The 576,716-nt window shown below is 40.0% G+C and overlaps 7 protein-coding genes and 1 long non-coding RNA gene across 18 annotated transcripts; 4 read left to right on the top strand and 4 right to left on the bottom strand.

Annotated features, from left to right (window-relative positions):
- The first annotated feature begins 18,312 nt into the window (after nt 1-18,312).
- On the top strand, nt 18,313-145,504 carry LOC146332082 (plexin-A2-like). The gene is made up of 32 exons (XM_084738945.1): nt 18,313-18,635; nt 39,706-41,040; nt 44,694-44,876; nt 67,672-67,806; nt 79,002-79,102; nt 83,172-83,295; nt 85,377-85,530; nt 87,747-87,843; nt 92,373-92,487; nt 94,780-94,980; nt 97,345-97,441; nt 100,049-100,248; nt 104,294-104,445; nt 105,503-105,620; nt 106,967-107,103; nt 107,592-107,759; nt 110,643-110,736; nt 115,098-115,337; nt 117,232-117,375; nt 117,911-118,145; nt 120,152-120,294; nt 123,653-123,921; nt 126,719-126,785; nt 127,179-127,325; nt 130,236-130,395; nt 132,802-132,905; nt 138,462-138,558; nt 140,446-140,645; nt 141,070-141,239; nt 141,658-141,870; nt 143,128-143,278; nt 144,371-145,504. The coding sequence occupies exons 2-32, from the start codon at nt 39,817-39,819 to the stop codon at nt 144,464-144,466; spliced, it is 5,736 nt and encodes a 1,911-aa protein (XP_084595071.1). The 5' UTR covers nt 18,313-18,635; nt 39,706-39,816; the 3' UTR covers nt 144,467-145,504.
- On the bottom strand, nt 40,918-197,749 carry LOC146332080 (uncharacterized). Of its 2 annotated transcripts, XR_014772039.1 has the most exons (4): nt 197,615-197,749; nt 174,693-174,929; nt 138,449-138,565; nt 40,918-41,049 (listed from the first exon to the last, which is right to left on the bottom strand). It is a non-coding gene; the product is annotated as an uncharacterized LOC146332080 (long non-coding RNA). The 2 variants fall into 2 exon arrangements; XR_014772038.1 differs by lacking the exon at nt 40,918-41,049 and having other exon boundaries at nt 137,206-138,565.
- Nucleotides 164,591-193,333, top strand: LOC146332081 (uncharacterized). 4 transcript variants are annotated; one of them, XM_084738980.1, is made up of 8 exons: nt 164,591-164,792; nt 182,000-182,104; nt 182,854-183,104; nt 183,883-183,975; nt 186,698-186,818; nt 187,080-187,132; nt 188,883-189,032; nt 191,261-193,333. In XM_084738980.1, exons 1-8 carry the CDS (start codon nt 164,708-164,710, stop codon nt 191,447-191,449), a joined length of 1,047 nt encoding a protein of 348 aa, XP_084595106.1. In that variant the 5' UTR covers nt 164,591-164,707; the 3' UTR covers nt 191,450-193,333. The 4 variants fall into 4 exon arrangements, with proteins under 4 accessions (XP_084595106.1, XP_084595090.1, XP_084595099.1 ...); XM_084738964.1 differs by having other exon boundaries at nt 164,592-164,792; nt 182,851-183,104; XM_084738973.1 differs by having other exon boundaries at nt 164,592-164,792; nt 181,997-182,104.
- A 3,550-nt stretch (nt 197,750-201,299) lies between the features above and the next one.
- Nucleotides 201,300-208,428, top strand: LOC146332079 (uncharacterized). Of its 6 annotated transcripts, none has more exons than XR_014772033.1 (4): nt 201,300-201,806; nt 202,550-202,585; nt 206,122-206,278; nt 207,712-208,428. XR_014772033.1 is itself a non-coding variant. In XM_084738992.1 (3 exons), the coding sequence occupies exons 1-3, from the start codon at nt 201,502-201,504 to the stop codon at nt 206,225-206,227; spliced, it is 447 nt and encodes a 148-aa protein (XP_084595118.1). In that variant the 5' UTR covers nt 201,300-201,501; the 3' UTR covers nt 206,228-207,352. The 6 variants fall into 6 exon arrangements, 1 of the variants encoding a protein (XP_084595118.1); XR_014772037.1 differs by lacking the exons at nt 206,122-206,278; nt 207,712-208,428 and adding exons at nt 202,662-202,728; nt 204,165-204,266; XM_084738992.1 differs by lacking the exon at nt 207,712-208,428 and having other exon boundaries at nt 206,122-207,352.
- Nucleotides 208,429-232,696: 24,268 nt separating this feature from the next.
- Nucleotides 232,697-249,413, bottom strand: LOC146332078 (uncharacterized). The gene is made up of 12 exons (XM_084743432.1): nt 248,668-249,413; nt 243,883-244,068; nt 243,649-243,748; nt 242,288-242,358; nt 241,723-242,012; nt 238,117-238,249; nt 237,912-237,986; nt 237,650-237,721; nt 235,214-235,383; nt 235,074-235,126; nt 233,223-233,300; nt 232,697-233,015 (listed from the first exon to the last, which is right to left on the bottom strand). Exons 1-11 carry the CDS (start codon nt 248,747-248,749, stop codon nt 233,243-233,245), a joined length of 1,290 nt encoding a protein of 429 aa, XP_084599558.1. The 5' UTR covers nt 248,750-249,413; the 3' UTR covers nt 232,697-233,015; nt 233,223-233,242.
- Nucleotides 249,414-262,194: 12,781 nt separating this feature from the next.
- magi3b (membrane associated guanylate kinase, WW and PDZ domain containing 3b) lies at nt 262,195-521,095 on the bottom strand. The gene is made up of 21 exons (XM_084738936.1): nt 520,223-521,095; nt 354,649-354,765; nt 329,469-329,588; nt 314,544-314,750; nt 308,069-308,237; nt 303,385-303,464; nt 301,051-301,108; nt 298,006-298,112; nt 287,646-287,837; nt 285,065-285,712; nt 281,194-281,225; nt 278,710-278,878; nt 278,494-278,588; nt 278,140-278,347; nt 276,862-277,044; nt 274,377-274,562; nt 273,172-273,268; nt 271,670-271,775; nt 270,347-270,484; nt 267,659-267,797; nt 262,195-264,024 (listed from the first exon to the last, which is right to left on the bottom strand). The coding sequence occupies exons 1-21, from the start codon at nt 520,527-520,529 to the stop codon at nt 262,943-262,945; spliced, it is 4,440 nt and encodes a 1,479-aa protein (XP_084595062.1). The 5' UTR covers nt 520,530-521,095; the 3' UTR covers nt 262,195-262,942.
- A 7,990-nt stretch (nt 521,096-529,085) lies between these two features.
- lrig2 (leucine-rich repeats and immunoglobulin-like domains 2) lies at nt 529,086-559,146 on the bottom strand. Its single transcript, XM_084738902.1, has 18 exons — nt 558,104-559,146; nt 556,351-556,425; nt 555,978-556,112; nt 555,267-555,410; nt 554,888-555,031; nt 553,729-553,872; nt 553,268-553,411; nt 549,505-549,585; nt 548,382-548,453; nt 548,112-548,180; nt 543,227-543,390; nt 542,631-542,942; nt 539,501-539,782; nt 537,179-537,619; nt 536,865-537,017; nt 534,612-534,752; nt 531,745-532,014; nt 529,086-530,665 (listed from the first exon to the last, which is right to left on the bottom strand). Exons 1-18 carry the CDS (start codon nt 558,289-558,291, stop codon nt 530,427-530,429), a joined length of 3,198 nt encoding a protein of 1,065 aa, XP_084595028.1. The 5' UTR covers nt 558,292-559,146; the 3' UTR covers nt 529,086-530,426.
- A 770-nt stretch (nt 559,147-559,916) lies between these two features.
- Nucleotides 559,917-576,479, top strand: padi2 (peptidyl arginine deiminase, type II). 2 transcript variants are annotated; one of them, XM_084738914.1, is made up of 16 exons: nt 559,917-560,152; nt 564,486-564,657; nt 565,861-565,930; nt 566,189-566,250; nt 567,654-567,771; nt 569,013-569,162; nt 569,293-569,483; nt 570,031-570,134; nt 570,347-570,458; nt 571,252-571,359; nt 571,988-572,139; nt 572,274-572,421; nt 572,598-572,691; nt 572,787-572,866; nt 574,858-575,004; nt 575,802-576,479. In XM_084738914.1, exons 1-16 carry the CDS (start codon nt 559,998-560,000, stop codon nt 576,033-576,035), a joined length of 2,097 nt encoding a protein of 698 aa, XP_084595040.1. In that variant the 5' UTR covers nt 559,917-559,997; the 3' UTR covers nt 576,036-576,479. The 2 variants fall into 2 exon arrangements, with proteins under 2 accessions (XP_084595040.1, XP_084595050.1); XM_084738924.1 differs by lacking the exon at nt 559,917-560,152 and adding an exon at nt 561,187-561,350.
- The last annotated feature ends 237 nt before the right edge of the window (nt 576,480-576,716 follow it).

Raw genomic sequence — 576,716 nt, 5'->3', positions numbered from 1 at the left:
TGGCGACTCTGTATAGATGAGTAGCGGTCTGAGGAAGAGCCATTAGCTCCAAACGTCACGCCAATAAATTGTTCAAAGCGGGGCTCCTCTGGTGAGCGGATTTTTTTCAACTTCTTTTATCTGCTTTAACACCTTAAAGTCTGAGCACAGAAGTCATTTTATGTCAAGCATGTGAAGTAAAATGGATCCGTTTAACATATTGCAGCGATCGTGATGCAGTTTTCAGTTAGCATGTCAATGGGATTTCTTATTATGTGTTAGCATATTAGTCGGAAAGTTTAGTGACATAATAAGACTTGTAACACCTGGCTAGAAGTTCTTTTGAGTGAAGACATTTGTCACAGTTTTGTGTTATTTATTGATTTTGATGCTGTTTTACAACATACCTGATTTGAATCATTGATATTTAATGAATTATCATATTTGACACCTTCAGAATTCTAATAAAATCAAAATGCATTTTGTAACAGAGCTTTTCCAGTGAAACTAAACTCTGCACAAATTTATATATTTGACATAGTTTATTGTTAATGTTTCTGTATATTTAATTTATGATTTATGCTTGGGCATTCACTTGTTTCTTGAAGCTTAATATTTTATTTTCCAGCGTATATCGCCAGTGTGAACACAGCAGTCTTTCAAAAATCAGCTTGCTCTCAGCGAGTTTCCACTTTATAAATAAAGATTTCAATCTTAAAGGCGATGACTCACATCAAATATATCTTCATTGTCAAATAACTCTTGTTATTTTGAAAATGTAAATGTTCAATACATCCATATTTTGAAGTTACTAGGAAACTGAGAGGAAGATAAATCAGACAAAAATAACTTTTGGGCTGAAATGGATCAGAAAACATTAAATCTGACTTCTAATGAATGTGACTTGAGGCATTTAATTCCACATTAACGCTGTAAAAGTTTAGATTAGATTAATATCAACTCAACATTATTACAAAAACTATTCTGGTCCTCCACGTCTGCTTAGTTTTCTCAATATTTGCAGTATTGATTTGTTGCATTATAAGCGCTCGAATAAATAGGAAGGCACAAAATGTCAGCAAATGTCAGCTGATGAAAATGCATGACTGATGGGCGAACTGTGTGTTTTCATATCACATTCACACACAATTGGCTCCCACCGTCTGCCTCCCCCTCCTTCCGGCTACGGGATGCTGCATCCTGCAAAATACCTTCAGAGTGCAATGAGGGTAATAAACTGATGATAAACACTGTGCTCACATAAACAGATCATCAGAGAACTTCATTTACGCACTGTTGTTACGGAGGAAAGCGTCAATTTACTCCAAATTCAATCAGCGGAGGAGGTGGATTGTTTATAGGATTCAGAAAGGCGGAAATCTTTTGCCCTCTTTCTCGTGTGTCAGAAACTTGTGATTGAAGTGTCTGTCATTAGTTTTTACTTTGAGGTTTAATTGAATTCGTGAATCGAGTGAGCTGAATGTGAACGGAGCACAAAGCTGTGAGTGTAAAATACCTGAGATGTTTAGACTTGACACGTCCTCTTAAAATGACTCTTTACATAAAAATGCCTCTTTTTCGTTTTGTTTCACCTTCAGTGACACAGCGACTCAGTTCTTATTCCCAATACGAGCCTTCGCATTTGCCTCAAAAGGTCTTTCAACAGGGAAAATCCACACAAAAAGTGAAAAGGTTCATATAACAGTAATACTTTAAACCTTTTTTTATTAACTGCTTGAGATTTCTGCCTGTTAAAATGAAGTTTGTCCTTGCCACTGTTGCCTGGTACGTGTTTATGGTGAGAACTGTTGGGGCTCTGTAAATAATATTATAAAAAGACAGTCTACTCCTGCTCGTTTCCCTCTGTATGAATAAAACTGACTTCCGACTGCCACAGCATCACACTGTTTGATATGATTTGATAGTTTCCTTTTTATTTTATAGTTTTATTACATGATGGCCTAATGTAACACTTTACAGCCAACTAATTCCAAACTCCATAGACAAAATCAGTAATTTTACCTTGCAGGACACAGGAGCTGCTGATCTACCGTCGCCTCCATCTGTTAGTTTGTTTGTGTTATTATGTGACTTTGGTGAATTTGAGCTACCCGTTTAAAACACCTACATCACACAATAACATTAACTAACTAACAGATCAAAGAAGCAGTAAACAAGCAACTCCTGTATTCTGCAAGGTAAAATTACTTGTTTCTCTTATGGACTTTGGTTGGCTTGGATTATATAACAGCGATGTCCCATCAGAAAAGGCTTTCTGACAGCAACGTGAAGTGAAAATTTTCTACATGAATGTTACAAAGTCAGTTATACAGCAGTAATATGTGTATATATATAATGTAAATGGTAAGGGCTGTCTGATGGCAAAGTAAAAGCTGTGAAAATATGCTGTAAGTTTCTTTTTCATCTTCAGTGATACAGTGACTTAGTTCTTTTTCACTTTTCTGCTGTAAAGTCCTCAGTAGTACTAGCAGTAGTAGTAAGTGATTCACATGAAACAGCAATACTATAAACCTTTTTTTTTTAAACAATATTTACAACTTATTCTCATTCTCTGTTAATATATTTTGATGTCACTCTGATAGTTTTTTCAATTTACATTTTATGTGAATTTTATTCGACAGGGACAATTTAACAAAGCATGAAACTTTAAAGTTTATTGCTAATTTTAAACTTTTGTCCCTGGTTGGGCTTTTACTTGTGCAGTGTAACTGAAATATACAGCTTATCGTATTATAAAACCACATGACACGCTGACTGAATACACACCAGAGAGATCCCTTAGATCATCAAATAAAGGTCTCCTGACTGCACCTAGTCTCAGCTCTAAATCAGCTCATGGTGCTTTCAGTCATTATGGTTTTACTCTCTGGGATTCTCTTCCACATGAAATACAGTCTGCTACAACACAGTTCCCTTTTTAAAAAAGCAAACTAAAACATATCTTTTCTCAAGTGTTCAGTTGGGTTTCACATGTATTTTTTGTTTGTTTTTCTTCCTCATTTGTTTTAGGAATCAGTATTATTATTGTTATTATCATTATGATGATAATAATAATAATTCCTTCTTATCTTCTATACTTTTTATTATGTCGTACTTGTTTCTTATCTTTTATGCTATCTTATGTTTTATCATGTACGATGTGTCTTGAAGCACACTGAGTTATACATATTTCTTATTCTATATTTGAATCTCAATTACATACGACTATGAAAATATTTCTGCAGTTATATTACCCATAACTGTAGAGAAAATTGAGTTGCATATGGAATGACTGGTGAAGTTATTTCATATTTTTCTATTGTGTGATATTTAAGTCAATAAACAAACTTAATAAGTACCTGACTGCACAATAACTGTACTCGTGGTTTATTATCATTTGCATTTATTAAATCTGCTTTACTCAATTTTAATTGATGTTCCTCTTCATTGTTTTGTTTTTTTTTATAAATGTGATTCTACTGAATTTCATCATCTTATGTGAAACTCTTTAAACTCCCTCTGTGTTTGAAAGTCGCTTTACAAATAAAATGGTATAATCAGTAAGGGACACCTATACCAGGACTGAAGGGGAGGAGACAAGAGGTTACAGGGAATAAAGAGGTAATTAGTGTGTGTTGAAAAGGGATTTAATAATAAATTACACCGTGCGTACGTTTTAAACGACAGAGTACCTAATTAATAATTAACGGGTACAATAATCTTGTTACTGGGTAACAAAGCAGGAAAATTGGAAAACTGGGGAAATGATGCCAACAGAGTAATGAAATTAACTGTGGTATCATTATTTTCAGATTATGACAGACTTACAAAACACTTTGGGAAAGTACTGGAAGGTCACAATCACTCGAGGTTCAATCACCCGACCGACAGGATAAATCTGGGCAGGGAAAGTGACAGACAGCGCTTGCCCCGCCCTCATTACCACCACTGAGGTGCCCTTGAGCAAGGCCCTTTTTTACCCCAACCGCTCCAGTGGAGCCGCTCAGCGACCTGCAGATCGGACTGTGGTTGTACTGGGCAGCTTCCAGGTGTGAAAGTGTCAATGTGTGAATGTGATCAGGGCGTTCCTGCAAAAGAGGCGTCGCTCTCAGTGAACGCTCCTCTGAATAAAAAAAGATTTTTTCATATGGAGCGATGTTTAATTGTAACATGTGTATATTGTTGTGGAACAAAACATTAAACTAAATAAAATGTGTAAATATGCGTATGTGTCATATATATACGAAGATATGCATGTTTTTAAAATGATTATATAAGAACTGGAGAATGTAATGTAGTATTGAGGTTAATTTTAGCTTCTGTCTGACTTGAACTGATGTTATGAAGAGCTGAGATCATCAGATCATAAACAATTATATGATGTTTATGTTACAAACTTCATTGAGGTTTATTGTGCAACGTATAATGTAAAGACTAGTGTAATGCCCTTTTTTATCTGTTTTTACCATTTTTTTAATGCTAAACAAACTGCAGCTGAGATAATGGGCAGTACTCTTGACTAAAATACCATCAAGACAAAACATAGAATTACACAGTACAGTCCATCATCACATTAAATACTATTAAACACTAAACTATACAAATTAAAAACTGTCTTATACTAAGTAGGCCTGCTTCTTTCCTTGCACCACGGTACCCATAACAATTTCATTTGAAGCCTGTACTGCATGTGCAAAATATTTACACTGTGATTTAAAAGGTTAGTTCTCCCAGAAATTAAAATTCACTCATTATCCACTCACCCTCATGCCGATTGAAGGTCAGGTTTAGTTTTTTTAGTTCACAAAACACTGTTGGAGTTTCACAGGAAAATAGTGCTGCAGAATCTCACAAACAATTTAAATGATTGGTGACCAAAAAAAAAAAAAAAACAACAACAGAAAAACATAACAAAAAGTAAAATGCCTCCATACTGCTCATCTGATGTAATCCAAGTCTCCTAAAGCCCCGACACGCCAAGGTGACTTGAAAGATGTAATTTATACCATGTTTTTGTCTTCTCTGGAGATCCTTAGCTTGGAGCCATACTAGCATGCACATGCACACCGTGTGAACTGCGTGTTTGGTGTGACGGTGTGCAAACGGCATGTCAGGCCTTTAGGAGACTTGGTGGTTTTTTGGTCACCAATCATTTAAATTGTTTGTGAGCTACCCTTTTACTGGCTGTAATTTATGTTTCAGATGTGTTTTATTGAGCCAAAGAGACTCATACATACTGTATACTGCAGTGTCAGTGCTCATTTTCATATTATAAAAGAATTATAAAATTATGATACTAGTCGCTCATCGACAAAAATCAAATGATATGTGGATAAAGGATTATACTAAAGGATTATATTTGGCGTTGAACAGTATCAAAACACTGAAAAGGGGAGATTTTCAAACAAAGAAAATGAATCACATTAAGTGAAGGATAACGTACAGTGAGCAGGTCGTTATTATGAAATAAACCCCGACTGGGTGATGCCATACCCCTTGAATCATCCCGAAGGGGTTTATTTCATAAAAATCACTGTTCATTATCCTGCTTATTACATAGTTACTTGCCAAAATAAATCAATAAATTGACATAAAATGTTACTTTTTTTGAATTTTGAATTTTGTTGATTTAAAAATGATTTTATTGCTCCTCCAGAGTCTACTATGACTAGAACTGTGTCCATAGCAACAGCCTGTTCTTAATAACAACGGTGTGCTTTACAAAAATAACAGACCTCAGAATAACTTACAAATCAGAATCGAGTATTTAGCAAAGCCATGTAATAAAGAAAGATAATTCCACAAGATTAAAAAACAACAACAGAGCAGACAGAGGTTGCCAGATCTTATTGCACTGTGTGATTCTGCATTGTAAGAAATATCTTATCCTTTTTTAAATGTAATACGTGGCTGTAATTTTAAGTGATGCATAATTATGCTGTGCTTTGTATGAAAAATACCAGGTATAATCCATGAATGAATACACTGTGAGGTCTAAACTGCTCAGCATTTTAAACCATTATGTCTGTCTAAATTAACTATTTCATATACAGTATGCTTTGTTTTCTTCTGGTTCTGTCTGAACAAATTCTTTTCTGTGACAAGTTCTTTCATCTTCAAGAGAACCCTATGGTTCCCTGGACTAACTGCATATAAAACTTGGCCTTTAAATGGGTTTAGCAATATCTGTTTTATTTGTTTGTTTGTTTGTTTGTTTGAATCAATACCAAAAGAACTTGGTAGTTTTTATGAAAACTGACAGCCACTGTTCCTGAATGAAGAATAAAAGGATTGTCATCTTCAGAAATTCATGAAAAGAGCCCAAGGAAAAGGATGATACAGGATCAATTGTTCGATAGCTGAGCAACTTCCTTCATGTTTAATACAAACCACGGAGATAAGCACAAAGTACGACCAAAATAAGAAACCAAACAAACCGAAGAAAAGCCAGTAATCCAGACGCTGATGTAGACGTATGCTCAAAAAGGTTTTTCTGTAAATGAGTTTAAGCTTGTGTGCATATTGCTGGAGTGTGAATTTGGAGGAATTTGAATGAATGAAATAATTAATTGTTCATCTGAATGTATCAAGCCAGTGTTGTTGAACAAGGAAATTAATTGAATGAGACTGAGCGGAAGCATCAGTGCTCGTATTCCCGAGACAAATTTCCCATGGGAAATAATCAAAGGTACGCTGACTCATGAATGAAAGTCAAAGAGTTTCATTTAAAAAATCAGAACTAATTGTGCTACAATGCAGATGATTATATCTTCAAAATAAGTTATTACTTATCAGGTAATTTAAAGTAATCGCTTCATTACTTCTGCATTTCAAGTAGCTTTCACATATTTAAAGTTATAGAAGACAGTTTCTAAATAATGAATGCAATATGCTCTTGGGCAAAATAACCTCTCTTTTACAGGTTTATATAAACAACGGCTTTATCATCTTGTAGCATGAGAACATCATGAGACAGCTGTGGGCATCAAGGTCACGGACAATGCATTTTATCATGTCATCTAATTTAACCGCTACGACAGGTTCGTCTCAGCCGCATGACTGCTAAGGTTCATCTTGCTTGGCATCCAGCATCAATCAGTCTAATTCTTTTAGCAGTACAGAGCTGAGATTCATTAGTTAATGCGCTAGCAACAGCATGGTATTTATTTATTTATTTAAAAGGATCCCCATTAGCTAGTGCCTTTGACACAAGCTAATCTTCCTGGTAGCCACAGTAGTCTCTCCAGGTTTGTTATTACATGTCCACTATACAACAAAAGGGTAACTAACTTAATAGCTAATCTACAGCAATCGTTACCTAGCTAGCTGACTGGCGTTTCACTAATATTAGCTAACTAAGGATGTGACTATTAGAGGGTGACACAGGAGTAGATTTTCACTTCTGTCCCATCCCACTCCCACAAAAATACTCCTGTCCCATTCCAATCTGAAAAAATGACTCCTGTCCCATCCCACTCCAGTCAGTCCACAGTCCACACACGTCATTACAGACGTTATTACGTATAAAAAAGTGACAGATTGTCATTATGATTCCTACTCCTGTCTGCTCCCTTTGACTTTTTTCCTGTTCCGTCCCAGTCCCGTGATAGAAAGTGAAATTGACTCCCATCCCATGGAACACTAACCCGACACGCTGGATGGTTTGTTACACAGAACCATGTTAGAAACTGTTTGGAAAAGGGCAGGCACTTTCCAAAAGCACTCGGCAGATGATTAGATGAAGTATCTGTTTATCACGTCTGATTTCACGGCTTATTTCAACCAATCAGATCAAACTCTTGCCGAAGCCAGTTGGGAGAAGATCGAATGGGCGTGTGCCATGAGTGCTAAAAGACTCAGGCTAAAGCTAACAGGTCCCCGGTGAAAAAGTCTTCACACCATTAGCTAGCCCTGCTGGGACCTAATAAACAGCACTTTAGTGAAGCTCACAGTGAATTGTTTTTGTTGAAACTCTGTCATAGAGGTGTGAAAGTTTGATGTTGGACCTTTGGGGTCTTCAGCAGCTATCAAGAGTCTTTCTGTTGTTGTTGCAGCGTATTGGATTTTGACTGCTGTTCTTGTTTGTAACACAGACTGTTCGGCAGATAGGACAGTCTCTCTTGTTGCATCACAACACTGCAGCTTTTGTGGCAGATACATATCTGTGTTTGAGATAACAACTATATTTCTTATCTTTCGGCCACTGCTGGTTGTCTCATATTTCTTTGAAAAATACACTACATAAGTAGTAATAGTATAAAGTTAATTGCATTCAGTTGCTTAATGAAATTAATGCCGTTATTATTTATGTTTGTAGATTTTTAACTCTGTATTTTATATAGTCTAAACCTTATGGAACACTTGTGTTACTTCTCAGACACATTGTTGTTCTGTCTGTTGCCATATTTTAAAATGATGTATGTGGAGTCAGAAGTAATAATAAAAAAAAGCTTTATCTGTTACGCTGCTTTGCTTCTAAACTGGCCACACAATACTTTTCACAGATGTCTTTCAAACTTCTATCTCTCCAGTTTTATCACTTACAGAATAAGGCTGGCATTATCTATATTTTTGTTATTGTCAAAAAATCCCATGAAAAGACCAAAGTGTTCCCGTCCCCTACACTTTCTGAATTTTCTAGCCTGTCTGTGGCGCTCAGCCCCACGCCCATTTGATACTGAGGACCGTAATCTTTAAAAACAGCTAACAAAATGAGATAGTTACATGAAAAAACACCAAATAATTTCCTAAGAAAGCTGGTTACAGTAGTTTTTAGGTAAATGTTGGGAGGATAAACATACACAAACAAGCATTTGAGCTCTGTAGTGAGTATTTACAGCAGCAGGATGGTGAATATGGGTTGACTCAAAATAAACTACAGCGCCCATGTTTATGGTAATGAAGGAAAATGTCACCCAGTGAAATACTGTGGCACAGCGACATGTTTTTTAACCTCTTTCACTCTCCTTCTCCCATAGACCCATTTTGTCTTGTTTAGGGGGGCAGTAGACTTAGGGGGAGATAGCAGATCGACCGTACATGTCACATAGAAGCGCTGCACATCATCTGAAAGATGGAAACCTGAAGATTAATCTGAGATGCAGCTCAGCACTTTGTGTCAAGTTTTTCTAGACACAGATGTGTTAGAAACTTTGTGTCGGGACGCCTACTCAAATTTCTAGTACATAAGGGCTTATAACCTTATGATTAAAGTAAATGATGGCCATTAATGTGGTATATTGTGTCTCATAATTTGTTGCAGCAGTTACACAAATTTGACACAGAATTTTATCATTTCTGACCCGTCCTAAGCCCCGCCCCTTTTTGCTCTGTGCTCCAGTAACAGTTGAGCAACCTTGGTACCTTTTCCTCTGAAAGTGACATATAGGGTCACAACTTAAGTTAGCTAACATTAACAAAATGCTAGCTATCTAAAGTTAGCAAAGCACTAGCTAACTAGATTGATGAAGGTTAGCTAGTGAGTGTTTTGCCAATATTAGCTCATTTAAGACATAAATATATAATCCCACGTCCCCCAGGAACATTTTAACATTAATATTCAAAATCTGGTTATCTTTTCAACACAGACAAGCCAAGCACATAGCATATTTAAGTACAAAAAAACTCTCATTGGAGTCAAGAATCCCTCCAAAATACCACATTAAAACACCAAAACCTTCAGGAACATCATAGAAAATATCATGCTGTGATTTGATTTGTAAAGGGGAGAGTACTGAATATTCCCAGGGGAAACAGTATTCTTGTCAGATTCCTGCGGGATAGGGATCAGTTTTACTACTGATCACAGGACTGGGATGGGACAGGAAAAAAAAAAAGTCAATGGGAGCGGGCAGGAGCAGGAATCACAATAACAAGAGGTCACTTCTTTTCAGGCACTTGACTGTGGATTGATTGAGAGCCATTCTTCTGGGACAGAGACAGGACAGCAGTATTTTTGTGGGAGTGGGACGGGGCAGGAATGAAAATCCACTCCTGTGTCATGCTCTACTCTGCAGCTGCCATGGGTTTGATTCTGGCATGCAGCCCTTTGCTACATAAAAGATCCCAAAACGTATATAAAACAAAACAAAACAAAACAAAACAAAACTTTGGAGTGTAATTCATCCCCGTTCCCAGCAAATGAGCAAGACAACTGAACCTGCTACAACCTTTGAGAGACAGTAATGTTGGCTGCGGACATGAGCGTCCACATTTTGGACAAGGAGGACACAAGCACCCAAACACGCAGAATCAGTCTGACCTAAAAAGAATGTAGATTTACTTTTTTCTTTTGGGTGGAAAACACGTCTAAAAATGTTTCTGTGGACAACAGGAGAGAAATTTCTATAAAAAGTCTAAACAGGAATAAATGACAAAGGGGACAGATAATTGTTTTCCAGCACAAGACTCCTTTTGATGAATGTCTCATTATAATGTGGAGATGATGGATGTGCGTTGGATAAAACCTGGTGTGTGTATATGTGACTGTTTAGGCAAAATGAGGGATATGAGGGCCTCTCAATCCTATTCTTTGCACAGTGAGGTGTAACGGTTCAGACTGAAAGGTTTTAATGGCTTTCAGTTGTTATTATTCTCTGTGTTATGACAGCTTGATTGGGCCTGCGGTCTTCTTTCATTGCTGTTCCATTTGCATGCACCTCCCTTTGCCTCCTTCCACAGCTTTGTGTTGTTATGGTAATTTTCATGAAGTAGATTGCATCTAGCTGGCTGCTCCACTTGGGTCCTGTCTGTGGGAGAAGCCCGGAGCAACAGCATAATAATCATAATGAACACATCTCTACTGTGTACAAGGTTACAATCAGGGCTTCGTTTAGGTTTAGAGTTCGTTGCAGAGCCGCTCTCGAGTTGACAATCAAGGGATTTCAGCCGATCAGGTGGCCCCGTGGCCAGCTGAAGATCCTCCCTGCTGTGGCGCTAGGGCACAAATGAAGTGTGTAATTTTAAAGTATAGTGTTATTTTAAGTTTGTGATTATTACCTCTGTCCGCTCTGTTCATGAAGCAGCATATCCATCTGTTCCTCCCATCTTTTCTTTTAGCTTTTCCAGTTAATGTTTGCGTTTCAACCTATCTAAACGTAAAGGGCGTGTGGACAGACCCTGATTTGATAAGGGCGCACGCAGTAAATCCTAAAATCAACCAGCTAGGCAACTACTTGCTATAAAATATTAGTGCACTTTTCCCTCTTTGTGATACACTAAAACTGGTGTGGCATATTTTACTTAAAAAAATAAAAAGACTTTGACCAACTTTGCTCTTCATTAAATGGATAGTTCACACAAAAATGAAAATTCAGTCATTATCCCCTCACCCTCACGCTGACTGAAGGTTGGGTTTAGTTTTTTGTTCCACAAAACACAGCTGGAGTTTTAACAGGAAAACAGAAACAGTGTTGCAGAATCTCCCAAACAATTCAAGTGAACGGTGACCAGTTTTCAAATGAAAAAAACAAAACAAAACAACAAAAACATAAAATGTCTTTATACTGCTTGTCTCAGAAAGCCCCAACATGCCAAGTTGACTTGAAAGCCGTCATTTACATCATGTTTCCTCCACTCTAGATCCTCAGCTTGGAGCCGCGTTCACATGTGCATTGACACCGTCTGAACTGTGTATGTGTGTGGTGTGACGGTGTGCACACAAGTTAGCGGCATGTTGAGGCTTTGGGAAATTTTGATTACACCAGACGAGCAGACGAGCAATTGTTTGGGCTGCCACCTGCTTGCAAACACGTCAAGTTGGCCAGCAGGCTACACCTACACTTTTACTTTTTAAAAATTTTTTTTTAGAAAGGTTAAAAATATGGGAGTTAAGGGGCAAATATTTAAATCGGGGAAAAAATGTGTACAAATACGGGAGAATTGCTGTAAAAGAGAAACCTTTATGGCAATTTTGGGATTTTGTGCAATATAATAAAACTGATTTAATCTGAAACGAAGCATGGCAGTGAACTAAACATACAAAGTTTTCAAAGTAAAAGATTGAGTGAAAGTTACTGATCTTACTCAGTGTACTTTTTGATATGTAACTGTATACTTTTTAAAAAAAAATAACTGGTCATTAGCACAGTTATTAGCAAACACTGAAGCAGGGGACATCCTGTACGGTCTTCTACACTACATCTTTTATTGTGTGTCACTACATGGGATTTTATGTGTTGCACCACAAAATTGGTAGCAATTGATTTAGTGCGCTTAAAAGTACTCACATAACTAAAGAGTGACTCATACTTGACTTTTGAGGTTGATATCAACAATTAAGAGTTTTTGGGGGGTTTTTTTAAAGGTAAGGATATATCAGGCAATACTATTTATGTTTCTTTACATAAATAGACAACATATACATTTTTTAATAATTGTGACAAACAGTTTTATTGTTGAAAATTAAACTATGCCACAGCTCAGTATCCTAGGAATTACACTACATTACATATTGTATGCCTCTCCACCTCCTGATTTTGGTTCAGTGTCAGGACTGAGTGCCAAAACAGGAAGTGCTGTGTGTGTGAAAGTAAGAGTGTCAGGGGTGTATTAGACTTCACAGACCTGCAATTACTGTGCTAAACCATACACCCAATATTTCCCTAAACTTCACCAAGTGCTTTTGTTGCTTCACTCTAACCAAACCTTAAAGGAAACTTTTCCAGGATTTCCCCATAACAATTCATAAACTTGTACAAGAATAATTCCTCTCGCCCTCTGACTGTACCTTCTTATTCTCTCATTTATTTGGATGATTTACCGACTCAAAACATCAGTATTTAACATCCTGGGAATAAGACTCAACAATCGACCATAAATCTGGTGCTTTTAAAAAACAGCAACTGACAAATCTAACTGACTATACCTTTAACTATAATTTACTCACCAATCATGCTTACTGTAAAAAGTAACAATTTTCAAAGATCTGCAAAGGATGTAAAGATACCACTGTCACTGAACTTAATCTAGGGTTTTGGAGAGTCATCTAATATTGACAGTCTTGTCTGGTGATAGGTTGATGAGTCAACATAGGCCCGTACAGATACACTGGTCTGACTAATGTATCAGTCTAGGTCCAGTACTGACCCTTTAAGTCAGCAGTTACCTTAAACATTAATATAATTACTCTAATAAAACATATTAAGTTAATTTGAATTCCAATTGCATAGTTGCAGGCAAACCTTGCAAGAACCTACTCAAAAAAACACTTTTTTAAAAACTTAGTTTTTAGTAGTTTTTGTAACCACCATATTGTATGATTTGAACAAACAGCGGTTGATGTAAAAGCAGCGCAAACTGAACTGTCTCCATATATTTGATCTGGTGACCATGTGGGACCCGGTAATTGTAGCTCTTTTTCCTATTTTGTTTTAATGAAGCATGAGTCAGTCTCATCCACTGTTAAAAATACAAAAGACATGGTTTTGCCCATCGAATTATTAATGCGTAAATTAATCAACAGCCTTTCAACCGCCTCAAAAGCTTGAATCTTATCAAAGTAATCCTTTTGTATAGAAAATGTCTCAGTTGTAAATATCTATAGAAAGCCGTCGGCGGGAGATTAACAAACAGCACTTTTTAATAACGATGATATAATGAGGTATTTCAAAGAGAGTTCTGTGTTCTGCAGTGGTCTCATTCCGACGTTCCTCTGAGCAGCTGACCTGTGGCTTTTCCTTTCTAATAATTTCCTCCACAGACTGTACCACACCAGTGCTTTTCCTAAAAAAAAAAAAAATGATAACATGAGTTTGAACGGCAGCTTGAAAACTCTATCACAGCTGCACTTGTCCTTGAATTAGACAGTAGTGGGGAGCAATTCAACCTGTGGAGTGAATATAACAGTCTTCTACACCTCAGTTCCACTCACAGTCTGCATCACTGCCTTGATCAACACTAAGAAACAGCCACGGTGTGTCATTGACACAAGCATGAATCATCAGCCTTGGCTCAGTAACTTTTATACAATGTGCTTTAGCTCATTTAATGATGAATCTGATAAAAAAAAAATCTAGGGCACACTTTATTTTACACGAATAAGACACATCAAACTGTGCCTTTATCAAACTGGACCCTTTTTAGACCCTTTATTAGACTTTAGTAGAGGTAATTAGGGACGCATTACAACAGAACTGTACTGTAAACTAAAGTGAAACCACATATCTGCTACTTCCCCATTTAAAAACAACATGTGAACCTGATCTATCAAGTAACAGGAGATAATAAAGGAGGGGAGAGGAATATTTTGTCTGTGGGTGACTGCATAGTCTAACATTGGGAAAAGAAATCCACAAAGAAAGACTAGTAGGAGTTTAACTGTGGAAACAGATACACTTACACATAATACTCTGTAGTTTACAGTACAGTACTATTGTAATGTGTCCCTAATTACCATCTAATAAAGTCTAATAAAGGTCGAGCTGTGGGAAATAATGCACTTTAGTTTACGGTACAGTTTTATTGTAATGTGTCCTTAATTACCCTCTAATAATGATCTAATAAAGGGTCTAATACTGTCCAATAAAGAACATGTTATTTCTATTTTTTGTGTAATTTGATACAAAGTATGGCTTGTTATGTCTTATTAGTGTACTGTTAGCTGTTTAATGTCTGATTAGGGTACAGTTATGTTTCTTTACTAAATAATAGTTTTTGACTGACTAACTTAAAACAAAGTACAGCCTGTTACATCTTAACGTGCTGTAAAATGACGCGCAACCAAATTTGTTGCAGTTTGCTGGCAAATCACAAGTCTTCTGTTTATGTGCATTTTTCATTCTTATTTTTTCCCCACATTTGCTTTGGCTATGTAAACATCTGTTTCCCATTCCAACAGAGCTCCTTTGAATTTGATTCAAATTTGGACACAGGTAGCATTTCAATCCACAAGGAGAATAATGGTAATGGTAAATGGACCTGCATTTGTATAGCGCCTTTTCTAGTCTAGTCTATTCAAAGCCAGACGTATTCTAATAACAATTAGAAGCGACACATCTCTAAAAGCCAATTCAACACGTATCTGAAAAGCTGTTTTCATCCTGAGCTTTTTCTGTTTTTCACTTTTCCCCCTCACCTGAGACTGCAATTTCCCTCCAGCTCTGTGTGCATCTGCATACCTATTTCCAGCTCTGTGCATGTGCCTGCCTCGAGTGTATGTTTTCATATGTGTTTGTATGTCTGCAGGCGTGTGTGTTTTTCCATTACAGCGTGTGTTTGTGTGTGACAAGGCCTCATGAACCCCAGCTCCTGACGCGGGGCCAGTGAGGAGTATAGCTGCCATCTGGTCGGCCCTGAGGGAGTCCGTCGGCCACCCAGAGTTGCTCGGCCCTAACAGGTAGCCCGTCTGACATCTCCAACTCATCTCCAACCCACCAAACGGCAGATAATGAGGAGCAGACAGCTGGCCGTTGGACCCTGTGTGCCCCCCCACCAGCACCAGGGAAACTGTCAGAAGTGCCGACTGAGCTTTTCAGCAGCGTAAGCAGTTCTGTGGTGGTGGTGAGTTTCATCTGGACACACTGCTGACTGTGTGTGTGTGTGTGTGTGTGTGTGTGTGTGTGTGTGTGTGTGTGTGTGTGTGTGTGTGTGTGTGTGTCTACAGTAGTTGTCCTTCAAAGGCCATGAATCATAAAATACACCCTCCTACTCAATAGTTACATGGTTTTTGAAGGTTTACCTGAAGGAGAAACCCAACTTAAATAGATAGTGTGGATTATTTGATTTGCTAGTCACTTTGGGTTCAGGGACATTTTAAAGACTAAATCTTTAATCAGTTAATCATGAAAATAACAGCAGATTAATCAATAATGAAAATAATCATTAGTTGTAGTAGTGTGTAGTGTATTACTGGCACGCCCCCAGTATAGAAGCTAGGCAATGTCCTGCTGTGGACAGGGTCGGCAAAAAAGGTATTTTAGCCACTTAAAAAAGGTCCACTTAAAAAATCTATACCAGTTTTATATGTTTTCACAGATATACTTTGCTGTCAGGCAGCCTTTTTTGATGGGAAACTGCCATTAATAAAGTAAATATCACTCTTTCCAACCCAACCAAACTGTATGCCAGAAATAAGTAATTTTACCTCATAGATCACAGGAGTTGTTAGTCTTCCACTGCCTGAGCTGGTTGACGGCAAAGTCAAGCAGTGAAAATATTCTAAATATAGTGTACACTTAAACTGATATTGATCTTTCTAAATGGATCTTTTTTAAGTGTCTAAAATACCTTTTGTTGCTGACCTTGTTCACAGAAGGACATTGTTTAGCTTCTCTGTTGGTGCTCCTCTTCACTTCTCCAGACTGGATGTGTGCTGACTGTCATCTACTGTAGATAATACACTGACCACGGATAAGAACCGCATTAAATAATCTGAATTATCCTTTTCATACTGAGGTTTCCTCTGTACAACAAAGGCTCTGTATCACAGCTTTGTGTGAGACAGATGTGTGGTTGCGCCGTGCAGACTACAGATGGCAGTATTTCAAAGGAAAATTGGAGTGCCTGCTGCTGAGTGCATTTATCTGGTTTTCTTAATGAAAATAAAATGAATTCACTGTGAAATGTGTGAATGGTTGTATTTCTTACTTTATAAATACTCAAATGGGTCTGACTGTCTGTATCTGCCTGACTGGACGTGTGAACTGCTCATTTTCTTTCACACTCTTTCAAGAGACATCTTTACATTTACTTCAGGGGATATATGTGGATACACAGGGCTGCAATGAATGATCATTGATTAATGCGTCAATCATCTTCTTGAATAAATGTTGTTCGGTCCATACAATGTCAGAGAATAGTGAAAAATGTTGCTTCACAAAGCCCAAGGTGACGTCCTTAAATGTCTGTTTTTTCCAATAGTCCTACAGATATTCAGTTTACTGTCATAGCAGAACACAGAAGCCAGAAAATACTCACATTTGAGAAGCTGAAATCAGAAAATTTAGACTTTTTTCTGATGCAAAAATGATTAATCAATAATCAAAATAGTTGGTGATTCATTTAATTGTTGACAATTAATCTATCAATCAACTCTGCTGCAGCTGCAGCTCGACTAAAATGTACAACAACAAACCAAAAATACAATCCATCTGAACACGAATGCTGGCAGTCATTTTACAAATACATGAAGACAGCAATCATTTGACAAATAGACACTGACATTATCTTCATCCTGTGTGCTGCTGATAACAGGAAGGCTGGGTCCAGTTTTTATACGTATAAATTAGAGCTCGACTGATATATTGACCCAATATTGGGATATCACAGTTATATTGTTCTGTGCTGCTGTTGGCATATATGTTGTCCGATATACAAAACAGTTTTTTTTAACAGAACGCAATTTTTTTGTATTTGTTAAACAGGCAGTATTCTACGTATATTCAATCCTTTTTCTTAATTCACTGTACTACAAATGTATACATACTGCTCTATTTGTTTTTTTATTTCTATTTATTTATTTATTTGCTTAAAGTGCCTGGAGTGCCCTGATATAATTTTGGACAATAAAGTTTGTTGCTGAATTGTAAAATGTCCTACCTCCATTTAGGGCTGCAACTAGTGATTATTTCCATTGTCTATTAATCTGTCGATTGTTTTCTTGATTAATCGATTAGTTTGGTCTATAAAATGGTGAAAAATGCCAGTCAGTCAGTTTCCCAAAGCCAAAGACGACGTCTTCATGTGTCTTGTTTTGTCCAAAAGGCAAAGATATTCAGTGTACTGTCATAAAGGAGAAATAAACCGGAAAATATTCAGATTTCAGAAGTATAATAAGTATAATAATCAATTAATAATCCATTAATTGTTGCTGTTTTTTCTCTATTACATATATTTGTCACAACTGTTAACCACTTTTGAGGGATCATTGCAAAAAATGTGTTATATATATTCTATACTGTATATTATATTCTGTAAAAATAATATCGGGCAATATATCTACTGGAACTCCAGTATCGACCCCAGAAATCCAATATCAGTCAGTCCTTAGTATATATATTTGAATTCCATATACATTTCTATACATGTCGTAAATCTATTGATAATTTCTCCACTGTAGAAAACATTAATTCTTATCCTCCTTGATGTATAAATCTACAAACACTGTGAAGAATCCACCCGCCTCAAAGACATGAAATGTGTTGCAAGGCGCTCAAGTTGTGCCAAAGGATGACGCGACGGAGGTTGGGTCTAAAAGCGCACACTGTACGTGAGGTGCAAGTGAACTGATGGGTGACTTCATGTAGCACCGGAACATCCACACACACACACACACACACACACACACACACACACACCGAGAGAGAGAGAGAGAGGAGGGGGGGAGGGAGAGAGGGAGAGAGGGAGAGAGAGCCGCTGCCTGTTACAGAAAATGATCAATCCCTGAACGAGGTGGGAGGGTCACTTCATACCGGCTCCTTCTCTCAGCGGCTGACAGGCGGGGAGATGCTCACTGCTGTCCAGATGACTTTACGGGCTGTGCGTCGCGGCAGCAGCGCGTAAAATAAATTAACCGGCAGTTTATCTCGTTGCATTTGGCGTCCAAGCGCGCGCACACAGAGATCCACTGACTGACTGAAGAAGCGGGACGTTCCTCCAAAAAATCCCAGCGAAATAAGCGGATCTGCGCTATTCATGAATGAGTCTCCTCTTATTTCAAGGTGAGTAGTCTATCCTTTACTAGCAGCAGCCTGTAGTGCAGCCCAGCAGTGAGCAGGAAGGTAAAGTTGGGGAGACTTTACGCACCTCGGACGCAGCGAAAGACGTCCAGTGACATTGTGCACTCTGGGTCAATGTCTTATTTAAAATGTTATGTGAGAAAATGATAAAATTATTCCTCTGCTGGCCACCTGTGACAACCACCAGATGTGGACTGATGCTGACTGTAAATGCCTCAGCTTCAGTGCCCATCAGAGAGTAGCTCTGTGCAGGTTTGGTGCACATTATTTCATTATCAGGAGGATAAATTTCACTCTACTTCAGACAAAGCGTTCCAGATTTTGTCCACAACTCTTTTACACATGTGGATTATTCAGAGCAGCGCATTAGATCAGTGGTCATCAGGAGAATAGAGTGAAGTACTGAGCGTGGTGATAGTCACTCCTCCTCTGCTGCCCTGCCTCCTGCCTCCTGCAGCCGGAGCCCGTGCAGCCTTGGCAGAGCAGCAGCCGCTGGGACGCTGATAAGGCTGGCCAGGCGGCTGAGATGGAGCCTGAAAGAACTAAAGCACACACAGCTGTAGCAGTGCCAACCTCAACAATGCTGTTGACCAAGTGCATCCTAGCCCCCCTTCCTTCTGTGTGTGTGTGTGTGTGTGTGTGTGTGTGTGTGTGTGTGTGTTTGGGTGGCGGTGGAGGGTTGGTTGTTGGATTCACGGCTCTCACCCCTCATGCAAACCAGATGAACCCCTCTTCTCTCTGTATACTCTTTCTGGTCCGGCTTATCTGGCCGGCCAGTTGGACTAGCTTTTATTCTCCTGGCCCCTCCAGAGTGGGTAAAGCCTCTCATGGAGGGAGAGGAAGAGAGATTGGCTTCTCTCCTGGCGTGTTCATGCCAGTCATACGCGCCGGCACTTTATCAGTTGCCTGCTAATTTTAGAATTTAAATGAATCTCCACATTAGTTCTGTCTCTCTCCTCTGCTGCGTTTGACAGCAATGAATGAAACAGAGGTTTGGTTTGTGATATCTGCGGTTCATTTGAGGAGTTTCAGTCATGTGGCTGAGGGCTAACCAATCTAACAATCTGGACCCATTTTAAAGGGTCATTTTGTCAAATATTAGGGCTAAGTATTGAACTTTGATACTTTTATGGCACCAACCAAATCGTTTCAATACTATCAAGTATCAAAAAAAAAAAAAAAAAAAAAAAAAAAAAAGCCAAAGATACCTACACTCTTAGAAATAACGGCGCTAACCAGAAACAATAAAGGGTTCTTTAGCTTGCACCCGTTTGAGCACCATTTTTGGCTCCTGGTAGGTCCTTTTGTAAAGGTTCCACCTGGAATTGTTTCAGAGAGTTCTACCAAGAACCAAACATAAAGAGTTGTGACAAGAACTGTCTGTGAGGTTTCACACAAAACCGTCTATGAGAGGTTCTGCAGAGAACCCTTCCTTTTCCACCAACTTAGCGCCGGATTTTGAACCGTTTTTTTCAAGACTCCTGGAACCTTGGTGCCATCTAGTGAACAAACCTGTGTTTCCACCAGATTTGAGCTGAACTGTTGTAATCAAGGATGTAATCAACAGAGGGCTACACAGTGCACAACTACCTGCAGAAAATGACACGCCCACTATGGTTCCAAAGGAAAGCCTACTATTTTCTGGTTCCAGCCTGGAGCATAATTTTCAGGTTCTGAACCAATTTATTTTTGGTGAAAATGCTCATAACGGGTTAAATTTAGGTGCATAAACTGGAACGGAGCCAGTTTCATGTTGGTGGAAAAGGCCTTCTAAGGGTGCTAACAAGAATCCATCCTGGGGTTTCTCATGCGAACCCACTTATATACCGAAGGTTTTATCTAGAACCCACCCAGAGGGTTTTACCGAGAACCCATCTATACTGGGGTGCAAAGAAACCTTGATGAAAGAGTCCTTCACCGATTTCAACAAGAGTTCTTGGGATGAAAAAGGTTCTTAACCCTTGACAAGTCCTTTCTTCATAGTCTTCAGAAGCAAATGGTTCTGGATGGAACCTCAGCCCCTCAGGAAGAACTGTTTATTGGAACCCTTATTTCTAAGAGAGTAAGGAATAAATCTCATCAGCATCAGTGAGCACACTTGAACAAAGATCTAATAATGCTGGCTGACTGGCTTTCTAATGTTAAAGTAACTGAGTAAAATGAGTAGTTGTACCATAATGTGTAATGTCATTTTCTTTTTTATTAAAGGTACAAAGTCATGGTACCAGTACTGAAAATTTCTAACAATACCCAGCCCTATGCAAAATACAAAAAGACTTTATCATTTAGTACTTTACTCTTTATTCAGCACGTTATCCTTGTATGAATCCTGTGATTCTAAGGTCAGCCTGGGACAACTGTTGTTTTCCTGCAACATTCAGTGCCTACCTTCCCCCTCCCATCTTTGATGTACCCTATGTAGGCTTCTTGTATTTGTGTGTAGGCTTTTTGTATTTTTTATTATTGTATTTTCTCCCTAATTTTCTTTGTGGTTTCTAGTCATGCGGATTCTTTTGGTCTTACCTGCTGAGTCTGTACTGTCACACCAATGACAATTTTTGTTTAAATGATATTTGTCTTTTCAGTAACAACGTCCTGCTAACTCTGGATAATTCATAGACCTCACTAGCTGCAGTTACATGGACGATATTTCTCCAGCCTGATTGCAATCATTCTTTCCAACTTGTTTACAAAGACACTGAATACAGTGATCCAATTAAACTTGTGTGTTTCCATACATACCAAAGCTTTTAATCGGCATCTAACTTTTTCTTTGTGCAACATGGTTTTGCTGTCTGCTGTGAAGCATCTACTTCGCTTGAAATATAACAGAAGATGAAGACGAGGTTAACTTTTCCAGCAGTTTTTGATTTGGTTGATGTTTCGGTGGATTCCGGTTTTGTTCATCTTTGCTTGAACATTTCATCGCTTGCTTGAACAATTCACTTTTTTTTTGAGCATTTTAACCATCAAAGCTTTCAACGATTCTCAAATCTTTTAAAGATTAAGGCTGGCATTTTTTAAATTTTTGTTACCGTCAAAAAAAAAACCCAGGAAAAGACCAAAACAAATTATGTGTTCCAGTCTCTCAATAATTTCTAACTTTCCCTGCACTTTGTGGTTCTGATAACAGAAATCTTTCAAAACAGTTCACAAGTGAGTTTCTTAAAAATTCTGTTAGTAGAAAATAATTTCTTAGGTTTCTGAAAACCTTCGTCAAACAGGAGTAAATACAGCATTTGTTGGAGACTATTTTCAGCCATGAACTTTTATGAAGTTGGTGATCTTGTGAGTATTTGCCTCAATGATGTGTTTTTATGATAGCAGAACAGACCTGTTTTGTTTTGCTGCTGCCATGTTTCTGTTCCTCTCAGAAACCCATTTACGTTAACCCGATGTCACCCCCACATGGGGCAAACATGCGCAGAAAGAATTTATTTATCCAAACCAAAGAGAAACAATCTGATTAAGCATTTACATGCATAGTAGATGCTAATATTTTCCTGTTAAAGAGATTATCAAAGGTTTATACCACTCTGGAAGAAAAGTCCTTCCTATCGGGTTGAATCGGGTGAATCTCTTCACATTGAGGTGTTTACATGAGGGATTGTTATTCTGATTTGATTATTAGTGGAATATTACGATCCATGTAAAGGCAGCTACTGTGATCAGTTTGCACTGGAACTGCAGAACGTTTGCACTCGTAAAGAAACTGGTGTGTGCGGTTCATCCAGTGTAACTTGGACACAATTTCTGGAAAGATGAGTTGCTGTTGATGTTTTCAAATGTAATTTTTCAGTGCTTTGAGGGGCACAAACAGATTTCAACTCGCTGATTTTAGGCAGAGAGGGTACTGTGGAAGATATTGGTTTAATGGCTTGACACTGCTGGGTTTAAGAGAGAAAATGTCTTTCCTTATCTGGGTGAGGATCATATATTCATACTGTTTTCCACAATGTAGAGTCAGACTGGACAAAAAAAGGACATGTCCAACTGAATGAAGCATAAAAAATGTGTCTCTGTTAGATTCTTTGTATTGATTTCAGTTTGCTGAGTGTTGTATTTTTACCAGTTTTTGTAAAGGCAACTGGGGCTGCAGGTGAAACTGCATTATTTTGGAGTCTTTTGACCCTGAAGGCGACGCCTGACCAGTGTAGGTGAAGTAATTTAGAACATCTGTCTCTGTCAGATTCCCCCAGAAGGAGTTAAGTGTTATCTTCTCTTCTACAGAGATTAATGAGCTACACTGTACGTCTGAGAAGACAGAAAAATAAAGTAGGAAATCAGGAACACAACTCTACCACAGCTGCGAAAAACAGCTTTTGATTTAAACGACCACCAGTTCAAGGCGTGACATTGATTTTGGAGTCATTTGAATATCAGGGAGCACGGCGATGTGGGTCAGGGGCAAAGGCGACGCGCAGTCGCTGCAATACTACATCAGGCGAATTAGTGTATGTAACACAATTACACGGTGTGTGAGTGCACAGCAGCTCTCTGCTACTACGCTAGAGCTGGAGACCCCCCACCTCCAGCCCTCACCCATCTGCCCCTCCCCTCTCCCCACCGCTACCCCTGTTGCCCACGGAGACACTGATTAAACACGACTGTTCAGATGCTACAGCCCGAGGAGGAAGGAGAGCCCCCAGTGTGTGTGTGTATTGTGTGTGTGTGTATTGTGTGTGTGTGTGTGTGTGTGTCTGTACACATGTGCATGTTATATGTGTGTGCATTGCTACTACTGTTACTAGTGAGTCTTTACATAAGAGTGTATACACTAGACAGCAAAATGAGAAGAGACACAAACAGTGAAATGAAACCAACAGTGACAGGAGAAAGAAAGAACGAAAGAAAGAATGAAAGAAAGAAAGAAAGAGGAAGAGAGAACAAACACTGCAGATCATCAAGCACGACCGTTACGCTGCTGTCCTCACTCTTCCTCTCCTTCATCCCTCTTTCAATCTTCACGCTTCCTCTTGTTTCAGTGTGTGATCCAGGCCTGCAGGGAGGTGGCGTTCAGGTACACTCTTAGAAACGCAAGTGCTAACTAGAACCATACAGGGGTTGGTTTGGCTTGTTTCCACAGGAGAACCCCTTTTGGCTCCTGGTAAAATCTTTTATAAAGGTTTCACACTTGGGACCCTTCCTGACAGTTCTACCCAGAACCCAGCATACAGGGTTACACCTTGAACCATCTGTGAAATATTTCACCCAGAACTCCCAATAAGAGGCTCTACAGAGAACCATCTGGGGGTTCTAGCCAGAACCATTGCATCTTTTACCTTTGCAGACAAGAACCCATCCAGGGGCTTCTACTGATTCTCTTTATATTTGTTTGATGTAGAACACGCTCAGGGAGTTCTACCAAGAACCTTTTTATATTCCAAGGGTTTAATCTAGAACACACCCAGGGGTTCTACAAGGAATATTTCGATATTCTGAGGGTTTGATCTAGAACCTACCCAGAGGGTTCTGCCCGGAAAACTTTCACATTCCAAGGTTTTATCTAGAACACACCAAGAGGTTCTACCAAGTACCTTTTTATATTCCAAGCATTTTATCCAGAACCCGACCAGGAGGTTCTACCAAGAACCCTTCTAATTCCAGGGGTTTTATCTAGAACACACTCTTTTTTTTAGAACCATTTTATATTATGGTGTTAAGAATCTTTGACAAAAGAGTTCAAAGGAACTCAGTGAAGAATTTCAGCAATCCTTGAAGAGATCTTTCTTCCCAAAATGTTTCTCTGGATGAAAAGGGTTCTTGATGTAACTAAGTCTTACAAAGAACCCTTGACAAACCCTTTCTTTTAAAAAGGGTTCCTCAAAAGCAAATGGTTCTGGGTAGAACCTCAGCCCTTCAGGAAGAACCCTTTTGGAGCCCATATTTCTAAGAGTGTATATAAAGGTGGAGAAACAGGGGTAGAGAGGGGTGGAAAAGGTAGCGGGAGTGAGACAGACTAATAAAGACCGGAGCAGACAGAGACGGAGGGAGAGGTGGTGACAAACAGTGGAGGAGACGAGTGAAAGGGAGGAGAGGTACAAGTGGAAAGCGTGCAGCTCACCTGCCAGATGGCAGCTTTGGCAGCGCTCAGCATGCAGCGATTGCGGTCTTGCAATATGGCGCATCGCCTCCAGATTGTCACACCGTTGTTGATACAAACAGTGCAATAACTTTGCTGATGTGTGTGTTTTGCGTGATTTTCTCTGGCACCAGCGTGAGCAGACAGCATATGGTCATAAAGAACAACAGACAAAGTTGAGGGGTGTCACATGTGTTGTTTTTTTTTTCTTGGCAATGTATTGACACATGACTTTTAAGTTTGAGGAGTTTGTAATCTCTTTTTTCCTAAAGGGGCATTCCAGTGATTGTACACTCTTGAGATCAGTTTAATCACGAGAAGAGCTACTCAGCTTGTGAAAACAGTTGTGTAATGTTTGTTTTCTGGAGCTCTGGAGGCACTTTGGAAAGTTGGAATTTGCAGTTTTAAAGACACAGATGTTTACCTGACAGGGAAAGTTTAAATAAAGATGAATCGATTAGTTTATTTAATGAAAATTAGTTGCCAACTATTTTAATAATCTATGAATCATTTTAATCAGTCATTTTTCAAGCATATCATTTATCATTTGCTGGTTCCAGCTACTTAAATGTGAAGACTGACTGCTTTTCTTTGCCATTGATGATAGTAAATTCGGAGTCTTTGGGTTTTGGACTGTTGGTTCAACATAAGACCTGTTTGAAGACGTCACTTTGAGCTCTGGGAAATTGTGATGAGAATTTTTCACATTTTATGGACTAATCGATTAATCGTGAAAATATTCAGCAGATTAATCAATCGTAAAAATAATTACCAATGGCTGCCCTGCAGCTGCATCATGACAGATGCAGAACCCATATTAGGGACCAAAAGTCAAGATATTTCAGCCTCTGCCGCATCAATTTTGACTATTTTTGACTTTTTTTTTAGAACCTGTTCTCCAACTTTATGGAGGGGCAATGATACCCTGCTGGAGTACCCTTCAAAACTTTAACTTCAGTATTTTTCTGCCCATTTCCCCATGATTTTGTGTGTGATTAATGGGGACAACAATTTGTAAAGCAGGTCCAGTATTGAGCGAGACTGCTGCAGCTGTCAGCTGCAAAACAGGCTGCAATGTCAATCTACACTAGGGATGATTGATATAGTGAATATCAGCCATTTGTGATAAATCCATCACAAGTTGTTTTTTGGGGCAACTTTTGTCATTTCAGTTTGCTAATGTCACGGTCTGAGTGACAGACACTGCTCTGGGTTGCACTTAAATTCAGCTGCACAGTACACACCCACTGAGCTGGAGGACGAGTGGGAGGAACACAGTCTGAAGAGCAAGAATACTTTCACATCTAATGCGGTGAATTAAAGATTTATTTTGACCAGAACAGAGTTGGTGATTTCTGGAAAAGTGGAAAGATGAGCCAAGACTGTTTTGGTGAGTTGTATTTTATTTCTGTCTGAGTTTGAATGAAATGTGCTTTATAATTGTAGCACTATGTGTGAGTTAACAAGGCAAGTAACGCTCATCTAGTTTGGAGAGAAACTTTTGGAGAGAATTCAGAAGATGTACAGTTGCATTTTTCTGTTTAATAAGGACAATTTAGGACAGTTTTTTTTGTTCATTTATTGGATGGTGTGACCTAATGAACCCAGAGTTTGAAAGGAGGGACTATATCATGACTATATCAGTAATCACCACAGAGATAGACCTTTTCGTTAAAGACTAAGATGCTTTTTGTTTAACCAGAAAGAGCTGATTTACTGCTCTTGTCATTTAACCATTGTAAAACACACTTCATTGAAACTCAACAGAAACAAAATAAAACTTACCGAAACTGTCTTGGTTCGTTTTCCCACCACTCCAACGATCACCAGCTCTGGTTTGGTTGAAATAAACCCTTAATTCGCCGTGTTGGATGTGAAAATATACTGGCTGTAGACTGTTATTTCCAGCTGTTCCTCTGATGTCCAACCTCCCTCTCGGTCCTTCATGTCAGGTTTGTGTGGTGCCAGCCGTTAAAAACATAATTTTTGATTTCATACATTGGAACATTCAAATTAGCTCTTAATTAAATTTGACCATTTCGTATAGGAATAGAAATGCAAATACTGGTCATGGAGAAATTGTTATATGACACGGAAAATGTATGGAAATTGGTGTTAATGTAGTAGAACCATGGCAAATCTGTGTCACTTCATTTAAAACCTTCTTTTCCCCTCCATTTCAACAAACGACTTCAACTTAAATAATTTCCCATTTCTGGAAAATAAAATCTTTGTAGTACTTCCTTCATGGCATGTCAGTAGAAGTAGGTGAAATTCTTAATAAATAATAATATCTGCAACTTCTGAACAATCTCCACATTCATCAGTCCCTTCACAGAAAGTCTGCAACTTCAAAGAGTTTCAAAGAGGATGACGTGCAGTTTTGGGTGATTCACCCATTAAATCTTTTAAGTTGCTGGAATTTAATAATTTTAAAGAATGAAGAATTCATGAAAGTAAAAAGGTCATGGATTAAAAAAAAATCTTGTGCTTGATTCAAACCAAGTGAACTGAATTACAGAAGGAGGTTACAACATTCCCCAAAGATCATCAGAGAAAGTCACAAGGGAGAAGCAATTCAGTTAAGGCCACAGTTTGGCAAGAAGACACCTGGTGTATTGGTCTTTGGGAAAAAAAAGTCAGTCATGAGTTTCCTAAAACCAGCGGTCAACTCCACTAAAAGTTTCAATCAAATTTTCATCTGAAAAACAATCGTCACAGGCCACATCACGCCACATCACAGTCCGTGGGAAAAGTGAACACAAGTGTCCAAGAAGGCTGTGTTAAGTTGCACAAAATTGCCTTTTCTGTATTGTTTACATTTGGGCCATCTAAAACGTACTCTGGCCACCAAATTTATGGGCTTGGTTAAAAATACTGGCGTCTATTTCTGTCGGGTTTCCGCCTGTGCCAAACAAAATTAGGGATGACTGCATTTTGGAAGCGAACAGAAAAAGTATCCGCTGAACTCAAAGCTGCGCCTAAAGTAAAAGTCATAAGTTTCCCAAAAATTATTACTCAAGTACAGCACAGATACGTGCAAGATGTACTTAGGTACATTTACGTCATTAGTGTCCATGAGGGGTGAGATTAAAAAAAAAGATTTGCTTAAGAATTGGTTGCTTAACTGTATTTATTTTAATATATTCAAATAAGTAGCACTTAGTCTGTTAGCCCAATGACAACACAAAATGAGAACCCCCATTACTGCGCTAATTCAGTGTTATAAAAAAGCAGTCAATAAATTGTAATATTGAATCTCAACAGAAAAATATAAAAATGAAAAATATATCGAATTGGCAATCAAGTATCGAATCAGGAACTAAGTGTACTGTTTCAGCCCTACTGTCCACTCCTGTCTGTAACATGTCCCAGAAGCCCAGAGCACCTGGACTACATCTGATACCTCTGCAGTGTTCAGCCTTTGGCAGCTGCAAACCAGGTGGGACAGCACTTATTTAATAGACTTGGAGATTTCAATATTAATTTGAGGATCAGGTTATAGTGATGGGAAATGTTCTCTGCTGTGTATTCGCTGTAAATTCTTTACTGTTTTCCCTGGTATGTGTCATCCCTGCGTCCCATTTGCCTTCCAGTGAATTTTCTATTAAAGTGAAATTCACCTGTGTTTGCGGTCCTGGTAGACCTCTGCATCACTTGGGTGCTGTACTTTTAACCAGGCGATTTCTATTTCTGAACGTTCAGAAATGTTCTATGCATTCAGACTTAGGAGACGGGATAGAGTTTCAGAGTTGGTTAGAATTAGGGACAAGCCAGGCTGGGCCGACCACGGAGACAGACCGAGATAATCTGGGCAGATGCTTGTATTTGTACAGCTTTTGGGTGAATGGCTACCAAAGGCCTTATTTGCACTGTGGATTAAATGTTAAATGGGTTTTGGAGCAGCAGATACTTAGAGAGAAAGTTGTTGAATGGTAGAACATGCAGCATCTCTCCTCCTCTTTCCTGTTTCTCTTTGCCTCGCTCGCCATCTCTTGCTGTCTCCTCTTGCTCACAGTGATTTGTCAGCAGTGGAGGTAGCAGCTGTTCCTTTTGCATTGTAATTTCTTTGATCGTAATTATTCGTGCCAGATACCTCCAACCTTGGCATCCTCCACCCCATGAAGCCATATGGGCGAAGAGGGAGGGATGCCGAGGAAACATACAGGCTTCTTTGGAATAAGTTCTTTGATTTCTGTGTGCAGTGGTGTGGGAATTATGGACATATGTGCTTCACAGCTTCACATGGATGCTCTGCATCACTGTGTTTGATTATTTTTCTCATTCATACAAACACTCGCTGGGGTCTGGTGGTCTCTGCCAAATGCGATGCATTTTCCCTGTCAGGTCTCCATGTTTTATGCATGCAAAAGCAGTATAGCCCTGCACATCTTTAACTGAACCAGTCTGAGCAGAAATATAGCGGACACACTTTATTTTACAGTACAATAATATGCCATAGGAAACCATGCTTTGTATCAAATGTGTTCTTTATTAGACAGTACTAGACCTTTTATTAGACTTTCTTGGAGTGTAATTTGAGACACAATACAAAAGAACTGTACTGTAAACTAAAATGTAACGTTTCCCACTGTCACCCATAGGCAAAATATTCCTCTACCTCAGTAAATCTGTTTCACATATTGTTTTTAAATGGGGAAGTAGTCTGCTACTTCCCCATTATGTGATTTCACTTTAGTTTGCAGTGCAGTTCTGTAGTAATGTGTTCTGAATTTCTCTCTAATGAAGTCTAAGTGTGTGTGAGTGAGGTGAAGTGAGGGTCCAATACACTTTAGTTTACAGTACAGTTCTGTTGTAATGTGTCCCTAGTCTGACCCTCTAATAAAGGCTCGTAATGGTCTTAGAGTGGGAAATAATACTTTATTCCCTAATAGATCCCTAATTACCCCCTAAGAAAGTTTAATAAGGGTCTAACATTGGGAAATAAAATATTTTAGTTAACAGCACAGTTCTGTTGGAATGTGACCCAAAGTGCACCCCAATAAAGTCTAACAAGGGTCCAAAACACTGTGGTTTACAGTACAGCTGTGTTGTAATTGATCTCTATTAACGCTCTAATAAAGTCTATCAAGCTTCTGACAGTGGGAAATAATACACTTAAGTTTACAGTACAGTTCTGTTGTAATGTGTCCCTAGTTACCCTCCATGAAAGTCTAATATATGTCTAATACTGTCTAATAAAGAAGACATTATTTTTCGCTTACTTGTCTTATTAGTGTACTGTAATGTAAAGTGCAACCAGTACAGATCTGTTTTACAGAAAGAGCAATGTCAACTCAGACAAAAAAAGACAGGAAGATGGTGGCAGACAATAAAATTACAGCCATGCTGGAGGCGGAATATCAGGCTGGTAGTTACTGAGCCAAATAAAAATGGCTAAGAGAGAGAGAGGGCTCTTACAGTACAGAGAAACACAACTGGAGAGCTGTTATCTGCTTGTCTCTGGGCTAGAGAGAGTAGAGCTCACATTTCACCACCCTCATTCTCCATTCCCCTCAGCTGCACCGTCCACACATCACTCCGAGCCTCCGTCGGGGCGGACTCCTCTGTTTACCCCTTCTTCTCCTTCTTCTTGCACTTAAGCGACATTAAGGACGAGGGGTGCCGGTCAGCCGCTGCAGCAGCATGGCTCACACGCACATGCTGCTGTGTGGCTCCCTCCAAAGAAAATGCAGCTCGGTCTGTCTTCTTCTGCGGTCGCTGAATTATAGAAGACCCTCTATTGCACTTGAGCTGCATGGGTTTTCATCACAGTGCTGGAGGTCACTTTGACTTTCCCCTTTATGCTCATCACATATGCAACGCGAGGGCTTCAGCAGTGGAGAGGAGTCTGCTTGAGGTCACCATTAACCAGGGAAGACCGACAATGAGATTTATGGAAGAGGAGACAGAGCTGAGAAGAGGGAAGGGAGGAGAAAGGCATGCATGGTTAAATCTGACTGTGGCAGCAGTGCCCTTCATCTGGTCCCTGCTCTTAACAGCAATTTCAGATATAGTACTGTATCTGCATGTATAATGCATGCAGGACGCCCTAAGATAATGGCATGCATTGCAGAGGAGGCTGCTGACTGTGTTGTGGCAATGTGTTGGAATTGGTCCCCTATGTCACATTTGCCTCTGCCCGGGTCCCTCGCAGCATCCTGCAGTTATTAAGAGCAGAGCGTGTTGCGATGACATAGTGTTGTTTTACTGTTCCCCGTAGACACCTTCCACTCTCTACCATCAAGATTAGTGTGTGGCTGGAGAGTCCTAAAGCGTGCAACACCGGCGCTGACCAATAAACTAAACAACAATCATGGAAAAAAAAGGCAATTATGGTTTCTTTTTGTAACACATACTAAACAAAAATATAAATGCAACAATTTTGTTTTTGCTCACATTTTTCATGAGCTGAAATAAAAGATGTAAGACTTCTTCTGTGCACACAAAAGCTTTATTTCCCTCAAATTTGGTTCACAAATTTGTTAAAGGAGACCTATTATGCTTTTCCTTATTTTCTGTCATATATATAATGTTACAATGTCGGATGCACATGTTAACCATAAACATCCAACATGAATGAAAGGTGTCATATTTTCTGGTGTTCCTGCTGATGCCCTCAACTCTCAGTGTTTTACAGAGATTCTGCTGGACAGGTATCTTTACTTGTTGCTAATGTAGCTAACTACTACTGCCAGTCAGACATGCACTCCCCTGGTGTTTGAGCGCCCAGGCTGAGCAGAATCAGCAGCATGGATAACTGAGCTAACTAGCAGTTTGCAGATAGAATAGCACACCGCTCACACCAAGTAAAGCTTTGTCCGTCAGGGAACTCACCAATAAATCACCAATAGCTGAGGCTGGAGAACATCAGAAAGAAAAGTAGAAAATATTTCATCAATAGAATATGATCCACTATCACCAAAATCAGTAAATACAATTATAAGGTGTGTGCTTGTGTACAGCAGTCAGTTCCGAGAAACACTGCTCCTGATGCCTCTATCATTTTCAGTTAGGGTCTGATAAACAGTAAGTTCATTAAATCCAGTGCACCACAGTGCTATTTCCAGTGCTAAGATGTTGCTTAGAAGCGCTGGGTGCTGTAGTCTTGCTGGCCAGACAGGTCTCAAAGCTAATTAGCAAGCTAGTAGCTGCTAACAACAAATAGAAATCTGTTCATCAGAAAACTCTGTAGTGTAAAAATAGCTGAAAGTTGAAGCAGAGCAACCAGGCGACATCAGAGGGAAGACCAGCAAAAATGTTTCTCTATTAAATGAAATATATAATAAAATTAAATATAAATCAGAGACAGATTAGGGCAGGCATGACTTTGCCCTCCTGGGGAAAAAGAGTATATATTGCCTTATGTGAAATAGCCAGAGTTCAGTGCCTAGTAAATGTCTTTTACTGCACATTTTAGAGTAGCCTTTTATTGTGACCAGTCCAAAGCACACCTGTTATAACCACGCTGTTTAATCTGCATCTCTATAAGTCACTCCTGTCAGGCAGATGGATTATCTTGGCAAAGGAGAAGTACTCACTGACACAAATTTTAACAAATGTGTGAACAAAATGAGAGAAATAGAAAAGATTCTGTATCTTCTATACAGAATCTTTTACTTAATCTCATGAATAATTCAGGCAAAAACAAAAGCGTAACATTTATGTTTTTATGTAAACTCGTGCCTCAGACATGCCAGGAGAGATGCCAATGAATTTAAGTGAATTTAAATCAATGCACACTGGTTTCCAGAGAATACAAGCATCACAAAGTGTTACTATGATTAATCTAAATACTCGTTATGAGATTTTACCCCCATGACTGAGAGGGATGTCTCGGGGAAGCACTGCTGTTTGAATTTACATTGTAGGACATAATGATGAGAATTAACCACAGGCCAACTGTCACAAAATTTCACTGCGTAGCATCAAAGTGGAGATATCCTGTGGGTATCTGCAGTGTGAGCATCCACGCTACACATTATGCCCTCCGAGGCTCCAGTCTGCGTTTCTGTGAAGGCCGGGGCCTCGCGAGGCGGAGTCAAACGCCCTGGGCTGCCCCCTTCACGACGCAGCCACAGATAAAACACGGTGGACTGATCACAAAACATTGCTTTTCCTAATAAACCCCACCGGTCCCTCGTGATTCACTATGACATTCATTTATAAGTCATCGTTAATAAAGACGGCATTTTCATGTCCTAATTCCCCGACTCATCACTGTAGGTACCAGCGACAGCCCCTGGCTCTGGCTTGCTGGCTCCCTCCTCCCTCCTGTCTCCGCCACGTTTGACCTACTTCTGTCTCCACAACATTGTAAACAGATCTACTAATTGCCTTCATTTATTCATTTGGAAGTCAAGTTATGTTGCGGCTGGCGCCCTCCCAGCTCATTCATGTGTAATGTGTACAATGCTGGCCCTCCCCCCAATGTCTCGTCCCTGTGTGTTTGCAGGAAACCCCAGACAAAAGTATCCCATCAGGCCATCTGACTTTATATACTGTAAACGCAAACATTGTGCAGAACGTCACCACAATGTGCTGCAGCCAAAAATCTGAAATGATCTCCAAGAAGGAACTTCATAAACTGACTTTCAACTTCCATCAGCAGCGACACAAAGTACCATTTGGAACTCTTTCAGAAGATTCTACCAAGAACCTAACATAAAGGGTTAAACCTAGAACCATCTGTGCAAAGAATCACTCAGAACCCAGAGTGAGAGGTTGTACAAAGAACCCTTCTATGGCATAATGGTTCCACCCAAAACCCCATCTAGAGGTTCTATTCAAACCCTTTCAACTTGCCAACAAGAACCCACCCAGGGGGTTCTACTGATAAACTTTTACATTCCGAGGCTTTTATCTAGTACTCACCCAGGGATGTCTGCCAAGAACCTTTTTATATTCCCAGGGCTTTATCTAGAACACAGGGGGTCTTGAATCCACCCAAGGGGTTCTGCGAGGAACCCATTTATATTTTGTACAAAAAAAAAAAACCCTTGTTGAACCCCTCTTTAAGGATTTAAACAATCCTTAAGAACTCATACTTCTAAAAAGGGTTTGTTGGCTGTAAAGTGTTCATAACGGGGCTCTTAGTCTTACAAAGAACTCTTGACAAACTCTTCAAAAAAGAGTTCTTCAGAAGCAAATTGGTTCTAGGTAGATTTTCAACCCTTCAGGAAGAACCCTTGTGAAACCCTTATTTCTAAGAGTGCACTGACACATAAACCCTGTGTGTCTCTGCCCGACCGGCTTGTAATCATGAGGACGGAATCTGTTATGACTATTGTAGTTCAGACACTTTTCCGCCCCTGTAGTCTTACACCGTTATTGCTTTTGTGCAGTCTTATAAATCTAGGCCACAAAAAACAACAGCAGCAGCAACAACAACAACAAAAAATGTTTTTATCACCTCTGATGCGAGTGACAATGACTCCCATTGTTGACTAAGTGTGAGAGCAGAGAAGCTTCTCCTGACCTTTAGACAGATCGTGGCATTGTTTGTTGACAGTGTTCCTGATCTCACACGAATCTATAATCCAAAACTTAAACAGGATGAACTGGAGCACCGTGCTGTTTGTGCAAAATCTGTCTTTCTTTTAAAGTGAAAAGATCACGTTGTGCAATCTTATTGCCAGTGTTTAAAAATGTAATATTTCCAAAATGTGAACGCTTCAAGAACGCAGATAGTTGTGATTTTTGATATTATTGATTGCAAGTTCACAATAAAAACAAGGTGGTGCTATTTATCTGCTGTTTTGGTGTGAGTTGCTTTCTCTCTGATATAATGGAACTTGATGAAACTCAGCTTATCAAATACAAAAATCGGTCAGGCTCTACCGTATTGCACCTGCTAACCGGATCACCACGCCAGCTAGCTCAGTGGTGCTAACGTTACAGCTCAGCCACGGAGGATGCCGTTAATGTCTACATCCTACACTGCTTTCAGCACAGTAATATGGTTGGTAGTTGTAGTTTGGTACTGACTGATATATCAATTGAGCAGTATTATTGACCTGAGATTGGCCTACTGTATCACAGCTAATTGGTCTATATCGATATCTGCATATATGCTGTGTGAAATGCACCTATATGAAGTTAACAGAACATAATGCAGATTGTTTTTACTCTTTACCTTTATAGGCAGCATTTAATGTATATTTGATCCTTTCTCGTAATACATATATATACTCCTATTTGCATTTTTGTTTTCATGGTTATTTATAATTATTAAAAATACTTGTAAAAGTTTACTGTTTCAGAGCCTTGAGTAATCGGGTCATGATGCACATCATACATCATACAAGCTGAGTGCCGTCTAGTTCCATTATGTTTTAGAGAAGACAGACATCTCTGCATAACTCTCCATAACCCAGCACCTCACACCTAAACAATCTAGATGGATGAACAGCACTAGAGGCAAGAGGAAAAACATGTTTCCCCCCCTTTTTTATTTTTATGAACCATTAAAGTGTCTGCCTACAAAGGTGCAATCTCCACTATGCAAGAAAATTCACCAAAAATCTCATAATGAACTCAAAAGCAGCACTGTATATTGATATTATATCACATATTATTATATATATTTCCCATCCCTACTTTAAATACTGTTGGGTAGTTTTTTTTAGCAGTGCTTCATATTCTATACGATCATCATATGTTTACACTATTTGAGAATTTATGCTGTTACTTTGTAGAAAATGTGCATCTACATTTATATTGTACATCAGTGAAAGCCTTAAAACATCAAGTCATATCAGCCACTGCACCATCAGTGGTATTATTCAGACAGCTACTTCAAATTTTCACAAAACTTACAACAACTTGAGAATTTACCACAAGAAAAATGTTTCTTAGTCACTGACAAACACAACTTCATGCTATCCAACTTGTGAGAGCAGTGAAAACGATGCACATGGGCAACCTAACAAAGAAATATCCCCTATGAACATTTAAGTTCATCTCTCATGGCAGATGGGTCAAACAAACAAGTGCAAGAAAAAAGCTAACCATCCCTTCTGTCCCATGAATCATGCCTAACGGGGCGCTACAGACGCTATGACAGCATTTCACCCCAATAAAAGCTGAACCCAAAGGATGGATTTGGTTCCACTGATCTCGATCCAGGTCAAAGGGTCGTGTTTGTGGAGCACGAGAGGCCGGCTTCTCCCTCTTCTGCACTGTGATTGGTGCCTGCTGAGAGCTCGCGTCCCCAGAGGCCTCTGCAAACCTTGTTCCTGTGTGCGAGTGTGAATGAGTCACGTCTGGGCTGGAGCGTGTCTGAGTGGCGAGGCGGAGAATTCAGCGGGGAGGACTGCGCAGGGCAAAGAGTTGTCTCTATAATCCAGGGTAAACACTGAGCAGCATGACTGCACGCCTTAGACGTGACTAAAGCCGGGAGAGCAGAAATGGATGAAACGATGAGGCTGCTGCTTGCCTGCATGCCTGCCCGGCTTCGTTTGCCACCAGCACTTCCTATTTTCTCTTCTTGTTTTTCCCCCTGTTTTGTGATTCCTCGGAGGGTTTGACTGGAGACTCTCAACACTGATTAACCTCTGGGTGGCACTGCTGGTGTCTGTTGTTTAAGGTCACGCCGGACTCAAACCTGGCTTTGCAAATATCATTTCGCCTGCTATTTGCTGTTGGACCTCAAGAGTGCCGTCTTATTAATCACTCCTAGTTGAGAAAAGAACAACGCTTCTGATAAAATTACAGCGCAAATGACACTGAAGGTCTCTACCTGGAAGTCTGAAGTGTGATTTGAACATGAGAAATTCAAAGTAATGGGTTCTGGTAGTAGAGAGAGCCCTCAGTGAAACTAGTAAACACAAAATCACTCGTCTGCTCCTTTTTGTGGCAGCTCAAGAATCTGCACAAAGAACTGAGTCAGATTTTTGTGATCTATCCCGCCCACTTTCAAACAGCTCTGTAATGCATTACATCCCATTCCAGCATTCCCATTCACAGTAAAAAGCCTACTTCAAAAAAGCAGTAGAAAGATTGAGAAAAAGGTTTGCACTCCGGGGAGTAAAGGTTTCTACTGACCGCTGGTTTAGGCAATTTGGTCCACTGAAAACAAACACATGAATGCTGCTGCAAAGAGTTTGTATTTCAGTTTACCCACAGGCCGTCACCGCTTCCTCTGACATTTCAAAACGCCTAAATACTCTTTTCATAGCGTTTTTCACATAAAAAGGACAAATGATTGAAAATGGTGGTTACATCAACACAGAAACTGGTTCAAGGACTCATCAGCTTGCAAAGCAGATGATTTGAGGGATTTTCAGTAGGAATTTGCTGGACACCATTTTGCACAAAATAAAGAAGCTGTAAATATTAGAGCCAACATGTCCTGCCAAATCTCAATTTTCTGAGAACTAATAAAAGCAAACACAGTTTTTGTGTCCAGTCGGGGGAAAAAACGGTCAAGGACAGGAAAGAAGCTTCTGTCATCTAACATTTAAAGAGGAGATAGATGAAGATAAAGATGAGCAGAGCGTGATGAATGATTCTTTAAACAGCTATGAGTAAATATCAGGTATTGTAAATAAAGAAAAACAAACACTGAACTTCAGATTTAAATTCAGCAATACAGCGTGTGGCAGATGTTACTCTTTGGTGGCCAATTACTGGTCGACTTGCTCACACGGCCCTTGCCAAATTGAGCAGAGTAGGTCGAGACACTCGAGTGACTTCTCCCCTGGTGTGAGCGTGGTGGGGACAGATGGACAGGAGATGCTGGAGTGGAGCTGGAGTCGGCCCAGCCAGCTCAGTGTCAGTCCATCCGCTCCATCCCTGGCTGCCGCTCAACTCAGCCGGACGTCCTGTTAGTCAGCCAATGGAGAGCACCCACCCCGTCATGACCCCCCCCCCATTAGGATCTGACATGGCTGTCTTCATTTAACCTTTACTTATACCAGGAAGTCTCACTGAGAAAACACCCTGTTTACCTCAGCTCATGCCAAAAAAGACAGTTGCCTTTGAGCTTAAAGCCTTCTTGCAGTTGGCAGGATATCTTTGGAGGAAATTTAGAGGGATTTCACTGAGGGGGGTTGAATGATTTTTAAAAGAAGGAAAAATTATTTGAAGAGTGTGGAGGGGCTGCTGATGTGGTACTGGAGAACACATGGGGAATGTTAGCATTTAGACTTTATGTCAGAATGCCCTTTCTGGCAGAAATCTTCCTGTCAGAATGCCCAGAAAGCTTTCTGGCAGAAAGGGCTTTCTGGCAAGGGCTTTAGGAAGTCAGGTGACACAGTAAAAATAGCAACAAAGTCAATACTGTCTTCCTCTGATTATCCTGTACTTTTCCCTGTTTTCTAAGATCTTTTCTAAGATTTTCTAAGAGCAACCAGTCTTCTTTCTTTCGTTCTTTCTTCACCAAAATAACTTGTTTAAGTTTAGGAAAAGACCACAGTTTGAGTTAAAATAGATTGTTCCATGTTACAAAGGCTTGTGGTACTATAATCTTTGCCAGAAGGGCTTTCTGGCAGAAAGGAAGTCAGTAAAAAGAGTGAAAAAGTCCATACCTGGATTGTGCTATGGTGGAAGAATGAGTTGATAAGCAGATGACTTCCACCTAAGACACTGAGATTTGACTCCAGTGTGACGCTTTTTGTTGAGTAATATGACTTTGACATCTTGATTGTTAAAAAATCAGTATTCTGATTTTTTGCTGAAGTTTGGTAAGGTTTGAACAACAAAACTACTTGGTAAGGTCTATAAAAAGATCGTTGGGTTAAATAGACTGCTAACCATGTGTTAGAAAGGCTTTCTGGCAGAAAGACAGGGCTAGCTACTGGTATAAACACTCTCTGTGATTGTTTAAGTCCACAACCATCCTCATCACTGGAAAACCAGTGGGGGCCACAAACAAAATCTTGTTTAGGGCCACCAAAATTCCAGGCCTGGCCCTGCTGGCAGAAAGCCCTGAAGGCTAACTTCTCCCTGTGATACTGGAGAAGAGGATGAAGGGAAACAGCCTTTGGAAGCCAGATTGAAGAGGCTTCTGGTGGCATACAGACAGGATTTAGGGTGATGTAGGTGTCTTAATTTATGGTTTGTTCTCCTTTGCAGGCAGTTTTATGACTCCATTAATGGACTTCGATGAAGTAACGGCGTATGTGAAGCCACTTTATCTGTAATCCTTGTGTTGCCTTCACTAACAGCATCCGTTTTTATTTTGATATAAAACAAAAAAAAACATTTTTTTCTGTCCCAAATTAGGTTATTTTGTCTCATCTGTTTGAGAACCACCTGACATCAAACTGAAACAACAAACACATCAAACATCCTTTGTCATGTGTCTAACTCATCCATCCTACAGTCCGTCATGTGTCTGAGGGACGTTGTTTGTCCCCTTGAAATATCTACATAAAATATGCTAATGAAATTAAACAGGGAAGTGTGAGGGTTGATGCTGGCTTGCTCTGAATCTCTAATGACTCCCTGCCATCCCTGGAAAAAGCCTGATTAATTTAGGAATGTCGGCCGCAGTGGAGAGTGATTAATTCCTCCTGGATTCAACCATTTAAACGAACAAGGCGGAGGGGAGAAAGGAAAACAGGGAGCCCAAAATATGGACGCATAATTAATACATTTGGATCATTTAATTAGCCACCCAAACAGAGGGAAGGCACTGCTACTGTGTGTCACTGCTTTGTTCAAGTAATAGGCCACAGTTAGTTCTTTCTTACAGAGAGGCGAATATAATGAGCCCCCCTGTTGATAGGGGGAATATTGGACCATCTCTTGGGCTAGTAAATATGGGGAGACAGTTTGAACAAATGATTACTTGTTTCTTTGATGTCTCATGTGTCTGACTAAGCAGAGATAGAGGGGAAAACAAGCACATATATTTCTAGGTTTTTAGATGAAGTGTCTAATGATAGTCTGAAAGCAGTTTTTCACTCTCGAAGGAATCAAGGATCTTTTGAGCTTAAAACAAATATCTCTTTTTTCTCTTTTCAGAAATATGTGAAGATCACAAGAACACACTTCAGCTCATCTTTTTCTGCTCCTTGCTGACACACGATCCCTGGTGTTTTGTCTGAGCTCGGTATTTTTCGGAGCCCCGCGGGGATGGGAACGTGCTTGGATAAAGGATGGACTTACTGCGGCCTCACTAAAGGTCACGGTCCTCTTAAGGTCATGTCATGGCCCCTGGCACTGTGGCTATTGACTCTAATCTCTGTGAATCAAAAGACAACTGTTGGACAGACTCTGAACACCTTCCAATCAGAGCGGAGGGAGTGGTCACTCAACCACCTGACTGTGCATCAGTCCACTGGGGCTCTGTACGTCGGAGCTGTCAACCGAATCTATAAGTTGTCAGCCAATCTCACCCTCCTGGTATCCCACGATACAGGGCCAGAGTATGACAACAAAGCATGTTATCCTCCACTAATCGTCCAGCCCTGCTCTGAGCCTCTCGCCTCCACTGACAATGTTAACAAACTGTTGCTCATCGACTACTCTCACAACCGGCTGCTGGCCTGCGGCAGTCTGTACCAGGGTGTCTGCAAGCTGATGAGGCTGGACGACTTGTTCATCCTTGTGGAGCCCACACACAAGAAAGAACACTACCTGTCCAGTGACAACCAGACAGGGACGATGTACGGGGTCGTCGTGCCCTCGCAGGGTCAGGATGCGACTCTATACATCGGCACAGCTGTTGGTGGTAAACAGGACTACTTCCCAACGATCTCCAGCCGCAAGCTGCCTCGCGACCCAGAATCCTCTGCCATGCTGGACTATGAGCTTCACACTGACTTTGTTTCCTCTCTCATTAAAATCCCCTCTGACACGCTTGCTCTCGTTCCGCATTTTGACATCTACTACATCTACGGCTTCGCCAGCGGCAACTTCGTGTACTTCATGACCGTCCAGCCGGAGACGCCTGAAAACGGGATGCCAGCTGGCAGCTCCCCCGGCGATCTGTTTTACACCTCTCGCATCATCCGCCTCTGCAAAGGTGACAAGAAGTTCCACTCGTATGTGTCACTTCCTGTGGGGTGCGTACACAGAGGCGAGGAGTACCGTCTGCTGCAGGCGGCTTACCTGTCCAAAGCTGGCAGGGTTCTGGCACAGTCGCTCAACATCAGTGCCCAGGAGGACGTCCTCTTTGCCGTGTTCTCCAAAGGACAGAAGCAGTGCCACGACCCTCCAGATCACTCTGCCCTCTGCGTCTTCACCATCCAAGACATCAACATGCGCATCAAGGAGCGGCTGCAGTCCTGCTACCAGGGAGAGGGGAACCTGGAGCTGCACTGGCTGCTGGGAAAGGACGTGCAGTGCACCAAGGCGGTAGGTGGACTGTAGAAAGAGAAAGCAACTGATGAACCATCTGACTTTGCCTCCCATAACAGACACATTTAGGCTGGAGATATACTTGCTGCTTAACCATGTGTTTGTATTCATGTAGTGTTAATTTATGAGGACGTACACGACCATCACTCTAAACAAATGCAGGATAAGTGAGACAACAAGTGTATCTCCAGCCTTAGACTAGGGTTGGGAGATACATGCTAAAACTTTACAACTGGCTGCCATCAACACAGCAACTGACGATATATTCACACAGGTGTGTGTTGCGCTTCAGCTGGGAGGTGTGAGAGCTGCAAGTTTGCTACTTGAGGTCCCATAAATAAATGCACAAAATGTCAAGAAAGGAAATATTTTTGCACGTACTTTCCTTATTAAACGGACAGTTCAGCCCTAAATTAAAAATACATATTTTACCCCTGGCCTGTAGTGCTATTTATCCATCTAAGTAGGAGATAATGGCCGTAGAGATGTTTACCGTCTCTCCAATATAATGGGACAAAATGGCACTCTGCTTGTGGTTCTCAAAGACCCAAAAATTTACATTTGAGAAATTCAAAACCAGTGTCTCTCTCCAAAAATCATGACCCGGTTACTCAAGAAAATCCGCAAACCTTGTTGTGAGCAGTTTCATGTAGAAACTATTTTCTTTCTAGTAGGAAAAAAGTAGTTTTGGTAGATTCTACTGCAAAAAGAAAATAGATCCTACATGAAATTAGCGAGATATTTGTCTAATTGGCCTTTGACTAACTATGAAACCCACAAGGTGGTGAGCAGCACCGATATAGATTTACTGAAAGTTGGCTCCTTGATTATCTACAACCATGTTTGCAGTGTAAATAGGTGATAGGCAGGCAGCCAGAGCTGTGCTGTAGTCACCATTCAGGTTTTCAGAATCCCACGAGAGCAGAGGAGCTGGAGGAGATTAATTCCACAACGCTAATCAGAGGAGTTTTGTATGGAGCTTTGATTTCATTCAGGGGTCTGGGCACTGACTCCCGCCTCCTTCTCCTCCCCTTTCTCTCCCCTTCTCCCTCTCTTCCCATCTCCTTCCTTCGTCTTGTCGCTGTCAGCAGTATTTGAACCCTCTGAGACCTGTTCTTGATCTCGAGAAAAGGGCTTTCTTGTAAATGTCCAAGGCTGTGCCTTTGTGAAAGCTATAATTCTGCATAATGAGCTGCTTTCATGGAAACAAGTTGAAAGCGAACCATGAAAACAATGATATTCATCACATCCATTGCTCTGGTGGTTCCCAACATGTACTTTGATTCCACCACGCCATCAAACAAATAAGATGTAATGTTATTCATAAAAACAGCTGAGGGAGGACACGGACACATAATAATGCAATAATTAACCTCACTGCGCAGTTAACCAAAGAGCTTTATATCTAAAATGGACTATAAATGAAATGTGATGGTTCAGCTTTGTTAAGATGTCATCATTAGACCTCGTGTTTCTCTGGTTACATGATTAATTACTCAGTGATGCACCGATACGGCTTTTTGAGTATGATACTAATATCAGATATTTTCCTTCCTGTGTCAAGATTATTTGACATGCTTATCTTAAAATAATTACTTAAAGAGACTGATATGGTTTCATTCTGCTGCTTGACTGGCACTTGTTATTGTAAATGTTACATTGGTAAGGACAGTTATAAAATGCCATTGACAGTTACAAGACCAGGGTAACAAGACAAAAGAATTGACAACCACACTATGAGAGGCTGTTGTCACAAGAGTGCTTTTCAGCTAAATGCTAATTTCAGCATGCTAGCACTGACTGTATATAAAGATGGACAACAGGACAGGGCTGCAAAAAAGAATCTGAAACAACTCAATTGCCTCCTGGTGGCTGGCTGCAGTATTGTGTAAACCCCTCCATGTTAGCAGATGGGACACGGGCCAAACTAAAAAATCAAAGCCCATGTCAAATAAAATTTTGAAAATCAAAGATGGTTTCTGTCATTTCAGGTAGTTCTCATCACACTGTTGTATGTTTAAGTGTTCATTTTTCTGATAAGTTTGGTTTTAATTAGTTATTTGATTCTATAAAAAGGGAGGGGTTCATGTCATGACTGACAGCTGAGCTCTGCTCACAAGTGAGTCACTATTGATCACTGCAGCACAGACTCTGGCTCCAAATGAGCTCACCAGCACAAGATGGCAGCTCTCCTATCCGGAACATTTTGGCTTCATTTTGTAGAGAGAGAGGAAGTGTGTAAATGCTAACATGTGGATATAGAAGGTATAATGTTTACCATGTTCACCATCTTACTTTGTAGTATTAACATGCTAATATCTGATAATTTGGAGAATACATAAAGGAGAGCCGATCAATAGCAACATCTTTTAACCATCTTTACAATCTGATTTCCTTTTTAACATAGACAAGTCTAGAACTGAGCATATCTAAGAATGAAAAACAGCAAAGGAGAAAGTGGACCAATGTACTAAGGTTGCTCAGCTGTTATTGAAGAACAGAGCAAAAAGGAATGAGACTGAGATTCAGCCTAAGAGGACATTAATGTCCTCTTACGTTGAATACCAAATGTCATGGTTATCCATCCAGTAATGGTCAAGACATTTCACTAAAAATAAAAAATGTCAATCTCATGGTGGCACGAGAGTACAAGTCACCAAAGCTGGATGGATTCATCCCCAGAATGTTTTATTCTGATGCTCCCTTTTAATGGGTAATATTAGGTATGACATTAAAAATTAAATCAGAATTTCAAACTAAGAAATGCAAGTGTTAAAACAAATATTCAATTGACAAATATTGTCGTATGTGTATAATATTAAGGTTCAAAAGAGAGGACCTGAATGATCACATACAAGCCTGAAAGAACAGATTTTGCAGAAAGATTGGGGTGAGATATGAAGTTCACTCCACTGATCACATTCAGTAAAGCTCAGGCTTGATGAAAGAAAAAGCACAGTAAAGACTAATATGTGCATAAGGAGCAGGCAATGTGAAGTCAGAAATTAGCTGCCCTAAAAAGGTAGATTTATACACAGGGTGACAGGCAATTAGCAAAGGTTTGAGGTGCATGTTAGTAGATGTAACAGGACTGCTTAGCATGCTGCTCTCTTTGATGCTTAATCAAAACCTGACATCTCTTGTGCTGTGTGTTTGTGTGATGTCAGATCAAGCAATCTAAAAATCACAGAAACGGGCGCAAAATACACAACGTTTCTCGTGTTTGCCATCAGCAATTAGTCTGCTCCGCAAATTTGTCCGCTCCGAGGCTTGTTGATAAACGCAGCAGCCCAAACCCTTTTGAAGTAACCATTTTTAACCCTGGAAATTGTGCACTTAATGCATGTTACGCTTACCAGAAGTCAGTTTGAGTTCTCCTCTCATATTCACATGTGTCTACAGTGATCTCAGTCATTTTTCTGGCTCCCACTTAACGCTCTTCCTTCTCTCTCGTTACCTTCACCTCCCCTCCTCATCTGTCATCCTCACTCTTCCTTCCCTTCACTCTCTCCCTCCTTCCTATAACCTCCTCCCCTGTTTTCTCCCCCTCATCTTCTCACAACAACCCATCCCTCTGCCTTCACACTCTAAATGCTTTCTTCATCTTCACTTCTACCCTCATCCCTCCATCTCTCCCTCTCTCCATGCAGCCTGTTCCCATCGATGATCACTTCTGCGGTCTGGATATAAACCAGCCCCTGGGGGGCTCCCAGCTGGTGTCGGGTCGGACGGTGTTCACTGAGAGCAGGGACAGGTTGACCTCTGTCACCTCCTATGTCTACAATGGACACAGTGTGGTCTTCCTGGGGACCAGGAGTGGACGGCTGAAGAAGGTGAGAACAGTAAAACACTAACAGACACTGCTGAGCAACACTTTTCACACTGAACTCAGATACTCAGGGATTGTCTGTTTGCTGACAGTGAAAAACCAGATCCTCTTTATGACAAATGACATCATGTATCTACTCAAAACAACAATGACTTTTTTAGGTTGTTATGGAGATCCATTGGTATCGCTTTCATTCCCTCTCCTGTTTTAGTGTTTGAATATGGAAAATATAGTTGTGTCCCAGATCTGAGAACTGCTGCCCACTGCTCAGGTTTCTGTAGAGTTTCAAATAAATCTGTTGTTCCCACTGACAGTTGTTTCTGCATAAACAGTGGATTTAGCTTCTGGGTTTGAAAAGTGAAGCCAGTGCTGAAGCATCTTAAACCTGTATTCTTTCTACGGGACGACTCCATTGGTTGCAAAAAGAAGTCTGTTTGTATGTAAGCTTATGAGAAAATGACCCTAATTCTCACTTTATTAATTAAGTTTCCAAAAGAGTTTATGGTCTCAATCACCATAAGGCTCATTAAATACAGCAGTATCTTCATTTTGTAAATTATCATCCCATTTAGAGTAAAACCGACTCTCGTCAGACCAAATCAGACTGAGGAGTGGTAATGTTGACTGTATCTTTCACAGCTCTCATGTTAGTATGATCACTGGTGGCTCCAAAAGATCAAGACAGCGACGGCCATAATACTCAAAGCTTCAAAACGGTAGTCCACAAACCAATGGCTGACATCACGATGGGTCTACACTTGTATGGTTGACAAAAGAATCAATAATCATAGCTAAGTAGGTGTGATTCCTACAAAGTTAGCTACTAGTTAGCTACATTAGTGAAAAATAGTGTCAGAAAATGGCTAAAATACATGGATGTACAAGCAACAAGTCCATGGACAGATATGATGCCTCCTAAATTTCTGTAAAGAAAAATGTAAAGCTAATTGCTCATTGCAGCTGAAGCTTCCATGTCAACTAAAAATTATGTCAGCAGCACAGATGTGTGACTCACTACAGGTAAAATCAAATCTTTATAAACAGATATTTAAATATGAATGTACATTCTGTTGGCAAGAGACAAGATTTTGGTATCAGAACTACTCTGGTTGTTGTTTGTAGTTCAAGTGGTATTTACCAGTCATGTTTTATCATGAATTGGCTGAAATGGAATCTTTGAATGCATCGACTACTGCCTGAAATTAGTTTAAAAAACATAATCTGCAGCATTCATATGCAGATATCTGTTTATTTGCTGGCTATACCACAGGCTCTGACACAGTGGCCATTGTCACTAGAGGCTAAATCATCATCAGACAAAAGCTGATGGGTTCCAAGTTTGGGTAAAATCAAACAAAATAACCAACCCTCCTGAGAACACAATATCACTCTGATTAAAAAATTTACATTTTTGTGTAGCTGACAAGAAGTTTACATGCATTCAAACATTGTTACAAGTGTTTTTTGTGTCTGAAAAATGATGACTCTGAGGGACTGACAAGAAAACCTAAAAAGAAAAATTAAAAGTCCAGGGACTTGCAAGACACAGACTACAAAAAGAAAATTCAAAATTGATGCACCACAGAGGCAGAGATATTCTCGGATCCTAGTGTGGGCTGTCAAGCTTCAAAGATGTTGAAACCTACATTTCCCATAATGCAACTTTGAACATCTTTCTGTTATAGCCTCCTTATAAATGCCCATTTCTATCAAACTCTACATCCACAGTTTGTAACAACAGGCTTTCTACTGAGGATTTGAGTCACCATAGCTAAAGTCAAGATAACCCTCAGCATTACTGGGCATGAAATCTTAACCGAAGCCCCTATAAAAATTGATTTGATGATGACATCGGTGTGACATCACTGGTAACATCTTTCTTTTCACTCTTTCAAACTTAACAAAGCTCCTCCAGAGCCACAGACGTCAGCTGTTTCCACAGGGTGTGTTTCACTCCTCATGACGCGTTCACCGACCTTCACGCATAAAATTGGTGGAATGTCCCTTTAATATCGCACGTCACTTACGTCATTTGTCATTTGAGAAGCACGCTCTGGAGATACATCACCCATGGCTGTTTTTGTGTCTCACCGCCGTGGCACATTCATGTAGTAATGATCTTTAATCCATTAACACTAATTAATGCAATAATCTGACCAATTAATGGCCCAATTAGCATAACAGGTTATGTTTAATATATCATGGTGATTATGGCGGGACATTATGCAGCCGAACAAAGGTGCAGTATTCATGCGGCACTACATCTTGTACTTCAGCCGTCAGACCGGCGCTGTTAGACGAGGACAAATCGATGTAAATTTGCAGCCGTGACTACTTGATGCTGCTTCCTTCAGCTCCTTTGTATCAGTCGTATCAGTAACAGGACATTATGCAGCTCTAGAGCCTCTTGTTTAACTCCGTCCTGGTGGATTCTGGTTTGAACAGCTTTTCAGCACCGCAAAGTACTTCAAGGACCACTTCACTGATTTCAAACATTATCTCTGTGTACTTGACCTTAATTTTTACATGTTTATAAACACCATTAGACTTGGAAGTGTTCTCTGTATCTCGATGAGAAAATATAATGATTTGTTTTAAAGCTTATTCTTTTAAACTCTACACTGTAAAAGGGAAAGTTGAGAAAAGTCATGAATTCAAGTCCCTTCACGAGATGTTTGAGTTTTGAATCAAACTGTTGTTGAGATAATTTACTTTCCATCTTTGAGTGTTGAAAATGTATTTCAAAATTTGGTCACAGTGAGCTGTGAACCGGAGCTGCAATTTATCTTATTTATTTTTATTTGTTTTTGTTTGATTCAAAACTCAAAAATCTAGTGAAGAGAGTTGCCTTGAAAGTATGATGTTTCTCAACTCGCTCTTTTTTTTTTTTTTTTACAGTGATATTACATTATCAAACTTTTCAAAACTTAAGTTTTAACTGGACTCAAAACTAAAAAAGAAAAAGTTGCCTTGAAACTTTGAGTTTTCTCAACATTTTTCTTTTTAATATAGCTATTTTAGAATTCAAGAAAAAGAAACTCACAAACATAAAATAGTTTGTGAGTTTCTTTTTCCTGGATCAAGGTTTCAAAAGTTAATATTTTTCAACCTTTTTTTTCCCCATATGTTTGTGTCTGTGAGGACAACAATCTTTGAAATGGGTCCAGTATTGAGAGAGAGTTGCTGCTGGCAGAAACAAATCTAAGCAATATAACAAAAAAATAATAATAAGTACGTCAGTAAAAGTGCTTGTTTTTGCCACCGAGAGGCTCAGACTGTTATTGTAGTTATTGATAAATTTTGTTTAGCCAGAAACAACTATTTTAATGCTTTTCAAACTCCCTTTACAAAATTATAATTTTAATATTGTCGTCATCATCTTTGTTCAAATGTGACAGAAACAAAATAAAACCCACCAAAAACATATTAGCTTGTATTTCCACTGTTAACACAGTCATAAATTCTGGTTTGGTTGAAATAAACTCTTTATTCACGCTGTTTGATGTGAAAATAGCAAGAAGCAATGGGGAGAAATGAGGTATAAAGCATTTTTGGTGAATTTTCAGTTTTTTTCCTGTCGAGTTTAAGCGAGGATGCGATGTTAAAATTACAAAGGGAATCTGGTTAGTTTGGCAAGTGCGATGAAACAGCTGTTTTTGGTTTAAAAAACCATATCTTACTCTTTAAAAAAAGAGAAGGTCTTTTTCAGACACTTAGAATAACAATCTGAGTCTGTCCTTGGCAAAAATAAGCACTTTTTGTGGAGGTACTTTGACAGTGTACAGTTGCCTGGAGGGATTATGTTCAAGCGTTTTCACTTCTGCCGGCTACAGTGCTCTCCCTCAATACTGGACCAGTTTAAAAAAAATGTTCTCCCCATAGACACAAAAACATGGGAAAATATGGCCCAAGTTGAAAAATACTAAAGTTTAAAGGATAACCTTAATATTTTTTAGCTTGGGCCATATTTTCCTTTATTTAAGGGGTAAGTCTATTAGAATTTTTTTCTTCTTCTTTTACAAGAAATACTGTGAAAAGACTAAAATCAACAATGCATTTATACTATTAATATTTCCTGTGTAGCCAGAGCCTGATATAGCTTCTTCCTCTGTGCCACAGACCTCCATTGTTGCCCAAAAACTATTAAAAACACATCAGAGAGAGACACAGTTGCTCTGGATGACATGCTCCTTTATCACGATGAACACACACGGTAGTTTAGTTTGAGTCACCCGACACACAGCGCTCTGCTGCCTTATATATACTCACTATACCACACTAAATCTGCAGCTGAAAATAGTCTGCAAAGCACTTTTTACTCCCACTTGAGTAAGGTTTGCTAAAAACTATAAGGCCCAGCTGTTTTAGGAAAGCTGTAGCCTTTTTAGAAAATGAAAGAATTCCATGTTTTTAAAGAGTTAAGTCAATAAGAACAAAAAGGGCTGAGTGCCACAGGCAAGCCGGGGAATTCCAAAAGTATTAAGAGATTGTTGGTTTTGATCTTTTCATTGAATTTGTTAACAATAAGAAAAATACAGAATATCACCAGCATCATCCTTTTAAGTCTAACTTCAGTATTCCTTATGTCAAACCTAAATTATGTTCCTGTATGTTCCACGTATGAGTTTGGATCTCCTGGTATTAAGTCGACTTATTAGACTTGGACTTAATCTGGTTAAGAGACGGAGTCTTTTTCTGCCACTCAGCCGTGCTTGCATCATCAAGTGTGGGGATATAGGATGAATACAGAGTACTGACAAGTGTAAAGGCAAGGGTATGATTGAAAGCAACTAGTTCAAACTGCGTCTGAAGGAAAAAGTGTTAGTGGCTGTTCTGAACGGTCACATTCGAAGGAGGAGCGAAAAAAACAGCCTGCTGTCACAGAGAGGGATGAGAAACGATAAAATGGGGATAATGGTAGACTTTCAGACAGATTCACCTTAAAGGCATTCAGTGCTGAACTGTTTGTACACTCAGAAACTGACTAAGAAGTTGAATGAAGGATGAAAAGGGGAGGTTAGAAAAAAGTTCAAATCTTCACTTCCAAGTTTTTATTTACTGATTAATCTAGTGTTTATTTTCTCAATCAACTTGTTTCATGTGATCACCTGTCCAAAACCTAAATATAATCAGATTACTATCAAATATGACAAAGAGAAGCCTCAAATATGGGAAGCTAAAATCAGAGAACATTTGGTATTTTTTCTCAGTAAACAAAAAATGAAGTATTTGCAATTTTCTGCCAATCGGCTAATCAATAATCCACTGATTATTTTAGCTTTCCTGACATCAGAAAGGTGTGAGGCGAGGAGGTTTCAGGTGCTACTAGACAATCTGAGAAGCACTTTGTTTAAAGCCTACTGACTCCTTAATGGTTGGTCGTCAGCCCATTCAACTGGCAGCCTGCAGGCCGTATTTTGGCCCAGAAGCAACCTTTGCCCTGCATACATAAATCTAATATATATTGCATGGAAAGAGCAAATGAATCAGCCACGTTGCTTGCTTCTGATTGGGCAGGATGTTTACGGATGTCATGTATCTTTCACAAATCAGCGTTTTCTCATGTGAGTTCTGACACTTGGTCACAGGAGCTTTTTCAAAACATCTGGCTATTAACACTGAAAACATCTCTGTCAATCCTGACTGTCAATGAAAACTGAGTTTAATCCTGTCTGGACTGGCAGGTACCTGTTTATTTTACCGCCATCTCCAAACGCTAAATGGAAGTGTTTGCAATGACAGTGTTGAGCCACGGACCGAGAGCAAGTTCCCCTGAAACTGTTCATTCACAGACAAAAAAAATAAAAAACTAGTATGAAACCCTCTTTTAATTCACTCATTTGCATTTGTTTAAAAGTTGTCATTACCAAAAGTTTAAAAAAAGATTTTAAATAGGCTGCTGAAAATATCTGGCCAATCTACATTTCCTGGTTTTAAAATCTGGCCCAGTTGAATTTGTAATTGAATAGCCCTGGGGCCTCATTTATAAAAATGTTCTTAGATTTGTACTTGAACTCAGTCTTTAATATAATAATTTCTGACAGTGTGTTTATGTTTCATTCATAAAAGATACTGAGCATAAAAAATCTTGCTTCCACAGACTCTAAGAAGCCGATTTTGTAACTTACGACCTGCGATCTGTAAATCTCAAATTAATGGCACCTGCCTTATAATTAGCAATTTCCCGTTATATCATGCAGCACAAATGAAGATTTAGTCAGGAATAGCCATGGACCACAAGAGAAAATCAAACGTTTTGGAAAACGAAATCATGGCGATGGTAGAGGAGGTTGATGCCAGGCAACATGTAGGATTCGCTGGACTAAATAGTGGCTTTACAATCAAAGCCAAAGCCAAACATGTTGCTTTGGAGTGTGTCGCAATTAATTCCTCATATGTTTAACTGATAATTCTCATCACATTGTTCATAAAGCTAAAGCAAAGTTCACCACAGGCTTGAGCAAATATGTGTGCCAAACTGCAGTAACCACTAGAAAACCACTAAAGTCAAGTCTAGACTTTGTTTAGAGATAAGATCATTTCCACATTAGAGAGGTTTTATAAATAACTACTGAAACGTTTTATCAATGAGGTCTCTGGTCTATGGCATGCACAACTCTGATATATCAAGTGCCATTAGAAACTCACTGAATTATCACTTTAACATGATGAGGTGGGCAAGCAAAGCAGATGCAGATGTGTTACATCTATAAGAACACATCATCCATTCAAATCTTTCCTGGTGGTTTGTTTCACTGCTGTAGGATCCTTTACATCATGCCAGGACAGACATACCATGACCTCTTTCTGCGAGGTTCATGAAGTTGATTTAGCTTATTGTCCATCATTTTTCCTTTGAAATGCAAACTGTAATGATACATTATGATCAAGATCCTATAAGGCTCATTGTTTGATCTAAGTGGATTGACTTGGTAGCACCGCAGGCTGTGCTTACTGCACAGTCGTACAGCCTGCGACTGACTGAGGAAATGTGTGAGAGGACTGTTGTGACATTAGCCTGGGGGCCTCAGTCTTATGAGGAGCAATCTGTCTGACACACACACACACACAGACACACACACAGAGACACAGACACAGACACACACACACACGTCCAGATTGGGAGCGCAGATAGCAACACTGCAGCTCTTTCATTGGATGAGCCAGTGGGGAAAAAGACAAGATAGCCTCACAGAAAGAGAGAAATAGAGAAACTGAGACAGACAGCGAGGGACAAAGGGAAGAAAAAATAAAGACAAAGTTTAAAAGAGAGAGATGTTGGATGAAAAAAAGAAAGAGGGACAGATTTAGGAAGACCAAGAATAACACAGAGCGAAAAATACATTTAGCACATGTTCAGGAAGTGAGCAGCATGTTTGGGTGAAGAAAGCGAGAAATCCATCATTACTGCTTTAAGTGCAGAGTGTCTAAAGGCCAGAGTTTGTCATTACACTGACAGAGTGTGCAGCCATGATTCAGACTCCCAGGAGCCTCGGAGGAGCACAGGTCACCTCTTGAATCCTATTCCATCACCCCCAAATGGACAGGCTGAGTGGAAATGGGGCATGACAATAAATGCCATCAGCGGATCACTCCGGCAGCAGGGCCAATGCAAAGGTCACGCCTGCCACAGGAAGGGTGTAACCGGGGTGAAAGGTCACAGGGATAACCAACAGTCTCACCATGCAGGCTCCATGCAGGATATGGATGTGTCTGTCAGTGTCTCTTGATTAGGCCACTCCTATTCCAGATATAACAGGACATTTCTTTCATCATCTGCCACATTTTTGTTGCCTTAGGTGGTTGATTTTTAGCTGAGTAATATGACCCTGTGGGTAACTCTGGCCTGAATACAAAAGGGGCTTTTACACTTTAAATGACGTACGCTAATGAGGTGAATCCAGGTAAAAGCCATTATCTCTTACTGATCCTTATTTAAACCCATTCTAGTCTCAAGGCAGGAGGTGCGGAAAGATGCAACTTTCAGTGGCACTGATGACACAGTTTGCACTTGTTAGCAAAATGCTAGTGGGACACAGTGAGTGCAAGATTAGCATTTCAGTCAGTACAGCCACATCAAGATTTCCCCCATTTATTGCAGCAATACTGCGCATTTAAGTTCGGTGGTGTGGCTCTGCTCGTGTGATGATCCGAGACAAATCTTAACAAGCTTGACAAAGACTCAGCCTGAGATTACAAACCAGCCAGCACAGCCTGAGATATTAAATCAACATGAACACATATTGAGAAGTAGAATTACCGCCTCGTGGTTGTACGTCTCTGCCAGCCAGTCAAATTGCAGTTTTCATCCATGTCTGTCCAGAATCATGTAATATATGTGGTGAGGAAGGAATTTAATAAAAGGTTTTAAATATATTCTTTGGCAAAATGGTCATGACTGTATTGGCATGTCTGGTTCCAGTGAATAAATTCAATGCTGTCCTTACAGGTTTTACAGAGCACTGACAGAGAGCTTCAAGTGTTTTCTTTAGAACATTATGATGTCACAGTAAAGTTGACCTTTTGGATATAAAATGTCATAATTTCATCATTTTATCCTAGTAGACATCTATGTGAAACTTTTGTAATAATTAGCGCATGAGTTCTTGAGTTATGTCCAAAAACATGTTTTGTGAGGTCACAGTGACCTTTGACCTCCAATTTCTAATTAGTTCATCTTCAGTCCAAGTGGACATTTGTGCCAACTTTGAAGAAATTTCCCCCCCAGGTGTTCCTAAGATATCAGATCACAGGAACAGGACAAATGAAAGATCACAGTGGTCTACAAGTGTTCCTGAGATATTGTGTTCATGAGACTGGGCATGAGGCATGAGGTCACAGTGACCTTTGACCAGTAAAATCTAATCAGTTCACCCTGAACCAAGTGTGAAGAAATTCCTTCAAGGTGTTCTTGAGATATCGTTCTCTTAAAAAGGTACAGACGGACAACCCAGAAACTGCTGTCACTGGTGCAGAGGTATGAAAACATTAAAAATGCTACACAGTTAAGTTAAGGCTCATACATGAGGTGGTTTGGTTAAGCAGAGAGAGTAAAACTTAATTTGGTTCATGTACAAACCTATAACAGCAAATCTACAGGGCTGACTGACTTTACTGAATTCTCATTGTCACAGACCAAACTGTAGCTCTTAGCATTAGAGCGACCGACAATGTCACTGTAGCTGTTTTAATGTATGTAACAGCTCAGCTGACATATGGTGCCTTCTGGTTAAAAGCTTACTGAAAGACTGAAAGAGAAACAGTCATGGTATAATAACTCTGTAGCAGACAGTGAGACAATAAACAGTGTTTGTGCAGGCCTAGTTTTATGCTGAACTGAAAGAAACGTGAACCAGAAAGCTACTACACAAGCTTCTAATGGAGAGATCACTAACTGATGTGATGCATGTTTGAACGATGAGGTAATCAGTTATCTTAGAAAAAATGAGTGAATGACAGTCATTGATACTGACTGAGCTGAGCTGAACTGAACAAAGCTGAAATATATATTATATCATATTGTTTTTGTAGCAGTACTTAGTGTTAATCTGGGTTTATACTTGATACAAGGGGTTAACTACAGGCCTGCTGTAGAAACCTGTGGTGTAGGTTTTGATTTTTCACCCGTTGATAACGCCACCGCCACACAGATGTACATGATCAGGCCTTAAATGCTTTAATTATATTCCCAGCAGTAACCGTGTTTACCGCCTTTCATCCACTTTGTGCATTAGAGGAACCATGGGAAGGTTCACCTACTCTAATTACTGAACAGGGGACTAATGCCATGCAATCACTGTGTTTAAATTCTTTTATTCGCTGTGATATAGAGCAACGATCACAGTAAACAGGAGGTTTGCAGTGGAAATGGTTTTGCTAGATGTGATTGACTGAAAAGAAGCAGATTAGAGTCATTTCGTCAAATTGTCAATGTTGTTTTCACTCTCAACAATATCCACCGGCATTAGAAACTTGCAGGAGAAAACAGAAGCTGACGGAGCAGAGGTAGGACCGAGTCATTGGTCACCTTCCTGTTCTCATCTGAAGTTAAGACCCAAGTCATAAACTCTGACTTTTGAATCTTAAACAAGTCATAATGTAACAGTGCGTTTCCAGCCTCATTGATTTACAAAGTTACTTAGCTGTTAAGCTAACGGTAGCTAAGCATTAGCTCACTGTTGCTGCGTCCAAAATCACAAACTATGTACTACATACCCAAAATGTGTACCGTCGTTCAACATACTTTTGTGTAAATAAATAGATTCTGTTTGGAGGAACAGAGAACAGAGAACCTGAGAACATTCTTGATAGTTAAAACCTGTGCCAATGATGAACTAATTTAAAAAAACAAAACAAAAGTGAAACATAAATTACATTTAAACTGAAGCATTAATGACTTTGGGCCAGATCTGCTTTGGTCACTGTCTGCATCTGTCTGTTATGTGTTGTTGTCATCACTATTGCATTGCACTGTGGGATACTTATGGTGAAATAGTGTGAAGTGCTAGTACACTGTAAGATTGCCCTGGAAATAGTATGCACCTAGCATACTTTTGGTTTAATAGTAAGGATTTGGCATGGAAAAAAATGTCACATACTCTTTTAGTGTACCAAATAGAACGTTAGTATGGATCTTCATGTGCAGACTTTGTTAATATTAGCCTTGACTTAGTGATCTTTGTGCAACTTCAAATTGTGCATGTTGAATTGCCGTTGGTAATTTTCAACCCACACATTTTGCATATTGTAATTTGTTTTTTGTTGACCACCTCGTAGTTTTTGTAAGTGACCAAAATTATCTTTGGTCTCATAAGTATCATAACATTAGTTCTTCACGGTCCTCTCCTGTAACTTGATTGGATGATGTTGGATTGATTCAAACAAAGTAGATCTGGGGAATAGCTGAGAATGATTGGCATTAACGTTTGTTGATTCAGGAAATGAACGGAAATTAAATAACATACTTCTTAATCTTTGGGCTTAGATGAATGCATCAAGTGCTTTCAAGTCAAAAGGCAAATCTGAGTAAACTCATGAGTCATTGGTGTTAAAGTTCAAGTCAAGTTACAAGTTGTTGTTTTTTTTATTTGACTTGAGTTCACACCTCTGCTACAGAACATGTGAGTACAAAACACTTTCCACTCCTACCTCAACTACTGTGAGGCCTGATTAATGTAGTCGGGGTTTTATAGTTATATAGTTACTTTTGTATATGGTTTAGACTTCTAAAAAGACTACAAACCCATATTCTGTTCCACTTTTTGCAGGAAGAACTGCAGATTTTTATCGCTATTCTACTGTAGCCTGGTGAGTAAGTAAGCAGCAAACAGACTGTAGAATGACATTATACCTTTGCTTACCCTGCGACAGCCTCAAACACATAACAGGTGTTGAGTGGAATTGATTTTCTGAGGAAATGTTTCTGCAGAGCACAGTAATGCTCAGAAGGACTACAATGGCATACAGAGTGGAACTGGATGCTTCCCATTAAGTTGTGGATTGTGCAGTAATATTTTAATATTTGATTAAACCCTTTAATGTGCACGACAAGATTTCACCTTAGGTTGCTCTCTGTCTGGTGGAGAAACTGTCCCTTAACTCAGTGGTTCCCAACCTTCTTTTCCTTTGAGGACAAAGAAATGTATCATTTTAAATAGTTTTGTATCGAGACTTTTGTGTACTTTTTGTGTACTATGACTTTAGTTAACATGCAAATCTGATTTTGAGGCCCTCAGAGCAGATCAAGTCTTGAGGACCCCCTGTGATTTCTGATGCCCCTCTAAGGGGCCAGTGCTTTAACAGAGGCTTCACAAATCTGATGCCTGCAGCTGCCTCAACACTGTTCTCGAGCTGTTCAATCACTGTAAGAGAATTAGCTCAGTGACGCTAAGTACACTCAACAGAAATATAAACGCAGCACTTTTGTTTTTGCACCTATTTTTTTACAACTTGACACCTGACAGATGTGGCATATAAACGAATCTGGCGACCACTTTGCTACTGCAGTGGGATGTCATAGTTTCTGTTACCTGGTGTCTTCTGGTTCCGTCTAGAAGGAAACCCAAGGTTTGCAAAACTTTAATCAACTTTAATTCATTGTGACAACAGCCAGAAATAGATAATGAAGAAATAGATAAGTGTAGTAGATAAGTGATGAGGTACTGTGTAATATATATAGGTAAAAAATATTAATTTATACTTTATAGGCATTCAAGATTTTTTGGGAACAAAGGCCTGTTTGATAATCTTGTGATCCACTTCTGGCAAACGCACAGTGAATCTACATGTAGATTGTGTGGCCTTAGACAGCGGCACTCTTCATGGCTTGTGTATTTTGAATTATTATTTTTTTTCCCCAAAGTTGAAGTTTGACACTACTATTGGAGCAGCCGAGAACTGCACAGATTCTTCTCGACTTCTTTGACATCGATGTCAAAAGTAACATTACATAAAAAGTAGAAAACAGTAAAAATAGAAAATTGCACGCCTCTCATGACAGCTCGCATTCAAACACGCGCATACTGTAGGGAGATGCTACTGCAGCAATGGCGGCTTGTTTACTTCTGGTACTTCCTCATCTACATCTATAGAGAAAGTATTTTTTCACAGGATACTGAATTTGCAACTATCAGATTAGCTGGTTTCACTGTGACCAGAGTGGTGTTGTGAGATGTGAAGTGTTGCACTGCACATGGTGTTATATTGTTCTTTATTTTAAAATGTATTTTAAAATTGCACGCCTTCTAATAATCCCACTTTTCACTAAATATAACTGTAATCTGATTACATCTGATTACTGCACAGGTGTGTCCTGGACTGGACACAGAAAAGGCTGCTCTAAAATGTCCACTGAATTATGACTATGACTACAGACACCTATTTTTTCCCAGGGAGGCAAACCCATGATCGGTTGTACTCTGCCTCTGATTGGCTAGTCCTGGTTGCCTTCATTGTTCAGGTTTAGACATGAGGAGTGATTGCGCTGTTTCATAAGCATCTCTATATGCCACACTTGTCAGGTGGATAAATTATCTTGGCAAATAAGTGTTCACTATCACAGATTTTAATAAAATTTGATTCAATTTGCACAGGGGAAGTCTGAGATCTTTTACTTCAGGTTATGATAAATGGAAGCAGTGTTGGACAAAATAAAAACGGACCGGCACATTTCCTCAGTGACCACAGCTACTCAGCAGCAGAATTTCCCTAGAAATGGTTGAAAATGTTAAGCTCGCGGCAAATAAAGCCTTAGTCAAATACTCTCATGTGCAAATAGTGGATTCATTATGGCTTATTGAGAGTTGACCGGGTGGGGAAATTCTCCAGTGCACAGCTAAATGACTTGGACTTTTCAAAGTCACGGTTTCTAAGGGGGGCCAGGAAGGGGAGATTTAGTGATTGAAATCATTAGAATGGAGTTTCAGAGTAAGGGGAGGGGAGGGGCACAGGAAGAAAAGGTGTGTTTGACGCTAAATTGAAAGGATTTTCATAACTGCAAGAAGCGAGCTGGACCTGAGGGTCTTCAGAGCGGAACGCCATTAGATGTCTGAGAGTAACTGGAATAGTAAGTGGTATTAAGAGAGGCGATTTTGTGATAAAGCAGAAAGGTGTCCAACCATCTCTCCGCTTTTCCTGGCTGCAGTTTTATTTAGCCGCTCCTTCTCTCTGTCCAACTCTCTTTGTCCTCTCTTCCCTCCGTTTCTTTTCCTCCTCCTGCTCCGTCACACAAAAAACACACAAGAGAACTGTGACTGCATTGCGGTCAGGAAAATGAAGACCATACGGGTGCCATGAATTGTTCCACTGTCCCCCTCCCACTGCTTTTGTTGGTGGGCCATGGGAACCTGACAAACAATGGGAATGATTGGAGGGACAGTGGGGGCGTACGGAGGAGGACAGGAAACGGAGAACAGGAAACCATGTCCTCAAGGAGAGAGAAAAGGAGTGAACATGCGGAGACGGAACGGAGACTATGGTCAAGTTGTAGAAACTGTGGTATGGATACTTGGAAGATTGCCATGCAGCTGAAGGTTACAGCGAGCTGAAAATCTGGCTGCTGCAATTGCAAGGCTTTTAACAATAACCCTCAAAAAACACACACGCTCTCTCAACATGCTGTGACCCCTCCTCCGACCCAGTTAGTAATTGCGTTTAGGTGTGGGCACTTGCCAACATACAGCGTATCTAGTGGCTGTGATCAATATGCCTCTCTTTGTGACTGTAGTTAATGTGATGGCTGAATGATTAGTCCCGTCCTGTAATACACATCCCCACCTCGCTGACCCCTCCTCCTCCTCGTTTTCATGAGCCGCTGCAGCTCGGCTCTATCCTGAGCTGCGTCTCATTAGCATTCACAGAGCCGTGATGGATATATGGGCTAATCAATGCCCACTCTCCTCGGCTGTCATCCTCAATCGGACCATATGCACGGCCACTCAACCTTAAAGGTGGCCAGTTGTCTGGACCTTATGTCGCTGCATGCCCCGTGTCACAATATTGAGTCAAGGTTGTGCCAAAATCTGTGGACATCTACTTTAGGTCTAGTCTTGCGTGTATTTTCATTCTGTGCTGCTTTTCCAATGTAATGGAAGATTAATGTGTAGTTTCCTGCCAAATTGTGACTTCTTTATTTTTGGTAGTTTTATGTGAACCACAAGACTTTACTCTAAATCAGATTTTTGTATGCAGGATGACTCACTGGTTTCCAGCAAAATATCATGTGTTTGCATGTGACTAGTCTTACTTGGGGAGCTCTAGCAATTTGTAATAATTGCAGAGCTTGTCTCTCTTAATGTCCATACACTGAGGCTGTGAGTCCTCTGGGTTTGACTCCCACCTGTGGCCCTTTGCTGCATGTCACCCCCCCCGTCATATTTTCAGCTGTCCTATAAATTAAAGGCATAAAAACCTCCACTATATTTCGCCTACTAATCATCGCTGCAACATTTCTATTCACCCATTGAAACGCTCCATGTCCAAACCCATTCGCCCTACTAACAATACTGTGTAATGACAATGTCACATTATGCACTGTGGCCCAAAAAGACTTTTTCCCATCGACTTACACTGTGAAAGAAGCCTCTGAAAAACAGTGGATACGTCACAAAACCTGTGAAATGACTCGTTTCAGTATCAGAATTCGATAAATTCAATCCAACAACATTTGAAAAGTCTAGACGAGCCGCACAATTAAATAATTTTATCCCACTCAAGTTAACTGATGGTTAACCAGAAGTCAGCCACTCAGCCAAAGGAAGTCTCTGCTGTGCTGGATCTGTGGGCAGCACAATGCAAAAGCATAAGTGGAAGCTTCAATATGGAAGTTGGTTTCATGCACCTCTGAGCAGCTCCTGTGGGAATGAATAGAGGCCTGCCTTCATGCTGCATCCAGTTTTTCTTAGTACATCCCTGTAGCAAACTAGCACTAACTACATTATGCAAATATATTAGATAGTGATGTCACCAAGTAATGAAAAAATTATTGGATTACAAATGTGATGTTTCAGGCAGTTCAGGAGTGAGTAACTCTTCATGACATCGTTTTTTGTCTTTGTATCTGTGCAGACCTTTTACACACACGAAAACCTACATAACACATTAAAGAAAAGGGAAAGCCCTAAAAAGCATATTATAGCATCTGTTTTCAGTTTTCTAAAAACTGAACAAGTATGCAATTTGATCACGGCTCATAATATGTTGAACAGCAGGCAACAGCTGTGCTCAGATATGAGCTATAGACCCATTGACATTTAAAATAAATGAAGATGACAGAGAAGGTTAGTTGCAAATGTGTATTTATGCTTGCAACACATGAAAAAGTGAGAAAAAACCTCCAAATTATATTATTAATGTGGCTACTAGAAAACAGAAGCACAACTTCTGAAACACTGATGTTACAGAGAGTCTTCACATCCAACTCATTCAGATCCCAACTCATCACACACAAAAGATTTCTCACCGCCCCTCTGTGTCTGATAATGAAGCACAAGGTACCCTTCAGTAAGTGTACCTGATGCAGCCAGAAAGCCTTTTTAACACGTGCATAACGTTTTGAAATGCTTGCAGTTTAGTTAGTTTTAGGCACAAAAACTACTTGGGTAGGTTTAGGATAAGTACTAGTAGGATAAGTAATAACTAAGTTGACAGTCCAGTGTGTCTGTACAGCTGTGGATGGGTTTACATTAAGTTACACTGAGCTGAAAATGAGACATCACACTGAGGGAATTATGTCAGTAAATTAGAGTAAAATACAAGCTTTGTTTATCCTGTACAAATGCGCTACACAAAACAGATACAGGCTCCTCTGGTAAGACTAGTCACATGTGAACAGGATAAATGATCGACCTCCTCGTGTTTCGTGGTTCAAGTCGGTCAGGCCGGTCTTCGGGGACAGATGAAACCTTGTCAGAGTGGCAGATTGGAAATGATTGGTTGAACAGAGTGTTCCATGCCTCCCGGGTCATCATCCATATGTTTAGGTTAACTGGGTGAATTCAGAGGGCACAGACCGGCTGCCCACATATGGACATAGTTTTTTAAGATTGGACCGCCATCACCACATAAACATAGTAATCATCTGCTTTGCTATGTTTCCTAATCTGCGGCGGGAAAAGCGGGGGTCCAGGGACATTTACATGTGTACCTCCTCTCAGCATGAATAAAATCATCGCCTGAACTGAAACTCAAAATCAAGCCCATATGTAAATACTTACAGGAGAGACATTTGGGTGAGTTTATTGCTCATGCAAGGTCTGGCAGCTTTTTACAGCAGAGCCAAACCAACTCAAGCCAAGTGACATCTTAGAAGTCGGGAGGTTTTTGTTTTCTTTGGCTCTCACAGGATGAGAGCGCAGCCGAGCTTTTAAGATGCAAACCCCGCCACGAGAAAGGGAGGCTGTTTTCGTTAAGAGCACACGGGCTCAGGTTGCATATCTGTTTGTGGAAGCCATACTAAGCTGCGTTGTTTATTTCCATCCCAGGTTCTGCAGCAGAGAGGATATTGCCGTTATTGGGCTTAAATATTATTCATGGGTTAAATATATATCCTCATCAGCTGCGAGACACTGGGAAGAGAGAATGAAATGAGGAGCTCACTGAGGTCATATGAACATGTGGTATTAATGGCAAACCAGTCGAGTTCTTCTGTTACATGACATGGACCACACAAAGGGAATCTGCCTGAATTTTAAAAGAGCATTTATTGTGGTCTGTGGAAAATATGTTGTCCTTGATACTGACCTTAAAGCAATGTCCTAAGTAGTTATATAAGACCCTATTTACTCTGAGTCCCTTCAGACATCTCTGGTGTATTGGATTGCTTTTTTGTTAAACTCGTTTTTGCAAAGAAAAAAATGCAACCGAAGAACCATTTGAGGTGGACTGAAATCGAATTGCTTCGTTCAATATAGGTACAAATATGTAAGCGTTCTGTGGAAATGTCTACTCACAGGGTCAACAGCAGCTGAATGACACTGAAACGAAAATGAAATTAGTTGTCGTTCCACCTGTTGGGTAGGAACACAGAAAAAAAGACTTCAAAGCCTACTCTATGTTTGTCTCATCCTTGATCCGTCTTATCACTGAATGATCTGCGTGGGCGAGGGAGCAGACTGAGAGTCATCTATGTGTTTTAATTCATAGGTAGTTGTTAGCTAACACTATTGTTTTTTTTTTGGAACTAAATTCATTCTTTCGGTGTTTCTGGCAGTTACCAAAGAGCTTCAGCTGCACCACCACCATCTGGACTGGAGTAATGTTGACTGTGATATACCAAGATATATGTGACTATTTGTTTATTTATCTTGATTGAAAAATTGATTAATTAGTTTACTCGGATCCCCATCAGCTTCCACCAGCTGGCTGCTAGTCTTCCTGGGATCCACACACAAAATATCAATAAAAATACATCAATTAAAATCACACAGTATCAATGAGACAATAATGTTCAATATCAGCCCAAAATTAAGACAAAAAGATGAGCGAAAAAACAAAATTGTCACAAACACACGCCACCAAATACTAGTAATAATAACAAGGGTTTTTTTATAAGTGGCTTAATTTTGAATGAAAGTACATTAAAGGTTCAGTGTGTAATATTTAAGGGAGAGTTACTGGCATAATATGGCAGAAATTGAATATAATAATCATAATTATAATTCCATTAGTGATAACAACCCGGAAAATAAGAATTGTGCTTTCATTGGCAGAGAATGAGCCACTTATATCTACAGAGGTTCTCTTCCATGAGGCCGACTTGTTGCACTGCCATGTTTTTACAGCAGCCCAGAACCAACAAACCAAAAACCGACTCTCGATGCTGCTCTCGATGTGCGAGATTTGTTGCTGCTCTAGTTTCTTCTACGTGCTACATGCCACAAAATTGTTTAAAGCAACATTAGGTTTGTGATTTGCCACCATCAGTTTCAGTCTACATTTCATGTATACGCCACTGTTGTAAATATGGATGCTGTACACATGCTTTTGTCATGATTACGTATGAGCATCTATGAGTGTTTTCTTTAATGATTAGAGAGGCTGCTTTCAGTTTAATTTCCATACATGCAGTAATGTCACTGCAGATATTTGAGATATTTAAGGAGCAAAACTAAACACTGTAGTTTTAAACTCTCTAGATGAAACAAATTTAAATAAATGAAGTTGCTGCTGTGCCTTGTGCATAAATGTGCACACAGCATCTCTCTGTCTCTGGTGAGATGCATCTTATTTTCCATGTGTGACCCCCCCCCCCCCCCCCCCCATATAAAGGCTGCTGAGGACAGTTACTTTGTACCTCAGCCGGGCAATATGGCAAGCTGACTAGCTAACAGCAGCTACATTTAGCAGAAGTGTACTTGACTGTCATCAGACAGCTGTGAATCACAGACAGATGACGCAGAGTAGCCAGAGGACAAACCAGAAAACATTTTGACAATATGATCCAATTTCATCAAAATCAGTGACACAGTTCTGCGTGACTCGAAGCATTTCGCACTCATTGTGACCCAGCCATCAAAGTTACATAGTGTGAGAACAAGTGCAGGGGAGCTGGGTGGGAATGACACAGGCATCATTCACCTTATTACATGTCAGTGTGGCATCAAAATGATTCTGAAGCCGTTATTTTCATGGTAGAATAGTAACATACTGCTGCTTTAAATTTAGTCCGGATTTTCTCTTGACATTTAAAAGTACGTGTGAAAACGGGGCCTAATTTTGCACAATATGGATCGCTGCAAACTGGATGTGTGTTCCTGATATGCCATAACAATCTATGATAGTGTACTGATCAAACAAGTCATCATGCACACGATTTACCAACTACAAATCTAATGAGAACAAAAAAGTGAGTGCGCTGTGTGTAAGTGTTTGTATGCCAGTTTATTTCTTTGTCTTTGTTTGCATGCCTGTGTGAGGTGAGTATGTGCGTGTGTGCAACTTTGTGTGTCATTTGCTACAAGCAGGCTCATTATAAAACCAATTAAACCCGCCTTACTCTCATTATGGAGCTGTGGGGCTTAAGGAGAGATTGAGGACCTGTTGTTCTCCCAGAGGGCTCCTGCTTGGTCAGCCCTGTTTTAAATGATAAAGCCACTTTTAAAGCCGCTGAAATCAAACACCGGAGATCAGTCATGATGGGTCAGTGTTTCTCTGAGCTCATCCCTGAACCCCCGGCTCCTCACTCAACCTCATCATACCCAGCTAAAACACACAGGGCTCAGTATCTGTCCTCTGGATGATTGTTTGGATGTTTTTTAAATGCTTACATGCTCTGGTTTCTATCTGTGCTATTTATGAAATGACGAGTGTGGGAAAATATAATGTAAACTGGCTCCATTACTGTGTGGGATTGTGGTACGGGAGAGGGGAATTGGATAAGGAAGAGGGGGAGGAAGAGTAGGAGCAGGAGAAGACAGGGAAAGAGAAAGAAACCAGACAATGAGCGCAGGAGAGAAAGAAGCTTAGCTCTGAGATAAATCTGTCCATGAAATAACTATTTAAAGGATCGGATTGTGTGCAGCATTGAGGTAATGACCTGTGACAGACAAACTGTGTCCTCTTATGATCTGGAATCAACAGACAATCCCGTGTCACCATTGTGCTCGTTACTTTTGTGTTTTTGCATGTGGAAGACGACATCCCACACTCCGAGTACCCCCCAGTATGTGCACTCCCACCCACATAAACACACACACACACACGTTTGCACTTATTTCCTCCCTGCCTTCTACAATTCTTGGCTGGTGGAGCTGACGGCTGGAGAGGCACAGCTGCCTGGAAGGTGGAGGCGTGATTGATTGATGAAGTTTTGGTGCCCAGGGGATCCAATCATGTAATCAGTTTGTATTGATTGACTGTCCCCATTGAGAGACTGCCGAGGCTCCGCCACCATGTGCGCGAGCGAGACCTGGCACAGATTCAAAATCTTCTGCAGTCAAATTTGATTTGGGTGGTGAGGTCGCCTAAGTCCACGCGTCAGGATGCATGCAGGGAAGACTGGCATAATCACACTGCAGACGTTTCGCAACACTTACACAATTCTCTGCTCCAATTCCTCATTATCTTGCATTTATTTCAATTATTATGATTGAGAAATTAATTCAGCTTTACTGTAATTGCATCACATGGTTAATGATCCAATCTCTCTGGAATTTAAATAGGGCTTCAACCTGGGTTTCCACGGCTAATTAGCATTTTTTCCCCTCTAGATATCATGATATTCAGCCTTTTTCTATCATTTCACATTTCTGACTTATATTTCAGGTGTCAGATTATCATTACTATATGATGCAATTCATGTCATTCCCACACCAACACTGAAAGGTAGTTTTCATGAGTGCAAATAAAAGTATTTTTGTGAGGAGAAAAATTGAAGCAGCGCTGTCTAGATTGTGGGAAATGGTTATGCAATATGCTACAAATAGGGAGGTTTGTCTTAAGGGTGAGTAAATGAAAACTTAAAAGACTTTAATTATTTAGTGAGTACCCCTAACAGGTAGTTTATCAGCGATAATAAAGGGTTTTTCTACTTACTCACCACTTTACATCTTTATAAACAGTTTCACACCCTCACAAGGCTGCCAATAAACAGCTAAGACATCAGTAAGCCACTTATTACGAAGACAGACCTGCTTATTTGTTTGCTTCACTGAAACACAGCACATCTTGTTTGTAGGCAGAGGTGGGAGAAGAGAATCGAAAACACTTCACCACTGGGCATCTGTTCTCCATGCCTGCATTTAATGAGCCCCAAAAGATCACCGCCGGAAAGTCATTCCAAAGTCAAATTAAGGCTGCGCTCACTGAACACGTTTCAAAACTCGGCTGCGTCATGGGTTTAACCTCAGGGGTGGATTTAGGTCAGAGTCGCACCAGCCAATCGGACTACTGATCGAGCAGCAGCAGATCCATCTTTCTTTCCTCAGTCCTCCTCTAAAGATTCACCTTTTCTCAGTGGCATGAATGAATAATGAAGAGATATTCAGAGCTGCTGCTCACTACCACAAGCAAGGAGGGTGGTGGTGGTGCAAAAAAGGGGGGAAATAATGCTTAACTACTTTTTGGGTAAAGTGTAGTCACACATCAGAGCTCATACTAATACAGAGACATAATTAAAGCTAACACATTAGTAAATCCTTGCAGTTGTCAAGTGAAAGCCACCATGTAACTTTATTTGCTGTCCCAAGAGTTAGACAAGAAGATCAACATTAATTTAATCTCCCTAATCTCTGTTTCTTCCCGCAGGCTGTGAGTCTGCTCAATTCATCCCCACCACTCCACCTTGTAAATGAGTTTGTTCTATATTTCAATTTATCTCTACATTCAATTAAGATCAATCAAACAAAGTGTGAAGTATAACAAAATGTCTTTTTTACAACCTTGCTGCAAATGATAAAATAAATGAAATCACCTTGTATCCTTCAAAGATAGCTTTATGTCTTTAGTCAAATGTTAGCTCAGCACAAATAATGGAAGCAGGAACAGTTTATTTTAGCTTAGCCTTCAAAGATGTTTCCATTGACTCCAAAACTCCCTTATTTACAAACATGCATGCATGTGTGTATAGAGATATGTAGAAATAAAAGATAAAACATTGTAGTTTATGCTATTAATCTTTAAACTGGAGCTAATGGAGCCTATGAATACACAGAGAAGAAACAGCTGTTCACGGTGGCAAAATCTAGTTGATAACCATTTCTGGCAAGCCTGCAAGATACAACATGTACACATGGCAAATTTGGAAATTTTGAAACCTGGATACAGATTTGCTGCTCAGACTTGGTTCCAGTTTGGCCCAGTGGCCACTCATGGTCCAAAAAGCAGTTTCCTAACAGACCACCATTATAAAACCAACACCTCAAACTGAGATGATGAAGAGCTGATGATGTACAGCTGATGAGTCTGGTTGATTAGCTGATGACTGGTTGATGGTTTAACTAATGTAAATACACTTTTGATGGATTTTGCCTCACAGTGTGCAGAAATTACCAGAAATATTAGATATTGCTCCAGTCCCTCCCAAGCCAAAAAGCAGTGACTTAAGCTGTATAACCATTTCATGCAAAAAAAAAAAAAAAACTATAAAGCTGACATTTAAAGAATATTTTCTCATAACACCGGTGTTATTGAGTGACAGTGAGAGCTTGCATACAGATGCAAACTAAAACACATTAAACATAAAAATGGGTACAGAGTAAACAACACATGTTACTCTACAAATGTACAGCAACAATTTAATCAGTGTGTCCTGCAGCGAGGCGTTCACTGTCTCTTTGTCTCTGTATTTGTCTGTGTCTCTGCAGATCAGAGTGGACGGTCCTCTGGAGGGAGGCGTGTTGTACGAGACAGTGACCGTGATGAAGGATAGCAGCCCCATCCTCCGGGACATGGTCTTCTCCCTGGACAGGAACTCTCTCTATGTCATGTCTGACAATCAGGTGAGGAAACGCCCTCATTCTGCTGCTGCTGTCAGGAGAAACGCCAAGTGGCGGGGCGATGTAGCGAGCAGCGAGACCGTCCTTCAGCTGGAGGCCCGCGAGTTCAAGCCCCCATGACAGCGAACGTTCGTCGTGCTGACACGTCCTTGAGTGAGACAGTGTAGGGGTTTTCAAACTGGGGGTCTGGGGACCAACAGTGATCCTTGAGTGGGATGTAGGGGGTCACCGGCAAAAGGAGGAATAGAATATTTGGTCAAAATTATTCCGTTTAGTCCCCAGCAGAAGTCTAGGAAGCTGCAGTAGATTACTGAGAATCCTCACTTTAATGTGAATTTTCCAACCTGAACAAATCCCTCTATCTCAAAAAGAGAAAGTAATTGACAGGCACAAGTTGTTTTCATGTAAAAAACACAATTTCCTCTTTAATTGGTACCAAATATGTGGCATTTGTAGCTTTTTAGACCAAGTTATAAAATATTTCAAAAACATCAGAAAAAAACAACCACTAGCTCTCAGTCTGCCTAAAAGAAGAGAAAATAACTTCAGGTCAATTTTATAACAAATATAATCCAGAACACTTCTCTCTGTTTGCTTTCTGGGCCACCATTCAGAGTCTGACAACAACCGATCCTTCACTGGATAATGCTGGGATGTCAAAATAAAAGAGAAATGTCCCATATTTCACCCCATAGCTCTGCTATAAGAACAAACAACAGTAATGTGGCAGTGGGTAGTGTTTTAGCAACTTGTATGAAAAAAAAAAAAAAAATCAGTGAATTTATATGTGGAAAAGTCCTGACCCGTTGAGTCGTCCCTCCTGACTCTTTGTCACACCTCACCCAGTAAAATAACCTCCATCTTGGGCAGCGACAGCCACGTTGGCCTCGCTGTTTACTGAGACAGATTATGTGATGTGATTTCAAACAAAGAAACTCACAATGTCTGTCATTTTCCTGGAGTGTGTTGTAGATAATGTTTTGGCACTTTATAGGAGAAAACTGCTGTACTGATGTGTGGAAAAGTCACGGCATGGTCAGTTGTCCCAGACTCCACTTCCCCCAAGACAACAGTGCCGTGAGAGCCAGAGGTCCCACTATTTAACCACAGAAAAATCGGGCGCTACAGTAAAATACAGAACAGGCGCTTTGGAGCGCAATAGGGTCCAGAGAGTTATTTGACGGTACACTAATAAGATGTAACACGCTGTACTTTGTATTAAATTAGACAAAAACTAGAAATGACATGTTCTTTATGAGACAATAATCAAACACAGCTACATCCTAATTAGACATGAAACATCTAATGAGTCACTAATAAGACATCACAAGCTGTACTTTGTATCAAATTAGACAAAAACTAAATATAACATGTTATTAGACCCTTATTAGATTTTATTAGAGGTAATTAGGCACACATGGCAGAGATGTACTATAATGTAAAGTGAAATCACATATCTGCTACTTGACACACACCTTCTTAGTCTGGTCCCATATAATTGGCAGATTTGACAAGAATGATGCCGTCTTCAAATCACTTTATCTGCCTGCAGTATAACAGTAAATCTGCGCAGTCACCCACAGTTAAAATATTCCTCTACCTCTATATGTTTGGCCTTTACTGGGTAGATCTGGTTCACATGTTATTTGTAAATGGAGAAGAAGCAGATATGTGATATCACTTTGGTTTACAGTACAATAAGGGTCCAACAGTGGGAAACAACACAGTTTAGTTTGAAGTACAGTTCTGCTGTAATGTGCCCCAGGTTACCCTCTAATAAAGTATAATAAGGGTCAAATGCTGTCTAATAAATAACATATTATTTCTAGTTTTCATCTATTTTGATATTAAGTGTGACTTGTTGTCTCATTAGAGAACTGTAAAATGAAGTTCGACTGAATGTTTAAATGTTTTAAAGTTGGCCATTTTGGTTGATTGAAATTTATAGTTATCCTAGTTTGATCATTAATTGACTATGAAGACTTAATTATGTTCAAACCTGAAAATACTTTAAATAAACAATCAGAGGAGATTCATTAAGACAAAATCATTCAAATTGGGAGTCAGTGGTCTAATGTGCATCTATTGTCTTGAGATGGTGTCCGTGTTTCATGAAACTTGTGGTCAAAAGTCTGAAACTTGTGGTCAAAAGTCTGAAACTTGACATGAAAAGGAACAGTTTAGGAATATTTTTCCCTTTGAGCCAATGAAAACCATCAAAACAAACATAAACTACAGTATTTACATGTGTATTTAGGTAAAGTCCATAAGTAATTCCTATTTTCTGATGATTTTAATTGGAACCAGTTTATCAGCATAATGCAAAAAGACATTGCAGTTGGACTTATTATTGTGCACACTTTGGGAATTAGCAGTAAAACAGTTTCAAACTAACAACATTAATTCATGTTAAATGATAAATTAATGTCATTTGTTTGGAATCCTACCAGATGATTATGACTTATCCCCAAAATTCAATGTGGCAACTCCCAAACACTCACAAGCTGCATGCCTACAGTAGAGAGGATTGTTAAATATGCAGGCTGTGTTTAAGGGGATGGACCACTGTTCTAATTACTTACCCATGCGAATCGACTTACAGTGCATGCATCTTTTGTACATGACACACACATATCCCATTGAACACCATTAGCTGCTGCTTTTTTTTTTTCTATGTGCCTCTATCCCCCCTCGTCTGCTCCTCACTTGGCCCGGCATCACAGAAGCGAGCAGTTGTTGTTGTTGTTGGACGATATTCTCTGCACTCATTGGAGATAAGAGTGAACAGTGGTAATCACTTTCAACTCCCATCAAGTGATTATTTTGGCGCAGCTGCATGGCACTGTGAAATGGGATTAGGTGTCAGTGCGGCCAAAAAAAAAAAAGCCCCCTATCACTGCTCTCAGTTGTCTTCTGTCTGCTGGAATGTATTGAGCCAGAGTCAGAGGACGGAGAGGCAAAAAGGGCACTGGGACAATTGCAGTTGTGTCAGTTATTTCTGCAAAACTCTTTTGTGGAAGCTCGAGAAACAGTCAGAAAACCTATAAACGCTTCAAGTTTAAGAAAACAAGGGGTGTCATGTGAAGAGCGAGGGAGAATAGAGACAGTATTGTGTTGGGCACTGTCTTCTGAAACAAATCAAGGCAGCTCTTCTTTCTGTGTGATAGACTGGAAGAGACAGGACATCACTTATTGATGAGCTCTGGTCGTTCAAGGAGAGACACATGCTTCCTTCAAGGAGATCGCCAGCCACTGTTTTCAGTGCGCCTCCAGTGACACATAATAACCGAGCAGAAAACCAAACCCAGCTTGGCCGGGCGTTTTCTCTCAATATTAGAACAGCTTTGGCTTTGTAGCCCTCAGGAGCTCGGAGCAGAGTAAAGCCTTCCTCTTTCTGTCTCCATCTCCATCTTTGCTCAGCTTTCCCCTTCAGACTTTTCCCGCAGCTCGGGTGAGGAATCCCCCGGGGAGAGGGCTTCGCTCACAGATTTCCCACATTTCCAGTAGATCCCAGAGATGAGAGATTTTCTGATTCCTGGGAGCCAAACAATACAGGAATGATGTGGAATGAGGAGCGAGGCACAGACAGATTTGGCTGAGATCAGCCGACCCTTGTGGAATAACAATGAGCCTCTCTGTCTCCTGCCGAGTGAAACACGCAGGGTTAGCATGATGATGAAGAGTGAGGAGAGAAAAGAGGGAATCGGTGTGTGCGTGTGTGTGGATGTATGTGTTTGTGTGTGTCGGAGTCCACACCACAACATCATTTGGGAACCATTACTGACATGAAAAAATAAAAAAAAAAATCTTCACAGCAGTTAATCTTTTCCCTCACTGTGTGCCTTTAGTTTGATCATTTCTAAGAATAGAAACGCTCAGTATCCAAACACACAATAACCTCACTGAATGTCACTCGTCTGTCTACGCGATGAAGGCTAAGACTTTAAACCTTACAGAAGGGGGGGGAAACTGCTGCAGGGTTTTTCCAGGGCAATCTCTCAAAGTGCCACTCTGTGAAATGTAAAATCATTGCTTGAAATCCCACCCATCCACCTCCGTCTATCTGTCTTCCCTCTCTAACCTGCGTGTGAGTTTACTGTACAGCAGTTTTCTTTTTTATCTGATGTTCCTTCACAGTCCTATCAGATGAGCTCAAGTACACCAGCTGTCATGTTTCAAATGTGCTCACTTGATTGGATTTTTTATATTATATAAAAGTAGATATTGTTGTCATACAGCCAAGGCAGGAATTTCATGGAGGTGTTAGCTGACATGCCCCCTCAGTTTAGCCTTTTGCCCCTAAAAAAATTATATGTCCTGCGGCCACAGTGGCCTTGATGCTCCACCCTCACAGCCCCAGATGATTTTGCCATTTTCTCCTCTGCCTTGTTCCTGTCAATGCAGTGAATTCTTATTGGGCATCATCAAGTGAAACACTGCACAAATAATCAGCAGTGTGTTTAACTGACTACAGCTTGATAAATTTACAAACAAATAAGACAAGTAGATAAACGTATAATGTTAAATATTGCTTGTATATTGCTGTTTTGACTTAGTGTTGACCCAGTGGCCTAAGAAGTGTTATGAGCCTAAAGAGTATTACAGCCTGCTGTTTGTAACATTAATATCAACAAATGTAATGTTAGTCCCCCTGACACCCAGTCCAGTGACTCCGATCAGTCCGGGGATAGGCGTGTATGAACTTCTGACTCAGGAGTTGGTCATTAGTAAGTAATAATAAATTATTTTGTTACTTTTTTTTAAATATATATTTAGGCCTATTTCAAATAAAATCAACCTTAGTTCTCCACAGACTTAAGATCATTGTTTAAATTGATGGCCTTGCTGCCCTGCATTTGGCCTTCGTGCCCTCAAAAAAATGACTGCATGGAAGGCCAAGCGCTCTTGCCCCTGCTGATAATGGAATTGTCGATGTTTAGACCAGGGCTGTGACGGTATGGATTTTTTCTAACTGCGTTGAAAAAGTTTCTGCAGGATAGTGGTTTACCACAACTGCCCAGATAATGACGTTTTACTGGACCTTATTTAAGCATAGTGTTGTAAGTGTAGCTCTTTTAAGGAATAGGGCAGTGTGTAATGTGTGTGTGGTGTGCAGAGCAGAGGAAAGGGTTAGCAGTAACTTGTCTGTCTGACAGAAAATGTACAATAGAGGCTAGTAAATGCTGCAGGTCTGTTGTTTCCAAACTGATGCCGCTTGTTTCCAAACCCCTCAGCAACAGCCCCTGGTTGGGAATCTCTGCTGTACAGCATGTGGCTTTGAGAAGACTGATACAGGTAACTGCTGGATAAGACAGTCAGTATTATGCTTGCAGGTCTAAAACTGAAGAAGTAATTTCCAAAATGTTGCATATTTGCAGTTTTAATAGCCATTTCCACATATGAACTCTGGCAAGTGTCCGGAGAATCCGGTCCATTAATACTCCATTTAGTTTAGGCGAGAGGTGGTGCCTGGGTAGAGCGTGCAGGAGGAGGACTCATCTGTAACGATGACTATTTTTGGTCTAATATCAATACTACATCATGGCTGCCCCCTAAAAGTTGATGACTAGAGTCTTCAGCCAAAAAGACCCCGGATCAACTTGAAATTTTGTCAGTTGGAACAATACACTGTGGTGTTTTAGCTGCAGCATTGAATACAGAGCAATGCAGGAGCAACTGAATATTAATAGTTCAATTTTATAACTGAACTATGAGCAGGACGCACACTTTTACTTTATAATGTAAGCAGTAAACAAATAAAAGCAATGTACAGGCAAGCAGGTAAGAGTATGAAGCAGCTACACACCGTGCCACGTCATCAACACACCCGGACAGTGACCCGTTTTATTCACACGTGGACTCACTTCCAACTCGTCTCATCACAATGTCACCTCTCACACAGACCCAGGCTGAAACTGACGCACCAGGCTTTCCAAGTGTCTTCAGTGTAAATCCATCCACAGCTGAAAGCGACGCACACATGGAGGATGTTTTATTAACCAAGACATTTGAAATTATTCATATCGCATTTGAACTTCAGTCTGATTTTCTTTCTTTTAGGAGTTTCAGTGGTTTCAATGTCAAAAATTGAGATATTATTTAAATTTTAGACAAGTACGTGTTAGTTTTTCTAATGTTGTGCAGTAAAAAATAAAAACAGAAATAATGAACTGGATATTATTATTGACTTAAATTCTAAATTTTACCATGATTGTTGATATTAGAAGGAATGATAACCTTTAGATCATTATTCTCATTTTTACTGAAAAACATTAAAATGAAGAGTGTCTGTAGAATATGATGTGAGGATCATCTCTGCAACGGAAAAACATTTAATTTAAAACGTATTTTGACACAAATTTTGCCTTTAACAAATATTACGCCTGTGGCAATTTGAAAATTGCAAGAGGCCGTAGAATTTCAATTAATTGTTCAGCCTTACTGGAGATATAACTATTTGAAATAAATCCCTCTAATTCTTTCTTTCTTTCTATAAATTTCATATAATTCCTGCTGTGTAATAAAGTAATAAAATCCTAGATGTGACCTGATAACCTCAGCATCATATGAGACTAACGGTCACGTGACAGCTGGATTTTCCAGACAGAGGATATAGGATGACAGTCGTGCAGCGGTCTAAAAGCCTGCCTGTATGCTCATCTGCCAACATCCACAAACTTCCAGTAAATCCGGATGAAAGTGTTAAAGTGATAGCGAACTGCTGGGATGATAAGTTCGAGCATTAGTGTTAGGGCATACCAGATGTTGTGAAAAGATAAAGATTTTGTAATTCCCAAAGCTGGAAAAGTGGACGTGATCACCCGTCTCTGCCATGATATAATGCTGAAAAGCATCTCAAAAAGCAGCCAGACTGAGATTTCAGCTCTCAGGGACGTGGAGGGTTTTCATGTGTTTTCTGTGTTTGCTCTGAATGATCAGTTTTTTTGTGAAGAAATTATCTCTGAGACGACAAGACAAACAAAAAGCTTGATGAGAAAAATACTACATACTGTGTCTGGTCATGAATGATTTATGAGGCATCTACAGAACATTGAACATAAACTGAAGATGAAGGCTTAATTCAGCCATCCACAATTGTAGAACGATGAAAGAGGTGCACACATACGCTTTAGACTGTGAAATCTCTCAATGACAAACGGTGTCTTCCAAACAAAGTTTACCATGAAATATCTAGATCAGTTCTCATGTCTCATTACAGATATATATGGTGACTGACTGTCACCGGGCTGGACATAATAAAAAGAAGACCTGCTGCACTGTATTAAAATTCAGTAGAGCGTCCTGACGTCACCCGACTCTGTTCCACTACAGTTCTTCTGTAGCTACATTCAGCATTTCTGTCATTAAAAATGTTCTTGAGGTTTATTATCAGTAAGATAAACAAGTTTCTGCCATGACAGTTAAACAGCATACAAAAAAAACCTCACTTGAAAAAAGTCAGGCAGATTGGCGGATACTCACTGTAATTATTGGTTTCTCAATCCACCAACGCTCGATTCTAATAATCTTTTTCTGTTTATTCTGATAATAAACAGTTTGAAGTTATGCTCGCCTGTTGTCAAAGCAAAGTCTGGACTAGTGAACGTCTTCTGACTTGCTGCATTGTTGCAGCTGAAAATATGACAGGACAGAGGTGGAGAGAAGGGGTGGAGGCCAGGATCAAACCCATGGTCACCAACAGCTTCAGCACTATGGTGCACCAACTTGCTGCATTCTGTTGTGCTGGTGATGATAAGCCGGCAGTGTTACGAAGCTTGTAGTAAATGGTCCTTATAAAAACAAAAATATTGAATAAACAATAAAACAAGCACAAATAGCTGCAACCATGCGTGTGCATACATCGTCATGTTTGCAATTAATCAGATTCTCGTTTGGCTCATGACCAACCTCTCCACAAAATCTTCTACATCTGTGACTTTGTTAGTTAGTTAGTTGATGTTAATTGTCATGATTACTGTTAAATTACGGTATATCCAACAAAGTATCTAAGGCAGGTTTTTTTTAGGTTCCCAGTGGGGCTCCTTTCGTATCAGAGGGCAAAATGGCAAAACATACTGTTGCTGATGCTAATTCACATGCGGCGCCTCTGTGCTTTTTAGACCTTGTTAACACTCATCTTAAGGACATGTCTTTTGATCTTATTTGGATTCAACACAGTGCAGCCTCGCTCAGGCCAGTTCCACTAAACAAATCAACAGATGTGCAGAGAGAGCTTCACATTTGATTCTTAGGTGGGCAGCAGAAAGCAGAAGATCCATAGCTCTCCCCTTGTAAAGGTCACGCTGCCTAACAGCCGCAGACCAACTTTGTTAGTCCAGACGAGCTCGCGTCCACAACAATTCATGGATTACTCCCACTGCGTCAGATACGGACTTAGAGCCCCCACCACCCCCTCCTGCACTACAAAATCATTTTGCTAATGGAATGCACCGAATGGGCTCTGAACTGCTGGAAAAAGGAGAGAAAGTTATTTCATAGGGAGCAGCAGATAATCCATTTTGCCAACACAGACCTGAGAGAGCACCCACTTATGCTATCAAGAGCACCGGAGACACTCTAATCCATAATCCACTCTTCATTTGTGATTGCTTACATCAGGAAATTGCTTGCATCATACGTCCAGACCTCGAATAATAACAAAGTATAAAATAACTGGCCTCACGCTGCAGCTCCAACCTGGTTTTGTATGCAGGGTTGGTGCTGGCGGTGCGACAGCAGTGACTCTCACAGCAGCTAATGGAGAGCTTATGCTTTGCCAGACATTCACAGACGTGGAAGTGGCAGCGGTAGTAGAGTGCGTGTGGCTGTCTGGCTTTTGTGTGTGAGCTCCTGTGTGAGACACAGCGGCACAAACCTTTACTGTGCGCTCACAGTGTGATTACTATTGCAGGAGTCCACAAATCGTCATGCTTTAGTAATGCAGTAGTACATCCTTTATCAAATGTTATAAAGAAAACTTCTAAAAGAAATCTGAACTGTGGGCAGAACCGTAATGCTGCCTGTTGCAAATTTGTGCCAGCAGCAAGAAGTTGTTAAAAAAAAAAGGGTTGTTTTCCTCTGGGATATTCTACAGTGTGTGCTGTGATGAGGCTTCATATATTGCAAAATAGACGACATGATGAAATGGGCTTCAGTTTCTCCTCATCAAAACTGCTTACTATTTCATCAGAATGTTTTGGTTGCATGTCTTTGTTGACCTTATTTCCACTTGACGGCAGCCATTTTTAACTTTTGTCACACTGAGAATCTTTAATCAGAGGAATGACATTTATATAAAAACAAGAAAACTGAAAAGTCAGAGGTCCTTTGCACAGTAGTAGCATTTAAATGTGCACAGGTCAAACAGAGTTCACATTTTTAATCTAGTTCTCCTTGGATTATTGTTGTATTTTTTTGGATTAAATATATTATACAGACATATATATATATATATAGTAGCAGGATATAATGGATATTTATTACAGTTTTTATGGTGGCAGACTGAGTGCAGAATGTGAATATAATTCAGTTTATCAACACAATAACGTTGGGCTCAGAGGAACCTATATTATTGACTAGAGAGACTGATGAAGCATACACTCTTCCACCAGCAGAAAAATAAATACCACATAGTGCGGCAACTATTATTTCCATTATCGATTAATCTGCAGATTATTCTTGTTTATTTGCTTCAAAGTGTATAAAATACTAGAATATTAAAATTGTTATTAAAATGCCCTAGGTGGCACGTTGAAATGCCTGTTTTGAATGCAAAAACAGAGCCAAAGATTTTCAGCTGAGATTGATATAAAACAGAGAACATCGGCAAAACACTCTCATTTGAATAGCTGGAATCAGAAAATCTTTGACAGTTTTGCGTAAAAATTGACAGAAATTGCTTATCGACTCACAAAACAGATGCCAATTAAGAAGTTTTGAGCCTCTTTTTATTGATAAAACTAGTGCTGCTTTAGAAACAAAGTGTGGAATTCAATCTCACCTGATTTATACTTGAAGATTTATACATAAAATGAGCTACAGACCTGGGGGTGAGTAAATACAGTGATTGCTTGAGTGTGGCATGAGAGTTAATTAAATTACCACTTTACAACTGACTGCCTTGTTAAAGTCAGGGAGCTGCAAAAAGCCTCATGCTGTAAATGCAAATCTGGATTCAGATACATTAAACAGGTCTATTCATTATATATTCTTGTATGGATACTGTGTAGAGTGACCTGCTGACCTGAGACACTGACCAGATCTTTGTTGATTGTCACTCTCTCTCTTTACCTGTGTTCCCTGTCTGTACCTCACACTTAAGACAAAAACGCCCCCAGAATCATCTTAACCAGAGACCATCTTGCAGTTGAATCACACCAGCTGTACCCATGAGCACTCAGTAGTCATAGATTATGACATAAGTACTCATCAGCCAGATCAAACCCATCTTCGAACTCCACCTTCATTTTGATCTCAACTATACACCTGTAAAATTTCAAGACTGCAGCTTGCATGGTTGTGACACCACCGTGTTGACAACATCTGTCCACAGACAATATAAACACCTCTCACACTATACTCCAAAACTGCCACAGTATTCTCCAGGACCACATTTTGCCATGATGACAGATTCACAAGATGAAATTTTGCCCATTGTCTTAGAGTAGACAGGAATTCTTTAACGGGACCATACCCATCTTCGAAGCCAGGCTTAGTTTTGCTCTTAACTACACACCTGTACAGTTTTTTTTATTGCATATTTTACAATTGTAACGTTATTACGTTGTCAGCATCTGTCCACAGACACATGAACACCTGTAGTTTCCCTTACAGTAGGTGTCTCCAGGACCACATGTCAGACACACGCATGCTGTCGTAGCTGATGAAGATCGTATGATATGGAACAATATACACAACAAAAGAACCTAAGTTGTCCTTGTGTTCTCTTACATTTTGCCACCTTGAGTGTGATGGAAGCTCAAGATGGCTGCCACTGAACTCTAATCCATTATTTACAGATGCCAAAAGGCCAAAATGTGTTGTTGATATGATATTCAAAGAGAGAGTAGTGCAGTTTTTATTCTCCTCTTGAAAACCTTTTTGCACTGTCTGTTTTTAAATAATTCACCTGTGTATCTTTTCTCAAAGCGTGTATGCTGCTCCACATTTTAACCTCCCTGTCATTCCTCTGGTTTTAGGTGGCTCAGGTCCCTGTGGAGGCCTGTGAGCAGTACGGTACATGTGCCGAGTGTCTGAGCTCTGGTGACCCACACTGTGGCTGGTGTGTCCTGTATAACATGTGAGTCTGCTTCCTTTATTTTCCCTCTCACACACACTCACACATCACAGCCGAGGGATTAAAACCACGACATTACTGTTTACCAAACAGCTCGTAGAAAAGCTATAAATAAAGCTGAGCATGTGGTCATATGATTTGTGCAGTTTAATATAGCGGCCTGATTGTGCTCCCTGGAGTTCACCATCATCAACAGCTGGTGGAACAAACAGAAAACCAGGAAGTGGTTTGTGTTGGACAGTGTGATCCCTCTTAAATAGCACTATTTAGGGACAGCAGAGACTGCATGTCCACAAGATTTTATTGTCCGTCAGGCGTTGGGGGGCGATTTGGTGGAGCGCAGGGGGGGGGGGATTAGCCTGCGAGTCGCAGTGGGTGCACAAACTGCACCTCTGCATACCCCTGGAACATTTTGGACCTGACAGAGCGAGCTTATCTCCTCCATCTTAATTATCTGACCCCCAGGTTAGCTTGCATAATACCTCGATATGGAGCAAAGGGGATTCAGGAGATTAAAACCCTGTGTTTCTGTCCCAGCTGCTGTGTTTGAAGCTGACCTCAGCCGGGGATTTACCCCTGCCTCATCATATGACGTCTGCATTTCGGCTAACAATATCTCGATGATGATCAGAAGTATTTAAATTGCAGCTCTCAGTGTTATCAAATGAAGTGAGAGGAAAAAATAATGTTTGGTTTTAATCTAAATTACCTCATTAAACGGTTGTTTCTCCTTTTTTCCCGAGTGCTGACTTTGTCTGGAAGTCCCATTACGCTGTTTATTTAAATTAATGCCTCACACTTATCAGTGAATGGATAGGCTGCTGTTCCCTCAAGTAACCCAAAGTGAATCATGATCCCTCACACTGCAGAACGAGCTACTTTATTTTTCTCTCTATTAAACCCAGACTGGGCACTCTTAGAAATAAGGGTGCTAACTAGAACCATAAAGGGTACTTTAGCTTGTCCTCATAGGAGAATGCTTTTTGGCTCCTGATAGGAAACCTTTCAGATAGTTCTGCCTAGAACCCAATATAAAGGACCATCTGGGAAAGGTTTCACCCAGAGCTGAGAAGTTCTATAGAGAATTTAATCCTCTCTGGATGTTCTATCCAGAATCTTTCCACTTTCTGGGTACTAACAAGAACCCCCAGACTGTTTGACTGAGAACCCTTTTATATTCCAAGGGTTTCATCTAGAACACACTCAGGGAGTTCTGCTGAGAACCCTTTTATATTCCAAGGGTTTTATAACTAGAATTCACTCAGGAGGTCTACTGAGAACATTTTTATATTCCAAGGGTTTCATCAAGAACCCAGCAAGGGCATTCTGCCAAGAACTTTGTTTATATCCTAAGGATTCTAACTAGAATCCACCTGAGAACCTTTTTATATTCCAAGGGTTTATCTTGAACCAACGCAGGATTTCAGCAATCCTTGAAGAGCTCTTTCTTCCAAAAAGGGATCTTCGGATGAAAACGGTTCTTAAAGGAACTCTTCGTTTTAAAAAGAGCCCTTGACAAAACCTTTAATCAAAAAAGGTTCTTCAGAAGCAAATGGTTCTGGGTAAAACCTCAGCCGTCTCAGGAAGAACCCTTTGGGAACCCTTATTTCTAAGAGTACAGCCTCTGAATGACTCTCACAGAGTGCCATGCAGACCTCTTTCAGGCTCTCACTTTCCCACCCCTGGCACGGTGCACCAAAGCACCTATCTGACAGAGAGAGAGAGAGTGTGTGTGTGTGTGTGTGTGTGTGTGAGTGTGTGTGTGTGTGTGTATGTGTGTGTTTGGGAGGGGGGGTAGCTGAACATGCACAAAGCCTGAAGGAAAAGGGAACAAATGGCTCCATCAGACAAAACACAGCGAATAAAAGAGATGAGAGATGAAAGGCATCCTCTTTTTTTCGGAGCCACTTCAGCTTATGAGCGGTCAGAAGGTGACTGTCTATACTCCGGTGGCTGCGGTCCGCCTCAAGGAGCCGAGCCAGCAACAGCTGTCACCGCGTTTCCATTCCGCCTTTATATTGTGTTGTAATTACAGCAGAGGCCTCTGTGCTCTTTGAGCTCTCTCAGGAGGTGCCACCCCCTCAACTGCATCTGAGAGTGTATTAAGTACTATCTCCCCCCTCGCTGTGCACATTACACATTTAAAAGAAAGAGATGATGGTGTACAGCCAAAATACTCTCTCTGAGTTTGCCTTTACAGTTTCATTCTACAGCTGAGAAGCCCCTTGTTCTTTTTAAAGGCATTGTTTATGTTTAAACACAGACTGCCTGGTATTATCAGACCCTGCAGAAACTCAAAGAAATCAGTATCAATACAACCACATTACAACAACAAATCCTCATTTCTAAAACTGGACAAATTGCTAAAAGTTTTTAAAATCCTTTCCATCCCCTGTCATAACTTTAAATGTACTTTTCCTTTGCATTTCTCTCTTACAAGATTATTCTAAGGTCAAACAATGCTGCCGACCCTTTCACTTCTTACTTTTAATTGCCTGTTGGGATCTCGGATTTGAAGCTTATTCTACTGTTTCACTCAGTCTAATTTCCTCTGCAGAAAAGCACAGTAGAAATGTAGAGGGAATGATCTGACCGACCGTGTCTGTCTGACAGCAGGTGCAGGGGATGAAAAGTTGACCAAAAAAGCAAATCAAACATGCACAATCCTATATTATGTCATGTTTAAAACATGCATTAAACCGCTTAAATTCATATCTTAGATATGTCTACATGACATGCTTCAATGAGCAGTTATAAATGACTACCAATGGCAACTCAACTTTGATTCATTCCGCTTGATTTCACCACCCCTCTTGGCCTACTATGCCTCTGATTGGCCAGTATGAAGTGCCTTTGTTGGTTTGGTTGGTTAGGATTGATCAATATGAGTGAGATGGTTAACATTAGAAAAAAAAGTCAGAGTCAGAGTCAGTCATGGTCCGGATAGGTGTGGGTCTTCGCAGAATATGGGTGAGGGGGAAAAGAAAGACTCACTATGAGGAGGCGGTACTCAAAGTAACGGTCCTCAAGTGGACATAAATCAGAAGTGCTGGTTCTCAGCACTGGTGTATGCTGGTTATTTAACCAGACTGTCTGCAGACATGCTTCTGGCTGTATTTAAGCACAGATGTGCTTTTTGTAAAATGCTAATGTCAGCATACCTGCACTTTTAATGTGCATGTTCACTGTCTTGGTTTAGCATTAGCATGCAAACACTTTTTTAATTCAAACTATATACAATGTACAACTGAGTATTTAGTCACAGATCAAAGTTTTGAACAAACTGAAAATTTTGACTTGCTGACGGCAGTAGTTGAAAAGTCAAATTTAATGGCAATTCATGTAACAGTTGTTGAGATAATCCACTCAAAACTGCAAACATGAACCCAAGCGGCAACCTCCGGAGCTGAAAAGTGAAGCCAAAAATTGATTGCCACTTGAGGCTGGCTCCAAAAGCGAGTCAATCCCCACAGACCCACATGTTAAAATGCCAAACCTGACAGCAGAAATAAACATGTTTACAGCCTGCTACAAAAAAAGTGTTTTGCTCTCTTTAGCAAATTTCCCAGTTCATGACAACTGTAGGGGGCTGAATTTATATATAACTCACCCGTTTATATTACATTAACACTTAAAATTATACACAATTGATGGCACGGCCATTTTGAGTGACATGCAGCTCCTGTCATATGTGGCTAGTTGCTAGGTAGCCGTTTCATTCGGCCACCTCAGCTCCACCCATGGTCCCACCTGTGGGTGACAAGATGGAGGCTACATCCATGATTTATACAGTCTGTGTGTGCACTTCATGGTGGCATCAAAGGGAAAGGCACAGGATCACCAGTCAGTCAGTAGGATCCATCCTCTTGGCACCATGAACGTCTCTACCAAATTTCACAGTAACATATTCAAGAGTTGTTGAGATATTTCAGTCTAGATTAAGGTGGTGGACCAAATGACCTACATATAGAACCACAAGCTAAAAATCTGAGTTTTCCGGCCATAATTGATCATTAAACTTGCCGCGCTTCTTTATATATTTTTAATTATGAGGCCCTCTTTTTCTCCACAGGTGCTCGAGGAAGGATCGGTGTCAGAGGGCAGAGGAGACCTTTCGTTTCGCCACTGACATTGACCGCTGTGTGAAGGTTATCGCTCACCCCGACAGCATTGCTGTATCAGCACACAGTGTCCCTGTGAGTGTGCTTATCATTCCACCAATCACTGCCCTGTCACTCCGCTCAATGGCGTTGTTTATGAGCAATCGCAGAGAGTAGCCTTGTACAGCCACATGTACAGTAAGTGTGAGCCTGGAAGAGAAGATTAGTTTTGCGAGAGGTGAAGGGAGAGAAAGAGAAGGGCAATTCTTCCTGAATGGCATCCGCTCTATTTATTTTGGTTCAAACACGTGTACTGTGGGATGGCAGACAAGTGTGAAAAAAAATTAGGTGGGAGTTATTTTTGTGGCAGTGAGCTTCTCTGTCTGAATCTCTGATGCATCTGCCAAAAGGTTGGTTATATTTCCTAAAAGCTAAATTCAGGTTTTTTGTACAGTAGCCAAGAGCACAGAGGAGTGAAGTACAGTAGGAGGATTATTTTAAGGGAATAGTTTGTCATTTTGGGAAACACGCTTACTTATTTTTTTGCTGAGAGTTAGATGAGAGGATTAATTCCACTTTTGTGTCTGTTAAATATAGAGCTGAAGCCAGCAGCCAGTTAGCTTTTGCACAAAGACTGGAAACAGGGGAAGCAGCTAGCCAGTCCAAATGTAACAAACCTGCCTACCAGCACCCCTTAAGCTCAATAATTAAAATGGTATATTGCGTTTCATTACACCGTTCAAAACCAGGAGTGTAAAACCAACAAAATACAGTTAACAGGGAGGTTATGTGATGGACTGTTTCTTGGCAGTAAATGCCTGAGGTCAGTTTTGTTGTTTTTAGAGGTCAGCTTTTATACAGATTATACCAACAAAATTTAATGTGTTAATTAGCGAGCTTAAGAGGTGCTGATGGGCAGATTTTGTTCTTTTGGACAGAGCCAGGCTGGATGCTTCTCAGTGTTTCCACTATGTCCTGAGAATCAGGTCAGGATATTGTCCAAATGTGTCCTTTCACACAAGCAGCATGGTTGAATCCATGTCAGACATGTTTACACGTTAGAAATTATCAATACAGTTTGGGTGCTTTTGCACTGACATTAATACGAACCTAGTTTTGAAATTAACAAATTGTGATGGAAGCAGAGAAAGATGATAGATGCAAGACATAAGCAGACTCAGCAGCCGTACTTTCTCAGGATGGCAGAGTAGGGAGGGACATGCCTTCACCATCCTGGAAAAATATAACCGCCTAGCAGGAGAGACACTCCATGGTGCACTGCTTGCTGGACACACTTTTACTGTCCTGACTGTATTCTGACATTTTCACATCACAGAAGATGAAGAAAGGCATTAAAATGTGATATTAGACTCGAGTAGGCTGATATTGATCGGCAGATAGTCTGTTTGAAAACCAAATTACCAGTGGCTTCACAGGTGAGCAGCTGCACACCGCGCAGTGTCATCAACAGGCCCACTCACTCGCTCCAGACACCGTGCTGTTGTATTCACACATGAGGCTCACCTGCACTTACAACTAGGGAGCTAGCAGGATTAGGTCTGGGCCCAAAGAGCCGGACATTTGTGCTCACACATACAGCTGCTCTGGCTAGTTTCTAAATAATTGCAAAGTTGCAGCACATGTGTGAAAGGGGTTTTGGAGAGTGGCTAAGTTAAGCTGACTATCTACTGGCTCCAGCCCATTGATGCAAGCACACAGAGCAGAGGAGAGAAAGGAGTCAAGAGAAAGTGTGACGGTAAATGACAGCAAAGTGCAATAAAGACTTTCACGCTGAGCTGAAATGAAACAGGTGCACATAAATTAGGTAAATGACAAAAATAAAATATTTTGTTTCTTTTGGGGGTGGGTGGTCCTGTTGGGCAGCATTTTGTGTTGGAAGCTGGCTCTGACTGGTTGTTTTCGGTTCAGGCGAGGTGTCTTGCAAATACCATTAGGAGAAGCCAGAGGAAACTGTTTTTTACGTGTCTCATGTACTACTGTCTGGATATAGTGACAGGTTCAGCAAAAAGTTTTTATACAAATTACCAACTGTAGCTCATTTCTTAAAAAATACAATAAAATGTGTTATATTTTACTGTCAAAACACTGTCACAGTTTGTCACAACACCCATGCACCAGGCCAGTCTCATTAAATCTTCTCCCTCCTTTTCTTCCAGCTTCTGCTAGAGGTGAATAATGTTCCAGACCTTTCTGCTGGAATCACCTGTTCATTTGGCCAGCAGGCCCAAATAGAGGGTCACGTCAACGGGAACAGGGTTATGTGTCTGTCCCCGGCTGGGAAGGAGGTCCCGCAGATACCAGAAGGACAAGGTGAGCTCAGACATCATGTGTCAAAACGAACAAATCAGAAATGACGTTATACATCACGGCAGGGGTCATCAGTGTTTTTCAGATCATGGATCCCTGAGCTGATAGAGAGACAGAACAGGGACAGCTTACTTCATATACTGGATTAAATGTTTTCAGTTGTTCTCTCGTTAGTACTGCTAAGCCAGTTGTCGCATGGCTAATGTTAGCTGCATTAGCATAAAACCCCCTGCACTTTTGCTGGTGGTTTTTGATGTGGAGGGAATGTCAGTCTCTTGCTTGTGAAGTTACAAAACGTTCATTGTGGCTTATAATTGTGTCTGTACACTTGTGATGATAATGCCGCTAATTCTACAATATGTAATAATAACACTTAATCAATTATTTTGCCGTTATGGATAGGTGCCGCACAGTGATTTAGCAGGTTAGCTAGCTCACATACGTGCACAAGGATTCATGGACAGCCTTAATATGTCGGACACATGATGTGTATTTTCAGATACATTTTTGTGGGAAAAAAATGACTTTCAAAACTAACCAGAACAAAACAATAATTTGTGGGGAACACCTGCAGTAGCTCTGAGGACACCATGTACTGTGGAAAATCAATTCAGACAGCAAATGTGGCAAAAGTACACAGACTCTGTAGTCAAGAAGAAGTACTGATTCAACTTCTTTACTCAAGTAGAAGTGAAAAAGCACAGGCTCTGAAATGTATCCAAAATATAAAAGTAAAAAGTCACTGTCTGAAATCTATTCTGCTGGTCGTTTCCAGGCAAAGCTAAATGAACCTCACTTTTACTCTCGTCAACATGTCAAGACGTGTTTCATTTCAACTTGTTGCATAATGTCTTTTCATCTCATTAGTTTTGCATCTTGTTCCATCTTTTTCATCTTGTTATGTCTTTAATGTCATTTTTTGTCTTGTGATGTCTTTTCATTTTGTTAGTTGATTCACAATGTTTTTCATCGTTACACCTTTTTCATCTTTTTACATCTTTTACTTTGTTATTTTTTGTCTTGTTACATCTTTTTTTGTCTTGTTACATTTTTTACATAATTTTTCATCTTGTGACATGTGTTTGTCACGTTACATTGTTTTCAGGCGTTGTTTTTCATCTTGTTATATCTTTTACACTGTTTTTTGTCTTGTTATATCTTTCACATCTTTTTTCGCAATACCTCTGTTGTGTGTGATATGTACTGTTAGATACACCAAGAAACTGCCTCTTCTTTTTGTCATTGTTGTATCCATCCAGGTTGAAATCTGCCCTAATGTTGACAAGGCAGCGGGCAATGATGCAAAAATTGTTACATCTTTTTTCATCTTGTTACATCATTACAATGTCTTTTTGTCATGTTATGTCATTTTTAATCATTACATCTTTTTTTCGTCTTGGTATATCTTCTTCAACTTGTTACATCTTTTACGCCATTTTTCATTTTGTTACGTCTTTTTTTGTCTTGTTATGTCTTTTACGTCATTTCTCGTCTTGTGACGTCTTTTTGTCACATTATGTCATTTGTGTCTTTTTCATCTCTTTTCATCTGTTGTATGTGGTAGATACACCAAGAAACCGCCTCTTCTCTGTGTTATTGTTCCATCCAGTTATGTTGAAATGGGCTTAATGCGAAGATGCAAAAATAAAGATAGTCAGCTGTCAGGGAAATAAATACTCTAGGTAAAGTACAGATACCTAAAAAATATACTTGAGTACAGAAACCAAATATTTGTACTTAGTTACTTCCCACCTCTGAAGAATACGCAGGTTGAGGGTGATGCAAAATGTAAAATATCAATATTCCAGACAAAAACCAGCTTTCGTTTCAGATTGACCACCTTGCATTTTTTATTTATCCAAAGAGTTTGATAAGTGCCAAGGAGCAGTAGAATTTTCTCACTGCATACACAGTAATCCTTCAATTGAAGTTCCTGACTGAAGGTTTGCTCATGACAACAGCAATATGCCCTTGCAGAGACGCAGACACCAGGTGGCTCTTTACAGAAGTGTGATAAAAGTATTAACATTTTTTTTCTCATTTTGACCTCCTCTTTTCGCTCATTGTTTTGCGTCTCTCACCCATTCTTTTTGTCTGTCTCTCTGTCTCTCACCTCTTTTCACACTGTTCTCTCTCTCTCTCTCTCTCAACACATAATGTTCATTCCCTCTCTCCGTCCTTTCACTCAATATGCTCTCTCTGTCCTCTCTTTCTCTCAGACTGGGCTGGCGTAGAGCTTCGTCTGAACTCGAAAGAGACCGGTCAAATGGTCGCCAGTACAGAGGTGAAGTTCTACAACTGCAGCACGCATAAAACGTGAGTCCTGCTGCTATTGAGCCCCTCCCTCTTCCCCCCCCCACATTTGATTTGTTCAATAGATGGGAGAGCACAACTTAATTTGGGGCAATGATGTACTGACGCTCACAACTCCACTTAAGATCGGGCTGTTAGATAACCTCTGAGTTCAATTTATCTGTCAGGTTTCATTTAAATCAACATGATGCATTTGCCATGGCCTGTTTGTTTCGACTTTGCTTAAACTGGCAGTTTGTGGGCTTAATGCTTACAGCTTTAAATACAAATAACTACTGATTTTCTGTCAGACAGTCTTAAAAAAATCCAGCTTTTATAATACCCTAAAATTTTGCAAAGCATATATGCTCTTTTTTATGAACTACTGTATATATACTCACACCTTGAAACCTCCTGTTAAATCCACATTGTTCATGAGCAGCTTTACTGGTGCAGCTGAGTGTGCTTCGCTGTAGGCCAGCAGTCCCCAAGGACCCCTAAATAGATAAGCATTCGACTCACACACACCCACTTTTTGACTTGACTTTGTCCTGAGGGGCCCCGCCAGAGACTTGTGTTTGTTGTAAGATATGAGACTTGGATTTTTAGCCTTGCTCTGGTGCCTTGAGGGGAGATAAAATAATGTAAATTAAAGAGGACTTTATTTAAATGCTCATCTGTTTTTTTTACCCGGCCAATATAAGCTTCCTGGCTGGGCAGGGAGGCAGCTTTGATTTTGAGCCATTATGCTAATGTCAACTGTATTTACCGTTAACAGTAAACTATGACAAGAGCGTTTCTATCTGAATAACAATTACAAGCGCTGCTACAAAGGTGGATCTTGCAAAGATGAAGGCCAATTAGCAGCATTTGTCAGCTTTAAGTGAAGTCTTGCAGAGGCACACACATGCTTTGCTTAAGTAAAAGTACAAATTACTTGTGTCAAAAAAGGATTCTGTATTCAGTATTATGTATTGATTAAACTTCTTTACTCAAGTTAAAATGAAAAGGGACAGGCTTTGAAATAAACTCAAAGCATAAAAGTAAAAGGAGCCCTCTGAAGAACATTTCAGAGTTTTCCTCTCCAGTCTGTTTTGTCTTGTTACATGTGTTATGTCTGTCGGCCATGATATGCACTGATGGATACACCAAGAAATGGTCCTCTCTGTGTGTTATTGTACCATACATTTAGGTTAGAACTGCATCGGGGGGGGGGGTTATCAATGGAAACAGTGGGCCTGATGCAAGAACATTTTGTATTCTTGTCTTAAATTTCTCTTTTTTGTACAAAGGGCTCGTACGAACACACCACGTCAGATTCAACTTAGTTCGTAACTTCAGAAAACCATATAAATTATCCACCTGTGCAAATTTGAGCCGCCCCAATAATACCATATATGGCGACACTTCCTGCCCCATATGTCAGGAAGTGTTCATTCATGAAAATAGCATCAAAGAGTAGAAAGAAGAACTTTATGAGTTTGGAGTTTGACATTCTACTTCCAGAGATCCATAAAGGAAAAACTGTCATTTTAACAGCATCAGCAGTGGAATTGAAAGACCTGCTAAAGAAAAGAACCTGGAAAAGCGAGTGCTGTTAATGCCGTGTTACCAGGGCAGGCCGTGTTACCTGACATCAGGTAAACATAGATCATTGAATGAATGAGAGGCTTTATATGTAAATTTACAATTATATTATAATTTGAAATGTAGTCAAACAGGATAATGTCGACATAATTATGAAGTGCAATTTATTTTTCAAACTCAAAACGTCTTAAAACTAATGAAATATACAGTCAATAGTGAAAAATTTGTATCTGAAAGAAAATTAAAAATACAATAAAATTGGTGAATGACACAAATTCTCTTAAATCACTCGTACACATCACTTAAGAACAAATCTGTTCATACGAATGGTTCTTGTATGAGGCACACTGACATTGTAAAGGATATAAAGGCCAGTAGTTGGGAGGTTTTTGATATAAAACTTGCAATGATTTCAGTGCGTGTATCCGTATCCATAATTTAACAAAACTGTGATAATACTGATAACTGTGAATTTTGGTAACTATAACTGTGATGGATACATTTTTGTACTATTTTATCTCTATGCCACACTTTGCTAGTGGGTCAAAAGAGAGGACTGAGAAAGATTTTTTCTTTTGTCTTGTTTTTTTTCAGAAAATCCTGCCTAGTTTGCCTTTTTTTTTTCACTTTCTGTGAGTGGCACAGTAACAGCTGAGTGAGGCAAAATGAATATTTCCTTTCTTTTTTGAGGTGTTATGAATTGAACTGACATGCACTCTTAACTAACCCTTAACTGTGCCGTGAATTATACTGGACCACGACCACACAAAAACTGGATCCAGGGATATATATACAGTTCACTCTGGGAGGGAACATTTGATTGATGGTGTATTCACTGCCAAACCCAGGAAATTAGCTCACAGTGGATACACATGCCACATATTCAAAATGCTCTTTGACTGCGACATGAATGCCCCAATATAACCATATTAAGCCATTAGAGAGAAACAGTCGGAAGCTCATCACATCCGCCCCACACCAATACGGCCTCCATTAGCTGCGGAGTGACCCTGCGAACTCCTGTGATTAATATTTCAGACCAAACACACTCCTAACCTCTTCCTCCACCTCCCCCACTACCACCATCACCTCAGCATCACATCACCCTCCATAATTAATTATCCAGTGTTTGCAGCTCCCTGCCAGTCTGTTCTATTAATACCCAACCCCCAAAATTTCTTTCACACACACATACACACAAGCACGTACGTTTTTATGTCCATACTGGCCCTGGGCAGCTAATTAATATCAAAATTTAATGGTGCTGCACTACATTTATTGGCATTTGTAGCTGCAGTATTGGAGGGCTGCTGGAGGTTTTATAGTTTCCTCATGGTTTGATCTTATTGCATGGTCAAATTCACAAGAGCAGACTCAGATACTGCACAGATCTGTTTTCTGCACAGTGGTACAGCTCTATTATACACAGCAAAGTCTACATACCCCCTGCAGGAAATATGACACGTTCAATTTTCAGCTCTCCAATTGCTCTGTTTGGTATATCGACAGCTGTGCATCACCCACCTATGTGCTCTCATCTCTTTACCTCTCAGTTATCCACCCGCAGTTCAATCACAGCCCTGTTTGTTGAACGAAATGTGATTAAATCCAGTCTAATGGGGTTATTTCAGCACAAGTTTAATCCACAACTGACCGCTGGCAGCAGTTGACTGAATCAGAGCCAGAGATGTTGTGTAATTCTGCCCGTCAAATATTCAGATGTCACTTTCATTCTTGAGTTTGTCTACGATCCACGAACAGGACAGGTGACTTTAAAAATGTCGTTTTCATTACAGTCAAAAACCTGAAATATGAAGCAACATTATGAAAAAAAAGAACTCAATAAATTATGGAATGAAAAGCTCAGGCTGCTGTACAGAAATAAGGGTTCCAAAGGGGTTCTTCCTGAAGGGCTGAAGTTCTACCCAGAACCATTTACTTCTGGAGAACCCTTTTTTGAAAAAAGGATTTGTCAAGCATTCTTTCTGTCAAGATGAAGGGTTCCATTAACATCACTTTTCACCCAAGAACCCTTTTTAGAAGAAAGACTTCTTCAGAGATGATTGAAATCCTTGAAGAGGGGTTTGGAAAGGATTTTTTTTAATCCCGAAATATAAAGTGGTTCTCAGGAGAAATGCCTGGGTGGGTTCTAGATAAAACCCACTGAACATGAAAAAGGTTCTCAGTAGAATCGCCTGGTTGGGTTCTTGGTGGCACCCTTAGAAGGTTGACATATTCCAGACAGAACATCTAGAGAGAGTTCAGGGTGCAGCCATTACAGCACAGAAAGGTTCTCTGTAGAACCTCTCATATGGGGTTCTGGGTGAAACCTGTCACAAATGGTTCTAGGTATAACCCTTTATGTTGGGTTCTGGGTAGAACTCTCTTAAAGATTTCCAAATGACACCTTTATAAAAGGTTCTACCAGGAACCAAAAAGGGTTCTGCTATGGGGGACGAGCCGCAGAACCCTGAATGATTCTTGTTTGTATCTTTATTTCTAAGCGTGTGTATCAACATGCACATAGAGTGTTCTTGTCTTTGTTACATATTCTACATCTTTTCATACATCACTGTACCAGCTGCTTTAGAGAGCTTGAAGTGACAGGGACACTTGAATAGTTACTCTCCTGCCAAGACCTCGTGCTTAAAGTCATTTATTGTCACCCACAACAAAAAGACCATCATTCATGCCGTTTCTGCATAGAAAACCGGGGACATCTGATCTTTCCATGAAACACAATGACAAGATATATTCAGCAGAAAGCCATAATCCTTTATCAATCTCCCCTTTTTTCAAATCCTCTTCTTCTCCCAGGAAAGGAAGATGTAGATGATGGGTAGGAAATATAGAGGGATTCATCTTTTTGTTTTTTAACATACTGAGTGAATGCAGAGCAGCTCGGCACACAGCAGGTATGATGAAAATGTTGCAGTAAGTTGTCATGTGTTCATTTCGTCCTGCAGGTGTCTGTCCTGTGTAAACAGCACGTTTCGCTGCCACTGGTGTAAATACCGCAACCTGTGCACTCACGACCCCAGCAGCTGTTCTTTCCAGGAAGGCAGAGTTAACGCCTCAGAGGTATTGTAAAGTTACAATTTCATTAGCTGATTAAAGTGTAGCTTTCAAAAGCACAATTAATCTGTTCCTATGTGACAGTTTTACCTTGAAGGCACAATCCATGATTTAAATGTGAAAATATAGCCCCAAGAATAAACCAGGCTAAGAGCGCAGACGCACCGGATCCGTTGATGGATGTCAAGTTGTTGGATCCTATTCATCGTCTGTGGAGAGCGGCAGATCCATGATGGATAAGGCACATCAGTTGATGGACAAGTCGACGTATCTGAATTTGCATAATCACGACTCAACCTCAACTTTATGTAAATGAGTCCCTCCAGCACAATGCACCGTGCTCACGAAACTCAGATCAAACTGTCAAACTAGGCAGTGCTGATCAAATATGAGTCAAGATCCTGTCACTGAATTGCCTTTTGTTAAATGTTTTCAGCAACATTTTTAATAGTCTAATTGCCCGGCCCAACTAGCAGTGCATCTCACACCAATGTCCTCACCTAATTCTGTGTGTCTGCACACTCTGCAAGAGTCGACAGCCATGCTAACATCTCTGTAGATTGTATTTAGGCACAACGGTGCTTGAGAAATAAATGCTAACGCCAGCACGCTCACAATAACATCACTAACCTGCTGAGGTTTTCTGTTTAACATATTCAACATCTTAGTTTACTGCACAGGTTCTCAATGTTTTTTAGGCCAGGGATCCCTTGGCTGATAGAAAAACAGAGCAGGGACCCCCTACTACATATCATGCGCTGAATATTTCAGAACTTCTCTCATTTGCATTTATCCAAAGCTGTTAAGTCAGCAGCAGTAATAGCATGGCTAATGTTAGCTGCGTTAGCCTCACCTGTGGTTTCAAAGGTGGACAGTCTGTCAGAGTCTCTCGCTTCTGAAGTTACCAAATGATCCATGTGGCTCAAAAGAGTGTCTGACACTTGGGATAACGATACAGCTAACTGGCCAATATTCTTCAAGTATACAAAAGTTAGCTAACTAGTTTGTCATTATGTAGGTAGCCTTTTGTGAATGTTGTTTAAATTAAATGTTTAGGTTTTTATTATGAACAGGCTGAGTTATCGTTGCTAATAATAAGCTGGATTCATGTTAATGTGTATTTTCAAAACCAAAACCAAACAAAAGAACGTACACATTACTCATACAAACTTATGTAGCTAGATGAAAAGTAAGAGGATCACCAAAAGAGAGAGATGAATGTCAATAGCAGATTTCATGACAATCTGTCCAGTAGTTGTTGAGACATTTCATTAAAGCTCATGATCGAATGAAAAGGAAAAGTTGGGACATTAACAAAGTCATTAGAAAGAACTGTTGAAGACACAGGGTTTTGCATGTTAGCAGGCTAACAGTTGCTGATAAGCACTAATAACAAAGCACAGCTGAGACTGATGAATGTCATTAGTTGCGTAAGAAGTGACCATAAACCAAAGTTCTGGACAAACTGGCATTTTGACCTCATGATGGCACTAGATGAAAAGTGAAGAGGATCACTAGAAGTTGTCCTGAGAGACATAAATGTCTGTACCAAATTTCATGACGATCTTTCCAATGGCTGTTGAAATGTCTTGTTAAACCTCAACGTGGCATTAAAAGAAAAAGTGAGGACATTACCAAAGTCATTAGTATTCATTATCTAGGGACAATGAAAATCTACCAGATTTCACGGCAAACCGTCCAAAAGTTGTTGAGATACTTCAGTCTGGACCCAAGTGATGAACTGACCAACTGTCATTGCCATCAGTGGAGCCACACTGCAAAGCTGGCTGAAAATTACTGAATGGTCCGTTAAGAAGCTTACAATGCTGCACAAGAGTTATTGTTACTATACAACCGAAGATTTGATAAACACATTGACAAAAAGTCTGATATAATCTAAAATAGTAGTATATGTTCACTGTTCAATGTTCACAACAGAGCAGTCTCACTGTCTTACATAAAGTTTACTGTAGTGGAAAGTCTGACATGTAGCACATGAATGCAAATTACATTTGGATTAACGATTTACTTGCCCCATTAATCCCAGTGCTACATAATTCCTCCATGTTTATATAACATTCACATGTATTAACACAGATTACAGAGACATAGACATAAACAGAAGGATACACAAATAGATACTAGACAGATAGATTCCTACATACTGTAATGAAAATACTACTTATGTATTTTGCATGAGTAAAATTAAGGGATTGCACCATGAACAGCATGATAAAAACTATATGTTTTATGACTGCAAGAGGTACAGCTATGTGTGTTTGTGTGTTGTTTTCACAGGACTGCCCCCAGCTCCTTCACTCTGGGGAAATTCTCATCCCGGCCGGCGAGGTCCGACCCATCACCCTGAGGGCCCGAAACCTTCCCCAGCCGCAGTCAGGCCAGCGGGGCTACGAGTGCGTGGTGCACGTGCAGGGTGTCAGCCACCGTGTCACAGCGCTGCGCTTCAACAGCACCAGCGTGCAGTGCCAGAACAGCTCGGTATGACCTCAAACCCTCCCAGTGGGAGTCTCGCAGCTGTCAAATGAGGCACACAGCTTGGATGCTGTGTAGGCAAGGTACATAGGGTACATGAGTGAATACCGCCTGAGGTGCTGAGCATACTGAGCAGAAAGTAGAGGAAAGGGAAAGTGAGAGTGATGGGGAAAAGTGCAACGCAAGTGAGAGAAAGGAGGAGAGTAACAGGGAAGGAAGGACGGAAGCAGAGGAGAGGAATAGTTTTGTAATACCAGAGAGCCTGAGATCCCTGGTGCTGTGTCGACTAAAGAGCCCAGTATTCGCTAGTTCAAGCCACTAGTTGACAAGTTGCATGTTTATGATATTAATTTAATTATTTAACTCTATATTTTTGGGTCACAAAGTTATTCTCCCGTTAGATTAACAAAAGCAGTAATGACTCTGAATATTGTGGAACGACCAGCAAGGAGCCTGAACATTTTGTTAATTTATTTCAAAACACAGGAACAAATAACCTCCAACTTCACAAAAACAAATACTTGAGGACTTACTGACATGTTGGATGATGTACACTCAGAAATTACCTCACTAAGTTAACAAACTCCTAAATCGCTTCACACCTCCTGTCCCTGCATCGACCTGCCGTGTCTTCACCGACTCCGGAGTCAGAGTCGTGGTAGGAACCACTGTAACGTTAAATTGCTGCTGTACTTGTATTCCCAGTTGTCACACGGGCCTACATTGGTCGCGGACACTGTGTCCCAGTCTAATAGAACTGCTCCCTGAGCTAACTAGCTAATGGCAGCTACAGTACAATTAGTAGCAGTGCGACCTTGACTATAGTGTTACAAGAAAAAAGGTCCATGTTGCAACAATCCCCTAGGCCAAACGGCGCGGCACGGCTCCCAAATGGAGTTTGAGCTGTTTTGTGTCTCACTGCAACTCTGAGAGATTTGACTGCCTATTGATCGTTCATGCAAGGTAGTTGCTTGAACAGCGGTGAGTACAGCCACTAACAAACCTTACAGTTTTTAAGGACATGCCTTATTGGAAAGGATCCTCTCCTCCCATTCTCCTCACAACTTCTGCATGTCACTACCCTTAAATGAAGGGTCGCCTTAAAGACTTTGGAATTGGACTTTGGTTCTGCGAGCAAATTTGTTTAAAACTCGTATTTTTTCCGTCCACTTTTAACAACGAAAGCTGAGAGATTGTACTCGGACTCTAGTGACCAAAACGATTACAGACTGACTTGTGAGTCTAGGAATGGAAAGGAGAGGAATAGTCTAGTGATACCAGACAATCAGGGAAGTAGCTGCTTGATCTACGCCCCTTACATGTTTTTAAGGACACACCTTACCAGAAACACTGCTCTCCTGCTTTCTCTACAGTGGTAAGCACATGGCCTATACATGTCACCACCCCCGTATGAAGAGCCAAAGACTTTGGATTGGCTCTGCAGTGGAGATTGTTTCCACAGTTTTAACAATGAATGCTGAAATTTTTTTTTGCTAATTTTGTTGTGGCTTACACACATCTACCATCTTTCATCTTACCACACTTGATAATAGTTCATGTAACAATAACTGACTGGCAGTCACAGCTGATATGCACTAAATCTTTTGAGTTTTGTTTTTAGTTTTTTAGATTTGAGCCACTATTACTTCAGTTCTGGCACGCAACAACACAGCAAGATTACAGTTTCGCTTGGTTATGTGGCCTACAACTTTGAGGTGATACGTGTTTTTCCTTTGTTTTGCCTTCAGCGAACAATGTGACGCAATCATTACATCAGCTCTAAAAGGGGCTATTGAGCAAAGCGTTTAAAGACTGACTTGTGAGTCTAGGAGAGCAAATCAAAGCAAGGCAAGAGAAAGCAAATGAAATGAAAGGATGGAACCCATGACTTTAATATGACCTTCTTTCGTAAACTGGATATTGTTCGACTAACATCTAGGTGTTCACAAAGCGTAAATGTGATGTTCGCAATAGACAGTGACAAGCCTGGGATGAATACAGGGGAGATTTTGGGCAGTTTCTGTTGCAGAATGCAAATCACAGGCTAAATTTCAATGCGAAGCATACCTTGCTACTCTGTGACAATGAATGAAAAGGCCATTTTCCTCAGATGTGGATGATCGGCCACCCCAGCCAGGGTTTGCGTCCCCACATGTCAAAGAGGAGAGGAGCAGACAACCATGGCAGAAATGACAGATGGTTAAAAGCCTCGTCTCCCTGCTGCCCTTTCATCCTCTCATTTTCCCCCACTCTGTCTTTCTTTGTGTCTTTTTTTTTCTCTTTACTCTATCCTCTGACTCTCTTTGACTTTCCCTCTCTCTCAGGATCCACTTACTGCGCGCTCCCTCACTCTCTGTTTCTGCTTTTCAGTACATGTACGAGGGTGTGAAGATCAGTGACCTGGCAGTGGACCTCTCCATCGTATGGAACGGCAATTTCATCATCGACAATCCTGAGAAGATTAAAGGTGCCTCTGCCATCCATCACTGCCAGGCCAGAGAAGTGTAAAGCACTCAATCCACAGGGGATAGATGGGTCATAGAGATCACTTCAAGGCTTCCAAAGGGCCCTGAGAGAAAGTTCACAATAGCAGGGAATGTTATCAAAAAGCACCCAATCACTTGTGTGCCCGCAGGGATGAAGGGTGAATCTTCATATTTGCTCAGTTTGGCTCACACGGCTGCTCTCGTTTTCCTCTCCATCATCATGCAAGAAAAAGGTGTCACTGTGGGGTTGTACATTAAAAACATCCCCATAGCAAAAGATGTACATGGCCATGAATTTTAACAGGCCTTGTCACTACTTATGTAAGTTACTTTATATGGGCATAAATATAGGCGACTTATAGGAGAGAGGATGTGAGAGACAGACTTCAAAGAAAGGTTTATTGGATTTACCTCAGCATTTTTTTTCTCAATAAGAAGGAATATAAACAAACAGGCTTCTTGTGAATTTTATTGAAGTGCATGGTTGTGGCCGGTTATTTTGGAGTCGACTGTCAATGCCTCCTGTTTAAAAATTGGTTCTGATTGGTTGATCAATTTGATTATATTTGAGCGGTTCATTGAATTGTAACAGCACTCCCTGCTGGTCCAATTTTTGTTGTGTGTTTACAGAACATTTTTATGTCTGACATTCGCTTTCCTTTATTTAAAGAGCCCATTAAGTCAAAATCAATAATTAAGTGTTTTTTATCACACATGTACTGCTCTGTATACCAGTATCTGTCCCAGCAATGACAAAAAGTTGTTTTGTAGATATTTTCTGACATTTTAATATTCTCAGAGTTTATCTTTTCCTGGAAAATGATGAACATCTGTTCATGACTTATCCTGCACTCGAGGGCATTACTAAACTTTCGCTCCATGACACTGCCAAAGCATGAGAGGAGAATACATCCATTCACTGGGGCAGACTGCAGTGTTTCCGCGGTCGGGCCTCGCTGTACAAAAGCACAGCTTTCTAACTTTATTCACTGATTTGATTGAAACTGGATTATATTTTATGGACAAAATATTTTCTAGTTTCCCCTCTGATGTCTTCCGGCTGCTCAGCTTCAACTGTCCGCAATTTAATTACAGAGTTTCCTGATGGACGGATATAGATAGATAGATAATACAAACAGAACAACAAATACAAGGCACAAAGTATAACACAATAAAGCACCAGAATATAAACAGAACCAGATTATTTGCGGCTACTTAACTGATTCATCTTCAAAAACTGTTTCCGTTTGAAAATGATTTAAAATGATCCAAGTCAGGATGCAGTTTGAGTTACACAGGGAAGGAATTGCACATGTTGTTCTCAGAACAGAAAAGGCTGTTCTGTCCAAATGATGATTTATATCAAGGGCACCAGAGTGGAACCACAGGGTCACCGAGCAACAAAGGAGCCTGATGTAATGTAGGCATTTATAGGTCAGTTTAAGATAAACAAATTGAATAAAATGATCAAAAGTTAACATATTTAATTTCTTAAGAACATGGTGATGATATGATTTTAAAGCAAAATTTTATCTAGAGGCATAGTTGTTTTAGATGCTGTTTGTGGCCAAGTTAAGTTACACAATAACATAAAGGGACCGTTCACCCCAAAATCAAAAATACGTATTTTCTCCTCAGCCTGTAGTGTTATTTATCCATCTAGATTTATTAGGTGTCAGAGTTTTGGGGAAATTGGCCATAGAGATACCTGCCCTCTCTTCAATATAATGGTACTAAATGGCACTCAAAGTGTCAAAAAATACATTTGAAAACTCAACAGCAACGTCTCTCTACAGAAATCATGACCTGGTAACTCAAGTTAATGCAAAGATCTCATTGTGAGCAGCTTCATGTAGAAACTACTTTATTTCTGCAGTAGAATCTACTCTCTTTCTACTAGAAAGAAAGTAGGTCCGACATGAAACTGCTTAAGACAAGGTCTGTGGATTACAATGAGCAATTGGGTCATAATTTTTAAACACTGACACTGGTTTTTAGTTTTTCAAATATTTACATCTTGCGTGACAGCGCAGGAAGTAAACACTGCGCACTGTTTAGCTGTAATATAAGAAAGACTGTAACCAGGCAGCGGCCATTTCAGCTCTGGTTTCCAACGGAGGCTCCTGAAACTCAAATCAAACTGTGATACAAGGCAGTGCTGATCAAACATGGCCCAAGATTCTGTTACTGCATCACCTACTTCTCTCTTAAAATGTTTTCATAAACATATTTTAGAGCATTGCTTAGTTGTATGTTGTTGTTAATCACCAGCCACCACGGGGAAAATGGACACAGGAAAGACAGAAAGATTCGCATGCATGAACACGCACACGCACCAATATGCACGTGTGGCCGTCTCAAATAAACAGAGAAGCTTGAATAACAACAGAGGGAGTGTGACTTCATTCTCTGTCCAGGATGCCATTACTACACTATACTCGTATCTTTACATACCAAACAGTTGCATGAAATGAAAGGCAGTGTTTAACCCATTAAAAGCAGTGATATTCTGTCTTTTTGGCTTCAAACACTTTAGTACTGGCATGTGAACTTTTAACTGACCAGATATCCTCTCTGTCATCCCACAGTGCACCTCTACAAATGCAGCGCCCAGCGGGACAGCTGTGGCATGTGTCTACGGGCGGAGAGGAAGTTCCAGTGTGGCTGGTGTAGCGGCGAGGGCCGATGCACCATGAAGCAGCACTGTCCTCCCATCTCTCCCTACGCTAGCCGCTGGCTGAACCTTTCTGCCAGGAATGTCAAGTGTACCAACCCACGCATTACTGAGGTCTGTTTGTTTGTTTGTTTGAGCTGTTGCCCAGTCAGGCTGTTAGTCAGTTAGGCTGTTAGTCAGTCAGTCTATTAGTACAGACCACTTGCTTTCAATCTGGGATCTGGGGACAAACAGGGTCACCTAAAAATATTTTTTAAAAATTACTCAAGGGGGTTTCCCTCAGACAAAATCCTCTCAAGCTGGGGTCCATGGTCTAATGTGCATTATTGGGGTTTTTGACCTGAAAAGGCTTGTGAATGCCAGTATTAGTCAGTCAAGCCACCGAGTATAAAAACATAGTTTATTTAAACTATACAAACACAAAATGTGGGTTTCTTTTCCCGAGCAATTTCCTGGAAATGTAGTTTCATTAAGAATAAGCATTTACACATTTCTCAGGCTTAGTCATCATGCCAATTAAATTATTTCAGAAGCTTGGGTTTCTTAAACTAAATGTTCCATTTGTTTTGTCCTACAACATTTCAGGAAAATGAAGTAATTAAAGTTTTAAGTCTTGAACTGAGAAAACCAGCTGTAAGCAATCATGACATGGTAGTCATTTATTCAGAAACTTTGAATTTGAAGATGGAAGGCAGGCAAAGTCTTGTTTCAGGTCTCTCGTTAGCAATAAAAAGCCAAAATCACTGAGTGACTGAGGTGCGAGGCGTGTCTGACAGAGAAACAAAGATGAAGCAGTTTGTTACAGCAGCTGAAATGACTTTATGTCACTCTGCTCTGGCTGCCAACTCAGTAAATAAGTGTAACCATAGTACCATCAGACTAACAGTGAAATCTAATTGGTAGAACACAATTCGAGGAAACAGTTCACCCCAGATTCAAAAATACATGTTTTTCTCCCTACATGTAGAGCTATTTATCAACCTAGATCGTTTTGGTGTGTTTGGCACTTGACTTTTGGTGCTCAAAGCATAAAAAAATGTTGGTTTCTTTCTACCAGACAACATCCACCAACCATTTTACTGCGCAAGCTAGCTGAGTTGTGCTAACATTACAGTTCAGCCAAGGAGGATGGCATTAATGTTTACATCTTCCGCTCAGGTCAGGATAAATGGCACTACAGACCAGAGGAAAAGGAATGTTTTCTTGATTTTGGAGCGAACTGTCCCTTTAAGATTGTTTGCTACTTTATTGTTGCATGTGAAATATGGTAATAAACAAGATTTCTTGAAAATTATATTGGATTTACAATGGCGTATGGCTTCTACAAGATTACATACCATAGTTTTGTTCCTATGCATGTATGGTTTAAGTACAACTAAATTTCCTGTGGAGCTTATTAATAGTCTTTACTTTCAGAAGCCACCGTTTGAGTTCTATTGTTGTCTTTACTGGAAAATCTTTTGGGCAGAAGACTGTCATCAAAAGCCCACTGCCCAGAAACATTCAGTCACAAGCCTGTTTCTTCAGCCATCTGTCTATCTGTACCTCTTACTATCAGAAAACCAGCACATCTTGTCTGATATTCCTGGTAGTCAAACGCAGACACTAATTTTATCTGTAGCCGCCTTTCCACTTTCCCATCCAAGTGTCTGTTTACCTGAGTCTATCTCACATTTTATCCCACGCCAGCTGAATACCTTGAGTGCTCAGCAGCTAAACGAATTCAGTTTGTTTAGAGAGTGGTGATGGATCTTTTATGTCACAAACTCCTGTTCATTCTCTTGAATGAGGCGCAGTGGGTCAGGCACAGAGATGCGAGGCTCTTCCACTTCAAAGAGCCGCGAGCCTTTGATGTCCCTGTCACATTATTAGTGTTTCTGAAGGAGCTGCAGCAGAATGAATCAACTACCGAGTGCTGCTCGGGAGTGGAGGGAGCATTGCGCCGACATCGCTCCTGTTCTGCTCTGCAGGTCCAAAGGTTTTCTGCTGGGATGGTTAACTTTATGCTGGAAAAGACTGTGAATAGGTTTTTCAAGGTTTTTTCTTAGTCACTGCATTATTCATTAAGGTTTGTTTTGAGTTACAGTGGATTTCAAGGCTTTTTCAATAAGCCCCATCCGTATGCGAGTTATGTAATTCACACAGACTTAAGGCGAATATAGTTAATGTTTACATAGAGCTTACACAGAAACTGCGGTAAGTCGCGTCAAGGTAATTTTCTTTTAAGTAAGTCTAAGTTTGTCTTTGAGGAAACTCAGTCATTCAGGTCGTGTCAGTCAAAGGCAGCGGGACTTACTTTAGATTCCTGAAAGAATCTAAAGAATCAAGACTCTAAAATCAGCCCAGTTTCCTTTTACTCAATTACCACTGTGTTTCTCAAATTGGGGCACTAGTATAATTCCTAAAATAATTAACCTTACCACAATAAGTTCAATAAAAATGTAAACTTAAGTTTGATTGAAACAAATTCAATATTCCTTTTCTGTATAATTTTTTGGGCTTTTTAGCCTTTATTTGATAGGACAACCCAAGACAGACAGGAAATGGGGGAGAGAGTGGGGTGGAGACATGCAGTAAAGGGCCACAGGCTGCAAGAAACTCATTGCTGCTGCTGAGGACTAGAGCTGAGTAATATATCAATTATATCTGTAATATTCAAGTACGAATTAATGTGCGATATAGCAGATGACCATATCGTTGTATGTAGCTTTCAGTCTTTTTTCACAACTCGCTGAGGGCCAGTTATTTTAATTGAAATATATATTGTATATCGCAGAATAGCATAAAAATATCAAGATACAATTTTTAAGCCATGTCTCCCAGCCAAGGACCAAGCCTCCGTACCTGGGGCGCACGTTCCACAAACTGAGCTACCTGAGTGCTGAGTATTCGTATTTTTAATGCAATCATTAACTGATGATAACCGTCACCTGTCTTAAAACCTCTCAAAGGAAGAAAACAGTAACAGCTTCACCGTGAGCAGGAAGCCAGTTTCGATATCGTCAAAAATGAAGAAAATGCATTTTTGTGTGAAATGTAGCAAGCGAAAACAGAGAATATGTTTTCACAGGATTCATGTCAACAAGCTGACACTGATAGCGCAGAGCTGTATTGTACCTCTTTATATACACCTGTCAGTTTGGTTTCTCTTAGTACATCTGACATTATGACATCCACGTCTTTTCCAATTTTTTACCCAGCAGTTGAGGTGTGATTTTATCTTGGTGACTTGGAAAGAAGGTTACGTCCAGTGCAAGACAAAATCATATTTTGTGATCAAATAATGTATTATATTAGACATAAAATGGTCCACCTAGAAAAAACCCAACAACTTTTACTTAAACCATACTATTATGTTGTTAAGGAGAAGTATTTTACTTTTGTGTAAAGCATATAATTGAATTGGAAAGGTTGACCTGGCTTACATTAAGGTTACACAATTAATTTGAAAGCAATCAGAGTATTACATTAGAACATTAGTACGTCTCATTTAAAGCAAATGTGCTCATATGACTTGTTGACATGAATTGAAAGTACTTCATTCATTTGTATGTTACAGAGTGAAGCAACTTTTCTAAAGTTAGTCCAACAATTTTCTTTTTTCAGTCTAGGTTTTCTCGTTATCAAAAAATGTTTTGCACTTGTGAAGAGGTACTTGGCTGAAAAAAATTATTTCACAGGGGTAACATTATTGATAAAAGTTTTAGCACCATTGGTTTACCCAGTTTACATTCTGAGGGCCAGTATTTTTGTGATGAAGTAGCCAGCAATTGATTCAGTTGATGAGACTCGCATTTCTGCCCAGAGCTTTTACCAAATTAGAATTTCACCATAATTGTATTCCTCTTGGATTGGAAAACCATTCAAACCATGCAACTCTTAACTGAAACTGTAACAAATTCTGTTAATTTGGAGTTGGACTCTCTTTATGGCATATTATTTTCCGAGATGGGGAACTCTGGGATTGTGTACTATTGCATTTAACTGAAAAATCAATTTAGAAAATCAGTCTTTTACAAAAATTGTTGTTGCATTGCAGATTTTACTATATTCAGTATCAATACAAAGCTGTGCTCAGTTATGAAGGGGTGTAAAACAAATGACGACCTGGCACTGCCTGTCTTCATCTCACTATCATATTCTCTTCCTTGCGGTGTAGGTGAGCCCAGTGGCCGGACCTGTGGAGGGAGGCACACTGGTCACCATCCAAGGCCTGAACCTGGGTCTGTCCTTCTCTGAACTGGAGGGTAATGTGGAGGTGGCGGGTGTGCAGTGCACCCCACAGGAGGAGGGATACATCACTGCAGAACAGTAAGAGAGGCTCCTCCCCTCCCCTGTCCAGACACACATGGATTTATACTGTACTGAACATAGACAGTCTGTACAGACGCACACATGAGAAAATAAACATGCAATATCTTTTCCCCTCTCACACCATTTTTCTCGCAGTCACTAGCACATTCTATGAATAAGCCTGCACCCAGTGATGCCTCATCAGGTTGTAGGATTGTGTGGGGGGCTTTGCATTGCTCTGGTGCAGTCAGAGCCAAAGGAAGAGACAGTCTTTGTGTCGTTGTCGTTATGAGGCTGTCGGCACAGCTGTAATTGAAATGCGCTGCATGTCGCTGACTGGAGGGACAATCTGTTAGCCATGTGTTTCTCTCACAGCCATGTAATGCGATTGGGCTCAGGCTGCAGGGACTTTATTTATATCCTTGTAAAAAAGAAAAAAAAGAAAAAGAAAAGAACATGCCAGCAGAAAATTGGAAAACTCTCGTGATGTATGAATAGAAGGGCTGGGCAGGGACGATTCATTGGGTACTCTTATTGTATCGGGGAACGCAGAGTTCCTCGTGCATTCGGCAGGGCCATTCATTTGGCACACACAGTGCTTTAAAACATGGCATTACAGCTGTTACAACCATTAATTTCAGCATGGGGTCAGTTGCTATAATGACTTATTCATGGTGCACTTTATCTTATTGACCTGACAGGCAATACTGATTTATTGAAGAAACCCCTATGTTGTCATGGCAACCGAAGGTAATGGTGGGTGGCAATCGTGCTGGAGATGAGGAGGGGTGTAGTTTATCATTTGAGTTATATTGCTGTTATAGGTTTCCCATTAGGAAGAAAGATGACCCTCTGTATTGACCCACAACTTCTATGAAAGTCTGCCTCAATCACACTGGCCAGTAGAGGCCATCTTCCCCCGGTGCATCCCATAACAAATGTGAAACAGTGCAGTGATTCTGCTGCGTGTGTGAGTGTGCGTGGTTTGTGTTATTAATTGTATGCATGATGAGCTGTTTCCTGTCTGTGTTTTTGTGCACCCACACTCATGCATTTGTATCATTTGTCGTGACAGGATTGTGTGTGAGATGGCAGCGGCTCCTAAAGGAAGTGCACCAGGGCCAGTGAAGCTGTGTGTTGGCGAATGCAGACCAGAACTACGCGCACAGTCCTCGCAGCTCTACTCCTTTGTGGTAATTCTGATACTGAAACACATTTATTTTGTCTGTTTGTTCTGTTGCATTTTATCTCTGGTCCGGTCCGTGTTCACGCTGACTTTTTACAAAAGAACCAAGAGGAGTAAACATGAAGTTATATAAACGGACGAGTGACATGTAACTACTGATTGGACACTTTTGGTGATTGCCATCCCGTGTCATCACGACCCATGTGGGGAAATCAAATTCCAGTGGCTGGCAGACATTTATGCAGCACTTTACTGAAGCGTGGATTTGTGTTTTCTGCTGTCATAAAGAGCTCACAAAGAAATAATCCATTATAGGCATTATTTAGCAAATCGACTGCATGTTATGAATAATGACTAACAGGTAAAGGCAGGACAAAATCTTGTACAGTAATGAGTCAGGGCTCATTACCGTGAGATCACTGTCACACATGTTTTAATGGACTAAATGAACTGACAAAGAACATGGAGTAGGATACAAGCACAGCAGTTTTAACCAGCTTGTGATCTATTAATCATGGAAAATACCTGCACTGACATGCATAAAGTTCAATAATAAGACTGCTTTCTGAACAGATTTTGTGAACAGCAGATGGATTTATTAGTAGTTTAGTGAGGGAAATCATGCTAAAATCACATATCTGCTGTCATAACATCCTGTGTTTGGTTCATTTACTTTCACACCACAAATAAACTGCACCAGAGCCTGTCTGGAGCCGGACCAAGTCCGATCTTTTGGCCGGTCTTGGTCCAGTTGTTTGGTCTGCACTAGGTTCGTGCTGCATCTATATTTTTAATCCATCAAATCTTAGGTTATACAGTATTATTATGAAAATCATACCATTGAGGTTTCTTTCGTGATATACTGTAGTACCTTTATACCACCCAAGCCCGGTCCGCACCAGGTTCCAACAAGCTAGAGTTAATTAGGTGAATGCCAGGCTGCTGCAATCACTTACAACATCCAGTAGATTGTGCATAAAAGAGTTTATCATCATTATGAAGTTGTTTGTAATGATTTATTCATTGTGTGTTGCTAACTGAAAGCATGGTGTGCTTCGTTACACTCAAGCTAAGAAAGCTTTGTGCTTGCTTCTGAAGATACACTGTATTCTTTTTTAAAAAATCTTTTTTGACAGGGGTCATGTTTTATGGCTTTTTCTCTAAATAAGCTCTTTAGTCTACCTTTTTTTTTTTTTTTAACAGTTTTGTTGTTAACTTTTTAGTTCCACAGTGGCTCATTCAGCCAAGGCCACAAGAACAGGTCTTTTAAGAATCAGACAATTAATGAGACATATTGTATTCTTTGTTTGACCTATGTTCAATGAAACATTGATGAATTTTGGTTCTCCACAGACCCCCTCGATGTTGGCTCTCACCCCAGGCAGAGGACCTGAATCTGGGGGCACCAAGGTCACCATTGTTGGGGAGAACCTGGGCGCTGGAAGCACCGTTAATGTGTACTTTGGTAATCAGACGTGTGAGCTTTACAGGTGAGTCTGATGAAGACGTAACCTCCTGATGTCTGCCTCTGCACAATATTAAAGATTTAATCTTGTCTAATCCTTATGTAACACAGGAAGAGATCGCTCTGTTGAAAGAAGCACACTTAAGATAGATTTAAGTGTCTGTGCATTAAATGAAAAGTCTTAATAATGATGTGTGGGGTGACGATGAGACCCACAGCAGTAGGTATTGTTCTCTGTGTATTTATAGATATCTATTTAAAGTTCAAAATGCCTCCTCACATGGTAGGAGTCAGGAGGGTGAGGCAAGGGAGCCATTAGCTCGAGCACCCTCTAATTACAGTGTTCCATCCCTAATGTGTCTGTAACGAGGAAGAGATGGGACAGTCTATAATGAATCCTCTCCCCTTATAGTAATGTGCAGGGCTCATAACGGTGCGAAGTCACTGCAGCAGTGAGTGGGCAGAGTCACAATCAAAGGCATGAATAAATCACTCTCTTGGTTCTCCCACCAGGAGGACCATGTCGGAGATTGTGTGCTTCTCTGCGCCGTCTTTGACGAGAGCCGGACCAGTGCAGGTCACTCTGAGTGTCGACCGGGCCAAAGTTCCAGGGAGTCTGGCCTTCGAGTACATAGAAGACCCCACAGTCCAGCGCATTGAACCCCAATGGAGCATCACCAGGTAACAATATAGTGCTGCTTTTACATGACGGGTGTAAATCACCAGTTTCATCATGATACAATATTATATTATATTATACTGATTCTTAGGACAATGATACAATATTTGCTGCAACGCTACAATTTTGATTTGACTCAGTACACAAGCCTCTGATCCATATGAGATGAGCATATGCAATCATTAACAGGAGAAGCTGACACACGTTTCTGTTCTGCTTTTGGACATAAGAAAAAAATCACATAAATGATTGTAAAAAATTGTATCCAGTTAGGTGCAGTAAAGTTCATTTTAATTAGACTCCACTAAAACACAGCTTAATAACAACAAGAAAATTTCAAGCTATAACATGTAACAGTTATGCATTAAATGTCTAAAAATTGACCTGTGTTCTTATATTACCCCAAATGTTTCCAACAATGTTCAAACACAGACAAATCTGTAATTTATTCAAGGTAACGGTGCGTTTCCTGCTAGCTGTTGCTTAGCTAGTTGCCAGTTGCTACATCAGTTACATCAGAGAGTGATAAAGGAATTCTGTGAACGTGACTAAACGTAACACAAATAAAACTTTAATATTACCTCGTCCATGAACATGATTTTAGCCAAGATGTTCATCAGCTATGGTGGTTGTTTAACAGTGAAGGTACCTACTCCCATGATCCCACACTCCTCTAGACATCATCAAACTGATTTGTTATTGTTTTAATGTGAGAGATGGCAGAACTGACTGTGTGTTTAACAAAAGTAAAACAAAATAAAACTTGTCTCAATAGTAACTATCACGGTTAATTTGTTAATTACCTTTATTAGCTTAAGCCTGTGGCACTGTGCATTGCATAAATTAGCCTAGCAGCTAGCAGCTGACTTTTCCTCCACTACAAACTCCATGTATTAGTTTTACTTCTTCTTACTCACTGCTGGTTTTGAGTCACTACAACTCCTGACAGAAAACCACAGCTGAATTTCGGCCTGCATGCATGTTTGCGTGAAATAAAGCTGCTTAATGTCACTGTAGTGAGAGCAACAAGTTGGCCGACATGGCCGGCATGTGCTTTGTCTGTCTTCTCCAAAATCCAAAATATTTACACCCTGATGATTTATTCCTGAAGGGAGTAAATATCCTCATCATCTTATTCTGGTGAGACAGACGTGCTATGGGAATTTCAAAATAAAGGCATATCTCAAAGACGGTGACATGGATTCACGTTTTCACTTTGAATACTGGATCTGGATCATCTTGATCGATACTGGATCACTGATCATTAAATTGACACATCGATCCAGATTGATGGATCATTACACCCTTAAAATACACACAGATACTAGTCACATGTATTGATACTTCAGGAGGATGGAGGCTGACTCCCTGGAAACCTCTGTGTGAAGTTTTCAACTCTTTCAAGTATTCATGTTTTTTTTGTCGTTGTTTGTGTGATCTGTCTCACAGAAGCAATTTACGAGTACTTTTTGCACACAGATTGCAAACGGCAGCAGCATCAAGATTAACTAATGATTGCTTGTAAATTGTGGCTAAATTTGGCAGTGCCACTGGGCTGTAACATGCTAATGTATCACACGTATGGTGTTAGTTTTGATTACAGAGACATGTAATATTTAATGTGAGAGCAAGCGATCTCATTCTGCAAATTGCAGTATTGCAGCACATACGCTCTATTTTACACCTACAGCGCTGTATGTACTCATTAGCATTTGCCCAAGTGAATGTGTGTGAAGCAAAACATAGTCAAGGACACCGTCTACATTTGATTTATTTTAAAGTAGTTTTCCAATAAAAATCAAACAATATGAGAAATGCCTCCTGTCCAAATGTGGTGACCTTGCTCATACAGATTATCACGGTGCCGGGCAACCTGTGAGTCAGACAGGCAGTCAGGGTTACAGGGAGCATAATGCAAAGAACTGAGGTGGTGTGGTAGTCGGTTATAACAAGGTTGTTAAACGATATCTTATCAGTAATCACAACGAGGTGACCACTCAAAATGGTATTGTATTGATGCAAAGTTTTATTGAAATGCTCTTCACGGATTTTGCACAAATGAATGTGATGCTGCTAATAATGGTACACTGAAATTGAATTTGCTGCATAAACATTTCTATCGCTCAGGTGAAAGGTGCGTCAACTGTATTCCACTAAATAAAAGATGGCTCTTAATTTGGTTTCGGGTGGGATTACCCAGCACTACGTCCCTGCAGATTAGACTTCAGAGAGACACCCTGGCCCTCAGCCTAGTGACAGGAGGAGCTTTGTGGAGCTGCAATCAAGAGCCCTCATCATGAATGTGCAGTCCCACTATGTGGCCCTACAAGCTTAGGTACCCTTTGAAGTATGAGAAGAGAAGGATTGGCACTCTGTCAGGCTGACTAGACTGGCCAGTTTTTTTCCCCCTCATTTCTCCCTTGTATTCTTCCCCTCTTTGTCTCTCCTTCTCCAGTTCCATGCTACAGTCTTCTAAGCTCACACTGCAGCACAGGTTATGCAAAGATTAGAGAGTGTTGTTTATTTTAATCACATCTAGCGCAGATATGTAAACAAGCAGCACCTGTATTCATGCTATGCCAGCCTCACAGTCATGGATGAATATAAAATAGCAGCCAGCTGGTTCGCCGTTTGATCTGGCTCTTCTGCCCAATAACAAAGAGCGAGCTACCATGCCAGCTATACCTCCTCAAACCTGCATTAATGCAGTTTCTCTGGAAAATGGTGGGTTTGCAAGTTAAACAGATTGATCTCTCTGCAGTCGTCACTCTAATTAAATCATGGAGAAAAAGCGGTTTGGAGCTGAAGTGGTGTGCTTGCGTGTGTGTGTTTAAAACAATAATTCTTGTTCCTTATGAATAAACTTGTTCTTTCCTCACAAACAGCGGCCACACCACCCTGACAGTGACTGGAACCAACCTGGACGTAGTTCAGGAGCCGCGGGTCAGAGTCAAATATGCCGGCCATGAATCTGTCAATGTAAGTGTGACAACTGCTAATATACTGCACTCAAGCTTTATTGATGTTGGTTACTCAAGCTGATAGAAAATGTCACACTAAAGTTGTTCTTTATTGATAGTTTGTACTAGGGTGCTGTGGTCAATTTACTCCTTTTGTTTATACATACTGATCTGTACTGACATTTTTTAAAGTATGCTATGCAGGATTTGTTGGTTGCTGTTTGTAAACCACAGACAGCATCACAAATAGTGGACAATCTTCCTTGATGTCACCCATAAATTTATGACGAGCCATGGTCAAGCTCACGGTGTGGTGTCTCTGGCTGTCTCCATCATGGCCCTGCCTGACTCACCTAACTCCCAGCTAATATATAAATGTGCAAAGAGGTCAAACAGGGCGGAGCTGAGGCGGGCCGAATCACAGGTGGCCACCTAATGGCTAGCCATCTGCGACTTACCTACCTGTCACTCAAAGCAAGCAAGCCCTTAATTATGCATAACTTTAAGTTTTAATATCATTTCAACAGGTGAGTTATATAAAAAAATCACCCCCTGTACAGTTATCAAAACCAAAACCTTTTTTGTCCCAGACAGTAAACACATTAATTTCTGCTATAAAGTTGGGCATTTTAATATGGGGCTCTGTAAGGGCTGACTCGCTTTGTGGCCATTCGAGGAACTACAGTTTTTGGCACTTCCACATTGCATTCATTTATCAGCGCCGGAGGTTGCTGCTTGTTGTTGTAAACAGAACTTTCAAAGTCATTGCCTCCTCTGCTGCTCAATGAGGGACAGAGAGACGGAAGCCCTTTTTACACAGAGATCACACAATACTGCTGTAAAGAAGGCTTGTCATTATTCCATTGTTCCACCCTGCAAGCCCTTCTTTTTCACTAAACCTAACATGCTGCTAAAAGGCTGTCAGTGTCTAGTTAACTGGGATACCAGCATTCTGCAAGCTAAAGAGGCATGACTTGCAATGCAGCTGTCTCGGCATCTAACGTAATGGTCCAGTCGGACCTGCACACGTTACCTGCTGAGAAAAGTAACTCAACTTGAGATACTCCATGATGTCAGTTTCCACCCTGTTCATTATATTTGTTCTTTGTCTCAAAAGCAAAAAAACGCACCCTCAGTGCCGCAGTGACAGATGTAGGCAGCAGTGGTTCTTACAGCAGTGGAAATACAGTACAACTGTAACAGTAATGTATTGCTTATTTGAAAACATAACTAAATAAGAAGTACTAAATGAGTTCTTGAGTTGTAAACCACATTACATCACTTGAGACAACAAAATTGTAATCTGAGTACTCTAATGAGGGATTGGTTTAGAGGGATTATTTTATGAGTCTATACATTGCTTCTTAGAAAAGTCCTCCATAGCATACTTTTAAATATAGCCTGAAGCATTTATAAAGTTTTGCTCACAAAGATATAGTTTTGTACTCATAATAGGTTGTCAGGTTGGTTTCAAGCTAGTTTCATTGTGGGTACAACATATTGTATACTCAAAGAACAACCAAAGTATGAACAAAGGAAGGAAAAACAACTGGGCTCTGCACCAAACAGCCTGCAGGATGGAGAGCAAATTAACTAACAAGAGCTTGAAATATTACGGCACAATCTAATGGGTTGTATTTTGTAAAATGTCAGTGTTTCTGTGGGTGCGAAAATAAAGCCATATATAAACAGAGGGGCAAGAGAGAGGCTCCATATAGAGAGGTCCGTTCCAAAATGAGATTTTAAAAAACTGACACAAAGGTACAACTTGGTTTTTGGGGGTGATTTATGGTGCTGATTCTGCCTGCCTGAGCTCCTTAGGCAGGTTGCTTCAAAGTGATTGATTGTTCCAAAGCGTTGGGGCCCCCGTGGCAAAAGTCCAGTCACCTTTAGACTCATGTTTTCCACTTTGGACCAGTCAGAGAATCGCCTAAAGGATCTGAGACTGCACACAGGGTCGAAACTTCTGGAGGGAACTTTTGGCTCGACCTTGACAGAGATCGATATGATCTTAAAAATCAATTCAAAACAGGTAACTAGTGAAGAGATGCCAGAAATGGAATAAGATAGTGATAAGATAGAGACTTTAAAGACATTTTTATTGATGGTAAAATAAAGGCGGAAGACGAGGTAAATATTACCTTAAATGTTATATTTTCTAGACAAATAAATTATGTATGTGTCAGTTTGTGAACCTGTTTGGAAGAAAATGCTCTCAGTGGAGGGGAGCAAAGTTGAAGTCAGTCTCAAAAACGACTCTTTTCATTTAATGGCACAAAACACGAGCTGTTTATCAATGAGGCATTCCTTGAAAGAGGAATGTGCCTCTGGGCTTCAGTGGGTGAAACTGTACGACAATGGAAAGAGACATCTAAAGATAATATAGCTCAGGTGGAAAAGCGAGATGAGGCCACTGAAAATTTGGGAACTTCAAATGTGTCTTTTTCTGGAGACAATGTTGTGAGAGGCACGAGAGGCATGCCCCGAGCCAATTAAATGGTGCAGTAATGATGCCAGCCTAGAATTTGAGCCAGTCAATTAAAACTGCATGTTTTACAGTGTCACTGGCAGCACTGAGATCTAAAGGGATTAAAGCTGAACTTTAACCCGTATCAGCAGCTAAAAGAGGGTCATTGGTGAATTTAATGAGGGCAGTCCCTTTATCGCGCATATCTCGAAAACATAACTGGAATTGCTTAAAAATGTTTTGAATCACAAAAGCTGTTAATTGACTTCAAACAACTTTCTGTGAAAACCTAAGATAAAAACTCAAGCTTAGAAATTGCCCTCAAGCGAGGGGAATTTAAGGGATCGGCTTGATTCTGAGAGGGATTTTCAAGAAACTACAGAAGAAACAAGGAAGCACATTCCTGTTCCAGATTATTGGTTATTGATAAAACACCAATTACAGTAGTGATGCACAACTGTTGTAGCAATTTGGTATCATCTCCATCAAGTCAGTGATTGGCTTCATTTGAAACAGTTACTTGTAGGTACAAAGGAATAAATAGCTACAAAACGGATGCTTCCTAGTAAAGAGATAGTTTGAATTATTTGACGTGGGGTTGTATGAGGTAATTACTGATAGTCCACGTAAGACTTACAATGGATGCTGGTCCACATGCCTACAGTCTGTAGATACAGAGAAAAGCACTAGCGTGGAAGCAAAGCATTGGACTGAAGTGTAGGCTGTATTTACAATACCTTCACAGCTTTACCTTCCTGACAGACAGCCTTTTCCGACAGATGATTTTGTTAATTTAAAAAATTAGTTTGGATTGAACAGAAGATCAACAACTGTGTTTTGCAAAGTACTATTAATGATTTTGATTCTGAGTTTGGTTATTTAATTAGTTAATGTTGACATGCATCTACTATAGATAAAATGCTGACTTTAAATACCTTATAAAACACCACATCAAATAAAGAGACCAAACTATCCCTTTAACCCAAGTCTCTGCCTTTAGTGTCAGTACGTAGCAACTGTAACAGCAACGCAGCTGTCGTACTTTTACAGACAGGAGGTCAAAAACAGGCGAGCGGAGAGGTGAACATATGGGTGGGAGGAGGTAAATGCTCTGGGAGTACAGTAGCAGCTAATGAATAACAGTCTGACATATAGAAAACCTTAATCTCAGGTTTATGTAGGTCAGCACCACAGAGACTGTCAGTATATTTATGTGTAGGTTGAATAACATTAAAGGCCTCCATCAGATTCATAACAGCTGGATCGTAAAAAAAATATTAAGAATAGCAGTTCTAATGAGACATCTACACAGATCTGTTCAGCAAAAGTTGTTACTAGTTTTATAAAAGTGCTCAATTTATTAGCTTCACGTCTTCATATGAGGTGGTATTAACGATTACTACAAGATTTCAAAGATGTTCCAAAAGTACTTACAAAAGACATTTCTAAGGGTAAAATATTGACTCGTGAATTTCTGCTGAGGACTTCAAGGTCAAATATTTTTTATAATTAAAGCAACAATATGTAACATTTCTGGATTAAAATGTCCAAAAACACTAGAAATATGTTAGATATTTTGTTGAGTTGAGTCCTTAACTTACCACAAATGTTTTCAACAATGTAATTATTGAATTTATTCAAGGTAACAGTAAATTTCCTGCTAGCTGCTGCTAGCTAGTTTGCGAGCTGGTAGTTGCTATAATTTGAATAAAACTGTCCATGAACATGATTTCTGCTTGAGTCACATCAGATAGATTTTCATCTGCAATGGAGGTTAGTAAAGACAACAACTCCTTTAACTCCTTGTTAATATTTTAATGTGAGAGACCCATAGTAAGATGATTAATAAACAAAGTAACAATCATCTGACACTGGTTGTGGGTCCTGTGTTATGTGATGGGATTCTTCTCCAGGTGTGCAAAGTGCTGAACACGACCACCATCAGCTGCTTCGCCCCCTCTCTGAAAGCAGAATACACGGCAGACCAGGAGACGATCAAACACGTGGACGAGTTTGGTTTTGTCTTCAACAACGTCCAAGCTCTCCTCACGTACAACAACACGAGCTTTGTCTACTACCCAAACCCGTACCTGGAGCCCCTCAGTCTGTCAGGTGTCCTGGAGCAGAAACCCGGTGCTCCCATCATACTCAAAGTACGTCAAGCTATTATGATTTATTTTATTTATTTTCCAGCAATAGAAAGAGAGGAAATTCTCTTGTGCGACTAGAGTATATAGGCCACAATATAGCATACATTTAAGTAATTATAGTATATAATGTAGAGTATTATAGATACAAGACAAAACTGAAAGAAATCTATCTGCAATTTCAGCACCATGGACAGCTCCATGGATTTATCAGTACACAGCACTGTTAGACTATTGATATTTCAGAGCCATGATCGCGGCCATAGATTCTAACTTACAAAAAAAACCTCCGTCAGATAAAGGATCAATAAGTCAGACAGACTAGACACTCAACCAAACAACCCCTCTGTCCCCTGAACGCTCTCTGTTAATACAGGATGGAGAGGAGGGGGTGGCACGTTAACAAGGGGGATGCATTTTGGTCATTTTGCTAACAAGGAGGCTGGCATCCCCCCTTTACGTCGCCTATTGCTCAGCCCTCACTGTGGTCCCCTCAATGATCAATAAAACTGACCACATAATCTGCCACACATAATATTGCTAAACATGGCTCTACATTAACGGTTGCCCACTTGCCTGGGGCAAGTAAACTGTGTTTGGGCAAGTGGAATGCCTCATGCAATTGTCTGATCAGAATAATGGGGAAAAAATGTTATGTTTTATCTATTTTTCTGTGTTTCTTACTGTGAAGCAGCTCTGATCTCAAACACACTGTGCAGTGGAAAATGTTTCTCCAGCCACCTAAAATAGGCCAGTGTTTGCAGCTCTGCAAACTATCTGGACAAACTCCAGTTTGAGGCTATTTTAGTTGTCTTTAGCCTGACTCTTAGCTGCTAACTAGCTGGAACAACTCTGCTGACGCTGTAGTAACGTCACATAAACAGGGACTTTTTATTTCTTGTCTGTGACACCAAACACACTACAGTCTTTCAGAAAGAATTATACTGCAACTGGACCTTACCTACACATTTTATGGCTGACTAAAATAACATAACTCCCCATCAAACACCGGTAGCAACTCAGTTTAAGTGCAAACCCACTAGACTTCTTCATATACACAGAGGCTACCCACAATTCCACCTTCTTTAAATGTGAAGGCTTGGACAATAACACACAGGTACAGTGAGGCTACAAGTGTGCTTGCCAGAGATTAAAGAAAGGTTGAGCAAAAGTACCAATACCAATGCCATTTTAAAAATACTCTGTAAATAAAAGTTATGCATTCTAAACCATTACAAGGTGAAATTATGTAAATATACATGTAAGATAATATGAGAGTTTGGCTATTGGGCAAGTAAAACATTTGGGCAAGTAGCTGAAAAAGCTCAATGTCCAGCCCTCGTTTCTAATGAAATTAATTCTAATGCTTTTCTACACGTTGTAAACAAATGACAGAAGTGGCGGCTTTTACACTACACTTCCCATGACAGTGCCTGTGGGTTCCCGTGCTTCCTGTCACAGAGGACATGGCTACATCTTGTAGTTTCTGGAATACATTCTTCCGTCTGCCTTTCACTTCTACACCATGTGCAGTTGCATCTTTAGCTCTGTTTGTTGTGGAGGAACAGGATGGCAGATTGGTTTGCATCTTGAAGCAATCTGCTTTCGTGAGGTAAAATGATTTAGCAGATTTCCTGCAAAATATGACTCATTGTAGAATGAATCATCTACTCCAAGATGGTTGATTACAGTAATTGGGCTAATGCTCCAAAATTGCAGGCTAACAATTTATTGAGTTAAAAAGTTATATATTAGGATCAGCAAGAAATTCCAAATTCCATCAAGTGATGCCTTCGACCAGACCTTTGTTTATTGGGATCCCAATCAATTACTGTTTTATTTGTAAGAACTCCTTGTTCTATGTGATATGTTGTAATGTTCTTTCTTCTCTGCATTGCAGGGCCGTAACCTGGTGCCATCTGCGTCTGGTGGAGCTCGGCTGAATTACACAGTGCTGATTGGAGACACGCCCTGTTCTCTCACTGTGTCCGACACTCAGCTACTCTGCGAGCCGCCGAACCTCACCGGGCAGCACAAAGTCCTGGTCAGTCTAAACGTGTTTCTGCCTACCCGGCGATTTTCTGTCTCTCTGTGCATCTGATTGCCCGTCTGCATGGATGTGGGTCACTGTGTGTAGGTCAGTGATTGTCCGCGCGTCGCTGTGTTTGTGGGTCACTAACAGGCTTTCAGTTAGTCGCTGGCTTTCTGTCATTGTCTGTCACTCATGGTCTGGTAGGTTCCCAATTACAGCACATTGCCCTGCAGAATTATTGACAGGCACCCTTGCAAATAATGAGAAAAGAGCGGTAAAGAGAAAAGCTGATGTGCCTGGAACTTTAAAAAATTGTTTTCTTCAAAGGCGATTGTTCAAGAAAAATGGTCCATATCTTCATTGTAGTGTACTTGCCAATTTAATTCTCCAACGTTTTGAATTCATGGTGTGGCTTTTTCATTACTGATTATTTTCTTTGTTGTTTGAGCATTTTCAAATACTGTTCTTATGCCTGTATTATTATCATTTTTATTATTATTATTATTATTATTATTATTATCATTATTATTATTATTATTTTATCCAGGTCCAAGTAGGAGGACTCCACATTTCTCCGGGAGAAGTTCACATCCGCTCCGACAGCCTGCTCACCCTTCCTGCCATTTTCAGCATCACAGCTGGAGGAGGGCTGCTCCTCATCATCGTCATTATCGTCCTGCTGGCCTACAGACGCAAGTCACATGAGAACGACCTCACTCTGAAGCGCCTGCAGATGCAGATGGACAATCTGGAATCCAGAGTGGCTTTGGAGTGCAAGGAGGGTGAGTGAGACTGGTCTGACAGATTAAACAATCATTAATCCTAAATCCTGCTCATTAAAACTCCTACAAGAACTGATGTCAAATTCCTAAAATCTTGCTTGTAGTTTCCCTATATCACCATCTGTTTGTGGTGGCTGTGTTAGCAAAATTATTTATTTTATTTTTTTTATCAAAATTTTAAGCTTTTAAGCCACGGGAGTATATTCATGTACAGGTACATTCATTCGTCCTCACAAAACTCACAGAAGTAGTCTAGTTTAGAAATAAACATGATGCATTTAGGAGTTAGAATCTCTTTGCCCGATTTGATTCTGGACTGAATGAAAAGGGGGGCACAATTTTCAGTCTCTTGCTCCAGTTTCTCTAAAATACAATATGAAACATAACTGCCATTAAATGGTCTGCAGCCTTTTTATTTTATTTATTTAATTAAAAAGTTAACTGCCAGTCTTACTGGGACTGTAAGATGCTTTCAAATTAATGAAATCATCAGTCTGAAAGCATCTTACGGTCTCCTGCCTGTATGAGAATAACAAAATGAGGGGGAGGTGGACTGTTTCACTATTAAGGTCATGTCTCCAGCACTGAGGAGCAGCTTCTCTTGAGCACCGTTAGCTCCAGGGAAACGCGTCGCTCTGTCCAGTGTGCAGAGCTGGCGGATAGTTTCTGTGGTGAACAGACTGTGCAGACAGTTACTTTCTTCACCACAGCGTTGGTTTAAGGCAGTGGTTCCCAAAGTTTTACTGGCAAGACTTTCAGAAGCTGAAAAAAGTTTGAGCCCCCCCTCCTCCCCCCAGATTGAGAAGGAAGTAAAGGTCAGCAGGATAGAATCAGCAAACTCTTGTGTGTTTATTTCCCTTCCATAGATCTTATTCATCCAACTTTGTTTCACTCTTTATTTCTCCCCTCTCACCCCCCAGTTAGGGAACCACTAGTTTAAGGTGTTTAATGTTGCAGTTTGTCGCTCAGCCGCTCTCATTTGTTACGGCTAATTGCTGCTCTGTTCCATTAACGTCTTAACATCTCTGGGTGATACTATAAAAAGCATTCACAACTCACTTCACGTTAGTCTTGCAAACGCAATAATTTAGACATTAAATCAAAACATCCTTGCAACTACTGCTTTGACAAGATGAAGAACATCTCCGTTAACTGCTGATAACTGCAGCGTGAGCGCGCTGTAGACTGTCCGGGTGCTTCGCTGCTGCATTCAGCCCATTTCACTCCATCAACATTTATGAATAGAAAACGTCTGCATCGTGATGTTGTATGATATTATCGATAATCAGTGTCTATCTCTCTGCTCTAGATTACTTACAGTAATCTAAGATGAATCTATTTTTTAAGATTAGCTACTTAAATATATAAACTTCTGCTTTGTATGTGCCAAATATCCCTTACTCCAAACCAGCCAAACTACATTAGAAAAATCAGTAATTTTATCTCGCAGAACACTGGAGTTGATCTTTTAGCATGTTTGTGTTATTGTGTGACCTGTGTTTTAAAAGGACAGTTCAGAGTCACAGAAGTCACAAAATAACAATCACAAACTAACATATCGAAGCAGCGGTTGACCAGAAACTCACGTGCTCTGTGAGGTAAAAATACAGATTTTGCAAATGGAGTTTGGTTGGTATGCAGAGAGCAATAGCTGGCTTATATGATGTTGGTTTCCCATCATAAAAATCTGTCTCATGGAAACGTAAAGATGGTGCTCCTGGTGCTCTTCTACTCTGCCTCTCACTGGGGGGTAAACCAGGGGTACCTAAATGTTCATTACTAGCTAGGAATGTTATTTTTGAGCTATCAGTGTTTTGGGGAGAGCTAAATGTATTCTGAGTTGTAATTATAAACTGTATAATTATTTTTTGAGTTCAAAACATGTCAGGACACTCAATATATAGTTTATAGTTGAGAAAAGAAAACACTTTCTTAGGTTTACTGTGATAAACAGCTAAAAAGCTTGATGCTGCAAAATGTTTAAAGCACACCTCTGTCATTTTCAGCCTTTGCAGAGCTGCAGACTGACATCAATGAGTTAACGAGTGATCTGGACAGAGCTGGCATCCCCTACCTGGACTATCGCACTTATGCCATGAGGGTTCTCTTCCCCGGCATCGATGATCACCCTGTGCTCAGAGAGCTGGAGGTAAGTAACCGCTGAAGCAGAGCCGCGGCACTTGAATCCAGTTTCAACCATTTTTCTGACATGTTGACCTTAAGGCTCCAGTATACTCCAAACGAAATTGATTTTGGCTTGTTGGCAAGTGCTGTCAAACTGCTGTCGAACAGAGCGGTGAGAGCAAATGTCAGCGGTTTGAGGTCTGTTTGTTTAATGGTGTCCACATCAGCTGGAAGAGCTTGTGAGCACTTTGTATCTGGAGTTTGCTCTCTTCCTTATTCTCAGTCAGGCATTCAGCTTGAATCAAACTTTTCTTGGTGTCTGAGTCTCAACTTTTTACATTCATGACTTTCTAAGCAAATCATTCTTCTACACCTGATCTCTCACACATATTTTCCTCATCAGAAACTTTACATCAGGATTTTTTTAAAGTGGTGGTCAAATGTTTGTATATTCCTTTATCAAAATCCTGCAAACAGATCATTTGATAAATATTCCATAAGCATTTATTTTGACATTTGTGCTGTAGTATACGTTGCCTATTTCATACTGCTCTTGGGTACGATTTGTTTTGTTATGAGTTTGGTTTTATACATCAGACCAGAACATTGTAAAACATCATGGTTGCGCCCGCATTTGGCAGATAGAAAACCAAAGATACTAAAGATGTCAATGCAGCTTGCCATGTGTTGTGGATTAGGATTGCACATTTTCCTTATTCTGTTTTTCCTTTAACCAATGGTTGAAAAGGTTATACATTAAATATTGATTAATAATTAATATTTAATAAGATACAAAACACATCTTCTCAGTTTAGGTTTTAAACAATTCTAGTGGCACATTACTTCTGTGAAATGTTAATTCATGAAGCATAAACAGTTTAATCAAAAAGAATAATAAAAAAAATAAGGTTCTTGCTCAAAACAGCTGCTCTTGTCTGCCTGTTCTTACTCATTAAATGGCTCTGGCAAACAAAACGATTTCAAACAGTTATTACTGCTATTTCTAGACTAACAGGGAGACCAAACTGTCAGAAAACCTTTGAGCTCTGGAATAATTATTCAAAAAAACATACATTAATCGGCCACTGAATTTTTAAATGGATTAAATATTTTACAGTGATTAATCGATTGATTAATTATAAACGTCCCAAGTTTGGATTACAATTTTGACAAGTTTGTATGTATTTCAGTTCATGTTAAACAAACATTTGTTTTATAGACATTTCTAATTATTATTTTGTGACCTTTTCCTGAACCTGTGTGTTCATAATACTTTAATAAATTCAGGTTGATCTGTCAGCCATCCTTCTCCCTCAGTCTTTCCCCGTCCAAGTGGATCAATGACCAGAAACAAGATACAGCCAAGATATTGCTTAAACTTAATTAATATTACCATACTGTCAGGTTTAGTGTTGTCTATAAATGAGTTGGGATATGTCTACTGAATTGGCATATGACAATGTCCACCATGAAACACTGCAGTGTACGATGATACAAATGTACAAATGATACACATTATGCTACAAAAGTCATATTGCGATTATTTGATTAAATAATTGTGATTGCGATATGTGATCCAATTAGAGGGAAGGACCATTTTAGCATCACAATTTTCATGGGAAAAAAACTATTGAAATCATGGTGATGTGACATTTGTTGGACTCTGTACCCAACAAACATGATTTCTTTCATCTGAGATTTTTAGGTCAGGGCATCTCTGCAGCACCACAGTACTTAATTATAATGCTGTTTTCTCACATATTTTTTTCCCTAAAATTGCAATTTGGTTCTGGTTCTGTGATTTGGATATTCCACTTGGCCATATTGCAATTTTTATTCAATTGCAATTAATTGTGCAGCCCTGCTGGGGGAGTTCAAGACAAAGTTAGCTGGCTAACTATACTGAGGAAGCAAAGCCAAGAATTCAATAGTGCGAATACCAGCAGCCCACAGAAGGAAACATTGCAGTGTTCAAATAAAGAAAATAATCAACAGGAAATAGTGACCCGGCAGCAACAGCTTCTTTTTATTTTCTCTCCCACATGTCAACAACTGAACTTCACCAACAACAACAACTCCTGTCTCTGAAGGTAACTCTGAAGGGACACACCACCTCAAATACAGACGACTTTTAAATCACAATGTTTTGACAGCAGAGGGCTCAGTAGTCAGTGACTGTCATAATGTGTGATGGATAATGGCTTTGTCCATCAGCCCAACCCTAATCTGTTAATAACTGGTCTGTTAATAAACAACTGTTTGATCTAAGGCTGGGATTCTGTTAGAGATGACAGTCTGATGCTGCTATACGTTACTGTATGATTGAACTCACACAGCCTCCCACTCAAGCTAACATTAGCTATCAGTCAGTAGTAGCTGTCACCAGCATCATTTAGCTACTTAACACAGTGACAGTGAATATTCATATATGCCTCAAACGTCAGTATGAAGGCCTTGTTTGTAGCTTTTTATTAGGCATAATTTAAACAACAGAAGCTAGTTCATATTTATTCTAATCAAAAAGGAATTTACACTGCTGCCAAAATAAATTATCACTGTTTAGAGTCTCATACATTCTCACTGCTCTCCTTTTGGGATCCCTTTCTTTTCCAGGATGAATGGAGAACCAGAGATCGTGACAGATTTGTATGTTTATTTGCTTTCTTATTAAAGTGTGATCTTGCAGCCTTTGTGGTACTGGCTGATGTGATGCCGGTCTGAAATACTCATCTTTTTTTAGACTCAAGAGGCCCTGGTTTTAACATTTCCTTTGACGTGGCAAAGTTTATCATTGTCTTGATCACGAGAGTCTAATTCTGAAGCACTCTATACCTAATTTGGAAGAAACTTTGATGACGAACTATTTGCCTTTTCATTATTTCAAGAACAACTTGTCAGGTACCCAAGGTCAAAACTGGCAGAGTGTTGCCAATTATAGCTGGTTTAATCAAGCTGTTATTCATGGTCATGATGATTTCAACAGACCTCTGAAGAGCCTCTCTGATTGTTGTTTAAACATCCTGACTTTTTCATCAAAGTAACAGGCCCTTTATTTGTTGCAGAAAATCAACTTTCATTTATGTATTCACTTGATAACTTTAGAAACTATGACTCAAAAGTTTCCCTGAGGGAACCGATGTGTCAGGACCTCGGATGAGGATTACGTCACTCCTACTGGGCGAAGCCTGTAGCCAGGCCAGTGGTTCTGTTTTGCACTGATGCATCAAGACGGTTTATGAGAATTTTTGTGTATATTTCATCCTGTTCTTCATGTTCATTCTGTCTATGTTGTGATTTTTTTCATCCTTGACTGAGTAATACCTAATGAGCATGTCCGTCTTTGTGTGTGTGCGTGTGTGTGCAAAAATGCATGATGCGTGTAGGTGCCAGGGAGCGGACAGGCGAATGTGGAGAAATCCTTGAAGCAGTTTGCTCAGCTGGTGAATAACAAGGTTTTCCTGCTGACATTCATCCGTACACTGGAGCTGCAGCGCTCCTTCTCCATGCGTGACCGTGGCTACGTCGCCTCACTCATCATGACCGCTCTGCAGGGTCGGCTGGAATACGCCACAGACATCCTCAAACACCTGCTGTCAGATCTTATAGAGCGCAACCTGGAGAGCAAGAACCACCCCAAACTACTCCTGCGCAGGTAAACCAGGAGTTTTACACTACTGCATTACAAAAAGCTGTTCAAACATTTTTGGAAAATTGCCTATGGTGTTATATTCATCAACAAAAAGATTTCACTTATGTCCCATTACAAAGTGTGATAATATTTTTCATTTTGTGTTATCAGTTATTTTGGAATAGTGATTCATTTTGTTCAGCTCAGCTGAATATTGGATTATCCACTTAGGACTTTAACTTCACAGAGAACTGTGTGAATATGAGTTAAGGGCAAACTATACAGGATTTCCCTAAGAAGCAATGCAGGGAAAATAATCTCTCTCAATCATCACCCACAACCCTCCAGACGTCTGTAGCGGTGCCTGTATCCACAGAGACCCTGCACTTTTTTGTTTTCTCATTATATTGCTGTGCTTTGGACACTTAACTGACACTTAACAATAAACTATCTTTCTTGTGCTTATTCTACCTTCAAAAGGTGGGGTAAGCGATTCAGTAGAAAGATTGTTGATTGGTATGAATTCTCAGGTCTCATTCTCAGGTCATTAAATACAAACACTTCAGATGGGTGGCTTGGATCACTAAACAATCAACCAATCCAAAGCATCTGTAATTTGACTACCTGGGAATGAACGACAATCAACTACTAACCCTTCTCCAAACACATGTGCTGGCCTGACTTGACTTGGTTTGACTTGGTAACCAGGCAGGGGAACAGCATGAACCACCTCACATATTGTGTCCAAGTAGCTCAGCATGACAGGGATCTGCATCTCCATTACAACGGGGCTACCTGCTGGAATCAAGCAGCTGTCAACAGCAAATAAACACCTACTTTCTTTTAAATTCACCACAATAATGTTATTTTCTTTTTAAAAGCTTTCATTATGAAACAGTAGGAGCGGGATATGTTGGGTTTTCATCAGTGGTAACCAATATGGCTGAAAGCGAACATGAAACAGTAAAATAACCTAGAAATCTGAAAGTAAACTGAACACAGACGTTTTTAAAAAACACCTTTCTCTCTGGTCATGTGCATGTACGAGTTTGCATCACGCGCTTGTTTGAACAGGAGAAGGGAGGTTGTCACAGGTTGGCCATGGCGGACAAGACATCACCGCAACCCACTTGGAGGTCAGGCACACTTTGGCTTCACTCCGGAGATGGTCCATCTCAGACAAGCTTGGCACAGCTCAGCGTGTTAAAAGTGGTAATGGAAATGCAAATCAGCACAGCGTGATTTGACTCGGCGCGGCCACAAGTGACAATGGAAAACACATCTTTCTGCAGAATCATTTACCCCACCTTTAAGGCATTGCCAATACAGTACAACCAGCATCTATTTGCTTTACTGTTGAAGTTTGTGATACATTTTAATCGCATAAAGAGAAACATGAAGCACAATACAATGAAAAGTAAAGATATTCTGAGTTTTTTTTCTTCTCAATACTGATTTCAATATTGCTGATAGCAATATTGGAGCAACCCTAGCAAGAGGTTTGACATGCATAGTGTCCTTGTGAGTTTCAGGAATGAAAATTGGACTTGTTCCTCACTTTCTCTGTACACGTTCTTGACTTTAAAACTTGGGGCGTTTTCTGTCACAAACCTGACCAGTTCTGATCAGCGCTGCTTATCTTTTGGCATAGATAATTCCTCTGTGAATTGTTCTTTCCAGCCCAGTTACCACACTTCTGATGGATGAGTAACTAGGCCAGCGAAGGAAAGCCCACCTCTGTTTCAGCTTTGTTTTGTGCAGCGGCGTGAAACAGCCGTTACGAGTCTGAGAAACCAAGTGCCTGAGCAGACAGGTGAAAGACAGGAGCCGTAAGAGTGATAGAGAGTGGGAGGGACTGGCAGAGGAAGGAGAACCTAATGGGGAAGAGTGAGTGCAGCGGCGGCAGAGTCATTGTCAGTCTGACTTATCTTCTGTGTGCCACTCATGAAACATTCAGCTGTAGCTCACGTTTCTTTCCCCCCCGCCCGTCACCTCGCCTCGCCTCTCCCCCCTTCTCTCGCCTCTCTCCCTCTTTCCTCCACCTCTGGTTATCTGTCGATTGTTTTCCCAGTGCTGAGGCTGGCCTGCTGAATGTTTCATGAGGCTTTTTTTCCCCTCTTTTTTGAAAATGAGGGCTCTCTCAATCTGAAGTACACTCATTAAATATAAGGATGAGTTCACATGGGAGCCGGTACAACAAGAACTTGTTAGCCCAAACATGCTGCTCTTGCGGAAAAACTCCACAATTTAATGGGATGCCGTCAACAGGAGAGTCAATACAGGTTAGGGTTGAAATGCAGGTAAGGACCAAAAAGAAGTGACAGAGGCAGCAGGTTGGAGAGTGAAAGTGACTAGTGGCCAAAAAAGCTGCAGGCTTTGGATCAGATTCAGATTAGAAAAAGGCTTATACACCATTTTAAGGGTACTGTTACATGATTTAAAGGATTTACTACAGTAAATCATAAAATCTTCCCCATCTGTACTCATGTTAAGTAGCTAAGTGCAGACACAGCAAAGAAAAAGAGAGTGAAAGGACTTGAGGTGGACGTCTAAGTTGTGTCTGCACAATTATGTCATGACCCAAATATGTTCTGCACCAGCAGCACTTAAGTTACAGTATATCGGAGGAGTGTGTGTCCTCTGAGACCGAGCGGCTGAGTAAGGATGCCATCTCTCTGCAAACTCTCCATGTCATGTTTTTTGGTTCCAACAATGTCGAGCTCTTCCACGTCTTAAATTATAAAAGAATAATCAGAGCACTCCAGCTCTCTGTGGGACATCTCTTGCTAACAAATGAGTGCGCTCTCTTCTTGTCTTGCAGAACAGAGTCTGTGGCAGAGAAGATGCTGACAAATTGGTTTGCCTTCTTGCTCCACAAATTTCTCAAGGTACAACAAAATCCTTCTCGCACCTTATCGCTACAGGTGTCAAAGTGATATACTGTGACAATACTTCTTAAAATTATCACCACTGATTTTGTAATAGACTGCTGCATATGTTTTGTTGTAGCTGTCATTTTGACTGTGTGATATTGATGAGTTTTATGGATGTTGTGGAGGGATAATGGTTACCTGTGGGGTCAAACACATCTCCAGCTTTGCAATTCAAAAGAGAGAAAGCTCTGTTTTATTATGTTTGATGTGTCATGCTCTAGTTACCAAGTCTCATCGTCTGTGCTGATGAATACAGATCTCTTTCCTTCCCTTCATTTCTTCCCTATGTCTCATTTTCTTTTTCTCCCACCTTTCGCTCTAATCCCTGGGTTCCCTTCCAAAACAAAGGAGTGTGCTGGCGAGCCTCTCTTCATGCTGTTCTGTGCCATCAAACAGCAAATGGAGAAGGGACCCATAGACTCCATCACTGGAGAGGCACGTTATTCCCTCAGTGAGGACAAACTCATCCGACAGCAGATTGAATACAAGACGCTGGTGAGTCATAAAGACATTAATGAAAAAGAGAAAAAAGTCCAAAAATTTTGTCTGTATTCATTTTTGTACATCTATTGGCAAATAGCCTTGACAGATCCCCAGAAATGTGGCATGTGCCAGGGCTGTGGCTGTAATTTTATGAATGCTTTGAATATTTGTGTAGTTCCAATAAGATAACGGCAGTGGACAAATAATTTTGCACAGCCAGATTTCCATCTCGCCAAGCTTAAGGAGATTTGGACAAAAGTTCTTCAAAACAAACTGAGGAAATTAAAGATGTTCCTGGTGACTAATTTTCCTGTCAGTTAAATGGAAATTTTAATTTAGACTTTGATTAGTCTAAAAGCAGGAAAACAACCAGAATTGAGCACACATTATTATGGCAGATGCTATTTGCACCTGGGTTGCAATAATCCATGTGGCTCTTTACACCCGGGGGGAATAGCAACTTATAACCAACTGTATATAGCCTAGTATGGCAGACACAAACACCCAGGAGCCCATAGCCAACAATGTTATTCGCACCTGGGGTGTGAATAGTCAGTGTGTCTATTTATATCTTCATGGCTCTGATGAAGTCATATTTCCGTAAAACTAACCAGGCCGTTTTGTTGCCTGAACTTAACCAAACTGTGACATAAAACCTAAAATAAAATAAAAAAAAATCTTAAAAACTAACACTAACCACTGGCATGTAAATTCACACTATTCTCAAGTTATGGTTGTCCAAGGCAGGACATTCTTAAATTACCAAATCGTATTTCAAATGCTACTGAAAAAATCTGTGGCACTTTGTGAGGTGCCTTATGAATACTGCACATCATCCTACGAAACATGACAACTCACAAAATACTTTTCATACCAAACTGGATCACAGCAACTGCAGGTAAACAAAAAAACATTTACCGGCAGCTAATGTTAGCCACAACACAGTGTGGCTAATGTCAGCAGTGCTAGCAGCAGCAGCCTGCTCTCCTTGCAGGTTAACAGCCACATGCCTGTGCTGACTGTGTTTTTGCATTGCTCCAGCCGAGTGGTTATGTACAGAATCTTATTTTCATTTTCTAGATCAAAATGCTGCCAAACCGCGCCGGTTTTATGAGATGTCATCTGTCCCACTTTGATGATTACAACATCCAGGCCATCTGGGCATTAGGGCATTAGCATGTCTGGCTTTCTGTCTTATAAAATTTTAATAATTAGTTTAACCAACTAGTATTTCTGGTGCCAACTATCAAGGGTAGTGACATTTAACCGTTTAGTTGACTAATCACACCCATCCCTAGAAGAAATAAGGCCCTAAAATGTTGGCACAGCTGCTGAATTAGCTGTGAGTTTAACTCCAGTCTCAGCTTTATTTACTTATTTGCATAAACATCAGTATGTTCAAGTATGTCCTTCTCACTCCCATTGTTGGTTTGTAGAGAGAGTAAACTGCACAATATGTGAGGTGGTTCATGCTAGTGCTGTTCTCCTACATACAAACATTCCCACTAATCTGAAGCAGTTTAAAATGCAGAGACAAAGATCTGATCTCTCACTGGCCTCCCATCACAAATCATTACATTCATTTGGCAGATGCTTTCATTCAAGTTTATGGGCAAGTAGGTTCACACATGCAAGGAATTTCTGTTTTTGATGCATAACAAAAAACACTGTAAGTAGAAAAATATAAAGATTTAAAAAAGCAACTACTCCAAGTCAAAAGGCATACATAGAAAATGGACAATAAAATATGGAAAAATGTTCTAAAAATATATGCAATGTTATATTAAGGAAAAGCTGTACAGATTTCTGCAGGAATGTGCAAACTATTCATCAGGGAACGCGTCAAAGTTGATAGTATGCAGTACAAGAATATGTACAATATGCAAGATAACAATCCAAAGAATGATGTATTCCAAAAAGATGTGCATTAATGTTACACATCGAGTCAGAAATATTTTCCAATACAGACACATCGACAGATATTTTAGTTTTAGAAAGTTTAGTGTCTTGCTCGAGGCCACTTCAGCGTGTCAACGATTGTCTGTACCACACATACTGTAGTTTTATTGATTTTAAGTCCATAGCTCTGTTTTGGCCCTTTTCTAATAAACTTGTGTGCTTAAAGGTATAGTTTGGATTATTTAAAGTATAAGTAAGTATAAGTAAGTAGTTATCCATAGGCAATGTACTAGCATCAGATCAAACACAGGAGTTGCTGCACTACTGCTGCCTAGATTTGTTAGTTTGTTTCTGTGAGACGTTGATGAATCCACACTATCCTTTTAAAACTCCAAAGTCACACAATAACACAAACAAACTAACCAACTGTGGAAGCGGTAGACAAGCAACTATTGAACTATCCCTTTAAGGTTCTCTATGCCTGATTAACTTTGACAAGACAAGCCTGGCTACCCACATTAGTGGAGAAATAATTAAATGGATTGAGGGTAGAAGCGTTTTAACTGATGAAAAAATATTTAAGACCACTGACTCAATAAAAATCTGTTTGAGAGTGATGGAGTAGGGCCACACCAACACCAACATGCTTCTTTCTTTTACCTTTCCATTAAACTTAAGCCAATTGGGCTCCTCCACCGACCCGTCAGAATAAGTTCCCCCTCAGGCTTTAGCTCGAACGCAGAGCCAGCCAGGGACAGGATGACACCTCTCTGATATCCATGTCGGACAGTCTGAGAGGCTGTGTCTCATTACTTGTTTAATGCCCCTGCTAGAGCTGCACAGCCACATCCTGGAGGTGTGAAATTACATTTCTGGCCAAGATCCTCTCCACCAGGACAGTTTGGTGAGGAGTGGGTAATGAAAGGACTTTCCTAGCAAGCAACACCTTTCTCTCTCTCTCTCTCTTACCCCTCCCCATCTCCTCCACCGTCCTCTCCCTCTCTATCCATCCTGGATCCCCAGACGCTGAGCTGTGTGAACCCAGACAATGAGAACAGTCCAGAAATCCCTGTCAAGGTGCTCAACTGTGACACCATTACCCAAGTAAAGGAGAAGATCCTGGATGCCGTGTACAAGAACATGCCCTACTCACAGCGACCGCGGGCTGCAGACATGGATCTCGGTGAGGCTGCATTTGGTGCAATCAAACTGTGAAAGATTAATGTCATAATACTATTTCTCTGAGTCCCTGTTCAGACCTAGTATGAACATGAGTCTGATCACAAGTGGACAGTTCTAAGTACAGGTGTAAAATGCATCCAGGTCTGAGGTGGTCTGGGTCATATTCTTTTAGCTGTGTGAATGCAAACATGTCCTGGGCAACGAGGCCATCTACTCAACTGACGTCCTCTAAGTACAACATTTTGTTCATTGTGATGCAAATTACAAGTTTGGCCTCTCTTACCTCCACTGCAATACCCCCCGACTCCCTTAAAAAATGTGCTATTTTGAGACTTGTTGAGTGAAGAGACACTTTAGAAAAGACGCTGTCTATGACAAATTCTTACTTATTTGAGCCTTTTTGTAAATTTGGCAAATTTGAAGTTTTTTCTTTCTTTGTGTAAAAAATATTGTGTCTGTGTGTCTTAATGTGCTAATAGTTACTTCTGTTGAGCCGCCACTTAAAACAACAGCACATTTTGCAAACATGTTTATTTGCATATAGAGCGGGACAGTCAAATGGCTATGGCAAATTTTAAATCATTCCTGCTTTCTAGAAAATTCTGACTCAGGTCATTAATGCCTGTCTTCATCATATGTGATGTGAAAACAGATTTCCACACACTTAGAAGCTATTAAAAGAGAAATCTGTAATATATTTACTGTCATAAATCATACATTGTCATCAGAGATCAAACAACTATGTTATGTTGAAATCCTCGCTTGACAACAACATTACAGCCGCAGTGTCCCACATTGAAAGTTGGTTCTGGGTTAGTTCTGGGTTGGAATAACTGTTTTTGTGTGCCCTCTTCACACTAATGTCAAATTTTGAATTAATGACGAATGTTTGCTGAATTGAGTCAGTGTTTGTTTATGAGTTGTAACAAATCAGTGATAATCTTTTAGAAGAAGTGGATGTTTATAACGGTTAAACTTAGCAATATGTTAATGGGGTCTGGCAGGCAGTGAGGCAAAGCAATGAGTTTTTATTTTCAGGATAACGGGTTTAGTTTTCCATTGACAAGACAATTGACAGTTAGAAACAGCTGATCAACTTACAATGTAGGACTCGTCCTCACTTGTTATTGTCAATTTACGTGTTGCTGCGTGCGTCTTGCGCTCATGCAGTGGTCCTGCAGCTTGCCTGAGCCTTCTCAACTCTGGGGAGGAGGGGGCGGGGGGAAACATCCTGCTTCAACCACAGATTGTATATTAAAAAGGATTTACACCTATTTCATATACAATCTAATCTAAAACTCTTTATTTGGACTGCAGAACTCATTTTTGTTAATGCAATTGTTTCATATTACACCTTGTAGCATCTCTGCCAGGCTGCTGATAGTGCAGGTAAAACATGAGACTCATTGTGGGTTGATAGAGGACTGTGACGTAGTCACCTCTTTGCACTGAATGGCCAAATGGAGAGTAATGGATATTCAACTGACAAAACAGCTCTTGTGTTTATTTGCATACAGAGCGGGGAAGTGAGATCAGATCACAAGTGGTTACCTGAGACGCACTGTAATGCCTGATCTGACGTACTCCGAGCTGTTCACTTGTGATCGGATCACCCTGTACGCGTGGTAATACCAGCTCTGAACAGGCTCCTGTATTTTCTGGGATGAAACAGACTGAAAATTTGTCAGGGCACATGAGATGTTGGAATAATGACAGGAGGGAAGAATACAGTTGAGAGTGGGCATGTCAGGGGAGTTGTCACTGATATTTCACTGAAGACATCAACAAAGGGCTCAACATCAGTTTTGTGGGAGACAACCCCTCCCCACACCTGTTTACAGCCCTAACCAGAGCAGCACTCGCCGACACTGACGCTAAACCTTACTGACAGCTCACCTACACGTAGGCTTACGCCCACAACATGTCATCCAGTACGGAATGACTCGGCACAAATCCAACTGACACGCACCTTCAGAGGGAGTAAATAAGATACCTTGTAGGTAGTGGCTGATATTGCTTTGGGTTTGTAGTTTTACACCTTAAGGGGCTTTTGCAGGTTAGGGATTTGGAGAGGATCAGTTTCTCCTTGTTGCTTTGGGCAGCTTAAATCCCCGTGAAGACTCTGTGTCATTTGTGTTTTGTTTGCAGAATCACTTTAATTGTCAAGAAGAAATGTACGGGAAGCTGTCTCTGTGACATTTCAGCTGCTACGCTTGGCAACGCACAGAGTTTCAAAGAGCAAAAAAACACAGTACAGGAGGATAACATGACCTCACCTGCAGCTCAAAGGGACAGTGCAAGACAAACGATGGACATTAGACAATATGTAACTGTCAGACACTTGGGAAACAAAGATTTCCCAAAATGCACCATGTCACACACTCACTATTGATTGTATTTTCTACAGAGTGGCGGCAGGGCAGAACAGCTCGTGTGGTCCTGCAGGACGAAGACATCACCACCAAGATAGAGAGTGACTGGAAGAGACTCAACACACTCATGCACTATCAGGTCTGTTAGTAACTTTAATACTAGGGCTCCAACTCATGATTAAAGGAATAGTTAGAATTATTTGATGTGGGGTTCTCTGAGGTACTACTGATTGTCAGTATATAGTTCCCCAGTTTTGGGAAGCAGAGAGGAGTACTAACATGGAAGCAAAGCAATGTTTTGCACTTTAGCCACTAAAACTGAAAGATTTTTTTAAGTGGACCTTGTTTTAAGTGCCTTTTTCTTTGGGAACCTGCCATATAGAAGCCACATATTGCTGTCTCCAAACAAACCAAATTCCACAGGCAACATCAGTCATTTTACCTCGCAGAACACTGGTGTTACTGGTCTACCACTGCCTCGGTCAGGTAGTTAGTTTTTGTAATTGGTGAATCCAAATTAATCTTTTAAAAGACTGGAGTCACACAATAATACAAACAAACTAACACACTGATTCAGTGGCAAAGCAGCAACTCCAATCTTCTGCGAGGTAAAATTACTGATTTTGCACATGGAGTCTGGTGCAGGGCTCCATAAACTCCATGAGATGAACTTTTCCCCTCAGTGTCCTGTAACTGTCCCAAATTCTACTTTCAGCTGTCCCAGATTTCACAACCATTGTCCCAAATTGAAGCTCTTTTTTTCCCCATTCTGAAATTGGGGCTCATTAAACCTTTCCTTAAGACATGTACAATAAGCTGTACACAGTTCTATAAATTCACAGTAGGGTTATTACTGAGACGCTCTCATACAGCACACATTAGATGACATGTAAGAGAACACGTACTGACAATGATCAATATGGTGCAGTTCAATTAGCATGTACAACTTTTCTGGTACAAATTTTATGACAAAGTAACCTTGAGTAACATTGCACATTAACATTCTGCAGTGTTCAATTTTAGTTACATACTTTGCCCAGCTTACTCTATAAACAGATTCTGCATCAGCATATGAATGCAGAATCTGTAGGCATATGGTAATGTATATGAATGCTAAATTATTGTCAGACAATAGCTGATGGGTTCTGGGATTAGGGAAAATAAAGACTCGGCTGCCCTCAGGTCTACTGCTGGTAGTTAGACACATGTTCTCTAAAATAGCACAGAAATGCAACAAAACGTAACGCTGCATATTTTTTAAATGTTACTACTAATACAAACAAAACATGCAGTGTTAGAGTATAGAGTATATGAGCTGCATATGATGTTAAGTTGCATGGTACACAGATGTTTTGTGGGAGTTGGGTCATATGTTTAGCTATAAACGTTCCCTGTGTATGTCGGAACAATAGGCTGCACCAAGTTGGGTGACTGACAATGAATGATTCAATGAGTACACTACAGTGCAGTGGTCATTTAAATTTGCTGTAGGACTGTTTATATGTTACGGCTACCACCTGCAAAGGCACCCACCTGTCACTCAGAGCAACCACGCTCCTAATTATGCATAACTTAAAGCGTTACTCTACAAACACACTACATCCCTGCAACGTTGCCATTATGACATCATCATTTTGTAAGGTAACAATGTTACTGCTACATTACAGTTTCAACGTTAAGTTGCAACTACGGTCCTACGACTCAAGTCTGTGTTAGTAGGGTTTAAACAGGTGAGTTAATAAAAATTCACACACTGTACAGTTGTTTTGAAGGGTAAATTAGCTATAAAGAGGGGTTAAAATGCGCTTAGATCAACTCATGCAGGTGACACACACTGCAGGCCTGTCCGGCGCTCTGATGAGGATCCAGTGCACATGGACATGGAATTGTTAGTCATTCAATTAAACTTTGACGCCTTAGTCCGTTGGGCGACATTATGTTTGGACCAGTTTTCTAAACCCTTCCTATAGACATGTTTATTTCGGCCTTAAATTTGGGCATTTTGCTATGGGAGTCTGTGGGGATTGAGTTGCTTTTTGAGCCAGCCTCAAGTGGCCATCCGAGGAACTGCAGTTTTTGGCACCTCCATGTTGGCTTCGTTTTTCAGCCCTGGAGGTTGGCGCTTGGCTGCAACTAAAAATGAACAAATACTGAAAAATGCCACTCACAATTTCCCAAAGCCTCAAATTCCTCATTTTGTCCAAAATCCAAAGGTATTCAAAGAGTACTCACATTTAATAAAAGTTGCAGAAGAAAATGTTTGGTATGTATGTTTGAAAAGTGAGGGAAATGGTTAATAAATGATAAAAAAAAAAAAGTGTAATCTTTTGCCACAGTCTAATCATTTCAGCTCTAATTAATACTAAGCTATTTCACTGCTGCTTCACAATTATTCCTGAAAACCTTGAATCTTTTTCCACCTTTTTTTAAAAACTACAATTACCCAGTTGCTCAAGGGTGTTACAGCAGATATTGTTGATGAAGGACAGAGGATTACTCATTCACATTCATATCACTCATCTCACCCCTGCCAACGTTTTTTCACCCTCCCGGGCACATGCACGCTCAGTCAACCCGAACATGCACCCGTGTGCCTCTGTCTTTTACAACATCTTTTTTTTTTTTCAGCTCATAAATACGACTACACAGGTCAACAACCTCAGATGAGTCATCCTGTTACTTTGTCAGTCAAATGTTTGTCTTGACTATCAGCTTTGGGCCAACTGTACCACTCTCACTCTCACATGCAGCCGGTTATTCACTGCAGCATATTTTAGTTTAAACAAAGAGAGAAATAAAGACAAAAGAAAGCTGCATTTTCTGCACTAAAAGCATCTTTTGACAAAAGAGGTATGTACTCCCTCTTATCTGTCAAGCAGATAAATAATTTCGCCGTTTCATTCATAATCTCTCTGCCAGGTGTGGAAATGTTTGTTCTGTCGCTAAGCTGGATTTATATTAGCCACATTTGTAGCTCAAGCAGAACAGTAGCGTGAATTTTGTTCACGCTGCAGATGACCTCGTCACGTCTGCCAAGCACAGCTACAGTAGACAGTATTTACCTGGAAGTACTGTACAGACATAACGTTGAACCAACATCTGCAATGAACCACAACACTCAGCACCCAGTGAATTTGACTCAAACAAACACCAGTGGGGGAGAAAGTACTCAGATCCTTTACTTAAGTAAAAGTACTAATATACATTGTAAAAATACTCTGTTACAAAATAAGGTCCTGCATTGAAAATGTTAATTTAAATATATGCAAGTATTACCATCAAAATGTACTGACAGTGTAAGAGTTAAAGTGCTTAATGCAGAAAAATGTCTCCTGTGACTGTTATACTACTTTATATATGATATCATTTGATTATTATTACTCATGCATCAATTTAAAAGCAGGATTTTACTTTATTAGTTGTTGAGGTGGAGCTCATTTTCGACTAGGTTGTACAGGACTGCAAATAATGATTATTTTATTCTGGATTCATCTGCTGATTATTTTCTCCAATAATCGATTGACTGGTTTGTAAACATTTTGAAAATGATGAGAAACTACCAGCTGTAGTTTTTTAAACTGTTGGGTAGTATAATTTATAACAAAACATCATATTTTAAAAACTCCTCATATGCTTGCAGAAATCTTAATTTGTACAGTAACTAGTAACCAGGCTGTAAGATAAATGCAGTGAAGTAAAAAGCACAATATTTAACTCTGAGATGTAGTGTAGTCAAAGTATAAAGTGGTATGAAGAGAAAAGACCTCAAATTTGTACTTAAATGATTGAGCAAATGTATTTAGTTGCAAAATTAAACAACTGAGGCCCCCCAAAGCTGCCTATATTTATCCACTTTTGATTCGCATACAGTTTGGCTACACTCATTGTTTTGGCTCCAGCATCCCATTCATTATTATTCAACTGTCTCAACGGCCCAAACACACACAGGAAGCCATTAACTGCTCCTGGCCAGAACTGAATCACAAATCTTTGCAGGCAACACAAGCTAGCAACTACATCAACTTTCACTACTGAGGCAAATATGCTAATTTAATATTATTCAATAGTTTCAGCCACTTAAAGTTGGAATGTAATCGAACCTGCCTGTGCTGTCACATGCATGTTCACAGTGTTTCCACAATCATGGAATCAATCAATCAGTAATCAAGAGTAGCTGTTCTTTCATCCATTAACTACCATTTCAACATCAATATGAGCCTAAACATAACTTTTCAGATGGCAATGTTATCAGTTTTGGGGAGCTCTGCTAAAGGAAAATAGGAAAATTATGATTTTTACCATTTCTTTCATTTTCCATCTGTTTTGCATGACTGGAAAAATTTTTTAAATGTTCCAGATTTTCCAGGACACGTGCGAACCCTGATTTTGGCAAATAGGCACAATAAATATGCCAAATTAGCTATTAACAGTTCCTGTTTGCAGTGTACTCATGAATGTTCAGACAACTGTCTCTGAATTCAGTTGATACTAGAGAAAACTCAAAATCGTGATGACTATCAGTCAGGTTCTGGAGCATCTTTTTTTCTATTTCTCAGTGGGTTTATGGACGCTTATTTGCAATGTACACTGGAATATATGTTATCCTTTGAAAAGTTTGTTGAAAACCTCTGCATTAGACTAACATCTCAGCAGCCTGTTCTTCCCCCACAGCAAGGCAATGCTGACTTTTATTATCACCAAGTCCTGCTTTAAAAGGTTTAATCATAGCTGGGATGCAGCTTGGTTAATTTATTTGGTTATACTGAAAGTGTATGTGTTAATAACAGCAAATCTTAAATGAAAAATAGGAGTTGCCGCACACAAAGTCTAAGTGGATATAAATAATTTTGAGCTGAGTTTTAGTGTGTGGTAAATCCAATTTTGATGCCTCCGCCTTATTTGACCTTTACCCAAGTGAATTATATTGCCGTGAAGAGGATTTCTCCTTTTCTCACTGATGAAATCTTCTTAGTTGATTCCAAGTTTTAATTAAAGTTTCAAGGTTGATGTTTAGTTCAGTTAAAGCTATAAAATGTAACATTTTCATATTCAAATCTCTAAAATGCTTTATATGCTATATATTTTGTGGAGTTGTGTACTTACAATATCCCAAATGTGTCCAACCTTGTTCAAACCCAGAGAGAGACATAAATTATTCAAGGTAACGGTGTGTTTCCTCACCAACTGCTAGCTGCTATAACTTCCGGTAAAACAAGGGATACATCAGAGAGTGACATTTGACAGATAGATTTTCATCTGCAATGGTGGTTGTTTAACAGTGAAGATAACAACTCCCATGATCCCACACTACCTCATGACATCATCAAACTACATCTTTTGTTGTTGATTGAATGTGAGACCTCAAGCAGCAGAACTTACACAGTGCGTGTTCAAGTGTACAACATATTTGGAGTACATTTGAGGAATTCAATTGACGTACAGCAGATATTTTCAGAATGGACAGTTGGACAGTTTGGCCAAGTTTGTTTTTCTTTCTTCTGATGGCCTGTAGAAGACATTCAAAAACTCCGGATCACATTTTTTGCGAATTCACACTCCTTGCACAGGGTAGAGTTTTTAATCTCAGGCTTTTTTTTTTTTTTTTTTTTTTTTTTTTAAATTCCACCCATGATTACTTTTGAGTCACAGCTGCAAGCCACAAATTAATGAGTCAGCCTTTACCTTTGCCTTCCAGGTGTCTGAGCGCTGTGTGGTGGCCTTGGTGCCCAAACAGATGTCCTCTTTCAACATTCCTTCATCAGCCAGCTTCCCACGCAGCATCAGCAGATACGGTCAGTACTATTTAAGAAACAAAAAATACTGTTGTTCATATTCATCCAGCGTCAAGCAGTGTTGCACCATCTGTTGCTGTCACTCATCATCAGGCTTTAGAAAAGTATATTAGCAGATACTAATACAGCACAATGAACAAAGAGATGCAGTACAAGGTCTAAAAATATTCCACAGTACACAGTCTTTACATTGGGGGTTCTCAAAGTGCAGTCTGCGGACCAATGGTGGCCCCTGGAAACAGTTTGCGAGGCCCCCAAACTTGATACAAAATGCATGCATTACATTTTAATCATGGGCATCCCATAACAAAACATTTCACATTCAATAGGCTGCATCAGTCCTACTTGATTACTTTTTTAGAGGGGCCAGATTTGAAAAAAAAAAAAAAAAAGTACAATGCCAAAGTACCAGTGGTTTACTTTTCTTTTTTCTTTTATTAGTTTTCACAATTGGAACTGAAGCATTATGTACAAAAGTACAGGAAAAAAACAATGCACCTTTAACATCTATTTTCATTCACTTTGACTCCCATAAACTGTTTTTTAAAATTTCTAAACGATCAAAGGGCCGGATTGAGTTTGTCAAAGGGCTGACTTTGGCCCATGGTTCGCCAACACGCCTGACTTACATTTGATAGACTCAAACAATATAATACATACAAACTGTGTCCCGCTGACAAGGTCAGGGTCACGTTAAGAATGACACTTTGTAAAAAGCTACTGGTTGCATAGCAACTACTGGCGCCTAGCAAGTGTCATAGGAGTTGAGTTCGTCATCAGTGCTAGTGCTGTTTCAGTGGACAAATACACAGTTTAATGTGGATGTATGATGGAAAAAATGCTGTATGGCTTGGGAGAAAAGAAGTTGGCTGCTCAACATAGTAAAAATAAATGATAATGTGATTATCTTGACAGTAGGAATGATCATTTTTGCATCACATTTTCATTTTCACTGAAAAAAAACTTTTAACATCATGCTGATGTGACATTTGTTGGGGTCTGTACCAAACAAACATGTTTTCTTACATCTTGTAAGTCTCTTGTCTTCAACAAGACTTGTAGGGCAGGACATCTCTGCAGCACTACAGTACTTCATTAAAACGCCGGTCTGTTAAACATTTTTCCATTATCAAAAAATTGCAGCTTCTGCCATTTGGACACAGCATTTGGCCATATTGCAATTTCGATAATATGTCAAATAACTGTGCAGCTCTATTCAACTCTTACTTCGTCGGACCTCTGGGATGGAAATCACTTGCAAACAGGTGAATTCAGTAGTCGAGAAATTTAAATGCCATTATCAGACCAGTCACAAATAGTTTGTGGGCTTACTTGTATTGTGGCCATCGGTCATTATGCTGGCTCATTAAATTGGCACTCAGACATCAAAACCTTTAGAGCCCTGCTGCTCCACACTATGTGGTTTATGTGCAAGTTCTATAAGGAGACATTATATGGAGTCTTATCACTTCAAATTCAAATAAACTTACATCCTTGGCGGATCTAAAGTGTAATTCAAATCACATCAATGAAACTGCAGCTCATTCTGATATTTTGTATCAGGCTTTGAATGATTTTTCTTTAAAAACACGACACATGTTGTAAACAGGATGACAAGAAAAGCAGAAAACAGAAGAGTGACAGAAAGCGAGGGCCAGAGCCCAGATAGAAAACATGCTTTTAGTGAATGAGTGCACATCTGTATCATTACTATGACAACCAATGAAATAATGATAGCAAACGACTGTGAGTCTAGAAGCACACATCCAACCTGCTCACTTACAGACTACAAAGAGGACAGACTGCCTTATTTTCAGATGTGTTTCTTCCATTTGAGCGAGATGAGAATGGCTGTTTTTTCTTTATATCTGACTTCTGACCATGTAGGTGTGGACGTACCCTTCCGCTCCACGCCCACCAGCCCGGACAGCCCCCACTCCCGTGTGCCCATGCTGACCCCTGACCTGGAGAGCGGGGTCAAAGTTTGGCACTTAGTCAAGAACCATGACCATGGGGACCAGAAAGAGGGCGAGCGTGGCAGCAAGATGGTGTCTGAGATCTACCTGACGAGGCTGCTGGCAACAAAGGTGCAATATATTACATATAATGTCATATGTTGTTGTTTTTTTTAACAGCACATGCCGCCATAATTGTAGGGCTGCCCCATAATAGTTGACTTAACTGTTGGTTGGTGAGAAAAGTCTTGGTCAACCAAGTTTTCATTCATTTGTTTGTCACACAGGAAAAGAAACTACATTCTGCATCTTGTAGTTTTTTTTGCTTGTTTTTTGTTCTTTCTTTTGCTGTTCTCCAACTCACTTGGAAGGGGAACAAGAGATGAGGTGTTTGCAATCTGCAAGCCCTTTAATGATAATTTTTAACAATATGACTAATCCCTAACAACAAAACACAATGGGAGACAATACCTGCAATCAAAAACACTTTAGATTTAGACTAGATACTAGATGTAGGACCACTAAAAGTTTTAACTCTGTGCTTTGTTTTCTGTAGGGTACGCTGCAGAAGTTTGTGGACGACCTGTTTGAGACCCTGTTCAGCACTGTGTGTCGAGGCACCGCCCTGCCTCTAGCAATCAAATACATGTTTGACTTCCTGGACGAGCAGGCCGACCGGCACGGCATCCACGACATGGACGTTCGCCACACCTGGAAGAGCAACTGGTGAGGAAGAGAGGACACCTGACAAGTCACCTTCAGTTTAAAGCCAGTTTACTTTTTTGACAAATGCTCTTAACAATGTGGAAATTCTTTTTCAGATTTCACTCATCGTTTACAGTGTTAGTCAATATTAGGATGCACCCTAATCTCATTTTATCGTATTCGCTTGTATTTCGTAGAGTTGTAGCTGTTTTATGCTGCTATTTGACAAACTTCTTAACTTTTATTCTCTTGCAAAAGTCTCAGCAACTTTTAATGACTCTTCCAAACTCCATCAACATTTTGTTTTCAATACTGAGGTCTATTTGAAAAGCCAACTGATCAGAGGAAAACCACAAACATTTAATACACATCATGTAAAATGAGTTTTATTTTGCACACAAATCTTAATCTCTCTTTGTCTCTACTCTTCTATCTGTAGCCTGCCTCTGCGCTTCTGGGTAAATGTGATCAAGAATCCCCAGTTTGTGTTCGACATCCATAAAAGCAGCATCACAGACGCCTGTCTGTCTGTGGTGGCCCAAACCTTTATGGACTCTTGCTCAACCTCTGAACACCGTCTGGGCAAAGACTCACCCTCCACCAAACTACTGTATGCCAAGGACATCCCGCATTACAAAAGCTGGGTAGAAAGGTGTGTATTTTTGCTTGTGTGTGTGTGTGTGTGTGTGTGTGTACACGAAAGACTAATGCGCTTCAGAAGGACAGAAAGGACAAAAAGATGTTCAACCCAACTCAAAATGGTTGAGATGTGCTGGTTTAAAGTACATAATGTCAGAAAAATGTCAGAAAAAGCTGTCTGATAGCAAGGTAAAGTGGTCAAAATATTCTAAATACAGTGTACACATGTTTTTTTTTGGGTCGGAAAGTTAGAATTTCCATTTGTTTTCATTATAAATAAGATTTGGTTTATGTAGGATTAGAATTGTCAAGTGTAAGGTTACTGTCAGTGCTGCCTTGAAATTGGTTTAAGGAGAAAGTTAAGGCTTGATGTTGGACACTGGATAAAATGAGAATCATGCTTTTCTCACTCAACTGTCTCTATGAGGGGTTGTCAGGTATTGTGATACAGTGATTATCGAGTCATACTGTGTTTTGTAGCCTTGACAGGTTCATCATATTGTATTTTCTGTAATTTAAATACTCAGCTATGTCAGAACATTGGCTGCTATTTATGTACCAGGTTTTATCTGAACTGGTGGATTTTTTTCATTTTCTGTCTCTCAAAGTTCTCAATTTTGTCTCAGTTTCTTCTTGTTGGTCTGAAGTTTTATCTGTTTCCATGTTACTTTTCTGTATCAATAGAGCAATGGATTCTCCCCCATTGTTGATGCCTCTTTAGGGACAAATTTGTTTTGGTGCATCAGATCTCCCTGCTAATGCAATTAAATCAAGTCAGTTTTATTTACTTTATAAGTCCCCAAATCAAAAGAGAAGTTATCTCAGGGCACTTTTCATATTAAAGCAGGTCTAGACCGTACTCTTCATAGGCAGAATCCTTGTGTATACATCGAGATTCATGGAGTTATGACTGCAAATGTTGATGCAATTAATCATGCAGCCCTAATTTACATAGAGAGTGACAGAATGAGTATGTAGTCAAGCGAAAGTTTTTATAAGTACAGTCATATGAGGCTGTGCGTTTACTTATTAAAAAAAAAAACAGTATGCTGGTGTGGTTTGAAGTCACTCTGACTAAATAAGTGAACCTGTGAGTGACATGTTTCCTTATTTTCCTGCCAAAACACCTCAGATTTACTGACACCTTTAACATTTGATATTCTTTGAGTTTTCACAGCAAAAGACTGAATCCAAGTGAGGAGAAAAACTCTGGTATGCATGGCTGTGCCCTCGACTCTGACAGAATGTGTGTGTGTGTGTCTGCTCTCAGGTACTACGCTGACATCAACCGCCTGCCTGCCATCAGTGATCAGGATATGAATGCCTATCTGGCTGAACAGGCCCGCCTTCACTCCAGTGAGTTCAACATGCTCAGTGCCCTCCATGAGATCTACGCTTACGTCAGCAAGTACAGCCAAGAGGTGAGGCCCCGTCAACACACTGGAACGGTGTAGAAATGTGCTGCAGAGGTCCTGCCGGTGTGGTTAGCCCACTGCAGATGCCATTTTTTTATATTAAAGCAGCTATAATCCATATTCTTATGTTAACAAAGGAGACACCAGACTCTGCAGCAAAGTGTTTTATTAGAAACAGCTGCATGCTGGTAGCTCTGTTCAGCTCTGATAAATGCTCTGACCACGGTGGAACTTTTCAGCCACTGTAGCACCAGATAATTCTTTTAGGAGTTAGTGGAGGCCGAGCTAAAAGTTGAGTATTAGGAGTATGGACTTAAATTAATCGTGTGGACTTTTAATGAATGCAGATGATGCTCCGTGTCTGCTGGGTGTTTAGATAGCAACATGTTCTCATACCTAAATGATAGAATAGGTTGTCTCCTGAAAATACATATGGCTGCTAGTCATGTAACTGCATACATGACTGTTGGAACAACAGACGTGCTGGACCTTCGTTGTCACGTGGTTACTGTTGTTAACGGTTGTCGTTTAGTTAGGTTTAGGCACCAAAACTACTTGATAAAGTTTAGCAAAAGATTGTGGTTTGGGTTGAAATTTTGTGATGATTCTGATAATACAGCAGAAAGAGGGAATGTCATCATTTGAAAATGATTATGGTATGATATTTGCGGTCTGCACCAAACAAAGATGTTTTCTTAAGTGTAAAATATGATGTGTAGGTCAGCACGTCTGCCACGGGACAATATTTGATTTAAAATGGTATTTTGACGGTTCTCCTACTCGCTTGAAAGTCTAGAGTGAAACGAGGGGTTCGCAAAACCGCAAACTCATGGTTAAATACTACTAAATCCTGCACACTGCTCCTTTAATTCTACATAACCCGCAAAAAGAATCCAGAAACGTAAATTCAATCTAATACAGTTAAATGTGCAATATATTTACAGTAACCATCACTGTACAAATAGTAATGCAAGCTGGTGTTGTCTGTTGTGTATTTGTTAGTTTCACAATGTATGTAATACATATTTATGATTCCCACAGCTGACTCGCTGGTTTCACAGTTTGTACTCATGCACGTGTTTGTGTGTGTGTGTTTAGGTTATCGAGGCACTGGAGCAGGACGAACAGGCCCAGAAGCAGAAGCTGGCGTATAAAGTGGAGCAGATCATCTCAGCCATGTCTGCAGAGAGCTGAGACACAAACACACCTACATACATACACACACAAACACATGTAGTACACACACACACACTATAAACACAGAAACATACTAAAATAGAGGAGATATAAACCCAACTGCAACACACGTGGCACTCAGATGTGCATGTGAAATACAGTCATGCATAAGCCCTGATATAAATACACACACACACACACAATGAAGACTTAATGGACCTACTGTATAAACAAACCAACAATACATACACAAAGAGATACATACACATGCATACATTTGTACATACACAAACCACTGCACACGTCAAACAGCAGATCGTCCCAAAGCACGACTTTTGAATCCAATGTCATTGTTTTTTTGTTTTTTTTTTCGAAGAAACTCCAACAGGAAAACATCCAACTTCTAAAAAGGCCCCTGAAGGGAGAAAGACAGAGGGGGAGAAAGAAAGAGGATTTGGGCCATCACAGTTGTTGAATTTGCAGCCAATTCTTTTCCGCTGGGTAATGGTTTGTCTTTGTAGTGGGTGCTTACACTAACTGTGTGTGTGTGGCGCGGCTGGAGCTCGGAGGAGAACAGCACTTAATAAAGAATGACTCAACTTGAAAAGTCACTCGAGGAGCTCAACAAAGACAGGAGCCAATTTAATGGGACGGCACATGTGGTGAGACAAGACTCGGAGTACTTTTTCTATGTCAAAGATGAAGGACACTTACTCGCACTACATATCGCCGGCTTGGAGTGACATCGCCATTTGAGGCCACGCGGAGCAGAGACGCGTAACCGTGCATCGCTAAGCCTTTTTCCTGTTGCCTTTTAAAGGCTTAAAAAAAAGAGAATACTAAAGACTCTGCTGTCATGACTTTTCATTTCCCCATTTGAAGCTCCCTGCCATAAGTTATTTTGTGTTTAATGAAGATTATCTGACTCTGCTAGGGATACACAAAATTTGCCACTAACAAGGTAAGGGTTTTTAAAGGGATAGCCCAGATTATTTGAAGCGGGGTTATATGAGGTACTTATCAATAGTCAGTGTATTAACTACAGCGTTGGCGATAAGGGCTAATGGTTATATTAATTTTTGTTTAATCTAGACCATTTTCTCGATGAATTGATTAGTTATTTAGCCTGTAAGATGTCAGAAAATTCTGAAAAATGTTGATCAAAGCCCATGATGATGTCTTCAAATGTCATGCTTTGCCCACAACCCAAATATTCTCAATTTACTGTCATAGAGGGAAGTGAAGAAACCAGAAAATATTCACAATCACTCACTTCACCTTGCAGAACACAGTTGTTGCTGCACTTGTGCTGTCTCAATCTCTAGATTTGTTTCTGTTATTGTGTGACTTTGCTGTTTTAATTGGTTAGTTCGGATTCACACAGTAACACAAACAAACTAACAGATCAAGGCAAGGTGAAATTACTGATTTCACCTATGGAGTCTGGTTGGTCTGGCAAATATAACCGCAGTTTCCTGTCGGGAATGGTTGTTCAGCAAAGCAAAGTGGTTAAAATATCCTAAGTATAGTTTACAGGTACACTGCTATTATTATTATTTTTTCTTTAATGCCTAAAATACCTTTTGTTGCTGACCAAGTCCACCACAGTGCACTGCTTAGCTTCCTGCACTACTGCTCCTGCTGCTTCTCCAAACTGGGGGTGTGCCGACTACCATCTACTGCAGTTAATACACTGACTAAAAGTACCTCATACGACCCCATTTCAAAACATCTGAACTATCCCTTTAATAATACAACAGTGAGAAGGCATTACCTTCAAATGTGAAATAAATGTAGAGATATTTCCAGACCCAATCCCTGGCTTTTGTGCCAAATATAATGTCTCATGTTTCATTCATGTTAAATGCTCCTGTAGAAGTGATTAATAATACATGTCATTGTACGGAAAAGATCCCATTTGAGATAGGAAATTTTGTACAGTGATGATCTATAGACCACCAATTCAACCATTCAAAGATAAGTGGAGACCAAATTGAACTGTAGCAGAAAGCATGATTAATGATGCTATAAGTCTGATCGTGGATGAGATTAGCCTAACCCTGGCCAACAGTCCCGCCCCCCACCCCCCCTCTTCCACCCTCCCTGTCTCATCAGTCATTGTTTACATTTAAGCGTGATACTTGAAATGCACCGAGTGTACGAGATATTAGGAACACCTGCTGCTCCTGTGAACTAATCTGCTCAGATTAAGTTAGATGAAGGCTCTGATGCCTTATTGATTTTCCCAATAAATCCACTTTGAACGTAACCTGGAAATTAAACGCAGGAAACAGCTGGGGGGAATTTCAAACCCTGGAGACATTTGAGCTGTGAGTCTGCAGCTCACTTTAAAGTAGGTGTTCCTAATATTTCGTACGCAGAGTGGATATATGATTAACGATATGTGCTTGGACCAGCTGTTGGTCCTTGTAAAGTTCATTCTTTAAACATCTGTTTGTTGCTTCACAGCGCTTTCTATCTTCGCTTTACATACTGACTGTCCATGCTTCAGCATACGATTCACAAGTTTTAATTTTGCGTTCAAATGTACATTTTACCTGACTGCTTGTTGTCTCCTTGCTGCTGTATTTATAGAGTGCCATATCTAAACTTTAAACTGATTATCATGATGAAATATTCAGCCTGAGGCATCGCATTAATTCAGGGTTTTAGTTTTGATAGTTTGTGTTTCACCCACTGCAGTGGTGAAAGACAAACTTCTTTCTGTGCTTGAGGCTGTTTCATCGCTCCAAATACTGTAACGGTCACCACGACTGTCCATCAGTGTTATTCTGGAGCGCTGCTCTCTATTTTTTTTTACCATTTCAGTATCAGTGGGGTTCATGTACTCCCCACAGGACCTTGACTCATGCTAATCTAGAAGATAAAATAAGATAAATAATAATAATTAAATTTCCTGTTAAGTGTTGAAATATGACAGAGATCTCATCTGTTTCATGTGTGGTTTGATGATGATAATTTATAAATGTGTTGTGCAATAAACTGTCAGACGTTTAAACTGTAATGTTTTTTAAACTATATATTATTGTATAAATATTGTACATAAAAAACACTCCTATTTTGCAAGCAAAAGATTCACTTTGTACTGTTGTTATACATTAAATGCGCAGCTGATGAAAATGATTTTTGCCTGGTTTCTTTTACTGTGATGCTAGACTGAAAAAAAGACATCCAAAATACTGAACTAAAGGGACAGTTCACTCCAAAATCAAAAATGCATATTTTTGCGGTTATCTGTTGCAATTTGTCCATCTAGATTGTTTCAGTAGATTGCAGAGTTTTAGAGATATCAACCACAGAGATGTGGCAAAAAAAAATGCTCAGGTTACAGCTCAGCTGAGGAGGAAGTCAGAAATGTTAATATTCCACACTGTCATGAGCCTCTTATCCAGGAATAGATGACCCTCTGTGTGGTGATATGGTTGGCAGTTTATTCTGGTTGAAAGAAAAGAAAAAAAGAGTTCCTACTAGGGATGAGCAAATAAAGCATTATCTGTATCTGTTCAGTGAAATAAATTATCTGTATCTGTATCCATACTCAGATTTGGCAGGGTTTAAACCAATTATGGGTGGTGCTAAAAAAGGAATGGGGCACAACTAATTGGAAGCTGTTCATTTAAGCCCGAAATTGATATGGGTTGATTAAAAGTTCCTATATTTATTATTTTTAGAAAACTATTTACAGAACAGACTCAGAAATGAGCTTCAGATCGATGTTTTTGACACTGATAGAAGCTGAAACAAGTATCTGGTACGGATAACATATTTCTTCCAAATTACAGTATCATGTCATGATATCTGTACTCGTGATGAAAGAAAATTCTCATTGGGCAGCTAACTGCATGTGCTCTGCTCATTGATTCACTGAAGCTCAGATCTGAAAGCTCAATTCTCAGGCTGTTTATTAAATAAATAAGAAATAATAACTTCTGATCTATAAATTTCAGGCTTAAGTTAAAAACTTCCAGTTAGTCCAGCCTACTTCCCATTTAAGCATCACCCATGTCCAATTTACCCCCCATCCATTCCAAAAATGGATACTGACAGAAATTACTCTGATGACACCCGTACTCATAAAAAGTGCATTATCCATAACAGAAATACTGGGAACCCTTACACTTGTTTTTGGTGCTTTGAGCAGCACAAGGTGAGTGTCATCTAGCTCTGTTATATTTGAGAGATGGCAGACATTTCTACGGCTGATATCTCCATAACTCAGCAACTCACACAAAAATCTAAAGTTGACAGATAAATAGTGTCACAGGTAAGATGAAAAACACACTGAAGCCCTGGACAATAAAAAATTGTGTGTACTCGACATCCATATGGAAAATAGATTTCCATTTCAGATTGTACAGCTTTGACCTATAATGCTGCATTATACAGAGCTGATTGTCCAAAGCAACATTTCATTTGTCATAATTCATGACCACTGAGATTCTATGTTTTGTATTTTTCAGACAAAATATCTGCTGCTGTAGGAGGTGAGGTCATTTTAAAGCCAATCCGAACTCACACATATAGCTGGATAATCTAGTTTTATTACGTTAGAGGCCCACTTGCACGCTAATTCGATTGTTAAACTATTATTGGGTTTTCGTGGGAGGGTTATAAATGCAAGACGATGATGTCAGGAGATCAATTGAAATCCCTGGGGTACATCTATCACTCAGGCTTTGTACTCAGAAATTAGCATAATTGTTTGCTACATACATAAATGATGTTAGCCCACCACTGACATCTCCACATATTAAAGGTAAAGTGGGTGGAAAACAAGCAGTGTTCCAGCTTTCTATCGATGAGACATTCATTATCTAACAAAACAATGACCTCGTATATTTATAGCATAACTAATACTACAACATTAATATATATCATTAAACAGTGAAAGCCCTTAACATATCTGTAGTATTATTATTAGGGGTCCAAGCAGCTCGCTGTGGACCCTTATTGTTTTTGTTCTGATACTTTCTTTTTTTTTCTTATTTTTCAAATTTCTCTGCTGAAAGTGTAACTGTAAGATGAGAACACACCAAAATTGGCAGGTAGGCTGCAAATCCCACTCACCATTCAGACAACAAAAATGACACTCATTGACCTCAAGGTGGCACTCTGACGATCCATTTAACGTTTCTGCAATTATCCTGAAAATAGCTTAGCCGAGACTCAAAATTCTTTTTACTATTTTAATTGTTTAATTCATCCACATATTTTCTCAATTAGTCTTCTGCTTTAGAAATGTCAACTTTAATTACTTTTTCTGAGTTTATCAAAATTCTATTTTTGCAAACTCGTCTTAGACCATTGGATCAGTCGTCCTGAAAATGATTGAGCATCATCTGCAGACATTGTTGATCTAAAGTTCTCAAAGGAATTTTGTTTCGTCAGTCTGTTTGGATTTTAACAGCCAATCAGTTTTAATCAAAACAGTTCATTTTCAAGAATTTGTAATAACTCGTGAACGGATTGAGATATCAATGTGAAAACTGAGACATGTTCAGGAGTGTCCACTAAGATTGGTCAAGGGTTCAAATCCCCATGTGTCCAAGTCTCACTTGCCAACAATGTGACAACCTCTGCATGGCTGTGTCTCATGTGTCTCATCAATGCTTGTTTCTTACAAGCAGCCAAATACTCGCAGTCTGTTTTGACTCCCATCATTGCAGCTTGTGGCTATATTTAATAATTATTTAAGTTAAAGTTATAAATGAGAAACTTTAAGCTTTATTTTTTACTTTCAAAACTGAGAGAAAACTTTTTAGAGTGAAATGAGCATGAAAATGTCATGTCAAAAAGGTGCTAAATGTAAACTTTTAAATGGATAGTTCAGTAACCTGATGTGGGGTTGTACGAGGTACTTATTGATAGTGTGTTACTTAGATTAGATGCCCATTGTAATCAACGCTCTGCTGTGGACAGGGTCAGCAACAAAAGGTATTTTAACCACCCAAAAAAGGTCAACCTAAAAACAAAACAAACCAAACAAAAATATCAATACCAGTTTAAGTCTACACTATATTTAGAATATCTTCAACGCTTTACTTTGCTGTCAGACAGCCTTTTCTGATGGGAAATCACTGTTAAACAGTATAAGCCAAATATCGCTCTCTCCAAACCACTCCTTAAGCGAAATTGGTAATTTTACTTTGCCGAACACAAAAGTTGCTGGTCTATTGCCTCATTCTGTTAGTTTGTTTGCGTTATTGTGTGACTCGGCAAATCCTAACTATCCTTTTAAAACAAGTCACACAATAACATAAAGTTACAGACTGAGGCAGTGGTAGACCACTGACTCCCATTTTCTGCGAGGTAAAATGATCAGTTTCGCCCATGAAGTTGGTTGTTTGGAGGAAGAAATATTTGGCTAATATAACGGCAGTTTTCCCATTGGACAAGGCAGCGGTGAAAATATTCTAAATATAGTGTAAACTTACACCGGTGTTGATTTTTTTTTTTTTTGCGAATCTTTTTGAAGTTCTGATGTTTTGTTGCTGACCCGTCCACAACAGTCCATTCCTTAGCTTCTGTGCTGGTATTCCCCTCTGTGCTTCTCCAAACGGGGTGCATGCCAAACATCATCTACTGTACTGACTATTGTAACAGTACCTCATTCAACCCACATCAAATAATCTAAACTGTGCTTTTAACATTAATTACCCACAAATTTTGGGACATTATAGTGAAGTATGTTTACTTTAAAGAATAAGATCATTTTTATGAAAGTTCCATGCGATCTAAATTTAGCAGTGTGCTACCAGGTTGGGTTTATGTGTCCATCTGTTGTATTGCTTTGCAGAACTGCACAGGAAGAGGGCGTTGTATTTCCAGAACAAACAGACAAAGCTTTTCTTAATCTGGACTCGGCAAGAGAAACGCAGATGGAACAATCACTTCCAGCTTGTTTTATCTTCCTCAAAAACGAAATGTACAGATAGTTGTACAATAAATAAAAGGTGTTCAATGTCCCCTTAATCATGTCAGTCATTTTTACTATGATGCCAACTGTGTATTGCAAGCATACTGATGCTGACAAATGCAGCATGTAGTAACATTCAAACACTCTGTCAGGCGAGAGCAGCACAAAGAGGAGCTGAGCTTGTAAAACAATTAAATATCCTGGAGAAAATAACTAAACCATGTGACGAAGAATGGTTTGCCCCACTGTCATCCTGTGACAGCATTTGGTGTGGCATGTGAGCAGCATATAGGGGCTCCGAAGCACTTGCCATAAGGAGCCAGAATTCATTATTCATGTTTAACCCTCGGGGCTCTGGGCAAGCCGAGCAGAGGGGAGGAGAAGGCGGGAGGGGGGGGCGGAGAAGGAGGGTTGTATGAACATCCAGGCCTCCCAGCCCGTACCTGTCAGATCCAGGTGGGGGTGTCATCGGCATATCGAAGGGTCCTCTGTACACCTGCCAGGCTCCAACCCCTCATCTTTCCTCACTTCTCTCTTTGCTTGTCAGAATGTCTGCACTCAGCAGCCGGCAATTCCTCCTCACTTACTATAAACACACACACACACACACACACACACACACACACACAAACACAGATGCGCAGAGGTGGATCATTAGGACTCAAACCTCCTCTACTGACAGCTGAGCAAGCCGCAGGATAGCTTTGTGATAGACTGTGTGGTTGGATGGTAGCAGACAGGTTTATGGAGTTACTACAGCCATTAGAAAACCATTATTCTTCAGTCAAACCCTGACAGTTGTCATAATATCTCATTCTGCTTTCACTCATGATTGATGCAACTACATTAAATATGAGGCGTGAAGTAAAAGAACAGCGCAAAGCTTAATTTTTGCCAAATCAATGGCCGCACAATGCAAGATATAAATATATAGATTTGCAGCTTCTCCTGCTGCCCAGAACATTTCATTCATGGGAAAAATGGACCTTCCGCACAGACTTTAGATCTTGAAGAATAATTCACACTCTGGCTGTAACTGTGGGAGCAAAGCTGAATGGAAAAGGCCTTGGACTTGCACTCACACCTTGAGAAACCCAGCAGAGCGTGTGTTAATAATCAATGGACTAGGCTCTGCTTCAATGTCCTCAACCTCAGAATGGGATGGAGAGCTAGCTGGTTATTATACCGTTTTATGCATTAAATAAAGATACCATTTCTTCATAGATTTGTTCATAGAAACAGGTTGACAGGGGTGGAAAGAGGAAGAAAATCTGTAGTCAAGTACTGTTACATTACTGAAATATCACTCAATTAGTATAACTACTATAAGTATTCTTCTAAGTAACTACTCAGAGCATTAGTTAGTTTAATGTTTGCATTATCAATAGCGGGGATTCAATCAAAAAAGGGTTTATGTTTCTTCAAATCTTCAGTCTAAATTACTCCCAACTCCTATTCTGTTCTGGTCAGTGGTCATGGCCTTACTGACTACAAAAATGCAGATTAAAGTGTGGATATGAATTCAAATTATAAGCCTACTCACTACTCAATATTGATTTTAAAGTAACTAAAGTAGATTACACAGCGTAATGAATACCTAAATAAGAGTAACATTACAGACTAAAAACATGCTCATAAAAGTACCCAAACACATGACTTAATTACAGAAACTGGAGTAGTTGTAATTAATTACTTCCCTTCTTGATGACAGGAACATTTATACAATACATTTGTGCTGGAACATTTATTAAAAGGTGCACTAAGTGATTCTGGAGAAAAACAGGTGATTCTTGAGCCTCATTCTCAGGCTGTCAAATTAGTGTCACTTTGGACAATCACAGGTCAGGTAGTTTGAAGATGACTCAACAATCAACCATCTTCAAATCACCAATCCAAAGTCCCCCATCACAGGCTAGATTCCTTAAAGCCTGAAAACCGAGCCAAGAGGAAGAGCAGAAGTCTATTTTTCTCTCTACTTGAATTGCATTATACTTAAAAGACTATTATGGAACTTTTGACCGATGATGCAAAAGAATAAACTGCCTACACCAACTTTAGAGGTCCAGTGTGTAAAATTTATAGGAGTTTATTGGCAGAATATGACAGAAATGGAATATAATATTCATAAGTATGTTTTCATTAGTGTGTAATAACCTGAAAATAAGACCTGTATTTTGTTACCTTAAATTAAGCCCTTAACACTAGAACAGCCAAGGTGGTCATTTTTACTGATTTCAAATTTATGAACAATAAATTTGTTAAACAATATAATGCTGCTGGTATATTTTACACAAGTTACACAAAAGGCAAAGAAAATTTGACAATTTTTACATATTTCAGCCATAGCCGGTCAAACAAATTACCACTGTTTGTCACTTTTTGCACAGTTGGAGATGCATCTTGCCTACTTGCTTAGAAACTATCCTCGTCTCACCAAAATTTCTCAAGTGGTCTCAATTTCCAATTTTCTAACATTAAAATACAAATAATTAATTAATGAGACTCATTTAAAAATAAAGTAGCAGAGACCAGGGATGGCTGTGGCACTTTCTGTCGCAGTGCCTATAAATCACTGAAGTTTTGTGTTAAAGCTCTCAAGTTTTTAAACAAAGTATTCTTACATATTACAAACAGAAATATTTCCTATATTTTTGGTTTTATTTTTGTACTCGTTTCCAGCCTTTTCCCATAGACTATGATTGTTTTTTGAGATGGCTCCAGGTGGAAAATTGTTATTATTTAAGTTAAAGTATCATGTTTATAATCTTATAAAATACATTTTCTCGTTTCTCATTCCAAGTAATTCTTGATTAATCTAAAATGTGAATCAGATCACTGATGGTTGTAATCTTACAGAAAAATACTTCTGTAAATATATGCAATCATGGACGCTTATGGCCATTTTTATTATCTCCGCCATGTTGCACCTCCATATTTCTACAGTATCCCAGAACAGAAAAATATATATATATAGGCTGATGACTTATGTTTTGCACAAATTTCGTGGCACCTGTAGGTTTTCCAACACAATTGGAGGGAAAGAGGGAGACAACATGTTAACAACCTGCAAGTTCACCGCTAGATGCCACTTAAGTCTAAGCAGTGGTCTTTTAAGCAAAAATTCCACGCATTAATTAAAGACATTACTGATTAATCATCAGTCATCAGTCAAGATAAAAATCCATATTCACCAATTTGATTCTTCCAAATGTTAGGATCACTGAAAACAACTTGGGAACCTTTTGCTGTCAACAAATTAATTAACTTGAAAACAAAATATCATCAGAGTCATTGATAATGAAAACAATAGTTGCAAACATTAAATACAGCAGTACTACATTAACTACTTCCTCATTTAAATGCACAATATGAAAACTCTGCCACTAGGGGGTCTCTCTCACATTAAAACAATAACAAAAGACATAGTTTGATGACATCTGAAGTAGCGTGGGATCATGGGAGTTGTTTTCTTCACTGTTAAACAACCATCATGGCAGATGAGAAGTACTTAACATGACTCGAAAAGAAATCATGTTCATGGACGAGGTATGTATAAGTACTATTCACATCACATTTAGTCGCATTCAGAGTTCCCTCTGGAAGAAACACACCAATACCATGAATAAACATTTGGGATAATATAAGTACACACCTCAAAGTATATAGGATAGGTCTAACATCTTCATGCAGAAATATATCATATACTGTTAGCGCTTTAGGTTTATATACGATCTATTTTTGCTGAAATTTTGTCAGAGAGGTATTGCCAAAGGCAGTGGCAATTTCAGATAAGATACAAAATATCCCCACAGGAAAGTTGTTTGTGTGCTCTGTCCTGCAGCTCCACAGAAGAAAGACTTCTCGAGGCTGTAAACTCTGTTGTTGTGCAGAATTGCAACATAACTGCACAGACAAAGACGTACATCTTCTTTTTATATATAATATACAAGTGTTTTTCCTTAATGGGTTGTGGTTCCTTTCAGCTGTGAAGAAACCCAGCAGCCGCTGTCAGTAGATATAAATACAAATTTTACCTTTTTTCCCTCCCATAATGTACACTCACTCTACTGTACAATCAAGCATCAAATTCCCAGAAGCACCGCTGGAACGCAGCCTTGAGGCAGTTGAGGTCTGCGAGCATCAGTCTCCCGCTGCTTTAATTAAATGCACACTGCATTATCAGAGTGAACACAATCACACAGGCACTGATATGTTTGTTCTTGCCAAGGACAAAAGACAGCTGTCCAAACCAGGCAAAAAAATCCCCGGTGACTGTATAGAAAAATAAAATCCCAAATGACCAGAGCCCAGCCTCTATCAGTAACAACTTGTTTCAGGATTTATTGGATGAGCTAATCCATGACGGCATTTTATTTCCTCAATTTGCTGTAGCAATTTCTCTTTTGTCCACTAGCAACAACATGTGCAGACTCTGGTTGTAACTGCATCCATTACTCACTACAGAAAACCAACAGCTGGATTCTTGAAATACGTGCGGGTAAAAATAATTTCAGATCCACACAAATATACAGTAAGCAGCTGGAAATGAAGAGTTTAATGATGCACTGATGAAGCTTAATGTCCAGGAGGTAGATCTGAACAGCAGTACCAGTCTGTTGGTGCCATCTTCTGGACAAAGTTGTTATCACAAGCTTGACTTGAAAACAGAGTGAATACTCTTCATTCATTCACTGCTTACACCAATTTGAGCACAAAGCTGGAGGAGAGAGAGAGGATGATCATGTGAGAGGCTGTGAAAATGTGATTCAGGAGGAGGGCAAAGGGTAAGCATGTGTCAGGGACAGAAAGTGTTTCAGCTCTGCTGCCTGAGGGTGTGTGTGTCTGTGTTTGTGTGACTGGCGGGTTTTCAACAGAGATAAAAAATACTTCATTACTGTGCTTCAGTTAAGTTTTCAGGTATCTGTACTTTACTTGAGTATTTATTTTTCATTATTTATCACATTAAACCAATGTTGTATTCTTTTAACCCTATATTCATTGGTGGTGCAACACTTGTGCCTTCAAAGCATCAAGTCGATTGAATATAGGCATATAATAAATTATGAAATATGTTTCTACATCCTCATACTGTACTTTTTGTCTCTCTCTATTTTTTTCTAAACAAAATAAGTTTTATGAAGTGGACACCAACACTATGAGGTGAGGTTCATGAGGTTTCTGTGTCATTCTGTTGCTTCCCAGTAGTGTTCCTCATGTATAAAAATTCAAACATTTTTTAATACACAGGTTTTTAGCTCAAAATGCTGTTTTTCCAAGCTATTCTAAAAACACTGTCCCTCATGATGTGACATAGGTTTATGCATGATAACGTTGCTACATAAGCCCTCCTCCTTGGCTCTAGCTAGCCTCCTAGCTGCCGTTAGCTCAGTTAGCTGTGTAGCTAAAGGCCCTAATATGAGTGGAGTCTGGCCAGACCTGCAGCTTGGAGCACCAGGGAAGTGTTTATGTTTACACCACAGGAAACTGAACCGGGCTCAGCAGCCAAACTGGGACCAAGCACAGTGAGAGTGACTGACAAGGACGAAGCTAATATACAACAGCTCCGATCAGGAGTCTGGTTCTGCAGATGATGAACACGGCAGGCTGAGAGCAGAGGAAAGTGACAGGGAGGTTGGACATCAAAGAGGCAGCGGGAGCCACAATATTTTCACATCTACCGCAGTGGATTAAAGATTTATTTTTAATCCAAAGATGGTGGTTGCTGAATAGTGGAGAGACTAACTTTTTGTTGAGTTTTATTTCTTTGCCACTGAGTTTGAAGTGTGTTTTACAGACAAGCACACACTTAATTACAGACAATCAGTGTAAGAATATTTTCTTTCTTGATGTTTTTGTAAGTTTATCTTGTTTTTCAGACAGAAAGCTGCAACATCACCACTTGTACACATCTTCTGGCTGAAACTACAAGAAGGTCTGACTCCTTTCGTGTGTGTGAGGTGAGGCGGGCAGCGGAGAGGAGGGAGGGCATCAGAGCTGTAACATGCATCACTGCTTTTTGTTATGGGTGAGAGCGCGCTTTCATTTGAAAAACCCGGAAAAGAATGGTGATGGAGGGGCTCTTTAAACTGGGGAACACTGGGGAATGATTTGTGATTTGAAAAATTATTTTTAAGAACAATTTACAGTAAAGATATAAAAAATATTCCATCCTTAGAATGTTATAAATATATTAATAGTATAATATATAAGAATAATATAATATTATAATTAAGTACTTGTGTAAAAATGTACTTTGAAAAAAGTATAAAGTACTACTCTGAATCTTACTGCTTTACCTTTGAGAAATATTTTTTCCCTGATTATGAGCAAGTAGAAGAAATACCTCTTTCCGTCACATTGTTGATGACATCATCTGAGCTTTCCTGAATAATGTATTCAGGTGCTTCCCTACTTTCTGCTTCTTACATTTTCAAAACAGGCTTGTCCCTTTAGTTTTAAATTGGGAATTATTGATTATGCATCACTGCACGTTGCCCTTGTCAACATCAGGGCTGATTCTAACTGAAATGAATGGAACAATAACACAGGAAGGATGATTCCTTGGTGTAACCAGCAGTGCCTACTATGCACGACAGATGTAACAAGACAAAAATACTGTACAAGACATAGCAAAATGAAAGAGAAACGAGAAGGAGACTCAACTGCAGAGAAAAGGTGAGGTTCACCTAGTGTTGCACAGAAACCTTTGGTACAAATGTCCATCAGAGGGATAATTTTTAAGTTTATACTAACATGTATACTTATAGTACGTTTCAGAGGCTGTATTTTTTCACTTTTACTTGAGTAAAGAGGATGAATCTGTACTTCTGTGTGTACTTTTCCCACGTCTGGTTCTGAACATCTGCAGAGCCGTGCAATGATCCTGTAGGTCATGACACAGACATACTGAGAACCCAGGACTGTACCCTGAGACTGTGATGGAACCTACACAGGGGCATCACTGACGCACACTTTGTTTTGGGAAGAAGTGACTTCATCACTACAGAACTTCCTTTGTTTCTACTTTCTTTTTCCCTCTTCCCGCTCGCTCAAGGGCAGAGACCTCACCGCTCAGCCCAGAGTGGTAACGGTCAACATTTGCTGCAATTTGAAATGAAATCCCCTCCCACTGCTCCACCTCCTCCTCCTCCTCCCAAACCTTCCCTCACTTTCCCTCCTTCTCAGCTTCCCTCTCCTGCACTCATGAAATCACTTCAAGACAGGCTCCCTCCTACACAGCCAATTGGTGAGCTTTGTGAGATTTACGGCTCCCATTTTCAAAGCTCCATAAAATGCGTATAACACCGTGCATGTGTTTCTGTGATTGTGTGTGTTGTACAAATAAATTAACCAAAATTAAATTAAGAACACCATTTCAATGAGGACTTTTAAAAAAGCATGTCCTCACCATTAATTTAGCCGAGCATGTCAATTGCTTTTTGTCTTTTCCTGAAACCTACGTCAAAACAGAGCCCTCAATCTCTGAAGCAGTACTGTTAATTATGAACGGGTGGCTAAGAAATTCTCTCTCCACAAAAGATCGTCACATTAGGAGAGTCGCTGTTTTACAACTTCCTGTTCAGAACTCAGCCTGGGGCTCTTACAAACAATCCATTGCTACTGAACACTTGCTCTCAGACAGGACAAATAGTGAACACTGCTGCTACCACAAAACATTTTGAAGATTTACATTTTAAACAAAGCCGCAAGCAAAACTCACTGTCTTACATAAGATGCTGAACTTAAGTTTATTAGTAAAACTTTAAGTTCTGTGCATGGAAACTAAAAAAAAACATAAGTCTACTGAGAACATAATCCATGACATATTCTGCTAACAAGCTCTCTAGTTAGTGAAGAGGATCTGCCATTTAAGGTAGCCTAGTGATTCGTTAGCCAAGCCTCAGTGATCTTAGGGGTGTCCAATTAGCAGCTTAAATCTTACATTACCAAAAAATAAGATTTCTTGGATCAAACACCAGTGACCTTTTTCCTAAAAACCCTTCCAAGAAGTGAAATATTATAGTCAGATTCAAGCCAGGCTGTTTGATGTACCTTGACCAGGACAGTTTGGATAGATTTACCCCAGAAAGAAATTAGCAATTAGTGCTCAATGACTTATTTTTAGATTTGCGGTCCTCAAAACATATTCTAGTGATTAGACTATCATATCTTCCGTTAGTTTAGGGAATAGATTAGAATAGATTAGGGAACAGATTAGACTCCAATCTATGAAGAAACTGGTTGCAATTCATACCCATCATAAATCAGTTTCAAAGGCCCAGTGTGAAAGATTTAAGGGATTTATTGGCACGGTGGCAAAATATGACAGAAATATAACATTCATGAGTTTATTTCCATTAGTGTATAATCACCTGAAAATAAGAATCATGTTTTTGCTACCTTAGACTGAGCCCTTTATATCTATAGGGGGTGCAGGTCTTTGGAAGGGAAGGGTGTGGCAAGCAGGACTCAGAGGGTTACAATCTGCAACCTCACCTCTAGATGCCACTAAAAACCTACAAACTCCCATTCCAAAAAAGCTGGGACGGTATATAAGACATAAACAAAACATAATGCAATGATTTGCAAATACTTTGCAAAAAATGCTTAAGTTTATCAGTTCAAACATTCATTCATCACCTTTTCTTTTAACAACACTCAGCGTTTGGGAACTGAGGACACTAATTGTTGAAGTTTTGAAAGCAAAATTATTTTATATTCTTCCTTGATATTAGGGGTGCAACAGATCGCAGTTGAACCGTGTTCCGTACGGATCGCCCTCTACAGTTTGGCATGCGTGTGACCCGCGGACGGATGACAGCATATGTTGCTCAGAAACCTGCATTTACCTTTTCAGCATTTATGGGGCCTTTAAAGATGTGATATTTAGCTATGATGCCATAGGCACTAACTCACCCCCATATCATCACAGATGCTGGCTTTTGAAGTTAAACCTGGTGACAATCTGGATGGTTTAGCCCAAAGGACACCATGTCCACAATTGCTGAAAACAGTCTGAAATGTGGACTCATGGCAGAGTCTTAGTTTGCATTTGAAGATGCAGAGACAAACTGTGTTTACTGACAACGGTTTTCCGAAGTGATCCCAAGCCCACGTAGAAATATCTCTTATACAAACGTGGGTTTTTAATGTGGTGCTGGTCACAGGCATTCACTGATGGTTTTCAGCCTCGCCCCCTACGTGTAGAGACTTATTCAGATTCTCTAAATCTTTTAATGATATTATGGATTGTAGATGGTAAAATCCCTAAATTCCTTGCAATTGTGTGTTGAGACACACTGTTTATTAGACTGTTAATTTGCCGTCACAGTTTTTCACAAAGTGGTGAATCACCCATCCTTGTCTGTGAACAACTGAGCCTTTCAAGGAGGTCCCTCTCCTACTCAATCATTATACTATCACCTGTTATCAGTTAATCTGTTTACCTGTTGAATGTTCCAAACAGGTGTTTTTTGAGTATTCCACAAGTTTTCCAGTCTTTGGTTGCCTCTGTCCCAACTTTTTTGAAACGCATTCCAGGCATCAAATTCAGAATGAGTGTATTGAACATTAACTGTCTTGTATTTAATTGAATGCAGTACAGTGACAAGTCAAAAAGGACTGGCAAATTACTGCATTCTTTTCTTATTTACATTTTACACAACAACCAAACAACAGCGGTCCAACTTTTTTGGAACTGGGTTTTGTACACAGTGGTCCTTTAAATGGTCCATGCTCTCAGATAACAGGTTGTAGCATCATTGTGGTTTGCCCTCAAAACTAATGGCGGACAATAAGCTTTGTCTTGTTGTGTTCAGTTTGAGATCAGAAACAGGTGTGTATGTGTGAATGTCTATGCTTTGACTGAAGAAAGGAAAAGAAAAGAAAAGGAAAAAAAACAGAGCATGCATGCAAGTGAAAAAAAAACTATGTTCACAAAATGTTTGGCACCAGCTCAGGATTTTTGTGGTTGTTTAAGTATAGGGTAAATCTAAAGGGGACTCCTCGTGAGAAAGTAAAAGCACAAAAGAACAACGCTTTTCTTTTGATATCGAAACCGGTCGCCTATATTCTCCTGAGACACTCCGCCGTGCTTTTCAGGCAGCATTTAACACATGCTGCTCTGAGGTGTATACACACAATGCATGGAACTAGTATGTAACACTTGCAAAGTACACACTGCTGTCAGAAATAATCTACAGCACCAGAAGATATATGATGATTGCAATGTACTGTTACTGAAGAAACAGTGCAGCAGCTAAAAGGGAAAAGGAGGCTGTGTTTTCAAACTGCATAACCTGCAACAGATGTGCAGAACAGTCAATATACTATAAACAAATAGGGCCATATGAAGCTGTGCCTATAGGCTTTAAATCACAGGATGCCAGTGGTAGAAATGTTTTCCAGATTGGCTTTCTGTAAGAACTGTGAGGAAGAATGCACTTACTAATGCACGCACTGTCTGTGTTGGTTTCCTGCTCGGTGACACTTAAAACCACAGAACACTGTCACAAAAGAAGTCAGAGATGAGGACGCTGGGTGTCTACTGACAGAGTTCTGACTGTTCTTGCACCCAAAGATTTTTCATTTCCTTCAAGTTACAATAACATAAACTGGAAGAATAAATTTAGAATTGATAAATACACATTTCAAGTGGTGGACAGTAACTAAGTACATTTACTCAAGTATTCTACTAGGGTACAAATATGAGGTACTCTTACTTTATTTGAGTATTTGCATAGTTTTATTATCAGTAGATATTATCAGTCTTGATTTTGCCAATAGACAAAACTGTGAACAAAAAGCAATTTTATGCAACTTTATACTTCTGCTCCATCTGCTCCATCCTCTCACTCACAGTGCTGTCTTTTTCCTCATTGTTTGCCTTGTCATATTCATCCTTTAATGAAAATTTAAAATTGTATGCCCTTTATGTGAATAATTCTTTTCCTTTCGTATTGAAAATGGTATTGAATATTGATATTCTTCAAGGTATTGTATTGAAATATGAAATTCCAGTATCATGACAACACTAACACATCTACAGCAGTAAAATACAACATACACACTGATGCAGAAGTAATAATAATTCAAAAACTTCATATAATTGTAAAACACTGATATGGACCATCTTAGGGCACAATACATACTTTAAGTACATTTTGATGATAATACTCACATACTTTTACTTAAGTAAGCTTTGAATGCAGGACCTTTATTGGAGCATACAGGCGGAAGGCGGGGTCTCTGCTGATATAGACCACACACTTCTGGGAGGTTGTTGGTCATGATTATTTCTGTATTTGAATGCATTGCTTTTTAGGAAAATCTTGCATAGTATATAGTGTAGTATAAGTATTTTTACTTAAGTACAGGAAATGTGCCAAACAAAGTTTGGGAAGGTACAGGTTACCAAACTGTAAGCTGAACAGGTATAAATTTTCATTAGTCCCACTACCAATCAAACTACTTAACAGCAGGAGATGAAATCTGTGTGTGTGTGTGTGTGTGTGTGTGTGTGTGTGTGTGTGTGTGTGTGTGTGTGTGTGTGAAGGAAAGGAAATGTACAATATTTTGGTGTAGGGCATTTGTGCAATATCTTATACATAAGACTTTTTTGCAACTAGACAGATTTAAGGTATTGTGTAATACTCCTTGGTGTATGTTTTCTTTTTTTTTTGCTTTTTTTTTGTGGTGTACGGATCTGGCAATGGTACTGTATGTTAAATGTAGTATGTTGTACATGTGTGTGGTCGTGTCGTCTGTGTTCTCTCAAGTGTCCATGACAAATTTTTCCTAAGGGAGATATTCAGATCCTCAACTTATGTCAAAAAAAAAAATAAGGTACTAAGCCCCAGGCTAGAGTGAAAGAACAAAAGGGTACAAGGAGAAATATACAAAGGAAAAGAAATTGCCAGTGTTTGTCCTGCAGCCCTTTGTTGAGAGACTGTGCTGTGCCATCTGACAAGAAGCTGTGATTCATGAGGACTCAAGTAGCAGAAATACTTAACTAGCTAACAGTCTAATGAATGTTTTACTGGGGTGATATGACTACTGCTGTCCAGCTGTGGGCACACTGCTGACTTTTCTCTTGGGGCTTTCAGCAGAGCTCATCTTGAGTCACAGTGAGGGTCCAATTGCCCACCTCAGCGCCCTGCTGTTTCGGCTGAATGTCTGATAGGGGTTTGGCAAGGAGGAAGGAGGGGTAACAGGGAGGAAATGGGATGATGGGGGGGAGGATGGGGCCAAAACTGGGACAGGGGGACTATATGGGCACTGCTGGGACTGGTATCAAATTACAAGACCGTTTTTTTTTCCAAAGCATGTAAGCTGTGGTCCAGTTTACTTTTCTTAACTCACTGTTCCTGCTACTTTTTGTTGTCGAGGAGGGGTGAGCCTTTTTTTTTTTAACAAGTCATTTAGCATACCTTCACCAGTGGTTCCAGATGTGTGATTTACAGAGAGCATGAGAACTGCTAGCAAAAGAGCTAACAAAAGTAAAGCGAAACATCCTCAAGTTGCAGAGGGGGCTGGGTGCTTTGTGGACTCTTTGGAAGTGTGAAAGGTTTAAGGGGGATCCTGTGGTGTCTTCACTAGTGGGACCGCTGCTGTTGATTGATGGCCCCGCTGAGTGGTGGGGGGCTGCGGGGCCACTGAAATGGATTAATACCATTTGCATAACAGTGGATCGCACTTTTGTTTCGAGCATGATATTCTGCCCCACGGTCTATCTCCATAAGCCTATTAAGGAGCCGAGTGTCACTGCCCATTGTCAGCTCTCACCTTTCATTGTGTTGTGGATTATTGCTCCCGTCCAGACAGAGTTCACAGCTGAAGGAGACACTGCAACCCAGTGTGAGCAAATGAGCACTGATCAGCAACACACATCACACATGCTGCAGGCTAATTATGGTACATTCAAGCAATTCAACTGCATATTTTACGTTGATTTATAAGTACAAACATTCGGTATTTGAAGAATGCTGCACTTTTTTTCTTTTGGGGAAAAACACACAACATCCCAACAAGACCCCATTCTCCTCCTTCCCTCCGTCTGCCTTGCGTCTTCTTGATGGGTGGGGGCACAGAGGAAGGGTTAAAGTAACCAGTGGAAGACTGGTTGTAGGGCTGGGCCTCAGTAGTAAGGGAGGAGGGAGGGAGTGAGTGAGTGAAGGAGGGGGGGCTGTATAAAAACTGACAGAACACAAGTGGTGCTTTATCCACCCCTGTCCCGCTCTGGGTAAGAGGAAACCCTAAAGTGCTCAGGCTCAACCAGCTTTTCTTTCTCAGACCCGACAGACGTGTGCGCGCTCAGGACGAGAATGGCAGCATCATCTGCACAGAGAACCAACGGGCCCTGCAAGATGTTGGCTTTCGCTTTGATTCTCATCGCTTCACTCCTAAATGGTGAGCAGTTAAAAAAAATACTTAGTGCAAATGGAGGGTCAACTTCTCAGAAAGAGCGTATGGCCATCTGCAGGGAGAGAGGGAGGGCCAGGAGGGGTGGGGTTGGGGTGGAGGAGTGTTTGTTTGAATGGTCTTTGAGTTGAGTCCAGGTTTTAACCCTACAACTCTTTTACTCTCTGGAATGCTAACAGACTATTCCCAAATCCATAATGTGATATTTTAAATGCTTTGTTTTGTTTTTTTTTTACTTCAATATGCTTACAGAAAAACCTGACTTTGGACTACACCTTGGCAAACAAAGGGATCATTTTAGAAAGAAAGGTCCTGTAATTATATAGAATCACAGTGAAGTCTTAGATCACAATAATCTATCCTGAACTTAATTTACAGCTTGCTTTCTGCATTTTCTCTTAAATTTCCCCTTTCCTTCTTTCACTATGCAGTGTTAAACCATTTTGCAAACCTTCATCTGCAGCTGTTTGCTATTTTATTGACTTGATTCCCACCATCTTCGTGTGTATTTATATTTAGCTGGCTGTAATGTGAGGCCAGCTGAAGCGTGCGTGAGAGGAGGGTGTGGAGTTTGGTTGTTAATGTGCATTTCAAATGTGGTTGTGCTGATATAATGTGGGCTTTAGTGGGGCATTAGAGATGACTAATGATGTCAAACTGTGTGTAAAGACATGTGGATCACATGTCTGAGCTCTTAGTACAATAAGAATTGCGATAAGAGTTGTTTATCTGATCTCATCTATTGTCCATATGAAACCAATCAACCTCTGCAAATCTCACATTATCTTATCATTGTTCATCAATAGGGCGTGGCCAATTCAAGTGTAAGCAGTTTGTTTTTGATAAAATCATCAAACTTTGCACAATGCAGTCTGGTTTAACTAAACAAACTGACTAACTTTTCATCAGTAAGGGATGCAGTGAACACCTGACCTCAATCCAAACTCTCACTAGAAATAAAACGCCACATGAATACATGGTTAACACATTTTTGCTAGAAGCAAGTGAAGAAAACCTGCCAGTGGAACAAATGAACATTAATTTGTTAATAGATAAAGATATAAAGATAATTCGAGATGCAATGTCTAAAAAAAAGTTATGAAAAGGTTACTTGTTGTTGATTGTGTCATTAACTAAAATGACATATTCTGACTAAAAATCAGACAAATTTACATGGTAAGATTTTGAGTATTTGCAATGCATTTAAACTGTGTCCACTTGTTCAAGTACAAGTCAAAACTGATATGAAGACAAATCAAGACTTATTTAAAACCAAGACTAAGTAAGGCAATGAACAATGTTTATGTTTTCCCACATGCTGCTCAGTGGCTTGCTTAAGTGTAAAGATGTAAATCATTCTGCATATGTGATTACATACAAGACCACTTTAACCCAAAACTCAAACTCTCAAAGTTACTACAAGGAACTTTTCTACTTTGTTGATTTTGGAGGCCCCTGTGGACAAAAGTGGCTGTGTTTCCACCGCCATAACCACAAAATATAACATCAAAACTAAACTTATCTAAATAAAAAATCTCCTCCTGCTTCTTTTTAACTGGCTAACCTACTAATCAATGTCAACTTCTACCTGGGAAAATGTAAACACATGCTGATTTCATCTGATTTAAGGAGAATATGAGCTGGTGGCAGCCATTAAAAACAACACATAGCCAATCTTCTCATGGATGGTCTCATTAGTTTATGCAGGTCACAAAGAAATATCAGTATTTAATGAGACTGTCTCATAACCAGTTACAAACTCCTTATAGTAGGTTTAAGTTTTAAAATAAACCAACAAAGTATCCCAACCTATAATCTTTTGTTGAGGTGATTTATGGTTCTTTAAACAAAAACTTGAAACTTTAAGTTTTAGGCAAAAAAGTACATTGAAAATTGTTGAGTGAGCTGTTGAATGAGCTGTTGAATTCATAAGCTAAAAGTGAATTACGGTGAATACTTTAATATTTTCAATTTCAACCATAAAAATTTTCAAGCACCCAAATCTTAACAAATGAAGTGACGGTGAAGCCAAGTACCTTGACATTAGGAGGTTTTTCAACTTTTTAAACAGTGTATTTGTGAAACCTTGTGGAACTGAACCAAAATCAAAATAAACACAAGGCAAGCCCAAGATGTCAAAAGAATTGAGCTTAGAATTAAGTCCAGCTATCATCTATAATGCTCTGTGTTGTGGCTGGAAATGAATCACGCACTGGTTTGCTTAATTCAAACCTGCTGTCTTGTTCGTGGGATGTAGCTTATGGGAATGAGATCATCAGCAGAGAGAGGCAGCTGCATCTGCTTTGGAAAACGAAACTGCCTTGAAATCGTTTCAACCTATAGATTCTGAACCAGAGGCAGCAATACTTTTATTTTGCTTTTGAGAAAGAGCAAAAAAAAACAAAAAACAAAATCAATCTCTACACTACGATGTTTATCTTCTCTGAAAATCACAAGTTGGTCACACAAAGCATCTTTTCAAAACATGTGACACTGCAGTTGGGCTAAATGTGCTTGTCAAAAGAGATGGATTGGAACTGAGCAGATATCAGATATTACACAGATGGGGCAATGAAAAAGAACACCATTTAAAGGGACTGTCCAGCCAAAAGTCAAAAATACATGTTCTCCCTCCTACCTGTAGTGCTATTTACCCATATAGATTGATTTGATGCCAGTTTCTGAGTTTTGGAAATGTCTGTCTTTTCTCTTTGTTTTTACCATAAAATGAAAATATTTCCTACATGAAACTGGTCACAACAAAGTCTGTGGATAATAAGCGGGACACGACTTCCGAAAAGAGACACTGCTGTTGAGTTTTTCAAATGCATTTGTGGGAACATTGAGCACCACAAACCAAATTCCTTCTAGTTCAATTATATTCAAGAAAAGGCAGACAATTTTACAGCCGGTATCTCCAAAACTCTGCAACTCACAGAGCACTGCAGGTAAGAGTTTGCATTTATGGTTTTGGGGTGAACTGTCCTTTTGAGTTGAACTACATATCAACTACAGGATGGAGCATCTGTCTCCTGAGGCGGACAAAAACCCCTCTTGCTGAATTATCTTGTCAACCCTGAGGCTGGGAGCGGGGCAGAGTTATGTAAGTGGAGGAGAGACGGGCTAACTGTAAAACTGATGAGGTCAGAGCGGATTCACAGATGTTAGCGAGCGTAACGGTTACCCAGACAACCTGGAGGGGGGTCGTAGTAGTGCAGGCTGAACAGGAGATGATCAGAAACACCAGGGGAAAACCCCTGTTGAGACTGAGGCAGACAAAGTGTTAAAAGAGCAGTTCACATCAAAATCAAAACTATATATTCTTCCTCTGGCCTGTAGTGCTGTTTATCCATCTAGATTGTTTTGGTGTGAGCTGAGAAGGTTTGAGGATATCACCGTAGAGATGTCTGCTTTCTCTCCAGCATTATGGGACTAAATGACAACCTAAATGACTTGTGTGGCTCAAAGCACCAAAAATAGATTTGAAAAACTTCACACCAGGTTCTTTTTCACAGGGATCATGACCCAGTTACTCACAGACATCCACAGACCTTGTTGTGAGAAGTTTCATGTAGGAACTACTTTCTTTCTATGGTAGAATCTACCAGAACTACTTGCAAGGCCAGGCAAGTGGTTACATAGAATTAATATATTTTGATAATCAAACTGATTGATCAATAAAGTCATTTGTCCACACAAAAATGGAAGGGTTTTTTGCTCTCTAATATGGTGATTCCTCATTTTTCCTCACTTCTTATCCTATTAAACTGAATGTCTTCGGGTTTTAGACTGAAGAAACAATACATTTAAAGACAGCACTATGGACACTTTGGACAGACTGGGACAGACAATTTTCAATATTTTCTGACATTTTATAGACATTGCAGCCCTAGATTAAACATGGCAATTAACCTTAGGCTTTGTTGTTTTTTTTTTGATAGCGGCTAGTAAATAGAAGGATTCGTAGATGAACAGGTAAAAATCGACTTCAGGCATGTAGATTTCTGACCCACTTGTCCAGCTGGGTTAAGTGAAAATGAACATAAACACCCTGCACAAGCCGTGTGCCATTCAGAAGGCATAGGTCTCTATGGCAGATACCTCCAAAACAATCTAGACTGATAAAAATCACTACAGGGAAGAAGAACAATATGTAGTTTTGATCTTGGGGTGAACTGTCCCTTTAAGATGAAGCAACGCACAGGGAGTAAAAGATGCTTAGATTTACTCTGTTGTAACTGACATGACTGGAATGTCTAATTCTTGGAAGATTTCAGTTCAAATACCTCAAAACTGTACTTTAAACCATTTTCGTAATACAGTTTAAGCTCTGCCTGCACTGTGAAGTGGTTTTAGGAGGCTCTCTAGTTAAGCAACAAACCCTGCCCAACCTCGCTGGCAACCCTGGAGCATGTAATTATGTAAATCATTGTTTGTGTAGTACCCATTGAAGTAACAGATGCACCAGAGAATCACAGAAACAATGTCAACAACACAGCACTCATTCCTCTCGTGAAGAAAGTAGCACAGAGTGAGCCAAGTCAAATCCCAGAGTCAAGTGTGCCAGTGGTGGCAGCAAGTAGACATCTGGGCACAAACACTTACATACATAAGATCCTCATTCACTGGGGATAGTGTTTTTCATCCTCCCTTAATAGGGGAAAGGCTGCTTTTCCACGCAACTCTTAAAGGCTTCATCTTTGAACTTTTTCCAGCCTCTGTACTTTTAGATTTATGTACTCTGTGTGTTCACATACAATAAGCTCTGACATGGTACAGCCAAACAGCCAGTATGTTCTCTGCTCTGTAAATTAGATACATATAGAGCTGCAACCACTAGTCAATTAATCGATTAGCTGATCAAAATCATTTTTCAAGCAAAAGTGTCCAACATTTTCTGGTTCCAGCTTCTTAAATGTGACAATTTGCTACTTTTCTTTGTCATTTGTGACAGTAAATGAAGAGTCTTCGTGTTTTTGGACTGTTGGTTGGACCAAGGAAGCAATTTAAAGACTACACTTTGGGCTCTGGGAAATGTGGAGAGAATTTGTTACAATAATAATCAATATATATTGTAATTGATAATTAAAATAATCATCAGTTGCAGACCTAGATAAATGGAAAGGAAAAGGAAGTCATGAAAACTAAAGTACCAGATGGCAACAGGTACTGTAAAAAGTCAAAATGAAAACTGATCAAAAGCAGAGAATCAATCTTTATATTATAGTCTAGCATCTTAAGGAAGAGTTTACCCCTAAATTAAAAACACATATGTTGTTCTGTTTATCTATCTAGACAGTTTTGGTTTGAGTTGCTGAGTTTTGGAGATATCAGCAGTAGAAATGTCTACCTTCCCTTCAGTATAATGGAACTTGATGACACTTGGCATGTGGTGCTCAAAGTTGAGGACTTCACAAGTCCAATAATTCATGTCTGGACCCAAAAAGACCCAAAAATGTACTACCTGGAACTGAACCAGACTCATCTCTTATTTTTAAAGATGGCACCCGGACCTATCAAGAACCAAGAAATGTCTGAGTCATTAACCTGACTGGCACCATTTTCACAGCTGATTGGTATTAACAAGTTAAGATTAATTTACAAATTGTCAAAGCAAAACTTTGTGTCTTATCTAATGTAACGTGTCATTATCAGTGCTGTTAGTGGAACCCACTGACCATAAAAAAAACCTGGATCTGAACCTGTGTGGGTCCCAGGTCGGGTCTTGTATCCTATGGTTTGAGTGGACCAGTTAAGACCTCAAGGTACCAAAAACAGACAAACATAAAATATTTAATTATTCAAGATGATCTACAGACCTTGTTGTGAGCAGTTTGATGTATGAAGTATTTTCTTTCAATCCAACCACACCTGCCAACAGATTCATGCTTCCGCCTGCACAGTGATACGCTTGGTGGGTGTAGTTCTGTAGAAACAAAATAGTTTGTACATGAAACAGCTCACAACAAGGTCTGCTGATTATCGTGACTATCCAGGTCATGACTTCTCTGCTGCAGAGTTTTTTAATGTATCTTTTTGTGTTTTGAGCACAAAGAGCCAAGTGACATCCAGTCCCATTATACTGGAGAGAAGTCAGACACCTCTACGGCCGATATCTCCAAAACTCACACTAAAACATTCTAGATGGATAAACTGCACTACATTTAAGAGGAAAACATGTAATTTAGACTTTTGGATTAACTCTTCCTTTAATGGCCTATTATGTTTGTTTTTCACTACCACCCATGGATGTGTGTGCAAGTAATTACTCTAGTAGATTTTTGAAAGATATAGTGAGTCTCAAATTCTTTCTGGAGAAAATCAATGTTGAGCCTCTGAGCTGTTGACGCCCAGATCTGCTTTACTCTGCAACAGGATCCTCTAACAATCTACCTGCACACACTCAAACCAGACAGGCTCACTCAAGGTAATGCGGGAGGCAATGAAACTGCAGTGGGCAATTGTGAGTGTGAGTGAGTGTGTGTGTGTGTGTGTGTGTGTGTGTGTGTGTGTGTGTGTGTGTGTGTGTGTGTGTGTGTGTGTGTGTGTGTGTGTGTGTGTGTCAGGAGGGGGGTTGGTGATATAATGTTCTGAATTGAAAGCAGATGTCATGTTTCCTGATTGTGGTCCCCAGAAACAGGCGTAATGCGTTTGATAAGGAGCTGCAGCGGCCTCAGGGTTGGGCTGGGTGAACGCTGCAGCTGGGCAACGTTTGGGCAAACGCAAGTGTTGCATCCACGGGGCTGATTGAAACCATGAGATCCAGTTGCTTTTCTGCCAAGAGGGAAGAATGGGCCGGGTTCTGCTATTAATCGCTGTGACAGCAACGACAGGGGAGGGGGCGCAGTGGGGTGGGTCAAGATAGTGGGGTCAGCGGTCTGTTGTTTCAAAGAGGGTAGAGTTGCAGAGCATGTTTTACCCTAAGGGACCAGGCTCCAGTGTCACATTCCTCAGCACGCACTTAACTCTCAAAATCAGATTTTTTTTTAGGAGCAGCAGGATATTAAATCATGAAAACACTGAGTGAATGATGATTTCATTAATGTGGAACACTGTCTAGAAAAACCAAAAGAGGTTATCACTGATGGAACAGAACAAGATGAGGAAAAAAGTAAAAACTTATGTTTATTTTTGCAATATAATTACATAATCTGACTGTATAAACTTCTCATTAAACTGATTAAACTGCTGGAGATATACTTGAAAGAAAGTGAAGCCGACTATAATATTTTTTCTGCCCTTTCTTATATAGCGTATTTTGGTTACATCAGGAAAATTACATAATTATGGGAGAAAAATATTAAGAGTGATTACACATTGTTTTCTCTTCACTGTCTATTCTACTTTGAAAATCCATGTTGGGGTGAGTGTGGGAGGGGTGAGGTGGAGGAGGTGTGCTCTTGGATCGAATTTCTATCCAATTGACGCCAGAATGATGTCAGAGAACCTCTGTAGCGGCACTTTGACATTACAAATTTGAGGCAGGGCCAGAAGCCGCAGGGGAAGGAAAATTCCACTTAATGCCAGTTTAATTTGGTATTTTTGCAATATTTGTTCAGTGTATCATTGCTCAAATCAATGCTGGAATAATTGTTTGTTTTGTGTTGCACTATATAGACACCAAACAATAACATTTACAGTTAAAGAATGCCTAAAATCCTACTCGAATATTATTCTGTAACAGTAGATCCCTGATGTGCCGTAGGGATTTGTGACAAACGTGCATTATTGAAATATAAAACTAAACAAAAAGTTATGAATGTGTTTTTAATATTAAATTTTTCTATACCCTAAAAACACTTTAAAAACCTTACCTCAAAGTGAAGCCCAATTTTTGCCATTTGTGTAGTGGTGGGACGTATTAGACTATGACATATGAAAAGCTCTGATGGGTCCCTTATTTTTTTCCCAATGGCACTCCAAGAACTCTTTCTCTGATTGGCTAGTACACTTTGCCTACGTTTGTTAAGTTCGTCAGAATCAGCTAATCAGAGGCAAAATAAATAATTAATTTTTTTGACCTGTCTGGTTTAAATGGGTGTGCTGTTGCTTTAATGTAATTTTATTTAACTAATTTTCCAATTAATTCTTTAATTATTTTGTTAATATTTCACTGGTTATATAGTTACCAAATTTAATTAGGCATTAGTAAATAAAAATAAACTTTTACAGAGTGATGAGAGATAATAAAGTGTTATAGAGGCTATTTTGCACAGACATGAATAAAGGTTTGAGTTTTTGGCTTGCCCTTTTGTTTGTCTTGGGCACAAAAACTCTGAAAACCACTGCTGTATAGCATAGGGCTGTATCTAACAATTATTTTAATTTATCAATTAATCTGATGATTATTGTCTCAATCCATTACATGTTTGCTCCATAAAATGTCAGGCTTTGGGGAACAGTGATCAACATTTTTCTAAGGTGACATCCTCAAATGTCTTGTTTTGTCCACAACCAAAAGATTTTCAGTTTACTGTCATAAAGGAGTAAAGAAACATCTCTACTATAAGATAATAGTTTTTTAATTGATTTCTATTGATTTTTCTTGACCTGATGGTCATAAAGCACTATGCAAGTCCCAGAGTTAGGGGACTTGTATGCCAGGCAGTCTATGCTGCCCCTTCCCACAGTCCCCAGTCAATCAACACTGTGCATATATACATATCCTGTAGACAGATACATAAGGAATATTTCCAGGACATGTAAGCCTGATAGAAAAGAGGAGGCGATGTGTCTTCAGAGTGTTTACAGAACTTGTCTCGGTTGGAAAGACTCTCACACACTCAGTCAAAACACCTTGGACATCTACATTCAGCTTCAAAACCAGCAGAAAAATGTGTTTTGGCACTGGTGATCGCTGGAAGATCTGAGATAAATTAAATGGCTTTAGAGCCGGACTGCCTTGATTTCCACTGTCATGTGGTAACTGCTGCATGCTGCATGTGACAGGAAGAGTGCTGCTAGAACCTCAATCATTGGGACTTCGACACGGTGGTCCAATAACGTGTGCAGACCATTATCACCTCACCATGCCCCATTACACAGCAAAGGCTTTTCCCCAGCAGAAGTCAGGGGACGCTGGGGGGCAGAGGGGGTATAAGGCCATATTTTTGGGATCTGTCCCTACTTCTTTGAAAGCCAGGCTGGGACTGGAGGTCAAAGCCAGCTGGTTTGTGTTTCACTTATAAAGACACACAATAGAGGGTGCAGAAGGTGAAATATGTGCAGTAGTTGCGGATGAATGAGTGTATTGGCTAACATTAATTATAGCACTCTATCCCCGTTTTTATGCTCACTTGACATCTATTTTTAGGGTGAAAATGTATGCCTTTTTTATGCTTATTCTGTGTCTATTTTCGGGGGAAAATGTATCCTAGTCTCATCTTTATCATATTTTTTTACTATAATTATCAAATGGGCTTATTTTCCATGTTATTTTACATGAATTAAGGCATTACATCGCTCTGTATTCATCCTCTATCTTTATGTTATGTACTTGGCGCATGAGATTTGTTTGTTGTAAAACACTTAGAGCTGCATTTCTTATATGAAAGGTGCTATAAAGTGAAAGCTTATTATTACTTATTACTATTATTATACTTAATGTGAAACAATGAAACTTAACATGAAAATCTTTCTGTTCACTAGAAAACATGTGGTCAGTGAAGTACTCTACTGGTAGAGTTTTCAGGGTTAAAGTCATTCTGAGAGGCACAAGAAGCATAAATGCCAAGTTTACTATGAAGCAAGTTTACGAGACTGAAAGCAGGCAAAGCTTTCTGGAACCATAGAAGAGAAAGTAGCTGTTACAGTACGACTCTTGGCATGTTACTTTACATCACACTATATGTTGTGGGAGGTGTGAGGCCTGAAGGGCTAACATCTCACCTCGATAGATGCCTGGGATTAGCTGTGCGTGACTGGGAGAGGGCGAGCAGACAGGGAGGGCTGGGAGGGAGCAGGGCGTGGAGCTGCAGGCTCGTCTTCTTCCAAAGCCTGCCACATTCCTCCATCCGGAGTCCCAAGAGATGGGGGGTGTGGGGCAGAGCATTTCCAGACCACAGCCGTCACTCAGAGCAATATGGTGGGAAAATCTTCAAGGGTGCAATGAAGTCAGGGCCCGGGCTGTAGAACACATGGAGTCAGGGCTGATTAAGTCTGTCATGTTTGTGCAATGATAGCGAGACGCAGGACTGATGACTGAGATCTTGGCCACTTTTGAACATGACACAGAAAGATGGAATCAAGGAATGAAAGACGCCTGCGTGGGTATTGGGGGATGATGCAAAAATAAGGGGTCGTGAACGTCTGTGATGTACCAACAGTCTTATGGCAGTTTGTGAATAGTCACAAAATTTTATTTATTAAGATTCATGTACATGGAAACATATTGTCTTTTGTTGTTTTAGTGACACTTAACAAGACTCTCTATGTTCAGTGGGTGAGTGGCGGGTAGAGGACAGTGAGGTGGTGATGGGTTCACGCTGTCAGGAAGTGTGCTGACCTCACACAGGGAGCGGCACTGCAGCAAACAACAGGGACACACACCACTGTATCACTTCCAGCACAACAAGTACAGGTCAAGGCTACATTCTTACTGAGACAGCTCACCACAAAATTGAAACTACATATTTTTCCTCTGTTTAGCCACTATGATTCATCCATGTTTTGTTGTGATTTGCTAGACAGATTAGCTAGACAGTACAGATGTCTGCCTTCTCTTGAATATAATGTAACTAGCTGGTATTCAGCTTGTGGTGCTCAAAGTGCCAAAAAAACTCAACAGCAATGTCTTTTTTCCAAAAATCATGACCCGTATCCTCAAGATCGCAGGGTCTGCGGTCGATCCCCACCTCCCTCTGGCCACATGTCTGAGTGTCCTTGGGCAAGGCACTGTACCCCAGTTCTCCAGCCACTACGGATGCACAGTACCAGTGCCTTCCCAGATTTCCACTCCCAACCCCAGGTAACTGGGGAGGGTAGCATCAGGGAGGGCGTAAAAATTCCTATGCCAAATCTAATAAGTGGAATCATACTGGGTTGGGTGGGGACCCATCTGCCAAGTGTGCAGATGATCCACTGTGGCGACCCCTAGTGGGAGCAGCCAACTGTCAAGAAAGATGAAGCACAGCCCTACATAACTGTTTTGTAATTGATTTATATTGGCGGCTGGTGACTTGATGGTGATCAACCACCATGCAAGTTCCAGAGTTGAGGCATGAAGAAACTTATACTGTAGGCCATCCATGCTGCCCCCTCCCACAGTCCCCACTCAATCAACACTGTACAAGTCACCCGCACTGTAGACCGATACATAAGAAATATTTCCAGGACATATAAAAGAGGAGTTGATGTGTTTTGAGAGTGTTTCTAGAAGCTGTCTTGGTTGGATAGACTCTCGCACACTTAGTCAAAACAGTTCAGACATCTACATTCAGCTTCAAAACTAGCAGAAAAATCTGTTTTGGCACTGGTCAAAGCTGAAAGATCTGATATAAATTACACAGCTTAAGAGCTGGACTGTCTTGATTTCCAGTGAAAGGATGTCATGTGGTAACTATGATACGCTGCATGTGACAGGAAAGGTACTGGCAGAACCTCAATCTAAAAAAAAAAATTAATTTGAAAAAAATCAACAGCAATGTCTCTTTCCAGAAATGCTGACCTGGTTACTCAGGTTAATCCACAGACCTTGTTGTGAGTAGTTTCATGTAGGAACTATTTTCTTTCTACCAAAACACCCACCAACCGCGGAAGAGATTACCACTCAGCCAAGAGGGACGCCATTAATGTTTATGTACCAAGCACAAGCCTCTCATCCATGAGTAGATGCACCCTTCCCTCTGGAAGGACAGTAGAAGGAAAATAGTTCCCATATGACACTGCTCACAATAAGGTCTGTGGATCATCTTGGGTAACCAGCTCATGATTTCATTGAAGAATAGAGAGTTTTTCTAAAGTATTTTTGCTGATTTGAGTAAAGCAAGCTAAGCGGCATCCAGTTCCATGATCAATCTCTCCAGGGAGGTGCGACGTCGCAATCCCAACAATTAACACAAATTCAACCAATCTTCGCAACTTTCCCAATGAGTGTGACAAATTAGTAGTTTCCAAGAGTTCCACCAATCAAAGCGGTCCCCGACAAACACCACGCATGTACATTTCAATCAGCTGACTCCATGTTTTATTATTTTTCATTGTATAGTTGTTGTTTTTTTTATTTTAGCATGGGTACTGAAAAGAACATACAGTTTGTCATTGACATTTATCAATGCTTAGAAGTTTGAAGGAACAAAAAAAGCTACTTTCACGTCCTCTTTATACATAGTAAATAAATATTAGCGAAGCAGGCAAGAATTTGTGGTTGTTGTGTAACAAGCCCAGAAGAAATCCAGTGTTTGCTTGAAATTAATAATGGCCAGACGTTTAGTTGTATAATAAAAACAAAACAATAAAAAGCGGTCACCCAGATCCTGCTGTTTCTGTAAACGTCAGTCATAAGAGGCAATTATATGCAGAGGTTTCATTCCATCTGTCAGGAAAGTTTGTTTGTGTGTGTAATGAGTGATGGATGGTCAGAGAGCTGGACAGAGTTTACTGGCAGTGTTTCAAAAGACAGGCCATGTTTTATTGTGTCTGAAGCAAAGCATGTTTTTGCTTTATGAAAATGAAGCAGGAAAGTTTTATGAGTGTGCTCGAGGTGCCATGACATCATTAGCACAAGGCTAATAAAACTGCTGCTTTTTACAGTATGGATTTAAAATCTTGTTAATCCTTCGAACTCAAACATGCATAAACAGGGACACTGTTCAAATAATGTCATTTTCATTGCGGTTCTCTCCATTTTAAAAAGGAAATGCAAATTCATTTCCCATCACTCCCCACAATATCCCACCAGTATCCCATCAGAGACCGCCCAAAACCCCAAACTAAATGTACTCATCAGCCACAGTGTCAATCTTTTTTAAATTTACAACACCACTGACAGAGTTTCACCCTCCAGTCCACTACAAATCACTCGATGACACAGAGTGATCACAGAGCTGAAACAACACATTTCAGCCTCTGCTCTTTCGCACTCCTGTGAGTCACATTTGTATGAGAAAACCTTATTTATGCCCAGCCATCTCACCCATTTAGAACCTCATCCTTTCCGGTAAAATAAACAGACAGACCACCCAGAGGTGGGTGAGGGGTGGCAGCTGTGGGCTGCAGGCAGCAGTCTAATAGACAGACTTGACAAGGTTAGAGAGTCCTTGACCTGTCGCTCGTCTACACCCACGCTAATGCGCCTAATGGTAAACTGGAGACGCCAGGGATACTGAGATGAGGCAATAAATTTGGCAACATTTTGGCTCCAGTGTGAAACCTGAGCACGTCTACAAGAGAGCCTTCTCACTCTTTGTAGTAGGTTTGAGTTGAGTACAGCGGAAAGTGTAAAGCTGACTGGAGGTCTGTGACTCTGATATATTTTCTTATTTATTGAACCAGTTACTGAGTGAAGGTTTATTTCTCCTGTTTAGATACCACATGACAGACAGCTGCAGTGGACAGTTGCTAACTGAGCATACCAGAAGAGCTCCTTTGAGATTACTGCCCCACCTGCCAGCTTGGCACACACACACACACACTGTTTACTCTGTAATAGTGGCACATGTCTGTCACAATGACTGATGAGAGGAAGTCAGTGGACATGTGTCGCAGTGACACCACTGTGTGAATATATGTGCCGCATGTGTGAAAACCACAAGTAGTGACTAGAGACAGTGAGGCGACCATGAGGAGACAATAGTGTGCCCCATGGGACCTAAATCTGGAAAAAAAATATGAACAGTAGTCTATGGCAAGAGACAAATTATTTTTTGACTCTGTTTAAACTGTTCCACAAATTACACATACGGTGAAAGTTTCAGTTTGTCATATGTTTAGTTTTATGTGAAACTGCTCAGTGAAATACATCTCTCGTCTCACCTGATACACATCACCACCACCAATCTCACTGTCACGTGTAACATTATCCTACCTGAAGTGTTTTATCAGTGACCTTTATCAGCCAGAGACAAAACGACTAAGACCCACTGTTGTGTGACGACAACCCCATACAAAAACACACAGGCGTCGTAGGTTCAGCTGCTAACATTGGAGGGAGAAAATCATGACATCACAGCCATGACTTCTGTGTTCTGTCCACATTTCAACTGTTTTTGAAATCGTGGACGTTGTGTTTTTCTGGCTAAAGAGGAGAAAGACTGTCCATACTGTGAACAGCGCAAACTTCAAAAGCCAGCATCTGTGACGGTATGGGGTTGTGTTAGTGGCTAACTGTCACATCTGTGAAGGCCTCATTAATGCTGAAAGGTGCAGAGAGGTTTTGGAGCAGCACACATGACAAGTTCTGCATGCGTTACAACAGTCTGGCTTTGTAGTAAAGGATTTCGGGTCCTAAACTGGCCTGCCAGACCTGTCTCCCATTAAAAATGTGTAGTGCATTATGAAGCACAACGTTGTTTTGTGTTACATAAAATTAATGCTGTTGTTCAACCTTTATACCTGTCAGCTGGTTTTACAAAAAAATACTGTTTAAAAGTAATCAAGAGCTACTAAATTAGCCTAAGCAGCACTCAGTTAGTTTGAAAACACAGAGTTTTTTTCATTTCCTGAAAATTAACAGTTTTGGACATACAAGGTTTTAACCCGACAGCGACTGTAACAAGCAAGAATGGGGAAAAAACTCTGAATTTCAAAACTTCAGCAATTACTGTCGTCAGTTCCCAAAATAAAGAAATGGTGATGTATCACAGAGGTAAACATGACCCTGTCCAAGCTTTCAGAGTCTTTGAAAAACTCTGTTTTAAGGTCATGTTTTATAGGCACATACGTGCAAACTGAAAACAAAACCAGCAATTAAATTCAAGAATAAGGTAAACAAAAGGAATGAGTGGCAATAAAGCTCGGTTCAACAGGGGGCAGCACACTGCAATGGAACCCCCCCTGAAATCAATCATAAACTCAATCTGGCAGCCGGTGAGGAATTACATACTGAGAGAGTGAGAAGTAATGAGATCTGCAGAAGATCGGCATTACGGGAATGTTTTGAGAGTGAGGTAATGCTGTTGTTGTTAGACAGAGAGAGGGAAATCTGGGTAAGAGGAATGCATTCTGGGTACTCTCGTTTAACTTCTGGATACTACCCTTGCAATTAGTCCTGAGCAAATCAGAGCAGCAGTGACTGCAGGGTGTGGTGGCATAGTTTAGTAATTAGCATGAAGAATAAAGTGTGCCCTGGAAGTTATCCAGGTTATTACAACTTTGCAGGTAAAATAATTTAAAGCTGAAAGAACCTGAGTTGAAATAGCCTATCAAGACTTTGATTTAGTGTTGCAATTTATCAAAGACTCTCTTACCCTAAAGTCATACAACTCCCTACAAATGGAAAATTGTATAATGGTCTATTACATTATTCAAAAATGTGGAAAAAGTGATGTTTTCAATGGCATCATTACCTGGCACCTTTCAGCAGCACATTTAATCAGGGCATTCAACTGTTTAACAGGGCTGATGGAAAATCATTCCGCTCAGATTAATATACTTCAGAAACTTATTTTTGTATATCCCATTCGTGCCTAACCTACAGTGACTAACTGAGACCGCAGGATCTTTTGAAGAACCTCAGAGAGAGGAAGATTACATTTCAAAGTAAATGATTTCATGACGTGATCCAGGGATCTGAGAACACCAGTTATCTGCTGCAATAAGATCTATTACCTAATCTTCCATCACTGCAGGGGCCTCTTGGGACACAAAGAAATCTGACTGTGAGCACACCAAAGAGCTTTCACACCCTGCATGAGTTTATGCATTAGGATGATGACTGACTTTAAGACAGCACTCTGGTGAAAACCATCCATGCTACGAGCTTCTAGCTCACATTACAACTTTATCAAATCAAGCTTACAAACAGAAAATGAGTTGAGGTGAGATAACACATCATGAGTCTTCTGGGTACCTGTACCACAACACCAGAAAAGATTTTTCTCTACAAAACATTTCTTATCAACCTATATCACAAAAAGGTTACAGACAACAATATGTCTGTTGAAGAAGCAGAGAGCAGCACCAGCACGGAAGCTGAACAATGAACTGCTGTGGACAGGGTCAGCGGCAAAACAATTTTAGTTTCAGTGTATGCTATATTCAGAACATTTTTACCACTTTACTTTGCTGTCAGACAGCTTTTTTTCTGACAGGAAATTGGAATTATATAAGCCATATCGCGGTATCTCACTCAACAAGACTCCACTGGCAAAATCAGGGGGCATGTCGACCGCCATCCACTGTAGGTAATACACTGACCATAGAGAAGGGTATCAAATAACTCCCCACTTCAAATAATCTGAATTGACCCTCTGAGAGGTCAAACATCCCACCCAGGAAGTTATGAAATAAACCATTAAAGCAAAACACAAAACTATTTAAAACAGCAGCAAGTGAGCACAAATGGAGTTTGGCACAGAAATAATAAATTCGAGATGCCAACAGACTATTACAAAGAGGCGTTTAACAGCTAAACAGAACTCTTTGCTGTGACTGACAGTTTATATCAGTCTAAGCTGTGTGAACAGCACCGTGGTAAACAAAAAATCTTTATAATATTAAAAATTTGAACTATTTGGCACAAATCCGTTATAGAGCTAAAAGCATGTTGTCTATGAGCTGACAGATTTCCCTGAGAGGCTCATAGCATTTGTCACAGTTGGAGTGCACAGGAGGTCAGAGCTTTTGCCCGGAAGGACGAGTCCATGTCTTGTACTGAGGAACGCTTTATTTGCTCAGTCTGAGCAGAGGAATTAGTCCACCATTGGGTTATTAATTATAGACAGAGCCCCGTCATCATGGTGTGAGAATTGTTGTAACATTTTATGGCACAGATCATCCGCAAATTCAGACTGCGACAAAGCTGATAAGAGTAACTTGAATGAAAAAGAAAATTTCAAGTGAATCATGTTTAGTTGACAACAGTGGCTTATCACCAAGCTCTGTAACAAGTTTATTTGTTTGATTTATGTCAGTATGTGATGGAGTTGTCTCACTGATTTAATTATATGCCACTGTATCTATGTAAATGAGGCAATTTACATAGAAATGAGTATTTTTCAAAGAAGGTGACACAAAGCCCTATTCTGATTTTTCAGCAGGAGTCACGGCCCAGGATGTTGAAGTTGTCACAGGGACGGTACCACCTGTAGAAGCAGTGGAACATGTACGAGGAGACATGATTCCACAGACAACTGAAGCCCCTGGTAAGAAACATGGACTAGTGCACAACAGTACTGCCAGTCATTTATAAAAAATATATTGTAGGTTTACTCTACAGATTCATTAATTAGCGTGAATGAAGGGCTCAATGATAGGAAAAACAAGCACCATATCTCACCCCTATCCTAGCAAAAAAAAAAAAGCTTTTCCAGCACCTTACAGCTGTGGAAAATTATATATTTCACACACACTTTATGCTCAAAATCATTAGGCCCTATTGCATTTAATCATCACATTAAAAATAATGCTATTGTGTTACAAACAAACAAATTTATGTTTCGTGGTAGCATTTCACAGAAGGGAGACAAAAAACCCCAATCCTTCATGTAATAATAATAATAATAATAATAATAATAATAATAATAAATATCAAAATTTCAAGTGGAACTAAGGGGCTGAGTTGAATGAATGGTGCTTAACAGCTTATTGTAGCTCAGTTGTTTTACGGTTTAATTTTATTGATAGATATGAAGAAACTGTGGATAAGTCAATACTGTAACCATTGCTTTTAATACATTGTCTGTAAATTACACTTTGCAAGCCTTTGACAAATGACAATACATTTCAGAATCAACCGTATAATAACCTTAGATCAATGTGTCCACATGAACTTTGATACCAAACCTCTAAAAACGTAGATAAAATAAAGTATTACTGTTGCCAACATCTGAAAGCCCATATGTGCTGTTTTACATTGAAAACATTAATAATTAAAGTTCAATCATTTTAGCAGAGCCAGCGGACCCACAAGTCTTGGTTTTTCCGACTGTGGGATCTCTAGAGCCAACTGAACAGACTACAGCAGCACCAGCTACACAAGAGGCAGGAGACGATAAGACAACTGCCGCTGAAGAGGCAGCTCAGGCAACTGACTTCACAGTTGACGTGCAAACTGTTAAAAACACAATCGTGGAGACACCTGAGGTCGTGGAGACTCCAGCACCTATTCCTGCCAGAGGCGACGGCCCCAATAACAAACCACAGGTAAGATAAGAGAGTCCCTTCAGATCACTCAGTCTGTCATAAAGTAATTTAGATATACAGTAAGGTTAGTGGATTGTAATATGCAGTCAACTATTTTAAATACTGAGCTCAGAATAACAATCAAAACAACAACAAAACACACAGTAATATTATAGCACTTATAGGCTACCTAATATTAACTGCTCCTTGTCTTGGTATGGTGGTACACATTGTTTTGCATCAAATTTTCAAATAAGTCAAATGACACTAAGACATGACACTATTTGCAAATGATACAAACACAGAGAAGGAAGAGCAGTGGATTTTTTTGCATAATAAAATAAGTGTAGTAAGATCCAGTGTGGAGAAGCGTGTCTCCACGGGCCACATTTGTTGGGTCTTGTTTACAAATGTTGTGCTTCCAGACAAATTGGATAGAAATTTGTAGTGTATGAATAATTGATCTCAATCCTGTAACCAGTGGGACAAAACAAAAACAAAAGAAAATCAGAAACGGTGTAACAATTTTGTCGCTCAACTATAATATATGCTGTGCTGTCGTAGGCACACATTTTGATTTCCTCTTAGATTATTTTAAATGGACTCAAAACATGAAATAAGAGAATATGCTCATAATAAAGCAAGCACTCCGTTGTAAGTGTCCTTCATACTGTCCACTGTGACATGTTAAAGGCCACAAAACAAATAATTCTACACAATTTGGCCAGCAACATGCAGGAGTGAGAAGGGCACAAAGGGATTCATGGGATGATTGAGGACTTTTGGTTTCTCTCTGCAGCTGGTGCCACAGGAAGATGTTGTCTGTGTCAGCAAAGAGGCGGTCCAGGACAAAAACGCTGTCAATCTAAAACTCAAGTCATCATCCAACTGTGTAAGTTCAGAAAACACCCCCTTCTGCCTGTTTACACATCTACTTATGTGCTGTATAGAGTAAAAATCTATTTGTTTTGCAGACCTAGGACTGTTCCAATGCCGAACTGGTTATCAGCAGCATCATGTAACATCCATACAGCGTATACAGCAGATACCAGTACTCTGTATTGGCCAATATGCAAAGTTTAGGTGTCGGAATCCCGACGGAAAAATATCTCAATAAAGAGCAGAAAGGAAGAGTCTTCTGCTTAAAAGGACAGTTCAAAGATCTTTGTTAAGTTGTGGGAGAGATCAGCTGTAGTGATGTCTGCCTTCTCTCTAATAATGAAACCAGAGGGCACTCAGCTTGTGGAGCTCAAAGTGCCAAAAAATATATTTTAAAATCTCAACAGCAATGACTCTTTGCAGAAATCATAGCCTGGTTATCCAAGATACTCCACAGAACTTGTGAGCAATTTCGTGTCTGAAGTTTGGGTTTTCTCGAGTAACATGGAAAGAGACATTGCTGCTGAGTTTTTCAAATGTACTTTTTGGTGCTTTGAGCACCACAAGCTGAGCACCATTTAGTCCCATTATAGTGGAGAGAAGGCAGACATCTGTACAGCTGTTACTTCTAAAACTCTGCAACTCACACCAAAACTATCTAGATGGTAAAATAGCTCTAAAGGCTGGAGGAAAATGACGTATTTTTGATTTTGGGGTTAACTGTGCCTTCAGAGATAAAACTTTAGTGGTATTAACGATAAAGCAGCAAGGACAGCAAAGATTCTTTACGGGGCCATACGATCCTGCTGGAGTGCAAAATATTCATGCACATAAACCTATAAACTGCACAAGCAAGAAAAATAGTCTCTAGCTTGGCTTTGATGCCATTCCCAGCTGGCTATCAGCTTGCTAAACATAAGCTCAGCAGGAAATTCTTCATTATTTAAGAGGCATTGACTGTTACATCTCCCTGCCCATAAATCAGAGAAGCTAGAGAAAAACTGGGTGCATCCTTTTTAATGTCTATTTCTTTAGTGGAGAGAGAGAAAAGCCAGAGATTGCTGTTGTATGTGAGCCATGCAGGGCATGGATGGAGCTGCGAGGGCAGAGGGAGGGGAGCACAACGGGTGGGCTCACCGCTGCTGTAGGATGTGTAATGTATAGAGGGCCTGAAGTGGCAGTGTGTGGGCGTATGTGGGGGAGTGTGTTTGTGTTTAGAAACATAAATTCTTCAGCGTCTCAGGATAACGGCTTTGAGGTCTACAGGAATCACAACAATGCCCTGGTGGAGGTCTAAACCCACTACGATGTAATTTCAGCTATCTATGGCTCTCATATAGCCTGAGCAGTAAATGCATTATTCAACATTTACACAATGCATAAACAACTGTAAGCAGTGTATAACAGAGGGGTCTTTGTTTACTCAAACAAAGACATAAATACACTCAACAAACTCAGAGGTATTATAAAATACGGCCAGATTGTCTTTCCACTATTTTTACTGGAGGACTTGATTATTTTGGCTTTATCCACAGGACGAAGGATTGAAGGTTTTAAAGTGGGCATGTCTCAACCCGATGCACCATGCTGTTGCTGGCTAGCTAACTAATACATCTCATCTTTGTGCTGCTAAAGGCTGAAGAATTATTGATGGCTGGATGTCATATTAATGGTTGAAATATGTTGGTTCAAGCCTCATATGCAAGCATCATATTTTGTTTTACAGGATGAAAACAAAATTGTAATTTAATATAAGAATACAAAGAAACAGATTTTTTTGGTATATATTGTTAAATAGTTGCACAGTATGTCCATAGATGTTATCTAAAAAGTTGAAAAGAGCATTTTTCATTTCATCTTGACTTTAGAATTTTCTCTAAAACATTATTATGTAATGTAATATTGCTCAATGAGAAGGAGTGAAACACTCTCTGTAATTGAATTTTATTTGTTCTGATCTGAGAACGTGCTTTAAAGGATGATGGAATTGTAAATAAAACAGGTTTTAGTGATATCTCCATCCAGCCGTGTGATTTAAATAACCATCTAGTGTGTCAATATACACATTTTTTGTGCCATAATATGTTAAGACAAAATGTCATAATGTCTTAAAAAACAGCTCACATGAAGAGCTTCTTAAGACAGATATTCCCAGATAAAGGTGTTCTGCCTGTAGTTACACAGTCTTGTAAGACAGTGTTCCCCTACCCTGTTCCTCAGGGACCCCTGCCCTGCATGTTTTAGATGTTTCCCTGCTCCAACACACCTGATTCAAATGATCAGCTCGTCATCAAGCCTCTGCAGACACCTGACAACAACCTGATCATTTGAATCAGGTGTGTTGGAGCAGGGAAACATAAAACATGCAGGGCTGAGGACCAGTGTAGGGGAAGACAGTTGTAAGACAGCCATCTGTCCACTTCTGAAATGGGATCAAGGGCTCCTACAGTGTGGCAGATTTCTGATGTTCAGATCAGATTACATCAGGGGAAAGGTTGCACACAGGGTTGTGATAACCCTTACTGAATTAAAGATAAAGACACAGAGTGTGAGGGGATTAGAAGTTGAGCGGGAGATTCAAGATGATCTCGAAAGTAAGTGTTGTGATTCTGTAGAGGGCTAATCATTAAGGATTTGCATCCAATGTCACACTGCACGACCTAGAATTGGATAAATTAAACCATTGAAATGAAATGTTTCAATACAAGTGATCTTTTATTTTGGTCTCCTTGCAGGAAGACACCAAAGTGAAGATTGAAAGCGTTCTGCAGGAGCTGTGTGGGGAAGACTGTAAACTAGAGATCTTCCAGGAGGACAACACAGACGAAATTATTGTATCTGGAAAATATGTTGAAGGTCAGTAATTCTTGTGATAATTGGAAAAAAAAAAAAAAAATCTAAGTAGCAATATTCAGTTCCCTCTAACCCTGCATTAATATTGGCTCCAAAGCTCCAAACTTTAAAAACTCAAATTTACTTTACTAGCAGTTATGATGGATGATCTTTTTCATTTTATATTGGATGCTTTGTTAGGAAGAATCTCAACTTCCATTCCTGTGAATAAAAATGTACTTTTAAGAGGAAAATCACAAACAAACTTTTTTTTGTTATTCGCAGATGATGTTACCGGCATGGCTAACAAGTTCAACAATGACAACATCAAAGATAAGGTAAAGTACTACTTACATTGTAGTGCAAAAATACTCAACACATGCATTATCTAGCCCTTATATATCATTATACCATGGTCTGCGTGCATACTCCATTCTGACTGGCTGCAGAGTGTCCACTAATTCTTGATGATGGACAGCTACTGATAATAAGTATAACAGGAATGCAGTCAAAGCCTCTGTTTACAATTCTTTGTAACACATTAACAAGCCACGGTATGGCAACTGTAACACACAAGCTACAAGAAATAAACTGCCCCTCTGAACTCACTTCACTCCATCACATTAGAGATCATCTGTCATCTCATTCGCTATTCAACTTGTTACTTCAGGCTGCAGCCAACATTACATTATTTCTTGGTGAAAATCGTGATACTGATTTGGGGACATGGAAATAGCTGCATAACTTGCAACTCTTGTTATTAAACATATTGCCAGATTTTAATTATTGTTTGTCATCTGTACGCAGTGCTGCTGACACTGAATCTTGGTTGCATAACATTAGCTTTTTGGCTTACAGCTGAGTCAAACAGTTCTATGAGCTGAGCGGACTAGAAATATTTCTTGTTACATGGTCACATCCATGGTTTGTCCGATTTTCTGGAGTAGCGAATGATGTTTCCGTTGCATAAGATCTTTACGGGATGGAAATGAATGTTCAGGATGTTATTCAAACCCTCCAGTGTTACCAGAGAAACAGAGCCATGACTTGTGAAAAATGCATGTAAATATAAATTAAAGGACTGTTTTTTTTTCTTTGGCCAGTGATCCTTCAAGGTGTCTGTAATCAGGAATTAATGGACTCATCAAGCGTTATCCCTCACATATAATAGCAGCAGTATAGTATTAGACATATTGTAAAATATTCACTTCAGTTGGGAACTATAAAGTCACGATTACGTGTGTGACTGTGATTCTCCTCTAAATGCATGTGAGTACACCAAGGCATGGACAAAGCTTGTACTCCAGCATCACACCATGCACCATGAGGGGCCTCTAAAATGCACATCCAGTAGTAAATAGTTATATTCAAATGACTCAGCCACCACAAATTTGCTGGTTGACTCATAATGAAACTAGACGGGGAAAATACACCAGGGAGAAGAAAAACACTGAGTTTGGAGACTTCTCCAAAAGGCGTCTCGCTGCCAGGCTGACAGTTTGTGTAACAAACAAAAAGCCCACAAACAATCCGCTTGTCAGCTGCAAAACATTTTTTCTACCACCTAGGGAACAATCTGGGGTTATGGGTGTGCCTGTCACACCCCTCTGTCTCTTTGCATTCGACATACACTTCATTTCCTTCTTTACTCCTAACATATACTGAGTGACATTATGAATTTACCAGTGTTTCAGCCAAACAGTCACTCTTCATTATACTGTCTACGGTCTGCTAACTGGCATCTTTTTGTTTTGACCCTGCCTTGAAGCCAGGGAAAATACTGCCAACTCAGTAGGCACATCTCTGTAAACAAAGGCTTTGGGTGGGGTTGTTTTTTTCTAACTTTCAGTCACGACAGACAAGACAACAGTAAGCAGATAATGAAAATCTCCCTGCCAGTGAAACAATTACAAAGTACACCTTACCGTCTGAATAGTATCTCATGTTTTCATGCATGTCAGATTCAGTCTGGGCAGAGTGTTTGAAGATTTGTTTGGTTTGCCAGAGGCACCATGATTTTGACTTAAACTATACTTGACATATAATGCGATCACTTGACTCATGCTAATTTGTTCTAATTTCCATCAGACTGATGTGGAGGAGGCTGTTCCTCGTTGGGGGAAGAGCTCTAAGTTGGTGTTGGTCTCCCTGCTGCTGACTGGCCTGTTGCTGGCTGCACTGCTGGTTGCTGGTTACTACCTCAAGACCCACCGCAAGAACTCCAAAGGAGTCAGATTGGTGAGTAGATTAGAGGAGGTTTAGCACACTGTTAATGCCTACTGAGCCAAAAATCTCCTGTTGTTTGTGGTTCGGGAAACATTAAAGGGATAGTTTGAATTATTCAAAGTGAGGTTGTATGAGGTATTTATCCACGACACACCACCAGTTAGGAGAAGCATGAAGGAGTACAAGCACAGAGGCTAAATAATGAACTGTCATGGACAGGGTCAGCAACAAAAGGTATTTTAGCCACTTTTACGAAGGTCCACATAAAAAAAAAAAAAAACAACTTACAGTACAATTTACGTGTATACTATATTTAGAATATTTTCAGTGCCTTTTCTGATGAGAAACCGCCGTTACACAAGCCAAATATCACTTTCTCCAAACCAACCAGTCAAAATCAGTGATTCTACCTCACAGAACATGGGAGCTGCTAATCTACCACTGCCCCGATCTATTAGTTTGTTTGTGTTGTTGTGTGACTGTGTATTAAAAGGTTTGTTCGCCTTGACCTAAGTCACACAATAACACAAACCAACCAATGGATCGAGGCACATGTAGATGAGCAACTCCTGTGTTTTGCAAGGTAAAATTACCGATCTTGCTTAGGGGGTTTGGTTGGTTTGGAGAAGGCAACGTTTGTTTCTTGTCAGAAAAGGCTGATGAAATTCTAAATACAGCGTAGACTTTAACTTACATTTTTTTTAAAAGGCCTTTTTTCAAGTGGCTAAAATACCTTTTAGAGCAGCATGTTGCTCAGCTTCTGTTCTGTCTCCCTGCTTCTCCTAACTGGGGGCTTGCCAACCGGACTGGCGTCTACTGTCAGTAGTACACTAACTATCGGTAAGTACCTCATACAACCCTACATCAAAGAATTTGAATTATCCCTTTAATGTGTTTTGAACATCACACATATCATTATCATCCTGGTTAAGCTACATTTAAATGCACTCATGAGGTCAGCTATTAGAGAGAGTGTCCTGATTGAGAGCCTGGCAACCTTAAACCAACATTTTCTCTCTACCCTGTATTGCCCTCTTCAGTGCAAGTGAAGAAAAGCATCTTAGGCTGGCAATGAGGCACCTTTACAAACCTAAGATAATTCGGCTGCACAAGATCCAGTTCACTGAGGAAATTGTACACTGTGACTGTTTATTTGAAAGGAGCACATATGGATTTGAGGTCAAACGTGTGGTTATCCTGCGGTCAATTCCTCACTCAAGAGAGGACACGCTTGACTCACATGTCCCTTAACTCAAAGCAGCATCAAGTGTTTTCTGCTTTTTCAAGACTTTGCCACAGGGATACAGATGGTTTTAGTTTTTTTCTTTCTGTCAAGCTCATGACATCATGTTTTAAAGCGTTAACATATGGAGGCACACCCATGTGACAGTTTGGATGGAGTAGATTGCCAAATAGCCTTTGTTTAGAGTCTTATTTATTGAACTAGTCTCACATGCACCTTATATTATCCTCAAATTTCCAGCTGACAGACAAAATGTCACACCAAACTTAAAGGACAGTACAATCCAAAATTAAAAATTCATATTTTTCCTCCGGCCTGTAGTGCCATTTATCAATCTAGATTGTTTTGGTGTGAGGTGTCAAGTTTTGGAGACATCGGCTGTAGAGACGTCCGCCTTCTTTCAAGTATAATGGAAATAGATGGCACTCTGTTGTGGTGCTCAAAGTGGCAAAAATACATTTGAAAACTGAACAGCAATGTCCCTTTCCAGAAATCATGACATGGTTACTCAAGATAATCCACAGACCTTGTTGTGAGTTTGTTTTATGTACAAACTACTTTCTTTCGACAGTAAAATCTGAAAGCAGACATCTCTAAGGCTGATATCTCCAAAACTTAGCAACTCACACCAAAACAATCAAGATGGATAAATAACACTACAAGTACAAGGAAAAATTAGTAATTTTTATTTTGGGGTGATCTGTGCTTTTTAACTCTCTTACAAAGGGGGGCTAACATCTTCAGCTAGAAGCAAAGTAAAACAAGCATCCATGCATATCGTTAACCTCCCAGCAGTAAAACAATGACTAACACCCTGTGAGTGCACACACAGCTGAAACCCATAAAACTCATTAAGAAAGAATGTAGTTGTTTATTTTTGAACAACGCCCACTTGTTTGCAGGTCATATTTGAACAGTAAAATTAATCCTGTTGGCATTAATTCTTCTTAAATCTGTTCAAGCTCTGATATCGGTGTTTTCTGTGTGCTTTTCTTAGGCTGAATCTTTCCAGGTGGATGAAGAGAACCAGGCCAACACCCTGGTGTCTGTGGCTCCGCTGCCCCAGGAGCCCGTTGACAAGCCCACTGTCAATGGCGAGTCCCCACCAGAAAATGGGACCAACCCCGCCCCCACCACTAACGGACACTCTGCCACGCAGACCCCGGTGGCTGACACAGAGATGTGAATCGTGACACCCTGACCTCCTGTTCTACCCATCACCCGCTGGGACACACTACCCACAAGCCCCTCCGCTGCCTCAGAGACTGTCCACACACTGAGATGACTTCAACATCAATCCACCAACTACTTTCACCTCCCCCTCTTCCTCTCCTCAACCTGCACCTATCGGTACGATGATGACAACAACGATGAAGCTCATGACTATGATGACGATAATGACAATGCCTGTAATGTGAAAAGTTTGGGACCGCTGGTCTTTGCTGGTGTCAAGAGGAGCCTACAGTACATACATGTGTGTTTGGGACTGAGACTGCTCAGCAGGGCACTGACTGGGATCTGTTAGCTGCTCTGACTTCAGTCCAGTTGTAGCAATCATTGTAAATTCACGAAATAATGCCAAATATGTGCTTTTGATCCCAGCCGCAGAAGCAGAGAATCCATAACTGTGGTGCAATGAAACCAGTGAAGCCAGGCAGTTGAAAGGAGACCAGTTTTTGTATTGTTGTAAAAAGGACTAATGCTCACTGTTTGTTTTTTCTATGTAATTCAGGACATGTTTGTTTGTGTAGTCTCTTTATTTGCCTTAATGTTGTTCAAACCTATTGTAGGGAGAGCTCAAAAATCAAAAATACAGACTTTTCCTATTACTTGTAGTGTTAATTATCCATCTAGATAGTTTTGGTGTGAGTTGCAGAGTTTTGGAGATATGGGCCATAGGGATGTCTGCTCTTTCTTAAATGTAATTGGACTAAATAGCACTCAGCTTGTGGTGCTCAAAGCGCTAAAAAATTACATTTGAAATATTCAACACCTGTCTCTTTCCAGAAATCATGACTCAGATATCTGAGTTAATCCAGAGGCCTTGTTTTGAGCTGTTTCTTGTAGGGACTACTTACTTTCTCGTAGAAAGGTAGATTTACTGCTGAAAGAAAGTAGTTTGCACATGAAACTGCTCACAACAAGGTATTCAAATGTATTTTTGGTGCTTCAACAGCCACAAGCTGAGTGCCATCTAGTTCTATTAGTTAGAAATCTCTACCTGATATCTCCAAAACTTGGCAACTCACACCAAAACATCTAGACGGATAAACAGTACAAAAGACCATTGGAAAAATGTGTAAATTTGATTGTGGGATGAACTGTCCCTTTAAATATGAGATGGGCAAAAAAGAAGTGAATGAAAGAGATCCATCAACGTTTCATTTAACTCAAAGTTAGCCATATTTTCTCCCAGATTGTCAAAGTTCACCAAAACTTGGCTTGTTATCATTGTTATCACATTCTCCATAGAACCCAAAGACCAGCTGAATTAGCAACATACAAAATAGCAACCAAGACGCAGTTCTTTGGTTGTACTGAGGAATGAAATAATGCTAACAGGCTATTCGTAACATGAAAATGTTATCTGAAAACGTATTAGGATTTTCCTCAATGCCTTAGCCATAATGAACAACTAAACCTTGACCTTTGGCCAAAGTTCAACTGGGATAGGTTGCAAAGTACATTTCTATTTTTGTGGTCGTGTGTTAATTTTCATGATGACATTAGTGTACAGTTTTTTTGTTTGTCTGTTTTTTTCAAAACAAGTGCTAATTTTTCCTACTCCTTTAACTATGTTCTTTAGCATTTTTTTTTTTAAAGAAAATTTTAAAAAAATCACAAAATAGATGCTGATTTGGTAAACACAATCACTGCCATGAAATTCCTGTAGCAGGTACAGCATTCCCAAGACTGTCTTTATCTCCTTGGTGATATAAAACATTTTTTATACATTTCTTAGCTTCTCTTTTAAACAACATATCACATAATGTGCTGCATGTGTAAATAAGCCTGCTTTCTCTGTTAGTAGTACTTGTGCCTGACTCATAAACTGTGACTGTTGACAATATCTCTTTGGGTTGTTTTAAGCTTAATTGTGTTGTGTTGTGCGTACTTGATTTATGAAAATAAATGTTTAGATAAATACAAATACACACACACACACACACAGATTCACAAAGGAAGAAGATGAACTGACAAGCAGCTTAAGCACCTGAATGTAAATACAACTTTGTCATAACTTCGGCATAAACAAGCAGATTCAACTCTGGATGGTCCAGTGAAGTGCAGGATTTTAAACATACAGTCATTTTGCATATCCAACATCTACAATCTCTTAAAGTTAACCCAGAGATTATTCTTGATTTATTCTCCACCAAAGGCCCTGACAAATTAAATGTGAGGATGTGTAAAAATAGACACGTGTACTTGACTGTCGCTCTCAAAACTGAATATAAATAACTCATGTTATATAAAGGAAACATTAAAGAAGATTTAAAGGAATAATAAAATTTAACACTGTCACACAACAATTTCCTGTCATTACATGTTGGATTTTGCATGGCTTTCAGTCACTGGTCTATTGATATGCAAATCAATATTTTGATGAAGGCAGAACAGAAAATATCCTGCAGGACTAAAGCCTGAACTTTGAATGTGCAAATCTGGAATACAAAACATATCATTATAGCGACATGCCTCAGTGATGTCATTGGAGCGATGGTGATTCCTGAGCAGCACAGATGGAAACACAAACAAAACACACATTTAAATATCTGTCAATCGAAAGAGCTCAATGTTCATACAATATCATTTTAAAGTTAAGTGCAAATTTTACTTATCTTGTCAGAGGTGTTTAAAGAACCAGTGTGTAGCATTTAGTGGCATCTAGCGGTGAGACTGCAAACACTTCATCTCACTCATGTGGAGACGCTTCAGTGACTGCGAAACTTAAGTGAAACATAAAAGGCTGTTTCTAGGGACAGTGTTCGGTTTGTTCGTTTTGAGTTACTGTAGAAACACAACAATTCTTATTTTCAGGTGATTACACGTTAATGAACACACCTTTACTCTATTTCTGGCATACTATGTCAGTAAATCTCCCTAAATCTTACACACTTGGCCTTTACAGAAGTGCACTAAGAAAAAGAAAGTGTTAAATGCTGATCAGTCACGTCTGATCCATACTGGATACAATTAATAAAGCCAGTTTTATTAAATCAATCTCCAGCTATTTTGATAACCTATTAATCGTTTTGAGTCATTTTAAGAAAAACTCTGTCTGTGCCTGTTTTCTGGTTTCTTTAGTCCACTCTGACAGCAAACTGAATATGTTTGGGTACAGGACCAGAGTTGTTATGGTTTTGTATTTAATTTTGCATTTAGTTTTTTTATTTTTATTTAATTTTCACTTTTTCTGATTACATTCAGTTTAGTTTCAGTTAGTTCCCAGAGTGGTTTTGCTCATTTAAATTTTTTAGTGTATAAAAATATTTAGTTTTTGTTAGGTTTTTCTTAGTTTCAGTGTCAGGGGAAATCTTTCAGAAGTTCAGAATAGTTATTAGGCTTACCATACAAGATCAATACTTTGTGGAGGCAGTTGTCTCACAGTCATGTACATATAGACATTTCAGTCTCAATAAACATATGCACCAGTACCTCCTCACACTTGTTGTGATGACAAATTTGACCAAATTGAGAAAGACTAAAACTGGAAACTGGATCTGTAAATTACTGTATGTACAGTATACACAGAATAAATTCCTGACAGACGTTTCGGACTGACATGAATATTTGCCGAGGAATTTAAGACAATCTGTACTTGACACTTCCCCCAAGGATTTATTTGAAAACATCTGAATATTCTCAATTTGTATAAGCACATCTACTTTCCTGTGTATTTCCTTAATAGCCTGGGATGCACTGTGATTGGGTGTTTGCTGCTCCTTCAGGCGCAGTAAAGACCCACGACAGGATGGGATGATTCCACAGGAGGGAACCTCAACATCAACTCAGTATGAAGAAAAGTGCTCTCAGGTTTCTCATTCTCACAGCTCTCTTCAAGGTGGCTCTCTGTACCATCATTGGGAACTATATATATATTTATGACAAAAAAACATGGTCAGAGGCCAGAGAGTACTGTAGAAGACATTTCACTGATCTGCTTGCAGTGAACAACCAGTGGGAAGATAACCACCTCTTTACAGACACGTATTATAAGGCCTGGATCGGTCTCTACAAAGATGACAATGATACGTGGAAGTGGTCAGGAGGGAAAAATGCAACGTTCTTCAACTGGGCAGCACCGAGCAACAACAGAGGCAGATGTGTGGCAAAAAATGCATATGGCTGGCACAACATGAGCTGTGAGGAAAATAAATTAAACTTCTACTGTTTTAGAAGCAAGCTGGTTTTGGTGAAGGAAAACATGACATGGGAGGAGGCGGTGGAGCACTGTCGCCAGCAGCACACTGATCTGATCCGCCTGCGCAGTAAATTATCTCTGGTTAAAACCCAGCATGCTACCTGGGAAGCCCAGACGGACCACTTGTGGATTGGTCTGCGCTACTTGGCTGACAGCTGGCTGTGGGTGAACGGGGACAAGATGAAGTACCAGGCCTGGAGACAAGGGGAGACGCCACTGTGTCCTGCCTTTAGACACCGCTGTGGGGCCCTCTCACTGCAGGAGGAGCACTGGGACAACTGGGACTGTGCTGACAAACTCAACTTTGTCTGCTATTAAAATACTCGACTACGACTTGATTTTCATGATACGTGTCCATGTAGGTGATAGATCATAATAGAGCATTTTGGCTATGAAGGCATGCGAGTATTTGCCACTTGGTTAGACATGTAATAAGGATAGTATAAGCCTACTGTAAATGTGAGGAAAAGATAATATGATACTAACTGTTCCAGTGAGCCATTAGAAAATGTTTTCTACAATAATCCATGCTTGAGCTGTTATTAATTTATATATATGCATATCTTTAAGAGCTGAAGTGATTTTGATACAATTGTAACCCCATTCTATACATGTTACTAGTGAATTATTTTATATAAATGATTGAATAGCTTTATGCTGGGTCATTACCTGCTTATCATTAGTGATGTATATCTTTCCAAGGACATATTCAATTGCATACATTTGGTAGTTGTTAGTGGAAATAGATATGAAATATTCATGAAAGCCAACTTGTGCTTTTAATTTACGACATGATGAATAAAGGAAAGGTTATAAATACTTAACATCCACTGGCTGGTTCACTGATTGAAGGATATGACACCGAATGCTCCCATACGTTAGATGAACATCAGTATTGGCAAATATTAGGACTGCAGAATATGGTAAGGAGAAAATCATATTGTGATTATTTTGACAAGTATTCTGATTGCGATATGATTCACGATTAGTGGGAATGATAATTTTTGCATCACAATTTTCATTTTTGCTGAAAAAAGCTTTTGTTGAGATTTGCTGGGGTCTTTACCAGACAAACATGTTTTCTTACATCTTATACAAGGTTTCTAGGCCAATGCATCACTGCAGCACTACAGTACTTCATGAAAATGTTTTGTCACACATTTTCCATTATCAAAAATTTAAGCTTCTGCAATTTGAATATTGCACTGCCATATTGGGATTTCGATATTTAGCCCTAGCCGATATTCGTCTTATTGACTAAAATCAGCATATCTGCAGATAAGATGTCTGACCTGGACAACAGTAGCTAGCACACCCAGCTGTTGATCTGGAGAAGAAGCCACTGGGTGGACACAACTATGACATGACATATGATGTGCTCATTCAAAGACAATGTAATGAAAAGCTTAATGATTTCATCTACTAAACATAATACAACAATTATCGACAAGTACTTCATGCAACCACACATCAAATAATCTGAGCTATCCCTTTAAACACTGGCATCAACCCAGAATTTCACAATGGGTGCCTCCCTATCATCTGTCTAGTTTATCTTTCCAACATTTTCAATTATACTCAGATCTCCTTTATATTAAAATAAAAAAATGTTGTTGTTAAATCTATCTTAACAACAAGAATTTGGTATTGTTGTTATTGTCTGTAGTGGTCCAGCGCTAATGCCAGTGAGTGTTCTGAGACAAAAGGCAATGACCTAATGGCCGAGAAAATTCAGTCACACCACACACAAGGTCACCTGTCATTCTGGGTGTGGATATTCTAGAGCGGGAGTACGCGTGTGTGTTTGTGCAGTTGATGTAACCGCAGCACATTTAACTGCTGCTGTCATTCTAGCTGATGTGACCTTTTTCAACCCTTGTTGTTACACTGACAGCCTATACATGCCTGCTGTAACAGTTTACTTACTCAGCTCACCAGGCTGGAGGGTCCCACTGTCCATACGACTGCTGTAAAGCTGAATGGGTGCAAAGGTCACTGTGGTGCTTGCTGATAGCAGCTTCGCAATCCCTCTGAACAAGGCCGTATCGCGCCATCGCTGAAGATTACAACAACAAATATTCCAACCTGCATATTTACTTCAGCATCGAATCTGACATTTCTCATACAATCAGGGCTACAGTTCATTGTCTCTATGGTTCATTATACTTCTCTCACATATATTTTTCAACACATACAAACATTATGAGAGCATTTTGGAGCTTAGTGACTTTCTTAAAGCAGTAAGAGACTTAACATCAACATGGGAACAGGAGGAGCCAGCAGTCATACCACCAACACTGAGCTACTACCCCGGACTTGTTAAAGGGAAAATTCTGCACTTTTCACATGGATGCCCAATCAGTGTTGGTGTAGTATGTAATCAATTGAAGCAATAAATTCATCAGTGTGTGGAACATTGACCAAGAAAGCTGGCTTTTATTGGCAGGATGCCTTGTATGTGAGCTTCTGATGGCCCCACCCATGCTGCCATGTATCACCAACCTAGCCTATAGCTATTACTTTGCAGGCCAAAGCATGGCATTAGCAGACAAAAACACTCACCTAGCATATGCCCTGGCTACCCAGAAGCGGGGACTAGGAATCCAAACTGAAATGGACTGTTGTTCTTCCTTCATCCAGTGACATCACTGGCTGCAGGAAGAAGAACGGGAAAACTCAGCTTTCTCGGCCATTAAAACGCACACTTTCTCTTTAAGACATAGAGATGATCAGGTGCATCTTCCATACAGTCTAGAGCTGCATGATTAGTAAAATAATTTATTAGTCAATTGAAAGAACATAGCTTGTAAATTATTTTGATAACTGATTAATCCTTTCAGGCATTTAGAAAAAAAGTCTAATATTTGCAAGTTCCAGCTTCTTAATTATGAGGTTTGTTGTCTTTCTTTGTCATTTATGATAAAAGAGTCTGACTGTTTAGACTGTTGGTTGGACAAAAGAAGCATTGATTAATAATGAAAATAAGTGGCATATTAATCAAAAGTGAAAATAATCATTTGTTGCAGCCATACGTCAATCTCAGACTTTCAGAAATAAGATAAGCAGCTTAATCTATAGTCAGTGATCTTAGAAATATTCAATTCTTTACTTAAGTTAAAGTGGCAATACCACCATGTAAAAAATAAGTCAAAGTCCTGCAGTGAAAAGTGTACCTAAGTTTTACCTGAATAAGTTACAGAAATATAACAATAACCTGGATCTAACCACTTTACTGTATATTCTAGTGGATAGTTTACCCTGTAACAATAAAGCCAACACATTTTATAAGCCGATCATATGCTTTGTGGAGCCAGATCAATTTTATCATCCCAATATTGGCCTAGCACAGCTTTATCGGTATTGGCATATACGTTGTCCAATATACACCAAAGATAACACAGATCATAATACCAATTTTTCCCATACAAGTTTATTATTTCATTGCCCTAATTAATTGTTTAAAAAATCCAGTATCCGTCAAGCTCTTACATTATATGTTTAACCTGAACCTGTAAACTGTTATAGCTGTCAAATATTGTGGTGGGGGAAATGTGAGCCTACAATATTTCATGAGTACAAAGTCCAACATTTTCTTCTGGTGAGGTATAACGTAGCATAAGATGGAAATATTCACAGATATAACAAGCATTTCAAGTGCATTTATTGAATTAAGTTCATTTTCACCACTGCACACTTGTGTACTGCTGCAGGATAGAAAGAAAACGGCCATAAACAGTTCGCCTGCATGGAAAACAATGTGCGGAGAATCTGATTTGGGCGGAGCACAGTTTGATCCATGTATTAATTGAGATTCCTCCAAAGCACAACCAATAGTAGATACTGTATCTCCACCTACTGGGAGACCTTCGTCATATCAGCTATGAGGTTGCTGTTCAACATCAACAGTTACTGTTGTCCTGATGAGTCCCAGTGGTGTCCAGTGGAAGATGTAAGATATTCAAGCTAAGGTTGTCGACACGGAAAGTCGCGTTGATGGCAAGAACATTGTTGCTAGGCGACTATTAAACCAGACGTTAGCTTGTTCTCTTTACAAAGACTCTTAACGTTTTTATTTGCTTGCATTAAAACTAAAACTCATTTTGCGTTTTAACTTATCAGGCCCACACTTCACACATTAAACATACGCGTACTTACTTGAAAGGCTGTGAGAGTTTGTGTATCGAAAAACGAGCGCAGATGCCAGTTATGTATTCAACGTCTTTTTGTTAGACTTTAATAGGGGTCTCTGAGGGGTTCAGTCAGGGATCAGGTGACATCCCGCCAAAACGTGACTGACGCAACTTTACGTGTCAATTACCGCAACGTACAGTAAAGGGGAGCAGTGAGTCACGCCAGTTACGGTAAATCCCACTTAAATCAAGCAAATTTGGCCAGCCCATTAAGACGCAATTTACAGAGGTAAAACTACTTAATCTGTGGCTTTATTTGTCTTTAATTGTCCGTAGAATTGAAACAGGATATTAAGCCAAAATAAAATACCGTCCGTGCTCATTTTATTTGATTTTTTTCCTCAGAAAATGGTTATTGGACAAACGACACAGTGGCCTATTAGAATGCTGTAAATCAACAATAAGTACGCCACAAACCCATATAAAAGGTATACCAGAGGTCCATAAAGTCAATTACATTATTGTGGGGAATTTGGGGATGACAAAGGATATTCAAAAAGCATAAAGCTTCTTCACTACGTTCACATTTTGGGGTGTTACACTGCCATCTTCTGTAAGAAAAACGCCATTACAAATTAGACGATATATATATATTTTTGTCTTGTCACCTCACAAATTGTTGCCAAGATCTGCGAATGGGCCACAAAACATTTTTGACAGAAATCCTTAGAAAAAAGCAATAATTTAGACTTAATCAAGATGGACAGAGAGGACCAAAACGTTCCTATTCTGCGATATCATATGAACATGAGAAATAAAAAATTAACTAGATCTGAGGCTCTAACAGGATATCACACGTCGACAATAATGTAACGGACTGATTTAAAATTAACAGTATAATATACATATAATCGGGTAAAGGATAAAAGCTGATGTAAACAAATTTAAATAACCAATATTCTAAATAAAACTGCAGGGAACACAGAAACAAGTATATTCAGTCAGAGGTATCGGGGGAAAGATTTCATAATGTTCGACATAGAAGCTTTTTTGGCCTGTGACGCATTTAAAATGGGACAATTACTTGTTTGTTACTATTTTCTGTTCTATTCTGCACCTGTAACTTGAGCATTTTCCCCCCAGGTACCAATAAAGTATTTCTGATTCTGATTCTATATACACCTTTCATTTATAAGAGAAATATAAGAAATTGTACAGGATAGTTGCACAAATGTAACACACGCATTACACTATAAGAAAACATAAAATATATACATATGAAAAATAATATAGTATAGGATATGAATATAATGAAATAAACTAAATAATATAATAAAATAAAAAAGATATACATCTGTATGTTTTTATATAGCGTTAAATAATCATTGTAATTATCAAAACCATCATTGATATTTTTTTTCCTCCCATTATTTTATTCTTATTAATTCCCCAGTTGCCCAGCGAGTAAATCTGCGGTTCCTACTCTCAGTGATATATTGTGTATCCTAGATGGCTATAGACAGGCTGTGGTTTGCATTGTCTGAGTCCCTCGTTCTCACACTTTTTTTTCCACTCTGTCATTGAGAAAAAATAGAATAATTGGCTCTCGGCACGACATCTGGTAGCTGCGTCAAAATGAGGTAGTTTACGGTAAAAGGGCGCCCATTACCATGTGATTCAGCGATGTTTGTAAACATGCGTCAGCCACATGTGATTCTGGCGATGAGGAAAGACTCTGAAGCCGCCCGGCCAACCAGCAGCCGGGGGAGTGTCAGGGGCGGGGTTCCCGTGTTGCGCTATGGAAAATCGTTAGGGGGATACACTGTGATAAACGTGCGCTCCCAGATTGATAATAGCGACAATGAGGCTGAAACGGGAACCTGCTGGTGGAATGTCCATTCACCGAGGACCGGGACTGAGCCGGAGCCGGCCGGGAAATGGATGAGACTCGCTCGGCACGGGGAGGAACACAGGCTTGGGATAAACACGTAAGTTATTTATGTTATTATAGGGCGAGAGCGACATAAATGCTGCGTATGTTGCGTAGAGAATACCACTATGTAATTCATAAGCACTCGAGTGCTGCTGGCTGAGAAGGTAACAATAAAAGCCCAGAGGCGCTGTTGTGAAAGTGTAAAGAATAATGACAGAAAGAAAATAAAAGTCCCGTATTTGGAGGCAAACATGTTGACGAAAAGGGCTGTTAAAACTTTTTTAAACCCTGATTGTTTCATCGTCGACATGACAACAGGTAAATTAAACTGCGTCAGCAAGAAGGACCGTCAAGCCACATAAAATCCAGTGGGAATTTCCGCTGCGATGGTGAAACATGGTGCGACGGCATGGCAGCAGCTGTGCTCGACCTGAAACTGAACTTGTGGCTGAATTTAATGTAAAAACGAAGATGTAAACAAAGCGTGGAATCGGCGGGGATGGCGTGTGAAGGAAGAGCTCGGAATAGGATGCTGCGCAAGAGATGGACAGTGCGTAATCCTGTTGTGGGAGAGGACGATATTACGCAGTTCATATTGGCACGATCATTTAACACCTCGTGGCCTCATGGTCTTGTTTTCTAGTGTTATTAGAAAGAAAACGACACTTTTTTTACATAAAGCAGGATAGAGATAGTTTCCAAACGTGGTCACAGATTGACGCACAGAGGGTTCTTCTGTTGTTTGAGGAAATAAAACTTAGTACTCAAGTAAGTGACGCAGCTTGTTTTGTCTTTCAGGTGTCAAACAACATTTGCTGCGTCACAGAGATCCCGGTAGGTCCTTAATAGTAATCTGGCTTTTTAGTGCGCACTTGATATGATGAAAACAAGCTCTATTTCTCAAAGATAGGGGGTGCTGTTGAGTAACACCAGTACTCGGGCTGAATCATCTGCTGTGAGGGGATGTTGACATACAGGTATTCCTCATCTGCCCCCTGAACAGTCTCTGGGTTTTGTCCATTCTGTGCCTATTCTGTCCCCAGGTCAATACATGCAGAAAATACGTTAAACCTGTCTGTATAATACATTATAATATCAAGCAAAGTGTGGGACACTTTGTCCTAATTGGAATTTGAAGATAAAACTTTAATAAAAACTACGTAGAAGGGGCTCCCCTCTAGCTCAGTTGGCAGAGTGTGCGCACCCTGTTTTGAGATTGTTAGTCCTCTGCAGTGGCTGCTGGTTTGATTTCTGCCTATAGCCTATTTGCTGCATGTCATCCCCTCTCTCTCTACCCCCCTTCCTGTCATATCTTCAGCTGTCCTCACAATAAAGGCAAAAAAAAAAAAAACAACTACGCAGAACACTGAAAATGGATCTCAGCCCACCCCCACTCCTTAAATATAGTGATTAGAATCCTCCGGAAATACGTATTTTTTGTATTATTGTTTGGCCGTATTTCCAATTTAGATATTTAAATACTTTTCCTCCATAAATTCATAATATGTTGGTTAAAATACCAATTTTAGTCATGTACTCAGTTTTACCCTGACTCATCCTCCTTTTAAAACTTTGAGGAATTGCACAGGTCGCAGGATCAACAACAATCAGCACCCTTAGAGTCTCCCAGCAGGCATGGGAAGAACAAAAGTGAATTTTCTTTATCTGTTTTCAATGGGGGAAAAAGTGTGACTGAGAATATCGATCTCAACATTCAGTTCTGTTACCTAAATTATTTCTTTGATATTATTATTCCTTTTTCATTTTTAATAAAAAGTAGCCGCGTGTTTATATTTCATTTATTGTCTACTTCTGTGCTAAAAACTCAGTCAGTACTTTCAGTTCTTTAACAAAAATACACAATATTCCATTTAGAAACCTTGTAATAAACAAACAAACAAATAAATAAATAAATAAATAAAATGTCCGGAGATTTACTATTACAAATTTTAATAGTTTAACGTGTGTTATAAGATACAGTGCTGAATAAAAATAAAGAATTAAGTTTAATTTAGAAAAGTTACAACATGCAACTAAAGATAAAAATAGTAATAATTTTATTACATAGTACCTTTAAAAACTGACTTTAGAGTTTTACCCAGGAGGCAAGATAACAACACAAAGCCAGACAGTGAGACCATACAAAAGCAAAAACTGAGGTAACATTTTAACGTAAAGAGACAGAACAATATCAGAAAAAACAAAGGAAAAAATCAATATAAACACATAGAAATAAAAGAACAAAATAAACAAATAAATAAATAAAAATGGCACAGATTTGGTGGAATGGCCCTTTTACTTTTGATCTCTGGGGACTATTTTATGCCACTTTTTATACTGATGACATGATTAAATACAAAGTGATTACGTAACTTAAGTAAATTACACAAATCCTTGAGCTTTTCTCTAACAGAGTTGTAGCTGTTGTTGCTGTGAGAGAGCCATCTTACTAGAGCGTGTAATGCACACCTGCCAGAGCACAATAGGACGCTGACACGCCTGATGGGATGACACTGTTGTTGTTGACACCACGTTCGCTGGCCCCTCGTACCTTCCTAATGACCCTCGTGAAGGAGGGTGTGGTTCCTCCTGCTGCTTAACCTGCCAGAGAGACGGGAGATGAGGCGCTTCGCCGAGGTGAAAATGAGACGCACGCAGGAGGAGCAAACTCCTTCCTGCCAAGTGGATTTGTTCGGTCAATGGGTGAATCAGCAGTCGACCTCACGAGCTGCTAAACCATTGGCAAGGAAAAGGAAAGAGAGGAAGAGGCAGAGAGAAGAGAGAAGAGGAGGGGAGGGCAGGGGAGCTTCGGAACTTTAATTATGTGTACTGAATAGGAACTTGACTCCTGAGGGAATGTCACTATGGTAGTTTTGAAACAAACAGGTAAAGGTCATGGGAGGAAGTACAAGCTGATCACAGAGAGCCTGTCAGCAATGGTTTTGTTTGCATCATTCTGAACACATGAAAATAACTCTGCTCCTCAGTAGGCCTGCAACTAATGATTATTTCCATTATCAATCAATCAATTAATCATTTAGTCTATAAAGATGTCAAAAAAAGGGGGAAAAAAATGCTCTTCGCAATTTTCCAAAGCCCAAAGTGACGTCTTCAGATTGCTTCTTTTGTCCAACCAACAACTAATCAGCCAGAGTCTTCGTTTACTATCATAAATGACAAAGAAAAGCAGCAAATCTTCACATTTAAGAAGTTGAAACCAAATGTTTGACAGTTTTGCTTGAGTTAATCAGAATCAAAATAGTTGCCAGCTAATCAGGGGTGGATCTAGAGGGCTGGCACGCGATGTCAGCGACCACTAAAAGATGCCTTGCTACCCCAGGGCTCAACAATAAAGTCTGCCCATTTGCCCGGGGCCTGACTGGCAAATGGTAAAGAGAACTGATCTAATCTGATAAATTTTGATTAATCGGCTTATATTTCATGCAAAATGGCAGAAAATGTTGTTTTCAGACTCTCAAATATGGTGATTTCCCACTTTTCTTTGTTTATTATCATGTTGAACTGAACATCAGACTCGTTATTAAATAACCGCTAATACAGAGGGAAGTAAAAATGGACTTTGGGTAAGTAGATTTATGACCCACCTGGACAAGTGAAAAAAAACCCCAAAACATTAATGTTGAAACCAGCACCCGAGCTGTTTTTTTTTTTTTTTTTTTAATTTCATTTAAGATGAGGCTAGGTTTTGATTTCATCCAGCTCTGATAGCCGTCCTGTTATAAAGCGTAAATTAACACGTAATTTTAAAATCTTTTTTACACATTTTAGGCTAAGTCATTGCGCTCAGTTCGTTGAAAAATCATGCATTGTAAAAATAAATGTCTTCAGATTTGGAGAAAAACACTTCATTGATTTCTTATGCCACCTTTAGATATTTTTATTCAATGTTTTACTAATAATAATGTAATGTTCTTGAGTTAAAATATCTTCATTCTGGGGTCTTTTCCTATATATATAAAGTCTGGTCCACCCTTTTTGGCACCCCATATTTCTCTAGGTCCACCCCTGCAACTTATTTTCTTTTGATTGCATAATTGTTTCAGCTCATGAGAATATTTTTTTACTGACTGTGACTATCATGTCCTGTTCTGTCGTAATGTTTACCACGTCTTCTGAGGCTGACCAGTAGAACAAGTGACCCACTTTCAAAGACCAAGGAAACGTGACCTCAATAGTTATTTTGCTATTCTTTCAGGGAGGGGCGCTGCCTCTCAAGTCAAACAAACACAAGAACCCCAGTACAAGTGGGCTAAATGTGCTCAACCTAGTTTTATTCAGAGTTCTTGGAGACATTTCACAATAATGTTGTTATTGAGTACTAAAAAAAAAAACAATCTCTGCTATTTCAGCTGGAGCAAATGCAATTCAGCAGGCGCCATCGAGCCAAAACTAGATGCAGCAAACAAGACTCCTGAGGAGGAGAGGCAGTGTGAATCTACTGACGGATGTGTTTGAAGCAGGGGGGCCAGCATCACCTGTAGCCCACATAAAACTTCAGAGAAAATGGTGAGCGACCACTGCCTTTTAAAACACATCCCTCCTACACACAGATTATAGAATCGGTGGTGGCACAGGGCCAAGAGATGACAGTGCTAAAATTAAACCCGGAGCACTGCTGGCCTCGCCAGATGATGATGTATTAATAGACAAGTGTGAGGCAGCGTTCATTTACAGGTATCATTAGCAGCCAGACAGCTAATGAGCTGTAAGAGGTGAAAAAACCTTCCTTAAGCTACTGCGCTGAAAGCTATGATACCTCTCTTTACTGACATTATTCATGGCCTTGACATTTCTCTGTGCAGAGGTATGTATTAACTTCTGACTAACATTCATAGGGATCTATTGGCAGAATAAAGCAATATAATATTCAAAAGGAATGTAAGGAATATAATAAACAATTTTATTAGTGTATAATCACCTGAAAATAACAATTGTTGTGTTTTCGTTACCTTAATATTAATGTTTTACAACTGCAGACACTTAGCTAAGCTAGGCTAGTTGCCTTTTAGCAGATCTAGCTTAACAAGTGTTAGTTACCGCCTTGTGTATGTGGGACGCCAAATGAGATACTAACATGTAGAATGTAAGATCATCAAAATTAATTTTTCAATAAAAGAAGAAACTGGTTGAAAAAGTAGCTAAATATAGCTTTGGCTAACGCTAGAAGTGGCTATCTTACTACCTAGCTTTAACTTAATGCTCCATTGTCTAAGATTTGTGGAAATTTATTGTCAGAATACAGCAGAAATTAAATAATTTTGTTACCTTAAAATTAGCCCTTTAAATCTACAGAGGGCAGGGCAGTTAGCTAAGCTAGGCTAGTTGCCTTTAATAAGGTCTAGCTTAGCCAAGTTTTTTCTCCATCATGATGGTGTTCAACTAATTACTGCCTTGTGTAGGTCTATGTGAGTTATTAACATGTTAAATCAACTAAATTAATTTTTCAACCAAACAGGTAACATATTTAAAAACATAGCTAAATTTAGCTTTGGCTAATGTTAGCTGTGGCTAGCTAACCTGTGTGTGTGTACAATTTCTGGGGATTCATTGGCAGAATATAATATTCCTAAGTATATTTTCATAATATCTTCAAACGTAATATAACATTAATATTGTCTTATCATGAACATGATTTCTGCCCCAGTCATGTCATATCTTCATCAGTTATGGGGGTTGTTTAAAAGTGAAAGTAACATCATACAGTACAGGAGGGTGAAATAGTGAGATACCTTATTGTTGCTTCAGTGCTTTTGTCCAAAATGACTGCTAATCAATGGGGGAACACCAGCCAGGTTTTCTGAAACCCAGTTTCATGGAAACCCAGTCTGCTTCACAACCCTGCAGGTGCACTGTAAATCTTTTTGTACACTTAAACCTCTAGTTATTTAACTCATAAAGCTGCTCCTGTTATCAGCAAGACACCTGATATTTCCCTACAGGCAGAGTGGGAGCCAGAAGAGGGTGACAAAGTGTAAATCAGCTCTTCCGTCTGTGGCCTCCTTCCCATCTATTTCCACCCACCAGCCGGCAGATAGAACAAACAAAGTGTCATGCTCTTCTAAACGTGTTAAGGCCCTCACATCTACAAACATTTCGCAATTTCTTGCCCTGAAGAGAAGATGATGCAACGTAGAAGGAGCTATCCAAGCTACTACATGATCCAAGAACAGTCGGTACTATTAGGATGAACAGGAAATGAAGTCTGTGACGCTTTTGGCTTTGATTGATCCAGTTGAGTATCATGTGATTCCTTTAATTCCACTGGTTTGATGCTAACACACATAAAAATATATCCCAGCATATATACCATATAGTAAGGGATAATGTACAGAGAGCAGGTCATTATTGCAAGATAAACCATGACAGGGTCAGGTGAGACAGGAAGCGAAGAGATCTTAAATCACCCTGAAGGGGTTTATTTTACAATTATGACCAGCTCACTGTAAATTATACTGCTTAATGATCCATCCCACCCTTTTTTGGTTGTTGCTCCAGTAAACAGTTAAGTAAGTTTGGTATCTGGCAGAATATCAGTCAGTCAGCTCTCTCCTTTCCTGTATTTAGATATGCTATGTGCTAGGCTTATGTTGAAAAGAAAGCCACATTTTGAAAATGGTTTAAAGATATCGTCGGACTTCCTGTCAGTTAGCTAATTTTAGCAAAATGCTAGGTAGCTAAGAATTTAAGTAAATTAGCCGGCTACTTAGCTAGTGTTTTGCCAACATTAGCTGTCAAACATAACTGGCTAGCTAATAATTTCTGTAGATTAGCTAGCTAGTTAGGTAGCATTTTGCTAACATCAGCTATCACATGTAACTAGCTAGCTAACAATTGATGATCAAACTAATTAGTGCTTTTTAACATCAGCTAACATAAGGTCTGCATCAAGGACAAACTGAGTTTATTATACATGTTAGAACATCTCTGAAAACCTGTGAAACAACTGAGAATTATGTTGTGTTTAATTGAAGAGTCACAATGGTAAACAGATTTATGCGTCGTGTGACGGAGCCATCGTCCACCCAAATACTATAAGCCCCAAAACAGTTACACTTCCTCACAAACATACGTCAGTGACTCTATCAGTCCAAATCAGCCCAGCAGTTCACTTCAGCTCACTTCAGTTTCAACAACCTGACAGAGAAGAAAAATGCCACCCTGTCGCCGTCCTCTGGCTCTGGTTGTTTTTACATGTCTAATAAAGCTACCAAACAGAGCGTCCATGTTTGAAGTCATTTTCAGATCGTAGATAGCGGGTCAGACACATTTCAGAGCAGAAAAAACTGCTCATTTTTCCATGATTTTGTGACCTAAGCATCATTTCATACCCAACTTCAAGATTCTGTTTAATTTTCAACAGAGATGAACCTAGCATAAACATATGTCGGTACAGGAAATAGGGATGGAGAAAGCTCACTGAGGTTCCAAAAGGGGCGGGACTTTGGAAGGGTCAAATACAAGGCTACTTACTTAAAAATTATAATCAATAAGTAGACACAAAATGTTAATTTAGAAATTATTTTATTGACTTAAATGATCTTATTGCTCCTAAAGAGTCAGAACTACGTCCATATCATTGTCTGTTATTCATAACAATGGTCATAAATAACAGACCCTAGAATGCCATAATTGACCAATCAGAATCAATTATTCAACAAAGCCGTGTAATAAATAGTAATGTACAGTATATATATAGCAATATTAACTGGACACTGAGAATTCTGAGCGAAGATGGTCTGTAGTTTTCCCTGATTGCGTAAATGTTGAGCGGTGGTTTAAAAACACATTACCTAGATGAGTTTGCCCCTCTCACTCCTGATAAATTAGGACCTCTAATCTGTAAGAGGATTAACCACCTACCCTATTTGCACGTGCACACACGCACACAACCCCACCCCCTACTGTTACGCACATACACTGTGGCACACATTGCAGGCCTTTGGTGTTCATTTTACGTCACCTACTCGAATATGACCCAGCCCAGTGGCTCTTCCTGTGACACAGTTTGGCCTGGAACAGTCTGCTCTGCCTGCTGCACAGTGGGATGTGTTGATCTCATCTTCGCAGAACAAATGGTTATTGTTTTTTTTATTGGTAGTTTATGTGTTTATGGTGCTCTTAAATCAGAAACATTGGATCAATTTGTTTCTGATTGAAGAATTGTGCTTTATCGACTTTTATTTAACTTCTTTGTAGAATCTGTTCCTTCTCGATAAAGATGGACAGTGCATAAAGTTTGATTTCGTGCCTGTAAATGAAATCAGTTCCTGTTCATTTTGGTTTTAAAATAGTAAAAAATAGGCCGATGCGTCTTTAACAAGCAGCGGATTGTCCGGTGACTCTGCAGAAAAAAATGCTTTGATGCAGAAAGCAGCCTCTGCACACACAATAGTCGGCAAAAAGAGTTTGTAGTAAAAAGAACAAGAGAGCAGCAGAGAGGGAGATGCAGAGTTCACAAATAGCAGCGTTACATGGGAGGAGCCAGAACAGCAAAAACAAGCAGAAGACGGATGACAACAGTGTTGTGGCCTTCATACTACACTGTCTGTCTGCCTGCTGGAGTTATTCTCCCAGCTGACTGTGTTCATGTAAACACTGGGAGCGCCCGTCGAAATCAAGGATATTTTAATCTTTTAGGTCAAGGTACATGTCCGTAAAACAATCATGGACATCATACGTGTTGATCAGTCGCAAAAACAGAACACCCGTTCTTATGAACTGGGACAAATCATGCCCTACAAAAACAACTTTACACACAGATTGCTGCTTTAATATTTTTTAATTTCTAAACTTGCCAGAACACACGCGTCATTAAGAATTCACAACTAAGTGTTAAAGTGTTAAAAACCTTCAAAATCAAAACCTAACAATACTTACTGATAACATAGGTAGAAAAATGTACTATTAGAGTCATCTTTGTTTTAAAATCAAATTTATTTATGAAAATGCTATATCCCAGATTTTGATCAACTCTGTCAGATTTTTACAAAAACATGATTTAATCAGGCATAAAAAGTCCTAGCTATACTCAAAACTCCCCTGTCTCACTTCCAGGCAGGAATACTGTTCAAACTCTAGTAAACTTTATATTCTTCAACAAATCAATTAAATAATAAAATTAAATAATATTGCTATCAGATGTGCTCAGCCATAACAAGTCAACTCCGTAGCCCTTATAAATCAAAGCTAAATGAGAATTCTGGTTTTAAAATGTGCATTTTAATTAGCATTAAGAGCACTCTTGGGAACTTTAAAAAACTAAAATGGCTGCTCACTACGGCTATGCTGTAAAATGGGAAAAAATCACTGGGAGGTTGGCCAGTTACAAGGTTTAATAGCCAAGAGTTTGACATTTTAAAATATATTTTCCAGCGTAATTGAAGAGCAAACTTCAAAACTCACTCAAAATACAGCTTTGTCCCAATTCTCAAGAATGAGTGACAACCAATCAGTGCGACTGCTGTTATTTTAGAAGCCAAGACACTAAACTCGCAGTGAAGAGGATTAGGGAGTGACAGACAGGGAAATTGTCCCCGAAAGACACATGAAGGTTTTGGATTAGTTGCTACGTCACCTTTTCCCAACACCGGGACAACAGTGTCTAAGACGAGGCCGATAATGCCTGACCTACAAATAGAATCCAGTGAGTTTTTTCCACATTAATTGTCTCAGTATTATGCTGTCATTTCAAATGAGAATATGAATAGTAACAGTGGCAGGGAAAGTCTCAAATGAGCTCTCTGTAGACGTACTGTACCGCGTGCCTCATAGGGATGGACAACAGGGGTTCACGCTAATGAATCCTTACCTGTTTCAGGGTCTGTGTTTTTCGGTCTCACACCGCAGTGTGCCCCACTTGGACCGGGAGCGGGACTGGATGCCTGAGGCCGGCCCAGGAGAGGACACATGATCCTATTGTGCGTTACAAAGACGTCTACAGGGAGCTGCGGAGATCTATTTTTCCCCACCAGTATGATTCATAGACGGTTTTTGTTGGGGTTCATCTGTGGTGCCAGTCTGCTGCCGTCACTGTAAGGAAGGATTCTTATACCGACATCTTGGTCATCTGATGCGCTTTAATACGAGGAAGTGAGATGCTGTGTCATTCTTAGAGGAACTGGCCGTGACTCAGTGCCTCTTCTCTTTGGTCCCGGTGCCAGCATAGAGTCTGCATCTTTCTGGGGCCTTATTACAGAAACTTCCTAACTTGCTGATCCTATCTTAACTGTTTGGTAACCATGGTAATTAGGGTTAGGACCTGATTTAGGGAAAAAAAAATCTATTTTAGATAAAGAGTTCCTAAGTCAATTTTCCTACTTCTACTAACTTTAAGAATCCATCTCAGCTTTCTTCATTCTATCTTATCACAGGTTAGGAAATCCTAAATACTCAATTTAACATCGTTTCTCAACTTTTATATCTGTTATCTAGCATCCGACGCTACTTTTCTCATCCTGCCGACTTTTTTTTATCATTGAAACAAAATGAAAAATGGAGCAAAAACAACAATGGGAACTTATCTTAAAGAAAGACCAGTTAAAGGAGTTGGTAACATCTGTGGATAAATCCAAATATGTTGTTTTGGGGAAATATACAACGTGAGCTTTGGGGATAAAAGAAAGAGAACTGACTACGATAGCTAACAGTCTCCATTGCTTCCATGATCCATTGTCTAAAAGTAATAAAAGAGCAGCCAGACGGATTAAACGGTTAGCAAACACTACAGGTTAGCTACTGTAAGCCTGGCTAAAGTTAGGGAACACTACTGTTAGCTGATGTTAGCGAACATTATCACCATTTGCTGCTGTTTGTGAACACTTTTGTTAGCTGATGTTCGCAAACACTACTGTTAGCTACTGTTAGCGAACACTGCTGTTAGTGAACACTACCATTAGCTACTGTTAGCGAACACAACAAGCCCCCAGGAAGAGAACTGGGCTTTAAAGTCACTTTGTTTCTCATCTTGCCGAGCTTAACAACTTTGTAATAACTGTTGTTTTTTAATCATTGAATTATACACTCATGTCAGCTACTGTTAGCTAACACTACTTTTAGCTACTGTTAGCTAACACTACTTTTAGCCACTGTTAGCTAACAATACTGTCAGCTAATGTTAGTGAACAGTACCATTAGCTATATTTAACTAACAGAGCAATTTTTGTAGGCAAACACTAGTATTAGCTAATGCTGGCAAACAAAACCATTAGCCACTGTTAACTAAAACTATGTTACCGAACACTACTGATAGCTAGTTAGTATGTTAGCTACTGCTGAAAATGGAAAAGTGAATATTAGGACAGCTTTACAATAATCACAAAGTTAAGAGAGTTTATTTAACATTTTGGGAAATTAGGGAATACTTTCCAACTCATTACCTCAAAAATATTTGTGTTTTAGAGACTTTGTGTTCTGTTTTCTGGTAACTTCTAAAAAATGAAAATAAAATAATGAGTACAATGCAACAGCATTTTATGTTTAATACTTTTAATATTACTTTTAATTCTGAGGAAAGAATACAGATGACATATTTCTGGCATAAACTGATACTTATCAGTTTGCTGTCACTTATTTTTTGCCCCTAAAGAAAATTGAGGTTTCAGATTTTGCAAGAAGGACTCCCGCACACTGTCATTATTATTATTATTAGACCTTCATCAGGCAAATTTGCAATTTTTGGTCTACTGGCCTCCAGCGTACCTGTCTTATCTAACAGATGTGTGAAATGCTTCCTTTGTTCTAAATCCAGGTGTCAGATTTTACCCATTATTTTAAAACTTTTCTTAAGAAACTGGAATTCTTCCTGAGAAGTCTTTTGGTGTAGCTGTATTGTTATTCAGGTGGATTCAAAAGACTTTCAGACTCATATATGGTTTAAACACACTGCACAGTGTCAGAAAGAAGTTGTGATAATGACAAGGAAAAAGTAATGAAAACTTCTCTGAAATTGGGAGAAATACAGGAGACTTTAGATCCCAGGAGGAAATAGGGAGACAGCAATTAAAAACAAAATATTAGAAGGGCTGCAGGTATGAGTTAGGATGCTTGTGTAATACACTTTTACTGTCATCAGTTCTTCTGTAATACCAAATAGGTGAAAATGCTTATCTGATAGGATGTTTCTGTAATAGGTCTCCTGGTTGCTTGTCTGGCTGTCTCTGTGTTTAGAAAGAGTTATAACTCTGGCTTTAAATAATAATACTATCAGCTCAAATAGTGGAAATATCTCAAACTTATCGATAGACTATTCTGTTTTTGTACCACAAAGTAGTTTTTGTAGTCAGTAAAATATAGTTTATTCTAGTTAAATATTTTCCTTCACGGTGTGTGTGGGATAAAACAGGAGGGTTTTTGTTTCACATTAAATAACCAAAAGTTGAGATGATGGTTATCAAACGTTCTTTTACGCAATTTTAACACCACGCCTAAACTTGAAGGCTAAAGAGGTTTTCAGAGGCAAAAAAAAGGGTTTTTAGTTTATCTAACTAAGAAATCAGAGTTGTCCCTATCAAATAGCCATGAAAAGAACAGATCTGTGCGTGCAAGGGATGGAATTTGTTTTTCTCTGTAAAAGTACCCAGAAGAAAACAAACAAACTGCCTACGTAGCACTGCTTTCTGTCTTAAACCATTTGTCCAAGGTAACATGCCATTAACATACCTTGTCTCATATCCACGTTTCTTTATCTTGAAAAATGCTTCGTGTAGATGATGGATCGATAAGTAGAGTGTCCTGTAAAACACGTCATTACAAAGCAAAGCAGTGAGTATATCGAGCAGCAGCAAGACACAGGAAAATAACATCTGTCTAATGGTAAATTAAATTAGCATAAATTTCATTATCTTCTCTCACACAAATCAAATTTACCCAGTAACAGTTGATAACAGTTGATTTAGTTGATAAAATACATGCAACATGTTGGTTAATTTAGACAGCAATGTGTTTTGTTTTGTTTTGTTTTTTTTTATTTCTAATTACAGAAGAGGATCTGGCTCTTTCTAAAGGCATCCTCCCCAGGGAACTGGTTTCAGATGGTGTCTTAGAGTATAAAATCCCATCTAGCACCATTTGAAATCGGTGTTCTTGAGCGGGAACAGACTTCAGGAATCACGACAGTGACGATCTCGTTCACGAAGTTGGCAGACAGGTTCAGGATTACAGTTTGGCAGCTTTGTTTGCATTGTTGTTTTTTAACATACTATTCCAGATGTATGATACATGAGCAGGCCTACATGGACTCTACGCAGAATTTCTGACCATACCTCAACAGATTTTAAATGAATAGGGATGAGGTTGTAAAAAGCCCCTTAACAATTATTTATTTATATATTTATTTGAGTAAATGTTGAAGTTTCTACAGAAATTGTAGAAAAATGACATCCTCAAAAGTCATGTTTTGCCCACTATATAAAGATATTTGGTTTACTGTCAAAAAGGAATAAAGACATCAGAGAACATTCATATTTAAGAAACTGAAATCAGAGATTATAGACATTTTTATTCTTAAAAAAAAGACTAAATGCAATGAATCGATTATCAAAAACCGATGCCAATTAATTTAATAATCGATTAATCCGAATAGCTGTAGTTAATTGATTTGCAAATTAATTTTTGCTTTCTGCTCCACAGTGAACCTTATATTTTAGTAGCCATGTGTCCTACACGTACGCTGGTTGTCTTTTCCAACAAATGTTCACACTTTTGAACTGTTGGTGATGACATGAAATCTCAGATTCAAAGATTCAACTAAAATCTGCTAAATATTTCTTTTAGGTTTGGTTGAGGTTGTTTTAATGTATTTTGTGCTTATACTTTTACTCATAAACAATCTTTATTATCTTTAATGAATAAAAACAACAACAAAACATAATAATCTAGAGATTCTGTTTGTGAGTATATGATGATATCTTCAAAAGTGTGTCCGTTGATTCTCTGGATCAGTTCTATATCCAGTTTACGCTCCTGTGATCAGAAGAAAAGAAGCTCTTGGATGTGTCCCGTGTCCGGAGGAGGATCTGACCCCCCTCTCACCAAGGCTGACCGTTTTCCTCTGGTGTTCAGAGTTTCCATCATGTCTAGCACCATTTGAAATCGGTTACAATGTGGAGGGACTATCAACGAGGCTTGCGCTTCAGCAGCTGCGTGATGATGAAGTTCCTCTAAAACACCACAAGATGGCAGCATTGAGCCGCGAACCTTCCTGTCCTACCAAGGCCACCGAATCACTGAAGGTTTCACTGGATGACTGTGATCAGGTGCAAGACCAACAAAACCCTGGAATAAAGACCGACTTTTTGACATTGAGGTCCCTTCTGTTTGATTTTTCAAGAATTCAGTTTTGTGTGATCCTTCAGTCATGTAGCGTTTAAGTTCGAGCTACAGTTATTACAGTCCTGTGCTTTTCTTCCAGGAACAGACGATAGAGAGATTATCTAGTTCAGTGCTTCCCAAACTTTTTCATGCGTGCCCCCCTTCATAAGCAGAAACTTTAGTTAAATTAACAAAGTTGTCTCTAGTTCCATACTGTAGTATTTTATTTAATAAAATCTTTTTTTTTAAATGAAGCAGTTTTGGCTTGATGCTGATTATTGTGTTTTCTTTTGTTTTTTAACTTTATTGTCAGAGTGCAAGAATTTATGCACATCATTTACCATTTACTTATGTAATGTTCATACTTAAAGCATTATCACAATATTTATATATATTATCCTGTACAAATAGTAGTAAAGAAGAAAGAATAATGATAGTACTGATAATAAAGAGGAAATAAAGTAGATTATTTTTATTATACATACATACACATCACCACACTGAACTGTAACAAGTGAAATATAACATAAAGGTTCTTCTGTTTGATATAATTAAAGTTTAACTGCAGTATGTTTTTGCGTTATTTAATTGTCACCACCGTGTCACCTCTGTTCAGTTTTGTTGAAGTTTGCTGAAGTTTGACTTTAGCCGCTGTAGGTTGTCACTGAACCGTTTCTAATTACAACCTGTCACTTTCCCCACCCCCAGTTCTTTTTGTGCTTTAAGTTCAATTTAATTATAGCATGTAATCTTTTAATACAGGCCTGCCCGATGCCTTCAAGCAAAAGTATTTCATAGAGACTAGATGGGGAATAAGGGCCAATATTAGCTTAAAAAAAAGAAGAAGAAGAAAAAAAAATCAGGCCCATAACTGTCAGTGCTGTTACCCTCCACATGCCACCTGGCTGACATTAACATTAATGCAGCTGCCTTTTTTAATAAATGAGTGAAAATTCTTAATTAAAATTGTATTAATTATTAACCCCGAAATGTCAAGGTTAACAGCAGTTTAACAGAAAAAGCAATTATGAATCTGCACTCAGTTTATTAATTACACCAACCTGTCTAATACAATGGTCCTGTTAACAAGTCTATCACTGTAAAAATAAATTATTTGTTTTAACTTTAAAAAGATAATGTGCAGCCTGCATTAAAATGTTAAGCTGTAGAGACAAGTGGGGGTTTCTGGCAAATCCTCACCTACTTAAAAGGTGCACAAAGAAGAGGAAAAGAACTTTAAAAAATGGCAAAACTCCAGCAACACTTGTCATATTTGTCGCCCTATTGGCTGATATGTGCATGGATGTACATGACTGGTTGTTTTTATACATGTATACATATATATATATATATATATTAAGCTTTTTAAGCGTCTAAGTCTGATGAACGTCAGAGCCGAAACATGTTAATCTACAAATAAAGTTGTTCCAAGTGCTACAAGTGTTTCCAGAGTTTTGAAATGTTAAGTCAACTGAATTTGAAAAGAGAAGTTGACGTAACTTTGTAATGATTAAAAACAAAACTTCTCTTGTCAAATAAACTTGATATTTATTCTGTTGTACTTGCAAAAACATAATAAGCTTAAGATATTAAGTTGAACTAACATCTGTTCAGTCCCACTGATGATAAATAAGAATTTTGATTCCTTACAATTATATTTTCTTAGTTTGAAAAGTCACTTAATTGTTCAGTGTTTTCATTATTGCAAAAACAAACTTCTATGACTTAAAGTGTAGCAGAGACATACAGAAAGTTTTCATCACACTCAAATTAATGAATTTTAATATGTAAAGAAAATTCAAAAAAAGTTCTTCTGACTTAATATGTTGAGCGCCGGTAGATTTTTCTGTCTTCTGAGTTAATTAAACTCATAGTTTCTGATTAATATGAACTTGAAACAATCAGTTTTTAGAATTAAAATTATTCAGTTTTGTTAATTATTGGATTGAGACAGGTGAATGAAAATTCCAAGCAGCAGTTACTGAAAGTATTTGAATTTGCTTAGTCAATAATGTTAACTATAATCAAGTATGTGTAGCACAAACTCAAAATATTTCAGCTCTGGTTTTTTTTTCCACAGCGTACCTACATGAAGGTGAGAATGTTCAGTTTTTTGAGTAATGTTCACACTGCATTGTGCTGGAGTTTGTGTTATTTTGCAGAGTTCAAGGTGATGGCGTTAAATGTCTTGTTTTGTCATTTTAAAACCCAGAGATATTCAGTTTAATCTGATAATAAACAAAAAACCTGAGAGGCTGAAAACAGCATTTTCTGATATTTTCCTTGAAAGGTTACTTTCATAATAAATTGATTATCAAAATACTTTCATGGTTTAATTAATTTTTTTTACCTCTTGCCCGGTGAGGTTAGTGAATAGCCAGATTTGGTAACCTGACATGGCATTTTGCTTTCCCCAGTCAATACTTATTGTTGAGCTGTGTCTCGTCCGCCCCGTTTCTATCAATGACAGTAGACTTAATAACAGAAACACCTCTCCCACTCTGTCCCCACACATTTAAAAATAAACATATGGGCATATGATCAACAAAATTAGCATGCAGTATTCGCCGTACCTGCCAAGTCTTATTTCAGTTGGTATTTTAAACATATTGCTGCTTCACTGTTGTAGCCATGAATCACAGATCTGCCATCACTTTTAGCAGCGTTCAGCACTGTTGAACCACCAGACACTGAAAAAAAAAAAAAAAAAGCTTCTGAAATCCTCACTTGACATTTTCTTTTACAACTGCTAAGTAGCATTTTAATGACTCCCATCTACCTGACCTTCTCAAACAGAGGGATAAGTGTTGTGGAGCTAAATTGAAAAGGCTTAAAATACTGAAATGCTAGCCTTGAAAGGTGGAGACATCTCTCGCAACCACCCCCCACCCCCCACCCCTGACAGTACAACATTATTTTTATCTCTGAAGCCAACCTGACGAATGGGTGAGGATATATTCATAGCAGAGTGTGTTGTTGCTATATCAACAGCAAACATTGACATATCCATTTGTCAACCTACTCGTATCCTTTTGCTTTGGACCAAGTGTGACTCATGAGGAGTGTCTCAGTTAAAACATGACATCATCAACAGCATCATCAATCTCTGATTCCACCCATCAGGCCCTGCTTTGACTGCTGCCTCACTGTGATGTGGCAAGACTGGTATCTCTGGTTGCATGAGGTTGCGTTAAGGTTTCCCCTGACCTCAGCAGATGTGGGAGGAGGACCGACAATTAAAATTAGGAACTGGTCAAAAGCAGACAGGAAGATTAAAGTGCTGTTAGGAAAAAGATAGGAAAATATTTTTCCAAGTAAAAGAGTGTTTTACTTTAAAATGAAACTGACTTTTAAAGGAAAAAAATAGCATGTACATTCTCTGACAAATGAAAAGTTAACATTTATGAGAATTAAAACACAAACTGTCTCTGATCCCAAACTTTTTTCGGGATGCCCTCCTTCAGAAGCCTCCCACCTCACCATTATGATCAATACTGAGGACGCAACTAATTAAAAAAGGATTCAAGCTGAACTTTAGCAAAACAAAGGTCAGAATGATAGTATCAGCAAACTTTTTCCTACATAAATTCTAATCATTAAGTTTATTTCACTCTATATTTCTCCCCTGCTCATCCATGTTTATATCGATTCATGCTGTTATTAAAGGGATAGTTCCCAAAATTATTATTATTATTATCTACTCACCCTCATGTCGATTGAAGGTTTGGGTTTATTATTTTAGTCTGCTGGAGATTCACAGGAAAACAGTGTTGCAGAATCTCTCAAACAAGGAACGTGACTGGTGACCAGTTTTCAAACACTGAAAAACAACAGTGTAAAAACAGAAAACACCTCCATACTGCTCCACTGGTCTCCTGAAGCCTCGACATGCCAAGCTAACTAAAACAAAATGTCATTTACACCGTGTTTTTAGCCTGAATCTTCACATTAGATCCTCAGCTTGGAGCAACGTTCACATGCACACACACACTGACCTGGGTGTGCATGTTGGGACTTTAGAAGACTCAGATTATGTCAGAAAAAAACTATGGAGTCATTTTACGATTATTTTCCAGCTCCTTTTTTACATTGGAAAACTGGTCACAGTTCACTTACATTTCTTGGGAGATTCTGCAACGCTGTTTTTCTGTGAAAGTCCAGCAGTGTTTTGTGGACTTAAAAACTAAACCCGACCCTCAATCGGCGTGAGGACGAGTAGATAATGACCGAATTTTAATTTTTGGGTGGACTATCACTTTAAAGTTAAGGTAAAAGAACTAGTTTGTGCGGCATATTGTTCAGTTTAAAAGCGAAAGTATTTAGCTGTCATTTGTCGCACAATACTGCTGTTAAGAAGGCTTGTCACTATAGCTTTGCTCTTTTCCACTAAACCAGACAATACAGTCATAATGTTGCCCCTGTGTGTGATTGATGCCGGTGTTACAGAGGCAAAAGATACGTGACATGTAACACGACAGCGTTGGTGTCTATGGTGGTGACTGCATGTCCCGTCCTGTCATTTATTCAGCTCCGTCACTATCTCCACTTCTGGCACAAAGGAGAAGTATTCCAAGTATTCCATACTCCATGTTTGTACATTTCATACAGATCGGCGAGGCAGAATAATGGTGCAAGAGTCCCGCCTTGAACAGGCTGTGTACAAGGAGCGATAGAGAAGGATGAGATGTGATAACCATTTAAATACTGGCCTAACAATGCAGTCTTTCTTGGAGGGCATTCATAGTGTTGCACACGAAGAGAGACAGACGTAATAGTAGTAATAGAAATGGTAATTTATTTTGGACCCAGTTAAGACTTTCACAGAAAGATAAATCGGTAACAAAAGATAAGAAGGAATTAAATTGACCAAAAAGGTGCAGGCTGAAGCTTTAGCTTATTATACGTAGTTAGGTAAAGAATGAAAAAAAGAGGGCTTGAGAGATCATTTCAGATCCTACTTAGTTTCTGACCTCCACACACAACTTGTCAATCACTGTGTGAAGCCAGTGTGAATATCAGATTGTTTTATGCTGCATTTCAAATTTTGTATATGGCTACAATAGCTTTGTGGGGGGCATGTAAAAGTGACATAAATATCACATCTTAAATTGGTTAATCTACAGATTAGCTAGAAAGTTAGCTAGCAATTTGCTAACATTGACATGTCTTGTGTTTTGCTACACAGCGAAACACTAGCATATTAGCTATTGATGTAGGTTAGAGTTGACAGTTAGCTAGTGTTTTGCCAAGATTAGTTTACTTAAGATGTGAATATATATTGCCAATACAGGTCCAACAGCAGCATCTTTATGCAACAAAATGGAAAAAAAAAAAAGAATTTGCTGGAGTAAGTGGCAGTTATCTTGTGACGTGTGTTTGTAGTGTGTAGCTGCCATAAAAAAAAAAAAACAGTAGAGGGCAGCAAAACACCAGACAATTGTAGGAGAATAAGTCACGTTTTTTTCTAGAGTTTTCTGTACTTAAACTTGTATTAAGCAGTGGATAATTACCACTGTTTGGAGAAGTTATGCTTAAATTTGTGAGTTTCTTTTTAATCTTTCTTATTTCAGCACCACACACACAGTTACATGTAGCATAGATCCATCCATCCATCTTCAGCCCCTTATCTGAAGTCGGGTTGCGGAGGAAACAGTTCACGCAGGGGACCCCGGACATCCCTTTCCCCGGCCACATTAACCAGCTCTGACTGGGGGATCCCAAGGCGTTCCCAGGCCGGGGTGGAGATATAATCCATACACCTAGTCCTCGGTCTGCCCCGTGGCCTCCTCCCAGCTGAAAGTGTCTGGAACACCTCCCCAGGGAGGCAGCCAGGTGGCATCCTTACAAGATGCCCCGACCACCTCAACTGGCTCCTTTCAGCTTCTCACCGTATCCCTCAGGGAGATGCCAGCCACCCTCCTGAGAAAACCCATTTTGGCTGCTTGTATCTACAGAACGTAGCACAGATCTCCAGTTATATTATTTCTGTCTGCCATAACAGCTCTGTCTGCTGCGCTGCACTGTTGGAAGTAGCTTTAAGAAAAAGAAGATTTAAGTGTCTGAAAATTGTTTTCAAACAGACACAGGGACGAAAGCAATTCCAGTCTCCTAAATAACAAAGTCCTTCGCAGACGCTACGCTGAGAAAGCCCATCTTAGCCACCTAACAACATCTCAACACTGAAAGTTAATACTGTCATTGTAAGTGATATATTTACATCATCAGTGTCAGTTTAAGCTATGGGACATTAAGGAACACATAATGTTAAACCACATATATACTACTAATATTATACTACAGCTGACGTTCATGGCCTTACGTTCACATTGTTTTACTCAAATAGGCTCCTCAAGTAGAAATAATTAGTCCATATTGCTGAAGGTGCTGACACTAAGAGCAGCTCTTTTAAAAGCATGTAAACATTTACTTTGAGAACCCTGCCACTCTGATGGTAGGGTACTAGTCACGCTTCACATCTGTTTCTGGTCTAACGCCGAGGCTTCAGTGGGAACCATTTATGTCTTGTTTGTCTTCAACTAAAAGATCTCCGTCCGCCCTACTCATGAGAACAACTTTAAAGAGTAGCCTCGAGTCTTTTTGAACAAGTCTTAAAGTTCTTCTTTCTTATGTTTTCTTTTTTTTTTTTGCCCCACAGCAAAGTCTGTTGGGCTGTAACCACTCACTTACTCACTGACCACACTGACCACATTATGTGTAACCATGTCAGGGAGTCAGTAAAGTTACACGATTCATAAACAGAGCTGCACAGCATGCGCTCCAGTCAGGTTAGTAGGTTTATTCTGCAGTGCCACATGAACATGTGTGTGCATGTGTGGTGTAACCCATTGTCTTGTTTACCTCATGTGTAAAACTGCATCACTTCCTCTGAAATTTCCCCCCTCTCATCAATGCTTACACTGCACGGCTGGAGCGTGTAAGTAGCCAGATCCGGCCCTTTAATGACCACAGTCCGGCCCTTTGATCAATAATACAGTGTGTTTATTAAAAGAATAAGCTACTGTTAAGTTTATTAGTGTTTATATAGTTTTATCATTAAGATAATAATTTTATCAAACTGTAAAAAGCGTATGAGCAGTAGCTGAAGTGGTGTTTCAATGAGTCTAATTCATTTTCCTGCTTTAGTGATAACAGTCGATTTTTGTGGAGTTTTTTTGCTCTGTATTTAGTGGCCATTTAGAAGGTAAATCCAATGCAATACAAATTAAGATTATGATTATTATGATTAAGATAATGTTAATGATAATTGCCTTATTTAAGTTGCATTAATGTAGACTTGATTTTAAAATAATCAGACATTGTTAACAACAATAAAAAACAAGCAAGTTCTAATCTAACACTCCATAAGTGCATCTCCCCCCTGTGCTTTATAGATAATGTTTCTTTTAGAAATGGGAAAACTATGAAAATGGAGAAAAACATCAAAAAGGTGCATATTTTATACTCATTTTAATTCCATGACTTTACAGATCAGACAGTAATGTAAGCTTTGGGCACTGCTTTGTTTGTAAAATCTGGGTCTCATGCAGAGCTGATGGAGGAATTCCCTCCACTTCCAGGGATCATGATCTTGAAAAGTTAATGTCATGGGAGACAGCTGAAAGTCCAGCTGTGATGCATTGTATTTGATTTGAAACTTCCTGAAGGAGAAAGACTGATCCGACATCTTAATTACTTCAGATTTAACTAAGTGACACTTCAAATAAACCCCACCATAAGTATGTATGACTGTTTATCTGTCAATAAATTTAAGCATGAATTTTATCTTATTTGTTAATTATTCCCCCCTCCCAAAAAATATCACATTTAGTGGACGTTTTATGACAAACACAAAGACCATAGCTGTATTATTCCTAGTACTTTATTATTATCTACTTTTAGATAAATCTAATGAAGCATCAAGCATAAGATAAGCTGATGCATTGTCTTATTGAAGGTTTATTTTGTTGTGTTGCAGCTTAAAATGTTGTGATTAGTTAGGCCCGAGTGCTGCATGACTGTTCATTTCAGTAATCTAAGCTTTCAGCTGTCTTCCAGGCTCAGCTGGTCTTCTTGCATCAATTCCTATCATGGCTGATTAGGGTACGACACAAACGCAGGCTGTCTGGTAGACCGCAATGATTCGTTGCAGCAGAGACAATTTCAAGTATACACTTACAGGATAGTGATGCATGCATCTTGGATGAACACCAGGAGGGCAGTCCAAACAGGCAAACAAATCCAGAGGGGCAAGGCTGGCAGATGATAAACAGGCACCAGGTCAAAATCCAACCAAATGCAAAACAAGTAACTGGAAAAAAATAACAGAAACGTATCAGATACAGATACAGATGGAATGTAAAATGCATGAGGCATACTGACACTTTGAGAAACAGGCAGAGGAACTATGGATCAGGGTCAATATATTGTATGTATGAGTGGCTGATGAGCGAATGAGGTGCAGGTGGGGAGAATGAGGTGGAGAATGAGGTGGTTGCACGGCAGATGGGTGTGGCAGGCTTAGAGTGAAAGAAGAGAAATCAGAGGGCAGAGAGGCCGGGGAAAGTGGAAATATAGCTGAAGGAGAGAGAGAGAGAGAGAGAGAGAGAGAGGCAGAATGAGCAGAAATTAACAAACTGAAGCTGTCACAGTGACAATATCCTTACCGAGTTATTCATACCAACACCTTATGTCACAATGAATTATGAAGCATTTGTTCATTGCAAACATTTATTACAAATTTATTGCTAGTGCTTCTTTGTACAAATAGTAAACTGCTTCAATAATAGTTTACCAAGTTTGTTATCTGGCAGAATAGCGGTCAACTTTCTCTTTTTCCGTTTTCCTTGCACTTACATGCTCGGCTCATCCATGTTAACAAGAGAGCTGAATTTTGTTGATGGTTAAAAGAGGCCTATAAAAGTGACACTAAACACTATCTAAACAACTAGTTAACAATTGATATAGATTAGCTAACTAGTTAGTGTTTTGCTAACATTAGCTATCAGATGTAACTAGCCAGCTAGACTGATGTAGATTAGCTGGCTAGCAAGCTAACTATCCCATGACTGATGTAGATTAGAGTATTTAGCTTGTGTTTTACTTACATTAGCTAACGTGATATGTTGCTTTTCTGAGACAAGAATGCTAGAATTTGTGGTAGGTTTGTCATAGTTTAGTTTAGTTTTATAGGAAGTTGCTCAGTGAACTACAGCTCTCATCTTGCACTAACATTGCTGTTCCTTGTAACATTATTTTACTTTAAATGTTTTATCCAGCAACTCCTCGTCCTTTTAACAGGCAGGAAATGAACAAACTAACAAGAAACATTGTTTATGTACAAAAACACACAGGCATTGTAGTTTCAGCAGCTAATGCTGGCTAGTATGACATCACTTGTGCGTCTGTTGGGTCAACAATTTTACGACAAACAACAGCTTTATAGGCACATCGTCATTTAGCTAATGTAAGCAGAATGCTAGCTAACTAACTACTCAATGAGTACTAGCCAGTCGGAGTCAGAGTCGGGCAGGCCTTGACTTTGCTCTTTGGGGAACAAAACTGCGTACAGGAAAACAGAAGGAAAAACTGACCTAGGTTCTGAAAGGGTCCAGGACTTAAGGAGGGTGAATTGTTTACTTACCTTATTTTATTTATTTTGGAAATCGCTTCAATCCTATGTGTTTACAACCACATTATGGTGTTTGACTATTTTTCTGTACACCATGTAGAGGATTAAATCTTTATGTCATGTTTTGTTGTAAGTACAAAGTGAATTCCTGAAAGAGGATCCCCACAGAGAGGCCAGACAGTCATCAAAAGGTTCCTGCCCTTCACAAACAGGATAGGGACTCATGGAACACCTGTGGAAAACCTGCCGGTGTTGAGTTGCTGCTCTCGTGTGAATGCCTCATAACTCTAATTTTAGTGATTTTAAAATTAATATTTCAACTTAAGAATTAGATTAAAGAAAACATGAAGAATTCTTATGGGTAATGAAAGCCTTACAGACTTTTGAGAATGCCTGGACGCCGTTCAGCATGAGAACAAATTCCTTAAAACCTCATGTTTGTGAAATGAGTGTTTTCAGGGGTTTCAGATGGTGATGATATGAACCAGGATGGGTGTGGTACACTGCAGTGGAAAAACATTTTGAAAGAGGAGCAGTAATCAATGTTTCTGATTCTAGCGGGTGGAAAACTGGCTGAGACAGGGAGGACACCCTGCATATTTCCTGATGTCACTCACCATTTCGTCTCTTCATTTCCTGTGGGGCCTCATCTGACAAAGGACTGCTGAAGCTTCAGAGGAGAACCAGTAAAGCTGGTTATTCATCAAACTATGATACAAAAATAGTACACTAATTGGATTATATAGTTTGTTATTTGCTTGAACGACCTGGCTGTGGTCACGACGCTGTATCACTGACCCGAGGACTGGTTTGTACCGAAGGGGAAGTCACTGTGTTGACTGCTGAGTGGCTAAGCACTTGGAAAGATTGTCATTATTGTGAATTTCACGTTTGATTCCTCAAACGTCACTGCTTGTATCCTTGAGTACTGTTCATTTAACATTATTGTGATGTTTTGTTTTAAGCTATGGTGATGTGAGTCAGACGGTCAGCCACTTTGGTCTAGAGTGGAATGTCCTTAAGAGCTATTTGATAGATTCTGAATTGATTATGTCAGTGTGGATGGATGAGAGAAACCAATTCGGGTACTTTTCCCCCACGTCATACCCCCACCTGCCCCTTTTTTGGGGGAGAAACAACCAATCTGATTTGAATTCCAGTCAGTTTAAACGCATAAAATGAGAAAATTGTATCGCTGTTTAGTAATAAGAAGCCCAAATCGTCTGGCAAGTTGGGTGACCAATTTTGCTATGTCTTTGCTTTGATTGGCATCACTACATAGAAAAATTTTAAGGGTGAGTCAGTTTTCATTCTTAAAGGGATAGTTCACCCAAAAATGGAAATTTAATCATTTTCTACTTACCCTCATGTCGACTGAAGGTTGGCCTTAGTTTTTTTTTGTCCGCAAAACACAGCTGGAGTTTTCACAGGAAAATAGCGTGTAAAAACAACAAAAAGAACCCTCCATAAAATAGCTCCAAACTTCTTGTCTGGTGTTCATAAAACACACTTCAAATTCAACAGCAGCAAAATAAAACTTAGCAAAAAGTCTTTGTTAGTGTCTCCACTGTTCGACAATCACCAGCTCTGGTTTGGTTGAAAATAATCTTTAATCCATCTCCCGTAGATGTGAAAAATCGTGGCTCCTCGCAGCCCCTCTGATGCCCGACATTTCTGTCGCTTCTCTCCGCTTCTCCGTCTCTCCTGTCCCCTCCTGCCGTGTCCACAGTCCGCAGAGTCAGAGTCCTGATATCAACTGGTCCATGTTGGTCTCACAGACTGTGTTTGGTCCCGGTTTCGTTGTGTTCACTGGTTCAGTTTCGCATGGTGTAAACACAATCACTCCCTGGATGCTAATAGATAAGGGAGTTAACTTTTACAAGTTTCCAAGTTCAACTTGGAGGGTTTATATAGCAATGTTATCATGCAGAAACCTACATCACATCAGACGGGAAAAAGTTTTCGGTAGCATCGGGAAAATAACATTTTAAAGCCATAACATACATACTTAGACCAAAATCTTATTGTTTGGATTTTAATACATTATGAATACTACTTGGAAGCTACAGAATGATATAAGTATCAGTCTGCCCTCATCAAAGTGGACTAACCTCACGTACAACTACCGTACTGAGTCTCCAGGTAATGTATTTCAGACATCTGTCACTTTTTATATTGTTAAGACACTTCATTTTGCTGTTTTGGTACTGTTGAACCAAACCCCATTCTAAAAGCAGGGGTTTTATGGTGGGACCACATTTGTTTCACAGTAAAAACTTGAGTTCAACCATCTCTGAGACTCTTCTCTGATTCACTATGATCTAATTGGCACAAGTCATTTACTCAGTAACATCCCTGTGACGAAGTGTTTGCCTCTGGCACACATCCTGACTGGCCGCTTTTACAGCACTTGTTTTCACCTAAAGGGACGAGGGCGTGGGACATGACATATTGGCTGCTCTCATCCATGGTGTGGCACACATTACATCAGAAGCACTGATTCCTCTTCTTCTTTCAAACTCTGTTTTCCACTGCAGCACCACACCCATCCTGGCTCATAGTTCTACTATCATCACTATCATATGGTGCATCTCCAAACACCAGATTTTCTTGTTTCTACTTGTTTTGACACTAGACGCCATTCAGGCATTTTCAAAAGTATCAAGCTTTCTCTGAAAAGGATTTCATAAGCCCAAAGAATTGGAAGATGAGTCCTACAGACTTTGTTTGATCCCCTGGAATTTCCTCTAACACCACCATGAAGTTGACTTGTGTGGTTTTCAGTGAAATGTGTAAACAACTATTGAATGGATTGCTATGAAATTTGGTACAAACATTTAGGGTGATATCAGCTAAACTGAGCCACTTTTTGGTAAATCATTTGTGACACTACCATTCCTTAACATTCCCTAACAGTCCTTATGAGTAATAAGGGCTGTTTTTATTATGTTTGTGCTGAATTGATGCAATAAAATATAATTGTTGAGGACCTACAGCTCTTGAAACATCAGCTGTCCCACGTTTTTGAGATGAGCGGTGTTGAGGTACAACGGGCCAGTCAAACTTCCCAGGACTTCGGTTTATATATACCCCAAACTAATGACATTCCCATCATCCTAAGAAACTCTTAGCATGCTAACAAGCTAAATTAATCGTGTGTTCCATGTATACTAGAGATTAAAAACTTGTGGAAAAAATGGAACTCATGGTTAAGTCTTGGGAACACTGCTGCAAGACAACAGCAACATGGCCGCCAAAACTGTCAGCCCATAGCATCCAACAAGGCTAACAGTTTAGCAAGCTAGCAAGTAGGTAACATGATGCAGAAAATGTAAAAACATAAGAGAAGATGAGGCTGATGGAAATACCACCGTTTGCCTCAGACGTATTATGCAATTACAAACAAAAACTCTACACCACTAAAATTACAGTGTAAGGTATCATTCACCAAAAAAATGAACGGCCATTCCTCAAAACTTCAGCAAACATGTCACGACTCCTCACTTCAGAGGTTGTGAATACCACAAAACAAGGGCGTTCAGATGGACTCTTCTCAAAGAACACAGTGAACACGAGTCTTGTTTCAACGTATTTGTCTCTCAGTAGACTTTCCAAAATTCACAGCCTCTCTCTATTGACTTTAACTTTTTTTTTCTTTTTTTTTTTAAAAAGGCTGAATAATTTCCCAAAACAACTTGGCTTTGTAGTTTTTAGAAAAATATTCAAACGGGAGTAATTTGTGTTTTTGTGGGGAACTACGTCCAGCTGTGGATTTATCATGATATTGAGTATTTATGCACAAAAACAGTGTATGTGCGCTTTACATGTCATCCAGTGCAACACGGTGGCTCAGTTGTGTGTTTTTAATAGTTTTAAGGCAACAATTACTTCATTAGAAATATTTGTTTATTGTTGATTTTGGTCTTTTCTTGAGATTTGTTGACAAAAAGAAAAAAAAAAAACTGTAGAACATCACCCGTTTTATCTTTTAAATCAAAAACATTGTTTAAAGTTCACAGACAAATGGACTTGGCTCAACATAAAAACAGCGAGCAGCACCAATAAAGGGATTTTTTTTTTTGCCCCCAGAGGACAGGGTTTGGAAGATGGTTGATGATAAATACCAGCACTGTTGTCGAGGTTTCTCTGAGAAAAATGTCACACCCCTCCCCTCTGGTAATACCCTGTCTATCCACATAACTAAGATGAATAACTTGAGTGCACATCCTGTTTATGAAGATGTTTTTCTAAGCCAGAGGATTTCACATATTAATTAAAGCATCTTTCAACGCAACTAAGTTTAAAAAAATATCATATATACACTGAAGTAAACTGTAAAATCTGACTAAAAATGATTTACTGAAACTTGTAAATTCTTTTGAAGCAGGCACAAGAAACCCCACTCTTTTGATCCCAGAGAGGCCCGGTTGAAGCCTCTGGCACGACAGCTGACCAGAGCACAGTGAAACAGTGGAGCCACGTTTTATTATGGGGCTTTTCTCTGTACTGGTCCACACCCCTGCCAGGATAATGACTTAGTCCTTCACTGCTGCCATGGCTGTGAATGCAACCATTGAGTTTCTCCTTTAAGGCACAAAAACAGCCACTTTGTAAAATGTGAACAAAGGTCATTCTTTTGAATCGAGGTTCTTGTAATATGTCGTGTTGGGCAACGCAGCACAAAAGGACTTTGATCTGACAATATCTTTGTATAACTCTTTGAAATCTAGTGGTAACAATTTGATGGAAAATATTATTTTTTCTCAGCAAACTACACTGAGTGGATGGTTCAAAACTAAATACACACTCTGGCCTGTAGTGCCATTTAGTTTGTTTTGGTGTGACTTGCAGAGTTGCCACTCTTGTGGTGCTAAAAGTGGCCAAAAATACAGTTTAAGTCCAACTCCAGTCATGTTTTAAACAATATAAAATGTTCTGAAAGAAGGAATAAATTGTGTCAGCGCTGAGCTTTGTTTATAAGAAAGCCAGTATGTTGTTGGTGTGTGCATAATGCATATTTTTGTGTGTGTGTGTATAGCGTGCCTAAGCCACGCCCCTTCCAGTGGACCATCATGGGACCTAATGTTGGAAAAAAATATGAACTGTATTTAATGGGGAGAGACAAATTATTTTTTGATTCTGTTTGAATTCTGTCACAAATTACACATATATTGTTTGTAAATGGAAAACATACATTTACGATTCAAGAAAGCTGCAGTTTGTTATAAAACTGTTATCAGACAGTTAATTAGAAAAAACTTCACACCCAGAAGTTGCATAAGTGACGTCATGACTTTCTCCCTCAGAAAGCTAATGTTAGCCGCTGAAGCTACGATGCCTGTGTGTTTTTGTGCTGATGTTTAGTCACACAAGCATCCGGTCTCACTCTTCTTTACCTTCACAGCTAAAAGAACCAGAGGAAAAACACTTCAGGTAAGATAAAGTTACCAGGGACAGAGATTGGTGTTGGTATTCACTAAGCTGCTTTGCACAAAACTACCTGTTACAAACTTTCAGAAACTTTAGTGGCTTGTAAAATTATTTCTTTAAATTGACAAACATCATATCTGTGATTTGTGGCACAGTTCAAATAGAAACCAAACATAATTTGTCTTCCTCCAAAGACGACCATACATATTTTTCCAGGTTTAGGTCCCATGGGGCACAAAGGAAGAGGTGTGACTTAACCACTCTATTGCTACAAGTAAATTTACTTGATAGTCATGCACTTAAAGGTAACAATAACGTTTTGAGTGAGAAACAAATGGTCAAACTGCAGAAATTAATTTGCTTGGCAGTGGGTATCACTGAATATTTTTGAGGGGGCGTTTTAACCTTCATTTGACAGGACAGCTTTAGATAGATGGTAAAAGGGCCGTAAGCTGGATTCAAACCCACGGTCGCTCCTGAGAACTCTTTGCCTCTGTACATGGAACGTCACCGGGGGCACCGGGAGCTGCATCTCTCTGCGTAACTGTTCACAGTTGGAACCACGGTTACAGTGTTTTTGAACCAGTCGGTTTATTTTACCTCTGCTTCTTGCCACCGCAGTTTTGCTTGTAACTGATCACAGGTGACGTAGGCATGTTACGTGCATGATCGTGGCTACGTAGAAGGTAAATTTTGAAATAACACAGAGAAACCAAAACTTATTTAAAATAATTTTTCAGGCAATATATTTTATGTATTTTTGTTTAATTTAGCAGAATTTTGATAGTATTATATGTTCTTAAATTCACTCATTTTTAATTTCTTCCACACACCACTAAAGGCAGCTTGTGTACCACCAAGATTTTCTTTGATTGACTACAGTCCTACTCTACAGCAGCGTCTCTTTTCAAAAACCATGACCTGCTTACTCAAGATAATCCACAGATCTTGTTGTGAGCAGTTCCATGTCAAATCTATTTTCTTTATTCCATAAAAAGGAAGTAGTTTTTCAAATTATGTATTTTTTGCCGCTTTGAGCACCAATAGTCAAGTGCCATCTAATTTCAGTGCGCACGCAAAAAGGCAGACACCTGCAACAAGACATATTTAGAAGTGAACTATCTTTTGTTCGTGATTCTGCTCCGGGACTCAATGCGCCCATTCAGTAACACATTCAAGGTCAAAAACATTTTGATCATTTTCCTGAAAAATTTCCCCTCACAGTTGATCTGGTGGTTCCTGTTACATGGTTCATTCATCGCAGGTACTATATTGGATTCTTTTCTCTTGGAAAAACAGTTTCCCATTATTTCGCACCGCTTACGAAAGGAGCCCCAGAACAATAGACAATGATGAAAAGAAAGTCAGGAGGTGAAGAATGCAGCTGATTGTATCTTTACCAGTCGCCAATTCAGTCTGCAAACTGAATTAACCACATTGTCTGCCGCTTGAATCACCTTTTTCATGAGTCCGTCATAACAAAACAGCACATTAAAAACACGTAATCTTAAAGACTTCAAGTTAAATAATGTACTACGGTACTTCATAACACACAGAGGCAATATTAAAGTGTTTATTCCAGTTTATTACATAAATAACGTACAAAATAGTAATACTAAAGTGGCAAGAAATATTTACAATTGTTAAAATAATGTGGCAGTAAAAAAATACATAATTAAAAAAGTGCTTTTCATCATTAGACGTTGGTTTAAATTAAGAAACTTTTGGATTTGATTTGAAGTGCAACAACATTGAATTGAGTTCTCTCTTCTTTTTTTTTTTTCCATCGACTCAGACAGGCACAGCTACAGTTTGTTGGCAGGCTCGTCCCTCCTGGGTCACAGCTGTTCACAGATAGGCTCGCTGCCGCTCACAGAGCTGGAGTTGACGAGACACGAAGACAAAACCGTGTAAATAACACACCGTTCATGCTTTCTGGCTTTCATCTATTTCATGCTGTCACTGTTAGCTTTCGCTCTGAGAAGTGAACAATGAATTAACAAACAATATGGTTTTTAGAAGTATTTTGGTTGTCTTATGGCAATATCTCTTGATAAAAGTAAATACACAGGAATTGACAGGTACCTTACAGTGAGGCAGGCAATCTAAAGATTTTGGAACTGTAATAACTCCGGCTTCAGGTCCTCTCTGGTGTCATATGAGCTATAGTGTCATCAAATAAGGAATGTGTGTCAGAATTGTTCAGTTATGTTATTTGTTATATGATAACATTTGATTAGTTCACCAAATATATTTATATTTAATTGGCATTTCGCAATATTAGTGTTAGTCATTGCAGCTTTGAGAGATTAATGAGTTTTTAAAGGGTAACGTCTGTATTTTTCAGCATGGACCCTGTTTTCTCATGTTTTAAGTGACTAATGGGGATAAAAAAAAATAAATAAAAATCCCTCCAGACAACTGTGCACCCGTCAAAGTACATCAACTAAAAGTGTTTGTTTTTGCCACTGACAGGGTCAAATTGTAATTATAAGAGTCTGACGACATGATGGAAAGGATCCCCACAGAGATAGACCTTTTTTTTTAAAGAATAAGGCATGTTTATTTTAACCCGAAGCAACCAATTTATTGCTCTCACCAAGTTAACCTGACTGCCTTTACAAAATCTCCATTCAAACTCAACAGAAACAAAACAAAAGTCACCAAAAACGTCTTGGTTTATCTTTCTACTGTTCAATCAATTACCAGCTCTGGTTTTGTTGGAATAAAACCTTTATTCACTGAGTTAAATGTGAAAATATTCTGGCCGTACACACCGTTTCTTCCCGCTGCCTCTCTGGCGTTCTGACCTCCCTCTTGCTCCTCTCTCCCAATACTTTCACATCTGCCTCGGCGTATAAAGGGTTTATTTCGACCAAACCAGAGCTGATTGTTGGAAGAGCTGGAAGGGTGGAAAGACGAGCCAAAACGTTTTTGACTGAGTTTTATTTTGTTTGTGTTGAGCTTGACTGAAGTGTGTTTTACAATAACAAAATTATTGTCTTTGTAAGTGGAATTTGGCGGATTTGATGATGAAACGTCTGTCTCTCGTTAAAGAAAAAGCTCCGTCTCTGTTGGGATCCTTTCCATTATTTTGTCAGACACTCAGAGTAACAGTCTGAGTCTGTCAGTGACAAAAACAAGACCTTTTCGTGGACGTACATTGAAGGAGCCCATAAGGATTAACATTGCAGCCCTGACTGTAAGCTGATGCTCTCACTCAATACTCAAACAACTGTAAAATTGTTGTCACTGGTTAGTCATATAGACACAAAACACGAGAAAATAGGAAAAAAGCAAAGTTACCCTTGAGGCAATATGTGAAGCTTTCATATTATTATATAGTTAAAGAGAGATTCGTCTTTAAGGAATGTTGCTCTGGGTTATAAATAAATCACACTGATAAAGATCAATATTAAGTTGTTGTTACACGGCTAAACGCTTTAAATGCCTTCGTATATGGACATTTTTTGTCAAATAAAGCTGACAGGAATGTCACAAAATATGTCCCTGTGTCTCTGCCTGGTTTTGACTTTAAGTTCAGTCCTGTACATTTATTGGACTTCATTCTTATAGACATTCTGATTCATTCCAGCCTGAAGGGGATTTTTTTTTTTTTCCTGATGCTGATTTCGATGTCACAGCTGGTTTTATTAAAGGATTTCCTGTTGACTTCCCTCATTCCTCAGCACAAGTGCGGAAACAGATAAGTAGATATCCTTTAATGGTCCAAAAACTAAAAAGCAGTGAAGAATCAGAACCTGCTGCAGAGTTAGCTCACTGCATGCTGTATCTGTATGAGCAATTATGTGCTGAAACTGACCCGTAAGTCTCTGTGCATTTAAAAGCGGAAAGTGCGAAGATGAAGAAGGATTAAAAGCATAATCAAGTATGAGTCGTGCATCAAAGAGTTCAGATTAAAATATTGGAGCTTACCCTTTTCTCGTCAGAAGAAACTTGTGTAAAACTACAACAGCCACTAAAGCAACTGTAGAGAAAAAAAGGAATAGTTATGTTGCATTTCAACTGCAAAATTTCATTAAAATGTGAAGTCCAAAGGGAAAAATTGCACATTACCTAGTAAAACGCATATCACACTGACTATAACAGCTGTGTGTCCTGAAAGAAAAGACATGCAAAGTTAAATACGGAGCATAAATAATCACCCATGTTAACATCTTGATTGGATTGTGGCTCAATAACTCACCAGCATCCTTGTTCGATTCTACAATCTCATCATGTTTGTCTGCAAATATAAAACAGTTATTAATCTGCAAACTGTTTAAAGACAGCAAGGTCCGTTACAAATCGAACAACTCATTCACGGATTTAACGCCACTATGTGTACATTTGTTAGGCAATTATGGCGTCTGTTTAACATTATTTTGCTGTTATTTGTTCTCTGTATGTAGAAAAAGTCGTTGACTGCTCATTCATTTCAGTGTCTCCATGTGGGACGAGTGAAGGGAAGAAGACCAAAAGAACTGATATATTAACTGGGACAGGGTGGGGACTGAGGGAGGGAGACATGTCTGACAATATTAAATGACAATTCTCTGTGGTCAGTCAATTAAAACCATTATTATTGTCTTTGCAAACAATAATAATTATAAAGCAAACATAGGGACATAAATTACAGTGTTGTAGGAGTAGTTTGACATTTTGGGAAATGTGCTTTCTGTTGGACAATTAAATTTAATTACATATGTATAAATGAACACTGTCTGTTAAAGTTCCCATGAAACAGCTAGTGGATTGTTTCCTGTAAAAGCAGGCAGCGAGGTAGGGAACTGAAGTGGACATTGATTGATGTTTACAGTAGCCAGTACTGCCTGAATTTGCGTTACGCCTCCCCGCCATGCAGCCGAAGCGGCCCAGGGATGTAGAAGGGAGAGAAGATCTATTAGCCGACTCTTCCCAGACTGAGAGCTCCCAGTGAACACAGCCAGACAAGGACAGCAAACATCCTGTTTTCCAGTGTTAGGTATCACACTCAGGCCCTGGAGTCAAAGAGAGGCCCACACTAACTTTTACCAGACATGCTGTCTCTCTTCTAAACGGTAGATGCAGCTGTCTTCTCCTTTTAGATATACAAGGAAACAACCTGATAGTGTTGCTATGGTGGCTGAGGTCGGAGAGGTGTTTGTCTTGTCTATCTGAACGGAAAAGATGTAACTGTAATCTGGTTTGGATAACGCTGACCCTGAGCTTTTGGGAGCACAGGCTGCTAACCTGCGGTCAGACCTTGTGTGTTCCCATGTTTGGATTTGCAGAACAATAGGCTATTGTGTTTTTGTCCAGTGAAGCACTCAGAAACACTGTAGTCCGACGGTGTAATAACCGAGAAAGTGTTTCATCGGACACAAATCAAGTGTACGTCAACATTTTTTTATGTTTTCTAGGCACTGCCAAACTCTAAAATAATATTAAGAATACCAGAGAAAACTATTTTTTTGTTTTGTTTTTTGTTAGGCCAGATACTGATATACAGTGCAATAGATAAGTGATATAAACACTTTGATTTTGACTTCATGGGAACTTTAAATTAAGCTAGAGTTGGCAGGTGGTTAGCTTATCTTGGCATGAAGACTGGAATCAGGTGGAAACAGAAAATCCTCCTTCCAGCACCCTCTGAAACTCACTTGTTAGCACCTTATATCTCATTTCTTCAATCTGTACAAAAGTGAAAAAACACAATTTTCTATTTTATGGAGGGGTTTTGAGTCGGATTATATCTTGGCTGTGAGCAGCAGCTTCCTGGAGTCTCTGCTGGTTGCTTGGCAACTACTCAGAGCCAAGAAAACAGGCCGACAGATTAGTCCCCATAAAATACCAAATTGTTGGTTTTACACTTCGGTTTATCTCTCTGTCTGCCAGAAAGCTAATAAGCATATTTCCCAAAATGAGTTAAGTTTGTTAGCTCCAGTATTCCAGGAATGTCTGAAAACAACAAAATATCGGCTGTAAAGATCAGAGAGCTGTGAGCACAAATAAGCTCAGCTGACCTGTCTGATGGGTTAAGGTCACCTGTCCACACACACACTTGTGCAGCACAGGAGTCACTATATATTTATATATATATATATATATTTTTTTTTTTTTTTTTTTTTTTTTTTTTTTTACCACAGTGCTGTTTTCCACCACTAACCATTTCTTTATCATTATGACCTGATTTAAATCTAGTGTTTGATCCATTTCAGTTTCCTTAAAAGAAATTCCAGGTCTGACATTACTGTATTTTTTCATCTGCTTCCCTTCACTGAAACAAGCAGGTCATTTAACTGAAGAAACAGACCAAGCAGTCACAAAAACACAAAGTTTATAACTCTTAAAAGTACATTATATTCAAACTGGAGTCATCTGAGGACAGCTTGGGAAGCGTCAGCTCATGGGAGGTTCAGTAAAAATCCGCCGAACAGAAGTCTGTTATTAAATTTAAGCTTGTAATCATGCAACGTCCAAATGGAAAGAAGATTCGAGCTCCACTGCTTTTTCATTAGACTGTTCAATACCTTGAAATGGTGTTGCCGACGTTACACTGGCTGGAGTAGCTCTTTCCTCAGCTGTCAAAATGCCTCTGCCACCTTTAAACAGAACGACCATTAATTCTCCTCAGGTTTGGACAGAATAAAAACAACTCGTCAAGCTGAGAAGCCAGTCCTGAGATATATACGCAGCGTGCACGTAATCCGTCCACGCTGCCGAGCGCAGTGCCTAAAAGATTTCCAACTTAATTACATGCTGATCGCCTTGTTTTAAGACAGTTTTCTGTACCTGGTGGTGACGGGGAGACAGTTGGTGTTGCACTGGTTGTGAAAGTTTTATCTCTGTGAGCTGTGGATGTGGCAGCTGTAGAAGTGGACACAAAATAATCATTGTTGTCAGAATAAAAACAAAGGTCTTCTTAATATGTTGAATTTATTGCAGGATATGTATCAATTATTATCTTTAAATTATTTAATGTTAATTAATTCTATACCTGGAGGTGATGCAGCTGCAGGCGTTGGTGTTGCCATATTTGGAATTGTGTTTGCTGTTGTGACACATATGAATGAGAAAACTACTGAATTCATCTGGGATTCAAATAAATAGTTCATCAGCCATTTATGAGACTAGTAGTGGAGCATGCAGACAGATTTCACTGTACGTTCCTACAAATGAAAGTTATGCACCAGTAACATGCTTCTTGTTTTACTTCACATCGAGTGGGATTTATTTCTCACACCAGCCTTGAGTCTTATCCTGTTATAAAAAACTATACTCAGTGTTGTGGTTGGTGGATTTTGACCAAAGCAGATTGCACAAGACACCTTGAGTCTTTTCCTTCAGTTTGACACTTGAGGCTTAATTTCTCCTTAGCTGAGGGACTTACTCAAGGGTGTTGTGCAGAGTATCTTAGCGTGTTTACTTTGTTAAAGGAAAAGTTCACCCAAGTCGTTATTTACTCCCCCTCGTGCCAACTGAAGGTTGGGTTTATTTTTTCAGTCCTCAAAACACTGCTGGAGTTTCACAGGAAAACAGTGCTGCAAAATCTCCCAAACAACTGAAGTGAATGGTGACCAGTTTCCAAACAAAAAAAAATAAAAGCAGGAAAAAAAAAAGAAAAGTCCTCCACACTGCTCGTCCTAAAGCCCTAAAATGTGGTTCACACACAGTCACACTACACACACACACACACACACACACACACACTTCACATGGTGTGAACGTGCACATGAACAGTGAAGATTCAGGCAAAAAACATGGACCTCTTTCAAGTCTACTTGGCATGTCAGGGCTTTAGGAGACTTGGATTATGCCAGATGAGCAGTATGGAGGCATTTCATGTTTTTTTTTCTGCTGTTTTTTTTTTTGGGGGGGGGGGGTGAACTGTCCCTTTAGGGAAAAACCTTAAGGCAAAAATCTCAGTGCAGTAGGCCTACATCTACTGCACTGAAAGAGGTCTGACAGGAGTTAAAATTACATTTTCCATGGAGACCGTGTGTTTGCTTGCACTGGCACTTCACCTCCATCCAAGAGGTCCAAAAAAAAATTACAACAGCTCGTCTATTCTGACTGAAACAGATCACTAATTACACAAAGAAATCAAACAAAACTCTTAAGAATAACTTAAAGTTCTCTTACAGCTTACTTACAGTAACTGTTAAGGTTAGACTGCTGCCTGTATGACCAACAGTGAATTTATAAGTTTGACTGTGACTGTAACTTTATAGCCTAGCTAGCTAACATGAAGCAGGCTTGTGACGTTTCTGAATCTGACTGTAACATAATATGCTATGAAATAAATAGAGTCAGAGGTACCTTAGCTACCTTTTTCCTGACTAAGGTAAATGACAGTGTAACTGACTGTGAGGGAGTCCTTAAGTATAAGACAAAGATGAAGAGAAACCCTTAAATACTTAAGTAAACCTCTAAGGAAACATTAAGGAGAAGACTTGACTTGTTTTGTGCAGTCGCTCTGAGGTCAGTGTACTGTTAAAGTGTTAGTGTGGCAGTTAGTAAACAAACAGCTTGGCGTGAGCACAGACATGAAGGATGAACAGAAAAATGTTGTAAAGCTCCAGTGTTGCTTCATGAAAGAGCCGGGAGAGAGAGTGTGTGTGCAGAGGGCTTGAAGTGATGGTGTTTAAGCCTGTCAGCGGTGTGTCCGGTGCTCAGTGTCCTTGGTGAAACCATAGCAACACCTATAGTATGTGCACTTTAACTGAAGACACTATATCACACATACACACACTTCACTTTATGTGCTTGACAGTACACTGAAAAGTACTCATCTTGCAGGACCACGTCTGCGGTTTCGCATGTTTTAGCTCATCAACTACAAACCATGAACACGTTACATGACAGCATTTCAAAGCATAACGGAGGTTTTCTGACTGATTTATTACATTCCTTGCAGCCACTGTTTGAAATTTATGTCAGTCGTGAAACTCAACTTGCAGGGCTGTCAGACTTGCTTAAAACTTCGGTTCAGGGCGTTCACAACACATCTGAGCCTCGAGAGTGAGCAGCAGAGCAGCGGTAGATGAGAGCCTTGCCCCATTTGGGTGAAAGCAGGAACCTCTAATTTGACTGGCAGCAAATGCAAATTCGGAAGTCTTTGCCAATTTAATAGCACAAAATAAGAACACTATATTGCATTTTGGCTATCACAAGCCCAAATCCTCAGGCCAGTCAGGCAAAAAATTATGTCATGTTACTGCAAATAAAAAATCAGCATTGTTATATAGAAAATAAAATAAAGAAATAGTGTTTAATGAGTGTCCACTTTCACTTTTTATGCCATTAAGACACTTATTTTTGGTGTTTTAGTAGTATATCCAATGTCAGGTCACTGTAAACTTTGATCGCCTTGTTTTAAGACAGTTTTCTGTACCTGGTGGTGACGGGGAGACAGTTGGTGTTGCACTGGTTGTGAAAGTTTTATCTCTGTGAGCTGTGGATGTGGCAGCTGTAGAAGTGGACACAAAATTATCATTGTTGTCAGAATAAAAACAAAGGTCTTCTTAATATGTTGAATTTATTGCAGGATATGTATCAATTATTATCTTTAAATTATTTAATGTTAATTAATTCTATACCTGGAGGTGATGCAGCTGCAGGCGTTGGTGTTGCCATATTTGGAATTGTGTTTGCTGTTGTGACACATATGAATGAGAAAAATACTGAACTCATCTGGGATTCAAATAAATAGTTCATCAGCTGTTTAGGAGACTAGTATTTACTCAAGAGTGTTGCACAGAATATCTTAGCATGTTTCCTTAGTTAAAGGGAAAGTTCATGTCAACTCAAGGTCGGGTTTATTTTTTCAGTCTTCAAAACACTGCTGGAGTTTCTCAGGAAAACAGTGACAGAATCTCCCAAACAATTGAAGTGAATGGTGACCACCACTACGACAGCCACTGTTTGAAATTAATGTCAGTCATGAAACTCAACTTGCAGAGCTTTTAAACTTGCTTAAAACTTAATAATAAATAAAAAATAAAAATAATCATTTGTCGCAGCCTTACAAAGATGTTTTCTTAAGTCTGTAGAGTATGATGTGCGGACCATTTTTGCAGCATGATGATATTTAATTTAAAATGGTACTCTGATGCACATTTTGCCTTTTTGCAAATACTGCACCTCCTGCAATTTGAAAACTGCTGCAGCCCGTATTGTGATTTTGACAAAAATCCAATTAACTGTTCAGCCATAGTAAGCAGGGTGATGCCTTCCTTTTTTAAAATCTGATTTTATGAAAACTGTCACATTATGAACAATACACCATCATATCTATAAAATCTGAGTTTAAAAAGTTGACTTTCTATGCAATCAGAACAGTGACAGACAATGTACGTGTTAGCTGCAGAGCGAAATGCTTTTAACCACCTGACTTACATATCTGATGTCTGAATGTCCTTGAACGCACCACCTTGAACAGCTGGGAACAGTTTTGCTCATAACTGCTTTATCAGTGTCAGCACCTGCAAGCTGATTTTCCCAACGCAGTGCCATGAATGGAAACCAGTGGCTGCATACAAGACTGGAGCATTGTAAGGGGTTAAACACACAAAACTAGCTGTGTGGTCCTGAAATAACTTCAACAATACTTGATGTACTTTAAGCTTTGCCCACTCAGCCTGCCTCTCAGTGGTGTAAACAGGAAGCTGGTGAGTAACAAGTCAAACACACGGATGGAGTGTGTGTGCTTACCTTTGCATTCAGGCTGAGAGTCAAAGACACCATCTTCGGTGCACGTAATGTTTTCTGTCCCAACCAGGATGTATCCTTCATCACACACATACTGTATGATTTGTCCATATTCTGGGATTTCTTGAGGATCCCATAAGGCTTTGCCATTGGGCACCTCAGCAGGTGCATCACATGTCACTCCTGAGGAATCAGACAAACAGACATTCAGAATAAAAACAAATAATCCATACTGTTGTCATATAAACTCTGCACGCAGCTGACTGGCACAGAGATGGGAGAGAAGTCTAGAAACAGAATAAGAACAATAAGTTCACAAAGAGTGAAAAAACAAAACTACAGCTGGCTAAACAAAGAGAGAGGGGAACAGAGGAAGGCTTTTGAAAATATCTTTTGTTGCAGGAATGTTCTGAACATTTGTTTTATCGCTTCAAGAAACACAAAAAAGAGACATTTACTTTCACACTTGGCTTTTCCGCTCCACCCTGGAGAAAGGCACTGCTGGTGCCTCGATCCAGAGAGGTCGTATCTGTTGAGGGGAAAAAGGGAAAATAAGGCAGGACTGTTTATTTAAGGAGGAACCGATACTGTCGAGCCATGATTTTGGAATGAAACTGGAGGTAATTTTCAGCTATGAAACTGAATTCTTACGCAGTTTCGTCAAGAACTTCAGTATGCATCAACACCTCTCTCAGTGTAGACAACAGCCAAGTTTCTAATCACTGAAACTATGATGTCACACCTTCTATCCACGGCTTTATTTGTCTTTTAAGACCATTTTGTTTTCTTTAGAGACCTTTTCCATTAGCGAATCCACCTTGACTTTAGTCATTGCGGTCTCTTTGCCAGCAGCACTGTCTGTGATGCAACTGTTGGCACTACAGCAGAATGAAAACAATGACTACAACATGACTACTGAAAACTGCCTGTGTGTTGTCACTGGAGCTGCTACATACCAGTACTTTTTATTTTTTGAGGTTGGGTTGTCTGAGCTACCTATCAGTACTCAGTGTATTACCTACAGTAGATGGTGGTCAGCACACCCCCAGTTTGGAGAAGCAAAGAGGAATACCAGCATGGAAGCTAAGCAATCTACTACTGTGGACAGGGTCAGCAACAAAATGTTTTAGCCCCTCAAGAAATAATATTTAGAATATTTTCACCACTTTACTTTGCCATCTGGCAGCCTTTTTTGACAGTAAACTACTGCTATATGAGCTAAATATCGCTCTTTCCGAAACCAACCAAACTCCATAGACAAAATTAATAATTTTACTTGCAGGACTCAGTAGTTTCTGGTTTACCACTACCTCAGTCTGTTAGTTAGTTTGTACTATTATGTGACTTTGGTGTTTTAAAAGCATAGTTCAGATACACTAAAGTCACACAATAACAGAAACAAACTAACATTTTGATGCAGCGGTAGACCAGCAACTCCTTTGTTCTGCCAGTTAAAACGAGTGATTTCACCAATGGAGTTTGGTTGGTTTGAAGAGAGCAACATTTGACTGCTTTCCTGTCAGAGGAGGCTGTCTGATGGCAAAGTAAAGTGATGAAAACATTCTGAATATAGTGTATGCTTAACCCGTTATTGAGTTTTAAGGTGGACCTTTTCTTCAGTGGCTAAAATACCTTTTGTTGCTGACACTGCCCACAACAGTTCTTGGCTTAGTTTCTGTGCTGGTGCCCCTCTCCGCTTCTGTAAACCGACCAACATCTACTGACTACCCCGTTAAGACAGAACTATCTATTTTCATTTGTAACTCATCTAGTAAGAAAGTAAATGGGATGATTTCATACATTTTATATTTATACTCACCCTTCATCGCATTCTGCTATTATTGTGGCACCAAACAAAGTACCAGCGGTGAGATTAAAGGTCATATGGGGCTGAGGTTGAGGGGGACCACAGTCCTTCTCTGTAATATAAAAACAAACTTCTGATTATTTCTGCAGGACTTCTATGGCAGAACATTAACCCCAAAATGACAGAATGATGATGTTTTATAAAAGTGTCTGTAGAGTTATAATGAAAGTAGCCAGGAGGTCTCACTCTTGCAGATGAGATCTGGTTCAGTCCAGTTCCCGTTGATGCAGGTTATAACCCTTGAGCCACTTTCTTGAACGTATCCATTAGCACACTCTAACGTGACCTCAACATCCTCTGGAAAAGCGTTCATTAGAAGGGCTTCGTTGGTTAAGACAATATTGTTGCTTTCCTGAGGTTTAGAGCAGTCGGCTGGGGAAAGAAGAGACAAAGAGGTGACATTAACATCTTTTTGTTTCAAATCAAAGATTCTGCATCGATGCGCAAATGTGAGAAACCGTTTCTTAAAAACTTAGCTAAAAACATGATGTCGATGGAAAAAAAAGGGCGGAACTCAACTACAAGAACAGTCCAGCCTCTGGACAGTAGGGCTGAATGATTTTGAAAATATATCTAACTGCGATTATTTTGACTGATATTGCAAGCGTGATACGATTTGTGATCTTAGATGCGATGCAAATTTTTACATCTTTGTTCTTCTTTTGGCTGAAAAACGTGTTAAAATGACTGGTGTGATTTTTTTTGCGGGAATCCATACCAAAACAAAGATGTTTTCTGAGTTCTGTAGAATCTCATGTGTACGACAGGACATTTGTGCCTCACAACATTCATTAATTTAAGTTTTTGACACACATTTTGCCTTTAACAAATATTGCACCTTCCGCGATTTGAAAATTGCAGAAAGCCATATTGCGATTTCAATAAAATTGGGATGAATTGTGCAGCTCTACAGAGTACACACGATAGAGTTATCTTGCAAACCCAGCTTGTAATTCGTCTTTCCAAAATGTCGCAGACCTTTTAATTGCAGTTATTTTCCATATCGTATTTCAGTGGAACTCGAGCAACAGACTGAAAATTGTGCCCCCTTTTCGATAAATTTAAACAATAATCGATTCTGAATCCGATCGGACACCAAATAATTGCAATAGCATTGAATCAAACGTGAGATGCTCTGAGATTCCCACCCCTCCTGTCCCCCCCTCCAGCCACATGTCCCTGATCTCTTTTACTTTCATTCTCCTTCCATCGATCAGGCGCTCTCGGACTTTCCCTCCCCCCCCCCCCCCCCCACCCATCTACTGTCCACACTTTTACTCATTGGTCCTCCTGATACTCAACCAGCCCGTTTTCATTCACTGTTAAATAAATTCATTCACTGACCTTGATTAATTCACTGATACGTTGAGCCTTGGATAAATTCCTAACAGCTCTGGTAATTTTGACTGACCGATGACATTGACTGAGAGTTGTTAACATTGTCTGGTGCCATGACGATACATGAGACATACTATATAAAACTGGATGAATGTAATATTACTTTAATCTTTTAGCATGAACTGTGTCCACGCTGGACCATGATCCTCTCTGTCAACAGATCTCTGTTGAATTAAACTCATACATTCATCTAAGACCAACTGAGGCTCCTCGAGATTATTCTTTTGTTCATCAAAGCAAAGTTTCTGTGATCATTAACCCACGCTCAGTTCATTCTAGTTGCTCTTTTGTTTTGTGCTTCTGTGTTCAAGCGTCTGGTATCTGTATGTGAACTCGCCCGCCTGCCTGTATCAATAAATCAGTGATGTCATGCTTTACGGTTCTAAGCGATCAATAATAACAACAGTGCGTGGTTGCTAGGTGTTTCTAACTGGTGTTAATTATTTACAGCTTTGTTGAATACTCAGCTCTGATTGGTCAATTATTGCAGGTAGGCCGTTGCTATGAATAACAAACTGTTGCTATGGACGCAGTTCTGATCAGATAGTCTGGAAGACTGTTTTTAAAATCAGTTAAACCATTTAAAACCAATATTTTGTGCCAAATTATGGATTGTTTTGAGTAAGTAGCTGTGTAATAAGTTCACATTATCCCTAACTTCGGTGTTTCTCAAACTTTTCACACTTCGTACCACAGAGCTGGACAACATACCGATATAGTTTTGGTATCGTGATAGAGTTTGTATATCGTTATATCATGATGTGGTCTAAGTGTTTTTCGTCCGGCTTTTAAATGTTGCATTACAGTAAAGTAATTTGTAATTTTCTGAACTTTGTGTCTTTGCCTTCACCCACCTGGTCATTATATCCACATCACTGATGATTATTTAACCAAAAATCTCATTGGGTTAATTTTTTATGAAAGCACCAATAGTCATCCCTACAATATTGTTGCAATATCAAGGTATTTGGTCAAAAATATTGCACATATATTCAGAAGTCACAACCTACATGATCAATAATTATCTATATCGACTGATATGAAGCCAGGCCTAATGTGCCATCATCAGTTATGTTAAAATATTCCTAATAGGAGGGTTTTTTATTGGCTTTATTTATTATTTGATTGATTATTTATTTATTTTTAGTTTATTTTGTAACTATGCTACGTGCTACTGCGCTACGTTCATGACCGTGACAACACAGCAGGCTGATATCGAAACAAAAATATTACAGGAAGGACAAAACTTATTTTTTAATTACATTTCAGTGATCGCACAATTTAATATTCTGTAGTATTTTGATTGTTTTTAAATGACTTTCTTTCACTTTTAATATTTAGGAGGTTCCTCAGGCCACCACTAGAGGGAGCTCTAGTGCCACAGCTTGAGAACCTGCCGGTTAAATGGTTCAGTTCTAAATGCTGGTAATCTGCTAATATTCTTGGTTTTTCCCACCCATCCAGTCAGCAGTAATGCATGTTAGTAAGTCATTAATAAAGAACTTTTAATCTGTTGAGTCTGCAGTTTGTCTGTAAATGTGTAACTGAGGTTTTGGTCCAAGTAAGTGGTTCAACCAGTCAAAGAGGTTTTCCATAACCTGAGAGTTTATTAGAAAGTGGAGCCAAAAAAACAAAAACCAAAAAAAAAAACAAAAAAACAGAGCGTCTCTTCCAAAAAGCAGTAAGTGGTCTGTGTGTGTAAGTGGTAACTTTTATACAGTCTACAGTTTATATTGGCATCTTGAGTCGTCTTATCTCCAAATGAATCACAGCGGTGTTTTAAAAAAGAGGCGCGCATGATGAAGATTCATCTCACAAAAACCATCCTGGAATTTTCCCGCAGAGACGAGAATGTAGAGGTGTGTGATGTTGACTTTATTAGACACACCTGCACCGTGTTTATCACTGAGGTCATAGCTGAGGTGGTGTTGTACTGGTCTGAATTACACTGGAAGGTGTTTCTAAGTGTTCGTCCTTCCCTCATGAGGCAGAGCAGAATATTAGAAACACCTGTTAATATAATGAAGTCCAGAACAACACCGCCTTTAACTATGACATCAGCGCTAAAACAGAAATTTGACTTAAACACCACAATGACATCAAAAAATGAACATGATAGGCATCATAAAATAGACCTTATGACAGTAGTACAGTTGTATTGAATTGCATTAGACTGTAAAATGGGCCGAGTGGATACTTATTAATATCTACTCTTCCTTGTTTTACTTATGAACTGCATGGAAATTAGACATTTTACACAGAAATGCAGATTATATCATGAAATCCTGCTACATACCACTAACAAATATGTGATTAGTTCACTTGATCAGTTAAGGAATGTTAATTCCCAGTTACTTCATGCATTAATTGATTTGTGATCAAATTATCTGGATTCCAGTTATATAAAACTTTGTTCCATATATCCACTCAGCTTCTCTGAAAGCCGAACAGCACCTATTCTCACAGAAATATGAAGCTTTGTTTTAATCAGACTGGCCGTCAGATGCAAACATTTACAGAAAAAACATAAATACAGATACAGAAATAAAGTTTTATGTAACTGGAATCCAGCTAATATGATCACACATCAGGCAGTAACTCTGTATTAACATTCCTTAACTCTAACAAGAATGAACTGATTATATAAAATCTCACTAACTTCTCTGGTGAAAAATAAATATCCTGTAAGAGTATTACATTTCAGCATTCTTGAGTGAACTTTAAGTATGTTAAGTTTGCTATTTTGAGACAGCTTATTTTTAAATAAATATAATTTAATTTTAATTAAATTGCAGAAAAACACAATTTTAAGTGTGTTCAGTGTCCTTTTATGTTCTTAAGTGAAAGAACTTCAAGTATACTTCGTACACTTAGTGTAAAGTTGAGTATTTACTGATGCTTCATTTATGAAAGTAAAGTTCACCTTCTTTGTGCTACTTTTCCCACCATACACCGAAGAACAGCCACAAATGAACTTATATTGAGGTGCACTTTTTGTAAGCACACTTAAAAACTCTCTCACTGTATTATAAAGGACTTGAAAGTAATTATACTTTACAAAAGTAACTAACTCGCCACTATATGTATTTGCAATTTAATGTAATAAATTATTAAACTACAAATATATATACTAATTATGCAAGAACTACTAACTACTAAGAAGAAATGTACATTATTTATTTATTTAAGTTGAACTTAATGACATCTATTTTGAAATATACTTTTTAAAAGTGCTTTAAAATATACTTTAAATTGTGCAAAAATCGCAAGTATAACTGTAATAACTTTTGTATTCTTACTTATAATACATTAATGTGTACTTTCTAAAAAAAAAAACCTGGATTAATCATTTGCTAACAGTGAGTGCCAGGATTTCATGATACAATCTGAATTAATTTATTCGTGCATTAGTGAAGCATAATTTTAGTAAATGATTTGTACACAAGTTAAAAAGTGTGACCGTTGACAGTTAATGCAGCCCTCTGGCTCTTGTTGCTGAAACCCTCATGTGACTCTGTGTGTTGATAAATATTATCTCATTAAGCAGACTGTGAGGCTGCTGTTATCACTGACCTGCTGCCTTCAGGACAAAGAGGTACATCAACAGAAGATGTTTGACTCGTCTCCGTCCACACGCGTCCGGTAAAACCTCCATGTCGCCTGCAGGAGGACACTGAAGACCCGGAAAGACTCGGTGTGTCTCTGTCAGTCCAAACTTTTTCTCCACAGAGGTAACAGAGAGACGCGACCCTGTCCGCTGACGGTCCTGTCAACACTGATCCGCCCCTGAACGCACCACCACTCTTATCCATGATGCCGATCAGCAGCCGGAATGACAGGAAGTGAGAAATGGCCTTCAAAATAAAAGCAGAGTATTCTACTCCTGTTCATATTTAATCCTATGTATTTCTCATGTAGAAATAGTTTTCTCTCCCTCAGATTTTTAGAAAATACTTATGTCTGTTTGTAAATTTGTCACAGTATAGCTGTCTTTACTTTAAAGTGATTTCTTTTACAAACTCTCAGGGATTTTTTTTTGTCCCATCTGTGCAATGTTTTATGTTATTGTACAGATTTTTTCTTCTGTGTATCATATGAACAAATAAAGAACATAAAAGTAGTATAGTATAGTAGTATACTTCTCCTTAAAAGCGGTACTTATTTACAGATAACAGATGTATAGATTTCATTCAACACACATTATTGATCAGTCTAACTGTTGATAGGTTATCTGTAGAACACTTACATTCCTGTACAGTATATTAGCCTACTGTACCTGTGCATTTATAGATTTGTTGACTTAGATTGTAGTATTTTTTTATTTTCATTGTTTTAGCCCATTTCTTGCCTCCCTCTTTGTGTCATTATGTTGTATATTTTATGATTTATTATTTTATGTGCGTATTGTCTGCTTATTATCTGCTTCATTATACTTGATATTTCTTGTAATTATTTTCAGGACACATCAGAACACATAAACAGTTATATATAACATAGTTATTTTAACTTGAAGTCTTTTGACTTGAAATGATGAGCTGAACAAATGTGCTGTTCTGAGTTCAGTCAATTCATTAAATTAAGTTTCTAAATAATGTGATCAACATATTAGCAGACTTCCTAGCAATGCACTATTTGCATGTAAGAGAAAATCAAATTTGTTTATATGTATATCAGTGTGACTAAAGAGTTTTCGGTTCAACTTAATATGATGAGCTTATCGAACATGTTTTCTCAAATGCAACTGAATAAATATCAAGTTTTTTTTATTTTACAAATTACATCAACTTGTCTTTTCAAAGTCAGTTGACTCAAAATTTTAAAGCAGTCCAAAGATGATTTTTTTTTAAGTTAAAATAAAAACAAACAAACAAACAAGTGTCTTATTTTTGCAAGCCATGAGAGGAAGTTCCACCTATTAAAACTGTCTGACTTGACATTAAATGTGCCTCAGTATAGACAACGGGCGCAGTCAGACGAAGGTTTTCGGGGTGAACAAAGACAGCAGACTAAATACAACTGATGGCATTTAACCACTGTCATTAAAATAACACATCTGCTAATGAGCGATAAATTAACTCAATCTCCTGTCCTAGTCTGTCCTCCAGTTAGAGCGGTTCAGAGGTCCCACCTCCTGTAAGAAGTGGAGATGTCTCCGCCTGTGTTGCCACAGCAAAAGTGGAAATATTATGGGCGTGTCTTGGAAAAAGGGGGTATTCCCCCTGTGACTCCTCAACAGGGGGAATCCTTTATTTTTTTTTTTTTCCTGTTTTGCTCTGTTATGATAATCAACAGCAGAATAATTATATTTCAATACATGCCTTAGTAAATAATGACAGTTTATACTGCACTTCAGAGTCTGAGTCACCTTCTGGGGTTTGGTTCATTGTCATGGATACATTCCACAGTTGTCTTCAACAAGAGGACTGAGTCTCATTGCCTCACTCACAGTCTGGGGTAAATTCCAAGGAGTTCATAACCACAGACGTTTGCTGACAGGGGCCGCCTCCCTCCTCCACCAACAGTTGCTGAGAAACCCACAGATGGATTAGGCCTACATAGAAACCTGGCAGCAAAGAGCTAGTAAAGTTTACCAACTCGTATCTGTCGTGTTCAGTGTGAAAAAGTGAGGAAACACTGGGATACACGTTGGTGACGCACATTGCATCATTTAAGAGTAAAAGGCTGACTGGTCTGGGTGTGGAAAATGCCCTCAAGGCACACTCAGCCTGATGTAAAGCCAATAAAATGTGTCCTGTGGTGCACCTCAGCTCCTTTTAAAGCGTTTAATAAACTTGCCGGTAAGTAATGCCCGTTTGCCAAGCAACTTCTCCCTGCTGAAGTGGCACAGAGGCTGCGTCTCTTATCTCTCCTCACACCCTGTCCAAGAGAACGAGTAAAGCGCCTCCCTTCTCTACAACCAGCCTACAAGAATGCATCTGCTTCTCCTCACGTGCTGATAAAGGAGGAAAGAGTTTGCCAACCTAAAGTCAATATATCTGTCCAAGGCTGCATATTTCACCTGCCCTTCCCAGGCTCAGTTATATCAAGGATGTGATGTAAAGAGTAGCAGGGTCATAACCTTTTACTCCCTACACACATATATCTCGATGACATTTGACATGTTGCCCTACAAAGGAATTTATTTTAAGGAACTTTTCCCCGCTGATATCCACATTTCACAACACTGCTGGGCCAAAAGCCTGGATATGAATCATAAGTCAAGTGCTCATTTCTTGTTCCCAGAAATAACTATTTTTCACAAGAAAAAGCTCAAATGTATTCTTATGATAATAATCAGAGAACAAGTTTAAACACAACCAGACAACAATTACTCTTAATCCTAGAAAAAATGTTTGCTCTCCTCTCAGTACATGCACCAAACACTTCATCACTGTTTGTTAGTGACATCTAGTGGTGATAAGGATGAACTGCGCTGAAAACATTTAAAGTCTTTGATTAATAAAAGATGGTCATGATGTAAAAATAATGCGTTGTTTTCTTCCAGAGTGAAACATGATTCAGTGCACATAACAGACATCACTTAACACAGCAAACTTAAATATATTTAAAATATATGTGTTGGGTGGTGAACACATGGAAGTACATTTATGCCACTGTGATGGAAAAAAAATCCTGTAAGATTGTAATGAGAAAAAAACAAAAACAAAATCGCATTTCAAAATAATGATTTAGTACAGCAAAACAATGATTAAAAAAAATCTTAAAATGACAAGAAACTCCCTCAAACAGGAGTTGTATCTCCAAAGGACTTAGTATCAGAAAATAATGACTTGGTATCTCAAAATAATGTCCTAGTTTCTCAAAATAATGAGAAACTAATTACTTACACTGAGTCTAAAATCACATACGATACACTACATACGGGAGAGTGGGGTAAGATGAGCCAGTCTTTACTTATGTTGTTCTCTAGGCCCATGATTTTCAAAGTGGGGTCGCTAGATAAAGGAATATGCTAAAAAGAGGGTTAGGGTGAGGGTTAGGAGAAAGAGGGGGGCGGCCATGAGGTCATTTTGGGGGCCTTGGCATTGAAAAGCGTGGGAACTCCTGCTCTAAGCAAAGAAAAATGGAACAGACGTACAATAAAAAAATCTAGCCTTATTTCAGGATGTATTTCAGGACATCTATGACAAAGAGCCCAGAAAATATGACTATAAAAAAAACTGCTCCTGTGGCCCAACTTGCCCCAGGTTTGAATGTGCGTGCATCTAGTGAGTCAGACAGGGGGTAAGTAGATCTGAGTCAGTGGGTAAGTTGAGGCATCTGTCTGAGTTTATGGTCACATGACAACAAATACACACAGTTGCCTGGAAGAAGGGGTGGATCAACTTACCCACTGTCTCATCTTACCCGATTCTCCCCTACCCAAAATGCATATTACTCTTCAACATACTTTTTCGACTGCACTGCTCAAAGCGTGTCACGTCACTTCCTGAGAGCCTCCTTGCCATCTAGAGACTTGTAACCATGGTAACCCACGTCAATGTCAAACTCATTTTAAAAATCATGCCGAGCAAAGTGAAACCTCACCTACATTTAACCTGAAGGGTTACTGATGTTACACCAGAGCCTCCTGGGTCGTTGTCCAACTTCACCTTTTAAGTTGTGGTCGTCACTACTGCATTGCATTGTGGGATATGTAGTTGGCATAGCATCCAGTGTTTGCATACTGTAATATTTCCTCAGAAATAGAACACATCTGGCATACTATTGATTTTTATGCTTTCATTCTGACATAAACAACTAAAATATGTGACAGACAGTTTTAGCGCACTAAATTTGAGAAGCAGCTTTTCTCATTATAATGACTCACAGGCTCTTTCTTTGTTTTATTACATTGGTGAAAATGAGCCTCCGCAGTACGAACACCAGGTGAAGAGGTGCTGATTATGGTGAACATTTTTATTACAGCCTTTTTCACATCTCAACTTTCCACAAGTCTAAGCAATAGATGTCAGCAACTGCTTCTTACCTTCTTAGTTTATGGTTGCACAGACTGAAAAAACGAAGAAAGATTTTCTTCTAATAACATCTGAGCCACATCTGATCTTTTGTTACGCCTTAATGCAGCAGACTGTGACCATTTTAAGCAGGAAACGGCAATAAAAACATAACATTTGGATTAGACAAGCTGAAAATACAGATTTTCTTTGTAATGTGTGTTTCTAAAAACACTGAGAGTGAAATTTCCTGAAAAAAGCACAAGTGAAAAAGAAAGGTCAGAGACAACAGCTTTTTGCAGAACATTTACCTCCGCTATTAAATTGTAGCATCCAGTTCCACACATCATTTCATGCCTGCACCTGGAACAGGACATAAAAAAATGTCATATTAAAGCCACTTTTAAGCAATTTACTCAATTATCACACCACACGCAATTACCAGTTGTTCTGTAGCCATTAAGGCAGCTCGTACACGACTGTATTAAGTTCTGAATGAGTGGGCAGGCCTCATCCAAACCAGGGTCAAAGTCACTAACAGAATGGAAGAACGGAGAGTCTTAGCAGCAATTCACAGATAAATTGCACTTCTGCATCAATAAAGCATTCATAACTAGAAGGGCACTCAGAGACCACAGACCTGGATCAAGGCCAATGGTCCAGTCCTCTATGATATGCAAATTAGGCTAGTCCGCAATAATCTTTAAAGAAGCCTATTATTCAGGGAGATTGACTTTGGAAAAAAAAAAAATCCAGTCAGGATACTGACTGATGTTGCTTATTTCTTATAAACCTGCTGCATTTGTTTCCACAGTGATGTTTGAGGTGGATATATATATATATATTTGTATGTTCAGTTATGACACACCACTCACTTTAAAGTAACGTTATGTAACTGTTCGACCTTAAAAAACAGCTTCAAAATTATTTTGACGCCACACTGACTTGTAATGACTCACTGTCATTCCCACTTTGTGCTCCGTACGCCTGTAGTTGCATTTTGTAACTTTACTGGCCGGGTCGAAACAAGTACATAACGCTAAACATAACTTTGAAGGTTCATTTGTGCCCCCTTTTACCCCTTTTTTAGATGACATGACCATCAATGCCCACATACTTTCTTGTGTCCTTCACGCTGGCATGGATGTTAAGCAATACATCCACTAGGGGGCGCCACTCAGACTCAAATGTTACCCCAAAGAACAGGAATAAGAGTTGAAAGTTTCTGACAACAACAAACATGGCGACGCTGAGGAAGTATTGATAATGTACCTCCTGAGAAAGAGGCAAAAGCACGGCTGGCATTATAGACGGCGGTGATTCATGTGTCCATTAAATACATCGCAGCACGTGGAAACTTCTTTGTCGTGTCCTGTGGTTGCGTCTCGCATGAACTTTTGGCTACATTGCTACACTGCTCCATTTCATCTGTATTCCTGAACGTTCAGAAAATGCACAGAAATACAGATGAAATTAACGCAGACTACAGATAGAGTCACACATAACACACAAGTCACACAGCACCAACTATGTCACTGATTTTGGTGAAAGTGGATCAAATTTAATGGTGGAAATACTTTCTGATTTCACTCTGTTGTCCTCCGGCTGTTCTGCCTCAACTCTCTGATTTACAGGGTTTCCAGAGGGGCAGTAAACTAAATTAGAGTGATGCTAAATGTCACTGATGTTAGCTAGTTAGCTCAGTCATCCTGACTGAAAGGACATGGAGCTCAAAGCATTGGGGGAGTGTTAGTTTTCACACTGCTTCCACAGGAGCTTTGGAGCATAGACGGTATAATAAAGAACCTAACTGACAGAGGCAGAGTATCCGTGACATCACCCATAGGTTTCTGCAGAGCTGTTTTGAAGCTCAAGGTGTGGTTGAATGAAGTGGCTACCTAGCAGCTAACAGTCTATGATTGTGCCCAAGTGTCACTCAAAACCAACTTTAAAAATTAAAATTGGTGGGTTTTTAATTATCTAAACTAAAAAATCACCCCTGAACGGCTGTCATGAATGGAAGAATTAGCTAAAAAAAAAAATGCTTTTGATTGTTGACATGTTTACTTCTGCTATAAAGTTGGGGACTGACTTGCTTCTGGAGCCGCCCTCAAGTGGTCACTTGTGGAACTGCAGTTTTTGTTATTTCTCCTTTAGCTTCATTTTTCACTTCCAGAAGTTACTGCTTTGAACATAAGTAAATTTCAGACTGGCGTTTCTTCACTGGCGAGAGCTTTGTGAAATAAAAGGCTGCGAGACAGACGTGGAGCTCAGCTTCTTGCTGTTGGACTAGGAAGTGATATTATCTGGCTGGCTTTGCCCTGTGTCGTTGCTGCTGCGTAATCTTTGGTTGCGTTTGCAAAGTTTTCAACTCGCTAGTAATTACGAGTAACGTAATCATAACAAATACACCTGTACAGCTGTCCATATTTACAACAGTGGCGTATTTGTTAATTATGCTCTGAAACTGGTGGTGGCAAAACACACAAAAAAACAAATCTTAACATAACGTGACTTCATTTATGCTGCGTTCACACATGCTTGACAGTTCATTTTGCCATAAACACCAGTGTTACAACAGACCTTTTTCACAGCGGCCATGATACTAATTAAGGTTTTGTTTCATTCAGGTCAAACAGTGTCATGGTGCTGTTGTTTGTGCAGGACGGTTCACTGGAAAGGCTCTGCTATGAGATCTTAATTAGTATCATTGGTAACACCTGCGTTTACCCTAGTATTTTATGTCAAAATGGCTGCTGTGAAAAAAGGACTGTTGACCTATTTCGCAATGTCAACGCAAGTGAAAAATTTGTGCATCCACCCTGTGATTCATACCTTTTTCACAGCAGTCATTATGCCATGAAATAGTAGGGAGAACACGTGTTACCAATTATACTAATTAAGGTTCCTCTCCATTCAGTTCAGAGTCGGGGTGCTGCATGTTGGCTCACTGGAACGTACCTGTGTTCACTCTACTATTTCATTAAACTATGTGCCGTGAAAAAAGGTCAATTTGATTGAAACTACTGCAGAGGATTGTCGTTCATGCACAACAAAACCTCCCTTTAATGAAAAGTTTAGAAATGAATCTTTGAAATTATGAACATTTGCAGAATCAATGTCCAGGAATCAAAGTAAACTTGTATCAGCGTTGATTTGATTTGATTTGCACCCTGCAGATAATCTAATTTTGATTTACAAATGCTTAAATCCGGCACAAGAGTAACTGCCAAGAAGAAATACGAACTGTAAAGTCTCTGACAAACAGTTTTTAATTAATGTTCTACAGTTTGGGTTATTTCCTGCTCAGTCGGTCTGATGCATGATTCATTCACATGTTTCAGCTTTATGTAAAATATACACTAAGGTACTTAACCAGATTCATAGCTTACATAATCCTTATATCTCTCACACAGCTGGAGTTTCATTGAGGATTTGAAGCCAGTCTGATACTTTCACTGAGGCTCTGAACAAATTTCATTTGTGTTCTCGTTTCAAACGCGTTCCCACGATTCACGGCTGCTTTTGAAATATGGATATTTAACGGACACGACGCACACAGGGCATGAGATGCTTCTGAGCTTTCTCTAGTAATTGAAAAAGCATCTACTTTGTGCAGCGAAGCTCTCGCCTGAGCCCTGTCGAGAAAAGCAGTCGGCTACCATGACAACTGGAAATCTGCCATAGTAACAGTGGCTTATGCTGCTTTGTCATACGAGAAGACAGTATTGTTGGACTGTAGTGTGAAACAACTAAAAATGACAAATAAATGACTGACTGTGTTGGAGCTACAGTGACATATAATTCAGGAATGGAACAGCATGATTTTAATTTAAAGGAGCAGTACAAATAGCGAGTTGGAGCTAAAGACTATAAATCTCATTTACCAATAAACAGACACACATTTGACAATCATTTGGCATTAATTTGAACTCTAATGTGAAACTGACAAACAAAAGCAGTTAATCTGGCCCAGAATAAAAATTTCAAAGGACACCACAGCTGGAGGTTTGCTGTCAAAGGAAAGAGTATTTCAACTTGATGTTTCCTTGATCTCTGATCACAGATTGTAGTCATTTTATGATTTACCACAGTAAATATATTCCAGATTTCTCCTTTAAATACGACAATTTATGTGCATTTTATTTTCAGTACAAAAAGTCCAGAAGGTGTTTTCAGTAAAACTTTATTTTTCAGTGCATGAACGGAACACCATGTCAAGGTCATAGTCTATCCTTTTCAATCCATTTTTAAATATTTTCTCTTTTTTTTACATAAAAAAATAATGGAGCGATTTAATATACCTCTATTTTTTTCCCCCAGAAAGAGCACTCAGCAAGTATTTATAAAGGTGCTGTACAATGTACAAACATTTACATCTACTGTTCCTACAGAATGTAGAAGATACCACAAGGATTGTTTATCTAATGAAGCAATGCAAGGCCACAGTATGATACAGAGATGAGTTACAAAAAGGACAAAATAAAAGCAGAAAGGAGTACAACAGTGCAGGGAACATAAAATAAAAAAAGGGCATTATCTGTTTCACCAGATTGAACTGCCTGTACCTGACACTCAGGGTTGGATTTACTCATTCAACCAACCAAGCTATTGCACAAAAAACCTACCAATGATTGGCTCATAGTGTTTCCTCTAATATATTTTACCCTGAAAACTTCCTTATACAATCACAACCTCTTATCACAGTCATTCACAGACCTTACTCACCATTTGACCGCCACTGATATTGACTTAATCACACGTTTGCTACTATACTGCGTTCCCTGAGCTCATCTGAATATGTCTTAATCTCGTGATTTGTATTAGCAGCTATGTTGAGTAGATTTCCTTTTCTCTCATTTTACAGCAGAAGCTTCAGAAATGTAGTGAAGTAACAGTGAAATCAGACTTTTTTCTCATTTTCACCGACCTCACATTTGAAACCAATTGTTTATCTTATAGTGTATCCATCAGCTCAACTACCCTTAAAGGAAAACGTCACCACTTTTAACATGGATCACCAATCAGTGTTGAATTGAAGCAATACATTTCTCAGCACCGGCTATATTGACTGTATATAAAGATGGACAACAAGACAGCTCCCCAAAAGTGAAGCCAAAACATGGCTCCAAATTACATCACCAGCACAAGATGGCACTGCTGTATACACATTTTTTGTACAGTGGAAGGAAGTGGAGATGGACTGTCCACCCTCATTTACAGTCGATGCTACTGACCAACAAAACCGAGTTCTGCAGCTTGTGGAGCTGTGCCAGCGCTGTCTACATTTACCAGGATGCATTCACACATGAGTGTCTGACGTTCACGCCCACGTTGCTGTGTATTACCACCTAGTTAGGAGAGAAAAATACTCATCTAGCATGCCAGCCGGCTTCCTAGAGGTACAAGCTGATACAGAAGCTTTTTGGCATCTGCTGATATCACTATGACACTATGGAGGAACAACAGATTTTGCAGCAGAAGATCCCAGCTTTCTCGGACAACCTTAGATCTGAAGGTAGATGGGGGGGGAAGGGTGCCATCCCCCGCTGGCAAAATGACCAAAATGCACCCCTCTAGTTAACCTGCCAGGCCTCCTTTCCCTCCCCTGAGAGCAGAGAGAGTCAAGAGCAGAGGTGTTGTTCAGCTGAATATCGTCCTGCATAGCCAGATCTACAACGCTGTGTCGGAGTCTGGCTCCACACATGATCATTCTGCTATAATTGAAAAACACTCTGGCTTGTTTGTGTTTTTTTTTTTAAAACAGTCACTATCATTTTGAGCAGGGCAAAACCCAGGACAGAGCCCCTTACAAAAAAAAATCTGCATGTGAGCCACAGCATTAAAATGGCTAAATCTCACAAAAGAAAAGGTAACAGCTGAGAGATTGTTTAATTTGACACTGGTAGGGACCGAGGCGGTAACTTGCTATGTTCTGCATGTAGGTTGCTTGCTAGGAGGTTGTTGTTGTTTTCTATAGCAATGAGAATTTTGAAATGGATGCCACCTTAAATTTGCAGCGAATGGCAGGTTTACATCCACAGTGTACATCAGGTGAGTCAGATTAAGGTTTTGTTAGTCTCGTCTGTCTGACTCACTGATCCTTTATCTGACTGAGGTTTGTGCAAATTAGACTCTTTGGTCCCGACCATGGCTCTGAAATATTAGTACCCTAACCGTGCTGTGAATTCATAAATCCAGGGACGTAACAGATGGATTTGTAATTGCGACTTTTCTCTGAACACTGTCAGTCAGTTTTGTCTCGATTCTGGTCTTGCGCTACCAGACAATCAGAGATCTCACCGCCAAATGATTGTCTGGGGAATTTTAAATGCAAAATAGTTGCTTGAACAGTGGCCAGGAACAAACCTAAGCCCCTGATTTTTTTCAAGGACATGCTTTGCCAGAAACAATGATCAGCCACCATTCTCCTCAGTAGTAAGCACACAATGTCATTGGCACAAATTGAAGACTTTGGATTTGTTTGGCAATGGATTTTTTAAACTCTCTAATTGTTTCCATCTAGCTTTAGCAGTGAAAGGTGGGAGATTGTCCTCGGTCTCTATTGAGAAAAAGCATTTAGATACTGATTTGTGAGTTTATAAATTGCACATAGAAACGTATTACTTCAATAGCCTCAACAAAGCAATAAATTTACCATCAACACTGATTGGACATCCACATTAGATTTTCCCTTTAAAATATGTAAGAAAGTGGAATCTCTCTATACCTGTCACACACCAGCAGGATGCTCAATATCTCACTAAACCCCCACATCACTCTCCAAGCTCCATTATCCTTCAAGCTAGCCTGGCACATAATCACACAGCAGGACTGACAGATACATTTAAAACCCTTATTTTTCTTTTTTTTCAGTAGGCAAAGGTAAAACCATCAGGGGTATGACTCAGACCTTGCACAGTATTATATAAATTGCCATTTTGGCCTTAAACAGTGAACCTTTTAGAAAAAAAAAAATGAAATTGCTTTATAAAATAATAACAATAATAGTAAAATAATAATGCATTGGTAGCAAGTCAACATCACGAATTAAATACAACTCATGGTCATTCTGTTATGCTACAAGGGCAGATGCAGTGCAATGGAATTCAATAGATATTTAAAAGTTAGAATCTGCAAAACATGACACATTCAAATATATATATAATATTATATTTCACAATGAGACACGTTTTGAGCAATTTGCAAACATTTGGTACAGCGGTTTGCACGCTACCTATACATTTCATGAACTACAAGATCCATGGTAATCCCTACCACTGAAGTACGTCGGAAGGATGGTGAAAGCTCAAATAACATGGGACAAATCTTTGAAGTCTATATCAAAATGTGGAATGGCTTGGTACAGCTACATATACACATATTAATCTATCATCTCAATAAATTACACACAGGTTGGTTATCATACACATGGTAAACAAGTTCTCAAACCACAAGTTTCTGGTCTTTTTAATGATACTGTTTGTATGAAGGAGAGTCATGTCTATATAACCATAGAACAGTCTACAGTCCCCGGTAAAGTGAACGCTTGCTGGGTTGTATTAGAAATCTGCCTGGTGTTGAGAATGAGAATATAAACAAGGAACATCCTCAGTGATGTGCAGAACACGTGCAGTAAAACAAACAGAAGGACCGACTGCATGCAGTTGAGCAAACTTCTAAGAAAAAGACAAGTCAAAATATTCCACAATGAGACCGAGAGCGAAAATAAACCCTAGATGGCAGTCACATGTGGTGTATACTACAGGCGAGAGGCCTTTCTTTGCATATGGGTCATTGCATTGTAATGGGTGAAGCGCTGTTGGTTGTCGTTGTTCCACAGGAGGCTCCCAGGATTGGCACATATTCACATTTCAGAAAGTCTTGTCTGGCAAAGGCCCCAAGCATGCCGCGCATGCTTAAAGAGACAGTTCACCCCAAAATCAAATATACATATTTTTCCTCTTACCTTTAGTGTCATTTGTCCATCGAGATAGCTTTGATGTGAGTTGCTGAGTTTTAGAAAGACACACTGTAGAATTATCTGCTTTCTCTCAAATATAATGGGACTAAATGGCACTTAGCTTGTGGGACTCAAAGTGGCAAAAAAAATACATTTGCGAAACTCAGCAGCAATGTCACTTTCCAGAAATCATGACCCAATTACACAAGATAATCCACAGATCTTGTTGTGAACAGTTTCATGTCTAAACTACTTCAGTTCTGGTAGAAAGAAAGTAATACTGGTAGATTCTGCTGGGGGAAGAAAGTAGTTCTGTGGGAATTATTTTCTTTCTACCAAAATAACCCGCCAACCATATTACCGTGCAGAAGGAAGTGTGCATCTACTCATGGACGAGAAAATCTTTTCGAACATTTTTTACAGAAGGAAGATGCGCGCTTCCTTCTGCAAACTTTTTACTTGTTCTCCCTACATTTTAACACAAATATCTGTACTTTCTACTCATTACAATTTCAAAACCGGCCTGTTACTTTAGTTTTAATGAAAAACAAGGTAAAAAAGATATAACAAGACAAGAACAACCTAAAAGACGTGACAAGATGAAGATGACAAAGATGTAATGAGACATAACAAAATGTAATGAAAATGATACATACAATATACATTTATAATAAATGTATAAATGTATAACAAGATGAAAACAACGTATTAAAACATAAGACAAAAACAAGATAAAAGATGTAATAGGACATATGATAAACAGGACGTAAAGACGTAACAAGATTAAACAGACAGAGAGGGGAACTCAACCATAGAGAATTTTTTTGGTTCAGTTAGCTTTGCACAAAAACAGCTGGTAGAAATGTTCTTCAGAAGGCAACTTTTTACACTTTGAGCACTTTGAGCCTGTACTTGTTAATTTTTACTTGTGTAAAGAAGCTGAATCAGCACCTCTGCTTTTACCAGAATCTTTTTTACTCAAGTATCTGTACTAAAAAAAAGACTTTCTTTCTGCAGTAAAATCTACCAGTAATATTTTCTTTCTACTAGAAAGAAAATAGTTCCTACATGAAACTGCTCCCAACAAGGTCTGTGGATTATCTTATTCATGGACAAACTGCACATTTACTGCCACAAGACAACTTCACTGCTGGGAAAGACGCTATTTTCTTTCTGCAGCAGAATTTACCAGGACTACTTTCTTTCTCCAGTAGAATCTACTGGTCATGATTTTTGGAAAGAGACATTACTGTCTAGTTTTTCAAATGTAAATTTTTTTGAGCACCACATGCTGAGTGATTGTTTTTCTGCAATGTTTGAAAAATACAAATTTATTTCTGCAGTAGAATCTATTGCTACTACTTTCTTTCTAATAAAGCGAAAATAGTTCCTACATGAAAACTGCTCACAACAAGGTCTGTGGACTATGTTGAGCACCCAGATAATAATGTCTTGAAAGAGACATTTGTGTTGAATTATTCAATGTTTTTTTTTGCGCTTTGAGCATCACAAGCCAAGCACCATCTAGTTCCATTATATTCAAGAGAAGGCAGAAATCTCCACAGCCGATATCCTCACAATTTGGCAAACTCACACCAAAACGATCTACTTGGACAAAAAGTTCTACACACCAGAGGAAAAAAATACTTATTTTTGATTTTGGGGTGAACTGCCCCTTTAAGTCCTACATCATCGAAGATGCTGAAGCAGCGGACAAGGCGGAGGGGAGCTGCTACATGCCACATGTGATGTCACAGGACTCCCAAAAAAAGACCTTGTCAAAAGACAAATCTGGGCATGGTCCGAAGGGTAATAAAAGTGGCACCATGTTCTCTGTTTTTATGGAAGAACTCAGAAAAACAATCCGCTGAGGGTGCTGTTAAATATTCCATGGCACAGCTCAAAGTCTGGGTGATTCAATATTCTATCACAAAGGGTCACGGAGGACCTCTGCCTTGGAGAGGATTTTGGCTGAGCTGGGCACTTTCCAAGGGCCGGGGCTAAGAGGTCCCATCGGGCTCTGCAGGGTCCCTGGAATACTGCTTAGAGAGGCTGCAATGCCGTCTCTACTAGCACTGACGTCTTTGGAGTAAGAAAACGTGTCTTCCTTTCCCTTTGCCTCTCTTGGCGACACTACAGAACCTTTTTTACTCCATAATTCCTTAAAAGACAACAGTGAATCTCTTTTGTTCAGAGTCTCTCTACTCGATTTCATGTCTTCCGTAGATTTCCCGTTAGCATCTCTCTGCTTTGAGTCTTTACCTGCGCCTTTCTCGGTCTTGCTGACTGCACGAGGAGACGTCCTGTGGTGGTGAGACTCTCCTGCCACCCTTCTTTTAAAGCTCTCTTGCTCACGGCTTGCTCCTCTCCCTTCCGTTTCCCTTCCTTGCGTGTATCGTCTGATCTCAAGATTCCCCCCTTTGCCATTTTTCTTTTCATGATCCAAGCTCTCCCTGCTGGAAGAGTCTTTTAATCTCCTTTGAGGGCCTCGCTCATGCTCCGCGCGCTGCAGAGTCGGAGCCACTTGCCGTCCATCTTGAGGAGACTTCCTAGGGCTCGCGGATCGTGTTTTTGTCTGAGAGGTCCTGTTCCAGCTCGGCGTTTCTGCCTCAGTCTTTTTGGGAGTGTGGTGTTGCTCTTTGGCTTTAGGAAATGTCTCCCCCGTTTTCTTTGGGCTGCTTAGCTCTCTCTTCAAGTCTTTTGTGGGCCTGGTCCTCTTGTAGAAGTTCATACGCTCAGGGGAGGCGGGAGAGAGCCTTTCTTCTATCACCTCCTCGTCTGCCCACTCACCACTCTCCTCCACTGAGCTTAAACCCCTGCCGCTGTGGGGCTTGTAGCCTTGTGGGGATATGGTGCTCCAGCTGCGGGAGTGTTTCAGTTTGCTGGAGGAGGGAGAGGAAACAAAGATGGAAGCCCCAGTGGGATATGGAGAGGACAGGGGTGATGTGTCAGAGAGAAACACCTCTCCGGAATAGCTTGTGGGTGAAATGAGTTTTTGATCATGTTGACCTGGAAAAGAAGCACATACTTTATATGCAGACACACTAATATTAGAAGTTCCACACACAATACTGAAATCAATAAGAGAAGGAAGAGAAAATATATTATACTGAGAGGTTAAACGGATAGTTTGGATTATTTAATGTGAGTTTGTATGAGGTACTTATTGATTGTCAGTGTGTTGCCTACAGTAGATGCTGGTCGATGCCCCCAGTTTGGAGAAGCACCGGTGTTGAAGCTAATCAGTGTACTGCTGTGGACAGGGTCGGCAACAAAACATATTTTATAAGAGGTTCACCTAAAAAAAATCAACATCACCTTAAGCGTATGCTAAATTTAGAACATTTTCACAGCTTTACCTTGCCGTCAGAGATCCTTTTCTGATGGCAAACTGCCTTCATATGAGCCAAATATTGCTCTCTTTACCTTGCAAGAACACAGGAGTTGCTGGTCTACCACTGCCTCGATCTGTTAGTCTGTTTGTGTTATTGTGAGTGAATCCAAACTAATCTTTTAAAACACAGAAGTCACACAATATCACAAACAAACTAAAAGATCGAGGCAGCAGTAGACCAGCAGCTCCAGTTTTGTGCTTGGTAAAATTACTGGTTTCACCCATGGAGTTTGGTTGGTTTGGAGAGAGTGCTGTTTGGCACATATAAAGGCAGTTCTCTATCAGAAAAGGCTGTCTGACAGCAAGTTAGAGCAATGAAAATATTCTAAATATAGTGTAGACTTAAACTCTTATTGATCTTTGGTGGTGGACATTTTTTAAGCAGCTAAAATACCTTGTCTTGCTGACCCTGTCTACAGCAGTACAATACAAAAACTTTGAGGCAAGTGAGTTTTGAGCCCAACTCAAACTCAATTTTAAACTAAACCGATGTATTTTTCTTCTTTCGATATACTTGAATCTCTGAGTTTTATAAACCCCCTATAATTGTATTTAAAAAATTATTGAGTAAAATCATTGACATGAAAGTGAATAAGGGTTAATATTTTAACATTTTCAATTGAAAACATTTCAGCACCAAAATAATAACAGATAAGGTTCTTAGCTCATTCTGACCAATTTTGAAATACAATTTTTTAAAATTTAAAAAAATCAAAGAAGTAAAGAAGTAAAGTAAATTATCTCAGCTAAGGATTAAAGTGCAGCAAAACCTTTTGTTTTAGTTTATTTCAAAACTTAAAGAGTCTCAGTTGGGCTCAAAACCCAAAAATCTATTGCAGTATGTTGCCTTGAAATTTTGAGTTGTCTCAACATTTTTTTGGTTACTGTTGGTAATACACTGACGATATCGATAAGTGCCTCGTAAAACCCAGCATTAAATAATCCGAACTGTCCCTTTAACAGAAGGAAGATATGAGAGAAAGAGAAGAATTACCAAGGTAAAAGAGAAGAGGCCACTAAAAGCAGTGAAGATGTTAGTGTTGGTGCTCAGTGTAGTAGCACACAGTAGAAGAAGCTGTACTACCTGCATCAGGGGCAAGAGAAAAAAAAATACAAAGAGCCAAAAGGAAGAAGATGGTTAGAGATTAAATGAATAAATAAAGACAGTATATTCAAATCAATACGGGGCGGCGTTCCAAAATAGACTCCATCAATTAACAAACGGATGGAGTCATTATCATCGGCTAAACATTAGGTGGTTTTATGGATTCAGTGTGTATTTAACTACTGACAGTGAGCCTCTTTATAATAAAACAGTGAACACATTTGGAAAATAAATCCAATTGGGTTGCTATTTGTAAACATGTAAATGTTTTATTTCAAACATTAATCAAACGGGTCACGGTTAAAACTTAATTATGTTGTAAAATTTAAAGGAATAGTTTTGACATTTTGTTAAATCGGCTTAGCCAAGTGTAAGTCCTGCCTTTTTGCTCTGTATTCTGTACTGTACCGAGAAAACGTGGTACCTTTTCTTTTTATAGATAACTTAAGATGTGGATATATGTCGCTTTTAGAGGTCCCCTAGAAACATCTTTTATCCATCTCCAAAATTTGGTTTTCTTTTCAACACACAGATGTGGTCAGAGGTACCAAGCTTGCTCAACTGTCACCGGAGCACAGAGCGAAAAGGGGTGGGACTTAGGACGAGTCAATTCTCATATCACTGCTCTAAATATAAAGTTATGGCCAGGAGTTGGTTAGATAAGATTAGCATCAAGGCTGGTCAGTCTGTCTCTGCCCTCCAGCACCTATAAAGCTAAAAAAAAAAAAAAAACATGTTGGTCTTGTTTGTTAAATTCATACAAAAAACAAAGTGTGAAGTGAGAAAGTCACTGCTCCTGGCCAAGAAACTGTCAGTGAAACAGCAACTTGTTGTTTTTACACTTTGGTTCTAGTACAGATTTAACAAAGCTGATATAACGGGTGAAACTTTAGAGGTGGTTGTTGGCAGATCTTTGAACAGAGACAGGCTAGCTGCTTCCTACTGCTTTCAGTCTTCATGCTAAGCTAAGCTAATAGGTCATCGGCTCTGGTTTCAAATTTAACAGACAGATATGAGAGAGTATTTTCCAAACTATTCCTTTAAGGCCCTAATGATGAAAACAGTTAAATTATTTCTCAGTGGAAAGACGTGATTATATATCATCTGGAACTGATTAAATCTGAAAGACAGATGATTTGATAATTTGCTCTGTGCTCAAATAACAGTTGAGCAACCCGGCAGAACCTTGGTCAACTTTCTCCTGTCTTCTGCACTTAGGCTTAGCTAGTTATTTATAGATGCCATATGTGCTAGAAAAGAAAAAACAGATTTTAAGGATGGTAAAAAGATGTTGCAGATATGGAAAAGCAACATATAGTCACATCTTAAAGGGATAGTTCACCCAAAAATGAAAATTCAGTCATTATCTACTCAGTCTCATGCCAATTGAAGGTCGGGTTTAGTTTTTAAGTCCAAAAAACAACCAAAAAACAACATAAAATGCTTCCATACTACTCAGCTGGTGTAATGAAGTTTGAAAACTGGGCATCGTTCGCTTATATTGTTTGAGGGATTCTGCGGTACTGTTTTCCTGTTAAAACTCCAGCAGTGTTTTGTGGACTAAAGAACTAAACCTCCGATCAGCATGAGGGTGAGTAGATAATGACTGAATTTTCATTTTTGGGTGAGCTATCCCTTTAAGTCAGCTAATCTTAGTAAAACTCTTGCTAATTACCTAGCTAATGATTGATGTACACTAGCTAGCTAGTCAGCTAGTCTTTTGCTAACATTAGCCTTTAGCTGTAGCTAGCTAAATATTGATGTAGATTAGTGGTGTTTTGCTAACTTAAGATGTAACTATACATTGTTTTTATAGGTTTTGCAGCTACATCTTTTAATCATCTTCAAAATTAGTTTTTTTTTTTCAATAAGACAAGCCTAGCAGATAGCATGTTCAAGTACAGGAGAGGAGAAAGTTTACAGAAGTTGCACCAGGCACCAAGTTTGCTCAACTGTTATTAAAGCACAAAAAGTACCAAAGTTGACGACTATACAATCCTCTGTTGCACCGCAATAGGTTTTAAACTGAGCATTAAGTTTGTGGGCCGGATCAAATGCTAAACTAAAACGTGAGTGGAAAACTTTGGCCTCCATATTGCACACTGAATCTATCACTGAATAAAGTGTGTGTACACAGTACTTACTGCCGTCTTGAGCCAGGCCCGCTCCAGGTCTCAGCAGCAGTACCACTTTGTTTCCTCCCGCCTGGATCAGCTCAATAGCCCGCGTGTGGGAGATGCCGCGTGCCGGCTCCCCGTTAATCTCCACTATCTCATCTCCAACCTGTCAGCGATACCGAAAATGCAATTATTAAACACACCTTCTAAAGCTGAGCATACTCTGCTGTGCGTGCATACACACTTCCACTCAAACATACGGAAGCGATATGCTCATACACTCGCACAGATAATCAAAGCATCTGAATTTCATACCACACACACACACACACACACACACACACACACACACACACACACACACACACACAGTCCTTGTAATACCCTAGAGGTACCATCTATTATTGGAGATGACAAAATAACTCAGGATAAAGCGTGTAAACATGTCAGTCCGTTAAGATCTAATCAGTGTTGACATTCCTCTCCACCCTTGGATAGGCAAAGTCATGCCCAGAGACCACAGTCTGGCAAGTCTAAGATTGATTCCAGCTCGGAGCTTCTTCTCTGCTCCCTTCCTTCTCATCCTAATAATAATAATAATGTGATAAGTTCATCCCCGGGGGCAAATTCTAATTTTGCTGAACCTCTTCCATAGACAGAAAAAGCACAGGGTCAATTACAGAGTGACCTTCCTGCAAATGGTCAGTGTCGCACTTAAGGACACTTTAAGACGGATGGATGCTCGCTGACGTGGACGGACGGACGGTTAGACACTCAAGAATGTACAGAAACTATAAATAACGAACAAGAGCGAAATCTAATCAAATACGAAATGGAACTCTTTCTGTTTGCTGTGCAGAGAGCTTGAATTACTTTGCTAAATCACAACCAAAAAAAAACTGCAAGCACATCGCAGCTGAAAGCGTCTGCAGCATTATACCCTCAACATTGTAACTGGCAGTTGTTGAAACACAATTCATTAGTTTAATCTCTCTGGAGCATTCAGCACAAGGCAACAGAAATTATATTATTCCTGATTCACCTCTCTCCTTCATAAACAAGTAAATGTGCAAAATTAGATTGCAGCATTGTAATGGTCTGTATAATAGCACACCAAACTGTATCTAACAACACTGAGTGGACCCAAATGACCAAGAATGCCTTGACTTTTATTTACTCTAGCAAAAATTTTTTTTCTAGATATTTCTGGTTAGCTGGAGGCCCAGTGGACGGCCGTGTTTGTCGGTCCAAAACTTGGTTCAGAGCAAGACTCCTCAGCATCACTGGCTAAACGCCGGTGACATTTGGTTGGCTATTCACCGTCCAGACAGAATGAATCTTAATGATTTTGGTGACTCCGTGACCTTTCCTGTAGCCCGACCACACTTTCTATTTGCAGAAATTCCGTGAACTTTGCTTAGGTCAGCTCTGCACACAAGATATCTCGTAATCTGATATGTTAATTTCAATGAAATACATCAAGCATGCTCATTAACCCTTTGGGAGAAAGACCTTTGATACTGATGACCCCGTGACCTTTCTGTTAGAACTGTCCTGAGGGCAAACTTTCTTTTTCAGTCGTACCACCGTTAAGATTCTCAGAAAAGCAAAATTAGTAGTATGTTGTTTTCTCCATGCAACACTGAATATTAAAGGTTAAGGTCAACTTTATGGTCACATATAATTATACAGAGGACAATGTACAGTGATTGCCACTTCTGGTGCCTTTATGTGGCCTGCCCTCTGAAGTTCCCTTCCAACAGACGACATGTGACAAACGTGATGAAGAGTTTCTCAACCTTTCCTAACTGAGGGCCCACTTATAACTGCTAGAAACAGTCCCAAATAAATGAGAATTTGCCTTCATGAATCCAAATTTAATGTTTTAATTTCCTCACCACACACTTTGGAGCTTTTACTGGCACAGAGTTGTCTCCCACATAACTTTATTTTCGAAAATCAAACCACTTTATGGCACCGCATGTCTGGATCTGAGGGCACGTTAGCTTGATAACAGTGGCAAAACATGATCGTGATTGCCGTGGTGATATAATCGATTTTTAATTAATACTTTCTAAGCGAAGACTTGTGACAGTGACATCTATCCTCAGCCATTTTACTTTATTTCCTTTAATGCTGGATGTTACAGGGGATTGTGATAAATAAAAGTGCAAATTCCACTGTTCTGATTGTTTTTAAAAGTTGACCTTTTTACTCAGGTTTTTTGCAGATGGTGCTGTGTTCTTTATGACATTTTCTGTAAAATTAGATTAAAAAAATTGCAACATATTGCAATATACTGAACTGCAACCCCTGCACTGTGATTTGTACCGAATCACCAGATTCTTGCAAATATACAACCGCATTGCTAGATGCCACTAGAGTGCTTTAGAAATTTTGAGGTAGCATCATCTGGCCAAAGGGTCGGTTCAAATTTTTTATAGGTCAGTATTTTTTTTAAATAATTTCCATCATTGGTAGTGAAGGCCAAGCAGAGCCAGGGAGGAGAGAGAGGAGATTACATACAGAAAACGGGACCTGGTTTGGAAACGAATCCGGGAGGCTGCGGTAAGGACTCACCAGGTGAACTTCTGCGTGGCCCCTTTACAGATCAGTATCAACAGGTAAAACTTTAAAATCCCTCAGAGTGCTTCCGACTATGGTTTTCTTATTTTATTCCATCAGTATAAATGTAATAATAAAAGGAGCGCTCACGTGGATCCTCCCGTCCAGCTGAGCAGGTCCGTCCTCAGCCAGCCTCAGGATGTACAGCCCCATGTTGTACTCTGTCCCCCCTCGCAGACTAAAGCCAAAGCCCCTGGGTCCCCTCTCTAACTCCACCGTCAGACAGCCCTACACAGCAGAGAGAAAACACTCAGTCACTAATACATGCACACGCAGACAGATTCACACAAACATATACAGTATAATCATAGTCTGAATTATGGATGAGCTCAGGGCTCCGCTGAAAGCTTCGAGAAACAGGAGGAGCTATAAAACATGAAATAAATAATAAGAGCAAAAAAAAAGCCAATGTTGTGTGTTTATTCTATCTTTACGTTACAACTTCTGAACATTTATCTTCCCTAATTAATGCAGTGCTGTTTGGTCTGTTTGTTGTGTGAACCACAGGGAGTTTGTTTCTTGTCTTTTTGCTCTTGATTAATAAATGTATTGTTTGATTTTGAGACAGTGGCCTTATGTTGTTGTTATTTAGCCTCTGGGAATCGTTGATGACACTGTTAACTGTCTATTGCAGTAACAGTAGGATGATTTTTGCAGTAACCCTGAAACTGACCTGCTGCACACTTCCATATATGCACACGCATGTGTCATGTTTTGTAGCAGCGTGCACTGGGAAATAGAGCTCGCTGAAAGCCACTGTGTAATTCAAACCCTGAGTTTAACGCATTCTTAGATTAGATGTATAATAATAACCTTATTTACATAGCATCATCAGAAACATAGATTACAGAGTGCTTTGACAGACAAAGCAAACAAAGGATTCCCTGGAGGCACCATCACAGCACAAAGCCAAAACAGAACCAAGACAATATTAAACTAAAACTGAAGTAAAACTAAGACAAGCAAAAGACACTAAAACACGGTTAAAAATAAACCAAAACAGTAGCAGAGATATGAACATGAAAACAAGACAACAGGTCAATAAGAATAAATAGAAATAAAGGGAAAATAATGCATCACATGTTGTCTCGTCAGTACAAATAAATAAAGGGAATAAAATAACAATGTAACGCCAACATAATGTCAATATAAATAAATACAAATGACAAGAATAAAACAGATTAAAAAGACAACAACACATAAAAGCATGTATATTATATTAAACTCCAGCCCCACCTCCTGCAAAGGATAAGCGGTTAAAGATAACAAATGGATGGACGGATATATTATTTCTTCCCACAGTCATAAAGACCGGAGCTTATGTGCCTATTATGTGAAAACTTGAGCACCCTGGACCTTCAGATAGTTGCTAAGACAACATATAGCTGAAGGAATAAGAGGATTATTTCTTACCTGGTTGGGTCCCGTCACACACAGCGTTCCCTGCTCACCAAGCGGAAGAGTTTTGTGGTCGGACCAGTTGACTCCCTCCCTCTTCTCCTCCACGTCCAGGTTATAACTAAAAACAAACCGCAGATGTGTTTCTTCAGTGAAACACGCTGTAAACAGCACGCTGCAGGCCACAAACACAAGAGGCCATTATGCAAAACTTAGAATCTAATTTAATGCTGGATATTAAATGGGAGAGTGCTGCTTTTCTCACACTTGGATATTTTAATTTGCATGCCGTGTTGTACTATATGTTCTATAGTGTACACAGCGTTATCTTGCACATTTTTATGTTTATTACGCCGGTGTCTAGCCAAGGGCAATTCCCCAAATCCCCAATTGGTTTCAAGAGAATTTGTCAAGGCAGGTAGAAACATCATTGTATTAATATCACAATAACCATGCCATAATGTGATTTATTTTCAATTTTAGAGGAGTTTTTTGTTGCATTTACTATCTACTTGTGTGCATATTCTCCTCAGGCCAAAAGTGGGGATAAGAGCAGTAAGTCAGGAATTGTAAATACAAATTTGGAGAGAGAAAAAAACTTAAAAAGGGCAGCACAATTATTTTTCTCACCATTATCTAACAGGACATGTTTGCAAAGGCACATTTTGATGACATGAGGAATATTTTGTGCTTTTAAGGTGCAAATAGTTCAAAAACTGACTTGCTCCAGTTTGGAGAAGCAGACAGGAGCACCAGCATGGAAGCAAGTGTTTACAGGGTCAGCAGCAACAGACACTTAAAAAAATGTCCACCTAAAAATAAATTTTGTACACTATATTTGGAATATTTTCACTTCTTTATTTTGCTGTCAGACAGCCTCCTCTGACAGGAAGCCGATGTTATATAAGCCAAATATCACTCTGTCTTACTCCAGTCATCTTACCTCACAGAACTCAGGAGTTGTTGGTCTACCACTGCCTCAGTCTGCGAGCTTGTTTATGATGTTGTTTGACTTCGGCGGGGCTGAACTAACCTTTTCAAACGTCGAAGTCACACAATGATGCAAACAGGCTAACAGATCGAGGCAGCAGGAGACCAGCAACTCCTGTGTTCTGTGAAGTAAAACTGCTGATTTTGCCGATGGAGTCTTGTTGAGTGAGGAGGAGTGATATCTGGCTGCGTCCCGTCAGAAGAGGCCGTCTGAACAGCAAGGTCGAGCGGTGAAAATAGTCCGAACAGAGCGTACGCTTTAACTGATATCGATTTTTTTAGGAGGGTCTTTTTTAGGTGCTGACTCTGTCCACAGCGGTACTTTGTTTCGCTTCCTACTGAAAAATCCAAACTATCCTTTTAATTAACTTCTACAGGGTACTGACACAGGCACAGTTATGCACCAGGTAAGAAATTAGTGTAGTTAGAGTTAAAATCTACTAGTATGCACAGATGTTTGGACAGTTTTAAATGTTTCTTTCTGCTGGTTATGCTTTTCTTTTTTGTTGTGTTGAGTGGATCCTTACCGTTCATCCTGCAGTGCTGACCTCTGCCCCACGGCTCTGTGCTGCAGAGCTGGACTCTGTTTAGCTGAACTGGCTCCAGACGGAGGGCCCTTGTATTCTAAAACACATTTTGATGTTATAGCACTTAGTGCAAAAATGATCATTCAGTAGAAGGAATCCTGCGTGTTTTATATTCATTTTAAACTTAAATGGTTCATCTGTCTATTCTCTTTAATAAAATTAAAAAAAAAACATTGCAACTTGCAAGCCTGCAAAATTATAAGCATTATCAGTAACACTTAATGATAACTATCATTAATAAGTGGCAAATTGATATTTAATAATTGTTATTTCACTGTTAACAAACAATTAAATGATAATTATTATTGACTAATTATTAGTAATGCTATAACTGACATTTTTCAAGATGTTTTGTTATGTGCGCAACAATATAATTTACTAAAGTAATCAGGATGTAATTTTATTTCATATTAAACAAACTAACGATAAAGTAATATAAATTATAGCATTACAAATACTTAACAAACATTATATATAATAGTTCCCTTGTTTGTTAACAGTAAAGTAACAATTAAACTACAAGGAGATTTTAAGCGGTTATGAAACAGTCTCAGTTTAATACTGATGTCTCTAAATGACCTACATAAGCAAATGAGATCAGCTGTTTCTCTATAGTTATTCATGACGGCTGCCAGCGGGTCAGATTGTCTGTGAAATCAGATGAAATCAGTCTGTGTTTTCGTTTTCCCAGACAAGGTTACAGTGAGTTGCACGTTAGCAAGTTAGAAGGAATCGAGAGGAGATTTTTATTTACGTAATTTTATTTTTGATGTTATATTTTGTGGATATGAACCTCCAAAATCAACACAATATGAAAGTTCCTTATAAATCTTAATTCAATTAACTACTAATATACTATTTATTAAGGATGGCTATTATAAAGTCTTATCACATGACATTATCATTTTCAATCATTAAATCCTTTCAGAGAAACAGGGATCACCCTTTTCAATTTTGGAATACCTTAAGTTAGGACTAAATTTTTAATACTGACACTAAAATATCCATATCTTCTTATTATATGTGCGGTTGATTGCTTTGAAAAACTTACCCCTCTGCAGATAATGAAGAGTGAGAATCATATGGGACAAAAGGGATCATAAGACCAACACACGACTATAATAAATGCAGATGCATTCGCTCACCGTCCTCAGGAACCACAGTGAGGGTGACAACATTGCCGGCGTCTTTGATAAGCTGAACAATGTCATTGTGAGAGAGCTCGATGATGGAGCGTCCGTTGACCGCCGAGATACGATCTCCGACGTGCAGCAGGCCGCAGCGGTCGGTGGGGCTGCCTTCAATGATTCGGCCAATTTTGTGCGGGATGACTGGAATCACAGATAAGAAGAGAGAAGAGACATTAAGACCCAGATGGAGTGACCGTTATGAAAACCTTGAAATATATCTAGAAAGCCAACATAATGGTCGACTCTGTAGTTCAGAAAAACTGCTGTGTTCGCTAAAATCTGCTCAGCGTGTTGAATTTTTGATGAAGACTGAGAGTATCAGCTTCAAAGGAGACAAACACAACACTCATTGCATATAACTGTTTCTTCTTTGCCTCTTTGAAGTGAGTTATATCATTAAATATACTTTTTATGTGGCTGTCCAATCAATGTTGATGGTACATGTAGTCAATTGAAGCAATAAAGTGTGTCCAGTTTGCGCTCTGTTGAACAAGAAAGCCGAGCTCTTCTGCTGCAAAATCTGGTGTTCTTCCTGCATCCAGTGACATCACTGTGATGTCACTGGATGCAGGAAGAACTACAGGCTATTTCAGCTCAGATTTGAAGTCCTCAGCTCAGGGGAAGTCAGGGTGCTTGCGCTGTAAAAAAGAAAAAGTTGGCAACGGACTGGATTTTTTAGTTTTGAGCCCAACTGCTCATCTCATCTCAACTACTGATCTTTTGTTGAGATGATTTGGAAACTCAGAACATTGTATTTTAAAAAATATTGAGTAAATTAATTAAGATGAAAGTAAACATTAAAATTTTAATATCTTCAGTTTAAAATATTTGATATTTCAGGCACTAAAAGAAAGACATATCAGGTTTGCTCACTGTGACCAATTTTTATTTTTTTTTTAAGCTTCTAAAACTCAAGGATTCAAATTTATCTAAAGAAGAAAAGTATTTTATCTCAACAGAAGATTATAGGTCAGCAAACACTTTTTAAAGTTAATTTCAAAACCTAAGAGCTTGTGTTGCACTAAAACCTCAAAAATCTATTGCAAAACATTCCCTTGAACTTTTAAGTTGTGTCAACTATTTTTTTTTTTTTTACAGCGTGTCAGATCAGAATTATTGTCACATAATGCCATGTTTTGGGCAACAAAGTAACAACGTCAGAAACTCGAGCACTGCCGGCATGGCTTTATGAGCAGGAGAACTTAATTTTCTTGGTCAACATTAAGAAGAAATTATTGCTCCAACTGACTGGAAACTCACATGAAAAGTGCTGAATTTAAATACACAGCAGTTCACAGAAATCCCTGAGTCACAGGTCTTTAGTGACAGTTTTCACATCTACATCCAGCTGTTTATACACAACTGCTACAAACTATAATGTCTTAAATTTTGCAATGACATCTGAAAACCAGTGATCAATACTGTAAGTGTTTCTCTTATTGCCTTTGTCATTATTGTCATTTTCTTAATCCTTTTATGAAAATCACGTCATTATGGACTCCATTTTGTACTTTTATTTTACCAAACGGGTGTTCTGGTGAAGGTTGGGATGGGACACTTGTCAGAAAAAAATAGCAAAAATATTAAAATATTTTAAAAACTGCACTGGAGAATGATTTGGGATTGGACGTATAAAAGAATCAGTGGGAAAAACACTTGTACATAAAGCATCAATAGACGGTACATTAGGCAGGTCCTAGAGGAATTCAAAGTACTAGACTGTCTTCATTATTCCAAAGTAAAACTTTTCAGCAAATATGTTCTGGCTCTGTCCTAAATCATCTAACTACCGGAAATTTATTTTTCCATTTCTTCTAAATCTATCAGATGTTTTTAGGCAGGTGATAAAATCTAATCCCTTAATTGCCATATTCAGTGTCTCAGGAGAGGATCGTCCTCTTGAGGGAGCTAATCACACAGTTTGAGGCTTTATAATGTCATTAGCACGCACGCTAGTTCTCCTAAACTGGAAAAACCCACAGCACAGAGATTATTTTATGGTTGAGAGATGTCATACAGCACTTCAAACTGGAGAAGCTCAGGTTTATAGTCTGTGGCACTGCTGATATATTTGAGAAAATGCAGGGTTCCTTCTTGGTCTATACTTCAATAGTCGTGATCGTCGTTTGTTTTTGGACACACTGCATCAATTTATGTTCTCATACTGAATTCTTCAGCATCTTTAGCCCCTCATTTCTTGTGGATTTTTGTTTGCTTTTGTTTCTGATCCTGTCAATCACGTTCAGTTTTTGTCCTCTTGCTCTGTTTATTCACCACCAAGATGTTTTTGCATTGTACTTATCTGTAAAACTAAAGACACGAAACATTTTATATAAAAAATTGAACATTAAATCAAAAAATAAAAAATAAAATACAGTGCTAAGCTTGAAATGCCAATGAAAATCTAAGTGACGGAGAATTCGAGGGACTGGAGTCTCACCTCCATACGGCGGTTTACTCTTGGAGGTGAGGATGACGAAGCCGAAGCCTTCGGTTTCTTTGCGGTGGAGTGTGATGTCAAAGGACTCGTGGTCCAGGGCGCTGGGCATCGGTATGCGAGGTAGCTTGGGAGAACCGTTCACCAGCACCGGAGTCATTTCCTGAGCCTCCTCATCTGTCGCCTCTGAAACAGAAACATACAGATGTTAATGTGTTTGTCTTCGGGGTGAAGAGAGTCACAGTGGGTTTTATTTATGTGGATGTTGAAGGTGGTTGCTAATGGCTACCAGTGACTGTGCTGGTGACTCTTTTCTTTGGTCAGTTATACTGGTTGTCTATTTTTAACCATCAAAACTGCTGCTGTTTCTTGCAAAATTTAAGTTGCATCACTTCCTGAGTGTCAGAGGGTTTTTCTCAGGAAAGTCCTGTGAGACGCTGAAACATGTTTTCATGCTCGAGATGAGTGTTTTTTTGATGAGTGTTAGACACACCAGAGAGAAAACCAAAATCTAAACACATCTGTATGGATATCTGGGCATAAGTCTTCTTCTGTAACACATGTTAAATGTTTATTTTTATTGACTTATGCCTAAATAAACGTGACAAATAACTACATTACTCATTAAATATTTGTTAACAAAAAAATTGTTGTTTTTTTAAAGGAATTTTTTGGAGGAGGTGTAGAATCTGCGTCTGTATAGAGCACTGAGAAATGAGTGTGTACAAAGTTCTGATATGGTAAATTAAAATTTAATTCATATCATTTTGTTTAGTTGATTGTTGCAATAATACTGTATGTTTGTGACAAAATCTCCCTGGAATCTGAAGGAACTACAGCTGTCATTTCCATGTACAACCCTGTTGTATGATGATAATAAAATACTTTGATAATTCAAAAATTCATTGCTAAAAGACAATTCATGGTCTTTTTAGCACGATTTGATTACGGAAGGAAAGCAGAAGCACTTTAAGTTGAATGGAAAAGCAAATTTTATACAAACAAAGGATTCTGTACACATCAGATTTATTATTTAATAAAAGACTTTTTTCAAGTTGTCACTTTCTTTTTTAATATTGTAAAAAATATCATATCATGGACATTATGGTACATTGAGTTTTTCTGTCATTACATTCCTATGCAAAATACAGACAGATTTACCTGCCGATGATAGGCTTAATGTAATGCAACGGCCATTTATCTCTGTGAAAAATTGCAGGTTTAAGTAGATGCAAATAAAACATTTAAATATTGTCAGTTGTTGTTCTGATCACTCCTCACCTCTGTAGATGACCTTCCTGCGTACGGTCAACATAACCTGACCATTACGTGCAGCGTTGGTCATCAGGTCCAGCACCTGCTTGTGCGAGCGACCTTTCACCATCACGCCGTCGATGCCGATCAGCTCGTCTCCCGCCCTCAGACGACCGTCCTTCTCCGCAGCTCCGCTGGGCACAATGGCCCCGATGTAGACCTGGGGAAAGACATTCTGAGGGGGGGTTAGTATGATGGAGAACTGAAGAGCAAGGAAATCTGATCATTTTCCACATCAAGCACTTTTCTCATGGTATATCTTTTCATTAATAGAGATTAAAATACTTCACATATGCAGATAAGAGTGTTATATATACTTACTGGCTGTTGCGGTCCTTCTCCTCCCAGAACACGAAAGCCGAAGCCTGTTTCAATGTCTCTCTTTAGAAAAACATCAATGTCTTTGGTGTGAGGCTCTGCGGATGAGTAATACTTGATCACTATTGGGTGAGGGGGGTTCAAGGCTTCAAGTTAAACTCGCCTTTAAAAAGCAACTTCTGAGAAAAAGCAGATGACGGTGTGCTGGTTTCTACTTACGTCTGCTCTCCAGCAGGGCTTTGGACTTCAGGTACATCTCTGTGGCGTCCCGTTTGGGGGAGTCGGCGACCGAGCGCAGTGTGCTCGTGTTGGAGTGGTAAGGCAGGGCCTGGGGTGCAGAGTCTGTGGCGCCGTCCAGAGTCTCGGTGCTGGCCGTCATTTCCTGTCTCTGAAGTGAAATTCATGTACCATCAATAACACGTACTGCATAAAAACGTAAGCTGTTCATGCAGCTTACTTTAGTATCACTTAATATGTTAAGTGTTTTTTGTTTTCTTCTTCGTTAGTATTCATTACTACTTCATTGTTAATTCCATTAATTTGCACACTCTGTCTGTTTTGTATTATTGTCTCTATTATTTAATCTATGGTGTTGTATTTTGATCCCCCAGGACTCCAAGGAAAACTAGAGTCTCATCCTGGCGATGTACTGCTTCGGAGAAGGTCAGCAACAAAACACTGCTTAGCTGCTTAATATCAGTTCAAGTGTCCGCTATATTTAGACTACTGTCACTGCTTTACTTTGTTGCCAGACAACCTTTTCTGACAGGAAACCACCGTTATATGAGCTAAACAACAGTCTCTCCAAACCAACCAAACTCCATGGGTGAGATCAGTAATTTTACCTCGCAGAACACAGGAGTCCAGTCCGGTAGTTAGTTTGTGTTTCTGGGTGACTTTGGTGTTTTAAAAGGATAGTTCTGATTCACAGAAGTCACACAAAAACACAAACAAACTAACAGATCGAGGCAGAGGTAGATCAGCAATGAGGTGAAATGACTGATTTTGCCTGTGGTGCTTACATAACGACAGTTTCCCATTAGGAAAGGCTGTTTGACGGCAGCAAGAGGTGAAGGTATTCAGAATATAGCGTAAACCTGAACTGATGTTATTTCTTTTAGGGGAACCTTCCGTCCATGTGCCTCTAATGGGGATCCTTAGATAAACATAAACATAAACATAAACATACTGATTTAAAGGAGCAATATGTAAGACCCGAGCATTCAAAAGTGAGTACAGCAGTCCAAACAGTGAGCTGGATGGTTAAATAGGTCAAATCTCTTTTTCATATAAGATTTATGGTTAAGGTGAGTTGTTTCCTCCTGCCAACCTCCTAACCAGACTCAAAGTACCGGCAGGTTGCCTGCAGGCTGCAGGGACATTGAACCTACACAAGCGCATTTAAATAGTTCTTTATGAACTATCAGGAATGTGCAAGAATTAACAGTATCTCATGCATCATGTATGCATATATGCAGTGGTTAATACATGTGATTTTACAATAATCTCACCATTAATCATGTTATTCATCAGTGTTAAAGACAGACAGATCGCTGCTGTTAGAAGGGCCACAAACATGATGAAGCCACAAAGTAATGCTAAAGCTTAAAGTAAAAGTTAATCATGATGATAACTGAGCACTGCAGCCTTACTTATGAAGAAGGAACATCTTAAAATACCTTAGTCGTTGCCTTAATGTATTATTCTTTTCATTCAGTCGTGCATCAGATGCTGTTATTTCTTGCACTTTCCTGACAGTTCATGAGGTCCTTCATGAATGAGTTCATGCTGTTTTAAACATTAAGTCACGTTTGAATCCATGATAAGTCAAGTGTTATTACTCTAACTCTAAACCAGTGTTCTGCACCACAGTGTGAATTTCAAAGGTGAACACGCCGGCTGTAGCGTTGTTGTTTATATCAAGCCGGTTTTTCAATTTAGCATCTTTCCTTAACCTCTGACGACATATCATGGTCATTTTATAATTTCCTACAGTAAATACAAGACATATTTCTATATCAGTAGTATCAGTGTTTGCAATATTATTACAGTTTCACTTTTAGATTTGCATTAGCTCACATATCTTTTGGTATTCACCTATGAAGGACATGTTTTATTGACAGGCTCTACAGCTCATTATCAAGGACAAGCGGCTGAGCATCTAATAGTGATAGATTACCTGAAGCAGTAAAGGTCACGTCAGTGGTTCTCTTTTATTTTTTTCTCAATAAAAACCATTCTCAGTTTACATCGCTCTGATTGTTTTCGGGGCCAAGCAGTGGGATTTGAATGTAATATCACATCCACAGGAAAAAAAAAAAAAAAACTAACTAAAGATTTTCCCGTGGCTGTGACAGACCCATTCAGGCAGAAAGGGCAACTTCTTTATCTAAAACTGTTGTATTAATAATACCAGCATATCTAAAGAGGCTCATCCATGCTTCATTACCATTGCAATCCCCTGACAATAGCCCTAAGAATACGAATACTGAAAGGAAGTAATTAAGACCGTTTTTCAGAGCAAACAAAAGGAGGCGCCCAGAAACATAATCAATATTCAAATTTATTGCTATCATTTAATTCGATGCAACACAGGCTTTTCTGGTTAAGCTGAAGGACAAAAAGCTTTGAAATTAAATTGCGGGATAAGTCCCCACGGGGAAACAATAGTGAGGAAATAGGAAAAGATATGTTGTTACTCACAGGCTTTAGACTCTTCACAGGGGATGTTTGACCTATGCAGAGACACAGACAGACAACAGGAATAACGGTTAGAAATGCAGATTTGGAACAACAACGGTCATTAAACCGGCGTCCACCAGATGGCACTGCCTCTCTGACTGTGAAACAGCAGCACCGAGCATAAAAATAAACCAGTGAGCTGCTCTAAACTCAAGAGGTGCTCTCACTACAGAATGCTCCATTAGGAAATATACATCCATGTGCGATTAAAGATACATAGGGAATATAAAGGTAGTACATGTGCTGGAGTGCTGACTACATGGAAGCAGGACTAAAGGAAGCGGGTGAGGGCATTAGAGATTCATGCATATAATTCAATGACCGATAATTCTCTCTGTTCGCCGTACAGTACACCCACACGTTCCATCTCAAGCACTCAGATTGTTCCCTACAGATCATCTCTTACAGCCGCCCACCCCCCAACTCCTCTCCTCCCCTAAACACCCTGCGTAAACTGGATTAACAAACACTCCTCTGGAGCCCGCAGCCCCGTGGGGCCGGACCAACACTTGGCTTGATGAGGGGTTAATGGAGCCTGATGTAAAAGGGGGAGACGCAGCGGCATTTTTCCGCCTCACTGCGAAAATTCCCAACCCAACATCAGTCTCGTCAAAGGCATTAAAGGGGCAGTTCGGATTATTTGAAGTGGGGGTTCTTATTGATAGTTAGTGTATTACCTGCAGTAGATGCTGATCGGCCTCCAGTGTGGAGACATAGAGGGACATCAGCACAGATTGTACTGCTGTGGACGGAGTCAGCAACAAAAAGTATTTTAGCCAATTAAAAAAAATAGACCCTATTTGCACAGCAAAGTTTACTATTTGCTATATCACACTTGATGCCACACTAGGGTTGGGCAATTGGACGAATCTAGCGCCTATTGACAATGGCCTGAATCGATTTTTTGGCTGATTTTTGGGGCAATATTTGTCATTTTATTTTTGCTAATGCAATGGTCTGCAGATTGACAGCTGCTGCTCCGTGCTGCATACTAATCCAGCAGCACAGTACACACCCACTCAGCCGGACCAAGAGTGTGCTCAGCTGGGCGAGGAGTGAGAGGTAAACGGCCTGCAGAGCTCGGCCCTTTGCACTCTTTTCACGCAGTGAATTAAGGGGGTGGGGTGGGGGGGACGAAGATATCGTCAAATGGCAGATGGATGGGCTGACAATGGCTGGCTGGACACGAAACAATGTTGATCTTTACAAATCGAAACAAAACTCGATAGTCTAACAATGGCATAGCTGTCACTGCAAAATAAAAAAAAATGTTTAAACTAAAACATCTCATTGAATTGAGACCGTATCAAATCATAGATTCGGAGAATCGTGCAACCCTTAATGGACAAAAACCTCATACAACCCCACCTCAAATAATCCGAACTATCCCTTTAAACAAGACAAGAGTGCTGTGCACAGACACCTGAAACACACCACTCTTCTATCCTTTTAGCTCTTCTGCTGTTCAGTGATGCCCACCACACACACACACACACACACACACACACACACACACACACACACACACACACACACATACTCATGGGGATCCTCTTCCAAGCCAAAGGCCATTGTCTAATGAGGGTTAAAGCTGGCATTAGCTCTCCAATTGGGCAGGCAGGGTGAGGCTGAACCCGGCTCCGCTCTGCGCCGTCTGTGGGGTCATGCGGTGCGTCAGTGGAGTAGGACACAGTGATGGTGGCACGGCAGCGAGAGGGAGTCGTGTGGGTGTTTGGGAGAGAAAAGAGGACAGTTGGGGCACGGCTGCGGGGAGGAGGCCCCTGAGGACCTTCCCTCTATAGACATTTAGCCATGGCTCTTTAAGGGGCCATGGATGTAGAGGCATGCAGAAGCCGCCTGCGCTCTGCCAATGATCAAAGCCAATCCGGGGTTCATCGACTTACGCAGTGAATCCCCCGGGCAGCTGGAGATGATGTAGGAGACATTTGAAGGGTGCCTACCCTCCTCCCTCTCTCCCTTGGAATCAAGCACAGCCCCACTCTTATGTAATTCCTGCTCTCAGACTTGTAACAGACTGCATTACGCCTCAACGGGAGTCATCATAAACAGAGGCGGGTAGAGCGGAGAGACACAGAAACGTTCGAGATGCGCGGTTTGTAAAGACGCGAGAAGAAACGGGGCTCGGTCGGGCCGAGTCTGATCATTGTGTGCGACAGCGACGGAGGTGCAGGTGGATCTATTGAGCTGAAAGAAAAAGGCAGCAGTCTCTCTTGTGGTGACCTTATACAGACCACAGGCGCAGTGGCATCAACCAGGCTTCTACACAACAACAGTGTGCGGTCAGTCGATGCCCCCCCCCAACCAGCCACAACACCACCTCACCTCCTGTCAGTATCAGCACGCTGACCTCACCTCCCATGGGCACTGTTGGAATGGTATTGACAGCAACAGCAAATTACGTCACATAGGAGAGGGAATATAAAGCAGGAGAATAAAGGATGGCTAGAATAACATGGACATACAGGCACACAGTCTGCCATATAAATATAAACATTCATAGACAGTAGGGCTGCCTCCTAATAGTCGACTTAACTGTCAGTTGGTAAGCAGAATATTTGCTGACCAAGTTTAGTCACAGAAAAAAAAACACATATTTCAAACTCCATCCAGGAGCTGGGCCTTGCTGTTAGACCCAGGATGACAGTATCAGTGGATTGTTGCAGCACAAATCTTCTCTCATGCAGTTTTGGGCAAGTTACTCACTCTCAAAAGTAACTGAATTACTTCACCGATCACTGCACATGAAAGCATTACTTTTACTTGTCTGCTTTACTACACTGTGTTAGTGACAACTGTCAAATATTTATCTATAATTGCACCTATTATCACCGATATGAGCTATTAATACTCCCGAACACCAGAGGGCAGCAACAACTAGTGAGCCTATACATTTACTGACTATGGTTTAGAGCAGCGAATCGCAAAGTGCGGACCGGGGCCCACTGGAAGGCCCTGCAGGTGAGCCTTGAGAGATCATGAAAAATAAAGAAATAAAATGTTGTTAAGTTTAAATCTTATAAATCTGAAATTACCATAAAATATCTATAATTTCAAAACTAATCAGAACTAATAAAACAAAGCCATGGGATAAACAAATTAATAAATAAATTAATATCATTGTTTTATGCTGTAATGCTGTGTGTGTTTTTTGTTGCTGTGTTGAGAGCTTGTGCTCCTTTGTGCTCCCTCCTGTGTCTTTCCAGGTTACCGCCCTCGCTCTCTTTGCAGCTGCCGTAAGTGATAGGCGGCAGCTGTTCGCCACCACCTCGCCAGGGCCCGGAGGTTAAAGGACCAGGGGAAACCAGCAGACAGGGCCGGAGGGCCATTTTGGCATCTTTCCGGCTGCGTGTGGTTGTCGATACTCGAGCTGTGGTGTACCGGGGTTGACAACTTTAACTTCCTTTCCAAAGGGACTGTGTTTGCTTGCGTTGTAGTATTTTGACAACTTTGACAGCCTTCCTGGGGAAAGAGTGTTTGCGAGCCTTGTAACGTTGGCGTTCTGCATTTATCCTGTAGTTTATAGCTAAGGAGCATCACTTTCTACTGTTTTAGACAGTAATGGTCTGTTCACGTTTTGAGATTCTTTTCTCACCACTTTATTTACATTGTTAATAAAAGTCTATGTTTGTGCATTCACTTCTGTTTTCTTTGATTCCTGGGTTTTCATTTTTTTGTTATTTCCCTCACGCCCCATTCAAAGCCTGAGAACATAACATAATTGGGGGAAGCCCTAATAAACAGACAGACAGATGGTGAGATAGACAGATGACAGACAGATATACGGAGATGTATTGTTTCTTCAGTTTCTCACCTCCTCGCAGCACTAGCACGTTGACCTCGCTGCCCACAGGTAAGTCTTTCAGAATGTCCACCACCTGGGCGTGGCTCAGTGTTTGGACGTTTTGCCTGTTGATCTCCTTGATGACGTCACCTTTCTGCAGGCCGCGGCACCACTGAGCATCCAGGATCATCTTCACCTTCTGGCCCAGCGGGCAGTCAGCGATGGCGAACCCGAACCCTCCGGGCCCCTTGACCAGCGGCACGCTCACCAGCTCCGGCTGCAGCATCGAGGCGCCCACCTCCCCGCGTTCCCCCTGCCTCCCGTTGGGCATTGCCGCCACGACGGGCCGGCCGCTGCTATCCATGGTGACGTAGTGGAGCTCCTGAGAGGAGCCGTGGAGGACGTCGCCTTTCACGAGCAGCGGCTGTCCGTTGATGAGGGGCACGGCCGTCACCACCTCTCCTCCATGCAGGGCCTGCTGGGGCTGGGTGGCCGGCGGAGGTGGAGGAGGTGGAAGAGGGTCGTCGCTGTCTAAATCCACATCTGGAGGAAGCGGGTAGCCACGGCAGAGGACCATATCCACATACTGGTTGATGGGAATGGACTGGAACATCTGCACCACCTCTGGATGGGTTTTCCCCAGCACGGACATCCCGTTGATCTCAACAATCACATCACCTGAAACGGAGAAAAGAAACCAAGTGGCAGGGGAGTTTCTCCTCTTAATCTAGATATCACTTCTCTACATTTCTTTGGAAAGCATTTACTCTGCCCTTTGTCAGAAGGACGTTTCCCCTAAAAATGTCCCTTTCCTCTTCACTGCTCTCTCGTATTTTCATCTTGGCAGCTCCCTGTACCTCTTCGCCTCTCTTTTTTATCTTCAGTCTACCATTCATTCCTTCTTTATTCCTGCCTCTCCTTCACTCACTCCATTGTTGAACAGACCTGAACACCGCTCTCAGCTACAGCTACACGGAGGGGAGACGGGTGTAGATTTCTGTCACACTGTAACCATCACACACGCTCAGAGCTCGCAGCTGTTGGTTTATGTCGACCGCCGCGAGGCAATGGCAAGATCAGAAAACTAAAAAAAAAAAAAACAACCACAAAGATGCTTGATGGCTTCACACCCACCATAATCAGACTGTCTGCTCTGAAACGATGCCCCTGATAGAGCTCGAGCTGCTGTTATTGCCTCGTTGAACTCAGGGGACGGTGTTAGGTTAAGTGAACACTACAGAGGTAAAAATAATACCTGCAGGTGCATTGTTGTTGTTGTTGTTGTTGTTTTAGCACACTTGGTGCAAGTCGGCAGCAAAATAATTCTCTGTAATACTGTCGAAATTAGCAGCTGTAAACTCATAGATCTTCCAGCCAGCTAAATGAGATTTTACCGTTTATCCAAATCAGAAGACCAGCTCTCTCTGTGGCGGCTCTTGAAATAGCGTGTGTACTGTAGGTTGTTCTTTATGGTCATTTCGACCGCAAACAGCAAGTACACAGTGAAACAAGGTCGATAGGTGATGGCCCTGTGCACTTGAAAACATAACAAACAAGATTTCACTATTTAATATGTATAAAGACATACATTATATATTAGGTTGCCTGGCAACGCTTCTATCTTCCCCCATGCTGGTGTCTTTGTTTTTCTTTTTCTTTTTCTTTTTCCTTTTCCTTCTTTTTTCTTTTTCTTCTCTTTTATAATTACTAATAGCGTTATTCTTATCTTATTTTTCCCCCTAATCACAGCATCTGTTCTAATCATTACTTCTGATCATTTTTTTTCTAATACTACCATTTAATTTGTATCTATACATTCGTTCTTGTGAGCATTAGAAGAAGGCACCGTAGAACATAACTAACATGGTTTATTTACTAGACCTTTTCCATTTTCTAATCTGCTTCATTTTCTCAAATGAAACTAATGTTATTTTGTGTAGAACTGGTGCTTTGTGAAAAATGTATTATTGTTTTCTATGAGTTGAAATAAAAAGACAAGACCTTGCAAAATACTTACTAAAATAGAGTGTAAAAAATGCGGTATATGTGAACATAAATGTGTCCAGCCCAAACAGGTTTACAAGACACCATTAATTAGAAAACAGACCAGAAACCAGCAGCAGCACAACATAACAACATAAACTACAGTTAATGTTAAACAAATAAACCACCCTGATGCTTTTTCCAAGCTTTAGAAACAAAGTTAGCCAACGTTAAAGTTAAACAACGACTTCATCCTGTCATCATCAGGCCACCAGAACATTTCTGGATTTTGAACAGACATTTCATTGAATACAGTTTTTTTTTAAGGTTTTATTTTGGTTTTAACAAAATATCATTTAACCATTATGCCTCAACTCTAACAAGTAAAATGTAAACTTTACTGCTATAAATGTAAACTGCCATAAGGTAAATATAACTGTAGTAAATGTAAACATAAGCCACTGTAAATTTAAACATAATTGCTGTACAGTAAATGTAAATATAACTGAACATTGTTGCAATGTAAAGAAAAAATCTGTAAGTGTAAACAGAACTTCTGTAAATGTAAACAGAAGAAAATACAGTGTTAGCAGGAAAAATGTAGGTGTTTTGCAGAGGTTTTGCTCACCAGACGCCATCTTGTTGTCTTGGGCGGCGGGGCCGTCACTCAGCACGTTTTTCACCTGCAGAAACTCATCCGTGCGGTCGCCTCCGATGATGGTAAATCCGAATCCCTGGGAGCTCTTCTTCAGCGCCGTGTGGTACATCTCACCCTTCAGCTGGCTGGGGTCTGAAGTGAAGCCAGACGCGCCTCCTTTACCTGCAAAACAAAGCACACGTGTGAGCGTAAGTGTGTAAAATGTGTGTGAAGAGTGGGAGGAGAGGGAGGTGCACCATAGAGAGAATGACTGAGTGAATGACAAGCATCATCAAACACAAGTCAAATCTCCAAACAAAGCTTGACATCAAACGCATCAAGCAACACTGATTATTAATAAATTCATATCCCTCTTGAAAGACAGCAAAATCCATCCATGTCTACATTGAATGTCAATTATACGCATTATGTGCTGAGGATCAACAAAGTAATTAGTCATTTCTAATTAACGGGTATGATGAACATGCCTAAACTACATAAGCCCATCTGAGACCTTTCTGAACAACCCTTCTGAGAAAGGAGTGCAAACAGACAGACAAAATGCTATAAAATGTTTGATTTAGATGCTAATTTACTTGTTAACTGTTACGTGCTTCCTTCTATTACAAAACTATAGAGCAGAGCAGTGATTTAACACCGCTGACAGTGTCCAATTTAGCACGATGTCCTCTCTCATCCCCTCCATACTGAAGTCAGTGACTCCGAAAAAAGAGGTTTGTCAGTGTGGACTTTTTATAACTTGAGTAAGGAACAACTTAAGGTCAGTGGCAACATCAATATGTACCAGCAGCTCGACTGTGGCATACGCAATCCGCTAGATAACCAACTGTCAGGGTCACACTGCATTAAACTGAGCGGCTTCCCTATCTGGCGCTGTGGTATCAGCACTTTAGATCATGGACACACCATTTTTCCCTCGCTGCCTGATGGTCTCCGGCCCGAGCTGCGTTATAGCTCCGACTCAAAAACAGTAAAACTGATGCCAGTCGGTGACAAATGATGCACATTCCAGCGACTGTGTCGTACATCGAGAGAATGTGATGTGGCTGTCTGTCTCTGGGCTGCCAGAAATATCTTTCAACGTTAAGAAAATGTTCTTTTTTTTTTCAAAGACACTAACATGTTTTTTTATTTTCAGAGCTGAATGAAGGAAACACAGCCTGCGCAGTAAATAAACTTACTTAAAACTCACTTTTGTCTGTGCTTTTGCATGGTTTTATATAACTGCAAATAAAAATTAGCTTGTGTGGCTCAATCTGGCATGGTGGAATTCATGTGCATTGTCCTAAATAAAATAAACAAAAACATCAACTTTATTTTTACTAAATATCACTGCACTAACAAACAAATAAAGTTTTTTTTTTATTATATATATACCCAAGAATGTTCATTGTGTTTAAAATATGATAAAATCAACATTAAAACAACATTCATTTAATTTTATTTCATATTCATTTATTTATTTATTCATTTACATATTAAAGAAAGAAAAGCAGCAAATAGTGCAGATGAGAGTTAAATAAACAAATATGGTCAAAAAATATCTAGTAGTTGACTTCTCCTTTAATAATAACACTGAAAACAGAATTTTACTATCACCACGCCCATAAAAAAGTTAAAGTTTATGAAAGTAATCAACACTAGTTACTAGTTAACCCTCTATTGTACACATTTTGATGACAGTTGGTTAAAAAAGCAGTGCTTTGTGTCAAACGATGGAGCAAATAAACATAATGTGAAGAAATGTTTGTTTTCAGGGTAAATGTTGCGCTACCTTAAAGCAACACTGTATCAAATGGTAAGAAAATGAAAAAAGAGAAGTACTGTTTAAAATCTGAATAAAATGTATTATCATAGTAATGGAAAACATTAAATTACCTCACCAGTTTAAAATGTATGTCACTTGAAAAAGGTTGAAAAATGAACTCTTTCCATGAGTTGTTCATCGTACCACTGTAGAACAACTTGTAGGAATGAAAGTGTCAAAGAGTGTCGGCATTTCAGCAAACTTTACATCAACAATCTATCAAGTCAAACTATTATAACCCTCCTCAAAGTGCGTCACATTTCAGTGTTTGATCGTCTGTGTTAAATTTAAACGCTTGTTTTCAGTTTCCTGGTGTTTGTCTTTCCTGACATATAGCATGTTGCCACCATTTGTTGTGTTTCTGCCATTATTTTGTCTCACTGCTTATGAGTTGAAATAAAATTAAATGGTTATCAGTGCATTTTACACCCTGTATTATATCGGTTGAATGTGAATAACCCTAAATACACAATACCATAACAGTGCAGTTTTGCTTTAAAGCATCATTTAAATTTTAACACTTTTCCATGAATTAATTATCCAATAAAGTACATTACACAATTAAAAATTAAACTTTACTCATCTATTAATGTGAATCCATTTTTTCCAGATTGTAAAATGACAGAAAAAGACATTTTCAGACCATGTTTGTTATGAGAGATGATGCAGCTGAACCACGTGAGGAAGGGAAAAAGGGATCAACATGACCTCCAGAGAGTCATGAGACAAATAAAAACACTGTTTTTAGTTTCCTGAGAGTACTGCCTCTTATTTTTAAAGAACTGTTGATGAGGACGTACTGTGTGAGTGTCAAGGGCCACAAATCTGTTACCAAGAGGCAACACTGTACCATAGAGTGTTTTCTTACTTCCACAAATTGAAATTAAATGAAAAAAAAAAAGGATTAAAAACAAACAAACTAACAAATTCCATAAAAAGACCAAAACCAGCAGTACTTAAGTCGGTCCTCCAAAGCCCATTCATCCCTACTGAAGATGTAAATCTGTAAAAAATTTGCTGAAACAGGTGAACAGTGCATTTGTCAGGGACTATTTTTCAACCGCCATTGTTGCACTAATGAGTATTTATGCCAACTGTATGGGCAACGTGGGATTGACTAAAAATAAACTGCATCTGTGTTCATGGTAACGAAGGAACTTGTCACCCGGTGCAACAGCGTGGCTTCGTCATGTAAGAGTTTCTGGACAACAATCGAGGTCTGCGCCTCAGAGGAATAAATGATATCAGACCTGTTGGACCTCACACGCAGAGCTTGTTAGCAGGATCGATTGATTGTTGGTTTTGCTCTTTTAACGGCATCTGAACATCTCCAGCGTCACCCACCACAAAAATTTGATATTTTTTTATCCTCTAAGAATCTGTAAACTGTCATCCATGCTTTCATTGCCTCCCCATTGAGACTATTGTCACTCGCTGTATTCCTGTCTCATTCAACACTGCATCTCCAAATTTCAACTAAAATGCTGCAGTCAGACTTCTTACAAAATCCATTACAAAACTTACAAAAGAGAAGAGTCCACAAAATGTTCTTTTTAGTATTTCTACACTGGTTGCCCATACGTTTTAGAAATAATTGTAAAATTGCAATGATTAAAGGATGTTTGGGATTTGCGCCTGATTATGTCATTGATTTACTAATCTCTAATGAGCCTGAACGCAGCTTGAGATCCTCCTGCTGCAGTAATTCCTCAGTCAAAGCTAAAAACCAGAGGAGACGGAGCTTTTGGAGTCGAGGCCTCCACGACTCTGGAACGACCTGCTGGAGCAGAACAGGCAGACCGGCTCCGTTTCTTCTTTAAAACCTCTTTCAAAAACACACTTCTGCAGAATTTCTTTCTCCTGAATTGCTTTTTCTTCTGTTTTTACTTTGCTTATGTTTTATTGCGGTTCAGTACTTCTGCCTCTGCCATTTATATTTTGACACTTCCTTTTTCTTGCATTTTCAACAACAACATTAAAATAAAATATGAGTTTATATATCATACGTCACAATCTTTTTGTTTTGCATCTATCCACTTGTAATTTGTGAATGGAGAAATTGCCTTTTTTCCCCCATTGTTATTCATAAAATATGTGTTAGCTTCTCCACCACATGTATTTCTTCTACTATATCTAGCCACTGTCATTGTGTGGGATAGTCCTCTCGATACCATTTCCTGGTAATTGCTTTTTTTCCTAGCAGCCAGTAAAACCAAGTACTTATCTTCCTTCTGCACTGGTTTCTCTACTTGAATACCAAGGTACAGTACTGTACAACTCTGTATTTCATACCCGAGAGCCTCTTTCATCATCACAAACCATATCCTAGTATAGCTCAGTTTTTTTTGACAGCTCCAAAATACACGCGTGTTGCCATCAGCATCCACCAGCCAGGCTGCTGCATGGATAACTGTCGACTCTTCGCTCTTGGAGTGACAAAAAAAAATTAGTTACGTTTTTTTTTTTTTCCATCTTCCTGAGCTGGTGGATGTATGTTGGGTCTTGCACATATTAAACCAGTCGTCATCTGAGATTTTACAGTTCAGCTCAGTTCCCATTTCACTTTTTCTCAATGTGTTTTGCTCGTAAGCACAAGTTCAATCACTCTGTTCACTTCAGTGGACGGGTGTAACTTCATTTCCTTGTCACAGTAAGTCGTTCGTTGTAAATATCAGAAGACATCCTCGTTCTCCGGGTCATGTTTCTCCTTCAGATCTTGAACGCTCCACTTTTCAGCTCCACTGTATATACTGTAGCTGTGGTGCCTTTATGTGTCCAGTATTTGAATCTCATGTTGTATGTGGCTTGTTTAGAAGGTCACACAACTCAGGGATCTAATATGTCTCTCCCATTTTGATTTCTTCACTATAGTAAACCAAATTTCCAGGGTATGTGTTACTGAATTGATGATATGCTTCATTTCCCCAGATGATTCACCTGTTGAACTCTATATTTGATATTCCTGAATGTGTGTTTCTGTATCTTTCCATTTGGCAATATTCTACTTAATTTATTATGTTATTTCTTTTATGTTTTGCTTCGATGTGTTTGTGAAATGCTTTGTAACCTGTTTTTGAAAAGTGTTACATAAATAAAGTTTTTATCATGACTATTACTATTATCCTTTAAGGCAGTGGGGATCCAAGGAGGTCACAGATCATTTCTGGGGGGTCTTCAATCAGTTGTGGAGAAAAAAGTAAAACATCGTATTTGGTGCAAGCAGCATGAAATGAGATCCGGGAAGCCGCTCTCAGGGATGAGGGACAAACAAGTACAAATATACAAAATACAGCTCAACCTCAAGAAATGATGACTCTCACTGGCAGTTTTCATAAGTGTATCTGGCTAATGTAAGATAATGCTAATGCTCGAACTAGAGTCAGCTGAGATGTGCGTATCCAGTGGACATTTTAATGTTTGCATCTGACACATTTTAAAAGAGGAACCATGTGAAAGTGTATTAAACATGTAAATTTACTTAACAGCTGCATACATGATATAATGTTAATACTGAAAGACTGAGGCTAAAGGTAGTTACAAACATTGTTCGGAAGGTGAAGTATGACATGTATGTGTATGTGACAGTAGACAGAGATACACTCATTAAGGCGGGAAAAGGAACTGCAGGGACTTTAAGACGTAACACAGCCAGACCAGGCGGACCGCCATCGTCCTGGAAAGAGAGTCGGGATAAGAGCTAAGCTTACCCGGCTTCAGAGAGTTAGCGAGAGGGAGATGCATCGTTGTTGGCCAACTTTATAATAAACCACGAGTTTGGAAAATGCAGTGGTAACAGTGGTAAAAGTTTGGCTGGAGGTAACATTACTGCAGCTAGTAAGGTAGCATTAGTTAGCTGGACACGCTGGTGTTTGTGGCTTATGTTAACACAAGAAAAGATAAAGTTTAATCAATTTTCAAGTGTTGCTGGTGTAAGAGCCTCCTGCACACTGCTTCAACACGGAGAGGATGCAAAGCTTGACGGTGCCCTAGTTACGGTTGCTAAGCTATGATTGGACAGCTGCTGCTCACAGGAGGGGCTTAGCAAAGGGTCACTTGGATGTTAGAAAGACTGCATCAGTGCATGCGTGTCTCACCTGAAAACAACCGCTCCGTGAATGCTAATCTAAAGCTGCGCTCTACCTTCTTTACACATTGTGACTTCCAATCACAATGAGCCCATTTCCATATCTAGCTTTCAGATCACAACAGCAGCTTTCTAGTTTGGCTGCAACGTAACAACCGCACATTTTCCTTCTCATTTCCCTCAGTTTTAAAAACACTCTCTAACTTTCAGAGGCGTGTGCGAGGAATTTAAATGCAGACACTCGCACACTATCGAATGGTTGAGCAGTCATAAACATCCACTGTGTGTGTAACTTATCACAGCCAGTGTGGACTCCAGATGTCCGCACTGTCGCATGGATCAAGCAAAGCTCATTTACATAATCACATTCAAATTGCTTGATAAACTCGACATGGAATGTTTTTTCTTCCTCCCCCCGCCGAGTGCCGAAATAACCATTTCACTGCACGTTTGTGTGTGAAGAAACAGACAGACGTAATGGAGGGAGAATGAAACGGAAGGAGGAAATGAGCGCGGCGTGTGCGAGCCTGTACTTGTGTGGGAGAGTCCAAGGAAGGTCTGTGTGCCAATGTTTGTGGGCAGAGTTTGAAAGCCAGAGGCAGACAAAGCCAACAGATCCACCGCATCAAAAAGCCATGGGTTTTCATTTCTCATGTGTGACTCAATTTTGTTGTAAATCTCCGGTGACGTTATTCAGCATAATTGGGAGGACGTCTTCCCTACTACATCAGCGGAGCGACGGCAGCTGCTGTTTCCAACAATGCACCTTGAACAGCAGAATTTAAAAACAACTGTTGTGACGAGGCCAAGAGTTGACTAACACGGAAAATATCAGGTATACGATGTACTCAACCAATCAGAGCAAAGTACACAATGAACACGTGTGGGCACAAAGCCTTGGCTCGCTGACAAAAAAAACACAGTATTGGTTTTGCAGGTTTATCTGCAGAAACACCTCACATAATATGGACCTCAAAATGACCAATATTCAATTGATAAATAATAGTCTGTGAAATAAAAATGACACAAGACAAAGTGTTGAATTTTGGAATGAAACTACTGGAATAAAATTATGTCAGATAAACCTGTTGCTGAAAAAAGAAGGATGAAATAATATCTAATAAAACTGGGTTTAGATTGAATAATTTTTTATACTATTTCACAATATGGTGCGAAACAGACTCCTTGATTAACACTGTGGACCTCCTGAAAGCCTCTATGGCAAAATTCTGGCGTGTCTCTGGAAGAATCTTTAAAAAATGATTTGTCCCTTGCAATTTTCTGCTTTGACATCACAGTCATGGTTAAAAATACAGACTGATGGTGGTCTGGTAGCTCAGCTGGTGGAGCGTTTGCCCCGTGTGTCGTGGCTGTTGGTCCACTGTGGCAGCCGTGGGTTCGACTCCCACCTACATCCATTTGCTGTGTGTCTATCCCCTACTCTCTCTCTCTCCCCTTTTCCTGTTATATCTTCAGCTGTCCTATAAATTAAATGCATAAAAGCAAAAGAATAAATAAAAATACAGACTCATATGCATCAAGTTGGGAAAGTAAAAAAAAGTAAAAGAAAAAGAAAAACTGCGTACTGAAGTCTGCGTACTGGAGCACGAGGTAACGTGACTCAAGTCACATAACTTGGACTAGAGTAAGACTTGAGTCACAAGTTTGATGACTTAACTAGACTCAACTTGACAAAATTGAAGAAGACTTGCAGCTCGACCACCAGTGACTCACTTGAACTTGAGTCTTTTGACTTGATCATTCTTGATGCCTTCCTAACAACCAAAGACCCAAACAGTCTGTTGAAAAGTGTGCAACAAATCAATTCATTTCACCTCACGAATCCACAGTGTTATAACCATTCATCCTAAGCAAGTCAATACTTAAAGACAAACTACAACAATTCATAGATGCACACAAAAATAATCCCTCTCAATCATCAGCCACAAAACACCACTAGTGTTTGGCGATGCTTGCATCTGCAGAGATTAATTGCTGATTATTTTGCTGTACGCGGGATGCTTTACCAACTCAAAACACTGGTGCTCGGCATCCTGGGAGTGAGACAAATCCTACCTATTCTACCTTTAATTCTCTTGACCCACTTTGTTTGAGCCAATTAGAAGACAGAAGGCAGCATCCAATCAAGCTGCAGGAGAGAAGCATGAAGAAATAATGTTAAATTACTGAGCTCCAAGTACATGGTTACATATTGTTATGTGCATATATAATTTTTCTATTTTCTCTCCATATATGTTGCTGTATATTTTAATGTAATGCACATCACTTTGAATTTCTATTTTCTTATCATTTGTCTGTGCTTAAATATATTTCTATTCTTGCATGGGAGAAACTGTTATGAAACCCACTTTTTCCCGGGGATCAAAGTGTTTCTTTTTCTGATTTCTGATTCTTGTCAGTCTTGACTCGGGACTTGAGACTTAATCAGCTTACTGACTTGCAAAACAATGACTCTGGGATCCCACCTCTGTTAACTGTATATGTCCATATGTCTTATAGATGTTTTAATAATAGTGATTTCCGTGTCATAAACCTCCCTGGGAATCTCTGACGTTGTAAAAACTGTAAAAAAAAAAAAAAAAGAAAAAAAAGAAAACTGAATTCTAGCCTGAGGTGTAACTGCTGTCTGATGATTCTTTGGTTTCATCATAGCAACCGTCTGACAGCTCACTCGGTTGTGTAATCGGTAATCAGAGAGGCGAGATGGCGGCTTCCTCGGTCCCCACACACCTGAGCAGAGAAATGTCTGATTATGCTTGGCCTCTCTGTCGTGCTGTTCCACCAGCTGTTGCCACATGCACCGCTAAAAGCCGGCCTCCTCCCCTGCATTCCCTCCCTCGCTGCCTGAAACCCTGCCAGCGCTACAAGCCTGTCTATCTCCACCGCTGCAGCACAGTAATCTATTATACATCCATTGTAATGAAAACATACTTAATTCATAACGTTTACCGCAGGAGAAAAATGGCTTGTCAACCTACAGAACAGACCGTTACTGCAGCGCTGACAAAAACTTACATTACATGAGCGAAGCAGGCCAGAAAAGGCTCATTTTGACAATCTATTATTGTTTGAGGCTACTCGAAGGTTGACACTTTCAGCTGACCTTGCATGAAAAGATGAGCGCTTTCTATTCCCAGAAAACATATTTATCACATCACACTGACTGAGGGTGAAGGGAAAGGGTTGCCCTCTGTACAGAACATAAGCCAAAGTAATTAAACTACAATTACACTTTAGACAATTAGCTGATGGTCGTGTCTACAGTGAATTTACAGAGAGGACGGAAATAGAACAGGCTCAGAGAAAACTTTACACGGCTTCAATAAAGCCAAAACTACTCCTGCTGTTCCTGAATACAGAGACATAATAGAAGTACTAGGTCATTTTAAAGACCAGTGTGTGCGATTTGCACATGGAAGAAAGCTCTTTCTGGCAGAAAGGCTTTAGAAAGTCAAGTGAGAGAATAAAAAGAGAGAAAAAGTCCATATCAGGAGTAGACTGTGGCGGAATGAATTAAGCATAAGACCAAAGCAGTAGGGGTTTGACTCCCATGTAAAACTTATTTTTCAATTTCTGTTTTCTGTCACAGATTGGTTAGGTTTAGGCAACAAAACTACTTGATTAGTTTTAGGAAAAGATCCTGGGGTGGGATAAGAAAAACACTGTTAACCACCCTTTCTCGCAGAAACATTTGAAGGCGAACTTCGCCCATGTGTGTAGGATTTAGTGGCATCCAGAGGTGAGCTTTTTGTCAGATTGCAAACAACTTGCCTCACCCTCCCTTTCCAAGCATGTAGGAGAAACTATGGCGGCTGCGAGGCTTCTTGCACTTCTTGCTCTTGCACATTTTGAGTTTTGAGTATTCAATCATTTTCAGTCTGCCGCCTGTCTTCTTTTTTCTGTCACCCTGCTTGACAGATATGTGACAATTTCTGCTACATTCTGCCAATAAATCCCCCAAAATCTTGGACACCGCAGCTTTAATAAGAGCACAAAAAGGGGAAGAGCACACAAAGAGCCGCAACAGCGAGACTCGTCATTTTTCATTTTAGATGACATCAGTCTTACTGGAATTGTTGTTTCTAACCAGACAGACAATGACAGTGTAAAACAGAGAGCTGGTGGAAGTAATTATAGCTACACATGTATTAGCATGTCTTATAAACCACAGGGAGACGTGAAAGCCCACAAGACAGGATGCACTATCTCATCATGATGTATTTAAAGGTCACTGCCCCGTGTGTTCGAGCAGCAATGTGGCAGTCACAAGTTTCTGTGTGTGCAAAATCTAATTCTGAGTGTCCTTTACTCCACTCTTTTGCAGTTATATAGGCATGCTGGAAGTTTTTTTTCCCTCCCAACAATCCAAATAGAGAGGGAGCTGAAGAGGGGGACATGTTTTGCAGAGCTGTTTTTACCTTGGGAAGGTGCCGCTGCGGCTTGTTGGATCGCAGCCGTCTCCTGGCTCAGCTTCTTCTTTGCCTCCAGGACTGGGTTCTCAAACTGGGTTTTCTGGTTGATGTGGCTGCAACACAGAGAGGCTCAGACTTAAGAGAAAATACTTCCAAACACACGCAAAATATAGTGCACACACACACGCATTCTTGAACTTCTATCCTTGTGAGGATCCTCACTGACATGTTGCAGTCCCCAGCCCTTTACCCTAAACATCTCAACAAAATGTCAAACCCTAACCCTAAACTAAACCTAATTCTTACCTAAACAAGTTTGAACCCTCAGGCAGATCTTTAAGGGTCTGTCCAAAAGTGAAGACCAGCCAAAATGTCCTCACTTTCCAAAAATGTCCTCACTGTTGACTAATGCTACTTCTGGGGACATTACATAGACTTGCATTAATTTCCTGGACACTTTTCCTGGAGACAACTCTACCCATAACCACTACTTGCCTATGGGCCTGTGTCCACATAGTGTTTTTTTTCCCTTTACTTTCAGTTGTTCTCAATGAGGAGAGAGCGTATGCGGCAGCAGGCGGCCATCTAGAGAAGAGGCGCTGCACCCAGCAGCGTCTTTTTTTCAGAGTTCTCTGCCTCTTTTGTGCGTTCGCTCTGAGAACATTGAGTTGAAAATCTGTGAATTCTTCAGAGGGATGCTCATGGCGTCACTGCCACTTTTGTCAGGCAACCAATCATGTATTAGATGTGGAGTCGACATCCTGGTAACAAGAAAATGGATGAGAAACCTGTTCTGGAGGGGTCTGAATCAAAAACACAAACTTTCCTCCTTTCCTCTAGAGATTTTTGGTGTGAGTTGCAGAGATTTGGAGATATCGGCCATAGAGATGTCTGCCGTTTCTTTTGCATACTAGCTCTAAATGGCACTCAGCTTGTGGTGCTCAAAGCACCAAAAAAAAAGACATTTGGAAAATTTGAAACCAGCGTCACTTCCCAGAAATCATCACCCGGTTAGATAATCCACAGACGTTATTGTGAGCAGTTTCATGTAGGAGCTACTTTCTTTCTCAAGTGCTGAAAGTGTTGTTGAAAGTATTTTTTGGCACTTTAAGCACCACAGGCTGAGTGCCATTTAGTCCCATTATACCAGAGAGAAGGCCGACATCTCTACGGCCGACATCTGCAAAACTCACACCAAAAAAATCTAGATGGATAAACAGTACTGCAGGCCAGGGGAAAAATATGTATTTTTGATTTGGGGGTGAACCATCCCTTTAATCTTGGGCCATGATGTATTCTTAAGTTCTCTTAATTGACTGCCTTTCTGCACAAGTGACACTCTGAATGCCGTGCTTTTCTTTTTTTCTAGAAACATCTGCTGGGCCAAATCAAACTTTACAGCAGGCCAACTTTGGCCAACGTTAGTAACCTTGATCGTGTCAATCATAATGTCAAAGCCGTGTACACTGTCTCATCCCAGCATTCACCAGCAGCGTGAAAGCAGTTTTCTGACCAGAAAATACCACGTGGACACCTTAACCTTCACTGTACTCAAAAATCAACCAATTAATCAATTAGTTGTTTATTCCATAAAATGTCATAACCTAATCTTTTAAAAAAAAAAACCTAAACATGTTGATCACTGTTTGCCAGAGCTCAAGGCAACGTCCTCAAATGTCTTGTTTCGTCCACAACCTGAAATATATTCAATAAAGTGTCACAGAGAACTAAAGAAACCAGAAAATACTCACATATGACAACCTAGAATCAGAGAATTTGGAGACTTGTTAAATTAAAAAATGACTCAAATGATTAATCCTCGCAGCTCAACTGAACTGTGTCCCTGAAAGTAGAGTAAGTCAGAAATAGACACACACACACACACACACACACACACACACACACACACACACACACACACACACACACACACACACACACACACACCTCTAACATATTGAGCTTACTGCACCATTTTTCTGCAATTAATTATGTATGCACCTTCCCTATAAAGGAACATGATTTTCTAATAGAGGGATGCTATAGTGGCGCCATTATAAATACATTCATAAACACAGCACATGTACAGTAAAGGCTGGCTCGCCTCCTCTTTATGTGGGGAAACTACTATGGCTTTTAGCAATTTAATATTGTAGGAAATGAACCTCCCCGACTGCCAGCAACATCCTGTTCCTCTACAACAAGGTAAACAGCCTGTTGTCCCCCTGGCATAAAAACCACAGCCATTGTTTCATAGTGAGCTCATTTCAAGCTAAAACACTGGCAGCTACAAGCTCCATCTATACGCCATTGACTCTCCTCGTCCAAACAGTGCGAGTTTCTCTCTCATGTCACTTCTACCTAGGAGGGATCCTTCTGCAGCCTGAGCAATAAAACAACGCGAGCGTTCCCATTTTCTTTTCATCACAACAGATTGCTACCTCTCCTTCCTGCCCCCACTCTCCTCCCTCCATGTATTCTAGCTGAAAATCCCCCCCCCCCCCCCACTTCTCTCCCCACTGCTGCTACAATGGCCATTTTTGACTGATTTCCTGCTGGGGTGGTGAGCACGAAAAAAACACTTTTTGCACATGGACAAATATACAAACAATATGCAGAGACACACACCACATACATAGAGAGGCTCACAGTCTATGCACCCGCTTGTTACACAAACACTGGCAGAGAGCACAATCGGCATTGTGTTCACATACAGGTCACTGCGATGTTACCCGCAGAGTTTCATTTTGCCACCCACTGATAAACAATAGGAAAATCCTGATCAGAATCTTCAACTGTTCTCCTCAGCCGAGATGAACAAAATGAGCCGTGTGCTGCATCCGTTTGTTTATTTTTAGACAGTATTGATTCATGCCGGTTCACTGCTAATGTACACTAAGCAGTGTAATATGCACTCGTGCTCTGATCCCTCTGGTGAAATGTGTGTTGTGTGCATCTGCGAGAAAACAAGTGTGATAAAACAATTTGCACCGATGCCGGCTGCTGGAGTGCTGGGAAATTGCATATATGAATAAATCAATGAAAACTTACTCAACATAGTATGTTCCGTACTGTGGATCGTCAATTTCCTCCCAGCCGTAAGGTAACTCTGCAAAAAAGAAGAAAACAGTGTGCCATTGTGTTGCAGAAGGATGCAAATAGGGAGAACAAATAAAGATAACAGAATGGAAGAAAGAAATGGAAGTATCATGTGGGAGGTACAGCAGTATAATGTCTTTTTCCCCTGACTGGGATGTTTAGCATAAGAAGGTAGCCATGACAATAGTCTACAAGAATTTACATAAGCAGGGACGTCCCTGAAAAAGACGTGGATGGCAGCATATGTCATTCCCAAACCTGTATGTACCTTTCAGCATTAATGAAGCCTTCACAGATGTGAAATGTGGCCACGGGCGTCAACACACCCCAATATCATCACAGATGCTGGCTTTTGAACTTTGGGACTGGTAACAGTCTGGATGGTCCCTTTTCCTCTTCAGCCCGAAGGACACGACGTCCGTGAATTCCAAAACTACTTTTCCACTTTCTGTCAGTCCGTCTCAGATGAGCTCGGGCACAGAGAAGTCGGCGGTGTTTCTGGATGTTGTTGGTATAAAGCTTTCTTTGCATGAGAGATTCTTACTTGTATTTGTAGATGCAAATAGGGATCGCAGATAAAGAGAACAGAATTGAAGGGAGAAGTGGAAGTAGTTCTGATACTGTGAGGGGTGATCTTTATGTTGTAAGGGTATGGGGTGGGTAGGAAGGGAATTTGGGTGGTGGTAGGGGACTGTAGTGCATGATGCATTGTGTTTTATATGTGGAACCCAGGAAGAATAGTTGCTACCCTGGAAGGTTTTATTCCTCAAACTGGGAAGTTTAGCATAAGAGCCATGAAAATAGGCGACAGTAATTTCTAAGCGGGGACGTCCCTGAAGAAGACATCTGGATGGCAGAATATGTCACTCCAAAACCTGTATGTACCTTCCAGCTTTAATGGGGCCTTCACAGATGTGACAGTTTCCCCTGAGGGACCATCAACAATCTGAATGGTCCTTTTTCCCTTCAGCCCAGAGGACACGGCGTCCATGATTTCCAAAAATTCAAAATGTCTACCCGTCAGACCACAGCGCACTTTTCCTCTCTCTGTCAGTCCATCTCAGATGGCCCAGAGAAGAAGAATGTTGCTTTCTCTTCACAGGGTAGAGTTTTAACTTGGATTTGTAGGTTTTAATAGGGAGCACACATAAAGATAACAGGATGGAAGGAAGAAGCAGAAATAGAGCATCATTTTGAAGTTGTAACCCATTCAGACATGGCGTTACAGTACAGTCTTTTCTCCCCTGACTGGGATGTTTATTATAAGAAAGAGCCACAAAAATAGGCCACAATACTTTATATGCAGGAATGTCCCTAGAAAACACGTCTGGATAGCAGCATATGTTGCTCCCAAACCTGTATGAACCTTTCAGCATTAATGGGGCCATCACAGATGTGAAAGTTGCCCATGCCACGGGCATCAACACACCCCAGTTCCATCACAGATGCTGGCTTTTGAACTTTGGTACTGGTAACAGTCTGGATGGTCCCTTTTCTCCTCATCCCTGAGGACAGGGAGCACACATAAAGATGCCGAAATGGAAGAAAGAAGCGGAAGTAGAGCATCGTCTGGGAGTTGTAACCCATTGAAGATGGTGGTGAGGTACAGCAGCAGTTACCAGTGTCTATTTTTCCCCATGACTGGGATGTTTAGCATAAGAAAGTAGCCGTGAAAATAGGCTACAATAATTTAGTGAACATTTCTGTGGTTTCAACAAGCCGGCCGGCTGGAATGGCTGATGTACGTCACGCCCTGATGAACATATCAGGGTGAGGGAGAGAATGAAAGAGCAGGAGAGAGAGAGAAAAGAGCTCTTCACGCAAGAGAGAGCTTTGGAGTTGCTTTTCAGAAGCAACAAACCAACTAGCTTTCTGTCCGCCTGTAAAAATCCATTAAAACCCCGGCTGGAAGGGTCCCACTCTTTCAGCCGTGGCCGCTCTCTGTCTCTGCCTGCACTTAAGCCCACATTAGCATCCTGGGGATACAAAGGCACGTCTGGAATTCCTTAAAGTATACCCCGGCTCTAGATTTCCGAAAAAATTAGGCCACGTGACTGCGATGCCTGGGGTGACTCTTAGGTGACGTGTAGTTTCAAAGAACAGCCACACAGTCATATTTTACCCTGGATGGTTATTTAATTAAATGCGTGAAAGCATGTGAAGTGATGGATCATGTAATGTGGAGCATGTACAATAGAGGTATGCCCCTTATGTAAATGCATGTGCAGTGGTTAATGGAATGACTGTATGCCTGAGTAGACCGACTGAGTCATGCAGTCCACGTACCTCCATCTTCACACTTCTCAGGGGGCTTCGCCTTCTTCGCCAAGCGGGGGTCCAGCCACGTGGTCGTCTTGGTATTGTGACTGCGGAGCACAAAGAGCAGCCAGTAAATATTAACAGTAAAGACCTGTGCCAGCGGAGGAACCGCTGCCGAGGAACAAGCAGCCAACAAAAGGACAGAAAAACCACAGCCATGTTGTATTCTCCTGTGTAATATGCTGTCATGCACAAGGTTAGTGGATCCATCAGCTAACATCCAATCCATCCGTTTACATTCAGCTGTCACTTTGTTCATGGTTAGGTGGCCTTTTCAGAGGGGAGAAAAAAAACCCTCTGAATGTGAAACACGACAAACTCGTTTATCCTCAAATGTGTTAAACAACTGGGGTGTGTAATCAGGAGGAAAATCACAATGGTCCTCTGATATCTTCAGAGACAAGTGGCTTAGAGCCAAATATGAATAAAACACACGGGCTTATGTATACACACACACGCGCGCACGCACAAACACACACACACACACACACACACACACATGTTGGCCCATTCAAAGGCCTCTGAGAGAGGTTTGTTTACTCGACTGTTCAAAAATCTAAGTATCGATTGGTTTACTGAAAGAGCTCAACATGTCTTTATGTAAGGCGAAGAAAACAAATGAAACAACTGTGGCAGACGCTGGGAATAAATTAAGAAGAATATTTATATCTTCTTGAAGCTCTGAGGTTTAAAGTGGTGGAAAAGGTGCTCAGACACCTTTACTTAAGGGAGAAATATTTAAGATCCTAGGGTTCAAAAATTAGCACTGCAGACCAGATGGCAACTTGAAGCCTTAAAAAGAGGTTGAAGCCCTATTTAATATACAATCTGTGGTTGAAATGAGCTCCTAAAGTCCCAACATGCCGTTTGCACACCGTCACAAAACACACCCAGTTCAGACAGTGTGCATGTGCACATAAACGTGGCTCAAAGCTAAGGATCTACAGTGAAGGTTCAGGCTAAAAACATGGTGTAAATAACATTTTTTAAGTGAACTTGGCATGTCTGGGCTTTAGGAGATTTGGATGACACCAGACGTGTAGTATGGAAGCATTTACTGTTTTTATTCTCTTGTTTTTTCACGTTTGAAAGCTGGTCACTATTCACTTACACTGTTTGGGAGATTCTGCAACACTGTTTTCCTGTGAAACTCCAGCAGTGTTTTGTGGACTAAAAAACTAAACCCGACCTTCAGTCAGCATGACGGTGAGTAGATAATGACTGAATTTTCATTTTTGGGCGAACTAGTCCTCAAAGGACAACGATTCTCAACTCAAAACTGCAAGAATTTAGGGATTTCACAGTCTACAATCCACAATATCATTAAAAGATTCAGTGAATCCAGAGAAATCTCTGCACATAAGGAGCAAGACCAAAAACCAGCATTGAGTGACCCCATGACCTCTGACCCCTCCAGAGGCACTGAATTAAAAACTGCACTAAAAACTGACATGATTATATAAAGAGCTCAAGGGCCTTAGAACTGTTAAACAGTAAGCAGTAATCATTTTGTCGTTGCATCTACAAATGCAAGTTAAGACTCTTCCGTGCAAAGAGAAAGTCCAGAGAAGCATCAGACATCAGGCCCGAGCTCATCTGAGGTGGACTGACGCAAACTGGAAAAATTTGTCTGACGAGTCCACATTTCAGTGTTTTTAGAAATTATGGATGCTGTGACCTCCGGACTACAGGGAAGTAGCCTGGAGGCCAAACTGTTTCCAACTTCAAAAGCATTACATTATGAAGCACAAAACAACAGAGACCCTGGACTGGACCTGAAGTCATATATCAAGCAAGAATGAGAAAGAATTTCTTTTGCAAATCTTCAACAATTAGTGTCCTCAGTTCCTAAATGCTTACTAGGTGCTGACCCCAACCAAACGTATTGGGAACGTGTTGCCGGCATCAAATTCAGTATGAGTGCATATTTACAGAAAGTTATCAGTTTGAACATTAAATATCTTGTAGTCAACTGAATATAGGTTGAAAATTTCTTGGAAATCATTGCATTCTGTTTTTAATGTACGTTTTACAAGGTGACCCAACTTTTTTGGAATTGGATTTTATTATGGAATATTGTAATATTCTGTTTTCATCACTAACAAATACATGCAAGAGTGTAAAGCCAATACTTTGTATACTATTGGATAAATTATGACACTGCCTCATATCATATTGTATTGTATTTAAATACAGTAGTTGAGTAAATGTACTTAGTTACTTTCCATCAGTGGAGGTTTGTTTAGTTTGGAGCCTGGAATCATTTGATCTCGTATCAGTCAAGTTTGTTATTATGGTGGGATCAGTATGTGTATATTTTGTCCAACTCACTCCTTCTTTTCCTTTGTGTTTGAGCGTCTTGTTTTTGAGCTGCCATTTTTTTAATAATCACTGACGAGAGATGATGCGACTTGTAGATCACAAACCTGTCATTACACACCCAGGATCAAACTGAACCCTACTGCTGGGCTGATTAGACGCTGGCAGAAACATTCATTTGTGTTTCATTATGCATAAAGAAGACAGCAGTAAATACAATGCTGTGTGACATCAGATTTACAAACAACACTTTCATTTTTAACATCACATCTTGCAACATACCCCACTGCAGTTGTAAGATGACAGAATGAACAAGAAGTAACAACAACACAGTCGTCAGCTGCCCTAAATTTCAGCTGTCATCATCCAGCATACAAACAGACTCTACTACACCTGATCAAGCCAATACCACATTTACCTGAAGCTTCATCTTACTGCTAATGCTTCTGTTATTTTTATAATTCTCTTATTTCATCAAGACCTCGTTTGATTCTAACAACAAATAAATCTTAAACAACAGCTCACAAAATATAGTTTCATTTGTACAAGAACTGATTTCCTAAAACTGTTTTACTCAAACAGGAAAAATTATTATTATTTATTGTTTTCAGCTGCAAATTAATACAACTTTTTTGCAGCATTTTGTTTATGGCAGCAGGCCAGTGTTTATAGGACTGACATGTTTGTGTTAATGAGGGAACTTTGCACCCACAGAAACTGTTGCAGTTGATGTTTTTTTCATAGTTTTTGGCAACAGGCCACCAGGCTTTCACCACACAGGCAGCTCTTGTTAGCAGAATCAGTTGATTGTTGAAGCATGTTAGCGGCATTTGTCTGCAAAAACAAAGTATATAAAATATTTCCTGACTCGCGCTTTACTCTCAGCTGGCAGCTTTATAGGCACAGCAAGATAAAACGAATGCAATCTAATATAGCAGTCCTGCAATAACTCCTGCGTTCACGAGGGTTTTGATTTCAGAGGCGTTCATTCAACTTTATGATCATTCTGGAGGATGCGGTCTGTGCTGCTGTCTGTGCTGGCTAAATAACAGAATTACTTCTCTGTATAATGCAATATAGTTCAACACAAACACACAAATGACGATTTAATTAACAACAATTAAAACAGCTAAATTAACATTATAACTTCCATGAAGGCAGAAGCATAACTTTATGAGGCTACCTGCTTAAACTGCACAGACTTTGTTTACACGGCAATTCGTGGAATATTATATAGAACTTCCACTGAGAGACGCTCCTGTTGAAATCACGTATTATGCACTAAAATACTCACTATGATTCAACTACTGTACTTGTATGTATCTTTTCAGATGCATTGTTCAGCATGTTTCACGTCACTTCCTGAGAGCCTCATTTCTGGTTGGAGATGCGTAACCGTGGTAACCCATGTAAATGATGAACTAATTTAAAAAATATATCACACCGAGCAAAGAGAAACCTTACTTACATTAAAACAGAAGCGTTGCTGATGTCACTCCAGAGCTGCCGGGGTCGCTGTCAGCCTTTGTCTCTTTGTTGTTGTTGTTGCTAGTGAATTGCATTGTGGGATATTTATGCTGGTGTAGCATCCAGTGTTTGCACACTGTAAGATTTCTCCAGAATCAGCACACACTTCTGTTTCACCATACTAAAAAACACGTTAATACGGAATTTCTGACACAGCTATAATGTTTGCACTCATAGTGCTGAAAGTAATTATTATTTTCATTAGTGATTAATCTACTGATTTTCTTTTACTTAAAGGGTAGGCCCAATATTTTTTGTCTTTTGAGATTTTTATATCATTCTGTTGACACGTATATGTTTTAGCATCAAAATGCCATTTTTCTTCACCCATGTTTTTTCTACGTGACCTGATGTAGGTTTCTGCATGATGACACCCCAGGCTGAGGCAGGTAGGGCATCAGCACTGTGACCTAAATCATTGCTTGTTTGCAAACGGCTGAGTGGGAGTTTCTATTTGAGAAACCTGAAAACGACCGCAGATGATTTGCCCTTTAATCATTTAATTTATGAAAATGTCAGCTGAGACTGCAAATGCCCCTTACAGGTTTTGAGAGGCCAAAGGTGTCATCCTCCAACTGCTTTTTTAAAACTGTTAAAATAGTTAGTTTATAATAAGATAGAGAAAAGCTGTAAATCTTTGTATTGACAGATGTATATAAACACATTTTTATTCAATATATCACTTTAAAGGATGAATTTCTCACTGTAAATATGATATATTTCTGTTGATGCTTATCATTTATTTAATTGTTTCAGCACTAAATGGCGTTGGTCACATGACCCGTGTGTTGTGTCTTCCACTTACTCTATGAAGTAGACCATGCCGGTCTCAGTGTAAGCCATCTCCCAGTTAAGGGGCAGGGGCTCCAGGCTGTCATCACGGGGAAGAGAGCTCCACGTGCGGAAGTCCATGGTGCTGCTGGACTGGGTGTAGCTGGGCACCGATTTCCTCCAGTCTGCCCCGTCTTTGTGGTCTGGAGACGAGAGACGGAGAGAGAGAGAGAGAGAGACAGGGTGGTTAAAGGGTAAAAACGTGGAGAAAACGGAGCAGACAGGGTGGACGGTTAGCTCGCAGGAACACCTCTGCCTTCCTGTTCTCCTGCCTGCTGCAGGGGAGTGGAGGGAGAGCTGATGTCACTCATAGGATTTGCATGTGAGTGACTGTGTGTGTGTGTGTTCGCCAAAGGGCTATTTTGCATTTGCATGTGCACACAGTGGTAATGCTTATGCTAACGTGTATATGTGCGTTCCCTGTGGGTTGCAATGATAGAGGCAGGGATTGACATTAGAAAGGGCCATTTGAGCCCAGAGGCGTTTGTGTATGATAATACTTTACTGCTGCTCTTTACATACTGTATATTCTACTGCATGTGTAGACACTCCCCTTTAATGAGAAACCGCTCTACAATGAACATGAAACGTACAACAAAGGCCTCCTAATTCACTTAGCACTTCATGCCTTCCCTCAGAAGATGCTTATAAAGGGATGAAACACGAGTGCTTTTTATCCCTTTTCTTTTTATACGGAGCTAACCTCCTCACAACAGACAATGATGCCAAAAGATGTTACACACGCCACAAAAAAAGAGCATTTCTGGGGGATGTATTTTCTACAGATTGTTCCAACTGAATTTTAGATTGGGTTTATAATTGCTAAAAATCAAACCTCAGAGCCCCTTCAGCAGAATCAACATCTTCGTTGTTTGCAGCGTTGAAAACACCCTTTCTTCTTCTTTTTTTGTCTCTCTGATCAAAAACATGTACTTTTGTTTCATATGTAAAGGCACAAACACACAGCACAAAACGCAGCAACAATTCATTAGACAGGGTGCTCATAAGTCTCAGTCAATAACATTCTGAAATAAACACACTGTTTTTTTTCTGCGGCTGATCATGGAAGTCTGTCAGGAGTGAACAAACTTGCTTCCTTCTCTGTTAAGTGAGTGCATATGCACATTCCCACGGCGTGCTAACCTTATTAGCGTGTGAACGTTTAGAGATACTGGGCTGTCAGGGACCGTACACGGACCATAAACAACATCTGAGACCGATGGCGGCCAGTTTGACAAAGGGAATACAGTACCAAGGTGGTTTTTGCAGGTTTGACTCCTGCTAATCCTCCTCCTAATTAGGCAGCTGGCTCCACGGCTAACTGAGCTAACTAGCAAGCTACAGCAATGAGGCAGACTGTCATAAACATATCCTGACACTTGTCATTAACATGAAGGAGTCTTTATGAATGTTGTCATTGGGTGTCATTTCGTCAAATATGTCTTCTTAAATGTAAACCTGACATAGTTTGAGATGTCTTTGTTATGACAACTTGACATTATCAAACTTAAAGAATGTTTTAACATGACATTATACTGTCATATGTGGTTTGTTTTGAAAATGGCCGCCATCAGACCATTATAAGCCTCTAACAATGTTAACTTTGCATTAAAAATTAAACCGTTGACAAAATGACACTTTATGACAACGGTCATAAAGACTCTTCTTTACATGACAGGTGTCATGATATGGTTATGACAGTCTTATGCACACCCCTTCAAATGAAGTGTTACTGAAAATGCACATGTGTTTGAGGATGTTGTATGTGAGAGAAGCAGCCTGAGGGCAGAGCGTGGAGGAGAGCTGAGGTCCTCAGGTTCACGGCGGGGTGAGGGCCCACTCAACGATACGAGTCAGACGGGTTATAGTGGTACTGTGGGGCATCGGGGAGAGGAGGGGAGAGGAGGGGAGGCGAGCAGTGGGTTGTGTGTGTGATAAGGACAGTCTGAGCAAAGATGGGGGGAAAGCTGCAGTCAAGAGTTCAGAGACTTGGAGCTCACATTTTCCATTAACCTCTTTTTTCATTCGACCATAACTCTGCCCATCTATGGCCGGTCTGAGACTCCTCTGCCACAGCTGTGGGCTGCAGCCGAGCAGTCATTTGTGACTGGTTTCTTTCCATAAAAAGAACTCCTGGATGTCTGGGAATCGTTTTGTGTTTGATTTCAATATGACAGAGCAGTTGGGTAAACAGACTTTGGATTTCTGTGAATCCTTTGTACAGCTGAGCAAGCAGTGTTTGAGCCGTGACTGTCAAAACAATGTTTCATTCTGTAAAAAAAAAAAAACGTACCATTTTCAGCTTGGACTTGCCTCAGTGTTAACCCCAATTCTCCCAATATAAAAACCCAGGTATGGCGCACAGTATGTGACCTATTTCTGTTGCAGGGCTGTCCTCCTTGTGAGCATTAAGGACAGATTTGTTCCTCTGAGAACTGAAGAGTCGTCCTGATTGATCACACACACAGTGTCCTGCTCTCTGGATGACACTTCCTCAAGGTGACCGGAGGTACAGTGTATTAGAAGGTAACAGTGACTGTCAGCAGGAGATTTATACTTAAACAGCGGAGCCAATTTGAATATGTGTGTCACTTTGAAGACAGCATGTCAGCCATGTTTAATCACTAAGTGTGGCTTATTAGCAGATCAGTACCAAATGGTTTCTTCCTGCAAATGACAAAAAACTGAATTCTGTGGTATCTACACATGCAGACTTTCTGCATCTATTTTGATAACCAGTTAATCATTCTGAGCCATTTTCTACCTAAAAAAAGTCTAAATTCTCTGATTTCAGCTTCTTACATGTGATTTTTTTTTTCTGGTTTCTTTACTCCTCTCTGATAGTAAACTGAATATTTTTGGTTTGCTGACAAAAGAAGACATTTGAGGACATTTTCACTATTTTCTGACATTTTATGGACCAAATAATGAATTGATTAATGGAGAAAATCGCTGCCAGATTAATCAATGATAAAAATAATCGTCACCTGACGCATGTCCTTGTGTTGATTGTGGCAGGATTAATTACTCAATTAATTTATTTGAGGTAATCCACAAGTAATGAACAGTAATAAAGTTATATTACTTTAAAAGTGTGATACTTGGATTACGTAATGGATTACATTTTTTCTATTTGTATCAGAACACATTTTTACAGTAACCCTGCCAACCCTGTTTGTTCATTAGGTTCTTGCCATCTAATGCAAAACAAGAAAAAGCAACAAATCCTCACATGCTGGAGTCTTCAAATGACTGCTTGAAAAAAGCAATTATCTGATTTATTAAAATTGTTCCTGAATAATTTTAATCAAGTAATCATTTCAGATCTAATCCAGAATCAGGAGGGAAGCATTTCTGTTGATGGTGAATTTTTGTAATTTCTCAAGCTGTGACCTGGAGGTTCTTATAAGGTTCTTATTTGACCACATTCTTTTACATGTATTTTATAATTTAATGTGTCAGAAACTTTGCGAACAACATTTGTAGTTAATGTGATTTTGTGGCCGGTCCTCCTCCAGGTCTCCAACGGTGGCGAGGACGTCGTATGCAGTGGTGGACAAAGTACTCAACCCCAGTACTTGAGTCAAAGAAATTTAAATTTAAAAATACTTAAGTATTCAAAAGTACATGTTTTTAAAAATACTTAAGTATTCAAAAGTAAAAATGACAAAGTACATTTTCTAATATCAATACATGCTGTACTGTTTTTCATGATGCATTTACAGAAGCTTGTAACTCTCTGAAACCATCTAATGATGAACTGACCTGCTTGTAGAACCACTCTGCTACACAAAGCCTATAGAAACACTTATAAACACTTCAGCATAGAAATACAATCAAAAACAAAAAGGACAGCTGTTGTCACTTTCTGATGTAACTGTATTAAAATCACATCATAAAATTAGATTGAAGCCGACTGTAAGGAGTTCTCCAAGTCTGTTAAATAACTGAGATTTCTTTCTGTCTCCAGGGGCAGTATATATACATGAATTATGTGGTATTTTTCACCCCGATAAAAGCTACCTGGAATAATGAATAATTCTAATAACATCTTGAGATTTAATTTCGTCTTCCTCCCGCCGTCACCATTACCGCTTTTTGTTTGAATGAAAGAGGGAGAGCTTGCTTGTGCTTGTTAGTGCGCCTGGACGTATTTCTGCTTTTACATCAGTCCCATTTGAGAGGAGCTACTGTCATTGGTTTCCTTCTGTGAGGAACACAGCATGTGACCAACTGCATTTTAGAAAAGAAAAAACAGCAACAGCTGACTTCAACGATGTGCTCAGTCAAAAAATAACAACAACCTTCCTAGAAATGTAGTGGAGTCAAAAGTACAATATTTGTCTTTGAAATGTAGTGGAGTGAAAGTCAGAAGTTTCCAAAAAAAAAAATACTCAAGTAAAGTACAGATACTCAAGTAAATGTACTTCGTTACTGTCCACCACTGGTCGTATGGCTCAGGTCCCACAGGCCATACATGATATTTACTTCCTCCTGGACCCACATTCTTTATATATATTTCATGAGTTTATGTGTTATATATTTTCATGTCATACTGTCTCCCTACTGGCTGTCCTGCACGGCTGTCAGGCTCGGAGGTGGGCTCACCCCAGCGGATGTTAGTTTGAAAGGGGCGTGTCAAAGTGATTAAGTGAGAAAACAGAGCAGGTGGGGACGCTGAGGTGAGGGGAGACATGTTTGTTGAGCGCTGCGCTGAGGGGACCATCGAGTTTCCTCCCCTTTCCACACAAAGTTTTGTTTTAAGAGTAAGGAGTGTAAGGTTTGGAGGCGTAGCAGAGAGGAAACAGGTGAAATTACGATACCAGTACCAATACCATTAAAGTGATACAAATACCAGTAGAGTATTTAACTGAATAGGTTTTTCGTCATGAAGAATGCTTTGAACAGTTATTGTCTGCAAGCAAAACCATATACAGTCTCTTTTTTTGTAGATCTGGATCCCAGAAGGACTTAAATGAAGGTATTATTTGACTGGAAATGTTTCAAAACTACTTGGTACTGATGCTATGTATGTCAATAAATACCTTAACGGTTTTGAGTACGAACACACAGCCCTACTGGCAGCTGAAAGCCCATTCATTCTCAGTTAATGTTGCACAGGTGACCAAGCCCTGGAAGCACCAAGACGGGCTTATGCCAGGTTTCCCAGGGTTGTGTCGCCATGACAATATGCATGTGTGTTTGTCCTGGTTTCTCCCATTTTTCCCTTGTTAGGCTGCGATTACATATGCGTGAATTTTGGTCTTCACGTTTAAGAGTTTAGCTCTGGTGAACTCAGCCTCAGCCAATAGCAAGTATGTTTTGTCTTGTTTTTCCTAACACGACTGAGGGTCGAAATGACAGAGGGTGTTGCATGCTGTGTTGATTGTAAAGCCCACTGAGGAAAATTGTAATTTGGGTTGTATAAATGAAATTTGACTTGTCCTGACTTGATCGTAACTGAGACCTGACATGGGACCCACATCAGGCCGGGTCCTAACCTTAGTAAATCTATTTGGGTCAGAGAGGGTCCTGTTTTATTTCAACAGGTATGTGTCGTCCAGTATCCAAATGACAAAAATGAGAAAAGAGACAGAGCTGTTGCTGTCTCCCTGTCTGGGTAAACACCTTTTGGAAAGGATCTAATTATCCCTGGGATTGTATCTGACAGTCCCACCAACCCCCTCCTCGGTCTGTTTCTTTGTTTGGAAACTCATTTATGCAGTTTCCAGGTGGATTTTCCATGTTTCGATTCAAATTATGTCCAAAATTTTGGATCCCTCTACTGACTGCAGCACAAACACAATTCTACATATCTCCCCCCTACTGAGGTAGTGGCAGAAATCTCAGAGCGAGATATTTAAAAACCTGGACAAACAAAGGCAAAACCAAAACTGCATTACTACATATCAGCGGAAAGTTTCAGTAATAGGTTTTGTAATTTGGGTGAACAGTTCTTGCAGGCAATTTCACTCTCACGTTAGTTCTCAAACAAACTATATATTAAAGAGTTTTTAAGAGTTTGCAGCGGTAATTACATTTTCCTGTGTAATAAATCTCCTTCACCTGGCATCTAATTAAAAAAAGAACAATGCTTAAACGCCATTTGATGTGTGCAAACTGCTACAACCTTGACGGACAAATAAATGAGAAGTGGAGGGGAAGAGAGCTTAAAAATGACGATCCATCTGCTCAGGAGGATGTAGTCAAACAATGTTTTGCTGTTTTATGTGACAGACTGAGATGTGCGTGGTTCTGTAGTATCTTCAAACACCCACTGGGCCCATCAAAGTGTACACAATCTGCAACAAGCCAAAGTCTGTACGTCTTACAGCAGAATCCGACAGTGACATTGACCTAATGTGGCAATTCCACAACCAAAGGACAAATGGAGTTCAGCTGGATCTCCGTTATTTAACATGACATTCTGCGCTTTGACATTTACTGACCAGGCAATCCATTGACCAGCGGTGGCCTCTCATCATCATCCTCCTCCTCAGGGACGGCGCTGTCCTTCCTGTCCATCTTGCTGACTGAGGTGGTGCGTTTCCTGGGGACCTCGCCGCCGTAGTCCTCATCAAACAGCACCTGATCCACCAGGTCAGGCTGCACCAGGTTGGGCTCCGCCGGAGGCTTCGGGGTCCCATAGTAGTTACCTGACAGAGCAGAAGGATGGGAGGAGCAGAGAGAGGAAGAGTAAAATTGTTTCAGTGCTGTACATTGTTCTGTTTGAGCCGTTAACCCAGCTAACTTAGCTAAACTAACCTTCAGGGGCTGATCTTGAGATACATTCATGGGGTCACAAGAGGGTGGCACGGAAACTTTAGTAAGGGACAACAGAAATATCAAAAGGTTACAGTATGAAACATTCAGAGCTCTGTCTTACACCTGGTGCAAAGCTGTCGCACTGGTGAAATAGGTGGCTTTGCAATCTCACACCAGCCTCAGTTGCCATTTTTGCCACGTATGCAAGACTGCAAATGAACTTGCGCCTCATCTGCACAGCCGTGGGCGGGAAAAATTAAGACAAAATGAAGGTGTGGCCAGGCATGTTTGCTATTGCAAACCTATGCCTGGCCTATGCATTTATGGTTCATGTATTGTATTACTTTTTGCAGCTGATCATGTAAAATAAACTATTTACACATGAAACTTCCTCCTGGTAAGTCCACCATCATGCTGCCACCGTTTGAGCTCCTGGTGCACCTGCCTCTTAAAGGTGATGACTGGTTTATTGCATGCTTGACAAAACTCACCTGTGAATTAATCAAGGTACTTAGGCGCAGCTGATAGGTGGGTTTAGACACACCTTGGATAAATTAAACCCATTGAGTCATGTGCTTTCCACTTGCCCTATCATATAGATGGCATAGACAGGGCTCTGAATGTTTCATATCGTAACCTTTTGATATTTCTATTCACTGCTGTCCTCATGTACCACAATAATGTAATGTATTTGTATTAAAATATCTTCATTTGAAGGCTTTTCCAAAGGGCGCATTGAGCCTTGTGCTTTCCACTCATTCATTCATTCATTCATTCATTCATTCATTCATTGTAACCACTTATCCTTGAAAGATTGTGGGGGGCTGGAGCCTCTCAGCAGAGGCGAGAGGTGAAGTACACTCTGAACAAATTGCCAGTACAACACGAAACAGAAATCTCCAAACATTTTTCTTAATACGTATCTTTTTTCATTGAACAAAAGCCCATCACTTAGCCTGAAATGCCAGATCATTAAATTATATCTGCGGTTCAACTGCTCTGCACTGGCTGTGCCGCTGTCCTATGAGGAAAGTGGCTTCGCCTGATTAGGTGGAGGTGCTGCCCTTCAGCACCAAGTGCTGTTCACAAAGTTCAAATTATCTGAATTTTGACCTCGGCAGCCACCGACCTTTCAAAGCGAACCAAAAAGATAACATCTGTATGTGAGAGAGAGGGAGAGAGTGATGAAAGAAAAGTGTTTCAGAGTTCCCTAAACTCTATAAAACAACATTAAAAGCATATCACGATCTTGCCAGTAAACGTAATGCATGCCCCCCCCCACGTCTGTAATGAATCAGGCACCCTTGAACTACAGTAACGTGCCACAAACAGTGTGAGTTAAATGAGGTAAGGAGAAACAGTCAGAGATCAGCCACCATGTCTAACATCACTCCATCGAATTTAAATCAAAAATTAAATCTCTAAATGTCACACACCGGCGCTCGAGGTTGACTATTTACAAGTTTCAGAGGTCGGCTTCCCTCTGCATGATTTTCACGTCTCTTAACCCCCTGCTTTGTTTTCCCTCGATAACTGCACCACAGGGCTGTCATGACTCATGTAACATTAAAATCACTTCACTTGGAATTTGCCAGCAACTAATTACACTGATCATTGAATACCGCAATTATCTATCTCTCAGCTTGCTTTTCTTCCTAATGAAGAAAAAAAAAAACCTTGTGTTACGGATTATAAATATTCAGTGGGATAGCAGCGCTCCGTAAAGAGAGGGGATAGAGTGCAAAACTTTGTTAAATTATTTGCTCATTTAGCTCATGGGGTGATCCATCTACGTATGGCTGGTGGAACTCAATTTGGGAGTAGAATATGTAATTATGCAACCTCTATTAGGATTATAAATAATGTGTACACTAATTTCAATCCCTACCATTTATTATGATTATTTGTTTGCTAAATGCTGCTCAGTCGGATGTGTTTACGCAATAATATCAAATCAATTTTTTGGCAATCCATTTGTAAGGTCAAATATTTACTCGGTTCTTACAATAAGCGATCATCAGATTGAGCATGCTCAGCTAAATCATGATTTATAATTAGATTAATTAAAGAAAGGGGAGAGATACCGCTGGGAAATAGGGATTTTCAGCAATTTAATTAGCCTCCGTAAACTTGATCTTATTTTCATTTGGACCCAGCTGCGTATGGGACCATGGTATTATGAACCTTTGATGTACTTAAGCGTGAACATGCAGACATCACAAATGCAGTACTGTAAGAGCTGCATTTATCAGCTCCAGATCTTTTTATAGCTCGGCACAAAGAGGGAGAGCCGACAACGGCGTGCATGCCAGGAAGAACAGAGGGCTCTGAGGAACACATCACAGTCATTCCAGCAGCTTTACAGCACGATACAGTAACACCACAACAGCTTTTTTTTTTTTTTCATAAGTTAGCCCCGCTCCAGCACGGCCTCATCTCCTCAGGCGTGCCAACGACAATACACAGCAAACTGGGTTAATGCAGCTCTGCTCATCCACCTCAAAGCAGCTGAGGAGGAGAAGGAGGCTGGATGAAAGCCTCCCTACCCCCCCCGCCACCCCGCCCCTTGTCGCTCCACTCTGTGTTTACTAAGCGACACTCATCCGCATTTGTCAAAGATGGCTTCATTAACAGGGGTGGCACAACGATAGCAAGGAGAGATTGGGTCTGCTGGCTAATCCCCGCCTGTCTCCTGCCACACGCTGACATTCATCAGCCAGACGCTACCTCTGTGATTAATTACTTACAAACATGTCTCTTGGCCCCTGATAAATGTGTGTCGCAGATATAGAGGTGTGTGAAAGCGGCGCGTCAGTGAAGATTTGTGGCACCATTTGCCATTATAAATGGAGGGAAGCCTTATAAGCTGATGAGCAGGGGAGCTTGTCCGACGTTACTTGTGATCCTCGTGTCACCGGGTTGATGAGCCGGGAAGAGTGAGCCTCCTCTTTCCAAGTGTGTGCGAGCAATTTCATGCTGGTGGAATCAGCTACCGATAATGAAATGACTCCTGTTGTCAAGGGCATTATGCATAAGCTACACAAGGTCACGGGCACACGTTCATCTCGCCAAGATCATGAACACAGAGAGTTACACACAGTCACACAACCATCCACCCAACACACTGATACTAATGTATGAATTCTGCACTCCATTCACATCACATTTAATCTCCAGTGGCTGGTTGCATAAACCACCTTAAGTCTCAAACTTATGTTTGTCCCTTAAGCAAAATATTTCACTAAGCTAAGGGGTTGCACAAAGCCTCTAAGGCTGTCTCCTTCCCTAAGTGTTTAGACTTAAGGTCTGATCAGATAGAGCTCAGTTTTGGCAATGAGAGGCGTCTTTTTCCACTTGTTTTCTCTAAGCGGTAAGAGTTTTGCACGCTGCTACTATATCAGAGGTGGGAGCAAGTTGCACATTTTCAAGTCACAACAAAGTGTCAAGTCTGAACCTTCAAGTCTCAAGCAAGTCCTGTGTCGCTGTGGCGAGAATCAAGCAAGTCATGAGTCAAGTTCTGATGAAATTCTGATGATCCCCCACAGTTAGAAGAGAGTGGTCATGAAAAGTTGAGTTTTATTTTTAACTGTTGCCGCCTGATTACACCTTGTATGTTTTTTGGCATCAACAACAAGCCTCCTAAATGAACAACAATGAAGAATGAGGCTGTAAAATTATAATATGGCCTCATAACTCTAAAGGGCTTCAGCGAAATAACGAAAACAGAACTACAAAAAAAAAAAAAATTGCACTGCAATGTTAAGCTTCCTGCTGTGGCTTTCCCTCAGAACTCCTTGGCTTATTAATGCATCTGTCTTCGTGCTTCCCATGACACTGCATACCGCCTTTCACTTTTCAACAACATAAACCTTTAATCCAAATTTAATTTTGGACTAACATTATGTAGGCTCCTCTATGATAGCTGCCTCGGGCATTGACCTCTGCTGGCCTGCCTAGAAACATACAAACATTATGAGTCAACAATTAAAAAGTCAAGTCGAGTCTTTTATCAGTTAGTCAAGCAAGTCTCGTGTCAAATTTACGACTTAAGTCTGACTTAATTCAAGTCATGTGACTCAAGTCTGCGACCTCTGGCTACGGGCCTTCTGTGGTGGTGACAACAAAGTTTACAGATGCTTGGAAATAAAAATCACGAGGGACAAATTAGTGGTGGCTGTTGTTTGATACCTGGAGCTACATGGATTTATCAGCCATAGTTTCCATGATTTGAACAGTAAACAGCAGCCTGGAGGCAAATCAGTGCTGTTCAGGTGAGTTTGTTTAATCTCTTTAACCTGTCCTAATAGCTGGTAACATAGAGTTCATGGTTTTAAGCTAACGTTAGCTTACTTTGAACATCTCCCTGGGCTGCCCTGTGATTTCTCAGGGTCTCACGTACCCACATAGACCTCTGTGTCTCTGTAACCAGCGTAGCATTTGGAAAAAGCCTCTCATCCTCAGTCAGGATCCTCAATCTGCCTGTCCATCTTCACGCACATGTTCAGATACGTAGCTAACTATCTACTAACCAGGATGTTAACTACTTCTATCTAACCAAAGTAAAAGGTAGAGCTCATTTTGCAGCAAAAAAGGACAGGTGATTTGGTGGTTTCCTAGCAACAATAAAAAAAAATGCACACACTGTTTTAAAAAAAGCAGCTTTAACAAAAAAGGCAGTGCAATGTGCCGTGTGTTTTGCAGCCTGGCTCTGTCTAATTGGTGCCTTGAGGCTTTCATGGCAGTTACTATCATAATACAACACAAGTGCACTTCAGTTACCATGGTTACGCTCCACTCACATCTTTCTTTAATGCTACTACACAGTTGTTAGCTAGCTAAGCCTGTGTTAGCTAGCTTCTCTAAAACAGACAACAAAAAAGAAAAAAGGAAGAAAAAAAAAGCAAAACTGCTCTGAAGATGAAAACGTTGTTCTCCTCAACAAATATACCCTGCCGTTACAAACACACACAAGCAGAAGATGTGGCAAGAAATAACTGACAAAATCAATACAAGAAATCTGCTTTAAAATGAAACAGATAAAAACAGTATGGCAACAGCAAGAAAGGAGACAGACATCAACGGGAGTTGACAAAAAACTAAAGCTAATGTTTCCATATGAGACAGAGTTATGTTAATGATGGCTTGCTAGCTACAAACTGCCAGAGCTGATGTCAGATCTATACTCTCTAACAAGATGCATGTTGCTTTAAGTGTGCAGTGAGTTTTCTCCGCTCAGAAAAAAAAAAAATCATGGTATCTTTTCCTCCTTCACAATCAACATCAATTCAGTGTCTTCTGTTCCACAAATTATTTTAATTTGAAGAGACTGTTATGGGTCTGCGTTTTCTGCAGAAATTGTTACTAAGGACCTTCTAGCAACACATAAGGGAGTACTTAAGTAGCTAAGGGCAAACACTTAGAGATAAAAGGGTTTTCCCTTCCAACATAATTTATGCAACTCATTTTTTTCTAAGGCATCCTTAAAGGGAATTTTAAGGGAAACCTTAGCCTGAGTGGTTTTATGCTGGACACAGGTGTGTTTTCCTTCCTTGTTAAAATCTGACTCATTATCACAATGGGGATCCCAAAACAACAGAAATAAAGTGGATCGCAATTTGACTGAGTTTTGCAATTCCAGATAACAGATTAGAGGCCTCATTTGTCAGAAAAAAAACAACAAAACACTCCTCTATAAGTGCAGAATCTTATTTTCCTGTCAGCTGTCCCCCCAGTATTGCACTTGAGTGCACTGGACTCTTCAGTTCTTGTCCGGCTGCTCTGTTCTGCTCTCAGAGAGCGACCCAACCTGAACCTCAGAGGCACCGAGACTGAGGAGGGACCAAAAGCCCAGAAATGACTCACTCTGAGCGCCTGGCGAAGATGGCTGATGTGTCTGCTTGGCAGGCAACCTGGGACCCTCCAGACAAACATGGAGCAGGCAGCATGTACCATACCCACCATGGAGGGCCCACAGAAACAGTCACACTCTGGCCAGTGTGCATGTGTGTTGTGTCCTGACCTCTGAGCAGCCTTTCAGAGGAGGTGTGGGATTAAATGGGCATGGATGGAAGGATGTTTGATAAAAGAGTCGAGGAGATTCATGGTAAACTTAGTCACATGCACAGATTTCCTTCCTCATTCTCTGACATATCTAGTCGTATCCTGTGCTTTCACGGAAGTTATACCAACAAGCAACTATGGCTAACAGGAAACACACCATTACCTGGAATAAATTACGGATTTCTCTTCATTTGAACATTGCTGGAAACATCTGGAATAATACACGAACACAAGTCAACAAAAGATATAACATGTCTACAGTTTTTACACATGTTAATGTAGAAATGTTACACATTATAGCTTTCAGAATTTGTATTTGTGTATTTGAAATAACTAAAGCACTGTTTAACTGTTTAAAACAGTGATGTGACAGACCCTACAGAGTCCTTTACATAGAAATCAGTCTACAGGCTATTAGGAGCCAATCAGAAAAGTTGTGGAAGGTTTAATTTTTCTACAATCCATTCACACACTGGCAAAACAAAGTGATAAATTGCTTTACATGGTTCATTTAAGGTCAGACCCATATTGAAGCTATAAAATAAGATGAGATTAGATGTACCTTTATTGATCCCCCGTAGAAGAAATTTGATTTGAAGTAGCAGCGCAAGGAGAAATGTAGTAATAAATAAAAACAGGAATATAATACAAAATAAATACAATAAAGATAGAAATACTATATATAATACCTGTGCAATAACATATTCATGAGTAACGTGCAAACGTTAAAGTCAAACAGACTTTATATTCATGTGCGATAACCGTCATTTTCTCTGTGGGTGTTTGTGTTTTGAGTCTTAGTCTGCGGGTGCTGCGGCGTTGTGCAGCCTGATGGCTGATGGCACAAAAGAGGCCCGTGGCTGGATGAGTCTGCGGCTGAACGCGCTCCCGAGAGTCCCCTCAGCTCGGCACAGGGGCGCGATAGCTTTTATGTTCCCTCTCACTGCCTCCACACTGTCCTGCTGCAGCCCCACCGCAGAGCTGGTCCTCCTCAGCAGCTTGTTGAGTTTGTTTGCGTCGCAGCTCCCAAACCCACCACATCAGCACGCCACAGCAAAGGAGATCACACTGGCCACCGGTGGAACATGTATAGCAGCCTAGTGCACACTTTAATGGAAAAGCCTACATTTTAACTGCCAAAAATGAGATGTATTTTGTATTTTTTTTGTATTTATTTCTCATGCCAGTGCTTTTTTTGGATATATTATTAAGTATTTGCGATTTGTAACAAGATACTTTTTGATGTAGCCTATTTGTATCTGTGTACAATGCATTAAATAACTCCCACAAAATATTTTCTAGGGAGAGAAAAACATTATACATGACCCATTAACATAATGAGCAGTCAGGCAAGTCAATTGGGACTATTAGCAAGACCATTATGATTAGGTAAGAAGCCCATTAGCTCAGTACCTTGAACACAACTCACTTACTCTACACTTATAAACTGAAGGTGATTCATGAGCTCTTCACTGAAGAAATACGACTCATGTGGCCCATACAAGAGGATGCCTGTCCTTGTTTATTTTTCTCTTTTCAAAGAAAAAAAAAAAAAAAACGGCTGCACCTCAAGCACAACCAAATGGAGTAAATCCTGCTCCTCAATCCAATTACTTACAGCTCCTCTTTGACTTCAGTGTGCTGCTGAGAGATCAACACTCTCTCTGCCACAGTAGCCATGCAGCGCTTGTGCTGACTGGGTTTTAGAGGCAGGGAGGAGGAGGAGGAGGAGGAGGAATAGGGGAGGGCAGCAGCCACTATCACAGCGTTCAGCTCTCTCTCTCTCTCTCTCTCAGGGATAGCGCGCTGAAACTTCCAACTTTTGAGAAGCTAATCCACACATCTGCGCGCAGCCAAGGCAGTCCTGCTTCCACTGCAAAGGGGTTTCCACTGGGAGCTGAAGAGCTCAGCACGCCTCTATATCAACTCTCTCTCTCTCTCTCTCCCTCTATTATGTGCTCTTCCTCCGTTTGCTCTCTATTTCTCCCTCTCTACCCACGGTCAACCTCTCTATAAAAGGTGTAAATCCCGCCTGGATTCAGCTCAGAGATGAAGGACAGCTCGTGGGCGACTTGGCAGCTCCCGAAACCTGATCTTCCAGTTCTTAGATGATCTATCCCGACACAAGGAGGGACGGGGATTTGTTGTGTGTGTGTACAGATGTACAAGTGTGTGTTCATGCAGTGTGTGTGTGAGCGCTTGCATGCCTGTGTGTGTGTGTTTAATGTCATTGTTGCCACCACGCTCTGAGGATGAGGGGTGGGGAAGGAGACTGACAACTTATCACAGGGATCAGAGACTGTTGGAAGAACTTGCCTCAACAGGATCATCCCAGGTTAGAATATGAACTTCACCATCTGTAAATGCACAAACGCAACCAAATACACAGATCCTAGTGTTGTCATGATACAAAAATCTTGGCTGTGATACCAATGCCAAGTTTAGTCTCACAATACTTGATACAGAAACACTGACATGATACTAGTTTGATACTTGATAGCTGGTGCTGCAGGAATGAGCCCTAAATCCCAGAAATGAGTTAGCATATTAGCACATCCAGCTCCCTCATCTTGAAGTCAGTGGGGTTTTTTTGAATATTGTTTTGTTATTTGTCTGATATAGGGTCTGTGGTTACCACAAGGTGAACTCAGTAGTTTTATGACACAAAATAAATCAGTAAAAAAGCTTTAATGTGTCTTCAAAAAGGTGCTTGCTAACGACAAGAGGCTAACATTAGACAATGAGAGGTGGTGACATTTAGTCATGTGATTGTGGTGCAGTTCGGTAATAGCCTAATGTTAGCATTTTACTTACGATTGCATTTACGCTTCAAAAATAATAAAAAAAAGGTGTTCATTTATGAAGATTATCTTGCTGAACAAAACATAAAAGTATCACAAGCTTTTGTTTGCAACAGCGCTTATTTTCTGCACTAATCCAAATGTAAAAATCTCACTGGCTTTTTGTGAAAAGAACCAGAGAAATGCTAACTTTTGAGTTGACCCACAAGAACAGGTCATGCCCGCCGCACTAAATGGTGCTGGTTGCTACATGACTGATAACTACAGACAGGATCACAACACAGATTACGACGTCTCGTTTCGGTATCTTAAAACATGAAAGGAGTGAGAACTATGTGGCTCAAACGTGTCTGGACATGTCCAATAATGCCGTGTTTAGTCCACGTTTCAGGTTAGGCTGTAGTGGGACAGCAGAGCAGACACACTCCCAATGTTTCAGAGCAGAGAAAACTGTTCATTTTTTCATGATTTTGAGACCTAATTTTATGTATTTATCACTTTTAACCATTAAAATTTGCCTGGGTGGTTTATAACACATGTTTCTGCAGTGTGACAAACTCAAAACACACATTTATTGTCGCTTTATGGCAATTCTAACATTTACAGCAGCTCTCTCTCTACATGGCTCTGGCAGCAGGTAGCCTTCCGTTAGCTATTAGCTACCATAAACGTGGTTAAAATGCTCTGCTAAACGCTCTAAAGTGTGGCTGTATTTCAAAAGACTTCCAGCGCTGGGTGGGAGGTCCAACAAATGTTTCAGAACGATTGCATGTAAAGGGGGGAAGCATCTGGCGACGCACGGGGTGCACTCGAAAGCAGAGGGATGCACTGTGCTTAACTGCTGTGTGTCGCCACGCCAAGCACATCAGCTGACAGCGTGGGCGTCAGTGGCCCCGGAGATGAGAAGCAGAGATATAAAATGCTATAAATGACATGTCTAATGAAAGCACAGACGATGATAACAGCAGCCTTTTGTCAGGTTAGACAATAAGATCATATTTCTGTATAAGAAGTGCTGAAGTTTGAAGCTGGAGTTTATAGAATACCAGCGTACCACAATATCAGAATTTATTTTGCTGTTATTAGTGCTTTAACTGTTTTTTAGTGTTTAAGAAGTGTAATTCAGTGATGTTTTATTTATTACATGGATTTGTTATGTAAAGTTTAGTCTCTTAACAGTTATATTGTTCAATTTCAAGTCTAAATTTGCCTCAGCAATGAAAAAAGCTGTTCTTTAATGTTGTGGACCATCATTTTGTGCTTGTTTTTTTTTTCTTTAAGTGTCTGTCCAGGCACTGATCAGGCACCGGTATGATTTTACAGCAATTTAAATTGATCCAAATCATTACACTACCAGAAATACCAATACCCAGCAGGGTACTGGTATTGGCAATTTGGCGGTGGTTCAACTAGTGAACGGTCTAAGAACCGGCTTTCTTTTCTACAGGCTAGAGAGCCAAGTCATTACGTAACTGTACACACTTCTGGTTTCCTACCAACACTAACTTCAAGCACTTCACACTCCGACACATTAAGTGGCGGTAATGGGCCGTAACGCTGGTTGCCACTCACGATAAAAACAAAAAAAGAGAAGCACAACAATTTCTAACTATCTTAACTGCTGCTGCTGCTGCCCACTACTTGAACAATTACGTCCGTCACTACCAGCAGATTGATCTCACTTAAGTATCACAACTGACCGCCGCAGTCTCTCCTGGTGTTACACAATGTTTGGCAACTCATTAGATTATGTGACCTGCAGTGTTAGAAGATATACTTTGATTGTGCAGCGAATGACTGATAAATTAAAATGTGGCTTATGCATTAACTCACCAGTATCAATGATGTACTTTGTTAAATAAGAACTGGTGGGTAACCAAATATGTTGCAACACCGGCCTGCAGTCCTTCGCATCGCCAAAACACAACGCAGCAAACTTTACAAACAGAAGTTATTTGGACAAACTGACCATGAATTGCATGGTTTCTCTTTTGCCTGGAAAAGCATTAAAACTTCACACATTAACGTATTAACAACGTATTAACAGCCTGGCTCAAAATCTCTACCACAGTGGCTGACATTTCTTTTTGGTTGCTCATATTAATTCCGCCGCCAGCCCCATGACGTAGCGGTTATTACTCTTGGCCCAGTAAGAGTTGGTGCCACTTGGAAACCAGTTTTCAGGGCCAGGAGCCAGTTCGTTGGCTGTCAAAACATAAAGAACCGGTTCAAAATTAAGCTCTGGCTCCGAACCAGCCCTGACTTGGCTGCAAAGAGGAAAATGAAACATTGTGATAAATGGGTCTTACAGCGTCTTCATCTTGGTACCGCATGTCTATCCACCCAACCATAATACCCAAACCTAATCACAGGTAAGAATATTCACCTCACAAACACAAACAAATACACAGAAACAGAGACACACTTGTGCACACTCTGAGAAAGCTGCTCTCAGCCATAAGGCACTTTCTCCCCGCATGAGGATTTGACTCCTTATCTTTTAATTCTCCATCATATAGGAGGCACAAGACGCAGCTGAATGTGAATGAGAGACTGGCGCAGGGAAGGTCCATTCACGCGACCAGAGGTTGTCCCCAAAGCATTTAGAAAAATCCTCTCCCATTTCACAGCAGCCTGGATTTGCAATAAGAAAGAATGAGCTTAAAGGGAGCGGGCAGATTATCATGTTATTGCCATAATCATTGCGCAATGTGAGAGAAATCCTCTGCTCCAATCCTCTCATGACACAAATACACTGCGACCGTCTGACTTTCCAAGACCTCTCAATGCAGGGCAAGTGCTTATGCCCCATTGTAGTCTAAGGTGTTAGAAATGGTAAATACTGCAGCTGTTTGCCGAGCTGAAATATCCCTCGCTGTGTAAACTTCTTACTGGAAAGAACATGACCGGGCTTGTCTGCTTCTTCTAAAATATCAGTTGCTGCCGATGTTTACTGCAGTCAGACGCTTTCAAATGAACATTTATGAAAGAAGTCTTAATATTGAAAGGAGTTGCGAGGAGGCTGGGTACTTTAAATAGCTCAAACAGTTCGAGTTCAAGTTTCGGATGCCTGTGATGGGCCACAGTTTACTGGTTGTGTCTGTGAGAGGGAGGGAAAAGGGAGGAGGTTTATCCCATGAATAAAGCATGACTTGAGAGTAAGAACACAAGTGGGACCTCCTGATGTGTGACTGTGCAGCCAGCCGGCGGGATCAGCAGGTTGACTGGTTTACATAAGGTCACCATCAGGTGCTACAGCTGCTTGCCTTGTCTCATGCTTTATTCTAGGACTATCTACTGTATATTGGCAGGAACGGGCAAAGACGTTGTGGACAAATTTAGAAGGCAGAGCCTGTGTGTAAGTGGGCTGTTGCTAATGATTTAGGAAAAAGAAAAATGAAAGAAGAAAATTTGTCAATACTCTAATTACTAATTAAAAAATTAAAGACAAAAAGTGACCCTGTGTCTTTCTTTTGCACGTATGACAATGTAGTTGGTAGCTGTTTAAAAACTGTTTAACAACATTTACAACAACAAACATACAAGCACAAGGATGAGAACAGCCTTGTAATTCCAGCTTCAACACATCCTCATACCTAAATGACAGATTAGGTCAATTGCCAAAGACTCCCAAAACAACACATGGTGGAGAGTATCAACGACACACGTACCAGAACTTAAGTACGTTACATAAGTTACATGATATTAAACACAAGGTTAACATCGTGAAAAAGCGGCAGTTTGGTTAAGTTTAGGTACCAAAACTACTTGGTTAGGTGCAGAGAAACGATTGCGGTGAATGTGGCGTATAGACATGACCTATGTAAACAAAGGTAAGGCACCATAATGTAATGACGTGACGTAAAGTAACATGACATAAGGTAACGTAACACAGGCATGCCACCAGGATTTCAATTTTGGGTGGGCCACAGTAAATTTGGGTGGGTCTTTTAATTACAAAAGTTAACACTGTTTCCAACTGGTAATCTCACTTTGACAAAAATGACTGGTATCATCCTGTGGATGGCGACTAGCACTTCCAGTTGATTATGACGCTTTTAAAATCTTTTTAAAAACAGTTTCGGTGTCGTGATAGCTTATTCTTTCATGGCGGCAGTTTGTATTTCTTTCAAATGGCACAGGACATCTCCTTATCTATATTTTCGCTATGGATCGAGTAGATCAGTACATCAATTTGTTAAGAAAACTGACATTTTTTTTTCCAATTAATGTCACATGACAGAAGTGACGTAACGTAATGTGACGTAACGTAATGTCATAAAGTCAGCTTTAACTTTTGCTAACATGGTACCAGAATGCTGGTCTCCTGTGTTTGTTTGTCGAGCGCTGAAGTACTTGAGATTGGTCTTGGTTTTGAAACTGGTCTCAAGACCACTTTTTGAAGAAGAATTTTTACTCGGCCTTGTCTCAGTCTCAGACAAAGAGAAATATGTGTTTTATTTAAAGAACGGTCAAGACCACAACTGCAGGGATATCACTAAATTTCCTGTGCATTGTCTGATTCTTTTTAATGAGTTAGCTTACTGTGATTGGATATAAGATGTCCTGCTTCAAATGCAACCAATAACTTGAATCATTTCTTGTTTTAAACTGTCGCCCCTCCACCTCCCCCTTCACATGTGCACCAAGAAACTGGCTGTCTGGTCAGCAAAAACTTGGGCACCTAAACCACAGCAAAACCCCAAAAAATCTGCAATGCAACGGTTACTGAAATGGCTGGGACCACACCAAACCTTTATCAGCACTTAGAAAAGAAGCATAATGAAAGGTGAAAGCTGGGTGTAAGTGATGCTAGCAAAACTAGCCAGCTAAGTAAGACAAGATGCATACAGCTATGAAACTAATGCCTATATAATTATTTCACATCAACATTACCTGATGTCAGCTCGACAGACGCTACTGCCTCATATAGTGAGAGAACTAGAGATGTGACAGCACTTGGTCTCGACTTGTTCTCGCCCTCAGGTCTCAGTTTAGGTGGTCTTGACTACAACACTGTGTTTGACTCATCCATGCTTCCTTGCTCTTTATAATCTGACTTTCTCCTTTGCTTCTAACTTTATTATTATCACGGCCACTAGAGGTCGCCGCCTGACGATAAACATAAAAACCTGCCTTAATATTTATTTCAGGAGGGGACGGTCTGTGTAATTCACCGTTTATCCCTCTACCTGTCTGAATGCCTGCTGCAAAATGAGAAACCTGCACCTGCACACCACAGCTGTCATCATCTGCTGCTTATTTCTGGCCCTAAAACGCTGGCTGGCAAAACATTTACTCTTTGATAAATGTAAGGTTTATTTTAATCTTCGCTGACAAAAGAAGTTACACCCTCGTCCTGATTTCTACGGTATTTCCACTTGTTTGAGTATAAAGTCTGCGTATTTCATCCTTCAGTGGTCGATTCTACCCACAGTGTGGAGAAGCCGAACAGTTCATCTGAAGGGCCGCGAGTATCGCTGCTAATCTGACTGTCACTTCCAACAAGTCTTTAATCATGTTTCACTGATCAATACATTTCGTCCCGCCTGTCACATTTCACTAAGGCAGGCTGTAAGTCATAATGACTGTGAATATCGAGCTTACACTCACTCCATTATAGAGGCCTGTCACTGTGAATCGTGTACATAAATGCATGCAGCCACACACGCACACACACACACACACACACACACACACACACACACACACACACACACACACACAGGTTTGTCATATTCTTCCTACCATCATAGGTCCCACTCTCCAGTAGAAGTCCACTCTCCTCCAGGATCCTGAAGTCTCCAACACTGATGAAGTTGTAGTCCACTCCTGGCACCTCCCCGTCTCGGGGAAGCCGTGTGGTGCCTGGAAAAAAAAATACACAACGTTTGAAAATCTAAGAAACAGACTGTTCTCAGGTTAAAGGGATTGTTCAGATTATTTGAAGTGGGCTGCGTCCTCAGGGACCACTGCCCCGCATGTTTTAGGTGTTTACCTGCTCCAACACACCTGATTCAAAAGATCAGGTGTGTCATTATCAGGCTTGATGATGAGCCAGTCAGGTGTGTTGGAGCAGGGAAACACCTAAAACATGCAGAGCGGTTTTCCCTGAGGACCAGGACTGAGAAACGCTGACCTACAGGGCGTGGAAGCTAAATAATGTACTGCTGTGGACGTGATCAGCAGCAAAATGTATTTTAGACACTTAAAGCTACTACAAGTTTTTAACTGGTTCCGAAAAAAAATTAATTTAATACTTATGCCTCTGTATGACCTACATAAGCAAACAAAAACAACCATAAGAAGATTGTTTCTGCTAGAGATGTTCACGATTGACCATTAATCATTATGAAGATTGATTATGATTATGATTATGATGATTAATTATGAACAATTATTCAATTAAACAGTAATGTTTTCAACTATCTGTTACAGAGAATGCACAAAATTTGCAGTCATAGTTTTCTATTTTTAATTTCTGCCACCCGGTGAGATTCTCCATGAAATCTGTTGAAACAGTCCTCAGTTTACATTTTTTCCAGGCAAAGTTACACTGAATACTGTGTTAACTCGTCAAAAGGAAGAAGGACATTTTTTATTTAGATACTATTTTGTTTGTGGTGGTGGAAACACAGCTTTAATCCACAGGTGCCTTCAAAATCAACAAAATGTTAAAGTTCCTTGTAGTAGCTTTAAAACAGGTCCACCTAAAAAATAAATACATGTATATCTATATTTATATTTTCACCACTTTGCTTTGCTGTCAAGCAGCTTTTTCCAGTGAGAAACTGATGTTGTTCAACCAAACCCCATTGGCAAAATCCCAAATTTTAATCTGCAGAACACGGGAGTTGCTGCCTCGATCTGATAACCTGTTTGTATTATTGTGTGACTTTGGTGAAACTGAACTATCCTTTTAAAACACAGAAGTCACGATATAACTCAAACGAACCATCAAATTAAGGCAGCGGTAGATCAATAACTCCTGTCTTCTGTGAGGCAAAATGACTGATTTTGCTTATGGAGTTTGGTTGGTTTTGAGAGAGTGACATTTGATTTGTATAACAACTGCCTCCCGATGGAAAATGCTGTCTGACGGTATAATGTTAGTATAATGGTGAAAATATTCTAAATATAGCACACATTTTTAGGTGAACATTTTTTAAAGTAGCTGGTGCTCCTCTCTGCTTCTCCAAACTGCCATGTACTGTAGAGAACACACTGATTACTAATAAGTACCTCATAAAATAAGATAATCCTTTATTACTCCCACGACGGGTAGCAACCCTACTTCAGTTCATCCGAAATATCCCTTTAATGACGTTATATTATGCAATGCATCTGAAAGCACTTTGGGAGTTTTCTCGGCTCACGACTGAATTCATGATGTGAAATTTAAACAGTTTCTAGGTTTCCACAGAACAAAAGTAAAATACAACCACTCAGCCGTGGCTGGTTAACGAACACATCCTTCTTCCTCCTTTGCAGTGTAGTAGCATAATGAGTGTAGCTGATCAATGGGAATAAAAAGATGTTTTTCACTGCACATATACATATACATATACACACTTTTTTTTAAAACAACCTTTCACTGACATCCCTTATTCATGATTCATAAGAAACAGAGTATCTGGTCTGTAACACTGTTTTTGTGATCTCACTCTGAACAAGACCATTTTTCAAAAGGGCAGATATCTCATTTTGGAACAAAAAAAACAAAAAGACCTTGGTGCCATCCAGTGAAAGATGGATAATTGATGAAGGACTGTGGAGCTCTGAGGGGCGTAATTCATTTAATCCTCCATGAGTAACTGTGGCTCCTGCTAACAAGTTATTATTGGGAGGTCCTTGATGTATGTACCGGCTCCAGCCGAAATGAGGAAAACAGCTGCGTAAATCAGCGATATGAAATATGATGGGAGCAGCGGGTTGTGTAACCTCCTGGTGTGGTTTAGGTTCGCTCAGTCCCGCAGAGGGCAGCGTCAATGCAGATGACAGGAGGCCATTCTGAGTGCAGATTCTGCCCCCGCGGTGCAGCCACAGTCTAATTCAACACTGACGGGAATGTTTTTGTTTTTTTTTTCCTTCCAGGATGAATATCCACAAGGCACAAATGGACACCAAATGATTACATTAGCATGAGGATTATGTAAACCATATTCCATGAATAAATAAACAGGACTGTGCCACTATTGCACTCAAGGCTAATTAGGTGGCGTGTCACCAAACTTGTAAACTCCATAGAAATGACCCCCGCAGCTGAACGGGAGGCAGGAGAGCAGTTATTTACTGCACGGGAGGCCGAACAAAGCGTGCAGCGTGAGCCAATCATCGGGGCTACAGTCCGTGGCGATTTCTGTCACCTAAATTTACTGTCACCCTCCCATTACGGAGCAGATTCACTCGTCAGATCAGAAATCCTTTTCAGGGTCGGGGACAGAGAGGAGGGAGGACGGAGACAGCAGTCAATCAATCACAGGGGTGAACATAAATAGTCATTTACATTTACAAGTAAGCTTATTTGTATATCTTCTTACCACAGATATAAAAACACAAAGTGCTTTACATCAAAACGATATGAAAAATAGCAAAGAAAGCAAAAAGTGTAGTCAGTAATGTAATCCAAGTATCACAATATTTAAGTACTGTAACTTGATTACTTTCCATGTCTTTTGGATTACTTCAGTATAAAATATGCTGAATTTGTTTATCACCATGTAGTGTTTTTATCACTGCAACAAAGTATTTTCATCATCAATTAATCTGTCAGTTATTTTCTGATTTTAAATGTTAAATCAAAATGTTGATCAAAGCTCAAGATGACGTCCTCAAATGTGTTGTTATATTATTCAGTTTACTGTCAGAGAGGCGTAAAGAAACCAGAAAATATTCACATTAAAGAAGCTGAAATCAGAGAGTTTTGACATTTTTTTAATACTAAAAAGTGGCTCAAAAGGATTCAAACTGTCACAGATGTACGTCTGTTTTTCAAGTCTTTCCTGTAATGATTATTTTCATTATTGATTAATCTGTCAACCAATTTCTCCATTAATCAGTTAGTTATTTGGTCCATAAAATGTCCATGAAAATGGTGAAGAGCGTTGATCAGTGTTTCTCAAAGGCCAAGATGACGTCCTCAAAAGTCTTGTTTTGTCCACTACTCAAAAATATTCAGTTTACTGTCAAAGAGGCGTAAAGAAACCAGAAAATATTCACATTAAAGAAGCTGAAATCAGAGAGTTTTGACATTTTTTTAATACTAAAAAGTGGCTCAAAAGGATTCAAACTGTCACAGATGTACGTCTGTTTTTCAAGTCTTTCCTGTAATGATTATTTTCATTATTGATTAATCTGTCAACCAATTTCTCCATTAATCAGTTAGTTATTTGGTCCATAAAATGTCCATGAAAATGGTGAAGAGCGTTGATCAGTGTTTCTCAAAGGCCAAGATGACGTCCTCAAAAGTCTTGTTTTGTCCACTACTCAAAAATATTCAGTTTACTGTCAAAGAGGAGTAAAGAAACCAGGAAATATTCATGTTTAAAAATGACTTTTCAAAACTATCAAAATAGATGCAGGTTAATTAAATAGTTGATTAATAATAGATACATTTTTGCAGCTCTAAGTGTTTTATGTTAGTTGTTAGGTTTATTAGTTTGTCCAGTTGTTAATTCCTTTGTTGTGCACAATTTAATGATTTAATGATCGATTTAAAGACAAAAATGTTTCCACCCAGTGAAACATAGAGGCCATGATATTGAATTGGCAGCTGTGTGTGCACTGTGCATGCTAGTACATTGTTCTCCATCTTAAAATCAATCCTACTAATATCCCACATTTTTTTTATAAAATGTATCCTGTAATGAAATACAGTTACCTTTGTTTTGTGTCTAGATTACATAATCCTTTTATATGTTACTGCAGAAGCCTGGTTGACAGTTAAAAACAACAACAACAAACAAATGGGAACAAAGTCACAAGAAAAAAATAAAATACAAAATACCAAACACGCCAAAAAAGTCTAGTTAAGCTATATGACACGAGAGGACGTGCTGTTGTACTGAATAACGGCGCGGCTGTGATTCGGTTAAAGGCCCGAAGCTGCAGGAACGAATCTTTTTTACTGGCTGCATCATTGTGTGAGTCACAGGCAAAACAAGACGGAGAGCTTTCGTTCAGGGACCGTGTGGGAGTTTTTGGACCCAGACCAGCGCTCTCAAACTTCCACTATTTCATCATCATCATTTCATCAAGTTTGTGAAATATAGGTCAGTTTACATTTACAATAATAAAGTTAAAGTTGAGCAACTGCCAGCTGGTACTGGCAAAATGAACAGTGCGATCACCAGGGAGTTAATGTTTGGTCACTAAGCTCTGATTGTTAATTTTTCTTTTTTTTCTTTTTTATTTCCTTTCATTATTTCCCAGTCTGCTGTTTCAATCTCTCTTGTCAGCTGTTATCAAAGGACACAGGTGACAGGAAACAATAGACTAAATAATAATAGAAACTCTCAAAAGCAAACTGCCAATAAGCCAGTCATTTTCTGTATACCGGTTGATTAAAAGACTCTTCATGAGCAATTTCTGTACAAAAAGGCTGAGCGAACATTGTGTAAAAAACTATAAATAGACCTCTCACGTGTTTCGTAGCCAGTTTATTGATTATAATGGCAGCGTAGTGTCGTAGCTACAGCTCTGTGAACAATCCACATCCATTAGGTGTTTAATGGAGCAAACCTGTTATTAGCAAATGGCTATTAGCACGCCTGTAAAGTGGAGTGACGGCTTTGGTAAATGCTCGACTCTGATTGGTCAGTTGCAGAATTCTAAGGACTGTTATTTCTGTGTTGCTATGGACGCAGTTCTTATCAGAATCTTTGGAGGAGCAATAAAGTCATCTTTAGATCCATAAAACAATTTTTTTTCTTTATAATTAACTGTGCAATAAGCAGTCTAACATACAGTGTGCAGGTTATTATTGCAAAATAATCCTGCATCACCCTCTCAGGGATTATTTCACAATAATGACCTGCTCACTGTTGTTGTATAATTGTGATTATTTAGACCAATACTGTGATATGAGTTGTGATATTAGAGAGAATGATTCTTATTTTAATTGTAAAACACTAAATTGATTGTGTTTGTGATGTTTGCAGGAATCTGTACCAAGCAAAGATGTTTTATATGTCTGTAGAATATGATTTTTAGGCCAGGAAATTAGATATAAAATGGCATATTGACAAACATTTCCCCTTCAGCAAATATTGCGCCTACTGCAATTTGAAAATTGCAGCAGGCCAAATTATAGAGGTAGACATGCTGACCAACAGAACCCTCCCATTGCTTGATCAAAACAAAAAAGTTGTCCAAAATTCGTCATCAGTTGAGGTGGCGTGCTGTGCTTGTGTTAAACATAGCGATGGTGGATGATGCTGCGGACAGAGCAGATCAAAATATTTCTTTAGCTTTCTGTCATCTTCAAACCAGTTCACTTTTTGGATCGTAGCCTCTCAGCTGACTTCACTCTGTATGTGTGTGTGTGTGTGTGTGATAATTACACCAAAACACTAAAAGAACTGAGAACGGCGGAGCATTGCCAGATTTTTATGCGGCAAACTAACTAAAACAGGTTGACAGCCGTACATTCAGACAAGTTTAATTTGCTACAGTGCACACAACAAAGAGGAGCAGGACCTGGTTAAAAGACCAGTGCATCGTCCATTATATGACCATGATACAGGTTTGAAAAATCTGCAGATTATTTCAGACGACAGGGGTCACAAATGGCGGTAATATTTGAGCAAGCATTATTATTCCAGTTCTTAAAATACCTCAGTAATGTATGTGAAATATGTCTAAGTAAGAGTACAGTGATAGCAGCGATGCAGTTGCCTTCAGAAGGATTTGAAATTTTAATAAAAACAAATATAAGATGAATATTGTAACCATTCATGCAACAAAGTATACTGTGATATAAATGTTAGGCCGTGACACTAAGCCCTAACTTAGTGCAGTTTCAATAAAATTTTGGTTAAGCCCTAACTGACATTCATAAAAAAAAGCTAGTTCAAATTTCAAACCAACCTGACTTCAATGTCAGAGGAAATGAGAGCACGCTGAGGAGCCCTGCAGCGGCACGGCGACGAGATGCAAACGGGGAGACAACACAAACTCACAGAAAAGATTATCAGCCGAAGCCAGAACGCCTTGCTGTGAGATGAGTCACAAGCAGACTATATCAAGATCAGAGCTTAATGACTGAACAGTCTTTCACACATTAAAGCAATCTGACCCGCGATGTAACTGTGCACAACACCAACAAACAGCAGCAGTGTTTGGTAATAATTAAACATTAAGGTCATTTGCTGATCTGCTCGATATCAGCTTACATATGTTGCATTTAAACGACCTTAAATAGCATATTGTGGTACAACTATTATAAGACCTCGATGAAATATGTTGTTGCATCTTCTTACTAGATTTCTTGACACTTGTAGCGGCTCTGCGCCAATTAGTAGTGAAGCCACCGTACAGATTGTGGTGGCCCAATGGCCTATTAAGTAGCTTTATGTTGCCATTCCCTTTTGTTTTTCCGCTCTTATATTTTCCCGCTTAATTGGACTGTGACAGCTTCGCCGCACCCGAGCAGAGGAGTAAAAACACAGTTTGAAAGAGAAAATAACCATCAGAGAAGCTTCCTTCCTTCCACAGAGCGCCTTGATACCACAGTTTATGTTACCAAAAGCATTTGACATAGCTTCGTGTGTGAGAATGCCAGACTCTGCTGCTGCTTCTCATTACCAACTTGTCTGCCCGCCGCAGCTGCCTTTGGTCACACAGAAATGTCCCCTGTAGCCCAATTACTTGAGCCACAGTTATGTACCTGCCAAGTCTCTCCCCGAGCCGTCATCCCGGATGTCACACCCATATATACCATAAGCCCCCCCCCCCATCGTGGATCAGTCGCCGGCGATATAATGAGGGTTCGCCGAGCTTTGAGAGCATCCGAGTGAAAGCGGCAAATGTCTTTGAGCAGAACTTTGTAACATCATGTTGTACTTTCTTTTTCAATAAAGGCGTTGACACGTTGAATATGCCTCTAAATAAACTGTTGGCGGCTGGTCGTTCAGACAAAATGCTGCGCGCGTGTTGAAAAAAAGGAGCAGTCAATACGCCGCGGTTAATTAAAGCGGACAAGGGAGGAGTGTGGATGTGGAGAGGCTTTATCAAAGGAAACAAAGATTTTGTGTCAGAATACAAAGTTAAACACGCTGTTGGTTAATTCAGCGGGGGATGCATGTGGATTGTGCGGAGCAGGGAGAGGAGAGCATGTTACAGCGGCAGGAATATTCGGACATTTTGGGAAATACGCTTAATTGCTTTCTTGCTGAGAGAAGTATCAGGGGATATCACACATCTGAGCAGTGAATATGTAGCTACTGATAGCAGCTGCTTAGTTTAGCTTAGCATAAAGACTAGAAACAGGGCAAAACCTTTGAAGCTCAATAATTAACAAGTTACATTGTGTCTTGCATGTTTAACCAAGTGAAAAAAGTGAAAAAGGACAATTTTTTGCCCGTTACCTGGCAACCTGGCAACGATGACAGACTCAAGTCACGATGTGCACTGCCAAGAAACAGTCTGTCACATAATATAATATTAATAGAAACCAATATAAACACATATACAATTAATAAACCAAAGCCTTTTATTCTTACACTTTGGTTTTAGCATAGATTAAAGATACAGTAAGCAATTCTGGACAAAGGTAATAGATTATTGAGGTTTTTTTTACCCCCCAGGACCGTTTGGATTAGTAGCTCGAGGATGGTTGATCGTTAAGTCTCATTCCCAAGTCATCAAATATTTATGTTTTGGGAACGAGAGTCAACAATCGACTGTCTCACCGACCTGTGATTGGCCAAAGTCTCCCGTCACAGGCTAGATTTTCTAAAACCTGCAAACAGAGCCAAAAGGAGGAGCAGAAAACTGGTTTTCTCTCAGAACACTTGAAGTGTGTTAAGCTTAATGATCCCAAAAATAAAATGCATACACTCCAGCTTTAAAGGTCCAATGAATGTGTTTAATTTTGTGCCTGAAAATAAGAATCCATGTGTTTTTGTTACCTCAGAATAAAGCCTTCATATCTACAGAGGACTCGACTTTTCTTCCATGCAGGTTTATTTCACCGCCATGTTTGTACAGTAGCCTGGAGCAGACAAACCTCACACTGGCTCTAGATGTGGCCTTTCAAGTCTTTTGGCGAGTTTTGCGGCCATTGCAGTTTCTCCTGCATGCTTGGACTGGGAGCGAGAGGCGAGGTGTTTGCAATAGACAAGCTAACGGCGAGAAGCCACTAAATCCTGATCCTTTATTAAGTAAACGAAATGTGATATAATATGCTAATTAGCATATTAGCTTTAGAGGTGCTGGTAGGCAGATTAAAACAAACTTTGAAGTCTAAAGATCCTTATTTGGAACACTGGCAAAATTTACCGAAAACAAAAACCAGACAAATTTGTTGTTTAACTAAAAACAGAAAATATAAATCGGCTGGATATCTAGACTCTGTCAGAGACAGGAAACAGAGTTTAATATTGACATGCAGGCTCAGTGACCACCACCTGACCATAGAAACAGGATGACATAAACAAACACGGCTGCTGAGAGAGGAGCGTGTGTGTGTGTGTGTGTGTGTGTGTGTGTGTGTGTGTGTGTGTGTGTGTGTGTGGTCGCTGCTCCACAAGAGAAGAGAATTCTCTGTGGTAAGAAACTTCCACCGTGGAGAAATTATTATACCAAACTTTCAAATGTTAACCCCTGAAGACAAACTGGCAGCTCTCCTGGGTGATGGACAACAGCTCCTCTGGCAGCTAAATATGTATCTGCCTGCCACAGCCTGAGGGACTCATAATGGTTGTGGGAAAAAAATAAAGATATTGAGTCACTGTATTAAACTGTAGGAGTTCAAAACCAGCATTCTGGTCAGGAGTACTGACTGGATATGGCATACGTGTTGTCTTTTCCTGATTTTAAAGGCTGCATTTCAGAAAAATTATGTAATTTTCTGAACTTACCAGACTTTTTTTTGCTGTTCTACAATTTGACTTTACCCACTTAGTCATTATATCCAGATTACTAAAGATTATTTATCAGTGGTAGAAAATATGGTGACATGCACCCAAATCCGAATGCAACAGAAGCAGATATTTCGTCTCTCTGATTTTTTTCATTATTATTTGGAAAAAGTCAGCTCCATGATTACATCAGAAGGCTTAAAAAAAGGTCACATCTACCTACATCAATCACTGACTATTTATAAAACTTTAGCTGAAAGTTAGCTGAAAATAAAAGTAGGAAAAAGTAGGAAAGGCATGAAAAGCACAGTATGATGATGTGGAAATATTTAATGACATGCCAATATTAAATTATTTTGATGATTTGTCAGCATGATTGCCATTGAGGCAATGTGGCTGAAGTTAGAAAATAAAATATTTGCACAATTTAACGTGATAAACCACACCCACTTCTGGTCTTCTATCCAAACACAGACAGAGACAGATAATTTTGTTGGTTGAACAGATACAGATACAAACAATAATGCCTCTGGTTACCTCTAATATTTCGTTTTGTCCGTATCACCCAGCTCTACTTTAGACACAGCTTGTTTCCCCCTTTTCTAGTCTTTATGCTAAGCTAAGCTAACCAGCTGCAGGCTGTAGCTCTGCATTTAGCACACAGACATAAGAGCGGCATTGATCCTCTTATCGAACTCTTTGCAGGAAAGAACCTCCCCCAAAATGTCAAACTATTCCTTTAATTTCATGGCCATGCACAGTAGGTAAATCCGTGTGTTTATATGTGTCTGTGTGTGTCTGTCTAACCTGGACTGAAACAAATCGGCCCGTTAGTCTTGCAAGGTCTCACAGCTCTGCACTGCAGAGAGCCATTTCTCAGAGCGTCTGGACTGAGAGGATGTCACGATGGGGACATCAGAGGTAGTCAGTCAGAAATGGCAGGCCATAAATTTAACATGGTGATTTCGTGCATAGTTTTATGTGGGCACTTCAAAAAAAAAAAAAGAAAAAGGATGGCTCAGGGCTTTGCTGTTGAAATGTCGAGAAAGAAAGAGGGAACGAGAGAGGACAGAGGATCATTACAAAGCCGGAGTTGAAATGATCCGTTGAAAACACCGAGGCGAGCTCTGTCGCATAGCTGCACGCAGTCCTGCTGTCATGCTGTAAAACAGAGCGCAGCCATTACAGCACATCTGTCAATACTGACGCCCCCTTTTCCCAAACTCCTCATACAGTCTGCACTCCCAGCATGCATCCGGGCCAAACAGTTACAGTAATCTTACCTCCAAAACCACCAAAACACCTAATACACGTCTCAAAATAAGTTTGTTTGACCAAAGCACTCACTCAGAAAGCAGCACACTGTCGCTCACAACACACCGACCTCAAGAACTTTAACAACAGGGAGCATCAGAGAAAAAATAAACATTTATCTTTAAAGTTTGAATAATTTATCACATAAATCAGTTTTAGTGTAGAATAGGAATAACACCTCTTTACTTTATTGATACTGAATACTGAATACTGTCACTAACACCGTACTACATATAACAAGAATGACTCAAGTTAATTGTCGTGTTTAATCTGGGGGTGCAGCATCTATAAAATGTCAGAAAAATCTGAAAAATGTCCATCCCTGTTTTCAAATTCCAAGGTGATGTCTTTAAACATCTCGTTTTGTCAGACTAAAATGCAAAGATATTCAGTTTAGTATGATAATAAACAAAGAAAATCAGGGAATCGTCATGTTTCTTTTTTTACCACTTGTCCGGGCAGGCGGAGTTGTTACGCCAACACGGCATTTTACTCGCCCCGAGCAACTTGGCATTCCTTATTGATGTCCCTCTTGTGAAAAAAAGTTGAAACAAAACAACAATGCCACGGCTCCAAATATGATAATTACTAAGAAAAACCCACCAACAGCATGTATAGTATCCTGCAGTCACTCATACTGTACTGTGCTGTGTGCCAACCTGATTAGGCTTTCAGCGGAAACTGTAATAAACTGTCTTCAAAGGAAAAGATTTTTATTGTGAGTGTTCTGCTAAGATTTTTTTGTATATTTTAATGTGGTTGCTGCAGAAATGATGACATTTTCCATCTGATTTGAATGTGATTTTACAGTTTTTCTCGAGCGCTCAGACACGCTCAGTGAAACAAGGATCCACTTGACGGTTTTGGATATTGTTATATTGTGATATAAAGTCAAGGTAAAGGCCAACTTTATTGTCATCATACAGTCATACAGAGTTCAATTATACAGTCAAAGTTATTCTCTGTATTTAAACGATTCTATCAGGAGCAGTGAGCAGCTCTGCGCAGCACCTGGAGACCAACTCTACAACTTTACTTTATCAGATATCTCATGGCATTTAATATTTTTTAAGCACCAATAACAATCCCTACAATATATTGTTGCAATATTGATAAATATCAGTGTCAAGGTATTTGCTCAAAAATATTGTGATATTTCAGAGGGATGCACCCCAATCCGAATACGTTATTTGGGAAAGGACAAATATTAGGATAGTTCCTCTCTCTGAATTTGCTCATTATTATTCGGAAAAAGTCGGCTCCATGATTACCTCAGACTTAAAAAAGGTCACACCCACCTTAATGAATCACTGATTTAATGCACCAAGATTATTACCTTCAGCTGGAGGATATTTCTATTTACTTGTATATCTTTACTGTAGAGTTTCTATTCCCAGTGCAAAACTAAATATTTCAGTTTTCAGTTTCTGATTTTTCAGTCTTTCAGTTAAAGGAGAAGTGATAGTGGGATTTAAATAGTTCATAAAACCTTGGATAAAAGTTAGCTTAAAATTAAAAAGAGAAAGACGTAGATGAAAAGTACAGTATGAAGATGTGACAGTATTTAATTCTATGCCAATATTAAATAATTTTGGTGCTTTTAAAGCTGTTTTTACAGTTTTTCCCGATTGCTGAGACACACTTAATGAAACTGGGATCCACTTGATCTTCATCAACAGTTAACTCAGACACTTCTATCTGATGCACCTGAGTGAAACTCATTTGTACAACTCTTCAATCAATAATCAGTCGTTATCCATCTGTAACAGACACCACCTCTGTGCTGCTGTTTACATGCATCGATCAAATAGTTAAGACAGAACGCAGCACAAACAATGTCCCATAATCAATGTCTGAATCGTGTAGTTTATATGCTTATTGTAGGTAAAATTAGTGCAAGTATTGTTACATTACTAAGATATTACTCAGTTACAAGTAAAAGTACTGGTGTTTGAAATATATGCAAGTAAAAGTACTCAGAGTATTAGTTACTTTTGATTGTTTATGTCACCGTCACTTCTCCAAACTAGAGTTGCAAATTTTGTGTGTTTTCCTGAACCTAGAGTTGAAAAGGCAATTAATTCATCATGAATAATTTATAAGATACAAAACACATTTATTTCCTAATTTTTTTGTCACGATTTTAAAAAAGTTACATTTTCCTTATTCAGCAAATGGCTCCACCAGACAAAACAATGTCTAGACTATTGATTGGTTAAATTCTTAAGGGAAATTAATTGAATAATGATTAATTATTAACCTTCTCACTCCAAATGTGTGCTGCCGCAGCATTTTGTTTTGTTTTTCTTTTGTATGTCCGGGTTTTCACTGGTCTCTTTGCGGTCAGATCACCTTCTCGACTCCTAAAATTTAAATGAAAGGTTTGGATATTAATTCAAATTCTACTTAGTATTCAACTATGGTTTTAAAAATAACTAAGTAGATTACATCTTGTGGAGTAAAAGTACAGACTTAAAGGTCTACTCGTAAAAGTTCAAGTACTCTTAAAACTATTTAATTACAGTAATTCTGTATTTGTAATCAGTTATTTCCACTCCTGGGTGAAATGAATGAAGAAAACTCTCTTTTTTTTACTTTAATATAATATTTCACGGGTTTCACCAAAAAGTGCAAAGGGTGCAGCTGCAGAGGAGTTTATTATCTCATACAATAATCCAGAAAAGAATCCAATTCTTTCAACTGGAAAATCCTATAACTATGTGAAATATTAGCAAATGACATATAGCAGACATTATAATAAGGTTGAGCTGCTTCACACTGATAGTTGTATTTTGTTTTCTGCTGTCTACTGTGCAATGACTGACTGAAATAATACATTAACTTAACCACAAGTTGTGTTGTTTGATGTAAAAAATTGCTTTTGTTGCATTTTGTCAATGCTTTGTAAGTTTCAGAGCTTTTCGCAGACAAAAATGAGTCAGCGTCTCTCAGTTGAGGCCTGTGTGTGAGCTGTTTTGGAAATGTAACTTATGAATGGACAAATGTGTTGAGAAAAACGGTAACAGTTTTGAAAACAGGGTATCAGCGGTTGAAAAAGGTGTTGCACATATATATAGTGTTTTGAATGATGAAAGAGTTCATGGATTTTTGGGAAAAGTGGGCATTTTGTGTGAAAGCAATGAAAAATGATTCACAGTCTGGTCCACGCAGACTTCTGTTTCGCTGACTGTGTGAAGAGTTTTGGCAGCGGATCTTCAGATTTGACCAGTGCATGTTAGCAATCGAAAAAAAAAATCACTTAACAAGAAAAACAGAACAACTCTTATATGAAGCTCTACCATTATTCCTTTATCCTAAAACTCAGCTGAGCGTGAGAGGGAGGAGAGGGAGGAGAGGGAGGAGAGGGAGGAGGAGGAGGAATCTGCTGCAACTAAGCAGGGAGAAAGGTCACAAAGTAAAGCTGTGGGCTGTGTGTCCATGACATGTACTGATTCATCCCTGCATTTCTGTGCACGTGGACCTACACAAGTGCAGTGTGTGTGTGTGTGTGTGTGTGTGAGAGAGAGAGAGAGTATGTGTGTGCGCATGAGTGAGAATGGGAGTTTTGTGCGAGATCAAACTCTTTCTGCCCATCTCTGATGTCAGCAGGGAGTCGAAGGACTGCGTGTGACCCTGAGCTCTGCTCTTAGAAAAATCCTCCTCCCTTTGTCCTCTGCAGAGCTCTGGAGAACCTCCTCCAGCGTTTCTGTAAGAGTCCAAATGAGACGAGGCCCGAGACCCGGCGGAACAGACGCAGGGATTTACCACACATACACTGTCTCTCCTGCACTCTTTGAAATAAAGGTTCCCTTCAAGGCCTGAGGTTCTGCCCAGAACCATTTGCCTCTGCAGAACCTTTTTCTGAAGAAAGGCTTTGTGAATGGTTCTTTGTAAAACTAAAGGGTTCCTTAAGAACCCCTTTGATCCAAAAAAAAAAAATGTAAAAAAGAAAGGATTACTGATTTTAGGGCTGCAGCTATCGAATATTTTAGTAATCGAGTATTCTACTGAAAATTCCATCGATTAATCGAGTAATCGGATAAAACATACTTTTGTTTAGTTAAAGAGCAATTATAAATATACATGAGAAAATAAGACATTTCACCTAATAATGAACCATTGGTTTCCTTTTTTAGACAATCAATGTCTTTATTTTTAGATGCACATTGTTTAAAAACCCTGAACTTACACCAGCTGACCAAATTCACTGCCTTCACTCAAAAAACTAAGGATCTTACCAAGAAATTTTCTTATTTCTAACCTAAAAATGTCATTACACCTGATAACACACATCACTTAAAAGGTTAGGTGTTTTTCCCACGTGTTTCAATTGAACTTTCATTTGTGTCAAGCACATTTTAAGTTCTAGTTAAGTTTTAAGTTAAAGTCTTGATAAGATTTTGAGTTTTTGCAGTGTTCAAAATAAAATTATTATACCTGCTGTATTGGAGCACATTAGGCACCAGTGCTACTTGATGTTTTATCCATCAATGACTACTGAGCTAAAATTGACAACTACCCAGTTAGCTTTATTATGTTTTTATTTTTCACCCTCATCACTCTACAGCGCTGTGTTTTTACAGATTAAATAAAACCTGTATGAAAGGCACGTTAGCCACGCATCGACAGTAGTCATAATTAATAGAAACCTAGTCCTCCGCAGGGCTAACGTTATGTTAGCAAGGTACAGTAACGTTAATCTCATTAATTAGCGCAACGTGTCCAGCTTGAAATGCTCCCACACTTTTGACATTTTCTGCCTTTTCTTTGTGCCTTTGTCTGCGCTTTCGTCGCGTTCTTCGTCGTTACCTCTACATCCATGGTTAAAACCGAATATATCCACCGCCTCTTTCTTCTTCCTTTACGTGCGTGACGTCAGCGCGTTGTGCCGCATTAAAAGTAGTCCGGGCGAAATACCATGCTTTGAGCTGGCAAAATTAAACGATTCCTCGAGGCAGAGAAAATTCCTCGATCATTTTTTGTAATCGAGTTACTCGAATTATTCGAGGAATCGTTTCAGCCCTAATTGATTTCCTTTCATTATGTTCTTTGTACCATAAGGGGTTCTCAATAGAACCACCTGGGTGGGTTCTAGATCAAACCTTGAAACATAAAAAGGTTCTCTGTAGAACCCTCTCAGTGTGTCTTAGATATGTTTCTACTCGGGAGAAATCCCAGAGTGTTTATAAAAAGGTTCTTGGTAGAACCCTGTTGGAGGGTTTTTGGTAAAAACCCTTAAATATAAAAAAGATTCTCAGTAAAATCCTGTGAGTTGGGTCTAGATAAAACAGTTAGAATATAAAAAAGGTTCTCAGTAGAACCCCATGAGCTGGTTGTAGATTGAACACTTGATATATGAAAAGGTTCTCAGTAGAACCACTGTCCCTCGGTGAGTTCTGGATAAAATACTTGGAATAATAAAAAGGTTCCCGGTAGAATCCCTTGGGTGGGTTCTTGTTTGCACTCTTAGAGGGTTCTGGATAGAACCCCAGAGACGGTTCTGGGTGGAACCATTGTACTTCAGAAAGGTTCTCTCTAGAACCTCTCATAGGGGATTTTGTGTGAAGCCTTTCACAGATTGTTCTAGGTATAACCCCTAATGTTCTAGAGGATCCAAAAAGGAAAGCTCTTATGGGAACAAGCTGAAGAACCCTTGATGGTTCTTGTTAGAACCTGTATTTCTGAGTGTGTCTCCCTCTCTCACAGACTGTCTTTCTTCTTTCTTCCCTCTTTCTTTCATTTTAATTTGAACGTTCCTCCCTTATGTTTCATAACTGACCTGAAAGTAGAATTTAATACTTTTCATTTTGTGCCGCGGCTCAGCAGAAGTGACCCTGTGGTGTCGGTGGCGCCGCTCAGATCCTCTGCAGTCGTACGGAGAGTCCAGCAGCGCGGTTCCTAGTTAAGTAAAGTGGACGGTTGGCACGGTGACACAAACCGCTCCTCTGCTAATCCTCTTGCTGTCCGCGTGATTGTCACACATATTCTGGGAGTAATTCCACCCTCAGACGTGCACATTTATCAGCAGCTTGTGATCTTCAGCGCGCTCGAAAAACGTTTTTTGTATTTTAATTTGTAATTTTGTGGCGCACCACTACTCGCTCACACCGGCTCGTACGCTGCTGCCCAAAGTATTGATTCCCCGCAATGAGAAAATAACTTCTCAAGTTTCAGTGCCAAAAAAAGATGAGGAGTCAAGTATGTAGAGCACGTTTGGAGGGTGAAGCTGCACCAGAGCAGGAGACGGAGCTGAGAAAAACAACAGACGAGCCCAGAACTTAACAAGCACCTTGTTTTAAACTGCGGGTGATGTCAGTTTGGTCAGTTGTGAGCAGAAATAAATGGAGCTCGAAAAGTACGTAGATATTAGTTTCTTATTTGTAGTTCTTGAGCAACACGCATCAGGCCTGTCTCCTACAAACTGTTTTCATAATTTTTGATGGCAGCCATATTGATATGCAGAAGTAGGAAACACAGGTGGTTACCAGTGATGCTAATCAAGGTCACGTCCCATTAATGTAGCAGAGACTTTCCAGTGAACCATCGTGCACAATATCAGCACCTTGACCGTTTGACCTGAATGGAACAGAGCCTTAATTAGTTTTGTTGGTAACACCTGAGTTTCCCCGACTGTTTCAGGTCAAAATGGACTCGCAAGGAGTTGCTTGAGGTCAGTGGAGGTCATGCAAAGTGTGCAGAGTCCAGACTCCTGCAACAAAAGAGGTAAAGAAACTTTTTTTTGTATATTTTTGGCAACAAAAGCACTTTGGTTGAGCCAAACTTTTTCTAGCGTGACACACTTCAGAAGCTGAAAACCTCTACATTTTTTTTTATCAGTCATTATCAATGACAGGGGAAGCAACTAATAAAACAAGATCCAAGAAATTTAGTGAAATAAAGATCAGTTAATTTTATTTTCCCATAAATCACAGTCATTCAACTCAGTCTCACTCCATACTTTACCTCTGTTAAAGTGTCAGTTTAAATTATATGTTTCGTATCAACACTTTTGTGATTTTCCAGGTATGTTAATTAATAACATTTCCTCATTATGTTAATAGAAAACTCCGCTGTCGGCATTACATTAACGTATTTCTTGTTGCAAATAAGTTGTATATAAACTAGAAGACAGGGCTGAGCAAATGCACACACATTATTGATGCCTCAAAACACAGCTGATGTTTGTATTTCAAACTGTCCATGTTGTAAATATTCTAAATATTTTGTAGGAAATGTGTGTGTGTGTGTGTGTGTTGACTGTAACTGACGGCTTAATCTGGAACCCACAACTTCTGTAGATCAGGTGAAATCTTGGCCTGTAATGCACCAGATATTGAGCTGTAAATACTTCACAGCGTAGTTTAGATTTCTGATTTAAACATTTAAATATTTCAAACATAAAAAAAACAGCAGATTTATGTGTCTTGTAATGTGCAATGTAATATCTTTACAATCTGTTGCTGTACTACCAGCTTTATGATTGCTATATATATATATTCTCCCTATATTTAAATTCTACAGTCAGTTTACCATCTTTTTACCTCACTGTTATTATTGTTATTATTTTGATAAAAATCTACTGCACACTGTACTTGTTTCTATCTCACTGATAAATTAGTAAATTAATAAATAAAATATGAATGAAAATATATTTTTTTCCTGTTGTTATACCTGACATGTTATCAAAACCAACTAGTAAATATGAAGAAAGCTGCTTGCTTGTTTTAGCTGGAAAACCAAGTAAACCAAGTAAAAAGAGAAGGCAGGCAGGCCGGGGTAATTGAAACAGAGCGAAAGTGAAACAGAGAGGGTGAAGGATGGGAGACTGAAAGCGAGCGAGTGAATGATGGAGGTGCCGTCACCGCGCGAGTCCTGCTCTCTTGCTCATTAAGACAGTAATTCAAGCCGGGGATTAGAGACTCAGACTCATGCTGCGAGCCCACTGGCTGCTGATGATGAATGGTGGTTACGGGCCGTAAAACCTCAACGACCGCCGCTATTGTACATGGGAAAAAAATAGAGACCCGTGTTCTCTGCGGTAGTTAAGATCGGGGTGGTGTGTACAGGTGAATGTGTGTGACAGAGAGCTGCGCGGGAGACAGCGGGTGAGAATGACGGGTCGCCGTGTCCTTGGAAGAGAAATCACTGATGGTAGGAGTTTTGTAAAACTCTATAATCATCTTCTGTCCATCGGCTGCAGTCGAGTTGAACTGGACTGGCCAGGAAGCAGCAGAGCTCAGGACGTGACCGCGGACACATGAAAGAAAGAAAAGAAAGACGCTGAATGACAGGATGACAGAGTGACAGCCAGGGACAACCTAGTAATTAGTGGACAGCACGTCTGCGACGTCACCCATACAGCCGTTTTGAAGCTCACAATCTGGTGGCTCCTGCCGAGCTGAGGTGGCCAAATGAAGCGGCTACCTAGTGGCTAGCCATCTGTGACGTTCACTCAAAGTGGACATCCTCTTAATTAGGCATAACTTTGAGGCTTAATATAATTTAAATAGGTGAGTTATATAAAAATTCACCCCCTGTACAGTCATGAATGGAGAAACTAGCTGGTGGCCAGATGTCCTGAGAAATTCAGGACAATCCTGAATCCTGAATCCTGCAGTGTCTGTCCTTAAATAAATAAAAAAAAGTTATAGTAATAAATAATACAAACAAAAACGAGAGCTGTATGTATGTTGAGAGACTGACAAGGCAAAAATGCAGAGGAGACCTGATTTGAGCCTTTTTCACGTATGCACCTGACCTCTGACCTATACTCTAAGAGTCACGTTGTTTGAATGTGCTCTTTCACACATGCAACACGCCATCACACGTCCACACACACACACACGCACACATACACACATACACACATAAACTCCACATGGTTCAGGTGAGGAGTGTCGCCTGCAGACAGGAGGACGCAGCAGGATGAGGACGACTCATGCGTAATGATGATTTTTTTCTTTTATATCAGCACAAACTGAGTCTACGAAGTAACAAACTGTGATGGAAGAGGAGAAGAGTGATTGATGAGGAGCTCAGCTGATTGCAGTCTGCCTGCCTGCAGGAGAGATAGTCATAGTGCACTAGGATTTGCAGGGATGCACACTTTTACTTTTCTGACTGTAATCTGGTGTTTCCCATTCACAGATGACAAAGAAAGCTGTGATGGGGAAAACATAAAAATAAGGCTCAAAAGACATTTGACTCTGTAGGCTGATAGTGATCAGCAGATAATCTATATGAAACTGAAATGAACAATGAAGAGTGGATATACAGGCGAGCAGCTACACACCAACATACAGCTCCTCTGGGTAGTGTGTGGATTCTTGCAGAGTTGGAGTGCACATGTGAGAGCGGTTTGGTGACACAGTAACATGGAAAAATGCTGCACTGAATGTATATTAGCTATTCTTTTTAAGGAATAAAACTATTGCAGTCATGCGGACAGGTGAGGTGTAGCTGCAGGCAGAGAGATCTGACATGACAGACATGACAGGCATCAAACTATTGAAATAAATAAAATTTGTTAAATTTTTGTAACAGATAATGATTAAGTTGAGTTATGATGGTGGTTAAGTTTTGTATGCAGAATTTGCATGTTCTCCCTGAGTCCACAGTCCCACAGTCTAAAGACATGCAGGTTAATAGATTAATTGGTCACTTTAAACTGCCTGTAGGTGTGAATGTGAGAGTGAATGGTTGTCCGTCTCTGTGTGTCAGCACTGTGACAAACTGGTGACTTGTCCAGGATGTAACCTGCTTCAGCTGGGAGAGGCTTTAGCCGCCCCGCAACCCTCCAAGGATAAGTGGTTACGGACAATAAATGAATGAATGAATTGAGGATAATGATTTACACACAACATATATAACAGTAATTGTTATTGTAATTGTTATATATAACAGCTGACTTTCATGTGTTCTACTGTTTGTTGATATTGAATGTAATGTGCAGCCATGTGACCATGTCCAACTCCACTGTCCTGAACTTTTCTCATTCTCATCTGGTCACATTTATAGAAAAACTACAAACATGTTGCTTTGCACCAGACTGTAAACGTGCTTATTTCTGCCATAAAGTTGTGCATTTTAATACAGACATCTACAGAGCGCTGCAGGAATGATCGATTTTGTAGGCCAACCTGGAAGTTAGCATCACTCTGGTTCCTTCAACAAAAAAGTTAATGGGATTTTTTTCATTGGATTTCAGATTAGTGCATCAGCTCTGTGGCAAAGTTTATAATCTTCACAAACTAGGCTCTAAACTAACTACACTGCAGTCACTAACTGACTAGTGTTTGATGTGATGATGTTTAATGTCTGTGGTCTCAATCAGAAACTTGTTGTTTGTTTTTAAAATATGTAAAAGTCTCAAATTTCACTAGTGGGTACAATTTTGTTGTCGAACAATAAGCTTGTGTTACAACAGACCATATCACAGGCAAATAACCAAAAAACCCACAGGGTTCAGGATGAGGTGCTAGTAATAAAAATATGGCAAGAACTCCAGCTTCTTTGTATTTTTAACCATGCTGATTGTAATATTTAACTATAATCTTATATATTTTATATGTTCAATTCTAAGGACTAACATTTAAAATGTTTTGGAGATTTTCTATTACTTGCATTTTAACTTTTGTATGTCTTTTGGCTGTGGTTCTGTCCACACTCTCACATGTACACGTTTTTCTTTTTGTATTAATATGTGTGTGACACAAATAAAAATAAACTTCATTTGCGAACTCATTTAATTTGTTCAGTTGTTTTAAGACTCCTTCCTGCAGTGCTCTATGGGAACTGACTCCCCTTTGGAGCCAGTCTCAAGTGGCCATTTGAGGAACAGCAGTTTCTGGCACTTCTGCGTTGGCGTCACTTTTCAGCCCTGGAGGTTGCTGCTGCTTGGTGACAACGAATCAGACAAAGACGGGGAAGAAGAAGGAAAACAAGAAGAAGTGGCGCGGGGGTACTTTAAGAAAGATATTGCTCTCCCTTCCGCAAGACAAAAAAAAAAAAAAAAAAAACCCAAAACAAACAAACAAACAAATTAAATATACATGAAAGGTAAGCAGCTTACTTCCTGCAAAATGTCACACTTGTGCGTGCGAGTCCCCTCTGAACGAGCAACTTGCAGCCCTTGGGGGGTTTGAAAGTAGAGATGCTGCTTGTTTGTGACAGTGCTGTGCCTAAGAGTCTGTCATCGCCTCAGGAGCAGTCGCTCTGCATGTGACTAAAACCTTGACTACACTCAATTATGGCGCTCCTCCAAGCAGAGTCACTCTTCAACAGGACGTGGTAAATATTTAGGCCACAATATCTGTGTGAACATCACAACACTCTCAGAGTTACAGATACTGCACCATAGTCACGTCTCCTGTTGATGCAATTTCATTTCCGCACGTCATCTGGTGCTTTATAAGTGCAGTGCAAAATCTCTTTAAACAGCAATCACTTTAGCAGGGAAGGTATCAGAGAGGAGGCGGCTTAAATTCAGTTTGTTGTTCAGCCCCTTATGATAAATGAAATCAAAATTACTTAGCCTTTGTAAGACGATAATCATTGTTATATATAAATGGAAATTCAGAGTGTAAATTACAGTAGCAGCAGACAGATGCTGTTGACTTGGAAAAAAAAAATCCGTATTTCTAAATTTGGAGGCATTTGCACTGCCATTATGGCAAATAACCCGCATTTCTGCCACCCACACAAACATTAACCGGGATATTAATTTGCACCTTTACTACACTAACAGCCCTGTCGCTCTAATTCAGGTAATTTTCATGCTTTCACTTAAAAGATTACAATATTCAATCATATAAAACCCTTTAAATAATATAAATAGAAAAAAAAAGAAAGGAAATTATATCTGTCAGGCTAAAAATCTGCTCTTGTACACAGTTGTTGGAAAATTATATTTTTCAGACACAGAATTAATGTCTGCACAGCACAACACAACTTATCCTCCTCCAAATACAGGTGAAATTATAAATCATGTCCTCTATTTGTAATGATAAAGGGTGTTGTTTTATGCAATATATCTATAGACTATTAAACCAACAGCTGTTTTTTCATGTTAAAGGGATAGTTCAGATTACTTGAAGTGGGTTTGTATGAGGTACTTACTGATAGTCAGCGTATTACCTACAATAGATGGTGATCAACACGCTCACAGTTTGGAGAAGCAGAGAGGAGCACCAGCATGGAAGCTAAACAATGAACTGCTGCGGGCCGAGTCAGCAGCAAGTTGAAGTGTATGCTATATTTAGAATATTTGCGCCAGTTTATCTTGCCGTAAAACAGTCTTTTCAAATGGGAAACCACCGTTATATAAGCCAAATATCGCTCTCTCCAAACCAACCAAACTCCACAGGCCAAATCACTAATTTTACCTCACAGGATCACAGGAGTGGCTGCCTCTATCTGTTAGTGTATATGTGTTATTGTGTGACTTTGGTGAATCCAAACTATAATTTTAAAACCCCTAAGCCACAATATAACTCAGATGAACTATCAGATCGAGGCTGTAGTACAGCAGCAATTCCCGTGTCCTGTGAGGCAAAATTACCGATTTCACCTATGGGGTTTGGTTGGTTTGTAGTGAGCAATATCTGTCTGTCAGCAAAGTGGTGAACATATTCTTTTTTTTAGTCTTTTTTTTTGGGGGGGGGGGGGGGGGTCTTCTTAAAGGGATAGTTCACCCAAAAATGAAAAGTCAGTCATTATCTACTCACCCTCATGCCGATTGAGGGTCCAGTTTAGTTTTGTAGGCCACAAAACAGTGCTGGAGTTTGACAGGAAAACAGCGTTCCCAACATGCAAATCTGACTACAAAAATGTTATTAACACCATGTTTGTCGCCCGAGTCTTCACTGTAGATCCTTAGCTTGGAGCCACGTTCACGTGCATACACACTGTCTGAACAGGGTGAGTGTAGTGTGGCGGTGTCCAAACCACATGTCGGGGCTTTAGGAGTATTGGATTACACCAGACAAGCAGTATGGAGGCTTTTTATTGTATCTTTCCAGTTGTGTTTTTTTATGTTTGAAAACTGGTCACCATTGCTTGCTTTATTGTTTTTATTGAGTGAAGCACTTTGTGTTGCATTCTGTTTATATGAAAAGTGCTATATAAATGAAGATGTAGAAGATTAAATCTGCAGCTCTGTTTTTCTGTCAAACCCCAGCCGTGTTTTGTAGATAAACCCGACCTTCAATCAGCAAGAGGGTGTGTAGACAATCACCAAATTTTCATTTTTGGGTGATCTATCCCTATAAGTCGCAGGACGAAATATCAAAGTTTGTGTACGCTATATTTAGTATATTTTCACCAGTCTTTTCTGATGGGAAACTGCTCTTGTATAAGCCAAATACTGTTCTCTAAACCCACCAGACTTGTCAAAAAATAACAGTAATTTTAATTCGCTGAACACAGACTTTGCTGGTCTACTACGGCCTTGATCGGTTAATTTGTCTGTCTCATTGTGTAACTTTGGTGTTTTGACAGGATAGTTCTGATTCACCAAAGTCAGAAAGTAAGACAAACAAACCAACAGATTGACCAGCAACTCCTGTGTTCTGTGAGGCAAAATTGCTGATTTTGTTTATAGAGTTTGGTTGGAATAGAGACAGTAATATCTGGCTTACATAACAGCGGTTTCCTGTCAGAAAAGGCTGCTTGAAAGCAGGATAAAGTGGTCAAAATATTCTAAATACAGCGCACACTTAAACTAATACTGAGTTTTTTAGTTGGCTAAAATACATTTTGTTGCTGAGTCTGTCCACAGCAATACACTGCTTAGTTTTTCTACTATCAGTCTACTGTAGGTATGAATAAGTGCCTCATACAACCCCACTTCAAACAATCCAAACTACCCTTTTACTATTTCATTTAAAAAATCTTGCAATCAAAGGACACTTCCAGTGCTGCTCCATAAATGTTCACGGCTGCCCTTGTTTGCAGTGGCTGTTGGCAGTCCACAGTACCAACCTCTTTATTTACCACTCCATTACTGATTTCAGTGAAGAATAATAGTTGGTGACGGCCCCGCTGAGCAGAGTGTCAGCGAGGGAGAGCAGAGCAGCAGAGGGAAAACAACACAAGGTTATTTATGGAAAGAATATGACTTTGATCACTGTGATGATAACGTACAGAAGTAAATAAGTTACATCGGGGTTAGAGAGATGTCCTTGGTCGGATTGCTATGGTGACGCTGAAGTGTGTGTGCGTGTGTGCGTTTTTTAAAATATGTGACTGAGAGCTGTGAGAGGATGACAGTGCACAAGCGCAGCATGTGTGCATGTGTGCGTGTGCAGCCATGTGTAGCTTAATAGAAAGAAAACACATTAACGCTGCTTCCAGTGGGTTAGATTTCCAGCTGTGTGACGCATGCAGAACATCCTCATTGTTCCCATAAGGTGCTTCAGATAAAAGCATATATGCACTCAAACTAGGTCATACAGCACTGCACATTCCTGGTTTTCTTTGTGCGCTCAGGTGCTTTGGAGTGTAGTTACATATGCTGCACGGCGCACTTTACTTACAGGGGATGGTGCGTAGGTAGAGGTTGTCCCGGATGATCTGTTGGAGCTTGTGGTCCAGCGAGCCCTTCTGAAACTGCAGACTGAGGTAGTGGCGCAGGTCCGTGTTCAATACTTTACCTGCGACAACAGAAGCAGAGGCATGGAGGGTCAATAAAAACATAGTGGAGCTCTTTCTGAAGGGTTTATGTCTAAAAGGAAATCTATCCGACTGACATGTAGCTTCAAACAGTGGTCAATACCCCAGAACTAGATAGAGCTGTTTTTCTACTTCACATAGCGCCGACCCGTTTACAGCATAGATGTTTAATGTTCTGGTATTTTCGCAGATATTGAGTGCTTGAAGGGATCCTTTAGATCATTTGATGTGTAGCTGTGTGAGATATTGATAGTCAGTGTGCTGGAAAACTAAATCATCAGTCTGAGAACAATAATACCAACATGTGAAATCTTGTTTTTCATCATCTTAGAGAATATTATGGTGATTATCATGTGCAATATTATTTTTCTATTATGTTTAATGTCATGTTTTAATGTGTTAAATATTACTTTTCACTATCATGTGCAATATCACTCACACGGCTTTATTAAACGCTCAATTCTGATTGGTCAATTGCAGTTATTTCTTTATAACACCGTTGCTAAGAAGATGCTGTGGACCCAGGTCCAGTCACAGACTCATTCATTCATTCATTTTCTGTAACCGCTTAGTCCGTAAGGGTCGCGGGGCTGCTGGAGCCTACCCCAGCTGACATTGGGCGAGAGGCAGGGTACACTCTGGACAAGTCGCCAGTTCATCGCAGGGCTGACAGTCACAGACTCTGGAGGAGCAATTAAATCATCTTAAAAATCAGCAAAATAATGTCTAAAATCAATATTTGTCTCAATTTATTAATTTCTTTTGGTAAGCAGGTGTGTAATAAGCTGGATAATTGGTGACAACGAAACAGACAGAGAAGGGAAGAAGAAAGAAAGCAAAAAGAAGTGGTGAAGGGGCACTGCAAGAGAGAGATTCATCTCCCTGCTCCAAGACAAAAAAAATCCCCAATACAAACAAACAAATTAGATATACCTCCTGCTTCACACTGGGGTCCTGCATCACCTCATGTGGGTGTATTTCACAATAATGACCTGCTCACTGATCATTATCTCTGACATAAAATATTACTTTTAATATCGTGCTATTTGTACATTCATTAGCTGGGTCATTGGAACTTTTTTATTAATTCTCAATATTACTTTCAATGGAATTGCCAATACTACTTTTTTCAATTTTAGCTGACTTTCCATGCCTTACTTCTACTGGTACCGTCTTTGCATTTACTCCCTTTATATTTTACATAACACTTCAAATTTGATATTCTTTATATGACTGTATTTTTTGGAGCAATCTGGCACAAGAATCTTCTTCTGAATTAATAAACTTCTGTCATATCTTATCCTATTTCATTAGCTACAGTGGATGCCAGTTGGCACACCCCGGAGCGAGAGAAGCAGAGCGGCACCAGCATGGAGGCCAAGCGATTAACTGTTGTGGACGGGGTCAGCAACAAAAGGTATTTTAGCCATTTAAAATGAGACCGCCTAAAAAAAAAATCAATATTTGTTCAAATGTACATGATATTTAGAGTGTTTTCACTGTTTTACTTTGCAATCAGACAGCCTCTTCTGATGAGAAACCACCATTATATAAGCCAAATATAGCTCTCTCCAAACCAACCAAACTCCATAGGCAAAATTAGTCATTTTACTTTGCAGAAATCAGGAGTTTCTGATGCCTTGATTTGTCAGCTTGTGTCTGTTACTGTGTGACTTTGGTGAATCTGAAGTATCCTTTTACAACACAAGTCACACAATAACACGAGCAAGCTAACTGATCAAGACATCGATAGTGCAGAAAGTCTTGTGCTCTGTGAGGTAAAATTACTGATTTTGCCTTTTGAGTTTGGTTGGTTTGGAGAGAGAAATATGCTGCAGTTTCCCATCAGAAAAGACTGTCTGGCAACAAGGTAAAGGAGTAAAAATATTCTAAATACAGCATCCACTTAAACTGACATTGATTTCTTTAGGTGGCCATTTTTAAGTGGCTAAAGTACGCTGCTGTCAACCCTGTCCACAGTAGTACACTAGCTTGCATGTTGGTACACCCGCTACTTCTCCAAATTTGGGGCTTAGCAACATGAATACATTTACTTTTTTTTGGTATACAGTGTTTACAGTAATATCCACAGTATTATACATACATTATATGCCTGCTGTATGTACAGTACGACCACCTGTTCGTTCTAGCTGAGAGCTTAAATCCATGTTGTTTCACCTTTTAATTCTGGTTTTATCACTCAGGGTCAGACTGTAGCTGAGGGGGATGATGAAGGTTAAACAGATTTTTGAACTCTGATCTCTTCAGTTAAATCCACTTCAATCATTAAAGGGAAATGGAGATTTAGAGTACAAGAGAGGTTACAGAGGGATGTTTGGCCCAGAAACACTTGAAACTGTGGTGTGGAAAAGGCAGCACAAAGCTGTACTAGAGTACTTCTCTGGTTATTTTGCATTCTGACCGAAGACAGCTTGTTAAAAATACCAAGAACAAACTGGACCGAGCCGAATTAATTGTCGTCACTGCAACTGCTCATCTGAAGCAACAAATCTGAAATCCAGACGGCTAAGTGACAGATGATAGACGCCATGTTCCCACTCAAGACTGTCATTACAGTCTCAACAAGCATCAAAAACTTTTCAAGACCTTTCAAATAATTATAGATGTAGATGCTTTAGGATCAGATATAAAGTACACAACTTAGACAAGAGCAAATCCTGAGCTATGACAAGGCGAAGTGAGAAAGGATGTGTTGAAAAATCAGCGCCCACAGAAACTTCTTAACTTTTAGATGTTGTCTTAACTGTTAGGTAATCATGGTAATTAGGGTTAGATTTAGGAAAAAACATGATGAACATGTTCCTAAATAAATGTTCCTATCCTAATGTGAGATAGGAAAATGTACACGAGGATCCTAACTTTCAAAAATCTTAAATAAATTCTCCTAACTTTAGGACAGCCATTAAGCTGTCCAATTTTATCTTTAGCTAATGGTAGAGTTTGCTAACAGTAGCTAATGGTAGTGTTTATTAACAGTAGCTAATGGCTGTGTTAACTAGCAGCAGTTAGTGGTTGTGTTTGGTGAGAGTAGCTAACAGTAGTGTTTGCTAACAATATCTAAATTAGTGTTAGCCAACAGTAGGGTTTGCCAAGAGTAGCTAAAAGTTGTGTTTGGTAACAGTCACTAATGGTTGTATTAGCTAACAGTAGCTAATGGTAGTGTTTGGTAACAGGAGCTAACCATAGTGTTTGCTAATGGTAGTTTTAACTACCTTGTTTAATCTGTATGGCTGCTCTTTTATTACTTTTATACAATGGATGCTGGAGACAGTGAAGACTGCATCTGCTATCTTAGCCCACTGTCTTTCTTTTATCTCCCACGTTAGCAGTGTTGTAATATTCCCAAAAAGAACATCTTTGGATTTCTCCACAGATGGTACCAACAGTAGGTAGTGTTTGCTAACAGTAGCTAACGGTAGTGTTTAGTGTCAGCAGTTAAACTCTGATCTCTTCAGTTAAATCCACTTGAAGGGAAATGGAAATTTAGAGTACACGCGAGGTTACAAAGGAATATTTGGCCCAGAAACACTTGAAACTGTGGTGTGGGAAAGGCAGCACAAAGCTGTACTAGAGTGCTTCTCTGATGATTTTGCATTCTGAGCAAAGACAGCTTGTTAAAAATCCCATAAAACAAACTGGACCGAGCTGAATTCATTGTCATCACTGCCTCCGTTCATCTGAAGCAACAAATCTGAAATCCAAACTGCTAAGTGACAGATGATGGATGCCGTGTTCCTGCGCTCGACTGTCTTTACAGTCTCAACAAGCCTCAAAAACTTTTCACCAAAGATGCGCAATGCCACAACCTCAAAAGTGAGGCGCCAGAGATTTTCATAAGAAAATCTGAGAAGATTTCGCCTTTGCTCTCAACTCCCAGAAGCCTTTGTAAAAACAAAGGAAGTTCATGCAAAGTTTGAGGCAGAGAGGAAGACTTCAGAGTCGTCACACACAAGCTGGGAAAAAAGTTTTTCTGTGAGAGAACATGATGAGGAGTTTGGAAAACAGGAAGAGATCTTCGGTGTCTGCCTGCCCTCAGCTTCAGCGTGAGCCTCTTCTCTTGACAGAAAGGGGAGAGTAGGCTTTGAAACAGTTTGACTACAGAGGAGTAATCACTTTCTTTCCCTATTTCTCTCCCCTATTTTCTCTCCGCCTCTGTTCCCTTTCTGTTGCACACACATACAGACCAAACTGTGCTCAGCATGACTATTCCCTGCATTGCTATGAATACCAATCAGGAGGACTAAAGATGAGATCTTGCTACTGTAGGAGTACTGTATGTGCTAATAGAGAGGGGAGATGTACTTGACTACAGAGGGGTGATAGAATAATGATGAGCTCTGGGAATATTTCAGCGAGCTTTCTCAACCCTCAAATCCTCTTTTCCTGCTCAACTCGTGACAGAAACCAACACAGACCATTATTGTGATACCACAGCAATCCTATTATTTTGTGCTTTAAACTTAGTCTCACTTCAAGTTTTTGGAGGCCGCTGTTGACTCACATCAAAATGCCCCTCATGTCCGCAGCCCTCGCTGCCATCTGACGCTGTTTCAGGAGCCGTCATCCCGGCGGGCCTGGCTTTTCAGAATAAAGGTTGCATGTTCTCCGTCTGTCTCTCCAAAGAGGGCTGCATCACAGCTGGTCTAGCAGACAAACAGACTGAGGCTGGGGAACCAAGGCCCAATCTGGCAACTTCATCTCAAAACTGTCCCAGAATATCCTTTTTGTTCAAAATTCAGCTCGCACACCAGGGAATTAACAGGGAAACAAGGCCGTTTCAACAAACTACATGTGCTCCATATGCTTTCTGAAGGCGAATGACGTTGCATCCAAAGGAGGATTCAACAAAGTTTAAATCAGTAAAACAGCCTCGTCATAAAATCACAACATGCCAACTTGGCAATTTGACCCACAATGAATAAGATACATTCACGTCATCGATCCTGGGTTTACACAAAGCTACACAGGCGTATCTGTGGCATGTGAACTGGCTTTCTCTGTAATGAGTCATCATATTTGCCGTCAATATGTCAAGAATGATTGTCAATAATAGCAACTACAAGAGCATTAAATCAAGAGAAGTTGTGCAGTCAATAAGACCTTTAAAATACATGAATGAAAGCTGCATTTTTCTTTTTTGGCTTCTTGAGTGAATGTAGATGCTTCAAGGTCAGATATGAGGTAACGAGTCAGACAAAAGCAAATCCTGAGCCATGACAAGGTGAAAAGAGAAAAGATGTGACTAAAAATCAGGGCCAGTATTATATAAAAATCCTAACTTGAAGATGCTGTCTTAACTGCTTGGTAACCATGGTAATTAGGGTGAGAACCTGACGGTGCAAAAAATACATTATTAAACATTCCTAAGTCAATATTCCCGTCCTAACTTAAGACAGGAAAAATGGATTACTTCCAAAAAATCAATGTTAAGCTGTCCTAATTTTCACATTTCGACCTGTAGTAGTAACTAACTTGCAAACAGCAGCTAACAGTAATATTTGCTAACACTAGCTAACGGTAGTGTTTGGTAACATTAGTATACAGTAGTGTTTGATAACAGTAGCTAATAGCAGTGTTTAGTAACAGTTATCAGTAGTGTTTTAGTAACCGTAGCTAAGGGCAGTGTATGCTAAAAGCAGGAAATGGTCGTGTTTGGTAACAATAGCTAACAGTAGTGTACACTAACAGTAGCTAATGGCTGTGTTTGGCAACAGCAGGTAACGTTAGTGTTTAGTAACATTAGTTAACACCAGTGTTTGGCAACAATAGGTAACAGTAGTGTTTGGCAACAATGGCTAACGGTAGTGTTCACTAACAGTAGTTAATGATAGTGTTTGGCAACAATGGGTAACAGTAGGTTTTGGCAACAGAGGCTAACGTTAGTGTTCACTGCTAATGGTTGTGTCTGGTAACAGTAGCTAAGGGTAGTGTTAACTTAAAGTAGCTAACCTTAGCGTTTGGTAACAATAGGTAACGGCAGGGTTCGCTGGCAGTGGCTAACAATTGTGTTTACTAACAGTAGCTAATGGTCATGTTTGTCAACAGTATAGTAGTAAGAGATAAGACAGGGTTCCTATGTTACTTAGAAGTTGCTTTTGTAATACCAAATTGGAAAAAATCCTCTTTTCAACTCTTCTTATCTTAAATTAAGACTTGAAATAGGACGTTTCAGAAATGTGGCCCCTCAGACATTAACATCTGCCATGCTAGCTATGTATATCGTTTCATTGAAATGTTTGTTCTTTTGTGGATTTTCCTTTTAATGTCTGGTTTCCTCTTTGAATTTTCTTCCTCAGGTGTCTTCATTTTGTTGTTCGAAGTTCTAGGATTTTCTTTGTAGCTGTTTTCCTTGATTTCTTTGAGAGCTTGAGCTGGGTCAGAAATCATTGATGTTTCAGGCCTTTAAAAGCCCATTGAGACTTTGCATGTGAGAGCTTTGGGCTTCACAAATAAACTTGACTCAACTAGTTTTTGATCTTTCCCTGTTCTCAGAATCTCCCTCAGCTCGAGCACATTCACATCAAATATTACTCTACGCGCTCAACCCTTAATTGTAGGTTAAAACTTTGCATTTGTGATGATGAAACTCTCTCTTTGATGATGAAAGAGTGATAACATCTTCTTGCAGTAGCCAAGTGCTCCCTACAACTCTCTCACATGCATGCCCACATCACGCCTCAACGGTCCTCAGCGGTGAATGCTTGTGGCTGTACAGTCGAGCCACCAGGTGTGAACTGTGTCCGACTGTAGGACAGTATAGCAAGCATGCTCAGTCACAGTTCACTGGATAAATAAAAGACACACACACACGGCTGTGATCTGTTCATTGCGGTACAAGTACAGTGCTACAGTGCGGTCTTTGTGGCTTCCTGGGTCCTGTCAGAGACTGTTAGTGAGGCTGTCACATCAGAGTTCCTCATTCCTCCTCCCCACAGATAACACTGCTATTGTAACAGGCCTCATTTTTCTGCGATGAGGACTCAATGGACTCTATTGTGCCCAATCAGCCAGCCAGCCACTCACTCGGAGGTCATTTCTCTACAGCGAGCCAGGAGGATGAACATACTGTAACTGTCTATTAACAATAGAAAAACAAAATCATAATGGGAGAAATTTCTGTCACATATTTTCCTAAACTTTCAAAATTAATTTCACTCTACTATACTGAAGTCAATGTGATGGCAGAGAATTGTCCGTGATTTATTTCCTGCTTGGGCACAGATCCCAAGTCCCCTCGAACGTCTGAAAAACATCAATTTCTCCTCCTCAGTAAATTATTTCAAAATAAATTATGTAATATAGCCATTCCCAAACTTAAGAATGCCATGGCTCAATTTGAAATCTGAAAATCTTCTACAGCCGACCTGAACTTTTAATCACAACTCCGATCAACACACAAGACCAACACCTACTGAACTATTTCTGATAAATAATGAACACATAATTTAAATCCCATGACTTTGTTTAGTCTTGATTACTTTTTTGAAATTATTATAAACATTTGTTAGCTAACAGTAGTTAACAGTAGTGTTATCTCACAGTAGATGACAGTAGTGTGTGTTAACAGTAGTTAACAGTAGAGTTGGCTAACAGTAGTTAACGGTAGTGTTGGCTAACACTAGTAAATGGTAGAGTTAGCTAACAGTTCTTAATGGTAGCTAATGGTTGCATTAGCTAACTGTAGTTAATGGTAATGCTAGATAATAGTAGATGACAGTAGTGTTCGCTAACAGTTGTTAATGACACTGTTAGCTACCAGAAGTTAATGCTAGTGTTAGCTAACAGTAGTTAACGGTAGCTAATGGTTGTGTTAGCTAACAGTTGTTAACAGTAGAATTGGCTATCAGTAGATGACAATAGTATTCACTGCTTCTTTTATCTCCAAGTTAGCACCGTTGTTATGGTTACAAAGTTATAAGCTTGGTGTGATGAGAAAAGCTGTGTCATTTGCTAGGTGACAAACATAAAAGTTGATTAGCAACTTTGGATTGAGTATTTAGGATTCCTCAGATAATATACGATGAAGTAAGATAAGAGGATTCATTAAGTTAGTTAGGATTGTCTAAATCATTTCCTATCTCCAGATTTAAGGTAGGAAGTTGCTATTAAACTGCCCTTGTTTTCTACTTTTCTTGGCTCATCGTAAAAGGTTGCTTAGAGCAATCAAAACAGTGACAGCGGCTAAGTCGAGAGACAAGAGATTTAAATTTCTGCACTGTCCCTCTCCAAGTTATAATGAGATCTGCTCCCTTTGATTTTCTGTCAGTTGCATAATGAGCTGCATTTTTAGGCTTCCTCAAAAATTTAGTGCGAACGGCCTAATCAAACAGATGGAAGCCTTTAAATTAAGCTGTTGCTTCAGACTCGACTCCCTCAAAGACCCTCTATATATACTCTGCTCTGCTACCTTGTCTTTTTTTTTTTTTTGCATGAAGTGATGGCAGAGGATGTGTCAGAGAAGAGAACAAGGTCACCCACGGGAATCCTTCGGCACTGTGTTGCCATTTTACCTAGCATCAGCAGTACTCCTCCTCCTCCTCCTCCTCCTCCTCTCAAAAAAAAAAAAAAGGAGGCTCAGAGAAAATAGCTGCAGCCACGGAAACAGTGCCTGGCACCCCTCGTGAAGCGACAGACTGTTAACATCCTCACTTAGACCAACACCTCACTCAGAAGCCACAGAATTAGATTAACACTCCGAGCTCAAGACATAACTCTCTATCGCACACAAGCACATGTCAGACATCTGAGATTTGGTCTGCTGCTTCTGTGTTACTGAAAGACGCACTCGTTCGCTGTGTGAAGCCGATTATGTAAGATCGCGAGACTGAGAACACATCATGTCACTTTTAAACTGAAGTGCTGAGATCACTGTGAGCAGGACAAGGAAGGAAACCAGATATAATAGCAATGTTTGTTTAATTCCATAAGTTAATTTGTGATGAAGTGTTTCCCTCAATGTGCCTCATCTACATCTGAATCAGTCAGTTATTTTCTAAAAGACCCAGAGTTCACAGACAAGATGTTTAAATTTGCTGCTTTGAATTTGTAGTGTTCTTTTATCTTATAGATGCAAATCAATTTGAATTTATTCATCAAAAAAAATACACTTTCTAACTAATTATCTAATTCTAATGCAATCAGACTGGATTGCAAGTTGAGAGGTTTTCTGATTAGAAAAAACTAAATGAATATGAATTTATACCCGCAGTCTGTTTCCTCGTGTGAGCCTTAAAGAAAGACAAGTCTTAAAGAATTAATACTTTAACATTTTGGCTTTTTTTTTTTAAAGTTAAATGAGAAGACATCTCCATCTATGAGGTTCAAAGGAAAATCCAGCACTTTTCATGTGGATGTCCAATCAGAAACGGAGGAAAACAGCTCATCTGGGTCTGTCTAAAGTTTTCCACCAGCACCTCTTCAGCCAGCTCAGAGTCACCGCCAACCCATCAGATACCGGCGATTCATCGCCGCCCCTCTGCTACTCGCACAGACACAGATGATAACTGTTCGTGGTAGGGCTGAACGATTTTTAAGAAATATCTAATTGCAATTATTCTGACCAGAGGGGAACCCTGAGGGCCTTCAGAGAAGACTTAACATATCAGTATTTCAAATGTTATATTTAAATATATTATATTTTATTTATTTCATTTTATTATTAGGTTATTCTCTTCTAATTCTAGTTTTAACCTCATTCTCTACCAACCTTGCTTCAGAAATGAAAGGATTACTGGCCTGAAAACAGTAAAATAGAATTATCCAATCAGATTTTTTATTGTTGTTGTCTCTAGGGGAAGAAAGGTTAGAGATGGCTCACTCGTTGGTCAAGACTTCATCACTGGGACAGAAGGCCAGAGCCTGTGTGTTTGTTTAGAAAATGACAGGTGAATTAACCAATCACGTTTTGATTTATAGTGGGTGGGACTAAAGGCCAGTTCGAGACAAAGCAGTCAAGACCGATGCTGTTGCTAGGTGGCTAACTTGATGGATATGTTTGGCTTTTTCTTGGCTTAGAGCAGTGACTTTCCTTTCGTGTCTCCAGTCTTTATGCTAAGCTAAGGGCATGGTTCACCAAAAAATGAAAATTCAGTCATTATCTACTTATCCTCATGCTGATGGAGGGTCGGGTTTATTTGGTTAGTCTGCAAACCACTGCTGGATTTTCAGAGGAAAACAACAACTGGATGGAAACCATAAAATCTCTCCATGCTGCTCATCTGGTATAATCCAAGTCTCCTAAAGTCCCAGCATGCAGTCTGCACACCATCGCACCACACACACCCAGTTCAGACGGAGAGCATTTGCACGAGAGCGTTGCTCCAAGCTACGGATCTACAGCGAAGATTCAGGCTAAAAACGTGGTGCAAATAACATTTTTTCTTGTCAACGTGGCATGCTGGGGCTTTAGGAGACTTAATTACACCAGACGAGCTGTAAGGCGGGTTTTAAGTTTTCATTCTGTTGTTTTTTTTTTCACATTTGAAAACTGGTCACCGTTCACTCACACTGTTTAGGAGATTCTGCAATGCTGTTTTCCTGTGGAACTCCAGCAGTGTTTTGTGGGCTAATAAACTAAACCCGACCTTCAATCAACATGAGGTTGAGTAGATAATGACTGAATTTTCATTTTTGGGTGAACCATCCCTTAAGCTAAGCATGTGCCGGCTTCAGATTTACCGTACAGACACAACAGTGGTGTCAATCTTCTCATCTAACTCTCAGCAAAAACGCAAATTAGCATATTTCCCAAAATGTTTCTTGAAGCAGCAAGGCTGTGCATAGAAAATTTCCTTCCTCTTGAGGAGTCTTTTTTTCCTAAATGTGAGCAAACAAACTGCTGGTGTCTATTGCGACATTTCATTCTGAGGCACTTTCCCCAAAGGCACGAGGAACATCCACTGGGAGGTCATTATCTGTGTTGTCTGACTGTCACTTAATTAACAGTCCTCTGAATGGGGAATATGTCATCAGGTCTGGAGCTGTTCACTGACACCTCTCTCAGTGCACTGGGTCATCTCATCGAGAAACCAAAGGCAGGAATTCTACATATTTTGCCCCGAGACATTTGGAAAGCCACAGGGTGCAAATGTACTGTACGCTGGGAATGTGTGTGTGCAAAAGAGTGCAATCTCTGATTCCTACATGTAGCACATTTATTCCACTGAACACCCTGCTTGCTTTTTTCGCTTTAATAGATACACATGGGACCTCCAGCTGTAATGCAACACAGTCTGCTTTAATCCAAAGATCTTTACTGTGTAACGAATGGATCATTTTTAAGACTCAAAAATGTACTTTATTAAAGTGATGAGTTAAAAGTAGCTGGATATTTAAAGCCTCTGCAAACTTGGCTTGAAATAGTAAACATGCATATCAAAGTTTAGTTTCTAATTGAGCATCCACAAATATATTTTATTTTGTTTTACCTTTATTTAACCAGGAAAGTCATTAAGAACAAATTCTTATTTGGTGGTCTGGCGAAAGGCAACAGCTTCTTGAGGAAAGGGGACAGGGACTAAAATGGTGTCAATCAATGTTATCAAAATTTGAATTATTCTCAAGACGATGTGGGCGTGTCAGCTCCTGTTTGATTGACAGCTGCCTCAGGAGTCCCAGCACGGAAGCATAATGAAGTACCACAGCAGCAAAATGTATTTTAGCACCTAAACAAAGCAACACCCAAAGAAAAAAAAAAAACAGTATAAAATCGGTACGGTATATTTGGAATGTGTTCACCGCTTTACTTTGTCATTGGGTACCAACCACCGTCTCTGAAGTTTTGAATTAAACAAAAAAAGACGCCCTTTATAATTGCCCTTGAGAATTACACATGTAAACATTTTCCAATCTGTCACCGCTGTGTTTCAGATTTGGTTAGTTTTAGACACAAAACCTACTTGTTTATGGTCAGAGGCAGATCAGGGTCTGGGATACTTAACTATAATTGTGGTTGTGGTTGAAAAGAACCAATGTTGACTGTGAGCAGGAAATGAGAGGTAGACAGCGGTCTCCGTTTGATGTTTTGTTTACCCATTCAACCATCCCTACCTCCTGTCTCTGCAGACTTTGTGGCTCCATAATAACATCACAATACTTCATCCTTAGCTTCTGATGGGCCAGAGTCATAACTCTTATAGCTACTGGAGGGCTTTGTCACTTAAATGTAAGCATATGCCAGTTTTGGACTGATGTTACCATTTTTCTTGAGAGGACGGTGTCTGTGAATTTTAACAATATTCATAGCTTTATTTTCAAATCCAGTAGAGGTCAAAAAGTTTCCAAAGATCACAAATATATGAGACTAAAAAGTGGGAAAATGTGTACAAGAAGATGGAAACATGGAGTCTTGAAAAACTCACTCAGCTACAATAGGAAGCTATATTACTTGATATATGTCATTGCAGTAGCTATTGACTGTTCCCAAATTCAAAAGAAAGGTTTGACAATTTCAGTGTACTCCTTCAGTGAACATGCTTCATTCTCTCATATTTCCAACGTGGTCATTTGATAATTTCTTGGTGGAGCTAGGTTCTAACTCTGAGGAAACGGAAAGCGACCCAATACAATCTCGAAGTCCGGCACTATAAGTCAAAGTTTTGGGTATGTGCAGGCATTGAAAGTCTGAATTTATGGTAAGTTTAAATAATAAAAGTCAGATATTGAGTAGTTTTAGGCAATTAAAGAAGGAGGGTTAGGGATGGGATGATTGCCATTTGGGATAGTTTAGGCAATAAAAGTCACCATTTTGGTTAGGTTTAAGCAACAAAAGTAGTTTACGTAGGGTTAGAGAAAGACTGTTGCCATTTGGGTTAATTTGGGCAATAAAAGCTGTTATTTTGGGTAGGTTTAAGCAATAAAAGCACTTTGGGTGGGGTTAGGAAGAGATTGACACCAACTGGTTTGATTAAGGCAATAAAAGTTGCCATTTTGGGTAGATTTAAGCAATATAAATCACCCTTTGGCTAGCTTTTAGCCAAACCAGTCAGACTTTACTTTATTACAGTTAGGGGTAAAAGAAAGATTGTCATTTTGGTTAATTATTATCATTATTATTATTATTATTATTATTATTATTATTATTAAAAAAATAATTAACTTCACACACACTGCTGATTTTTGAATAATGCTGTAGTCATTATTTAGTGGATAAAGTGTTGGCAGTGAAATTTATGACACTTGTCACGTAGGTTAATTAACATTTTTAGTTTCAGTCTGCATTAGAAGAGACAGGAGACGGGGCTGCAACATGCAAACTGCACATTCGAAGGTCCTGCCACAGCTCTCCAGTCAGCTGGGGGATTCAACCTCAGAACCTTCTTGCTTTGGGGCGACAGTGCTAACCACCGCACCAGCGTGAAGCCCCTGAAGAAGAATCTGATATATAATGTACAACACTCTCAGGCAGTGTGAAAAAATTAACAGCAAGGGGCTGATTCATAAAACCCACAACAACTCAAAACCAATGCATTATGTAAATAATCATCATAAAAATGTAATCAGAGCTCTGTAAAGCACTACTCAAAACAACGAGGCAGATATACTTTAGTTTTAGTTTTTTTTTGTCTGTTCTGCTTCTCTGTATGTTTTTGTTTTTTTCTGCATTCTGAGATTTTACCCCGAGGTCTTTCTTATACTCTGTGCTTTTAAATCCCTCTCTGTAATGCTCTGCTTCACCCATATACTCTCAGGCAGACAGATGCTACAGTAGACCTCCATTCTCAGCCTCCTTCTCCATCCATCATGTGGCGTATGACAGGTCGCCAACATCCTCTTCATCAGGCTCTGCTCTTCCCCGGTGGCACTCAGTCAAACGGAGGCCCGCCAAGGCACCAACACCTGCAAGACCTCGGGTTCAGCTCCTCTCATCACTCTCCTGGCCCGACAGCACCCCTCCCGGCCTCCTCGATCTCCATCCTGCTCTAACCTTGCCTCTTCCTGTGGCCATTTTAGGGGACAAAATTGCCTCGGGGCACCTTTGAGCGGTTAGTTTACAGGAGGGCCTCGGCTCAATTTTTCAGATGGCTGTATGTGAGACCAGGATCACGGAGCAACTCACCGACTGTGCAGAGAAAAGCAAAGAGCGAGAGTGGAGTGCCATAAACCCAGTTTATAATCTCACACCTCACGCAGTACCGACAGATGAATTCTCTTCACTTATATAACTGGCATGTGGAGTGTTACTACAGCTGCAGGAGTCTACACACTCTTAGAAATAAAGGTGCTAACTACAACCACAAAGGGTCATTTGGCTTGTCCCTAGAAGAACACTTTTTGGTTCCTGGTAGGACTTTTTAAAAAGATTCCAATTGGAACCCCCTCATAGAGTTCTACCTCAAGCCCAGCATAAAGGGTTATACAAAGAACCATCTGCAAATGGTTTCACCCATTCAAGAATCTTGGAACCTTGGTGCTACTTGGTGAACCAGTCAGCATTTCCAACATTTTTGAGTGGAACCAAACAACAACAGTCAGTAGATAATGACACGCCCACTTTGGTTCCCACGGAAAGCCTGCTATTTTTTGGTTCTGGCTGGGAACCACCTTTTCAGGTTCCTAACCAATTTATTTTTGATGAAAACCCTCCTCACGGTTCAAAGTTAAGTGCTTGAACCAGAACGGGCCAATTCCATGTTGGTGGAAAAGACCCATAGGTTCTACAGAGAACCCTTAATGGGTTAATCTCTAGGGGTTCTATCCAGGACCGATCCACCTTCTAAGGGTACTTACAAGAACCCGCCCACATGGTTCTACCTAGAATCTTTATCTAGAACACACTCAGGGAGCTTCTACTGGGAACCCTTTTATATTCCAAGGGATTTATCTAGAGCCCACCCAGAAAGTTCTGCAGAGAACCTCTTTACATTACAAGGGTTTTATCTAGAACACACCCAGGAGATTCTACCAAGAACCCTTTCACATTCCAGTAGTTTTATTTAGAACCCACCTGGAGGGTTATATGCAATAGGTTTTACACAGTCAGGGGGGTTCTACCCATTTGTATTCCAGGAGTTTTATCTAGAACCCACCTAGGGGGTTCTACCAATGACCTTTTTATATTCAAAGGGTTTAGAACACAATCAGGTGGTTTTACTGAGAACCTGGTTTTATCTAGAACACTCATGGCATTCTAATAAGACCTCTATATTCCAAGGGTTTTATCTAGAACACACTCAGGGGGTTCTCCTGAGAACCCTATTAAATTAAAAGAAGCCTTGACAGAAGAGTTCTTCGATGATTTAAACAATCCTTGAAGAACTCTGTCAAGGAACCCTTAGTCCTACAAAGAACTCTTGATAAATCCTTTCTTCAGAAGCAAATGGTTCTGGGTAGAACCTCAGCCTTTTAGAAACAGCACCTGTGGAACCCTTTTTTCTAAGAGTGCACTGGAGGAGCAGAGCGACTTGCTGTGTAGTTTCTGTTTCCACTCTGTCTGCTCGGCTGGCTGCAGAGCTCGATGCAAACTTAAACACACAGTGGTCTCACACGCCCAAACCTCCCTGCACACACACACACACACACACACACACACACACACACACACACACACACACACACACACACACACACACACACTGTCATTTCACCTCATTTTAGCAGCGGGCTAGAGGTCTGCCATAAGCGGCTTAAAAGGATGAACTCAAAAGGGGAGAAAAAAAAAAAAACAGCAAGACAAAATAAAACTCCAGCAAGGTGATTAAATTTGTGTTTTTGATGTTGGCATGAGTTCAGCAAATTAAAGTATTCTAAGGCAATTATTTCAATTATTTCTGACTGTGGGTCTTTGTGAGATAGACACACACACAAAGGCAGTGTGTAGATAGAAAGTGTGTGTCACTGTTGCACCTGTAATTACAATATTACTCCAGACAGCAAATTGTCCACAGAACTCCAACATTTTGGGGTGAAAATAATCAGAAATTCATTGAATTGTGTGACGATTTCAGTATAGTGTTTATTGTATTGTCTGACAGGAAACCAGTGTTTTATAAGCCAAATATCATTCTCTCCAAACTAACCAAACTCCATTGGCAAAATCAGTAATTCTACATCGTAGAACCAGAGAATTGTTGGCCTATGGCTGCTTCGGTCAGTTAGTTAGTTTGTGTTATTGTGTGACTTCTGCGATTTAAAAGGCAGTTTGAATTCCACATAGTTACACAACAACACAACCTTAGAGAGGTTGGAGAGGAGAGAGTGTTACTTGGCTTATGAAACGTTTCACGCAAACAAAAAAAGGTGTCTGGCTGCAAAGTAAGGCGGTGAAGATAGTCTAAATATAGTGTACACTTGAGATTAAATTGATTTCTTTTAGGTGGGCCTTTTTTAAGTGGCGACAATACCTTTTGTTGCTGATCATTTCTGCCCCTGTCCATCAAAGCCCTAAATAACAAGCTAGCCAAAGCAGATCCTCTGAAATTGCTGCCTATTTTTCTTCTTTTTTTATCTTAAACATAATAACTGTAGCAGTTTGTACAAAGGCAGTGTGTAATTTGTGATGGTAGTGTGTGCATGCATGTGTGTGTGTGTGTGTTTGACAGTTTTATCTGCACTGTATGTATCTTATTCTGTATTTTTAACAGCAGTTACTGTGTGTGTCCAAGACAGATTTCCTTCAGGACAATTAAGTCTATCTGATCTAATCTGACCCCGTCCACAGCAGATCAGTATCTTCCATGCTGGTGGTCCTCTGTGCTTCTCCAGACTGCATGTTGACCGCCATGTACTGCACCCACAGGCGCCAACTTGATTTGAACATTGGGGGGGGGGGCAAAAAATATCGTATGTAATGTTGATGAAGTGAGGGGTAGGGATCAAAATTTTCTCGGAAATTATACATTTTTACCAGATGACGACTTTAGTCTATTATCTGGTGGTATGAATAATTACAACTGAGGCAGAAGAACGTCATTTCAACATTAATCAACATTATAATGAACATAATACTCTGCATGCTGCGTGCAGCTTGACCTTTGCTGCGGCTGGATTCGAGGATGAAATGCCAATTTCAGCCTATGATCTGTCACTGTCTGAATGAACAGCCTCATGGAAGTAATATTTTACAATTCTTCATATTTTAAATGAACGAATTTCATTAAAACAAGTCACTGGGTGTTTTTAAAGTCATGATATTGAGCCAAAACAGATTCCACAGTCCGTTCGCGTTCAGAGGCTGCTGCTCAGCGCAGTAGACGGCTCCATCAGTGCGCACTTCAATGGTTAACGAAGTATGCTGAATAAAGTTAATAATCACTGAAAGTTAGAAAGTACTTTGTGTGAGGCTTTGGATGGATTCTTTGGGAGATTTTGGCGTCTTGCTTCAGTGAGGAGCACCTTTTGTCACAGCCAGCTGCTGAAGGTAAATCCAGCAGATGCTGCGGTACTTCATCCAGATGTGTTTTGGATAAAGTATGAATTTGTTGTTCTTAAAACTTTGGGCTTCACCTAGAATGTTGTCTGACATTTCAAATGTCGCATAAAACCTCCATCCATCTGATTTCATCCCTCCAGCGCAGTGCACAATTTGCATCTGTACTGTTTAATATTTTGAAGTATTTCCACACAAAGCTGGTGGCAGACATCGTGTTGTGTGTCTCAGCCAGATGGTAGAGACACATCTTACTACATTAAGTACATTAATGATCGGAGGTGCTTGAATTCATGGCACTTTGAATTCATGCTTTAATCAAAGCGCTTGGTGTGCTCGGCCGGTAACACATAAGAGCAACAAAACACACACCAGCCTGCATGAAAATTAAATAACAACATGCTGTGACTTTATTTTCCTTTCCAGTCAAATGCCAATTAATTTATTATTTATTTTTTCCTACTTTGCCCCAAGATTGGGAGGTCGATGCCCCCCCCAACTTCAACTTTGGGAGGGCGTAAAACCCAATGCACCACAAACGAGTGGTCTGCATCAAATAATCTGAACTATCCCTTTAAATCCCTTTCCACCAACATTTCAGTCCACATGTGTGTCAGAGCCACAGCTGCCGGACAATAAAGACTACACACATTCTCTCATATGATCATAGCATGAAACATTTTCCAGCCCACTGATCTCACAAGTACACAGAGAGACATCTGCCTTCACATTAAAGTTAACTAACCATATGCTCCCTGCTCCTGTCCGCTGCCCTCCACCCCCTCCCCCCCTCTGTCCATCACCACTCAGGAGACGGAGGAATGACCTTCCTCCTGTAAGGTAAAAGGCGAGATTAGCCCAACTCAGCAGAACTGCCGGGGCGGGGGCGTGTGTGAATTAACAGCAGCATCAACAGCAGGAGTGCCAGAGCCGCTGTGATAATGTGAGGGGAGAGAAGAAGTCCAGGTCCCAGAGAGACGGAGAGATGAGGGCGGAGGGAGAGGAAAGAGAAAGGAAGGAGGAAGAGAGTGCGAGAAGAGGTGGTGAGAGGAAGGAGGAGAGCTGCCCTGCAGGTGCTGAGTCATGGTGTTGCTCTGTTTTGTGCTGTTTTTGCGTACCTTCACTGTTTTTTTGCATCTCAAATCTTCAGTTCTAGTCTTTTTTTTTTACCCCCTTCTGCTGTCTCACACTCCTCTTCAGTCTGGCTCTTCTTCATTTCCCATCGCTTCCACCACTCTGTCTTTAATGAGCAGTCTATGGCCCATGCCTCTGTTCTATCATTAATGTGGTCTGTGCAGAATGAGACAGCTGGAGAATGAACTCACAGGCACACAAACACACACACACTTCACATCCCATGTGGGTCCCCACTTAGCATCTGGCTCAGACAACATGTCTGCAAAACCTCATAATAAGAGCGTTTATCCATCCAACCAAAGTTTGCACCACACAGATAGTAAAATATGAACTTTGGTCCCTCGCTGTGCGTGGGACAGTAACAGCTAGGAGGCACGTGAATCAAAATAAGTTATTCAGGAAGCACCAATAAAGCCGAATACTGCTCATCATTATTCCAAAAACGTCATCTCCACGATTTCCTCGGCAGAGTTAAAAATGTAATCACTGATATAATGTACCAAGAATATTCCATGCAACTGAAGAATACTTTTATATTATACTTTCATATCAGCTTATTCACCCATTCCACAACCAAAAAGGGAATCCTAATCTACAGCGACTCCACCCATCTGCTCCACCCAGCATTTCAGTTTCTGCCATCAGGCTGTGGACTTAAAGTCCCTGTGGCCAGGAAGAATGGTGACCGTTCTCAATAATTAAAAGGCGGTATGTATGTATGCTGCCCGTACGTGGTGTTGCGATGTGCAGACGGCTCACATGTCAGACATGAATGACAGTTTTAAGATTCAGTGTGAGTAGTGTGTAATTATGTGCTGATTTCATTGTTGTTTATGGAGTGTGTTCTTCCAATATGCAAGTGCCAGAAATGAATTTCTATTTTATGTGAATTTAATGGACAATAAAGTAATCTGAACCTGAATTAGATTTTTTTCTCCCATTTGAGGGCTTCAGATGGTTCATGAATCTTTGTATAAGGCTGTGAAAATACATTTCATAATCATTCTGATGCTTTGCCAATGAATAATAAAACATTTTCCTTATTTAATGTGACTTCTGGTATAAACCACGGCCACTCGTGGTCCTCTTTTTACAAATACAGATACAGATAATTTTGTTGGTTGAACAGAGTGTAACAGTCTCCAGTCTGCAGTGCAGCCCATGAAACACACTTCATCATGCTGCATGATCAAAGAAAGTTTTATATTTGCACGCTCTCTCTCTCTGCTGCAAATCTGCATCACACTCCTCAATCGACGTGAGCATCGTCGACTCTCAAGAATTAACAAGTTAACTGTCACTAGTTGCAAGCTGATTTGTTCAGTTCACCTTTCCCCCAAAACATGAGCATGTTAATGAATGTCTTCATTTATCGCAATGCGATAAATGTGGCTAGTTTTATAACTTTGTCAAGTTTGCCAGATATTACCCAGGGAACATATCTTACTCCAAGCCACAGTTCAAAGTTGGCAGCCCTGTATTTGTCATAAACAAAAGTACTTAAAAAAAATTTAAACAGTGATCAGCTGGTGGCGCTGAATGAAAAGTCAAAATCAGCTTAGAATCAACCCTTCGGGGGACATAAGTGTCTGTCCCAAATTTCTTGGCAATCCATCCAATTAATGTTAAGACATTTCATTCATAACCACAAATGTCAACCTCATGGTGGTGCTAGAGGAAAGGTCAGCAAAGTCAGCAGGATTCATCCACTGTCATTTTCTGCACAAAATTTCATGGTGATCTGTCGATAGTTGTTAAAATATTTCTGTTGCCGGCTGAAAATCCAATTGACAGTGATCTGGAGAGGAAGATAAGAATTTTCATATTTTGGATTTGACTGACATGTTTGATCAATACACATCACCATGTTTTTTTCCCCCAACCAAAAATCTGTCAATCTCGTACAGTACATGCTGTTTTGATTTCTGAATAATCTTGCTAAACTGAATCTTGACAGCCTCGCTGGCATCAGAGCGCTCTTGTTTGTTTATTGTTCGCAAATGAATCAGATTCATTCAGCTTTTATTCCAATCCACGTTTTCTCCCTCTAGTCATGCGCATCCTCCTGGCATCCGAGCCGCCGGTGTAACCGATGTGAATTTCTTATTCGCCTGCTCTCTCCGCTCTTACCTGTTTCACATGCAAAACTACATCTGGCACAAATGCATGCAAACACTGTTTCTGCTGGAGAGAAACAGATTTTCAAGTTATATCTAAAAAAAAAACAAGTGTGACTCAAGTGAGCTGTGTTGTACTGCGCTTGTGGGAGGGTCTGTCTAATCCCGAGCTTGTTGTCAAATCATGTCTGCATAAAAGTGAAGTCATGTTTTTTGTGGAGCGAGAACTCGGCCAGACATATTCAATTATTGAGAGCGGGAGAAAACAGTAAGGAAGGGAGCGTATTAGCCACTGAAATGAGGTGGAAGCCAACCAACATGCTCAGGCAGCCGGGAACACGAGACAAAAGCCTGGTTTCCAGTCTCCCACCACCACTTACATCTGCCTCAGACCTAATGGCACAGTCTGTTTCTCTCTTTAAAATGTCACACCGAGGCACTGTAAACACAAGTAGCTCACAACCTGCGCTGGGAAACACACAGGCAGACACTCTAAGTGGGAAATGCAGGAGCAAAGACCTGAAACAGGCTCCACAGCGGAGCACCTTAAATGCTGTTTACTGCCTAACAAATTCTGTGCGTTATTTCAACTACACAGCTCATCAGGTATTCCTTTTGATGTTTAATGAGTCTGAAACAGGGAAAAGAGCTGAGTAATCTTTAACCTGAGATAGAGGATGAGTGACGTAGTCCGCAGCTTTCAGAACTGGTAATGCATTGGTACTGGAGAGGCGCAGAAAATGAAGGATGGGACTCTCTAAAAACTTGGGGCGGTGCCTTATGTCCTGCATCACACAGACTGTTGTGTGCCTGATGTGCGTTCTTGTCAGCTCACTATGGGTCGTCTCGTCACACCTCGAATAAGATAGCAAATCCAGAACCTAGGACGTGGTTCAGTAAACCTAATCTCTGCCATGAACCCAAGATTAAACATACAAGATACCTCACGCCTGATTGTAACTTCACCATTTTACAAAGATGTACTGCTGACACGGCTGCAACGGCGACTAACATTAGACTTCCCTGCTGATTTTCAAATGACTTTTACCTGACCGTAGATGAATTCTTGAACTGACCATCATATATACAGGAAAATATTACTAAATAGTGAAAAACATATATTGACAAGATGAAATGAACACATGAGAAATATTAGAAAAGTATATTAAATATTAGAAATGTCAAGAAAATGTTGGCAAACAACCTAAAACAATTTCATAAAGGAAAACTATCACATATAGGAAAAAACAGAAGTAAATGAGGTTAAGAACAGAAATATAGGGAAGACGACAAGGTATCTACGTAACATAGACCATAAACTCTACTAAAAAAAGTGTTTTAAAGGAGCAATACGTAGTAATATCATGTGCAAAAGTAAGTACTATGGTCTAAATAGTGTGGGAGTCATAGACTGTACATTAAATAAGTTGGAGTCCTGTTTAATATACAATCTATAGGTGAAGTGAGTTGTTTCCCCCCATCCCTCAGGCAGGCTGCAGGGACACTGCAGGAGTACAAGACAAGTGAAACACTGTAAAATGACAAAAACAAGTAAGGACGAGACCTCAACTGTAAGTTAATCAGGTGTCTGTCAACATAAAGATCAGCCCGTTATCCTGAAAACAAAAACCCACTGCTCTGAAAATACACTGAACTCTGGAGTTTGAGTTCAGTGACTGAACTAAACAGAAAGATTTGGCATTAATTTGAACTGTAATTAATGTGAAATTCTGTCCCAGAATAGAAATTTCAAAGCAGGACACCACAGCTGTAGTCTGAGAAGCGGGTATTTCAACTTCGGAAGTTTCCTTAATTTCTGAAGGCATATCATGGATATTTTATGATTTTGTACAGTAAATATATTACAGATCTGTCCTTTAAATACAAAATCAACATCTCGCTCGGTGTTTAAAGGGCCAGTTCAGTTCAGTTCAGTTTTCCTCTGGTTGTAGTGTTATTTATCAATCTAGATAGTTTTGGTGTGTATCCAGTTTGCCACCTTTTATAGCAGGTTGTTGGCAAATACATTACATCCAATAACATCTCTATATAAACATCAATAAATAGCTAAAACGTTAAAGTGGGATGATACATTTCATAAATATTAGGTACTGTAATGAGCCAAAAACATCTCCAGAAAAACAAGAAAGGAGAGTCAAAAAAAAGTGAACGCACTAGCAGACAAATGCAGTCGTAAACACCTGAAACAGGCACCAAAAAGAACCACTATAACTTCTGTTTACTGCCTAATAAATTCTGTGCATTACTTCAGCTCACAAATTCTGTGCATTAATTTAACTACGGAGCTCATCAGGTATTCCTTTTGATGTTTAATGAGTCGACAACGGGCAAAAAGGGCTGAGTAATCCTTAACCTGAGATGGCTGTCGAGTGACGTAGTCTGCAGCTTTGCCATTAATCCCACCAGCCGTCAGGGACTGATGAGAGAAATACGGGCTATCGCAGTCATCTTCCTCAGATAGGAGTCAAACTACAAAGTGCTCGTTAATGCAGGCCATCACCAGGAGAGGAGAGGAGAGGAGAGGAGAGGAGAGGAGAGGAGAGGAATCGGGGAAATCTCTGGCTCACGGTTTCTCTGTTTCTGTCTCTCTGTGAGGCGTTAAAGTGACTGACAGATTGACAGTGGAGGATCATATTATTAATTCAATGACACACACACACTCAGGCAAAGATAAGCTTGAAATAGAACCATAATTGTTGCTGTGGTGATGAGATGTGCTAGCCTCGTTGTTTTCAGACAGCAGCCGCCTCGCCAGATTTTGCAGAGGAAGAAAGGGAGCAAGACGGTGTGTGTGTGTGTGTGTGTGTGCGTGTGTGTGTGTGTGTGCCAGAGCAGAGAGTGAGAATGTGTGTGTCACTCAGCACTCTCTAGTCCTCTATTATGAGATCATTACAGTATGCTATCATTAAAAGTAACTTCCCAAGGTCTGGACTGAAGGACGAGTCAATCTGGACGTGTTTGTCATCACACAAAGACTCAACAAAAGGGTCAGCTCACCGCCTAATTCGCCTCTCCGGGCTAATACTCCTCTTCCACTTTCTCTTTTATCATCGCGGCTTCTTGTGGAAGGCGAAGGTCGTCGTTTCCGTGCCGCCTGAAATGCCAGTCCATCGCCTCCGATACCATGCATTTTATTGTTGAGTGAGCAAAGAGCATCCTGGGGGCAACGGGGCATCTTCTGAAAGTGCACCGTGCTAAGAGACCATGATGCACACATACGTTTCACCTCTTATGCACACACACACACATACACACACACACACACACTCCCATCCAGCTACATTATCCAGTTACCCAACAGTCCTCAACAGTGAGTGATTCTTCCTGTTACAGCAGACACTCGGGTAAATGTGACACTGCTCTGGAAATATGGCAGTTTAGTTTTGACAAATGTAAAAGTTACAGGATAAGTCACTTTTTAGAATATTCTGAATTACAGGAAGTAGATTGTAGGTATCAGGCTGCCAGTGGTCGACTATTTCAGTCGGCTTTCTCCTCCCCTTCTGGGAGAGAATACACATTTCTACTCTGCCCCTTGTCTTGCAACATGTCTATGCTTTGTCCTCTGACGCCAGTCATTCCCAAAGACTGGGTCATGACCCACAGGTGGGTCACAAGAGATTTTATTTGGGTCCCCCAATAGATAAAGGACTATGATGGAAATTATGCAAATTTAAGACAACTTTAATAAAGCAGTTAAAATGTGTATATTGTTTTATTGATGAGAGGAAAAAACAAGAACCTGTTAATTTCATAAAAATGCACTTAGTTTGTCTTATTTATAAAGTAGGCTAAAAAGTCCTATTTTGTTTTCCTGACAATAAAAACAATATAATAGCCTGTCAACTCAGCCTAAATTAATGCATTTCATATTTTCTAAAGTTTTAACATGTCTATATGTTTTCAGTTAAGCATCAGTGTTATATAGTGTGATGTATAAATGGCAATGTTTATTTATGCACAAATGAAGTTTTCCCAGAAATTACTGTGACTGCGATGGTTTGTCTGCCCCGCCTACCCCGACAAAAAGTTCTGGAAACACTGTAATAGACTACACAGGTTATAGGTTAAACAAGTTGAAAGGTAACAAACTAAAGTTTGTAAAGTTGTAAAAAAAAACTGTCTGAGAATCACCCTAAATCAATAGTTTGTGACTTTGCGGCTACTAGCAGTTTTTCCTGCTGGGCGTAGCACAGGCAGCAAAGACAGTGACACCTTAATCTATACTTGACCAACGTGTGCGCAGTTTGTTTGACATCAAACACCCTGACAGCCTTCTCTGCTTTCTTCACAGCCACTGGATAAGAGCCAGATTTTAGAAAAGTATTTGTCCTGGTTTGACTTGAAAACTAAAGCCAAGAAACATCGTCTCGATATCTGGGATGCAGGACGAGGCATAAAAATGCCGCATAAAGTGGGACACCTGGCCACCCTACTATCTGTGTGTTGGCATTTTCCCTGTCAGTGAAACAACAACAGACTCCGAGCTAGCCAAACCCTGGTCACTAACGGTGAACAAGCTGGGTGTTTCCTTTTCTTTGGCAGAAATTTTAACACCAGGTCTTTAAACATGCAAATGTTCCACCAAAACAAATTATCACCCAGCAGTATTTTGCAGGAGCACCACTGCTGCATCCTGAGTTTAGCACATCTAAAGACAACTGCGATTGGTTTAAAGAAATAAAAACAGGCCAGAGAACTTCTTCACTATTCCATGATGATAATGGATTCAGTTAGGGTCAATTAATTGGCCGATTATTTTCTCCATCAATCGATAAGTAGTTGTTTGGTCAGTAAAATGTCAGAAAATGGTTAAAAATGCTGATCAGTGCTTCCCAAAGCAAAGATGACGTCCTCAAATGTCCACAACCCAAAAATATTCAGTTTACAGTGACAGATGACTAAAGAAACCAAAAAAATATTCCCACTTAAGAAGCTGGAATCAGAGAATTTTGAGTTTTCTCTTAAAAAAATACTCGACCCAATTAGTCGATTATCAAAATAGTTTAATTTAATGTAGTTTTCCTGTAAATAAACACTGTTCTCTTTGTTTTTCTTTCTTTTTTTTAAATCATGTATATTCTTGACACCTAATGTTGAGTGTGTTTCCTTCCACATGACGCATTTTGCAAAGCTGATCATTTTCTATATTTGGAAACCTGCATTGTTCTGCATGTTTTATAGCTCAGCTTGTGGTTTTCCTCTCTGCATTTCCTGCTGCCTTGCTATGTTTCTTGGTACATTACTGGAAAAAAAAAAGCCAATCAGTGGTATAGCATGAAATTGTCAGCAGGAATGTGTACTGTGTTGTCTCTGAAAAACAATCAAACCGTAGCACTACGAGCACCAGAAGTGATCAAAAACTCAATTTCAGGGTACCTTTAAGTATTCCACTGACCAAAATCAAAAAATAACAAAAAAGAACAGAGGTTTATGGTCATTTTTTTGCTCAGTGATTTTCCATTTCTAGACTCTTTCATTGTCTTTTTTTCTGAGATACTTCAATATACAGAATTAAAATAAACAGTGCAAAGAAGAAGATGATAGAAAAGTCAGCAAAACTATTTTATTTTTCTTGTTTTATACCCCAAGTGAGTATACCAAACCTTAGGTGGAGAACTTTAAAGGACAAAACACCTCTGGTACACGGCGAAGCATCATATGGACGATGCACAGTACATACAGCAGTGCGTACTCGACTCACTTCATGCAATTAATCATCATCCTCTGTAAAACTATGCAAGCTGAGGCAAGACTAAGATTTTGCAAAAGAGAAATCTTTAGATGATATTCAGAAGAGAAGGAGTAAGAAAAAAGTGTCGCAATGCTTTATGGAACTTCTTGAACATCTGTATGTTTAATGCTGTGCAGATGTGTGCATTCAGCAACTGCAGCGCACGGTGGCAGCTGAAGGAGCACTGAGGTGAGAAGTTCATGATGAGATATCTAGAGGATAATGATGGCAATTCCAATAACTCTCCTCGCTCGGTGCACACCCACTCGCTCACGGTGCAGAATCTTAATCCTGGACTCTAATCCTGCTGACTGAGAGCAACCACAGAGCCATTTATAACAATGCAAGTAATAAAAAGGACAGCACAGAATACATCCTGCGGTGTTTATGACAGGACACCCAGATTACATCAGCTCTGACACCCGCTAAATAACTAAAGGCCACCACACTCTGAGGAATAACGGTCCCAAGAGGATTCTTCCTGATGGGCTGAGGTTCTACCCAAAACCATTTGTTTCAGAGGAACCCTTTTTGGAAGAAAGGGTTCCCTGAGGTTTCTTTGTAAGACTTCCATTAAAAACCCTGTTCATCCATAGAACCTTTCTGAAAGAAAGCGGATTGTTGAAACTCTTCCCTCTGGGTTTTTTTGTACCATCATATAAAACAGTTCTCAGCAGAACCTCCTGGGTATGTTCTAGATGAAACCCTTGGAAAATAAATGTGTCTGTGGTAGAACCCCTGTGGTGGGTTCAAGATAGACCCTTGAAATATAGAAAGGTTCTCCATAGAACCGCCTGAGTGTGTTCTAGATTAAACCCTTATAAAAAGATTCTCAGGAGAACCCCCTTGGTTTATTCTAGATAAAATCTGTGGAAAAAGGTTCTAAGTAGAACCCCGTCAGTGGCTTCTACATAAAACCTGTGGAATATAAAATGTTCTCCATAGAAACCCCTGACTGTTCTCTAGATAAAACCCCCTTGAATCCCCTGGGTCGGTTCTAGTTGCTACCCTTAGAAGGCAAAGTGTGAATGGAACCATTACACCACAGAAGGGGTCTCTGTAGAACCTCCTGTAGGGGGTTGTGGGTGAAACTTTTCACACATGGCTCTAGGTATAACCCTTTATGCTGGGTTCTGGGTAGAACTCTCTGAAAGGGCTGAGAGTGGAACCTTTATGAAAGGTTCTAATCATGTAGTCTCTGTGTCATCAGCGTCTCTTTCTGTCCACAGCAGCCATTCAGACATTCTGCCGTCTGATTCTTCCACACAGATTAAGATGATGACGGTTCTGTGCAGACGCCGCTCCGAGAACACGTGACGACGAGTCGGCATCACGCCAGAATAACAGGCGTACGCACACACAGAGCGGAACGACTGACAGAGAAACTTTGTCACAGGTGAAAACAGCCTGCGCTGATTAGACCGTGGAGGTGTGTTTGTGAATCTGCAGCCGGGGATTAACTGCTCACCCCCATCATGAGGCCATATTGGCTATAACTACCGTTTACAGCCGAGGAGTCTGCAGGGAAACGCTCGGAAACAGAATGTGCAGCGCTCCTAATTGGCAAAAGGCAGAGGGAGTTTGAGGGATTGCGGGATTTGGGTGCTGAGGGATTGACGCTCTGTTGGTGGCTCACTGAAAAATAGTTTCTTCGAACCAAAAAGCTGCCACACAGCTGGAACTGTGCCAGACGAGCTCCAGTCCTGCAGCCAGAAATGTGGCTTGTGCATAACGTATGTATTTATTCACTCAGGTAGAGACACAGTGTGACTGTATTCCTCAGTGATGGTGCAGACGCAGAGTAAGAGTTAAACTTTGGTCTAAGACACATTTGAGACAAGTGAGGATAATGTTGGGGACCAAAACTCAATTCCTTTTTTGTATTCATCAAAATGTTTCAACCGCTGTCAAGTAACAAAAGCTGCCTCACATGCTTCTTGCTTATATTTGTTTTATTAATTAATTTTTTCGGGCAAAGTTCTTGTGTTGCTGCTTGTTTTTAGACCAGCGGTTTCTAACGGTGCGTCACATGGTTAAAAAAAATGTCATACTGCAATTAATCTGACTGAAATGATCATGATGATATATTTATCTGTACCAAACGAAGGTGTTCTTTCATCTGAGGAACAAGATTTTTTAGCCAGCTCACCTCTGCAGCGCTACAGTACAGTACAGCTCAATATAATGCTGTTTTCTCACACAATTTTCCTTTTTCAAAAAAAATTGCAAGTTTGTTCCGGTCCTGCGATTTGGATGTTGCACTCGCCATTTTGCGATTTTGATAATATTGCGATTAATTGTGCAGCCCCACAACACGCACACCGACAACACGCATTACTACTGTAATATACAACTACTTTGTATGCACTCATCATCATCAGACACTCATCAGTCCAGAGGCAAATTCTTTATCCTGACAAAGAAAAAATCCTTTTAAAGCCTCCTGTCAAAGTAAACCCCAGTCTTCACCGTTCTAGCAGCTGCTGGATGGTGGGAATTATTAGAGACTTTGATGTGACACAACAACTCCCTGAGGGACTGACACCTTATTGTTTTTTTCCCCAGCGCTGCCTCTGAACGGCTAGTAACCGCTGTGTCCGTTGGTAATGGATGCTTCCTGGCCTGTGTATGAACACAGGTCTGCCTTGAGATTTAGGCTCTTAGTGCCCTTTGGTGTACAAAAAGTTTAATTTCATTTCTTCTGGAAAAAGGTTTTGTAGAAAAAGGTAAAGTATAATTTTGGTGTTTGGACTGAAACTCAGGGATCACACCAGGAAAGAAAAAATCCAATCCTGTCTCAAAGAAATTATTGTTTTCATAATTTTATGAAAACAGTTTTCATCATGGTGACAATGTAATCCCTGCCTAGATTATGTTCACAGGCAAAGTTTCTTTAAACAACACATTCATGTGGATGTTGGATGCACAAAATGCAGGATTCATCTCCTCCAACAAAAGCGCTTTGGTTAAGATCAGGGAATGATCATCATTTCAGTTAAATATAAATATAAATAATCTCACGTCACGGGTCACTGCTGACTTTTAAATAATGCTGGAGTTACTGTATGACTGGATGTGTTATCCAGAAGCTCATTTCAGTCAGTGAAAGAAAAAAAATGTCCCCATGGTAAGTCATAATTATACGATAAAAAGTCTTATTTTTCATATCATGTTTGACTTTTTAAATCTCATAATTAGTACTTTTCTTGATCTCATAATTAGGATTTACCATGGGGATTTTTTTTTATCTTTTACTGGTAGAAATGGGTTTCCACAGAATTGTGTAGATGACAGCTGGAAAACAAATGAAACCTGTTGCCAGTGAACATTTTACTGATGCGTTCAGTATCAGCACTTTTGCCAGCTACATTAATTATCAACATCTCCTCATCATGTTAAAAGAAAAGGCATTTCAGCTGACGTTGTGTATCCTCTCAAAGCATTTTTGCTTTTGCAAAACAGTTGGGTATAAAAGTAATTTGGAGCACACAGAGCTGAAAATTCAAATTATACTCAGACACTGCGTTAGAGCACACGTGTGTCTCATGTATCTCCAAAATTTCATCTTTTTATGTGATAAAAAACACAACAAACACTCGTTAAGTCAATCTCCAAACATGGATTTGACTGGATGGAGGATTTGCAGGGTCCTAAAGGAGCCCTTATCCAGTAAACAGTAAGAAATGATATTTTCTCATTAACCTCTCGTGGTGTTGAGTATATATAGATTTTGGTTTTGTTTGGACAGGCTGTAAGACATCATTCTCTCAGGTCTCTGCCTGCATCTCAAAACAGCTGAGGTGAGTGGAGTTCTGTTTGTGCTGCTTACAGCACCGAAAAATTACACGTCACACTGGGGCTGCAATCGAAATGTTATTGAAATCACAATATGATGCAATATCCAAACTGCAAAAGCTGAATTTCTTTTTAGATGAAGGTAAAATGTGTGATAAAACAGCATTATAATGAAGTACTGCAGCTGCAGAGATGCTCTGGCATATAATTCTTGTTCTCCAGGTGTAATAAAAGATGGGTTTTTTTCGGTTCAGAACCCAACAAATGTCACATCATCATCATGACTTTAATACTTTTTTCAGTGAAAATGAAAATTGTGATGCAAAAATTATTCCCACTGGTCGTAAATCCACACTGTGCAGCTCATTTCAAACAAACATTGTCACAGTCCAGAACTACCTTCCACAGAATAATTTAAAAAATCCTCATTAAATTGTTGAAGTGAGGTTTGTGAGCAATTTCTTCAGTAAAAAAAAAAAAAAAGACTGATTAAAAAAAAGATGTTTCATAACAATTCCACTCCATTTTATTTTAGTACCAGCTGAAATCCCTCAGACGGAAATCAAATCTTGGGCTGCAACTAACAAATATTTTCATCACAGATTCATAAGCCAAATATTTTCTTGATTAATCCTTCTGCTTCTAAAATATGAAAAACAAAAATTGTGAAAACCGTCCAGCATAATTTCCCAAAGCTGAAGGTGACATTTGCAGATTGCTTATATAACAGTCCAAAACCCAAATGTAACACTTTACTATTATATAAGGACAACAAATGCAGCAAATTTGTCTTTTTTTTGCTTTAAAAAGAATTAATCAACTCTAATGAAAAAAAAGTATGATCAAAATGATCTGGATATTTATGAGCTACACAGAAGAGAGTGAGCAACTCAAGAGAAGAGAAGAAGGACAAAGTTCTCAGAAATCAACCTGCAGCGAGCAAACATGGTGCTGTTATGATGCCTTCACTGTACTGTAGGTTCCCGGGCTGACATGTGACGGGGCAGGGACACGTCTGTGACGAGGAGGAGCACAGGGGACTCAGTCATGCGCTCCGAGGGGGGACAAGGACGGAGGGGCCGGAGTGGCCCGAGAAGGAGACAGTCTGGCTGCAGAGGCCGAGGGATTTCTGCCAGTTGTGTTGACACTTGCTGGGCGAGAAGTCAATGGAGACAAGCATGGAGGGTAAGCTTTGACATGTCTGTGGCTTAGGGGAAAGTTAGCTCTCAGACACACTCCACTGCTGTCAGGACAGACGGGAGAGTGAGTCAGCGCAGCCTGGAGATGAATGGAAGAGGAGAGGAGGAGGAGGAGGAGGAGGAGGAGGAGGAGGAGGAGGTAACACGTGAGGAGAGGCTGTTAGTGCAGGCCGGCCGGGGAGGACGACAGTCCCCATGACGACCCCATGACAACCTGGCTCAGGTGTGCGCCGTGACCTGTTAATAATCTCACATAGGTTGTTCACAAAGTAAGAGGGAGAGACTCGACATGAGCGTGGAGCGACGGTTCACACGCAAACAACCATGTAATGAAGCTTTTCATGTTCCAACAAACTCCGAAACAAAGAAACTCAGATATATCAGAAAATAACATTTCAGGCAAAATTCAACAGACTTTACTCGACTGATTTAACATAAACTAAGTTTGATGCACAAATAATTTTAAAACCAAGCCTGCAGAGCACCGTACTCGACTGGCGGGATGAGGATAAGATCATAGGAGGGGAGAAAATAATTTCCTTCCAGTTGTTCAAGTATTCACTTCAGTATTTTTATGTGTCTACATGTGGGCATGTATGTTTCCAGGGTATGTGACCATACATACATGTATGTATGTATATGTCCTCATTGTTAAGGGAGGTTTAGTTATATTTCTAATTTTTAAGTTCATGCAGCTTCTACCATATTTATTTTATTTGTACCTGATGGTGTTGTGATTTTAGTTTGAGTTGTTTTGAGTTTGCAAAAAATAAATAAATAAGTAAATTAAATCCCTCTAATCAAATATGAAAACAACAGTACATATTAGAGGACAATAAACATTGAATACTCCCCAGAAATTAAACAACAGACAGAAAATAGGAGCCAAATATCCAAACAGTAAACAGTGTATCCCATAAAATATTTATTACTGCACTTTACTGCAATGCAAATTATTTTGGCACATCTACAGCTGATGTTAATACAGTCAAAATGAATATTTTCTATTAGTACTTCACGGGTGGGTCCATTTTTTTGTGTTTTTCTTAAGGTTCTTAATTCTGTAGCTTGTATTTGACTCAGAAAAATCTAATTTTGGTCTAAGTGCGTATGTTTTAGGCAATTGTATTTTTGCTGTGTAAGTCCCTCCACAGGACCTGACAGGTTTCAGCATGATAATGTTGTTCCATGGAAGGGGAGGGCGTCAGTGCTCTAATCTACATTACATTTCCGTGTTTTGCTACATTATTAGTAACAGCTGAGTGGGAGTTTCCATTTGAAAACCCCAAAAAAGATTGCAGATGGAGTTGCCCTCCACTCTGTCGGTAATTTCTCAGATCGATTTATTTAAATGTCTATAAATTGTCGGAGAGTAACGGAAAAAAAAACAAAAAAACACCCATGTCTGTCTTCAAATTGCTTATTTTATCAAAACAAATGTCAAAAAAATAAAAAATCTTTGGTCATTTTCTGGTGATCAACTATTCAACTAACCAACTAACCATTTCCCTCCATGATATCACTCCTGCTAATATTTTTGTTGAGATAAACTATAAACAAAATATACAGTAAAGGGCTGGCAACTGGACAATTATATCAGCTATCAGCTGTTTTTTTGAGTTGCTTCTCAGCATGAATACATCGTCAATAGCTGGTTGATCTGCTGACAGTCCAATATTTTGCCTTTGCCTGCATAACCCTGAACAGCTCCTTTATTTACTGAAATAACAGTCGTATTGTCTCTAAAGTTTTTATTGATCTGCAGTACTTGCTTTCATCTTTAATCATATTTTCTTGAAATATGTTTGTTATTATACACCAACATACCACAGCAAATTCATTGTATGTGAAAACCTGTGTCAATAAAACTGATTCTGTTATATATGTTTAAACATGCATTTATGTATTCAGGCATCTGCTCGATAAACATACACATGTACACTAAATCTCTAAACAAACACACAGATGAGGCGTTTTGCAGCAGCGATCCGTGAAGTAGAAACAATGTGTTTTCATAACCTCTCTAAACCAGTGGCTGTGCACAAGACACCGGAATCTATTTTTTCTCCCCCATTTGCACATGGCCCAGTTCAAAAAAGCATGCAAATCCATCGCAGTCTGAATCTCTTCTCCGTAGTCCACAGTGAAATCTGCGACGGAAACACTGATTCTAGAAGACAGACAACCTCAGGTATGAGCGCTGAGATGAAGGCAGCAAGGGGGGGAGAAAAAAAAAAAAAAAGAGACCACATCTTTCCTGCAGACAAATTATGTAACCAACAGTCTACGGTATCCAGACCTGAGGAGTCAAACCTGAAAGGCATTTCAGGCAGGATGTCTGCTGAGCAAGTGGATCATGATGTAGCGTGATGAATCTCCGGGGAGACGCGGAGTAAGGATGTTAGGAGCTGCCTTTTTCTTTTTCTTTTTTTTTCAGACAGCAACCTGTACCACAGCAGGGATGCATGACAAACATGGCGCTCACACACTCGCATGCATGCAAACACATTCATGTCTACATACGAAACTACAAGCAAATGTTATGAATGCACAAACAGCTCTTCCAGAGGTTGATGCAATGAGCATTTTCAGCCCAGGCATTACATTTTCAAAAGAATCTTTGCATGAAGTGAACTCACAAAATATATGAAAATCTTCAGACATACATCCTGCTTATTTTTTAAACTTTAAAAATTGATTGTTGTTTATTTAGATCCTCATTAGTTGTTGCCATGGCATTAATCACTCCACCTGTGGTCCATATTAAAAAATTTAATATGATTTATTAATCTTTACTACAGCAGTGTTCTGCTGCCAGGGAAAGATAAACAGGTTACACTGTATAATAACATTAACATTAAATAACTAATGACTTATTTTAATTATATTATTACCACATTATAATGTGAAATGTTTTATGTTATAACAAGATAAATTGTATTGTAAAAATGTGTATGTTGTTATAACATGTACATATCTAATTATAACAGAAAAATAATCGTTTTAACTTGAAAACCATCCTGTTATAACACTAAACGTCTCATGTTATAATGTAATACTGATTCATTTTTCTGGTGTGGCAGCAATATGCCTCCATACTTTACACTTATGCTACACATACAGTCTCTATAATCTCAACCTGTTAAGACAGTTTTACTTCAAAACTCATAAAATCATATTAAAATAATAATAAAAAAAACATATAAAACTGAATAAGTGACTGATTCTTTAAAGATTTACTGTCATAACTGGACAAATATTGATAATAAAAATAAGAGTGAAATTCAAATGTATATTTTAATATAGGACCAGTGTGTTTAGGGCATCTAACAGTGAGCTTGCAGATTGTAAAAACCTCTTCCAAATGTTAGGGTTTGATTTGTCCAGCCTGAGCTACTGTAGAAACATCCAGGTGCATCATGGGAGCCTACATGGAAGAGGATCTGCTCCCACTGTATATAACTGGCTCATTCTGAGGTAACAAAAACACAACAATTCTTATTTTCAGGTGGTTTTATACACTAATGAAAACTTCTGAATATAATTTTCCATTTCTGCCAATAAATCCCCATGAAACTTACACACTGGACCTTATAGCCTATATCTGCAGATATCCTCAGTGACAGTCTATTTGCTGCTGCATCCCTCGCTGCAGAATGCAAACACACACACACACACACTTTCCATGTACCATAGCTATGGTGCAGAGGGCAGACAGAAAATCCTCGCCCCTGATTCACTCCAAACCTTGGACCTTTCCAATAAATCATACCCAGACGAGCGCTCGACACCCAGGATGATCACAGCTCTAATCCCCATACTCATGTGGGGTAAAGCTACCAATTGTTGCTGTAGAGTAATTGCTCTGCATAGTAATTATCCTCCATAAACACTGTTGCTACATGCCCCCCTGAAGAACCAGCTGTAATTATTTCCTTTGAAAGGGAATTTTTCATTGCCTTAAATTAAACCACTTAGCGGATGGTAACTTTTAAGGTTTTGCAGTTGTGTAATGAGGGGATATTCTTGTTAAATGGAGCCTCGGCAGGCTTCTCCTTTCAAAGGGTGGCGTTGGTTTGAAGGAGGGTGGGAGAGAAAGAGAAAGAGGGAGAGATTACGGCGGGGTGGGAGGGATGGCTGTAGGCAGAGAAGTGGAAAGTTTATCGTCATTTCAAGGTTATGTTGCATCCTATCCACCTGTGAAGCTTCATTGACCACACTGCTCTTCATGGGCTATAAACAACAAACTAACAATTGCCTGCTGGCCACGCACACACACCTGTATTTACACACTAATTCGTCCCTCTAATGTGTTCTGCAGCAAATCTCGGCGGTGGCAGCATGACGCATGCTGCCACCTCTATATAAATTATGAAAGCATAGACCAAATCAGGCATTACTCTCTGTCTAGCTCCAACAAAAGCACACTGGGGCCACCTTCAAGCAATCCAATGGTGAATTAAAAAGCAAGGATAAATCAAGCTGTCAAAGATTTTGCATCGACCTGCAAACTGCCAGATTAAAATGGTCCCCGCGCCCACAAAAGCTTTGCCAATAGTCTCTGGACGGCTCTGCCACCCACTCTCTGTGGTTCCACATGACCTAGCCCTCCACCTATAGACAGATCACACCTCCTGAAATCAATTAGAGCTGAATTATGCTGTTTGAGGACGGTTATTTATCTCTACCAATATCCACAAGGAAAGACCATAAGGGGTTTTGGAGGACAATGATTAATTTAATCAAGTGTGAGTGAACTTTCTCCAAAAATCATGCCGCTCCGACAGATAATCCGCTTTCCCTGAAACGTTTCCAACAGGATTAGCCCCCGAGGGAAGCCTGGATGCATTTTACAGGGGAGAGAGAGAGAGAGAGAGAGAGAGAGAGAGAGAGAGAGAGAGAGAGAGAGAGAGAGAGAGAGAGAGAGAAGCAAGAGAGCATGAGGGAGAGAGAAAAGAAAGAAACAGAAAAAAAAGAGGCATGGAGGGGGAGATACAGAGGAGGAAGAAATACAGAATACAGAAATACAGCAAGACAGATAGATGGGGGTGGAGAGGGATACAGAAAGAGGCAGAATGGATGGAAAGGTTGGAGGATAATATACGAGGGGGAGGAGAAGTAAGACGTGATTGAAAAAATGGAAAAATATCAAAATACAAGTATCAAGATGGATTAGTTTCAGTTTATAAAAGGTTGGAGCAGAGATAAAGTAAGTAGAAAAGGCTGAAGGGATTGGACACTGACAGAAAATAAAGTTGAAACTAAAAGCTGTGGTGTGGGATGAAGGCATGAGGTCAGAATCTGGACTGGCATGTGAATAAAAGGCACAATTTGAGTCCAAGTGGACATTTGTACTAAATATGAAGAAACTCCCTCTAACTGTTCTTGAAATTTTGCATTCACAAGAGTGGAATGGATGAAAGGGCATAGTTACCTTTAACCACCAAAATCTAATCAGTTCAGCCTCGAGTCCAGGCGGACATTTGTGCCAAAATGGAGAAATTTCCCTGAATTATCCCTGAGATATCATGTTCACAAGAATAGGATTTTTGAACTTTGACCACCAAAATCTATTTTGGTGGTCAAAGTGGATGAAAATGGTTAATATACAAAATGTCCACTTGAACTCAAAGATGAACCAAACTTGAGGAAATTCCCTTTCAGTGTTACTGAGATTTTGTGTTGACAGGAATGGGACAGGCGTGAGGTCACAGTGACCTTTGAGCACCAAAATCTAATCAGTTCCTCCTTAATTTCACGTCAATCCTAACTGAAACAGTTTAGCTGCTCACTTTCCCCCCAGCAGATGTACCGGTCAGCTGTGTGTCCCTGTGTAAAATGGCAGAGTGTTGTTGCCTCTGTGAGCTCCCTGGACATATAAAGCAGTGGTGTGGGTCAGACTGGGACAGACGCATGACAGACAAGAGGAGCTTACACGGCTAATATTCTAGAAAATCCGTCTCGAATGCGATTTTGTGTTTTGGTGTATTTTGACTTGGCCTGAAAGTTTTCCATCTAGGATCGGGAAATTTCACATCTCAAGAGCCTGTAAAAAGACATTTTTATGCAGCGGTGGTGTCACTTACAGACATATTCCACCTCAAGTGGGTCAGACCATTCAAACCACTGCATAATGACCTAATAACTATAATAACTCTCTTGTTCATCATTCAGTGACGCTGCTCAACCGACAGAGGAGGTGATCAACTGCTCCTCATACACCCCCACACTTAGACTGTGAACATTATACATCATATCTTTATGTCAGCTGTCTGACATACTGTATTATAATTTTCATTATGTCATAATGGGATGATAATGTTATGATAATGATAATTTTGCATTTAGTGTGAATGAAAGTGTAATGAAATGAAGAAAGTGTTATCGATTAAAAAGTTTGGTAAAGTATCAGCCAATGAAACTTAATATCTATATTCAAACTTAATTGTCACAACTTTGAAATAAACAGTAAAGGGTCAACATATGTTTTAGAGATGCAGCTGATATTTCTCTCTCCACACCGTGAATCTCTCCTCATACAGGGACGTACCCTGTCGCAGAGGTTCTTTTTTATATTGTGTTATTTATGCTTAAATGACGTCTAATGTCATACTGTGTTATTTCACATCATACTGTGTCATTGATGATTGTTGGAGCTCGTGATGTGAGGCTAATTTCCTCCAAAATTTTCCCTTTTTCAGTGATAAGAATAAGATTCTGATAACATTTAAAGTTAATGGACCATTCATTTACAAAACAGATGATAATCGGCCTGAGATAACTTAAGAAAACTAAGTGCAATTTTAACAATGTCTCAGTTTTTCACATTCAGTCAGTCTACTGTCATTACATGTAGGTGCAGGGCTGCAGCTGCAGCTCTCAACAGATACTCACTGTCGATTAATTTATTAGTTGTTTGGTCTATAAAACGTCAGAAAAAGTCCATCAGTGTTCCCCAAAGTCCTTACATGTCTTGTTTTGTCCACAACCCAAAGATATTCAGTTTTCAGAAACCAGAAAATATTCACATAACTTTTTTCCTTAAAAAATCATTCAAACTGTTCAACCGATGATCAAAATAGTTGGTGATTCATTTAATAATCATATACACACCACAGTGGATCTACAAATGCAAAAAAAAAGCCAAAACATTTATGCATTTTGGAACTGAGCAACCACACAGTATTTTACTTCTTTATGATTTGAACAACTTGTCAGGATCCATCTTTTCATGCCTTACAAACATTTTACAAATCTAAAGTTTTGGCAGTGTCTTAGCAACAGGGCTCCATCGACGTTGTTTTAAGATAGAAGTCAGATACAGATTATTTTGTACTGGAGATGCTGATGACATTATTTTGCACAATGTTGAACATCTTTCAGTATTCATTTTTATTTTTTCAGAGAAGCTGTGTTCCTGCTCTGCAACTTTTTATGCTTCAGTCATCCAGGTTGCTGGATTTTGTTATAAATGCTTGCCGAATTAAAAAAAAGAATGCTTTATAGTCTGAAAACTAGGCAGATATTCAAAATTCCTGAAAAGCTGACTTTTTAAAAATTTCACTTTTTCCTCTCACAGCAACATTATGTTCCACAACCAGGAGCTGTATGAAAAGAGATGAAAATGAAGCCGTATTATTAAATAATATTCCAAAAAAACACAATAGTAGGCAAATATTCCCTCAGAGTGCTTATAGGCAAATGATCTTCAGGAAAAAAAAAAAATGCAGCGTAAATCAGAATCGCGGATTCAGGTTAAAACAGAAAGAGGGTGGTGCTGAGCTGAACTGCCTTCGCGGCAGCTTCAGCAGCGGCTCCAGTACAAGGTGTCCTGATTGCTGACAATAAAGGCTAAGGAGGTTTGCTGAATGCAAGATTTCTGAATTGAATTACAATCTCGAGAGTCTCTCAAAGCTTACACAGTCTCCAAAGTCCGCCTCTGGCCTGATAATTCAACTTCCTATTTAAAATCTATGTTGTGCCAAGCTCGAGGTTACGACTGCCAATGGGGCGGCGCTGAGCCGCACTGAAAGCTGTAGCCTTTGATTAAGCTCCTCTATTCCAAGCCTAATGCCCTGGCCTTGAATTATTCACCGAGTTGGTGGAGAGGGGTTGTGCATGCTACAAGCTTGCTAAGTGTGTTAGCCTAAAAAAACATAATGCAATAAAGCTCATCCATGCATAATGGATGGAAGACTGAGGCTGGGTGCTCTCTGTCGTGGGAAGACAGAATTAGAGAGAGGGGATCAGAGGGAGGCAGCTCAACGCCGACGTTGCCAAATCGCCGTCCTGCCATGCCAGGGCACTCTCCGGCCACAACCCCTCCCCTCCCATCCGCCGCTCTCTCTCTTTCTATCCATCCAGCAGAGCTTTAGCACAGCTTCTTTCAATTTCAAGGGAAATGACAAGTGGAGGACATCGCCACACAAAGAATTAGAAAGTCAACAAGGGTCACAGAGGAGTGAGTACGGCTCGGGAGGAGATTACATTGAGGGTTCTTTTTTTAAGATTTATTTGAGTTCTTTACAAACCTTAAAGCAGGGCCATGATGAATTTTTTGCGGGTTATAATTAATTCTAATACACTAAGATAACGATCTCTGTGTCACATGATTGCATGCAGTGTATTGTGCAATCAACACCACTCTGGTTTTAGCATGCTAGCACAGCTCTCCCTCTCTGCAATTAAGGAACTGATTGTCCCTGGGGTGTTGCATGTCATACAGGCTCATTTATCACTTCCCGGTGTAGCATCACTTTAAAAGTCCAATTCACACCTTCAGAATCTATCATACTCACGGTGAAGGCTTCGCAGGCTTAAAATATTCAAGGTTACACAGACACAAGAGGAAGAGATTTGATGTGTGCCTCCAATTCAGCCTCCATATCGGTATTTCTGGTGTGTGGGATGCGAGAACACTACTCGTTTCCACTACTCATATGACTAATCAAACTTTAAATCCCAACTCTTAATTTCAGCTGCTTAATTTTACTGAACATATTCCGGCGTGCAAACAAGGAGGAGGAATGGCAATAAAAAAATAACAAAACCAACCAGGCAAAGTGCCAAGCAGACAAGGTTCAATACAAAAGTCGTCTAAAAGTTTGCTTTCAACCAGTTGTGAAAACTGAAAAATACGATGAAGATGAAGAGTAAAGCAGAGTTTCCTCGTTTTCTGTTTGTGCGCTGTGATCTGGCAACCAAGGCTGGAGGAGTGTGTGATTTGCATCTTGTTGAGCTCGTGAGGAGGCAGCATGTTGTGTTAATAAGCCAAAAGAGACAGAATGTTACTCAGTATGCTCCTCACATACTTTATTTGACTAAAACTAGAATTACGGCCTCGCAGTTGTATGCCTCTGCCAGCCAGACGAGTTGCAGTTTACATCCACGTCTGACTCATATGATACATGTGGTGAAAACTTTAAGGGGATTTAATAAAAGGTACTGAGTGTATTTTGGACATACGTGTAAGATTTCAGTGGAAAATTTCCAGTGAGAAACAAGTTGCCTTCACTATTTTTACACAGTATAGAGAACTGATAGAAAGCTGAACAATTTGATGTTACAGTGAAGTTGACCTTTGACCTCTCAGATATAAAATGTCACCACTTCACCATTTCAGCCTATTGTGTGGAATTTTGTCACAGTGAGTGTATGAATCCTTAAGTCATTCCTGAGATATCCCATTTAACAGACTTGGTTGTGACTAAAAAATTAATTGTTGACTCTAAATTGCTTTTAGGTGTAAATGTGAGTGTGGTTTTCTGTCTCTATGATGTCTCTGTGATAAACTGGCGACTTGTCCAGGGTGAGCCCCGCCTCTCGCCCAGTGTCAGTTGGGATGGGCTCCAGCAACCCGCGACCCTTTGGGAATAAGCGGTTACAGAAAATGGAAGAATGAATGAATGAAAATAGAACAGAAGTGAGGCCACAGTGACACCAAATTCATCTGTCCAAGTGGACATTTGTAAGAAATTTGACGAAATTACCTCCAAGTGTTCCTGAGAAGTTGCGCTCAGGAAAACAGGACAGGCACAAGGTCTCAGTGAGCTTTAATCTTTAATATTCTAATCAGTTTATCCTTGAATCAAAGTGAAAATTTGTGCCGAAATGAAGAAATTCTCCCGAGGCGTTCCTGAGACATCACTTTCAAAAAAATAGAATGAATGTCTGGTCATAATGACTTTGACCTTTGACCACCAAAATCTACTTATTTCATCCTCGAGTCCAAGTGGACATTTGTACCAAATTAGAAGAAATTCCCTCCATAAATTCCCAAAATATCACATTCATGAGAATGAGATGGACCTGAGGTCAATGTGACTTTCGACGACCGGATTCTGATCAGTTCAGCCTCGAGTCCGAGTGGACATGTCGGCCAAAACGAAGAAATTTCCTCAAGGCATTCTTGAGACACGGCGTTCACAAAAATGGGATGGACGGACAACCGGTAAACATACTGCCTCTGGCCACTGCTGTCGTGGGCGCTCAGGCATAAGAATGTAATGTTTGACTCCGCTCACAGCTTTAGTGCTGTTCAACAGCATCCTGCAGGGACCAGCTCATAAAAATAGGCACAATTTTCATCTCCACTACGGACAATGTGTTTGATACAAGCATCCTTCCGCAGGACACTTAACTTTGCCGCTCACTCATCGCTCTAGATAAAGATGCAAAATGTATACATTGAAACTGATTGACGTTCTGAAAGCGATGTACAATGGTTAAAAGAACCATTTTGTCTGAGTCAAAAACAGTCCCCGCTCCCAGGCTGAAGGTCGGCAGGAAAAAGGAAAAAAAAAAGGTTTTTATGCACACAGATACAGTGTGTAAATAAACTGCTAAAACCAAGCAGAGTGCTGTTAAGCATGCATAAGCCCTTTGAATTAGTCTTCCTGATCTGCCTTGGATGACAGCCGTTCGCGCAGGCAGAATGCGATATGAGCGCATATCACCACAACACAGACTGTTCCCTTATGTCAACTCTTCCCTCTCACACACAAAAACCCCAAACTTTGGCATTATTCACTCATTATTCTACACCGCCACTAACATGCAAACTCCAACATGGAAACAATTCTGTCGCCGGGCCCAGGCTGAACGATTCTCAAACACTGTTCAGGGCGAGTGACGATCAGCTGTTATCAAGACATCCTGCCCCTTCGCTGTTTGTCTTCTGTGTTATAACAGTAAATTTCCTCTGAGACACTACAGAGCTCCTCTACTCTCCTGTTCACCACCCGACAGCATGTAAATGGCTTCAGGATTCATTAGACATCGCGTCTCATAAACCAGACCTCTGTCTTTTTACAGTTGACTTACCATTGAAGGTGCGGCATTAAAAACATCCCGTAAACCCCCCTTATAAATATAAAACAAAAGGGGCGAGCGGAGGTAAACACCGAACACGGTGGAAGAGCTGTTAAAATCAAATATCCCGACCGTCTCTGCGTGTTTTTGTCAGGCTTATAAATAAAACAGATTATTGGCACTTGAACTTATGTTACCCTGCAGTGCTTCCAACAACAAACACAGACTAGATAACAATAAAACCAAATGAGTCAGTGCTCCTCATGTACTTTGCTGGATTGAAGCGTCTCCCAGCACTCTTGCAGCAGCAGCAGCAGCAGCAGCAGGGACGAGAGACTGGCTGAGTTTAGAGCAAAAGACCACCCGTGTTTCAGCCACTGTGGTGCTGATGCTGGCAGACAGATGGGGTTGCCACGGTGCCCGATGTGTGTCACCGACACTTGCGGGTGTGTGGTATTGGAAGCTGGTATGTGATGCTGGTCTACAGCTCGGGGGCTGAAGAGTCACACACACACAGATTTGGGTCAGTCATTGTGTGTATTTATCTCTCTGTGTGTGGCTATTTTTTAACGTGTGGCCTTTGCATGTCCGTGTCCTCATGAGTGTGTGTGTGTGTGTGTGTGTGTGTGTGTGTGTGTGTAAGTCATGGCCTGCTACAGGGCCATGACACAGCTTGTCATATTGTCACAGCAAGAGCCCGGCCCGCTCTCTGAGAAAACAGCTGCGGGAGGAGAAACAAGATGTCATGCTTTCGCAAATATTTACTCCCCGCGCTATCGGTCGGATGCAGATTTAAAGAGGAAATAGGAATAAAGAGCCTTTCTTTTCAACTTCCGGCTTATCTTTGACTTTAACCATTTAGGACGACTGACATTCTGTGCAATGTGTCAGGAGTGAGACATAATTAAAGTGTATCTAGAGTGGCGATCCATTAAAATGATAGCAGGCAATCTTGCAGCCAGCAGGTGCTGTGGTCAAAGCAATTGACCTGAGATTATTGAGGTGTGATACAGCGAGGGCCTGACAGCCTGCTGGAGAAAGAAAAGGTCCCCAGCAGAGACAGATTGTCGTCCTGTTAGTGTTTACTGTGTTCATTAAAAAAAAAAAGGTCTCCCTTCACGGTCTATTGGTGATAAAGCAACATGGGTGACAAGATATGTGTGTGTGTGTGTGTGTGTTGGGAGGGGGGGTAATGACTGGGCAGGGAGAAAGAGTGAAAACAACTGAGAGAAGAAGACTTGTTTATTCTAACACTGTGTCATCATCTGTGAACGTGCGGTTGTGAGAACGAGGCAGACAGACTGACAGAAGGAGAAAAAGAGGCTTTGAACATGAGTGCATGAAGCAGATAGACAGAGTTGATCATAATGTATCGGAGTATAATATGTTTTTCTCTCTAGAGATTACATTTGGAAAAACTAATCATCATGATATTGCATTTGACATCGCAACAGCAGATGTTCTCTCTGTGAATGGCGAACGTGCCGGCGCTTGTGTTACAGTGTGAGCCTGAGAGTCGCTGTTGCCTGGTGGAGATCATGCACCGGGTCATGTGTGCGCATTTGTGTGAACGACCAACGACCAGCAGGGTTGGAGCTTGTCTGCAGCTAATCTCTCATAACACCGGACCCATCCACCTACATTTTCTTGTGCACATTTATGACTCCATGTTCAAGGACCTCTGTTGCAGTGAGTCACATTCTTTTTTTTTATTTTGTACATCTAAAAAAATATATATATGCAGAAAAAACAAAACAAATTAATATTCAACAGACTTTCAGTGAGCAACATAAATTAACATTTCATGTCCGAGGAGTAGGAAGAGGCAGCATGCTTGTCTAATCCTACCCCTATCTTACTAATCCATCAATAAACAATCAATCACATTAGCCCACTCTCCTTCCCGGGGTCGGTCTCCACAAAAAATCCACCACTCATCCTCTTCATACCTTATCAGCAGCACTTTAAAATCAAGAATGTTGAAAGGGAAAGAATAGAACCCACTGACAACAATATCATCATTAATATTCCCCTTGCAAAAATAATTTCTTTGTACGTCTTTTTAAACTGTCTGATGTTTTATTTTGTTTGATTTCTTCTCCCAGTCCACTCCACAAATGGTTTAAAATCCTTGAAAAACATACATAATTTTTATTATGTATTTTATATAATTTTTATTAACTGGCTGTTAGGCACTGCTAGTCATCAACAACTGCGAGGCTAAAAACAAGTCTGTTGCAGGCCACATTCAGGCCTTTGTTGCACCTCAAAAGCTGAAGTTTTGTATCATCTTAAACCAGAGAATCTGCAGATTTATTCCATACCTGATATGTTGTGATCCACTAAAGTTCGGCAGGATACAAGATGACTTTATCCCCTGCCGGCTGCTGCTGTATGTTGATGCAATGTGTCTGAACATTCAAGATTCATAAAGGTCAACTTTTCTTAAAGTTCAGCTTTTATTGTTACGCATACAATCATACAAAGTACAATGTACAGTGAGATTCAGCCTCGACATTTAATGCATCCTTGTGTTAGGAGCTGTGCAGCAGCTGGGGACCAACTCCAGATCTAAGTCCAGATGTAAGTGCCATCACGCTAGTAAACAAATGAAAGATGCAGATTTCACCTCAAAGTTGACTCCATCTTGCTCAACTCTGAGCAGATTTTCATGAAATGTATTTTTTATAAACATTAAAAATTGAATGTGATAGTGGAAATGTTACTGTTGGCATTAAATTCAGTTACTGGGGGTGATCTGATCAGCTCTACGCAAAAACATTAACCTTCTGAAGAGCCAAAACTTCAGCTGGGACATGCAGGCTCCAGCCTTTGAATAGACGCTATGAAATTTAAATAATTTAGAATTTCATCTTTTGTGAGTTTCTCCACAAATGTAGATTTCTATATCTATTACATTGTTGTAAAGCCGCCTGATTACTTGTAATTTTCTAAATAAATAACAATGTTTAAATTGAGAAGTTTGGACTTATCGTCTCATTTGAAGCCAGGACATTCAAATACAAAACCATTACACTATTCTATGCATCTTAAAGAAAATTAAGACTAAACTAGGGGTGTAAATCACAAGTTTCATCACGATATGATATTATGTTACATCTATGTCAACTTACTTTTTGTAACATAAGTAACTACATTATGATTCAACAATTTTATGACAGAACACTTCCAGGATTTGGTGACACAGACTTGGACTGTACCATACAAAAAACTGTTCAAAACTCTGCTGGTTGCATCTGGCAGTTGTGGTGGCATTGCAGTAGGTGCTTCATCATCTGTTGCCTGGCAGAGATCTGCACTCTACTGAGCAAACTCTTCTACTTATAGGTTTGTATGACTGGGTTTGTAGAACTGATGTTCATCTACAGCGTGTTTAAAGGAGTCGTGGAGCTCTAATTGCTCAGACACAAGTAATCTGCCGGTTCCTGAAATGTGTTTTTCTAATGAGTTGAAAGTGCCTCCCAACTTCTACACCACAGAACTGAACCATTACAGAGTTTGTCTGTGAAGCAGCCGAAGATGTGAAAAATACCAAAAAGTCAGTTAAAGGTCAGACAGAATCTTTCCACGGTCCCATGACACACCAGTTCCAAGACCTTCACAGAGGAATGTGTGATTATGTGACTGAAAAGACGAATGAAGCTGCCTGTGAACAGAGCTGCTCTTAACTTTTCTTAAAAGCTTTGAGAAATGACCAAACACCTCAATCCACCGTTTCATGCTGATTCTCTCTGCTGTTGTAAAATCGATTTACAAATACAAATAGGCTGTAGTTTAGTGTGTTTCTTGTATTTCGGTTACAGTAGATACTTCAGAAAAGCAAATTAATTACTTTAAATTTGCTGTTCATTTTATTTGTATAGATATAATGAATTCTGCTGCAATTGTGGATGTGCATTCAGGGGGTGTTAAAGGTACTGAGTAGAGTTTTTTCTTGTAAACATACCTTCATCGTTCAGGTTCATTCAGCGTTATTTAAAAATAATACATGCCCTTGAGGCCTAACAAATATGTTGAATGCATTTCTTTCCTTATAAAATAAGATTTTTTTAAAGATATGTTGAAACATGAATGGGATGATTGTGTATTGAATCAAGCTCATATGTTAGTACAGCATGAGGTCCAAACACAATGTTCATTAATACATTTCTTCATAGCTTCACTACAGCGGCCAAAACTCCACAGGGTACCTTTGAATGTGTCTAAATCTTCTATGAATCAACATGTTTCTTGAGCTCAAAAGATTTTATCCAAAAGCAGGTGTTGCAAAAAAAAGGGAGGCTCTATTAAGCACCTGGCTTTTGTCTTCAATGGGGCATTGTGCAATCAGCATTCAGTCCAGGGTCTAATGACTCTGCACTCGTCATGGGTATTTACTGTCTCCAGCTCTGATCACTGGTGATGTAAGCATGACACCTGGGTGGACACACTATTCTCGCCCCTTTTCAGTGGAGGCAGTGAGGGTTTGTCACCTCTTTTGCTCCTTTTTCATGTTCATAGACATACCCTGCTCGGTGACTCTGTGCTGCGGCCCAGCACAGTGGTGTTTGCACACACTTGATGGTGTGTATTTACTGATGAAATGCACATCTCTTGTTGAGCGCCTAAAGAGTGGATAAATATTTTACTTCCCATTAAAGTACCTTGGAGTTTTCATCTTTAAAAGCTTTTATTATGAAGCAGCAAAATCGAGAAATGTTGCATTTTCAAAATACTGAAAGCTGAACATCTGTAAAAACACCTTTATCTCTGCTCTTCTGCACTCACATGAGTTGTGTCTTGTTCTCCAGCGCACATCAGAAAAAAACTCCAAAATGGTAAACGGGTCAACTGGCAATGGAAAAAGAGTATCACCGATTTTTAGCAGGTTTGCCTGAGTTTACAAACCGCACTAACTAATCTTATTTTCATTTTTTAAACAAATTAAGGAATCCATCTTTTAGAAGACAGCATTATAATTTGGCAAGAAAAACGGCTATTTTCAACATAGAAAACTGATAAATTATCACAGAAGACATCCAGTGTAGATTTATTGTTATGGTATTTAAGTCGAAAAAACACTGCAGCTTAAGGCTGGATTACAAAGCTTCTAGAAGAGATATGATTGCACCGGAGCACCAGACATTGTTAAGATAGCTAGTGTTAGCATTAGCATTTGTTAGTCTTTCCTGTTCAACTTACATTGGGCTGAACCTGTCACTTTTCCAGCAGTTGAGAAACAACAAATGAGACTTTTCTTGGTCTTGTGAAGCTGCAGCATTTATTGACTGGCATACTGTAACCTGTACTGTACATTTACTGCCACACTGACAACCTACTGTTTAACTTTCTGCTCCACTAGGAGCAGCACCATCACTTGTCTGCTGCTTGCTCTACATCACAATGCTTATAACAGTGTCCTTCAATAGAATCCAATAAAATGTAATTATACGGTCACACTAAACTGCCATCCCATGGGAATATGCTGCTTTTTCACTGCGTCCAGAAAAAATCCTTACTGTCACAGCACTACGGATATAAATCATTGGTGACAACCAGCAGCAACAGCTCCTTTTTATTTTTTTCTCCCACATGTCAGTACTGAACTTTACCAACAACTCCTGCCTTATGACAACACTGCAGGGACAAACCACCTTAAATACAGAAAGTTTTCAAATGTTACGATGGTAGAGGCCCATCAGTGCTGGACGAAGGCATCACCAACCACAAAACATCATGATAAAACAATATGAGAATGTGTCACCCAAACACAATAATAACTGATCCCAGGTTTTGACGTTAGCAGTGTTGAAGGCTTTTTTCTCACTAGTGCAATGATTCAAATGCTTGGATGGAGGTGCCAGGTTTGTGCCGAGCTGCACGGTGAGGTTATTCAGGCCTGAGGCTGACTTTGGTGAGGAAGCTGAAGGTGTGAGCGACAGGATACTTTACTCTTACAGACATGAGCTCGCTGTCCCTCCATCACCCGATGCACCCCTCCTGTTGGCACAGCCACGTCCGCTCATAGGACACGGCGCACACACAAGCAGTCGAGCCTCGAGCAGCTGCCAAAAAAACATGGCGGCGGAACGGAAGAAGAGGGAGGAGATGACAGCAGAAGGAAGGAGTAAAGGACGATATGACTCTTCAGTGGTTGTCTGTTAAACTTCAGGATCCTCCCACCCCCATCCAGACTGTTTACTCTCACCACAGCCACAAACAACCTCCCCCTTCCCTTAAAGTCCGCTCCTCCCCTCCGCCATGACCTTCTCTCTCCAGCCACTGTCTCCACATCGAGACAGATGTGTAGCTTCACAGCGGCTGATGGAGCGTCTCTGTGTGATAGAGGAGGGATATCGAACCGCTCAGCTTTCTCACTGTAACCAAAGCGCTCTAATGGAATTCACTAAGACCAGCTACTCTAGCTGGATTGCCAGTGTAATGCATGGCTGTAAATCACATTCATTGTGTGCGCACTCGTACAGTGAATGATGGGAAAGTCATAGGGAAGGAGTGGTCAGCCTTGTAAGGACCCAGAGGAAATAATATGGTTCAGACTGGGCTCTTGCTAGAGAGGAAAAAGCACACGTTGGACCTCATAAATCATTTATGCACACAGATTTGATCATATAATTTAAGAACGTTTGTGGCGTTCATAAATATTCTCTTACAATTTGCAATTTTAAACTATTTATTTATTTAATAATTTCAAATGTTTACACTTATAGACAATTTGGTTGCTCAGACAAATTATTAAAAACTTGTGCTGTTCTGGGGACTCAATTTAAATCAGAGGCAAAACGATCTAATCCACCTCATCTGCACCACTATCGGTCTCCTGTCCTTCCAAAGAGAATTTTGTTGATGGGTCTGATGTATCTCAGTCCACTATTTAACTGGTATTAAGGCTGGATTACTACTATTCAGATGCATACACAACAGACATGTTGTGTGGCCCCCAAAGTTCACCAGTTAACGCCACAGTACATTCAATTATACCCAGATAAATCGAGTGTATTCATGTGTGCATTAAGGCACCATCTCCACATCCATTGCCCTCAGCAAACATCCAAATATTATGTGACGCACAGAATCTTGAACGCAGTGGCTCCAATGTGCTATTCTATGTTGGTTATTTTTTTATTTTTTTTTTGCTGGCCTTACGGGGCATTTGCTTTTCCTTTTTTTCCGTGTTTTTCCTGAGTTTAACATTACCTGTCAGTGTCTTGTTGGCTTGTGGTTTGCAAGTCTGCTTCCCTTATATGGATTTATTGGTGGGTTTCCAACCTGTTCCCATCTCAACTCATCAGCTATAAACATTTTGTCACCGTCCCTCAATACTGAAGCACAAACTGCCCTTTAGCAGCTGGATCAGACGCTGCAAGAAAGCCTTTGTAACTCACGGTTAACATTTTGAAACAGGTGCAGTTTGGGTGAGTTTAGGCACAAAAACTACTTGGGAAGGTTTAGGATAAGACCATGTTTGGGGTGCATTATGTACGTCACGTGATGTCACTGAAGGGAGTCACGTCCTGCACACAACATTAAGTACTTTTAATAAAATGGCGATAAAACGGTGGTATTTGACAAGTTGGGAACATGATCGGGCTCGGGTTTCAGTATGCTAATTAAAAAACTTTTGTGGCGTGCATCTGATTTAAGACCAAACACGATTTATCAATACTCAGGTGGTTAACTTGGCTGTCGGTGCACATTTCATGAATCCCACGTAGGATTTACTTATTTTCCTTTTATTGCTTTGTGTAAGACAAATATAAAAGAAAAACAAGAAAGCATTCATGCACGCGGCCCACTCAGAGTGTGCCATCTGATATAATCTTCCTAAATTGGCAGTTAACATGTTATCTCTGTGATACTTCCTCTCCACATGCCTTAACAGAAGTCTTCACTGCCAACCCAACGCTGACGTCACCGCGGGTCCACTAGCAAACCCCTGCGGTGTTCTGCTGTCATTCACTTGGTTTCCTGCCGCTGACCTATCTGCTCGTATTAAATGATGTCTGCTGTAGCGAGCCGCTGCTCTCTGAAGCACCAGCTGGCAGCTAAGCCAAAACCCAGAGTGCTCCAGTGTTTATCATAGTTTTCAGCATAAAACATAGCCAAATCCCCTCGACCCCTCCTTGAAAGTCAAAACCAATTCTGCATTCTACAGTAGCGCTCATCCTCTGAGACAGACGATAAATCACGGCAGTGAAGCATGCAGTACAACAAAGGACTGCAGTGCTGCACTTTAACCCAACCCAGTCACAAAGCGGCTCGCGTTGCTGCAGCCGGCCTCCTCCCTCTTACCCCTCTTCCTCCTCGCTTTGATTACAGGGAGAAAAACTTATGGGCTCGAGCTTGATCATCATCTCCTGCAATGGCCAAGCATCCCGCCTCCTCCTTCACTCTCCCCTCCATCCTTTCCACCTCTAAAGCCCTTTACTCCCCTCCATTACACTAATAAGGCTAATCACCCCTCCGGCTGGTGCAGCCATGGGCCTGGGAGAACATGTCAGCAAGGGGAGATCAATGGACTACATCAAAGGGCTGGAGCAGCACACAAACCACCCCAGCACAGGACCCGAGAGATAAGGCTGCTGCTCCCCTACATTTTTCATGAGATTATCCACTACTGTTCTGTTCTTGCCTGTGGTTTGAGTGCAGGGTGCTTTTAATGAGCCGGGCAGCACCAGATACGAACGCTGACGGCGATATCCAACAGCTTGGAACCACACTCGTGCAAACACGATAACGCACACGTGCCTCGGATGATGTAGCCGTGCGACCACCAGTGCATGCATGGTTGATACGGCATGATTGAGTATCTGCACCCACAAACACCCACGCATGCACGCAGGCAGGCACGGTCGTGTAGTTATTCCTACAGATGCATTAGCGCTTCATCCATAATAGATTAGTTGCTAATTAGGGGATAGTTTGCTGGTGCTAAAGTAATGTTGAGGGCACAGAGAGGACTTTGAGTAGATCGTTTCTCTGCCAGCCAGCTCAGCAGCCCACTTAAAGCTCCGTCTTCCTCACGCCGCTCCTTCCTGGAGGCCAAATAGGCGTTTTACTATCCAAGGGTGCTAACTCAGCCTCCTCCTCCTCAGAGAAGGAGCCCGGCTGACGGAGGAGATGAGAACAGAGGGCCCCGGAGAAGGAGGATATGAACTAGAGGCTGGTTTCCTCCAGTTAAGGGGAAGGAATGAGGGGATAAAAGAAGCGCTTAAGCTCTCGCTCAGCAAAGTCTCGAGGAGGAGCAGGGATGAATATGTATGAGGAGATTTGTTAGGGAGGTGACCTTTAAGTCCGACTAAGGTGTTAACTGGCTGATACTGGCTGGAATGGGGCTGGAACCTTCGGCCCCCACGTTCCACATGACATTTTCTTTCTCCAGTGCACAAAATAACAAGACAAAAACAGTTATGTGTGGCTTATACACTCTTGGGAATAAAGGTGCTAACTAGAACCATAAGGGTTCTTCAGCATGTCCCTGTAGAAGAATCCTTTTTGGTTCCTTTTTATTAAGATTCCACTTTCAGAGAGTTCTACCTAGTACCCAACATAAAGAGTTAAACCTAGAACCAGAACCACCTGTGAGAGGTTCTACAGAACTCTTCTAGAGCCAATGGTTCCACCCAAACACCCCTCCTTGGAATATAAAGAGGTTCTGGATAGAACCTCTTTATATTCCAATAGCTTTTTTCTAAAACCCACTCATGGGGTTCTACAGAGAACATTTTTATATTCTAATCCCACTCAGGGGGTTCTACCAAGAACCTTTGTTTTTATTCCAAAACTTTTATCTAGAACCCACCCATGGGGTTCTAATGAGAACCCTCTTTATACTCTAAGGATTTTATCTAAAACACTCTCAGGAAGTTCTATATTTCAGGAACTTCAAGGGTTGTACAGAGAACAAACTCAGGAGGTTCTACCAAGAACCTTTTTATATTCTAGGGATTTTACAGAAAACGCTCAGGGGGGTCTATAGAGAACCTTTTTAATATTCCAAGGATTTAATCTAGAACATACTCGGGGACTTCTGCCAAGAACCCTTTTATATTCCAAGGGCTCTATCTAGAACCCACCCAGGATATTCTATCAAGAACCATTTTTTTTATTACGGTACAAAGAACCAAAGAGTTCCATTAAAAACTCTTCTCACTAAAAAAAGCCTTGGCAAACCCTCTCGTCAAAGAAGGGTTCTTCAGAAGCAAATGGTTCTGGGTAGAACCGCAGCCTCAGCCCCTGAACCCTTTGGGAACCCTTATTTCAAAGAGTGTGAAGCAGCTCACAAAAACAACAAGTATTTTCTTTACAGGTTTAATGTGCCTTGTTGTAGTTAAATGTGGGGGAGCAAGATTAGTAGGCATGAAATTTCTCATTTAATTAACACCTGTAAGTGCCAGTTACTTTTATATAGAACCTTCAGTCATTACCAGTAAAGCAGCTCTTTCAGTATAAAGCTCTGTTTATGTTACACTTTCATCATACAAATATTAGTTTTTCATTTTTTTATATTATTTCAGCGGTGAGGTGGCAGATAAACGCACACAAAGGGCGACCATTTACTGCATACTGCCATCAGATACTGAGTACAATTAGCTGATAATTAGCCTGATCAGCCTGCGTCAGTAATCAAGACACACATTATTAAGCCATTAATCAAACCAATAACTAACAGCAATCAATGTCATACAACCTCATCATACCTCAGCAGTTATCTCGTGTTTTATGTGGCGGTGACGAACAAAACTAAAGCTCCCTGCGCTCTCCAGAGAAAATACTACACCAAACTTCCTGTAAGAAATCTGAGAATTCCTTACATGTCTGTAAAAACACAGAACTCCAGAAACACAAGATAAAAGTCATCATGTGTCTACAGCTTTCTTGTCAGTTCGGCATCAATATAATCCATAAAGATGAAGTGTATTTGTGTGCAAACTCAATACTTTTAACCTGAACTCATTACCAGAGGCGAACAGTTTCCAAACATAAGATTTCTCACTAAAATAAGTTCTGGTTGTTTGTGGATCAGATTAACACTAATTAAACACACACTGTTAGATCACTGTCTATCATGTGTGTGATGGAATTTGGGAAGATTTTTTCAGCAGTTACTGTTTATTAAACGTTTGATTTCATCAGAATGTCAAGACAATAAAAGAGACTACAGATGATGGCTTACAGAGTATTTTGTTTTCTTTTCTTTTTTTTTCTTTTTGCCATGGCAGCAAAGATTTTGCATAGTTGTGTGATCACAAAGTGTGGGATGCAAAAGCAGACGATTAGGGCTGCAGCTGCTCCGTTCGCTAAGTTGCTCAGGCGTCTACGGTGCTCTGAGCTGTGCTCTAAAACTAGAACAATGCTCCTTTGTTCCATCTAGACAGTCTATCACCTCAGCGTGCAGCACCAAAATTTCCAAAGTAGTCTTCGGAGTTCTGTACATGCAGTTTCAGTCAAGCACACTGAGCTCTCAATCAATTACACCTGTCTGCCTAAGAACACAGAGGACAGCGGAGATAAAAGCTGAGAGAAAATCTTTTTCTCCCCCCCAAAAAACATCTCTACTGGAACAAGCTGATCCGACTCACAGCAGAGGTATCGACTCGCGCAAAACAACATTTATCATCACTCGAGAATCAAAGTTGAACAAAGGGAAGCAATAAAACTGTGTGATTTTCTTTCCAATTAAGTGGACTCGGGCAGACATAAAGAGCATGTAATGTATTCTCAATAACCCACCAGATTTGACTAAACATCTTTTTTTCAGTGAATAGAGCCAATAAAAACCTGCAGAATGGAGACAAATCTGTTTATACAAACAATAGTTTTTTCTGTAATTTCATAGAATCTTGCTTTAAGGCATAATATGCATTTTTCTTAAAAAAAAAACCAACAACAACAGTAACAATGTATAGGCTCATATAAACATAACCTCACTTATGACCCATTAGAGGTGTGTGTTGGTGCCTGTTTCTGCAGATATTCTGCACTCTGCCTGCATTTTCTTATCTTGCTTTACTCCGGACGCTTCGGGGCTTCAGCCTGCAGTGGTCTGTAGCCCCCCAGCCAATAACAGCACATAGGTTTTGAGGTCGGGACGCTATAAAAACATAGCAACCGATGTGTACATCATATTCTCATATCCTCTTCTCTCTGCCCTCTGTCTGTGAGAGCTGCAGAAAGAGACACACACACAGAGCACACTGAGGATCGCTTCACACAAAAGGCAGTGTTGTGCAGAGGTGTGGTGGTGCTTATTTGTGCTTTAGTCCGTAAAACAATGTAAAACAATGACGTTTTTCACTGCTTTATTCTCACTGATGGTGCTCCCTCTCTTAATTCAAATTATTATTGGCGTGACCTTTTCGATCAAACATGTTGCAAAAGCAAAAAGTCACACATGCACAATTTATGCAACAGAACATACAGTAAAAATAATAAATTATAAAATTAATTAAAAGGAACACAGTGTCTTATTGTAAGTGAAATTTGTGGCATGCACTAACATATTCTTCTGCCAGTTCAACTGCAGTGCTGTCCTTTCCCAGAGGGATTTGAATGCATCCCTATTTTTGGGAGAGTTACAAAGTGTGGGACTTTCTGATTAAGTTTGAGGAAGAAATCTTCTCTAATTTCTTTATATTCGGGGCAGTTTGTGAGATAATTAGTTTCTGTTTCAACTTCTCCTGCTCCACAGAGCATACAGACTCTCTTGCTTATTTCTCGCCGTGATGGTTAGTGAGGGTTTGTCTTTTTACTGGATGTTTTATTTGGGCCAAATATGGGGCTAACTGAAATTCTCTGTCCAGTGAATTATAGCATTCTAGGCTATTTATTGATCGATGAATTGATTGCCAATGTCTCTCCCTCTCTCTCATTGGTTAATTGTGCCGGGGGGGGAGTGGCCAACTTTGAACGGTGCATTTACAAACAATCCTGCTTATTTTACCGTTATCTATCCATCAAACCGGTGCAGGGATACGAATTGATAAAATTTTATTGATACCAGTGCCATCATTGATTTTGTGATTCTTCACTGATCCCCTTATTGATTTATGATAATTTTCCTGAAAAAAGGTACGCCTACAGAGCATAAGGTTACCAAAAGTTTTTTAATACCACCCGTTTAAAACCATGCAACATAAGTTATATATTCTTTATTTAATCAGGAACTCGCACTGAGATAGAGATCTCATTTATTCTCATTTTATAGACAACAGCATGATAAATAACAAATATTCATTTGAAAGTATCACTTAAAAATAATTAAAAAGACAGCATATTATCTAAAACAATCACAAGTTTCAGTCTGCTGTGTAAATTGTTCCAGACAAATGGAGCAAAATATCTAAAAGCCGTCTTTCCTATAATAATAATTGTAGTATTGAATGTCGTGAAGCTATGAAAATAGGATCTAAGTGCTCGTTCAAGACCTCAGTTCATTTCAGTCTTAATTTTCCTGTCTGAAATCTGGCTCGCAGCAAATGAAAGCCAGACGGCATTCAGTGCTCTTTAAATGCACTGTGTGCAGGTTGTTAAAAAAGAAAAGAAAAAGAGATCTTATTTGGGTGCCTTGAGCTCTTTGCTCTTTTGCTGTGGTATAGAGAACTGTTTTTAATAGTAGTATTGTATCAAAGTTTAAAATTAAGGTATTGTGATAACTGTAACAGCTTAAATGTAATGGTTTTATTACCTCTGAGTCTGAACACAGTGTTGAAACAGAGAAGAAAAAAGGCATGCATGTCACTCAGGTGTGCAAACTCTCCACTGTTTGCTGCGTGGAGCTAATTTTATTATGCTACAGGATATTTTCCCTCGGAAACAGACGTGCTGCTCGGTTGGAAAGCGGTGGCACTCGTGTAGAGTGTCAAATACAAGGCGTTCCTGGAATTTAAGCTCATTTTGTGTAGAAATAGGTTTCAGCATATTGCTGGTTTCCACCCTCACTTGAAATGATCAGTTCACAGACACCACAACCAGCACAGTTGTCATCTTTCTTCACATAATGAGGCCGTGTTTTTGACTGTTTCTTCCTCTCCACCATGACTCTGTCTTTTTGTTTCCAGCTGTTTAACATAATTTTTGCAATGCACCACTGTCAGATACACGTGCTGGCTTTGATAATTTCATTTTATAAGCTTGGAGGCTGTTTTGGAGCTGGTTCTCTCTTATACTTATTCTCAATTCCAATTTGTATTTATGTGGTCCTCCTGGGATAGGAATGGCCACAAGAGAGCAGCATTATATTCAAGTACCCATGTTACACTTTTTGTCTTTCCTGTAATTTGTTATAAAGCTTGTAAAAGGTCTGCAAAGTCACAAAGACCAGAGCTCACGCCAAAGAGAGTTTCTATATAATATTTTTTGACTGTTTTGTGTGGTTTTGCACCTTGACCACTCAGGATTAGGATAATAAAGTTTACTTGAACTTGATAATGTGCGCTTAGTTTGGTGCTGCTGCTATGACCGGTACGAGAAAACATCCCGCATTAATTTCAACTCTAATAAACATGAAGCAGACAAAAAAAAAAAAAAAAAAAACGGCCCAGAATAGACATCTCAAATGGGGACACTGTGGCTGAAGCGCTGTTAGCATTTCATCTTAGCATGTTTCCTTAATCTCTGATGACATATCAAGGTCATTTTATATTACAGATTTATCCTTTAATGCTACTCCTGCTGTAGTGTCAGTGAGCTGCTTTGTATATATACCTTAACGGATTATACATGTAAAATAATAAATAAAATATGCTGCATTAAAACTTCTCTGACAAGCACAATTTCTCAAAAAAGTTATTTCCTACCCGCCTCTACTTATGTGGTGCTACTGAGACAAGCACAGACACATATGAGCAGCACTAAGTGCCCTTATGAATATACCATATTCAAAAATGTTTATATTTATTTTTATACATTGGCATATGGGATGGGTTAACAGAAAGTGCTGGCAGTCGAAGAGCATGTGTCACTAGCGCCTGAAAATATCTCCTGTGCAAAGAAACATATAAATAAAGTTTATGAAACACAGAGCAGCAGTCGCAGCAGAGGGGGAATGCAACTTTCCTTTTCTGTAGCATTTTATTTTTATTTTTTAACAATCTCGGAGCATCGCTGAGGGAGCCAACCTTTATACACCACTATAGGAAATTTTTTTAACAGGCACCCACACACTATCTTTTTCAGTCCTTTTGATTTTCCACTACTGCTATGCGCACACGCAATTATTAGACGCATTTTAATTGAAATCCTCGCCCACGCTCGAAAATAAAACAAACCCTCCTGCGTTTCAATAAAAGGTGAGAACGTATTGCTACAACAGAATCAGTGTCAACACTCATGTTTAGCTGGAATGGCTGCCGGCTGAACTCGACAAAAGAACTGCATAAAATCACACAGAATATATTCAGCAGTGCCTCAAGGCATTTTCTAACAATACTACAAACTGTTTTGACAGAGAAAACTCATTTAACAGTGGATTGTCACTCGGCGAGACATGACAGTTTGCGAGCTGTCTTTTACTCTCTCCTTCACTTCCCATAATGAGGGACACTTCTCCAGTTAACAGTGTACTCTTATATGGACCAGGACAGCCTCCTCAGTATTTCTGAACACGAGAACCTTTACCGTGGCTTTAAAACTACACCGAGGGCTTCAGCTGAGCCGTGCTCATCAGTCACTTATAGAATATTTCAGGCTTCGTAGCAGCTGGATGGCTCGTCCTGCTGCCCATCGCAGAATATCGGGTCTGTCAGGCTCCTGTGCAGTTTCAAACTTTAAGAGCTGACGGCGTAATGAGGGGGGTGTGCATCTCACTGACTGCAACGATTTGATGCGTAGCTCGACATCTTAGAGATTTTTAAATATCCAACGATTCGGTTTGATACGATTCAGCCCTGTCGTGATGTAATATGATGCAACGTGTGAATCTTGTTTATGCTAGATTTGTAAAGTCCTGCTACTTGCAGAAGAAATCCCGACTAAATCCAGTAACAGGAGAGACAGAAGAGGAGACACTACAGTGGTGTTATAAGCAATTTCATTTGTAAATGAGGTACTGAAGCCTAAATGAGAATCTGTGAACAATCTTTAAAACTGTTTAAAATGCTTTTGCAGTAAGATGATACGCCCCTCCGTTTCATATGAAGAGTGCTGTGGTTTTGATTGAATTGGACCGTAGAGGAAGTGGAGTGTGGAGGAACAGCGATGCTACGTGTTAGCGGCTCATCTGTGGGAGACTCGTGGCTCTGCCCTCAGCTGTCTGTTTCGCATGAATGATGAGCAGCAGTGTGTCTCATCTTTCTAATGAAAGTTTGGTGCTACGACGCGGTGAGAAGACAGTTCTTTCGATGTCTGGTTAGAAGCAATAAAGAGGAGAGACGGGAGGGGCGCTTGGTTTGTGTGAGTGAGGCAGCAGGCGTCCAGCGAGAGCGGTGCAGGCAGAGGCAGGGGGAGAGAGAAAACTGAGGAAAGTTGCAGCAGCAGTTCCTCGACGCCAAAAACGAAACATATGCACATCCTGATGAGCTGTATGGATACACTAATGCTGCGTCGATTTCTTACTGATTCTTATTGAGCTTTTTACCGATTCAGGCCGTCTGAATCGATGATGATCGACTTGTGTGCTCAAAAAGCACTGATGCAAGGATGAAAGGGTGTCTCACGACCACACCCAAGTATGATGTGAGAGTGTTTCGACTGCCATTCGTGGCCCATTTGCTGCGTGTGACACCCTCTGTCTCAACAATGATTCCTGTCATGTCTTCATCTGTCTCTATCAGATAAAGGCAAAAAAAATGCCTTAATCCTTGAATCCAAATTCTTATTATATCCCCCTCCATGATAGCTGCCTCATGCATTGGTCTCTGCTGGTCTGCTGTGCCCCAGTAGGTAGCCAGGTTTGCTGATATCACACCACAAATCCTCGTTTCAAAAATGTAGCTCCTCTCAATATCTAGAAAATGCAAATATTTCATCATAAAAGTCAAGTCCTTTGAAGTCATCTGTCTTAAATAAGTCCTGTGTGTCTAAATCTGGCGCATTTACATGACTTAAGTGATCACGTTAATTAATGCGCTTTGTCCCTTCTTAAACAAAATGAACATAAACCAAAGTCGAAATCAGGTCAGGTCATGTGACTTGAGTCTCCCCGCCGCTGTTTTCACAGAGATTCCCACTAAATCTCCCTTTTAACAGGCAGAAACCTCGAGCAGAACCAGGCTCAGGGTGGGCACCTGCACCTGCATCTGACAGGTTTAACCAAGCACACTTCTGGGAACGCAGGTGCAACAGAAACAAAGCTTTTCATCATGGTATTAATTTACTTATAAGATTATTTCTCTTAGTCAAAGTCATTTTAATGTCATGGTCAATGTTTGTGCTTCAGATTTATCCAGATGCAGGTCGAACATGTATATACGTGGATGTGCAGCAGAACTGGGTATTACTTTGTACTCATTTGTGCAGTGTGTGACATTTTGCCTAATTTGACAGTTTATCTGAGTTTTAAATAACCGGCTGTGATTGACCTGAAGTGATCCCGGACAGTCAGAAATCTGTCTGAGCGGGACGGTGGACGGACATATCTGCAAATGAAACATGATCCCCGGCCACTGAGCTCCATTATAACACAGAAACGATCTCGTTTAAACATCACAGTAGCTTCAGCTTGTGCATTAAACATGTGGCAATAAAAATGGAGACACTGACATTTACTTCATTATGGAGAGCTTTGCAGTTTTAGAGGATGACAGACAACTGAGATGAAACAAAGTGCTAAAGTGCCTCTTGTCTCAGACAGTGTCATTCAAATGTCAAATACAGCAATACCACGGCAATAAGCTGAACTGCCAGAACGGTTCAGAGTTCAAATATCTTAATATCATTTGTGCTCTCGTGATATTAAGGCAGAAAATATTTTTCCTTTGAGGGCTATAACACATTAAAGAGACCATGTCATAGTATGTTGCAACATCAGTTATTTGACCCACATATCCATCACTAGAAGCAGATTAAACTGGCATATTAACACACTATGTGGCCCGACTGATTGTCGTCCTGTCTTTGTCTCTCCGTCTTAGACACACGCACGCACGCATGCACACACACACACACACACACACACACACACACACACACTGGCTGCAGTATGCTTTGGTCCTCATCACCACCACCACAGAGCCTTAAAAGGTAATGCCTTCTCTGTGATGTCTCCTCTACTCAGCTCAGTATATCTGTGATTTCCAGCAACTCGTTTTATGTGAAAATGGAGCCTGTCAAATCAGAGCTTCATACCCCGTCCTGCCTCCACCCCCGGAGGAGCTGCGCCCGCCTGGAAAACCAAAAACAAGCTCCGACCATTGACCAGAAATAATTTATTACACACACAAGACAACTATATCATCGTATGTAAAGCACATGGAACAAAACATCTGCACGCATCTACACGCAAACACGAGCACGGCCTCAAAGGGGTCCCACTGAGCGATGGTGAAACTCGCTCGCTCTTTGTGGTAATTGAAAAACATTTCTTGCAGAGGGGATAGAATCCCAACTCATTTTCTGTGACTTAAGTTGAATGTGAATCTATTATTTTCTCACTCTGGATGCATGACCTACTTATTCACACACACACACACACACTGACAAACTACACTTCTAACTGCCACTACAGTAAGGCGCGGCGGCGTTGTTGTGCGTGTGTGTGTCTGCGTCACCTGTAGAGCGATGTTTTCCCATCTGTGAAACAGAGAGAACAAGTACATGCATGCCGCCCCCGTTTCTCTGTGCTCCCTGGGAGGTATGCAGCTGCTGCAAGGCCTCTCCTGGGACTAATACACACACACACATCCACACACCCACACAACACACACACACTTATAAGGGTGCAAAATGAGCCCCGAATATTGTCATCAAAGCTTTCCTGCTTGCCTGTCACCCACATTTTTCTTCACTAACAATCGTTATGATGAATTCAGGGCTTCCTCATGACTGACAGAGAGCTGAATAAAAAAAAGAAGAAGAAGAGAAGGAAATTTCAAAGTGACTTTTTTTCCTTTGACCTCAGAATACAAAATGAGCCCTCATACACTATAGAGCCATATGTGTAGTGTGTTATATAAAACATCATTAACCGAGACAGAGCTCTTTAATTTAGGAAAGATAGAAGTTTAATTGGGGAAAAAAAAACAATCTGAAGGATTCCTCTCATCACTGATTGGACAGGAGGACGAGAGAGAAATTCATGCAAATTAAGGTTAATAAGCACGTTTTGTGCATGTGATCCTGACAGTCCTGCTTAAAACCCTCTGAAGTTACTGAAGATACCAAACATTGGCACGGTTAACATGTATTAATATAGTACATGAAGGGAAAATCAAAAGTATTCAAAAACAGGCAAAGACTTTGAAGGATTAAAGGGTATTTCTGTATTTTTTTAAACCTGGAGCCTCATGACTAAAACTTGTTAGGTCTGACTTCCTATCTTATCACAGTTTAGGGTGTCATTGAGGTATAACAGAAACATATTTACTGATTGAATTTGGGGAAGAAAAAAAATCATATTTTATCTTAGGAAAGGGATTTATCTATGACAGAACCATCCTGACTGAAGAATTTCTTAAATTAAGAATTCTAAATAAATATCTAAGGAAATAAGCAATCTGTCTGGAATAAGGCCTTATTTTTTCACGTTTTGACAAATAAGTTTATTAATAGTTTTGGAACTGGTCAAGGAGTCTGCAAATGCACTCGTCAAAGTATGTCCAATAAAAATACTTTTTTGCCACACTGTGGCACTTTGGTGTAACAAGTTACAATGATAAAGTAAACACAAACAAATTAACCGATCAAGGTAGTGGAAGACCAGCTACCTCCTTTGCTCTGCAGAGTAGAAACCACTGATTTTGTCAAAGGAGTCTGGTGGGTTTGAAGAGAGCAATGCAAAGGCCTCAGCTGCCTTTCAGAAAAAGCTGTCTGAAAAGGTCAGTCTCCACAGGGATCCTTTCCATAATGTTGTAAGACATTCAGAACAACAATCTGAGCCAGTCGGAGGCAAAAACAGGCACTTTAAGTGGGTGTGTTAGGTTTGTAACCATGTCAGTCTGTTTCACGACTGCTGGCTGAGGCTGGGACAGACAGATGCACTGGGGGCTCATTAACTTTTCTTTTTTTTCTTACCTTATTAGATGCAACAACAACTTATTCAATTAAAGGAATATTTTCTTACTTTCTTTGGTATTTTTGTCATGTACAGATATGCAATTATGATATTTTGGGTGACATTTCTGTCTCTCCATGGCTGCCTGGGTTTCCTCCAGGTTTCCTCCACAGTCAAACACATACACGCTGAGTTAATTCTCCTGTCAGTGCGCCTGATCAAGATGCTGGCGATATGGTAAAATTTTCAAACCGACCATCATCAGCACATCCATCTGTAGTTGGTGATGTCTTCATCCCCCCTCCCACCTCCTCCTGTCTTCTTCAGCCCCAGCTGGGAGATGTGTGCAAGTGCCGAATTCACTACGTTACATACGCTGCAAGTTCACCATGTCCAATAAACAAAATAAACTCATTAAGTATCTCCTCACACCTGTTTTCCTGTGGTTGCAAGTTTCCCTCTTTTACCAAACTAAGACAAGCTCAATTGGCTTGTTAATCCCTCATAATACTTCTTCTTCTTTTCACTCTTCCGACAATCACCAATTCTGGTTTGGTCGAATTAAATCCTTAATTCACCTCTTGAAAAGAGTGCGGAGTCTTGCTCTGCAGTCTTTTTACCTCTCACAGTTCACCCTGCTCAGGTGGTTGGGCTGAGTGGGTGTGTCCTGTGCCGCTGGATGAGAGCGCGTTGCATACCAGCAGCTGTCACTCTGCAGACCATTACATTAGCAAAATAAAATCCAACAATCAGGCAGAAAAAACAAAACAAATTGCCCAACCCTAAACTGAGCATTTGACAGTTTTGCTGTCAGGGTGCTATCCATGGTTCTGACAGCGTTCTTTCTGACCTCTCTACTTTCTCAACACAATAGCCTAAAGTCATTCATCCAGCTGGAAAATCCAACAGAGTGTTGGTGAAATATAGGCCACAAAACGGGGCCCAGGTTTCAAAATGCTAAAATTACCCTTTAATTTAATACTCCGCCTGAGTACTGTGAGGTATACGACAAGTAAAGCAGAGTAGGAGTGCGTTTGTAAATGCACAGTATGTATGTCTATGACACTGATGCTCCTCACTCTTCTTTTTAGTGATTGCTAGCTGCAGCCTGACACTCCTGCACCCTCTCATTTCCTCCTATCTCCTTTTCACTCCCCCTCCCCCCTTCTCTAAGCAGTGGACCATGACATTATACATCCAGTACAACTCTCCCCACAGGAGAGCCATATCGGCTGCCCGTCTCCACAGGGACTCCATTACTTTTTTGCCGAATGTCTCCTACAAATGGAGAAATGACGAGAACAAAATGTGTGGTGTCTATTTGCACTAAGCAAGGAAAAAAAAGGGGAAAAAAAAGGAGAGCACTGTCATGGCTGACTAAACTGAAACAGCAGCCCTCGCTCTCACCTCATAACTAACAAGCAATGAACCCTGCAAATTCACAAATTTGCAGCCAAACACTTGCAGCTCTCTGCGCACTTTTATTGTTTTGGCAGCATCACCAGAGGGAATGACGACGGCTGCACAAAGAGGTTACGGTCAGCTGACATCTGGCCAGAGGTCATTCCTGTTGACCAGGTCCGGAACAACCTCAGAGCTCAAACCTTCACAGCGGTGGAATAATGCTGTCTGCTGGCTGTGGGGCTCACACAAGCAGACGGAGGGTTCGGTAAGAGCAGAGCAGAGAGAAGCGATGGTTCAAATGTGAGCTCCCTGTGGAGACTGCAGTGGAAGATGTGAGGGTGGACCACTGACCACCTGAAGAGATGTCTACAAAATCCAAATGTTTGCAAAAACCAGGTGTGCAGAGGTGGAAAGAACAGAGTAGACCTGGACCACAGGTTGAGAACCAATGGGTTAACACACCTGTCAGTTAGGCAGGGCAGTATATCAATATTATATCGACATTTTGATATGAGACCAGATATCGTCCTAGATGTCGGATATCGTTATATCGTGATAAGTGATGTATTTGTTGAATGTTCTATAATATTATTTTGATGTGTGAACAAATCAATTCATAAATGATAAATCATAAAAAGCCAATCCTACTGTGCAGTAATGCATTATATTGTATAAGATCATCAGTTTTGCATCACAATTTTCATTTTCACCAGAACAGAAAAAGAGTTTATTTTTATTTAAGTCATGATGATGTGACATTTGTTGGGGTCTGTACCAAATAAACATGCTTTCTTTTACCTGGGGAACAGGATTTGTAGGCCAGGACATCTCTGCAGCGCTACAACACTTCATTATAATGCTGTTTGACACATAATATTTAAAAAAAGAAAAATGCAGGGATCTGTGATTTGGATATTGCACTTGACCATATTTCAATTTCTATAATATTGCGATTAACTGTGCAGCCCTGCATCTTATGTTTGAATATTTTACTAAACATAAACAACAAATGGTCTCAATGAAGTGCAGAAGAAGCAGAATCTACACAGAACGCAGATTTTCAAAGTGGTATTGGATAAAGGCTCATCGGCCAAAATGGTTACTAAAATTAAAATTTAAAAGCCACCAACGATTCTGTTGACACAAAACAGATTTGGAGTCACTACATACACACTGGCAGTTATTTGTACAAAGATAAAACACTGTTTCAAGATCAGTTTCTATCATGAAATGTCTCATAATTCAACACAAGCTGTGCTGGCAGTACAGATCAGTACAGTTAAGTATATATAGAGAAGATTTTGACCAGTAATTCAGTGTTTGGCTGCATATTTGTTGTGCTGCTACTCTGCACCTCTCAGAAAGCATCATTTTCATACCAGGATGAGCTGGACTCTCCTCTCTGTTTCAACATGTGCTTCTGTAATTGGTACAACTCTTAAAAAAGATTATGTGAGTAATGTGATGGAGTGAGGAGAAAACTATTAATCATTACATCCTCCAATTTTTTTGTCCCAATTAACCTGACCTTTTTGCACACTCCTACATGTCCTTGTGCACGTTTACTGGTGCTTGTGCTGTTCATTGAGATTAGGCCATTAAAATAGAGCCCTTACAACTTGATTTTGCACCTGCTGGCAATGAAACTTGACAATGGCACTCACTTAATTTAATTGTTACCTATATTTGGCAGCAAGGTGGTTGTTAATATTAATGATCAGGAAGGCTTTTCATTTAATTTTTAAGGTCCAGTGTGAGAGATTAACATGGATCTATTGGCAGAATATCAGGCCAATTCAGACAGAATCAGGCATTATGTTGAAAACTCGTGTGGTTTTGAACTGGGATAAAGTTGAAGCAATGTCAGGTTTTGGAGATACACAACCTGATGTCATACTGCGGTGGCCAATCATGAGCCATCGATCTGAAGCCTCTCTACAGTCAGCCTGAAATATCTCAGAAAAGGTGGCGTTCATGGACCAAACGACGATGCGCTCACAGTTTTTCCCTCAATTAGTTTATTAACTGAAGTTTATACTACAAAATTTTGGCACCGAGAAGCTTCCTTTGGTTTGTGTCCGACTGTTTGTGCATGAAAGAGAGATTGCGCAGCTGTGGTTGTGCAAGGTAGAGTCTGAATGAGGTGAGGAAGCGCTGGCAGCGAGAAAGCTGGTGAATCAGATAAATATAAAACAGTATTTCCTGATTGCTTCACAGCGGTTATGTTCTAAGCACAGATAAACGCCCCTGCACGCCTCCCACACCGCCTGTCAAATGTGCAACTCATCACAGAGGTCACCATGTTGAACTGCAATGTTTCTACAGTAGCCCAGAAGGAACAAACCAAACACTGGCTGTTGTGAATGATTATTTTTATTCTGAAGCCAATTTCAAAATGATTAAATGACGCAATTTATGCTGTTTAGTTCTAAATATGCGTGAGAATATGTTACCTGTTGATGGTAATTTGAACTGTGTTCACAAAAGATGCTTTTATTTTTAAGTGTAGGAAGTAGCTTAGTGATGCTATGAAGAGAAGGCGCCACACACAGGGACCTGTTTTGTTTAATTTTCTGCATTATTCTTCTCTATAAAACTGCAGCATATTTTAGATTAAAAAGCTCAGTTTTAAACAACACTGGCTCTTGATGCGGCCATCCATGTTTTTTAAAGTTTCGTCGTTTTTCCTGCACCCTTGGAAGGGGAGGGTGAGGCAAGCGGTCTTCACTTGATTGCAATCTGTTGTACAACCTCAACACTAAATGCCACTAAATCCTACACACTAATCCTTTTACGCCACCCAAAGAGGACCTTTGTGTGGAAAACCCTATAAACTGAAAGTGTGTGTAAGTGCAGTGAGACCAATTTAAAACCAGTGTCAAATTCCATGTCTGTGTGCACACACTGGAACTTAACCAGCAAAATCACTGCTTGACAATTTAACCCTTACATCTCCTGAAAATCTCCACCTAGATACCCATAAGAGCAAGTGACATTATAACTAACTTACAACAATAGCCATTCTTCTGGGAGCCAATCATTAGAGGACCTGCAGCTTGAGGCACTTCTTCAGCAGCTTCAGCACAAACACACACACACACACACACACACACACACACACACACACACACACACACACACACACACACACGCGGTGGTTGTGATATAATGTAGATGGATGGCTCACTGTCCCCGTGGTGGTTATGATGCAGGGCAGGGTTAAAACCTGTTGTCTCTGAACTGACCAACACATTCTTCACCGTCTGATTCATCACAGCCAGAGGATGTGTTGGATTTCACACAGTGCACACAGTTCCTGCCTATAGCAGATGTCTATAGAGGGAGTGAGACTCACTCCATCTGCCATAATAACTGAGACACAAATGCAGTGATTTACGTCTCTGCATACATGGACGTTCATTTTTTGTGCATTTGATTTGACACAACCTGACAGATACGTCTACATGAGCGTTCTTACAGCCAGGCTTAAGAAGTAATGGATTACATGTAGTGTGATTATGTAATCAAGATACGAAAAGGTAACTATAGAGTGACAGTTCTGCCTTCAGCAGTGAAAATACTGTAATCATCCAAGAACTCAACATCTAATTTAAAGAAACATTTAAAGGTCAGACCAACCGCTAACATTACCTACACAGACCAACCGCTAAAATTAGCTACACAGACCAGCAGCTAACATTACCTACACAGAACAAAAAACAAATAATGTTTGGACTTAGAAAGGATCAATTTCTACATTTTGTTGATATTGAGGTTATCCAAAAGTAACAGACAGTTATAAAATTACATTACTATATATTTTGATACTTGGATTAGGTGAGAGGCTACATTTTTAACAGATAATAAGTAACTGTGTCAGAATGCATGTTAAAAACCCTCCCAGCTCTGCTTAAATGCTCACATCATGATCAGTTTCCATCCAAGTTTCATATCATAATGGATGACGTTTCAACTCTGCATCTAAAGGCTGCATGTCAGTCTGTGTGACAGTTCATTTTTATTGAAAGCTCCTCTATTATGACATGATCTTTCTCCCCAGTGACAGCGCTGTCCCTCATGCCGTGGCGTGTCTCAGCAGTCGAGGACGACTGGAGCCTAATGGGTGCTCCTGTCACCTGCCTGCTGCCGTTTCAACTCTGCGGTCGCCCATCTGGCGAATGTGATGAAACAATAACGGCACGGATCAAAAATCTGCTGGCTCCCGCTAACCACAAAGAGAATCACATCTCCCATTCTGAGAGAGGAAAAAAAAGTTCTCTTGGCACATTTTCAAAGCGAGAGCAGGCAGAGATGAACATTGTGTGCAAGTAAATAAGCTGATTTTTGCTAAAACTAAGCAGCTGCAGTACACGCTTAGAAATACAGGGTTCTAAAAGGGTTCCTCCTGAAGGGCTGAGGTTCCACCCGGGACCATTTGCTTCATATTGAAGAACCCATTTTTGGAGAAAAGGTTTGTCAAGGGTTCTTAGTAAGACTGAGGGTTCACTTAAGAACCCTTTGAAATATTCATAGGTTCACCATAGAACCCCTGGGTAGGTTCTAAATAACACCAGTAGAATATAAAGAGGTTCTCAGTAGAACCTATTGAGTGTGTTCTACATCAAACCCTTGGTATATAGAAACGATCTTGGTAGAAACCCTGCTGGGTGGGTTAAAGACATAACTCTTGGATTTTAAAAGGTTCTCAGTAGAACCTCCTGGTGGGTTTTAGACAAAACCCATGGGATATCAAAAGATTCAGCGCAGCACTGTTGATAGAACCCCCTGGCTGGGTTCTAGATAAAACCCTTGGAATATTAAAATGTTCTTCATAGAACTCGCTGAGTGTGTTCTGGATGAAAACATTTCAATATAAAAATGTTTCTCAGTAGAACCCTCCTGGGTGGGTTCTAGAGAAAAACCTTGGAATATAATAAGGTTCACAGTAGAACCCCTTGAGGGTGTTCTAGATTGGACCCTTGGCATATAAAACATTATTGGTAGAACCCTGCTGGGTGGGGACTAAATAAAACCCTTGGGAAATAAAAAGGGTTCTCAAAAGAACCTCTTGTATGTGTTCTAGATAAAACCCTTGGTGGCTAAAGGCTATTGAAAGAACCCCCTGGGTAGGTTCTAGGTGAAAACCTTTGAATATAAAAAAGGTTCTCAGCAGAACCCCTTGGGTGGGTTTTTGTTATAGCACTCTTAGGAGGTGGAAAGATTCTGGAGAACCTCTCATTGGGGGTTCTGGGTGAAACCTTTCATGGACGGTTCTGGGTATAACCCTTTATGTTGGGTTCTAGGTAGAACTCTGAAAGGGTTTTGAGTAAAACCCTCATAAAAGGTTCTACCAAGAACCAAAAAGTGTTCTCCTACAGGGACATGGTGAAGAACCCTTTATGGTTCTAGTTAGCTTCTGTATTTCTGAGTGTATGAAGGTAAAACAAAAAAGTACCAGCTGGTTCAGTTGTGATTCATTTCATTTGGAGGAACACACACATCACAGAACATTGACACACATCACAGAACATACACACACATCACAGAACATACACACACACATCACAGAACATACACACACACATCACAGAACATTGACACATATCACAGAACATACACACACACATCACAGAACATACACACACATCACAGAACATTGACACACATCACAGAACATTGACACACATCACAGAACATTGACACACATCACAGAACGTGCACACACATCACAGAACATTGACACACATCACAGAACGTGCACATAAGAAAAAAAATGTGCCACTTCAGAGTTTGAGACATGAAACACAAACGCATGAGAGATGAGCTCTGCAGTTTCCCACCCCCAGATTCCCCCCTTCGTCCTCTTCGTCTTCCTCACAGAACGAGCGAGAGAATACAGAGTCAACTTTAAGTAGGTCAGGTTTTTTTTTTTTCGGGAGAATGTGGAGTGATGAACTTACAGGAGCCATGTTTGTGAGCTGTGAGTTGGGAGGAGGAGGGGGAGGAGGACAACAGGGGCATATTGATCATCCCTCTGTGTCTCTCTGAATGTAATCCTCGGTGATTTACATGGAAAGCCTGGCTTATGTGTTTTCATGTGACTCCAGAGGCAGACGGGAGATGATAGTGGGTTTTTTTTTTTTTTCAATAACACAGGTTTCAGAGTCCTCAACACAGAAAAGCCCCGCGGCTGAGAAAGAGCATTCCTCGGAGCACCCGGGGGACCGAGTCCTTATTGGCTGGTGTATGAAAGAAGCCCACATTCTGCTTTATGACTGTTCCCTCTAACCAGGTTAATACCGCCATGACTGATGCCAGCAATTAGAGCCATATCTAACGTTTATTATTACACAGTGGCGACCTCTGCCTGGCCCTCTCAACGTCGCTCCTCTGATTCAGTGTCGCTGCAACAGATGTAACTGATGTAGAATGACTGTTATTTGTCTGGACAACTAGCACATTAAGGGCAGAAAGGTCAGCGGCGTCGGCAGAAGCATCATCTGCACACTACAGCCTGAGGGAAGGGCTGCAACAGAGCTCCGACTGAAGCCCGATCATCTCACACTGCTGAGGTTCCACTCAATTCGTTTGATCCAGCAGAGCGGAGATTGTGAAACTCATGAAATGGGTCAGATTTCTTTTGAAACACAGAACAGGTGTGACAAAGGAGTCCAACTGTTAATCGAACCGTGGGTGGTGATCCATACCCGCCATCCGCTCCAACCCTACTAGCTGCGGATTATGTCAGTTTTTGCTGGGCTTGCTGTGCAGTTTTTAGAGGCTGCAAATGAGTCCAAACCTGTCAGATAATGCTGAAAAAAGATACTGTGAGCCCATGGTGATGTCTTCAAACCGAACTGTCAAATCCAGAGATTCAATTTACAGTCCTAAAAAACACAGATAAGCACTAAACCCTCACACTTTAGGACGTTTGAACGAGCAAATTGCTTCACATAGTGGCTTAACCTTCAGTTAAATTATCCAGGAGTGTCCAACTTTTTGGCTTGTGGAAAGAAATGCTAAAAGATGATTATGGACTGGTGACCATGTTAGTAATCTGGTAACCCACTGGCTACCATCTGGTGCTGATTTAGCCAGGGGTGGAATTAACTAAAAACAAATACTCAAGGGACTGTAATTGCATAGTTTTTTTTAGGTACTTGTACTTTCAAGTCTGTACTTTTACTCGTACGTAACTATGCATTACAGTATCTAATCTACTTAGTTAGTTTCAAAATCATAATTGAGTACTGAGTACTGTTTGACTTAATATCCAGATGTGCATTTTTGTAGCTAATAAAGCTAGACGATCAGAAATGGACCACTGAAAACATACAAATGAAAAACAAAACAAAATGCAGCAACACACGTTTGATGATTAATCAATAATTGATTATTGCTGTGATGAATCTGACCAATTAATAATGTAATCATGGATATTTAATCAATAGTCAAGAAATGGCAGTGACTGTACCTCATTTGACATGGTTTTATCTGGCAGAGCCATCTGCTGAATAAAGAAACTCAGGCTTAAAATTGGGGAAAAAAATGACAAAATACCCCAGAGAAAAATTGAAAATGAGAGAAAAACAAGTGTTGTATCTTATAAATAATTAATAACTAATCGATTGAGGTGACTGGCCAGCGAGCAGAACAGAGAGGGGATTAAACATAAATAATTAATAAGTAACTAATACTTTGAGAAGTTTTTGAAACTTTGTAACACTTTGTAACACCAGCACTTTTACTTGTAATTGAGTAATGCTTTAGCAATGTAACAGTTCTTGTACTTGAGTAAAGATATTCAGTACTCTTTCCACCACTGGATTTAGCCTCTGAGGGCAGCAGCCTCCGTTTCAGGGCTTCTGGTGTAACCAGCAGATATCCAGACCAAGACTTCCTCATCTGCACACCAGCCGCAGTTTACATTTCAATTAGCAACTTGATACACAAGAATGGAGTTGAATCTCTACTAACAGATATCTGCATATAAATTCAAATAACTTTGTTTAAACAAAATAAAGAAATGGTTAACAGACAATAGCCAGTGGTTTGCAAGACTGCATTTTGTCCAGTGCGTCCCACCTGTTTTGCTCTCCACATGGACTGTTTACCTGCGCTCAACTAAAGAACGCTCAAACATGATTGGTCAACACGACTCTGACAACAAACTGAAACCAAAACAAAAATCTTGTCTCTGATTACCATGGAACAGATGGCCTGCTTCAGCTGAATGTCTCCACACTGTTGTTGGGATCATGAGGAAAATGAAACACAGAATAAGACAATGTCAAGATAATTGCTGCAAAAATAGCCTGTACAATCATATAAGGAGTAAATGTACAAGGTAAAGGACAACTGCATGTTCACATATAGAATTTTAAAGACTAAAACGTGCAGTGAGATTCAGTCTCTGCATTAAATCTGCCCTAACTGTTGGGAGCAGTGGGCAGCAGCTGTGTAACTCCAGTTCATAGCCAGTGCCCTGGTCAGGGCTACTGACCGGAGAACTGACTTTGCATACTTGTGCTTTAACTCTTGACTCATTTATGGCAAATCAAATTGTTTTGTTTGCAAAATAAAGTGGCTCGAGGCTCAATTGTTGGTCACCTCTGAATTAATTGTTCAGTTTGATATCTGGATTTATTTCGTCCTGTTCGAGCCATCCGCCGTTTCCCACCAATTTCAATGCAGCATATAAATCAGTTCACAGACTCTTGAAACTTGCTTGAGCTGTGTAATTCATCACAGCGCAGGAGTCGATGTACAGTACAGCAGTATTTCAGGTAAGGCAGTAAATACTTTTCAAAACAATCTACACCTTAACTACATCACCACACCAGAATGACGTAAGAGCAAAAGCACACTTAATGATCACTGTGATCAGTAATACAACTCAAATAAGTTCCAGTAGTCACCTATAATACTCAGACGACCAGTCCGTAGGATCGAGTGGCATCAAGCAGCGAGCTTGCAGATTGCAAATGCATCACCTCACCCTCTCCTTCCTAGTGCGTAGGAGAAAACTTGCAAAAAAAGGCAAAAGCTTGTTAACTAAAGTCAGTGTTTGCAGGGTTCAGTGTTAACATTTTTTTTACTTACCCAGTCAGACAAGTGGGTCAGAAATATACTCACCTAAAGTCAATTTATAGACGAATCCAGCGAAGTGCTAGAAGTTAACAAGCCACCACTGCTGCAGTGGTGGCTCCCTACAGTATGAGTGCAAATTACTGTTAGCCGCAAGAAGTTAGACGCAATTTTCTACTTTTAAACTTACTTTTTAATTAATGGTACCTTTGACAACAATGTGTAGGAAGTCGGGAAGAACCTGTGCAGTTCGGCTGCTCCAACAGTTGTGTCAACTTTCAATGGAATGCAAAGTACACAAACTTCTACAGACTCACTGAGTGTACAGAGGACCACGATGAGTCATAGTGGATCAAAAATATTAACAGAAAGGAACTTAAACGTGGTGGAAGTGGTCCGTTTGTCTCTTCTCCATTATCCATTTCTGGCTATCGTCACTACTGTGTAAAATGGTATGTTCGTCAGTTAGTGAGGGCCGCCATTTAACGTCGTCGGACCAGTTATCCATCTGTCACTGCTAGCGAGCAACAGCAGACACTGTGTCTGGAAAGGAACCCCAGATCTGCAGGATCTCGCAAGAGTGAGCATTTTGACCGAAACCATGACTGATGTGTCGGGGTCGTTGGTCGTCTATACTTGCCCCTGCACAAACTGTTTTATTTATTAGTGGCTAATAAATAACAAGAAAGACTAAAGTTAATTGTCATATTTAATCTTGAGATGCAACGTGTATAAATTGTCAGAAAATAGTGAAAAATGTCCATCCCAGTCCAAAGTGATGATCTTTAAATGTTGGGTCAGTCTAAAACCTAAAGATATTCTGTTTAATATGATAATAAACAATGAAAAGTGAGAATTCTCCATATCTGAGAAGCTGAAAACAGCATTTTCAGCCATTTTGCGTGAAAAAAAATGACTTGGTCGATTATCAAATTGAATACATCAATTCTTTTTTCCCTTTTTTGCCCGGTATGCTACTGTAGAAAGATGGTGGTGCAACATGGCAGCTGCTCTGGGAGACGACACGCACCCTCTGTAGATGTAAACAGATTATTCTAAGATAACACAAGGATTGTTACATGATTATACCCTAATGGAAACATACCTATGAATATCAAATTTAATTTCTGCCACATTCTGACAATAAATCCTTGTAAATCCTACAGACTGGACCTTTAATTTTCATGGATTGTGGAAATGAATGGAAACCAAGCAGTAACCACCAGGGCTACAAAGAAAGCCACCAGACAGTGAGCTTTAAAACCGCTCTTCAGAAACCTATAGGTGATGCTACAGACACTCCATCCACTGATTATTACACTGTCTGTGATAGAAACCAAGGGCTGGAAAGCACGAGGCAAAAAAATACTCCTTCAAAAATCGAGGACATTGGTCTGTAAAATGGTTTGCTGTGACGTAGAGTGTGTGTAAAAACCATTCGCATGGTTCCCTCAGTTCTCTTTATTCAAGACCAGTGTTGTTATTGTGCTCATGTAACCAGTCTTCTGCACAGCAGAGAACATAAACACCAACATAATCCCTGTCTTTAATGCCACGGGATAGTTGTCTATTGATACTCAGTGATGCTGCTGGTGACTGAGTGAGTAAGGGTGGGAGTGAGCGAATAAATGAGCAGTGTGAGCATCAGCCTTAGATAAAGAGGACGACTGAGAGAGGCAGGCAGAAGGAAGTGAGGGAGACAGCTAACTGGGAGCGACAGCAGCACATACGCCTGCTGCTCAGAGCTCAGTCCATTGAAAAAGATATATCTTTCTTTCAGAGGGACGCTGCAGGATGCCAGCCTTGTTAGCCAGACAGGCAGCAGGCTGCATCCCAGCAGCTCCTGTTGCATATTCATCCAGTCTGATTAATGGATCCCAATTCTGTGGGTGTTGCGTCTCTTGATATGTTCGCAGGCTTTCTTACCGTTGTACCGAGACGCGAGGACGTGCATCTGGTTTATTCAGCAAGCCGGGGGAGAGAAAGCTAATTCCATATTCTCCACTCGCAGCTAATCACAAAATCAATGTGGTTTTCCTGTGCACACATGCTTGAAGAACTTTGTGCAATTTCAATTGAGATTATTTATAATTCTAATATCATTACAGCCTGCAGTGTTTTCACCTCAAAGAAAAACTTCTTAAGCTCATTACACTACAAGTTTTACAAAGCTCCCAGCGATCACACAACGCCAGAGTCTTTGCTCAATTTTAATGCCTCACACACAATGTTTCTTTTTGAGTGGTTTGGATTATTGCTTATGATTTTTTGGGGGAAAACATTTTGACTTTTCTAAGGCACAGTTTTGGAAATGGTTCTAAAATAATTAAAGGATTATTTGGCTTCAACACTGTGAACTGATGTTAAACAGCCTCCCTGGCACAGTGCAAAAACTATCCTGAAATATCTGAAAGACTGTTCTTCAAACAGTGACATGTCAGTGTAATGTTTTCAATATTTTAGGTACTCCAATAGGAAATCACACTGACTAAGCAGGACGTTTATCTCAGTACAGTGACCAGATGTCCTGGTTTGTCCAGTACTGTCCCGTTTTCAAGCTGAGTGTCCCGAGTCCCGGCAGAGTTCTGTTTAACACTAAAATGGCCTGATTTTCAACACTCCCTACCAAATTTTTAACATAATTAAACAGGCCTGGTTCTTTGAGGGTGCAAAAGCATGCAGCGGACCCTCAGTTTAATATTCTGCACTGAAGAGTAAAATGCCAAGTGCAAGGTGGTAGGTCTGAGGCGCACAGACCGTCTCCATGCACACCTTCTATCCTATTTTGGTTCCTGTATGTGCAGCAGTGCAACGTGCAAAACAGCTGGGTGAAGACGAATATAGATCAGCAGGTGTGGTGATTATTTAACACTCTCTGACGAGTCACATCACTGACTCCTAACTCTGAAACAATCTGTGCCACAGTTAAAAATGATAAAAGCTCAGCAAACTGAAAGCTTTACCTCTGGAAATGTCTGGATGGTTAAGAGTGTCACAACATGAACACAGATCACTATAATCTGCACCCAGAGACAGATAGATGGAGTCCAATTTTTCATCAGGTAGTTATAATAACAATAGTAAAAATAAAGAAATTGATTTGGTGATGTTCCCACCTTGTGCAGACTCACATAGTTAAGTAATTATAGACATGTGTTCTTCTTTTGCTGAAAAAGTAGCTATAATAAGAAGCTATGATGAGCCCTGGTAATCAGACGTCTCCTTTAAAAAAGCAGAATACTGGGTTTTAACTGGTCTGATGTGTGTAGAGGTCTGTGTGTGGTTATACTGCAGCAGCCTGGTGTTGTTTTCTGGCGATTTACTGAAGGTAAACACAGTGAAGGGCTGTGCATAACAGCCCTGCACTCTGGCACGGCACTTCTTAGAAGCTGCAGATTTATCAACATATCAGTCATGCTGCCTTCAGATGCTGCAGGGATTTTGTGAACTGAAGGATAAGCTTTTTATACAGTATGCAACCGTGGGCAGCTGTAAGAATCACCCACATCCATTCATAGATCAGTGCAGGCTGATTTACTGACTTTTCCTGCTTTAACCATATTATGACTGAATATCCTGCCATATACTGTGATACTCTAATCAAGGGGATATATTACTAATTTTTAAATCTAATTTAAATCTAATCACCACTGCAATGTAGCACACAACACAAAATGAACCACTGGCACAAATCTTTGCATATATACAAATGCACTGATGCAGGATCACAATATCCGGCCTTTTCTTACACCTCTTCTATGGGTAGTTGCGCCAAGTGCTGAAATAACTGCCCCTCTATCTTGATAAAAACACCTGAGGTACATGCATAAGTGCAAATGTGTGCATGCATGAATGTGCAACAGGCTGCACTTAAAGGTATAATCAGGAGGATTTGATGATAAATGCACCAGAAAAATAGATTATTGTTGCGTCTCAATCCCAGGACGTCAAATACGGATGTTGGTAAAGTGTCCCGTGCACAGCAAAATAATAAGAAATAGAGGCAGAAGGCAGAGTCTCTGCAGATACAGCCACCACTACACACTTCTAGTGGGTCATAAGTGATTATTTTTATATCAGTCTATAAATTATTTTTATTTGTTGCATATTTTTCCTTTAAGCGTCCTGCTTAAGGGGTTTGAAGACACGGTCACTCTGTATCTCAAATGTTGCCATACTTTCGTTGTCATTTCCAACTCACAAACGAGGCCAGTTAATCAAAGATAAATGAGTCAGAAGAAAAAGCATTTTCACAACAATAATGTGTGTAAAGTCTTTGTATTCTGGCCCAGCGCCAGCCTCCGTGGCACCAAAGTTTAAACCAAACACCAGCCCTTAGAAAGAGCTGAAAGAAGCTTTAGACTATGCCCGAGCATCAAAGCTAATTAGAAAGATAAAACTTCTCTGCTGGGGGAGGACAGAGTTCAGTCAGCCTCCTGCAGAAGTGTTTAGGGTTTGTTGGTGCTGTGATGTACAACAAGCTCTCGTCGGCTCACCTCTCAGCTGCACTGGGAGCAGCTAACAGAGCTCCACTCCTTCAAGTTTTTGTCCCAGCTGCGTTCTCATCACAACATCTAATTAGTGTCACAAAGCAGTTTAATCACAGATGGGCTCAAAGTTTGCACAACAATACTTGTAACCTGTCACTCTCTACCGTCTCCCTTTCCTGTATGGAAGAACGTGTCGTGCAAGTGACCCCGTGACAAGAACAAAGCGTCGTCTGGGCACGGACCCAACTCTCTCCTCGCTGCCGTGCCTCCCCGGCGCATCTACAGGTCTGTTCCTGCTCCGTGAGCCTGCGCCAAGGTTCGGCTTAAACGTAGCATGAGCATGTCACAGTTGAATCGGATGCCGCTACGCATTTAAAGCCAGCAGCTGTCTTTTGTACCCGTGCCCAGCGTCATGTGGCGCATCAACAACCTGTGAGGAGCTCGTGGGCTGCCAGGCTTCAGAGGAGGAACCTGGGCACGGCAGACGTGTCAGAAGGCAGCTGATGGATGTGCTGTTGTTTCAGGCATGTGGCATCTGGCAGACCTTATCCCGCCCCTCTGTCACTCTTTTGGGCTTTGCACTGCACAAGCGTCAGCACCTTCCAAAACAGGCGAAAAAATGCTAAGCAGCCAGGCTTTCTTTAAGACTCCCCAAGGTGGCGGGGCGGTGGAGGGGTACGCTTGTTTATTAAACCGAGTGCAGTTTTCCATCTGAAAAGGTAAACAATTGCGGTGCTTTGCTAGGGAGTGGCAAAGAGTGTATAAAAAGAAGCAGATATAAGGAGGAGAGGGAACGAAACACAAAGCGAGAGGGAGCGCAGGAGAAAAGAGGAGGAGAGGATGTCACTAAAGGACACACAGAGTGAGTGACAAAACCTTATTGGATTTATTTGTCTTGCTCGGCTTCTCAGATGAATCTCATTTATTGTGGCTGACAGCGAGGGAAGTGCACATCAAAGAGGAGCCCGGCACAGACAAATGTCTTTTTTTTCCCTTTATAATGAATGAGAAGCAGGTCCTCTTGTGGAAACATTGGAGCCAAACAGATACACGGCAAAGACAACACATTCACAAAAACAGAGTAATCAATCCTGATCGCATTAAAACGCATTTTACTGATTAAATTCTGTTCTTACAAGAGCTGGAGAACGAAGCATGATGAACTGCTACACAGAAACCTTTTGCACCGTGTCTGTGGACGTCTTTTGTGAGACTTTCTGTCAATCAACAACAACAACAACAACAACAACAACAACAAAAAAGTTAGTGTCCAGGTTGCCTTAAAACTTTAGGTTGACTGAATTTGAAAAAAAACAAGTTCAGGTGATTTTGTAATGATTCAAAACAAATAAACTCTTGCAATCAAAATAAACTGATATTAATTCAGTTGTACAGTTCAGATGAAGATATCAAGTTGAACACATGAAACAACATTTTCTCAGTTTGTAAAATCAGTTCTTCATTTTACACAAAGAACTTACAGCTTCACCTCTTCCTGTTGAGCTATTATCACAGCTATATCTGCCAGTATTGTATCGGCAGATATGATATGAAACTTCTTTTGATAAAACAGAACATAATGCAGATTGTTTTTATTTGTTAGCTGTATAAGTGGGTCCCTGTTAAACTGTAAAATGGTCTGCCTGAATCACATATCTTTGTCACAGATGTTAACTACTTCTGAGGGATCACTGCAAAATTATTAGATATTGTATTAGAGAGACACAGCAAGTTTCTATCAAATATGTTTTCTTCACACTATAAAAAAGAAGAGCCTCAGTAGAGTAACACAAAGCATGCTGGGAAGTCTGCTGATCATATTTCTTTAGAAACTCATCATTTCAGTGTTAAAGGATTTAAAGTTGGAAGAGCTCACGTTTATAACTTCTGAACTTTTCCTAGTTAACTTGAATAAATAAAACTGGTATATTTGTTAAGTTAATTAGTTGATTCCACTGAATTCCTGTATTATTTTTTTTACAGTGTACCTTGTTGCAGCATCCATATTTCCCAGATATTGACACCAGAGAATAAACTGTGTGAAAGATAAACCCCGGCAAAGATCAGGTTTCTGTCTCACATGTTTGGTTTCCTTCCGGGGGATAAGCTGAAAATATTCTTTGCATGCACGGCTCATGTAGCAATGAAATGCAAACACTTAAACATAAATTGCGTCAGCGTACTACCTGCTCAGCTCATACACATGAGAAGAATACATAAACACAGCCAGCAGTAGGCTGACTGAAGTATCTTCACGAAAAATCACTTGAGAGAGAAAAAGCAAAGAACACTTAACAGCAACCAGAGGATCAAGTGTTTATAGCTTCAGTTATTTCAGTAAACCCTCTTGAAAGGGGGGCAAAGAGAAACAAGACAAGATGAAAAATGGAATATTGAGACAGTATTTGGGAGATGCAATCCCCAAACATCTGGCACTGAACTAGCGTTTGTTTTCTGTCCTGTTCCGTGGCAGAGGAAGCAGATTGTCCTTGAGGACTCAACATAAATCAACAATCGGCAGCAGAAGCAAGCAGCCAGCCCCTGGGTCTGCCAGGGAACGCATAAACTTAATTAAGTCCCATCTTACAAGGTGTGCGTGCACTGGGAGGCCTGTAATGAAAGCCTAATGCTGGCCACAAATTGGTCCAACAAGCAGCTAAAACGGATTCCTGACAAGGCACTCATACAGCTCCACAGGGGGACCGGAGGATCTCCAGGCTAATATGAAGAGATGGGACATTAAGACACACAGTCCAAGATGTTCTCTCAGAACAAACGCTCAGTTTTGGGACAAAGCCCCACCTTAAACTGGTGCTATGAACAGTGCAGTGTGTGAAAACAGCGATTAGACAGAGAATCACAGTTTCAGGCAGAGAGAATTATTTAATGTTGACTGACTGGTGCAGATGTAGGACTGCTCACGTTTGGACATCGCCTCAACATGACCAGCGATTTGTAGCGTCCCTCGATGCTAGCCAACATGAATTAAGACAACAATACACGGGATCTGATTGTGCAGGCAATAACGGAAAATCCAGGCAGAGCCATCTTTGATGAGCAGACCTCCTCCAGTGACCAGCCAGACACCTTAAACAATTCAATTCATCTCGCAGTGTGAGCCGATCGGCCGACGGTAACCTGCGCACGCCACCAGCAGCACCGCCGCCACTGCCTCAGAACGAGCGGCGTGCACGAGTCGGCTGGTGCCAGTGTTCAAAGATTAGTGAATTATGTTTCACAACGCTGGAAGAGAGCCGATGAGGGATCATCACACAAACAAGCTCGTGCAGCACAGACACAAACAAGTCAGTGCCAGGCCCCAAGAATGCAGCCTTGCAACAATTAGTCAAGGAAAAACAGCATCCAGACTCACTGCACAACAAAATCTACAGTGTGCCCCAGTGACACACAGACACACAAACAGCAAACAACAACTTTCTGTAAAACATACGCTGATAAACATGCGGTTTGGTTTCATAGCAGAAACTCCGCTTCAAAATGTACAATTAAAGGACAGCAGAGGAGGCTGACACCACGATCCTCACGACGAGGGCTGTCTGCGTTTCCAAGAAACTGGTGGTACGATACAAATCACGATACAGGGGTCATTATTCAATATATTGTGATATACTGCGATACTGCAAACAAGCAGATCTACTGCTATTTTAATCTGATTTTAGGAAAACTAAGTTAAAGTTAACATGATAATTCAAGTAATGTTCATTTACTTATTTAGTAATATCAAGGCCATTAGATTAAAAAAATGGAGCTGGGAGAGGGGGAAAATATTCCAATATTAAACTTGTAAATTTCTGAGAGAAAAAAACAGATTAAAATGGCAAATTCACTGGAAAATACTCATCAATTTATGAGAAAAACTTGGATATTATCTGGGATTATAAAGTCAGAAACTAAAAAAAACTAAAAAACAATCTCTGAGATAAACGTCACAAATTTGCAAGAAAAAAGCCTCTTTACAAGGTTTGGTGGAGAGCAACTGTAGTGCTTTTCTCTAAAAAATCTGCAGCCGTCTTGATCTCGTGAGGTTATCACTGTTTTTGTGTGCATGACGCCGGAGCAAGTCTGGATCAAGTCGGACATAAATCTAACCAGCATGCATTGCGTGGCTATTGTGCTCAGGCCTGGCTCATCTCAAACGAGCCAATTTTAATATGCTTTTTCAACGAAATAAAAGAAATATGGAAAATTATTATACCCTCTAGTATCAAAAATCATATCACGATTGCAATATCCGTCAAAATAATCCCAGTTAGGTATTTTTTAGCCGTCTGACGTCTGGCCAGAGCAACATCTCAGGCAGTCCAGACCGAATCATTACACAACCGAAGGCTCCTGCAGAACCACTCCTACGAGAAGAAGACTCCCCAGAGTGCGCACAAGCTTCCTCACAAACCTTCTAATAACCTGCTTTTTGCAACCTGTAACCTAAATTGGCAATTAATCCTCTGCAGCCGTTGCGCTGTTGATTTGACTCGCTGCCGCTCAGGTAAAGTTCATTCCATCTGTCAACTGTTCATATTAACTCCAAATCCATAAGCCCTGCCATTTATTGATCCACCAGGTGTAGTTAAGCTCTCCTTTTCCCCCGTGTCTCTTGTGCAAGAGTAGTAAATGTGTGTGCAGCAGGACTGAACTGTTTCCTTGTGCTTGTGAATTAAATCACTCGCCAGGAAAGACCTGCTCCCGCTCAGTATAATTAAGATTATTAATTCCAACAATAACAGGAAATAATAACCATCAGCCTCTGTTGTCTCGAGAGCAAGAAGGGCCATCTTTTTACCATTATATGAGCTCTCAGAGGAATCGCTGAATGAATAATTTCATGTTTGAGTTATGTATTACAATTATCCATAATTCTACTTCAAACAATGTTAGCATTTGAATTAGGGTAAATTCCTAAGCAGACACTACAAAGGACCGGTTATCACTGCAACCCAAAAGTTTCTTTTAAGGATTTATTTGCTCCACATGGCTAATCTGGCCGAGCGACACTGTGATAATCATTTTAGTGTAATTCTTCACATCTGCTCAGTGAGAATCTTGAATTAATGCAAAAACATGATGACAGTGACATAATTTTGAATCAGCAATTATAAGATTATACAGTATTCCCTGTCAACACAGTCCCAGCAAACAGGATCATGCCGTTTGATTACAGCATCTGTCATATTCCACAATTTAGTACCATTTGACTAAATCTATGGCATTTATGTAAATATATTTGCTATTAACAGCATAATCAGTCTAACTGCGATGCTTAATCAATTATTAATCAACTATTAAATTAATCACCAACTATTTTGTGAATCGATTAATCGTTTTGAGTCATTTTTGTACAAATTATCAGATTTCAGCTTATCAAATGTGAATATTTTCATGTTTCTGTCCTCATCTCTGGCATTTAACTGAATATCTTTTGGTTGTGAACAAAAGAAGACATTTGAGGACTTTGGGGAACAGCAATCAACATTTTATGGACCAAACAACTAATCGATTAATTGAGAAAATGCTCGGCAGATTAATCAATGATGAAAATAACGGTTAGTTGCAGCCTGAAATTAGTTGACACTTGTTTGATAGCAAACATACTCTTATTATAATGATGATAATTAGAAAAGACAGCACTAGCAAAGTGGATGAAGACATGGCTGGAAATTCTTCTTCCCCTTAATGTCTTTGATCATTTATAAATATATTTAAAAAGTCTTTCATTGTGATTTTATCAAAACAATCTGCTAACGTTCTAAGTTTATGGGTGTTTGCATTGTTTATTGGAAGATCATCATTTCATTAATAAGCTACATAAACCATTCATTGGCCTGTTGTATCTGTTTGCACAGAGAAAGTTATTATTTTAAAAGTTTTAACTCCAGCCAGGCATGTGAAAATGGAAACTGTACTTCAAGTATTAAAAGAAGAAGAAAACTATGGAGGAGGGGAGAGCAAAGGAGGGAGAGGAGAATAAAACGAGGAGAGGAGAGGAGAAGGCACTTAGTCTAATTGTTGCAACGCAGCACACAGGCCTACTTTGTAGTTTGGAGGAGAGATCAGTTGATTTATTTTCTTTATTCATAGAACAGCCTTTTTCAATTTTATGTAAGATTTGTTTTGACTGGCTCGGATGCTTATTTATTTTATAGACCACTAAATCATGTACAGTGTGGCTGTTCATGTGATAAATGTAGAAAAAGTGAATGTAAAAGACCATTGTTTTGGTGCGAAAAGATAATTTTGTGGAAATCTGTTAAGTATTAAACATCATTCAGTGTGGAACTAAATACATGTAAAGATGTTGTAATATACTATACGTAACTTTTTTTTTTATAAATAATTATGAAAGCAGTGCCCTTTTTTCACTTTAGCCCCACAAAATGTCTGTACATGTCCCTGATTCAGGCTGTTAACTGCAACTCTGTGTTTACTAAAACAACTAAAAACTACTTCTAATCAAAGATTACAAAGGTTCATTGTTTTTTCCTTTACTTTTGTTCAAAATGTCTCTTTTCAAATTGTGAAATCTACAACAGTACAGAAAAAAGAGCACTGTTTTACATATTTAAAACTTTACAGGTCAGACAGGAAATGTAAATGTCCAACCTGCACATCCTGTACATTATTTAAAATCATATAATGTGTTAATTTTACAGTACATGCTCATGTATAATGTATGTACAGTGCTTCTCCCTGCAGATTGGTGTAAAATATGTGCTGAAGCTTCACAAAGTTCTTTTCAGTTTGTCCTGTCATGTATTTTTTTTTATCAGTTTAAATTGTATAAAGCAAGCCTCATTTATTTCATTCTTTCTTATATTTATAACAGTTTCGACTGTCGTCTCATAATTAGCGAGTGATGTACACAGACAAATTTATGCAGACAAGTCATTAGCAGCTAAGAAACGTATAAAGATGCCTCAACAAGTTTCCTCTGACTTGCACTTGCACTTTTAAACTCTGCATTTTTCTAATAAACGTTGGCAGCTTAAATTATGCTCATGTAAGTGTGATAAGGGCTGCGGTTGCCATGGTAACAACACACTTCTTCAGATGTGGAACGGAAGGAAGAGGCACGTCCCAGTGCATGATAGTAACCTCCTATGGTTAAAGAAGTGCAGCTAATATAGACGTTTAATAACGCCAACACGTTGATTAATGTGCGACACAAAGAGCTGGCACATTAACCACAACTGTGACTGAAACGTTCATTTACATGATGATTTCAGTAATGGTAAAGAATTGGCATGCTGGCTCTCATATATTAAATTCATGCTCATTTTTAATGCAAATATTATGTCTTAATTTTACTGGGGATAGGCATATTAGTTATTAAACGCAGATATCGTGCACTGTACAATCAATCTTTTGAATTGTTTTTAATAAGATATTATTAGAGTATATGTGCAGTGTATCATCTGGTGAACTGATCCTCAAGTCCTTTTCCTTATTCAAAGGTTGTTTTGTGCCACTGAATTAAAAAAGCATGACGAGGCAGTAAAATCTGACTATGCAGAGTAGTAAAAGTTCTTGACTATTATCATGAGCAGTGGAGTCTTGTAAAAAGCATTGCTGACATTTTAGTGTACCTCCTCTAATAGGCTGAGAGGTCTCAGTTACCATTGGCAACACACAGTCTTGCACTCTGCTCTGTTTTATGAATGTTGCCTGTGTTCAGTTTCTCTTTTTTTTTTTCCCCCACCAAAACTGCATCCATCCATACCTCTACTGCCAGATTAAAGGGGAAACATGAAATATATTTACTGTAATAAATCATTAAATGTCCGTGATATTTCATCAGAGATTAAGAAATTATGCTGAAGTGAAATAACGGCTTCTCCGACAACAATCCTACAGTCGGCGTGTTCTCCTTTGAAATTTCTATTCCAGTGCGGAACATCTGTTTTTGTTTTGGCGTGTGTGATTAGCACAGTGCCTGTTTCATGTCTGTTCACTTTACATGGAGCTAAAATTAATACCGAATGTTCGTCAAAGGAGATAGTGTCTGTTGATGAGTCATGAGAAATCATTCATAATCTTTTAGAAGGAGTACAGAGTGTATTTTATGAACGGTGAGGTTTTGTTTGGATTAACGAGCATATATAGCTTTACACCGACAGATAATCGACAGAGTTATTAATAGCTAATAAACTTGCAGCGTAGGACATCACGCCATCATTGTCATTGTCAACATATGTTGCACTTGTCTTGTGCTTGTGTTGGTTTACTGTCCTTGCAAACTGCAGCCAACCCGCCTGAGCTTTGAGTCTGAGGAAGAGGAGCAGAGAGAAGCATCTTGCTCCAATATTTTGAACCTGGACTGCAGTACAACTTGGCTAAGACATGTTCAGTTACCGTTTGCACGTCCTGCCCCTTTTTGCTTTGTGCGCCATAGAGAGTCGAGCACCCTGTCAACTCTTTTCCTGTTAAAGCAACATATATTCACATAATTTGCTAATATTAGCAAAATGCTACTTAACTAGCTAGCTGGTTCTTGATGTAGATTGGCTCCTTTGCTTGAGTTGCTTACACGGTCGGTTTTTACGGGCCCCCCAACAATGTCTTTTAACCATCTTCAAAATCTGATTTTCTTTTCATTATAAACAAGCCCAGCACACACACACACTTTCCAACCTTGGGACCTCAAAAAATAGGGAGAAATTTGAGTTTCACAGACTTTGTTTCCTGCATTCTGGTGTTTCCTAAACAATAAAAATAACAAAATAATTTATACATATTTTTGGCACACAGATGCATGTAGATCCATGCTAATTAGCTGGGAAATACAGTAAGACCACAGCAGTTTCAAATTTGTTTACAATAACACAGAAAATTAATATTTTAGAAATGTTTTTCTGAGGATACGTTACAGTAGAGGAGCAGCTCCTAGCATTCCTTTAAAAAAAAATCTGTAAGAAACAGGACTTCTTCTTTCTAGGACATCTGAAACTTGAAATTTTTACTTTTCAGTACTATCCAAGGACGAGGCAGGAGCATGGATTTATTAAAGAGAATTGGATACAGCATCATTTGGTGTAGCTGTATTTTTGTCAGGGTGGAAACAGTACACTTATAGAGTTGTAGGGCTTGTACATGCTGTACAGTTCCAGAAACAGGTTGTGATAACGAAAAGGACAAAAAAAAAAAAGGTGCGAGAATCTGTCAGAAATTGTGAGAAATGTGGGAGAATTGTAACCCTGTGAAAAAAAAGTGGGAGAGGGTGATGAAAAATGGGAGTCTCCTGGGAGGGCTGGCAAGTACGAGCAGAAAGCATATCTTAGTACGGGAAAAAGGGAAGGAGAAAGTTGACTGAGGTACCAAGCCTGCTCAACCGTTATTGGTGCACAGAGAGAAAAGGGGGCGGGATTTGAAACACATCTAAAATAACTTAGTATGAGTGGGGATCCACAGGCTTCATCGAGGTTTTTATAGTTCCCTCTATTTTTTACTGGACTCACCGTGGCTGCTTCAAAGTATTATGATGCCAAGATTTTGGAAGGATTAAGAGATAGCCAGGGAGACAGACCCTGGGAGGCAGCAGGCAGAGGTAGCGGCGAATGAACCTCACTGTGAACTCGACTATCGTTTGCTATGAGATTGATAAGAGGTATTAAAGTGCCATCGCCTTGGCAGGAGCTCTGAGGAGAGGCCAAGAGAGGAGGACTGCAGGAAATCCTGTTTGTAATCTGATGCGAGTTGCCTTTTCATCCCGGCTGAAATAGAGCAGAGCTACCTGTCCGTCTCTGCTGTCAGATTGAGAGAAGTCTAATGAGGTAGAAAGCTTGCTGACGGACTCCTTTGCTCGCTATAATGAAGCCAAAAGACGTGGCGTTCCTCAGAGCCTCAGCAGCGCAGGTAGCAGGTTGTTAACACCTCCTCCTGTACGAGCCCAGTCAATTAAAACAGAGATGACACAGTCACATTCACACAGGTACAGGAGGTGACGATAAACAGACATCTGAAGCCCCGGTGCACTCTGAGAAATAAGGGTTCTAAAAGGGCTCTTCCTAGAGGACTGAGGTTCTACACAGAATCATCTGCTTCTGAAGAAAGGTTCCATTAAGAACCCTTTTCATCCAAAGAACCTGTTTTTAGAAGAAAGAGTTGAAGAGCTCTTTCATGAAGGATTTGTCAAGTGTTTTTTTTTTTTACCATAATATAAAAAGGTTCTCAGCAGAACCCCCCTGAGTGTATTCTAGCTAAAACCCTTGGAAGCTAAAATGGTTCTCAGTTGAATCCCCTGGGTGTGTTCTACATAAAACCCTTAGAATATAAAAAGGTTCTCTGTATAAACCCCTGAGTGTGGTCTAGATATAACCTTTGGTATATAAAAAGGTTCTCAGAAGAATCCCTTGGTGGGTTAAAGATATAGGTTCTGTGTAGAACCCCTGGGGTGGCTTCTAGACAAAAGCCTTGGAATATAATACATTTCTTGGAAGAACCCTCTGGGTGCATTCTCGATAAAACCCTTGGAATAAAAAGGTTCTCAATAGTACCCATTAAGTATGTTCTACATAAAACCCTTGGAAGCTAAAAAGGTTCTCAGTAGAACCCCCTGGGTGCATTCTAGACAGAAGTCCCGCAGACAAATAATAAGGATCTTGGTAGAACCCCCTGAGTAAGTTCTAGCAGAACCCCTAAATGTATTCTAGATAAAACCCTTGGAATTAAAAGGTTCTTGGAAGAACCCCATGGGTATGTTCTAGACAAAACTCTTGGAATATGAAAGGGTTGTCTGTAGAACCTCATGTGTGGGTTCTAGATTAAAGCCTTGGAAGATAAAAAGATTCTCGGCAGAAGCCCTTGGGTGTGTTCTAGATGAAACCCTTGAAATTTAAAAAGGCTCTTGGTAGAACCACCCGGGTGGGTTCCTCTTGGCACACTTAAAAGGTGAAAAGGTTCTGGATAGAACTCCCAGAGAGGGTTCTGGATGAAACCTTTGACAGATGGTTCTTGGTATAACCCTCTAAAATGACCTTCATAAAAGGTTCAAACAGGAGCAAAAAAAACGAGTTCTCCTTTGGGGACAAGCCAAAGAACCCTGTGCGGTTCTAGTTAGCACCTTTACCCCTCAGAGTGGAGGTGAAGAGCAGATATCCTGCGTGGTGTCTGCAGGCTCTTATCAGGGTTGATTAGATTGAAAGCCAAAGGCAGCACACTCTGGAAAGTGCTGTTGACAAGTACCTTAATAGCTTCAACTGAGTACTTAGTCAGACCTGCTGGCTGAGGGGATGATCAGTGATGATGATGGTTTGCTGCCTGACACTGCAATAACTTGTAAGGGCAGGGGCTGCACAGGAGCTTTATTAGAAATAAGAATGGGAGATCACACTATATCTCTCAGTGATTGGTGGCGACAGGACTCGGGGCTGAGAATTGAAGAGTTTGCTCTTTGCAAAACACATTTATTAATAATTGATGGAAGAACCAAGAGCGTGTTTATAGAGGTAGAACCAACAGTGAACACACTCTCATATTTTAGAGGAAATAAAGCACATTTATGCAAAGCAGCTCCTGGGCTCGGTGAAACAGCTCCAGTGTGTTTTCACACTGTAAAACTGACAAACTGTCTGCGCTCAGTTGTGTCAGAGGAGTCTTCTCTTACTGATGTCTCGGCGGTGAAGGTATTTGCCACTCAAGTCTATTTCTGCTTTACCTCCAGCACGTCACACGTAGAAGAAATAGCAGACATACGTGACAGCGCAGGTATTCCTCTCTAATTTGTATAGACATAATGCATGTCTGGAATGAGTTTAACATGCATGAAAAATGAGCAGTGTCAGGTTGAGTTGATATTCTGCGTGCTGCCAGTGTCAGCACGGACTGTGATTTCTTTTTTTTGGTATTCATATTGTAGCATTTTTTCTGGCAGGCTCATACAGATTCAGAAGTTTGCAGAAAGTCCGGGGTGCAAACTACAGGGCGGCCAGAGGCAGCTTGGCTCTTCTAAATAAGATATGAGCTCCCCTGAAAACCTAATTTGTGAAATTTTAGCGAGTCTCCGCAATATTGCTGTTTTTGCCACGCATTTGTATTCCGCTGTATCTCCATCATCATTGATCATGAGTAAAATTGGGCTATTGATGTGTGATTCATGCATGAGGGTGACATTTGTGTGTTTATGGGCTGCTGAGCTGAGAATCATTCAAAAAATATTCGATATCCATACCTTGGCTTTAATACTGGTTCCCGTGCAATACTTTTTTTCATACCAATTTTATAAAATCAATGACAACAAAAAGAAAAAGAACGAGGAGAAACTTTTTCACTTTGTGCAATCTGAACAACCTGAAAACTAGATGAAAATAAAGAAACTGAAGGAACACCTTCACAGTATTGGACTACAAACTCATTAATTAAGGAACATTAATAACAAACAATAGTTTGCCTAATACAAATAAAGAGAAGAAGAAGGGAATGACTGTTTAGTGATGTTTGTGGTACCGGGAAGTAGTGGCAGAGTGAGACCTCTTACTTTCTCTGTGCTAAAGAGCAGCTCCAAGTGCTTAACATAAAAAGAGCCATAAAATCTAAATAAAAACATATGAGCAAATAAAACACAAAAATAAAACACATAAAAATAAGAGATAAAATTAACAGCAGTGCAAGTAAAAACTGACCACACTTGGTAGAACTCAGGCTAAAAAGGTGTGTTTTAAGTTTTTTTTACAAATATACAAACTTTTGCTCCCCTCAGGTCCTCTGGCGAGCCGTTTCATGGGCCGGGGCCGAAAGGCGGCATCACCGTGTGTCTTAGACCGAACCCAAGGAACAACCAAGACACAACTACCAGCAACATCGTGCTTGCTGTCAGAAACGCTCTCGTAACACAACATTAACTCCGTGCTCTTCCTGCACACCTGCATACAAACCATCAGCATTATTAATTGGTATGAACATGCTGCATGATTATTTGCTCACTGATCCTATCAAGTATTTCAAAAGCCTTGTCATTTGGTACCAGATCAAAGTCTCTGACTCACCAGATGCACTCTGTCAATATACTGGTGTGTTCAGATTACTGGTGAACCAGCATCCGACCCGCACGCTGAAAATGGCAAATTTGCACCTGGGTTGCCAAAAGTACGAGCATAAACAAGCTAGCATCTAGGGGTGGGGGAAATTTCCGATTCTTAGATGCATCGCGATTCGGACGTGGACGAATCTGAATCGATTCACAAACGTCCAAATTTCGATTATTTAAATCTGTTAATTAAAGTGATACAGAACCTTCTAAATAATGTGGAACTAAGAAGCGCGGTACGCGTCATCGCCGGGACACTTTGGGACGCGCACCTGGAGCGACACGCGCACAGCGGAAAACAAACATGGCCGACCGGCAGCCACCTCGCCATGAGGTCCGAACAGCTCCTTCTAATTTAAAAGCAGCCGTGTGGAAACACTTCGGCTTCTACAACGTCGACGGCGGAAGCGAACTGGACAAGAGCCACGTTATATGTAAGCTGTGTCGAGCTAAAATAAAATACTTTGGCAACACAACAAACATGAGAAGCCGTAACTCGATTCCACCCGACGGAGGAGTCGGGGAGACGGCAGGCTGCTGTTGCTGCGGCTACTAGTGGCTACTGTTGGTACTTTCCAGTTTGCACATATTTCCAATAGTTTAATAAAATATAATCGAAATGAATTCTTATTACAAATGCGCTGTTTTTAAAAATTGCAAGTGACGAATGCTTATTCAGTGAGACAAAAAGAAATGTGTTTGTGAAAAAGTGCATCAATATACATAAAGATGCATCAATAATCGTTTTATAATCGAATCGTAGCCCCTGAATCGTAATCGTAATCGAATCGGCAGGTGCCCAAAGATTCCCACCCCTACTAGCATCTGTTACCTTTTCTTTTGCAGTGACTTAGACATTTTCATGCCAGGGCCCGCCTCCCGACATCCAGCTGTTCCACTGAATTGAAGTTCCCCCCTCTACACTAATTTATGGGGGGCACCACGGCTGCATCCCGGGCAAAGCGCCACTAAAGATGGTTGTGATTGGTTTAGAGAAATCCAAACAAACCAGAGCATTTTTTTCCCGCTATAGCAGAATGATAGCCCTAATAGGCTGTTTTGCTATTTGATCTATCTGTGTCTTATTTGTACCATACATCGCTTGTACATCACTCAGCAGAGCATGCTGTGCTCTGCTTTAGTTGGCTGCATCATACTGTGATGTTTGGCTTTGATACCTGTATGAAGATACTTTGCAAGTTCTTCCGCCGCCCCCCCAAAAAAGTGAGTTCCCTCAAAATCCATGGTAAAGTTTTCACAGTGAGTAAGTCCCGAAATAAATGTGTTCTCCTTTACCAAAAGTTAAACTTTTCTTTTTATATCACCCTGAGAAAACTCTTTGCCTTAATTAAACTTGCTGACCAAAATAGACTGTCACATCTTAATTCTAATGCAATGTTCCAGCTTAAGTGTTGCCAAGTAAATGAGCCTTTTAGCAGGTTGTTTTTCAAGTACAATTATGGGAATTTGGCTACGCTGTGAGGCTAACCTTTGGGTGGCCTAATCACAAATAATTTCTCAGACACGTCATGTATTACTCAGCCTGCTGGCACCTGTAGTTTCAGCGGAAAAGGGAAATACTTTGCTGATAGCAAAGCTAGTTGTCACTGTGGCAACAGCAGACCTCAGCTGCACCTGTGCTATTCATACGAAGATGCTTTGGCCCAGAAAGAATACAACATCCATTTCTGGTGCTTACATTCACATGAAGGCACATTCACACATGTACACACACACACACACACACAGGGAGCTGTCAGCCTGACACAGTTTCCATAGGCCCAGCGGTCTACATAGGAGGATTTCTGCCTCTGGCCAGCTCGACATGGACAGGGGGACTTCCTTTTTCTCCCTACACAGCCCAGCAGTGGCTGATCGCCTCTGCCTAATGAGATTATACCGAGCTCCTGGAACATCTACTCAAGAGGAGATGGGACCAATTAGTCTGCTGTCTGGCCCAAAGAGAGACTATCACCATAGCTCTGATGTTATTACTTGAGTGTGTCAGCCTCCAAAGTAATAACAAACATGCCTGAGAAAAAGGAGAGAGCTTGTTTACACTGTGATTGGTCAGTCTGGTCAAGGTTACCGGAGAAAGAGAGAGAGAGAGTGAGAGAGAGAGGGCCGCAGTCCTATTTCTGTTGATGTAATGAAAGGTTGGACAAAGAGACTCCACTCTGGAGCAGACTGAGAGTCAAGAGGAATTAACAGTGGCAGACCCCATTTGGTCTGGAGGTTGTGGTGGGGGGGGGCACTAAACCTGGCCTGACAAAAGAGCCAAATACAGAAAAATAGCTCCTTTCTCAGTTCTGCGGAGCTTTCACGTTTAAAGTAGCACAGTTGTCCTTTAAAAGGAACCCCGGTTTACCAATTCTGTCTCGACAAGTCAGTAACAAGGGAACCATTTCAGTGTCGGTATTTCTTGAATAACAAGTCGCTGCCTGCAAGAGTAAGATTTAAAGAACCAGCATGCAGAATTTAGTAAGGCTGCAACTAACAATTATTATCATTATTGATTAATCTGTCGATTATTTTTTGATTCATTGATTACTTGTTTGGTCATAAAATGTCAGGAAATGGTGGAAAAATATTGATTTCCCAAGATGACATCTTCAAATGTCTTATTTTGTCCACAATCAAGAGATATTCAGTTTACTGTTATAAAAGGGTAAAGAAACCAAAACAATCTAATTTGAGAAGCTGAAATGAGAGAATTTGGACATTTTTATTAAAAAAATGACTCAAAATGATTTATCAGTTTTTCAAATTGTTGCTGATTAATTTAACAGTCGATTAATAATCGATTTATCATTGTAGCTCTAGAATTTTGTGGCATCAAACCGTGAGCCTGCAGACTGCAAACATGTTGTTGGAATTTGGATATGTGCCAATACCGATATAATACCGATACTGACAGTAGTAGAAGTAAGAATACATGTGGCTGAAACTGAACTTCAGCCTGGAAAGCTTGTGTAGTTTGTGTAATGTAACTTGTGTAGTGTGTCCTTCAACCATTGTGGGGCGCTGTAGGATTCTGGTTTGTGACATTCACAAACCAGAGTGCAGCTGATAGGCTGAGAGACAGCCCTCGTTTGCACAATTTCCCATGATGCATTACTGAGAGTTTGTTATGGCCCTAAAATAATATCATGATATTTCAGGGTATTCTGCGATAATGATATTCTTGAGAATATGACAGAATACTGGAAAATATTGTTGTTTTAGAACTCAGAATAGCTGCCGAGCTCTCCTCACTGGATTTTTGTCTCTCCTTGTATTAAACCGGGTCCTTGAGGTGGTGAAATTAGTTTGTTGCATTGGCTCCTTTTGTTATTAAAGTCTTCTGGCACTTCTTGCATATTACACTGTTTTGTACAGCTGATCTTTTGTAACCGCTTCCACAATACTAAAGCTGCTTCACTTTTTGGGACGTACTCCTCTATCGTGGAGCTGGTAGCAATCGAAGACGTAATGTTTCAAAAAAACCCGCTGATTTTGATGTTAAATCTGCCACGTTATCACTGTAAACTGCATATAGGCAGTGTGAATAGGGTGTCCAGAAGCCCTGAGAAATTCAGGACAGTCCCACATTATGAGTAGCTGTCCTGAATCCTGGATCTTGTCCTGCCTGTCCCAAAAATCAAGATGAACAAGCTCAAACGAGAGCTCTCTGTACGCTGAAATTTGAAGAAAAAGGTGACGACACCCGACCCATCGCCAGCTCTCCTGTCCCAGATTTCACCCATTGTCATCTGGTCACCCTGAGTGTGAGAATGAAAAGCTTGGCGGACATAGCAACGGTAACTAAGGAGGGCGGGGCTTAGCAAAGGGTCAATTCAGTCTGACAGAGTTATTAAAGAGGAGTTGAGCTATGATGGAGCTGCCGGCGAAGTCCGTCGCCAATATTCTGCTCCTCTTTGATCTGTGGGATCTTTATTCTCCTTTTGTCTCTCTTCTCACATCCTGATGACTTTTGCTCTCTCCATCTTCCCTTTTTTCCTCCTTATCTGTCACATCTGATTCTGTTATTTGGATCTCTTTGTTTCAGCTCAGTCACTCGACATAACTGGATTTGAAAAGCTTTGCATTGTTTCCCCAAAAACATTTGAATACCTATAATGGAAGCTTATCTGCGTGAAAGAGCCGCCCAAATCTGTCTTTGTCACAGAGAAAGGGACGGGGGGACTTTAAAAACTTTTTCAATTACAGAATTGATCGGCCTACCTATTTGATTCAGAGTGCTCAATGATTCGCTAATTGCCTCGAACCTGATGTGGCTTTGTTTGTCCGATCTTTATGTATGAGGCGACGCTGTGGACAAAAGTCGAGCCAAATTATGCGAGGGGGAGAGATGCGAAGAGGAAGCAGCATTTGTGAGGGTGAAATGTGTATCGAAAAAGCTTCTGCACACAAATGAAAGTATCTGTTTTGTGCAGCGTTTGTTCGATAGTTGTGCGGGAGCGACTGGGTGCTCGCTCACACATTAAACATAAAACCTCACACCGAGGAGGTTAAACGCTCACAGGCATCACGACAACCGCAGACATCCAACACGTTTTTAATGTTCCTTTTAATGTAACAAATGTGCGTTTCTGATTCGAGTAGATTACATTTCTTTTCATGCAAACTTGAGATCTGAGACAGAATTTGATTTTTTTTTTTTTTTTGGCTAGGTTTGTCAAGGCCCTCAGTTTCTAAATTCTTTGGACGTTCTAGTTATCAAGATTAAATCTCACCATGAAAGCAGAGGAAATTCTGTGATGCTACCTCTCCAACTGAAGGATTTGTATGGAGAGGGACATTTTAGTTCATACACTAACCATTTTTCATTTTTGTGCGTTAAATATAGCCTCCTGAGAGCTGGAAGAAAAAATGTTTTGATATCTATTTTATTTTATTTATTTAGTTTTTCAACATCCTAATCAATTTGGAGGAAAAATAAAATATTTTTTTTCACATGTCCCTTTTAGCGGACATCAGGTAAATATTTTCCACAAAAAACATACTACAAAGCATCAGTTTGGTGATGATAAGTTTTCTTTTGCTCTGCATTTATATTTCATTCTTTCTCATTTGATGAAAATTGGAGATAAATACAATGATGGTGAAAATCTTTCAAAACACATGACATGAACATGTTTATATGTCATGAATGCTACATTAGGAAGCAGTTCTTGGTCTCTGAGACATATTTTGCACTAAACTTTTTTTTTAAAAGTGCATCTAAGGTCTCCCAGAGGCCTGGTGGTCTGACCTGTTCTTGATCCAGTTTTTTTTTTGTTTTGTTTTTTTGTGGCAGCCAGACTAAAGAAACACAGGATGGAGCAGAAAGTCCACCTCTTTGTGTGAGTTGACATAAGATACAGACTGATCATGTGGTCACACAGATCAAAAACTGCTCTGTCTCACTCAACAGCAGCAGGTCCTGCTGTCCCCCACACAGGACGGGGGTTAATATGTGAATTTTGAAAAAATGGCCATAAACCTATAAAATCTTATATAATATAATGTAGTTAAGCCTCTCATAAATGAAAAACAACATCATAATGAAAACCAGACCAATAAATCTTTATAATTTTGATCATCTATTTCTGTTACTGCCAAAAAAAGACCTTTCCTGAAATTCCTGCCAAAAGACAGAAGATGTGCTCTGTTGCCACGCCCACATGTCTGTTACATCACTAGGAAGCCCAGGATGTGCTTTTTAGAGGACATCAGGACTCAAATAAATAACAAGCATGATGTTTGAAATAAAGGCCTCAGTGTCGTGTTCTCCACAGAGGACAAAAATGAATTGCCTGGTCTTGGATAGAAAAGATGTTTAAGACAGAACATGATTAGCTCAGCTTCACATAAAGACTAAAAGCAGGGGGAACCAGCTAACCTGGCTCTTTCCAGAGATTAGAAGTCTGCCTAGCAGCACCTCTTCATCTCACAAATCAACATTACGAATGCATTTGGTTTGTTTGAGGAACAGGTTATCCACAAGTTGCATGTCTATATGCTAAGCTAACTGCTTTTTCTGGTCGCACTACTTTTCTGTATGTTGATTTTGTGTTCTCAGTTACTTTGTGAAGTTTTAAAGATGGTGTAAATGTGCGTTCCGAGTTTGTCACACCACAGAAACATGTGTTATTAACCACCCAGCCCGATTTGAATGATTAGAAAGATTGCTAAGTACATAAAATTAGGTCTCAAAATCATGAAAAAATGAGCAGTTTTCTGTGTTCTGAAAAACCGGAGGCGTGTCCGCCCACACACCAGCTGACTCAGTCATGAGCAGGGCTCAGCTGTCAATCATGACATGAAACAACTTATTTTATAGCATCAAATAACTAATTAAACCAAACTTAACAGGAAAATGAGCACTTCAGCAAACATCAGCGTGGTAAGAACCACCTAAAAGAAACCATTTGAAGGAAACAATTATTTGACGTGCACTTTGCCCCATGTCCTCTCTATTGACATTGAGGTGGCAGACCTGTACTGCAGCCAGCCACCAGGGGGCAAATGAGATGCTTCGGTTTCACTTTTGGGGAGCTCTGATATTATCCATTTCTACAGTATATACAGTCAATGGCTTCAACATGTGGAGAAATACAAAGCCTGACAGGTCCATGGAGGCTCGTTACAGCTGCTAAGCGATGATTGGACAGTTGCTATTCGTAGGAGGGGCTTAGTGAAGGGTCAATTACAGGCCTTTGATAAATATCCGTAGTTCTTAAACATAATATTTTGGATAAAGAGCTGGATTTTAAAAGATTAATGGAACAAAAGGTTGCAGCTCCTCAATAATCGCCCAATAATCCGCTCTAAGTATTGGTAGCATGCGGAGAATCAATCATGGAGCGAACAAGCCGGGACAGAGTTTGTGGAGGATTATTTATTCCCCTAATTGATCGATCAGCCTGTGTGGCTGACAGGACACCTGTGGCCCGGCGCTCTGGTGCGGCGAGCATGTCCAGGCTCCAGCAGAGATTCAAACTCAAACCTGCGCCTCCAGAAAGATGCGCTGCGTGGCTGCTAAATCTAAGACACACAGGGGGTGCAGAATGAGCGAGTGTTGGTTCGTGTCTGGGAGAGCATGTATTTTTGATGACTCCAAGTATGTGCCGAGAATGTGTATGCACTTTTTTGTTTGTGTGTTTCTGTCTCTGAAGTCTCCTCCTTCTTTATGTGAATCTGCGACTTATTCAGAAAAGCAAAATGAGCGGGATTTATCCGGAGAGCCGTCAGTCACGTTCCATCTATCCGGCGGCTGTCTCTATCTGTCTCTTGTTACTCCAGTGCCTCTCACAGCCCTGGCTTTGCTGAATAGCTGATACAGGCTCTCAGCAGGGCCGTGTCTGGCTTCAGCTTAACGGGGCATATCTCTGCCCGCTCTTCTTTGACCACAGACAGCACTCACTGCCCCAGTCTAAGAACCGGCCCAGCTGCTCTATTCTGAGCCGCATGCATGGCTAGTCTGTCTGGAAGAGACAGATAGGCTGACACAACACCGCCACCGCTACTGCTGCTGCCTCTGTGACGTACACGAGCAGAGAGAGAGAGAGCTGCTGGAATTATGAATAAAGTCAGAGTCTGCTGGATTCATCCTGGATTCTGTCACAAAGTGAGACTGACAGGAATAATGGCTAATATAAAGTATTATTTTATTCAAATATGTTTTTATTATAATGCACAGCAGTAGGTCTATACTACAGATTATAATTTATGTCTTAAAATCTGACTGATATTACACTGCATAACTGCATACATTACATTCCAAAAGAGAAGACATTTATATTTTATACTTTTTGGTTTTAATGATGTGCTCCCTGCCTGAGTTTGAATGTCATTGACTACGTTCACATGCACACAACATTCCAGTTTTTGCCCTTATTCTGAAAAAGACAATATTATTACTCAGCTGTTTTAAATGCCTGATGAAAATAAATATTCCTTTAATATTCCCGTTTCCATGCAGCTGTGTATGCTCTCATTATGGAAACTTTTTTTCTGTATAAATGGTATTTTTTTCCCCCACTGGTTGTGGAGCTGTTCGAGCGTGCAAACTCAGCCTCCCTCTTTAATTCATTTAGTCACCTTCTTGAAAAGGTCAGCATTGCAATATTTGTGCAAATCCAAAAACAGGTTGATCAAATGTTTAAAATATGTGTTAAGGTGTGTTTCTCCCTCTGATCACAAACGTGGGATTTTCTTTTGTGCATGCATCTCTACTCCAGTCCTGCAAACTGCTGGCTATTTGGTTTGTTTACAGCACAGATCAGAAGAGGCTGCCACATTCTGAATATTAGTGGGAAACTAGTGTGCATGTAAACGTAGCCATCGTTCCTCCATGTAAATTTATATGAATACAGCGAGTCAAATATTTTCATTTTGACTGTATTTGTATAAAGCTGTAACATGGGCACTCTGTTACAGTGTGAAGATGACACACAGCAGCCTTCCACAGAACACACTTTTAGCTCTTTAGCTCGTGTCCCCTTTTTATCTACAAGCATGTCTCATCCTGCACTTTGGCTCAGCGAATAAGCTACTATACAAATATTACATACACCAGGGGAAAGTGTTCTGATAAAGTGTACGGGCAGACCACAGAGCACAGAACTAGAAAGCTGCAGCACTTTGCGACAGGTACAAAAAAAGGTTCAGATGTTAAACGGTGTGGCTTTTTTTCTTTAATACAACAGTCTCATTTAAGCCCCGCCCACACCGGAGGGGAAAACAATCCATGGCTCTCCACTGGCTTGTATTGTGTGACGGTGCCTCTTGTCGCTTTCTGTCTGCTAGCAAACAACAGTTTAAAAGCTGCTATGTGCTGGGATGCACTGCCAATAGGTTAAAGAACCCAGAACTAAGTTTTTATAAGCTGCTGAACTGGAAAAGAAAAAAAGAAAAGTCTTTAAGAAGACAAAAGTGGATACAGACGTGAGGCGTCAGCAGGATGAACGGGGAAACACTCAGTAACGGTTAAATGATGATCTTACCTGGTGAAGAGATACTGAGATTTACTGGAAATACTGAGTTTGTCCGTTTGACTTTTCCTCTCTGGTAGACACAGGGAGCTACAGTCATTTTGTTGGCATTTAATCATTTGGTTTCATATCGTGGCGGCGATCTATTCCCCCCAGGTGGGTGTGGTCTTCAGAGAATGACACGTTTCACTCAGTCTCTACACGAGTCAGACTCGAGTCAGATATTTGATGACTTTAGACTCAAAAGACTTTCAGCTTAACTTGATCTTAAACACCAACAACTCATTACTTTACTTGGACTTGAGTCTTCTAACTTGAAAATACTTGATACCCCAAAGACTTACAGGTATGTTATTTAAAAAAAAATATGCCACAAATCAATTAATTTCCCTTAATTTCCTGAATCAGCTGACACTTAATTCTCCAGGCCCACTTTCTTTGTACCAGTCTGACAGCATCCAATCAAGCTGCAGGAGAGAAGCACGAAGAACTGACGTTACACTACTGAGCTGCTGTTGAAAAAAATTAAACCAAAGATAATTTCATCGGCGCACAAAAAATATGCGGCAGTCAACAAAAAATGAACTGCAGTATGCAGAATGTACAAGTCAAAAATTACAGAAGGAGACGCAACAACTTCAAACTTTGTTGAACATTTGAATTTAGACGAGGAACTCTAAGTTGAAGCAAATATAGACATAGTTAGCGACCTCGTACTGAGCTAACATTAGCTTAACAGCTAAGTATTTGTGTAAATCAATGAGACCTTAAACTCACGTTACATTACGACTTATTTAGGACTTTGACCTCAATAAAGAGTTTAGGACTTGGGACAGGACTCCACGTGGAACTTGAGTGCAAAAACTTGCAACTTGCAAAATAATAACTTGGTCCAACCTCTGCCAGATTCCAGTACTTTTTTTTTTTTTAACTGTTTTAACTTCTTTTAACTGAATTTTATTTATTTTGCATTGTCTATTATTTATACATCTCTTCCTTCATTCCTATTTTTTATCTTATCTAACTTATTTTTTTATATTTTATTCTCTGGATGATTGTTTTCTTTTTAATATCCTGCCTTTTATTTATTTGTTTTATTCATATCTATAGATATAATTTATTTCAGTATTTCATTATTTTATCTTGTGTTCCTAACTTTTCACTTACTCTTTATCTACTGTTTAGAGTTTTGATTTAATTATCGATTGATTTTTAATTTATTTACCTTATCTTTTTAATGTTGAGTTTTTTATCCCGCCTTTGGTGTTTTCTCACTTATGATGGCGTTTCCTCAGTTCCTGTTTTCAATGATTGCTGTTTTTATTTGACTGTTTTATCAAAGTCTTTGCTGTGGGTGTTTGTGGGAGGAGTGGGTGTGGGTGACTGTTCTATCGTTTTATTGTGTGATGCACTTTGTGTTGCATTTCATTTGTATTTTCATTTGTGTTCATTTGTATTTGGTCTTTAACGGTAAACAAATGTGTCTTTTGTGATCTCTCTGAACTGCACACATGAACACAACAAGACAGAACACACTCAGAGGAGTGTTCACGTCTGTTTTCTTTGTCTAAAACTTTTGCATCGCTAATTATAATTCTTTAGACATTGAGTCACTCACTGTGACTTGTCTTGTACAACTGTTAACAAAATACTTTCTTTTCTTTGGCTCGTGAGTTACAGTTGCAGCAGAAGTTTGTTTACATTGTGTCTCGGTGCCCCTCCCAGCTCAGCTGTCAATCAAACACGTACTGTAACCCGGTCTCTGAGGGTAAAGACGCTTTTCTGATGCATCTACAACCATCCTTTTTTCTTTCCTTTCATGACAAAATACTAATGCAACATTTGAAAACCACTGTCTTGGTTCAAAATCATGACTTTTAAGATTTTACCGATGAGCACAACTTTTGGTTTGCGTGTAATGAATCCTCCTCCTTCACATACTGCTCAGTTTTCCAGTCTTGCTCAGCTGTCAACACTCTTAGCTGCTCTGGACGACAAAAATGTCTAAAATATGATGTAATAAATGTTTGAGAGCCTCTCCGTTTAGGTGGTTGCTCTCTCCGTACTTCACTGCTCCTGTGGTGTTTTCAGCCGTGTGCTGTTTGTTTGATGGAGCTGTTATTCTGCTCTTATGGAACCAGCCTGGTGTCTAAACATTTCTGCGAGTGTCGTCTTCGTCCTGTAGGGCACATTGGGTATCTATGGCAACCGCAGCAGGGACATGAACACAGCTAAATTTAAGGACACCATTAAAGGAGATGTCGCCCTGAAAACAAAGACACAATGAGCGTTTTCTGGACCCCCTTGCTCTTTGTGATGACGTGTTATAGTAACATGAAATGATAAATGGAGGTTTTCATTACATTGCATTATATTTGTTACTGCACTCTTTGAATGCAAATAGGCTATTCTTGGATATTAAAGGGATAGTTTGGATTATTTTATTCAGGATTGTATTATATATATATACTTATCTACAGTAGATGGGAGAATCATAGTGCATGGAAGCTCAGCAATATATTGCTGTGGACAGGTTCAGCAGCAAAATGTATGTTAACCACCTAAAAAAATCAATATCAGTTTATGTATACGCTATATTTAGAATAATTTCACCACTTTTCTTTGTGGTCAGACAGCCGTTCCTAAAAAGAAACAAGCCAAATATCACTTTCTCAAAAACAACCAAACTCCACTGGCAAAATCATTCATTCTACCCTGCATAACACAGGAGTTGTGGCCATGATCTGTCAGTTTGATTGTGTTATTGTGTGACTTCAGTGAATCCAAACTATCCTTTTAAAACATCCACGTCACAATGTAACAGAAACAAACTAGCAAATCGAGGCGGCAGTAAACCAGGAAGTCCCATGGGCTGCAAGGTTAAATTATTGATTTTGCCCATGTAGTTTGGTTGGATGGGAAAGAGTGACATTTAACATGTAAAAAGAAATATTATAGAATATTTTCACGGCTTTAATTTACCGCCAGACAGACTTTTCTGATGGGGAAACCACCGTAATAAAAAACACATAATTGTTCTTTCTAAAACACCAGACTCCATTGGCAAAATCAGCAATTTTACCTCACAGAGCACAGCAGTTGTTGGGCGATCGCTGCCTCAGTCTGTTACTTTGTTTGTGTTATTGTGTGACTTCTGTGATTAAAAAGGATAATTCAGATTCACAGAAATCACAAAAAAAAAACACAAATAAACTCACAAATAGAGGCAGCAAAGCCCATTTCCCGCATTGTAAAATGACTGATTTTGCCTATGGAGTTTGGTTGGTTTGGAGAAAGCGATATTTGCTTCCTATAACAGGGATTTCTTATCAGAAAAGGCTGTCAGACAGTAAAGCAGAGTGGTGAAAATATTCTAAATAGAGTCCACACTTAAACTGATATTGATTTTTTAAGCGGCTATAATATATTTTGCAGCAGATCCTGTCCACAGCAGTTCATTGCTTAGCTTCCAGCACCGGTGCTCCTGCTGCTTTTCCAAACAGGGGGTGTGCCGACCACCGCAGGTAACACTCTGACTATGTACAGACATCATACAACCTCACTTTCCAAAAACCCATACGATCCCTACAATAATTTGGTCTCACATGATTTTCATCTGCCTGCTTCTATCCTTTCAAATTCACTCTTTTAAGCACAACATTTTGGCCTCGAGTCAAACACTAGGGAGAGATGCAGTAATATTTAGCACAAACAAAACTGTTTTCCATCCTTACTCTTAAGATACTGTATCCAGAGTAAAGAGGTTTTCGAGCTGAAAGCTGGTCACTGTAACCAAGCCGAGCAAATCTCCTCTTATGGTATTAAGACGTTAACTTAGTAGCCAGCTACTCGGGGATGTTATCATGGGATAAGCAGATTATAGCTCCAAATATCCTTATGTGCATTAAAGCGTGCACTGTACAAGGTGGTTATTTTTTTTCATGATGCAATTTCTTCCAGCTGAAACTGTCATCAGACCAATCACTGCGGCACAGCTGCAGAGCTCTCCTCTCCTCTCTCTGATGATGAGAATTTGTTTCTACTCACTTGAAGCTAATTTCTTTAAGATTATTAGGAAAGAGGGAGCTTCCTTGATTAAACAAATCATAAAACAAAATTATATTCAAATCAGTTAGTGCAGCGAGACATCTTAAGTGACTAACTGAAGTGAGCTTGATACAACTCGACACGGAGGGGGGAGAAAATCTCAGACTGCCCATTTCATTGCGTGTTCTTGTATTGAAGGGAAAAAAGAAGGGTAAAGTGTTCCTCGTTTCATATACTTTGACGCTAAACAGCCGGGACAAGGCCCATCAAAACCCCCTGCGCTGCCGCTGACAAGGGAATGGAAGTGCAGTGTCGAAGTGACAGGTGTTAAACTTTGACTAGTGAGGCTCAAAAGTTGGACACAGCCCTGAGGACATGCACACGGCCTCCACCTCCTCCACCGCTGCATCGAGAAAAGTGCTGACGCGGGGATAATGAGGAGAAAGGCTGACCTCAGAGATATGGCTCCAAAAGCGAAAGATCAAAGGAGTCATATTGATAAAAGTGAAACAAGGAAACAGCGGCTGATGGTAGCAGAGAAAACATGACACTGCACCTATCGATTCAGGGAGCAGCTGCGTACGGCGGGTCCCTGAACATTTTCTGACCGACACGTGCTTCGTCTGCCGTCTCCAAACAACCTGAGCATCTTCTGCCGAGAGAGATTATATTTTTACGGCTCCGCCTCATTTTGGCTTTATGCACAATAATGGGTTCATTTTCTGTTGAGTTTCAGTTTGCAGGTTGTTCAGATTGTTTCTAATATGTAGAGCATTGCCACGATCTTTGCCACAACTTTGGTTTTGATTATTATGCAACTGTAGATATTTCACTTATGATTAGAACGATTAATCACATATAAATAATAATATCAAATAATATCTATAATTATAAATATTTAAGTATTCTTTAAAGTTGTGTTTCCTTATTGGACAAACATTCAGTGGACAGGATGTTTTTCTCATACCTTGAGACGTCTTGACCATTTGAAAAGTTTTGTCTTACCTAGGAGAAGAGAAAAAAAAACAACAAGAAAACATCAGTGAATCCCAGAAATCAATGAGCACTAACACAATAAGAACAAATCACGCACACGAACAAGAATGAGAGAAAACTGGTTCATGAATGTTTTCTTGCATGAGGTCCATTATGTTTGTGTCTGAGCTGAAAAATCTGAACCAGTGATTAACCGACAACAAAGACATCTAAAGACTATTAGTGTGTTAATGTTTGTGCATTATTCTACTTAAGATGCAGCCGGGCTTGTTGTTTTGTTAGTTATATTGTGTAAATTCTGTCGTAATTATTTATTTTTTTAACATTCACCTCCCATACATTGTGGGAGGTGAAGTGTAAATATTCACATTTCTTTATGACACAAATACTTATTTTCCCTTTTTGTTTAAGTCAACAGATACTTCATAGTTAGAACTCAAGGTAATATAAGAACAGTCCTTGCCAGATGTTTGCATATTCAACAATAACATTTCAAAACAGTATTTTTCTCAGGAAGACAATGTAATAGCCAAACTAATGGAAAACTGAAGGAAAATGAAAGTTATTCAATATAATTGCATGATCTAGAACAATACACCTTGCCTCATTTTTGTGTCTGAACCAGTCCTTTTGTGTGCATTTAGCAATTTTCTCACTTTTTTAAAAAAAAAATAATTCAGTGATCACAAACAGAGGGAAAAGAAAAAAGAATGACAAAAGACAAATTAGTAAAGATTTATGAAGGTAAACTAAAAAACTACAAAACGCAGCTAAACATCATTAATATCATTAATATTACATAATAAATAGACTCAGGGTTACAACTAACAGAATAAATACACAACAGACGAGGCAACAGGGATGAAACCAAAGACACGACAAAAAATATAAAAAGGCTTCATGATGAGGATTAAAGGATGTGATTCACATTCTACCATAAAGTTTGATCCTTAATTTTAACCTACAGTATTGTTGCCATTGTGTATGTTTTGGATTTGCACCCTTTTTATCTTTAAGGGGGAAATCTGTAATATATCTGCTGTGATAAATCATAAAAAGACCATAATATGTCATCAGACATCAAGACAACATGCTTAGTTGACATCAACGCTGCAGCTGCAGGGTCCTCTTCTTTGAAATTTCTATTACGGTCCGTAACTTGTCTTTTTGTTCACCTGTTTCACATTAATTATAGTTCAAATTAATGCAGAATGTTTGTGGAATGACTAAGTATCTATTTATGAGTCATAAAAAATAATCAATCATCTGTTGGAACGAGCACATTTTTGTAATAGTTAAATTGAGCAAAATGTTAATGGAGTCTGGCAGGCAGTGCAAAATGTACAGACAGCTCTAAATAATTTAAAGTGGAGGACTCCTCAACACATTTGTCAATTTATAACGTTGTGCGTGTCCTGCACTCCTGCAGTGTTCCTGCAGCATGAGGTGAAAACAACTCGCTTCAACCAGAATTTCAACCAATTTAATATACAGACTTTGGCTCCAAATCACTATGTGGACTGCAGAACTCTTATTTGTTTGCACAGTTGCTCCTTTAAAGTCTGTCCTCAACACACAAATGCTCTGTGTGCATTGAACATGAGTTACTGTGGTTTTAGTACAATGTGTTTTACCATCCCTCCAATATCACTGTCCAGCAAAGGAGCGAAAACAATAAGTTTGGGAGAAACACGCTCGATATGACTGTTGAAACCTTACGTCAGCTTTGACTGAACTCTGGAGAGTATTTTCACACAAGTACGAAGACTGGATTTTGTCCTCCTCATCTCTGCCATTCGAATCATTTAGGAAGAATCATCATGGTCAATATAGACTGGAGGAACAATTACAGTGACCAGTAACTCTTTCAGTGTACTGCTGGGAGCGTGAGAATTGTTTTAAGATGGATTTTTAAAAACGTGGACCTTTACCTCTAGGTATAAAATGTGTTTCTGAATTGTCTTGGTGAACTGACTCAAGGCTTTTACCATCTTGTGAGAAGGTTTGGGCCGTCTAGTCAGACAGATTATAAAGCCTTGGTGTGTCTCAATTTCTGGACGTATAACTGCGGTATAACTAGACTACTGGAAAGATTTTTCAGCAAGAAAACTCCACGCACCGCTGTTGTGTCGGGGCCGTTTCCTGGTGCTGTACAAGTTGTTGTTTTTTAATCACAACAAATAGAGACTGACTTGAAAGTTTTATTTTAATTAACAGTTATACAAACTTTCCTTTTGTAATTACTACAATATGAAGAAAGCAACTCATCTCTGGTTAGAAGTCAAATTATCTGTGGAGAACACGTTTCATCAACAGCAACATTATGAAGGTGTGAGAAACTTAAAGGACCAGTGTGTCTACTAATCTGTAGTGGCATTTAGGGATAAGTTTGCAATTTTAGGGTTGGAACTAATTATTATTTTGATTGATTCATCTGTCGACCACTTTCTCGATAAATTAATTAGTTGTTTGTAGGGCTGAACGATTTTGAAAAAGTATCTAATTATGATTATTTTGACTACTGTTGCAATTGTGATATGATTTCTGATATCAGAGGTTCTCATTTTGATTGAAAAACATGTTAAAATGACTATGGTGTGATTTTTTTTTTGCAGGAATTTGTACCAAATGAAGATGTTTTTTAAGACCGCAGAATGTGATTTGTAGGACAGGACATTTCTGCCTCACAGCATTCATTAAAGTTTTCTGACATACATTTTGCATTTAACAAATATTGCACCTCCTGCAATTTGAAATTTGCAGAAAGCGATTTTGGCTCATAATGATTAATCAATTATCAAAATAGTTGGCTGCTTAATAGTTCGATTGATCAAATAATCGCTGCAGCTTTATGCAAGTTGCGATGAACTCCCAAGCATGTAGGAGAACCTGCGGAGGCTGCAAAACCTGGCAAAAAACACAAAAGTCCCCCCCTAGAGCCAGTGTTTGTTTTGTCCATGCACTACTGTAGGAACATGGCAGTGCAGCACGAGGAGATCCAGCACCATCTGCAGATATGAGCGGCTCATTCTAACAATTGTTATTTTCAGGTGATTACATACTAATAAAAACATACTTATGAATATTATACTCCACTAAATCTCCTTAAATCTTTCACACTAGAGATTTAACCTGCCTGATTGACCTCATTTGGTCACTTGGCGCCGTGGCAACGGGGACAAATCCATCAAATTACAATAGTGATACCTACAGAGGAAAATCCCATCACAGAACACTAACACAAGAGAAGATGTTGTGACTGACAGTGAAGCTAATCACACACACACACACACACACACACACACACACACACACACACACACACACACACACACACACACACACACACACACACACCTCTGGGCTCCCGCAGAGCCAGTAAAACCATCTCTGATCTTTCTTCTCCATCATTGACTAATGAGCTCGTGGTGATGAGAGATTTATCAAATCTCAGCTTGTCTTTCACAGCTGAGAAATCAGGGTTGAACCCCGAGCCAAGGCTGTTTACATCCCTGCACACATTACTGAGGAAGTCAATCGAGGAAAGACAAAAACAGAAGCACTTGTGTGGTGATGTCATGATGAAGAAAAGCAGGATCTCTTTCACAATCCAGCAGGTTCACATTTTCTCCGTTTCACCATAAATCGGCGGTGATGTAGCAGTTGGAATATCGATGGTGACACTGCCATTGTTATCCGTGGTATATTTTAATGAGGGCCCTGCTGCCTGCGTAATCATCCCTTTAATCGGCCCCACAGCATTTATGGAGTGGAATTTAAGACATTTAGTTTGCGAAGAAGCTCAGCCGGGTTCCTCCTCAACGGGCCCCGTTTTCACACTCGCCATCTGAAACACACTCACACACACACTGTGCGTACACACACTCTCTCTACTGTATCTCCTAGTCTTCCATCTATTCTTCCCTAATCATCTTTCTTCATGGATCTTCCCTCGCCGTGCCCAGAGGCCTACGGCATCTTTATAATCTGATCCTCCATCACTCTGTGGCTGGTCTGTGCACGAAAGGGTGGCGCAGCTTGATTGATCGGAATTACTTCGCATCTTTTTAATCTAAAAATAGTTCTGCTGATACAGAAAAATAGTTACGTGCTTGTGGGGGAAAATAATAAAAAAAACATCTTGACTACTCCGTAAATAACAGCTGAACCCTTGCAGGGTTGTTTTTAAGAGGAGTTTGAGATGTGTGGATTGTGGATCTGCAATATGAATGGTGCAATAACACAGAGCATAAAGTTAATTGTGCACTGTATCAGTTTGATAACTGCAATTAGGGCTGCAAATAGAATTATTTTCATTACTGATTGGCGTCATGTTTTCAGGTACTTGATTAATCATTAGAAAACTGCGATCAATTCACCTGAGTTATGCACTAAGCGGGGCAGCAGCCTCGTCAGACGGCAGCCCCTCTCGCCCAGCGCTTATGCCCCTCCGACCCATCCAACCCTGCATGTTGTTATCGGCAAAACTAGAGAGATGACAGCTCGTAAAACCAGCGCGGTTTGGCAGTGTATTGAAAGAGAAAATGAAAATAAGGTTGAATGTAGGCTGCGCCAGAATAAACTGGTATATAACCTCTCAACTGGAGCAACATGTAACCACATTCAGCTCAGACATAGACATTAACCTGCAAGCAGAGCTGCTGCTGCTGCTGCTAGCCCTGCTAACAGTAGCCACACTGTGTGGCAGCTAACATCAGCTCTGGGTAAACAATGTTATTTGCCCGCAGATACTGTGATACTTTTCGATCTGAAAAGGTGAAGCATTTAGTGAGTTGCTGTCATGTTCTGTAGTTAAATGTGCAAAGTTCATACTGCACGATACACAGTGAAACACATTTGACCAGCATTTAAAATATGATTTGGCAATTGTAGACTGTAATTCAGGCTTCAAATGGCTCTTAATACACACAGTGTTTTTTCGGACGAGATTTAACATCATCACTTAATATATTATGCTAATTTTTAACTGCTTTCTGAGTGTTTTCACTAGTCAATTAGTCTAAATGTAATGTTTAGTGGAAGTTGTTCATTTTGTGCTTACATAGCAGTGTTATTATCTATCTAACATAAATTCACCAAAATAATCTTTAAATAAATAATAGCAATATATCACATTGTTCATAGTATCCAGCAATACACCCCTGTACCATGATACACATCATTTCACCAGATTATTGCCAATAAACAGCCCTGAGACGTAGTGCAATGAACATCAGCAGCAGCTTCTTTTTATTTTCTCTCCCACATGTCAAAAACTGAACGTAGGTAAGAACTCTATGGCAACTCTGAGGGGACAAACTATGTCAAATACAGAGAGCTTTTAAAACACAATGTTATGATGGTAGAGGAGTCAGTGGTTGATGTCAGTCAGCCATCATTCATCAGCCCAACCCTACGAGCTAATCTACATTTATCATTAGCTTGCATTTTGCTAACAGTAGTTGACTCAACACATGACAACAGTAACAGTCAAAAGTTTGGACACATCTTCTCATTTAATGTTTTTCTTTATTTTTATTATTTTCCTGCATTGTAGATAAATACTGGAGACATTAAAACTATGAAATATGGTATTACAGTATATGGAATAATGCAGGAAGCAAAAAATGTGAAATATATTTTTGGTTTTTGAGAATCTAAAATATGAAACACTCTTTTCTTCACTTGCAATCAAAGATTTAATAACAGTGTATGAAGAGAGTGCTTCTTTTTGCTGACCCGTGGTCTTCTCCTACGCAACTGTCATCCTATAAGCGTGCAAAAGTTTTTTGCTCTTTGACATTTTATATTTTTTAGTTTCCAGCTTTTGCTTTATTTCCAGCTTTGCACACTGATGGTACAATCTGAAGCATTTCTTATAAATAAGAAACACTGAATGATAAGTGTGTCCAGACCTTTGACAGGTCATGTATATAATGCCACTTCATCTTTTAACCATCTTCAAGTCTGATTTCCTTTTCAACATATACAAGTCTTGCACACAGCACATCTAAGTACAGGAAACAGGAAAGGAGAAAGTTAATCAAGTTTCTTTACCGAGCTCGCTCAACTATTATTGGGGCACTGAGTAAAAAGGGGATCGATTTGGGAAGGGTCAATTATTTAAAACGGAGAAAAGAAGCAAAACTTCACATTTGAGAAGCTCGAATCAAACGATGTTCTGCATCTTTGGCGGTTAAATTACTTCAAAAGGCATGGATCAATAAATAGTAGTCAGAAAAAAATGTTAACTGGTAAAAACAGCATGCTTTAAGATATCAGACAATCAGAGTTTATATTTTGTGCTCGTCTCAAAACGATGCTTTTATTTTGTGTTTTGTCTCTTAAAGTCTCTAAAAAAGACAAAACAAAGCAAATAATAACTGGGTGAAACGACTTCACTGAAATGAAGTGTGTTGCACCAGATGGTCGAATCGCTTTATTTGCCAAATTAAAAAAAATTGTCAAAGTATGAACAAAAAGAGCTGAAGCTGCACCGAAAGCAGCTGACATACAGTAATCTCACCCAGTTCTCACACAGCTTTAAGAGCAGAAAGAGTCTAGGACTGAATCCAGATGAGACGTGTTAGTGATCTTTTGCCATTCGCAGTGACAGCCGGTGACGGAGGCAGCAGGTTGCTCTGGTGAGGGTGGAGACGCCCTCCTCCTTACCCTCCTTGTCAAGGCGCGTACAAGAAGAACAGGTGAGCGCAGAGGAGAGGGGAAGGTTTGGCAGCTGGGGTTCTAGCAGTCTTTTCAGGCATTCATTATTTAGCCCGTCTAAAAATACATCAGAGGCTGCCTCCCTTCCAGCACATGGTGCATCTGAATTTCACAGCATCCTGCTCTCAGCCGCTCAATCTGATCTGAGGAGCTGCTTGATCTACTGTACATCAAGGTAACGAGTGTGTGCACACACACACACACACACATAGACACGCACACACACACATAAAATGTCACAGATGCATAAAGAAACATGGATGCATTTATTCAAAAACAGAAAAGAGAGAAACAGAAGAAACATTCAATCACATTTTTATTTTACAGGACACTAATAAGACGTAATAAGCTGTACTTTACAAGCTGTAATTTCAAATTAGACAAAAACTATGTTGTTTATTAGGCAGTAGTTATACCCTTCATAGACAGCATACACCCAACAACACACTAATGACACATAAGAGGCGTCACATCAGACAAAAACTGAAAATACTATGTTCTTCATTACAGTATTAGACCTGTTGTTAGACCCTCATTAGTCTTTTTTTAGAAGGTAATTTAGGACACAACACAACTATACTGTAAACAAAAGTGTTCAGGGTCCTGCATCAGGTTGCGTACCTGCAGGTACCCAGCAGGAGACTTGCAAAAACATGTAACGATTAAAAAACATAAGCTAAAAATAAACTAATTGCTGGCAGGCAACAGGTGGGAACAATATAATAATTTTTTTTTTTCCCTGGAGAAATGATGTGCAGTATTTATTATATTTATATTCACTAATACAGTAATATCAAGCCTAATCAGCCGGCGGGATTTTATTGTGAAAGTCTACGACACAACCTTTGACCCCACATCCTGCCGAACAAAGGGACGTCACGGTCTGATCTTACAGCCATGTAGGCCAGCTGATAGATAAAACTAAAAAATAGCCAGCGGACAATACCAAATTGTGGACACAAGTCGGACATTTGGGAAGAGTGTAAAAAGTTTCATAAAGTATTAGCTTTTGATAGCGAGGCTCGCCGTCACTATGGAAACACATCGACAGCTGCAGGAGCAGAGGCGCTGCGAACACAAGTGAGTGACTGTGTGTGTGTTTAATCACGGGTGCAGGTCGCACGGCTTATATTCACCACTCAGATTTGACTTGGAAATAATTGCGGGCAGCGTGTCGGTTGTGGTTCTAAGCTTTGCTGGTTCACAAAACTGGACCCGTTCAGGACTCTAAGACCCGTATAAGACATCTTTAAAGGGTAATTTGAGACACATTAGAACAAAACTCTACTGTAAATAAAAGTGTATTTTTTCCCACTGAAAGTCCCCTGCAGACAAAATATTCCTGTCTCTATAATTTTAGTTGGTCAGACTGGTTCACAAATTGTTTTTAGAGTTGTTTTCAAGTAGTAGATATGTGATTTTACTTTAGTTTTCAGTACAGTTCTGTTGTAATAAGTCCGTAATTACCCTCTAGTAAAGTCTAATAAGGGACTAATAGAGCATTTTCTTTCTTTTTTTGTCTAATTTGATAGAAGATACGGCTTGTTAGTGTACCATTGTGTGTATTAGGGTAATTAGGGTATAGATGTGCTAGTTTACTGTCTAATAAAGAACATATTATTTCTATTTGTGGGACCAAACATTAATTCACAGACATTCCTGCTATAGATTAATGGCGCTGGACGTTCGCCGACTCAAAGTCAAGTCCTTTGAAGACACTCAAAAGCACAATCTCTTGTGCAGGCCTGCTAATTTATGCCAACAGCACAGCAATGTGACAGTAATTTGTACACAAGCAAGCAGAGCTCACAACACCTCAAGAAAATTAGCTAAGTGAACCAGATATGCCTCACAGGCAGCGTCCTCTTAACACCATGTATCCCTGATGAGTTTCACATGCTGCCTCCTGTTAGAGAGCGCTCTGCGTCTGGGGCTTGTAATGTAAGACGCAGTCCATGAAATCAAACATCTCGCAGGTCACAGATTGGACAGCGCTCATTGTTAATTGCATTGGGGAGAGAATGTCAACTTAATTATTTCAGCCCGAGCTGGAAATGATTCCCTGCAAATCTATTAGACACGTATGCTATGCGAGTCATGTACTGAGTCTCACAAGTCAATAAGCAGAGAGTCCAGCAGGACAGATGAGTGGCTCTAACAGCCCAGATGTGATTTAGATGACCAGATTACGATGGTAAAACGTTAAATCTGCTCTGATTAAAGCTGGACTTTTGAGAATAACTGACCTGAGTCGATGTTCACTCACATATTTAAGAACGATTTATTCCTCCGTTCTGATCAATAGACTGAAGGCATGTTCATTTATCTTCACATAAAATATATTTCAGGATGCACGATAAATATCAGCACCACAGGAAATGGGAATATATGTTATATTATTTATTATTCTGATAACGAATTGGCATATGATGATGTCCACAGAAAAATATCATTGTTGTATTTCTCTTACGTGCATGAAGCTGAAAAAAAAATATAGTAGATTTAGAAATAATTTTTATGTTTGCACCCAAATTAAAACATGCTTTCATTGAGCACTAAATCTTGTAATTAAATAAGTAGTTTTTCCTTCAGTAAATCAGGTGCAAGGAGCTGTAAGAATAATTAGAATAATAAACCCATACTTCATTTTTGCAGTCTCTGGTTGTCATGCCTTTTTCATGAGTTTTAAGGTCAAACTTTTTTTGATAAATTGCTCTAACTGGCTCTTTATTCACAAACCTTTTATTGCACTTTCATTCACAAGATTTCACCCAGCAAAAGCAAAATCTACCTGCATTTGGCTGTTTCTGGGTCTTAATTTTGGTGTTTGGTAGTGTGTGGTGTGGATCGGTGAGGGGAGGCAGCTTTTCTGATTTTAGGAGAGTCATTGATGACTGTCAGGCATCACGATGGACACCTAATCCTCACTATAATAATATCTGATTTGACTGATTATGTCAAAATGTTGAATTGGAAGGCAAGATGCTCCATAAAAGCTTGTGAAGGTTTTTGATGAACTTTAACTTAAGAAAATTTGAGTCAGACCCGTTCTTTGTTCTTGTTGTAATGGGAATGTCAAGTGGGTTTGGACTGTCCTCTGAGGGGCAGCAAAGAAAATACAGACCCATTAAAAGCACATCAGACAAAAACAGCTATCATCTAAGATCATCTGTGGCAGCGTCATAAATAAAGTCACAGTCCAAGTAGCCATTTAAGTGCACGTCAATATCTATATACCAACAACTACAGAACTGATGAATAAGGAGAGAGAGCGGCCAGACAGCGCAAAAATTTACAAAAGAAAAAAGTACTAGCTTTTTTCGGCTTGTATCATGCAACCGTAATTGGACCAACCCTAATTATATGAACTTTTTTTTTGAAAGACAAAAAATTTATATTGTCTTATCAATATTGTCCATGAGAAGCAGCTACTTATTGATTATCGTACTGACTGAAAAAAAATCCATATTGTGCATCCCTAAATATATTAAAGCTGCAACTAGAGAGTGTTATTGCTTTTTGTCTGTTGTTTGTTTTGATTAACTGAATAACGATTTATAAAATGTCAGAAAATAGAAGGAGAAACGCTCCCTAATGCTTTTTTTTTGTCTGAACTACAGCCCAAAACTAAAAATGAATTTTCCACATTGATACAAACCAGAGAAAAGCAACAAACCCTCACATTTCTTTGATTAAGGACATATTTGACATTTTTGCCTGATAAATGAATTTCTGCTTCAACGGCCCAACAAACACATTGAATATAATTATGAATAATCTGCAAGGGAAATGGCCTGATGTAAAAGGCTGCTGACTGAAGTCATCCAATCATCCATACAGAGTGAGACGTAACTGGTTAGTGATTTTCAGTTTGGTGCAATTGACTCTGAGATCTTCCATCAGCTCGAGCTCCGATTGAACCAGTTCGGTGTTCGGGGGCGAAGTAAACAGATCAATTCTGCGTTTAAGCACTCCACGGGTGCAGACCCTCTCAAGAGCCAAACAAAAAAAGTCACGATCCATCTCACATGTACGCTGCAGACAGACACAAAGAGTCTGTTGACAGGCCGGCGCCGTATGCAAATGGACTTCTCACATCTCCCTGTGCAGAACGAGCAGCAAACGGTGTGTGTATCTATGTTTTTTTTTTTCTATTTTGGCCTGTGTGTACGCACAGACATCATGGCATGATTCAAAACTGCACACATAAGAGGAAATCCTGATGTATGCATTTATCACAAAACTCAGCACTACTCGGTATAAAACGCCGCACAACAATCGCAGCCATGCCCCAGTTATGAGGCAGGGACTGATGGGAACACAGCTTAGAGGGAGGTAAAGTATTGGCAGGGGAGAAGGGACCAGAGAAGGGGAAAGCAGACTACTTCAAAGACTGAATGTGAGCCGGTGGCTCAAAGCATGCTGATTGTACGTGACGGGAAATCTACAGCAGGATCTTAGCAGCCTGACAGAGCAGATGGAAATGAGATTTTTCATCACTGAAGGATATATCTGATAGCTAACAAACTTTGTGAGAAATATCTTCACTGTAAGAAACTCTGGTGAGGCTGCATTTCACATTCCATTTTATGATGTATGCATGTAAAATGGGTCATAGACTTTAAATGTTTATTAGCAGTTTTGTTTGGAATAAAAGAGTAATGCAGTTTACTGCTGTAGAACAACTCAGACTGCGTCGGGTAAAATAAATAAAACCAAAGAACAGTAATTAAAATTTAAAAGGGCAACAAGCAATCCATGACTTCTGTCAGCCACTGTGTTGGGGAATTTTGCAAAGGCAGAAATCTCAGCGTCTTGGTGTTTGACACATCGTCAGGGTTAGGTTCAGTCAGTTCAATCGTGGATCCAGTTCCAGAAGTGCCCAGATTCATTAAGCTCTAAAGTCTAAAAAAATCTCTTATCTTCTGTCAGGTTCCTGCATAAATCTTCTATCTCCTTGGTTTTTTTTTTTAACTTCCTTGAATGTCAAATTGAGTTTTTAACATTATTTTATAACTTTTTATGAGCTGCAACAATTAGTTAAACAATTGATTAGTCAATCAAAAGAAAATTTGTCATAGCCTATTTTGATAAATGAGTCATCACAGGATTTTCTGATGCTACAAGTGAGTTCTGTCTGTTCGGTCTGTTCTTCATAGCAACGGTCTACTCATCATAGCAACAGTTTGTTCTTCATAGCGATGGTCTGTTCTTCATAGCAACAGTTTGTTCTTCATAGCAACAGCCTGTTCTTCATAGCAACGTTCTGTTCATCATAGCAACGGTCTGTTCGTCAGTGGTCTGTTCAACATAGCAACGGTTTGTTCTTCACAGCAACAGTCTGTTCTTCATAGCAACGGTCTGCTCAACATAGCAACGGTCTGCTCATCATAGCAACGGTCCGCCATTCAGGTATAACAGACCTTAGAATGCTCTAACTAACCAATTAGCATCGAGTATCTAACAAAACCATGTAATATTAAAAATAAAAGATTAAAAAATTGTGATATGGTATAATTGTCTTTGCCTGGTTTTAAAAGCTGAATTACAGTAAAAAATGTCTTTTTTCTGAACTTACCAGACTCTTTTAGCTGTTGTATTGTTTGCCTTTATCCACTTAGCCATTATATCCACATTACTGATAATTATTTATCAAAAATCTCACTGTGTTAATATTTTATAAAAGGACAGTCATTTCTACAATATTGTCGCAATATTAGTAAATAAGAATCTATCAAAATTATTGTGATATGTGATTTTGACCATGTTGCCCAGCCGTATATTGAACCTCAATCCTTTAAATCACAACTGTTAATATATATAAATTGTGTGTGTACCATTTTCTGCTGTGGAACAGTGAAAACACATCTATAATGTGATGATCGGTTTATAAAGGTTTAAGGCTATATCCTGTGATTTCTTCTCTTCATTCCTTCATAATGACAAACCTTCAATCCAGGAACAAAGTGGTCTAAAAATAAAACACTACATATATTTTCAGATGCATTTGAGTCATGTCTCGTTACTTAACGTCAGCCCTGAACAACCGAGCTGGATTTGATTATTTAATGTATAGGCTCAGAGTGGTGCAGTAATACTCTGAGCAGTAATATTGACCTGAACGTGTACGAGATGGAGTCATCTCCATCTCCGTCATCCATCGGGGGAGCGCGCAAAGCTTTCAGATAGAAGATCTCACTCTGCCAGCGGCAACACACACGTCTAATTATGCATACGTACACAAAGCATTACATAACAGTAACAACCCTGATCATAACCTGATTCTATTTCTGACCTGTAAACCCTGAATGCAAATGCTGTTCGAAGAAATGCAAACCAGAACAACTGTCCTCTCGTCTCTCCGCTGAAGCTCCTGACCCCGGTGAGGACATTCGGTCACAGCGAGCAGCACTGGAAAGTTTACTCGAGGACGACACACAGGTACAAATTTAAGGGTTCTTTTACTTAAGTACCTACATTTTATGGTACTTTATAATTCTATTACACAGAAGAAAATACTTTTTACTACAGTACTTGACACCTAGAGTTACTTTGAGATTTTAACAGGAATAAATATTGTTAGGATTTTATTAATACCAATACTGATGTACTGATATTGCTGATAGATACTTATCAATGATCTTATTGATATACTTAAACAGTTGCTGTCAGTCCTTGCATTTAGCTGTATTTTCATCATTACATTTTTAACATGTTGCCTTGACAATTTATTCAATTTTTAGATTATGTAACTTTTACATAAATACTGATATCATTTGTCCACGAGCATATTGATATTTCTGTACTGGAATTGGTACTGATTTACTGCCTGTTCTTGACACCCATCCCTAGATTTTACATAGAAAACATATGACCAGAGTCTAAAATATCAATAATATTAAAGTATCTTATTCATATTGTGCTTTTTAAGTTTCTAGAAAACACTAAATGTTAGGATTTATAAATTAAATTACCTACATCTATAAAAATATAGAAGTAAAAAGTTGGCTTCACCTCTTCAAGCACAAAAACATTAAAACGCTACTTACTTACATCTGTGACAGTTAAGTGTTGAAATGATACAGTGATTAACCAATTAATTGACAAACAAAAAAATTATTCTGATAATTAATGTTTTTAATCAAAACTATATAACTCTAGATAATTTTGGACAATTTTCAGGTGACAAAATAAATGTTCAAAAGTCTGTTTTATGAGAAATTCTTCCAAACAGCTCATGAGTTTCACCCAAAAGTTTAACATCAGACATTTATTTTAATGTGTTACATAAGAAGAACTTTGACAAACTGTTAAATAAAGTCAAAGCCGACCGACAGAAATGGTCCAAATTATCACATCATTACCCCGTGGAGCTCAAACTGTAAAAATTAGCGTTTTGCCAAAGTTTGTTTTCAAGTGCCTTTCTTTCTTTCTGTCTTTCAGACAAAATTATTCTCCTGGCAGCTCGATAAAATTATTCTGTCTTTTGTAAGGGCAGCTAGAGTGGTGAGAATTAAAATAAAAACGCTCTACAAGAGGCACGATGGGACAGTGGACAAAGCAGGCCTAATGTCAGGTTTTACTGGGCAGCAAATATATTAAAAATACTCACTTTGGTATATGAGAGTGAGTTGGAGCAGCTTTAACATGCTCTCGTTCACCCTCAGCTGTAAACTTAAACACAGTGTGTTTACATCTGCATCCCGGTTTTGATCATATTCAGGATGACGTGTTCACACAGAACATGAAAAACCTGATTATTCATATCAAAGTATAACAATCACAAGGGATTGACGATCAGAAACCTGGATACTGTGTCGATTTCTCACCATCCCACCATGAGATGAGGTAGCGTATCCAGGTTTAAAGGGATAATTCACCCAAAAATAAAAATGCAGTCATTGTTTACTCACTCTCATGTCGACTGAAGGTCGGGTTCAGTTTTTTAGTCCACAAAAACTGCTGGAGTTTAACAGGAAAACAGCTTTGCAGAATCTCCCAAATGATAGAACTGAATGGTGACCAGTTTTCAAACAGAAAAAAATCTAAGAAAATAAAACATAAAATCCTCTGTACTGCTCGTCTGGAGTAATCCAAGTCTCCTAAAGCCCCAACGTGCCAAGTTGACTGAATAAGTGTTATTTACACCATGTTTTTAGCCTGAATCTTCACTGTAGATCCTTAACTTGGAGCCACATTCACATGCACAAGCAACTGGAATTTAGTTAAGTTTAAGTGGAATTTAGGAGACTTGGATTATGCCAGATGAGCAGTATGGAGGAATTTAATGTGATTTGAAAACTGGTCACCATTCACTTCCATTGTTTGGGAGGTTCAGTAACACTGTTTTGCTCTGAAAGTCCAGCAGTGTTTTGTGGACTAACAAAATAAACCCGACCCTCAATCGTCATGAAGGCGAGTAGATAATGACTGAATTTTCATTTCTGGGTGAACTATCCCTTTAAAGGAGAAAGGTCTGCACACTGTTAGAGTCCAAATAACATTTTAATTCTGAGTATACTGAGTACATGAGTATTCGAGTATATCCAGGTTTCTGAAACCAGGATAACTTTTATACTTTATCTTGTACTTAAGTATGCATTACACTATGTAATCTACTTAGTTACTTTTCAAATCATAGTTGAGTACTGAGTACAATTTGAATTAATATCCCAAACTTTCATCTGCACTTTAATGGCCAGTAAGACTATCTCTTTGCAAATGGGCCAATGGAAAAAATGAGATGCAAACAAACAAACAAACAAACAAACAAAAAAACATAAAACAAAATGCTGCAGCACCACATGTTTGGAGTAAGACATCACTGATTAATGATCAATCATTGTTAAGAACTGAATCAATTATAAATGTATTCATGGATATTTAATCAGTAATCACGGCAGTAACATTTGGCATTGTTTTGTTGAGCCTTGTTATGTAAAGAAATGTATTAAACTTAAAATGAGAAAAGAAAAACGTGTTTTGTGTCTGATAAATTATTACTGATTAATTGACTGGGTTTTCAAACATCAGTTAAGGAAAACACACAGAATCTGAAACCCACGTTTTGAGAGGTGACTGTGACCACTGAGCAGAACAGACAAGGAATAATTCAGACTGAAGTAATTTCAGTTCTGAGTAGTTTTTGAGACTAATACTTTGTACTTTTACCTCAATATTTTTCTAACAATAGTACTTTTACCTGTAACAGAGTAATATTTTAGCAATGTAACAGCACTTATACTCTTTCAACCACCGCCAGATGCAACAAAAACCAGATTATAACCAGGATACAAGTGCACAGGTAAACAAATTCACAGTTATTGTATCAACTCTGAAAATATCACACATTTCCTCAAACGCCTCAAGTTATTCTTCTTCAGTCTTTTTGGCCGGTTATGCAAGAACCGTCTATTTTTACCTTCAAACCTCGACTCTGCCTGCACACTTTGAAATAACAAAGGTATCATATCATTCATTCATAAACTGGAAAAAGTATCTCTCGGAAGGTCGGCTGAGAAATTTTACTTTTTTCAGGCAACCTACCCTTTCATATTTTTGATGAAGTATCTGCACTTCCCTTATAAATGCACCTTCCCATCGTTTTTTGTGCGACTGGACTTCTGTAGTAGCGTTGTGGTGAATTCTTTAAGTTCTAATTATCTATGGTTGTAAGTGCTTTAAATATAAAACACTTATTCATCTTGTAAAAAGCGGACCAACTGGAGGGTGGGTGTTTTTTGTTTTTATTTAATTTTTTGTTATTTTTGTCTTCCTTTGTTCATCTGTACGTACATCTGAACAGCTGAACATTTCTAATTATTTATAGCTATATATTATATATCCTACACAAAACACTTATTTATCCTGTGGATCAACTGGAGGGTGGAGGCGAGGGGTATGGGTGATCTGTTATTTATGTTTTCTTTTGTTCATCTGTATGCAAGTCTGTGTTTCTGTTTAAACAAATAGAAAACTGGAAATGTTTGTACTTACACTGTGCTGTGTAAATACTGGATGATCTGATGTCCCAATAAAGCAAAGGGAAAAAAAGCATAAATGACAGCAATTGTCTGGTTCTATGAGAATATTTTCCTTTTGTATAATGGTATAATAACAGTTTTTTATTTTGATGGTTAACAGACTGATGTTTTTGAGTAATTTCTCACATTTTAATTTCCTTTAAATTTATTAATGAAATAATACTTACATGTCAAATAATATATAACATATTAATAATTTTATTTAAATGAGGTTTTGAATTGACTTTTGTCACCGAGTACTTAACACTGTGGTATTTGTACATGTACTCAGGTAAAGGATTTAAATACTTCCAGTACTGTTCCTAAGTACACAAAACAAGATCGCACATGGCTGCTCACGTGTTCTGCTAAACGCCACGCCTCAGATCTGGAAATACCGGCTCAGAGAGGAGCAGAAAGTCAGCAGAGGAGCTCACGGCCTCCCTCTAAATCAACAGTAAGGAGGAACATCCAGTTATCCACCTCTGCAGCAGGAGCGGTGCGCTCCGTCCAGCTCTGCAGCAGACAATGGACTATTTATCTAAACCCTTTCTTTCTGTCAGCTCCCGGGACACATGTGGGCATGTTCATTCACCCACCTACACACACACACACACACACACACACACACACACACACACACCGCTCTTGATTCCATCTATGTAAGCACAATGTAAGCATGCATTAAGAGCCATGAGTGAAAAAAGCAATGCTGTTTTCCTCTTTACGGGCAGAGCTTGAGTGATCTACTCTTTGACTCCGGGGCAAGTGGTTCAACAGAGACACATACCTCAGCACTGCTCCCCATGGCAATGCACAAGTGTGTGTGTGTCTGAGAGTACAATGCATGTGTGTACATGTGTGTCTGTCTGTGGAAGGAAGGGCCAGATGGGCAAAAGAGGAGAACAGAGCCAAATAAAAAAGGATGATAGCAAAAAGAGAAGAAGAAGGAGGAGGAGGAGGAAAGGAAGAAGAGGGGAAATGGGGAGAGAGGGCACTTGGAGCGGAAATGCTTCAGTGCCTCTGCGGCCTGCCACCTCATATCACAGAGCATCCGCTGACAGATGAATGCAGGAGAGCCCAATAATAGAAATGCTCGGGCATAAACGCCCGGATGAAGGGGAGGAGCTCCTGAGTGCGAGCTGATGCGTAAAGATGGCGGAGGAGGGGGTTTAGCCAGGGGTCAGAACGTCTCAACGGCAGCTACACAAAAACGTGGAGCAGCGAGTGAAAAAAAAAACAAACAAAAAAAAACCTGTACGAGGTCTGATTTATCTCAGCCAGACTGGTTAACTTTTTGGTTTCCCAGAGCACGCTTCAGTACTGTTGCCATGGCAACTTGCACCTTGAGCCTGTACTTATTATCCGAGACGGCTAATTTTACACGTTTACCCTGCGCTGCCTTCACCGTGCCTGTGCTTTGTTTCCACATGTGTTGCTGCTCCGACTGCCAAGGGTCATAAACAAAGCGTTTCTAAGATAAGGAGCCGTGATGTGAGAGCAGCTGACAAGCCCACATTACCAAAATGTCTTTGACCTGGAAACAGCTTCCAGAAGACTCCATGATCAGACTACTACATCATCATGACAAGAACACCTTCTGATATTAACTGATATCTAGATTACATAAAGGGTGAGGGATTATTAAATAGGCCTAACAGGCACGGGTTGAACATTTACTGATTTACAATCAAAAGGCCCAGTTAATTTTTCTATGCTCCAGATTCCAAGTCTTTTCATTCGGAGAATCCGACAACGCCAAGCAAAATCCAATATTTCTTTTTATTTCATATTTGCACATTAGCAGTGTATGTTATTTAAAGTTCAGGCACTTATCCTGTTGCAATGGTGAAATTTTGCAGAGGCAGATTAGGGGCTTTTAGGGCACAACTTTGCTTCCAAGGTGCACGGGGAAGGGAAAATTGGGCTCAAGAGGCAAAACTCCAGCAACACTTGAAGTATGTTGGATAAATTTATTCTCAAACCAACATGTTTCAGCTTTGGCCTTCATCAGGGACTAATTAGACAATGAAAGAGTATAAAAGCAACAAAATAAATCATAAAATAATATGCACCAAAACAAAAAAAAGAAAAAAACAACAACTGCAAAACCACATAAATGAGAGATATTTAGGACAAAGTCCTCATTAGAAACTGAAAATCCAAAATGCTTCTGTCCTTTTCCTGACAGAACTGACATAACCACCTCTTTGGCTGGACTTTATCACTTTTCTGCCCATTAAAAATAGAGATGAGATGTGACAATGCTTTTCATTGAAATGTTTATCTATTAAAGCTTCTATGAGAAGTTTTCAGCTGGTTCTGAAACAGTCTCAGTTTAACACTGATCGCTCTGTATGACCTACATAAGCAAACGAGACCATCAGCGAGAAGACTGGTTATTTCTATATAGTTATTCTTAATGCCTGCCACTGCCACCTTGAAATCAGATGAAACAGCAGGCAGAGTTACACTGAGTCATGCATTAGCCAGTTAAAATGGAGCAGAAGGAGAATTTTATTTGATGTTGTCTTTTGTGGTTATTTTGCAGGCAACATTACCGCTTTTGTCCACAGGTTCCTCCGAAATCAACATAATGTGAACGTTCCTTATAGTAGCTTTAAGTATATCACATCAAACACACATGAACTTGCTGCCAATACTTCTCCAGTTTATGGACCAAAGATGGTGTCACCCATGTGTCTACTCTTTGACACGTCGCTTGCCTTTCTGCCAGTCTGGGAAAACGACTGGCCTGAAGCCACATGACCATGTGCCCAAACCTGATATGGCTGATATGTGTGATTTATACTTTTTTTCTGTTTCACACCCTATTCAAGTGTTGTTTGTAATGTGTTTCTTGATGACCCTGTTGAAGGCCGAAGCTAAAACGTGTTAGTCTGCAAACAAAGCTGTTCAACAAGCTACAAGTGTGGGTGGAGGTTTTACCTCTTGAGTGGTGAAACTAAACTTATTTTGCAAATAAAATCTGCAAAAAAAAAGGTTCCTTTTCTACAAACAAGTTTTACATAATCATCCATCCAGAAGGATCATAAATGAAGGACGTACACTGAAAAGTAGCAATTTAGAAGCAATTTAAATCAGTGTGTAGGATTTAGTGGCAACTAGCCTACAGGTGAACAGGCTACACATTTTTACAATGGGAGAATCACTTAGGCCTGCAACAATTATGAATGAGGATTAAAATTAAAAAACGCTATTCATGAACCAAAACAGCCATGGTTCTGGAGCTGCAGATTGCTAACCCCCATTTGAAAGAGAACCTATGGTGGCACGAAAAATGGGAAAAATGGGAACTGTTACGTTTGTCTGCTCTGGGCTACTGGTGCAACATGGCAACCTTCTGGAAGGAAGGACACACATCCTCTGCAGATATAAATGGCTTATTCTGAAGGTATGAAAACACGATTCTTATTTCCAGGTCATTATAAACTAATGAAAACATGAACATTATATTTCATTTCTGCCACATTCTGCCAATAGATCTGCCTAAATCTTGCACACTGGCCCTTTAAGAATAGTTCAGCTTTAAAGCTTCCCTGTGGATTTTGTTTGGGAAAAAAAAAAAGCTGCTGTTTGTATTGCGTGTATCCTCTGGGACTAACTAACACTTTAAGTGCTTTTCTTTTCCGACATGTGACCTCGTACACACGCACGAGACAAACAAAACGAATACTTGCTCATGACAAACTGCTCCACAGCACTACTGGCGCTTAGAAACTCCACAGGGTGCCTTTCAGGCAAGACTTTTGAAAGAATTCAAAACACTGTTTTCTTTTTCTTGCTTTACTCACTTTGCTATGACCAAGTGACATTACTTGTCCTGAGTTTGCTGACTTTATGACTCCCCTCTACTTGAACTACTGTTATGCTACATTTTACCATTATCCTGTAGTTGTGGCTTGTGGCCACTGTGAATAGTGTTCAGCAGAAGTTTCACAGCCTCGCATTACGAAAAGACAACCTTCATTACAGGTTTCCTTGGTTGGTTTCCTGTAATATTTGTCAAAAAGCAAAAGTACTGCAGGCAGTGTAGCTCACAACGAATCCTTTAACTTGTTTGAGCCGAGGCGTTCAGTTACCTTATACTGTAATCTCTATAAGGGTTGGAAATATTGGAAATATTGGACGTTTATATTTGAAGAATCACCCTCTGCAGAATTTATATGTCTGATCTAAGCTATCAGAGATTCAGGGTATAAATTATAGATGTGTGCATGTGCACCCCTCCCTGCTTTTCAGATATTTTTCTCCTTGCCCCCCTTTCATCTGATAAATCAGGTAAAAAAAAAAAAAAAAAAGTAGTGCAATGTATCGTGGGGCAGGGTGGGGTTAGCGTCTCAGGGAGAGCTGACGTAAATTGAATGCAGGTAGGGGTAATAGGCTGCTGGGATTCTTCCCATGTCTGTGTAAAGCTATTATAATAGGCGTCAAAGTGAAAGGAGCGATAAGAGGGCATTGGCTGCCGCTGCAAAATGAAATCCAGCTCTATCACAGCTACAATTGCTTTTCAGTCATAAACTGGAAACCTCACAGTGTGAAATCCACTGCCACAATATGACTGTGGAATTTGCACATCCTGCTGAATGGCCCTGCAAATATGTCAAAATTATGTTGTTTTTGGATGCTTTATTGTTTGGAGGCTTTCAACATGTTTGCGTCTGAGAGGAAGATGGTGCAGGAGGGATTTAAAGCTGTTGTAGGAGGAGGGCGCAGTTCAAATATGCAGCCGGGGAACATCATTGGTGTGGCTGGGTGGATCTGAATACCAATGCCTTAATCACTGGCTTTACAAAACAGGATGATTCAACCCATTCTGTGCACAAAGGCAGGCAGGGCCTTGTGGCGGCAGCTCGCTTCCCTCCACACCTGTGGTTCAGACACGTCGTGGAATTGAGTCAGGATAAACGGTCAAAAGACAAATCCAGTCCATTTACCCACACCTGCTCCTCCGTCCTGCCCGTTTACAACAAAGCGTCTCCTCAAGACCTGCACCAATTAGTGACATGAAGAGATCAGACAAGAATCCCGAAGGCGCGGGCATCAGCCCGTGTTTCTGTCGGCCTCCGCATACATACGAATGTGCACACGTGTCCCCTCACATACCAACGTTAGAATTGACAAATAACCCGGGGCTAACTCTGTCCTCAGCGTTGGAAGTCATATGTAGTGTCAGGTTGGACTTCATGTCCTGGAGGGGGGAGATGAAACGTAATGTGATCGCTCATCCGTGTCCTGGTCAACAACGTGCTTAAAATGTCCCACTTTATAAAAATATATGTTTGTCAAAGCCTACATGTTTTCAAAAGAATCCATTAAACTCACTGCCTGATGCTAAATACGTTTCAATAACAGACAAATTCACTTGGTGATGTAGTAAATTGATTTTCAACTAATCATTAAAGTAATCTTTAATGCAAAAATAGCAGAAAATGTTTCTTTCAGCTTCTCAGATATGGAGATGTCCTGCTGTTCTTCATTTATTATCACATTAAACTGAATATCTTTGAGGTTCAAAGTGACAAAACTATTTCTGACATTTTATAGACGTTAGATTAAACATGATGATTAACTTTGGTCTTTGTTGTTATTGGATAACCGCTAATAATGATGCATGATGATGACACACTTTCAGGCTGATTCAGGACCTGCACACCCTGTCTGGGTTTGTTTCACAATAATGATGCGTTCACTGCACATTAATCCTTTCATATATATTCATAACATTTCATTAGAATTGTGATGTCAAGACATACATCTTGGGGTCAAGTCATTCTGTGAAGAGCGATTAGTCATTAGGATTATAAGAGCGAAGGATCAGTTAGACATGAGATACAACGGCAGATGGAACAGGCTGGTTTTGGTAAACTGAATTCACAAAACTATTTCCAGAAGGTGTGGAAGCTGTTTTTGGCTTTGCTCGATTATTAACCGTACACCGTGAGCTCTGCTCTCTGTTCTATGCAACCAGGACTTATCCCTCATACAAACTGATAATCTGCAGTTCCCCACCCATGAGTGTGTGGTTGTTTTGTTGCAGTTGTTTTTTGTTTTGTTTGTGCATTGGCTTATTTACACCATTCAATCCTAGCGTATTTGTATTTTTTAAAGTATCATGTCTTTAATTTGTTAAATTGTAATAAAGCTTTTGTTCAACAACAACAACAAAAACCAATAATTGTGTAATACTGTATGTCGAGAAGGCGAGATATTTTCTGAGACTGTTCTCGCATCATGAAAATCTCATGCTGTTGTAATCCTAGCCCCGTTTATAATAATGATTTCTCAAACGCAGGCCGAACAATTAATCGTTTTTATTAAAATCACAAAACAGCCTACTGCAATTTTCAATCGCAGGATTTGCAATATTTATTAAAGACAAAATGTGTGTCAGATTACCATTTTAAATGAAATAGTGTCGCGCTGAAGAGATTTCCTGGCCTACACATCATGCTCTACAGTCTCAAGACATCATAAAAACTTTAATGTTTTTGAGTGATAATGAGGATAATGATATTAAAATCCCCTCTAATGTCACAAATCATATCGCAATTGCAATATCAGTCAAAGTAATTGCAATTAGGCATTTTTTTCAAAATCGTTCTCCGACTGCGAAATGGTCTACAAATACTGTAAAACTTTTTAATCAACTCCTTCAAAAAAAATCTAAATATTAAAAAAAGGTAGACGTCCTCACTGTGAATTACAACCTTGACGGAGAACGAGCCACTCATGTTGCTATTTAAAGCAGAACTTTACTGACAAAGCTTTGAAAATACAGCAGATACTTTATGTACAGAGGAAGTTTGTTTTTATTCAGCAGCTTACCAGCTGGACCATGAAATGAATTAATTTAATAGCTTTTTTCTTTCCCTTTTAAAGGTCAGCAATGCAATTAAATCAGCTCCCATACATCTACACTTGTCCTGAGCGAGACAGATAAATAAAAAGCAAGCAGCAACGGTGCATGTCCAGAGGTGCCACTGGTTCCACTGCTTCTCATCAAAAAGGTTTTGTTTTTTTTCTTTCTGTCGAGGTGCAGACGCATGGATTCCATGCATGCCACAAAGGTGTATCCAGCCTGTTGACAGCGTGTAAGCCTTACCCTCCACATCAGCCTGACAAGCACTCGTGTCGTCCTCTAGTCCCATAATCCCGGGCTCCTCTCTGGCCTGTCAATAAGCCTGTCACAGTGAGCAACATCCCTGTCAGGGAAACCGATGTCTGGCTGGATGGCTGAATGGACACATGGATAGATGGATGGATGGATGGATAAGTGGATATATTCGTCTGTGTCCCTCCCTCCAGTGCAACAGCAATCCAGTCTATTTACACAGATCAATTTTTGTTTCTATGTGCCAGAGGAACAAAATTGCTTTGCTACGTGGCTGTGAGCCTGGGACATTGTGTGAGAGAGCTCGCCAAAGGGACTATTTTTCCTGGGCTGTACTGTTCTTTCAATTTTGCATCCTTTTACTGTTAATACAATCGAAAAATTCAAACAGCAGAGGTCCTTCCAGGCCATCTGACTCACAAATAGAGAAATATATATCTACGATGGATGCTGGACCGTAAATGGGATTTTTATCAATACAAAATTGGATTTTTTTTTCCCCCCTCACAAATCTCTTCACAAGTGAAATGTTTTTGTTTTGTGGAGGGGTTTTGCTGCTTCAGATACTCCAAATGAAAACTATGCATCCCCTGACACACTCAACATGCAAAGGGCACATGTTAAAGGGATAGGTCAGATTATTTGAGGTACTTATTGATCAGTCAGCGTATTACCTACAGTAGATGTCCCTCAACACGCTGCCGGTTTAGAGAAGCAGCAGGAGTACCAGTATGAAAGCTAAGCAATGCACTGCTGTGGACAGAGTCAGCGGGAAAACATGTTTTAACCACTTACAAAAAGGTTCACTGGACTAAAATCTATATCAGTTTAAGCGTACGTTTCTGCAGGGGCAGTTTCCAAACTTCTTTTGACTGTAGACGCTTGCACACATGCATGCGCACATGTACATGTACCCTGTTTGATATCTACTTACTAATATTACAGTATCTTGCAGTTTCTTATGATCCTAGCTTATTTGTCCTACCAGACACCATAAAAATATAATATAAAGGTCCCACACTTTTTTCTTTAAGTCCTCAAAATTGTGCTGTTGTGTAACTGTAAATTAAATTCTACATCCATTACAGCACTGTCCTCAGGCTGTGAGACTTCTATATTCATCCTCCACACTCCACCATGAAAAAGACTTTCATAATTATTAAGGTAAACTGACCTTGTTAAAAAAATTACAACTAAAAAAACAAAACAATGCACATTCAAAAGGAGCCTCTAGAAATGTCTCTGCTTTTCTGATGGGAAAATACTGTTATAAAAGCTAAGTAGCACTCTCCTGACCAACCAAACCCCATAGGCAAAATCAGTAATTTTACCTCGCACACCGCAGGAGTTGCTGGTCTACCGCTGCCTCAATCCGCTAGTTTGTTTGTGTTATTGTGTAACTTCACTGAATCTAAACTATCATTTTAAAACACTGAAGTCACACAATGACACAAACAAACTAACAGATCGAGACGGCAGCGGACCATCTACTCCAGTGTTCTGAGAGGTAAAATTACTGATTTCCCCAATGGAGTTTGGCGTGTTTAGAAAGAGCGATATTTGGCTTATGTAACAGCGTTTTCCTGTTAGAAAAGCCTGTTAAACAGCAAAGTAAAGCAGTGAAAATATTCTAAATGTACACCTAAATTGATATTGATTTTTTTGGGTGGATCTTTTTTTTAAGGGGCTATAATACATTTTGTTACTGACCCCGTCCACCGCAGTTCACTGCTGGTACTCCTCTGCATCTACTGTAGGTAATAGGTAGGTAAATAATCCAAACTATCCCTTTAAGTGAGTTAGAGAATTTCTAATTAATTTTGTCTGCAGAGACTTGGACAACAATGATGTAATTTTAAGTACATTCATGAGAACAAGACCACTGGCAGACAATAGACAGCGGGATTCCTCAAGCAGGGCTGCTGCTGTGTTTTGAGGAGCGGGAAAACAATATGAGCTTTCCAACTCATTCTTTTTTTTTTGTTAATTGAATATCATACGAACTGTAAAATACAATAGAGAGAAGAGTCTGTAATTTGTGATTCACTAGCATGCAAGATTATATTTCCCTTAATTTAATAATGTGCACAAATGTATCCTCATAAGTGATTCTCTGCATTATTGAAAATGACAGCACCAAAACAAGAAGAGGATGGGTGTGAAGACCCATTTCACAATATCAGAGGGAGCTAAAAATGTCATTTTCATCCTTTTTTTTTTCCATTCTGTGTTTTAAATTAACTTTTAGAGGGGCTGTCTCTGCTGGCCTCCACATTAGTCTGCACAGTGAAACCTTTACTGTTTTATTAACTGTTCAAATGTCAGCCTGCAGACTGCCACAATCCCATCCGCCATAATAAAATTAATATGGCTAATGTCACACTTTGATACTGATTTCAAAGTGAAAATCATCCTACAGAAATAAGCTGGAAATAAACCTCAGCTTGATGGACAGCCGGACCGCCTTTCACCGGCTTCCACTTTCACCTCGTCCAACCCGACAGCTCGGTGCGTGCGTTCGTGCGTGTGTGTGTCTTTTTGGATTTGTTTGTAGGTACGTTCATGTGTGGGTGAACGCCAATGGCAGAGCTGCTCAGCCAGGTATAAAAACAGCCATCCAGACAGACCGGGGCTCGGGGTCAGAGTCGTCAGCCATGTCAAAACACAAACTGGCTGAGTCTGTAATGAATCAGAGGAGAGATCATGATGCCACGCTGCATCATCTGGCCTGCAGCGCCAAAGCACAGCCCCAACCCCTGTACGAAAACCAACAAATCTGTTCAGATGGTAGATAAGTGTGTCTGACGTTCACAAGAAAAATAGAGAAATGAAAAATGTCCAGATTTGGTGTCTTTTAATACATTCTTCGCAAAAAGTTTAACTGGTAAAAATAAGGGAAGGAAAGTTTGAAGCAAAAGCCTTCAAATAAATGTGCAGAGCTGTAGACCTTTTAGACAGCAGCCATTTTAAACAGGTTTTGTTCCTTTGCTATTTGCTATTACAGAAGCAAATCCTAACTATCTTTTGGAATCCTGTCTTATTTTTCTTCAACTTATCTTCTCTCTGGTTGCGAAATTTTAAATACTCAATCCAAAACCGTTCATCAACTTTTACATCTGTTACCTAGCAACTGACACTTTCTCATCTTGCTTAGCTAAACATCTCACTGAAATCATTCACTAAAAACATTCGAAAAATTAAGCAAAAACTACTGAAAAAGACAGATGAGTTGGAGGTTTTAATAACACCTGAAGAGAAATCCAAAGATGTGGTTTTTGGGAAATTTACACAACGCTAACGCAGATAAAATAAAGACAATGGGCTAAGATAGCAGATACATATAGTCTCAATTCAACTACCTCTGTACTTACATTGATCATTGTACTTTTTGAGTTCTTCTTGTTCAATTTGAACACAGCAAGAAAGTGAACGCTACTGTTAGCTACTGTTAATGAACACTACTGTTAGCTAATGTTAGTGAACACTACTGTTGTTAGCTAATGTTAGTGAACACTCCTGTTAGCTACCGTTAATGAACACTTCTTTTATTAACTACTGTTAATGAACATTACCGTTAGCTACTGTTAATGAACACTACTGTTGTTAGCTACTGTTAATGAACACTACTGTTAGCTACTGTTAATGAACACTACTGTTAGCTACTGCTAATGAACACTACTGTTGTTAGCTACTGTTAATGAACACTACTGTTGCTAGCTACCGTTAATGAACACTACTGTTATTAGCTACTGTTAATGAACACTACTGTTAGCGACTGTTAATGAACACTACTGTTGTTAGCGACTGTTAATGAACACTACTGCTAGCGACTGTTAATGAACACTACTGTTAGCTAATGTTAGTGAATACTACCATTACCTACAAGTGAACCTGGGTACTAAGTTTGTTTAAGATTTGGGGTGTTTGTGTAAAACACTTCGCCTTTCTTAAGTTATGAGAGGAACATTGATTTAGGAGCTTCATCTGTCACAGCTTTTTTTCTTAAATCAGGTCCTCACCCTAATTGCCATGGTTACCAAACAGGTAAGATAGGGTTTACAAGTTAGGAGGATTCTGTAATAACACAGGCCCTGACACTTAGACACTTTAAATCAATTTAATAAGGACCTTTGTTGGCTTTAAAACTAAGTTGAAAGATCTCTACATAAAAATAAAAATAGTAGTTATTATGTGAGACAGCTCAACTCCTCATTTAATTCCTCTGCAACACAACAGGCCTCGACTTGTACAAGAGACATGAGGTCAGACAGAAGAAAAGCTACACAGACGGAGTCAACAGATCTGTATCAAAATTTCAGAGGTAAAGCCACAATTTGTGAACGCATCACCAGCGTTGCGTATGAAATTGCAGACACAGACCAGAGTGCAGCAGAGCAGAGAACAGCAAGTCCTTGAACAATGGAGGCAAAGTTGACAGAGGAGAGCGAATACGATTGTTAAATTTTATTGGCCACTTTGCAGCTCAGACGGGATAAAAGCCTGTCAGCAGCACCTGCTCGTATGAGCACGCAGACATGTTTTAATTTAGAGACATGGAGACATTGAGGCGTATTGTCTGCTGCACCCACACTGAAATGCACACACACGACAGACATTTTATATTTAGTGCGGGCAGCTATACGATCACAAGTTAGTTTGAAATGCAGATGAATCAAAGAATTTGTACTCCTGTGAGAAACAAATCTTCAAAGCTCTCACATATTGTAAGAACACAAAAGAGGCGCAACAGCACTCTGGTGTCGAACTGGATTTTAATGGATGGCTGTCTCTCTTTTAATCCACGCTATGAAAACTTTTTCAAAGCTTATTGTAGGGTTTTACCTCCGAAACAAACTTTTATGTTGCTTGCTTTCATGTTGAGTCTAGGAACAAATAAATACTAAAAACCCATTTTTACTTGATTATGGGAATTTGTTTGCATCTGCACAGATCCTTCAGATGTCAGCTGTTATTTATCGTGGTGCTTTCAGTTACATTTAAAAAAAAAAAATGTAAATATCTGACTCATCAGTGTACCTTGCACACTGTGGCCAGGCTGCGTCTCTGGACATGTGAAGGCTTAGTCACTGCTATATTATTATTTATAAAGGCCACTTTAGGAAAGCTGCCTTCATATTTATGAGTCTGAATTAGTCAGAAATGTGGAGCTCCAGATAGCCTGAGTACCAGGATTCATTGTTGATGATGACAGCCTTTAAAGCTTAAACACAGGAAGAAAGCTTCTGTGATCCACAACTAGCTTTTAATGCAGTTATATCACATCTGCTGCTCTCTCTCAGTCAATTATGCTGTAATGCATTTCATACTTTTTGTACTTGTTGTTTAAAGGGAAAGTTTGTATTTTTTTTAAATGGGGCTGTATGAGGTACTTATCCATAGTCAGTGTATTACAGCAGAAGGTGGTTGACAACACTTCAGTTTGTAAAAGGGACACCAGCATGGAAGCCAAGTGATGTACTGCTGTGGGAAGTGTCAGCAACGAAACATATTTTTGCCACTTAGAAAAGGTCCAAGTGTACACTATATTTAGAATATTTTCACCGCTTTACTTTGCTGTCAGATAGCCTTTTTTCAATGGGAAACCATTGCAAACAAGCCAGATATTTCTCTCTCCAAACCAACCAAACTCCACTGAAAAAATGTGTAATTTTACCTTGCAGAATACAGGAGCTGTCGGTCTTCCACTGCTGCAAACTGATAGCTTGTTTGTGTTCTTGTGTGACTTTGGTATTTTAAAAGGATAGCTTTGATTCACCAACTCACACAATGGCACAAACTAATGAACAGATTGTGGCAGCGGTAGACCAGTAACTCCCATGTTCTGTGAGGTAGAATTACAGATTTTGTGTATGGAGTTTGGTTGGTTTGGAATGAGCGATACTTGGCTTGTATAACTGCAGTTTCTTGTCAAAAAAGGCTATCTGATGGCAAAGTAAAGTGGTGAAAATATTCTAAATATAGCGTACGCTTAAACTGATGGCTGTCTCCAGCAGGGTACATACCATCTATCACACTTCAGGGAGTCCAAACTATATTTTTAACATATTTTATTTTGTCCGTATTTAACTTTGAGTGCTGCTGCCATGTTCAGTTTATGAAAGGGATAGTTCAGATTCTGTGGACAGGATCAACAGCAAAATTATTTTAGCCTCCAAAAAATAACATTTTAAAAACTCAATATCAGTTTAAGTGTATGCTATACTTTTTAAAAATATTTTTCTTGTTTCCAACAAGAAACAGCCGTTGTATGCCAGTTACCTCTCTCTCCAAAGCTGCCAGACTCTGTCTGAAAAAACAGAGTTTAACTTCCTGAACACGGGAGTTGCTGGTCTATTGCCGCCTCCATCTCTTAGTGTGTTTGTGTTATTGTGTGACTGTGGTGCTTTAAAAGATTAGTTTGGATTCACTGAAGTCACACAATATTAGAATGGTTTGGAAAGAGGGATATTCGGCTTGTACAGTGGCAGCTTCCTGTAAGAATAGCAGTGAAAATGTTCTAAATATAGCATACAATTAAACTGATATTGATCTTTTTTAGATGGACCTTTTTTAAGTGATTAAAATACCTTTTGCTGCTGACCCCGTCCATAGCAGTTGATTGCTTAGTTTTTATGGCGGTGCCCCTCTCTGCTTCTCCAAACTGAGGGCGTGCAGACATCTAAGTTTAGATAATACACTGACAATAAGTACCTCATACAAAAAAAAAATCCAGACTAATCCTTTAATATTCATTATTTCGTCAGTATTCAACTTACAGTGCTGTTGCCATGTTGTTAAATTTATTTGAGAGTGTTCAAAGCAGGGTTATCATCATGTCAGCTCAATTTAAAATGAACAACTTCAAAAAGGAATCATTTCTTTCAAATCACTCAACTGAGCACAAAAATCCAATAAGAAAGCTCATCATCATAACATCATAATTAACTAATAAAGACTGAACTCTTTATACATATGAAATGAATCACAGTTTAACATTGCAAATTAAACAGACTGCAGGGATTTTACCTCAAGGAAATCAGTTTTATCACAGCAGTGTTGTATAAACTCACTTTTTAAGGGAATATTACTGGTGGAGTTTTCAAAATTGGAACAACAACATGGGAAGAATAATGTCTTTAAACCAATTCAACTGCTTAACACTCATAATACAGCATCAAAGCATCATAATGCACATCACATAACAAAAGAAAAATAAGCTACTAATCCACGACAAGAAATTAATTCATAATTAATATCAATGCAAATTAATTGCACATCGCTAGCGGCAACATAAGACCAGAAATTAGCAGACAGCAATGACATGGCCCGCAAGATCTGCGAGAGAGCAATAAAACCGCCATCTACCAAGCTCATAATGTTGGCTAACTGATATTTGCCAAACACACAAACACACACTGAACAAAGCCAAGACATCGACTCACATTATGCATATTAGTACGCACAGCAAATCTTTTTAATTTGATGAAGTGTAGCTGTAATTCCCGGCATCTGCACTCTCAAGGGAATGAGCGAACCCTCTGGGAAGAGATGCTGCGGTTCCAAGCTGCCAACAGCAGGACAGGAGACTCCTCCTTCCACATTTAAAGAGCAAGTCTGAGGCCCAAAAAACAATTTATTTGCTCAAAAAATAAAAAAAAAAGCCATCGTGAAGACATGATCGGACTGTTGGCAGGCGGGTTCGCTCATGAAATGTTACACGAGCGGCAGCAGTGGCAGCAGGTGTTAAAGTATAACAGCAGTGTTAGATCAGAGCAGGCAGAGCATTGTTGGATTTATAAATACACTGTTGGGTGTATGTTGCAGTGAGCACAGTGTGCCAGATGTGAGTGCCAGTGAACCTTTGACTTATTTTGTTGAGCTAAACTTTTACAGTAAATAGCGCGGTTCTCCTCCCTTGAGTGAGTTTTCTGTATGTTGGTCCCCTGCAGCGAGCTCCTCTAGCACCAGCTGTCACCACTCAGCTCCGGTTGCAACTCTTACAAACTGCTGTGAAGTCTTATGTCTTGGTGGAAGCGCCCACAGAGGCTAAAAAACATAATGAAGGTGATGTTAATCAGCACGAGCCACTCTGCTTCTTGATTTTGATTGCTATAATCAATGGCGAAGCGTGTTTATATATGCAATCTGATGCAAAGACACTTCATTCTTTCTATTTCACTCTCTGTGCTATGAGGGAAACTAACCTTGCGGATCAGTCATGTGACTTGCACGGTGACCTGGACAGAGGCACCTTTAATGGCACAAATCTACAATCTCATCCTTTCTGGGTTTTCTTTGTCGGGCAGGATTCTGTAGAAACTCAGCCCGGGTTTGTCTCCTCGTTAATTAATCGCATAACAACTATCTGAAAAAACAGACCATTCAGACCATTGGTGCGTTCATAAAATATCAACACAATGAGAGTTTTTAAAAATAATCATCAGTAATGTTGATTTAATGACTAAGTGGGCAAAGGAAAATAATAGAACAGCTAGAACAGTCTGGTACGTTCTGATAATTACATCGCTTTGCTGTGATGCAGCCTTTAAAACCAGGAAAACACAACACTTATTCTATATATATAAGGATGTGGGGAAAAAAGATTCTTTAAAGTTTTTTTTTTATACATATATATAAATATCTAGCACTTAGTCTGTTAGCTCAATGCTAGCACATAATGAGAATTCCCATTGACATGATAGGGGAGAAACTAACATAACAAACCATCCACTTTACTTCACACGCTGAACAAAAGACAGTCAGACTTTCAAGCATAAACCTCCTCTGATCTTTGGAAACAAACTAATAGCCGCTGACTTCACATTGTTAACTCCATCTGTTACTCTGGCTTCAACGTTTCACACTGACGAGCTACAGCAGCCTCAAAGGGTCAAAACTCAAACTCAATATTTACAATGGGACATACAGCTACCGTTTGTATGAGACGCTGCATGTCAGGAGAAGGCAGCATATATATTTTTTTAAATATTTTCTATTCCATTTCAACTTTTAAAAGTATATTTATTTCTATTTCATATTTCATTGCATTGTGCAGGATGTTAATTTAAAAAGTTTTCATTTGTGCTGTGTTCCATTTTTCTATTCATTCTGGCCTGACATCTTATTTTATTTATCATTTTCTTATGGCAGAGCTAAATGTAGCACTTCACTTTAAAAAGTACTTCATTTACCATTTTAAAATGCAGTATAGCAATGAAGCTGCTGAAATAAAACTCAGAAAGACCGACTGACATGTGAAGTGCATCATGTTTGGAAATATCAGCCATGATACACAGTTTTTTGAAGTGTGTGATTTAAGGTGTTTTTTTCCCATGGTCTAGCAAACAAAAAGTGCAAGTGTCAGCACCATATTAAATTAATCCCTTTGTATCATCACTTATGACCCACTAAAAGTGTGTTTTGGTGTGTGTATCTGCAGAGACCCTGCCCTCTGCCTGTTATTTTAATTTACTCAGTATTTCACTGTATTTGTAACATTTCTGGGTGTCAGTCTGTGGGCAGCGGCGTGCAGCCCCCCGCCAATAACTCGCAGCGCGCAGGCCATGGGTTTATTATCACAGAGCTGCAAAAATAACAAAGAAAATATTCACGTTTATGAAGCTGGAATCAGAGAATTTTGACTTTTTTCCTTGAATAATAAACTGAACTGGTTAATCAATCATCACAATAGTTACAACTAAGGGATTAATCAATTAAAGACTGCAGCTCTGCTTCACTATAACTTTATGAAGACTGAATAAACAATAGATCAGTAACTAAAGGTTCCCCGCTGCAGTGCGGTACATTCTCCTGTATTAGACAAGAGATGACTGAAGTGTGTCTGTGAGGTTAAGTGTGTTACATCACATCTTGATCATCCTTAATTCTGCAGGCGACACAGACAACACAGGCAGTTAACAACATCACAGGACCTGTTAGCGTACGATAAATGAAGAGCTCTCGGTCTCTTGTACACACACGCAAACACACAGATTTCGCACACATCGGCACATTAATCTGTCTCTCTCGCAGCGTGCACATGGTTCTCCACATGACGCAGATGTTGCTAACAGTGGGATGGAGTGATGGGTGGATGCAGAAGCCCCAGTCACCCAGTCGCTGCCTAATCTGATTACAGACGGCTTCACACACGTCGTCCCCGGCTGATGAGGAGAGGGCATCGTCGGGGAGCGGACAGATGGACGAGCCATGGTTGTTAACAGCTGTGGTTAGCTCTGTTGTGTAATATACAGTGGTGGTGGTGTTCAGGAAGAGGAAGGCCTGTGAAAGCATTCCACTGCATTATATCCTAACAGTACAATCAGCAGGGCGGAGCAGTGCGAGTTCATCCTTTACATCTGTCTGTCCAAATACGTTCACATTTGTCATCTATCATCAAGCCTATCTCTTGAGACTTGGCATTACTGAACCACATATCCTATAATTCACCCATGCACCAGGCGATATGATCCGTAATATTAAAAACAGAAGATGCGGCGTTGTTTGTAAACAGGCCATTGACCTTTAAGGCGGACCAGACAAGCTATTCTCATTTTAGTGACAAGCTGTTCCTCCTTTGCTCAGGAGATGAACACAGCCCTTGAAGGGAAATATGTAGAAAACATATTTTTTTCTTGTAGTGCTGTTTATCCATCTAGATTATTTTTTTTTGGATGAGTTGCAGAGTTTTGGAGATATCAGCAGTAGAGATCCCTGCCTTCTCTTCAATACAATGGGACTAAATGGCACCAAAGAATAAATTAGAAAAATTCAAAACCTTTTCAAAACTCTTTTCAGAAATCTTGACCCGGTTACTCAAGATAATCCACAGACCTTGTTGTGAGTAGTTTGTTTAAGAAAGAAAGAAAGTCTTTCTAAGAAAGAAAGTATTCTGAAGTAGTTCTAGTTGATTCTACTGCAGAAAGAAACAAAGTTCCTACATGAAACTGCTGTTCATGGTTTCTGGAAAGAGACAATGGTGTTATTTTTTTCAAATTTATCTTTTTAGCACTTTGAGCAACACAGGACTAGTGCCATCTAGTCGCACTGTATTGGAGAGCTCTCAGCAACTCACACCAAAACAATATAGATGGATCAAAAGCCCTACAGGCCAGAGAAAAAAATATGTGCATCCCAGTTAAGAGTATTGATAAGTATCAATATCAATAAAATCCTAAGGAACCGGTTAGTGAGAACAAAGCAGTGAATCAGTGGTTGTGTTCTAAAGCACAAATAAATACTCCCACAGCTCTGCACAGTGCTGGACTGTGTGTGAATGCAGCTGAAGTGATCCTCAGTCTGCTCTGCCAGTGTGAGTGTGTGTGTGTGTGTGTGTGTGTGTGTGTGTGTGTGTGTGTGTGTGTGTGTGTGTGTGTGTGTGTGTTAAGCTCTTTCTGCAGCTCTCACTCACAGAGAGCAGAGGAGAGATATGGAAACAGAGATGTAATTGTTGGTTATTAATCTTTGGGTTGTGGAAAAAATAGGACATTTGAGGACGTCACCTCAGGCTTTAAGAAGTAGTGGTCATTTTTTTTTTTTTTTTTACCATTTTATGACATTTTAATGAAAATAATCGCTAGTTTCAGACCTATAGCAAAGCAATGATAAATAATTTGTGTTGATAAGCAAAAGAGAGTTGATTGTGTTGAATAAGTACTGCAGAGTAAATGGTGTTATTACAAGGGAGCTTAAATAAGAAATCACACTGCTGCATTTTCAACAGAAAAAATATCATCAAACACTGTGAAAAAGATCATATTTTTATCACCCAGCCGGACCCAAAGGGGAGAGTGCTAATGACATGATCAAAGAGAAGAGAAGAGAAGAGAAGAGAAGAGAAGAGAAGAGAAGAGAAGAGAAGAGAAGAGAAGAGAAGAGAAGAGAACAGCTGCCCCCTATAGTTGACTAAACCAGCTTAGTCGACCAAGTTTTCATGTATCTGTAAGTTGCAGACAAAGAAAAACACGTCTAACTCCATTCAGGAGCTACGCCTCACCGTTAGGCCTGGGACGGAAGTATGAGGATTGTTGTTTTCTTTTCTAACGCTGAAGTCACTGAAGCACATTGCTGCTAAACTCCGCAGTAGCTGCCATTAGCTAGTTAGCTCAGTTAGCAGTCCTGTTAGACTGGGACCCGGGAGGCCAGTTTGATGACCAAAATACAGTACCGAGATGATTTACAGTGGTCTGAACAGGTAAATGTGTGACTACTTAACTGATGTGTACTGGCTGATTAGTCTCATTAACTGCGTTACAATTACATTTATTTTGTAAGCCTTGTTTTAGCCTGTAGTTGGTGATGATTTATAGGTATTTACAGGATATATATGGGTTTTATATAGGTTTTTCAAAAGTTATGAATCACTGCAACCACAACCACAAAATGCAGTCTGCACCAAAAATATAGACTGATGGGTCCAGCAGTGTGTAAGATTAGTTGCAGACAAATATACAGATGCACACAACTGTAGGAAAACTGCATGATGATAATAAATGCAGCAGTATAAAGAGTGTCATTACAAGGGAGGCTTAAATTAGACATCACATTCCTGCATTGTCAACAGAAATATCATCAAATACTGTTATACAATGGAAATTAAAAATCATATTTTATCACCAAGCCTGACCCAAGGGGGAGAGTGCAAATTACATAAGAGAAGAGAAGAGAAGAGAAGAGAAGAGAAGAGAAGAGAAGAGAAGAGAAGAGAAGAGAAGAGAAGAGAAATATGGTCATCTAGAGTACCTCTGAAGATTTAGCAGCGACTCCACACTGTGTCCCCTGCTTCAGCGTCATTTATCATTGTGTCATTCCTGAATCAGAATCTAACAGCTCTAATCTAACAGCCTCACTTTCTGGGGCAGTATGTTACACAGGAAACGGCGCAAAGTCAAAGTCGAACAGAATGCTCTTAGATTATCTCCCTCTTGACAGAGAAGCGCAGGAGAGGGCGCATCCTGACGATTAGGTGCGCTGAGATAACCCTGACACGCAGAGCGCCTCTCGCTGTGCAGCCTCTGGGAGCAGACATGACGCTCCTCACCTGGTTAAGAGCTCTACAGCCACTCAGACCCGGCCTGCCACAGCCCGGCCTGATCCATCCTGCCTCAACCTTAATGTCTCATTGGCATTCAGTCACACGCCTGCAGCAAGCCGCGAATGGAAGGCTTGGCGCTAGCTCACCGCTATTAAGATTCTACAAAGCCAGCCGTTCCCCTGCCGCCACAAGCACACAGCGAATCACACAGCCAAGGAATAATAAAAGAGCCGGGGAGGGGATGAGCGGAACAGCTGGGCCAGCCGCTCACACGGCCAAGGCAGAGACAGGAGAAAGATTTTGGTATAAAATCTGAAAGCTCTGCTGTTCATAAAGTTTATGAGGGCAGCGGCCTCACACTGCAGTCTCAGCTAATGAAAATTATATACACACTTACAAATAAAGGTCCTCACTAGAACCATAAAGGGTTCTGCTTCTTGTCCGCAAAGGAGAACCCTTTTTGGTTCCTGATACAACCTTATAGAAAGGGGTTACACTTGAAACCCTTTCAGAAAGCTCTACCTAGAACCTAATATAAAATGGTTATAGCTATAGGGTAGAGGTTCTACTGAGAACCCTTGCACCTTTTATTAATATTCCAAGGGTTTTATCTAGAACCCACCAAGGGGGTTCTACCAATAACCTTGTATTAATGTTCCAAGGGTTTTATCTAGAATTCATCAAGAGGGTTCAACCGAAAACCTTTTTATATTCCAATGGTTTTATCTAGAACACACCCAGGGGTTCTATCAATAATCTTTTTTGTTTCAAGGGTTTTAACCAGAACACACTCAGGGGTTCTACTGAGAACCTTTTTATATTTCAAGGGTTTTATCTAGACCACAGAGGGTTCTGCTGAGATCCTTTATATATTCCAAGGGGTTTATCTAAAACCCACCAAGGGGTTTCTGCCAAGAACCCTTTTTTAATATTCCAAGAGTCTTATGTAGAACCCACAAAGGGGATTCTACTGGGAACCTTTTGTTCCATGGTACATACATTTTAATACTCCAAGTGTTTTATCTAGAACCCACCCACGAGGTTCTACCAAGAACCCACTTACATTATGGTAAAAAGAACCCCTGACAAACCGTTGAGGAAGGAGTTCAAAAAGAACTCTTTCTTCCAAAAAATGGTTGTTTGTGGTGGAACCCTTATTCTTAACAACCCCTTTCTTCAAAGAAAAGGTTCTCTGGTTCTTCAGAAGCAAATGGTAATAGGTAGAACCTCAACTCTTCTGGAGGAACCCTTTTGGGGCTCTTACTTCTGAGAGTGTTCCTTAAGTGGCTAAATCAACAGCGCAAATGCATAATTGCCCTGGCCCCCCCATCACCCCCTCCGCCCCACCCTCTGTCATCTTGCAGAACCACAGCGTGACCGCTCCATGATGAGCCGTATTACTGGCGAGCCTCCCATCATGAACCACAGAGAGGCAGCACCCCGCCGGCCCATCGCCCCGGCCTGTTTATGTCTGCCTATCAACATCCCCACAGAATCCTAAGCTGCTTGCTAATCACCCTTTGAAAGAGCAGACTAATTCAGATGTCAAGGCCCATTACCTGTGAGCTGTCTAGAGGTGACCCGAGCCCCTATCTCGCAGTGATAAACACCAGTCGGAGGATAACGCACATCTGGATAATAGGAAAGTGGGTAGTGACACGCTGGCCAAGTGTGCAATCACTGAAAGGGTGGGGGTGGGGGGGTGGGGGTGGGAGGGAATGCGGCGCGTAGCGATCATTGTTGCATAAAGATAACGTCCTTCATGACAGCGCTGGGTCAGTCAGCCGCCGTATGGCTGCTGTGCCTCTGGTGAAATAAGCAGAGGCTCTCAGACCGAGGAGTGACTCCTCACCAGCCGTCCCCTCCAATCTGCTCTCAGACACTGACAGAGACGATGCTCAGCCGAAAGACGACCCACGCCGCCCCTACCCAGTTCTGTTTCACATGTACAGGATGTGACTGATGCGCTCTGAAGAGGAAGATGACAGCAAAAAACCAGGATAAAGGGATGAAAACTCTCAGACTGCAGCTATATCACATATAAACATCTTCTGGGGATTCTGGGCTTCTGTTATGATCCTATTTTCACAATTACATATTTTGGGGTTTCTGTGGTTTCCAGGGGATAAAATGATAACACTAAATCCATTTTTATGATAGAAGCAGCTACGGGGGCTGAACGCCGAGTATCTGCTGTATGGACACATGACTATGTATAATACATTTATAAAAGAGTGATGAATGGAACACTTGTACCACAGGGAGACAGTGGTGGAACAAGAACTCAGATCTTTTATTTAAGTAAAAGTACCAAGACCACGATGTATAAGTATGCCAAACATAAACTTAGACATAAGGGTTCCAAAAGGGTTCTTCCATAAGGGCTGGGGTTCTACCCAAAACCATCTGCTTCTGAAGAAACCTTTTCTGAAGAAAGGGTTTACTAAGTGTTCTTTGTAAGACAAAAGGTTCTACTAAGAACCCTTTTTGGAAGAAAGACTTCTTCAAGGATTGCTGAAATTCTTGAAGATCACTTTCATTCTTTGTACCATAATATAAAAAGGTTCTCAGTACAACCCTCTGGTTGGGTTCTCAATTAAACCCATGAAATATAAAAAGGTTCTCTGTAGAACCCCAGGGGTGGGTTCTAGATAAAAAACCCGTGGAATATAAAAGGGTTGTTGCTAGAACCCCCTGGGCAGGTTCTAGATAAAACCCTTGGAATATAATAAGGTGCTCTGTAGAGCACCCTTGTTGGCTTCTAGATACAAACACTGGAATATAAAAAGGTTCCTAGTAGAACCCCCCGATTGGGCTCTAAATAAAACCCTTGGAACTTAAAAAGGTTCTCAGTTCACATTAGCATCCTTGGAAGATTGAAAAGTTCTGGATAGAACCCCCAGAGAGAGTTCTGGATGGAACCATTACACATTAGAGGGGTTCTCTGTAGAACTTCTCATAAGGGGGTTCTGAGTGGAAGCTTTCATGGATGGTTCTGGGTATAACCCTTTATGTTGGATTTTAGGTAGAGCTCTCTTAACGGATTCAAAGTGGAACCGTTATAAAGGGTTCTACCAGGAAACAAAAAAGGTTCTTCTTTGGCGGAAAGCCAAAGAACCGTTTATAATGTTAGTTTGAATATTTATTTCTAAGAGTTAATATATTTTACATTTTTAGATCATTAATACTGAGGAAATAATGTTCTACTCTACTCTACTCTTCAGTTAGAGAACTCACACAGAGAGGTTCTGTAGTTTGGTCCGCTGGTTCCAACCTAGAGGTCACCGCTCTCTGAAGGGTCACAGGATAAAACTAAGAGGTTGTAAGATGATTAATGGGAGAGGAGAAAAGGAAAAGCAAAGTTCTGCTATATACATTTCTATCAACGTTTTGTAGGTTTTTCTCTAATATTTAATTTTAGTGAAATATAATCAATGTACTGATCCACTTTTTTAAGTTCTGATTCGAGTCTGATACCTGTCCTGATCTGAATTTGGATATTTGCACTTAGCCAGAGGTAATAGCAGTAATAGTAGAAAGATTACATGAGGATAAAACTGAACTTTGATCTGGAAAGCTTGTGTAATTTGTGTAACATAACAAGTGTAATGGCATCCTTCAGGTTTGTGTAATTCACATGTGCAGCTGTTCTAGTAACTGCAGCTGTGAGGCAGATGCAGTGGAGTAAAAGTACAATATTTCCCTTTGCATTGCAGTGTAGTAGAAGTATAAAGTACCACAACATGGAAATACTTGAGTAAAGTACAAGTATCTCGAAACTGCACTTGGGTACGGTGCTCCACCACTGCAGGAAAAGAACAGATCTCCCAGCAGTCGTGATGGTCAGAGAGGAGCAGAGAAAAGCAGAAACAACACTGGGTAATGGGGGCAAAAAGGATGCAGGTCAAAGCAAAGCAAAAATAACCCATTATTCCTCATCTACTCAGTCAGCAGTGAAACCCACCCCCAACTGCAGATTTGCCTCTGCGGTTAGAGCCCTATATACCACTAAAATGGAACAAATGAATCTATGAACCCCTAATAAATACATATTTACTGGGCCAGGATTAGAATTAGTCATTATATCGCAGTGCGAGCGCTAACAGGCATTTAAGACGTCAACGCGGTCTTTAATTGGAACAGGGACTGAAGGCAGCAAGGAACAGAAATCCCCCAGAACCTCCCACTGATTAAAAAATATATATATAAATAATTATATTTATCCCAGAGGAAATTCAACATACTGTAAACACCAAAATGCTATTTGTAAGCTTTACAGCTTTATGACCAAGGCTACTGTAAGCTATTATACATGATGCAATTAAAGGAAGATGCAACATCCATCATGGGCTTTTTCCATGTATCCTACACTTGAGTTGGAGAGATTATGTTGTTTGCTTGTGCCGGTGCGACCCCTCCATCCCCTCACCATCCTACCCCACTCCTCTGTCTCACACACACACGCTGCTCATTAAACACTGCCTCTACGACCTGTGTCCATGACTCCTGGCTGCCTGGGTGTGTGATCACTGTAATATCACCCAAGGTCTGACCAGTCACCTCGCCATGACAAAGTAATTTATGATGTCGGGTCAAAAATCAAGGTTTACATCATACACTGCTAAAGCTCCACAATGTCTCGTGTCTTTTTTTATACACTTCATTCTATAGATGGCCTCAGGACTAATGATATGATTCAGCAAGGGATTTCAATGCTGATTTATAAATAAAACTGAGTTATATTCGGTCTGAAAGTCTCAGACCTTGTTTCACCTTTTTTTAAACCTACTAAAATGCAGTTACAGAAGGCATGTGGTTTATAATTAGTATAACAACATTTCCTTTCTTGACATTTTGTCAGATTTCTTTTGGTATTTTGATAATTATTTAGACTAAGGAAGCTAAAAGAGCTTGTGATAGTAACAAACTCGGTGCCCACATACATCTAACGGCTGAAACAATGGGCTGATCGGACTTGGTTTGGGCCAATGGGCAGTGGCGTTCATCGTAAAGGCTGACAGTCATCGCCCAACTCTAGATCAGCCTATCACTTCATGAGGCACACAGTGGTACTAGACAGGGCAGGCCGGGGCTAGCTGGTTAGCATGCCAACTTCAGTAGGTATCTCTGCAACACAAAACATCTTTGACAACTAAAATGCGGTTACATCAACGTGTTACAAAACACAAATTCGTTTAATCATTGTGATAATTGGCGCTTCCTGAGTCCTGTCCCATTTTGCTCTGTACTCCAATAAAAGTTGATTTAGCTTGGTACCTCAGTCAATTTCTCTTGTCCTGTTTCCTGTACAATGCTATGCTATTTGCTAGGCTAACCACCTAGCTTATATACACCAATTGTTAACTAGCTAGTGAGCTAGCATTTTCAGAAAGTTGACTGAGATACTAAGCTAACTAAATTGCTATTGGAGTTCAGACCAAAAAGGGGCGGGACTAAGGAACCATCAATTTGTTGAGTTACAGGTTGAAAGAGAGATAATACTGACTGGTGTGAAGTTATTTCTCCATTAATTTGATTTTTCACATAAAATGTCATAAACACATATTAATACTATAGTAATACTATATTAGAAGCTTTCACAACAGCGATTACCAAACTTAAGAATTTCACAATTTGAAATGTGAAAATCTTCTGTGTCCCACACAAACCTTTAACCACAAATCTGATTAACACACAGGACTACTGGACGCCAATGATGAGTTACGATACGTTCTGATGTTAATATGACAGGTCACAAAATCCTTGTTAAACTAGGTGAGATAAATGAAAAATGACACACAATTAGTTATTAGTTCAGACTTAAAAACATTTTATTTATTTATTTTTCATGACCTCTGGAGGCCAATCTTCAGAGCACTTGCGGCCCACTGACCCACACTGGGAATCACTGTTCTAGGACATCTTAATGACAGAAGTTTCTTTGCATTAATGTAAAATAACAAATTGCACTTATTGCTGTAGCCTAATGCACATGGGCAAATATACTTGGGCGTTTTGGTTACTGGGGCTGTGTATTAGCAGGAAGCTGGTGATACAATATGTACAATTATATATACTGTGACATATTGTGATGCTGTCAGTTAGTTGATATATTGCTATTTTTTTTATTTTAGAAACACAAAACCATATGGATTTAATCTGAGTTACAAACTAGATAACAACACTGCTATCTAGCTGCTGGGGTTTTAAGCACAACACATAATGAATCACTGCCACAAATCTTTGCATGAGACAATATCACAAAGCATAATGTCATGATACTCAAGTGTATTGTTATTTCCCTTCACCCCCACAGGTTACAGCTTCGTCTTCAAGTTATACGCACTGGGACTTGCAGTATCGGGAGAAGTTAAAAGCTTAGTTAGTCTTCAGGCTTTTCTGCCAGAGGCACCAGAAAGCTTTCTGCCAGAGAGGATTTAGGAAGCCAGGTGACATAGTACAAAGAGTGACAAAGTCATTAAGATGTGGTGAATGAATGGGTTAAACTCAGGACTGTCACCCAGGAGACCGTGGCTCAAGTTCCGTGTGAAGTTCTTTTTTTTTTTTGTCTGGCTTTCAACTGAAAAATGTGGATGTGGTTTCTTAGCGAGGCTCCATAATGATGACAGCCTATTATCTACACATTGTAGAGGATGAAAAATGTCACTTTTGCAAATCCCGGTGAAATATTGCCTAAGCGTGAACGTTAAATCAATGTCCTCAAACAGTCTGCAAAAAAAGTTGTTCTTTTTTTGTTTAACCATATCTGAATTCTGAACGTCTCCACCGGTGACCATGGTCGTCTTTCCAACAGAAAAATGCTCACTGGGGAAGAATTGCCTTCCAGCTCCGTGAATATAAACAGGAGTGTGAAGAATAAACCCATTTATGTTCAGTTTTACCATCTTTTTTTGTTTGTTTTGCAGGATGCAGCAGTGACAAATAAACCTGATTATAGAGGGACACGGTGTAGGACAAAAAGACATTAAAAATGCTGTTCCTACTTTCTTACAGCATTAGTTCATAATGCTCTGAAATAAAACAGAAATCACTGTTTACCAGCTGTTCTACATGCCTCTATATCTCTCGACATAAGCCGAACCATCATCTATAAAGCAAAGCTGCACATACAGTTCACATCTACAATCATCATGAAACACACTCGTCAGTTTCAAAATGCTCAGTTCCAACTCCAAACCATCTCATCAGGCGCGCTGTTTACATTGCAGTTGTTGCAGGTGCTGCTGGAGTGTGCGAGAAGAGCAGCGCCAATTTGATTAAAGTGGGAATAATGACAGCATGCTGCGGCGCAGGAGTCATGCTATGCTTTTTGACTGTAGCACACCGCTTTATTCTAATATCACCAGTTACACACACACACACACATGCATGCATACGAGTGGAGTATCCAGCTCTAGTATTGATGAATTATTGAGGACTTGGAGTAGGGTTGGGAGCAACTTTACGCTCGTTTGTTTTGTAGTCGCATTACGCCTCCTCCCACCGACTCTCCCCTCCCCCCCCTCCTCCTCCTCTGCCCCCACAAACACACTGCGAGGCATGAGAGAGTGGGCTCTCAGCGAGGATGCTGTGGGATGTTGGCAGCTCTGCTTTTCAGTAGTGTTTTGGGGAAACTGGTGCAGTGTTGGCCTGCAAAAACACGAAACAAGATAACAAATCTTTCAGGGCTGTACCGCACGTTAGTTTTTTTTTCCTTACATTTTTTCATGAATGAAGCTCTGAACGTCTGCCATCGTGTTTTATGATGTCATCACAAATCCTCAAATAATTTAATCTAATTTCTTTAATGAACTTGTCGGTTTTGTCAGCGTAAATATAATTCATGTTCCTGTTAGACTGCTGCTAGACCACCACGGCGATATGAGCGCATGCCTCGCTTTGTATGCAGCAAGCAGAAGAGCAAGTTTTCTCCCCACCGTGAAAATGTTGCTGCAAAGCTAAACATCAACAAATGTGGACTGAAGAAGAATATTTCATTACATAAAAACTGTTGTGAATTTTGGAAATGACTCTATCAGCCCCTCCAGGAGGCATTGTTGTGGCCTAAAATGCCTGATTTCACAGCAGCTGTTCTGAAAAAAAAAGTATATTGTGATTTTTTTTTAGGCATTTTGTGAATAATTCATTAAAAATCAAGACCTGTTCCAGTAAGAATAAATCTGCACTCTGCTCTTACCGCAAACAAAGGAAATCATTTTGGAGCTCGAACTCGGTCAAAACAGCAACTGCAACATTTTAAAATAAGTGCACAGAGCATCAATAAATGTCAATAACATTGACAAATCTTGTGTTCTTTTCAGTACCCATGACAAAATAAAAAAGATAAAAACACACAAAAAAAGATTCAGGTCATTGAGACGTACATGTATGATGTTTTCATGGGGGACTGCTATGATTGGTGGAACTCAGGGGAGCTACAATGATTGGTCAAATTCATATAAAAATTGCAATGTTTGGATAAAATATTAAGGTCGAGCAGAATCCACAGAGATTGGTTGAATTTTGTGTTATTTGTTGTGATTATATGTTATATTAGCGTAGCCTAATCTTTATCTGCTTTGAAGATGGTCTTTAGTATTGACATCTTAGTTGCCTAAAAAGTTTCCATTTTTTTTCCTGTTCAAAGGATTCTTTCGAGGATCCACGGGACAGATTGTAAAGCCCCCTGATTTGTGATGCTAGACTATACAAATAAAATTTGACGTGACTTGACTAAGGGCCTTTTTAAACCAAAGAACAGTAACCACCCTGACAGCCAGAGCGTTCCCCCCAGAAGCAAAGAATTTTTAAAAGCGGCTGCTACCGCTGCGGATCAAGGCTGCAATGACAGGCAGGTGCTATGAGAACGTCAAAGTCCACAACTCCAGCAACTTTACACTAGTTTGGTGGAAATGTACCTGTACGTGGATAGTACTGAGTTGTGCAGCTCCAGGTACTCAGACAGCATAATCAGCTCCATAAGAACTCTCCGTTCTGACTTGTGATACCTGCAATGCCGCCCCGTTCTGTTTGATTGGCCAAAGCCAGGCAGCAACTGCCAGAACTTCAGTGCGGTAAACTTTGACCGGCAGTGCAGCAGTGCAGGGCAGCAACTACTGTTCCTCTGCCTTCATCTCATTGAAATGACAGCGAGGTGCCGAGTTACCGCACTGCAGTGTGAAACGGCCTTAAGAGTTGTTTCTGATGCAGAACAACGTATCTGATGAATTTTAATAAATTAATCTTTCACCTCTGTTATTCATTATGCTGGAAACTCCTCCACAAACACCATAATATCACCAACTTCTTCACCCCATCTGTCTGTTTGCATGTTTTTTAGATTGTCAGCAGTCAGGCAGCTCTTTAGGAAATGATTTGACGTCTCAGTTTTAATTTAAATTATGTATCAAGATGGACTTATGCACAGAGTACTTTTAGATCTCTGTAAGCGTGTGTGTGTGTGTGTGTGTGTGTGTGTGTGTGTGTGTGTGTGTGCGCGCGGTAAGACAGCAGCGCTTCACCACAAGTTTGACAGCTGCCTCGGGCACATACGGGAGATGCTTGATGAGAGTCACAGAGGACAAACAAGCTGTATATCAACAAAATGCTTTGTAGCATGATATAGCGAAAGGCCAAACAGATACAAAAAGCATGAAGTAGTTACAAAGAAACAAATAAAAAGGAAGGGAAAACCTATGCTCCGCCATCTAGTTTAAAAAATTTAAAATCTGACAGTGACCCGGGTTTTTAGGGCACTTGGGGGCCTATAATGACAGATACTTTTAATTGGATTTGGTTTTCTGCAAAATAAATGTCATCAAATGCATCACAAGGACAGCAACACTCAGCAGAAGATCTAAATCACCACCATGATATTATATCCTTCTGTGTGTAGTGTGGAGAGCGACGGCGGTGAAAGTTAGTAAGACATTAATGAGGCGAGGTTAGAAGGTTGAGAACAGCGAAGGAACAACACTTCTGCTAATTGTCACGCTCTGGTGCCGTGGCAACCGTCTTGCATCCACAGTTTGACAGTCTTGCTCAAGTGTCCCTGTGCTGCACGAACACACCCTCGCCGGCTGATGAGCGCGGTGACATGCCAGCGGCCGGGTGGTGTTAACAAAACAGGAGTTTGAGTGTTGTGTGCTGCAGCGACTCTCCTCTCCAAACCCTGAGAGGGGTTAAGTATCATGACTGGCAAATCATCAGCACCTGCTTGGAGTAAGGAGGAGATTTTTTTTTTTTTTTTGCTTAATGCACCCCCAGAGCTCCTTTAGATGAGCTCAAGTATCAGTTCATTCAGGTTCCAAATGTGCCTTTTGAATGAATTTTAAACTGAATCGCTATAATAGAAAAGTGGATTTTGTTACAATGCCCTGGTCGGCTCTAGAAATAGCCGTGTCAGTCTGCCGGTCCATCCCACTGACTGTAAATAAAGATATAAAAGACATAAAAATGAAGCCAAATTATTCAGGATACAGACGTTGTCATCCTGCACTGGTGGCGTCATTTGGGGGCCCAGAGTCTGGGCAGTAGTGATCAGGGTTGGATCCGTGGCACCGAGTTCCTGCCCACACACCCAGACGACTCAGTCACGAGCAGAGAGCAGCTGTCAATCACGACATGAGACATGCTTTTTATAGCATCAAATAACTAATTAAAACCAGACTGATCAGAAAAATGAGAACAACCTAAAATGACAGAAACCGTCTTTGGGAAAAGTTTATTTGACTTTATTTACTTTTTATCTTGGCCCATGTCCTGTCTCCAAACACAGAGGACCTGCACTGATAGAGATGTTTTGGCTTCACTTTTGGGAAACTGTCATGTTGTCCGTCTTTAAATATGTCAGTGGTCCATCTAGACTGAAACATCTCAACAACTATTCCATGGATTGTCATGAAACTTTGTACTGATATTCATGGTCACCAGAAGGTGAATCTTTATGACTTTGCTACCAACAAGCCAAAGTTTTGACATAGACTGGGAAATATCTCAACATCTTCCAGCTGGACTGGGACAACATTTTGTACAAATAACTCAAGGTGCCTGGAGGATGAATCCTACTGATCCACTGACAGGCTCCAACATGTGTTGACATTTGTGGTTTTGAGTGAAACTTCTCAACTATCGGATAGATCAGGAGTTCCAAACTTAGCGTAGGCTGGGACTCACCTTTCACTAGCAATTCGAGGTTGCTTTTGTTTCAAGTGACAGTTTAAACAGTTTCAAACACTCATTTGTGAGAGTGTCAAAGCAGAGAGACATAATTATTTATCGGGTATTAGTGGATGATGTTGAGGACAGCGAGTCTCTCGCTGATAATGACGAAAAAGAAAAGAGGGTAAGCGTCAGCAAACTCCTTGAACTCTGAGTCGTGTTGGATCTTTACATGTTTGCTTGTGTCGAGCGGCTACTTTTCATGACTTGCTATCGGAGGTAGGGTATCTGAGTAGTTTTATGAGTACAAGTACAACTACCTGAGGACAGTATTGGACCGATACCCGATGCTGGTATCTGTGCATCCCTCGTGTAAATGTATATATTATATGTATCCTCTGTATACTGTAAGAATATCGGATGATATATCGATCAGAATTTTCATTTAATCAATATGTATAATAAAAACTTTTAAATATTATAAACTTTACCACCCACCACTTTCAAAAGCAGTGTTTTAGACTTTAAATTTATGTTCACTGGTTTACAGGTAGCCATTCAGTATGATAATCAACCTGCAAAACCCTAAAACCTGCTTGAGTTCAAAGTGCAGTAAGCAACTCTGGAGAAAGATGGCTGATTGTTGAGTTTAATAACACGCTCACATTTTGGGAATGAGACTCAACAATCAGCTGTTTTACCATGGTTGTCCAAAGTCTCCCGTCTCTGCTTGATTTTCTAAAGCCTGAAGACAGATTCAAAAGGAGGAGCAGAGGTCTGGTTTTCCCTCAGACCATTTGAGGTACATTAAATGTTATTATTAATCCATCAGAATCCTGCTTTCAGCCTGCTTTTACTTATCCTTTATTGTTCTGCTCTTATTGTTGTCAAAGTTATGTTGTCATTATGTGGAAATTCTGGGCTTTCTTTGCCACAAAGTGACACCACGGCACGGTATCCTCTGTGATGGATTACCTAAATGAAAGTTTCTGCAGGGCGTTTTTTTCATATTGTAGTGAAATGAAGTGAAAACAGTGGAGGCCTGGAAGGTATTAAAAACACACTGCACAGTGTAAAACACTGCAAGCTTTAGAAAACGGTCAGCGGTAATACAGAGGAAACATATTTTCAGTTAATGGGCTGAAACACACAAAAAGACACCAGTACAGTCCTTTAAGCTCTACACACACCAGAGCTGTGATATTTTTGATAGGTACAGCAGCAGAAGAGCGGCTGATGCAACATTCTGCTTATATTTCATGTAAGTGTCAAGTCGAGGTTTGCCAAGATTCATTTTTATATCCTGTGTTACCAAGATTTTAAATTATTAATGAGGCACATGAGAATTGACGACCACCTACAGTTTATTGTGTGTACAGTAATCATCTTATCTACGTGTGTGTTTGTTCATTCAGTCTTCATCCAGCCAGCTGGCACCAGTGAGATTAACTGTTTGGTTTTTTTCTCTGGACGTCTGGCCCTGAACGCAGCATGAAGACAGCTGTAGACAACATACAGTAACATGCAAACTCTGCAACACGGCAATTAAAATTACAAAGGAGGAGTAACGCTCTTAAAAATGTGCTAAAGAGAACCACAAAGGGTTCTTCTATTTGTCTCCCATGGAGGAAACATTTTTGGTTCCTGGTAGAACCTTTTATAGAAGTTGGAACCCTTTCAGGGAGTTCTACTGAGACCCTGACATAAAGGGTTAGAACCCCCAATATGGAGTAACGGTTCCACCCACAGCCCTCTCGGGGGTTCTATGCAGAACCTTTCAACCTTCTAAGAGTGCTAACAAAAACCTAACAAGAACCCTTTTACAATGCAAGGATTTTATCTAGAACCTACCAAGGGGCTCTACAGAGACTCCTTCTGTTCCAAGGGTTTCATCTACACTCTGGGGGTTCTAGAGTGAAAAGTTTCACCCAGAACCCCCAACAGGAACCCTCCTATGGCGTAACCCCTCTCAGGGGTTTCTATCCAGATCTTTTCCACCTTCTGATGGTGCTAACAAGAACCCTTTTATATTCCAAAGGTTTTATCTAGAGCCTACCCAGGGGATTTCAGAGAGAACCCTATTATATTCCAAGGTTTTTATCTACAACCCACTCAAGGGGCCTGCTGAGAACACTTTTTGGTTCCAGGTAGAACCTTTACTTGAGGTTCCACTTAGAACTCTTTCAGAGAGTTCTACAAAGACCCCAACATAAAGGGTTAAATACCTACAACCATCAGTGAAAGGTTTCACCCAGAACCAACCACAGGAACTCTTCTAGGGAGTAATGGTTTCACCCACAACTCTCTCAGGAGGTTCTATCCAGAACCTTTCCACCCTCTAAGGGTGCTAACAAGAACCCACCAAAGTATTACAGAAGGTTCTATGGAGAACCTTTATATAGTCCTGGAGTTTCCCCTACAACCTACCCCAGGGTCTCTGCAGAGAACCTTTTTATATTCCAGGGGTTTTATCTACAACCCTCCCAGGGGATTCTAGAAAGAACTCGTTTATATTGCAAGGGCTTCATTTAGAACCCCCCCAGCGGGTTCTACTGAGAACCCTTTAATATTCCAAAGCTTTTATCTTGAACCCACTCAAGGGGCTCAACCAAGAACATTCTTATATTCAAAGGGTTTCATTTAGGAGCTAACCCGAAAGTTCTACAGAGAACATTTATATACTCATGAGAACCTTTTTATATTGCAAGGGTTTCGTCTAGAACCCACCCAGGAGGTTCAACCTAGAACCCTTTTATATTATCATACAAAATACCCTTGACAAAAGAGTTCTTCAAGTATTCAACAATTCTTGAAGAACTCTTTCACCAAAAAGGGGCTCTTTGAATGAAAAGGGTTCTTAATGGAACGCTCGGAAACAGAAACCCTTGACCAACCCACACTTCAAAAAAGGGCTCTTCAGAAGCAAGTGATTCTGGGTAGAACCTCGGGAACCCTTATTTCTAAGAGTGCATGTTAGCCCCCAAACAATCAATAATCTCATAGCAGAGCAGCAGGATCAGAGCCAAAAACAAAACATAGCTGACATCTTCATAAAAACACTCCTAATCACTTTAAAATCACTGAGAAAGAGCTCATTCAGCTTTAAATTACTCTGTTATGAGTTCCGTGCCAAAGCAGCGGCGCACGTGACGGCTCTCCTGCTCCATTCAGCTGATTGTCAGAAACATCTCTGAGGCGAGAACAGATGTCTCTAGTTATTTGACCGGGCTCTCTGGGCTGCCGTATTCCCACTCTCACTCTCAATCCCCCTCTTTTTTTTCCCTTTCTTTTTTTTTTTTTTTTGCAACCGACTGCAAATCTCTTTGCGGTGACAAAGCATCGCCTGTCAAGAGGATGATTCCATTGAGAGGCACTTCCTGATATGAGAGGTGCATTAATGTGATTAACCCACACTCACTATTGCCGTTTGATACAGGGGCTTAGGGGCTCATGTCACTCTGTATTCTTCTCTATTGGCATGATCAGCAGGTAACACAAAATGTGCTGATGTGTGAGCACAAGACGGCAACTCAAAACGTAATCTGGAGTAAATTGCTCAATAGCAGAACCCACTGCTGCTTTATGCACACTCGATTATGCAATTTGACTTCAGAATTCAAAAGATAATTAAGAGCAAAATTAGCCCGTGAAACGCAGTATGTTACAGAAACAGATGAGCTGTGCCATTCTGCGGACTTAATATGTTCCCATTATCACACTGTTAATTATCAACCATTAAAATCAATAAAGATAAAATGACTATCTTCCAATCAAAATGTTGTTACTCCCACACAATGTTTGAGCATTTCTATGAATCATCGTTCCTTTTAAACACACCTGTAATCTGATGACTCCAGTTTGATTTCACGACTAATTTCTACATTTTTCAACCTGGACCCTATTTCCTCATGTTTTTGTGTCTGGGGACAATAACGTTTAAGAATAAAAGAACAATTCACACGTCTATCTGATGAGTTATATTGCTTGTTTTTAAAATTGGTCCAGTATAGAGGGAGATCGCTGCGGCCTTCAGTAGTGAAACTAAGCTATAATGTAATCTCTCTGTCAAGTAAATCCACCAGTGCTTGTTTTTGGCTCATATTTTAAATCCAACTGTCTAACAACACTAAGGAAAGGATCCCTACAGAGAGAGACCTTTTTTGAAAAAGTAAGACACATTTTGTTTTGCTAGAAACATCTCCTTTATTGCTCTTGCCGAGCTATTTTAACATCATCGTCTTCATCTAAACGCAACACAAAAAGAATAACACCTCACCAAAATGCTTTGGTTCGTCTTTCCACCAGTTCTGGTTTGGTTAAAAAAAAAACCTTCTGTGCAGGGAGGTAGATGCTAAATTATTCTGGCTCTAGATGCCGTTTCTCCCAACTGCTTCTCTGATTCTGCAGCCTCCTAGCTTCTCTCCTAATATTTTCACATCTACCTCCTAAAGGGTTTATTTCAAGCGAACCAGAGCCAGTTGTTGTTTGAGTAGTGGAAAGACGAGCCAAGACATTTTTGGGGAGTTTTATTTTGTTTCCGTTATGTTTGCATGAAGATGACAATGTCACTGTTTTGCAAAGAGAGTCTGGTTAGTGTGGCGAGATCAATAAATCTGCTGTCTCTGGTTGAACAAAAAGGATCTTACTCTTTAAAAGAAGGTCTATCTCTGGAGCCATTCTTTCCAAAATGCTGTCACACACTTAGAAAAACAATTTGAGCCCGTCACCGGCAAAAACTAGTTTCACCTTTGCCTGCTGCAGCACTCTCCCTCAATACTGGACCAACATCAAAAAATGTTCTCCCCATTAGTCACTTAGACACAAAAGCATGGAGAAAAAGGGTGGTGCAGTGATGACACGTTTTTGTTGGCCGACCTGAAAGTTAGCATCACTCTGGCTCTCTCCACAAAAAGCCAATGGGATTTTTCCCACCAGTTTCATGATTTTTGAAGCGTAACTGTGATCATTAGGCATCATCACATGATTTCATGTCACCCCTGCTCCCTGACTAGTGTTCGGCGTGATGATATTAAATGTACCAGACAACCACTTTAGTCTCAATTAGCAACTTGTTAGCAACAGCCTTTTAAAAGAAAGCTTCAAAGTTCACCAGTGGAGTATTTACTGACATATTTTATGCCGTACAAGAAAACTTAAAGATCTCTGAAGCGTTCGTTAACCAAAAACCCTTCCAAAAAACCCACTGACTTTGAGACAAGGGACTCGGACGTTCTAATATTAAGGGTGTAAATCAGATTTTTCATCACAATACGATATTTTGCTGATAACAAGTCAATTTCGATTCAATTCAGGGGTCTGCAATCGATATCAGATGATTTTCACCCCTAGCTAATATGCTAACTCATTTCCTTGTTTTAGGAATCACTCTATAGGGACCAGGTTCATAAAAAACAGGCTGAAGTTGCCCTTTAAATATCATAAAACTAATTCCAACTGTCTGAGTGTATCACAAAGGACCACAGAAGAAGTGTGCATCAATTTTAAATAGTGAGTTTGTATGCATGTGTCTCATACATTCACACAGCAGCTAATATTAATCATCTAGAAGACGAAAGAGAGCTTTTTGCACCGGCTCTGCTGTGTGCTTCTGCGGCTGCACTGAGAAATTATTCATTTGATGTCGGAGTCATCATCCATTCAGCTGCATATAAATGGCTACAGGTTGTTACGTATGTTTTGATTGCACAGTGATTGAAGCCGCAAACATATAGGAGGCAAAGCAGAAAATAACTGAGCGGCGGAAAAGGAATTCTGGGATGCCATTCATGGAGCTTTTCATCAGGCATCTCTTCCGATCCTTAGCTGGGGGTACTGGCAGAAATAGATTCCTGTACCGAGCAGAGAGCTTTTAATAGAGGCATCTCCCAGCTTAATCAAAGATACCAGAAAAAATGGGCACATCCACCTCACGGTGAAATCTTGGCGTAGGCTTAGTGTGAACTTCTTCATTTCAAAGCAGTGAAAAGGGGATGTATGTGAGGATGTATGCATGTGAGAAAGGCTGTCCCCAGAGAATGTGTGATGCACCAGAAGCAGCAGTAGAAAAGTAAGTGAAGTGCTGTGTGCAACTCTTTCAGCTCTCATTCCTTTCGATCAATGCCTGAGATAGATAATAGCCTCCATGGAGACTTGCATCTTGCATCCTCGCCTCAAATCCCCATTTCTGCTTTTGCATCTCGGCACGCTCCTCATGTCTTCCCTTCTAGCTCCACCCCAGCTGTCAGCGGCGGCAGCACGGGAAGCACCACCAGCTCCAGAGGGCAAGGCAGCCAGAGCGCAAGAGGATCTTAGGAAGAGCACTGGGGAACATCTGGCAGACCAAGAGAGGCTGTCCGTCGCTGCCGGCCGCCGGCATGTCGTCGCAGCTTCCCTGGCTTCCTGCTAACAGCTGATCCTCTAGGCCCACTGCCTCCATCAGAGTGGAGAAAATCCACTCGCTGACTCAATTATGCAAGAGGTGTGAATTAAACATGAGGCAACCACACAGGAATGTATACACACAGCGCCGACGTGCACACATGCACCATACGTAATCATACAATATAACAGCCCCATCTGTGATGCCGACGCCAGAGGGGCTTTGTGAGACTTCTTTGTATCCAAGAGCTGATCCACGCTGGTTTTAACTGGAAATGTACCAACCCACTTTCTCCAGTTCCCATCCCATTCCAATATCTGACTTTGAATATCTATCTATACCAAAAAATACCAGTTAAAACACTAATTTTCCTCTTTTTTTATTATTATTTTATAATTATTGTTATATAATAATTGTAATAAGTAGTATTAGTAGTAAGATTACATGAGGCTGTAACTGAACTAGTTTAGTGGTGAAAAGTTTTGTGTCAGTTGATGTTACTGCACATTCAGTCAGAGTTTTCATCAACTGGAAAGCTTGTTTAGTTTGTGTAGTGTAACTTGTGTAATAGATAAGCAACATCAAACTGATAATCGAATTGAAATGAGCCTTCAATTTCAAGATTTGAATTAAAAGGCAGAATTGCAGATTTTTTTAGTATTTGTTTTTCTCTCCACCCCTGCCTACTTGCGGCCTGACACAGCGTAGCTTATCAGCTGTTACATAACACTTGATACCAAACAAGATTTTTCTTTTTAAAGAATGTCAAAATGTAAATGACAGTTGACAGGTCGTAAACCAAATGATCTGTTGATCTTTAAAAATCGAGACTCAACAGTCAAACAAAAACTGCCTTTTCTGTGTCTGACTTCCTGCCTATTCGATCTGCTCTGTGCTAATTGACGCGGCGTCAGTCAAAAAATAGACCCGGTGTGTATCTGAAGCAGAGCGGAGTGGAGAGCCGCTTCTGGGACGTGCCGAGACGCTGCTGGTGGAATCACAAGCATTGTGTAGAATGGCTGCAATTAGACTTGCACCGATTTCAACTTTCTTAGCCGATTCCGATTTCCGATTTTTGAGGGGTCTGACCTACCGATTCCGATTTTGGCTGGTTCCGATTTTCAGTCTTTCTAAGAACTGTAATTGACAGCATTCACAAACATTTTTGCAACTTTTCTTGTAAATATGTTCATAATAAGACACTGACTATTAAATATTCATTTAATACTTTCTCCAAAATCATCCAGATTACAACCAGGCCTTATTATAATTTTATATTAAGATTATGAATTGGGTGAACGTGATCTCGCGATATCAGCTCGCGGGATTTCGTGGGACGCGATTTCACGTGATCTTTTGTGGAAGCAGATGTAAACAAACCGGAGACTAACGCGGTGCAACAGTTTGAAGTAAAACTTTGCCGTGAGAAAAACAAACACAGAAGTTAAAGGAGTCTGGATGAGAAAATGTTTGAGAAGACACATCAATACAGGTTGTTTATTCTTCAGCCAGAACAGGAGGTGAGATTTTAACTGTCCCTCTGTGAACAGCAGTCTGCTGCTAGCTTGCTAGCATTAGCCTGAAGTGCGAGAGAGTTTACGGCTGTTTTGCGACACTGTCAGCTGCTCTGTCTCGTTGTAGACTGTCTGTCTTCTCTTTATCCTGTTCTTGGAATCTGTCTCTGACACCAGCTTCAAGCAGACGTGTGTCTGAGTGTGTAGCTGTTATCAGCGCTGTGTTGACGTCACGGTCAGTTTGTCTGCTGCGCGCATGACGTGACCATCGTGCAGAACATGTGTGTGACAATGACGGGCACAGAACCGGATTTGTGACGCTGACCGGCCGGTCACCGGTCAAGGCCAGTCACGTGAAAACCGGGCCGATTCTGAGCATTGCCGATTAATCGGTGCAAGTCTAGCTGCAATCAGCGCCGGCTGATGTGTCGCAGCCGTGACACGACGCAGCCCTGCCTGGTGGAATTTAGCCATAAAAGTAAAAAGCACCAAGCAACTCTTGATTTGTACTGCTTGGTGAAGTATTTACAAACACATTGTGAAATTTAGATCGGAACATGAATCTATGATGCAAGTCGGATATGAGTGCTCTAGATTAATAATGGGCCCCGATATCGGACCGGTCGTATCTCTAGTTGTAATCTTATATATGACGTCAAGGGAACACGGACATCTAGGCCAGACTGGTAAGAGTGACAGTGAAGAAATAGGCGATGAGGAATTCTGCCATCTTTGCCACCTATTACTTCCCTGTGAGCTTTAAAGAGCAGAAACAGCCTGGTGTGGGAGTTAAGCCTGAAGCCAAAGGCAGAGCCAACCCCCTCCCCCCCCCCCCCCCCCCCCAATCTTTCTTTATGTCTCTCTCTCTCCCTCACTCTCTCGTTCCTCCATGCCCTTTATTAATCATCCTTGGTTAGTGGGGCAGAGAGCGTGGTGTTCGGAGCTCTTGGGAATGTAAAGCCATGAAATACACACACACACACCTTCATGTGCATGCACACTAATAGGCACCAGGCTCATAAATCACAGCAGATATTCCTCCATTCATCTCATGTTTGCTTATAAAAAGATAGAAAAATTAGAGTCAGACTGATATATTGGTCGGCTGATATATTGGCCTGATATGGATCCATTACAAATATCAGTGTATATATTCATATAGCACACGAAACAGTATATAAAAAGATTATTTAGTGAAGTTATTTTAAAGAAAATGGCCTCCTGAGAATCTTTGCATAGTCACATTGGTGCAAAAATCGCAGCTCAATCCACATAGAAAAGGTCTAATTTCATTCCAGCTCAAAGATTCACTATATTGATCACCATATTGATAATCTGTGATTTATTTTCCCTCTAAAACTGTATCAGTCTCAAAAATCCCATATTGGAATGACTTCACTGACACAGACAGGAGAGTGCACATGCACACACACACACACACACACACACACACACACACACACACACACACACACACACAGCTGATCTTAAGGGATGCTGGCCTGAGGTCCTGGACTCAGCTGCTCCTGCTGCTGATGTAACCTTCTGAACTGTCTCAGTTGTTTATTTAGATATTCTCCAGTTCCAGCGCACAAGCAAAGCAAGGCCAATATCTCCCTTACCCACAAACACACAACTGTAACTCCAGAACCTGTAGGCCTCAGCTCGGGTCAGCCCGGAACCAGTACAGAATACAGTCCCAGCATCACCAAGCCGTCACAACCATTAGATGTTGCAGCCGGCATCCTTGGAGAGCAGGATGTTGACTGATGAGACGACGAGATACAACCCAACTAACCACTCTGGCTACTGTGGCCAATGGCAGCAGAGTATAGGCTGAATAACGGAGGATGTAATTAGGCCTTATTCCTATGCATGTAAGTGCACTTAGCCTAGCAGGCTCCAACTGGGCGACATGCCATTATTACCATTATCACTATTCGATCTCCCAGACAAAGTGGGGAGAGAATTGGCCAATTAGATGTTATGGGACAGTAGGAGGGTTACAGTGGAAGTCTAGGATGTCCTCTGGGAAGTGCGCAGGAATGTAGACTCAGCTAAACTCACTTTATTCACCCTTTTATTCTATTATTATTATACAGTGGTTTAGCTGACATGTATAAATCCACATATCCCAGGGAGACACATACGCCTATTGTAAAGTTATGTGATTTGGGAGTGTGTAAGGATGAATCTATATATTACTGTACTTTAAATGTTTATTTGAGGATGTTTGTACTTAGATTATCGCAGACTGGCAGTGATAGGTAGGGGAGACTGGGGGCAAGTGTATCATCGGGCAATTACAACACACCCAAGTCATCAAATCAGAAAAGAGCTGGAGTGATGACACGATCTTTGCACATGCTCAGTATGATTCTCTCTCTGCCTGTGGAACTGGAGCAGGGTCATTCAGCCTCAGCAGAAGTTTTCAACAACAACAACAACAAAAAAGATTTTGGATGTACAGTATTCTTCTTCTGCTGTCTAAAGTTTAGATGCCTGTGAATTTAAACTTACATCAGTTTGATTTCTAGGTTATTGGTTAAAAATGTAAAGTGTAAATTAACATGAACAAACTATGCTAATGTAAGCGTTGGTAGCTAACATACAAAATCATGGATCCAAAGCCACATGGCCCAATGTAAGCATCTTGTTTCTGTTAGAAAATTAACATGTTTAACGAAATTTAAATGCAGAATTACTTTTAACTCAATATTCAGAATCCAGAATCTAGTTACCACCAGAATAGCTGCCTAATATTCTGCAAAAACAGAAATAGACTTTTGCTTTGAATGCATACAAAGATGTCTGACATCTACAAGAATCTTAACAATATCCAAAACTACTTAAAGTTTAAAGTGTTTATTTGTTGTGTTTCTTGTAAAACAGGAAGGTGAGGAGTGCTTTGTTGCAGACGCTGATTGACGTTTTCAGTATCCAGTAGCACTTCACGTTACAATATTACAACCGTGCCGCTTAACTGGTCCATGGGTGTAGGAAGGAGAGGAGTCCTGTTAGCTGGACCAGAACCAAAACAGCATCCGAGACCAACAGAGTCCAGTTTGATGACAGGATATAGGCTGCAGTACTGAGTTGGTTTTCTCACTGGGTTTTGGCTCACAGCACCTCAGTGCTGAGTCACAGCTAAGCAAGCTAATGGCAGTTAGTGATTAGCTGAATTACTTTAGCAGCAGGTAAAGTACAACCTCTGTACTGTATTCCCTGTCAATCTCAGAGGCTGTCCAAGTCCCGGTTGTCCCACTGAACGGTCGTGTGCAGTAGAAGAGTGCTGAGCCTGGTTTTGGTGCCCGATAACGGTAGCTAAAAGCTAACAGTTATGGTTAGTTACTTTAGCAACAAGTGAGCTGCAAGCTATCTGTCCATCAGGACACTCTGTAATTAAATCTCAGAGAGTTGAAGGTGAGCAGCTGGAGGACACCAGAGCCCAAACCATAACAAACTGTCTCCATAAAATATGATCCAGTTTCACCAAAATCAGTGAATGAAGTTCGAAAGTTGTGCTTTTGTACAGCGAGACCACGACTGCAGAAACACTCCCGTCCACTCCAGTGAACAAACGTATCCTTTGTCCACGCTCTGCTGCGTCATAAACAAGAAACCATTTCATTGGACACAAATTTAGTAACGTCCCCGAGTGCAGCATGAGTCATCAAGAGATTTCAATCGTTTTGCAGAAAAAGATGGACTCTGAAATATCATTAAAATACCTCAGAATATATACAAAATGACTTTTCTTGGCATTACTGGGCCAGACAACTGCCATATGTGCTAAATACACTTAAACAGATTATGACTTCAGGGTAACTTTAAATGCACAATACGTGATTTCTGCCGCTATGGGATGTCTCTCTCTCTCTCTCTCTATCTCTCTCTCTCTCTCTCTCATTAAAACAACAACAAACAACGTAGTTTGATGACGTCATGAAGCAGTGTGGGATCATGGGAGTTGTTATCTCTGGTTTTTTTATCACCGTCATAGCTGATGAAAGTCTATCTGACATGACTCAGGCAGGAATCGTGTTCATAGAGGAGGTAATATTAAAGTTTTATTCGTGTTACGTTTAGTCACTTTGGCCGACTTCCTTCCTCACTCTTTGACGTAGCTGACATATTCAATATATCCTGTGTTTTCACAGAAGTTATAGCAGCTAGCACGTAACTAGCAATGGCTAGCAGGAAACACATTGTTACCTTTAATAAATTATGGATTTCTCTGCATTTGAACGTTGTTGGAAACACAACTCAACAATATCCCTGTTAACTGTATGTGTGCAAGTATATATGTGTTTTCTCTATCAAAAGATGACTGGTGTGTATCAAGCAGTCTGTGAGTTCTGAAGGAAAATGTAACATGTTACACTTGCCCCCGGTCTCCCCTACAAATGTTTCGGTTGCCCTCTACATTCCTGGGTGTGTATAATCATGAGGGTTGTTGTGTTTAGTGGATGCCAACATATCAAAACGCTCATCTTACAAACAGCTCAGGTGACACACACACAGAACAGTGTGAGAACAGAGGAGACAACAGGAGGGAGGGGACGCACCTGGTTTGACCGTCTTCAGGCGGATGGGCTCTCTGAAGTGGCGGATGACAGCCAGGGTGTCTCGGTTTGTAAGTCCACTGACGGGCGTCCCGTTCACCTCCAGCAACACGTCCCCGTAGTAGGGCAGCTTCCCGACGTGACACACCAGCACGTCCAGCTTCATCTGTCCCAGGTAGGGGAACTGTCCCAGCTCTGCTCCTCCCAGCACCTCCACCACGGAGCCAAAGTCCCCCAGGTTCCCCCATGACACCGCGCACTCCACCACTTTACTGGACCAGTGTTTCTTCTTCTTCAGCGTCCTGGACATGGTTACTCCTCTTTATCCGAACAACTAAACGACGGAACCGGTTCGAGTCGCTTCGGTTTGCTGCTGTTAAATGAAGTGACGCGGCCTAATAAACCCTCCTGAGTTCTTCTTCTCCCGACCTGCTGCTGCTGCTGCTGCTGGGGATTTCATCTTCCTGACATGTAGGAGGCTGATTTTCACCCGCTGAGCTCTGTCATCCCACGGGCTTGTGCGCACAGCTGCCTGGGTTGCAATAATTCCAAGCGCTCCTTGCGCGTAAAAACAGGAGTTGATAGCGGCAAAATGGTTACAAATGGATCAGATCAGCTTTCATGCACCACATCCGCGCGTCGCCTCGCCTCTGGAGGAGCCTGCCGACGCCAAGTAGTCAAAACAAAATGTAAACAGAGCGGATTTCACTCACTCGGCGGCGGATTGTGGAGTGTCTGTCGCTGAAATGTAGTGCGTCAACGAGAAATCCCTCATACCTGTGGGCAGGCTGGAAATAGACGAGCGGGCGGGCGGCGAGCACCGGTAGGCGGTTTATGCAGTTGAGATCCAGCCCATGGTGACTGAGCTGAGAGAAATCTGCGTTTGTCTGCTGCTGCTGCTACAGGTTTGAACACACCTGGCACCGCCAAGAGAGATGTTGCCAAGCGCCGAAACGCCCCTTTTTACGCTCAGCGGCGACAGCAGTGTGTTCCAGACGCTCCTGCTGGCTCCATCCTCCGGTGTGTGGTGGTACTAAACGAAAAAAAAAAAAAAAAAATCGCACCAATGTTCCCAGCAACTTATTATCATTTCAGTCACTGTCAAACGTGTTCATCTGCATTTGTTTTAACATTTAAGTGGCTTTCCTTAAATATTTTCTGAAATAACTGCAGCGCGTGGGACTAACTAAACATCCACAGAGCATGTAATCCTGATATCAAGCGTGCAAAACAAATTACACCTAATTAAGTCCCTTAATTTGAACAGAGTGAGGTAAGTATTCTTGGGGAGGACGTTGGGCTTGATCACAGTAAGTGTTTCCACAGCGCCACCTACTGGTCCAATCAGAGAAACGATTTCCTGCTCCAGTTCATCCTCCCCGTCTTGCATACCTTCATACCATCGCGCCTGGCTGCATCCAACTGCACTTATCCATGCGTGACCTATGAGAGAATGCTTGAATTGATTTGTTAATTATCACTACAGCTTTGTTTTCCAGTTGTTCGTGGAGGACGCGCTGGCAGTCGGCTCTCAGTGTTGTGTTCTGACATAAATTATCATCATTTCAAGGAGTTTGGTGCTTAAGGTCTGACCTTTTATTGGGAAACTCTGCTCCCACCGACACGCAAACCCACACGTTTCATGGCCTGAGAGCGCAGCCATGACATGAGGTCATGCATTTACATAAACTTATGTATGAGCTGGGATCAATAATATAAAAAAAAAAAGGAGGAATATCAACATAATGTGCAATGTTACTTTTCAGTATAGTGTGCAATATTTCTTTCTATATCACGTGAAATATTATTTTCAATATCACAAAATATTACTTTTATTACTTTCAATAATGTTTAATATTCCATTCAGCATTATGTACAAAGTTACTTTCAATATCATGTGAAATTTCATTTGTATTTCATTATTTTCTGGTATTATGCGCAATATTTCTTACTTTTATTACTTTTCATTATCTTGTGCATCATGTGAAATATTACTTTTACTTTTTATTACTACTATCACTGCCAAGATTATTTTCAACATCATTGCCACTATGTTTTCTATTTTAGGTTATTTTAGTTTACTTAGGTGCTGGTTTGTGCATTTGTTCCTTACATACTTTATATTTATTACTTCACTGGTTCCCAACCTGGGGTCCCGACCCCCATCAGGGGTCACCAAAGCTTCACTGGGGATCGTGGGGCCTTTAAGGGGTGTAAGAAAACTTTTATTTTGTAAAATATAGGATACAGTGGGCCTATATCTCAGCATTTCAATAATTTCTGTGAAGTAAACTAAATTAAATAGTTATTTTTACAGTTTAGTTTATTATTTAAAAACCTAAATACAAACTATATTCACAGAGGCTTCACTCTGATGAACAGCCTCAACCTACATGAGAAAAATATGCAGTTAAAACAACCAGAGAGCAGACAGAACAAAGGCCAAGTGTCAGGGAGAAGAAAAAAAAGTTTAAACGAGGAGCCTATTAAGTATTTATGATTGTTAAAAAAAAAAACATTATGCCAAAAGAAAAATGTATGAAAAGTTACAAAAACTCATCTCTGATGCAACATTCACAGGATGTTCATCCAAATGTGGCTTAATTGTTCAGTTCATCAGTTCATCAGTCGTTCTGTGCTGTTAATGTTATATTTAATATAATATGAAATATTCATAAAATATGTCTCTTAGTCAGGTCGTCACTTAACTCAGTGATAGAAAAGAGGCCAATTAAAAAAAGGTTGGGAACCACTGTGGCTGTCTACTGCAGTGATACTCCCCTTGTTCCCCGCAGGCCAAATCTGGCCCCAGACAGGGCGCCTGGTGGCCCTTCAACCATTTCACAGTGAAAATAAATTGATTCACATCGTTTTTCCCAGGAAGGAGGGACAGATGAGTCAATTTTGTATGACGGGATAAATGAGGCTGTTAGTAACAGAGAGGGTTGATCGTCAGACGGTGAGCTCCGCAGGGGAAACACAGCTATTAACTGAAGAGGAGTAAAATAAATGAAGATAATTCTGATCCTGTAAATGTGTGTTTTATACTGAAAGAGCTGAAACATGCGATTCACTCTGGTAGGAGACATTCATGTTTATGGTTTATGTTTATGAATCATTCCAACATTTCAGTGACGGCACGATGTAAGAGGTTCAACCAGAGGTGGAAAGAGGACTGAACATCTGTACTCAAGTATAAGTACTGTTACTCTGCTAAAATATTACTCAATTACAGGTAAAAGTACAGGTGTTAGACATATACTTAAGTAAAAGTACAAAGTATTCGACACAAAGACTACTCAGAGGATTAGTTACTTTTAACTGTGATGTCACAGTCATCTCTCCAAATTAGGTTTGCAAATTTTGTGCATTTTCCTCAACCAGAAGTTGAAAATCCATTCATCATTAATAATTTATAAGGTACAAAACATGTTTTTCCCCTCATTCTCTGTGTTTTTCATAAGTTGAAGTTTAAGTTTCTCTGCCAGATAAAATGGTGTCAAATGAGGAACAATTACTGCCAAAACTATTGATTAAGTATCAGTGACTACATTTTTAATTGGTTAAATTCTTAACAGCAATTAATTAATGATCAATCATTGACATTCTCACTCCAAATGTGCGATACCACAGCATTTTGTTTTTTGTTTGTTTGTCCTTGTTTTCATTGGTCCATTTGTGATCAGATCACCTGATTGGCTCCTAAAATGCAGATGAAAGGTTTGGATATTAATTCAAATTGTACTCAGTACGCAATTATGACTTAAAATGTAACTACATCTTGTGATGAATACTTAAGTACAAGTTAAAGTACAGACTTGAAAATCTACTCATAAAACTACAAGTACCTACTTAATCAGAATAATTTGAGTATTTGTAATTAGTTACTTCCCCCCTGGGTTCAACTAATGGTTATTTTCATTCTCGATTAACTTGTCAATCATTTTATTGGTTAATCGATCATAAAATGTCAGAAAATGGTGAAAAATGTTGATCAGTGTTTCCCAAATCCCAAAGTGACGTCCTCAAATGTCTCGCTTTGTCCGCAGCTCAAAGACATTCAGTTCACTGTGACAGAAAGAAACCAGAAAATATTCACATTTAAGAAGCTGAAATCTGAGAATTTTGACATTTTTTCTTAAAAAAAAAAGTCAGCAAAAAGTTTCTGATCAATGTAATGGCTGACAACTAATTGATTGATTGTTGCAGCTGTTTAATGTTCTATAAACACTTCCAAGTTTTACAAAAGCATTTACAACTAAAATCCAGTTTCATTTATTAAATGCTGTGAAATATCTGATTTATCTGTCCGTCCACGCATCAAGTTAATTTAATCAGTTAATATGAAAATAAAGAATTTCAAATAAAGATGAGTTATAGGCCTTTTAATGTTTATTCATTCTATAAAAGAAGTAAGATGGTTTTAATATTTGTTTATTAACTGGCCCCTGGCCTCCTGTAATTCTGCAGAAGTGGCAAAACAAGTTGAGTATCTCCGCTCTATTGTTTTTATCCTTATGTGACATTAATTTTTGAGCTTTCCCTGGCACAACTGATTTCTTTTGGGGTCAATAAAGTTTAATTTTATCAACCAGTTTATGAGCTATGACATCTCGTTCGTCTTTAACTGCTGGTTTCATGACAAACGCTCCTGATGCTTGATGAAGAATTTCAGACGATAAAAAAACCTGCTGTGGTGTTTAAGCGTAGCTGTGGAAGTTAATTAAACTCTGTAAATGTCACTTCATCTCTGGAGATTAGTAGCCGTGTTTCGCAGCATGTTAGAAATGATGCACAGTTTGCTTTTGCCAAAACGTCTCCGATACAGCGTGATGGATTCTGACAATTTGGGCCTGCCGCTGACTCACAGGACAGTCATGTGTCAGCCTCATGCAGCCGAGTTAATTAACGCCATGACTGGAAGCAGGGAACACGCCTCCTGTAGTATTTATGAGGCAGCAGTCGCTTTTGTTCTCTGGGTGTGATGCAGTGGAAGTCTGTGTTTAAATACACAGTTGCCAGCCTGGACATTGTGCTGAATAATTCATCGCCTCGTAGGGGATGATTAACAATGCTATCATGTCTTTGATGGGGAGCGGGGATCCAAACAAACTGCACGCTTTAAAAGGCTGAATCACTCACACATTCAGCTCGTATCCACTGTTTCTGCTGGGGTTTTTTAAAAAAAAACGAGGTCTTTTTCTTAACGTCAAGACTGATGATGGGCTAACAGTGTTTTAAGGCCCATATTAGCTGGCTTTGTGTTGGTTTGACATGACTAAATCCAGATTATGGACGGCTCGGCCTTTTAAATCGCTCCATGTTGTGGCTAAGACCCCTGTGCCTGGAAATACACGTGACCCCAAATCAAATCCTGCAAGAGCATTTCCTCTCATCTTTCTTTAAACCCTCCAACTGTCAGGAAAGACAAACACCGTCACAGAAATCTGAAACAATTACTCGATTAGTTTGTCCGAGAATCTCACCTCATCGAGGCTGATAGATAAACCTGCGCTTAAGTGACAAAGCCTGGCTTGAATTAACTTAAACTGTTCCACTAAGACAGCGTAGCCTGGTCTAGTCCAGTCATTCCCAAAGACTGGGTCATGACCCACAGGTGGGTCACAGGAGATTTTATTCGGGTCCCCTTGCAAATTAAAAGACTATGGAAGAAATTCTGCAAAATCTAAGATTTATATCTGCAGCACATTTTTTTTTTTAAAAGTTAAAAATATGTGCATTACTTTACTGATAAGAGGAAAAAACAAGTGCCTGTTAATGCACTTATATTGTCTCATTTATGAAGGAGGCTAAAAAACTCCAAGTTTCAAGGTAAGGTGTTGTTTAGATACCCCCAAAAATTATATTTCAAAAATTGACTAAAGTCATTGAAGTAACTTGCCTTGAAATTTTGATTTATCTCAAATCTTTTTGAGGTTTTAGGTGTTTTCTTGATGAGAGGAACTTAAAAAGATTAAGCCAGCCTGACAACTGAAGCCTAAATGCATTTATTTTTTATTCTTAAAGTGTGTGTATGCATGCACTAATGTGGAAATGGCAGTAACAATGGTCAGGAACATTAATTAATACACAAATTAACTCTCCCAAGATTATTTAGGCCTGTTGTGAACTGGGTCACAATGTTTCAGGATTTTTAAAAAGAAAAAAAGTGTGGGGAACACTGGTCTATGTCCTGGTTCTCTTTGGTCTGTTTGCGATCAGATCATCTGATTGGCTCCTAAAATGCAGATGAAAGGTTTAGATATTCATCAAATTGTACTCAGTACTCAACTATGACTTTAAAAGTAACTAAGTAGATTACATCTTTGAATGTACGTACGTACTTAAGTATGGGTAAAAGTAGACTTGAAAATCTACTCATGAAAGTACAAGTACCCCCCCAAAAAAACTTAATTACAGTAACTTGAGTATTTGTAATTAGTTACTTCCACCCCTGCTGATGCAGACACTGACGACTCAAACCAAGTTATCAGAATTCATGTTTAATGTTTGAGTAATGGCTACGTAACAAAAAGGCTCTTTAGACAACATGCTTTACAGAATTTACAGGCAAACAAGGTCCAAAAATACTATTGAAAACAAAATGCAAAAACTTCAACAATACAAAAAAAAAAAAAAAAGCAGCATTGGATATTGCCAGCGCAGTTACTGCTAAACTTTGGTATAAAGTCATGAAGGACGTTCAGAGAATAAAACAATACAAATGCACATTATGTCACGCTGTGTTGGCAGAAAATATTCAACAGTGAATCGATGTACGTGAAGCTCGATCGTGACTCACATCTCTGCAGCTTTTCATTTTAAATTTTAAGAAAGGGGCCTGAAATTGAGCTTCAGAAAAAAAAAAATCAAGAAACAACAAAAATCTGCTTCCACTGAAGCAGAATTAAAAATACAGAGGAACTCAAGTCATGTTGGTATTCATCTTGGCTTTGATAAATAATGCCATGTTTGTCCCCTTAATATGTAATTCAGAGGAAAAGGCCTGGAATGTGCTGATCTGGCAATCAAAGGCAAGTTTAGTCAACAAAAGCTGGAACCAAAAGTGAGACTGGCAGGAAATTTAACATCTGTACCGCTGACGAGGTGGACGCCTTTAGCTGACTGACACATACATGTGGTCGATTATTGATAAAAAAGTAACTGTAACGACACTTTGTGAGCTTACAGTTGAAATACAGCATGAAGCTACGGCATCACACATTTTCACTGTAGATCAGCTTCTCAGCATTGTTGATTTTTAGCGTCTGAGCTCGATACCCTCGAACACTCAGAGCACCGCGACAAAAGAGGAAGAAAAGAACATCATGAATCCTTTCTTGGGCAGATTGCAGCAGCAGTGATCGTCAATGGAAAAAAAAAAAACATATATAAACGTTCAGATACGTTGTCAGACACATCCAGTGTTGTGCAAGTTCCCACTTCACAAGAATTTACTCAAAGTTCAGCTCACAGAGATTAAAATGAACTAGTTCATAGCTCACAATTCAGAATTTTCAACTTTATGGTCCCAAAAACAAACTAGTTCACGTTCATTTCTTCCATTTTCTAAACTTAATATTAAATAGAATCTCATACTAACTGCGCAACATTCATGTTTTTTATATTAACTTGAAGTACCAATGTTTGAGTACCAATATGAGCACTTAATAATACCGTTACAGTTCTTACAATGACTTTTAAAAAGTTATTCTCATCATCAGATGTTCCTCTAAATGTGGCATATTGTTGTTGCTGTTTCCAGCTGTTAGCATTAACAGACTCTATGAACTCTGTTAAACTGTTTGTGTTGAAGGAGCTTCTCTTCTGAAACCAGTATCCTGTGTGGTGGCATCAGAGTAGTTTTATGAGTACGAGTACTTTTTCCAGCTCAAACTGAATGCATCATTATTCTTGAGGAATGTGAGGAGATGAAGAGCGAGAGGAGCAGTGTTAACAGAGACTCCAGTCTGCAGTGCAGTTCACTTTATCCTGCATGATGAAAGAAAGTTTTATATCACATCACATACGAATTAAAGTCTAAATTCTCTGGTTTCATCTTCTTAAATGTGAATATTTTCTGGTTTCTTTACTCCTCTCTGACAGTTAACTCAATATGTTTGAGTTGTGGACAAAATGAGACATTTAAGGATTAATTAAAAAAGAAAATAATTGACAGATTAATCAACAATGAAAATAATCCTCAGCTGCAGCCCTGTTTTGGTTCATATGTGCACACTCTCTCATTCTCTCTCTCTGCTACGAGTCCGTACCGCACTTTTTTTTAATGAGCTGAAAATGGGAGCGCCGTTATCTTTCTTAGGAGTGAACAACGTTAAGGTGAATTAGTTGCTAACTGAAGCGTTCAGTTTGTTTCTCGCCATAAACATGAGGATGTAGAGCGTTAATGCACAACACTGGACATATCCCTGAAGAACGAGCTGCACGCTCAGCTGCCAGTTTATTAGGTACACACAGCTAAAACTAACAGTGTTTGTTGTTTAGAAACACCTCACAGTATAATGCAACACAATTCAACACAAACTACATCCTTCAAAAGGACCAAAACACCTCCCTTAAATCATTATAACCTTCATGAAGGTAGAATTATTAGACTGAGTTGCTTTTAGCTCTGTGTACCGAATAAACAGGCAACTGAGTGTAATTTACTAAATGTATTGAGCAAATCTGAGTTTTTTTTTTTTGAGTTACAAAACAAAGCCAGTCTGAAAACATCTGAGTACCTCTGAAGTGCAATAAGGAACCTGATGAAACAAGAGCATATTTTTTTTTACATTTTTCACTTTCAAAACCTCAAAGCAGTTTAAATTTTGGAACCAGTACGGTTAGCTGAGGCCGGCAGCTGTTTGATTTCTGTCTTTTAGTTTCTGTTTTTCTGAAGGAAAACAGCCCACCTTTCTCAAGAAAATGTTTTCATCTTGTTACCTGAACCAACAGGTAAAAAAAAACCGTCAGGGGCAATAAAGGCTTAAAATTACTGCAGCTTATGTCTCAAACCTCTCTGTAAATGGACTAGTAGGACAATTTAATAGATTACTATCCTTATGTACACATACATGTATAAAATAATACAATACATTCTCATTTTTCACAGTCCCAAGTGAAAACCTAGGCTTAATCGATATCTAACGGAAGAATCATGAACCTTTTGAGATAACTGTGACGACAAATCCTCACAATTTAAAAAACGGCATGCACACTGCATAATAAAGTTTACCACCATTAAATTAAGTGCCTGTAAGATATGCTAAAAGGGAAAACAAATCAGTGCATACTGTACACACAAACCATAATGTCACCTGATCGAGGTTACTGAGAATGCTTGTTTAAAAAGGCCATCCGATAGACAACCACGAGAAAATAGCCAGCAAAACCATGATTGTCACATGTGCAAATAAAACCGTACGCTTTCTCCCCAAACTGCTCAACACCAAGACACAAAATGAAGGAATTAACAACTGCGTTTGACATAAAACAAGATCAGATAAAGATGATATAGGATATATTCATATATATTCATAATATACACCACATTTTGGTGTCACTGTCTCTGGGATTTGCATAACAGGATACCAGATAGCATAGTTTAGAGTCAGTCAGGATGGCTGAGGGAATGTGGGGCGTGTTTTCACTGTCTTTTCATATTTTGACAACCACAAACTGCTGGTCAGGGAACTACAGCCGTCCCCTCTTTAAACTCCCCGTTTCCCCACTAGGGAATAAGATGGTTGGTAATTTCTACCAAAGTCATGCAGGCTGCTCCGTCAGGCGTCTGTAACAGGAATGATGAGACAAAATTCAGCCCCGCAGCAGCAGGGACGGAGGAAGAGTTCTCTCATGGCAGCATCCGACATGGCTCTTTAAAGCATACATTCATAGCTTTTTCTCTGGAGAGAGAACAAAGAGGAGTTGGGAGGAAGTGGGAGAAAGGGGTTCCTGCAGAGGTGGAGGTGTCAAGGAGGAGGTCACTTTAATCACCGGTTCGCTTCTCCGGCCTGACACAGCAGTCTTTTTCCACAGTGGAGAACGTTAGCATGTCCTCTTGAGTGAAAGGGGAATGTAAACATACAAGAGAGCATCTTTGGCAGAATGTGAGGAGTCTCTTTGGAGGTAGTGGGTGAAGAGGAGGAGCGGGGGGGGCAGCAACGAGGAATCGGGAGGCAGAACGTGGGCGGAGTGCGAGGACCTATGTGGGAGCCGGATGCTCCTGAGGGTTAGTCCTATTAGAGGCACTTCTGTGGTCCTGTGTGCACTGGCTGGGAAAACAGTCCACCTCTGCTCCGCTCTGCTCCTCCGCTCCGTCGGCTGCGGAGGTCAGAGGAGGTGTCCTGTGGACAGTCACTGGGTGCTGCTGGGACGATGCGCCCTGCTGAGCTTTAGAGGATGGATCTTCCCCTTCGCCCCAGAAGGACCTGCTAAGAGAACCTGCAAAGACGGAAAATAATCAAATGAAATGAAAAGTGTTTTCAAAGTTAAGTCAAGTTAAATTTAAGACTTTTTAAACCTTTATCAGTGCAATTTAAGACCTATTTCACATCTATATTGGCAAAAAAGTGCATGCAGTTTTAGTGTCTATTGGTTCAATGTCGGTGTTTTGTAACGTGATCAATCAATACAGTTTTTCCCCAAAAACGCTTAAAATTGGCAAACTGTTGGAGTACCATTAAGTTTCGATAATAGAAAAAAGTGCTGCACAAAGGTTTTGTAGGGTAGCGTCTTTCTAACACTTCACTCTTAGCTGAACAATCGCGCTGTGACTGTGCGAGGAGCCGAGCTCCAGCCTCGGTCGAAGAGGCAGAGGAGAGGACAGAGACTTAGTGTGACCATAAATCACAGCAAACTGTGGCAGAAAACTCTCAGCATGTCTTTTTTTTTTTGACCGCTTCTTTTCTGTCTCTGTTATGACAGTTTCTGTACAGCCCTCATATTCTTCCTTAAACAAAATGACTAATCTGCGGTGAAAACAATTAAATGCAGCCCTGGACTTAGGTAGCTGCTGTTAAGATTGTTAACATGTCACGATGACTTCCGCACACTTGTTTCTCATTTATCCTCAACAGAGAAATTACAATGTCAGCTGTAACCTGCAAGAACGACCTTCATAACAGGCCTCTGTGTGTCTAAACAGATCGTATCTAGAAGATCGATATATCTAATAAATACAGACTTACGAGTTTACCAGTTAAACGGGAAATCTCTCAGCTGTAAAATACTGCTTCAGTAAATCAATGACCTCAGTGTTTATACTGTTTATAAAAGGTGAGCAAAGAGCAAACCTGCCAGAGTGTCTGAAAGATTTATAACAGCCAAAGTAGAGGAAAATATTTACAGAATCCTACAGTTGAGGTGTTTTTTTCCTTTTTCACAAACTGCAGAAAAAAAAAATGTCTGTTTGCCTGAAAACGCCTCAGTTGGTGTGACATGATAGTTTGCACACAGATGAAGAATGGTGTGACCATCTTGCTCTGGATTGTAAATCTGGAGTTTGTCTTTCTCGGTCTCACCGTTAGCATAGTGCTCTGGGGGCGTGTGGCTGCTCAGCCTTTTATCGTGCGAGGTGAGAAACACGGAGGAGTCCTGGTTGCTGATGAGGCTCTCCAGCGCCGTGTCCTCGTGCTGGGCGTGCTCACTGAAGCTCTCCTTAAGGCCAGGTAGACTCTTGTCCAGCGGGTCGTCCTCCCCAAGGTAGGCGTAGGGGCAGTAGTCCCGTGTGCGAGAGTAAATGTTGGCGTTGTCGTAGCAGTCGGAGCAGATCACAAGTGGACCTGCGCCACCTGGCGAGACAGAATAATCATTTTGATAGGCGTTATCTTTCCATATGTTTGCTGCTTGTATTCACACTTGTTTCAGACCTCGGTTTAATTTGGGAACTCAGTCAGTGTGATGTAACACTGAAGGCAGCAGAGGGCCTCTAAAATACACTTAATTACCTCTTTGCTTGTAATTACACACATATCACAGAGATTTCTAACTCAAACTCCAGCCAACTTTCTGTTTTTGGCCACCAGCTTTGTTGAATATTCTGTGGAAGACGAAGGCCTAAAGGCTTCTGGGGAACGATGCATTCACAATTTCTGCACAATCAAGGTAATCGTGAGCCAAACTAATGTGTGTTTGGAATGAAAGCCAAGTCATGGAATGAAAAATTACTTTCTGTCTAACAGAAACAAAGTACTTCCAACATGAAACCGCTCACAACAAGGTCTGCGAGTCACTTTGAGTCTCTTTTCAAAAATCACAACCCAGTTACTCAGACTTGAACTTTTTCAAATGTATTTTTGGAGCTCTGAAGCACCACGGGACTTGTGCAAAACAGTCCCATTATATCTGAGAAAAGGCAGACATCTAACACAAGAACAAATCTATACAGATAAACAGCACTACAGGCCACAGAAAAATATGTATTTTTGATTTCTGGGTGAACCATCTCTTTAAGTTGCAGAAGTAAAGAGCAGCAGCTACTTGGCAGATCATTTAGAAAACATGTATGCACCAGAGGAGCAGTATTTTCCCTGATTAAAAGCTGTTAAAACTTCTGTGCTTCTCCATGTTCTTTGTACATTCATTAAGTCCATTAAAAAGTGTGTGACAGCGATCCTGCAGTAATAAGCCCTGAATTATTACCATACAAGACGCCGACTTTTTGTCCTGTCTCTGATCCGATAAGATAATCCTTTATTAGTCCCACACCGGGGGAAATTTGCAAGAAGTGCTGCATAAACTTCTGGCAGTTCAGTGAGGGACCATCAATAAATTACTGTTTGAATGACACAAGAACATTATTATTATTTAAATACTTGCCCATATTGAAAAAATATGTTTTAAAAAATTGTACTAAGTTGATCTCATGTAGCACAACAAATATTTGAATAGGAAATAACTGCAGTTTTTTTCAGTTGCTTCCATTTCATGTGACCCAGTGATCAATAATGAGTTGTATGAATTGGACAAATGGGACACGTCTTTTTAGTGGATTTTAATGCTTCTTTTTACACTAATTGATCAATGGAAAATTCATGATTTTATTTCAATATCAGGCTCTGTGTCATTTTGTGTCTTTTCTCTCCAATTTCTTTGTCTGCACTGAAGTTAGAGCAAAAAAACAACAGCAACATATATTTATTGTATGTGAATCACTAATTTGTACCAGTTTGTTTCAAAATAGAAGAAAAATCATAATTTCTATTTTTTTCATTCATTTTCAAGTCTCTTTAAAGACTGAATTTCATATTGGACATATTGAACGTCGTCTGTTTCACAGTGTTGGAGATCTGCTAAGAAAAAAAAAAAAATGCTTGAAGATGATTTTTGTTTCAACATATCTGTCATTTCACATTCTGAATTTGTACCCTTCAAACTTAAAACTAAGGAAGAAGAAATACACATTTATCGATGTGCATCCTGCAAGCCAAACAGATTTATTGTTCTTTACTGAAAGAAAACAAATAGACCGAGTATCAAAGAATGGATTAATGAAATGGCGTCATGTATGGTGTTGAAGAACATAACTTACATACTGCGGAACAGACAAAATGTGTTTGATGAAATCTCAAAAATGCAAGCGTTAGAGAAACAGTAACATATGGGAATAATAGTAGAGTCTCTTATAAAAATTAAATGCATAATCATCTTTGAGACAAGAATGGCACTGAGAGTGTTTCCTAGAGCGAAGACGTTTTCATGTATTTTTTAATTTATCTTTTGTTTTGTTTGAGTATTTATTTTGCTACTGCTGTGTTCTTGTTTCTTGTGGGTTTATTCATACCGTCATATTTTATATTATTGTGTTTTCATTTTGTGTTATTGGGAAGTGTTTGTGAAAGTGGGGTGGAGGGAGGAGGAACACTGTCTGTCCTTGTCCTTTGTACTGATAATGTAAAACTAATAAATAGTGTTTCCAAAAAAATAACAAAAACAAACATAACTGACAATTATTTTACTTCCTTCTTCTTTTTAAAGGTAGTTCAATGTTCTTACCTGTTTTGTAAAAGCACTTTGAGCTGCTTTTGTGTACAAGTGCTTTAAAAATAAAGTTTATTATTTTTAGATGTGATTAATTTTTTTGCAGGGTACATTGTGTGAGCATCATTGTGCATCTGTTAACTACTTGTTACTACCACCCTGACCGGATTATTTCAAGCAGTTTGCATCTTCTATAATTGTCTCAAATGTAATTATATTAAAATGAAAAGGGAATATATACTGTATTTATGAAAGGACCCTTAACCTTGTTACACCTTAATGTTTACATATTTACAAGGAAAGTTGAAAGGACCAGTGAAGGGCACAGATGTTGTGGTTTCCAAATTCCTCAGACACAAAAAAAATCTCATAAAAACCACATCACTGCTTGTGTTTGGATGACACTAACCTGGTGGGAGTCCGGCGAGGCCGTCACGGGGCTCTCCAGGGTGGAAGCTGCTGCGGCCGGCGAACAGGGAACCGACCCTGCAGTGCAGCATGCCGTTCCCCTCAGTTTCCACCTCGCTGCCCGTGTCTCCATAACACACACCTGGGACACACACGATAATTAGTCACTGTCTCATTTCAGCGAGGATCTGATACCAAACACAAAAGCAGGAACAGGAACCTTGTGGTTGGATCCTAAAAAGATCTGTTTTACATAAAGACATTTATCTAAAGAAATCAGATGCTTTTCTTTTTCGTGTCAGAAGTGATTCACAGGAGAGGCGGTGGTGCATCTTTGTGCGTTTGATTTCTTGAGATCACACAATGTTGTTATCTTCGTGATGCTGACGTGAGAAACTTGTCGCAATGCTGACATAGAACAACCCATTAGATTCAAATTCACAAAAGTATGATGCAGAAATGTGAACTAAAATCAGCAGACAGAAGGAAGGAAGTCTCTACTGGAGATTACTAATCAAATGTCACTAGACTGTAAACTGATGAAACAAATTATTGGAATAATAAAATGTCCTATGTGTCATGCATGCATTGGACTGAAAAATAAATGTTGACATGACAAGAAAAAGACAACACACATCTTTATATAGAAACTAAAAAGACATTATTGGAGGTCTTCATTCAGTTCCAACTGTTATTTCCTGCTGATGTAAAGTAGGTGCAGTGATAACAGCACAGTTCATAGATGATTAATATGAATAGTCGCATTAACTGAATATTTTCTGTCATTGACTGAATTTTTTTAACAATGATGGAAAAAACTGAAGGCTGCTGTCTCTCATTCTGACAGATGAAAACACTGCTGGCAGTCTACTGTACCGAGTGGCTGTGTTGGTTGCAGAAAGGGAGAGAAGCAATATAAAAGATAGATAAAGAGATATTTTGCCTAATAATCACAAACTCACATATATTCCAAGTAAAAAAAGTATTTTGAAAAATCCATACAGGGAGAGAGGAGATCAAACAAACCGTTTACAGATCCAGAAATATGGAAGAAAAAGAGGGAGAAGCTCAAACCTGCCTGCCACACCTGACTGCCTGACCGAGAGGGAAAGACGCAACGCTGTTGGCAGAAGAGCCGTGGGATGGATTTCTCTGAGCAGCACGCAGGGAATAAACTACAAAGTAATATATCTGAATTTATACCACGGGCTGGATGAATATTCTTTTGTGACTGGTCAGCAGGTGATTGTTAAAACCGTTTAACATGCATGTAGTTTGGCTCAAGTTTATTCACTGTTCAAAATTCATCCGTTGCCCAACTTGTAACCATAGTTACAGAGCACAGCTGTCAAAGCTCACACCACTCCCTAACTGGGGGCGATCTGAACAAGGGACAGGATGATTGCTGTAGTTTTCCTAAATGAGGACGTCCTGAACTGCTCCGTGTGTCAGTGAACAGGCTGAGCAACATGTTGCTTGTCTGAAAAAGTGCTCACCCTGGCTCTATTTCAGTGAATTTCATGCATCTTTCATGCACCTGCAACCTATTTTATCAGGTTAAAATTGACTGTTTCTTTTTCGTCAAAGCAGTCGAAAGGGAGGATGAGAGACTAATTAACAGGATTGAGAAGAAGCGGCACCTTTTACATGATCCAGAGCAACCTTTTTTAGGAATATCCTCAAAAAGGACGGGGTTTTTTGTATTCTTTAAACAGAAAACACAGGTTTTATATTGTGATAATCTTACAAGAAATGACATACAATATAGTGAGCAGCAAGCAGCTTGATGTCAGCGAGGGGCATTTACCTTGATAAGCAGCCCCCTGTTTATCTTCCTCCTCCCTGACACCGCATTTAAGTTTTTACTGTGAAATAAAAAGGTATCATGTAGATAACTCCTCATCTCAACCTCATGAATCACCAGTTTTGCAGTGCTTCTAACGCGAGCGACAGGAATAAAATAGAAATGGGACGTGGAACAAAAGTTCTAAACGGTCCTGCCTCGCTTTGCTCGGGGTCAGTTAGGACATTCTCATAGGGAACAACGCCTTTTGTCACTGACGCTGAGGCGTTACAAGAATTGTGAGTTTTTGTGTCGTGTAAGAAACCCATACTAATTAAATCAAGATTATGACATTAATTAACCAAGGCTTGTTACATAGATGTCACAAAATGATTATTCCTGATGATGAGAAAACAAAAGAGTAAATAAAGCATCATCCAAACGGTCAAATCTAAAAGGCAGATCACTCACCGTCTGTGCCCTTATGGACGTATCCGTTGGAGAGAGGAGGCATGAGCTGCTGGTGGCTGCCAGCCTCAGAGTTACTGTAGCCTTCCTGCGGCTCTGACAGAGTACCCTGAGAGGACAGATAGCTGGGGATGTCTGCTGGCAAATTCATCTCATCTGGAACAGACAGACACATATTTTGTTACACGGCATCAAGTTCTGTGAGACAGTCTACTCCTCACAACAAAGAGCCGTCCCCACAGACACATTTCATGGCTTCCAAGCAGCCGTCCCTATTGGCTGAAGCTTTAGATAAAGGCTCATTTATCGCTGCTGACCTGTGTTGGTGATACTGTAGTCCTCGCTCTTCCTGCGCATGTGATAGATGACAATAACCCAGACGAGTGAGGTTCCAACCACACAGCACACCACCACGATCACCACGATGCCCACGGTGGTCCAGCCGTCCTGGTCGTATCCCGTGGCGGTATCGCAGTTCGGCGACGGCGAGACGCTCAGGTAGATGTGGCCGCGTTCTGTTCCCAGAGTATTCGACATGATGCAGGTGTATTTCCCAGCGTCAGCCGGACCAGCATCCACTATGATGAGGAGCTGGTTGGCTGCTGCAAAGAAGTGGCGCTCGGTGAGCACCAGCGGGCCGTCGTCTTTGGTCCAGTTGAGGCGAGGGGCCGGGCTGCCTCCGGCGATACACTGAAGCACGGCGGTTTCACCACGAGCAACGGTTCGGTCCTCCAGAGGTCGCATGAAAGATGGAGTTTCTGGAAGAGAAGAGGATTCATTGAATTTTGATTTAACAAGGATTATTCCTGTGGCATCTGTGTCAAACTATTCAGATGAGGTCAAATTTGTTTTTTTAGAATAACAAACAGTTTTTATAATATTAATGTTTCAGCCTTAATCACACACAGACTGAGTTATTGATTATATACCAGTGCACAGCTTAAATTAAATCTCAGAAGCATAGTTATTAAAGCCTCTAGAAATGTGGCTTTAAATAGTAAAAATGCATTTGTGATATCAAAGTTTATGTTCTCATTAACCACTGACAAAGATCTGAGTGAAAATAAATATTCATAACTATTAAAAAAATCTTGTTCAAAAACAGCTCATTTTGTTGTTGAGACCATTTCTCAAGGCTACATAGATGTTACAGATCACGTTTGATTGACAGCTCCCTCAGGAGTCCCAGCATGCTGTTCCTGCTCATTAAGGCAGCGCTATAAGAAAATAATTAATTAAATAAGATGTCGAGATTGCCCATGAAAACTGCACGCAGCACAATCAGCCTTTAAATGAACATCCTTTGCATATGAAATTTAACTTTGAATCTGTGAAGTTGATGTTTTGACACTGTAGCCGGTTGATTGAGTTAACAATGTGAAATCAGCAGCTATTAGTTTGTTTCCAAAGATCAGAGGAAATATAAGCCTGGAAGTCTGAGCACACAATGTTTAATGTTCAGCCTGCGAAGTAAAGTGGATCCATTTGTTAAGGTAACATTATCACAACTGGGATGCTAATTTCCATGAGCCTGCCAATGGTAATTCCCATTATGTGTTAGCAATGAGCTAATGGACTACCCCTGACTTATTTCTATATATAAAATAATTGATTCAGCTTTCAAAAAGTCGATTTTTTTTTTCTCCCATCTGTACAGCCTATGCTCTTTTCAAAGCCACCAGAGTCCTTTAACAAAAAGAGTAATTTTAACTTGAAGAACATGGGAGTTGGTAGTTTACTGCTGCATTCATCAGTTAGTTTGTGTGACTATGCGACCTTGGTGTTTTACACGTCATTTAGGATTTGAACTAGTGATACTTGTCGCAGATCGAGGCAACGGTAGAGCATCAACTCCTGTGTCCTGTGAGGTAAAATTAATGTTTTTTTCAAAGGAGTCTCGGCGGCTGTGAAGACAGCAGAGACGGCAGCTTCAGTTCTAAATATAGGGTACACAGTCTGCCTGGGCTAGGATACCAAATAAAAAAAAAAGAAAAGTCTCCAAGGAAAATAAAGAACTCGATAGCTGCAGATCCAGAGATTTTCTTTCCTCTTTTTTGACCAAAAATGGCTCTTTTGATACTAAAGTTTGCCAACCCCTGAAATGTCATGTCTTCAGCTCCATGAGGCAGATTAAGCCAGCCTGAGCTGAGAAGTTCTGCTGCACCCACTTAAGTAGTTCAACTCAGCAACAGACATGAATTTTGTTATGAGTGGTTTGTGGAGTCTATTACATAATTTTTGCAATAAATGCAAGCAAAAGCATCCCCTATTCAAATCCAATACAGGACAGTGAAAAACACATAAGAATTTGGATTAAAAATAATTTCTAATAGTGTTCATTTGCTTAATATGGTGTACATGAGACCCTAAATTACACTGTTAGAAGGCTACTGTGGATTTTTTTTTAGGGTCCAGAGAGTTTAATGGTTGTGTGAGAGACGCTCCATCCAGCCATGCTATAACAAGGTTTACATTTAAATCGTCATTAGATAAAATTACTGAGGAGGAAACACAAAAACAAAGATGCGTAATGAGTGGCAGACATAAAAGAGCAGCCAATTTGAACAGAGTGACTCATCTGAAATGACCCAGCAGTAAAACATCAGTAATACGCTCCGTTAATCAGGTGGGTGACTCACCCAGGACGGTGAGAGTGGCGTTTGCAGACAGGCTGCCAGCTGCGTTTTGAGCCGTGCAGCTGTACACTCCCATGTCCTCTGTCTTTACGTTAGCGATGAAGAAGATGTCATCGTCTGGCATCACGTGCATCCTGCGCTCGCGGGCAGCGGGGAAATCGGTGCCACCGTCCTTCTGCCAAGCAATTTGGGGTGATGGATGGCCTTCGGCAGCGCACTCCAGCCTGGCCATAGTCCCAGTCCGGATTGTCAGATCCATGGGAGTCTTAAGAAAGGATGGCAGCTCTGAAAGACAGACGACAGAAAGTCAAGGCTGGGACAGAGCAAAATCAACCATATTAGTGCAATATTACATTTATTCCTGCGCACTGATTACAGATAATGCCACTTCGGGCTAGTACATCTAGCAACTCACTAGCCTGATCGGGCAGGTGGTCAAAAAACAATTAAATACATGATTTTTATAGGGCTTCCAACCTAATGATTAATGAGCAAATTTTTCTTGTTTTCTTCCAGCATTTTACAGACCAAATGATTCATTGGTTTATCTAGAAAATAACTGGCAGATTAATCAATAATGTTGCAGCCCTAGATTAAACATGACAATTAACTTCAGTCTTTCTTAATAAATGAAACAATCTGTATTAGAGCAATTGTTCGATCAGGTAAGCAGGGAAAAAACATTACTGATGAACCCTGGCCCATATTCTAAAAGAAAGTGCTGTGGATGTTTGCTAACTGAGGTTGTTTTTGTTCCAGTGTGTTTTTGTCTTTTTTATTGGACTGATCAGGAGTGGTGCTCCTACTTTTGTTGTATTCTGTACAGCTTTGGGGAGTGAGTTCCAGAGAGTGGGAGCAGCGATGGAGAAGGCCCCGCCCCCCCAGGATTTCTACTTAGTCCGGATGGGTGGGGTGTCTTGAATTCTTTGGCTGTTATTGAACTGTGCACTGAGCACGGACAAAATCTTGCAAAACAAACAATAAAACTCCTGCGTGTACGAGAAACATTTCCCTCAGATATAAAAGTATATGAGTCACACCAGAACTCAGTGTTTAGTATTTTGGCGAGATCAGCGCCTTACAGCTGAAAGAAAGTTAAAAGACTGCAGAGCCCCACTGACAGCAAATATAAAATATATGCAATTCTCTAGATCCCGCTCTTTGGAGGAAACATTTGCATATTTAGATGGTTACGAAATTGAAAGAGTGTCCTCATAGAAGTACACTGCTGAAAAGCTGTCCTTCGAAATGCAGGATGAGCTGCCTAAAACGTTAAGGATGAAACTCGGCTCCTTTTTAAGAAATAGATCATGTTTTTCCGGTAAAATTTAAAAGCTGCTAGTCGAGTACTGACAGGAAAGTAGGCTGCATTATGGTGACATTATGCACACTGCCTCTATCACCTTGAAACAGCTTGACACTGTTTATCACTCAGTGCTTCATTTTACTGATCATTTTAGAAAACATCATTGAAATAAGGGTCGGGCCACGATGCCATCGTCCAGCGCCAATGGCTGACTGTCATCAACCACTGAGCCCTCTACCATCATAATCAGGATTTAAAAGCCTCCTGCAGATAAAGTGTCCCCTCAAAGTTGCTGTAAGGCAGGAAGTTGTTAGCAAAGTTCTGTTTTTGACATCTGGGGGAGAAAATAAAAAGAAGCTGTTGCTGCTGCTCATTGCATCATGATGTCTCGATGTCCCATTATTATTTTCTTGTCAAACTTGCCCAGTTGGCTAATATAGTAGCAGCGGTGTTTCTTTTCTGCAAGCTGCTCTTAGTGTGTTTTATATGAATCCTGCCATTGCTATTGTTTGCTTAGCTTAACTTCCACAGTATAACTTGCAGGCTAACTTTATTGCAAGCTTCAGAGGCTGAACACAACTAAGTTACGGGCATGTGGTGCGGAGACAAAGACCCTTTTGAACCTGGCATGGAGATGTACGCTGAACATTCGTCTGGCAGGGATGTGAGAGTTGATCTGTCTCAATCTGGCTCCCATTCACAAGCAATGGGAGCCAGAGTTTTCTCGGCTAAGTGAAACAGTTGGAAGCTGCCGTCAGAGCAACAGTGGGAAGCGGTTTAACTGTGGACATCTTCACATGCCAATTTGGTAGACATCGCCCAACCCTAATTATAATCTTTATCAGTGGGCTGGTCGAGCCTGGCCGCTAAGAGGAATGCAGCATTTCCTCCTCTATGTTTATTAAGCTATCTTACCAAAGCTTCCTAATTACCCAACATCTGTCTAATCACTGCCAGACAAGATCACATTGAGGAGTAAAAACTGGATCAGGAAAAACAGCCTGAAGTAAATTGCATGTGAACAGGTTTGCAACATCCAATAAACAAAACTAACTCATTCAGTACCAAGAAATTAAACATTCTCACAGTATTTTCCTTATTAAACAGAAAAATACAACTGTACACCATCTGAATTCAAGTTTCTCTCTTTTATCAAACTAAGAAAAGCTTAACTGGCTCGTGAACTCATCGTATAACACAATCAAACTTAACAGAAAAACATATAAAGCTCACAAAAAAACACATTTGTAAGTCTGTCCACTCTTCCAACGATCACCAACAAGTTGAAATAAATCCTTAATTCACCGTGTTAGATGTGAAAAGAGTCCGTCTCTACAGGCTGTTTCCCTCTCATTCCTCATCCAGCTCAGCGCACTCAAGGTCCAGCTGAGTGGGTGTGTACTGTGCCGCTGGATGAGAGTGTTTTGTGGAGCAATGGGTGCAATTTGCAGACCATTACATTTGCAAAACAAAACACCTATCAACACCTATCACCTATCAGCGATGGATTCACCCCATCGCTGATAGGTGACGTATTCGTCCAATCATTCAACCTTAATAGAGACCTTGTTGTATATATTTGATCCTTTTCATTTATTTCTGGCTTAATGTAAACATTTTATTCTACTTTATGCAGGTGACAGTTTACTGTTTCAGTGCCTTGATATAATTTTGTGCCATAACATTTATTGTTTAACTGTACATTACCCTGCCTCCATCATAAAACTTTGTCACCACTTTTGAGGAATCATTTCAAAAACTGTGTTTATGCAATGACCTACTATATTCTATATATTCTGTATAAAAATATGGCCAATGCATCCTTACCATTGACAGTAAGCTTGGCTCTGTTGGAGTAGTTGGAGCCGAAGTGATTGGAGACCACGCACTGGTAGCGCCCCTCATCAGTGAAGTTGACGTTGAGAAGGTGAAGCACAGTGGTGTAGATGAGCTCTCCCTCCTGGAACCGGGCGTAGTTCTGCACCTCTGCATCATACAGCACCTCCCCATCTTTCCGCCAAGCTGTGGTCATCGGTGAATCGCTGCTGCTGGACGCAACACAGCTCAGAGTCACGTTGTTCCCCCGCAGCGCTACAGATGTCTCTGGGTGAGTTGTGATATGAGGCTTGGGGAAATCGTCTGCGGAGGAGCAGGGACAGAAAGCATGCAGCTCAGTATGCCAAAAGAGGACAAAGAGTGTTTCTCAAATCCTTCCAGATGTTTTGTTTATGAAACATGTGAACAATACTTGCAGAGTGAAATAACTTCATTTTTTGGATGTTTTTTTAATCAAGTTTCACACAATAACAAATTGAGTTCTATTTCCCAGATTACGCTGACAAACATTTGCCACTGCGCTCACTGAAGAGTACCTATATTGGATCAGACTATCGACAGCATGAAAAAAAGAGAATGGGACTGACCACAGACAAACTCTTCCGGGCTAATGGACAGGACGCTGTGACCAAGAAGGCTGGCTGGATGAGCACAGATAGCGGAGACAGACTGCTGGAACTGGCTGTCAGTCAGCCAAGGCCCGAGCCACTGCATGTGGCAGTCGCACAGCAGGCTGCTCGTGTTCAGGATGCTGGGAACAGAGGAATGACAGAGGAAATGTGTGATGAGTCAGTAAATTAGTGAAATTAGTTGGAATCATCAAACTATTGTGGTGATAAAAGGATGAGATGAACCCACCGAACAACCGTTTTCACAGCAGCCATTTTGACATGAAACACTGTGGTAAATACAGGTATTATCAATGATACTAATTAAGGTTTTGTTCCATTCCAGTCAAACAGTCAGTGTGCTGCTATTGTGCACGCTGGCTCACTGGAGCAGGCTCTGCTCTGTGTCCACCAAAGCGTTTGTTCCTGAGACCAGTGTAGTTTTTGAATTGTTTCCAAAGGGAACGCTGCGTTACATTCTGCTACAAACTGCAGCCTGAAGAGGTGCTGAGCCTCTGTTTTGCCCTGGATGCTGAACATTTGGCGTTTTTCTCTTAATTTTAAATGTTGCGCTCGCCACTGTCACTTTTCACCCTGCTATTCAATCACAGTGGAGGACGGCTGGGACAAACAGGCTGCTAAGAAACTGCGTGCTGCTCATGCTCCTTGAACTGGGCTCCACCTAACTTCAGCTCTTGAATCAAACAATGGTAGGGGTGTCGCAGAGGATGTCACAATTCTCCAAATCCACGATTCAATATGACTTGAATTTAAGGTCATGATTCAATGAGATTTTTATATGAAATTTCTTAAAATTTCCACTGACAGCTAAGGCATTGTTAGACTATCGAGTCCTGATTTATGAAGATCAACATGTTCAAATTCTTCTTTAACAAGAGCGTGGTATAACGGCTGATGCGCTATGCTATGTCATCTCTGAAGTGTTATTTTTTTTCTTAGGAAACACACTGGATGCTGCAAGCAGGTGTGGATGGAGGGAAAAAAAAAATATTGAGAACTGTCGATTCTACATTTTGCTTCGATTCCTGAAACTGGAAGCTCTTTTCGATCGATTTTCGAAATATTGAAACTGTGATAACCCCCAAACTCGCAGAGACATTTCCTTGTCCACAAAACCTCATGAACCCACATAGAGAAGCGGGTACGTCCTCAGTAGTCTTTCTTGTTTTCTTGTCCTGGCTGTACAGATCTAGTAATTTTTTTTTTACCTTAATTTTACCAAATTGCCTTTTTTTCTTTGATCCTCCATAACGTTGCTGTGAGATTTTTTTTTAATTATTATTAGAAATTATTGGCTACAAATCAGCAAGACAGCGAAAAATTGGTAACAAGGTTTCCAAGGCATGTTGCTAGGCAACAGTCTTGTGGGCATTTACAATGCTGAGATAGGGTGTAGTTAAGACAAGGCTTAATGGCCATTTTCCATACACAGAGCTGGCCTGGTGTGACTCAGCTCAACTCAGCTCATCAGCCCAGCACAGCAGGGGTTCGCATTTCTATTACAACACTGCTACCCACTTAAATATGCATCTTTTAACTGAAGGCGAGCTCGAGGAGGCTCGAGTCAAGCAGCCGTAAAGAGGTGGATAAACCATTCATATGTGTTTCTTGAATAAACATGCTGTTTGCTTTAATTCTTCACAATAAAAGTCATTATTTAAATGATTTTATTATGAAGCAACACAAACAAAAAATGTTTTCATTTGAGGGTTTCATCAGCAGTGACTTAACACAACTCCGACACAGCTCAGAGCGAATATGAAACAGTAAAATAATGCAGATACCTGAAAGTACAAACAGTCTGGTTGGTGCAACTGACAGTTCATTCTAAAGACTAAGACTAAGACTGATTTAGCAGTTAGGAACAGGCTTTGTAAAATCCAGTTGGTGCAACCTTCAGCTGATGTTTTCAGCTGGAAAAAACGTTTTGATGGACATGGGGCCTGCGTGGAGGGGAACTTCAATTAATATCATTGGTGACACCTGTGTTTACCCTACTACTGCATGCCAACATAGCTGCCGAGAAAAAGGTCTTTTGCTGAGATTTCCAAGATTTCTTTGAGAACATTCCAGAAAGTGATTTATGTTTTGCCCTTTTAGAAAAGCAAACCTGCATTTACTTGCATGAAATGTAGGTTCAATTCACCTGAATATTTCATCTGTTATCTACTCTGGCAACATACCAGTAAGTTCAGTGCTGACTGAGTAACAGTGAGCAGGGAAGCAAGAGTTGCTGTTTATTATTATACCAAATATAATAAACAGGGCTCTGGTGGCTCTGTAACCATGAGTGACGATTTTGCTAAAATAGTCTTTTCCATCTGAACCCCGAAGGTAAGTCTTGTTGATAAACCATACAGAGAGTTTATAAAACTTTAATGCTGCCTAAGACAATTTTTGTAGCGGTTTCATATACAGTATATTAAAAATATAATCCCACAAGACAACTAAAAGACAATACGGAAAACAAACAATGATACACTGCAATATAAAGCCCTTGTGAGTGGTCAAATTCTGTATATACTGTAGAAAGGGGTCATTTAATCATCTTAAACGAATAACCACTCTCCAAGTCACACACCAGGGTTCTCATTTTCCTACCAGTCAGCAGGAGATATCTTAGAGTCAACCAACCATGGGAACTGAATTACAGTTTAAATGATCTTAATCAAGACAGGAAAATTGATTCATTGCTAACAACGCCTCCAGAACCATGTTTTAATACACTTTATCCTAAAATAAATCTTAATTACAAGGGTGTCGCCCTTATGTTCCTCTCAGCTAAGTTATCAGGCAAAGTCACTTTATCCACTCGCTGAGCAAATAGTGTTATATTCTATTAAGGCAGCAGACTAATTAATAACAGGATATGACTACTGTCATTACATGCTTTCTGAGTTCGACAGCAGCTTGAGAGACACTCCTAAAATCAAAACCTCGAAAAGGCAAGAGACTTAACATTTCCACTGTCTTTCCCACAGGCAGGAGAGACAACTGGAGATACAGCTGTCCTAACCCTAACTTGTTTTCAAACTGAGGTCTAAGGCCCCACAGAGGTCCTTGAGTGCGTTGTAGAGGGTCCCCAGCAAAATGAGCAATAGAATATTTTAACTTTTATCACATTTTGTGGAAGTTGGAACAAGAAGGAAATAAAATAGTGTTGGCCATTTTGTCTGATTGTATAACATAGTGATCATAGTCGGGCTGATCAGGATGGTAAAAAATAAATAATCAAATTGCGATTATGTTGACAGATACTCCAACTGCATTATGAAGCATAATAAATGGAAATGATCTTTTTTGAATCACAAAAATTTAAAATCATGATGATGTGACATGAGGAGAGTAACATTTGTAGGTCAGGGCCCTTGTGCAGCATTAAAGTACTTCATTATGAGGCTGTTTACCACACATTTTACCTTTATCAAGAAATTACAACTTTATTTACTGTGATAACTCATAAAATAACCACAATAGGTCATCAGAGATTAAGGAAACATGGTAAGTTTAAATAATGGCTTCTCCAACAATGCTACAACCGCAGCATCCCCCTTAGAAATGCCTATTCTGGGTCAGAATAACTGTTCTTGTTTTCCCATTTCCCATTAATTATGGTTCAAATTAATGCTGAATGTTGGCTGAATGAGTAAGTGTCTGTTTATGAGTTGTAAGAAGTCTTTCAGAAGGCATAGATGTTTATAACAGTAAAGTCTGGCAGGCAGTCACTGAACTCCAACTTCAGAATGTGTATTTTCTGTTTCATTTTCAGGATAACAGGCGTAAAATTACATTGATAGACAACGGACAGTTATAACCAGCTGATCAACTTTGAGTGGAGGACTCGTGGCTTTTTATTGTCATATTACAATGTTGTGCTTGTCTCGTGTTCCTGCAGTGTTCCTGCAGCCTGAGCTTCCTCAGGTCTGGGAGGAGGTGGTAGAGGAAGTAACTCACTTCAATCATAAACTGTATATGAAATATGATTTCAACCTATTTAATGTAGCCTCTGTGGCTCCAGATCATTACTTGGATTGCTGCATACATATTATCTGTAAATGAACTGGGGATAGTTGTATATTAGTTGTAAATACACTTGGGAATTTGTTTAAATAATATAGGAGTTAAAAGAAGAAAAGTAAGAAAGGGGATGGGGATATATAAGTTTTACTTTGATCTACTCCTTTTTGGACAATGTTGCTTTTGTCATGTTTGTTTTTTACTATTTTGTTTTAAGTTTTGGTTCTAAATGAAGACACTCATATTACTTCTTTACCATATTGTGATTTAAATAATAGTTAGATTAATTGTGCAGCCCTAGATCCTAGTCTGATCACTGACTGACGTTTTTGTCTTAAAAGCCAAAAATAAAACATTACTCAGATGGAGTTCCTCAAGAGAAAATCCTCTTAAACTGCCGTCCGCACGATGATGTTACAACTAGAAAGCTGAATCAGAAATCTCTGCTGGTTGAGTAAAGCCAACATATATGTGGTTTTGCTAATGACTCATGAAGTACACATATTTTTCAGTGTCATCACCAAAAAGATGAAGTGAAAGGCTCTAAAAGTAAAGTTACGGTGCTCTTTTGTCCATTCATTACTGAAGCCACAGCGGGTACGTAACTTGTCACATTTCAGTGATTAACATTCTCTTCATATAACTATATACTGCCATCTTAAAATGCTCATCACGTCCTTTAATTGCAGTGTCACCTAATCATTATAATTACTTTTTAATGAAAGCAATAATGATAAATCAGTGGAAGAAACGATATTAACGTAGGGGAAAGCTGCCTTCCAAATGTGCTTATGACAGCTGTACGATTCATTTTGTGTCTACTCACAACACTTTGAGCTTCGTATGGGCCAATGCCTCTGGGTGTATCGACATGATGCCATTCTTGCTGAGGTCCCTGTGGAGGGGACAGAAATATGGATCAGACACACCTATGATGCAATTTGATCAAAATGGCATCCCACTTCACAAGCACAAGACAACAACAGCAGCACAGGGGTGATAAAAGGCTTCTGCTATCTTTAATCATTTGGCAATAACAACAGATCCTTCAGAGACACGAGTGTAACTGTGTAGAGCGTGTAGTGGCTTTACTCACAGGTGCTCGAGCTCCTCCAGGCCCTCAAACGCCTTCTTAGTGATTGATTTGATTTTGTTCCGCTGTAGGATTCTGGAAAATAAAAAGATTTCAAATGATGTTCAGTAAAATGGTCCCAAAACATGCTGCTGGGTAACATTTCATTGCATGCTGGAACAACTGCGTTAGCAGGTTTTCAATAAAGGGATAGTTGGGATTTTTTCAAGTGGCGTTAGCGTGCCTCCACTTTGCAGAAGCAGCAGGAGTACATGCAAGCAATGTACTGCTGTGGACAGGGTTGAATATTTTAACTCCTTTGCCTTGTTGTAAATCTCTGCTATAATGCTCTCTCTTGCTCAACCAAATCCCATTGTCGGAATCAGTTATTTTACTGCAGAGAACACAGGAGTTGCTGGTCTTCCGCTGCCCCCATCTGTTAGTTTGGTTGTGTTTTTGTGCGACTGCAGCGAATCCCAGCTAACCTTTTACAATGCCAAATTCACACAATAACACAAACACACTAGCCAATCGAGGCAGCGGTAGACTGGCAACTACTGTGTTCTTTGAGGTTTAAATTATTAATTTTGTCAATGGAGTTTGGTTAAGTGAGAAAGAGAAGTATTTGGCTTAAATAATGGCAGTTATCCATTGAAAAAGACTGTCTGGCGGCAGGGTAAAGCGATCAAAATATTCTAAATATAGCATACACTTTAACTGGTACTGAACTTTTTTGGTGGATGTGGCTAAAATATATTTTACTGTTGACCCTGTCCACAGCAGTACATTAGCTTAGCTTCCATGCTGATACTCCGGGGGGCGTGTCGACTGGCCTCTACTGAAGCTAATAAATTGATTACCAATAGATACTAACAACTCCACTTCAAATTATCCAAACTTTCCTTTTAAGGCTAAATTAAGACATTTGACCAGCCTTTCAATGCAATTTAAAATAAAGCAAAGTACAAACAGAGCTATGTGAATAAAGCTTATCATAGAGCCAAATCTCTGGAACACTGATACAGAATTTAAGATGCACCTGCTAGATTTGTCTAAAGGCAAGATAATTTACAAACATGCATTACAAATTAAAACAAAATCTGTCTAAAGTCTCGTTATCTATATATGTGTATATGAGTGTCCTCACAGTGTGTTCAGCTTCTTCATCCCATCAAACACACCAATGGAGTCTTCAATGGCCCAGGAGATTTCATTATTGCGGATATCTCTGAAAAACAAAGAGTCATATTCAGGATATTAAAAACTCTCCACAGAGACTGGGGATGTAATGACTCCTCCTGCAAAGTTTTTTTTTTTTTTGTTTAAAGACCACAGAGAGGGCACATTATCTCCACAGTGGCTGTCAGTGGCAGTGACTCTCAGTTAGGACACTAACTATCTGAGACACCATACTTCCACTGTGTGTCACAGTTCGCTGCCCCCGCTGCTCTGATGAGGAGGAATTAATTGGCTCTGTTTAGCACTGGGACAGTTCATGGGTCCACTGGAAGCCCACAGAGGCCTTGTGTTTACAGGATGGGTCATGGGCTCTTTTGTTTCTCTTTCCTCATGCCTGGCCACCTCTGAAAGAACTTCGGCACTCTCCGATTCCCCTCTCACATGAAAGCTCCCAGGATGGTCAAGCTCAAAAATATGACCCTTCTCTCCTTACAGCTCAGTGGCCCAAAAAGAACTCTGTGCGACAAATAGTGAGTTTACAACTTCCTCTGTCCTCAACACATCTTGCCTCACAGACACACGGATGATGAACAGGACATACTTCTTCAAGTAGGCCGATAATCAGAGCCACAGCGATACAGTATTTTCACAGATTTTATGGCGGCTTAAATATGGGTCAGAACTGGCACTTAACATTCTGCAAGCGCACAAATTTTTAATTGTGCTCAGATCAATCGATGACCAGTGATAACAGCTGTTATTTGTTCCAAGTAATTTGATCGGTGGTCTCCATAAAGTCCGATCACAAGAGCCAATCAGGTGAAGAAACAGCAGGGTCTGAAATGAACACCTGCCAAGCACCAAATGCAGGTAGATTTTCTGCTTGGAGGGTAAATCTCAGAGGGCTAGACGCCACACTGATGGGTAAATGTTTGCACCAAAGTAGTCATGTAATAAAGAAACTATGCTACAAATCTGTTTTTGGTATCATTTATGGGCATGCTGTTTCAGCTCTTTGTTATGTGTATCAGATTCTGACACACACACACACACACACACACACACACACACACACACACACACACACACACACACACACACACACACACACACACACACACACACAGTGGGGCTGCAACTATTTATTTTCATTGTCGAATCTGTTCATTATTGTGTTTTCCAAAGCCCAAGATAACATCCTCAAATGTCTTGTTTTGGCCACACCCTAAAGATATTCAGTTTACTATCAGAGAGGAATAAAGAAACCAGAAAACATTCACATCTGAGAAGCAAAAAGACAAGAGACTTCAAGTTGCATTCAGGTGCGCCTCAAAAACTCTGAAATCTATACTCAGACGTGCATGAAGGTTGTTTAAAACGGGAAGGTTTCTATCTTTTGAAAGATTTTCCTGTGCTGAAATACACCTACATGTGTCATTATTTTCTTGTTCTTTCACTACAGCATATCTAATAATTAGACGCTAAAAATCATAATATCCCATTCATTTCTACATGAGCAGACTCTAAAAATTCCTCAAAAAAATGGTCTGCCATATTCTTACACAACAAGTAGGGCTGTCTGACAGAGCGGTGAGCCCTCCATCATCATAACATCATGATTTAAAAGCCTTTTGTATTTGTTGGTATTTACAGCACGACGATGATGATATCATCCCCCACTGCATCATGTGCCATTTTGGTAGACATCACCCAACATTACACCTCAGTGATAATTTTCAGGCTATTTTATATTTAATATACAGTGTTGCTGAGGATAGTTATAAAAATAAATAAATGAATAGTGCTACGTGATAAACAAGGCTTCAAATAGACTCTGTGATCAGTATTTGGATGCTGCTTCCAGCATCAGCCAAAAGTCCTGGTTGGATCACCTAACAAATTTTGTGAGAGGAAATTCAATCCCACAATCCCCAAAAGTAATGCATTTTGTGGCATTAAGTGGAGGAAGACATTACTGTAACAGATAAGTCCCGTAGACTTGGTAAACAGAGCAGTGTGCTATGTTTTATGGTATTCAACACCCAAGAAAGCATGTCCCAATTTCTCTCCCTGACAAAGCCAGAGCTGCTGTGTTATTTGTTGATTTGCTCAGTAGAGAATGAAATGTTGATATTATTTTATCACTGCTTGATGAAATATTAAAAAGCAAACAAACTCAAATCCCAGAGCAAGAAGAGTCTTGCTCTACCCACACTGACAAAATATTCGATCCACCTTCTTCTTGTGGCCTCTGGCTCAGCTACAGCGTGGAGACCAGTCTACTGTCTCCCCCGCACAATATTACAACAACCTTCTGTGCTGTACATGGTTCACAATGAAGACATAACACTATTGCCTCTCAAATATTCCATCAGGAATCTGTGATTTCACTTGTGTTTACAAGTGGTAATAATGCTTTCAAAATTTAAGTTCATGTTCCAGCTAGGGTTATTCTGATACGGACACCAGCATCAGAAAATGCCTCCGGTCCTGCCTAAAATACTGGATAGGGCATCAGCGCATATGCAAGTGTATGCACCAATCAATATCACGTTATTGTAGGCAGCTCATGATAAGCAGAAGGTCTCTAGAGTCTGTGTTGAGAGGAGGAATAATCTGGTGGACTGTGTATTCCCCAGCTGGAGTTTTTCCAGAAGCAGCCGCTGTCTTAGCTCGGCTAAGGCTGATGCTGCAAACCTGATTATTTCTAAATTACTTGATTAATGCAACAATTAATTTACTCAAAACAAATATCGACCCCCCCCCCCCCCCCTTCTATCTTTGCCTTTCACTTTCTTTAGTTCCATCTTGGTATAAAGTTCAAATCCCTATGAACAGTTTCATCTGTCAAATAATGATTTTTCACTTAAGCTAATGGCACTCCAAAGGTGTGTGCATTAACTGTGCAAGCCACACACGTTCTTCATCCTTTGTCACTGTGTAAAGTTACGGTAACAGGCAGTGATCCAGGGATTATTTTTAACAATGAAGAAACATTTAATGCATTTTAAGTGACTATACTTACAGAAACACGTTCAGCCTGTGGATAATCCTAATATATCATGTTGGGTTGCCGACCAAAACTAAATAGCCTTGACATATTAAACATAATTTCTATTACTGAACTGTGAGCACACACCACGTTATTAAAATTTATTTTGCTGGAATCCAGACTGAATTGTTTTGGTGTTATGAGGTGAACAAAAAAAACAACTCTGTACCGACTTGCCTGAACGCTGAAATTGTTTTTTTAATGCACTTATATTGGAAGATACTGGAAGACTGGGAGGGAAAAAACGATGACGGTACTTTAAACAGTAGTTTCAACACTGAATGGCAGGACAGAGGACACAAACCGAAGAGAACAGGACTCTATGGAGATAACACATTGGGTCGCTCAGTCTAAAACTAAACAGATAACTGTTGACAAGCAGGATTAGAATGCAACAAAGACTATATTAGAAGATGCAGACATAAAATACTGGCAATGTCTACTGTTATTTCTCTAGAATACTTGGGATTACTTAGGAAACGTATTCAAGACAGGACAAGAACTACACACCAAGAGTGAAACAAACAGACCTACTGTAGTCAGCAGCCTTCATGAGAATGCAAAGAGCCAAGAACAAGTCAGGATGCGGTTATAATTTCCATACCAACCTTCATTACACTTGTTTGATCAAATACATGACACAGATTTCAGACAGATTTATTGAAGACGTAGAACTTACAGGGTGCGCAGACTTGCCAGGCCACTGAATACTCCCTCTCCCAGGTGGCTGATGGAGTTTTCTCCCAGGTTCAGACTCTCCAGGAGCCCTAATCCCACGAAAGCTGTCTCCTCAAGTCTAGTCAAATGATTGAAGGACAAGTCTCTGCACAGAATAACCACAAATATGATAATGATTAGATCAAACCATTTTCATATTAACAGTAGTGTCTGTTAGCGTGTTAATGCAACTCAACATTCAAGAACAAAACTCCACAATGAGATATTTTCAGAAAATTGTTAAAAACATATCCAGCACATCCACTGGAGGCAAGACGGCACTGAATCAGCTCCAGACACCCAACAGTACTGCAGCGAGATAACAGTAACTCCTCTGAGCATACAGAATGAATTTCAGAGCCCAAGGCTGATGAAGGAAAGTGAGGACTCTTAGGATTTTAGCTATGAAGCAAACACACTCACAGTTCCTCCAGCTTTTGGCAAAACTCCCAGGCGTCTGGTCGGATGATGCCGACAGCATTCTGGCTGACCCGCAGGACGCGCAGCATGCGCAGGCCATACAGCCAACCTTTGTTGACCTCGGTTAAGTTATTGTGCTCCAGCTCTCTGAAAGACAGACGGAAAACACAAAAAGGCTTTAACAAAAATCACAGAAATTAATTTGTTTTTATGACAAATCTGCTAAAGCAAACAATGACATGAACATGACCAGAAGTTTGTTTTGGGAATTTATGACGTCCTGTTTTAGTGGTTTCCTCACTCAACCCCACCTCTCTTTGTGCATTTACAGACATCTTTTTGGCTATTTAAAATGTTTTACACTGTTAAAATGTACAGTTTCCGGCACCATATTTAATAGATGACCCCAGGCACTGATTGGTACCAACCTTATCATGCTAGCTTGCAGGAAGTGTAGTAAATGCTCGAAAAACAGGCTAAGTTTTTTCCTTTTTTGGGGGGCTTTTATGCTTTTATTTGATAAGACATCTAAGTGGCAATAGTAAAGGAGGACAGAGGGTGGGGGGTGACATACAGTAAAGGACTGAATGCAGGAGGTGACTGCAAGACTGCTGCAGAGGACTCCCAGCCTCAGAACAAGGGGTACATGCTTTACCAACAAAGCTCCCAGGCCACAAGTTAGGATACATTTTAAAAGGGAAGGGGTTTTGTGTCATTAACAGTTTCAACCTAAAAAGTGGTGCATAAACTAAATATAGCAGTTTGCTTTCAAAAAGTGTTTCATTTAATCCTTTATATGCAATTTTGCAATGATGTTGCTGAAATAAAACTCAAAGATGACTGATATGTTTTTGGAAATATTAATCATGATTCTTTAGAAGTGTATGATTCAGTCTTTTTCCATGGTCTAGTGTTAAACAAAGCAAAGAAATCTCCTGATAGCATCAGACTGGGAGATGAGTGTATTGTCCCAGCCCTATTTACAACTAGAAAAACTTCACATGATGTACTTGATTTCTATGTGTCATATACTGTTGACCCGCTATTTCCCTGTAAATGTCCCCACTAAAAAATTAGAAAACAAAAATGTGTCTACAGTAGGGAGAGGTGGAGTGGCAGAGGTCTTGAAAGTGTTAAAAGGAGAGATGAAGTGTGTCCTCACAATTCTTCGATGTTGTTAAGCCCAAAAAAGGCTCCATCCATGAGCTTCGTGATGCCGTTCCTCTGCATCTTCAGTGACCTCAGTGAGTCCATCCCTTTGAATGTCAGGCTGTCCACGATCTTGATCTTGTTACGCTTCATTTCACTAAAATGTGAATATTAGCATCAGTTTTTTATTCTTTCAATCAAGTGCATTCATACAAAAACAAACATTAACAGCTCTGCTGGGCTATTTTTTTAATTGGATTTACACTGAATTCAGCCAGCCACTTAAGTCAGAGCTGTTCCAACAGAATGAAAATCCACAGATTTGTCTGCCAACTATCATCTGTTCAATTTCTGACTAATGGTTTTAGTAAAACACATCGTACGATACTTACAGGAACTGAAGCTGTGGAAGTTTGAAGACTTTGGATGGCAGCACAGCTAATCTGTTCCTGTTCAGCTTCAGCACCAGCAGGGAGCTGGAGATGTTTTCAAAGCAGCCAGGCTCGAGGACGCTGATCTTGTTATTACTCAAATTCCTATGACATAAAAGAGCCAAAATCAGGACGGAGAATAATGTTTGCTCTGTACTTACACCTACTGTGTCTGTGAATATTCACAGAAGAAGGCACCACAAAGCCAGCTGATCTACTGTTTTCTTATCACAGAATAATATAAACAAGGTATTTTGTGCTCTGACAGGAGAAGCATACCTGAAATGACTTGTGCTGTATAGTGCTGCTCTATAATACATACTATGTCATTTTACTGTTATATTATACACAGCCACATTACATTCTGCCTTCTTATACCACTAGTTACTCTAAAAATATGCTTGTCCTGATGATAAAAAACTGTTTACAACTGTAATTACACTAGATTTCATCCTAAAAATTATATTTTATTAAAATAAAATATCTGTCCGGCCTTGGTAAATGTATGCACTCTCTTAGCACTGTCTAGTTTTATTTTACTTCACATTTATCTTATATTCTCAGAGTACATGATACATGCATCTTCCATTCTTTTAGAAAATCTGTTCTACCGTGCCTTGATGAAAAACAAAAGTTAATGAAGATGGTTTTAAATAAGCAGTGTTTGCTTACAGATATTTCAGCTGCATGGAGGGGAAGGATCCAACTTTGAGCTCAGAGATGGAGTTGGATGTCAGGTCCAGTGTCTCCAAGGAAACATATGGCAGCAGCTGATGCATTGACAGTTCTGAGATCCGATTGTGGACTCTGAATCGTGCAAAAATAACCAAGTATTAGTTTTCAAAGTCTTAATGACACTGATAATGAAGACAAGGTATACTCAAATCATACCAACATCATGCATCATGCTGGGCTACATATAACAATACATAATGACACCTTACCATTGTTTTGTCATTGGTACAGAAGACATTATAAGGCTTTACATATTTGGTTGAGTAGTGTCAGGAGAGTCAAGAAAACCTGAAAGGGATTTTATACTTACAATGATAGCGAGGTGATGTTTGCAGAAACATCTCCAAGATAGGGAAGAACAGTCAGCTCATTGTGATTCATGGTGCTGAAATGAAATTCAATATAACATTAGTATCATATTAAAAATCTGCTGTGAAATAATTTTAAATGGGCACATTCAGTCATCAAGAATAACCTTCCCTGCATCAGTGAGATTACGGATCATACTACTCATTTACAAATGTACTATATACTCTGAGCAGTTTAATCAAGTCCATCACAGCTTGATATTTCCATTCAGTTGCCTGTTAATAGGTACTTCAAGCTAAAACTAATAACCCCTAATACAACAGCACAGCAGCAAATGCTACCATCATCAAGATTATGATGCTCTTTTCTTTTTTTAATGTTTTAGAGAAGCTGGTGCTGTTGAATTGAAGGTATTTTCACTATTTTATATTAGAGTGACATAAAAATCAACACCGCCACTAACTGCAACCTCTAAAGCGATAATAAACTTGAGCCAACATTTCTCGATAGAACGGTTTCAACAAACCAAGGCTGTAGTATTAGACTGCATTGGTTTTAATGAGGTGTACCTAATAAACTGGCAGCTTAGCGTAAATCTTGCTTTGGTTTATATTTCAGTCACAGTTACAGTAACTAGATACATGAGTTTGAATCTGATGATCGTTCATATAACCTGTAATTTATGCACACCTGAGGGCAAGCAAGGCTAAGATGTAGTGAGCAAAGATGGATGATTTCATATTACACAGCTCTAACCGAACCATATCTAATTGAAATTGCTGTTAGAACAAAAACAGAGGACAGTTCCAACTCTTCAAGTGTTCATTTAGTTTTTCTCGTTAAGTTCATTGAAAAAAACTTGGAAGAGCACTTGGCTTCAAATTAAATACTTTTGCCAGTTGTTAGTGACGGTGCAATTTATCAGCTAATGTAGACCGATATCCATGTAGACCAATATAGCTAGATAGACAAATATCAGCTTATAATTGATCAGCCCTGATATTTACTGTGCATCCCTGTTCTCAAACAGGGGTCTGTGGCACTCTGCCAGGGGGAGAGAGCCACAGATTTTCAGATTCATTTATATAGATTTTCATTATTTGATTTTTTACAAAAGGCTTGACTGCAGCCTGCATTTATTTTATGATTAGATTTTTTGCCACGATTAGTCACTTCCTACCACAAACTATTTCCTTTCCACAAGCAGTTTTATAGGCCTATCACATGCAAGTGCCAGGCTAGGCCTATAATAATTCCTTTATTGTTTTTCTTAGGACTATTTTATACTTCCTATAATTTGTTTTATATTTTAAGTGTATATTATTTATTTTATTTTATATATGACCTAACACCAAACACATTCTTTTGACGTGTGTTTATAAATGTTATGGGTATGACATGGTACCAGTACTGCCATTACATGTCTAAGATCTTTGTAATACATTTATGTTTTGTTGTTCTTTCCCATAACTGAGTAGAAGTGTTAAAAATATGCCATGTCAAATTATTCGAAGGGGCAAACATGAGGGGGTCCTTGACTGGGAAAACAAATTGAGAGCATGATACAGACTATGTCTTAAAACCAACCAAACAAATCAAAATTCAATCTTATCAAGTGAGGTTAAGTAGGTAAAACACATGTAAATGATGTCTCTTGGTATGTTATGCTCCATGCCTTGGTTGAGCAACAGATCAGTGTTGTGTTTTCAGTCCAGGACCAACTTCAACACATTAGTGTCTGTTTGTGTACTTACACTTGAGTTGTCTCATCTGGTGGGTCCAGGGGAGCCGTGGACAGCCTTTTCCTGTTGCAGTCCAGAATATGGACCTCGTCTTGTCCTCTCGAGCACGAGCAAGGAGCAGGACAAGACCCAGCAGCCCAGGCACACAAACTCAACAGCATGAAGACAAGGGCCGAAGGAATGGGCCAACCCTCCGCCATTTTAAATGACTTCCTACTGAAGGCTACGTAGCTACGTGGCTAACTCGCTAAACTGGCACGTTAACAGTTACAAAAGCACCGTCAAACTGCTCCTGCGATTTGATATCAGTCAAACGAACGCATACCTCAGGTTTACAGTGCCACGATACCTGGCGGAACTGTAAAATACAGTTTTTATCCAACTTGCGTGAGGCATCCCAGCAGAGATTTCTCTCCTTCTTCCCAGTGCCTGGAATTCCTTCCGCTTCAATCTGGACACCCTCCCGGAGCAATGCTAGCTCACTGTGGTCCCACAAATACTCCACTTTCCACCAGACGACATCGGTTTAACTCCACACTTTGTCGGCTTTTGCTTAAATGGAACCTAATAAAGTATAATACGTGTTCGGTCCGACTGTTCACAACATACTAACGACAATTTTCTCCGTTTTTCTGTCCCGAAAGAACAACAAAGCGCCTTGAGTTGATGACATAGGATATCCTACGTCCCGCCCCTTTCCAGCAGAGTTACAGTGATTCTATTGGTCCGTGAGTACGCTCGTCAAACATTTGCACCGATCTGATTGGATCTTAGTCCAATATGTTTTTATGGTAGCCTCTACTGTACACAGGAAAAGTTTTTCATAACTGTTCGTGTATGAATTTGTATTTCATATCCTTGTGGTTATTGGTGGCGATTTCTGCTTCATGCATTTTGAGAGTTTCCTGTATTATTATGTACTCTGTATTTTATCTGTGTATTATTATGCCAAACGCATTATGATCCTTTGAAATCCATAGTTCTCAGTGAATAAATGAAGGTATGGGAGCAGTTTGGAAAAATTAAGTTTTGCAACAGAGGATATTTATCGGCTGTAATTTTATGATAAGAGGATCTAGCTAAGTAGTAATAATAATAGTTATGTTTTTTTGTTTTTTTTTTAAAACATCTTTCAAAAAAGTTACAACTTGTTTAAAAAGATTCACACAGATAAAAGCAGGCAAATACAGTATATAAAATTAAATAGGATAAAATGCACCATGATAAAATATGATAAAAGATGCCAGATCTATCTATCTATCTATCTATCTATCTATCTATCTATCTATCTATCTATCTATCTAAAACTCCACCTCAACCAACTACAACAGTAAAATAGTGCTTTTTAATTAATGCATGAGTAATAATAATCTAATGATATCACAGTAAAACACTCACAAGGGACATTTTTTTTGCATTGAGTAGTGAATTTGAACTTTAAAAAGTTCATTTTCCTGATTACAGGCCTACCAACAGATCTACTTTAAACACAGAAGCTTTATTTCACATCGTAGGCCTGTTACAACTTATACTTGAGTTAATTACCTGAATATTTCCTTAAGCACCGTTTGCCCTTCAAGACAAATTCTTATCAGACTCAATGCATTTCTGCACCACTTTCTTTTGAATAGTGGGAGGAGGCGCTGCCCTGCAGAGCAAAAAGCATCACCTGTCCGATCTAATATCCAATCAGCGATTCAGTTGCACTCACCGCCTGTACAGGTGGGATTTACAGCATGGGCTTTTTTTTTTTCCTTTTTCCAATTTGCTGCCAAGTAGCCTAAAAGGCAAATACATGCCCGAACTGCAGTTAATCTCTGCAGTCTCAAATTACAGAGTGGATTCACATTCCAGCAAAAACCGCTCTATAGGTCGTTCATCAGTCTGATCGAGGCAGAGAACAACCATGTTTCAAGAAGTGTACGAGACCGACGGACCCGCTTTCCTGAACAAGAGGAGAAGAGTGACCCCAGAATATCATCGAACATGTCATCTGGACACAGAAAGAAAGCAGGGTCTTGTCCATGTTCTTGGCACCACTTTGGAGGCTAACCTGAACAGGTAGGCTGAAAGGCGACCTCTGATTGGAGAACACAAACAGCAGAATGCAAAGCACGTTATTAATGACGCATTGGCTCATTGGTTTCAGATCCAGATGTTTTCATATCGATTTACTGTTAATCACAGGCTACTGTGTGCAGCTGTGGAGATATTACTGAAGGCAGCCACTTGTCCTCAGGGGGAAAACTACACCCAGTGTCTCTTCATTCTGCGCATGCGTAAACCAGTCTAATACTTATGTAATAGTGAAGAGCAATACCGTTTCCTATCTATACTTTGTTTCTTTCATGTTTTGTCCACTTCAAGAGCATCCAGGAGAGCACTTTATCACTTATTATCCACTTGAAGGACACTCTAGAGGGTACTTAATCATATTTGTCCATTCAAAGGTTACTCTCGAGGGCAGTATTAGACATTTTGTACACTCGAAGGACACCCTAGAGGTACTTTATCACGTTTTGTCCATTCACACCGTTACACTGTCTTGCACAGTGGGCAACTCCAGGGGGCATTTATCATATTTGCCTACGATAGTGGCATTCAAGAAGGCGTGTGTATGCCGTTTTTTCCCGAATGATTGCAAAAACAAAACAATAAACAATAACAAACAAAAATCACAGCCCTCTTCTTCTTCTCTTGCCTCAAGGTAGTTTTTAGTCTTTCTTTGTTTGTTTTGTTTTTCGTTTTTATCTGTTATTTCAGTTATATACAGCATCAGTAAATATTATGACATACATCATTACATTAGTGACTTTTCACAAGTTGAAGTAATAAGTTTGGAACCTCTTATCGTTCTAAATGCGAACCTTGCCTCCGCAGATGACTGAAACCGAGACAGACAACAGACAAAAGCAAAAGAGAAAGGTGACACAGGGTGGGGAGGGGGTTAGCTGGCTGACCAATCAGCGAACAGACAACAGAGAGGCTTAAACCCTCTGTAAACTACCTGCCCGCCTTTACAATCGCTTGTTGCTCTCAGACCGGACCAGTGTGCAGGACTAGTTTGCGTCTTCGCTTCCTCTTAACGTGCTGCGTTCACTGTCTCTGTCAGCACTGGTCTGACTCCCTCACCCGCTCAGACACTCCGCCAGCCGAGGACTGCAGCCATGATTCACCCGCGGACTCTCAGAATAGATTATGAAGACACGATCAAAGTGGTTTGCGTGGTCGGATCGGAGCTTAATTTGAACCTGGACAGGTAGGGTCCTGTTGTTCAACCTGTTGCCACTGAGACAACAACTCACACGCGCAGACAGACATCTATTCGTGCAGAGTGGTGCAGGGTTGTCTGGGGATTTTGGGATGTTTACGGTCTGTCACTTTTTCCTAATCAGAAGATGTTTATTCTGATTTATTCTATTATCATGGTTACCTCTGATGTTGTGTTTGTTTAAGCAGAGTGTGTAGGTTATGTCTCATTTTATTTTTAGTTCTTTGATATGAGATGGTCAACGGCCAGTTCAACACTGAACAACAACACTCAACAAAGTTTAGATTTGATCTCTTGGTTTAGTTTTTTTTAAAAAAGCTGCTGTTTAATAGAGTACATACAGACACCCATCTCGACTAGGGTTGTAAATTGTGTGCATTTTCCTCAACCAATACCTGAGATGCAAACAATGGATTAATCATAAATAACTAATCAGATGCAAAGATGCTAATTTCCTTCTCTCGTATTTTTCTCGTTTTGTTTAAGTTTCCTTGTTCAACAAATGCATCTGGCAGACAAAAAATGTAAAATGTGTGGTTAAATTCTTACCTGCGATTAATCGATTAATGACGAATCATTAACATCTCTAATCTGGACTGTATGTGTAGCAAGTTATCTGGGGATTTTGAGTTTACTACTATTATATCACACTTTTTTCTTTTCTGAAGATGGTATGTTCTATTGTTATTCACATTATCTTCTGAAATGATTGTATTGTATTGTATTATATTATATTTTATTCTAATTGATTCATTATAGACAAAATATTGCCATTTGCAAGTGTCATCTTGGGTTTTGCAAATCAGTGAACATTTTTCACCATATTCTGCTCATCACTGGATCAAACAACTAATTGATTAATCCAGAAGATAATCAACAGATAAATCAACAATGAAAATAATTGTTAGTTGCAGCCCCGTTCTATTCTGTTCTTATCTATTACATTACATTACATTACTTCCCTCTGCTGTCAGTGAGTTTCAGTTGCGTCTTGTGTGCATGGCTCATTCATTTCTTATCTTTCTTTTAATTATATTCATGGTCAATAGACAACCAGTCCAACAGTTAAGAGATTAGATTTTTCTATGTGGATTTACATACAAGATCCCCATTTTCATGTAACACATGCTGTAAACTGTGACTGAAGCAAAAACCAAAGCAGGAAACTGTTTTAGGGAGGGGTTCATTCAGGTTTTTGGACTGTCGGACTCGTACCTAATAAACTGGCAGCTGAGTGTATAAGAAACCTATTGTTAACCCACACCATCACCAGAGCTGTGCCGATCCTGGTGATGGCAGGCCTGACGGTCTTGTGTTTTGTGCAGCACAGAGAATCAACAGTCCTCTTTGTTGTTGCCGTCCAACAGGAGAGACTTTGTTGTCCCAAAGAATTGTAGGCTATACTTTCTGCCAAACGCCAGCCTACACAATACAACACAACAGACAGAGCGAGACTAGATTACCGTCTGGGCAGAGTGGGAGACTGGCACACGGGCTGGACGCCCAGGGGCTCTGAGGGGTTCTTGGAAAATACAAAAATGAAATCTGATATAATTTGAAAGGACAATTATACTAGAGGTATTGCTATGTAAAGGGCTCCTGTTTTCAGTTCCTAAAGAATAGCTTCACAAGAGATTTTTAAAATAAAAGACACAGAACGCATCTATATCTCAAAAGTGATATCAGGAAGAGGCTGTTTTTTATTTCTTTAAGAAAATCCCGATAGAGTTACTTTCACATGAAGCTCAGGACACGATTGTTTTTTCAAAATAAAAGTGGTAACTTATGAATGGACTTAGATTTTCAAAATAAAACCCCACAGACAGTAATTGCTTGATTTTGATGGGCATGGCTGCATCGTGTTGTGGTCACTGGAGCTGATCCCAGCCTGACAGATGCCGCACAGAGCAGATTGAGCCAGGCAGGAAACAGCAGAGAGAATCCAGTCAATTTTCATAATAAGACTCCATACAGTCTCACAATAAGGAAAAACAAACAGACAAAAAGAAACTGTTTAACTATGTGGCCTAATTATACAATGTAGAAGCACAAAAATCTAGTACAAACTACCAAACCAACAAAACCTTAACAAGTCAACTAAATCAGATTGGCTGCATCTTAACAGGGAACTCACGATGAGGCTTGGTCCTTAGAGAAATAGTTCACATTGGTCACATTGTGATTACATGAGAAGTACTGCAGCTGCTCTGCTCTTCGGAGAATACGCGCTGAGTCTATTTTTGACGGATCCCACATCAAGCTGCACCGGGCAGATTGTGCCGGGCAGGATTTCAGACACAGCTCAGAGAATCCAGTCAATTTTCAAAATAAAAGACCCTGTGCAGACCCACGATCATAAAAACAGACGGCTAACTAAACAACATTCATTATTAAAAGAGTTTTTGATGATGGTAATCATTGCCCCTGACCATTCTGGTCATTATTTTTTGTTTGCTTTTGTAATTTTGTCCTGTATGACTTATATTGGAGTCACATTAGAGAAGGATCTCTTCACAACCAGTGTGGACTGGAGAGACAGTCTTTCAGTGCTCATTAATACAGGCCTGTGACTATTGTTTATTAAAAGACAGACTTTAATAAACATTGACCAGTGTTGAATTATACTTCAATGCCCCTGTAAGTTCAGCAACCTGGGTGGTGCCTCCTTCTAAACAAATATGCGGCCATTACATTACCGCAACATAGCTGACACATGGAAAACCTGAGATCAAGTGGTGGTGTACTGTGAGACTATCAGGTGTCTCGGGCTGTTTAGCAGAATACAGACATGTCCTCACCTGTGACCTATACCACAGAACACTTCGTATTCCACAGAAACAAGGGGACAGTGTGTCTTCTTTTCTGAAGACGTTTATCACTTCAATCAGACTTTGCAAGGCATGATGAAAACTTTACCACCCCCTGCTGAACATCTTGAAACCACTTTTCCTGCTTTCTTGCGTGGATCATGACTGTATCTGCTACTTTGGTTTACCACCTATAATGAAATGCAAGCCTTTGCCATGCATGCAGGCACTCCCTCACTTGTGTATAAACAAATGTTTTGTGTAAACAGGCCCTAACTTGCACTAAAATGTACAGTTTCTCTTCTCTCGGTCACAGGAGTGCCCCTCCCGACTCCAAATACTTCTCTGTGAAGTGCACCTCCGATGTTCAGTACAGCATCAGCCCCCCGCCCCGGGAGACGTCCCACCTCTCTCCCGTCCCTCTCAATGGAAACTCAAAGCTGCTCATCAGCATGACTCGCGCCAGTGACCATGAAAATGACAACAAGGTAAAGTAGGACAAGCACGCATGACACTGATGTCGCAAAGCAGTGAGTCACATCTCTTGATTTCAGTTTACGATAGGTGTGGGACAAACCAGGAACGGGAAACAGGAAACAGGAAACATGAAACAGTGTGCCAGTATGTTTGGAACAATCTTAAAGGGACATTTCAAAATATGAATAGCCAAATGTTTGACTATTCAAATATTCAATCATTGGATAGGTATTTAATATTTATATTTGACATATATATAGAGATATTTGTGTTTTATCTCCTCTATATTAGTGATGCGCAGGTCACAATTTTTTTTATATCCGCACCCAGCTGAGGGAGCTAATCTGCACCACAATAACTTCAATGACCAGAACCCGTCTGAAATCTGCAAACCATCAAATTATGCATTATAGTCGCATAATTGTCAGGACAAAGCGGCGTCTCATCCTGCTGTTGGGAGCAGCTGCTGTCAGAGCACTCTGTCTTTTATTTCTCTCTTACACACACACATACACAAACATCTTTATAGTGAATTTTAACAAAATAGTAGCCTCCACGTTTTGGTCTATACTGTCTTGTATAGCTGAGAGTTTGGCTGCACTGTGTAGATTTAAATCAAGGAGACACTTTTCTGAGAAAGAATATCATTTCTTTGACACCAAGAATGAGGAATGATAGGGTTTTGGCGATTAAACCCTGTCGTGGTATTCATTACGAAAACACAGACCCTCCCGGGGTCTGGACACTGGTGGTGGTTGGAGATGCAGGTGATGCTGGAGACTGGACATCAGACTTCACAAACTGGCAATGCACTGATGTGATGAGCTGGAGGAGAATGGGGAGGATACATAAATATAGCATTCAGGACAGACTTAGCTTTGGAGTTGGTTTTTGGGGTGAACTGTCCCTTTAAAATGTCTGCACTTCAGACACTGAACATTTGCTCATTTCAGAGCCTGAAACTAAACCACTAAACCAAAAAATATTTGTAACCTCTGAACTGAATTGTCTGCAGCCATTGGATGAATTTTATGCTTTAGAGTTTGACTAGAAACATATCAAAGTCAAACTCATCCTCCTTGCAGCATTTGTACTTTTTGTTTCTTTTGCTTGAATGATTTATCACTTTTCAGAAAACCAGGGGGGGCATTCCACATTGAGCTTTTCATCCTTCTTCAAGACATATAAATGACTTGTGCCTTTTGTTTTACAAGCTGTCTGTCTGGTACTATGGGGAGAGTAAAAAGGTGTTGGCGAAAGCAATCATGCACCTGACAGCTGTGGGTAAGTCAAACCTATTAAAACAGCGTACAGTTTACATAAGAAAAAAATATCACTACCAGCCCGTTGTTCTTTTGCCAGCATGGTATCAACAGAGCCTCACTTGTGTGTTTAAACTAACATCAAAGTCCAAACATGACTCATATATTTACCAGAACCTTTCAAAACAATATCTGTGCTGTGACATGAACCACTGTCTGGAATATTTTGGCAATAGCAAAGCACTTAAATTGTGGTAAACAAAATGTGTCTGTCCCGCAGAGATCGCTCTGGATGTGGATGCTGACAGAGACGGCGTTGTGGAGAAAAACAACCCTAATAAGGTGAGCACAGATGTGTGAGTTTTAAGATGCCAGCAGTGCAACGTCTGACACCTGATGAAGGGCATATTTTCGCTTCTTTGCACTGTCTGACAAACAATAACAATGACAAGTTTGGAATATTGCTATTGCTATGCTATTTATGGAATAAACTCAGTGTTGCATATTAAATCATTTTAAACATTTCCTGCTGCATTACACTAACTTCCTAACTTGCAAATCCTATCGCCACTGTTTGCTAACCATAGCACTTAGGAATTTAGAAAGCAGTAAATTACTGCGTTCAAGTAGAACTCGTCATTAAAGATAAGAAAGTCACAAATAGAGCGCTGTGAACTCTGAGAGGGGGCGTTCAAACGGGCTCATCTTGTAAACACGGTAAACACATTTCCATTTGAACGCATCAAATGTTCCTGTGCTAACCTAAATAGGAAAGGTGTTTTACACAAGCATCCTTAACTTTTAAAATCTAAAATAAACTCTCCAACGTTGAGGATAACCGTTAAGCTGTCCTAATGTTCACTTTCCCACCTGTAGTAGCTGCTAATGTTCTAACTAGCTAACGGGAGCTAATGGTTTGCTAACAGTAGTTAACAAATAGTGTTGGCTAGCTTGTTCAATCCGTGTGGCTGCTAACTTATTATCTAATGAACAGGAGCTAACAGTAGTGTTTGCTAACAGTAGCTAGTGATAGTTTATACTAACAATAGCTCACAATAGTGTTAGCTAACTTTTTAATCCGTGTGGCTGCTAACTAGCGAACAGGAGCTATCAGTAGTGTTTGCTAACAGCAGCTGGTGGTAGTTTTTTATTAACAGTAGCTGACAATAGTGTTAGCTAACTTGTTTAATCTGTATGGCTGCTTTTACAAAATGGGTGTGATAGAGACTGTGTCTTAGCCTGCTCTTTTTCTTTTACCCCCCAAGTTAGCATTTTTTTCTAGTTTCCCAGAAAGATCATCTTCAGATTTTCAAAACCTCGAACTCATATGTCTTGAAGTTAACTGCCCATCATTTTTTGGTTTGTTCAAATGTATGTCTTTGTATGTTTAAAAAGCCAACAGTTACAAAGCCGTTTAGCTCAAAGAGGTAAGGAAAGTAGTGTCAGTTGTGAAGTAACAGAAAAAAACAGATAAGCAGTGTTGGATTGAGTACTTAGGATTTCCTAACCTTAAATAACATAGAAAGAAATAAGACTTGTCATGCTGCTGACTGTGTATAGCTTTTTTCAAGTTTTGTCTTGCCCATGTTGTTGAACTTTCTCATGTGGTTTTTGTGCAGTTGTGAAATCTTTCTCTGAAAGTGTTTTCACTTCTATATTCTTTGCATTTCATCAGTTTACAAGTAAGTGTTTCACAAAACGTTTGTTTCCAGCAAATTGAATCACATTGTTGAAAAACTTCGCAGGGATCCTGGAAATGGGGTCCTAATGGACATGGAGCCGTCCTGCTGGTCAACTGTGACTCGGAGCGGACCTACTGGAAGAAAATGGACCATGAGCGGGATTATGTCACTAAAGTGTCGGGTAAAATAGAACCGCTTCACGTTCACTAATGAAATCTCTCTTTCACTCTCTTTCTTCCCTCTGTAGCTTTTCATACCTGCAAAGTCAGAAGATTAAAGAGGTGATAAGGGAAATGAGTTTGATAAAACTACAAATCCAGAGACGTCTGTGTGAGCTTGGAGGGCGGCCTGATAAAACTGGCCTCTCAAATGAAACGCAGACAAACCAGTAGAGCTGAAATTTGATACTACTGGTGAACTGTGATTATTCATTATGTGTGCTTATTAAGTGCATTTACTCAAGTCCAGCACTTAAGGACTATTTTGGCTTGAGTAATATAAATTTTCTGCCTCTGTATACTTTAACTCCACCACATTTCATAGACAAATATTGCACTTTTTAACTCCACTACATTTATTTTAAAGCTTTAGAAACAAATTACTTTGCAGATTCAGATTATGAATGCAAAATATAATCAATGTGTGATAAATTATTATAGATTAAGCTACCCAGCAGTATAAAAGTGGTTAAAATTAGCTCCGCTGGCTGCAACATTAACCACATAAATGCATTAATACTTTTTTGTAGAACGGCCAGATTTGAAAAAAAAAGTGCAGTTCATAAAAGCCTGTTTTTTTTTATATATAAACACAGTGTTGCATTAAACATCTTTTTTTTCACTCAGTTTGACTCTCCTAAACATCAAACTTTTAAAAGATTAGTGTCTCTGTGATTAACAACAGACAGAACCAATGAGATGACTAATTAGCATCTGTCATTTGAAGAAATTATTAATTTTTTTCAGATCTATAAATGATCAAAGGGCTGGATTGAGATCGCTAAAAAGCCTGATCTGGACCATGGGCCGCTCATTGAATGGGCCCGATTTACTACTACTACTACTACTACTACTACTAATACTTTTGTAGCAGCAACCCACTTCAGCCGTAGACAGTATATTAAGCAGGATTTCAACCTATTTAATATACTGTATATGGCTCCAAATCGCTATTTAGCCATCAACATTACGCACACGCTCTTGCTACATATTGCTCCTTTTTAAGTAACGATTTCAATGCAGTTTACGTGGCTCAATCAGTATTTGTACACTTGTAGTAATACTTTTATTACTTCTGCACAGGTTATCATGAATTTTACCCCACATTGACAGTACCATTTAGCTTCAGCGTTAAAAGTGTAAATAATCTACCATTGAATGACACGGCTGAACGGCATTAATGTGACTCCTTGTGGTCGTACAGATCTGAAGGACATGTCTCTCATGGTGCTGCGGACCAGAGGCCCCGCCACGCTCCCAGAGGGCTACAAGCTCACCATGCACATCTCTCAGAGTGACGCAGAGAGCGTCAGAGTCTTCAGGTCCAGATCTGAAGCGCTGAATAATTCCCTGCGTGAGTAAAGATGAACTGTGGGAAAGCCTCAGAACAGATGATGTAACGTGCCTGTAATTCAGCCGGCTAGTTAAGGCACTGTGTGTTACACCTCAGTATTTAAACCTTGTTTATGTTGTTCCTTCTTCAGCATCGCGATTCTATAACTACTTTGTGAAGGACTATCCACTGGTTCTGAGCAGTGAGGTCCTGTCTCATGAGGTGCCTTACATCGGTGGCAAAGGAGAGATGAACTTTTATGTGGAGGGCCTCAGGTTTCCTGACAGAGACTTCGATGGGCTCATCAGCATCAACCTCAGTCTGCTGGAGCCCATCGCTTCAGTAAGATCTGCAACAATCAGTCATACTTAAATTGAAGAGGTGTACATAAGACTGTCATTACACTGTTATACCAATGTCATGACACCTGTCAGGAACATGACGCAGCCTTTATGAACGTTTATGACTGTTGTCGTTACGTTTCATTTGGTCGTTTATGCCAAAGTTGACACTGTTTCAGATCGTTGTTATGACACCTTGACATTAATTAAGGCGATAATATCGTGGTTGGTTGTGACGCTGGCTGTCATGTGACTATAATAAGTGCGTTGTGAATATTCTCCTTTGCCTCAAGTAAAGTGGTACCATTTGGACATGTCATAAAGATGTCATTAATGTGTTATAAGGCCAGCTGTAACGTGAAAACATAAAGCTAAACAGTTTGATAATGTCAAGTTGTCAAAATATATTAGATTAGATGCTTTTTCTATGGTCAAAGTACGTTTGAATTTGAATTTAGTTGGTCACATTGCATGACAGACAGACATGAAGAAAGAATAATAAAGTAAATTAAATAACTAATAAAATCCCCTCACATTGTTTTTGACAGAGTCTCCCTGAGACGCCCATTTTCACAGACAAAGTCGCATTCAGAGTGGCACCATGGATCATGACACCCAACACCCTCCAGCCTGAAGAGGTATTCGTCTGCAGGTAAAAGCAGACGGATGAATAATAAAGATGATGTGACAACAGATGTGTCAACAGGGTGTTAGTGTCACACATCCTCCTTAATTTTAACCCTTAATGCCAAGAAAATTTCTCATGTTGATGATAAAATGGTCAGCTCTATTTGCATTATGAAATGACGAGAAAATTGCAAAATAGTGTGTGGTGAAAACGAATGTCTGTGGTTACTCCCTTAGCACATCTGATAACATCCAGTTCCTTAAAGGAATGAAGACCCTTGTTGCAAAGACTGGTCACAAGCTGAAGATTTGCTTTGAGTATATGAACAGAGGAGATCGCTGGATGCAGGTAAAGAAAACAACGGGTGCCACAGTTTTTCATGACGATTTCAGCTTTGCCTGCCATAAAGCAACTCTTTGATGTTCACATCTATACTGTTTATGGGAAGTTCTCCAGTGGCTTCAGTTGCAGAGTTACTCAGTCAGTATCTGCAGCTACAGTGACAGTGACACAAGTCTCATTGTGAAACTAAACAGGAAGAAAGACTTTGAGGGAAATGAACACGAAAATTTTCTTGAAAAAGAGCAATAACTGAAAAAAACAAGATTCTTTGAAAAATGACTAACCAGAACCAGTTAGAGACACTGTCACAATTTCAGTGGATATCATAAACATGTCATGAGAAAGAAAACAAAAAAAGGGAAAAAATCAGATTTACATTCACACAGAAAAGACAAAAAAAATGACATTTAGTAGTTAGCTTGCAGATTACAAATACGGAGGGAGTGATAAGGCAGTGAACTTGCGGTGACCACGAAAACAGAGTGAATTGCGAAAGGTCCTATCTAAAGCTGGTGTTTGTTTTGGCTTTCCTGGGCTACTGTAGAAACATGGTGGCCTCAGCAGAGGAGGTCTCTCTCCCTTTGTAGATATAAACCTCTCATACAAAAACACGATTCTTATTTTATTTACACTAATAAAACATACTTGGGAATATTATATTCCATTGCTGCCATGTTCTGCAAATAGATCCACCTGAACTGTACGCACCTGACCTTTAAGTTATTGTTATTAAATACCTCAGACAATGAACTACTTTGTAAGGACAGCAAAAATATGAATCATTATATTTTCATTTCAGGATGAGCTGGAGTTTGGTTACATCGACTCACCTCATCACCAGTTTCCTGTTGTGCTGGATTCCCCTCGGGATGGAAAACTCGAGGACTTTCCTTATAATGAACTACTGGTGAGAGACAGCCTCAGATTTCTCTTCATATCACGTGTTTGGGTATACAAAATGCCTTCGGGAAAATGTAGAAGTTTATGACCCACCAGAAGTGTTTGTTGGTATCCGCGCAGACCCTGCTCTCCGTCTGTATTTTCTTATTTTCCGATATTTTGTTACGTTCGGGATGTTTCTGGGCATCAGCCTGTTGGGCAGTGGTGTGTAGTCCACAGCCAATGTAGAGATTTTTAAGTTAGAACTCGCTAAAAGAATAACATCTCTTTTGTCTGCTCTCTGTCTGTGAGAGCTACAGAAAGAGTTTTACACACATACACAGACAAAGGCAGATCAGACTGTTGCAGCTTTATTCGCACAAAATTACAGCATTGTGCAAAAGTGTTTATTTGCATTTTAGGTTGCAACTGCTGTGAACCAATCAGAAAATAATGCTTTAATTCTCTGACTCACTGCCCCTTTTACACTGGACAGAAAACCCACTAACACTAGGTTTAGCCCCAATGATAAACCTGCATACACGAGCTAAAAACAGTGTATTTCTCCCTCTCGTTAGTTGACCTGGGGAGGAGGTGCTAACTTTGAATTGTGCCTTTACAAACCATGCTGCATCTTTAACCTTTAATGTCCTCAGGGTCCCGACTTTGGCTATGTGACAAGGGTGCCTGAGAGAAGAGATGTGAGCAGTCTGGACTCATTCGGTAATCTGGAGGTTAGTCCTCCCGTCACTGTGAACGGCAGAAACTACCCCCTGGGCAGAATCCTCATTGGAGTGGCCTTCCCTACGTGAGTCTGCAACAGATTCAGAGATGAATTGTGAAGAATACGAATAATTTATGCACAAGTCCAGCTAACCATTGCAGGACAGCACAGTAAACAGAAGATTTGTGAACATACTTGCACCTTTCTTTTTCTTGAAGGGCAACTAAAGGACGGAACATGACCAAAGTGGTTCAAGACTTCTTGTGGGCTCAGAAGGTTCAGGAGCCCGTTGCTTTGTTTTCTGACTGGCTCCTTGTCGGCCACATCGATGAATTCATGACCTTTGTTCCTGCACCTGACAGAAAGGTAAATATTTCCCTTTAAATGGAAGTTGCTGAACCGAAACATCAAATAGAAGACATGAAGCTGCCATTTGTAAGAGGTTGATACTGACATGCTGTTATGTACATTGTGGGATTGTATAAAATCTCAGGATAAGAGACAGCCAGTGTTGTCTTTGTCTCTTGTGTTTCTGTGCACAGGGCTTCCGGCTGCTGCTGGCCAGCCCGGACGCAGGCTACAAACTATTCAGAGGCTTACGTAGTGCTGGACACGGACAAGCCAAACTGTTCGAGGGTAGGTCCGCATGCCTTTAACAATACTATCTGTGGAGAATCTACTGTAGTCTACAATCTCTTCATTCGTAACACGTATTACTCTGTCCCAAAAAGGTCTGAAAGATGAAGAACCAATAACAGTGGATGAGATACTTGATGATGGAAGTCTCCAGGCGCAAAATAACTACGTGCAGGTGAGTGTTAGACAGAAGGATGGCGTAAGGCTACTTTAACCTGCGACAGTCCAAACATAAAAAGTGACTTCTTGCTGGGGATGTACTGCGATCTGCACTGTGTGGTCAAAGCACGTGGGCAGCTTTTAACATGCTGCCTCTGCTCTGTGATAAGGGTTTTCCTGGCTACAAGGATTTGCTCCCATTCAGCCACAAGAGCATTAGTGAGCGTGGGCACTGATGTTAGTCGATAAGGCTGGCACCCTGTCAAAGGTGTTAGATGTAGGGAAGGTCAGAGCGGTGTGGCATTAGGTTTTCCCTTCGCTGCAACTAAGGGGCTAAACCTAAATCATGAAAAAACATTATTCCTCCTCCACCGAACTTAACAGTCGGCACCGTGCAGGAATGTTCTCCGGGCCTCCAGACACACTATAATTCGTCCATCGGAAAGCCGGGTAGTAAAAAACAAAAAAGGATTCATTGCCTCAGACATCACGATTAAACTGTGAGTCCAATTGCAGTGCGCTTTACAACTCCCCCAGCCGACATCTGGCATCGCTGATCTCAGTCTTGTGTGCTGCCACTTGGCCGTTTGTCTTCTGGTTGCACCAAACATCTTTCACACACTATGTGCTTAATGAGCATGTTCTGTGAGCTGGTTTAGCCAACTGCTTTACCACGAGCTGCTTATGCTCCTAGATATTTGCATTTCATCCTAACAGCGCTTACAGCTGACTGGGGCAAATCTAACAGGGCAGAAATTTGACTTAATGTGATGCCCCACCCTTAGGTGGCCCTTAGGAAGTGAAAGACATCCACCCACAGAAAGACGCCTTTAAAATGACCAAACTCATGGGATTTAACATAACATACAAATATCAAAGACAGTAAATAGAGACTAATAAAAAAGCACTAAGTCAAAACAAAATCCCAGACTGACTCTCAGTTCAACATTTTTAACCTTCAGCTGAAATATTAATAAAGACCCAACATGCAAAAGGGCTGGGTGAAGGAATATGTACCAACAGGTGTGGTTATTATTAAATAGCAATACCTCAGCCAGTCATTAATAGTGATTATTGTGTGTTTTAAGGATAAATCAGGAGCTACTTTTGCTCAAAACAAAGTTGAAAAGAGGCTCTGATAAGCTCTGGTAACTGGACGTCTCCCTCATAAAAAAGCAGAATATCAAGTTAAAACTGACCGGTCTAGTGTGTTCACAGGTTTATATGGTTAAACTGTAGCCGCCTGCTGTCGTTTTCAAGAAATTTAATGAAGGCAGGGTAATAAAGCAAACTGTTCAAAGCAGCTTTTTCCATCTGTTCATCAAGGACCACTGTGGCTGCTAGTGCACGCCACATGTATCAGATGCACCCCGAGTCATTTTGTTCTGGATCCGAGCCTGCTGAGAGGTCACAGCGCCAGCAGTCCCCACGCCAGAAGCCTCTGTCTTCTGATGTTGCTACAGGAGCTTTTAAGCACTTCTCTCAGGCCAGGTACTCCTCACTGAGCAATCAGATGTGGACAGAGGAGGAAAAGAGACAACCTGCACAGGGAAATGCACCTTTAAATAAAGGTTAAATAAATAACTAAAAATAAAAAAGATAGCATCCTATAACAGAGCCAACTTGAACGTTGCTTAGCTTAGTTGTTTGCATGCCTGTATGTTTGATGTTGCAGACCTTTCAGCAGTGGGTGTGTCTGAGGCAGCAGAAGCTACTAATTAGCAGGAGTGTCCACATACTTTTGTTCACATAGTGAACTTTCAGTTTGCAGCAAAAGAAGCCCAAACAAAGGTTGTGGAGTTCTGTTACATAACATACTGGTACATTGTTTTTTTTTATAGTTTCTTTTGTTCTTTTGTTTTTATTTCACATTGGTTGGGAGAATTTCTGTACTAATAAGAGACGGACCAATACACCGAATGTGAGAATGAGTTTTATAACTTGTGTATTATAAAGTGCATGTCTTTTTTTTTTTCTTTTTTCTTTTTGCCGCCTGCTCTCTTCCAGCACTGCATCGACTGGAACAGGGACGTCCTGAAGAGAGAGCTGGGCCTGGACGATGAGGACATCATTGACCTGCCCATCCTCTTCAAGTTAGTGTCGCACGGAGAAGACGGAACCAACATCAGAGCAGTGGCTTACTACCCCGACATGGTGTGTTGAGACAGACTGACCTGTGATCACTGTCCAATTGTTGTTTCCAACTAATGAGGCATTAATTAGGGACAGGGTGAGACGAGGGACAACTACAAAAACATGTTTTCCTTCTTACCTGTAGTGCTGTTTATCCATCTAGGTAGTTTTGGTGTAAGCTGTTGAGTTTTGGAGATATCAGCTGTAGAGATATCTGCCTTCTCTCAAATATAATGGAACTAGATTGCACTAAGCTTGTGGTGCTTAAAGTAGGAGTACTGCTATAACAATTTTGAAATTCAACACTATTGACAAGCCAACAGCAGGGGATGTCTCTTCTTTTATTCATGAGGCTGGGCCCTTCTTGTTTTACACTTCAACGCGTGTTAAAAGAATGGATCAATGCCCCAAAATTTTGACAAGCAACACATGGCCTTGTAACAAGTTCAAGGATGGATCAATACCAGCTGTTTGTGATGCGGCTGGCAGCTGGAGTTTGATAGAAAGAAAGTAGTTCCTACATGATATTACTCACAACAAGGTCTGTGGATTATCTTGAGTAATCGGGCCATGATTTCTGGAAAGAGACACTGCTGTTGAGTTTTTCAAATGTATTTTTTGGCACTTTGAGCACCATAAGAAAATCTACTTCCATTATATAGGAGAGAAGGCAGAAATCTCTACAGCTGATATCTCCAAAACTCAGAAACTCAGATAAGTAGCACTACAGGTGAGAGCTCATCAATTAGACATAAGATGTAAGTAGATCAAGTGACTGCGCCACTGTGAGTCTCCTGATCTGTCACATCTGTTTCCAGGTCAACATGATTGTCTTGGGGAAAGACCTCGGCATCCCAAAGCCCTTCGGCCCGAAGGTGAACGGCCGCTGCGCCCTGGAGGCTGAGATGTGCTCCCTGATGGAGGGCCTGGGCCTCAGGTGCTCGTTCATCGACGACTTCGCCTCCTACCACAAACTGCTGGGAGAGGTGCACTGCGGCTCCAACGTCCGCAGGAAGCCGTTTGACTACAAGTGGTGGAACCTGGAGATGTGAATGACAACTGAGCAGCAGATGGCAGAAAGAGGGGTTGTTTTTCAATATACCAGTGCCTGGTTGCATAAAACCACTTAACGATTCCCTTAAATATTCATCTAAACATGCCTTATGAAAAATTGAGTTGCATAAAATCACCATAAGGATTTCCTTGGAAGTTATAAAGAAAAACCCTTCAGTTTCTCAGTGTTACTAAAACATTCCTGTATGTTTCTTAAAAGGACAGTTTTTTTACTCTGGTCTGAGTTTACATCCGTAGTGATGTCTGCATTCTTTCCAACATAATGTGACCAAGTGGCACTCGGCTTGTGGTGCTCAAAGAGCCAAAAAATGCATTTGAAAAACTCAACAACAATGTGTCTTTACAGAAATCATGAAACCAGTTACCTAAGATAATCCACAGATCTTTGTTGTGACCAGTTTTCATGTAGGAACGTCTTTGTTTCTCCACCAGAACTACTAGTAGTTCCTACGTGCTACTAATTTCATACTAAGGTTTCGGACACACTAAACTATCTCACATACTGTTTTAACATGCTAAATAACATGTAAATGTGGAACTTTGGACGCAGCCTTAGTCTAAGCTTTTAGGCAAGGAGACAACCTGAGAGGCTTCATGCAACCTTCCCCAGTTAACCCCTCAGTTTATGGAAATATTTTGCTTCAGGGACAAACTTAAGG

This window comes from Lutjanus erythropterus, chromosome 2 (assembly GCF_056507025.1).
Source record: "Lutjanus erythropterus isolate fLutEry1 chromosome 2, fLutEry1.hap2, whole genome shotgun sequence".
Classification (NCBI taxonomy): Eukaryota; Metazoa; Chordata; class Actinopteri; order Lutjaniformes; family Lutjanidae; genus Lutjanus; species Lutjanus erythropterus.
The sequence above is the reverse complement of the archived record's forward strand: the minus strand, read 5'-3'. Positions and strand labels throughout refer to the sequence as shown.

Excerpts from the sequence above, each read along its gene's own strand:
- LOC146332082 (XM_084738945.1), top strand. The coding sequence starts at position 39,817 with ATGGGAACGTGCTTGGATAAAGGATGGACTTACTGCGGCCTCACTAAA. Across the intron at positions 67,807-79,001 it reads ATGTCATGTCTGACAATCAG|GTGGCTCAGGTCCCTGTGGA; the intron begins GTGAGGAAACGC and ends CTCTGGTTTTAG. Across the intron at positions 140,646-141,069 it reads CGAGGCTGCTGGCAACAAAG|GGTACGCTGCAGAAGTTTGT; the intron begins GTGCAATATATT and ends TGTTTTCTGTAG.
- LOC146332081 (XM_084738957.1), top strand. The coding sequence starts at position 164,708 with ATGGCAGCATCATCTGCACAGAGAACCAACGGGCCCTGCAAGATGTTG. Across the intron at positions 164,793-181,996 it reads CATCGCTTCACTCCTAAATG|CAGGAGTCACGGCCCAGGAT; the intron begins GTGAGCAGTTAA and ends CTGATTTTTCAG. Across the intron at positions 186,819-187,079 it reads ATCTGGAAAATATGTTGAAG|ATGATGTTACCGGCATGGCT; the intron begins GTCAGTAATTCT and ends TGTTATTCGCAG.
- LOC146332079 (XM_084738992.1), top strand. The coding sequence starts at position 201,502 with ATGTTTGTAAACATGCGTCAGCCACATGTGATTCTGGCGATGAGGAAA. Across the intron at positions 201,807-202,549 it reads CACAGGCTTGGGATAAACAC|GTGTCAAACAACATTTGCTG; the intron begins GTAAGTTATTTA and ends TTTGTCTTTCAG. Across the intron at positions 202,586-206,121 it reads GCTGCGTCACAGAGATCCCG|CTGGAGCAAATGCAATTCAG; the intron begins GTAGGTCCTTAA and ends CTGCTATTTCAG.
- LOC146332078 (XM_084743432.1), bottom strand. The coding sequence starts at position 248,749 with ATGGAGGTTTTACCGGACGCGTGTGGACGGAGACGAGTCAAACATCTT. Across the intron at positions 238,250-241,722 it reads TAAAGTACATCAAGTATTGT|TCTCATAAATGGCTGATGAA; the intron begins TGAAGTTATTTC and ends CTCCACTACTAG. Across the intron at positions 235,127-235,213 it reads GTGATATGCGTTTTACTAGG|GTTGCTTTAGTGGCTGTTGT; the intron begins TAATGTGCAATT and ends TTTTTCTCTACA.
- magi3b (XM_084738936.1), bottom strand. The coding sequence starts at position 520,529 with ATGTCCAGGACGCTGAAGAAGAAGAAACACTGGTCCAGTAAAGTGGTG. Across the intron at positions 298,113-301,050 it reads TACGGAACATACTATGTTGA|CCACATCAACCAGAAAACCC; the intron begins GTAAGTTTTCAT and ends TCTGTGTTGCAG. Across the intron at positions 285,713-287,645 it reads AGACAACAAGATGGCGTCTG|GTGATGTGATTGTTGAGATC; the intron begins GTGAGCAAAACC and ends TCTCCGTTTCAG.
- lrig2 (XM_084738902.1), bottom strand. The coding sequence starts at position 558,291 with ATGGCGGAGGGTTGGCCCATTCCTTCGGCCCTTGTCTTCATGCTGTTG. Across the intron at positions 556,426-558,103 it reads CCAGATGAGACAACTCAAGT|CACCATGAATCACAATGAGC; the intron begins GTAAGTACACAA and ends ATTTCATTTCAG. Across the intron at positions 542,943-543,226 it reads CCCGGAAGAGTTTGTCTGTG|ACGATTTCCCCAAGCCTCAT; the intron begins GTCAGTCCCATT and ends GCTCCTCCGCAG.
- padi2 (XM_084738914.1), top strand. The coding sequence starts at position 559,998 with ATGTTTCAAGAAGTGTACGAGACCGACGGACCCGCTTTCCTGAACAAG. Across the intron at positions 569,484-570,030 it reads TGCTGGAGCCCATCGCTTCA|AGTCTCCCTGAGACGCCCAT; the intron begins GTAAGATCTGCA and ends TGTTTTTGACAG. Across the intron at positions 571,360-571,987 it reads TTCCTTATAATGAACTACTG|GGTCCCGACTTTGGCTATGT; the intron begins GTGAGAGACAGC and ends TAATGTCCTCAG.